This window comes from Mercenaria mercenaria, chromosome 7 (assembly GCF_021730395.1).
Source record: "Mercenaria mercenaria strain notata chromosome 7, MADL_Memer_1, whole genome shotgun sequence".
Taxonomy (NCBI): Eukaryota; Metazoa; Mollusca; class Bivalvia; order Venerida; family Veneridae; genus Mercenaria; species Mercenaria mercenaria.
This window is the reverse complement of record NC_069367.1, coordinates 46,635,039-47,188,156: the sequence shown is the minus strand read 5'-3', so window position 1 is coordinate 47,188,156 and position 553,118 is coordinate 46,635,039. Positions and strand designations below refer to the sequence as shown.

The following is a 553,118-nucleotide window of genomic DNA, read 5'->3' as shown; positions in this document are numbered from 1 at the left end:
GAGCATGCTATAATGAACAGTTAACACATAAACATGTTTAAAGACAACATGTTAATGCATGTGTTTCAATTTCTATGAAAACAAAAGTATGCTAAGTCCGTCAGCTGCTGAATTTATATTTTGTCAGTATTATTTACGCAGGGATCTGTTACCAGGGTAATTATATTTGCGCATTTAAGCGGAACATCGCACTAATGTTGTTTTTCTTCCTTTTTGCGATTTTCTATTCAGTTTTTTTCCCTCGATTAATCATAGAACTAATAGGGCGTAGCTAGGGAATGACTGAATGCACGCAGATGGACTCACAATGCTCGATTTGCAATCGGTTTCGCAGGCATTCTGTATGATACACTGTGATAAGAAATTAGAGTAAGCTGTACTTTGTAAAAGTAGGTGTTCGAGCACTAGATTCATGTTAAATAAAATAGACACTTATATGCATCAACAATATAATAAACAGGAATCTATATTTAAATGGACGAAAAAGATGGACCAATATATGACTGAGGACCGATATAAGCATGCATAAAGGACTTCGGACACTTTCTATATGAATTTGCCTACTCCAAGAGTGAAAATTAAACCACTAAGAAATACATATTTAATTACAAATACCATCTGCCAGCTGGTGGTTCATCAAATTGGCATCCGTGCTACTTTTTTGGCCCATTATCTCCGTAAGGAGAATACAATCCTGACGGCTGAAATTGCCTTCTCTTTCCTTTTTCTCCATTGTGGAAATAACAATATCGTCTGCAATGAGTTTCCGGTTTCAATTCCAAGCTATTTTTAGTATTCCTGGATTTTCCAAATCCTATTTTTGCTCATGGGTGGGGTATTTTACAGTGGTGCATCCCGTGTGAATGAAACGACCGAAAAAATGAAACATCGTTTCAATCCAAACGGTGAATGCACGCTGCTGTCTTATTTCTCCTTCAGTATGTGTATTATCCTCTAATGATCCAAAGATCCCAACAGGTGACGAGGTAGGATTGACATGCACCGCATGAGACTGGTACGACGGATTAAATAACATTGTATTAGCCCATACTGTGAACGCAATCCTTTTCAATCCTTCTGTGCTGTCGTCGCAAACCTTCTTTTCTGTAAATCAACACAATAAAATCCGCCTTTTCACACCACAAACACTTTAATATCGCAATTTATCAGAGACATGAAGTACTTCTCCATACATCGCCGCCATTTTTATGTCACGCGAATCAAGTGCGTGATAGACAGGAAGTGCGTCATAGTAGAGCACGAGTTACTAAATATAGATATAGAAATGAAACTAAGAAAAAATATATTCTTATATTTTTTTTCGCTAAGATTTTTCTAAGTCGCTTTATGAATAAGAACTTAAAAATTTCTCTTAGCTAAGTCTAAAAAATTAAGATAAGAAATATCTTAGATGTGATTCTAAGATTCTTTATGAATACGGGCCGGACTCTGTTTTCAGTGTGGTAAACCTGGGCACTGGAAAAAGGATTGTCCTGGAAACACCACGTATAACAAGATACGTATTTGTACTGATCATATTGTAAATAAATGTCTGCAAAATTCAAGCAGCAATATTGAGTCCGAAAATGAAATTTTCAAAGAATCAGATGATAAGAGTCAAATTGTTATACATAATAGATATAACAATTTTTCAATTCAAAACAATGCTAGTTGCATTTTAGATGATAGCGTGGAAAGCACGGCGCCTTCAGTTTCTCCTGTTGGGAGGTTAAAAAGCCATGCGAGTAAATGGCGTTCAGTTAGTGGCGATTCTTATATCGTCGATGTTATAGAAAACGGATATAAACTACCATTTAAGGTTATTCCGTCCGGTGCAGATCTGAAAAACAATAAGTCGGCTAGAGATAACCTATTATTTGTAACGTCTGAAATCGAAAGTTTGTTACAAAAGGGTGTTATTTCTATAGTAGAACGAATGCCCTTAGTTGGAAATCCTTTAAAAGTAGCATATAACAAATTAAAGTTGGGAAACCAAGGTTGGTATTAGACTGTAGGCACATCAATCAGTTTTTGCATATATCTAAAGTAAAATTTGAGGATATTCGTGTAGCACAGTATCTTTATGAAACAGATTTTTATGCCTTTACATTTGATGTTAAGGGAGCTTACCATCACATTGATATCTTTAAAGCTCACAGAACATAATTAGGCTTCTGCTGGAATTATAATGGACAGAAAGCTTATTTTAATTGTTTTCAATTCTTTACCTTTTGGTATTGCGAGCGCAGGACACATTTTTACAAAGACTGTGCGTGTATTAGTTACCTATTTAAGATCTCTTAGCCATAAAGTTACAATGTATTTGGATGATGGCATTGGTGGGCACAGGGAGTATGAAAAGGCTCTACATTCTAGTGTGTTCGTAAAAAACACAATCTGCGAATTTGGTTTTTTAATAGCAAAAGAAAAATGTCAATGGATACCATCAAAAAAGGTTACATGGTTGGGATATTTGCTAGATTTCCTTCTTAATAAGCTATTCATAACCGAGGAAAGGATCGCTCGGGTAGAGAAGGTTATACAGTCTGTTTTATATCAAATAAGATGTGACAAATGCAGAGTTGTGAAAGTCCGAGTCTTCGCTTCATTAGTCGGACAGCTGATATCACTTCAATTCGTGTTTGGTAGTATTGTTCGATTAAGAACGAGAGAATTGTATAATTGTATAATCTCACGGGCTAGTTGGGATTCACCCGTCTTAGTAACTGAGGCGGCTGTACAAGAAGTCTTGTTTTGGGGAAAAAATATAAGACAAATAAATAATGCTGGTAAGGCTTTGGACAAAACAACAATCTGTGATGTACAGGTATTTTGTGATGCAAGTGCCTCTGGATACGGGGGTTTCCTGGAGTTTCCTAACAGAAATGCCATTTTCCATGCAGAAAGAAAATTGAATAAGTCAGGTATTTCAGATTTATCCCCGGAAGTGGATAGTTCGTTTCCGGAAGTAGAAACGTTACTGTTATCACCGGAAGTTGATTATGTTTCCCCAGAGGAGGGAGTATTGTCAGACAATCTTTTGGCATATGATATAATACCCGCGGATGAGGGTTAACAACCGTTGTTAAGTTCGGGTTTAGAATCTATAAAAAGGCCAGGTAAAGAGAGTTTACAGTTAGCATTCAGTAAATTACAAAATAAAATTGCAGTTAGCAAACATGATACTAAAAATTCTACATGTAAAAAGCAATATGAGGCTTAAGTCACCGGAAGTTGGCTTGCAGACGAAAAAATCAAAAGTTCCCCATGGGGTGAAACAGAGGCTGTCAAACGCGTGATCAGAAGTCAAGTAGATCTTCTGAGAAATAAAACGGTTAAGCTTTTTTCCGATAAAGAAACGTAAAATCGTTTTTATCGAATGGTAGTAGAAAAAGAGAAATCCATAATATTGCCTTGGATATAAATGTTTTCTGTGAAGAAAATAATATTAGGTTAAGCCCGGAATGGATACCTAGAGAAATGAATCAGTTATCAGACTATTTAAGTCGATGTCATGACAGTGATGATTGGTATATATCAAATAGTTGGTTCAGTTATTTAGACAGTATCTGGGGTAGACATACAGTAGATAGGTTTTCTTGTCATTTTAATAACCATTGTCAGCGTTTCAATTCAAGATGGTGGGTACCAGGAACTGAAGGTATAAATGCGTTTAATCAGTCCTGGAAAAGTGAAAATAATTGGTTAGTTCCGCCACCAAGGTTAGTTATAGAGTGTATAAACATAATACTGTTTGAAAAAGTCAGTTGTACACTTATTGTTCTGAAATGGAAATTTGCGCCATTTTGGCCATGCTTGTTTAGCAGTGAAGGCAGTTTCAGATATTTCGTTTGTTTGTTTGTTTTGGGTTTAACGCCGTTTTTCAACAGTATTTCAGTCATGTAACGGCGGGCAGTTAACCTAACCAGTGTTCCTGGATTCTGTACCAGTACAAACCTGTTCTCCGCAAGTAACTGCCAACTTCCCCAAATGAATCAGAGGTGGAGGACTAATGATATCAGACACAATGTCGTTTATCAAATAGTCACGGAGAACATACGCCCCGCCCGAGGATCGAACTCGCGACCCCGAGATCCGTAGACCAACGCTCTTACCTATTGAGCTAAGCGGGCGGGCTTCAGATATTTCGTAAAGGAGGTAAAAGTTCTGCCTTAAAATGGTTTGATCTGTGTTGGCAAAGGGAATAACGGCATTTTTGCCCAAAATCCATTGCCATTTTTCATGATCGCAATGAAGATAAGGTTTTAAAACACAAGAAGTACTGTTTTTTGATACAAGAAAATTTTACAAAAGAAGTTGATATGAAACAAATGTTCACATTTTATCGTTTGTTGACAGGTGTTAACTTGAAGCCTACCATTCAGAGACAGATGGAAAATGCGGGAGTGGACGTTCAAAAGCACGGAACTGTTATAGAACATATGTCCAGTTACATAGTTCAGTCTAGAGCAGATTCAACTTGTCAGAAATATACTAACTGTTTTAAACATTTCGATGAATATTGTAAAAGAAATAGTTTTTCATCAAAACCGGCAATGTCAATAGTTGTGGCTATGTATTTAACTGAACTGCTAGATCAAGGAAAATCATATTCAGTAATAACTTCAGCATTGTATGCTATGAAATGGATGCATTCGGTTCATGACTTTGACGATCCAACACAGAGTAACTCGATCAAACATTTAATAGAAGCAGCTAAACGATTGAGATCTAATCCGGTTCAAAAGAAAGATGTTATAAACTCGGACATGTTGCAAACATTGTGTAGTTTTTATTCTGATACAAATGATGTTGTGACTCTGAGAGACATTTCTATGATTCTTTTAGGTTATGCTGGATTTTTACGGTTTAACGAACTTAGTGCATTATGTTGTTCAGATATTGTATTCAATACTGACCATTTAGTTATAAATATTCGCAAAAGTAAAACCGACGTATATCGGGAAGGTAGACAAGTTCCAGTTGCGAAAAGGACTTCAAAAGCATGTCCTTACAGTATGTTACATAAATATATGAAACAGGCCGGATTGTCAGTTTCGTCTAACGATTTTTTATTTAGACCATGTTTCAGATCAAAAGGCGTTTCTGCCGTTATCAAGACAAACAAAAAATTGTGTTATACGAGGGTTAGAGAATGCATTGTGTCAAAATTGAAATTAGTTGCGCCAAACTTAAATTTAGGCACGCATAGCTTGAGGGCAAGCGGCGCCACTGCGGCTGCTAACGCTGAAGGCGTATCAGATAGGTGCCTTAAAAGACATGGTCGCTGGAAAACCGATCTTGCAAAGGATGGTTACATTGTAGATTCTTTAGACAGTAGATTAATGATCACCAAAAAGTTAGACTTGTAATTAGTTTGACTAGTTACATGTTAGTAGCACTCAAGTTCAGGTTTAATGGATAATTGATTTTTAATGCCAACTTACAAGCTTTGTATTTTCTATAAGCGTCTCGTCTTGCAAAACAGTTGTTGTTGTTGTTTTGTGCAGAGTCAGTTGAGACTTTTAGTTCTCCGCGTTACAGCGTATAGCGGAGAACATTTGTTTCAACTGGTGCGTATACAAAACTGGTTTGACCAGTTAGGTCACGTGATTGTGACTATTTATACGGAGTTTTTGGTAGAATAGTCAGTTCTACGCAGACCACTCTTTGGTCAGTGCATACTTAGCATTAAAATTCAATTTTTAAAGAAGATTAATGTTTTAAATTTTTCAATATTTAAATTGGCATTAAGGTTAAACTAAATGTTAGTATTGAAATAAGTGTATATTTGGTATATGTTTTGGCATGTCTGAACTCGTTCCGTTTTTCAGTATTTCGAGGAATAGTCTGAGCATTTCAATGTTTTATGCATTGTCTACGGAAACACGTTTCCTCCTGTCTAAAAGTAGAAATTGGAGAGGGTGTTTTTCGTGGGCGGCTCGTATTTCGTTTGAGAAATATACAATCGAATTTGTTTAATTTAGTAACACAATGTAGATGTTAAAACAATAATGTTTAGTTTACAGATTCGATTGTGGCATGCGTCATAATAGATATGATAACGGTATCGAATATTTATTTACACATGTGAGCAATATTTACTTTGCATTGTAATGCAGGATGCCGTGAAAGATTGAACTTTTCTGTTAACAGAATGTTTAGTAATTATATTGTTGTATGTAAACAAAGTACATGTTATATTTAATCAGTTACGTATTTTGTATGCCGACTCCCAATCAGGTATGCTAACCAAATAAATAAGCGTCTCGTCTTGCAAAACAGTTGTTGATGTTGTTTTGTGCAGAGTCAGTTGAGACTGTTCTTTGTGGCGGACTACGCCTAAACACCACAACAAAGAGGCAATATGTGCATACTGATGGAATGATTTATCAACCTAAAGGAGAATATCTACGGTAGCAGTTAATCTAATCCTGACTATAGTCTATCCAACAAAAATAAGGCTTGGCATTGATATGCCTGTGATGCATAGGTCAAGAATAGTAGCTTCTTGGCAGGTCATATCAGTGACTGTTTCAAATTCAGTGTGATGGCATGAAAGTGATATGTCAAGTCGCTTTCCATGCAGATGGCATATACAAATACTGCTAAACTCGGAAACGAACTAAAAGGTCCAGCCGAGTTTCATTTATTTATTTTGTTGGGGTTAACGTCGCACCGACACAGTTATAGGTCATATGGCGACTTTCCTGCTTTGATGGTGGAGGAAGACCCCAGGTGCCCCTCCGTGCATTATTTCATCACGAGCGGGCACCTGGGTAGAACCACCTACCTTCCGTAAGCCAGCAGGATGGCTTCCTCGCATGAGGAATTCAACGCCCCGAGTGAGGCTCGAACTCACGTCGGTGAGGGGCAAGTGATTTGAAGTCAACGGCCACGGAGGTCCCACAACTAAAAGCGGATGGGATATGTTGTTTACAAAGGGTATCGGTATTTGAGTGTATTATCTAAAGCATTTATTCAATTTTTATCTTTTCCTTTATGGCACGATCGTTGAACAGAGAACATATCAGAGAACAGAACAAATGATGAGGTGCAAATGATTTAAAGTCAGCGACCTTAAATATCCGGCACGGAGCCGCCCCCTCACCGCCCCCCTCCCCCCACCCCGCCCAGCCGAGTTTCAGGTGGAATCTTTATGCAGCGATCTGCACAACATTATTTTTAGCAGGGTTGTAGTCAGACTCATCCGGAGTCAACTTCTTCCGATACAGCTTCCTTAGGCAAGCCCCACAAATTACTGTCATTTCGGACACATTTTTATTACATGTTTCAGCCAAATATTGTCTGTGCCACTGGTACTTATCCCCAGCGAGAACCCATCCTACGGCCTTGATAAGATAACTGCCTTTTCTTAGTATTAATGTTATACAGCACACATATATCTGCCATCACTTATAACAGAGCTTTACACAACTGCTTCTTTGTTTGGCCCAGGTAAATAACCCACTTGAAATACCCGAGTTTGCACGTGCAGAGGTATTTCATATTTGGTTACTAACCTGCGCACGTGCACAGGTATTTCATATTTGGTTACTAACCTATGCACGTGCATTCGTACCTTAGCTAGAGTTATGATACAGGAAAACACCATTGAATGCGAAATTAAGTTTTATTCATGTTCAGTCAACCAAAATTAAACTGTTTACATTTTACAAACTATAGGACAACACTGATCTGTGAGATTTGACCTTTTCAGATAAAACAAAAACAAACAAAAAAACACATTTATTTATAAGATGAATTATTTTGATGCCGGTCAAATAAAAAGGCAATATAAGTTGACGCTTCTACTTGGTTTGAAAACCTTATAATATATTATTTATAAACACTCTTCCGAAAATGCAGGACCGTAGGAAGCATTTTCAGATTTGATTGGGGGGTTGGGTGTGGGCACACATGAAAATGAGCTAAAATTGACTCGCTGTCAAAAAATTGCTAAGATAATTACAATAATCGGTCAAATTATTGGGTGGGGGCGTCTCCCCCTGGACCACCCCCACCCCCCGTTCCTATGGCCCTGAAATGTCAAATGTCACAGGTCTCTGTGAATCTATATAGATAAATTCAAGCAGTGATCGTGAATTCATATTTTATAGTTTCATAAGATGCCAATCCGTTTAAATTTTTTTATATTCAAACCTTTTAATTATTGTTAATCTGTGACCCTCCTTTAAATGGACATAAAACAGCCGAATAAAATCTGCAAATGTTGTTACTATGCTGTGCGAGGAAAAACAAAAGTTCAACTTTACGTGACTTACGTGATATATTTCACAATGCTTGCAGTTTTTTAAATGGATTTCTGAATTTGTAATGTTAAATACCTTCGACATCGCCAAAGATGTAGATGTACACGAACCAGAGACTGAGAACTCGCTGCGCTCAGATTGTAAACATTTTGAAACCTCCTGTTTCCGTTCATCATCTGACATTTTGTAACCATAAACGGCAGTACTACGGTGTCCCGTTTGGGCCATTATTAATTGTTCTGGGACATTATCTTGAAACAGTCTAGTGGCCGTTGTAGCTCTTAAGGAGTTTACAAATTTTAAAAATTTATATTTATGGTAAAGTTATATGTATATTTATTGGAGCAGCAAAATCCGTGTAAATGCGCTCCACGTAAGCGCTCAAGGCCCTTCTCGCCCACCATATAGTCCGGACTTCTTTAATGTGTAAAAGTATGTGAACAAAAACGACATATTTTGCCAACATGTGGTTAATTGTAGATGTGATTTTAGAAAAGTAATATATGGAAATAGAGAATTAGCGCTTAGCTCAATTACAGAGGTTTTCAGCTTTATTATGTATGTTATAACTTTTTGCATTAATTTTATGCTTGATGACATAGAATTCTTGTACCGAAAATTGTGATGCAAACATACTGACAACTTTTCCAACTTTAGTCTTCTTTTTGAAGTAAGAGTTTTTAACGCATTGTTACATTGGAATAAAATCTTTTTTTTACAGTAACTTTGAAATTCCTCAGAAATAGTATCATATTCCCCACCCACCTGATTCATACATTTCAAAATAGCATAGTCCTAAAAGTATGCAATAATTAGCTATATCAATTTACCTGTACGTATTCTGTGTCAGAAAGATTTTGTTGGCTTCATCATTCATGCTCATCGAAAATGTCCAGAGCCTGTGATCCGAATCGTATTCTTTGTCAGATATGATGACATGTGCGTTGTTGTCCGCAGTTGTGTAAGTCGGTTACTGACCTCGTAGTTCAGTATTCCTGAATATGAAAAACCTGCGCACGTGAAAAACTGTAAACACCTCGAGCGCTACGCGCTCTCGGTTTTCACGAGGTCAGTAACCATTACATACAGACATGTACATGTACTAATAAATACCCTGAACTGACCGGTCACTTATACATGTGTATCTGTAGCATTCCTATTCACACAAGTAATGCATCAATAACTTTATACTACGAACAGTGTATAGATAAGAAAGTATAAAAAAAGTAAGTTTAAATCAAGCATAGGTGGTTTGTAAAAATATCGTTCTCTTTTTAGCTCAATGCCAATGTGAGTTGTTGTGATCGCTCGATGTCCGGCGTCTGTTTGTCGTCTGTTTATTATTCGTCTGTCTGTCGTCTGTCAACATTTAGCTTGTGTATGCGATAGAGGCTGTATTTTTTAACTGATCTTCATGAAATTTTGTCAGAATAACTATCTTGATAAAATCTAGGCCAAGTTCAAAAGTGGGTCATTTGGGATCAAAAACAAGGTCACTAGGTCAAGTCAAAGAAAAACCTTGTGTATGCGATAGAGGCTGTATTTTTTCAATTGTTCTTCATGAATTTTGGTCAGATTAATTACTTTGATAAAACCTAGGCCAAGTTTGAAAATGGATTATCTGGAAACAAAAACTAGGTCACTAGGTCAAAGTAAAGGAAAACCTTGTGTATGCGATAGAGACTATATTTTCCAACTGATCTTCATGAAATTTTGTCAGAATAATTATCTTGATGAAAGCTAGGATAAGTTTGAAATTAGATAATTTGGGTTTAAAAACTAAGTCACTAGGCCAAATCAAAGAAAAACTTTGTGTATGCGATAGAGGCTGTATTTTTCAATTGATCTTCATGAAGTTTGGTCAAAATGATTGCCTTGATAAAATGTAGATAATATTTGAATATGGGTTATCTGGGATCAAAAACTAGGTTACTAGTTCAAATCAAAGAAAAACCTTGTGTATGCAATAGGGGCTGCATTTTACACCGGATCTTCATGAAATTTATTCGAAATGTTTGTCTGTATGAAATCTAGGTTGAGTTTGAATATGGGTTACCTAGGGTCAAAAACTAGGTCACCCGGTCAAATTTTAAAAACAACTTTGTACACAATAGGGGCTGCATTTTACACTGGATATTCAAAACATTTAGTCAGAATGTTTGCCTTGATTCAATCTAGGTCAACATAGAAAATGGGTTATCTGTGGTCAAAAACTAGGTCACTAGATCAAATCAAAGATTAACATTTTGTATGCAACAGAGACTGTATTTTTCAATTGATCTTCATGAAATTTGGTCAAAATGATAGACTTTATCAAATTAAAGTTAATTTTAGATATGAGTTATCTGGGTTTAAAAACTAGGTCGCTAGGACAAATCAAAGAAAAACATTTCTGTATGTGATAGAGGCTGTATTTTTCAATTGAGGTTAGTTAAACTTGTTGAGAATGATTACCTTGATCAAATCTAGGTCAGATTAGTATGTAAGTCATCTTGACTCAAAAACTAGGTCACTAGGTCTAATTGAAGAAAATACTTGTTTACGCTTAAGAGACCACATTTTTGGTTCAATCTTAATGAAAATTGGTCAGAATATTTGTTTCTATGAAATCACTAGGTCAAACATGTTAAAACTGTTATGGTGTGTTTCTCAGGTGAGCAACCTAGGGCCATCTTGGCCCTCTTGTTTTATTTATTTATAGGATTTTAAGCTTAAAATGTTACTTTTTTCCTTTACGGAAATTAAACATTTTATTTGTTTTCAAAAAATATACCTGGCCTTGATTAAATAAGAAAAAAAAAAAATCTTAATTAGAACAGATACAAACCGGTTTCTGCTGTTATAAGTTAACTAACACATTGGTTCATATGTGACTGATTCGAAACGATTTGGGTATTGTTTAAATTCTTAATGAGAATTTTGCATTCAAAATGTAGGCTAAAAGCATATGATAGTGTCCGAAGTCCTTAAAAATACTATAACATCTATTAAAATGTTGCACTTCAAAAACGTGAACAGTTGATTTTGTTAAAATCTCCTTTACATACAAGAGTTAGAACTATCTAAGATACACTGTACTTTGGTTGGAACAATTCATGTTTTCTTCCAAATTAAGTTTTGTCTTATAACCTTATTCAAGATAATTTTATTGTTTTACAGGACTGAAAAAAATCCTTACATTTACAAGATTTTTTTTTTTGCATACTCAATTATTATACAGGTAACATTGATGTATCAAAATTTATACGAGCCTCACCATAAGAACACCAACATAGTGCATTTGCGACAAGCACGGATCCAGACCAGCCTGCGCATCCACCCAGTCTGGTCAGGATCCATGCTGTTCGCTTTCAAAACCTATTGCAATTTGAGAACCGCTAACAGTATGGATCCTGACCGGACTGCGTGGATACATGTTAATTGTATGTAAATAGGAAAAATTCACTAGAATAGGAATAAAATCATTACATGATTTATTTCAATTTATTGTTTTCTTTCTTCAAGGGTTTTGCAGACCCAGTAAGAAAGGTTAAAATAATTGTGAATACTGTGTAATGCTGCTTTATCAGATTGGCCTTTTCCAAAATATAAGAAATATATGACACAGGGCCACATATGAAACAAAAAATCATTTCTGTAAGTTCACCATTGATATAAACTTCAGGTTATTCAAAACTTAACCATAAAATGTTTTCCGACAGTGGTACTCAAATTGTGAATTTTTTTCTGTCACATTCAATCATGTTATTCTATGGAAAGTCTTCTTTTTTCATATGAAACTCTCGAAAACATGACACACATATTTTCTTCTGGCACTGAATGCATCCAGTGTTAAACTCTCTGCGTACACCCTTCCTTTTACAGTTCACAAAACGCCCCTTGATTTTTTCCTTTTCAGGGAAATGACCCCCATTAACAGACGCGGAAACAGCACGTTTATTTTTCACATAATCACCAATCAGTTGTTTTTAAAGTGACATACGGAACTTAAGCATTGTGCGTTCTTTGATTCTCCCAGACTTTGTTTGTTTTTGATGATGTACGGACCTTTTCATTACAATGAACGCACTGGTGATGGCAGTATCTAAAAGAAAGAAAAAACATGTACTGCCACCACTTTCTTGACTTTCTGAATGTTCCATATTCCGTTCTCAGCTGATCTGCATGATCCATCCCGTTCATGTTCTGATTAGTGGAAGGTGCAGTTACTTGGGATATGTCTGCAGTTTTGTTTTTACGAAACACACTGTTGTCTATTTTACTTGGGTCCTCAGTTGTTGAAAAAGTGTATATCGGCTTTTTGTCCATCCAAACTGACACTAACATTTCTCCTTTCACAGCTGTTAGGAAGTCGCCCTTATTTATTTATTTTTTTTTTTTGCCTAATTTTTTACAAGGGTAACCTTTACGATTTGACCGGACAGTTCCTCGGGCATAAGTTCCATTTTCAAATAAGTCCTGTAACAACTGTGGGTTTGAAAAAAGTCAACATTTACAATATGGTTATGTCCATAAATGTCACGGCAAAGGTCCTTGGCAACACGTGAAGCCAGTCCTACTTCTACAGATTTTTTTTTCTCTACCAGTGTTCACCTGAAAATCATTCATATATGCTTCATCAAAAATACAGTTTTGATGCAGATTTACATGTCCTTACATTTTTGACGCATAGCATCAAGAAATGGCCTGACTATAAACAAAGGCTCGTGGTCTGCATGTCCTCTTGGTAACATTTTCTGTCTGTCATGCAAGTAGAGATACTGTTGTATTTTCATAAACCTGTTACGTTTCATGATATGGCGAGTGCTTAGATTCCCGAAGTGAGAGTCCGTTGACCAGTACATCTTTGTCTGTGGAATCTGAAATATTAAAAAATCATTTTTAGCGGCATAAAAATAATGCATTCTTACTTTTTTAATTCTTGTATAACCGAAACCGGCAAAACTGATACGGTTTGAGCTAGTAACAAGTGTTTCATATGTTTTATAACTGATGTTTACTTTTCGCAAATATGTGCACAAATTTTCATTATTTCAGCGGGGTTTTTTTTGTGTTTTTTTTTCTTCTTTTTTATTTCATATTCTAAGAATATTTGTTATTTTATTTCTTTGATTACAAAAATACAGAAATCTAACTACTTCAGCTAAGCGATTAAGTTCAAATGTTTATTTATAACTGCATTTTACCGTGAAAATTACCTTTTTATACTTTTCTAATCTTTCTTCCTTACTCCTCGTTGCTTAGAATCCGTTCTTGTTTTAATTTCAAGTTATATTAAATAGAGGATATTTGTTTGTTTCAGTGTAAGATCGAAATATATTTCACCGAGTGCGCATATTCAGTATTGACCTAGATTTTATCAAGGCAATCATTCTAACCAAATTTCATGAAGGTCAATTGAAATATACAGCTTCTATCGCATAAACAAGATTTTTCTTTGATTTGGCCTAGTGACCTAGTTTTTTAACCCAGATGACCCATATTCAAAATCGACCTAGATTTTATCAAGGCACTTATTCTGACCAAAATTCATTAAGATCAAAAATACAGCCTCTATCGCATACACAAGGGTTTTCTTTGACTTGATCTAGTGACCTAGATCTTGACCCAAGATGACCCATATTCAAAACTGGCTTCGATTTTATCAAGGCAATCATTCTGACAAAATATCATGAAGATCAATTGAAAAATACAGCTTCTATCGCATGCACAAGATTTTTCTTTGATGTGACATAGTTTTTGACCACAGATGACCCATATTCAAAATCAACCTAGATTTCACCAAGGCAATCATTTTGACAAAATTTCAAAGAGATCAATTGAAAAATACATTCTCTATCGCATACACAAGCTAAATGTTGACAGACAGACAGACAGACAGACAGACGACGGACGCCGGACATCGATCGATCACAAAAACTCATCTGAGCATTGCTCAAGTGAGCTAAAAATGCAGTTTTAAGTAGGTACTGTTAAGGATATTTTACTAATGAAAGTCATCTTTCAAAAAGTTTGTTATAACTTGATACTTATCTTACCGAAACAAAATGGAAGAAACAGGACCGGATTGATTTTTAAGATGTTTAGGACAAGATGGGAAATTAATACAGAATAAAGAGATCTTACAGGGAAATGCAATGCCTTAAACTGCATGAGAACATTTAATTTTTTAACTCTGTGTTATCAGCTTCATAAATTTTGTCTTTGCATCCTACTCTGTACAACTAATGTTTATGCTGTACCTGTTTAACAACATATAACAAACAATAGTACTGGCGTTGTAATACATTTGAAAATAGACAGTTAAACATGGATATTGTAACTAATGGTATTTACAAATATAAGAGACGCTCAATACTTACGCATTATATCAAAAACAATATTGATATATCTAAAATGATAAGTAAGTTTAATAAATGTAATAGAAACCTGTTCAAGTACCAATATGTATCAATTTACAGGGAGAGCTGAAAACGGTCTGCGTATCACATAAATGAGGGTGTGATTAGCCGATCGATTAATGTCTTCTAGGTAGACAAGTGACTTCAAGACCACTGCTGTAATTATTCGACATAGAAAAAAGGCGAAACAATATTGAACCGTTACGAGTCCTTTGTGAAAAATTAAAAGAGAACCATTTAAATTGCTTAAGTCTTGTGTTTAGTTTTGCTATTTTCAAAATGTTAGATAGATGATAGAATAACACAAATGATATGAAAACCTCATAAACTTCTTGTCTTAATACAATTCGCCGACTATCTTTTTTAAAGATATTTCTTGTTTTGTTCTACTGGCAAATGTAACATGAAAACGAGACTGCTCATTTCACTGATAAAACCTAGCGTCAGCTTGTAGGTTAGAAAAATATTTATTTGAAAAATATACGTTGAACTGTTTGCTTTTGTGAACTGTCTTTATTTTTCTTTTAATATCACAATATTGAACTTGCTCCATATTTCCCGTGAAATCCACTACATACACCTTTCTATAATTTTAATAAAGGAGTGCAAGTGTCTACATGTTAACACACGCGCTTTAAGAGGAATCTCACTATATGTTTACACACGTGTTATTCGCAATTTAACTGACTACATATTACCGTTTTTCCTTGCACAAATCTATCGATCCCTCTACGGTAACATGCGAGATATACAGAATGGGATATACTACCGAATAAAAAGTGTGTCCTTCCTTTTTTGGAAGAATACGCTTTTTCGCTTTTTCCTTGTGCCTTTTAAGCGTCAACGTAACTTGTCCGAACCGCAACGTCTTGCACATCAGCACAACTATGATGGTGCAGTATTCTATTTTTATTATTCTAAAACCTTTAAATTGATACAAACGCATATTTCTGAGCAAGCTAATGGACTGTAAACGACTGATAAGAAAACGAACGACTAAAGCGGTAAACACAAGTTATTTCACGTCAAGTAGCATAAAGAGAGGACGCTACCGATTACCTTGTGTTGTGACTTTTGAGTGTATTGTTATTTGTTTGTTTGTTTGTTTTGGGTTTAACGCCGTTTTCAACAGTATTTCAGTCATATAACGGCGGGCAGTTAACCTAACCAGTGTTCCTGGATTCTGTACCAGTACAAACCTGTTCTCCGCAAGTAACTGCCAACTTCCCCACGTGAAGGGCGAATGATTTCTGACACAATGTCTTTTATGAAATCGTCACGGAGAACTTACGCCCCGCCCGAGGATCGTATTGTAATTTGTAGATATGGCATATCTAGAGGTACATAACTTTGAAAATACATACTTATTCTGCATTCACCCACACTATGGACGGCTCTCCAGTACAGGATTTGGCTGGACCAGCTGACATTTTGAGAAACGTGAGTAACTGTAAACAATACTCCACCCCCCGAACCAGGGGCCTTTGAATACTGTTCCGATGTTCTACCGGCTTTGCTAGCCGGCCGCCTACACATTTTCTCCCCGTTTTAATATTCAAGACCTAAACTGTGACACTCTCAAACTGGCAAAATAAAAGTGAAATCTTAGAAATGCAGGATGTAACTCAAAAATAAACTTGCAATTTTTGCTGTTCTTACCGTAACAAATCATTGTTACTTCTTCTATGTATAATGCTACATAAATGATGTCTAGATTTGTTGACTTGCCTGAATTTTGATAAATTATCATGTTTAGGATTTTCATTTTAATATAATTTTAAAATTTGTTTTGAAAGATGCATAGAAAAGAAACCAACAATTTTGTCTATGGGGATCACAAAAAGTAACCAAAACTTTGCACTATATAATGGTTAGATGCAACATGTTTAGCTGCGTAATTTGCACATTTTTCACTTTTTTCAGACATCTCAGTCACAGATTGCTATTCCCCGTGAAATTAACTCTTGGTCTGTATATATGGTCTCAACATACAGAGTATTGTTCTACTGTTAAAATGTGTTTGTAGACAGACTGAAACCACTTGTTGCAGTTTATAAGGTATGCATTTCCATATTTTATTTAGTTCCGGTTGTGGGAATTCAATTGTTAGCTTTTCAGAGCACGGTATACTGTGAAATCATAAGTATTTGTGTGGATAATTTTTTGTGGATTTTTGTGGTTGTATCAGTCTCCAAAATCAACTCCCAATGAAACAAGTAAAATCCCCATTCCGTTATCTTTGAAAGAGAACATCAATGATTTCATATCTGAAATAGTATTTTGGGGCAAAAATGTTTCACCCCAATATTAAATGATTTACAGTACTTACGGTTAGCTGTTGTTATGGCATGATATCGATCATCGTCATGTTTTGTTGTCAACTATTTTACTGATAAGTTAACACTTCAGAGGTCAGAATTTTCTCTAACCTGAATTGATCTTTGTCAGTATAGTTGCCGTATAAAAGCATTAACAAGGCCATTACTTGGTCATTTTGTAAGTATGTACTGATGTATCGAAATTCACTGTATCACGATACATTAGTATGGCGATACGCGTATGGTATCGTAGGCCTGTTTCACGATACGTAACAACACAGTGAAAAGTAGAAACATTGAATGAAAACTTTCATACAATCAGTGTTAAAGATAGAAACTAAACAAATATATTATAACAGTTTATTTAACATTTATTAAAGTAAAATTTCAAGTACTTTCTAAATGTAGGAACATTTTTTTCCCATTTTGTCACATGAATGCTTGCTTATGGTTCACAATTTGCAACCCGATAGGTATCGTATCGTTGCATCTGTATCCCGATATGTATTTATCGTTAGACTAGCGTATCGTTACACACCTATCATTTTGAGTCAAAAATTAGCTAATTCGGTCATATCTTACACATTGTTAATTGTTCAGAGGCTACATTTTCTGCATTATGGTCGTGAAACTTTATTAGTGTTTATATGTTTATGGGCTCAGTTTAAAACGGAATTAATTGAATTTAAAATATATGCCAATAGGTTGAATAATTAAAAAACCTAGTTTGAATCTGTTAAACAATTACTTGGAAAATGCTAAATGTCAGAATATGATGTGATTTCACTGATCTGACCGTCTCTTGACCCGCTACTTGGTTGGTACCTTAAACAATGCCACCCTATACCAAGCCACTTGGTTGGTAACATATAGGGCAGAACAGAACAGATATTTTATTTGACTTGTACCACAGGCACATCATCATAAAACAAATTTACAAATACAATACATATAATCGAGTCACATTTCAACAAGTGTAGATTATAATTATAATAATATTGCTCTAAATTTCTGAGAGGATGGGATGTTATATATATGTAACAGGTGTTCTCAAAGACATAGCGTGTTTAACATATTTTGCTATGTTTGATAAAATTGCTTTCTTGTCAGTTCATAATAATTCAATGAATTTAAACATGCTTTGTCTAATATAGTAATATTTCTTAATATATAATTTTCTCAAATCTAAGTAACATGGGCAGATAACAACAAAATGATATTCGTCCTCAATGTCATGCTTATCACAATATATACGATAACGCTGATTTATCTCGCTTCTAATTAAACCATACCGGCCTGTTTGAATTCTCAGAGAGTAAGACGACAATCTTATTTTGGTTAAATAACTTCTAAGGGTACTAGGTAAAATGTCCAAGCATTTTTTATATTCAAAAACACATTTAACATTATTGTATAATTCTAAAACAGAACTAGTTTGTTTGCAAACATACCAGCCTTGGACAAAGCAATTAATCACACATTGTTTAAAATATTAAACAAATTTCTTATCACATGCAGTATCGAGTATTCCCAAACATACGTAAAACCATAATCCGATGATAGTTTTTTTAACCTTTGACAACCAGTCAATCTTACCAACTAAACAGTCATTATATGCAATTCTATATACATGCTGCAATATTATGTTTTACATATTTAAACCAATATTTAATAATCTTAACGTATCTCATAACATAAAGGGGATATCGTGCAAGTTCTCCATATACAGCATTAGTACATATAGTTGTCTTAACCTTTAATATCTTTTTACAGAATTTTAAATTTCCTTTGATTTGCTAAAAACCCAAATTTCTGATGCGTAACTTAAAATAGACCCAACGAATGAGTCAAACAACTGGCACAAAATTTTAGGTTTTAATTGGTTTTTATTACAATTTACAAGTAATAAATTTAAGGCTTTAATGCTTTTCCAACAAGGTGCTCTTGGTTAAGTACAAAGCTACCTGTATAGTTGAAAATAGTACCCAAATAATTAAAATTATTTAAAATTTCAAGTTTACTTCCGTTGTAATAAAATTCCTCATTTTTGGCAATAAACAAATGCGTTTTCTAAATACCACAACTTTTATGTTATCAGTATTTACTTCCAAACTCCATTTTTACAATAATTATTTAATAAATCTAAAGTTTGATTCACTTCTTCAAGAGAATTACCTAGAATAACCATATCATCTGCAAACAGGAGTAAAATAAGTACAATATCATCTATAATGAGACTACAACTTATATTTTGTTCATTCTTAAACTAAAAAGTCACGCAACACTTTTTCCGTATCCTCCGATTTGCCTTGCTGGGCATCCTCTGGTACGTTACCAAACACAAGGTTATCTCTCATACTTTGCTTTTTTTTGGTAAAGTAGGTCATTGGTCAGATTTTTGTTTTGTGTTTCAGTTCAACAATTCGAGACATTGATTAACCTAAGTTGAAGTCAATACTTTAAGTTTTCACTTCCACCTTTAATACTCTCTCATTCAATTAACAATTTGGTCTTGCACATAGTTCCACATTTTAACAAGCTCAAATTTATCAACTTTTTTCTCAAGTGACTCAAGAGTACCCAAACGTTTTTCAACAATGTTAAGGCAGTCATGAATTTTCATCAAACACTTCATCACGTCCGAATTCGATGTTGAATCAGGCTTGGATTTGTTTTCACTGGCCTCTGCCTCTGCATTGTCGGAACTCATGATGACAAAAAAACTGCATTGACTATAACTATTCAACTGCGCATCTGTACCCTCAACTTCGGAATCAAACAAGGTCTCAAGATTTAAAACTGTACTGTGGAAATAATACTGAATTAGTGTCTTTTATTATACTACTTACACAAACCTCTTCAGGTCATATATACATGGCCACATGTGGATGGGAATGGCTATTCATATATCACACCATAGAACATTTTGCAGATCTCTTTCTCAAAAGTAATTGGTCTGATTTTCATATAAATACAACTCAACTTGTCATAAGATGGCCGCAAGGGCGCATGCCAATTGTATCGAAACAACTGAAAATATTTTAAAGCCTTTATTCAGAAGTATGTCCATTTTGTAGGAGAAATATTGATTTTGTTATTAAAGTTTGCCTCCGTTCTGATATGAAAGCATTTATTTTTGCTCATTTTTTGTTAGGATCTCTTTCATCAATTAACAATGGGGATCTCTTTTTTCAATTAACAAAGTTTGATTTGTGTTTTACAGTATTGCTCCTTGAAAGCAGGTGGCTACAGAATGGAAGGTCAACCAAATCAGTATAATTTAAAAGCAAGAAACAACAGAAAATATGAAAAAGAAAGAAGAACAAGGGAACTTGAATCAAATAAACTTCTAAAGATGTGAATTCAGGTTATAAACTGAAACTAAATTTATGATAAGAACAGTAGCGATTGATTAGGGTCTGTTACTTTAAGAGATATGCTACTATTATCTCATTATTTTTGTTATACACATAAAATATACTTATTTTGCGCTAAATCTTATTTTCAATAATTGCTTTCTCATATATCTGTCAAAGGCTGCCTGCTGAATATCAAAATAGGAATTATTACTGAATTTATTGTTTTAGATTATGTCCCTTTGTGACTCTTAACCTTGAAAGTGAAAGTGGATAATCATGTAATTACGCATATTCTCTATTTGGATGGCTATTATATTTATTTTTAACATACAGTTAAAAGTATTGTGGAACTGTAAGCAAATTTATCAGGAATAAAATGTTGTTTTGTTTGTTGCCTATTTGCGTATCACATTGATGCTACACTTTAGGTTCTTTAAGTTCCTTATTCTGATCTGTTCTATCTTTTACTGAAGAATGTTTATTTTTCAAATGTCTGTTTAAGTTTGACTTGGATGAAAATGAAAGGTTACATGTTATGCAAATATGTTGACTGGAGTGACAGTTCCTATATTGTGATTGGGTGTTTGACCCTGGCTGCTTCTGGCTATTGATGAAACTTGAGGCGCAGCACTGTTTATTTTAACTTTATTACAATCATATGAATGAGAGTCATCTGATGCCTTAACATGTGCAGTAGCTGATATAGACGAGTTTACATCTAGATGTTCATGATCCACAAAAGGAACTTCAGGGATTTAATGAGACAGAATTCATACTTCAACATTGAAAAAATAAGGTCGAATGCTGTGTTTCTGTTTTAAATTTTGCTTACTCTATTTAAAAATAACCTTGATATGACCTTATCAGTTAACTGACTGGAAATACAAAAATATGTTTATTTTATGCTATTTTATCATACTTATATTTAGTAATATTTTGCATGAAATCTGTTTTGAGTTGAAAAAAAATGATACATTGTAAAATACAGATTAAAGCAAGTCACTCTTTCTTTATTTTAGTCTTGATACATAAATATTTCAAGCTTTAATTTTTTGTCTTAAATCATCCAGTGCTGTATTAAACGTTTGCTGTATTTCATGAATGGACAAAACAAATTCTGTGATCTGTCGTCATAATAAATTATTTGTGTATAGATAAAACTTAATCAAGTGGATAACGTATTCAGTGAATAAAGTTTATGTGCAAGGCCTTTCCTATGTCTGTATCGATGCAAAATTAGTATTTGGATTACTAAGCATAGTAACAAAGTGTGAGTCATTACAAAATTACAATCAAAAGATTATAGGTAATGGTAGATTTCTCGGAAGCACGGAGCACTACGAACACAGACAGCATTAGAGCCACGCATTTGCAAAGTAGGCCCAAAACAAAAAGAAGCTCTAACGGAAAAAAAGTACAGACCGGTTGCTTCAAAAATCCAACCAGAACATTTGAAATTTATGCAAAATATAGATAGAGGGGGAGGAAGGAGTAATGGGTAGAAAATGGGGTGGGGGAGGAGGTTGAAGGGAAAAGTAGAACAAGGATGAACATACAAAGGAAATGCTACGTTCCTTAATCACAGTTACACCACATCAATGATAAACACACAAAGCCACACCTAACTAGCATAGATAAACAGACAAGTAAGATAAAACAACACTGTAGGGCACCGCCCAAGACACACAAGCACACATATAAACAGGGAAAAAAACAATCGTGTACCGCCTTAGGACTTCGGCAGCCAAAATAAAGCGGGAACTAAAACTTACTCATAGTAAATGGGGAGGGGATGCCAAAAAAGGAGAGCAAAATTGCAAGGGAAATAGATGGGCAGTATAGGGGGAGTGAGAAGAAGGAGGAAAAACACTAACAACAAACAAAACAGCATACGCAGCACAAAATACAAGACAAACAGCAAACCAGTTGAAAATAGAAGCACCGCCTTGGAACGGTCAGTAACTTATATAAAGGGGGGTGGGGGCGGGTAAACGCGTTTAGGGCATGCCAATTTCACACTTACCCTATTTGTAACAAGTAAGACAACACAGTGAAAATAAAATCCCCGCAGTCTATGCTCTTATTCTGCTGGGATGCAAATAGATTTACACCTTTGTGTCTGTCTTTTCCAGTCTTGTTTGCAGAGAGTTGCCATCTAATGATCTTTGCTCACGACAAGCTATTGTGACTGATCATTTTCTGTCGGTGTACGTCATGCGCCGTCCGTCGTCCGTCAACATTTGCCTTGTTAACACTATAAAGGCCACATTTGTGACCCAATCTTAATGAAACTGGTCAGATTGTTTGTTTGGATGATCTCTAGGTCAAGTTCGAAACTGGGCCGTGTGGGGTCAAAAAGTAGGTCAGTAAACAAGATCAAAGGAAAATCTTGTTAACACTCTAGAATCCACAGTTAATGTTTTAACTCATGTGAATTGTTCTGAATGTTTGTCTTGAAGACCTTTAGGTAAAGTTTGAATGTGGGTCGTGTTGAGTCAAATCAAAGGAAAAGAATGTTAACACTCTAGAGGCCACATTTTTATCCTATCTTCATGAAACTTGGTCAGAATGTTTGTATTGATCTCTAAATGAAAATTGAAGCTGGGTCTTGTGGGGTCAAAAACTAGGTCATCCTGTCAAATCAAAAGTAAAGCTTTTTACCACTCTAGAGGCCATATTTATGACTATATCTTCATGAAACTTGGTCAGAATGTTTATCATGATTATCGATAGACAAGAATTGAATCTGGGTCATGTGGGGCCAGATACTAGGTCACGAGGCTAGATCAAAGGAAAATCTTTTTAACACTGTGGACCACATTTTAAGTTTGAAACACATGAGAAATGGTCAAAAGTATGAATATGGGTCATCTAGGGTCAAAAACTATGTCACCCGGTCAAATCAAAGAAAAACAATGTGAAATAGGGGCTGTATTTTTTACTAGATATTCATGAAATTTTATCAGAATGTTTTTCTTAATGAAATCTAAGTCAAGATCGAATATGGGTCATTTTGGGTCAAAAATAGTTCACCTGGTCAAATCAAAGGAAAACAATGTGTATGCAATATGGGCTGCATTTTTCATTTGAAGTTGATGAAACTTTTTCAGAATGTTTGTCTTGATGACATCTCAGATGGGATTTTATTTGGGACACGTTGGGTCAAAAAAATGGTCAACAAGTCAAATCAAAGAAATAGCTTCTTTACACTCTAGGGACCACATTTTATATCCAATCTTCATTAAACTTGGTCAGAATGTTTGTTATCATAAAGTCATGAATTATTTTGAATCAAGTGGGGTAAAAGACTATGTCTCTAGGTCAAATCAAAGGAAAAGCTGTTTACACTCTAGAAGCCACATTTTGCTCCAATCTTCAAGAAACTTTGTCAGAAAGTTTGTTTTCATAAAAATCCTGACAAGTTTTAATCAGGGTCATGTAGGATCAAAGACTAGGTCACTATGTCAATTCAAAGAAAACGCATGTTTACACTCAAAAGGTTACATTTTTGGTCCAATAGAAATTGGTCAGAATATTTGTCTCCATGAAATCTCGTACGGGTTAAGAATTGTGCAGATTTGGTCAAAAACTAGGTCACTAGGCAAAATTGAAGAAAAATCTTGTTAACATTCTAGAGGCCACATCTTTGCTCCAACCTTCATGGAATTTAGTCACAATGTTTGTCTCCTTAAACGCTTGGTGTCAAAAACTAGATCTTTAGGTCAAACATGTTTTCACTGTTACGGTGTGTTACTCAGGCCAGAGACCTAGGGCCATCTTCGCCCTCTTGTTACGTTTGTCTGATCTTTAACTCTTCTGAGCAGAAGGTGCTCAAGGTGAGCTACTGTCATCACCATGTGTCTATGTTTGTGCTTCATCAACAGTCTGATTATTTACACTCCAAGTCAAGTTTGAAATTGGGTTACCTTTGGTCAAGAAGTAGATCACTGGGTCAAATCAAAGAAAAACCATGTAAATACTATAGAAATTATAATATCTGTTTGGCGTTTGTAAACATTTGTCGGAAATGTTTGTTTCTTTGTAATTTAGGTCAAGTTTAAAACTGGATTACCAGAGGTCAAAAACTATATCACTAGATTAAATCATATTAGAAACCTTATAAATACTCTATAAACCACATTTTCAATTTGATCTTCGTAGAAAATTTCAGAAATTTCAGCAGGTCAAAACTGGACAACCTGGGGTCAAAAACCGGGTCATTAGGTCAGATCATATAAAATATCTTGTTAACAGTCTACAGGCCACACCTTAAAAAAACGCTTTTTCAACTTGATCATCATCAATCTTTGTCAGAATGTTTATTTGTAGGGAATCTAGGTAACGTTTAAAAGTGGGATACCTGAGGTCAAAAACTAGGTCAAATCATTGAAAACAAGGGAAAATATCCAACAGGGAAAGCCACGTTCCAAAACCGCAGCCTCCCTAAAGTCACACATGATCAACACACGCACACCACACATACACAGAACAAACAAATATAGGAATAAAGTGGGGCACCATTCGAGCGGTCAGTTGCAAACCACCACTGGGGAGTTTAAACCGGTTTATGGTGCACCTTTACCTCACTCTTACCCCCACCATGTTCCAAAGTCACAGGACAGGGTAAATAAAAGTTATCCCCGCCAGGTGAAACCCTTACATACGCAAAGGCAACAGAATGCATGTAATGTAAAACACAAAATGATCCTATATATACAATCCTTAAAAACCTAAAACGCATGTTCGATTTAACGTCGCACCGACACATGATAGGTGATACGGCGACTTTCCAGCTTTAATGGAGGAAGACCCAAGGTGCCCTTCAGTGCATTATTTCATCACGAGCGGGCACCTGGTTAGAACCACCGACCTTCCGTAAGCCAGCAGGATGGCTTCCTCACATGAAGAATTCAACGCCCCGAGTGAGACTCGAACCCACATCGATGAGGGGCAAGTGATTTGAAGTCAGCGACCTTTTCCACTCGGTCACGGAGACCCCTTCTAAAACGCATGTACTCAATGCCTTTGCAGAAGACAGAGCAACAAGGGAAACACCCTTAAGGGCCCGACGAAACATGTCAGAAGACGGAAAACGTAATAGCTCAGTCCTGGTGGGATTTAAGAACTACGTTTGTATTTAATTAAGATGTTTCATTTGTAAATAAAATTAAAATCGTATTTCTTTCCCCTTTCAAACCCTCTGAAAAAAAGCATTGGATATAATGACAATATAGACGTCCAACACAAGTACAAAGAAGTCCCAGGTAGTCGATATCGTTACGTCGAACTTCGGATACGTCGATGTAATTTGTACAGTCCCTTGAATATCGAGGTAACGGTATTCGACTGTATTTATCATAGAGTCCTTCACCTCTTCCGTCAGACACAATCAAAGAGGAAAGCGTAGCGTCCAACTGTAAAAGGGCTGAACACCAAACATGCGGTGTGTCTCAAAACAGTTGGGTCATTACCTCTTTTAATAAAACGTTTAATGACTTTACTAAAAACAATTGGACAATTGTCATGACCCAAATTCTTACGAAGTTTGTAAACCACATCCCTATAAAAAGAACGGGTTTTGATATACCTTCTCGCAAAAGTGCTTTTAAATTGCTATTGTATTTCAAAACCAAATCTGAATTACGATAGTAAAATTTAGCAAAGTATTTACGTAATTTTTAATAACGGTAGCCCTGTTGAAGAAGCTTATTTGTAAAATATTGCTAACGTTCATTGAAATCCTCAACATAACTATACGCTCGTGCAAACCGAATTAACTGAAAAATATATATCCCATAAGATGTATCCTGGGAGACATCCTAATGCAAATGGGGGAAATTTACAATACTAACATTAAAATCATCCCTCTTGTCATAAATTTTGGTATGTACAAAATTGTTGTAAACAGAGAGATGTAAATCTAGAAATGAAACAGTAGTATCCGAGTTGTTAGTTTTATTTAACTGCAGCTCCCGGGGATAAATATTATCCGCCAACTAAGCAAAAAAATCGGATTATCCATATTAAGTATCATCTAGATAGCGTGATGTACTATTAAATGCAGTAATTATGTCTGCCTGTGTATCTTGAGAAAGGCCCAACATAAAATCTCTTTCATACCAATATAAAAACAAATCTGCGCCAAGGGATGCACAATTTGTTCCCATGGGAATACCAAATACTTGTCTGAAAGCTGCATTCCCAAACCTGACGTAAATATCGTTCAATAAAAAGGAAAGGGCTTTAGAAACTTCGTCACAGGTCCACATAGTATAATTCTGTAGAATGCAACTAGCAACTAGTAACTACCTGATGTACATAAAACATAGTAAGAATGTTTGTTTCTATAAAATCTAGGCCAAATTGTATCCTGTGTTATCTAGGGTGAGAGCTAGGCCAGGTGAGCTGTAAAAAAAGTTATTGATGTCACCTGATTGTCAGCAGTGGCAATTGTTAAGATATTTGTTCAGGTCAATCAAAGCTTCAGGGTTAAATATTAGTATAGTTGAGTGGAATACATGGCTGTCTCTGTGCCAGAAAATTTCAAAGGTATGCTTCTTTTCAATCAAAGCTTTTGTTTGTAAGCCAGTAATACGTGAAATGGTTTCAAATTGTCTAGCGTGCTGTCATTAGACAGCTCTTTTCGGATATTATGGGATGAGTTGAAGTCGGATCGATTTCCGACTGAGGCAGTACCTTATTTCATATTAGTATCACCAGAAAGAGCATCAACAGGTACGTTATAAATCATCTTTTAAAATACCATTAAGTGATAAAATTTGCATTTTTATTGAAAGCAGTTTATCTACAGGTCCGTAGAAAAAACACAAACCGTGTAACTCAATAACTAAAGTTAAGGGGACGCATATTGCTACATTCACAGTTCATACAGAAATGCGGAAGGGGTGCATATTCAAGAAATCGATGGTGGAAAAATAAAAAACATATTCCTAAATTGATATAATACTGATGGACACCTGTAATATTCAGTATTTTGTGGATAAGGATGTGGTACTATGAATGTAATAGGAAAACAGAGGTCTTTGTGAAAGTACGTTCAACACAAAATATTAAGCTTTTGTATAAGGAAAAAACAGGGTTTTTACAATAACAGTGTTCCAAATAATGTTGAAGGGATGAGATTTTCTTTCTAACACACCAGGTTTGCTTAAACGTGTAAACATTTAACGCCACGTCATTTCAGCTCGGGATGGACGCCATATTTTTCATTGATAAAAATGTAAACAAAAAAAATCAGAGTGGGATTAGCATTGCAAGGGCATAACATGACATTCTACACAATGAATACCTTAGAACAGATATCTAAAATGCTACACAGGTCAGGCGGGTTAAATGCATAATGGCGATCACTTGAAATTCATCTTGAAAAGGTGGTTAATTTTAGTTTATTTACATGGTTTTTAATTTTCCAACGATTTCTCGGCGATTCACTGCAAATGTATTACTGCGCCGGACGAAAGGCAACTCTAATAAACAACGGGAGACAACTTAGGTGTCAGCACGTGTACGATTTTTAAAAAAAAAAAAAACATGTCGATGATTATAATTTCTTATCAAATAATGAATCCTATTCAGATATTCGTCTTTAATATTAGAAAATTATTAATTTCTGTGGACATTTGTCAAAAAATATTACTTACATTGGACTACTTTGCGCATCAAACTGGTTTCCGCTTCAGTTGTGAGGCACTTCCGTTATACTTTTTGACAACAATAACAAAACACAAAATGAATCAATAAAGTCACTTATAAACTGACTGCTACTTAAATCAGTGTAAGTAAAGTTGTTGTTACAACATTATACATGTTTGTTACGTTATGAGATAAAGTTTATCTTGAACTGCATAATCCATTAATTACGTTTAGATGATATTGCATTTACAGCTTATTTGACCCCATTTTTTACGTGAATGACAGCATTCTCGTGCAACTCGTGCAAACAGAGTTATGAAAAGTATGGTGGAGAATTCAAGGACAAATTATAAATGACATTAAAATGAGGATAACTGTGTATTCGTCCAGTTTTGATCATTGACATGCCTGCTGTGTATTAGTAACTTTTGTGAACAAGATTAGAATGTTACTTTTGCACATATACACATTGATTGGACCTCTCAACCAAATTTCATACCTTATTCTAGGGATTTTTAAGACAATACATTTTCAAAAGTTTTTTGAATGTGTTTTGATATTTAAGTGCATTGTAGTTCATGAATACCAAGTTAAAAATTAATAATGGCAACATTTCTATGCCCTTATTGTAAGCCACTACACTTCTGTAACGATAAATGTTTAATGTATTAAGGGGAATATACTCTTTTAGTTTTGGAATGTGGCATTCCTTGACCACCGTATGTTTTCTTATGCACTACTTGGTAAACAAACTAAATAATGTGTTTTAGCTTACATATTTGAAACGAAAAGCAAGACAGTGACCATATTTGACATTCTTTCTTTAAATTAGAACCTGTAGGACACTGATAAATGTTTGGGCAAGGTGAAGCAGTATTATTTTCGCACCAAAAATTCTTAATTGTTGACTTTGAATGTACACAATAAGTCTTATGTAATTCAACAATAACTTTCTTGTTTCAGTTTTCTCATTTTTATTTTAGTGAGCAATCCTTTGTGTACTTATAACAGTTGAAACAGTATCCATTTCATGTACCAAAACCTTGTACTTTTTTACAGGTAAATTTTATCATACCCCACCCACTTTTTTCTAATTTCAAAGTATGCGTCCCCTTAATGTATGTTTTAGCTTTCAAAGTGAAGTATCAAGTTATCTGGCCATTTTTTACCGTCATGCCCAGTATCCTCTCCAGCCTAAAATTATTTCCTACGGGACTGGCATGGCTGCACTTACAAAATATTTTATCGAACCCTTCAGCTTTTTTTATTTTTCTGGCAAATGATAGTAGTCGTTTCACTTGTACTCTGCAGGAATAATAAATCAGCTGATGACACTATCATATACCTCACCATCGGCTCCTTAGCAGACTCTACCAAACTTCAAGATGATTTGACAAAATTGGAAGAACGGGAACATACATGGTCTATAGAATTCAATCCTAATAAATGCGAAATCAAAAGAATCTCAAAAAAAGAAAAACTATCATCTTACCATATAAATTACATAACCAAGAACTAAAAACTACAGCAAATGCTAAAATACATTGGAATAACTATTAGTGATGATTTTAGTTGGAAAAAAACATATTGAAACTACATCTTCAAAAGCTAGTAACACTCTCAGATTCATAAAACGAAATGTACAATGTAACATCCGTAATATCAAAGAAACTGCCTACAAAACATACGTCCGCCCACATTTAGAATACTGTAACACCATATGGCATCCATGGCATATGAGATAGAAAAGGTACAAAGAGCTGCAGCCCGATATGTTATAAATGATTACTCATACTAAAGAAGCATAACATCAATGCTTAATCCTCTTAAATGGCACGACAGTCTCTAGAAATTTAAGCTTTATCATTCCGTCTCCAAGAGCACAATACCATATAAAATACCATATGAACTCTTCCTTCACCCCCCCCCCCCCCCCCACCCCCCGACCCCACCGCACGATCAGATACTGGAACGCCTTGTCTTCTAACGTTAAGGACAGTGTGTTTCACATCTGACCTAGACTCGTATATGTACTAATGTCATTATCCTGTTATTTTTTTTTAACAAAGCTGTGTATATTACTGCTCTTACTCTCTTAACACATGCATATCACGTAACATAGCAACATGTTTTTAACGACTGCCCCGACCTCCCAGTTATGGTCAAAATTGATTGTTGGGAGTATCCCCGTAGATGTAGATGTATCAATGGGAAGAGTATTGATTTTTCTGTCAAACTGACCGTAAATGTCACCAAAACTACTTGCACAGCACATTTTAATTATCAGTTAAAAACATTTTGTATATCATACTGGCTGAAGAAATAGGTGAATCTAGCTGCAACTTTCGCGAAGAGCAGAGGGCTTATTGTACGAAACGCGGACTGCTTGGCATCGGCTTATCAGAAATTAAAGTCGACTTGGAGAAAGTGTACGACGACAGTGCGCTGCCATACGTACCAAAATATCACTCTTTAAGGTAAAGAATGCGTAATTAGGCAGGTTGCATCCCTGAAAACATGTTTAAATTATAGCAAACACAGATCTTTAATAGATGTACAAAATTAGGCCTAAAATATTTTCGGTATCCCGACCTACACTGAAATTTTGGCCAGACCCTAGATGTTTTAGTGGCCTTGGAGAGATTATTTTCAATTTTTAAACAAAAAGTTGCAAAACTGCACATTATGCTTTAAACATGGTCAGTTGATGTTACTGATGCTCTAAAGGCGCAACCCATTTATCTGTATTGAATTTTTGACACAAAAATAATTTCCGAAAAGTACCACGTAATATAAAAAAAATCCAAAAAAAGAAAGAATTACCGACCTACCTTTCGAATCTGTTTGACCATGTAACCGGAAACAAACAATCTTTTTTATGCTTTATTGAAAACGTCAAATGCACACAATTTACGCAAATGGTGTCGAAAAATTATGTTATAGCTTAGCATTATGACGTTGCCGGCGATTAATTTAGTTCCAGTTCGTTCATTCAATTAAAAAAGTTTTGTCATCATTTAATATAACAGGCTCGTTGAAACTAATACAGTGATGTAATTTTCAAATGTGTACTCCGACTATTCGCCAAAAGAATGCTTAGTTTATGCAAAAAAAAATGTGCCAAAGTATTTCCATGAAATTATTGCTTTCGAGTGGAATGACTAAGTAGTGTGTGGAAACTGTTCCAAAGATTTCTATAAAAAATGAAATTAGTAAAGTGGTATATAAGCTATCATAGAATCATTCATTCATTTTTGTGAATGTGACATTGGTAGTGTATGCCGGGCCGACTGCATAGCTGAACACCCTGCCGTAATGTATACTAACCTTACAGCGCTTTTTAACTGCGTGTGGAATTTCTTTAGTCTGGATCAGTTGAAAAGGTTTGTTCAAGCCACCACTGAATTCTGAGACATGAACAGAAAAAATAAAATAATATGACATAATATACCAGTCCCAATGTGTTGTACTATTTGTGCTGGTATATAAGCTATCAATGAAGTATTATTTTTTGTGAAAGTTACATTGGTAGTGTAGTATGTTGCTAGGCGCCCTGCCGTAGTTGGATACTAACCTTACAGTGCTTTATATATTCATGCTGCGTGTGGGATTTTTCTAGTACGGGTCAGTTGAAAAGGTTTGTTAAAGCTACTGCTGAATTCTGAGGAGATTTAAACAGAAAAAAATAATTTACCAGTCCTAATGTGGTGTACAGTTTGTGCTGGTATATAAGCTATCAATGAATCATCCATTTTTGTGAATGTGACATCGATAGTTTACTATGTCGGTCCGACTGTATATCTAGGCGCCCTACCGTAATTGGACGGTAACCTTACATTGCTTTGTAAAATTAACATCTAGATTTATTTTACTGTCAAATGAGCGAAAACAAATATGGGATCTCCAATTTCGTCTTCGATATATTGTCATAAATCACCCCCCCCCCCCCCCCCTTAAAAACTGAATTTCATTTTAAGGGTATTCTAATTTTCTGCATTTCTTTCCGATTCTTATTGTCACATTTGTATACCTGAATGCACGTTACACACAAGTAAGCGTGATGAAAAAATGAAATTAAATAGTTTACTACTAGTTCTCTTTTCCCTGGAATTAAAAAGAAATTCGAATATATTTAAATTATACATACAAAGCATACAAGCTGTTTACCGTCTATTTTTAGAACGTTAAGACGTGGCGTCGTCAAGCTAAATGTTTGATGTTCCGCTAGATGGCACTCAATAACGCCATCTTGACCTTAAAAATGAAACTTCTTATTAACATTTACTACTAGTTCTCTCTTCCCTAGAAGTAAAAAGAAAATCCGAATATGTTCCTGAAAAGATTTTTTTTATAATTTTCACAACTGGAATTCTTTTAAAATCTGAATTGCACATTTTTGTTTAACATGGTTTAAAATGTTTGTTTAAAAAGATGACAGTTAACATTATGGGAATGCTTGTATAATTTGAGCGGTTATGTTTCGGGGGTCCCGGGTTCTAAATGCATGCATAAAAGTTTGAAAATGGCACCAATCTTTCATATGTTATACTTCAGTTCATTCATATCACCCGGTTTTATTTCAAGCTAAAGCTGAAAATGAAAGCTGAATAAAACGGTGGAAGTTTTTATCTGAGGGTTAGATATGAACACGGTCAAATGCTGACAAAATCTTATCATATTCTAACTCTAAACAAGATTCTAACACGATCAGATTCATTTTCCTATTAAACAAAGAATGCCAAAAACAATGAATTATTTTAAAACAATTCACTGTTCAGACGTTACAATTATTACGTCATAGCGTCAAACGGCATAGCGGCGCGCTGGAAAAGAAACCGATTGTAAACGGGCTAATATTTAATGAATGCCGTCAAGTAGCGTGTTAGAATCGAAATAAAATATTTCATTTAGTGATTTGCTCTTGAATTGAATCATTGTTTGGAGTTCAGATGCGTATTATAATATCACGCGGGCTGCGCCCTCGTCAAATGATTCCTTCGCATTTGAACTCCAAACAATGATTTATTCAGTGACAAATCACTAAATGAGATATATTGTCCTGCTGTAAACTTTTAAGTTGCTAGGTTCTGTAATATTTGTAGACAATTAAGCTGATTAATTGTTATGCAATGCAAGAGTGCGAAGTGTAGTTAATTTCTAACAAGGTATTTGTTCCATTGTTTGCCACTTCCTTCGATCACTATCATAAATGTGATAAGATCTAAAGAAGGCTGTATAAGAATAATTTACATAATTCGAATATACTGGTTGTCAAGATATTAATCTGTGATTTCACTGGTTGAAGATCCTAAATTGAAAAGATAAGAAATAATGCAGCATTCAGGTAAAAGACAGTTAGTTAGTGGACATCCACAGAACAAGCGTGTTATACTTTGATATTTAATTTCTTTTTAGTTCGGTTAACCGACGTTAAAAGTGACACTAAATTTCTTATCTAATTATATTAACTGGATAACCAGTGTTCAAAAAGTGACTACTTATTTTGTTATAAATGTATACCTTTTGTTAATTTGAACTATTGTGAATAAAATAAAAATAGTAAAATTGCACAGAAACGTTCGTTCTACATACACCCGACATCCCAGAATTGACGGCATCACACATGGTGGAGAATCCGGGTACAAAAAACTTCTATGTTTACTTGACTTTCTCTGGTACCTTCACAAAAGCGATAGGATTATTCTACAAGATTAGTTATATTCCCCAGCGAAGTGAAACACTTCGTACAGATAAACGACAGTGGAACACTTATTATAACATTTATTATGGACTAACCAAGAAGTGTTCGAAATGTGGACTATTCCATCCGTTTAGTGAATGCCGTACAGTGATGGCAATTTGTAACAGATGTCAAAAGAAAGGACACTACGGTCGGGTATGTATAAATTCAAAATTCAGTTGCGTCAAGACAGAGAAAACAAGACAATGCGACATCGCAAGATCAATTGCATTTCAAAAGAGACTGATCCTAGAAATTTCACTGCCTTTTCACGAAGTTGAGGATAGTTACTTAAAAGAAAATTCAACAAACACGGCAATCCGTAAGCATAACGGTACAATAAAACGCATGAACAAATTACGGCACGGAAACGAAAGGATGAAAAGTAAACTAGAAGCAGTCAAACTAGAGAATTCCAACCTAAATGTCAAGAACCAAAGATTACGGGACAAAAACGAAAACTTGAATGCAGAAATTGCAGAAAATCGTTCAGAATTGAAAAGTAAAATCACGGAAATTAACGTGCTTACAGCTAAGAATAACCATATTATTGATAACGCGAATTCGCAGGATGAGCTACTGTCAAAATTCAAAAACCTATGTTCAGATTATGAACACTCAAATGAAATAATCAGTGCAATGAAAATGGAAAGAAATAATCTGCTGAAACTACAAGATGAATTAAGCAGGAAATCGTGTATATCATATAACCGTTCAAATCTGTATTGTGATTTTAGTGAAAGATTCAATGATCTGTATGAAATCATTGACAATCTGAAGGCAGAACTGTCCAAATCAAATAAAGGAAATCTTGAACTACAAAAACAAACTAGAAAATGCTTTTGTAAAAAAGCGCATGTCTCCCCCAATGCAAAGTCCTATAGGCAAGAAGTCAATAGGGGTCAGGAGCAAAAATCAAAAAGACACTGATGGTTGGCTGCAATAGGGATCATCTACTTGGCATGTCCAGTCATCCCGCTAAATTTCAACACTCTTGACCTAGTGGTTCTCCAGTCACTGTTCAGGCTCCTGTGACCTTGACCTTTGATCAAGTGACCTCAAAATAAATAGGGGTCATCTACTCTGCATGTATAATCATCCTATTAAGTTTCAACATTGTAGGTCAAATGGTTCTCAAGTTATTTCCAAAAAATGATTTTACATGAACAGGCCACTGTGACCTTGACCTTTAACAGACTGACCCCAAAATCAATAGGGGTCATCTACTCTGCATGTTCAATCATCATATGAAGTTTCAACATTCTGGGTCAAGTGGTTCTCAAGTTATTGATCAGAACTGGTTATCAATGTTCAGGCCCCTGTGACCTTGACCTTTAACGGAGTGGCCCCAAAAACAATAGGGGTCATTTACTCTGCATGAATTATCATCCTATGAAGTTTCAACATTCTGGGTCGAGAGGTTCTCAAGTTATTGATTGGAAATGGTTTTCCATGTTCAGGCCCCTGTGGCCTTGACCTTTAACAGAGTGACCCTAAAATCGTTAGGAGTCATCTACTCTGCATGACCAATCATCCTATGAAGTTTCATCATTCTGGGTCAAGTGGTTCTCAAGTTACTGACCGGAAATGGTTTTCAATGTTCGGGCCCCTGTGACCTTGACCTTTCACAGAGTGACCCCATAATCGTTAGGGGTCATCTACTCTGCATGACCAATCATCCTATTAAGTTTCAACATTCTGGGTCACGTGATTCTCAAGTTATTGACCGGAAATGGTTTGCAATGTTCAGGCCCCTGTGACCTTGACCTTTAATGGAGTGACCCCAAAATCGATAGGGGTCATCTACTTTGCATGTACAATCATCCTATGAAGTTTCAACATTCTGGGTCAAGTGGTTCTCTAGTTATTGATCGGAAATGGTTTTCCATGTTCAGGCCCCTGTGACCTTGACCTTTGACGGAGTGACCCCAAAATCAATAAGGGTCATCTACTCTTCATGACCAATCATCCTATGAAGTTTCAACATTCTGGGTCAAGTGGTTCTCTAGTTATTGATCGGAAATGGTTTTCCATGTTCAGGCCCCTGTGACCTTGACCTTTGACGGAGTGACCCCAAAATCAATAGGGGTCATCTACTCTTCATGACCAATCATCCTATGAAGTTTCAACATTCTGGGTCAAGTGGTTCTCTAGTTATTGATCGGAAATGGTTTTCCATGTTCAGGCCCCTGTGACCTTGACCTTTCACAGAGTGACCTCAAAATCAATAAGGGTCATCTACTCTTCATGACCAATCATCCTATGAAGTTTCAACATTCTGGATCAAGTGGTTCTCTAGTTATAGATCGGAAATGGTTTTCAATGTTCAGGCCCCTGTGACCTTGACCTTTGACGGAGTGACCCCAAAACAATAGGGGTCGTCTACTCCAGCAGCCCTACAACCCTATGAAGTTTGAAGGTTCTAGGTCAAATGGTTCTCCAGTTATTGCTCGGAAATGAAGTGTGACGTACGGACGGACGGACGGAAGGACGGACGGACAGACGGACGGACGGACAGGGCAAAAACAATATGTCTCCTGGGGGAGACATAATTAATGAATTCAGACACGAGAACCAACCAGGAAACATCAATAAGCACCAAAACCAAAGGGGTATCTTCTCAGACCGCTCACCACGTGGATTTTACGCTAGAAGAGGAAGACGTTAAAAGTGTAAAATAAAAAAAAAAACACATAGCATTTCATTAATTTTAATTCAATATAGACATGTACTCTAATATTTTCAGCATACATCAGATGAAACTGCATTTTCACGGAGTGAAAATAAATATCGGAGGGGCAAGTGTCCTCTGTAAACTTTTAAGTTGCTAGGTTCTGTAATATTTGTAGACAATTAAGCTGATTAATTGTTATGCAATGCAAGAGTGCGAAGTGTAAATAATTTCTAACAAGGTATTTGTTCCATTGTTTGCCACTTCCTTCGATCACTATCATAAATGTGATAAGATCTAAAGAAGGCTGTATAAGAATAATTTACATAATTCGAATATACTGGTTGTCAAGATATTAATCTGTGATTTCATTGGTTGAAGATCCTAAACTGAAAAGATAAGAAATAATGCAGCATTCAGGTAAAAAGACAGTTAGTTAGTGGACATCCACAGAACAAGCGTGTTATACTTTGATATCAAATTTCTTTTTAGTTCGGTTAACCGACGTTAAAAGTGACACTAAATTTCTTATCTATTTATATTAACTGGATAACCAATGTTCAAAAAGTGACCACTTATTTTGTTATAAATGTATACCTTTTGTTAATTTGAACTATTGTGAATAAAATAAAAATAGTAAAATTGCACAGAAACGTTCGTTCTACATACGCCCGACATCCCAGAATTGACGGCATCACAATATTATTTCTTAAATATATTTTTTCTTCAATGCTTTCATTCTAGCTATGATTGAAAAGACTATAATCAGAAAATATATATTCAACGTATACATACAAAGCATACAAGCTGTTTACCGTCTATCTTTAGAACGTTAAGACGTGGCGTCGTCAAGCTAAATGTTTGACGTTCCGCTAGATGACACTCAATAACGCCATCTTGACCTTAAATAGCATAGAAGATAAGGCCCGTCCTGTGCGCACTCTGACTGCTGTGAATGACAAAGACATTGATGCAGTGAAAGTAAAATTCGAGAATAATTTACTTTCATCTGCCTAAAAAAATCCAGGGTCAATGAGAGCATTAAACTTCCAACTAAAAAGAAATACTTTAAATCTTTATATATCCTACTTGAGACCTGTTCTAGAATACGCATCGATAGTCTGGAATGTCCTATTTTTGAAATTTGACTTTTAAGTGTGACCTTGAAGCTAGGGAACTGTGTCTCTTGCGCGACACATCGATTTATCATGGCGAATATTTGTGCCATGGTATTTTAGAATCCCTATATGCATAGAGAAATTTTGTCATGGTCACGAAAATTTGACCTTTTATTACCTTTAACCTCATAAGTGTGACATTGACTTTAAAGAAAAAGAAAATGAAAAGCACAGGTATTAACTACATATTGCATGCGTGCGTGCGTGCGTGCGTGCGTGCGTGCGTGCGTGCGTGTGAAGTTTGAGAGAGGTAGGAGTAATAGTGTTCAAGTAATTGCAAGGGCCAAATTTACGAGGATAGACAGACTGTAATTTGATTCCCCTCCTACAAACATCGTTTGCGGGTTATAATTATGAAAAAATATTACAGGAGCAAGGGAAACGCCGATTTTTAATAAATAAGTCAGTTGATAACAGGCATACAGTCTTTTTTTACGAAAGTCGCTAACGTTTGTACAGTACTGCAAGCAAACATGCATACAGTCAGGACATCACACCGAATCCTCCTTGGTTGACGGTTATAAACAAATTGGAAGTTTAAGCAATGATTTTATTTAGTTTTATCAAACTAGCATTGTTTCTTTATGATTTATATGTAGATCATTTTTCAAGCAAGAACATATGTACTTTTGACGACAACAATGTATTTATTATAGTGTTAGTTGCAAGTTACAAGATATATTTACAGTTTTGATTTTTTTTTTGTTTTTTGTTGTTGTTTTTTGACCACACGAGCTGTTGTACACATACAGCTGGTCAGGTCAACAGTAACTTGTACGAGGGGTGTTCCAAAAGTAATGTCACTTGCATCGGTTCTCCTATACTGCAAATGTTCTAATCATTTTAACCTGCTCTGCCCTTCAAAATATTCTCCGTCAGCCTGAATACACCTTTTGAGCCGGTCAATCCTCTTTTGGCGAAAACGGAGGGTATGGAAGGACGGTAACCTTCTCTGACTCCAAACACTCGGTCACAATACGTGCCTTGTGAGCGGGTACATTATCATGCAAAAGTCGGAGGTACTTAAGTCCTGTTTTGGGGCGGCGACTTTTGTAGTAGTTCTTCAATTTTCTTAGAACAACATTTTTATAGAATTTTGCTGTGACCGTACTGCCTTTTGGTACCGGAATTTGAATGATTGGACCCTTATGAGTGAAAAAAAATACATACAAAACCTTCTTCACCGTTCGTATTCGTTTGGCAATACCTGGGCGTCTCGCATTTTTGGTGACCCAAATTCAGTTGGAATACTTCCGCTTTGGTTCAAAATAATAAACCCAGGTTTCATCACCAGTAACTATATTATCAAAAACCTTTTTGCTGTATTTTGGGTACATGTTCAGAAGTGTTTTGGGTTTTTTTTGCCATTGTAACACGGGTCCTCTTTTGTTCATCTGTTAACAAATGGGTTATCCATCTTGCATTTATTTTTCTAAGTTTTAGGTGTTTCTTCAAAATTCCATGAACTCGTGCTAACGCCAAGTTTGTCATTCGGGCCAATTGCCTTACGGTGAATCGGGCATCCTTTTTTAGCAAATTGCGGATTTTTTCGATGTTACCTTTCGACGTAGTTGTTGCAGGACGACCTGTGCGAGCAGCATCTTTGAGTTGCTGCTGTCCGGTCCTAAATTTAGCTACCCACCTACAAATAGTCCTGTGAGACATTTGACCCTCCCCATAAATGTCGTACACCTCACGGTGAATATCTACAGGCCTCATGCCGAGTATACCGACCAAACTTTAATGTAGACCCTAATTTCAAGCACATTTTCAGCTCTTTTCCGAGTCATTTTGTGTAAAGTGTAATGAATACACTATAAAGCAATGTACACTGTACCAAGGTCAGCGAACGTGTGAGCGAGATATTTACCTATGTTACGATTCAGTGATCATGCTTTCGACACGAGGTGGTTTTGTGTACACATGACACGATTTCCGCGAAATAAAACACAAATGACATTATTTTTGGAACACCCCTCGTACGTGCACGAAACACCAGCCTCGATGTCATTGCTAACTGGTTCAGGCTCAAGGCCACGTGTACGACAGTACAAGGATAAGAAACACGTGCATCAACATCAACGTACACAACAACAACAACGTCTTACAAGCGCTAAGGTATGTGTATTTTGTTCAAGCAATACGCACTTTGCTAATGAATGCAACGTTATGAGGGACTATCAATCCAGAATCACAGAAGTGAAGAACAAACGTCTATGTTTTAACTGTACAGTTTAGGAACACACAAAGTACATCTAATTGTAAGACTCAGTAAGATGCCGACACTGTCAGAAAATACACCATACCAGTAGATGTCAGAACTTACTTCAACCACTAATACAGACGTCTTCAGTCAGCATCTGCAGTCAGTGACAACCAGCTACAACATCAGACTGCAGCGTTACATACTTACGATCATATCACGTTTGTGAAGACGACATGTGGGCAACAAACCCCGCACGTGCTACTTAAGACAGCGATATCTTCCGTAACTTGCTGTATCTTTTCAGATTTTCGATCTCACAGATCATTTACCACGAGAGAGCATGCAGACAAACTTAGACTTATATCAACGTGAACACTTTGCACTTGGCGAGTTTTGGAAATTCGAAGAATGAAGTAGGTCACCTAGACACAGCCACAATGTATCTGATTACGTACTCAAAAGAATACCGATTAATGTGCTGATAGTAGTAACTATAGCAGTACCGTTTCAGAAATACAAACAAAAATGTTTCCCACTTGAAAGAACTGCAATTAGCACATCCGGTGACAGACGAAACAACGTTCGAGGTTCAACTTCTCATTCGTGCAGATTACTGTTAGAGAATTGTTGAAGAAGAAATCATCCGAGGTCAAGGACCTACAACAGTCGCTTCCAAGATTGGATATCTTCTGTCCGGTCCCGTCCTGTTTCATGCGTCATCTAGTAGAGCTACGACTAGTTTAAAATTGAATGTTATTACACAGTTACCCCCAAGATATGGACCTAGAGAAATTTTGAAAACTTGAGAGCCTTGGTATTCAACAGAGTGAGGATGAAATACCAGAGAGAAATTACATGACAGAGTATCAAGACACGTAAATAACGTTTACTTTGGACAAGTATGTAAAGACCCTGTAACATTGAAAATATGTGGAGATATCTATAAGGATCAAGAAAGCAGAGGCTTCATAGAAGAAGTTCTAGATACAGACCAACCCCGCAAGAGTGTCCACTACATCCCGCATCACTCTGTGAAGAAAGAATCATCTACAACACCTATACGCATTGTTTATGACTGTAGTTGCTGCATGTCTCGGAATCATCAGAGTTTGAAATATTTTTTTGCAATCGACACCTCCGGCGTTTAACGATCTTACAGCCAAACTAGTCAGATTCAGACTAAAACAGTATGCCGTAGTCACCAGCATAGAGGAGTCTTTTTTCATATTGGATTACACGAAAATGACCTAGACGTGACGAGATTTCTTTGGCTGTCTGTCCTAACCAATCCAAACAGTGCACTGAAGACATATCAGTTTAAATTCCTACATTTTGGCGTGGTATGTTCTCTATTCATTTTGAACGCAACGCTCTTGAAACACCTACAGAGAAGCGCAAGTACATGGGTCAGTGACAGACTACAGACAAAGAAATCAGATACTTCCATCCATCACGTGATCTCATGTCAGAAGCAGGATTCACATTTAGGTCATTGAATTCTTACAGCCTAAAACAGAGATATAGCAAGACAACTCGACATTCTACACAAAGTTGAAGTAACCAAACTATGGAAACCAGAAACAAATATCATGACATATCCAGAGAGACCAATAGAGCCACCAAGAGATACGTACTGCAGGGTACATCCCGGATTTACAATACACATGGTTTTCTAACCCCAATCATAGTCAAAGCCAAGATACTACTTCAAGATATTTGGAAGAACAAGTTCAATTGGGACACGATGCTAACAAAAATCCTACAAACAGAGATGGTTACAAATACAACAGACGTGGAAACAGCGACAAAAACCCGATTCCAGAGATATTTCTTTGCTGAAACAGACGAAAACCAAAATGCAACAGAAGACACAAGACTTCATATATTCGCCGACGCAAGTACTCAGTCCTACGGTGCAACAGCCTATATTTGCAGATGATATCACTCATAATTTCTATACGCCCGTTTGAAAAACGGGACGTATTATGGGAACGCCCCTGGCGGGCGGGCGGGCGGAGTTCACAGACTTTGCCCGGAGCATATCTTCTTCATGCATGGAGGGATTTTGGTGAAACTTGGCACAGTTGTTCACCATTATGAGAGGGAGTGTCAAGCGCAAGAACCAGGTCCCTATGTCTAAGATCAAGGTCACACATAGAGATCAAAGGTCAAATTCAAGAATGACTTTGTCCGGAGCATATCTTCTTCATGCATGGAGGGATTCTGATGAAACTTGGCATAATTGTTCACCATAATGGAGTGTCATGTGCAAGAACCAGGTCCCTAGGTCTAAGGTCAAGGTCACACTTAGAGATCAAAGGTCAATTTCAAAAATGACTTTGTCCGGAGCATATCTTCTTTCATTCATGGAGGGATTTTGATGTAACTTGGTACAATTCGTACAGTTCACCATCATAAGATGGTGTGTCATGCGCATCCCTAGGTCTAAGGTCAAGGTCACACTTGGAGGCCAAAGGTCAGAAACAAGAATGACTTTGTCTGAAGCATTTCTTCTTCATGCATGGAGGGATTTTGATATAACTTGGCAAAATGTTGCACCATCATGAGACGAATTGTCATGCGCAGGTCCCTTCTTTAGAATTAATTCCCTTTTGTTGTTACTATGAATAGCTTATATTGTAACTTTTTCATTACTAGTCATAGGGAAAAGTCGAGACCACTTTTCTGTAGTACAACATGCATGTTACATCCACTTTTGTATTTTGACCTATCTCTACCTGGTAAGGATTTTTGTGTGGACTTACAATTGTTTCTTTGGATTTTTTTTAAAGATTAACTTCCCTTAGTTGTTACTATAAATAATTATATTGTAACTTTTTATAATTGACCGTAGGGAACAACCAAGACCACTTTTCTGTGGTACAACATTAATGTTACTTTCAGATTTTAGGTGTATTTTAAGGTATCTCTACCTAGTAAGGAGTTTTTAGGTGGATTTAGAAAAACAAAAGAATTACAATAATTAATAAACAACCACAAAATTAAAATTCCATTTGCAAATACAGGTGCTAGTTTAAAGAAATTCGCTGTGACGGGCGTATATTGTGACGTTCTGGCACTCTTGTTAATGGCTATGAACAGAGTTTCACTTTAATATGGTGACTGTAATTGAAGCCTGACTTTCCCAACATATACGAAAAACACCAGGAATAGAAAACATAGATTTCTGGTCAGATAGTCAGATTCTTCTACACTGGTTGAGCAACCCGGAGAAAACCAATCGATTTCAAATGATACGGAGACGAGTTGCAGAAATCAAAAATCAGACCGGAAGTTAGCGATATTGTCCCACACAGAACAATTACGCAGACCTACTTACCCGTGGAATATCGACAAGTCAATAACAGGAAAACAAATTATGGTTTACAGGTCCACCAACCACCGTGGTTAGCCGACGAGACAAAGTGGCCAAACTGTCACGTTCATGACACCACAGTACTGTCTACATTGCAACCCGGAGATGAACAACTTACACACTTTGAAGTTATTTTCCAAGAGGTATATTAAAAAAATCAAACCCACTAACGCTCTGCTTATTATTGTCTACTTAGTGCAAAATAAATACGTAACGGTATATATCGGTAACCGTTTATTCATAATTACGGAGTTTTCTCAATAAAGGGAAGATAGCAAACCTTCTTATTACCATTTGAATTTATAGGAGTTCCTCCCCTTGTTATGTATACGGTCACAGGTCTGCACGTACACACTGTATATAGTCAAAGTTTATTTTTATAGCTCTTTGATATAGGAGAGATCGTGTTTGTATACACTGGTAAGACAGTGATCGGGTGGGCAGAAGCCGATCGTCCATGTTTTTTGCAAACAGTGATGTTTTTCTAACGGTCAAACCTTTCTTAAAACACAAATTATATCAATAATTTTTTATCAATGGAAAGGTTATTAAACAAACAAATTATTTATTACTTTTAACTTATTTCAAATTATATCTTAGAACGCTAATTTAGGTTTTCAAAGTTTGACATCATACGCGCTTTATTTTATGTGATTTCAAACGGTTATTCATTGAAAAAAAATATTAAGTGTTTCAAAACCTTTCGAATTTTGAAAATCCGTAAATGAGCAAAAACAATTCTGATCCCATACACAAACGATGTAAAAACATTTGTTTTGCTCACCACCAGATGAACAGATATTAATGCGTGATGTCACGGCGATCTCTCATATACAGTCTGTGTTTGATAACTTCGGAGTGACTATTTGGACGAGTCCAAGTCAGGAGGGTAATCGATAATCATCATTATCTAAGTACACACTTTTATGTTATACTACTAACTGAAACGCTTACTTTGAAGTAGAAGATTAGTACCGGTGTAGGGTGAAATGGATGGACATGGAAAAAGGTGGACACAAGGTCATGTGCGCATGCGCTTATCTATATATAGTTAATGGGCGGAGCGCGCTAAATATAATCTCAGGGTACATCTCAAAACCTAATATGTTTGGTTTGCCGATTGAAAAAAAACGGCCAGTAACAAATAATTATCCTCTGGATTCAAGACATTTAAGCTTCCGTGTATAAGTTGGGCTATTATACTATAGCTGACTTATCTTTATACGACGGACATTGGTATCATCATAAGGTCTAGAAATAGTTCCTGTGTTTTCCCGGTTATATTTTACCTATCTATAATGCGCAGCATGAAATCTCCAGCGGATAGTGATAGTTGTGGGTTCGAGTCCAGTCAGATATTTTTTTTCATTTTGTCTTTTACTTTGTCATAGTTTCATGGTCTTATAATAACCCAATTATGTAAAGAATAGATTTACAGCTTATTCGGTTTAAAGCAATAGTAATTTTGCCCTGCGGGTATCTATATTTGAATGCCATTTCTCTTTATTGTTTGAAAAGTTTTGATGATATGGCATTTAGATGAACAGAGTAATGTGAAAATGGCATGCAACTAGAATATAAATGTACAAATAATAAACGTGTACATGCATAAGAAACACAGCTTAGGAATTAGTAGACATACTAACAATCCACTGGAATATAAGTGGATATAAGTGGACGTGGGAGACAGAATTGAAAAATTGGTAGATATACTTATAAATTCCTGGGAAATATGTGGACACAACACATACTAGTATGAGACACAGCTCATAAAATGGTAGACACAGTACGAATCTCATGGGAAAGAAGCGGACACGACATTGAAACACATGCAGCTGAGTAACTTGTAAACATTATAAGAATCTTCTGTGAGATAAGTGGACACGACACAGCTGAGGAATTAGTAGACATACTAACAATCCACTGGGAAATAAGTGGACACGTGAGGCAGAGATGAGTAATTGGTAGATATACTAATATTCTCCTGAGAAATAAATGGACACAACACACATAAGACACAGCTGACGAAATGGTTGACATAGTAAGAATCTTCTGGAAAATAAGTGGACACGACATATATGTAACACAGCTGATAACTGGTAGACATTATAAGAATCTCCTATGAGATAAGTGGACACGATAAATAGGAGACACATCTGCGGAATTGGTAGACATAATAAGAATATACTGGGAAATAAGTGGACATCATATATACGAGGCACACCTGAGGAATTGGAACACATAATAAGACTCTCCAAGGAAATAAGTGGACACGATATATACTAGTATATGAGAAACTGTTGGAACAATGTTATATTTAATAAGAATCTGGTCGTAATTATGTGAACGCGATATATATCAGATACAGCTGAGGAAATGGTAGGCAGTATAATAATACAACACATATGTATGATTAAGTGTATGGACTGTCAAGTTTACATTACATCAATGAAAACATTTTTCACCAGTATGCATTTTCATGTTTGATTAAATGTGTGGACTATCAAGTTTACCTTACACAACATAAAAAACAGTTCTCTCAAGTATGTATTTTCATGTTTGTAATGGATATTTTGTTTTGTTTTTGATATCGTGACGTACATTTGCGTTGAGAAATTGATTTCATTTTTTTTTAAAGTTTCGACAATCCACTCAATAAATGCTTCATACACGGTGAGTGATGTTATAAATCAACTTACTGATGTTCTAAAAGCCCAATCCCATGTCAATGTCGGTATGTTCCCATAACATAAAAGTAACTGATAGTGATAGACATTATAAGAATCTCATGTGAAACATATGGTTACGATATATATGAGGCACTTAGAAATAGGTACATATAACATAAGACACATAAAATAATTGGAAACTATATATATACGACACAGGCGAGGAATATGCATATAAAGAATCACCTTGGAAATGAGTGGACATTTGAGATACCGCTGAGAAAATGGTAGACAAAAGGAGAAACTTCTAGAAAATAAGTGGATATGATATACACAGCTGAGGAATTGATAGACAAGATAAGATCTTCTGGGAAATAAATGGATGTGATATTTATGAGACACAGCTGACGAACTGGTTAACATAATACGAATCCGCTGAAAAATGTGGACAAAAATATATGAGACACAGCTGAGGAATTGGTAGATATAACGGGAATCACCTAGAAAATAAAAAGACATATGAAACTCAGCTGAGATATTGGTAGACATAATAAGAAACCTCTGATAAAAAGTGGACAAGATATATATGAGACAAAATTGAGGAATTGTTTGACATATAAGAATCACCTGGGAAAATATGGATAGGATATTTTTGAGACACAGCTGCGGGATATGTATTCATAATAAGAATCTCCTGGGAAATATGTGGACACGAAGTATATGAGACACAGCAGAGGAATACGTAGACATAATAATAATCCACTGGGAAATAAATGAACAAATGAGACTCAGCTGAGAAGTTGATACACATAATAAGAAACTTTTGGGAAAATAGTGAACACGTTATATATGATATACAGCCGAAAACTTGGTAGACATTATAAGAAACTTGTGGGAAATAAGTGGACATATGATACAGAGCTGAGAAAATGGAAGACAAAATAAGAAACTTGTGGGAAATAAGTGGACATTTTAGAGATGGCTGAGGAATGTTTAGATAAGAATCCCCTGGGAAATTAATAGACATATGCGACAGAGCTGAGGAATAGGAAGACAAAATTGGAAACTTCTGGGGAAAAAGCCGACATATGAGACCATGCTGAGGAATTAGTATACAAAATAAGACACTTATGGGAAATAAGTGGAAATACAAAACTGAGAAACTGGTAGACAATATAAGAATCCCCTGGGATATAAGTGGACATATGAGACAGAGCTGAGGAATTGGTAGATAATATAAGAATCCCCTGGGAAATAAGTGGACATATGAGACAGAGCTGATGAATTGGTAGACAATATAAGAATCCCATGGGAAATAAGTGGACATATGCGACAGAGCTGAGGAATAGGAGGCCAAAATTACAAACTTCTGGGAAAAAAGTGGACATATGACATAGAGCTGAGGAAATGGTAGACAAAATAAGGAACTTGTGGAAAATAAATGGACATATGATACAGAGCTGAGGAATAGGCAGACAAGATAAAAACTGTCTGGGAATAAAGCGGATATATGAGACAGAGCTGAGGAATAAGTAGACATATGAGACAGGACTGAGGAACTGGTAGATAAAATAAGAATCCCCTGGGAAACAAGTGGACATATCAGACAGAACTGATGAATTGGTAGATAATATAAGAATTCCCTGGGAAATACTAGTAAGTGGACATATGAGACAGAACTGAGGAATTGATAGACAATAAAAGAATCCCCTTGGACATAAGGGGACATATGAGACAGAACTGATGAATTGGTAGAAAAAATAAAGTCGAATGGACGAAACATGTTAGTTTTAAGGTAAAAGGTATATATCTGGTGTTTATTCATCTATTTTGTAGAAGACAAAATAAGAAACTCGTGGAAAATAAGTGGACATCTGAGCCATAGACGATGATTTAGTAGACAAAATAAGATTCCCTGAGAAAAAGATAGACATATGACACTGAGCTGAGGAATACGTAGACAAAACAAGAAACTTCTAGGACAAAAAAGCGGTAATATGAGACAGAACTGAGGAATAAGTACACAAAATAAAAAACTTGTGGGAAATTTGGCGACATATGAGACAGAGCTGAGGAATTAGAAACGTGTGGGAAATAAGTGGACAAATGATACAGAGTTGAGGAAATGGTAGACAAAATAAGAAACTTGTGGGAAATAAGTGGACATATGGCAGAAAGCTTAGGAATTGTTAGACAAAATAAGAATCCCCTGGAAAATAAATAGACATATGAGACAGAGCTGAGGAATAGGTAGACAAGATTAGAAACTTCTGGGAAAAAACGGATATATGAGACTGAGCTGAGGAATTAGTAGACAAAATAAGAATCTTGTTGGAAATAAGTGGACATATGAGATAGAGCTGAGGAAATGGTAGACAAGAAAAAAGAATCTCTGAGAAATAAATACACTTATGAGGCACTGCTGAGGACATAGTAGACAAAATTAGAAATTTCTATGAAAAAGCGGACATATGAGACTGAGCTGAGGAATAAGTAAACATAATAAGAATCTTATAAGAAATAAGTGGAGATAAGAGAGAGAGCTGAAGAATTGGTAGACAAGAAAAAAGAATCTCTAATAAATAAATAGGTATTTGAGACTGAACTGAGGAACAGGTAGCCCAAGTTAGAGACTTGTTGGTGAAAAAGCGTACATATGAGACAGCGCTGAGGAATTAGTAGACATAATACGAAACTTGTGGGAAATAAGTGTACATATGAGACAGAGCTGAAGAATTGGTAGACAAAATAAGAAACGTGTTGGAAATAAGTGGACATATAAAACAATGCTGAGGAAATGGTAGACAAAATAAGAAACCTGTGGGAAATAAGTGGACCTATGAGAGAGATGAGGAATTTTGGTAGACAAAATAAGAATCCTCTGGGAAGTAAATAGACATATGAGACTGAGCTTAGGAAAAGGTAGACAAAATTAGAAACTTCTGGGAAAAAAGTGGACACATGAGACAGAACTGAGAAATTTGTAGAAAATATAAGAATCTCCTGGGATATAAGTGGACATATGAGACAGAACTGAGGAACTGGTAGACAATATAAGATTCTCCTAGGTTATAAGTGGACATAATTCTATGAGACAGAACTGAGAAATTGGTAGACAATAAAATAATCTCCTAGGATATTAGTGGACATATGAGACAGAACTCAGGAACTGGTAGACAATAAAAGAATCCCCTGGGATATAAGTGGACATATGAGACATAACTGAGGAATAGGAAGACAATATAAGAATCCCCTGGGAAATAAGTAGGCATATGAGACAGAGCTGAGGAATTGGTAAACAATATAAGAATCCCCTGGGATATAAGTGAACATTTGAGACAGAGCTGAGGAATTGGTAGACAAAATAAAGACCAATGGACGAAAAATGTTACTTTTAAAGCAAAAAGTAGATATCTGATGTTTGTTCTTCTCTTTATCTATTATGGTAGACAAAATAAGAAACTTGTGGAAAATAAGTGGTCATATGAGACAGAGATGAGGATTTAGTAGACAACATAAGACTCTCCTGGGAAATAAATGGACATATAAGACAGAGCTGATAAATTGGTAGACAAAATAAGATAAGATATATATGAGACACAGCCGAGGACTTGGTAGACTTAATAAGAAACCTGTTGGAAAACATGAACAGGATATATATGAGAGACAGTTGAGGAATTGGTTTACATAATAAGAATCACCTGGGAAATATATGGACGCGATATATATGGGACACAGCTCCGGAATTAATAGGCATAATTAGAATCTCCTGTAAAGTAAGTGAAAACGATATATAATAGACACAGCTGAAAAATCCGTAGACATAATAATAATTCACTTTGAAATACAAATGTAAATAGTCATATGAGACACAGCTGATGACTTGGTAGACATAATAAGCAACGTCTGAGGAAAAAGTGGACACGATATTTATTATACCTAGCCGAGAACTTTGTAGACATAATAAGAAACCTATGGCAAAATGTGGGCAGGATATATATGAGACACAGCTGGGGAATGGTAGACAAAATAAGAACCTCTGGAAATTAAGTTGACAGGAAATATATAAGACACAGCTGAGGAATTGGTAGACATAATAAGAATCCCCTCTGACATAAGTGGACACGATATGTATGAGACACAGCTGAAGAAATCGTAGACATAATAAAATATGAACATGATATATATAATACCTAACCATGAACTTGGTTGACATAATTAGAAAATAGTGGGAAATAAGTGGACAAAAGTGACATAGCTGAGAAATTGGTAGACGAAATAGGAATCCCTTGGGACATAAGTTAACATGTGAGACGGTGGTAAGAAATTGTCAGACAAAATAAAAAATATCTGGGAAATACGTGCACATGATAGATATTAGACACAACCGAGGACTCGGTAGACGTATTAAACTTCCGGGAAGTAAGGGGACATATGAGTCAGAGCTGAGAAATAGGTAGACAAATTAAGAAACTTTTTTGAAATCAGTGGACACGATATATATGTGACACAGCCGAGGACTTGGTAGAATTAAGAATCTTCTGGGAAAAAAGTGGACATAAGTGGTATGAGACACAGCCGAAGACGCGGTAAGCATGATAAGAAACATCTGGGAGAAAAGCGGGCACGATATATAAGTGACACAGCAGAAGAATAGGTAGACATAAAAAACTTCTTGGAAATAAGTGAAAATATGAGAAAGAGTTGAGAAATTGGTATATGGTAGAAAAAAAAGAAACTCTTTGGAAATATGTGGACACGATGTATATGAATCACAGCAAATGATTTGGTAGATATTAGAAACTTCCGAAAAAAGTGGACACGATAGATATGAGACACAGCAGAGGAATTGGTAGACATTAGATATATCCACAGGGAAATAAGTGGACATATGAGACTGAGATAAGGAATTGGTTGACAAGATAAGGAACTTGTGGAAAATAAATGGACAGAGCTGAGAAATTGGTAACAGAAATAAGAAACAAGAAACGCGGCAATGCCACGAAACCAACCAGGTTTTCAACACTTTTCATAAGAATAAACAAGAGTGCCAGAATGTCACAATATACGCCCGTCAAAGCAAATTTCTTTACTCTAGCACCTGTATTTGCAGATGTAATTTTTATTTTGTGGTTGTTTAGTAATCATTCTAATTCTTTTGTTTTTCTAAGTCCACAAAAAAACTCCTTACCAGGTAGAGATACCTTAAAATACACCTAAAATTAGAAAGTAACAACTATGTTGTACCACAGAAAAGTGGTCTTGGTTTTTCCCTACGGTCAATTATAAAAAAGTTACAATATAAGTTATTTATAGTAACAACTAGAGGAAATTAATCTTAAAAAAAAAAAAAAAAAAAATACAAAAAAAATACAAAAAAAAAATTGTAAGTCCACACAGAAATCCTTACCAGGTAGAGATTGGTCAAAATACACCTCAAAATTGGATGTTACATGCATGTTGTACTACAGAAAAGTGGTCTCGATTTTTCCCTACGTCTAGTAATGAAAAAGTTAAAATATAAGCTATTTATAGTATCAACAAAGGAAAGCAATTCTAAAGAAGGGAACTGCGCAAGACACTTCGTCTCATGATGATGTATAATTGTGCCAAGTTACATCAAAATCCCTCTATGCATGAAGAAGATAGGCTCCGGCAAAGTTTTCATTATTGTATCCTTTGACCTCTAAGTGTGACCTTGACCTTAGACTAGGGACCTGGTTCTTGCGCATGGACACTGTCCGTACTCAGAATGGTAACAATTGTACCAAACTTTTTCAAATTCCATGCATGTATAAGATATGTAACCCTAACCTAACCCTATTTTGGTAACAAGTGACCATAGTGTATTGATCCAGAAACCCCAAAATCAATCTCAAAACAACATTATATAAGTTTTCTACACAAGTTCATATATAGCTCATTCAAGTTAAGTGATTGAGAAACCTTTTGTATATTTAAATAACAAGGACCTTGGACCTGTGCCGAAACCAAATGAATCCAGCATTGTTTGTTAGCATATAATACCAATTATTCAAATACTTTACCGAAAACAAAAGTATTGACGAAACACCAGTTAGAGCGCGCACACGCCGACGGCAAAACTACCAAGCTAAAACTCAGGTTTTCGTTGAAAAACCAGTTAACAACTGGGAAATAACTGGACATACGAGACAAAGCTGAGGAATTGGTAGAAAAAAATAAGAACCCCCTTGGAAATAAGTGGACATATGAGACAGAACGGAGGAATGGGAATAAACTATAAAAATACTCTTGGAAATAAGTGGAACAGAAATGAGGAATTTGTAGAGAAAATAAGAAACTTGTGGGAAATAAGTCGATATATGAGACAGAGCTGAAAAATTGGTAGACAAAATGAGAAACCTGTGGAAAATAAGTGGACATATGGGACAGAGTTGAAAAATTGGTAGACAAAAAAAGAAACCTGTGGAAAATAAGTGGACATATGGGACAGAGATGAAAAAGTGGAAGACAAAATAAGAAACCTGTGGAAAATAAATGGACGTATGGGACAGAGCTGAAAAATTGGTAGACAAAATAAGAAACCTGTGGAAATTAAGTGGACATATGGGACAGAGCTGAAAAATCCGTAGACAAAATAAGAAACCTGGGAAATAAAGGGACATTAGAGACAGAGCTGAGGAATTTGTAGAAAAAATCAAAATACCCTTTGAAATAAGTGGACATATGGAACAGAGCTGAGGAATATAAAGAAAAGATAAGAATCTTCTGTGAAATAAGTGGACATATGAGACAAAGCTGAGAAATTTGTAGACAAAATAAGAATCCCCTGGGAAATAAATGGACACGATATATATATAAAACAGCTGAGATATTGGTAGATAATTGGAATCTCCTGGGAAAACAGTGAACACGATATTTATAAAACACAGATGATGAATTTGTTGACAAAATGAGACTCAATTGGGAAATAGGTGGACACAACATGTATGACATATATGACACACAGCAGAGGAATTTGTAGCTTTGGGACATAAGTTGACATATGAGACAGAGCTAAGAAATTGGCAGACCAAGAAAGGAACCTATGGGAAATAACTGGACGCGATATATATGTGAGGCTCAACCGAGGAATTGGTAGACCTAATAAGAATCCACTGGGAAATACGTGAACACGATATCCTCAAATAAGTGGACATGATATACATAATACATAGCCGATGAAATGGTTGACATAATAAGAATCCACTGGGAAGTACGTGGACACGATATTATAAGAGACACAACTGACGAAATGGTAGACATAATAAGAATCTTCTGGGAAATACGATGTATATGAGACACAGCCGAGGGATTAATAGACATAATATGAATCTTCTGGGAAATTAGTGGACATGACATATATAACACAAAGACGAGGAATTGGTAGGTATAAAAAAAAATGTAATTCCCTTGGAAGTAAGTGGACATATAAGACACCGGTGAGGAATCGGTAGACAAAACAATAAACTTCTGGGAAAAACTGGTATGATATATATGCGACACAGCTGATAAATTGGTTGACATTATTCTAATCCACTAGGAAATAGTTGACAAGAAATATATGACACACAGTAGAGGTATTGGTAGATATTATAAGAAGCACCTTGGAAAGTAGTGGACATATGAGACACAGCTCTAAAATTGGTACACATAATAAGAAACCCCTGAAAAAAAAGTGAACACGATAATATGAGACACAGCTGCGGAATTGGTGGACATGATAAGAAACTGCTATGAAAAAGTGGACACGATATATATAAGACATAATAAGAATCTCCTTGAAATAAGTGGACGCGATATATATGAAACACAGCCAGTGTTACGTACTCGTTGCTACGACTGACTTGGTAATGGTGTTGATTTCCTTGTGGAGCTCACTTCTTCCACAGTTTTTGCTGTATTTTATTCAGACGTCAAAGAAGTGATTGACATGTTAAGACGCAGTGTCAGACATAAACATTTTTTGATCGGATACAAGATAGCCAACTGGCGGCCGCATTAGATTTTATAATTTCCTTGTGCAGCGAACTAGTTCTACAGTTTTCATTGCATTCCCTTCAAACATCACAGAAGTGATCGACATAATTGTGCGCAGCGCCTGACATAAAAAGGTACCTATGTTCCCTTGGACAAAGACAGAATGTGTTTTCTGGTATGAAATGTCTTTATCTGATGCAAAATGGCCGTCTGTATCAATGCGCCATTTCGTGGATATTTGTCATCTTCCATGACTGCTCTAATGTCTGCTAATTCCACATCTGTGCCTCATTTATATCGTGTCCACTTATTTCCCAGAAGATTCTTTTATGTCTTCCAATCCCTCAGCTTAGTCTCATATATGTTGTTTCCACTTATTATCCAGTAAATTCCTATTACATTTGTATATCTACTAATTTCTCAGCTACGTCTCATGTATACTGTATTCACTTATTTACCCGGAGATTCGTACTGTATCTACGATTTCACTTATTTCCCAGTAGAGTATTATTATATCTACCAATTTCTCAGCTGTGTCACATATATCGTATCCACTTATTTCTTGATGGATTCCTTTTATGTATAGCATTTCCTCAGCTGTATCAAATACATTATGTCTTATTATGTCTTCCCGTTACCCATCTCTATCTCATATATTTCGTGTCTCCTTATTTCCGAGGAGAATCTAACTATATCTCCCATTTCGTCAGCTTTTTCTTATATGTATTGTGTACACTTATTTCCTTGGAGATTCTTATTATCACCACTGTTTCTTCACCTGTGTCTGGTATATATCGTTCCACATAATTCCCAACAGACTCTTATTAAATATAGTATTCATTAAGAGTGTCACATATATATCCTGTCCACTTATTTTCCGGCTGGAGAGTCTTATTATGTCCACCATTTTCATAGCTTTGTCTCACATATATCTTGTCCACTTATTTCCTAGGAACTTATTATGTATACGAATTCAACAGCTGTGTCTCATATATATTGCGTCCAATTATTTCCCAGGAAATTCTTATTATGTCCACCACTTCGTAAGCTGTGCCTCATAAGAATTGTGTACACTTATTTCCTATGCGATTCTTATTATATCTACTGTTTCCTAAGCTGTGTCTCATATTTATTGTGTCCACTTATTTCCTATGCGATTCTTACTTTATCTACCGTTTCTTCAGGTGTGTCTCATATATCGTGTCCACTTATTTCCTAGGAACTCATTATGTATACGAATTCAACAGCTGTGTCTCATATTTATTGTGTCCAATTATTTCCCAGGAAATTCTTATTATGTCCACCACTTCGTAAGCTGTGCCTCATATTTATTGTGTCCAATTATTTCTCAGGAAATTCTTATTATGTCCACCACTTCGTCAGCTGTGTCTCATACGTATTGTGTCCACTTATTTCCTATACGATTCTTACTATATCTACCGTTTCCTCAGGTGTGTATCATATATCGTGTCCACTTATTTCCTAGAAAATTCTTACTATGTCTTGCATTTCGTCAGCTGTGTCTCATATGTATCATGTCCACTTATTTCTCAAGGAAATAAGTGGACACAATACATAGGAAAAACAGCTGACGAAATGGGAGACCTATTTCATTCTTATTATGCCTACTGTTTCCTAACCTGTGACTGGTATATATCGCGTCCACTTAATTCCCAATAGCCTCATATTGAGTATAGTATTTCTCAACAGTGTCTAGTATATATCGTGTCCACTTATTTCCCGGCTGGAGGATCTTATTATGTCCGGCTGGAGGATCTTATTATGTCCTCCGTTTTCTCAGCTGCGTCTCATATATATCGTGTCCGATGGGGGCTCAGTGACTGAATGGTTAAGGTCGATGACTTCAGATCACTTGCTTCTTATCGATCTTGGTTCGAGCCTCACTCGAGGGTTGAATTCTTCTTGAGGAAGCATTCCAGCTGGCTTACAAAAGATCGGTGGTTCTGTCCGCTCGTGATGAAATAATGCACGGTGGAGTACTTGTGGAACTCCCTCCACCATCAAAGCTGGAAGTCGCTATATGATTTATAATTGTGTCGGTGCGACGTTAAACCCAACAAAATATATATATATATCATGCACACTTATTTCTTAGTGGAATCTTATTATGTTTACCATTTTTGCATTTTCTCATCAGTGTCTCATATACTCGTGACCACTTGTTTCCTAAATAATTCTTATTATGCCTTCCAATCCCTTAGCTGTGTCTCGCATATATAGTGACCACTTATTTTCCAGATGATTCTAACTACAATATATGTCTTCCAGTTCCTCAGCTGTGTCTCAAGTATATTTTGTCCACTTCCTTCTATATTCTGTCCACTTCTTTATCAAAAGATTCTTTTCATGTCGTACAATTCCTAAGCTGTGGCTCAAATGTCAACTTATTTTTAAGGCGATTCTTATCATGTCTATCAGTTCCCCAGCTGCGTCTCATATTTATCGTTTCCAGTTTTCTCCGAAGTTTCTTATAATACCTACCATTTCTTCAGGTGTGTCTGCTATATATCACGACCACTTATTATTTTCAAATAGATTGTTATTAAGTATAAATTTTCTCTGCAGTGTGATCACTTATTTCCCAGGTGATTCTTATTATGTCTACCATATACATACCATAACTGTGTCTCATATATAATTATATTATATGTGGGCCAGTAGTCTAGTGTTAACACACTTGACTGTCAATCAAGAGACCCGGGGTTCGAATCCTGGTCCAGACACTGAACATTCTAAGACGCTCTTGAGTGTCTCCCTGTACTGGATCTTCGCAGGGTATCGGTGCTGTACACCGGACACGTCAAAGAACTTGACTGTCTGTTCGCAAAGAGCTAGACAGGCATGTATCTAGAAATGATTTCTCTCTATCTGTTCTGGGGGCTTTATTTCACTCTGTCCCTCTGTCAGATCGCTCTGTGTCTCTGCTAATAGAGCATGAATTTCGCGCCATGTGCGGCTGCGTTTGTTTTATGTAAAGCGCCTTTGAACATGTTTATCATGAAAAGGGCGCTATATAAATATAGTATTTAATAACATCGTTTTCAGTTATTTCCTAGATGATTCTTATTATGTCTAGAAATACCGCATTTATCTCTCATAGTATTATGTCCACTTATTTTCCAGTGGATTCTTGGTATGTCTATTAATTACTATGCTGTGTCTCTTATATGTGTCTATGTATATTTCATATCCTTGTATATTCCTGTTGCATGCCATTCTTAGACAATAAAAAGAAATGGCATATAGCTCTTAATGAATACCTGATTCCCACTGGGCAAAATCACATTTGTTTGAAATAAAAAATGCTGTAAATTTCATGCAAAATGCCAGCGCCCTAGACCACTCAGTCACAAAGAGTATGTAAAATACAATGGCGATAAGAAAATATGTCCCGAAAGAAAAACAAACAGAAACCATTTTTAGTCAGTCATACCAGTATATTAGCCCAATTTATTCACGGAAGATTAAATAAATATCATAAATCCAGTGGAGATTTATTCGCTACTGGGCGTATTATCAATCGGCGAACTAGTCAATTTAGGTTTTGAGATGTACACTGAGGTTATATTAAGCGCGCTCCGCCCATTGGCTATATATAGGTTTGCGCATGCGCATATGACCGTCTGTCCACTTTTTTCATGGGTCCACTTATTTCACCCCACGGTCGTAGAGCGTTAGCCTTAAATGTGCGATTCTTTTAAATTTCCATTGTCGCGTTGGTTCTAATCCCACCGTGATTTATACTTTTTTTAAATCTTTGCTTTTTATCTATGTTTTAATTACATTTTTTCAAAGACAATTGAAAATATTCAAAATGCAGTAATGCAGCAGTACGGTATACAATAACGAACTGAAATATGGAAAAATGATCACGCTTGAAAAAACCTTCAGAATAGTTTGTAGTATGCATTCTTATACTGAACAGTATTTCTCTTTGCAAAAAGAGGACGCCTCGGATATGTTGACTACACTAATACTGGCAATAAACCAGAGAGGAATTTAACCTGCATGAAATTTCCGAGTGTTTTCGTGACTATGCATTCATAATACGATGTGTTTACACAGAGCTGATGCCTGGTCCCCTTTAAGGACGTGTGCTAGAATTAGGTGCGAAAATTTTCCCAATAACAGAATTTCTTCAAACTTTGGATATTGTAGGACAATCATCTAAGAAACAAAAAAAATGCAATAAAAATCATAAGTCACCGGTATCGAAAAAGAGTTATCTGCCCTTGAAAACGGCATTTCCCCCAAAAATGACGTTTTCAAGGGCAGATAACTCTTTTTCGAATCCGGTGACCTATGATTTTTATTGCATTTTTTTATTTCTTAGATGATTGTCCTTCAATATCCAAAGTTTAAAGAAATTCTTTTACTGGGAAAATTTTCGCCCATCTCATATGCAGGGAATTCTAGCGTACGCCTTTAAACAGAAATTAATTCAATAATATTTCTATATAAATATATTAATATATTCCAGGAGAAATGAATGGTTATGGTGGTTACCCTGAAAGAGAAACCAAAAAGAAAATAAACCAACAACAACACTTTCCTCGATTCGAACCTACGGCCCGTAAAATTCGATATTTCAAACACCAATGCTTAACCACTGAGCTACCGGGACTGACAGACGTGTGGCAATAAAATATACTCAATATTATTGTTTATGTAGGCTGCTTTACCTATTTTGTAAGTTTTGTAAGTCCAGAAAACATAAACAAACGTGACGTCACTCCGAAGTTATCCTACACGGACTGTAGTCAATCACATGTGCTCATTTATCTATGCAATTAAGTTATGATGTATTTAAATTAATATTAGACTTTTTTACACATTCTATCTATATAAAGTATGTATGGATTATAATTACACAACAGTTCTGTCAAGTAACCACCTAACATTGAATCTTATAGCATACTTCGAAGTTGTTTTACATGGGCATTTTTCCAGACAGACTGAAACCTGATAACGTTTTTCTGTGTGGAGTCTCAAAAAGTTAATTCTGTTTTCTAGTCTTGTTCATAATGAAATTGCAAAACTTAAAATAGTTCACTTAGCTCCAGCTTAAAATTATACTCCAAATAAATCCAAGTGATACAAATAAATCAAAGTGAAATTTAGTTTTTCATTGTAGACATTCAATATGAAACACTTATTATTTACTTTAACAAGTATATAGTGTAAAGTGTGTTTACCATAATTAAAGTTCTCCATGTTTGTCATTTGCTGAAAATTTCAAGATTTAAGTGTTGCATCTTATCGGTAGCCAGTCTACTGCATTGTTGTTGTTTTGTTTTTTTGTGTGTGTGTTCTTGTTGTTTTGTTTTTTTTTCTGTTCTACAACTGCAAAATTAAAAATATCTTTGTTATATTTCAAGTCTATCATCTCTATTAAGAAGTAGCATATTTTCTAAATATAGTTAGTTGCTTAAAATCCTATTTAGTCTGTCCAGGAAATGATACGGATCGCTGCCGTTCAATATTACATAAAAATATCCGCAGTATTAGAAACAAAATTAATTACATCAAAGAAAATTTTATGGATTACGACATTCTATGTTTCACTGAAACACCCTTAACTACTGAAGTAAATAATAGCATATTGTCTCTGGATGGTTTTAATTATTTATTCAGGAAGGATAACACTGCACATTCAGGTGGATTTCTTGTCTCTTCTTCATCTCATTGAAGACCCTAAAATTATTAGACTTGGAGAATTTTCTCCAGAATCAATATGGATTGAAATTAAAGATAAAAGTAGATCTTTCTTGATATGTACAGTCTATAGACCACCACACTATACAGTAGGCTTCTTGGAAAAACTAAATATTTGTATTGAAAAGGCTTCAGAGAAAATCAATAACATAAGATTAGTCGGAGATATAAATGAAGACCAACTTAATTCACTTGATAGAAAATTTAAAGATACTCTTAATCTGAATAATATGACTAATATTATAGAAGAACCAACTCGTGTGACTATTCAAGTACATGAATTGATCCAATCGCCATCTCAAACAACATTATAACATATGAATCTGATCATATAAAAATTAATTTTAAATTTAGTGCTCCTTTTAAGCGGCGTGTTTGTAACTATAAAAATGCAGATTTTGATAAACCTAACCATACTACACTATAACAGACTGGTCATTTCTTTTGAATGATTCACTTGATGAAGCTTTCTCATCTTTTATCAGTAAATTTCTCGACATGGCAAAATCATGTTTTCCATCCTATTTTGTAGCAGTAGGTCCCAGTGATAAGCCATGGTACAATTCTGAAGTACACAGAACATCAAGAAAACGCGATAGACTTAAACAAAAGGCTGTGCAGTCAAATAATATTTCAGACTGGAATAATTTCAAACGAGTTAGAAATGGAGTAAATAATATGAAAAAGCATGCCCAAAACTATTTTTTAATAACAATGAGTTTTCACTTCACTTTTTAAATAATACAAATCCTTCACAGTATTGGAAACTAGTAAAAAGGCTTATTAAAGAAAATTCTACCAAATGCGACAAAATACCACCACTTAAGAGTGGGGATCCCTCATATTCTGTTTCTGATGACGAAATAGCCAATACCTTAAACAATTATTTTGTTTCAATCTCTACAATTGATGACTCTCATTCTGAACTTCCAGATTTTGTTTCAAAAATTGATGCCTCTGTTAACAACATAACTATCACGGAACAAGAAATTTCTGATCCTTTCTCAAATTTAGTAATTAAAAAGGCAAGTGGACCTGATGAAATAAGCCATCGCATGCTGAAAGAAACTGCTAAAACATTATGTCAGCTTCTTTGCATTATTTTTAACATGTCAATATAAGAAACCTATATCCTAGTAATCTTAAACAAGCTAATGTAATGCCATTGTTTAAAAAGGGTGAAAAAGATATTCCATCCAACTACAGATCAATTTCTTTAATCAGTTGTCTTGAAAAGACCTTTAAACATCTATACAATTATTTTCACTCAAATAACCTCATTTACAATAATCAGTCAGGTTTTCTTCCTGATCATTCAACAGTATATCAACTAATTGATATATATCATCGAATTTGTAAGGCATTTGCTGCGAAACAAGCAAATTCGATGAATTGGTATCCCCCGCTGAAATGGTTTGTGGTGAGGAATGGCAAAGCAATATATCCGGCAAAAAGTTAAAGATGTTACTAAGAAGCAAATAATTTCATTTAATTTAGTTAAAATCAATTTAACAGAAAATGAATGTTTAAAGTGTCCATAATAAATGTATGTTATGTTGATCCTGACAAATGAAATTATTTTGAATACAATATGTTTACTGTAATAAGCTTAGCTTTTAGAATTAAATGGAGTTATTTGAAATGTGAGCTCGAAGTGTAACTAAAATGAAATATTGTCTTCAACTAGTTTGGCACCAAGTGTTGCTATTCAACATGAACATTTGAACTAGAATTGAACATTTTTTAAAAGAAGGAATAGAATTCTTTTTTTTTCGGGTAAGGGTACAAAACTTCACATGTTGATTATAAATATTGATGGGGAAAAATGTTGGGGGGATGCATGATCGTGGTGGGGGAGGGGGTGTGACAAAGGCAAAGAAGAAATGGACGGGCATCATTGATGTATATTGGTTCATATCTATTTCAAGTTTCATAAAATTCTTCCACCTATATACTTAGAAATGGCTGCGGACATGGAATTTTCATCAAATCAAGGGCAATAACTCTAAGGAAAATTGACCAATTAAAATAATGACGAATATCACCGAAGTACGTTGTTTCATTTTTATTTCAAGTTTCATGAAATTCTACAAGCTTGTTACTGAGAAATGGCTACAGACGTGGATTTTTCATTAAATCAAGGGCAATAATTCTAAGGGAAATTGACCAATCCGAAAAAAAACCTTGACGGGCATCATCGCAGTATGTTCATCGGCGGGGGATAAAAACACTTGTATTGTCTTTTGTGATATATCAAAAGCATTTGACAGGGTCTGGCATTCTGGTCTTTCACACAAATTAAGACAGTACGTTGTTACAGGCAAACTTAACAAATGGATTGAAAATTATCTTAGTGACAGAATGCATAGAGTATTTGTAGGATCTTCATTTTCTGAAACAAAATATATAAATGCTGGCGTTCCTCAAAGCTCTGTGCTTGGCCCTCTCTTATTTCAGATATATGTTAATGAAATAGCTGATTCTTTTGTAAGTACTGCACGACTGCAGCCTGGCAGTATCATCTTTCGATACAAACACAATTGAAGAAACACTTAATTCAGACCTTCAAAAAATTAATGACTGGTCAAGGCAATGGTTGGTAAATTTTAATCCACTAAAAACAGAGGTTGTTACGTTTTCATTGGCTGATGGATCACTCCCAAAATTAGTCTTTAATGGCATTAATCTTTCTCCTGTTCAGCACCATAAGCACCTAGGGGGTAACTTTAAGTAATGATGGCTCTTGGCATGAACATATATCTAATATAGCGTTTTCAGCATCGAAAGTCCTAGGTCAATGCAAATGTTAAAATTCAAATTAAAACGTGATACACTCAATCAAATCTGTATTTCCTATCTAAGACCTATTTTAGAATATGCATCCGTTGTTTGGGATAGCTGTACTGTTTTTGAAAAAGAATTCTTAGAAAAAATGCAAATGAGGCTGCAAGGATAGTAACAGGTCGCAAAAAATTATATTAGTATACAAAGAAAAACATGGTCTATTACCAATACATCTCTCTGACTTATTTCCTCCTTAATGAAACTAATAACCTGAGAAACAATTCAAACTTTTCATCAATTCGAAGACGAACAGACATTTACTCCGAATCAGTGATATCCTCTTCAATTAAACTATGGAATGAACTGGACTAAAATACTCGAGATGCACCTACACTTTCAAACATAAAAACATCATTAAGGGACCATTTTAAAACACCTGATGTACCAAAATATTTTTAAGTGGTGAAAGAATCTCTTCAGTTTACCATGCTCGAATCAGAAACCAATGCAGCAATTTAAATGCAGACTTGTTTAAAACTAATATCATTTAAGACAAAACCCTTCATGTGACTGCGGTAGTGGCTTTGAAGACGCTGAACATTATTGTTTCAAGTGTAAACTATTTACATTATGGAGGCGTAATTTATTCTTAGCAACTAATGATTATTTTGTTTAAACGAAATGATTTCGTTTAAACGAAATAACTTATATATATATATATATATAACTTATATATAATTTCGTTTAAACGAAATAAAAAAAGTCTCACATTACCTAATTGGAAAAAAAGTGTGTAACATGTCACTTTAGGGGCACCGTACGTTTCTTTAAACACTTTCGATTTCGCTAATGCACGGGATCCCTCTCAGTCGGCGACATTTGCCTCTGTCACACAGGATCTCTCTTAACTCCCTTCACCCGGCACGGGAACCCTCTCTGACACAATTTTCTATCACCACCGGCGCCCTCTCAATTTAACTTCAATGTTAGAATAATGAGATTGTATTCGTATTTTTTTAAAGTTGCACAATAATGCAGACTTAATGTGGCCCCTCTTTGTATCAAATCAAATTATACAAAATCTAGTTTAAGTGATTTAAGTATCATTCTAAAATATTTTGAACATTTTCTTTTTATAAACTTATAAACAAAGAAGGATTTAACCGCGTAGTGTTCCAGATTGAAATCCCTTCAATGGAAATAGACTTTAGTTTTGCGTGCTTTGTGGGAAAATAAAACTTTTTTCGTTCATATGCGTCGTAATTAGGCCCTAATCATCTCTCTTATCTCATTGGTCAGGATATGGCGGACAGATGATGCCATTTTCAATACGGATGTTTAGATTACCATAAGCTCCTATAGCCTTACCCCCCTTACCATTCCATTTCTATTGCATATTTAGCATTTTAATTTTTCGTTTTCTCTGATATCTGGAGGCCCAAGCATGCAGTGCCTTATAGAAGCTACGCCACTGGTTGGATGGACAGTAAGGCAAGTCTACTGTGACGTCATTCAGTTTTATGTCATTTGTGATGTCACTTTCAAATCGGACGCGATAGAAAAGTGTAGTGTGTTTTAAAGCAGTAGATCTAGTTTTATGGAAATTAATTTTGGAAAGGGTGATATATCGAGGATAAATCTTTGAAATACATTCAATGGGAAGGAAGGATTTTTAAATCGTAGAATACAGGTTATTTTTTGAGCCATGCGTATGAAAAATGGTGCAATCAACGCATTGTTTCATATGTATGGTGCAATTGGTGCCTGAATATCATCTAGAGTGTTTAATTGTTCGACATAGAACAAAAATGAAGTTGTATTCCGACTGGACGGTGGAAAAATAAATGGGGAAATGATAATTTGTAAATCGGACCTTGGGATACAGCATACAGTTAAATTGGAATTTGCAAGTTGCATGTGAGTAAATTTGTCTTTCTTGCATTTGAAATTTGTTTTTGAATATACGAACTGTTCAATCTGTTGATCTTTCAAGGTTTTTCAGTACAAAACGACGATTATTCACTTTTAAATCCATTTTGAGTTGCTCCCCGAGTAATTCACGTGAACTTTCATGTTCTCCTCCTTTTTAGAGAGTAAACGCCAATGGCGACCGATTTTTAACAACAGTGAGCTGCCGTTGGAAAAATATATGTGGCATTCATTTAGAAATTCGAGTACTTAGAGAAAAATCCTTGAAATTTTCGAGGGTGACTTTTTTGTAGTTTAACTAACGCCATTTACTTTACCGATAGCTGCACCAGTTTTGTCACCGTGCATCCAAGTTGATGTTAACCGATGGGATGGGACAGACTTTAGAATCTTTCATCCTTTAAACACTGATAAGCTATTGTTTGGGAACGAACAACTAACTGAGGCTGAAAACGAATTCATTTTTAAAGAGACCCAAAAAATCATCAAAAACACAGAAAGATTAAAATTATAATAGCGATCAACTTATAGTCATCAATCATCAAGTTGTAGCCAGACCAGGACACGAACCTAAGACCTTCCCATAACTTTGTTGAGACAAAATCTAGAATGCTTTTCCATCTGAGCTACCTGGCCAACTTGCTATCGGCTGATACTAGTATATTACAAACTTAACATTTCATTGCTATCTTGTTAACAAATTTCAAAATTTACATTTTACCTGATGTATGTAACAGCCCATATTTCTACTTTTTCATTTACCATACTGTTCTGTTCTGTTCTTGTAATTTTCCCCGTCCGTATCGAGGCACTCCAGCAAAGGATATTATTTCTTTACCATAACACAAGAGCTCATAAATCTCAAGTCAACAATACTGATCTTAAAAAAGTAAGCTCCTTAGTATACACTGTCTAGGTTTATCTTTCTACAGCTGCAATTACTATATCAAAATGCGAGCACTAGACAATTTATAAAAATAGATACAATGTCTACTTAAAATAAATATATTCCCTTATTTAGTACTCAGGGGCCGTATTCATAAAGCATCTTAAGTATAAGTATAAGAAATTGATTATTTACTTAAGTATTACTTAGGTAAGAAATTTATTTTACTTAAGTACATTTGTTATTCATAAAACAACTTAATAAGTAATTCTTGGCTTTTATTGTGGACGAAAACATTAAAAAAGGACAACATTAATTTCAGACAGGTACAACATGCATAGTTATGTTTAAAGTGCTTTTATCTGAAAAACAACACTTTAATCGTACTCACGATGCCATTTTGTTTTCTGACTTAAGTCATTTCTTACGTATCTTAAGTTTAAGCTGTTTTATGAATAGGACTTAAGTTTTTTACTTAGACTTAAGCTGAAATCACCACAAACTTAAGTAAAATCTTCAACTTAAGTCAAAACTTATACTTAAGATGCTTTATGAATACGGCCCCAGATCTAAAAAATACCCTGTGAAAGTTTTCATTGTTGACGTACAGTTAGCTTGACGGCACTTTTCTATGTCCTGAAAGTCTAAATTCAGATGACTTGAGCTTCTATGTAAGTAAATTAACTAGAACTTTCCCGCTTACCTTAAAAAGCTTTCGAAATAATTATAAATCTGTAATTAAGACAAGAAAACAAGGAAGTTACACGCGTGTTACCGTAAGCTGGTTTATGTCGCAAAAAAGTACAAATGTACTTTAAAATTATCGTTATCGTCTCGATTATTAAACTCTGTCTCCAAAAAAAACGCTTATCCCAGAGTTCGGCATTTAACATATCAGACATTTTTTTCCTCTTTTTGTCTTTTCCTTCTCTCATTTTCAAAATTATTTTTTCTTGTATTTTTGTGTGTCATTACGTAGTTATACATTTTCTACGCTGTAATAGATCTACCATACAATAATTTCATGACAAGTATCGGAACAGATATATATGTGAAATTGTGACGTTTTGGAGAGGGCTGTCGCTAATGTTAAAACTTGTAGTCGGACCCAATTGCACTATATATATGTATATATAGGGCTTAAATTCACACCAACACCTTCTAAGGAAAATGTGGAAGAAATTCATAATGACATCGACAACTTCACTAGAAGACTAAGATTATCAGAATATTTTAATGGGGAGGACGATAATGATATATCCATAGTAAGAAACAAAAGCGATTTTACACCACCGAAAAACACGAATTCTTCATTAGAAAAATTTATTGATAATCTAAACAACTACCCAAAGAATTTAACCAACAAAGAAATAATAAAGTCTAATATTTCTAGAAACGAGAGAAAGGCTATCGAGGAATTAGCATCTGATCCTGACATTATTATAAAAGAGGCCGATAAAGGTGGAGCCGTAGTCATCATGGATTCTTCACATTATAAACAGATGATTGAATCTCAACTAAACGACTCTGCATATTATGAACTACTGACCACAGACCCAAAAAGTAAGGATTCCTTAAGTTATAGCAAATTAATAGACAGCTTTAAAAAATGCTTTACTCAAAAAGGGTATGACTACCTTAAAAACTTTGAGGTGAAACAACGGAATTTCTATGGTTTACCAAAAGTTCATAAAAGTCAGCAGATAAATCACGCTTGCTCTATGCAAAATTCAGAGGTGGTGATAATTACGAATGTCAAAGATTTGAAAATACGCCCAATAGTTGCGGGACCAAGCTGCCAAACTCACAGATTAAGTAATATGTTAAACATTCTACTACGTCCACTGACGAAATACGTACAAAGCAATATTAGAGACAGTACGGATTTTCTTAACACACTACCACAAAAGCTAATCAGCAATTTATTTTAACAACATTTGATGTTGAATCACTGTTCAAATATTTCTCACACTCTAGGAATAAAAGCAGTGGAAAGTTGGATAAATAAATACCCTGAAACAATTCCGTCAAGATTTACAAAAACATTTATATTTTCTGCAACAGAATTTATATTGAAAAACAACACATTCCACTTTAATGAGAAATTTTATAGTCAAATTAAAGGCACTGCCATGGGTACGAAATTTGCACCGGTGTATGCCACATTAGTTATTGGTTATTTAGAAGAACTGTTATACAAGGAAGTAGAAGAAAACTATGGAACTGTGTTCAAAGAGTATTTTATACATAACTGGAAAAGGTTTTGAGATGACATTTTTATTTTATGGCCAAAATCGAGAGAGGATTTAAACATCTTCAACATAATACTAAATAAACTCCATGAAGATTTAAAGTTCACCATGCAAATCATAACATATGAACTGCCTTTTCTAGATATTTCAGTCAAACTAAAAGGAACGGAAATTGAAACAAATATATATTATAAACCAACAGACAGTAAACAGTATTTATTGTTCAATTCGTGTCATCCTAAACATACAAAGCAGAACATTCCATTTTCTCTCGCAAGACTCTTATGTACAATTTTTTCAAAGAAAGACACTTTACATTTACGATTAATGGAATTGAAAGAATTCCTGACATCTCAAAGATATCCTCTAAAACTAATTGAAAATGGAATACAGAGGGCATTATCAATTGATCAAGAAGAATTGAGAAAGACCAAAGAAAAACAAGATGAAAATATAATACCTTATGTATCAACACACAATCCGAAAAGTTTGGAATTTTTTAACATAATAAGAGAAAATCTACCAATATTATATAACGATACTACAATGAAAGAAATTATTTCGCAAAATAAAATCATTAAAAGCAAGAGACAACCAGCCAACTTGAAGAAACTATTAACAAGAGCATCATTTACAGAATCGGCAAGGAAACCAGAAATAAAGCAATGTGGAAAGAAAAAATGTGGACTGTGTAAATTTCTGATAGAAGGGAATAAATACCACTTCAATAATGGCCGACAATTCCATATAAAATTTTCCGGTACGTGTGAAATACAAAATGTCATATATGCAATGAAATGTTCCGGATGTTCAAAAGACTATATTGGAGAAACGTCTAATTTACGAAATCGAGTAACTCTTCATGATCAACATAATAAGGAATCCGGAAAACGCTCTTCTACCAGTCATTCGCCACAAAAGATTTACTTCAAAAATTTAAAATAATGCCAGTTTATAAATTACAAGAAACAGACAGATTTAAAAGAAGGAGAAAAGAAACATTATTTAACTTTTTGTCCAGAACTAAATGCAAAATAACACATTAATAACTACAAAGTGACGTCCCTTGAAAAACTCCGAAGAGTAACGTCCCTTATTACAATAAAACGACGTCGTTACTAAGCGACGTTACTAACGTCAACAGTACAGTATTACTCCTGAAGATCCCGTAAACGGGTGAAACCGGTTAAGTTACATTATTTTATACAATCTACTTGGATTAGCATAATTAAATATTTAAAAAAATTCAAGGCATCTTGATTCATCCTTTTTTTTCCGCTATATGTATACATATATGTTGTTACCATTCATGTTAATGTAATTATTGCAATAAAATATTATTAAACTAAACTAGATGAACAGCTTACCCGTAATTCGCGACAATCAACACCCAAAATTCCAAATACGATTGACGTAAACATATTCAACAATCTTCAGACGCTACTTCGAGTTACGGCCTACGTCCGGAGATTTATTGACAACTGTAGAATACAACACCAAGATAGAATGGTTGACGCTATCAGTGTTACGGAGCTGGGAGCAGCAGAAATGACCTTGATTCAACAATGTTACTCTACAGTCTACAATGAAGTTATTGAGAACCTTCGATCTTGAAAATAACGACTACCGCTGGTACGACAATTATGACTTTATATGGACATAGAAGGCTACATCAGATGTGGAGGTCGTATGCACAACGCACCCCTTGATGAATATATCCTATTTACTTTACCCTTTGGAAATCCATGAAAACAAGAAACTTTAAAAAAGAAGAAATTACCACATCGATGAATATTGAATTGTGCTTTAATTTAAGAGTGTTCTTCAATTTCGTGAAATATGTGATTTAGAAACATTGACCAAAAATTCTTAATCAGAAAACGAAGGTTACATATTGCTAAGTATTTAATAATTGTTTTAATATATCTTAGAAACGAAACTGTCAGTACTTTCACTTTTCGTGGCCCCAGAATGTCGGAAATAGCGCGAAATTACATTGACGTTATTTTGACGCCAACTTATCAAATGTGTGACCTCCGATGTTTTATTTGAAACAGATATAGTTTTATGAACCAGACGTGATTTTGTTTCATTTAATACAGATTTTACCCGCAAATCCCCGCAAGAACTATGGTTGCCATGACAACCAAAAGGAAAGTCTTTGAAAATCTTTTTCCCTAAAACTGTTGATCGGATTTCAAAAACTACTTTGCATACATGATCTCTAGGTGACCCTTTACCAAATTTCCCTAAGCCGTTGTATTCCGGTAAAAACATGGCTGCTAGGGGTCGAGGCTTATTTTCCCTCAATGGCTATTTTGTAAATTTCAAAAATCTTCTTCTTCAACAGGGTACATTTACACCAAACTTCACAGAAATCATTCTTAGGCGGCCCTTTCAAGATTGTTCAAAGAAATAAAACCAACCCAGATTGTCCAAAGAAATAAAACCAACTCAGTATCGTTGTTGAAATGGCAACAAAAGGGCCAAAGATGACACTAAGTCGCTCACCTGTGTAACAAACAATCACAGTGTAAACATGTTTTATCTGGTGATTTCATGGAGATAAATATTTTGACCAATTTTCATTAAGATTGGACAAAAAACGCGGCCACTTAAATGTAAACAAGCTTATTCTTTTATTTGACCTGATGACCTAGTTTTTGACCCTACATGACCCAGATAAAAATCATCTGATATTTCATGCACACAAACATTCTGACCAAGTTTTATGCACATCAAATGAACAAGAGTATAAACAAGCTATTCCTTTGATTTGCCCGGGTAACCTAGCTTTTTACCCTATATGATCCAGTTTCATATATGGCCTAGAAATCATCAAAAAAAACATTCTGTCCAAGTTTCATAAAGATATAGTCATAAATGCGGCCTAGTTTTGTGGCCTAAATGTGTGTCAAGAAGCTTTTCCTTTGATTTGACCGGGTGACCTAGTTTTTGACCCCATATGACCCAGTTTCAAATATGGCCTAGAAATAAACATTCTTTCCAAGTTGAATGAGGATAGGGTTATAAATGAGGCCTCTAGCTTGTTAACAAGTTTTTCCTTTGATTTGACTTGATGACCTAGTTTCTGACTTGTCATGAGCCAGTTTCGATCCAAGCCTAGAAACCATAAAGATAATCATGCTGTGCAAGTTTGTATCAAATCAAAGCATTAACGAAACTTTTATATTGCTGAAAGGGCCAAATTAGAAAATGTTGCCCCTTTCAGGGGCAGTAACTCCAGAACCCATTATAAAATCTAGCCGGTTTTCGAAAGGAACTAAGATCTTATTATGACTCAAGATGTGTACAAGTGTGGTTAAAATCAAATATAAAATGTCACTTCTACCGTGTTCACAAATTAAAAAATAACAAATCTTGGCTCTTTCAAGGGTCAATTAGGGGCCATAACTCCGGAACCTACGATTGGATCTGACAGATTCTTAACAAAATCCAAGATTTATTGTTGTTAAAGATAATTTGCAAGTTTGTAATAAATCAAACAGTAAATGAACTCTCTATATGGCTGCAAATGCCAAAATAGCAAATTTTGACCCTTTAAGGGGCCATAACTCTGGAACCCATAAGTGGATCTGGACAGTTTTTTAAAGGAAGTGAGATATAATGCCAATACAAGTTGTGTGCAAGTTTAATTAAAGCTGATTGCAAAATGTGGTCTCTATCGTGTCCATAAGCCAAAAATAGCAAATTTTGGCCGTTTAAGGGGCCATAACTCTTGAACCAATGATGAGATCTGGCCAGTTTTCGAAAGGAATCTGAAAATCACCACATGTTTGACTTTGACCGCTTAGCTTGTGTGCAACACTCCATAGCATCGAGGCAAAGATTTATACAAAATAAAATGACTGCTCCATGCGTAGCAAAATTTAGGCCCGGACAATACCCGACATGGTATTTGACTCCCAAGCTTGACCTTTACCTGTTAGATTGGGACCTGGGGTTTGCGCATCACGTCGTCTCCTAGAAGTCAACATATAAGAGACTTATCCATACATGTCAAAGGTATTGAATGGATAAATTTGAACGAACAAGCTTTGCGTGCCCTATCCGTCAGTCCATTACACAAAATTTCAAAAGTACAAAATATTATTTTTCATGAAACTTGGATAAAAAAAACATGCATTTCCTTCAATTTTGTTGCTTTGCGAAAATATGCATTTGCAGTGACGACAAATACAAGTACTCCAAAATATGACAATTAAGCTATAGTCACACATACGGATATGTTCCTGCGTTTAGGTACGGTGCGGATGGACTGGTCTGTCTTGGGGGCGGACAAGGGTAAGTACGGAGCAGTAGGTCTTAGGACGGGAAAACGGTGAGAAACGGGGAACAAAAAATTACAGGACGCGAGTAAGTACTACGTTGAACTTCCTTTATAACTGCGCCTGGCAACTTGCCCGGCGCGTTGATAGGTCTGTGGTAAATTATGTTGAACTACACTTAAGTACAGGCAGCCTCGGATTACTACTTTCAGCTACGGATCAAAACGGCAAGGTACGTTTCAGTACTGATAACTACGGATGAATAAGTTTCAACCAAGCTGGACTTATACCCCAGTCAAACATACGGCGCGTCTAGCCATGGATAGAAACGTAGTAATCCGTATCGATCCGTACTTGAGCCGTACGGATTGGTACGGATTGATACGGATTACTACTTTAAGGTACTACTTTAAGGTACTACTTTAAGGTACGGCTCATGTACGAATCGATACGTATTACTACGTTTCTATCCATAGCTATCCGCACCTTATGTGTGGCTGGGTTATAAAGTCACGCTCAAATGGCTACGTATCGCTCGAACTTGTACGCATGTTCAAAAGTTGGAGACACTCGCAAGTTTTACCCCAGTCACACATACGGCGCGGATAGCTACGTCTAGCCACGGATAGAAACGTAGTAATGCGTATCGATCCGTACCTTAGCCGTACCTTAAAGTAGTAATCCGTATCAGTCCGTACCAATCCGTACGGCTCAGGTATGGATCGATACGGATTACTACGTTTCTATCCGTAGCTGATCATGAACGTAGCTATCCGCGCCGTATGTGTGACTGGGGTATTAGAGATAATTTTTGAATACGTTTTGACCAAATGTTGGTACGGATTGATACGGATTTACTTTGAGGTACGGCTCAGGTACGGATCGATACGGATTGCTACGTTTCTATCCGTGGCTAGAGGTAACTATCCGCGCCGTATGTGTGACTGGGGTATAAACTGGCAAATTTGTGTCACAGATAACGGGACATTTTTCCTGGATATATATGGAGTCTATACGTGTCCTTTTTATTTTGCTATGACAACAGTTGGGTCGCTTCCAAGTAGTGGATTCTGCGATATTTAGAATACACATTATTTATTTTCTATGTTTGCTTACTTTCTCTCTGTCCTGTCAAGGTATGTTTTGCCATAATTCAAAATATTTTTATGAAACTTGGTAGACGGATAGATTCACCAACGTGAAGGATATGTATTTCTTTTATGTCGTGTCCATTTTACGTTTTAGTTACTAGGCCAAACCATAGATCAGAATTGTTAGCACTGTAAATGCAACATTTTTTAATCTCCAAAAGTTTCACTGGAATGATTGTCTGAAATCTATGTTGGATTAAAAACTGTGCTATCTGAGGCAAACTTGATCTTCAGATTATATCATAGAAAGACATTCAAATTTCTCCAAAAACCTACTTGATAGTCATGTGTTTTGTCAGAATCTTTCTCTATGAATTCTGTGTCTTGTTCAAAACTGGGTTACAATTATTCTGACCATTGATTTACATAAAATATGGAAAAAATAATTGTTAAAATGAATATAGGCCAAATTCGTTATTTCTATTTACACTTAAGCATAAACTACGTCAGGAAAGCGGTATATGGTTTTCGTGACTTTCTTGTTATCAGTGTTTTTTTTTTTTTTGTTGCATGATTTTATTTCTGTCGTAGCTAAGTAATTCATAAATTTTTCAAATTCCAATTTTTATTAATACTTTTTAATGATTAGGCCTTGAGACTATTTTAGTGACCTATTAGTATAGGTAGATCGTCTGACGTCCATCTTCCATCATCCTGGTTCAACATTTTTCTTAAATATCTTCTTCTCTGAAACTACTGGTCAGAAATACACCATACTTGGTGAACACCTGTATATTTTTTAAAAGATTTCAGTATTTATCTTGATCAATCTTTACCACGACCTATTCACCTAGATTTTTGTTTTTGTTCAAGCCAGAAGAAACTAAACTCAGGTGAGCGATATAGGGCCATCATGGCCCTCTTGTTCTAAGGATTGATTACTTTGTATTTAGTCCACATGATATAGCGTTTGAGACTGCTACTTGCGAAAAAGCTTTACTTAACCTGGCATTGGTATTTTCGAATAGAGCTCTGAGCTTGTCAATTTTTAGATTATTTTGAAAAGGTATATGAAAGAAGCAAGAACCACGCAATGCAAATTAAACTGCTGTTGTAATAGACAGGTTGCTTTAAATATATATATCAACCGTCGCATTCTAATTATATGAAATATATAAAAACAAATGGAGATGGGGTACAAAGGGGATGGGGGCGATGGGAAAGGTAAGTAAAAAAGGGTGACATAAAATTTGTGTGTGCTGAAACTAGGGTCATCGTTATGGAACTGTCGGTAGCCCGAACATGTTTAATAAAACGCGTTTGGGCCATGCCAACCTCACCTTTTCAACTAGTTAGACAAGAGCTGCATGTAAGCTCTGTAGTAATACAATCTGTGGAAAGATTTCTGGAAGCATAGACTGCAACCAAGCAACATAATAGAAGACTCAGTTTGAGTATAGTCATGAGAGGTAATGACAACCATCAAGTGTCCTAACACGGGCATAAGCGAAATTCTGTTAAAATGAAAATGAATGTTCTGGACCAGTCAATATAACAACGCTGAATCCAAGTACGGGGAAACTTTTTACGATCGCCACACGGCACTAAATGACCGCTGTTGTTTTAGAAAATAACACAATCTGACTAAAGTACTTGATCTTCTAAACGAAGATCTGAGAACGACCCATTCACATTCGTCTTCTGTATATTTTGGATTTCCAGTATTGCTTTTTTTATTTTATCCAATCAGACGACATGTTCGAATGTCAAAGAGTAAGAAAAATGTGCAGTTATTCCAGGGCTCGAACCCAGGACCCCTCGCTTACAAAGCAAGTGGCCTACCGACTGAGCTAACCGGCTATCTGATACATTATGACATAAGAATTGTAAATATCAAAAGTCAAGGCTACAGGTAGATTTGCAAGATGTTGTAAGTTAGGCTCTGATTGGCTAGCGAAAGGGTCGTCAGAACGAGGCAATGAATAGGTCGTTCTCAGATCCTATGCGTAGCGTAATAGGATATGTACTTTAGTCAGATTGGAAAATAACATCAATGAAAATATCCCTTGAAGCATATAACGCAACTATGCAACAAAATAGCAAACTCGGTTTGATTGAGTCTCTTCATGACATGTAATGAAATATGCAACACCGCTCACTCCCTCTATAAAAGTATGTATGCCAAGACTCATAAATCTTACTTTCATTTTGTCAGAACGTTGGTCCTTTATAAATCTTGTTCATGTAATATTTAAAATTATATTTATCAAAAAAAGTTGACTCATTTTTAAAGCAGCATAATAGGGAAAATTATTAGTCCATTACGACGACTTTTTATTATATCTGTTAACTCCGTATCAGCTTACAAGCTTGACTCACTGGGACTTGGTCTTACCGTACTGATTCGCCTGTAAGGCCACGCCCAATTGAAAAGTTGTTCATCGGATTTTTTTTTCTGAAAAACTGAAAAAAATGACAAAATAAGGAGCGATCAAAGAAATATATTTGTCTTGTTTTGACTCTCGATTAACTAATAAAAACCTTGATATAGAATGTACAGCCCTTTCACATTAAAAATAATTCACCAGGGATTGAGAAAAAAAATAGGTGAGCCGTGCCATGAGAAAACCAACATAGTGGGTTTGCGACCAGCATGGATCCAGACCAGCCTGCGCATCCGCGCAGTCTGGCCAGGATCCATGCTGTTCGCTAACGGTTTCTATAATTGCAATAGGCTTTGAAAGCGAACAGCATGGATCCTGACCAGACTGCGCGGATGCGCAGGCTGGTCTGGATCCATGCTGGTCGCAAACCCACTATGTTGGTTTTCTCATGGCACGGCTCAGGTACATTTTGGTTTGGATACGTTTTGACCTGCAGGCACACAACAAAGCGAACTCGTGAAAAAAAAAGTAATAACATTGGCATACAGTACAGTGTAATCAAATAACGTATGCGTTTGAAAAAGCTGTTAGAAAATATATAATATACAACAATGCATAACCTTGAACCATAATCATGAAATAGATATGAGACTTGATTGTTTACTGCTATGAAAATGTAGCATTTTTAGCTCGACTTTCCCCGGAGTTTTCGAGGTTTTTGATAAAGTCAAATATGTCTTTTACTATTAAAACTTTTGACTTGAAACTTAAAACAGTTATTTACTATCAAAATCTACATCAGGAGAAACAATCCCCATAATTCTGATTTGAATTTTGACAGTGTTACGTCCTTTTTTAACTTAAAATTTTTTGGTTAAAGTTTTATATAGCGTCCAATATCTCCGTTGCTTTCAAAGATATTGACTATTATGACCCTTTTACTGGCAAAGTTCTAATTCAGAGCCAAGCACTGAAAAGGTCGAGCATGCTGTCTTACGGACAGCTTTAAACTTTCTTAACGGATTAAAGTCTCAATTAAGGTCAGAAATGGAGATTAACGTGCATTAACATTATTCTACTCGAAGACTGGAAAATTTGAAGATCTAAATTTGTCTGAACACAACTCATAATGTAAATTTCTTACCCCTCCCACTTTCGTATACAAATACTGATCATTTGGATAGGAAAAACAGAAAAGTGGCTTGCATCAATACGTTTTTACCCTTACCAAAATAATGTAAAACTGATGTTTTCAAATAAATTAGCTTGTGTTTTCATCCAGTTTTCAATGAAATAAATCCGATTTTTGTAGCAACTCAATTTGGTAAACATTCGAAGAAAATGGCGTAACTGCATAAGGGGTAAAAGCTTTAATACAACTAAATATAAGTATCATGATATATTATAGACAAAATGTATTTATTGTGATTTAAGTCTATTTTAGAACAATCTGGGACTAGATTATAAGCATTTGTACACTGTTACGTCCGTAAAAAGTAGCACACCAATAAATTTTGGCTTGATTTTTTTTTCAATGGGGCGAATGCAAGCAAAAAACAAAAAAAAATATATTTTTTGTGTTTCTGAAAATATACGAGTGGCAAATCCGATGAACAACTTTTTAATTTGGTGAGGCCTAAACTCAAAACATCAAAGATCAATGTACAAGTTATCTAAAGAAAGCAATTAAGCCAATCAGTTTATCGATAAGAAAAGGAGAAAATATGATTCATGTAATGTCAATAAACAATACATTACATGTTTTAATTAATGAGATAGTGTCGGGAAAAATGGATACTACTTGTGATGTCTTTTGCAGATATTAAACAAGAAATGATGGAAGGTTTAAAGAGATTAGCAGGTGCTCAACGTTGAATGATTCATTACCTGACAAACTTCGCATTTTATCGTTTGTAATAACAATATGTAAAACCATACATATCAATCATTTTTCTTTGTTTTCCTTTTTATCACTACTAGAAAGTGCTTCGGTACAAATCGGTTAATTAAAAGAACAGTTTGTATATACAATGTGGGTTTTCTTTCAGTATTATCCATACGCTCGTTATTCTGGTAAGGAACATAATAATCAAAGAGCCCTTTAAGCCACTCGCATACGTTGTGCGTATTGCTCTTTTCGCTTTTCTGATCTAAAGATCAACTATACTATGACGCCGATAGTAAGGTATTTTTCGGCGAACGTCGTCTAAATTCGTTTTCGTTACCTATGCCACGTGACTTCAGTTTGCAAATCGAACTACTTGATAACGCATTAGAGATAATTTATCAAAATGGAAGATTTATGCAACACTCTGCCTGACTCGACGGGAGTGTCAATTTCTTTCACTCTGTTGATTGTGCTACGCTGAGTGAAATGTAGACAAAGCGTTTATCCTAAACGACGTTGTTCACAGTTTTAAAGCTAACTTTGGCTCAGTATATTTAGCAAGAATATTGATATATCTCAAAATGATAAGTAAGTTTAATGAATATGATAAAAAACACCTGTTCAAATACCAACATATATCAAATTAAAGAAAGAGCTGAATACGGTTTGCGTATCACATGAATAAGGGTGTGATAAGAGTCTTTTATGTAGAGAAGAGCTTTTAAAAGATTTTTCTTGTTACAATTGTCGTCTGTATATGAAAAGGTTTCTTGCTTTTGTGACTTATTCAGATTGCATATTAAAATGAGTACTTGTTTGCTTTGATATATTTGTTATAAGTTATTTAACTGATTTATTATATATGAATATTTTTCTTTAGTATGGTATGCAAATATTGAACTCAGTTGAACTCTGTTTCATTATATATATGCTATATAATGACTGAATCTCATACAGTTTAGCTATGTGATATGACTACGGTCAAACTTTGCTTATGAAACAGAAATATTGAAATAATTACAATTGTATGTTTTGCTTGACCTTCACATTTTTATAGCTGTGACGTCATTGTCCAAAAATTCATGAATAGCGAATATGCATTTGTTAAAGCGGGATCAGTTGGCCTATTTTCAAAATAAATAAAAATAATAAATAAAAAATCCTTTAATTGATTTTTTCAACTTTCTTCAGCTGGGACATTTGACCCCTTTTAGGGGCTGCTAGAGCTAAAACTAGAAATGCCTTTATACAGCGTCTCATGAACAGCTTGGTGGATCTTTGTCATACTTGGTCTGGGGCATCATTATAAGGTCCTCTTCCAAATTTATTTATATAGGAACTTGGGCCCTATTAGGGACAACTATAGCTAAAAGTAGATATGCCTTTCTTCGCATTAACCACTAAAATGTAATGGATTTTTATCAAACTCGATGTGTAACAATATCGTAAGGTCTCCTGCTATTTTGTTACAAATGGGGATAGGGACCAATTTAGCTAAAAATATAAACACGTTTAATGACCTCTTCTCATGAACCGCTTCATGAATCTTCATCAAACTACTGCTGTAATTATTCGTCTAAGGATAAACGAAACAAAATTGCAACCCTACAAAACCTTTGCGAAAAATTAAAAGAGAACCATTTAAATTGTTAAAGTGCGGTGTTTAGATTTGCAGTTTGAAAAATGTTAGATGAAAGATGAATGTTAGATGAAAAATTCATAAACTTCTTTCCTTATTACAATTCGCCGACCATCATTTTTAAAGATATTTCTTGTTTAGGTCTGCTTTTCCAGAAAACAGCAAAGGAGATATGGCCTCGAAACGTTTTACATTTGTCTATCACCAACATATGAGTAAGTATGCCAAGAACCTTAACTCTCGCTTGTATTTTGACAGAATTATGACCAATTTCGTATTACAAAATATTAATATTCTTGATTGAAATTGTATTTTTGCTCACTCTTCATGATTTTCACAAGCCTTTATACATTATACACTAAGTGTATGGGAGTACGCTTTCGGGGAAAAAACTATGAACTATATTTATACCATCAAGTTTATATCTCTTGTCACTGAAGAAATCAGTACTCCATTTCAATACTGAGTAAATGTTTCAGGTTATTTATATATTTATGATATGAGAGAGAAAAAGAAAAATAATGCATAAGTTGCTATTTTTATTCTCTCAATTCACTAAACAGATCTGTACATGGGTACAGGATTAAATACTTTATTTTCTTGAATATTTAATTAAAGGTTATTTCAGCTTATAAAAACAGAGAAAATATTGTATACATATGTATGTATATGAAAATACTGTACTTAGTTGTGATAAACTGCACTATTGTTTGGAAGATAGTTACTATACTTTAGTGCTATTTTGTGTATTAAATGTTACTTTGTCACAGTTAAATGTATCATTAAGAATCTATCTACAGTCTAAATACGAGTAATCAAGACAGGGAAAAAGGTAAGAATTGTCTTAACTGGAACAAATACAATTATGAAATCATTAACATTTGTTGCTCAAAAGAAACAATGCATACATTTGAAATAAGAGTCTATATAACAATAAAATATGATTAACCCATACCCTGCTGAATTTCTAAAATGAACTCGTCCATTTCCCAATTTGGACCGTACCATTAACTGTTAAAAGGTGTGCTTTCCAAAAGAAATACTGACTGAATGGCGAAAAATGCAGATCATGAGCAGACTGCATGGATGTTCAGGCTAATCATGATCTACACTGTTCGCAAAGGCAGAATAAATCGTGTTTAGCATGGTACGGGTTAAACCAAGATTTAATAAAGAGTGACTTATTGGTCTTTTGCAAGGAAAAAAAAAGAAAGAAAAAAGATTGCTTTATTCAGTTTTGGTCAAAGTTAGCTTCAGTGTTGTTATATTTTCTGGCCTTTTGGGATCATGGAGTCCATTCAATATCTCTGTGATAGAGTTCTACTTAAGCCGATGCTATGGAGCGTGAGGGGTTTTGCACTTTCCATTGCCACTCAGAACAGACTCAATCAAACCGAGTCTGCTATTATTTTGTTTAGTTGAATTCCATGCTTCCATGCTTTCAAAGGATCTTCATACAAATTTTATTTTGCTACCATGACATCACTGATATTTTTTTCATAACGACGGCGACATTCATAAATCAAATTATTCACTTTCAATACCTTTGGATCACATTTCAGAAGATGAAAAGTATACCTAAAACACATAAAAATGTTTGGTACTATATACATCAGCAAAAAAGATCGTTTAAGAATTTTTAAGGTCAATTGTTAAATTCAAATTAAAACGAAAATCACTAAATCAGATTTATATATCATACTTAAGACCGTATTTGGAATATGCATCTATCGTTTAGGATAATTGTACTTACGAAAAGAATATTATTGAAAAATTGCAATATGAAGCAGCGAGAATAGTAAACGGTGTAACTAGTCAATCTCAATAGAAAATCTCTTACGCGAGATAGGTCGGGTATCACTTGCAGACAGATGAAACATGCAAAAATTTATTCTTGTTCATAAATATAAATATGATCAACTTCCTGATTACTTAAATACACTATTTCCGCCAACTGTTTTAGAATCTAACTCGTACTTCTTAAGAAATAACTCGGGCATTGTAACTCTACCCAGACGCCTAGAAATTATATATTCAGATCTGTAAAGCTATCACCAATAAAACAGTGGGACGAACGAGAGCAGAATATCCGCGAAATAGATACTCTCATAGAAGTTAAACATAAATTGAAAGAGATATACAAACCCTCTATCGTACAAACATTCTTTCTTAGTGGAAACCGAGCTGAACAGGTGTATCATGTCCGTACTAGAATAATTGTAGACTTATTCAATAATCATCTAAAAGACACACAAAAATGTAACTGTGGTCATAATTTCGAAAATGCAGAACATTAGTTTTTCCGATGTCGCTTATTTGCCAACCGAGAGTAATATTATTTCGAAATACGTGACCGTTCATCCGATTAATACTACAGTAATTATTATTTAAAATAAGTAATTGTACCGACGACCAAATTGTTAGACTATTTGCAGAAGTTCAAAATTTTATAAAGAATACAAAACTTTTTATACTAATGTTTAACTACTGCCGTCCCTTATGTTATAGTCAATGTAGATGATGAGCACATGTAGTGTTTGGGTTGGTGCTGGTGCTGGCTGTCAAACAATACAGTGGAATCCTCTCTTTCTTACTCTTTTTCTTCATTGTAGGTTTCCGATTATTTTCAATCATTAAAACAATTCATTCTTAGTGAATCGATGGTTTGTACCTAATCTCAGTTCAAAGTTAATTTTGTCACCTTGTTTACAGTTATTTTCTCAATTTATCTCTTTCTCTTTTTATCCCTTTTCCGATCATAAATTAACTGCTTTTAGATCATATTCATGTATTTTCATTCATAGTCCATAGTTAAAAAGTAATTCAAAGACATATGAGCCGCGCCATGAGAAAACCAACATAGTGTGTTTGCGACCAGCATGGATCCAGACCAGCCTGCGCCTCCGCATAATGAATGAATCAATATGCACAGTATTTCATGTATTGAGTTGTTTTAAACCCATTTTGATTTCTGCAGAGTAACTTTTTAAAACTTTACTGAAAAGAGATATAGTGAATAAGTTTGCAGATAAATTTCTGAAAAAACATTAACTCGGAGAGGACCTAAATTGTCCATCAGTCATCTTGCAATATTGCATTATTATACCAGTATTATCAGAATGACCTTCACAAAATTCATATGGGAGAAAAAATTTGGTCACTAGGTTGTGTTGGGTCTTTAACGGAAAAGGGTAGTATTTGTACCTATCCAAAATAGTGCTCGTTATATCCCGATCGGGGTTATATACTACGTTCAGTAGATTCGAGTCGTGTCTTACATGGTAATTTGTTATGTTTTTACATAACAGTTTTAAATTCAGAAGTATTCATTTGTATATGCCAGAACGCTTTCAATCACATATTTTTGGATAAGTCTTTCAATTAGACAACATGCCTTCAGACGTTCAGATGTACATTGCCGTATCAAAGTACTTTAAATCCCATGTCAGAACCCATAAAATAGCAAATTTGCAGGCTTATATCAAACTATCTCATTAATTAATGAAATAATACAGATATTTTAAAGTATGAGATGAATTGCAGCTAAGCTTCTAAGTTTCTTCTATTTCACATCAAACTGTTACCGCGTTTCCACTGTAGTAGAGAGGCTCGGTTTTTCAGTAAACAAATTATGATTAAAGGTCCATTACTAAGGGAAAGTGAGTTGGCAATTTTTTTCATAGCTAGTGCATAGACTTCTGCAAGACACTAAATAATGAAGACTGGCAGGTCAAAATTTACAGAAGGTCTTTGGAACTCAAAGAAATGTATGTGTATTATGTTGAAATTTCAATGAATCGACAGAATGACCCCCCAGGTCTTTTTAACTTTCTTCATACATTCATAGAAAAATAAAATTTTACATAAATGCATTTATTTACAAATTTCTACATACAACTTATCAAATTTTAAGTAAAATGAAATAGTTTCTTCTTTTAAACAAATAAATGTTCACCTTTCCTAGTATTGGACCTTTAAATTCACAAAACCATTGAGCCCCATTTAAGATATAATTACGCAAGTGCCACACTGCTGATATTCTTTGTTCTTTGTTGTAAGGAAATGAAATTTACATTTTCGGCTTTCCTTGCAAACCATTAAGGAACTTAAGAAATACTTTGATATAATCAAAAATAATTCTGGGGCCTCCGTTGTCAAATGGTTACGGTCGCTGAATTTGAATCACTTATTCCTCATCAACGTGGGTTCGAGCCTCACTCGGGGCGTTGAATTCTTCGACTGAGGAAGTCATCCTGCTCGCATACGGAGGGTCGATCGATGGTTCTACCGAGGTGCCCGCCGGTGATGAATTAATGCAAGAAGGGGCACTTGAGGTCTTTCTCCAACATCAAAGCTGAAACGTGGCCATATGACCTAAAACAAAGATGATTTACCTGTTACAAAGGCTAAGTTAGTGACTTTTTGTTAAGAAAAGTGATGTCGGGAAATATTATGTATCCAATTAATAGTGGCTGTCCCCTTCCCTCTTTCCATCGAGGCGTTAAAGATGCAAAATATACTGTTACAAGTAAGGTAATTATTATGCTGGGTCATGGTATTTTACATTTTACAGTGTCTTTTATTCGCATTTCGCATTTTATTATTTTATCAATTCGTTTAATAAATTCAATGTGGAAAGTCACAAATGTAATATTCACCTGTTAGCCTTTTCCTGTCGAAACACCAACAATTGTACTTCCTTTTACTATATAAACAAGTCAGTTTGACCAACGTTTCCTATACTACAGTCCATAAAAGAAACAAACGTGTTTGTAAACATGAATGGAAAGGGGAAGAAGCATTTTACAGAAATATTTCGATCGCAAAATACAATACATAAAACTATCGTAGTCCTCAGACCAACCTATAAACCGGGTGAGTCTATTATATAAGTACAACAACACGGTTGACCCATTTAAACCAGCTGTATGAACGACGTCGATTACACTAGGGTAAATTATCATTTTGGGGGGCAGCGAAGAGATTTACAGTACCACAAATTTACGGTCGATGTGTCTTACCGAAGAAGAACAAGTTTTTCCATATGTCCTCCATAAATTTTACATAATGCAAGTCTGTTTAACTTTCAGAAAGCTTCAACTTAATCAAAAAATAAATTGATTAAGCATATATTTGTTGTAATCTATATTTTATAACACAGACAAAGCGTATGAAAATGAGCATGCTTGCTTTGATCACATGACCAAAAAAATTCTTTATCACGTGACCAACATAAACTTTGAATAGCCTATATTAGGAGAGATCGCCGTGACGTCACGCATTAACATCTATTTATCTGGTGGTGGGCAAAACAAATGTTTTTACATCGCTTGTGTATGGGATCGGATTTTTAGCTCACCTGAGCAAAAGTAGGTCACTAGGTCAAATCTAGGAAAAGCTTGTATATGCGATAGAGGCTGTATTTTTCAATTGATCTTCCTGAAATTAAGTCAAAATGATAGCCTTAATGAAATCTAGGCCGTATTTGAAAATAGGTTATCTTGGGTCAAAAAGTTGGTCACTAGGTCAAATCAAAGAAAAACCTTGTGCATGCGATAGAAGCTGTAGTTTTTCAATTGATCTTCATGAAATTTATTCAGAATAATTGCATTGATGAAATCTATGTCAAGTTCAAATATGGGTCAATTGGGATCAAAAATTAGGTCACTAGGTCAAATCAAAGAAAAACCTTGTGTATGCAATAGAGGTTATATTTTTCAATTGATCTTCCTGAAATTTAGTCAGAATAATTGCCTTGATGAAATCTAGCTCAAGGGTGAATGTGGGTCATCTTGGGTCAAAAAGTAGGTCACTGGGTCAAATCAAAGAAAAACATTGTGTATATTGGTCAAAATGAGTGCCTTGATCAAATTTATGTAAAATTTGATTATCGGTCATCTTGGGTTAAAAAGTAGGTCACTAGGTCAAATCAAAGAAAACCCTTCTGTATGCAATAGAGGCTGTAATTTTCAATTGATCTTTATGAAATTTGGTCAGAATGATTACATTGGTGAAATCTAGGTCAAATTCGAATATGAGTCATCTGGGTCAAAAAGTAGGTCACTAGGTTAAATCAAAGTAAAACATTGTGTATGCTATAAAGGCTAATTTTTTTTTCTACTGATCTTCATGAAATTTTATCAGAATGATAGCCTTGTTGAAATCGAAGTCAAGTTCGAATATGGGTCATCTTGGTTTTAAAACTAGGTCACTAGGTCAAATCAGGGAAAAACCTTGTGCATGCAATAGGGGCTGCATTCTGCATTTTACACTGGATTTTCATAAAATCTGGTCAGAATAGTTGCCTTGATGAAATATAGGTCAAGTTCGAAAATTGGTAGTCTTGGGTCAAAAGCTAGGTCACTAGATCAGATCAAAGAAAAACCATGTGTATGCGATAGAGGCTGTATTTTTTTATTGATCTTCATGAAATTTGATCAGAATGATAGCCTTGATAAAATCTAGGTCAAGTTCGAATGTGGGTCATCTGGGGTCAAAAACTAGGTTACTAGGGCAGATCAAAGAAAATACTTACTTATACTCAAGATTTTTGCTCCAATTTTAATGATAATTGGTCAGAATTTATTATTTTATGAAATCACTAGGTCAAACATGTTTACACTGTTATGCTGTGTTATGGTGTGTTTCTCAGGTGAGCGACCTAGGGCCGTCTCGGCCCTCTTGTTTAATTTTTGATAACTTTGTTGTCATTTATGGATTTTAAATATTCAAAATGTCTTGAAATGCTTGCGATTTTCATATTTTCTTATTGAAATATCTTTTTTAAATGAATAACCATTTTAAATGACATATGGTTTTAATAGCAGCATGGCGATGTTCAAAACTTTTAGAAAAAACAAGTTAAGCGTTCATTTATAACACATTTTATTTCGAAATAATAATTAAAAGTAATCAATAAATTGCTTGTTTTATATCCTTTCCACTGATAAAAAAATATTGATATTATTTTATATAGTGTTTTAAGAAATTATCAGCCGTTAGAAAAACCATCACTGTTTACAAAAAAAAGAAAAAAAAACAAAAAACATGGTCGCTCGGCGTCTGCCCACCCGATCACTGTCTTATCAGTTCCAAAAATAGTATTGTAATTCGTCATGACCAGCAGACGACCTATTGATTTTGAATTCAGTAGGTCAAAGGTCAAGATCACATTGACAATAGAACTTTTTTGCCAGAAAACTAGATAATGCTTTGGTCTAAGATCACATTTGATACGGAGGTCATTTAAGACTGGTAAATGACCCATGATTATTGATTTAAGGTCAATACATCAAATGTAAAGTACGCAGTGACCGAATAATTTCTGTTCCTTATCAGTTCATTCATGAAAGTGTTCTACAAGCGCTTGTCATAACATTACATAATTATCAATTAGTCCATGACCTTTGCTCACATCTACTGTTCCAGTTAAAGAAGAGTGTTTTCTCATTGATCGGTTAAAAAAGGCTTATTATACCAAAAACGTTTTGAGCAAGATTAACCAAACCTCACAAAATTTTGAATAAGCAGAGTAAAAGCAGAGTAAAAGCAGAGTTTTACCCTTTGATTTGGTAAATAAAAGTTGGAAATGCTTATTAATCAAAAGTAGTTTAACTAGAATCACCAAACTTAAACTAACAGTTCATGCCCATTAACCGCCTCTGTAGCCTAGTGGTAGAGCGTCCGCTTTGAGTGCGGGAGGTCCTGCGTTCGATCCCCGGCCGCGTCATACCAAAGACGTAAAAATGATACTAGTAGCTTCCTCGCTTGGCGCTCAGCATTAAGAGAATAGTGCTAGGACTGGTCAGCCCGGTGTCAATATGATGTGACTGGGTGGGATATCATGCCACGTGTCAACGGCTTGATATTCCAGTGAGGCAGCACTATAAAGTTGGGCATTGTGCTCACTGGTACAAGTAGACACCGTCGTTTATATGACTGAAAAAAATATTGAAAAAGACGTTAAACCCGAACTCACACACACACACACACCAGAAGCCGTCAACCGCTGCCCACATCAGTCCTCTCAGTGCTTTGATTATGTAATGGCTTTACGGCAAACATGTGATAAAATTATATAATATATAATACGGTAGATGTGTATGCTGAAAATGATTGACTGATGGACTTGTTCATGTTTAATGTAGTGACATGTAAAATCAGCTCAAATCTGTAAATATATTTTGAACATTGTGGTTTATTCAAGTCTTTCGACATTCAAACAATCGTAAATTCTTAACCAGCCATACACACACGTACTCTAGGTAGAGGCCGACGAAGCCGAAATAAAAACTATGACATGAATGATATTAATAACATAGCTGTACATTTGTTCACAAATAAATGAAATACTGTGTTTACAATCTTGTATAGAATGTAACAAGAATGGCAATTGTGTTGCAATACTTTAAAATTGCCATACTTGGTGTATAATAAACTTCACAGCCGTGTTTTAGCAGAAAAAGTTTCAGTGTGTTGCCCCACTCCATGTAGTGTTATTTTATTTGTTTATATTTACTTGTTATCTGTTTACTTTATGTATATGTACAAATTAAAACACAGCTGAAGAATTTCTTTTTAGAGGCGGTTTTCAGAGACCGTTATATAGGCAAATGTAAAACTGGCATTTATAAAACAGAGTTTAGCGGTCCACCAATAAGACTGCGAAGAAGCGATGTATTCATGCCAAAAGAAGTACAAATGGCATCCTTGGTGTTGTCCGTTGTAATATAAGTTACCAAATGTTGGAAAGATTACTTACAAAACCACAAGTTGACCTAATATATCAATCATTTAGCTTACATTTCTACTAAAGTTGGTTTTCATCTTCCACAAAGTATATATTTGATGTGGTTGCATTTTACACACTCTATCCTGACACGCAGCAGAAACATTTCCGTTCAAATAAACAACAACCAGCAAAATGTTGAGTAAATAAAAATAGACTTTTTAATCGCCAAATGTTTTATTAATACCTCATTCGTTATTTCTTTCACGGAGATGTACAGCTATAATGAAATGAAATGTATACAGCCGTATTGTATGTAATCAAGATAACAAACGTGTCAGTAGAGATATATATATTACTAACATATCGCACGAAAGACAACGATTTTTATGTGTAGAGCGTCACTAATTACTTTTAATAGTCCCTCAGCTGTTGTTGACTTTCACATCGGGGGTGGGGGAAAACTAAAAGGTTTGTCGTAACACAGTGATTTTGAAATCAAGTTAGCACCAGACAATTTTTAAATTCTAAAGACTTAGGTATTACAGAATCAATTTTTATTAAAACATTTTTACCAAGGTGAACATGAAATTTAAAGAGTTTGGTGCTAAGGTAGTTTGCACGTTTGATGAAATGGAAATAATAGTGCAAAGTCTTTTATCCGGAAAATGTAGAATAAAAACTGGACCCGTCATGTGGGAGAAAATATAACCCATGAAGGAAAGACAAGCTGTGTGCTAATTTATAAAATCTGTAACTTTACTAATTTCTAAAGCAAAAAAAGAAAAGAAAAAAATCATTTCAAATATTGTCATGTGCAAAAAAAAGTCGAAAAGAGTCTAAAAATTAGTTTGAAATTTTCGGATCTCTGTACTCATAAACAAATATCTCATAAATATACACACGGACCTATATGTTTATATGTTTATTTAGATCATATAATAGAAAATACGTTTACTTCAACTTGAGACGGTTCATCAAAATGTACAATGTAGAAAAACGCTGAGTGTGTGTGTGTGTGTGTGTGTGTGTGTTTTGTTTTTTTTTGTTTCTTTTTTTGGAAAAAGTATCATAGAAAATTGATTTTCCCAGTATGTAAACTTGCTTAAGGGTCTAGCATTAAACCAGGCACACGCTGCAGAATGTTTTTAGTTTATACATTCCATAAATATAAGGCTTTTGATAAAGTTCTAGACAATAGAAAAAAATGATTCAAATATGCCGACGACTCAATGATAACAATAATCAAAGAATCAAATAAAATTACACCCCGCATTCTTACATCAGCACATTTTTTTTTTTCGAAAGAATACCAATATAAATAAATGTTTATTTGTTTTTTTATATAAATATAGGGCACTTGCCCAGTGAAACCTCAATTCTGATTCTGATAAAACAAGTCGAAATATGAATTCTAACTTTCCTGGCTAGATGTATTTCTTAGCAAGTTTTATTCAAAGAGTGTTGTTGTTTTTTTTTTCAAAACAATGTATACATTGTCATCAAAGTAAAGGAATCTTAGATAAAAATCGAGATAGGAATAGTTAAGTATTTAATACATATAAAATTCAATGTACCCTTCATTTGAGAATGTTTAACAATAGAATGTTTATCAAAGTGATAACAGATAGGACATTCTTTGCCTAAGAACTGATGACAACAAGAAAAAAATTAATTCAGCGATGATATTATCCAAATAAAAGCCAAATCAGGCTTTTAAACAGCACCAGTTTACTTTTTTAATTGAAGGACTTATGTTTACTTTGTGTCGCCTCCTTCTGTCTAATGAACCAATTGACTAATTAACTGGGAGGCCGTTTTTATCAGAACAGACAGTTTATTATGACTTATCAAACAGAGGGCACTTTTGCTTGACCTGTTGAACTAGACCTGTTAATTATACGATTACCAATTCTTTCTGCTATAACGAAATTTGTAAAACTGAACAAAAATGGATATTTACATAGCTAATCATACATTTAACATTCCCCTTGGAACATATTTCTTATCTTTTCAGACATTTATTAAGTACACCCGTTTCTTTCTTATTGTTTGGATATAATTTATCTAGTTGAGTGCAAGGTACACATTTTCTGTCAGATATGAACAAGCATTATTTGTAAATAAGGGCACGAGAGGGGACTTCTGCTTTAAGTCAATCGACTATACAAGCATAGAAACGAGTATGTTTTCATATTTGACTGTGTCATTATAGAAACTCCTCGCGTCCTGTAAAAATCATTTCTTATGTTACTTTTTTAAAGTCCCTCATACTCCAAACCATACCCTCGGGGTGAACAAAAATATATATAAACAGATACATCAGACTTTTCTACGTCGCTTTCTTCGGTTAACAATCAACACCAACAAAATGTTTGGAGCAATACTACTGGTATTTCTGGGTATGCAGTCATTAGTTGACGCTGGCATGTGCTGGAAAAAAGGCGTTGCAGCCGGCTGGAAGAAGTTCAGGTGTGAAGACTTTTCTGTCCTAACAGACTATAGCTGGTGGTAAGTAACGAAATTATCTATAATTGTTTATAATATTTATAAAGAATGATAATAAGATAATAATAATAATAATAATAATAATAATAAGTTTATTTAAAGAGGATAACATATTTAGCTATTGCTGGCTTAATAAAATTAAAATAACGTATTCCAAATTAATAAGGATTAATAGCATTTCATTTCATTTCATTTATTGGCAAATCGGCATTACAAATGCCTTTGACCATTTACAATATCAGTTACAAATATGGTCAAGACATATTGACATAAAATATAGAAACAATTATAACATACAAATAAAGCGGAACATATCATCCAAAAAGATAACATAGTAACCAAAACTAAGAAGCGGTTAGAACTTCAAGGGTTTGTTTCCGTAATTTAAAAGCTTCGCTTACATATTTAGCATTTTGATCACTCATTTCTTATTAGTAGATGACATAATATTAATGAATTTCTGTACAGACGGCCAGACTGTATTTATAAAATATTTCTGTCTAATGTTTGAGTACTTGTTACAACAAAGTAGAAAGTGATATTCGGACTCAACAAAATGACTTAATTAAGCACATTTTACAGACACGCTGCTGTCTATCAATACCAATATAACGTCCAACCTCAATCTCCAGGCTATGCGATGCAGTTCTAAAGCTGGTGTATTGCCTTCTCAGTAAAATGCTTTGCAATATATCCAAATATTTCTCATAATAGAATTTTACTTTAAATTTTCTATAATATTCCAATTTTGATATATTTTGAATCGACGCTTTCCAGTTTTGTACAATTCATACTAATCGCGTAACCGTTGTTTAAACATATTATAATAGCTACAATTTGAATCAAAATTCAAAAAGACATCACTAAAGCCTAAATTATCTAACAAAGATTTAATCTTATGAGACCATGAATTTACATTTCGGCTATTGCATTGTTCAACAAATAGTCTATACATAGGCATATCTTGGTTTTTCTTGATTTTTATCCAATATTTTAATGCTCTCTTTCTTTCATGATAACAGACAATGGAAAACGACCAAGTTCTCCAAAAACAGCCAAGTTTGAGGTTTGATTACGCACACCCAAGACATTTTTACAAAATCGGAAATGAATTTTATCTATTTCTTTATCGTATATTCCCCAAATGTCAGATGCATACAATAGAAAAGGTGCAACCATTGTATCAAAAAATGATAATTTCGTTCTAACATTTAGAATAATCCTACTAAATAGACAGCAAATTGCTATATGCCCTTAAGGCTTGATCGGAGAGAGTCTTTACAGCGTTTTTCATATTACCAGTGTATGAAAAGTTTACACCTAGATAGCAGAAATTATCGACAATTTCTAATTTCTCACCATTAACAAAGCATTCAAATGCATGATTTTGTTTTCGTTTTTCAAAAATGCAGACTTTAGTCTTTTTAACATTTATCTTAAAGCCCCATTTAATAGAATAATGATAAATACAATCTAGCTGTGCTTGTAGACTATCAGCATTTGTTGTGAATAAAACGATGTCATCCGCAAAGATTAACATATATATAGACAACTGATTTAAAACATTCTCTGTTAAGTTGTTGAAATCTATACAATTACTAATATCGTTTAAAAACAGGATAAACAGTAGAGGCGAGAATGGTTCCCCTTTTTTAAGCCAATAGTGATGTCCAAAAAGTCGGACATTTTCATATATAAAGGCACAAAATAATTTAGATTTATTATACAAAGCGTTTTGAATAATTGTGTAAAAAAAAATAAAAATATAGTCACTAGTGCTACGATTATCTCTAAATCCAAATTGAACATCATTAAAAACATCATTGGCTTCGCACCATTTATTAATTCTATTTCTTAGAGTTAGTGAAAATATTTTTGTTAATATGATAACAAGAGTTATTCCCCTGTAATTATTTGGGTTCGACTCATCCCCCCTTTTAAAGATAGGTATAATCACACCTTTACACCATGATTCGGGGTATCTACCCGAGTCGTATATTTTCTTAAAGATAGAAACCAAATAAGGAGAAATAAAATTATTCGAGTCAATGAAAAAATCAGCAACATTTTTATCATAATCACAACTCTTATGTCTATTTAAACTACGAATTACTTTGGATACATCCTCAACTGTAATGGACAATCGAGCTCATCCATGCGTAAGTTCTCGATCTGCACTACAAATATTCTCGTTATCCGACATAAAATCATCTTGCAAAGGGTTGGATAACGTTTTAAAATGCTCGGAAACTCATTTAAGCTAATATTAACAGAATCTGGCATGTTTTTATTCTTGTACTTTTTAATATATTTCCAGAACTTGGCGTGGAATTCTTTTGCTTAATTCAGCTAGTTTGCTTATTTCAGTGTAACAAAAATCTCTTTTTGCCTTTCTTTTAATACTGGTAAATGCACTCCTGCTAGAGAGGAACTTCAATCTGTTTTCTTCAAATGGATTTATTTTAAATGCTCTTTTATCATTACAAAAGGACTTTTTAGCCTGTATACATCTATCATCAAACCATGGGGACTTCTTAAGTATCTTTTTTTGGGGACGCACAGTAGATGTTTTACCATGTAATTGGTAGGAAATATAAAAAAAAATATAGTTTTCAGATTATTTATACAGGTGTCTACTTCTGATTCGTCAGACTCTAACTTGTTTAAAATTTCATCAAAAATGTGTTTATTCTCGTTAAGTACATCATTTAATAGAATAGGATCATTATCTTCCCAAATAATTGCATCATATGTCAAAACATCATTCTGATAAAAAAAAACATATCCTCACAATTTAACCTAAACTCAATCGGACAGTGGCCCGAGAATTCAGTTAAATCACATACTTTCATATTTGAAATACTGGCAAAATTATTGTAACTTATAATTAGATAATCCACCACGCTTGCGGGCTTCTTATTACAGGACGTATTATAACATATAAAATTACCCTTTTCGAGCCGTCCATTCACAATGCTGACGTTATTTTCCTTACACAAAGACAACAACTTTAACCCGAAATTGTTAACGTGACATAAACAGTATAGTATGAAAGAGAGCTAAAAATCTAGTCAAAATCAGAAGCTAAAATTTTGTTGATAAAGGCAGAATTTATTAATTATTCAAAGAAGCTATTCAACTTGAAGATTATTTTATTAAGCTTTACAGGAAGGAATACCTCAGTATAGTAAACTGTTAAATTTAGGACAAGTAATCACCATTTCCCGGTAGATGGGTTGATCAAGATTATTCTGAGCGCACATGTCTAATCTGTCGTTCGAACGATGTAGAGGACGAACAGCACTATATAATAAAGTGTCCTCTTTTGACGATGATTTTAGAAAGAACATAAAAAGATACTATTACTTTTGGCCGAATTCTGACAAATTTAGAAAATGTTTAACTGTAACAACGCAAGCCAGTTAAAGAAACTCAGCAAATTTTGAAACACCACGAGGTTGCATAGATTAAGAAAGGCAGCATTTTTTGTAACAAACACGGGTTAATTTACGAGATGAACTATACTTAGAATCGCCCAAGGTATAAGTACTTAAGCTTCTTAAATAGTTCTTGTCGCGTGCCAAACTTTTAAACAATTTGTACTTATAATTTCTAAAAAAATCAATAACATAATAAACAACTCTAAATCATCCACATTTTTTAACTCGCACTTTAACCCAAGCCCGATACTGAACTTAACTGAACTATTCAATTATCCGATCCTATTTTTGTAAAACATTTCTAATTTCCTGACCGTCCCTTTTCTTAATTCAGCCTCCTCTCTTTTCTCTTCTTCCCCAATTCCCTGAGTATACCTTTTTACGAACTGCATCGCAATAACATGCTTACAAGTATTTCAAAATATTCGAAGCAATTTCAAAAATGTGTAAGTCAAAAACGTCCATTATGTACTCTTATAACAGTAAACAACAGATGTAGAATCCATCATCATTGTGTATTTTCGTAAATAGATGACTGATACCGAAACTTACAAAATAATTAGGGTCAAAACAAATAGACATAACATTCAACGGTGACTCACATTGCTAAAATTGTAAACAACGACAATATGCTGAACAAGTAAACAAAGTAATTAACATATTGGTGCAATTATTGAGATTTGTACAGAGGCTGAATCATGTTCTCCTCGAGTTTAAATGGATAATTATGATTTAAAGTACTGTATTAAATTTTATGATCCCTGGCCCAAGACAGTGAAAAAGGCCAACTCTAAAATTTTAAAACCAGTCTGCAAAAACTGAAGCGAGCGGAAGCTGATTTTTAATTTTTTTTATCTTGAAAAAAAGTATCAATTTGGTGTGGCCTCAAGGCAGAATTTCCCATATTCGAAAGGGATTAGACAGAAAGAAAACTTTAATAGTTCCGCTCCCTAAAGCTTTGACGTTGGCGTCATTTTTGATATAAGAGACGTTTGTTGAATTAATTCACTTTGTAAAACATAAAGAAAGAAGAAATTTTTCATCGGGAAAAGCTAACCTGTGATAAAACATAAAGATTTGTGTCTTTTCACTTTGAATTTATTAAACTTTTTTATGCTTGACAGAGCCTCGCATTTTATTATTTTATTCAATTTGATATGAAAAGGCACTCGTGTAATGTTGTACTCGGTCTTATTTGGTACATCCCCAGCTTTAATTATTTCAACTGGCATATCATAGTAGGTTGTCCCCCTTGAAAGTAGCCCGGTAATCAATATTGGTTTCCCAATTGAATAAATTTTGAGCGATAGATTATATACTATAGGCAAACTATTTTCAACGGTTAGTTTCAAATATTTCTTTACATTTGTGAATGTTTTAACAGATATGACATTATGACAGTTTTCCTCTTCCATTTGATGTAAAAAAATATTTATTCTGACTGAATAGCTTCTTGCTTCAAATTTTGTTTTAAAAGTATCTCACCATCACTTATATACTGAGCATATAGTGATAATCATTAAACTTTACAAATTCTTTCACTTTAGAAGCAAATAAATCATGTCTTTCCAAGTACGACAACTTATCAGCACATATGTAGGTGTTCTCGACTTTATGAACATTATGATGACTTATTTACAGATTCAAACAGATAAAAACTTCGTGCTTCCATTTAACGTCAACGTTTACTAAGAAAAACTAAAAACTGGCGGTTTGCTTATAACTCTATTGTAACTTATGTGATGTTGATTTACAAAACTACAATAAGTGACAATTCTGTCCAGGGATATTAAATGATAGCGTTCATCATAATGACGAAAGAGAACAGCATATAACATATCGGAACAGAACAGAACAGAACAGAACATAAGTTTTATTTATTCCAGCTGTTTTAGGAAAATACGACAATAGGATTTAAGAACAGTTAGATATTTTAGAGTATTTGACGATAGGAGAATAAAAAGGTCAATAAGACTCAGATTATGGAAAAGAATGTTATCTTATTTGTTATTTCTGTGAACATTTAAGTTATGAGTGGGGAGCGGAATTGGTACATTTATTCAAATAAAATATACATCGTGAATTCCACAGATGTACAAATAATGAGGAAATAACAAACAGCAATACGATGCCCATTTTAGATAGGAAAAAAACAAGGCTGAAAAAATAAATCATGCTTTCCATGAGTATGTACAGTGGGATTATCCAGACCTTGGTGCGACTTTCATTTTTCTCACTGTTTTGTTCTTGAAAATCATGCTGTTTTGTTCTTGAAAATCATGCAAAACAGTCACCATTATCGAACAGTAAAATCAACGCAAATAGGAATGGCACTTTAGATTTCTTTTTGTCAAATTGTCATGCTTTCATGTATCTCTATATTAGTGATCAAGTATGGAACTTACTTTACATGTTTTGTTGTTGTTGGTGGTGGTGTTATTTTTTTGTTTTTTTTTTTTTTTTTTTTTTTTTTTTTTCAAAATATTTGGCCATCTCCTTATGACGGACTTAAAAGTTTCAAAACAAAAGGATAAATCTATTTATATGTATTTATTTTCTGTTACATGAAAACATGAAATTCGCAGCATCGTAAGCCAACATAATGTTTTTATATGTTTTTTTTTTACTGAAATGTTTATTTTTACAAAGATAATATTTCTATATGAATCTATTAAGTGACAAAAGTTAAAGCTTTATTTCAACGTATTGCCGATCAAATTAGAATATATGAAAGTGAATTATCAATATCCAATCAGGTGAAACTGCTTTAAAACAATCGATAATCAAGGGAGAGAAAATTAAACCCGATATTCACATCTTAAGCTAGCCATGCCCATTACCATTTTGGTTGCGGGTTTATCCCGCTACCAAAGTTAAGTGTATTTCTGGCAATCATGTAGCATCTTTATTTGATTCCAAATCACATCCGAAGGATGTTCATGTGCTGCACAAAATAGTCCCATGCATGAACAATGCGGATGAATTATCAGTGATCAAGCAGAATTTATTCAAACTCTATCCATTCACACTGGCCATTTAGATTATATAAGATTTGTCAATGATAAGGTATTCCAGCCTATGGTTACATCACTGACTTCCAGCTGCTCATGTAAGGTCAGGCAGACTTTATCTTAGATATGAGGCACATTAGTAGTTGTTTCTTATACATGTATATTTATAGATTGGCATTTGAAATGAAAGTCAAATTTACAAGAACAAAACGAAAACGCCACAGTATTATTACGTTGGTAGCAGAAAACTCCAAATTCTTCACACACGACTTCGCACTAAATGCAGTTCCCTCAACCATCACCTCTTTATGAAAAACATTTCTCCGTCTCCTTTATGCACGTGTGGAAAAATTGAATCAAACTTCCATTTCCTTTTCGAATGTAGATTATACAGTGCTTGCCGTAACGTCTTACTACTTAATCTACAAAACTATGAGATTGATCTCAACACATTGCTCTTTGGAAACCCATTCCTTTCAGACCAGGATAATACTATAATATTCACGCATGTTCAGAATTACATATCTGAGAGTAAGAGATTTTCGTGATGCCTTTCCTTTCATTCCGAGACAATACTCGCCCCCCCCCCCCCCCCCCCCCCCCCACCCTATCTTTCTCTGCCTTTCCTCTTTCTGATTACTTTAGTCTTTAGTACTTAACGTTGTTCTATTTTCTATTTTTAATTATCATTATCATTTTACACTATACAGATACTTGTATCACGACCTATTCCCACTACGAGTATAATATGATATAATGCTCTTTTGTGTTTACATACAAACTTTATTGTCCGCCTAAGGAGAAGAATTCTATAAGACATGTCTTTCATTCTTATCCTTTCCTTAGTATCATGTTAACTTGTTGTTGTAAATATACAAATCTATGTTATGTACTCTTGGGAATAAATATGTTTAAACTAAATGAAAATAAATCTAGCAAAACCCGCAACCACCAGACATCCCAAGGCTTTGATTTATTTTCTATTTCTATTACAGCAAAATAATTCAAAAAGTTCTATCAAAAAGTACTCTGACTATAACAGACAGTCTGAAAACAGACAATCAGTACAATTCACATTGCTATAAAATGCTTACTTGATTACTTATTGGATACATTAATAATTGCATGTGTATATTATTAATTCAGTCATGAGTCATCATGAAGATACATATTTAAGCACAGTGGTCCCTTACTTCACAAAAATGAAAATAAAAACACCTTAAAATGAAAGAAAATAATGAGTAAGCATGCACAGAATCAAATGATACAATACAATATAATTTACATGACTCATCAGACTTTTGGAAGCTGTAAACCATAAATGAACAGTTACCATGCCACCTCTCTGACTGAATAACCGTCACACACATTCTGGTGTTGTGCTAATAGTAATAAGGAATAAAATATAGTGTCATGCATGTTAATTAAATCTTAGGATCATAAAGACTTTAGTAAGTTAATAACAATAACAACTTAAAGAGATAAATCAAACAGACTTCCATCAAAACCGCCTTCTTAAATTACTATTCATGTCATCACAAAACATAATCAAATTGCCATAATACTTAACCCTTATCTTGCTGGACACGATTGATTCTTTAATTGCGGCCAATGTAGATCACGATCAGAATGCATATCCGTGAAGTCTGATCAAGATCTTCACTGTTCGCCATTAAGTCAGTATCTTTTTAGTAAACACCCCTTTTTACAATTAATGGTACTGTCGAAATTGAAAGATAGACAAGCTCATTATAAAAAAATAGCAGGGTTAGGGTTAAAGAATGTGTCAGCAAGCAAGCAAATTACCTTTAAAATGTATATAATTGTTAAGCCTTAAACTGTTGGTTTATGGAACAGTGGATTATTACAAGTTAAAGCATAGCAAAAGTTCCTTCTAGGGCATATCTATATAAATAATAAAATGATCATCTTGTAAAATTTTGGTTGCAATGTCTGTTTTATACTGCCAGAAAATTTCAAGTAAGTATTTACGCTTGTTATTTAACATAAATTGTTAAATCCAAAAACAAATTAAATCTGTTACCACTTTCAGTAGAGTAAATACGGCAATAAGACATTGACCCGGTCAATCCATTACGATTCGAAGGTGAATTTGTTGCGCATAATTAAAGGGTCGCAATGGGGTTTGTTTATATATAGTAACTATGTATTTCAAGGTAACGATAATATTTAGTTGTTTACATTTAAATTTGCTGATATATGTCTATCTGGTCGACTGAATGTATGTTATGTTCTTCAAGAATGGAGGAAATAACATCCTCGGGTTTAGTTATATGTAATCCACGGAAAGCGTTCAGTCAGAGTGTCGCCTCAATTAGGAAAGAATAGTCTAACGTCAGAGGTTATTTCTAAGGTCAAGGAGTTTTATTGGCCAGCTTGTAATGACAACAGCTTTCGGTATCAGTAGCTCAGTCAAGTGTGACTTATTGAACTATAATATTCCTTCTCAAGAGAAGGAATAATAAAATAATTCACTGATTTACAAAACCCCTTTTCTCTTGAAAGATTTGTCCAAATCTCGCTTTATCTCGAATACAATTCCTGATTAAAACAATAGTGAGCTCGGAGTGGGAAAATAACAAAAGGGGTAACTACCAACAAGCTTAAGGTGATATTTTGACCTTTCTACAGTAAAAATGACATACTTGAAAATATTGCATAGACGTCGACTGGACGCGAGAAAAATTATCGAACACGACTGCCTAAGTAAAACGTGTTTTCTTTGTCATTCTGCCCCTCAGGTTTGGGAAAACCCTGTCTTACACAAGCAGGCATATAAGATGCATGTATCTCCTACACAGACCGAGATGCTATTTGCTTCTTATATTTAGATAATAGGTAAGGATAGATTTCTCGGAAGCACAGAGTTGCGGGGTTAAAAGGAAAAAGAAAAAAGAATTAAAATGATACAGTCTGCTTAAGTGCCTTCTGCAATGCATAGTAGAAAGGATATGCCTCTTTTTGCTATATTTTGTTACGATTCATTGGAATACTTTTTGTCAAAGGGAGATTATCAAGTTTTGACATGTAATGCAAAAAAAAAATAGTAAGGTAGTGGATTATTTAAAATATCATTCGATAGAATTTGTTTTCATGTATCTACACTCCAAAAATAGAAAAGTGTCTATCATTATATCTTTTTAGTTTTCCCCGTCAAATTTGCACATCAGACAGGAATATTGTTATTTTTCTCTATTTTTTTCACGTGGGTTGTCCTCCTTGAACGTTGATATCTGAAACTTACATGTAGTTTTATTATTCGGGAATATCAAAACAAAATTTGTTGATTAGAAAGAAACTACTAGTACCAGATGTACACTGAATAAAATTCCTGCTGAACCGATTTCAGTAAAGTTTCACAAAATTTCGTCGAAAGAAAACATTTTGTTTAGAAAGGAACTACTAGTACCAGATGTACACTGAATAAAATTCTTGCTGAACCGATTTCAGTAAAGTTTCACAAAATTCCGTCCAAAGAAAACATTTTGTATTACCACTTTCCTCCAAGAATACTGTCAAAATGATTTTCCCATACTTTAATTTTACCCGATCTCGTAACACTGGTGATATTTTTTTTCTAAACTTCATGTAGCTCTTCCAGTTTGTAAATAACCATATCTGAAAAGTATTTCCATATGAATAAAGATTTTCTTGAACACTCGCTAAACACATTGGTTAAAGTGACTACAATGAAATTGTTGTTACATGTACAAGCTTCTTAAATGTTCTGATTTTTAAATAAACCTTATTTTGAAAAAGTCTGGATGTTCCGTTTTGTTTTTGTATAATGTAACTTATGTTCTTATTTGTTTTAAAGATTCTATATATTGCGCAAAATTAAATTTCTAAATTGTAACAAAGATAGGGAAAACTAATATGTTAATAAAAGTAATTACGTAACATTAATTTCATATAACATATACCGATAACGTAAGAGTTGCATAATATAAGATTCTTTCACTGGTTATAGGTGCAGATGGGAATATCCGGGCTCGAGGGTAACTGTTTAGACGGTAACGAGGCTCCTTGCCGAGTTACTGCCTAAACAGTTACCCGAGAGCCGGATATTTCCATCTGCACCTATAACCAGTGACAGAATCTTTTTCTTGCATACCGATTTCAAAAAATAATAATAAAAATAAAATCAATCGAACGGCTTTCTTTTTAGAACTATTTCATATGGCAGTGTATTTAAACAAAGCGCGGGAAACCAACGTCCGTAAACAGGAAAGACCTCATGACGTTTCAAAACAAATAACAAAGTTTAGTTCCGGTTTTGTTTTATAACTTGCAGCGTAACGTTATGATTTTTTGATAAAATAATGTGATTTGAATCGAGAAATATACTATCCGGAACCAATAGGAACTGTCAAGGTATTGAATTTTTATTCCGTTTTTTAAATAAAATATATGTTACTACATAAATCTTCTACATATATGTAGTTCGTAATACGTCATTTACAGCACGAGAGTCATCTTACACCCCGGGGTGTAAGATGGATTTTTCCAGCACCGGTAAAGATACCGGAAATCCCCGTCTGGTATGCAAGAATGACTGTTACGTACCCGGGTCCTTCCATGCACAATACAACTGTTTGTTCTGTGGAAAAAATTGCTCTCTGTGGAAAGAAAACACACCCTCCTTATATCTTTTCATAAGTAAATAAACACTTTTCCTACAAAAAAGCGAGACTAAACAGATTAAAATCTATGTTAATAAATAAGTGCGTCACTATAGAAAAAGATAGCTAACATGTTTGTTTGTTTTTTTCTCACGAAGTGCACATAAAATGATCCATTAAACAATTAGTCAGGCCATGTAAGTGTTATATGGATGTAACTTGAGCGACAATTTATCTATATTTTAAGAGAAATATTTTCATTGTTTATTACTTGTGGTTTGTACCAGAATTCATTCATTTTGCTTACGTAAATGATGTATATGACCAATCTGTATAAATATAGAGACAGAGCAGATTGTGCATTGTGGGACTAAACTGAAAGGGACGCACGCTCACACAGCAACCATGTAGTGGCTTGTAAGCTGCCAGGACTAAGGTCTTGCGCTGCGCACAGTTAGATGTTATACTATTAGTGACGGAAAGTAAATTAGGTAGAAAAAATAACTTGTACTAAAATATTTATTTAGCGGACCGGCTACGCTACATCTGCATGTATTGTGTACAGAAAGGGAAAAATCCAGTATGTAAAACTGGTCCAGAAACATCATTTTCGAACGTTCCAGTAATCTGCCATCGTAGTTTTCATATATATTTATGAATAGAAAAATGAAACTGAACGCCGCCATTATATATTCATATCAAAAGATAAACTATATAAATTCGTCGCTTTCGCCTGAACAAATGTCACAAAACGTAGAAACGCAAAGTTCTGCAGCAAATTTCCAAGGAGGAGTTTTAAAGCGCAGTATTTCTGATTTTACTAAACAATGAAGTTAACAGCTTTTCCTTATTATCTTAAATGGAAATACTAACACGCTTCGGTTTTAGTTTCCCTATTAAACAAAGAAGACTGAGACTATGTGTTATTATACAACACTAGAATCGAAATAATATATCTCAAACAGTGATTTGTTCTTGAAAGAAATAATCATTTGTCGTCCAGATGCGTATTATTATATCACTTTGATATAATATCTTCGCATTTGAACTCCCAAAGAATGATTTTATTTCAACAAATCACTATTTGGTATATATTATTTCGCAAGAAACAAAACTGAAATATTTAAATGAAATTGTTTTCAGTCTGTGACAGTGTTCATTTAAGTGATGATACGGGCTACGTTATTCTTTTTTATATTTACAACATGTAACCATTTTCTGAGAAATGTTATCGTTATCACTTTCTACAAATAAAATGTTTCATCATCAGCTATTCAACAGTTCAAATGTGTGCTATACTGACGAATTCATTGGTTTACTAGCGTATTTTGATATTATTTATCTAGTTCGCATTCTCGTTTCAGATCTAATCTATTTCGTTATACATGTAGCACACATAATTTAAATTAAGTTATGCACAATAAATGCATAAATCTTTCATTTTGATAATTATCTATAATGTACGGCGTTCCGTTTGGACAATCGTGACTTTTTATTTAATACCAAACCGCGATGCACGAAAACGCAATGGCGCGATTGCACGATGATGAAACAACGATGGTACGATGGTGAAAACGCGATGACACGATGATGAAATCGCGATGGTGCGATGGTACGATGGTGAAATGTCGATGTAATATCGCGTTTTCATCATCGTACCATCGCGTTTACACCATAGCACCATCGTGCCATCGCGTTTTCACCATCGTACCATCGCGTTTTCACCATCGTACCACTGCGTAATCACCATCGTACCATCGCGTTTTCACCATCGTACCATCGCGTTTTCACCATCGTGCCATCGCATTATTGTCATCGTACCATCGCGTTTTCACCATCGTATCATCGCGTTTTCACAATCGTGCCATCGCGTTATCGTCATCGTACCATCGTGGTTTCACCATCGTGCCATCGTGTTTTCACCATCGTACCATCGCGTTTTCACCATCGTACCATTACGTTTTCACCATCGTACCATCGCCTTCCGGTGGTCATGCGCAGTGATACAGTATATGTGTCAGTAAAATACAGGCTTGATATCGCACCATCGCGATTTCATCATCGTGCCATCGCGTTTTCACTATCGTACCATCTTTGTTTCATCATCGTGCAATCGCGTCATCGCGTTTTCGTCATCGTACCATCGTGCATCGCGGTTTAGTATTAAATAAAAAGTCACGATAGTTCAAACGGAACACCGTAATAATGCATTATCAAGTAATCTGATTTGTAAACTTAAGTCACGTGGCATGGATCTTTTAACAGATAGTATTAACTATCACAACAATCTTTAAGTGCGTGTTGCATCGGTAAAATGTCTCCCCGTACTTGGATTCAGTGTTGTTATATTTTCTGGTCGTTTAGAATCCTGGAGTTCATTCAACATATGTGTAAAAGAGTTCCACTTAAGCCGGTGCTAGGGGGCGCGAGAGGTGTTTCACATTTCATTATCTCTCATGAACATACTTAATCGAACCGAGACTGCTATTATTCTTCTTGGTTGCATTTTTTTGCTTCAAAAGGATTTTTTTACAGATTTTCTTAGGCCAGGTCGAGAATTCGTTCTTCGACGGCGTTCGCCGAAAACTAATCGAAATACTTTTGTGTCAAACTGCGTTAACGATGTCAACTCTGACGTTATTTCACGTTACTGTACTTGATAGGCATATTGTATTGGTTATTGTTTGAAAGTCAGTGAACGGAGACATGCGAAAACGTTTAGTGATTAGAATCAAAAACAAGGAAAAAGACAAACGCTATGCAGCATACGACAGAAGGGACAATGCCCTGAAGGACAAAGTATTTGAGTCGCACCATGAGAAAACCAACATAGCGCGTATGCGACCAGCATGGATCCAGACCAACCTGCGCATCCGTGCAGTCTGGTCAGGATCCATGCTGTTCGCTAATGGTTTCTGTAATCGCAATAGGCTTTCAAAGCGAATAGCATGGATCCTGACCAGACTGCGTGGATGCACAGGCTAGTCTAGATACGTGCTTGTCGCAAATTCACTATGTTGGTTTTCTCATGGTGTGTCTCAAGTATTTTATTAGTGGCTCGAGAGGTATAAAAGTGTCAGGAGAACATTGCTGACGACCAAAAGACAACAACGTTCAGTCATGTTCTGAAAACAAATTAAAGAGCTCCTTAATACCTGTTCAATGTTCCATTTCATCAATATATGATAGGAATACCATTTGAACAGTAGGCATTTGTTCGTAGGAAAGTGTAGAAAATGCATTGTAATGGCGAGAAACATTGAACCTCTGGTAATCACGAGTATGTAGATCTATGATGTGACAGCGTCATAATGGTCAGAGACATTGTAAGAGACGATTAATAAATAATGGGCATGTTCTAAACATGTAATGTAGGGATAATACACTTTTTTGTGTATTAACGAAGGTCGAGATCACAAACAGTCTCGCGGGCTTCTGCAGACGTTAATACACAAAACAAACGTGTATTGTCGCTATTCTTGCATAAAAACATTACACGACGACTTTATTGTTTTCATATGTGATGACTTGACGACCCCGGTACATTTTTATTTACCATTCCTGTTGTTCTTGGAAACGGTAAACATGTTTTAAATATCCGTATCCAGGGCCCAGAAATAAACAACACTATCAAAAGCACATCCTGGAGGTTTTTTAAGCGTTTTTTTATCTCTCGTTATTACAAACATAAAATTACCAATAATTGTTCATAACATTTCACAATTTGGTGGACTCGATCACAATTTCAAGAATAGTAACTTTACATTCGAGTTATATTGAGTACGGGCACAGTTGGAGTACGGATGAGTACGAACGTAGTGTCAAGCTTCCAAGTTGTTTATATAAATTATTCGAGAAATTAGATAAATACTTACCAATTGATACTTACCAAAATCATAAATATGATTCCTAAAAACAAAGAATCGCACAGGTAAACACGCGATTCTTTAACATTCACGGTTGTCTACAAAATCTGAATTGACGCCGAGTTCTAAAAGGGGAGTAAACAAGGTAAGAAACGAGTACGAACAATGTGGGGGCAGCGCATTTGCCGTTAGTTACTGAAACAGTCTATGGTTTAGATTGCATCTTTAATGCTTCAAGAAGAGGTTTTTATGTAAGAAACAAGAAACAGTAAAACATTCTATCGTTTAGATTGCATCTTTAATGCTCCAAGAAGAGGTTTTTATGAAAGAAACAAGACGTAGATACCAGATGTCAATCTGCGCATAAATACATATACGACCCTGGGAAAGCATTTCCAAAATAAAAATCGGGTGTTAACAGTACGTGAATTGCCTTGTTTGCACACGATTTTTCTCCCGTTAATACATGGGCGGATCCAGTGAAAAAAAGTAGTTTTTATGCAAGATTTCAAGTTTTCACATTTAGCATGTTCTTATCCATCAATTTTCAAATTCTAGCAAAATAGGACCAAAAGATATTAAAGGACTTATGTGTTTTTTTTTTTTTTTTTTTTTTTTTTTTTGGAACGCCCATCTAATCAAAGAATTTGTCGTCGATTGCAAATAAATCATAGCAATAGCTGTATTACATATATTCAATGATCCTCGTTATATTTTGGTGCATATGCCTGAATATATACATTTGTTTATCAGAAATTATTGATAAGGCAATAGTTTCAGCTAGAGATGTAAAGAAACAAAACGATTGTAGATAAACAACTTTTATTTTGGCAGGTATAGTTGGGGCTGTGATGCCGATGACTTCTACGACAATCATGATTGTTCCTCGGTAATTGACAGTATATTCAGTAATAAATTCGTCCCCATGATTTGGGGTATGTACAAAAAAACAGACTACACATGTCACCATGGTTCCGGTGCAACTGCTGTTTTAGGTTGTAACGAGCCAAATCATAAACAACAGTCCAGCATACTTCCAGAGAAAGCTGCTGACCGATGGCCTCTTCTGCAAAATAATGCTACTAACATGACCTTGGTTTCACCATCTGCTGCCCCCTGTGGCGCGACCCATTGCCTCGCAAATCACAATACAACTACTTGGTTTGATGCATTCTTCGCAAGATGTGAAGGTTGCAGCTTTGACGCAATCGCCACGCATAAATACTCATGCAACGCTGACGCTACCATGGAGTTCTTGGAAATGCTCTACGAGAGGTACAATAAACCGATCTGGCTTACCGAGTTCGCATGCAGGTCCACCAACGTTAACCAAGTGATTAATTACATGAAAGCAATTCTACCAAGACTAGACAGTGCACCTTATGTACATAGGTATGTTATTTTTTGTTGTTAAGTTTAATTATGCGCATAACCATCACTATGCCTCTTTTCACATTTTGCTGTTTCTGACAGTGTGTTACTTAAAAAGTGCACTGCTTAGATCTAAGATCTCTATTTTACCTTAAAACTATTTCATATGAAAAAACAACAACATCAAAAAATACCTATAAAACGAAAACAAGAGAGTCGTGATGGCTATTTCAAGGCTGTTTCTTAATAAAACAAGAAAGTAGGTCAGTAGGTCAAGGTCACACTCAAGTAATCCCTAATTACTTTGGGTCATCAAGTTATTATAAATTAACAGTCTAGGGAATATGATCAAATGTTTTGGAAGTATTTTTCCTATATAACTCATATAATAAGTGACCCCGAGGGAGGGCTTTTTCTCATCCCAGGGGCATAATTTGAACAGTCTTGTGAGAGAACCACTAGGCAATGCAACATACCAAATACCAAATGCCTACGCCTTGAACTTTCAGACAAGAAGATTTTTTTTTTCGTATATAAGTCTATGTAAAGTTTGGGACCCCAGGGCAGAACCTCTTTTCACCCAAGGGGCATAATTTGAAAAAAAAACTGGTACAGGATCATTAGTTAATGCAACATATCAAAAGCCGAAGTCTTGTGGTTTCAGAAATTTTTTAAAAGTTTTTCCTTATATAGGTCTATATAAAACTTGAGCCCCTCGCCCCGGTTGGACCTCTTTTCACGTCAGCAGCAAACTTTGAACAATCTTGGCAAAATGCCTCTAGTCAATGCAGCATACCAAATATCAAAAGCCTAGTCCTTGCAGTTTCAAACAAGAAGATTTTTAAAGATTTTTCCTATATAAGTCTATGTAAAACTTGGGTTACCCGAGGCGGAGCCTCTTTTTGCCCAAGGGTAATAATTTGAACAATCTTGATAGAAGACCACAAGGCAATGCTACGTACCAAATATCAAAGGCCTAGATCTTGTGGTTTCATACAGGAAGATATTTAAAGGCATTTCCTATAAAAGTCTATGTAAAACTTGGGACCCCCGGGTCAGGGCCTCTTTTTCACCCAAGGGGCATAATTTGAACAAATATGGCAGAGAACAACTATATAATGTCAGAGTTCTATTATAGTTCTAGAACTAAATTCCTTGAGAAATTTTGAAAGGGGGCTATCCAAAATCACTCCTGTGAAGTTTGGTGTAAATCTGCCTAGCGGTTTTCAAGAAGAAGATTTTTTATAAAATGTTGACAGACGGACGACTGACGACGGTTATTAATCGGTCACAAAAGCCCACCATGACCCTTTAGCTCAGCTGAGCTAAAAAAACAATAAGAAATGAATTGTTTCATTTGAATGATTTAAACGGTATTGCTAGACCTGACTTTTTTAGTTTTTCTTTCGTCTCATGTTCTGTAGGTTTAATAAGAGTAGATCTTGTTGTTGTTTCATTTGACTGGCTTTTTTTGGAAGTAAAAGGGGTTAGAAAATTGACTGTTTTCATTTTCGGACAAAGTCTTTAGCTGTCATAGAATTGTGTTCAAAGTAAATGCAAATAATGCTGATATATTTCGGTCAAGATGGGCACAGCGGACTTGTAGGATGACCTGTAATTGTACCCGGGACTTTGATTTTTGTTATTATACTATATACATACAGTCTGCATATGCAGTCTTGTGGGCGCACAATCTCCTGAACCCATGCACACAATTTAATGAAACTTAACACAAGTGATCAGTTTTAACCCTAGGTGTGCACGATGCATGTTAGGTTCTTTCAGAAAAAAAATCTGCACAGTTATATGACTTTGTTTTTTGTTAATATACTATATACATACAGTCTGCATATGCAATCTTGTGCGCACCTAATTTCCCGAACCCTTGCACACAACTTAATGAAATTTCACACAAGATATCAGTACCAACCGTACTTGTGCATGGTGCATGTTACGTTCTTTTAGATAGATACTCTGCAGAGTTATGGCACTTTGTTTTTGTTACTATACTATATACATAGAGTCTTTATACTTACAGTCCACATAATTATGCAGTCTTGGGTGCGTCAAATTGCAATGTATTGTGTCAGTGCTACGGGGACATTCATCACCTTCAGCTCTAGTTTAACTTTCCCTTATCAAAAATTCTGCCCACTATTTTGCTTACACAAGTTTAAAAACGAAAGACTGAGACTGGTGAGTGGTGGGACGCATATGTTTACACTAGATTATATTATGAAATACTTACTGGCATTTTATTATCGGCTTGATAAATGTTAACTTTTTACCATATCTTAGCTGACAAAACATATAAAGCAGTTTCGAAGGGTAAATCAAACACATATAAATAAATCCTCACTGTTTTTGTTGTGCATCAAGGTATGATACTGCGTCCAAAACCTTTAACAGTTTCCACTCAATTGTGTAATTGAAAAGAATGTAAACTAATAGATATATATGCTTGTAAGTACGTACTAGCCAAAGGTAAGAGTTATCATTCTTTGCGGTCCACAATTCTAGATTAACTATTTAAACTTCTTTCACCTTTGTAAAATCATCTTAGAACTCCATTTCTAGACTCTGTGTGTGCGGGTGGGGGGGATGCGTGTTTGTGTATGTGAGGGTGCGTGTGTGTATGCGCGCGCTGCTGTGGTTTACGGCATAAGGAGACTGCGTTTTAGGAACGTGGCTTTCCCTGTTGAATTCATCCTTGACTTTTTCAACTTTCCCCCAACAACCGACCCTTTTATCTAACCCTTACTCAGCTCCACCTTTTCTGCATTTTGCATATTATTAAAATGTAAAAGTTTGTTGTTGAAATTTTAAAGCAGTCCGTCCGCAATATTTTTCCGTTACACCCAACTTTACGATACATGGCTCTATGGCTATGTTTGGGGTGCTCTGTGCTTTCGGGTAATCTACCTTTACCCTTTATTTTTCATTAAATGTAAATCTATCTTTGAGAATTTTAAGGCCTGTCTCTAGATTATATTGCTTAATTACGCAAGAACACTAATGCATTCAGCGTTCAAAATATTTTCAACTTCCATTTTTGCAAGGTCTTATACTAGTGGGTTATTAGTAAGAATTGATCATAAATGTCACATGCCATATTGGCCACATCCTGTCGCTCTTCAAAGGTGAACTGATGGAATTTCACGTGATTTCATTTTCCAGAAAAAGCAAACTAACAACAGGTACAAGTGTGTTGAATATTTTTGATTGGTGTATTTTGATATTTGTGTGTTGTTTCCTGCAGAAATGATCCTCCTGTTAAATGAAACAAACGCAAAGGCTGTGTGATGTAATATGTTCTGAAACCGAACCGTTAAAATAACACTCTAAGATACTTCAGGCTTTGGTGTTTTACGGCTTGTATATGATCTTTTGAATATTATATGGTAAATGCGGTTCATTGGTTTAAAGTAAGTAATTAAAAAAACTTCACAAGGCATGTTACATATTAAGATGTTGGTGTTTATGGTTTATATAAGACTGTTTAGATATATACAACGAAGTAGGACTGTGGTATGTATCTAATTCGCCAGATAAGAGACGTTTATATATACTGCTCGTATCAAATATGAATGGCGATTCATTGCTTTTTTATGTATTTTAGATATGCGTGGTACACGAGCAGAATAACGAATCCGTGGGGCTGGATAAAGCCAACTGCAAGCCTATTTGAGGCAGACAGTTCGACTCTAACCGAACTAGGATGGATTTATCAGAACCATACCTGCTAAGCGCAACTGGAGACACGTGACATGATTAACAATTGTTTTTGTCAATGTTCATCTGATTGACAATAAATAACTGCATTTCAAGTTTTAGTGTTCTGCATTTTTAGTTCAGCCCACTGGCATCAGACTAGAAAGAGCATGCCTCTGTACATGTTATACCCTACCCCTAAGTATTCTATAAGAACATTGGTTCTTAAAGAATACCTAGGGGTAGGGTATAACACGTACAGAGACATTTACATGGTTCTTATAGAATACCTCGGGGTAGGGCATAGCATGTACAGAGACATTTTCATGTTTTTTATAGAATACCTAGGGGTAGGGTATAGCATGTACAGAGACATTTTCATGGTTCTTATAGAATACCTAGGGGTAGGTTATAGCATGTACAGAGACATTTACATGGTTCTTATAGAATACCTAGGGGTAGGGTATAGCATGTACAGAGACATTTACATGGTTCTTATAGAATACCTAGGGGTAGGGTATAGCATGTACAGAGACATTTTCATGGTTCTTATAGAATACCTAGGGGTAGGGTATAGCATGTACAGAGACATTTGCATGGTTCTTATAGAATACCTAGGGGTAGGGTATAGCATGTACAGAGACATTTACATGGTTCTTATAGAATACCTAGGGGTAGGGTATAGCATGTACAGAGACATTTACATGGTTCTTATAGAATACCTAGGGGTAGGGTATAGCATGTACAGAAACATTTTCATGGTTCTTATAGAATACCTAGGGGTAGGGTATAACATGTACAGAGGCATTTTCTTTCTGGTCTGGTGCTAGTGGTTCAGCCTAACACAGTCTATATATTCATAGCAAAGAGCTGAACAAGTCATCATGTATATTGTGTTCACTAAAATGACTGCTTAATGGAGGTAAACTATATATCTGAAACAAAACACACTTGTTGGCCCATATATTTGTACCTTCAAATTATCCCATCATTTACAAAAGTATGTGACAAAGCATAAGATTCATAAGGGTCTGAATTTCAATTTTGCTCGAAAACGTGGTTTTTTTTGTTGGTTTTTTTTTTTTTTAGTTTTTATTTACTATTTTTACTATTAAATCTGACAGACTGACAGTTTAAGAACAGAAATCAGCCGTTATCATTGAGAAGTTGCCATATTTCAGACAACATGTTTTCGTCTAAATGTATCGAAACTGAAACAAAATATCTTAACAAGACTCCGTCCTAAAACAATATCAGGACAAAATACATGATAAAATAACACAAACAAGATTTATTGACTTCACTATTTTTCATTCATTTCAGTATCATTATTTTTGTAGAAATTGTTTCCATGGCAACACAGTTATCAAATCCCATTTTAATAATCCCTTCATTAATCCAGTTGTAACTAAAATCTGGAATGTGATATAAACATACAAGTTAGTTTTTCTGATGTATTTCCTTAGCATATAGATTATTGTTCTTGTGAGCAACGTTTTATGACATTCTTTTGGGCAAAGTGACTGTCTCCTCAAACCGTACCCAACGGACAGTAGCTATCACAATATATCAATATATTTGCCTATTTTTCCATCCGAACTTTGATTTTCGCTCCGTAATTCTGTCGCCCAGCGTGAAATTGTTTAAACAAATTTGGAGTCACTACCATATTTCACAGGGGACTTAGAGAATCAAACTATTCATATCTGTATAGCAAAGCGCTGACCATTAGAAAATCAGGAGCGAATGTATTCCAGGTCCAACATTAAACTGAATATTAACCAGTAGTTTCAGTTATTAAAAAATAAATTTCATAGAATATAATCTAAAATCTTATAAGACACTTTTCTTGCTTCGTTCTCAATAAATATTACAGTATTAAACATATCCTACTGATTCCCAACCGTCAGTTTGCAATAAAATGCTATAATCTGGCTTCAGTTAAAGAATATCCTAGACTATTCATCATCATCAACAACAACAACAACAAAATAAAATCCTAGTACACATTCAGTATGAAAGACAGACGGTATTATTGTAATTTGCTTATCTCTAGTAAGGATATCCTAGAGTGTTCAATCAAATAACTATAGGTATTGCACGGTAATAAAGTGGTTTGAAATGTGAACAAACAAAACAATAGCATAAAAAGTCAATACTACACAGGGTTTACGCTGTATATATTAATTCCTCGTTGGCCGAGCGGTATTTGTATCCGTCTTATACTTTTTCGTCGGGAGTTCGATTCCCGGACCCGTAAAAAAGTATTTTGAAAACTGTAATTAATTTCTTCTTTTTTTTTTCAATACGATTCAACGAAAACAACAAAAGTCTGTTAATCTAGTTCTTACTTGTTCACTAACTTATATATGTCATTGTTAACATGTAATCATGTTTAAATAAGTTTCATCTTTAATATGATCTGATGTTTTTGAGGCTTTCGTGAATAAATTAGAAAACAGAGAAAAACAAACTTACACAAAGTATATAAATTAAATGCAAAATCAAAAAAAAAATGACGGATGCAAGCTTCGAACCATCAAAACTGTTACTACAAAATGATTATGTCTATCACTCAGCCTACTGCGCCATCAGGCCAACCATTGTTCTTACTTTCAATATCTTTCCTTTTAAAAGATATTGCTTAGGACTGATTATTTACATGTTGCTAAGAATAAAAGCGCCATAATACTGTGCGGTACTTATTATCCCCCCGCCAAAGGCGAAGGGGATATTAGAAATGCTCTCCGTCCGTGCGTGCGTGCGTCCGTCCGTCCGCAACGATCTTTGTCCGGAGCATAACTCCAAAAGTACTGGCGGGATTTTCTTCAAACTTCATACACTGATAGAACACATTAGGAGGAAGTGGAGTGTGCAAGAACAATAACTCTACCTTGCCTATTTTTTTAGTTATTCCCCTTTATTTTATTTTCTTAAAAAAATTATCCGGAGCATAACTCCAAAAGTACTGGAGGGATTTTCTTCAAACTTCATACACTGATAGAACACATTGAGAGGAAGTGCAGTGTGCAAGAACAATAACTCTACCTTGCCTATTTTATGAGTTATTCCCCTTTATCATATTTTCTTAAAAAAATTGTCCGGAGCATATCTTCTTTATGCATGGAGGGATTGTGATAAATCTTGGCACAAATGTTCACCACCACGGGGCAGAGTGTCATGAGCAAGAACCAGGTCCCTAGGTCTAAGGTCAAGGTCACACGTAGAGGTCAAAGGATACAAGAATGAAAACCTTGTCCAGAGCATTTCTTCTTCATGCATAGAGGGATTTTGATATAACTTGGCACAAATGTTCATCACCACGAGACGGTTTGTCATGTGCAAGATCCAGATCCCTAGGTCAAAGGTCAAGGTCACACTTAGAGGCCAAAGGTAAGATACAAGAATGACTTTGTCCGAAGCATTTCTTCTTCATGCATGGAGGGATTTTGATGTAACTTGGCACAATAATACACCATCATGAGACATAACTGATTTAATGAGCCATTCGCAGTTTTGCCGTGTAAAGGCGTGTACTTAGACATGCATGGCTTAATCTTTGAGACAAGCATATGACTACTGGCAGGATCAACCAGGTAGCTACTTCGAGACGCCGCTCGTGCTTAGCATCGCCAGCCGCCGCTTGTTCGGGTCGCTCCCGTTGCAAAAGCCACCACCGAGATGGCCCGCTTCTGCTGGGTTCGTCCCTACTACGGCTGCGGCAAAAGGCAAAGCGAGCACGGCTGCTTCTCTTTCGCCCGGCGACATCAAAAAAGGTCACGTGATCTAGGTGCGAAATGGTTGTTTTTTAAAAGTGGGAAAGTAAAATGCGTTTTTTCAAAGATTTAAGGAATACTGAGTAATATTTTTTGTGGATTTTTATGTATTTATGATGGATTATCATGTGAAAGTCGGAATATAATGACTAAAACAAAAGATAAAAAGAGAAAAAACAGAAACAGCAGTGATAATGAGAACAATGGTAGAAAAATTCAAAAACAGAGAGGCCCGTCTGGGGATACGGACAAAGATAGTGATATAGCGGTGAGTGACATTTTAAACTGGACAAATTCAGTGCTTTATGGAGATGATAATGAGGATAATGGTGAAAATAATGTATTTTTGAATGGTAGCGTGGATGTTGTAAGAACTAGAAGTGATCACCCAAAAACAATGGCGGACAAACAAACAGAGCCAACTAATCGTGATATAATGAATGTGCTACAAACCATAAGTGGTCGCATGGATACAGTTGAGAAAAAACTTGGTGCTATTGAGACTTTTGAAAAGAGAATGGTGAATTTTGAAAAGGAAATAAAACAGCTGTGGGTGGCGCTAAACGACAGAGTCAAGAAGGTGGACGACAGGGTAACGCGTGTGGAAGACAAGATCGATGATATGGACGTCGGAGCTGCGTTAATTTCGGAGAAGGTACAGAGTCTGGAGAAAGAAAGGGACACACTGCGTGATGAAATTTCCTATTTAAAATCTCAGTCTATGAGAAATAATCTTATCTTTACCGGGGTCCCTGAAGACAACACGAATGGAAATGAGTCAGCCGAAATAACGGAGCAGAAACTACGCAAACACCTTCAGGTCGCTTTGCATATCGCAAAAGATACTGCTGAGAACATCAGGGTTGAGAGAGTACATCGGTCTCCAAGTGAAAGAATTCCTGGTAAAGTGAGGAGTATTGTGGCTAAGTTCACATACTTCAAGGACAGAGAAATGGTAAGGAAACGTTGGAAGGAATTGGACGGCACAAACTTTAAGATTTTTGAACAATTTCCGCCTGAAGTGATACAGAAAAGGAGAAAATTAGTGCCAAAAATGAAGGAGGCGCGCCGACAAGGGAAGAGAGCGTACCTGGCCTATGACACCCTCTATGTAGATGGTACTCCGATTAAAGCCTAGGGACACGATGGTGGTGAGATATCCATTCTCTCGTTTAATGTAAACGGTTTATCTGACTATAAAAAGAATTGTACCGATTTTGTAAATCTTTTGAGTTCACATGACATTTGCATACTATATGAAACATGGGCTAATTCTTCAAGTGATATTGATTTGAAAGGTTATGTTTCTCATAATCTCTACAGAAAATTTCAACATAGGAATGCACGAAGAAACAGTGGCGGCATTGCTATTTATTATAAAAGTCATTTAGATACAGGTATTAAAATAATAAGAAATCATTATGATACTATTATCTGGTTGAAACTAGATCAAATTTCTTTGTTTAGAAGAAGATGTATATTATGTGCTGCATATATTTGGGTAGAGGATTCTCCTGCTTACAATACTATAAATGTTGATTTGTATGAAATTCTAGAGAATGACATATCATATTTTTCAGAATACGGTAAATTGTTTGTAACAGGTGATCTAAATAGCAGAGTTGGCAATAAATATGATTTTATAGTACATGATAATGTAAATAGTGTATACGATGATGCAGATTATATACCAGACAGTACCCTTGACAGGGCCTCAGTAGACAGAGTACATAATAATCTTGGTTTAAAATTGTTAGACATGTGCAAATCTACTTGCTTAAGAATTGTTAATGGCAGATTAGGTGACAGTTGTAAGCATACATTTTATTCACGTAACGGAACATCTGTAATTGACTATTTATTGGCCAGTGAGCGGGATTTCACAACGATCAGTAATTTTACGGTAGGTCAAATTAATGAATGGAGCGATCATGCTCCGCTACTCTTTAACCTGTATTGTAATAATTTCTCACCTGATTATGAGACACGCACTGATATAAAATACAGATGGGATAATTCACTTAAAGAACAATTTCGTTCAGGTATAATTTCAAAATTGCCAGAGTTCAACAATATTGTAAATGATATAGATTATTCAAGCAAACAATCAGTTAATAATGTTTTAGAAAGTTTTTCAGACGTAATCCGCAGTGTTGCGGACCCGTTATTTTCTAGACAATGTAGTTATAATAATAGACCTATGTTTGATGATAATTGTTGTATCAAAAACACAGAATGGTTTGATACAGAGTGTGTGAATGCTAGAAACTCGTACTTAGAGGCTTTGCGATTATTTAACTTGGATAAAACCCCTGTTAATAGAAACACTTTATGTTCAAAGAAAAAATTGTATAAGGACTTAATACGCAAAAAGAAAAGTTTTTCATATAGAAATAAGATGAGAGAAATTGAAAAACTAAAGACACAGAAGCCTAGAGATTTTTGGAAGTTTTTCAAGTCTAAAAATGCAGAGAAAAATTGTAATATCTCTTCAGAAGATTTCAAATTATTTTTTGAAAATCTTAGTAATGATATGTCTGATTGTAACAATGTTGAAGCTGAAACATTTTGTAGTAATAATGATTTTAATGCTGAGAATTGTACTTTTCCAGAGTTAGATGAGCCAATTTCTATAAATGAAATTATATGTGCTGTAAAACAATTGAAGCGTAACAAATCTGTTGGTAATGATTGTTTAATGAACGAATACTTTATCGAATGTATTGATATATTATCGTTGCACTTATGTGATGTTTTTAATTGTATTTTAAACTCGGGGTATTTTCCAGATAAATGGACTGAAGGTGTTATTATACCTTTACATAAAAAAGGATCAGTAAATGATGTAAATAATTATCGGGGAATAACTTTAGTTAGCTGTTTTTCAAAGCTTTTTACCAGTATACTGAATAAGCGAATTGAATTGTTTTGTGAAAACAACAATATAATCTCTGATGCTCAATTCGGATTTCGTAAAGGTCGTTCCACTATTGATGCATTATATATTCTTATGTCAATTGTTCAGAAATATATCAATGAAAATAAGAGATTATATGTTATATATGTCGACATGTTTAAGTGTTTTGATAGTATTTATCGCAATGCTTTGTGGTTAAAGATGTATAAAACTGGCATTCAAGGTAAAGTGTTGAGGATAATAAAAAATATGTACCAAAATGTTAAGTCATGTGTAAAATATTGCTCATCATATTCTGATTACTTCAGCTACGCTATCGGTTTACGTCAAGGGGAGGTAATGTCGCCTCTATTGTTTCCACTGTTTGTAGAAGATTTAGAATTATTTTTACAAGATAGTATACATTCTGGACTACACATTGATGATATTGTTTTGATTTTGCTATTGTTTGCGGATGATATGGCCATTCTAGGTAAATCGCCCGAAGAAATCCAGAATCATTTAGACAACCTTTATTTATACTGCAGTGCTTGGGGTTTAAAAGTTAATACAACAAAAACAAAAATAATGGTCTTTCGTAAACGGGGGAGATTACGCCATGATGAAAAATGGTCCTATAATGGCCAAAATATTGAAGTAGTTGATAATTTTAACTATCTAGGTACTGTTTTTAATTATACAGGTAATTTTTCATTAAACCAGGAGCATTTAGTTGGTAAAGCCCTTAAGGCAATGAACACACTATTATTTAAATGTAAACAATTTGATATAAAACCAAAAATATTATGTCAGTTATTTGATGCTTTTGTAGGTTCGATACTAAATTATGCTTCGGAAATATGGGGGTATACAAAATCTAAAGAGATAGAACGTTTACATTTAAAGTTTTGTAAAAGACTATTACAAGTCAAAATAAATACATGTAATGCTGCAGTGTATGGAGAATTAGATAGATATCCTCTATATATTGTTAGATATGTAAGAATTATTAAATATTGGTTTAAACTTGTATATAGTAATAACATTATTCTTAAAACAATATACAATATGGCATTAGACGATTTTATTGGTGGTTGTATAAACTGGGTATCAAATGTTAAGAAGTTACTAAATGATTACGGATTTTCATATGTGTTTGATAATCCTGATACTATTCATATTGATAAATTCATACATGATTTTCGATTAAGAATAATCGATACATATAAACAGGAATGGAATATAAGTGTTAATAATAGTTCAGTACTAGATATGTATAGAATATTTAAAACAAGTCATGATTACGAATGCTATTTAGACGTACTACCTCGTGGTCTTAGATTCTATTTTGTTAGACTAAGACTTTCTGCTCATCCTTTAAGAATACAAACGGGAAGATATTTACGTAACAATATTCCACGAAATGAGCGTTATTGTTTGTGTTGTAATAAACGAGACTTAGAGGATGAATTTCACTTTATTTGTATTTGTCCATATTATCAGCAAATACGTAAAAAATATATTAAGCGACAGTATTTTGTAAATCCATCAGTTTTTAAGTTCCATTCATTACTAAATTCGACCAACAAAGATGAGCTTGTTAATGTGTGTAAATATATCAAAGAGGCAATCAAAAAAAGAAATTTGGTTATTAATAATACATTATAAAGAACCCATGTCATTGTATTCTCACTTCCTTTGTTAGTTACATTTTATTTGATTATATACTATATGTCTAGGTATAGTTTTCTTTTTTCTAGTTGTTAGTAACATGTTTGTTACTTTCTTTAAAATTGTATGAACGTGACTATGTATATTGTAATATTAGTGTTAAGACGATGTACGATGTACAAGTCTCAATAAAATTCTGTTCTGTTCTGTTCTGTTCTGTCATGCGCAGTTCCCTTCTTTAGAATTACTTCCCTTTGTTGTTACTTTAAATAGCTTTTATTGTAACTTTTTCATTACTAGTCGTAGGGAAAAATCGAGACCACTTTTCTGTAGTACCACATGCATGCTACATCCAATTTTGAGGTTTATTTTGACTAATCTCTACCTGGTAAAGATTTTGTGTGGACTTACAATTTCTGTTTTTTTTTTTAAAGATTAACTTCCCTTAATTGTTACTATATTGTAATATTTTTTTTATAATTGACCGTAGGGAAAAAACAAGACCACTTTTCTGTGGTACAACATAGATGTTACTTTCCAATTTTAGGTGTATTTTAAAGTATCTCTACCTGGTAAGGAGTTTTTTTTTGTGGACTTAGAAAAACAAAAGACTTACAATGATTACTAAACAACCACAAAATTAAAATTTTCTGTGACGGGCGTATATTGTGACATTCTGGCACTCTTGTTCCCTGTTAGCTTTCCATTCCTTCTTTTTACAGTAGCCATATAGAAAAACATCATAGCTATACTGTTCATGAAAATTAATAAAATTTAGCAGTAAACCACCTCACCACTGACTTATTCTTTCTTCGACATCTTTAAAACCCCTGATGCGGACCACGACTAAACGGTTCTTCAAAGCTTTCCCCAAAATAATACTTTCAGATACTAACTTGCCAGGAACTTCAATTATAATATGCCCGGCGGGGGGATTAGCCATGTCTAACATGGCTCTTGTATGTATTGGTTCTCGCGCTGTTATTATGTTGCAAAATTGACCATTAAATCTATACACATGTTTTTAAAATGGTATGTCAAACTTTTACCTTTGTAGGTTATAATTGTAAAATTTATTCTGTGTAAATGGATGATTCAGACCAATGTTTCTTTGTATATAAATAAAGGAGAAATATCTGCGATACCAAGCTGCTCTAATCCTCTAATTGTAGAATATTTATTCCTTGGTTGTCGAATACCCGTAAGGCAAAAGATACCCGTCGTCCGTCTTTCACAATAACTTTCGTTTTCAGCTCCTTTTACAGTTCTCATTTAAGTCAATTGAAACTTAAAATAAATCACAAACAATATGAACATGTGTCCTTGTCTAGCCAAAGACGAATAACGAATTACTAAACCAATTGTTGATATTGATACCAAGTTTTATAGTCATTAGACAACCCAAGAAAGATCTGATCTTCTTTATCGCACGCACGATTCGTTTGTGCCAGACGTTTTATAACGTACGTTCTGGCTCTGACTTTGTATGTAAACTGGCTGAGAATTATTCCTTAAAGTTGTAACTATTCAAACTTTGTTCTGCCCAGTGTTTTGGGAAAACCCCTCGAAATTAATCGAAATACTTATATATTTACGTACTCTTGTACATTTCCATGTACGCCGAAAAGGTCTACTATTAACAACGTTTCAATGAATAATAGTTTAATTTGTTGTAAGCGACTTGTTAACTGAACATGTACAAAACATTCGTATATAATTATTATAAATATAAATACAACATTATGCATATTATTCGAAAATAAATTGACGAATATTTTTATGGTTTCACTCATCTTACTTAGTTAACTCTTATTAACAGGTTATTTCATGTACAACATGACTATAATACTATGAAAAATACATTAAGGTATTGGACCCGTAATAGAGTACCTCCTTTTTGAAGAGTATTCAATTCCTACTATAAACCTACTTTGACTGCAATTTTCAGGGGGGCGTAGGTTCAAGCCCCACTGGGACCAAATTTTTTTTCTCCATATTTTCCTTTTTTTCTAGTAAGTTTTTACTTCTTTCATGACTTATTATGGATGTTTTGTAAAAAAGTGGAAAAATTTCATTTTATAAGCGATTTCTTGCTGTTCAAAGTGAAATTACCTCTGAATCAGGAGGGGTAGAGTTAGAAATCTTTAAAAAATACTAAGTTACATGCGGTAAAAGTTCTCTATTTTGCCTTCATTCTTTAGATTACATATTGTGGAAGAAATGCAAGTAGGTTTTACTTATGCCCCAAGGTTATTTTTGAATGAACTGAACAAAAATCAAAACATACCCACAGGATTCGACCTAAATTTTTCAATGTTGGAGTTAGAATTCTGTCTCATCAAATCTGTTTACTTAAGGCACCCTAGAAAAAAATGATATTTACAGTTTTATTTTGTGTTTTATAATTGTTTAACAGTATTTGATGTTTCTTTTATAAAAATTAATGCAGTAATGAATTCTCTACAAACGTTTTAGATAGTGGCCATCACATTGAAATTTGTCTCCACTTGAGCTTGAGGAAATACCATAAATTATGCAAAATTTACAAAAAAACGGCACGGTGAAAGTTGTTTAAAATTTGCAGCACAGTGCGAAACATGGTCAACTTTAAGAATATACCAATCAAATGCCATTTTTTAGACATTACTATTAGGGGTCCAATACCTTAACTTCTCGTATACACTGAACCGATTTTAAACCCCAGTGATTTTCAATATAATCAACGTATAATTATCGCGCCTCGAAATCCGTTCAGTGTATAGCTTTTATATACAAAATGGAACACGCACATTTAAAGTATTAAAACTTAAAAAAAAATCTACGGACATGTTGACAGTCGAGTGACCAAGCGCTGAAATAAACTAACCACTTCGCAATGCGAGAAAATCGTGCTCACTAGTGATACGTCAGGAACAATACGAGGGGAAATAATTCTCTTCTTATTCACTTATTAATAAGCGAAAAGAATTATATTCCCTTTAAATCGTACCCAGAGGACATCAGCTATCACAATATAATATTATCATAACGTTAAATACCATAAATGTTATGAACAAAGTTTCAATGAATAATAGTTTAATTTGCTGTAAGCGACTTGGTTGTCAACTGAACCTAAAAACGGGAAAATCTAGGTTATAATCAAACTAGAAAATCTAATAATTAATTCAAGAGTCCATGATCTACCCGCTTAAATTTAATGTACGTGTTCCTTCGAAAACACATAAAACAGGACATTATAATACTAAATAATTCTAATGTTCATGTGCCCAGACATTGCGAAATAATAAGACTTTCCCCAAAACTGTCTTTAACATAACCGTCTTTTGCTTGTTCGCTGGACTAACAACCGTGTCTTTTTAAAACTCTGTCCTTAACACCCTTGTTTGCAGCGGTGGTGGCACCACTTGAACGTAATGAATGTAAACAAAACTTTGATATGTCTGTAACATGTGGAGCAAGAGCAATTTTAAAACGATTCCTTGAGGTATTGTATGAAATGTGCTTATTAACTTTACTGCACTTAAAACCTGTTTTTTGTAGCAATCAAAATATATAATTTTCTGAATTCTCTGGGAAATTTGCCCATTCAAGATATTTTACAGTGCTTATAACTGGACACAGTGATGTTCCTGTTTTAGCATTGATGATTCATGCACCGTCTCTGTATTGATCTGTCTTACTAGATTCAATCAATATTTTCAAATAAGTATCACGAAAAACGTAATCATTTATTTTTTATTTTCAGTAGTTCAGAACTTCTTAAAAATCCAGCGAATTATAACAATAAAGCACATATTGTTCTCTGGGACATGATATTAACATGCGCATATAAACTCTTATTAACTGAAGAAAGAAGATCTACGGTTACAGGCTCTTTCTTTAAGACAGGCCTAGCAAGTAGACGCTTTGCTGCTTGTAACACATTATAAACTAATGAAAAAGTAGTAGCTGAACTTGAACCATTAATTTCGTGAATCCATTTTATAGCGTAGTAAGACTTTTCAATCGGTTTTGCCGAAGAAGCACTTTGCATTAATGAATTTAGAGAAATGGATACCGGTAATGCCCTGTCGGGCAAAATGTCCCCACTACCAAGACTATTTGAAAAAGCCCACCTTCGCACTGTTGTAACCTTAACATGTACTATCAGCTCTAGAATGCTGTAATATCCGGCAATTCTTCAATTTCGTACTTGTGACACTGGAAAAACAAGTAAAACATTGCAGATGCAGCACATAGATGGTCGCACGGCCCCAAAAAACAACAGGCTCTGTGACAAAAAGTGAATGAGTTTACAAAAACCAAAACTGAATTGTAAATGTTGTAAAGTGTTAATAGAAAAAGTGTTGGCAATATAAAGTTCTTGTTTTCCTTCTTTTTTTTTCTTTTTTTTTTTTTTTGATTTAACGTCGCACCGAATTATGATAGGTCATACGGCGACTTTCCAGCTTTAATGGTGGAGGAAGACCCCTAATGCAGTGTCTTTAACATCTAAGGAAAACTGAGCTAAAAGGGAAACAGTACTAATATAATTTGAACATGAGTTGCAAGGCCTAAAAAGCTGTTTGTTTCCAGTATCCCAACATACCTTAAATCTATGGCACGATGCTAAATGTTTCTATGGCCTTAGAAAATTTTTATTCATTGTTTGACATACAAATAGTTTTCGAAAAGTCCAACTTAAAAACAAATACCAATCTACTTTGCTCTTGATTTTTAGCATGTTATGGGGAAAAAAGAATTATCTTTAGGCCTAATATAAACAGTGTGCACACTGCAGTATGCAGGGCTTTATCCTGTTGCACAATAATTACATCATAGACAGATGTATAAGTATGAAAAACAATCAAGTATCCTGGTTCTGAAATGTTACATTAAAATGAAGAAATATAGGAGAATACTGTATTCGTAAGCATTAAATATTTGCATAGGACACAGGTGAGCACGTATCCCCGACACTGTACATAGTTTTATGACTCGGAGCGAAACATATTATAAAAAATGTATAACACAAACTTTAAAGAACTTTATATGTATTTTACATTTAGATAATTATAACTATTACTCCATTCATAGATTTGCGCGTTTCTGGTGAGCTGCTTCAGCACACGTGACCATCATTCATTTCTCAATGAAGCCATTACGTATTCATTAGATCTAATTAATATTCAAAATTTTAAGAAGTAACTTTTAGTTTCTGGATTTCAGTTCGCCGATGTTATTAATGATGTTTTAGTAGTCCTACATTTTCTGACAATAAATCATGGAACAAAAATAAAATATATAATACCAAGTATTTGTTTTTATTTACACCCTTTTAATCTTTTAAACATTAATTACACATATATTTACTGCCACATCTAGCGTTCTGTAAAATTTGTCTGCACAACAACAACAATGGCCGAAAAGGAATTAGATTTTTTTGTTTAAAGAATTATTTGGCACGTTCGAATTGTATGAGCCAGAAGAATGTAGTCAAGATGGCTCTTCCTTATGATGATGAACTTGAAATCGTAAATGAAACTAAAACTGAAGTGAAACCACTAACAACCCCGAGTCTAATGCCACCAAAGAAGAAAAATGAAAGTAGAATGATAGAGAATAATACAGAACAACCAGAAACTGCAGCTGTTATAGCTTAATCTGTAAATGTTGCACAAACTGCTTCTCCTCCCAGATTTAAAAACTTGTCACCAGAAGAAATTGAAAAAATCAAAGAGTACGAATATGCCCAAATGACTAAACAAAATATATTAAGTGGGGAATAATAAGAAGGTAAATACTGTGTTACAGCACTATAAGTAAATAAAATGCATTTTCATATTTTATCGGTAGATCTTCTGAAAAAAGTTCATCACTTCACAACGCGACAGTTTGCACAACCAGACCAGGATTAGAACCTAAAACCTCCCCAAAACACAAATTACCATACGCAATTTCCTCAATTTTGGGTTGCTCTGTCAACTGAGCTATCTGACCAGCGTAACTGCAATATGCTAGCAATATCACTCAAGATTTCTGGTTTATAATATATTTGATTTATTTTAATATGACTCGTTTATCTACATGAAACGATTTTTCTAGTTTCTTTAGAGAGATAATATAGTCAATAAAAAATGAAAATGAAATTTCAGTCCCATTTAAAAACATGGTACTTTCACTTTGAAAAAAAAACTGTATAATGTCCAATCTGCACACTTTCCTGTCTTAAATATCATATAATATTCAAGATACCCTACATACAACATAATAAGCTAGGTTTAACAAGAGCGCCAGAATGTCACAATATACGCCCGTCATAGCAAATTTCTTTACACTAGCACCTGTATTTGCAAATGGAATTTTAATTCTGTGGCTGTGTAGTAATTATTGTAATCTTTTGTTTTAAAATTTCTAAGTTCACAAAAAACTCCTAACCAGGCTGAGATACCTTAAAATACACTTAAGATTTGAAAGTAACATGTATGTTGTACTACAGAAAAGTGGTCTTGGTTTTTCCCTACGGTCAATTATAAAAAAAGTTACAATATAAGTTATTTACAGTAACAACTAAGGGAAGTTAATCTTAAAAAGAAATATTGAAAAAAATAAAAATCTAAGTCCACATAAAAATCCTAACCAGGTAGAGATAGGTTAAAATACACCTCAAAATTGGATGTAACATGCATGCTGTACTACAGAAAAGTGGTCTCGATTTTTCTCTACGACTAGTAATGAAAAAGTTACAATATAAGCTATTTATAGTAACAACAAAGGCATGTAATTCTAAAGAAGGGACCTGCACATGACACTCTGTCTCAAGATGGAGTATAATTGTGCCAAGTTCGTCAAAATTCCTCCATGCATGAAGAAGATATGCTCTGGACAAAGTCATTCTTGTATCTGACCTTTGACCTCTACGTGTGACCTTGACCATAGTTCTTGCGCACGAAAATCCGTCTCATGGTGGTGAACATTTGTGCCAAGTTATATCACAATCCCTCCATGCATGAAGAAGAAATGCTCCGGACAAAGTTTTCATTCTTATATCCTTTGACCTCTACGTGTGACCTTGACCTTAGACCTAGGGATCTGGTTCTTACGCACGACACTCCGTCTTATGATGGTGAATAAATGTGTCAATGTATATCAAAATCCCTCCATGCATGAAGAAGATATGCTCCGCCGACAAAGTCATTCATGTATCTGACCTTTGACCTCTAAGTGTGAACTTGACCTTAATTTTAGGGACCTGGTTCTTATGCATGACACTTTGTCTTATAGTGGTGAACATTTGTGCCAAGTTATATAGAAATCCCTCCATGCATGAAGAAGAAATGTTCTGGACAATGTTTTCATTCTTGTTTCATTTGACCTATAAGTGTGACCTTGACATTAGACCTACGGACCTGGTTCTTACACATGACAATCCGTCTCATGATGATGTACAATTGTGCCAAGTTACATCAAATTCCCTCCATGCATGAAGAAGATATGCTCCGGACAATGTCATTCTTGACCTTAGACCTAGGGACCTGGTTCTTGCCAATTACACTCCGTCTCATGATGGTGGGCAATATTGTGCCAAGTTTCATCAAAATCCCTCCATGCATGAAGAAGATATGCTCTGAACAAAGTCTGTGGACGAAACCCGCCCGCCCAACCGCCCGCCGGCAGGGGCGTTCACATAACACGTCCCGTTTGCAAACGGGCGTATAAAAAGTGAAAGCGAGCATTCTATTTTTTTTTTGTGGTCACAATTTTTGGAAATCCTGAATTAAGTGTTTGCAGGAATTATCTTTCCTGTGGTTATTGCTACATATCAAAATAAATCAAATACATGCGATTAGCTTTTGTCACTTTTGCACAAAAACCTGAAAAAAGTGTTACCTGTCAAAATCTAGGACATGACTTTAATACCCTATAAATCTTTATCACTAAATTTTATGTTTAAAAGCCAGCGAGCCAAAAGTTATCACGCGGTCTCAATCGCCCTATTATCTGGACTATCGCTGGACCTTATAATAAGATGAAATGCCCCCTCGATGCGTTTAAACATAGATCGCTTAAATAATTGGAAAAACATTGAACAGCGCCACCTGCAGAGTGTACAATTGTGACATGTGTAGTTAATTCACGCCAAAAGTAACATGATCTATTGTTTACACTTTTACGTCTTCAAGAACTTCAAATTTAACGCATAAAAAATCAAAAACATACATCAAAATGTTACTTTGACTGCAAGTCACCTCTATAAACCTATAAAAATCCGTAGTTGAGCAAAAAGGTCTTCTTAATCATTCTATCTATTTTTCCCATATTAAACTAGGTCATCTGACTTGGTTTATTCTATAATGTATCCACACATGTGAATATTCAACTGGCACTCAGAATGCATTGTTAACAAAAACAGAATAAATTGTTGGTAACAATTTACCTTGTTCCTTATAAAATCCGCTTCTTCCAAATATTTACATTTATGTGACGCTAAACTGATATGTAAAGCAAGGATGACATAATTTTCAATGCGCATGCGCGAATAACTTGGAAAGGCTGAAAATGATCAAATCCGATTCAATATAATGCAAATATTGCAAATATATAAGCCACAATAAACATAATCAAATAATAACAATATCATTGTTGTTGCGATTACACGTTAGAATTTTTCACTTTCCGACTCGAAAGGAAAGAATGGTCAAATCCGAATCTATGGCAAATTCTTAATCCATCTCTATATTTCCGGCCCTGATGGGCCGTGCAAATAAACGTGTTACATAATTTTAAATTATATTTTTCAACATTTTGCTAATTACTAGAAAATTTACATTTTGGTATATAAAATCAAGCGTTACGATATAAGTAATTGTAACAAAACAGTTAGAGCTTATTATCAAAACAAAAGGTGTCTATAACATAAGAAAAAGTTTCACTTTAACTATTTTTCTATTTCTTATATGATTTAATTCAACTAGAGTTGTCACAGGAGTGACGAATTACACCCCCATAATATGGCCTTGTCATAGAACTAAGCCAATGTCAAAGAACGTGCTTGACCTTTGACCGACTGACCTCAAAATCAATAGAGGTCATCTGCTGGTCATGATCAATCTCCCGATGAAGTTTCATGATCCTCGGCCCAAGCGTTCTCAAGTTATTGTCCGAAAAAGATTTGAATGTTCTGGGTCACTCTGACCTTTGACCTTTGGAACTCAAAATCAATACAGGTCATCTGCTGGTTGTGACCAACCTCCCTATTATGTTTCATGATCCTGGGTCCAAGCATTCTGAAGTTATTGTCCGAAAACCGTCGAAATGTTCCGGGTCACTGTGACCTTGACCTGTGACCTACTGACATTAAAGTAATAAGAGGTCATCTGATGGTCATAACCAACCTCCCTATCACTTTTCATGATCCTGGGCCTAAGCGTTCTCAAGTTATCAGCCGGAAACCGTTTAACTGTTTGATGTTATTGAGACCCTGACCTTTGACCTACAAGCCTCAAAGTCGAATCTGACCTGTATTTTATCATGTTACACCTGTGTACAAAAAATTATGATCATAGACCTAAGTGTTCTCAAGTTATCATCCGGAAACCGTTTAACTGTTCCGAGTCACTGTGACCTTGACCTTTGACTTATTGACCTCAAAGTAAAACTTGACCTGTATTTCATGATTTAGGATCCTAGGCCCAAGCGTTCTCAAGTTATCATCCGGAAAATATTTAAGTGTTCCGAGACACAGTGACCGTGAACTTGACCTGTATTTTCTGAAGATGCACCTGTGCACCAAAACTAATTTTAATCGGTCAAGCCTTTCATGAGTTATCATCCGGAAACCATGAAAACCAACGGACGGACCGACTGACCAACCGACCGACAGACCGCCAAGCTCCTTTATATCCCACCACCCCAACGTCGTTTTGTGGGGGGTATAAAAACTGTTATAATTTACTATTATACTTTAATGTGTAAAAGGCAAAACCAGCAGTGTACCAAGGCTATTATCAAGCTATTCTCATGGCTGCAAAACCAGGCTATTACCATGACTGCAATTCTAATGGCTGAAAAGCCAGGCTATTCTCATGGCTGCAAAGCTGCAAAGCCAGGTTATTCTCATGGCTGCAAAGCCAACCAAATACAACATAACCTAAGTACCTTTAAAAGGAAAGGAGGATAAATCGTAATTGTTAACTAAACTGATTATTCCAGAACTAATTCCCCGTATTATAACTAAATCGGATAGCCAGCATATTAAAACACAAATCCTTATTCCCGAAAATACCTTTATCGTTTTTACAACAGGTGTAAAATTCCTTTCTTTTTTTTTGTTGGTAATTGGCCAGAAATTAGCGATGCCCAGTGGGGAATAAAAAGAACACCTTGATTTTTTTCTTTGACCATTCTCTTAAGTACTCTATGGACTAATGATATCAGAGGAACAAAAAGTCCGAACTTTCCGGACCAATCTTCTGCGAATGCGTCAATACCTCTTGAATTGATATTCAAAAATCTAGAATAAAACACAGATAACTTAGCATTGTGATCGGAAGCGAACCAGTCAACTTCTAGCGGGCCCCATTTACTCTGTACTAAATCCAAAATAGTGTAAGAAATACCCCAGTCATCAAAGTCGCGAATATTAGAAAGAAAGTCTGCTTTTTCGTTCTCTGACCTAGGTCTCAATTCAATATCGATGAAAGTCGATGATTCTGTACGCAAAATTTGTATATGTCTAAAGCTATAGTCTGCAAATCATAACCCATCGAACCTTTGTCTACGATTTTGCTCACTGACTGGTTGTCTGCAGACCATTTAATTCTTTGATACCGAAGTAAATGATCTAAAGATTTCAAAACTGCCATGAGTTCTCTCCATGTGGAGGACGGTAAAGACTCTACCGGTGACCACACACTGTGTGCTATATTATTATATGCATTTACTTCGTAACCACCGTAAGCTAGGGAGCTTGCATCGAAATGCACAATTTTTGTAGAAGAGAAACAATCAAAAAGCTTTCTAGAATTCAAATGAAGTAACTCGCTTTTCCAGAATTCTAACTGGTCTTTACTCTCTTGAGACAATTTTACATAATAATCCCAGTGAGAGACTGTAGCTATGTCCATACTAACAAATCTGATCATAATTTGAGAAATTTTACCTATGACGTTAGACATTAAAATCACTTTACCAACAAAATTAGCCAGCGATCGAACATGGACCCTGCTGTGTTTCACAATGCTATGTGAAAAATATCCAATGTCTTAAGACATTTGTCAATTCTAGTTTGAGGTATGGATATCATTCCAGATATTAAATCAACATCATTTCCTAGGAATTGTAAATACTGTATTGGTACCCAAATACATTTTTCTGACTTTGGAACAAACCCTGAAAGAATGAGATCCTGTTTGACAGAAACCCCAAGAGATAAAGTACGTTCGTAACTAGGATCGCACCCAAAACCATCGTCTAGAAACATAAAAACTTATTTACCTTCTGCTGCTCTCCACTTTGAAATTAATGGTCTTGTAACCTTACTGAAAATATAAGGACTTGCTGATAATCCGAATGGTAATAGGCTACTAAAAATTTATAATACTTGGTAATTCTGTTTTTGTCCTTCCACGAAAAACCCAAAAATTTAGTATGTAATGGAAAAATTTCAATAAAATGAAAAGCTGAATGTATATCAAATTTAATCATCCAAAAGCTTTTGTCCAAAAAAGATTACGCGACCATGATATCTTCATACCTGAAATACTGTTTCCATAAATGTTTATTTACTACTCTGAGGTCAAGGATCAGACGTTTCTTACCGATTAACAATATAAGGAATGCAGTCACATAGCTCGATTAAATTTCTATCCAATAATTCTGATATAGCTTCACTTACAAAATCGCAGTTGTTTAAAACAGATTTATTGTTACAAAAAAATGAAGACGCGGGTTCTGAATAGAATTATTTGCACCTATAAATTGCAAAAAAGACCTCAAAACAAAATGTCTTATTCATAATAATTTTTTGTCAATTTTGAATCTGCTTGTTTACGGAAACTAACAGAATGTGAAAAATACTCATCTTCAATAGTGTAATCTTGAGAATCTCTACTTCTGGCGGGAACCAGACCGGATCTGTCGCTGTCGAACCATGTAGCGGCATAAGGACATGCTCGTCAAAAGTGTTCGAAGGAGCCACATGAAAAGCATGAGCCGTGGACGACTGGTCTAGCTGAGAAGTTGCCGAAGCCTCGAAAAAAACTTCCTCCTTTTGTTAGAAAAGTTGAAATTCTCCCTTCTGGTGTATAGTTACGAAAGGCAGAAGGATAGTTGAACAAAGCACCAGAAGTAATAGTAGCTGGATGTGCTTTACGTGCTGACTGCAAACGTTTGACCGACTTTGATTTCCGTTTCTTGAGAGCCTGATTTTAGGCCTTGCGTATTTTAGATTCGTCTTCGGAATCGCTAGCTAGTGGATTAAACGTGTAGCAACTGACTCTTTCCCAACTTCCTTCAGAGTTGTCGGCGATACGAATAAGTTTGTGGCGTTTGGTGACATTTTCCAGTGTCTCATTAAGAACTTCTCGGCAATATTGTGGTTGACTATTGTCAATAGCCCAAACAGCTTAATTCAAAAAGTCAATAGTACTGTAGCGTTACTACTCTCTATGCTGTGAAAGCTGTAGGGAAATCTCGGCTAAATGTTCCGTTATCAAAGTAGTAACTTCGGGTTTATTCAACACCTTTAGCATAAAAACGGTGAAGCAATTTTCGATTCATGAAAACGAAAGTAGACCCTTTCTACGTCTTCAGTATAAAACGCTGCACTGTGTTTGCATCTACATCGTCAATATGATGTATTTTATTCTGATTGTTGTCGTGTAAGTTCGACATCTTTTAGGCAAATTCGGCACCCTGATTGGGTTTTAAAAATATTCAAGTTGAACATTTATTTATTTTTTGTATACATTAAAAACGGCAAATGCCGCAACAGACATAAAACATGGTTTTATGCTGACGAGTAGGCTCTATTTTTTCAAATTTCATAACTCAAGCTATAAAAAGTAAAACAAAAATTAATCTATATTGTTCTGCAGATTATACAAATGCCGACTTATTGTTTCGGGAAACAGTTTAACATATCCTCATAATGATGTTTTTTTATTTATTCGCTGCTGTCTTCTTTTTTGACATGGTACCATTTTCAAAATGCAAGTTTTGACGAAGAGTAGCTGCGACATTTCGAATTTGTCTCGACATTTTAACCTGAAAGAAGGCGTTTTTTGTTACCGAACATGTGGAGTACTCGGCTGCAATAGTTTTAAATAACGATAATATGTTCTTATTGTATGCTATTCAATATATTTTCCTTTGCACGATTTTTTATTGTCTACTGATAATTAATTGTCATAAATTCATATTGGTCCCAGGTGTATATATGTGCACGCTAATTAAATGCACAGGTGCTTTTTAATGCACAAATCAGTGACGTAATTAGTGATGTCAGCTCAGATTAACATACTTTGCTCAGATTAACATACTTTAAGAATCTGCGTACACGAAATTAAGAAAGTGTGATTAACGCACTGGATATGGTAAAAACACGCTTAAACCATTTGTATGCCATAATGTCGACAGGGGTCCAGTTTCGACATCTAATTGACTTTAAATTGAAATGTATATCAGTAATATTGATAGTCTCCTGTCTATTTGACATTGATTGATGACGTCACATTTGTATGTGATGTCATAACTTGATCACATTCATCCTAACGCTTTCTTTTTTGAAAATAAAATGCATTGACACGGACGACCGGGAAATTCAAATCGGGATTTTTGTAGTGTTACAGAGTCCTATAAGGTGGGTAGAGATACAAGGTATTGATTTTTTTTATTTATTTAATCTTTGTGTGTATTTCGAGTCATAAAACTGCTCAAAATGTGTTTTTGTGAGTTTTAACCTTGAACACGCGTGAATTACCATTGTTTGACCTTGCTAGGCAAGGTGTCGAATATCCCGACAAAAAAATATAGTGTCGTCTAAATTCGACATCTTTGATACGACCAATGAGTTTAAGTGTTTTCTTTTAATCTTAAAATCTTTTCTTTCAGCTTAGAAATGTCGAGACAAGTTGGACTACTTGGAGCCAAATACCGGGGATATTCGCAGACTAATTTGGAAGAGGCTGTGCGTATGGTCGAAGGCGGAGAACTGTCCTTTCACACGCGGAGAAAACTACCCTGGTCAACTATATCAAGCTTATGGGGAAAATTGGGTATCCGCTAAAAAAGCAAGAGCTACTGAATGAAGTAAAACGAGTCCTTGATCATGATGAAAGGAACACACCATTTAAAGATAACCTACCCGGAAAGGCTACACACTTACTGAACTATATAACTAACTAATTAACTAACTAGCTAATTAACTAACTTACAATAAACTAGATCTAACTGACTACACTAATAAACTTCTATCTAGGTGCTAGTTAAACTAAGTAGACTAACTAACTCTTGAACTAATTGACTAAACTTAGTGACAATTTAAAACTAGAACTAATTTGTATTTGTAGTTCTTGTTTGCAAACTGTATTTAGCGCAATTCATTAATACATTATGATTTTTTTTTATTTTATTTTTTTTTTTTTTTTTTGTAGGAATGGTTCTATGGTTTTTGCAAACGGCACCCTGGTGTAAGTCTTAGAACAGCAATGGCACTTGGCCACCAGCGAGCATTCATTACAAAGGAGATGATAGACAACTGGCCCCGTGTTCACAAAACATTTTTCGATCTCAGCTGAGTTTGAGTTTGATATTTTAATATCAGTTTTACTAAAACTTCAAGGTTAAATTCAATCTGAGACAGACCATCAATACTGAAGAGCCACTTGAAAATAATGTTGAGCATAAAATTAAGTTTTAAACATACTCTTTTGATATAAATGACGATTTAGGTTTCATTATCAAACTCAGCTGAGACTGAAAACGTTTTGTGAACACGGGGCCTGGTTCTCAACTTTGAAATCATAATTAAAGAGAGAAGTCCCAGACTGTGAGGCAATGATCAAAGATCCCAGAAGGTGTTTCAATGCCGACGAGAGCGGCTTCCCCCTGTGTGTAAACACTGGCAAGGTACTTGCAGAAAAAGGTTTATGGCATGTATACCAAGTAACATCCAGTACAAAACAGCAACTGACAGTAATGACATTTTCAATGCAACCGGAAATTTTTTGCCGCACCTTAAAATTTTTCCAGACGAGCGTTTCCGTGACTCAGGTTTAGGTGACTTCCCCGATGCAATATACGCCCATTCACCCAATGGTTGGATAGATAGAGATGTGTTTGTTTAATGTTTAAAGCACATGAATAGCTATGTAGTTGAGCAAGCAATTCCAAAGCCTGTATAATGTTGACGGGCATTCTTGGAGGCTATCGTGATAATGACATTGTCCTCTATTGTCTTTTCCCCAATGCCACTCATCTCCTTCAACCCTGTGATGTTGGTCTTTCAGACCAATGAAATCTACATGGAAAAAGATTGGTTAAGGTATGGCACTTGGAAAACATTGGACAAAACTTTACAAAGAAACTTAAATTGGAACTGCCGTTCATGGGTTCAGTAGGTGTGGCCTGTTTCCACTTTGTCCTGAAAATGTTGATTACAGTAAACTTGCTCCTTCTAAAGTCCACAGACAGGAGGTAACCTCAGCCGGATCTCCCCTTACAAAGTTTGCTCCTGCGAGTTCGGACCTGTCAAATACTTCTACTGTTGTATACTCTGAATCTACTCCTTCCACCTTAGTGGCTATTTCTACCACTGTAACTGCTGTTTCCTCTTCGCAGCCTGTTATTTCTAGTACGTCTTCCTCTCCCACTACAGTATCGTGTGCGAGTGATCAGGTTGACAATACTGTCTCTTTTGAAGCAACTAGCACTACAACCAGAGATCAAGGCTTAAGTGCTTCTGTTGCAGCAACTATGTCAGGTTCATGCACATCTCCCCTAGATATAATATCATCGAACCATGCAAGTCTTGATGGAACCGGAGATGTCACTCAAACTGTGTCTGTTGCCTCTAGAAAGCCAAGATCAGACCAAGATTCGGCACCATTTTCGCTGTTGACCGTTCCGGAAATTAAGCCAAAGAAGGTAAACAGCATAAGAGAAAAGCTTCCAAAGGCTTTATCTGGTACAGAATCCATTAGAATATTGAAAGAAAGAGAACAGAAGAAAAGTGCTGATGAGGCAGCAAAGCAAAAAAGGAAAGAAGATAGATTATTGAAGTAGAGAGAATGAGAAGAAGAAAAGGAAAGGAAAAAGAAGGAGAGAGAAGAAAAGAAGTTAAAACAGTTAGAACTTAAAAGAATCAGTAAGATGAAGCAAGCAAACAGTAAAACGAGAAGAAAGGTAGATGAATCGTCATCAGATTATGATGTAAGTGTTAACTATGCAGAGTCAGAAGACGACTATGATGAGTATGGAATGTGTCCTGGTTGTATGACTGCATATGGGGAGACGGACGAATGGGTCAACTGTTCTATGTGCCCGAGGAAATGGCACATCTCTTGAACCGGTGACCCAGTTCTTCTTGAAATTCCTCTTACCCACATGAAAAAACTGTCCTTACGTGTGTGAGTTTTGCGACAGTAACTACCATGTATTACAATAAGGTTCGAACAGTTGATAAAACTTAATTTGCTTGTTCTGCGTTTGAGATAGTTGTTGTATAATTTATATATTTCCTGAAAATAGAATCTGCGTTGTTTGGGAAAAATATTATTTATAAAGACTAAAATGAATTTAAATAGACTAAAATGAAAACGAACAGTGTAGATCTATAAAAAAAATATCCAGATACTTGCTTTCTTTCTTTGTTGCTGATGTTTTTTTAAAAATCTGTTGAGGTGTCGAATTTGAACGAAAAGTGTCGAATTTATACGACAGTATTATTATTATTATTATTATACCAGATTTATATAGCGCCCTTTTCATGATCAATTTCACGTTCATAGTTCAAATGCAGCCACACAGGGCGCATAATTCATCCTCTACTAGTACAGACACAGAGCGATCTGACCAGAGGGACAGAGTGAGACAAAGCCCCCACGACAGAGAGATCAGAAATCAGATAAGGCTTATCCGGCTAGCCTAGCCTTGCTCGTTGCGAATAGACAGCCTGGTTCTTTAACGTGTCCAGTGTACAGCACTGATGCACGCAAGGATTGCCTGGGTTCCTGACCAGTACACCTCTAGTTGGGTGGGAAACACTGAAAAGCGTTTCTGAAAATTCCCGAGTAGCTGTTGGGGATCGAACCCCCGACCTCAGGATTGGAAGGCCAGTGTGCAAACCACTGAGCTATCCGTCCACCTACAGTAGCATATATATTGTTGTATCGGTTTTAAAGACAAAAACGCCCATGCAAACTTTTAGTGCCCTGTAAACTAATCGAAAACGGCTATTTTTAGAACGGGTAAATTCGACCGATAATTGACAGGTACTAATTACTTCTTAAACTGTCGAAATTACCCGACCTTGCTTCTAATCGAATAATTTTGAATAGTATGTCGATGTCGAATTTCCACGACAGTGTTATATCTTGTCATGCAAATTCGTCACACCTAGCCAAGGTCATGCTTGGAAACCGCGGAATATTATTTGTTTCTAAATATCAACATCAAATATAGTTCTGTTTATATTTCGGTTAAATAAAGTCAAAATGCAAATGTAAGAAGAGTTTTATATACCTTAGCTTCGCTGACCATTCTTATAGAAAACTGAAAGTGCGGTTTTCGTTCAAAATGAATTTGAATGTTGAAATTGCCCGATGAGCGTATCGTAAAAGGAAAAAGCTCCTATGTGATCAAGATGTTCTCATGATGTCATATATGATAGAAATTACCTAATAAAAAATATTCAAGAACATTATGGGTTTCTCCACGCGGATATTAATTCAAGATGTCGAATATACACGACTGTCGAATTTACCCGAAGTCTATCTGTTGCCGGAGTTGATTTTTCGTCATTTTACTACACGTATTCGCTAAAATGTGAAAATGCAGCATAAATGTGCAAAATGAATAAAATAAACAGAACAGATGTAGACCAATGTATGATTTCAAATTAAAAATCATATACAAGATGAATTTCATTCATCATTTCGAGTTTTAGTGTAAAATTGTTAATTTTCTTAATTCTGTTTTTGTTTGTTTACATTTTGCCTAACATGTGCACACTGCCGTGACCTCTAGACCGGATGTTCATTAGGGAAGTTCACGCAAGGTTTTTCTGTAACGTTGACAAAAGAATAAAATAGGTTGATAATCTCAGCAATATGGAATATTGAGACCATGTGACTGGTGCACGATGGAAGATAAATTATCGCTTGTTCAATATATTAGGTATCCATCCACCGAACTGTGTGTTTTAGGTATGAAATGTACGATTGAAACGGGTTAGTATATTTTCCACTTCATGACCATGGTTCTTATAGAATAACTAGGGGTAGGGTATAACATGTACAGAGGCATTTTCTTTCTGGTCTGGCGCCAGTGACCAAGCGCTGAAGAGAACTAAACACTTCGCAATGCGAGAAAATCGTGTTCATTAGAGCCTGAAATAGCGCATCGCAGTGGTCCCTCAGGAACAATACGAGGGGAAATAATTCTCTTCTAATTCACTTCGTTTAAGGGAAAAGAATTATATATTTTTTTTGGTAAAATTTAAAACGTTATACTTACCAGTGATTACGTTTCCAAGGCAACAGTACACTATTTTTCTACAAAAGGTTACATTTTCGTCAACAGTTTAGTCATTTCCATATATTCTGCTTTCATGTTTAAAAGCGACATAGTCTCATAAAAATTAATGCAACATTGCTTGAGAAATACATAATTTCCAAATATGCCTGTCTCAGAACATTTTTAAACTCCGCCATTTTTAAGGCAGATTTGAGGATTTTTGTTTTTTTGAGTGAATATGGAAAATCTCACTAAGAAGTCAGAAAATTTCAAATACATTTCTGTTTTCATGAGCGCGCAGAGTGAGTGAAAATGTGAAAATTTTCTCAGCTTGACGTGAGATATTCTTCATTCACGTAAAAAAAACTTTTTATTTTATGCTTAATTTTGTTGAGATATGTATTTTGCAAAAAATTTAATCACAGCGGGGGAAAACTAGCGCAAAAAAAAAACATTAGCAGACGTGTTGTGACTTTTGAAGACGCACAGGACTAAAGTTCCGTTTTATTTCATTTTTTTTTTTCAAAACGTTAAAATTATTTATCGAAAATATACTAAAAAGAACAAAGGCGACTACAATTTTCATCCTTTTTAAGAAAATAATTTAAAATTTATAAACTGTAAAAGTGGCGGCAAAGTGATCTATTCATTTACAGTGATGATATAAAAGGAGTGTTTTGGAAAAAACTCACTGAAAAACCAGTTTTTATTTAGTTAAAATATTTTTTTCAAATTGCTAACATGATACAACATTCTACAGATAAAAAGGGGGAAAGGGAAAAAATTTTACGTAACTTATCTTTCCTTCTCCATAGTTATTTTAAACTTTTAAACTGCTTGTTATACAGTTTTAATATACAAGTGCACAACAAAAATGAAATCAAAAAAACAATGTAGAAAAGATAATAGAAAAAAAAAAATTAAGGAAAAATATGAAAAATTTTAAAAATTTTCAGGGTGGGGGCGGGGGAGAAAAAAAGAAAAATTTGAGGGAAAATGGAAAGAAAAAGGTTCAGCCTTAATGACCCAACAAATCGCCAACCTAACCAAGTCAAAACCCCTGTCGCTTCGATAATTTCCCGGTTTTTGTATTATTTGTTTATTTTGCTCAAACATTGGTGTTCGTTACCAAACAGAACGTTCCAGCTGCTAATGGACAAGGGAAGTATCCCAAGATGTTGTGTCTTTTCTGTATGTAATAAAACAAGAGCACCGCCTAATGGGTCAGACGATCATCTGATTTTTTTTCTCGTAAAATAAAATATTTTCTTTTCCCCGATTTTCTAAGTACAAGCCCCCAAGGGCCATAATTCTTTCAAAAAGCAATGTGATTACGGTACTGTTTAATGGGAAATAGTGCTCGAGTTTTTAAAAACAAGCTTTGACCGTTCAGGAGAAAACAAAATTAACCAAATCTGAATTTTCAAACCAAAAGGGGGCAAATTCTGCAAAAAAGCAGATGCATTATGGTTTTTTTTCAAAAAAGAGTCAGCTATGATGGAAAACAAATGTTGCAAGTTCAAAGCAAAACGAAGTTTAGGGAAAAGTTGACCAAACAAAAATTAAAACCAAAAAATTAAATTTTTAAGTCCCAAAACGGGCCATAACTATTGCAAAAAGCAGGATGGAGTTCGTTTTTTGCTGAACGAGTCAGCTTATGATGGAAAAAAAGTGTTCAAGTTTTTAAAGCAAAGCTTTGATAGTTTAGGAAAAAAGCTGACCCAAACAAAAAACTTAACCAGGGGGGGGGGCAACCCAAATCGACGCCGTCGCTGTCCAAGTGGGGACAAAACCATCTTTTTTCAAAAAGTCAATGAAAAAAATGACTACTGTCTCCACTGAGCCACGCTACAAAAAGGAGATTCAATGAGTTAGCGCCGAAACAGATCATGTTTGAATGCACTACAGGACAATCTAAGGCGTGTATGAAGTATTTTTAGCTTCCGCTGACCGATTTTAAACAGAGGGTTGGGTTGTGAGTTGTTGCTTGCGTTTTGATGATGTTTGAATGAATGTAAGGTTGTTTGGCCTGTGGTAGTAGATGGTAAATTGTTCCATTCTCTTACTGCAGATGCCAAAAAGGATGTTCGATATAGTTCTGTTCTACAAGGTAATAAGGGTTTAATTTTCGCTATTTTCGCGAGGCTCTTCATCTCGCAAAAAATAATCCTCGCGTTAATATTTACCATTAGTATAATTCGAATTAAAGAAAGATACCATTTGAACAATTTCGTGAATATTAAACCTCGCGAACATACTCAAAATTTCAAATTCGCGAAATTTTGACCCAGCAAAAATATGTGCTTTTACTGTATTTCATCAGTTAGCATAAAATAAAATGTAATATTTTCTTACAAAAAGTTATATATTTGTCAATTTTCTTGAAATTATCTTAATATTCAAGTATTTGTTCAATGTAGGCATGTATCTACTACACCAAAACAGCAAGTTATCATAAAAGACAGATATCATTTCTTGTTATATAATGTGACACTGTGTGAGAACTACATAATTGCATCAATGCGAATTTTACTAACGTTCCATTTCAAGTTTTGTTTTATAAAAATATAGCAGAAATCAGTCGATACAAAGTTAAAAGGCATATTTTAAAACATATTCTAACACAACCCGATTTATTTTCCTATTAAACAAAGAAGGCTGAAAACTGTGTGTTATTTAACAACAATTCACTGTTCTGACGTCACCATTATTACGTCATAGCGTCAAAAGACATAGCGGTGCGTTGGAAAAGAAACCGACAAAAGACAGGCAGTTTTTTTATGAACGTCGTCAAGGATATACTTAAAAATCCTTGGTAACGTGATAGAGTCGAAATAATATATCGCATTTAGTGATTTGCTCTTGAATAAAATCATTGTTTGTCGTTCAGAAGCGTATTATTATATCATTCGGACCGCCCTCATGATATAATTCGCATCTGAACTCCAAACAATGATTTTATTCAACGACAAATCACTGGATGAGATATATTATTCCTTGAATAACTGTCATTCATCACATCTTTGAAAACGATTATCAAATAGGCCTAACTTCAATTTTTACAAATGAAGAACAGAACAGAACAGAATTTTATTGAGACTTGTACATCGTACATTGTCTAAACACCAATATTACAATATACAATAGTCACGTTCATAACAATTTTAAAGAAGTAACAAACATTTATTAACAACTAGAAAAAAGAAAACTATACCTAGACAAATTTTAAATATAATCAAATAAAATGAAACCAAAACAAAGGAAGTGAGAATACAATGACATGGGTTCTTATAATGTATTATTAATAACCAAATTTCTTTTTTTTTTTATTGCCTCTTTGATATTTTTAAACACACATTAACAAGCTCATCTTTTTTTGGTCAAATTTTTAGTAATGAATGGAACTTAAAAACTGATGGATTTACAAAATACTGTCGCTTAAATATATTTTTAAACGTATTTGCGATAATAGGACAAATACAAATAAAGTGAAATTCATCCTCTAAGTCCGTTACTTACAACACAAACAATAACGTTCATTTCGTGGAATATTGTTACTTTAAATATCTTCCCGTTTGTATTCTTAAAGGATGAGCAGAAAGTCTTAGTCTAAAAAATAGAATCTAAGACTACGAGGTAGTACGTCAAAATAGCATTCGTATCATGACTTGTTTTAAATATTCTGTACATATCTAGTACTGAACTATTATTAACACTTATATTCCATTCCTGTTTATATGTATCGATTATTCTTTAATCGAAAATCATGTATGAATTTATCAATATGAATAGTATCAGGATTATCAAAAACATATGAAATCCGTAATCATTTATAACTTTTTAAACATTTGATACCCAGTTATACAACCACTATTACAATCGTCTAATGCCATATTGTATATTGTTTAAGAAAAAAGTTATTACTATATACAAGTTTAAACCAATATTAATAATTCTTACATATCTAACAATATAAAGAGGATATCTATCTAATTCTCCATACACTGCAGCATTACATTATTTATTTTGACTTGAATAAGCTTTTACAAAACATTAAATGTAAACTTCTATCTCTTTAGATTTGTATACCCCCAAAATTTCCGAAGAAAAATTTTAAAGAAATCGAACCTAAAAAAGCATCAAATAACTGACATAATATTTTTGGTTTTATATCAAATTGTTTACATTTAAATAATAGTGCGTTCATTGCCTTAAGGCTTTACCAACTAAATGCTCCTGGTTTAATGAAAAATTACCTGTATAATTTAAAAAACAGTACCTAGATATTTAAAATTAAACAACTACTTCAATATTTTGGCCTTTATAGGACCATTTTTCATCATGGCGTAATCTCCCCCGTTTACGAAAGACCAATTATTTTTGTTTTTGGTTGTATTAACTTTTAAACCCCAAGCACTGCCGTAAAAATAAAGGTTGTCTAAATGCTTTTGGATTCTTCGGGCGATTTACCTAGAATGGCCATACATCCGCAAACAATAGCAAAATCAAACAATATCATCAATGTGTAGTCCAGAAGTAAAACTATCTTGTAAAAATAATTCTAAATCTTCTACAAACATGAGAACAATAGGGGGACATTACCTCCCCTTACGTAAACCGAAAGCGTAACTGAAGTAATCAGAATATGATAAGCAAGATTTTACACATGACTTAACATTTTGGTACATATTTTTATTATCCTCAACACTTTACCTTGAAATGCCATTTTATTTCATCTTTAACCACAAAGCATTGCGATAAATTCTATCAAAACACTTAAACATGTCGACATATAATCTCTTAAATTTTTATTGAATATTTTTTGAACAATAGACATAAGAATGTAAAAATGCATCAATAGTGGAAAAGACCTTTACGAAATCCGAATTGAGCATCAGAGATTAATTGTTGTTTTCACAAAAACATTCAATTCGCTTATTCCCGTATACTGGTAAAAGCTTTGAAAAACAGCTAACTAAAGTTATTCCCCTATAATTATTTACATCATTTTCTGATCCTTTTTTATGTAAAGTAAAATAAACACCTTCGTCCATTTATCTGGAAAATGCCCCGAGTTTTAAAATACAATTAAAAAAATCACATAAGTGCAACGATAATATATCAAACATTCGATAAAGTATCGTTTATTAAACAATCACTACCACAGATTTGTTACGCTTCAATTGTTTTTACAGCGCATATAAATTCATTTACAGAAATGGGCTCATCTAACTCTGGAAAAATACAATTTTCAGCATTAAAATCATTATTACTACAAATGTTTCAGCTTCAACATTGTTACAATCAGACATATCATTACTAAGATTTTCAAAAAAATAATTTTAAATCTTCTGAAGAATATTACAATTTTTTCTCTGCATTTTTAGACTTGAAAAACTTCCAAAAATCTCTAGGCTTCTGTGTCTTTAGTTTTTCCAATTTCTCTCATCTTATTTCTATATGAAAAACTTTTCTTTTTGCGTATTAAGTCCTTATACAATTTTTTCTTTGAACATAAAGTGTTTACAAATGAAGGGTTGATTCAAAGGACGATAAATTGTCAAGCGTCCAGGTAAATTCGGACGTTTTTTAACAGTTTGACTTTGACAGATTGCTGTGACGGTAATTTTGATTCGCTGCTTAACAAACGCAAGCAGTAAGGAGAAAAACTATCTACAGATGGGATATCCAATCATATTTAAGTTGTAATCTGAAAATGTTGTCACACAATCGATTTCTTTGGCCCTACCCTCAGTCGGCATAATTCGGACACACTGTAGGAATAATTCGGACGTAATAAAATACGTAGGAATAATTCGGACACTAAAATTGTTTATTTAAAAAGTAAAATTTAAACATCTGAAAAATATAGATATTCATCATTATTTATATGCAGTCACATCTGCTTATAAAGACCACCCTCGGGAGAGCCAAAATGTGGTCTTTATAAGGTGATGGTCTTTATTCACAGGTTAAAATACACTGTAAATGTTAAGATCGGAGACAAAATATGCGGTCTTTAGAGCCAGGTTGTCTCTGTTGGAGGTGGTCTTTAACATAGGTTTGACTTAAAGGCAAAGAAAATCTCCTATATAAGTGACCCCCCCCCCCCAAATACCAGACATTTTAATCCCCAATATACAAGATCCTGTCTGGTCCACTCTGATAAGGGTCCATAAAACCCCGGTAGACTTGACATGTAGCCTAATTATTGTCAGAGAATCATAAATTTTATTGCCTACAGATAAATTGGTTATTTCCTGTGTTTTGCATTTTATTGATTGAAGTGCTGTTTTTTTTTTTTTTTTTTTTTGAATGTACACAAAATCATTTTACTTGATAATATACTAATTTTGATTGCTCAGTCATGTTGAATAATTTCCTGGCCAATTAAATTGTAACTCTTATAATAGCAAAGCAATTTTCACTCCTCAACAATAAAAAAATTATTTAAAACTTAATATTTAATTTAAAGAGAAATTACAAGTTTGTTTATTCAATGATTATGATCTTTTTATCAAAAGTAACAAAATAAAACCAGAAAAAGAAAATGCTGGATTTTAATAGAAATTATTTTAAAAAAGCGTTCAGTTGCATTTTTAATAGATAAAAAAAGGAATATGGACAGAAGGATTTTATATATTAAAATGCATAATTCCCCTTGTGTTGTCTAAATAATGTTTAATAAATCCAGCAATAAAGATATATCATTGTTCAAAATACACATAATTTGTTATTTCTAAAAGCTATGTGCCTGAATGCATTTTTTATATTTTTGATAAAAAACAGCAATGATGAGATGTAATTGTTAGAAAACTTGATTTATTGAAAATATGATAAAAACACTGTTGTATCTTATCACTTTGTTTATTTAGCCCTAATTCAATCAAGCTTTCTAAACTCGTTATAAAGGTGAGAACTGATTTGCTATAAAGGTGAGAAATATCACCTGCAATTTATTTACTGCACAGTAGCTATACAGTAGCTTATTATGATAAACAGAAGCAAGTCTATCAATCGTCCAGTCTTGTATATTGGCTCTTACCGCCAATATGCAGACCATAGGCAACATACCTTGCATACCAGAATCAGTGTCTTTAAAGGCAAAGAAAATCTCCTATATAAGTGACCCCCCACCCACCCCCCAAATACCAGACTTTTTAATCCCCAATATACAAGATCCTGTCTGGACCACTCTGATAAGGGTCCATAAAACCCCGGTAGACTTGACATGTAGCCTAATTATTGTCAGAGAATCATAAATTTTATTGTCTACAGATAAATTGGTTATTTCCTGCTTTGCATTTTATTGATTGGAGTGCAGTTGTTTTTTTTTTGTTTTTTTTTTTTTTTTTAGAATGTACACAAAATCATTTTAATTGATAATATACTTATTTTGATTGCTCATGTTGAATAATTTCCCGGCCAATTAAATTATAACTCTTATAGCAAAGCAATTGTCACTCCTCAACAATAAAATAATTATTTAAAACTTAATATTTATTTAAAGAGAAATTACAAGTTTGTTTATTCAATGATTATGATCTTTTTATCAAAAGTAACAAAATAAAACCAGAAAAAGATAATTGCTGGATTTTATTAGAAATTATTTAAAGAAGCGTTCAGTTGCATTTTTAATAGATAAAAAAGGAATATGGACAGAAGGATTTTATATATTAAAATGCATAATTCCCCTTGTGTTGTCTAAATAATGTTTCTTTTATGTATAATAAATCCAGCAATAAAAATATATATCATTGTTCAAAATACACATAATTTATTATTTCTAAAAGCTTTGTGCCTGAATGCATTTTTTATATTTTTGATAAAATACAGCAATGATGAGATGTAATTGTTAGAAAACTTGATTTATTTAAAATATGATAAAAACACTGTTGTATCTTATCACTTTGTTTATTTAGCCCTATTTCAATCAAGCTTTCTAAACTCGTTATAAAGGTGAGAACTGATTTGCTATAAAGGTGAGAAATATCACCTGCAATTTATTTACTGCACGGTAGCTATACAGTAGCTTATTATGATAAACAGAAGCAAGTCTATCAATGGTCTAGGCTTGTGTATTGGCCATTACCACCAATACGCAGACCTTATCATTCCCATAGGCCACATACCTTGCATACCAGAATCAGTGTCTTTAACTGTTTTTGGTCAATTTTAGACAATCCTTTGATTTTGGGGGAAAACAACAGATATTATTGAGTTTTTAACATATTTGTCTTCCATTTCGAACACAAAGTTAAAAGCAATACTATTACATTATACCTGATACATGAATTGTATCCTCTTCGAAAAATTCCTGTCTTCAAAGATTGTTGATTGCAGAAAGAAAGAGTACTACATGTACGTCATTACTTTAGTTGTTACGTTATATCCGATATTAAGATGTTTGGTGACTTGATTGTAATTTAACAGAAACATATTAATTTCACAGAAGAGACATAAATTAGCCTTATCAGAACATATAATTATAGATTTGACTTTAAAACTGTACGATTTATGCCGATGTCGGAATTTACCCGAATAGGCAGAACAGGACGTTCAAATACATGCTTGATAAATATTGTTTCCCTGTTTATTTATTCATCATGCAGACAGAGTGCATTATTGAGAAAAAAATGCATTGCCACAAAGCCGTATTGAACACACCAATTTCTATGACTTAACTTTAATCAAGTTTTTTTCGAATGACATAACGCCGCATTTAGATCTAAAATGTCATGGTGCGTCGCATACATACACACAATTTGTTTTTTACTAAAGTTATTCAATGTAGAGAATTTTGTTGTTAATTTGTTACAGCATCATTTATCAAGAGCGTTGTTTCGTAAAAGTACACGCCCCCTACATCGGGTGGGTAGGTGTAGTCTGTGGAAACAATAAATAATTATAAATTTTGAAAGACAGAGTATACTTACACCTTGTTTGAATGCTTCTTCGTTTACTTTCATTACATCAGTTGAACCGCAAAATGTGTAAAAATTGGCAATGAGGCTGTGTTCAATACTTGTTTTTGTCTTATTTTTCCGTTTGTTGTCCCGATAAAGTGTTTTTAGGCCGTTTTGGGGACCGAAATTCGCCTGATATGTCACATTAGTGTTTAAGCATGAGACAGTATTTATATTTAAACTATGTCCAAAATGTGTTCTTTATTTATTGTAACAATAATCAGTTCAACTATGAATCATAAATATATAAATATCAATAAAGTGAGATAAATGACAAAATAAATCTGAAAGAGTTATTGACTATTAACAAATGTCCTCTATTATTGCGTGCAATTTAAATAAACTCTTTACATGGTTTTAGAGTTATGCCTTCGGCAAGAACAAACAATGCATTATACTAGTCAACAAAAATGCATGTAAAGTATTTTCTACATAGCAGAACCCTCTCCTGTTGGTTACTATGGAAAAATTCAATATGGCATCCAAGATGGGTGATATTTTCGCAAAAATGTGATCGGAACAATAAAATATTACATCTTATTTCTTTCACTTTAAATTATCTAATATAAAATATTTCAGCTAAAACAAGCAGAAAATAAAAAACATCTCAAAATCTTCAAGAATGTTTGTTAGAGTGTTCAAGGTCAAGGTCAAATTCAATTTCAAATTCAAGGTCAACACTATCAATGGCACTTTTTGCATTTTGAGTACATATAATCAATATTTTTTATTAGAGTTTGACCAAAGTTATACCTCAAAGCAGCATAAAGTAAACTGTATTAATTAAATAACAGAAATTTCTCGAGTAATATACATGGAGGATTACAAAACGACATCCTAGATTACCGATATTTTAAACACAAAAAAGTAAAAGAAAACCGTAAAATGTTATTTGTAATATTTGCTGTTTATTGTCATAACGGATGTAAGGGAGAAAAAAACAGCAAAGGATAAATTATGTTTTGAAATCTTCACAGATATTTTTGAAAAACTTCAAGGTTACAACTCAAATTCAGTGCCAAGTCGCGTCGCTAAAATGTCATTTTGATGGCTCATGTGCCGAAGACCCCGGGAGACATACAGTATTTTACAGTCTGTCTATCACTCAATTTTGTATATTCAACTTCACTTACAGTTTTCATCCAATTCAAATAAAACTGTATGTCAACAAGAAGTCGGCATGTCCATATTGACAGAACTTTCGTGTTTTATTTGTTTTGAGATATGTCCCATTTTTCTGGATATAGCCCTATTATAACTACATCAGTAGGGTAATTCGCCCTAGAAACGAATTTGCCCATAACCCGAATGGATTCGTCGCAATATTTGACGCGCATGCGTTGATAATAACCACAGTTCTTCGTTGCTCCGTACTTTTTCCGGTTTCCGGGTATTTTGATTCAACGACAGCTTTTATTAATCGTCCCTCAGTCTCATGTGTACTCATTTCCTCTTACAGATTCTAGATACACAATCCAATTAAAGCTGTGTTGCCAGCATGATCTGGACATGCGCATGTTATCAGGACTTTATTGTCCAAGTATTACTGTTTTGAACTTGGCCATATTAGAACTACCTCTGTACCTTTTGTATTCATCTTCTAGAGTTTCATACAGATTCAAATTAAATGTGGTAAACATCGCCAACATGAAGCGGACATACGCATATTGTCGGGATTTTCATGTCCAAATATCTTTTTTCATAATTATGCTTCTTTATAAGAATATTACAATTACATCTATACATTATATATATGCACTGAGCTTTTACATCGAATTCAAAAACTGAAATGGAATTTTCATGGTTTCCATCATCTGCAATATGACATGCAATTATTATTGGGAATTCTTATATCAGATTGTGTAGGGTTTGCTCCTATTTTCAATTTATACTTTATTCTATCAAGCATTCTAACAAACGTTTTCAGTTAACATGTGTCAAGCAAGGTTGACATCATTCTTGTTAGTATGTAAGATACACATTTTTTCCCAGTATCTTCATAGTAATTTGATAAACTGTGTTATTTCAGTGCCTCGTAAAGTAAACTGTGTTATGTAATTAATAAAAAACATACAGATAATTATTTTCATTTGTTAAATAAGCAGTGTTAATTTAGAATCTTGAGAAGATTGCAAGCAAAATGTCAAAATGAAACTCTATATCATTCATTTTTAACGTTTTTGCTAAAATTTCTGTTAGTGTTCAGGGCTATTTTACAGATTATTTATGGGTTATTTTATGCCATTCAGCAAGAACATCTACATTTATTTTGTTTCTTTTTCACTTGAGCCCTTTTCTAGTAGACATATAATATAAATATTCCTTTTTCTAATCTGATACGTTTTGTTATGTTCATCAGTAAGTTACAGACCTCAGTGTAAATTCAAAGGTTTGGCAAAAGCCAATTTGTCTAGGGGAGCTGGTGAGGCTATAATGTGTGTTGGATCTACCACTAGATTTTTTAAAAAAGTATTGTATGGGTTTTTGTCTATTATGTAATAAATGGAATGTCAGAACATTTTAAAACATGGAGAACATGTTTCGGATTTTGTATTTTGTGAAAGTAATGGAAATGATATGTGTGTGAGTTAGTTGGAAAATGAAGTGCAACGATAAAATTAAGAACAACTCTCAAGAAAAACGAATAACTTGGTAATAGCTTAAGGTCAGACATTGTCGTTGGAGAAGTCTATCAAGTGTTGGCTTTCAAACTAGGAGGATTTAGACTAATCTACTAATTTTACGGCGTTAGATTTCACTTTCTGACGCAAATTACGGTAAGCCGGTCTAAAATAGCCCAATTCGCATGCGCAAATAAGTTTTGAAACCCTCTATGACGAAAATAATTGTTCGTTTAAAACAAAGAAATATAGTGTAATAATATTGATACAAATGTTCGAAACGGTTAAGTTATTAATAGCAAAATATATAGATTTATCTTGCCTCCTACAAAATTCTTTAAATTCTATTGGTCAATAGACGTCACGTGGAGACAGGATATATTCCATATCCTGCAAGTACATTTCAGATATGTATATTTATTAAAAACAAAATGGCTGCCGCATCGCTAGCGTAATTGAATCAAGTCAGATTATAAGCTCCAGATATAGATATCGTTTCCGAGATAAAAAAAAATTAGAATTTTCTTGCTGTCCTATTTTTTTCCTTTCTAAATTAGGTTCGTGAAGTTAGTCAAATAGAAGAACAGTAACTCTGTATGGGATGGGACGGCCGCGATTCCCAGGTTGAAATGTTGTTTTAGTTAAATCATCGTAAAGCAAAGGAATTAACACATTTGTAGGACAGCAGTTTGTTGTAAGATGATTTAATCTACCTGCAAGATACAGGAATAAACAGGAAACGGGACGAAATGCGAATATGTAAGACATTTCTGACAGCGTGTAATCATTACTGATGATTTTTCGAAAGGATGGAACATAGACGGTTTCCAAAACCAGTTCATAACCTGTGTAGATGAGCTTCTGTGTTTTGTGATTCAGTCAAAATACAGATCATTTTGCATTTTATGGCTGGTGTTAATCAACTATAATCAAAGCAAGACGACCAGAGAAGATTGCAGGAATCCAGTCTGCACTGTAAGTAGCTTTATTAATATAAAAATAATGTCATTTACAGTGAGGATGTAAAAGGTAGTCGGCAAGATAAAATCATTACACTGCTTGTTGGTGACAGGATACGGGATATACGCTGTCTCGAAAATCCATATCAGGCTCGAGGATATGGATTTCAGTCCTCGATAGCGTATATCCCGTATCCTGTCACCAACAAGCAATGTAACTAATAATATACATACTATTCTTGTTCGCAGTATTCAAAGATGTGCATATGCATTGAATCACATAAAATATATTTCGTTCAATGAAAAAAATTTATTTTTTTAACTGGCGTGTAAATTTATTGTTTAATTGGCGGTTCGTTTGCCTCTTTCGCTCGGACCACGGAATATTTGCTGGAATAATAAGAGCTGTTTCGGGATGTATAGTTGTGCGTCTTCTGTTTGAGAAGATCTTTTGTGTCTTGCAGAGGTAGCAGAGATGTTAATCACATGATCAAAACACTTAAACTTAACGATTTTTCTGCTTTGCCAAATATCCAAATAAACGGCAAATTTATATTTTCAACAGAAGTCTCCCATTGTTACTTCTTGTCGTCTTTGGAGTTTGCTCTCTAAATTTGAAGTTTTACGGGGAATTTCACGTGAAATTTATCGGGAGCGACTCAAAACTCACGTGCGAATGCATGAGTGAACTGTAGAAAAAAAAAACAACAACAACAGTGAGGACGTTATTCAACAATAAATGTAAATTGACTCACTTTTAGCATATCAAAAGTTATAATCACTCCAAAGTTCTTCCAAGTCTCCAGTAAGATAAGATAAGATAAGATTTATTTTGAGTCGGTAAGACAGCAACATATAAACATAAGCTCTTATGAGCTTTCACAACCGACTATGAATAACAAAGATAAACATAATCAACATAAAAAGTAGAAAGAGCTGTAAGAGATGATAAATACATGAATTGTTAAGAAAAAAACAATTTGCAACATACATCATTTCTGTTGCAGACATACATATACTTATATCTATGATACAGGAGTAAGATATTTAAGGACTTAGTTTTTATAAAAATAAAATATGATACATACTAAGTGAGCTTAAGAATAGCCTCTGGGCGTAAGACATTTCTTTTTCATTATTAAAAGATTATAAGATAATTTCTAAAAGAATAAATTTTCAGTAACTAGAATGTTCACAACTTTAGGATTAGGTAAAAAGCAAGTTAAGGCAGGTAAATGTTCATGCAACACAAAGCACGCTTAAACAAAGCAATCAAACATGAAGCAGCAGTAATTAATAGTAATAATATGCAATATCGAAAACAAGCACATACAGAGTTAAGCAAAATCTGCGAGTTAGCACATATGAAGTTATAGGTTTCAATCAAATTTCTAATTTATCATAAAAACACGTTTTACAAGACGACAATACAATAGACAAACATAGTGGCAATGTGTGTAATGTCTTAATATTTTATTGAATTACTGTAGCAATATGTACAGAAATCAGTGTATATAGTTAAATTTCAATCACATTTTGTTTCTACAGCGTAAGATAAATATTCACCTATATTTTGGAAACTATGCTGAAAAGAGATTGACTGAATAAGTTTGCAGATGAAGTTGTCAAAATACATTTATTCAGGAAAGGCCTAAATTGTCCACCTGAAAACTTGTAGTATAGCTGTATATTACCTGTATTTTAAGAATGTTGTTCATGAAGTTTTTGCGGGTGAAAAAGGTAGGTCACTAGGTCGTGGTGGGTCTTTAATGACATATTCATATATAGAAAATTAATTTATCTTTGATAATCTTACTTGCAGGTTAGTGATTGTTTATTATTTTAACTTAGGTCTTCCTCAATTAGATATTATTGTAATTTGACATTTTAAATAGTTGTATATCTTTAGTAATCATAACACCATTGTATATTATCATTCTATTGTTTTGTTATTGAATGCATCATTATACTTGCCATATGGTTATCCTTCCATAAGGACATATTCATATATAGAAAATAAATTATCTTTGATAATCTTACTTGCAGCTACAGTCATTTATTGGTTCAACCCGAATTACAAGAACTCACAAATACTTGACGAAGACCCCTTAGCCGTGAGGATAACATACATAAATACAAAGTCACCACTTCGTCACTTATGAGCTCCTCGCGAGTAAAAAAAAAAAGAACTGTTGCAGAAAGTTCAAATCGAGCAGTAAGATTTTCCTTCCTAACATTTTAAAAACAGAATTTCAACAGAAGACATAAAATTCAATTAGATTTTATTTTAATGAATCTATATGTATGGAGAGATAAAAAAAAACGATTTTTTTTAATCAAATATCAGTTTCTGGGAATGTATTTGAAAAATATAGATACATTTCAGAGTGTCTCCACCTGCACCCATTTGCTTGACTTATATGTAACTGCAAACTCAGCACGGCCAAAGCATGGGCAACTACTGGCTCACGTATCATAGGTTAAATTTAAGTTTTGTAAAGGCACTTCGAAACATTCAAATAAATCAAAAATGTCAAACGTAGTTTAGTTTTTCTCAGAAATAGCTCTGAATATCATTGATGTTAATAAAAACTTTTGATTACAGCAAGCATGTATGCGCAATTTAATTTTAGCTCCGTCTGACTTGATTATAGTTTAGTGCACAGAATTGTCTTTGCCTTGAAAAGGCACCACAAAATCACTGTATTCTTTTGTATTTCCATGATGATCGTTATACATGATTTGCATGAAAATTATGCAATATACAAGAATTTAGTTTCAAAGTGACAGTGACAAATATTAGGTCAAGACAATGTGTTTAATGTCTTAACATATTATTGAATTGATGTAGTAATATGTACATAAATCAGTGTATTTAGTTAAATTTCAATCACATTTTGTTTCTACAGTGTAAGACAGTTATTAAGGTTTACATATAAGGTTTTCCGAGTTATCAGCTAACATTTGTAGCTGTACAGAAACGTAATGATTGATGTTACATTGACGAGTAATAATTCAATTTATTATACCTCACATAAATGTCCAATGCAAATTTCCCATTAGTTTAACTTGAATTTTATATCATATTCCCCAATGATTTTATGACTCATGTGCAAAACCGTTATTTTCAATTTCTGCCCAGGTGATATGATCCATGATTTCATATCACATGCGCAACAGCGTTATTTTGTTTTTCTGCGCATGTGATATTATTTTTCATATCACCCGTTGAGAGATTGATACTTACGCATTGATTGAAAGACTGGGTCGATAAATTTCCAGACGAGGCGCTTATATAATTATACTTAAGGATTAAATTACCCTTTTCTGGTGTTCTTGCGTGTGCGAATCCGGCCGAATTTTCTTTTTTATGCTACGTGCAAAATATTTCGAAAACAACTTTTCACCTAATATTGAATCGAAACTACCACCATGGGATTGGAAATGATCTAACTAAGAAAATGAGTACCCACACTTATATGTTTCGTTTAGAAAAAAGAAAGTTATCGCCGTTTTTCGAATGTTAGGCCTACTGATTGACGCAATGTTGAAATATTAGAATAAATATACTGTACTGCAGTAGGGGTCAGCGATATGTAAACGTCCCGACTGAATCTATCAAAAAAGTCTTATTACACAGCAAAGTCGCCAAAACAAGTAAATACTCTTTAATTCTGTCTTCATTATCTGGTTAGTAATTACTCTTTAATATTAAATAAATTATGTTGATTTTCCAGTAAATGTTTTGACCCTTATAATCTTTCGGTATAATAAAATAAATATTGCATTCCTGAGAGGGTGATATGAAAAATGTTCACCCCTCGAAATATGAATATAGACCTCGGCTGGCGCCTCAGTCGATATTCATATATCTCGCGGTGAACATTTTTCATATCACCCTCTCAGGAATGCAATATTTATATAATGCCATTCATGCAGAATTCTTATTGCGAGGAAGAAATTATGCTGGATTAGGAAAGACTGGTTGATTTTCACAGGAGCTCATCCGAAGGAATACATTGGACCTTCCTGCACCACGAAAAGCTAGAAAGTCGTAATATGACTTATAACTGTATAGGTATGACGTATAACCCAACAAAAACATGTATTCGGCGACACTTCTATTCCACAAAGATCATCAACGATATAAATAACAAGAGTTGTTAGTAAAACCCTCTATGATGGGTTGTCCCATTTTCAGTCAGGGGTCATCAACTTTATACGCCCAATCAAGCTATTAATTTTAAGCTTCTGGTTCAAGTGGTTCTTAAGTTATTGCGTGGAAAACGTTTTCAATGCTCACGCCCTTGTGACTGTGACCTTTGACCTAATGACCCAAAATACGGGAGTCATCTACTCGATAAGCCCAATCATGTTTTCCTGTTTGAAGGTTCTTGGTCAAGTGGCTCTCAATTTATTGTGCAGAAACCAATTTTTAAGATTCCGGCTACTGAGACCTTCACATTTAACCTAGTGACCAAAGAAACAACAGGAGTCATCTAACTCCTTAGCCTAATCATGATATAAAATTTGAATATTCCGGATCAAGTGGTTATTAATAGGGAACCGTTTTCAAGTTTCTGGTCCCTGTGAACTTTGACCTACTGACCCCAAAATCCGTATAGGAGTCATCTATTGCATTAGCCTAAGCATGTTAATGAGTTTAAAGGCTCCCGGTGAAGTGATTCTCATGTTATCGTGCAGAAATAGTTTTCAATATTCAAGTCCTTGTGACCTTTGACCTATTGACTTAAAAAAGGGTTATCTCCAATCATGTTTGCAGGGTCTGGGTTGAGTTGTTCGGAAGATATTGCGGGAAAACAGTTTCCATTGTTCAAGTCCCTGTGACCTTGACCTTTGACATATTGATCCTAATAACCATAGTATGTTTGTTTTGTTATTTTGCCTAACAATTGTAAATTTAATTGTAATATATATATTCTAACTACACTAAGAGCTTTTTAAAACAAAAAATTAGGGAAATGAAATATGTCAACTTATTTCTTAGTTCCTAGTAATTTCCATTCTATATTCTCATATTTTTCAGCATTTGTATATGTAAAGGAATTTACAAGTAACAGTGAGTAGCAAATGTTGACATTCTCTGTGACTCATAAATGTGTTCTTAGTAAAATATACTCAAGATGTTTACTTGACTATAAAAAGTGAGAGCTCACGATTTAATAAATGTATTTATTGTAGGTTAAGAGTTATGAGTATCCGATTTATTGAAGTGTATCAGGACTTGCGCACGATATTTTCGTGCGCATTACCTATCAAATGTTTAATTGAAAGGCGTGTAGATTCGCCACTCGAGGGCTTCGCATTGTACTGTAAAGACCTTATTGCCCACCCACCCAACCCGTGTGTTGTCTATAGTCTCAGATTTTTGTTCTGATTTAAGATGCTCACTCATTATCCGCTATACATATGTATATTACATGACTTTCAATTCAGTTTCTGTTTGATAAAAACAACCAAGTTTTGCCTTTGGTTTAAATTGGTATTTCTTTATATTTCAAATAATAACTCAAAGATAATGAGCCATGACAGATTTTCTACCATTAGGCAGATCTTAAGTTTGTTGTTATCAGTATAGATAGAGACTTAATTGTGTATCTAATCGAAATGATAGTTTATTTCACAGGCTGAGTGTTCTCGAGGTCATCTGTGGACAGAGGACTCCGCTTATTATGCATTGAGCAAGAATGTGATAATTTTGTATTGAGTTGTATAACGATATTGAAACAATGCGAAGGCCATTATCCTATTTCGGCTTTGTTGTTTTTTATGTTTTAGACTTAAGGTCCCATAACTCTTATTATGTGATAAATAATTTATTTTCGTTTAAGCGAAGCGAATTAGAAAATAATCACCATTTCGAAGACACCGTGGTGCTACAATTCTATTCATTTTCAAACTTTTACTTTTGATGTCAAAAGTAAATGTCATTAATATAGATTCTTCGTTGGCGACAGATACATTACGTTTAGTATTGATTTGAATTGTTCCCAAGAGATAAATTGTACATGCATTATATGTTATTAAATAATTTAGAATTGACTAGTACATCTGCTTCATTTTTGTTTCGCAGTTCGACAATATGCTTTATTATATTGAATATATGAAATAATCTAATCTTACGAATATCAGAATGTACTTCGGTACATGTATCAGGAGTTCACGTATCCTGTGCTTCCTTATCCTTTACCCTACTAAATTTCTAAAATGGACTGGTCCATCATATAGTTTTGGCAGTACCACTTATTATTCAAAGGGGTGTTCACTGACAATTTTCTGACTGAATAGCGGACAGTGCAGACCATGATCACCCTGAACAGTGCAGACCATGATCAGCCTGCACGGATCACTTGCCGCCAGCAAGCTAAAGATTAAACATGTGAACCGGACGTTGAGAAAAGGTTAAAAGCGAGTTTACCGTAAATGCATTTATTTCGACATTCTGTCTACCGATTAAAGCTATATAACCATTTTACAAACATAATATTACAGATGATACAAATGAATTGTAACACTTGAAGCAATATTTTCTCAAGTGTTCTTTGCCGACTTCTGTATTGACTGATATTTAATTAATGCATGCCGTTACAATATGACACTAATTGTTAACAGGGGCTGTGTACATCAGATGGACAAAATACTTTCTTCAGTATCGGTATCAGCCTTGCAGTAATCAATATTGAATCTATACTTCTTTCCACTTAAAGCGTTTGAGATAATTTCCTAATCATAATGTTAACATTCTCGTCCAATGTCGTTTTTTTTTTTTTTTTTTTTTTTTTTTTTTTAATTGATGCCGGTATTACGGTCATAATAAGTCTGTTATTAATTTGTGAAATGTAAACACCCTTTTTAGCGTGTAGCAATATGTTCACAATGAGTTTATTAATGGACTGATTCAGTTTCAATGTCAATCTCTTGAATGATACCGTGTTCAGACTACGTTTTTAATCCTACATTAAAGTGGGTTTATTTTTTAAACTTGTTTGCGTCCACACTATATGTGGTGTAAAACGTGAATTATGTAAAGGTCAAGTGGTTTCTGTAATGTAGCATTAAAACCACATCGGGAGGTGGTTTTAATGCTATATTAAAAAATAATACTACATTATTTTACAAGTGTGAACGCAAATGTGAGTTAAAACGGTTTTACAATCTATTTATTGCTCTCCCCCCCCCCCCCCCCCCCCAAAAAAAGTCTGACATTTTGGCGGGAGAATACCACGTGTAAATCATGGATGCTATGGCTGTGGAGAGTAATTGGAGTGTTACAGAAACCAAGACATTAATTGCAATATGGGGTCATAAGGATATTCAAAACGGACTTGGTGGCATGTATAGAAATGCTGAAGTATAAGTTTACTTTCCACAATGCATCAATGCTTATAAATGTTCATGACATTTGCATGTACATTTTTAAACCACATTTCTCTGCATAGTGTGGACACAAACTAGATTATATTTTGATGGGTTTTTAAATGTCAAATACCAATTATAGCCAATTAGTGCCTGATAAAAATAAAACGGATCTGGTAGTGTGAACACGGTATTAATATATATATTTTTAATGTTTCGGCTTTACGGACATTTTTATGTCATAAATATATGATACGTATAAAACTATAAATACATGACATTTTGTTAACTCTTGCCCGCAAAAGGACGCATTTTACTGAATGTCAATACAGTCTTGCAATAATCTTGCATCGGCTAAAGACGCAATGAAACAAAATGTTAACAAAACGTGAGAGGTCTTGATATATTTTGTGGAAGTGCGATCCTATAATTCTACTGATGTTGACAGAGTGACATTTTATGCATGCTTTCCACTGGCACCAGATCAGAAAGAAAATGCCTCCGTACGTGTTACACCCTACCCCTAGGTATTCTATAAGAACCATGGTCATGAACGGGAAAATATACTAACCCATTTCAATCGCGTATTTCATACCTAAAACACACAGGTCAGTAAATGTGTACTACTGATATTAAACAAGCGATAATTTATCTTCAATCGTGCACCAGTCACCTTGTCTCAATATTCCATATTGCAGAGATGCTCCGTATATTTTATGCTTATGTCAACGTTACAGAAAAAACTTGCGTGAACTTCCCTAATGAACATCCGGTCTAGAGGTCACGACTGTGTGCACATGTTAAGCGAAATGTAAACAAACAAAAACAGAATGCAATATATTCACAGTTTTACGATAAGACTCGAAATGATGAATGAAATTCATCTTGTATATGGTTTTGAATTTGAAATCATACATAGTTATACATCTATTCTGTTTATTTAATTCATTTTGCACATTTATGCTGCAGATAAACATTTTAGCGTACACGTGTAGTAAAATGACGACTGACATACATTTTCATATCAGCCAATCAGAGTGTGTCTATAATCTAGAACGGAACTTCACCAGGGAAGTTCAAGCAAGTTTTTTGTGTACCTGTGAAAAAACTGTAAACTACACGTTGTTTTTCTAAGATAAGAACTATTGAAGAAATGTGACCGGTACACAACGGAAGATAAATTACCACTTGTTTAATATCAATAGTACACATTTACTGAACTGCGTGTTTTAGATATGAAATACGCGATTGAAATGGGTTAGTATATTTTCCCGTTCACGACCATGGTTCTTATAGAATACCTAGGGGGTAGGGTATAACATGTACAGGGGCATTTCTTTCTGATCTGGCGCCAGTGATGCTTTCATTACAGTAGATAACTCAGCTTTGTAATTTACCAGTAAACAAATTAATTAAGATATATTTACGTTTTGCAAGTATCAGAATTTATTTCAGAACTTGTATCAGGGAAACATGTTGACTATGCTTTCTTGCAGGTAAACTAAAGTTTGACAACAGAAACAACATAGGAATCTATTTCTGGGTAAATGCTTTCTTTAACGTTGAAGGCCTATTAAGTCACCTCAGTTTAAGTCAAACATTTGTTTTTTATGCAAACATTGCAAGACTGTGCTTATAATCAAAACGCCTCCCTAGCCTAGTGGTAGAGCGCCCGCTTCGAGTGCGAGAGACTCTGGGTTCGATCCCTGGCCGCGTCATACCAAATACGTAAAAATTGTACTAGTAGCTTCCTCGCTTGGCGCTCAGAGACTTGTTGACAGTTTGTTATACATGATTTGCCTGATAATGTTAATTCTAATAGTGTACAAATGTCTTAAGCCGGACTTGGTATATGCTCCGTATTTCAGTCTTACCAAGAATAAACATTATCGACATTTTTCGAAGTTAATAATAATAGACGAAGAAAAAGCTCACTGTGACAGAAACTAATTGGAAAGGCGAGGCAGTAAATGTTAGAGATGCAATAACGGTGGCATTGAGGAGGAGTACCAATTTAGCTTGCCTGTGTAGTGTGTTGATTTCATTTAGGCATACAAAGTGGGAGGAGTAATGCTTCATGTAAGAATGTTGGTGATCTCGTTTGTCTGAAACTGCCTTTTTCATAGTATTAGTTCATCTCGCTTAGACCAGTTTCTTGGCTGATTTATTTGATTGATTTTCTGATACAGTCCAATTCAATATTATGTAATTTAACCTTTATTTATGTGTTACTTATGCACAAGTAAATGATTGATCTCTTCTGTGAATAATAAAAATACATCAACAGTTCAACAAATTCAAGCATCAAGAGAAGTTTCCACATATTTTCACATTTCTTATTCCCAGAATATAACTAGCAAGTGTGTTGATATCTATATTCTGTTTCCTTCTCTGTCTCTGCCGTTGAAAAAGAATGAGAGAACAAATGCTGAAACAAATAAAATAATAATATATGTAGAGAAATTAATCAATTACATTAGAAAAGTATGAACGTCCGACTACTATCGAAGTGATATAAAATTCCATGAACATACAATGTTACTTAGTGTGTTGTAACTTGAAACACTTCTGGGAATTTAAAATGTAGCATTCAAAGTAAGATCTGCTATACAACAAAATAGGTAAAAGTGTAGGTTTTTCTATCACATTTTCCCTGTTTATAACTTACGTGCAGCTGATAAACCTGCTGACATGAAATACAGACCGTGCCAACCTATACGAGATTTAAGCGCCATTCCAGTTATACCCGCCGTTATGTTACCCACACTCTGCAAAGAAGGAGGTATGTTCTAAATTTAAAAAAAAAAATGGTAGAAATGTATATTAAAAATGAAAACATAGCATAACTCAAAAAGGATTTAAGTTAATTGGAGTGAAATATAAAATAAATATAGAGCTAAATTCCTCCTATTCTTCATCAAATATTCACTGCTATATAGCACGCCATGTACCCGGATAATCTTAACTCTGTTCAACGACCCTAACTCAGTGCCAACATGGCTGACAGAAAGACGATGTATGTAGTTAATTTCCTTGTCTTTTTTCGTGTTTTTATGTGAGTATGCAATGTTAGCGTAAAACTTTTGATAGTCATAATATCCTGTATTGATAACATGTTTTGTGTACTAAATATTACAATCGAAATGTCACATTATGTGGCCGGAATTCATTAAAATGTACTCAAAAAAGTCTTCAAAATGAACATGTTTTATGTTTCAAACTGTTTTAAAGTACCAGAAATTGCAGTAAGACCTTACTTATTAAATGTATTAGTTCCATAAATATCTCTTTGACAATGTTTAACAGTATCAAAGTTTGAAATTGATTTTTATAGCTTAAAAATTGTATTGATTATGAGGTAGGTTTAAATTTGGGGATAATTCCTAACTGGTATAGGAAACAGTGCTGGATAAATACAAACTTAGAATGGATAACCAAACGAAAACGGCTGTTCCTCTGTGCTTTTTTATGGACTGTTGATGCTCGAAGTTCTTTGATCTACCCATCCCTGCAGGGATGTGGGATTCCTATGTCCAACTTATTTTGCCGGCGGACAAGTGCATTTTTCATTCTGTGTGTCCGCGGACAAGCATACTTTTTCAGGTATAAAATGAGAAAACATAAAATATCATTTAGATTGTGTGTTGCTTCAATTGTATGGAGGTGATAAAGGTAATGGGTTCTTTGACTAGGTCTCGCGCACACTGTAACTCGGTGACTATGATAACATATAAGAGAAGATTTAGATACAAGAAGATTTATTTAACGTCGGATAAGTATAAACATATAACACTAGCTTAATTTTCCGACAAACACATGTAAATAAGCTCAACATAAGTAAAACAGCTGTAACAAAATGCAAATATGTTAAAGCACATTTAAGCAAATAAAGCATCTGGCTCTAAGTAGATAAGAAACAAATCACAAATTATCACATACATGTTACAGAGCATGATTAAAACAAAATAGCACATAGGTACTTGCAAATACAAGGAAAAAGTAATTTACCACATACAGATTTAGCACATTTAAAGCAACATAAAAAAAGATTAGCTGACACTACACAAAAATAAGAAGAGTCACATTTTACAACATGCATTAAAAAAAAACATAAAAGAAGAAATCATATACATGCTAAAGGGAACATAAGAACTACTTAAAGTGGCTGAAGAAAAATATTTGCATCATCAGCATATAGCATTCTGTAACTAAAACTAAAAAGGAAAACAAGGGTTACACACAGAGAACTAAAAGGAGGACATTTAAAGACATCAGAAACGTAAACAACTTAAAAAAAGTATTATGACAAGTTTGTAAGTAGAATTCCAACTGCTGAGACAATAAGTCACTGTCAAAGGAAATATTTGAGCCAGTAGTCAGCCTAATAAAAATCAAAAGCACACAAAGGTCGCAAGTATGACTACAATAAGTCGGAACGTTTTAAGAGTCTTTCTCTGAATTCATCTGGCTTTGCACCATTGCGTGGGCAGTGTTTCTGGCATGACCCCAAAAGATCCCGAACACTGCTTACGCGATTTCAGACTTTTATAAACGTTAAAAGGCAAATATTTCAACAGCTTATTTTTTACCACAGTTACTGTGATATGCTTTTCTATTTTATTGTCCTAAATAAAGAACTCGATCTCCAGTCTATTTGCGCTTTCATGAAGGTTTAATATTACAAATCAGAGCAAGTGAAATTTGACTATGGACAAGTGGATTTTAAGTGTCCGTGAACAAGTGAAAAGTGTAAGGATACCCACACCCCTCTCCCGTCAGTCCATGCATCACTCCCCCAACCACACCACACACACACACACACACACACACACACACACTTTTCTTCCCTATTTACCGTCTGAAAATATCATATTTAATAATTAATCATAAATCTAATCCAATTTAAACAATATCAAAAATATTCCATTAGCACCTCTATAAAAATCTAAACACTATACGATATACAAGATTTGAAACAAACACAATTCTTCTGAAACAGTGTGTGTGTGTGTGTGTGTGTGTGTGTGAGAGAGAGAGAGAGAGATGGAGGGAGAGAGGGTTGGGGACTACAGAACTTCGAACATCGGTGGTATTAAATAATTTCTTATATAAATATAATAATTTTGACTTTTATACTGAGTTATTTTTGAGGGTTTGTCAAGATTTTTCCAAACATTGCTATTTGCATAATATTAAAATTATGAAAAAATATTTGACTGTACTGGGCATACATATAACATCTTGCAAAATTAATGACAAAGTTTGAAGACAATACCGCTTATAAAGTAATGTTTACAATAATCAGACCATGTACATGTCAACTCATTCATTTCTAAGAATACTAGTCAGTTAGGTGTTTATCCGTCACGCAATTTCGTGTAAGTTAGGTTTTTATCCATTCCTCATGTAAACTGAATTCGGTATTTATCAAATCAAAGTTAGGTTTTTATCCCTTTTCTCGCTGTCAGTACATTTGAACATGTATTGTGTCAACATGTAGTGGGTTAACAACACAGTGTAAACGGGCATATAAAGCAGTATATCTTTGCTTTCAAACAACAAAATAGTCGAGGCATCAAAAGCATAGAAGTATTTTTAAAGATTTTTTGTAAAAGTTTTCATTGAAAAAGTTGCCTTGTTCGTCATTTTTCCACCTGAAAACACAAGGATTGATATATTTAACATGATACATTTTGAAATAAATATATACTTGATCAATGGAGATAGATATAACAACAGAAAATTCCTTTATACATCGTAATTACACAGAAAACAAAGTTGTATCGGCTTTACATCTGCCATGTTGGCACTAAGTTAGGGTCGCTGAACAGAGTTAAGATTATCCGGGTACATGGCGTGTATAGGGCTTAGGCCTACTAATCAATTGGGAAAACGTGACAATTCATTAATTTTTAAATGTTCATTTTTATTACTATTTTAAAATATCCGATCCACAAATAAGCAAGTTCTATATATATAACAGCGCTATTAAAATATATCAAATATTGATGCCTGGTAAGCTCATATAATTTTGGTATCATTTGAAAGTGTATTGTCTTCTGAAAAAGAAAATATAAACTACATTATAAAATATGTTATAGAAATTTTATTTCTTACTTTATAGTCTTCAATGACACTTCAACAGATATCCAGTTATTACAGTGTAAGAGTAAAAAAAGTGACTGCATTGATTCTTGCATATTATTTATGGTCATTTTATTTACTAATTCTTGTTCAGTAGATAAAACTCTTTCAAGTAATACCAAAAAACATGGGGTTACCAGGCATCGAAATTTATCTATTTGTGGATCGGATCCCTTAACTTAAAAATAACTTTTATTTTTTTAGGAACGGTAGGCGTGTTCGTTGATATAAAGTAGCAAAAATAGATACGTTTACATCTATCCGCGCACCTGTCACGTTTTCTTATATTTTTACGGATTACATGTGCACAAATGTTTTATATGACATTGTGATAGTGTGATATTATGGCTAGAATATACTTTATACTTAATTACATTTGTTACATTTACTAAAGCATGGAAAGCACACAATTTGATAAAAATGGGAAAAGTGTGTCCCAGTAACACGGACCGATCAAGTTTTGTGATAAATTCTGAATAGTAGTGAATCAACTTTGTTGTCTCACCACAATTAGTTCTATATCAGTACGTCACTACTAGTTCTATATCAGTACGTCACTACTAGTTCTATATCAGTACGTCATTACTAGTTCTATATCAGTGCGTCACTACTAGTTCTATATCAGTACGTCATTACTAGTTCTATATCAGTACGTCACTACTAGTTCTATATCAGTACGTCATTACTAGTTCTATATCAGTGCGTCACTACTAGTTCTATATCAGTACGTCATTACTAGTTCTATATCAGTACGTCACTACTAGTTCTATATCAGTACGTCACTACTAGTTCTATATCAGTACGTCATTAAAGTAGAAAGAGAAATGCTTATTGTATATTCCACGTGGTTTGAACAACGCCAAGCAGGATACATCGTGATCTTCTGCCGCAGATCAATTAAAGTAAGATCATAGTGGCAGAGTAACCCAACAACCTACAAAGATAAATTCTTAGGAAATAAGTCACTACAAAACTCACCACGGCCGAATTTATAAACCCATAATTCACAGCCATATTTCTCGGTCCAAACAATTTAGCTAGAGCAGAAGGTGTAACTGCCCACATACCACAGAAGAAAAAGAACAGGGCGCATATCCACACGGCGAACAATTCCTTCGGCATCTGCTCTGTAAGGGGAAGTGTGCCAGCAAATACCGCCAGACCAAATGACAGACAGCGTACTGTAACCTGAAATGGTAAGAAAGTTTTTACTATTTATTCATTATCGAAGAAATTATCTGACGAAAGTGAAAATACTTTTAACATTACGGGAATGGGAAACCTTCAGCTATTAATCAATTTTTTAACAAATCTGAAATTTTCAATATGTGCACAGCTGTCGACCACAATATAAGATGACCATAAACTTCTGTAGAAGAAGCTGGACCTGGAAGATGGTCAAAATATTTCTGTGATCCTTGACGTTGCTCAAGACCCAATCAAAACTGTTTGGTACATTCAAATTGATTTTAAACTTTTAAAATGTTATTTTGCAACAAAATTATGTGCTTTTGTAACATTCTCCTTAACATTCATGAATATGTAAATTAGTCAATTAATATAGAAATGTAACTTATAAAAAGCCATTGTGCCTGCTCCATTTTGATACCATTTATATTGCTTTTTGTCTTAGTTTTTTTACCACCAAAATGTACCAAGAAATCAGAATTTTTATGGGAACATTTTTATTTTGAAAGAATTAGTCAGCCAAACAGTTTGGTACCTTTGAAAACAGTCTAGGGGACGGGCTGCATGGTAGACTTTGCTTCCGCCCCTCCCTCTCTCCCCCACTACACAGCTATTACTTATTACTTTGATGACAAAATGCATACTTTTAATCTACCTAATCAACGTATGCCAGGTTAGAGCATCGCATTATTATTGCTATGAAATGCCATGTTTCACTGTTCTTTCTTAATGTAACTCATTTTAGCATGGACAATGTAAGAAATTAAGAGTTTCATGGTCAGGTCGGGTAATATGTCACACGTTTTCGCGACTTCACGCGTAGTCATACATCGACCATCAAAGTAAAATATAATTTGATAAAACAACCTCAGAATTAAGTCTTGAATCTCATTCTTAAAAAATCCTTTAACTGGCCATCTTTAGAAACGAATCTCGGGGTGATGAACCCGATATTTAATATACCTTTTTGGCAACAGTGTATATGTACTTTTAAACGTTTTAATTTTTGAAGTTCTTTTTAATTTCCTCCTGCTCAAATAATCACCGACCGACCGTGTAGGACGTCATACATAAGATGTGCAGTACTATCATTTGGAATCATTTTGTACCGATTAAGCAATCCGCCCAGATAATGTCCATGTGTGTGTGTGTGCGTGTGTGTGTGTGTGTGTGTGGTATTTTGTCTATATTTCTGTTTTGTACAATGTTCCGTTTCATGCTTTTGCATCATAACCCTTAGGTCGATGGTGCGATGGCACGACCACACGATGCGAAAACGTAAAACTACAAGGCGAAATTGTAACAATCAACATCGTATTATCGCGTTTTGTGATACCGCCCTAAGTTCGATGGGACTACAGTGCGTTAACATAAATATCACGTCCTCAAATCGTGTTATCTCGTACGTTTTAGCTTCATGTTATTGCGCTATCGCACCGTATCAAGGCTTCTTTGTATCGTGTTACCGCATTTTAGATTCGTATTATCGCGTTGTCGCATCGTATCTTCGCGTCTTTACATCGTTTTTCGCGCCATCGCATCGTATCTTCGCGTCTTTACATCGTTTTTCGCGCCATCGCATTGTATCTTCGCGTCTTTGCATCGTGCTGCCAGTCTACAAGGCGAAAATACTGTCCGACATTCAAGAATGATAATTCTGTGGCGGAAAGTCACGTTGTACTGCCGGGTGTTATTCCACAGGAGCACAATATTTTCATCCTTACAGGTTCGTTAGAATCACAAGACGAACGTTCAACTAGGGAACTGACGTAAATTTGTTATGCGAGAATGAAGTACGAGGAATAAAGAATAAACATTTCTTAACATAGCTAGATGACGACACATTTTAATAACGCTATAGGCACGGTATAGGAAGTTCTGAGACGCACTATTTTTCTTATCTACTGTGTGTAACATATTTTGAATTGATGCTTTGCTCGCCTTTAATGTAAAGGGACATAAAGCATTCGTATAATATTTGTTTAGAGCGAAAATGGTTTAAGAGCACGAAGACAAAGAAGAACAGTTTCGTCCCGATCTCGGCATGTTTTCTTCGTTGTTGTGAACACCTGCTTTATTTACCCGATATCCAAATTTATCCATAAAGGCTCCCCAAGTCGGCCGACCTATGCAGTTGAAAATGGAAGACAATGATCCAACCAATGACAGGAAATGATCATCTTCAATAAATCTCTGTCCGTATGCCTGAAATTTTAGAGTAAAGGTTTTACATCTAGGTACATCTAGGTGTTTCTATAGAAAGTACCCTGTATTGCTTAACTTCGGAGCACTTATCCATTATTGGCCCGCAAGGCATCAAGGTTATAAAACTGAGTTCTGAGACTAGCCTCGGGAAACAGCCTTGCCGCTGGTCAATTTAACAATTGGTCTAAGAACCAGCAAGTTAAATTACGGAGTTTTAATAGCAAAACGTAGATGGAAATACAATTATATCATACCTTATACAATGAAAAGACAAACTGCATTCCGCAGCATACACTGAGAACGATCAGCCACACTAGGTAGAAACTTCTTGTTCTGAATGCAAGTTTTATCGCTTCCTTCATTTCCAGCTCTTTCTGAAATCTGTTTAAAAAACCTGCATATAGTCTTTATATGATGCAACAAACATCGATCGAAGAGGGCATTATGGCGTCAAATTGCTGTTTAACGTCCAGGCCCCGTGTTCACAAAATATTTTCAGTCTCAGCTGAATTTGATAATGAAACATTTTGTCATTTATATCTAAATTGCATGTTAAAAATTAAATTTCTATCTGAATAACTATAAATATTTTCAAGTGACTATTAAATTTTGTTCTTGATGGTCAATATCAGTTGAAATTTAATCTTGAAGTCTTAGTAAAATTGATATTAAAAACTCAAACTCGGCTGAGACCGAAAAATGTTTTGTGAACACGAGGCCTTTTCATTACTTAACGGATAAATGAAACCAGACATAATTTTATTAAGATATTTCAGTGAACATGTAAGAAAACCAACATAGTGCGTTTGCGACCAGCATGGATCCAGACCAGTCTGCGCATCCGCGCAGTCTGGTCAGGATCCATGCTGTTCGCTTTTAAAGCCTATTGCAATTAGAGAAACCGTTAGCGAACAGCATGGATCCTGATCAGACTGTGCGGGTGCGTAGACTGGTCTGGATCCATGCTGGTCGCAAATGCAGTATGTTGGTTTTCTCATGGTGCGGCTCAAATGTTTATGATTATGTTATTTAATTAAGCAAGCATGTACGATGTTATCGTTAACTGCCAAAGATAGGCAAAGACAATTTGTGTATTTAGAATGAAAAGGCAAATTGATAGTGTAAACGTTACAACATACTTTTGATCGGACAACGTGGATTTTTCTGGCATGTTTTGATTATCTGTTACATCTGTTACAGTTGCGTTTGTTCCAGTTGGTGCCTTCTCGTTGTCATTTACACTTGTTCCATGTAGTACCTTTTCGCTGATAGTTGCTATAACACCATTGTAACCATTTATGCGCCCAATAGTTTCTTTCGAATCCAATTCTCCATTTTGCAAAATTTCGATCTGTGCCATTCAGAAAATTGGTTGTTAATTGATTTTTATTTCTAGTTTACGTCCTATTATTGATTATTGAAAATATTGAATTTTGATAAAATGGTTACGCTGCTTTGGGGTTTGAGAAATATAACTGCTATCATGACTGTTGAAAATAACTTTAGATTATAGAAAAGAAAATAGCATATACTTACAGAATTTGCCCGAGGATCGAGTCCATAATTTTCGGACAAGTCTCTCTCTCTCTCTCTCTCTCTCCCTCTCTCTCTCGCTCGCTCGCTCGCTCGCAGGGTGGTATCTTTATAACAGGCCGACTTACCTCGTGTTTTGTGACTGGAGGTTGTGATAGACACGCCACGCCTGCTATGATCATGACGAGGTATATTCCGCCCAAAATCAAAAACATTACTGGTACCCTGTCCAGTAAATCTGAGTCAGTGAAATATCTGTATGGTGTACAATAACAAAAATAGTCGTTAAATACTATACTGCCAAATAAATATAAATAGACGTTAACATAAATGAGCCGCACCATGTGAAAACCAACATAGTGCGTTTGCGACCAGAATAGACCCAGACCAGCCTGCGCACTATGTTGGTTTTCTCATGGCGCGGCTCAAATTTTTACCAATTTGAAACATTGCTGGCCTCTGTGGGTCAACGGTATGATTCCAAACATCAAAGTTTTATAATTATAAATATAAATATAATAAGTACCGCAAAATGCAAGTGCGTTTCCAGGATAATAACGTCCACTTCTCTAATACGGTAGTGAACATACGGTATGATATGTAAGGTAGCATACGCTATGATATAACAGGGTTGTTATAACAGAAGCTCGATCTGGGATGCTGTATTCGGCTCGAGTGGATTTTGCCAGATCGTATCTTACACGAGGCGCGCATGCGCCGAGTGTTATCCGTCCTTGCAAAATCCACGAGAGCCGAATACAAAATCACAGATCTAGCTACTGTTGTAATTACCCTTTTATTATATACCTCCACCTTTTTGTTTGTTTACATGTAATCGAACGAAATCTGAAATGTTTGTTGATGTTTACACGAAAGAGAGTGATGTGTGTGCTATTTATATATCAGTGTCAGCTCATGCATATTCATCGTAAGTAGTCCGACAACATACAATACGGAGGTACAATGCGGGATTTTTTGTCAGTCTGTCCTTATCTCCTTGTGAAATGCAAGCTGTATTTTTGACAGAATTCAAATAGGTATATAATGAAATAATTTATGTGTTTGAGTGACTGATGTGGTGTGATATGACATGACCTTTCTCCTGCTTCTGTGATGAGATCTGGTGAGAGATTGTCGGGGTTGATATAAGCAGTTATCACTTGGTTAAAAATGGTTGCTCCGCCCCCAAAACCTGCCACTATGAGGCCTGCAGCGAGCGCCGGGTGATCAGGCATCCACTGGAAAACAAAAGCATGCACAATTTATAGAAAGTTTGTTACACGACGTTAAGAGTTTTTTTTGGTAAGAAGGCAAAATATACATGTTAAATATAACTTTTTTTAAAAATTATTATACTGAAATTACGTTAGCATAAATATACAATGTATGTTTGAACCGAATTAAGTTTTGTGTTAAACTTAAACAATATATTTCTATAGAGAATAAAGCAGCTGATAGAGATTCATATCGTGAGAATTTTGTGTTTTAAAAGCTTGTTCTTTCCTTTCGTTGTCTAGAAATAATGTTAAGTCAATCCACTTTCAAATGAACGAAAACAGAAATGTTTCTTTTGCATTCTGTCGTTTTATTGTCTTGGACTTGTGAGTTTCTGTCTTAGTGATGCCGTTTCTCGAGCAAAAGCATAGGAACGTGCCTTTTTTCTCAGTTCTAAGAAAACATAAAGCAAATTAACTGTTTGCATGGACGACTTAAAATAATCAGATGCTAATATTTGGATGTAATGACGCAAAGGACTGCATGATAATAACTGAATGAGGATTAAGGGGCATCCTGATTAATTAAAGGCATTAAAATCTGTAAAGCTATCATACTCTTATCGCATTTTGTATAGGTGGTCCATATGCCATGAAGTTGCCAATATTACTGGTGACGCCAAACACAAATATCATAGCTAATAATGACTGCTTCACACAAAAATAACAGGCCATCATAGATAAACTAGAAAACAAGAAATAGAAATATGCATATTCAAAATTAATGGCAGAAGTATTTCATTTGTGTCTGAATTGAATCTACAGGTTCAAGTCAACGTTTTGTTCGTCATTTACACTACAGCAATATCCAACAGGAAATGTTTCACAAAAAGAAGAACGATATTATTGCCATGTTTTTACCGTTTTCAAAGCTAGTTCGTATCTACTCATAATTCGCCTATATTTCAAATGTTTTGTCGCATCAAGTGCACACGATTCCACGAGTAAAGGCCGATGACACAATGGTGATGGGGCAATGTCGCGATACTGCTTCGTGTTTTTTGTCAACATTTTATGGTACCATCACCACCGTGTCAATGTAATATCATGGTATCGTTACTGCCTGGTGAGACAGCAATAACACAGTGGTAGTATCGCCATCCTGTTTAACGTGCACAAACAAAAGTTAATAATGGAAAACGTCATGGGGTTAGACTTTGTTTAGATGTTTTAGAATATCAAAACGTTTGAGGTCCGTTTATATTTTTTATATTCGAAAAAATATAAATTGTGTATTGATATGCTATTATGTATGGTACTGTGTATGCATGTAGTTGTTGCTATTATCTATATATAAAAGTTTTGAATATTGTAAGGTTAATAGGCGGATGGCTCTCATATCCCTATTATACCAGTAACGGTAATAATAAACGGGTATACCCCAAGGGGCCTCAAACGAGAAAAAACTTCATTATTTAATGGAATGTCATTAACCTTAAACCTGCTGGCGGCAAGTGATTCTGCCTTTGCGACCAGTGCAGACCAAGATGATCAGCCTGCACACATCCAGGCTGATCATGGTCTGCTAATCAGTCAGTAAATTTTCAGTGAACACCCCTTCGAAGAATAAATTGTTTTGCCCAAATTGAATGATGGACCAGTCCATTTTAGAAATTTAGCAAGGCAATGGTTAGATTTTAGGATATTGTATAAAGAACAATTCACTGTAAATGTTTTGGCCAGAATTTAAGGCAGGAGTCATGTATTTTGTTCATAAAAAATGATATTATTTAAATCATCTAGAAAACAAATATCCGGAAACACTAAAAAGAACGTAGAACAAACGGATATTGGCCTGCGACTTATCACACTAAAATGATCAAAAGATAAACTATAAAAACATCAGTTGTAGGATATTCGCAATTTACAATATTTTTATATAATAATCAAGAACATGTGTCGATTTGCTTTTTGTATTGCACCTAACATCTAGCCATCATTGGATAAGCGGGAGTTTGCCAGTTCAAAACCCAATTGAATCACAACAACGTTTCCACTGATCACTGTGACATCAGCAGCTCTGGGTACCGGTCTCGGAACTTGGCACAAATTGCGCAGGATGGTTCTTTTTGCCATTTATTTTCACATAAAAAAATCACGTTATTGTTCCTTCTCCTGAGAAGGAACACTTATGGTGAACATGTCACACTTGACTGAGCAGGTAATGGATACAATGGTAGGTATCATCAAAGGCATCCGAATTCCAGTAGGGCGCCGCCATTTTGTACTCATGCATATTCATTACAAATAGCCTCTTTGCCAATGTGTTTTTACGCATCTTTAAGTCAATCTTAAGTGAAATACAACTACGTAATAACAGACCTACAAAAAAAAAAAAAAAAACAATAATATAGTTTAAACTATCTAACTCCTAAATCTATCATGTCTTAATGTAGAATCGAGATTAACTAATTGAAAATTCATCATCTAAAAATAGACTCCCGCCCAAAAATATCGACTGCTATTAAACTTCGCGGTTGCATTTTAATAAAGTAAATCGAGATTTTTCGCTTGTCTGTTAATGCTATCGCACGAGACGTACTGTCACCGGATTATAACATTTCTTCAATTACTTCCCTTGTTTTTATCCAGAACTGTTCAATGCATTTTTTCACATTATTGAGCTATAAAATATTTCAAACTTTGTAATTTCATGCCTTTTGATTAATTGTTTTGTAAGATTCATACCTTATCCATCATGCGATGCAATAACGGGCATTTCTACTATTTCATTTGCTATTTACACAGAGGCCACTAGGACAGCTGTCGACAATGGTTCCCTAAATTTTGATAGAGTTATGGTCTTTATTATTTATGGTCGGCTGATAATATTTAGGTAGAATCGCTCATCTCAAAGGTGTTTGATTATTATTTTAAGTTAAATAAATGTTTGTGTGAAATAACTTTAAATATTCCTAAATAGATAAGAATGCACGGAAACTAACAATACATTGTTCATTATTTTTTTATTAAAGATCCCTTAAAAAAAATATTTAATATGCGTTAGAGGAAACCTTTTGGTAAGCTAAATCTTGTATAAACAGATGTTCAGATATACCTGAAAATAAGCCCTCCGAAAGAGGTGGCCAGGCGAGGACCCAGTCTATGGGTCAGTAGACCGCCTATCGGAAACCCGATACAGTTTCCTAGTGAACCAACCGAAGTAATCCAAAGTCCATCAATGTTTCTCACAGTCGTGTCATCCGTACGGTTGCGCAAGTATGAGATGAAGTACGGGGCGAAATTACCTATAACATATACAAACATGTTTTCAACAGCGTTTCTCTAAATAAGATCAAAACTTAGTAGAAATTCAAGCACAATCAAACATGTATGATGGTCCATCTAAAGACTGCAATAATGTGCGAGGCCTCGAAAGTTCACCAAATCGTCACGTGTTACCATTTTCGTATACAAACTACATTTTCTCTTTTTTAAAGTAAAATGTTTTAACTTTTCCCAGCGTTGGTGTTTGCAATCAGTTTGGCTGTGTGTACTTGATAATGAAGTACTTCTGCTGCTGCTGCTGCTGCTTCACCTGTCAAAACTGCACATAATGCCACTTTGTGTCATCGTTGTACAGTTAGTATATGATACAATATGTTTGTTAGAGGGTTACAAACGGTAACAAATGATGCCTTCGTTATGCTGTGCAGAGACAATACATATTTTGAAAGGCCTTTCTATTGTTTGGTGTGGTCATGCACCCTGGAAGACTGTTCCACCGTCTGGTGCGGCCATGCGCTCTGGAAAACTCTCTCACACCGTCTGGTGTGGCTAGGTGCCCTGGAAGGCTGTTTCACCGTGTGGTGTGGTCATGCGCTCCCGAAAGTTCTTCCACCTTCTGATGTGACTATGCGCTCTAGAATGCTCTTCTGTTGTCTGGTGTGGTCATGCGCTCCCGAAGGTTCTTCTACCTTCCGGTGTGACCATGCGCGGCGCCCTAGAATGATCTTCTGCCGTTTGGTGTGGCCATGCGGTCCTGAAGGTTCTTCTACCTTATAGAGTGACCATGCGCTCTGGAATGCTCTTCTGCCGTCTGGTGTGGTCATGCGCCATGGAAGGCTATTTCGCCGTCTGGTATGGCCATGCGCTCCCGAAGGTTCTTCTACCTTCTGGTGTGACCATGTGCTCTAGAATGCTCTTCTGTCGTCTGGTGTGGCCATGCGCCCTGGAAGGCTGTTCAACCGTCTGGTGTCCGACGGAAAGAAAGTGTGCCAGTATGCCTCTACTCTGCAGAAAGGGACCAAAAACTTCACTGAGTTGCCTCTAGTGCTGAGAGATTACAGAAATGCCCGTTCATGTAACTTTAACTTAAATTTTATGAAACAATGTTTCATAAACCTAGTTGTTTGTTTTTTCTTTCAGGCTTGACTCTGTTGTCATCGGCAAAAAGTTAATTGGGCAATATACATATTGAAAACAAACAAATATCAGTTAACTACACACTTACCGAAAGTAAAAAATGACCCGAGAGCCAAATGAACCAAAAATCCCCCAAGAACAACAACACTTGTCCTCCACGTATTTCTGTGACAAAACATTTTAATTCCAATCTTGAATTTTCTTCAGTTTTCAACTACTTTTAATTATGTACCTCCGTCTGTGCCAAAAGATATTTTATTTAGTCCATATTATCTTTAATGTAAACATATCACATAGTGATGTCCGTTTATAAATAGGTTATCTTTCATACTGTGCATAAGACTCGCGTGGATTCTGTGGTATGGAAGGAACCAACAGCGATCCCATTCAGATAACGCATGATTAAAAATGGCCGGATAGAAAAATGGCTATGTACTATTCTCGAAAATACTTTTTTGTTGGGATCTTGGTCGGAGTCAAGTGTCCTGCCTATTTGAATTTGTTTTAAATTAAAGTACGCACTTTTTAATATTCACGGTTGTGCGCGCGTGCATGCGTGCATGCTTGTGTGCGTGTGGAGAGTGGGTGCATATGTACATGCGTGAGTGCGTGCGTGAGTATTTTATACCCATATATAAATATAATAAACAGCGAGGATCTAATAAAGGAACATAATAGGGCACCGCATTGGAACAGTCCGTGGTAAAAACATAACAGGGGAGTTTAAACTCTCATTTTTGATCTCCATTATTTTCTACAAATACATGACAGATTAAATAAAAGTTTGAAACAGAATAATTTACTGTAGAAACGTACTGAGAGAATTAGAGAAATACTATAGCAGCAAAAAAGAGAACATTCTTTAATTGCATATATACTAGTATCTGATAAGATAGGCAAAAGTAGGCCTACAAACTGCTGCAACATGCAGCAAGGATATGTCAGCTTGCAGTACGGTCCATTACACTTTGTAATAAAACTAAGTCTAAATTTTCGTATCTGAGCCGGTCTGGCAGGCGTATAAACATGGTTACAGGAATCAAGACAATGACTATATTTATGACAATGAAAAAAATTAAATTGCCTTTCCACTATGTAGTCCATTCAGCATTACTAGGCACAAAACTTCTAGAAAAAACTTATATTTATAAAGTGATCCCCTATCCATAATCCGGTTAACTTTTTCTTTACCCGCTTGGCAGACAAGGAAATTCAATATTAATGGCATTTTCAGTAATTGTTCCTGCGTAACCAACAGCAGACGCAGTGGTCCAGTGGTAAAACTGTTTCTCCACGCAACCAGTGGTCGATATTTGACCCCTATTCCTCCGACTAAAACTTAGCCTACTGGAGGAGACGCCCGTATGGGTTTCCAGTGGCAATTATAAATAAGCTTACAAATAATTCTTATTTCTGTAAAAAAAACTAACACACACCAAATCAGACCTTTTTAAATGCCTGTAACTTACAGTTGAAGAACATCGTCAGAAATCAAAAGGAAAGTAGGTTCATGTTCATGTTCATGTTTCAAGCAAGGTAAAATATTTTCAGTCAAACAATACACTGTAAAATCAGCTAAAGTTAGACCCAATATTTTAGCAGTGGTGTATTACCTAAGTTTCCATCACTGATTCTATAATGTAAATATTTCAAGATGAAAATGTCATTTCAAGATGAAAATATTGCCACGCATAGATCTGTAGCATAGAAATTGCACTGAATGTAAGGGGAAATGCAGTGCGAAATAAAGTACTACTTGAATACACCATTATGTAACTACATATTATTGCGCAATATCCCTATTCCCTGTTTGTAAACCTTAAATAAAACAAACTAGCTGTGAACTATTTTAGTTGGTAAAAGGCGATACAGTGTGCTTCTACCTGAAGGTGAGGCAAACTGAAATAAAAAAAGATATGCCTGTTTACACATAGGACGACGGAGGTAAGGTATTTAAAGCCTTTGGTTGCCAAGAATGATTACAATCTTACGTGACGTTGAATTCGTATACATGTTTTAGTTAAGAAATCGGGCAACGGTGAAAAATCTGAGTAAGACAGGTCAGCATCCAAAAGCGAGGATATAATTGCTCTCACCATCAGTACACTGCTAAATCCACTCGATGGCATGTTCTGGAAACAAGTGGAAGCTAAACTGGATCTCCTTGACGTCAGTAAACCTATATTACAGATGAAACGCACAATGCTTAAGCGACATTGTATAGGTGATGCTACAAATAAATACCATCAGACGGCCAAGGACATGTACCGCCGGGGCACCTGACATGGCTATTGCTTGTATTGTCAACAATTCGACCAGCCAGAGTTCCAAATATACCGCCACTTACAGGGCTTGTCTCTCCACAGTGTCACGACAGACAACATTGCAACCAAATTCTTTGATTACATGCTCAACTTCTACAAAAAGGACTTGGATAGAACTACTAAGAATTTTAAGGTGCTGCAGCTCGAATATCTGCTGACACTTGTTGGCAACAAATTTTAAAATACTGATTCTTGGACTGTAGATTCTATTGTGAAGTTGTTCATAGACATAAAACCAAACAGAATTATGATGTGCTCGGATATATATAGTGACAGTCCTTAAATTCATTCTTGTGATGTCTGCTTCGAACGCCACGAGCGAATGTACGCAGACTGAAGTCTTGTCTGAACCTTGGCACAGGCTCGCCTGAACCACCTCAACACAGACGGCACGAGTCTGGCAACAGTTGCCAATTAATTTACTGGTAATCAGGAGGTTTGACTGGCTTCCTTTATGAAGTTTTAAAAACAGTATGGACAAGGGTGCGAACAACAGCATCTAACTCTTATGCTCAAAAGCATAAAAGAACTAATCACCATAGCAAACATTTTTAATTCAGTTACAGTATCTTACGTGTGCTTATGTGTTTAAGATGAGTATGATAACTTGATTATTTATTATAGATACATAATTATGCGATATACGTGAATGAAATGCGTACTTAAAGTACTTTGCATTTAAATGCGTGAAAATAAACATGTAAGTGGTAGCTATATGCGTGCTATTGTTTTTTTTTTTTATCTATTCAAGTTAGTATACTGTCGTGTATTCAGGGACGCAACAGCTTGAAGAAGCATGTACATCCCAAAGTAGGTTTCTGAGTGAACCTCCAATAATCACCAAACTTACAGTGTTACATGACGTAATGCAGTTACTTATAAGGACAACAGATGGATGATTACATATAACAGATACTCGTAGACGCTTATATTTTATGCAAAATAACCCCTCCCCACAAGGACACCATGGAGTGCTATTTCCTATGTATATTTCGAAAATAAATGATCATCATTAGGATCTCCCTCTCTCGCATTCAACCCCACCATGACCCTAATGTCCAACAGATTCCACCCCTTCACCCCTCAACACACGCACACTCACAAACACAAACACAAAACAAATAAGAGCAGCTGTATGAAGATAGCAACGCTCGACTATTCAAAAGCCTTGTCAGTAAGAATATCGAAATAATGAAAACAGAGACATAAACAAGCATGAATAGAGCAACGATTTTGAGTCGTAGTACAAATAGAGCAATGACTTTCACCTCTTATGATGCTATTACACCAAGAATATTTGTGTTGTAAAAGGGACGTAACTATGTGAATAAGCTAAACAAAATTATGGGACCTATTCACTGCATGTCAACAAGTGTATTAATGGGACCTCCGTGGCCGAGTGATTAAGGCCGCTAACTTCAAATCACTTGCCCCTCATCGATGTAGGTTCGGGCCTCAACCGGGGCGTTGAATTCTTCATGTGAGGAAGCAATCCAGCTGGCTTACGGAAGGTCGGTGGTTCTACCCAGGTGCCCGCTCGTGATGAAATAATACACGAAGGGGCACCTAGGGTCTTCCTCCACCATCAAAAGCTAGAAAGTCGCCATATGACATATATTAAGTTTCAATCCATCCTTACGAGTTGTTTCTGAGATACCAACATAAACAATACTTGGTAAGTCGAAAAAGGGGCATAATGTTGTAAATATGCAATACAGAGTTATGGAACATGCACACTACATGTCAGATAATCACGTTGAACAAGTGTTTGAAGATTCAGTACATTCCCACGTGTGGTTACTGAGATACTAGCTTAAGTTAAAAACTTAGCCGAGACGGAACACTGACGCCGGCGAATATGTGTGCTCAATATATCCACCTATTCCTCGGATAGTTGAGCTAAAAACAAATCACAGTCCTTATGAGTACAAAATATGTAGGCCACTAAAGAAAACAAGAGCTGTCAGAAAGACAGTGCGCTCTAATATTTCGGTGCTAGATAGTGAAATAGCGCATATATATCTGAAGACACTAGAGTTATAAGTGGAGTGACCAAACACTTTAAAAAAGTGAAGAGCGATATATCAAAATAAGTGAAGAAAAGCTTGAGAGGTATTGGTGTCCAAATTTTTCCAGAAAGAAATGTCCGTCATGCAGAAAATATACTAAATGGACTTTGTCAAATATGAGTAGGCTGATAGTTCGTAAAGTTCTGAATCCAATCCAGTAAGTAGGCATAGGATTTACTGGTCAAATAATTCCTCAATACTACTACACCTGTTCATAAATGTGACATTTTGTTAAAAAAAATGTAGTACATGTATCTTTACTATAAAACACTGAGTGATACTTCGCTTTATTTACTTTTTTTTCATTTTTTTAGTAAGTAATCCAACAAAAACGTCCGATGTACATGTAGTGAAGCAAATGTAACTCATTCACAGACTAATATGTAATACATGTCTTTGCTGTGAAAAGAAATATTATGTTATGTCAAAAACTATTTCTTATTTCCACTCAATCGTGACAGTGCATGGAAAGTAGGCCTAAACTATGCGGATAAGTATCTGATAAAATACCAACCTAAAACAAGAGTTGTCGTTCCTTGGGATTACAGAATGAAACTATCACAAAACTGCATCTACTGATATAAACAAAACTGTAACACTTGTGAAATAGTATATTATTAAAGGACTTAAAAATTATTTTCTGTACTTTATTTCATGTGTTTTTATTTTCTATCTGCAAGTAACACTGGGTGGTCAGCCCACGTGACCTTTCGGTATCGTACACACCGGGGACATCTGTCGATTCAGGTAACAGTTTTGCTTCTTACTTGACAGATTTTAATAAAAGAAAAGAAAGAAAGTGTCGAAGACAGAAAATGGGTGTCTTCCTTGCCACAAAGCCTTCACCAGAAATTCTTGATGTTTGTCTCAAATACTTCACCCAAATGTTTTTCACGGGCCGTATGTGTAGATAATGTTTACACTGAAATTTGGGCGAAGTGAAAAGTGTTTTTTAAGAGTGGAATAAGTTTTGTGCCGAGGAAAGCACGCGTTATTCTGTCTTCGACGCTATTTATTTTCTTAAAATTCAGCTACTAACAGGAAAAATACAAACAAAAATGTTACTTGAACAGAGCTATTCTTCCTTGTGTACGATATCAAAAAGTCATCATTCTTAACAGGGATAACCGCCTATATCCCCTCCCTCCGCCCATCCCTCCCCCTTCCCCTCCCCATGCGACATAAACCGTGCCACAAAAATTTGGTAGTTGTATTCTAATAAATTTCATGCCACTTTTCTATGCACAGTTGCATAGGGTCATAGACCTTTAACTATTATAAAGGGATCATTAAATTGAAACAAAATCCTGTGACAAGGCTCCCTATTGGCAAGATGTGTGTTGGTGGTGGGGCAACGAAAGTGTCCATAAAGGCATCATTAAACCCTTCTGAAAGTCAGTTGGACGGAGAATATTTATGTAGCTATTACATTTCATAAAGCGTCATATTTGTAACTGACTGAAGAAGTGCGCAATCCAACGAAATCAAGTGCAATAAAATGACTGAATGCACATGGAACTTGACAAACTAGTTTTCATGAAATTGAAATAGATCAGATCATAGATACATAATGTTCCAGTAAGGACACTTGTACAGACGAAAAGGGGTATGTTTTCGTAAGCAAGCTGGATAAAGAATATTTATTTAGCGATTAAATTTTCATGAAGCGTTACACTTACAATTGGCAAAAGAAGGTATCCGTGTGCGATTCAATAAAATCAAGTATAATAAAATGACTGAATGGGCACGAAACTCTGCTAAAAGGCGCATAATTTTTCCGAATCATTATGGACACATGCACAAACGAGAAGCCTAATACATACGCTATCTCAAGGCATGAGGAAAGCTTGGTGGAAAACTGGAAAGCAGCTTATTAAGCAGTCAGATTCGGGCAGACAGAAAACCCTCACTTAAAGGACATTTTTATTCTGGCCTGTCTACACGGGTTGGTATATTACGATAAGAATTTTGTTAAAAACAACCAAACGGAAAAGACCGAAGCATTCGAATCCCATTGATGATATTTTACCTGGCTTTATTCTGTGCGAGCATTGTCAAGCTAAGAACCAGCTGTTGCAATATGTAAACCCAAAGGTTTTCTATGTAAATGAAAGTTTGGTCGTTTTGGCGTAACTGGTATGATGGTATACCAGTACATATACATCACAAATCTTTCTGTCTCATTTGTGTTAAACATTATTATGATAAACGGGCCGCTGAGTAGCTTTTACAAAAGGAAGTGTCTAGGGGAAAAACGGAGGTCCGTATCCCTAGAAAACCCTTAATAGGATTGTTTAGAGGTACGGATCCGTACCTCTAGAATCAGATTCTAGAGGTACGGATCCGTACTCCTAGACACTTCCTTTACAAAAATCTAACCTTGTGACTTTAGGTCAGTTACGGTTTTTATAAGTTTATGAAAATATACGTGGTATAGATACTACAAACAATCCTTCTTAAACATGTAGTCGTACATATCAAAAAAAAAAAAAAAAAAAAAAAAAAAAAGGACTGTTACGCTGCGCATGAAATTTATTTTGAGACTGTGGGAGAGTCTTATTTTGTTTGTTATTTTTTTTAAGCAGGTCTGTGGCCTGTGCATTTTAGAAGATATATTTAATGCCCTTACTATTCTATGGTGTAATGATAAGAACACTGATAATAAGTTATTTATATAACGAAGGTTACTAAGCTCACTTAGACTAAACCTCGAAGTATAAAACACATTTTTCAATAAGGCCTCCGAATAACGTGGAAGAAAATAAGACTGAATAAATACATCTCGTGATAAACACATCAAGGCTATATTTCTGAAAAGCTTATTGTCTCACGGAAAGTTTGTGTACAATTCTGCAAATCAACGCATCTGTAATAATGAGACAGACATAGTAATGTATATCTAAAATTAATTTACTTTTCTTTTACTGTCGTATTACCTCGACTGCTGTATAAGCTTACGCAGTCACATGTAGTCCAAATATGAACAGTCTAATCTATCGTCCCCCTCAACACCGTCGTGTTTTATTCCTATCGCATGCTAGATTAAAATGGCGGCATAAGAACTAAGAGACATTGAAACTGGGAGACGATATCATCTCCCAGGCTGAAAGAAGGGACAAGGAAAAATTCGGAGGGTTGTATTTAATGAAGTGTAGCCTTTTTAATAATAAAACTTAAGTTAACACCCATTTTTCTATTTCTATAGTAGATATATAGTTCTTTATCTAAGAAATAATGTATAGTAAACCCGTGTTTTAACGTTATTAATACATGAAAAGAGGTTAGATCTATACGAGGGTGTAGCCCGAGTGAATTGTTCTGTCGACGTATAACCAATTTTGAGTGTATTAATTTAAGTAAAACATGATTTTTTTCTATACATTATTTCGACTCTAATATGCCCTTTATCTAAAACAGTAGTTAAATTTGTGCTCTTTCCTGGTCGCAACAAAGACATTGGTGTCATCACACGTTAACGTGACGTCATTTAAGTGTAAGCGTGTTTAAACAGAAACAAGCATATAAGATTGAAGAAATAATTTATAGCAAAACAGTGCTCTATCACTATTTATACACGATGGGTGGTTATACGCCGGGCGTAATAATTTCACGAGGGCGCAGCCCAAGTGAATTATTTCGAACAACATATAACCACAGGCACCAGTATCGGACCTGGGACAAAAAAATATGGCCTTGTTTACATCCTAAATGAGTTCAAAATGAAAAATATGTAGTGAAATATGAGCCCCCTTCAAAAGATACATATAGACATATGTATTTTTTGAAGGGGGCTCATATTTCACTACATATTTTTTTCATTTTGAACTCATTTAGGATGAAAACAAACATATTTTTGTCCCAGGTCCGATACTGGTGCCTGTGCATATAACCGCCCAAGTGTATAAATAGTGATAAAACAAGGTTTTGCTATAAATTATTTTGACTCTAATATGAATTTTATTGTAAAATTTAGATCAAATATGACAGACCTGTTCGCGCATGCATGGCGCCAACTGTATGGTCGTCACACTCTTTGTTTATGCACGCCAGGACTGAAAATGGTAATACAACTTGCAGAAGAGTTCAGTTTGGGCGAAAAGAAGGCGAATTATTCTGCAAAGCGAATAACTAACATAATATATGTGTAAATTAATCAAGACAGTTGTTTAATGTGACATCTCGTTTTAAACATGCTATTAAGTAAAACATTTGATCAAATTTGAAAGCGCTATTTCTAGATGTATACATGGCGCTAAATATCACGTCGACGTGACATCAACATTATATCGTTGTGATGTTTAAAGCATTATTAGTCATATTAGAATGGAATATAATGCTCTGAAAGTCTGATAATCTAGAAAATGCCGAAATAACGTTATTAGTAAGTAATAAAGAACAGCCGGATTTAGTAGTGTTGAGCCATAGTTTGACGTTCAATGGTGGTTTAAAGCCTGTAGGTAACATTTCTGATGAGTGATTATATCCTACGACCGCCGGTTAGGTGCGTTTGTTTTATTCCTTCTTTTTTGTTTTAATCGAACACTTCTGATTCATCGGATTCTTTCATATTTCATTGAAGGAATTGGAAAGCCATATTGTATATATCTATTATGAAAAGACACCTGTATATTTAAGATGTCCGTATTTCTAGAAATAACCCAAAATTTACTACAGAAATCTGTCAGCAAAACTAAATGAATTAGTTCTCAAAAGTTTTTAATCAAGCTAGTCAAAAATCTACCGGCGAATGCGTTACTCAGCAAGAAATTTACAACTTTTGTCTTGAAAATTCTACAGTAAAGTTTAAACATGAGGATGAATATTACATCCGCGGGTTTGTATATTCAGTGATTATTAACTTAATGTTGTGACATGTTTACCTGTTCAAACAGGTGTTCGTTATTATAAATTTTAACAGTGGCACCAAACCAGAAATAAAATTCTTTAGACCATGATACCCTACCCCTTTGTAAAGCATGACAGACATATTCATGAATGGGAAAAATGTGGTTTTCCTGTATTATCAGTAACAGACTTAACAAAATTATCTCAAACTTTTTCACATAAACTAGATACATTAATAAGTCGTTACGACCAGTTTGTTCAAAATAATATTTTAATTCACTACATTTACAATATCAAGGGAGACAACTGTAATGTTCTGATTATATATATGAACATTTCGGACCCTTAAAGGGATTTGTATTCTAAATGACTGACCCAAGACGGGATTGTTTAACACTACGTTTATTCACTACAGCTAATACAAGATAACTGATTTAACAGTATAATACAAACATGTATACGTTCTTAGAACCGGCACGCTATACGCTAGTGCGGTGCAGGAGGGAGGAGCTACATTTCATGAATGAGTGACCATTACATCCCTCCTATCTTCAGATTTAAAATCTTATAATTATCGTATTTTCTAAGAACAAAATATAATGTGAAGCTTATAACACAAACAAAAGAAAGGCATCAAACTTTAAAGAAAATAAATATCAACAGTATCCGATTAATTCCCTATTTACTCATTTGTCATGCCTAATGATGTATTCCTTCTCATGAGGTTAGAGTCGTTTTCCCAGAACGAAATAAATGTCAGTATCAAATCATTAAGCTTCATATTTAGATTTACGATTCATTTATAAGTTCGTAGTTGTTCTTGAGAATGTCATTATTACCTGAATACAAGAAATAATGTCTGTAAAATTAAGGGATTATCATCTAATGTTCATCATGACACCAGAATAGTCTTTGAAAACACCATGAAATTTTGTTTTAAATGCTTGTAAAGTTAATGTCCATTTTGTCCGACGCTCATTAATCACCCCGTGATAGCGTTCGCTGATATTTTATTATCCACAGCTGTGCAAATTAAAGAGCTAGTTTGTGGAACCAGATATTTAGATTATAAACAAGAAAAAAAACCACTAGACATTAAATGACCACCAGCAGTGGTTATGCTCATTTGTTTCGCAATAGAATATGTACTTTGCAGGTTTTATTATGACCTGGCTATAACACTTCGCAGTATAATTGCACTTTTTGCACTTTACAGGTTTTATTATGACCTGGCTATCTAAAACACGCCACAAATAGAATCGCACTTTTTTTTTGTGCTTCCAGGTTTTATTATGACCTGAACATTAGAACACTTCCAACTAAATTAATCCATAAGTGTAAGAATTTTTCTTTTGTAATTGAGACACATTTTTTAGGCAATTTATACACACTGTATTTACTATTATTCGTCTATAAACCTTCTAGGGGGTCTTCGTTTCCTTCCTGATTTTCGCAGTGAGGTACCGTCGGCGTCGGAAGAGGATTTACACTGGTCGCTGTCGTTAAATGAGTTTACAGGTTTGAAATGGGATATGTCATGGGTAATTGTACGATCATTGTGTTGAACTGTGACCATAGAACCTTTTCTCGAGATTACCTTACCGACTGAAGAGCTGAATGGTGTGTCAAGTTTATTCCTTATATTTTGTTTCACAAGTACCTTGTCTCCAGGTTTTATTGTTGAATACTTCGTTTTCCGTCGGATGTCGGCATAACATTTATTTTTCATCTTTGCTTTAGTGTTTCTCTGACATACTTATCCTTTCTGAAAACTGAAAACTGGGGAAGTTTTGTTTTCATTTTTCTGTTAAAAATGAGTTCATACGGAGAAAGCCCAGTGCTTGGATGTGGGGTACTCCTATAGTTCATGAGGAAACTACTGATTTCAGTTTTAAAGTTCTTTCCTGATGCTGATGCGGTTTTCATGGTTTTAACTAAAGGCTTCATAAATGCCTCTGCTGTACCGTTTGCCATCGGATGGAGTGGTGTTATTTTTCTATGTTTAAAACCAAAACGATCTGCAAAGTCCGAGAAGATTTGACTGTTGAATGGAGATCCATTGTCAGTTTTCACGACACTTGGGATAGAAAACAAACTGAATAATTTCTCAAGATGTGGAATAACTGTTTGCGCAGAAAGGCTATGGAGTTTTTCTACAACAGGATATCTGCTATAGTCACATATGACTACCATGAAATATTCGCCTGACGGGAAAGGTCCACAAAAATCCACGGATACTTCGTCCCAAGGTTGTTTTGGTAACGGACTGGGTTTTATAGGCTCTTGTGTTGTTGAGGGAGAAGCGGACATGCACGGTATGCAGTTTTTACACATTTCATCTACACGTGTATCCATGTATGGAAACCAACATGTTTCTCTCAAAAGTGCTTTGCAGCGAACACGACCCTGATGACCTTCGTGTGCTAGCTTAACGACCTTTTGTTGCAGCGAATCAGGAATGCACAGTCGCGTGCCGCGCAATAAAACATTTCCTTCATCGAGTGACACGACAGTTAGCTCTTCGCTCACAGTTTGATAACTCCTGAAGCTGTCATCTTGGTAACATAATTGTTTCGACCAACTGTTATTCGGTAACGCGTCCATTACGCACTTAATAACACAATCTTTCTGAGTGGCAGTTGCGATGTCAGACATAGTTAATGAACTTGGCACTGACGTGTGAGCAATAAACCTGACGTAATCTTCAGCAAAGCTTTCAATTGGCTGCTCTTTAACTGGATGTCTGGAGCAGTAGTCTGAGATCATTTGGCTTCCGGCGCGATATTTCACTTTGAAATTGTAAGTTGTCAATTTTAACCTCCATCTTTCAAGGCGCGCTGACTGAATTTGCTTGGTGTTATTGAATATTGATTCTAAACAACGATGATCACTGATTAATGTAAACTCTTTTCCAAACAAATAAAGGTGGAAATGCTGGCAACCAAAAACACAAGCCAATGCCTCACGCTCTGTTTGGCTGTAGCGTTGCTCTACGGGTGTAAGTGACCTACTTCCATATGACACGATTCGATTTTCTTGAACCAAGATCGCAGAAACACCAACAGGACTTCCATCAACCCACAGTTCTGTTTGTTTTGACGGGTCAAAGTATGCCATGACCTTGTCACTGACTAATGCATTTTTCAGTTGATGAAACGCGTTTTCCTGCTGTGTTGTCCATTCAAATGGCTGATTTTGCTGTGTTAAGCGTCTGAGGGGTTCTGAGATTGTAGAGTAGTTTTCAATAAATCTTGACACGTAATTTGTCATTCCAAGGAAAGATCGAACCTCGCCCTGATTTTTCGGCTTTTCAACGTTCTTGATAGCAGTGATTTTCTCAGGATCTGGTGATATTCCCGATTCAGAAAAGACATATCCGAAGAATTTTATTTTGCTTTTTCCAAATTCACATTTTTCTTTGTTGAGTGTCAGATTTCTATCTTGTAGCCGTTGCAGAAGTGCTTCTAAGTTCGAGTCATGATCTGTTTGCGTTTTCCCATGAATGATTATGTCATCTGAAATGTTCAGCACACCATTTAATCCATTTATCACTTGCCGTATTTCATTTTGGAAAATTTCTGGGGCTACACTTACACCGAAATTTAGCCTTTTGTACCTCCAAAGTCCAACATGGCTTGCGAACACGGTCATGTTTCTTGATTCCTCGGAAAGTTCGAGCTGATGGAACCCTTTGTAAAGGTCCACCTTTGAAAACACGGTGGAGCCATTTAGTTCCATTATTATGTCATCCACTGTAGGCACGACATGTCTTTCACGCTTTAATGCTAGATTCGCTTTTCTCATATCTACACAAATTCTGACATCATTCGGAGACTTGGGTTTCGGAGCAACGACCAAGTTCGAGACCCAGGGTGTCGCACCTGTGGCTTTTTCAATTACATCAAGTTTTTCAAGTTTCTCGAGCTCTTGTGCAAGTTTATCACGGACGTGAAACGGAATGCGTCTAGCTGGCTGGGCAGTAGGTATTACACTTTCGTCTATATGGAATTTGATTTGCTTATCCTTTAATTTTCCTAGCCCATTGAACACTGGTTTGTATTTGTCATATAAGTCTGAATACTTCTCATTTCTACTAGATATAGTCTGTATGACTGGTACAATTTCAAGCTCCACGGCGGTTTCATAACTTATCAAATTTTCCGATGCACCGTTCACGACATGAAAATCCGTTGTTGCGAATTTAGGACCCGATTCTATGACACATACGTATTTCCCTTTTATAGACAATGGTTTGTTTTGACCGAATGCATATGCTTTTGTTTTTGTTTTCTGGATTTTCGGCTTCGGTCTCATTTTGTCGATTAAAGACTCGTCGAGAATATTCAAGCTACTTCCTGTGTCAACAAGAAAAGTCACATCAACACCATTTACTTTTAAGTTTACTTTTGGCACTTTTTTGTTTGAAATTTTCTTTACAACACTAAGTCCAAAAGCCACATCCGTTTCAGAACAAGATTCGTCTTCACTGTTGGTTTCATAGCCATTGTTATTTTCGGATATTTCGTGTAGTTGTCCTTTTGAATTCAGCCGTTTACGACATACCCCAATGAAATGGTTTCTTTTATGGCAGTAATTGCATTTTGCGCCAAGGGCTGGGCATTTTCGCGCATGTGGATAAGTTCCTTCGCAGTTTCTACACTTCTGTATTTCTTTCTGATAAGCAGGATTTTCAGGCTTTCGTCGCTGGGAAGGATGTTTCTTAATTTTGTTTACCGGAAGACTGTCATGTCTGTCCATTGCGTGTGCTTGTTTTTCCGCCATTTCCATACTTCTTGCTAAAATTAGGATGTCTTTCAATTCCTTTTCTTCTTCTAAGCACTTAATTCTTAATTTCTTTGATACGCATCCTTGTATTATCTGACTTTTAATTTCACCATCCTTATCACTGAATTCACAATGTTCCGCTTTCTGTCGTAATTTCGTGACATACATATCTATTGTTTCGCCTTGATTTTGCTTCAGATTTCTAAACTCAAATCTTTCGAATTCTTTATTCTTTTTTGGCATGAAGTAGTCATGAAGCGCAGATTTTGTTTCTGTATAATTGTCGTCGGTAGTTCCAAGGTGGAGCGTCTCGTATATTTCAAATACTTCATCTCCGGAGTAGTGTAATAACAATGCCTTTTTTCTTTTATTTTTGTCTATGTTCATTCCCACAAATAAATTCTCTAATTTCGCGACATATTTGTTCCATCTTACACCTGCAGACTGTTCATCACTGTAAACTTCAAATTTCGGAAATTCCGGAATGCTAGCCATAGTTCAATTGTTCATAAATATCCACTGTTTTATTGCACTGATTAAATTGATAAATTGTATTCCATAATTCTTCGAAAAGCACGCTTTATCCTCGTCGCCAATGTAATGTTCTGATTATATATATGAACATTTCGGACCCTTAAAGGGATTTGTATTCTAAATGACTGACCCAAGACGGGATTGTTTAACACTACGTTTATTCACTACAGCTAATACAAGATAACTGATTTAACAGTATAATACAAACATGTATACGTTCTTAGAACCGGCACGCTATACGCTAGTGCGGTGCAGGAGGGAGGAGCTACATTTCATGAATGAGTGACCATTACAACAACAATCCTTGTTTAGTTAATGACAGAGTTTATAGTTCCTTGTTGATTAATTTCTGTTAATAAAAGATTAACAAGCATATCAAACCCTTAATGAATTATATACAGAATTCAGCAGAAAAAAAGCCGAAAAATAAACCAAATAAATTGTTAAACTACAATATGAGAAGGCACATGCATCAGTTTATGTTGTTATAAATTCAACAATGAATTGATCGGTATGATACTATTTGTTTTAAGAACAATTAATTGACTGGATCAATTGGAAAGAATTGTTAAATCATAATGTTCACTGAATGTGCAGAAAACAAATACAGTGTGCGACATTAATGGTAGCCCGAACGCCAATGGCTACGAAAAATCAGCTCGGGCGACAGAAAATCGACAGACCGTAGCCCGTTGGGCTATGAAAAATTCTGAGGAATAAATTTACCAAAAAGATCATTGCAAACGTGGGAGCAAAATAGTTGCTTTGAAGCTTCAAACTTCGCTCAAATCCAATCTCAAAGAGAATTTAAGTCGCCCGAATTTTTTTTGGATGCGCACTCGCTAATCTTTTGACAATTTGCACCATGTCATAATGTGCGTTGAATACACACTCGCCGATAGCATAATTTAAGCTCCGCCTCTTCAGGTACTTGTGAGATTTTCGCGAGAAGTGTGAAAGCAAATCAAATTATCGGTTTCACCAGAGGCAATTGTAATGGGCCAATTAGCGCCGCGGTTACATCTTTGACACTAAGCATTTAATTGTCAACATGTGCGAGTCGTTTTCTAAAGAAATTGTCAATTACATATGCGATTAATTGGAATTATAGACACAATTATTTGGTATCCATGGTAAAACAACGACATGTAAAGTATTAACTTCGTAAAACTAACTTTGATGGATGAATTGATTTGAATACCGGTATGTATTTCTAGGTTTGACACAGTTTTCTTTCAGTTTTATTTGAATGAGAAACTGTTCACACAAGTGGTGACTCGGTATAAATGATAAACCCCTTTTCGTCCTGCATTCATATATTACACGATATAGCAACAAAAAAATCAGCGTGTTAGGTTAGATTCAGCACTGTCCTGAACAGAAATCTTTTTTTTTTTTTTTTAGAATTTTGTATTGAAACAGTAATCACTGTGTATGGTAAAATGATGTAACTAAGAAAATGAATGGTCATTGAATCAATTCACAGCATCGAGGTAGAAATATAAAAATTAATGGAGTCTTCCAACTTCTCCCTAAAGTCTCCCCACTTCTCCTTAAATCAGTTTGAGGGAGAATTGACTTCTCCCAAAAAAATAATGGGCCTAGCGAGACCCCTGGTCAGTCTGCTGCCAAGCTATTTCTTGTCTACAAAGCTGTTTAGATCTCTTTTCATGACTCTGTGTCTTTGACTTTCTGCACAATTTTGTGAACACTGTTTCAGATTTTGAAATCAATTCTGAAAAACTCATACAAATTCTGAAATATATCAATATTCACCAACCTACAGCAGTATATTGAAAGAAATTAAATATTACTAGAATGAAAGTCTTGTTCATTCTTTAGCAAAAAAATTAGTGGGGCTACAAAAAATTCTGTTGGGCTACAAAAAATTGAAAGTCCATAGCCCCATTGGCTATGGTGTTAAAAAGTTAATGTTGCACATTGCAAATACCCTGATTCTTCATTCTAAGATTATGTGCTAAATGTTAGGATAAAAGAGTTATGTCACAATATAATTTTAACATCATTTTATCTATTTGTGCCAGTTCACATCCTAGTGATCTGTTTGCTGTCCCTCAGTTATTTGCATTTTGAAAGAAAATGTAAACTATCGAGTGAATGCTGGTATCTGTGAACCATTTAGATTCAAGCTTTAGGTGAATATTGATAAAATCCTATTCAATATTTTATTTACCAAAAAGTTAAAAATGTTAATGTTGATGTTTATATTATACATTTATAAGATTTTAATGTATTCCTTAGAATAAGAACACTATATAAATTTAATTTAATTGTATTTAGAAATCCATATGCTGTTTTTCACAATGCCAGTCAAAGTGAAGAATAAATTTTCAATTAATTACCATAACAGTTACCGTATTTTCCCTAAGTCTTGGGACAGCATAAAATAATTATTTTTTTCACTGTCCCATTGAAGACTTATTTCCCGAAAAATAATTATTTTGAAAAGTGTCCCAAAAATATGGACACAATAATCGTCATCGGGTAACATCCCCCACCCATCCGTGTTGAAAGCGAAAAAATAAACGTTAACGATTATCGGTAATTATTCTGTTGATAAACAAAGTAATTGGCCTTGTTTTCATCATCAATTAACACCCCCTCAAAGAGCTAAAAGTGTGTCGGTATCATGACATTAGAAGGTATAGTTTCCCCGAGATTTTCATGGAATTACGTCATGTTTTCCCACCATGTTGCACATCACTGTTTGATCGTACCGCCTCCTTTCTTTAAAGTGCTGAAAAGTAGATCTAGTGTTGTAAAAATCAATAAAAAAACTTTTTTTTAATTTGTTAAAGCCAATGTGCAATATCCCGTATAAACTGACAGGTAAACGTGTCAAACTATAATAGCGGATATCTTTCCTCTGTGACCTATTTGCCCTCAAGGAAATTTCAAAATGGTTTGAGAAGAATATCTTATTATGAAGTGTTGTGTCAAAAAATACATGTACATGCACAAAGATTCATTCAAAACTTATTAAAAACCGCAACAACATCATCATTGTTTTTGTTTTTTTTAACCGCATCCCGATTTTCTATTTACGTTCACGAGGTCACGTAACAGAAATCTGTTTGCCAAAAATCGTTTTACTTCATATTTTTAAATTGCTGCTGCTTTTTCATTATTTAAGATTTTTCTATTCTGTCTTTTGTACTTTCTGGTCAAAAGTCTGAATTTTATGCCTATAGTTTGTATCATTTATTTACTTTTAGAAAGAAATAAGTATTTAGGATCGCGCTGTTTGAAATTTTGCAAGTAATTTTATGAAAATTCGACCGTTTTTATAGAATTTTGCCTACATTTCTGTTGATACCTTTTTAAAATCGTTATAGAATTCAAACTATATTACTTCTCAATCAGTGTTGAAAATCTGAAGCGATAAAATCAAAAAATGAATGTGTGACGCGCGTTTTTTGTATACGTGTCGATAAACAAAAAAAACGGCGTTGTAAGTTAGACATTACGATAGGTTGCACATGCTCGTGGAATGGAAAATTACCGGCATGGCGTTTTGATAGCTGTACGATTCGTGGGTAAATTCCAGTCAGTGGTAAATAAAAATAACTAACGGACTTCCTGGCTGCAGTAAAAAAAATATACAACACTTAACTGGTATGGTAAAAAACACTTTACTGTCAAAGGAATATCAAGTAAAAACACGACACGAAAATGTTAAAAAAATAGTCTTTGGTTCTTATAATTATTTGACATTTTGATCGATACAACACCATACAATGTATAATAACAGTATTTGAGTTACATCTTGAATCAGTACACAACAATAGTCCCAACACTTAGGGACGAAAAATACGCTGAGAAAATATATGTCCGAAAAATTAGGGACAAGAAAAATAAATATTTTTCCAGATTTTAAGGGTGTTCCAAGATTTAGGGTGTCCCAAGACTTTGGGAAAATACGGTACATCTGAATGAGACAGTAACATTAATAATTACATTTATTTACAGATTAATTAAATACCATTATGTGTTTCTCAGTTACAATTACATAAAATTAACAACTATACAACCACCAATAAAGGTATGCACATTTTGAGATATATATATAGTAGTGTTATTTCTAGAGCTCAAAAAGGGCGGGCAGGGTGCTGTCCGAAAGGGGCAGGGTGCTCTTTTAGACGTGAAAGTTACCATAGCAGTAGTTGCATTTGTAGATGTCTATAGTTAATATGTATTCCATTTATCTTTATTGCACACTTAAAAGAAATGTCACAGAATAAAGTGGTAAATCTTCCCAAAACCAGTAACAAAATTTACAAAGGCTTTTTACTTACTTAATAGTTTAGGTTAAACCATTCAAGCATTTCTCTTAAAAAATGTCACAAAGAATGTTTACTTATTCATATGAAATAGTGGAGGGCCTTAATTAATATAAGCTTAATCTTGAAACCAAATTATGTCGTAAACAACATAGTTAAAGGCCTGTTTCAGGACACATCGTAAACTAATAATTATCAGAAGTCGTGTTGTATTGATCAGGTCTTTCATCAATATTTCATTAACAGAAAAGTGTTATTAGTCAGGTTAAAGTTTACTAAAACGCATATCCAAAATATACAATCCGGATACTGGTACACTTTCGGAATGTTGTCTGAAAGTAGTTTTTACTCAGTTTACATGACCCACTAGGGTAAACCAGAGATAGTTCCTCAAATTTTGATGTTTCTCAACATAAAAAATTCCCCGACTGTCAGCTTTTTTGAAGGAAATATGGAAAAATTGCACACGACATCGGGAGTAATAAGACTCGTGAACTGACATTCTAAACTTACTTTTACTTTCGATATTCATTAAAATTTGTGCATTTTCTAGTTTAAATTACAGTAGAATCAAACTGGACTGATGTTATACTTGTTAATATACTAAACAACGGTCTAATTTAAATTTTGCACAGAGAAATCTAGGGCACTTTTAACGTGCTCGGTAATCAGCTGGCCACTTACGCACGCCTTTTTGACATTTCACAGGATCCATACTCTTTATCATTTAGTTGTAACACTTCATTGATTCTCATTACCTGTGTGCACACGCCGTGACGTAATTTGCTGATCAAAAAACGTCGAGGCATGTCAACAGGGAAATTGGCGGGATTAAGCAGAAGATCAAAGGCAAAAGGGCATATTTTAAGGGCAGCGTGGCGGCAGAAAAAAAGGGCAGGGCGGGGCGCCCCGCTGCGTCGCTCTAGAAATAACACTAATATAGTGTCTGCTTCATGCACATTGCTCTCTTAAACTTTAGCCTGTTGGTCCCAAGTGAATCTCTCCTTTGTAATATATCACATCTGATAGTTTTGACTAAAGTTCAGTATTAAGTTGTTTAACATACAGTTTCTGCCTTTTTAGTTGACTTTTCAAAACAATTTAATTTTTCCTTTTCCATGAATTTGCATTTGGCAGTGGAAGTAGATCACCTTCTATCAGTAGCTAGCACTAAAGCATCTGCCAGTTCTTTTTACTAAGGATCACTACCTCGGTTTTGGTTTAGGCTCAGGTTTCTATTGCCCAGAATCAAAACCTGGGTGGCAGTAACACTGTTGTCAGCATGTCAGTATTTTCTCTGAAAAAGTAAGAATATATATTTCAGATATTATTGGTATTAAGTTTGTAAGTGAACACAGAACATCCATTAGTATACTTGCTGAAAGGAAGTTAAATATTTAAAAAAAATGAAATAAAAATGTTAAAACGATAAACTTACAGGTGAACATTTCTCACAATTTCATTCATTTTATAACGTTTCAGATTAGCAATACATGTACTGGGTAGTAAATTACAGAATTAAAATTGTAGGAAGAATGTTGTTCTGGCCACAAAAGAAATAAAAGAAAATATAAGGTTATTTTTCTTCTATTTAAAGTAACAGCAGTTTATAGGCCCCTTCACCTCAGAAGATTTCTTTTACGTCATGTAGTTTTCCCCTCAAACTGACTTTACATCCCTTTCCATAGTATCATCCAAATTTCCCTCTATATAACAGGCCCATACAGCCAGGGCCCTTCCCTTTTCAGAAAAAATACCACCTTGTATTGTAACAGTGCTTACCTTAATGTGATTAACACAGTTTGAAGTAATTTAGACCTCCAAATTTGGTTTAAGCACAGGATTTGCATCTGGTTTCACTGTCCAAGGAACATTCAGTTTATTTGTTATGTCTTCCAGCACAGGTGACATTTTATATTGAAGTAACTCATGTTCACTACAAGACCAAAATGAAAACTGTAGCTACAATATAAGCTTATGATAACATTTTACAACTTTTCACACTTGGACGACAATAACAAGCCAATTATCAGATTTGTACTTTGAGCTTTTGGCTACAGATTTTTAAACAGCTGTTCTCAATACAGCCTGTAATTACTCTATTGTACAGAATTTTACATGCAGGTTAATTATATATTATAGTAATGTTTATTGTTTATTAAAATCTTATCAAAGTACACAAATCAATAGTAAAACATCATCAATATTTAAAGACAGAAAAAAACAGCTAAGAAATTGAATTAATGATAACTTTTGTGTTCTGTAGAATTTGAAAGTGTTTTTGTACACATGGCAGGGGGCATATAGATTTGGTCTTGTCCGTCCATGCGTCCGTCCGAAGTTCGTGACACACCTAGCTAAAAAAATATGTGATATAAATTAATGAAACCTTGCATGAGTTTTTATCATGATATGAACTTGCGCACCTCCTATTTTTCATCTGCCTCCGCCCTCTATTTCCAGAGTTATGGCCCCTGAAATAGTCAAAAATGCACATTGTCACCTTGTGACGTGCCTAGCTCAAAAAGTATTTAAGAAGAATTAATTAAACCTTGCATGAGTCTTTATCATGATATGAATTTGCGCACCTATTTTTCATGTGGGTCCGCCCCCTTCTTCTTCTTGAGAATTATATTGCTTATTACAAGGTTACGGCCCTTGAAATAGCCAAAATAGTGGATTTTTTGTTTGTGATGCTCATAGCTCAAAAAGTATATGGCTTAGAATACTGAATCCTTTTCATAAAATGTTAGTTTAGGCTCTATTACTCCCTTAAGACTGTAAACATTTGAATTATTGCCCATTATTTGTGATGAATGTACCAGTGGGGGGCACACCCTGTGTCCTACAGACACATTCTAGTTTTAACCCAGAATCAGAATAACAATTTAGTGATTAGCATGTGTTTTGAAAGCCTCCTCAGGTGAATTTTTCATTTAGGTTTTTCATGCCTCATTGACCTTAAGTTTGTCGTAAAAGGCATACCAAACTGTTCAGAACAAGTGCAATAGGCTTGATTGGAACGACACTTTTGGCCTAATACCATACGCACTTTGACTATTCAAATTCTGTTTTTGCTCCTCGAAAGGGGATGTCGCTGCTTCGTTGGTTTTGTTTTTATCTCCCGCCGATGAAACCCGCCGATAAAAGTGGGAGTGGGGTATTGAAATGGCGTTGTCCAGCCGTCAGTCCATCCGTCCGCAGCTGTTCCTCAGTAACTAGCAGGTAGAATTTCATGAAACTTAAAATAAACATGAACCAACATACTGCGATGATGCCCGTCAAGTTTTGTTTTTTTTGATTGGTCAATTTCCCTTAGAGTTATTATGTCTCCCTCAGGAGACATATTGTTTTTGCCCTGTCCGTCCGTCCGTCCGTCCTTCCGTCCGTCCGTACTTCACACTTCATTTCCAAGCAATAACTGGAGAACCATTTGACCTAGAACCTTCAAACTTCATAGGGTTGTAGGGCTGCTAGAGTAGACGACCCCTATTGTTTTTGGGGTCACTCAGTCAAAGGTCAAGGTCACAGGGACCTGAACATTGAAAACCATTTCCGATCAGTAACTAGAGAACCACTTGACCCCGAATGTTGAAACTTCATAGGAAGATTGGCCATGAAGAGTAGATGACCCTATTGATTTTGGGGTCACTCCGTCAAAGGTCAAGGTCACAGGGGCCTGAACATTGAAAACCATTTCTGATCAATAACTAGAGAACCACTTGACCCAGAATGTTGAAACTTCATAGGATGATTGTACATGCAAAGTAGATTACCCCTATCGATTTTGGGGTCACTCCATTAAAGGTCAAGGTCACAGGGACCTGAACATTGAAAACCATTTCCGGTCAGTAACTTGAGAACCACTTGACCCAGAATGTTGAAACTTAATAGGATGATTGGTCATGCAGAGTAGATGACCCCTAACGATTTTAGGGTCACTCTGTGAAAGGTCAAGGTCAAAGGACCTGAACATTGAAAACCATTTCCGGTCAGTAACTTGAGAACCACTTGACCCAGAATGATGAAACTTCATAGGATGATTGGTCATGCAGAGTAGATGACCCCTAACGATTTTAGGGTCACTCTGTTAAAGGTCAAGGCCACAGGGGCCTGAACATGGAAAACCATTTCCAATCAATAACTTGAGAACCTCTCGACCCAGAGTGTTGAATTTCATAGGATGATTGTTCATGCAGAGTAAATGACCCCTATTGTTTTTGGGGTCACTCCGTTAAAGGTCAAGGTCAAAGAGGCCTGAACATTAATAACCAGTTCCGATCAGTAACTTGAGAACCACTTGACCCAGAATGTTGAAACTTCATAGGATGATTGAACATGCAGAGTAGATGACCCCTATTGATTTTGGGGTCAGTCTATTTAAGGTCAAGGTCACAGTGGCCTGTTTATGTAAAATCATTTTTTGGAAATAACTTGAGAACCACTTGACCTACTATGTTGAAACTTAATAGGATGATTGGACATGCAGAGTAGATGACCCCTATTTATTTTGAGGTCACTTGATCAAAGGTCAGGGTCACAGGAGCCTGAACAGTGACTTGAGAACCACTAGGCCAAGAGTGTTGAAATTTAGCGGGATGACTTGACATGCCAAGTAGATGAACTCTATTGCAGCCAACCATCAGTGTCTCTTTGACTTTCGCTCATGACCCCTATTGACTTCTTGCCTATAGGACTTTGCATTGGGGGAGACATGCGCTTTTTTACAAAAGCATTTTCTAGTTGCCCTTGATTTAATGAAAAATGCCCAAAAATGTCCATCTGCAGCCATTTCTCAGTAACTATCAGGTAGAATTTCATGAAACTTGAAATAAACATGCACCAACCTACTGCGATGATGCCCGTCAAGTTTTTTTTTGATGGTCAATGTCCCTTAGAGTTATTGCCCTTGATTTAATGAAAAATCTGTGTCTGCAGCAATTTCTCAGTAATAAGCTGATAGAATTTCATGAAACTTGAAATAAATATGAACCAACATGCTTTGATGATGCCTGTCATTTTATTTTTCAATTGGTCAATTTTCCTTAGGGTTATTGCCCTTTAATTGTTTAAAAATCTACAGATTTGTACATAACAAACCAACCAATTGGTAGAATTTCATTAAACTTCTTTCATTCTTTTCCACGAAAATTTATTATAAACATGTGAAGTTTTGTACCCACACCTGGTCACCACCTTGCCTTGGTCCCCCACTCCCCCAACTCCCACAAAAAAAAAAAAAAAAAAAAAAAAAATCTTTTTATTATTATTTCTTTTTAAACCTTCCATGAATATTTATCAGCATGCAAAGTTGTACCGTTCCCCCACCTCAGTCTTGCCCACCACCCTGATCATGCATCCCCATCTCCCACCCATTTTTAGCTCGACTATTCATAGAATAGTAGAGCTATTGCACTCGCCCATGCGTCGGCGTCCGCGTCGGCGTCCGCGTCCGCGTCCCGATTTTGGTTAAGGTTTTGTATGTAAGCTGGTATCTCAGCAACCACTTGTGGGAATGGATTGAAACTTCACACACTTATTCACTGTGACAAACTGACTTACATTGCACAGGTTCCATAACTCTATTTTGCTTTTTTACAAAATTATGCCCCTTTTTCGACTTAGAAATTTTTGGTTAAGGTTTTGTATGTAAGCTGGTAATTCAGTAACCACTTGTGGGAATGGATTGAAACTTCACACACTTATTCACTGTGACAAACTGACTTACATTGCACAGGTTCCATAACTCTATTTTGCTTTTTTACAAAATTATGCCCCTTTTTCGACTTAGAAATTTTTGGTTAAGGTTTTGTATGTAAGCTGGTAACTCAGTAACCACTTGTGGGAATGGATTGAAACTTCACACACTTATTCACTGTGATGAACTGACCTACATTGCACAGGTTCCATAACTCTATTTTGCTTTTTTACAAAATTATGCCCCTTTTTCGACTTAGAAATTTTTGGTTAAGGTTTTGTATGTAAGCTAGTATCTCAGTACTTACTAATGGGAATGGATTGAAACTTCACATACTTGTTCACTGTCATGATCTGACATGCACTAAGCAAGTCCCATAACTCTACTCTTTTTTTTCCAAAATTATGCCCCTTTTTCGACTTAGTAGTTTTTGGTTAAATTTTTGTATGTAATCTGATATCTCAGTATCCACTAATTGGAATGGATTGAAACTTCACACACTTGTTCACTGTCATGATCTAACATGCACTGTGAAGGTCCCATAACTCTACCTGGCATTTTTACAAAACTATGCCCCTTTGACTTAGCAGTTTTTGGTTAAGTTTTTGTATGTAAGCTGGTATCTCAGTATCCACAAATTGGAAAGGATTGAAACTTCACACACTTGTTCACTGTCATGATATGACATGCAGTACAGAGGTTCAATACCTCTACTTTGCATTTTACAAAATTATGCCCCTTTTTCAACTTTTGTATTCATTCAATTGACAAGGCTGTTGAATAGTCGAGCGTTGCTGTCCTCCGACAGCTCTTGTTTTTCTTTTCATCATTTTTGATTTTCCATCAATATTTATAATCAACATGAGAGATTTTGTATCCTTTCCTGGTCACCCCTGCTGCCCTCCACCCCCCCCCCCCCCCCCCCCCAAAAAAAAAAAAAAAAACAACATTCATTTTCTGTTAAAATGATCTTGACTAATGAAATTATTTGCTTCTTAGTAACGTCCTAAACTTTTTGCCGTATATATTTTTTTGCCATTCCTCACCACAAGCCCTTTCGGCGGGGGATACCAATTCATCGAATTTGCTTGTTGTTCCTCTGACTGTCCTGCAATTCTTGCCTGCAGTATTTCTCAGCAACCACTCACTGGAATTGAACAAAACTTCATAGGAATCTTCACTTCATGCTCTGGTTGGTTGATTTTTTCACTGAGTTATTGCCCTTTGATTATTCAACATCAGTGTACTATAGCACAGTTTCTTGTCTGTAGTATTCCTCAGCAACCACTTGCTTGAATTCAGTGAAAGCTCATAGGAAGCTTCACTTTCAAGAGGAGGTGCGCATAGTTTCTTCATGTTCTGTCAGGTTAATTTTTCATTGAGTTACGGTGTAGCCCTTCAGTTACTCAACATTTGTTAACTTCTTGTGCAGATCATTCATCAGCAACCTTTGGCTGGAATTCTGTTCAACTTCATAGAAGCTTCACTCCCAAGAGGAGATGCTCATATTATCATCATGAACTTCCGGTCAGGTGGTTTCGTTTTCAGTGTGATTATTCAACATTAGTAAACTATAGTACCATCTTTGTCTGGAGTATTTCTTCACATTCTTTGGCGGGGATATTCAATAAGAATTCATAGGAAGCTTCACTCCCAAGAGATGTGCATAATATCTTCATGTTCTGGTTAGATTATTATGCCCCCGAAGGGAGGCATATAGTTTTTGAACCGTCTGTCGGTCTGTCTGTCGGTCTGTCAGTCTGTCCGCAATTTTCGTGTCCGGTCCATATCTTTGTCATTGATGGATGGATTTTCAAATAACTTGGCATGAATGTGTACCACAGTAAGACGACGTGTCGCACGCAAGACCCAGGTCCGTAGCTCAAAGGTCAAGGTCACACTTAGACATTAAAGGTTAGTGCATTGATGGGCGTGTCCGGTCCATATCTTTGTCATCGATGGATGGATTTTCAAATAACTTGGCATGAATGTGTACCACGGTAAGACGACGTGTCACGCGTAAGACCCAGGTCCGTAGCTCAAAGGTCAAGGTCACACTTAGACGTTAAAGGATAGTGCATTGATGAGCGTGTCCGGTCCATATCTTTGTCATCGATGGATGGATTTTCAAATAACTTGGCACGAATGTGTACCACAGTAAGACGACTTGTCGCGCTCAAGACCCAGGTCCGTAGCTCAAAGGTCAAGGTCACACTTAGGCGTTAAAGGTCATTTTTCATGATAGTGCATTGATAGGCGTGTCCGGTCCATATCTTTGTCATTCATGCATGGATTTTAAAATATCTACGCATGAATGTGTGACACATTAAGACGACGTGTCACGCGCAAGACCCAGTTCCGTAGGTCAAAGGTCCTAAACTCTAACATCGGCCATAACTATATATTCATTCAAAGTGCCATCGGGGGCATGTGTCATCCTATGGAGACAGCTCTTGTTTTTCACTCAGTTATTACTTTTTGATTGTTCAACATTAGTACATGTATATTATAGTGCCAAGCCATGAATAATAATGATTTTGTAGCATTGAACACTGACAGTGGTACATCTAAGGTCTTTTGTTTTTAGTTACCCTTGAATAATTCGGATCTGCTACGTAGAACACTTACAATTACATGTCATATAAGGTCTTTTGTTTTTACTTCCCCATGAATGATAATGATTTCATAGCATTGAGCACTTACAATTTACTTCCCCATGAAATCTAGTAGTGTGGATTTCACTGACAATTACACATCTCTAGAAGACCTACATGTATCATATTCCACTGCTTACTCATGAAGGAACTTACCACTTACTTTCAGAGAACATTTTATCACAGAGTGAAATGTAATCCAGGAATACTGGTTAAGTTGAATGATCTAGTAGTATAACCAAAATACTGTTGAGAAACAGCTTTTAAAGAACTACAACTGACCTACAATACTGTATTTTTTTGTTTGGTTGAGTTTAACATCACACCAGCACAATTGAATTATAGGTCATCTGGAGACTTTCCAGCTTTGGTGATGGCTGAAGACTCCAGATGTATATCCGTGCATTATTTGAATATATCACCACAGGGTTTGGGGGCATAAAACTGGGTAGAACCACCAATTGAAATGCTTCGACACATGAAGAATTCAACACCTGGAGTGAGGCTTGAACCCACACCAGTGAGGAGCAAGTGATTTAAAGTCAGCAACCTTAACCACCCAGCCACAGAGGCTACAACTACAAACAATTGTTTCATGTGACAATATTAAGCAAAAATATGAATACTTACTTTCTATCATTACAGCTGGTGTACTGTCCATGTTGGATGAGCCAGAACCACAGCTTAAGGTATGTTATATCTGTTCCTTATCCTTTAAACCCTACAGAAAGAAAGAAAGTGGAACATGTGAACAAACAGAGTTGATAACTGAATTTTATTTTATCTATTAAGTCCTTTTTGACTTTTACCAGTAATTGTCATGAGCAGGATGAGGTGTGATGTTGTAGATTTGGTCTGGAAAGGATATGTGTTTTGTTTGGTGTAAGTCAAGTGTTTCCATGGCATTATACTAGATACAGACTGGCAGCTTGGTAGAGCTGCTGACTTTGTACAGCCCAGCTAAATGACTTTCTCACTGGAAAGATTCCAGTAAATATCCATAGTGGACTCGAATCTATGTAGTGTATAGAAACCAGTGATTCAAAATCAGCATCCTTAGCCACTTGGCCATGGAAGCCCAATGACAGGGTATAATATGGTTATATTGATTTAGACGTACTTGCATTTACAGTGTATACATTAATGATAGTATGTGTATGCTTAATTTTGGGGGGGATTTGTTTATTACAGGTTTTTGCATTAGAAAAACTGAACAAGATAGTTGACCAGTTCTGGGCAGAAATCTCGGAGTCCATAGATAAGATGTAAGTTGATTAGTTTTTACTTCCCTTTATACTGACATACAACTGTGTAGTTAAAAATATATAAACCTTGTAACAGTCCTGTGCATCAACTCTTAAGGTTGATAGCTAGAGAAGATACAGAATCTTGTATTGATACAAGTAATGTGAAAACTGATATCTCACTTACCGGTATGTTAATTCTATCCCTTTTTCTCACCTGAGCATAAAGTTTTAGGATTGTTGAATGCCTCCTAAACCAGGGATTTTTTCCTTCATAAACTACTTGTGATAAATAGAGTCTCTCCTCAGTTTAAAAATTGCGTTTTTTCTTGAAATGGAAGAAGAAAATTCTGCAAAATCAGTTGACAAAAAGTAAATGAACGGTTATGAAAGCATGATATAAATGTCAAAGGGAACCTTTATCGAAACATTCTATCACTGATCTCATAGTAGACGTTACCTGGAGTGCTTATTACTAATACTGTAATACCTTTGGACGATGCTGATGACGAAATAAAATAAATTTTGTCGAGCCCGCTTGCGGAAGTGAAGACATAATTGTCCAAATGGCTGTTTGGTATATGTGCATGCGCAGATTTGTTTGTCCGGGCCATAACTTTGACATGCATGGAGCAGTCTTATTTATATTTGGCATAAATGTTAATCTCAGTCAGCTGGACTGTGTCATGTGCGTTTACGTTAGGTTCCGATCTCAAAGGTCAAGGTCACAGTTGGAGGTCAAAGGTCATGTCCGATCTTGTCTGGCCCATAACTTCGACATGCATTGAGGAATCCTGTTTATATTTGGCATGAATGTTAACCTCAGTGAGTCAGAGTGTCATGTGCAAACCCCAGGTTCCTATCTCAATGGTCAAGGTCTCTGTTGGAGGTCAAAGGTCATGTCAAATCCTGTCCAGCCCATAACTTTGACATGCATTGAGGAATCTTGTTTATATTTGGCATGAATGTTTAACTCATTGAGACAGACTGTCTCAAAGGTTAAGGTCACAGTTAGGGGTCAAAGGGCCGGCTCGACATGTTGTCAGTGGGCATCTAGTTATACTTCCAGAGTCAAGACCACTTCTGGCCAGGTTGGGAGTATTGATTAGGTTGCTTTAACTGCCTAAATAAGAATACCTGCATTCGCCTTAATCAAGCCCCAAATGCTCTTAAACAGTCATTATTTAATAGTTCATAAACTCTGCAAAATATCTTAACATTCAGTATTGACTAATTGACCAGTATTGACCATTCGACCAGTATTGACCACTTCAGGGAGTATTGACTGGGCCAGTTTTAACCGCCCAACATTGCCTCCAGTAAATTAAAAGAAAATGCAAATGTATCTTTTCTGCCCGTCAACATTTGCCTTGTGAACACTCTAGAGGCCACATTTGTGACCCAATCTTTATGAAACTTGGTCAGAATGTTAGTCTTGATGATCTCTAGGTCAAGTTCGAAACTGGGTCATGTGGGGTCAAAAACTAGGTCAGTAGGCCAGATTAAAGGAAAAGCTTGTGAACACTCTAGCTACAGTTGTGACCCATTATTTATAAAAAAAAATGGTCAGAATGACTGTCTTGATGATTTCTAGGTCAAGTTCGAATCTGGGTCATATGGGGTCAAAAACTAGGTCACCTGGTCAAATCAAAGGAAAAGCTTGTGAACACTTTAGAGGCCACAATTTTGACTCAGTCTAACTCTTTATGAAACATGGTCAGAATGTTTGTCTTGATGATCTCTAGGTCAAGTTCAAAAACTAGGTCAGTAGGCCAGATCAAAGGAAAAGCTTGTGAACACTCTAGAGGCCACAATTTTGACTCAATCTTTATGAAACTTGGACAGAATGGTTCTTGATGATCTCTAGGTCCAGTTTTAATCTGGACCGCCTCGGTAGCCTAGTGGTAGAGCGTCCGCTTCGAGTGCGGGAGGTCGTGGGTTCGATCCCCGGCCGCGTCAAACCAAAGACGTAAAAAATGGTACTAGTAGCTTCCTCGCTTGGCGCTTAGCATTAAGAGAGTAGTGCTAGGACTGGTCAGCCCAGTGTCAGTATAATGTGACTGGGTGGGGTATCATGTCATGTGTCTACGGCGTGATATTCCGGTGAGGCAGCACTATAAAGTTGGGCATTTTGCTCACTGCTACAAGTAGACACCGTCGTTTATATGACTGAAAAATTGTTGAAAAAGATGTTAAACCCGAACACTCACTCACACTCACTCAGTTTTAATCTGGGTCATTTTGGATCAAAAACCAGGTCACATGGTCAAATCAAAGGAAAACTTTGTTGAACACTCTAAGAGGCAACAGTTGTGACTCAATCTATATGAAACTTGGTCAGAATGTTTGTCTTGATGATCTTTAGGGTAAATTCGAAACTGGGTCATTTGGGGTCAGAAACTAGGTCAGTAGGCCAGATCAACTCAGGCCCTCTTGTTTTAGTAATGCCTGATCTCTAAGATTTTGGAGGTTTTTTAAAAAGTAGCCAAGCATGTTTAGATAAAAAAAATTCTGCAGTATGAAATTTGATTAAACCACATTGGATTTAGTCAAGTTTTCATAATTGGAGTCAATTCGAAAGTCGACATTTTGATAACAATTTGCATAATTATAGAAAAAATTCTACAATGTAGATATTTTTATTAAACACAGTTATAAATTTGCATTTTGTCTTTTATTTGGTTAAATAAAATATACAGGTTGATGTGCTTAGCTTTTAGATATTTGCACATGTTTAAAGAAATATGCAAACTTCAAGCTAATTTTATTACCAATTTTGGATTTATTTATGTGTAAACTTCCGAGCTTTAGTCTATATTTTATGGGAAAATGGTGTTATGTCATCACTTCCAGTATTTCAAAAGTGGGGTACTAACTTTACATGAAATTGATTGATTATGATTTTACATTTACAGCGAAGTACTCTATGAAGAGTCAGGGTTCAAGCAGCGAGACCTGGCTGCACTGGTTGCTTCAAAGGTAATTACTAATTTGTCTTCTTTTTGTTACTGGAATATTAGTGTTGGTCTGTCATCAAAAACTTGTAATGAAAAGAACATTATTGATTGTACAGCTCTAAACATCCAATAAATTGACTTGTTAATAATAACTTTACTTTTTGTCTTATTACTGTTGCACATAGTAAATCTGTAATTTTGGTGCAGTACTGTACTCCCCAAATTCTGAAGATCTGAATTTCGTGCAGAAACTTATTTGTTTTATACAAAAAAACACAAGTATGACTTGAGATGAAAAGAAAAAGAAACTTAAACTTCATTTTACACAGTTTGGAATTTCTTGTGATTTTTGACAGCTGACTTTTGACCTAAACTTTTGCTGGAAACCGGAATGTAAAATTATCCACCAAAATGTATTTGAAACCTGAAACATCTCTGTACAAACTGTATATTCTACTCAGAAACTTCTATTTTAAGTTTATCATATTTTCTCTGGTATTTTGAATTCTCCTAGTATTATGATGAAGCAGACACTTTTTGCATGCGCTATGATTGTCATGTGTTGATTTTAAGTTTTATTTAGAGTTGCCACTGGTTACCCATATGGGCGACTCCTCCAGTAGATTGTCATTGTAAGTAAGATGGCTAATGATGCAAGATATTTAAGATGCTCTAATAACACAAGCTTCTCTGGTTCTTTAGAGTGCCGGATTAGTACCCATACACACAACTCAACCAAAATAATAATATATTAATTTAGTTGGAGGAGGATAGGATCAAACTCGTGACCCTGGTGTCTTACAGCTGTACCACTGTCGCTATTTCGCTATGCTTGACTGTTTATGATTATTGTAAAAATTTTATTTTTTTATTGAAAAAGTTGACATGTGAAAATGTTAACCATGGACTGTCATAAAAGTGTTAACTTACATGACCAGTTTTTACTTGTTTGCAGGTTTACTATCATCTGGGAGCATTTGAGGAATCATTAACATATGCCCTTGGTGCAGGAAATTTGTTTAATGTGAATGACACAACAGAATATGTTGAGACCACTATTGGTATGTATAATAAGACATTTGCAAGAACAGAATTCGTACTACAGTGTACCACTTAGTTTCAGATTTCCCATTAAATGTCTGGTTTTGTGTATGTTAAGTAGATAGCAGGCTCATATAAAATTAGCCAGGTTCTCTCTGTCAACACATTAAACAGTGTAACTCTCATTATTTTTTTCAGACTAAACTACACATATTGTTTCTATTTTATCAAAAGCCTTCCTTTAAGGTGAAAGGTTCATTTTCATGTTATTTTCCAAAAATAGACATCAGCAGTTAAGATGCCGCCACAATCACAATTAACTAGCAGTTCATATTTTCAGACCGGGTATTTTTCTCTTGAAAATTGCACTAAAGTCAATAATTTTGTCATAATTATGTTCTGAATACCTATTTGAACAAATGCACGTAAAAGGAATTGCATTTCACTACCTGTATTTTGCTTTTAGTAGATATTTTTCTCTGGCTAAAATGACAAAATTATGCAATTCTACATTTAGTCAAATTCAATGTATATTCAATCATGTAAAAAAATTAATTACAACCAATTGTAAAGCAGATCGTAAAGAACACAGTCTTTGAGAATTTACTTTGAAATTTTACCTGGCTACTGAATTATACACAAAAATCCAAACACCATCAGTTTATCCAATTTGTAAATCTGTTCATACATAATATACAGTTACATAACAACAGATGATATTATTGGTTGACTGTACAATGAAAAACTATCTTATCTTTCAATATAAATCAATAGAGTTAGTGTAGTGTTGCATTCAACAATCTATGTGTGTGTTCAGTAATGCATGTACAAACAACTTTTTAAATTAAATTTGTATTTTTGTGTCAAATGCAACAACTAGGAACAATTTAGACAAACATTCCATAAGATTTTGCAGTATACATATCGTACTTCAAAAAGAACTAAATTTTGTCTTTTGTAAATATGTGTTTTAATGGAGTTTGAATGCCCGTAAGATTTCAATATTTTAGGGTAAGCTTTTGGTCTAAACGAGACTCAAACATTTCCCAAGCGACGTATGTACTGTAAATCATCTTGTGCTTCTATGTTGATGATACTTTGACCAACTGTTAAGACTTTAGTGCAATTTTCAAGAGGAAAATACTCGGCCTGAAAATATTAACTGCTATTGAATTGTGATTGTGGCGGCACCTTAAGAGCCAAAAAAAAAAAAATCATATGTGAATTATCCTGATAAAGGCATTAGCCAAAACGTTGATGAGATAAACTACTATACATAAAAACTTTTATACATGTTGTTGTTGAAGTAACTTATTGCACTTAAGAGAATCAAATTTAGAAAACTCGTTAGTTCACCTCTTTTTTTCATAGATGATACAGGTCTAGGAATATAAAAAAAAAAACATAAGTAATAAAGATGCAAAGTAATTTTGAAGTAGTGAATATTTTTATAATACAGTAGCTTTCAAATTGTTGTTTTAAGCCAAATATAGCAATGTGATTTACTTTTGCAGCCAAATGTATAGATCACTACACAAAGTTACGAGTGGTAAATGCTGAAAACACTGAAGATGAACAAAAGCCTATTGACAGTCGACTGGAAGCCATTGTTAACAGAATGTTCCAGAGATGCTTTGATGACAAACAGTTTAAACAGGTCTGACCTACGTTTTATTGTTCTGTCTTATTGTAGTTCTTGCTCTAAGAGATTTTGCAAACTTGAACTTTTGACATGTCACATTTTTGACATAATCACGTAGACTCTTGCCTACAGTCACTGTATTAAGATGGCTTTTTTCTGTGCATTACATCATTTTAAATATGTGACTTTTTATAGTGATTCACTCAAAGTTAACCTTGATTAGCTACTGTGAAATCATTAATATTCGTGGAGGATTAATTTTCATGGATTTCATGGTTGAGTCAATCCACGAAATTTAATCCCAATGAACAAGTAAAATTTTTATTCATTTTATGTTCAAAGTTTAAATCCACGAATTCATATCCCCACGAAATTGCCGTTTTGACCAAAACCACGAAATTTCATGCCCACGAAATTAAATGATTTTACAGTATTTAGAAATAAAAAAATAGGACAAGCTAAGAAATTGAAGCATTGCTTACATACCCAAAGCAAAATATACTGGATCTGACTAATTGAATTGATTAATTTAAATGTTAATGAGAAGTTTTCTTTTTTGTCAATTTCAGTATTATAGGTACCCAGTGACAGTATAAACAGTTCTTAAAATCATTGTTATTTTTTTCTACCCAGGCTGTTGGTATTGCCCTTGAGACCAGGAGAATAGATATATTTGAGAAGGCCATCCTTGAAAGTGTAAGTGGAATTTTATACTATATATACAAACTTGAGAGTGCATTACCAGAGACAGGTACTTGTATACTTTGATTTATTTAAACGGAAAAGCCTAGGAACCAATGGAAAGGATTAGACTTAGTTTTGATGGGTTTTCAGTTTAGCACCTTAATTTTCATTTGGAATATATAACCATTATTGACAGAAAGAAATAAAATATATAAAACAGAAGTTAGTTAAAGTTGATAGGATACAGGTAATTTCCTCTGTATGTGTTTGTAGTCTGTATGCCTGTATGAAACATATTAGTTGTGATAGTAACATACAAAGTAGCAGATGGAAATATTTGACAGTGATCAATTGTAGCTGAACATTTAGTACTAGAAATGTCTGTTAATACATACACATATATTACAGGATGATGTTAACTACATGTTATCATACAGTCTGAAAGTAACTATGTCCCTTATACAACACAGACAGTTTAGAAACACAGTACTGGGCGTGCTCACTAAACTCTACATGGGTCTAACAACTCCAGACTACATCAGTGTTTGTCAGGTATGTGCTAACACTTTTTATGTCAGGTAATCTGTAAAACTTGGGTTTTCGACTAAATCCTGGTCATGGCACCCAAGTTTAGACATCACCCTTTGAACTGTGCACCACTTTGTATACTTAGTCAAGTGTGAGACAAAAATCATTTCGGAACACAAATAATGGCATCAAAATATAGAAATACTTCAGTGTTTGGTAATCATTCAAGATTGCATCATTGCAGCTTCTATTTTGTTCATTTTCAAAATTGAGCTGAAAATTAAACAGTCAGGTACTGGGGTTAAGAGTTTGTTGATTAATCAAAGTGTCCAGTATAAGTTTTGACTTTTGGTAATGTCCAAAACTGTATTGTGTCTAACAGAGTTTTCTCATCTTCTGGTTTACAGTGTTACATATTCTTGGATGATGCTCAGTCAGTGGCAGAAGTGCTGGAAAAACTTGTTAAAGGAGATGAGGTAGGAATTTAAAGTGGTTTAATATAGAGCCGACATGTTTGTAATATTCCATAGTCTTAATTGCTGTGATATGCAGCCATAATGTTTTGCTATACGTGAAATGGACGAACCACTTCATGTAACAATAAAATGTTCTGAGGGTGATGCAGCTACAAAATGTCTAAATAAGTGGTAAGTGAAAAGCATAGTTTTCTGAAATAACAAGGAGGGGACTGTTGACTCAACATGGTAGTGAAATAACAAGGAGGGGACTGTTGACTCAACATGGTAGTGTAATAACAAGGACGGGACTGTGGACTTGATGTGGTAGTGAAGTAAGGAGGCTGGACTGTGGACCCAGTGTGGTAGTGAATAAGCAAGGGTTGGACTGTGACTCAGCATTGAAGTTAAGTAATGAGGGTGTGTCTGTTGACTCAGAATGGTGGTGAAGTAACTAGGTGGGACTGTGGACTGAATATGGTAGCGAACTAAGAAGGGCTGGACTGTGAACTCAGCATCGTATTGAAGTAACAGGAGTGGGACTGTGGACTCAATATGGTGATAAAGTAAGAAGGGTGAGACTGTGGACTCACCATGTAGTTAAATGATGAGGACGAGAAGTTGTGGGCTTCACATGATAGTTGTGTAACGACGGGGGGTGGGGGGGGGGGGGGGATGCATGTTATTAGATTGCTTTTTCAAAGCTTGTTAATCAGGACAAACCTGAAAACTGGAAGAGTCTTAGCAGTTCTTGTTAGCTCAAAAATTCCTTGGCTAACTGACAAATACAGGCTTTAAAGTTTTGTTTTTTGTGTTTGGTTTCATTGAATTTAAAAATAATTACCAGAACTTCTGCAATATTTATTACAGACCTCAGTGTTGATGGCATATCAGATAGCATTTGACATGTATGACAGTGCCACCCAGCAGTTTCTGAACCGAGTACAGACCACCCTGCGTGCCACAGCACCAATGCCAATCACCTTGGAGAAGACACCAATTCAAGAAACTACTCCAGTGCAGGCAACCTCTGATGACAAAGACAAAGATAAGGACACTGCTGAAGGGTAATATTACACTCATTATTTAATTGCATAATTATTTTTAATTTGGTAAAAAATAGAGCAGTTGTGATTTCATTCTTGTATGTGTACTCATATGTGTTCTCAGTGTGTATACATATATAAGCAATGATGACAATGGTCTGAAATATTTAAATGAGTTCATGGTTGCATATAAACCTACACAGTTTAAGATTTTCATATGAATGTGACACAAGTAGATACTGAGCTTGTGCTGCTGAATTGTTTGAAAATATTGTTGTGTTCTGCATTTGGACACCTCAGATGCTATATTTATCTTTCACATACGCATACACATACGAGTACATAGAGAAGATATGGCACTGTTATATAAATTTAAATTTATTAGGTAAGTCGAAGAAAATATAAAAGTCCAGGCTTTAGCCAAGACTTCTGTTGTTTCAAAGAGGATCCTAGTAGGTTTAAATTTATAAAGACAGTAACCTAATGTTTATTTATCCCACCTTCTCAATTAAAATCATTTTTAATTAAAATTACCAACCAACCAGGTATATTCTTGCTTTAAAAAACAGTTTAAAGACTAATACGCCAATATTGAATCTGGCAGATCTACACAGCCAAGTGAAGTTTTATTTGAAGTTCAGTTGCAAGTTGTATACCCATTCTCACAAAGCAAACGTTAGACCTGAGTTAAATGTATCGACAGGGAATAAAGCAGCTTGATAGACAAAAAAGAGAAAACTGTTTCCTCAACATTCTGATTCAAGAACAATCCTTCACAAATACAGTACTTCTTGATTTAAGTACAGAAATCCGAAATCATTCTCTAACGCTGTGAATGACTCAGCTTCCATTTCCCTTAAAAATATTCTTATTGTTATTGCAAATAAACGGTGTGGTGGGAGACATATTGATTTACTCCTGTCTATGTGTGTGTGTTTCCTTCCGTCCATCCGCCTGTCACAAATCTTGTCTGCACTCTAAGTCGAACATTTTTCATCTGATCTTCACCAAATTTGAACAAAATGCTAATAAGTCCTCGGCCAAGTTTGATAACTAGCCAAATCGGCTCAGGCACTTTGGAATTATGGCCCTTGAATTACCGATAGGCCGCTTACTCCAAAACCTACCGATAGGCCGCTTACTCCTACTCTAAAACTATCAAAGATATATTTTCTGTGAGGAAACAGTATATAAAGACAGACTTACTGTTCAGATGATTAGGCAGTTGTGGGAGATATGCGCTTTTTTTCAAGAGCAGCTCTAGTTTCTTTGAAAGTAGTTAATATTTCCTTGAAACTATTATTTTTTATCTTCTGTTATTCAGTAGGGATAGTTTAATGTTATCTGATTCAATGTTATAAAACAAGTTTTTTGACCTGCCTCAGAATGGAAGCTTGTAATTTGTCAGTTTCAAATTTGAGACCAGAGTCAACCAGTCAGCTTCTGGAGTTTAGAGAGTTGTCTTCAGAACATAGCTTAATAATTTTTTATCCAGCCTGATCATGAAATTTTCATATCTGAACTTAAATATAAAACAAAACATAAGTTACCTCCCTTAGAGTGTGAATGCATCAGTCACCAATAAAAGACAGTATTCAGCAATGAAATAATTAACACAAATTGGGATATAGAGCACATTTCAAAAAGATAAACTGACATTGTTTGTGTGACTTATATATGTTAATGTTTATAATGACATATGTTACAGGACCTCCATGGAGACAGAAGAGGCCAGTACACCAGCTCCAGCACCAGCTAAAGAAACCAAAGAAAAAACTCTTGTAAGTGTTTGGTTTGTGTTCTTGTTTAGGAAATGAAATATTTGCTAAGGCTCCCATGTTGAAAGAATTTTGAAACATTTACACGATCTTCCACAGTGATTTTTTTCCTTATATAAATGGTACCGAATATCGGACCCGTTCTCAGTTGCAAACGGTCTTTCACAATTTTCAAATTGGGTCCACTGGACCCTTTCACAATTGGTGCGAAAATCTCTAAAAATTGTAGAAAAACGTAAAAAAAGCATTGAAAACTTTAAAGAAGTTTGTTATTGTCTTTTGCGAGGAAAAGGGTCTGATTGATCTTGTTAGGCTTGTCACCCTATATTATCGACCCTTGAACGTTAATTCATAGTGCCTTTAGGTACAAAATGTTAATTCATAATGCGTTTAGATACGAATCGGGTAAAAATCAATTAAATGGTGTTCTGATTTGTTTTGGAATAAACATATGAATGTAAGTTTTAGATACCTATCTTTTTTACACCCATATATTCATTTTCAATTATTATGTCTCCCACCACACAGTGGTGTTGGAGACATATTGATTTACTCCAGTCTGTGTGTGTTTGTGTGTGTCTGTCACAAAGCTTTTGCGCACTCTAAGTCGAACATTTCTCATCCGATTTTCACCAAACTTGAACAAAATGTGTTTGACCATAAGACCTCGGCCAAGTTCAATAACTAGCCAAATCGGTTCAGGCGTCTTGTAATTATGGCCCTTGAATTACCAAAAATCGGTCTTTTTACTCTTGTCCGCACTCTAGTTCGAATATTTCTCATCCAATCTTCACCAAACTTAAACAAAATGTGTTTGACCATGAGACCTCGGCCAAGTTCGATAACTAGCTAAATCGGTCCAGGCATTTTGGAGTTACGGCCCTTGAATTATCGAAAAATTGGCCTTTTTACTCTTGTCCACACTCTAAGTCGAACATTTCTCATCCGATCTTCACCAAACTTGAACAAAATGTGTTTGACCATGAGACTTCGGCCATGTTCGATAACTAGCCAAATCGGTCGTTACTGCCCTTGAATTACCGAAAAAATCCGTCTGTTTACTCTTGTCCGCTCTCTAAGTCGAACATTTCTCATCCGATCTTCACCAAACTTGAACAAAATGTGTTCGGCCATAAGACCTTACCCAAGTTCGATAACTAGCCAGATCCGCCCAGGCACTTTTGATTTATGGCCCTTGAATTACTGATTGGATCCACTCATCCAGACCATCTAATTGGATCCACTCGTCTAAAACATCTAGAGAAACTAACATTTTTCATAGGGGCAGTTGTGGGAGACATGCGCTTTTCTCAAAAGCATCTCTAGTTGAACATTTTGATTCACAAAGTATTAAAAAAATCACAATTAAGGAGGGAAAAATTCACAATTTTTTAGAAAAATGACGCTTCTTTTCACAATTTTTCTGGTACCGGACGCATTTACAATTAAAAAAAAAATCACTGTTCCAAACATAAAACAATACTGCTTAAAAGGCCATCAGTTATTGCCGTCAAGACATGACTCCGGGTTGCTTTTTTCCCCTTCTCACTAAGGGCATACAGTTATAAATGCATTTCTCAAATGCATTATTTTCTCAAATGAAACTGAAAACAAATCGCAAATTCAGGGTAATTTTTGGTAACATTTTTGCAACGTTCATGCTGTTAGACACTGTGTGATGCTGTTACATTGCGAAATGGATCAATTTGTTTTAATAGAATCAAATTAAACTAAAATTTCTAATATTTGTGTCGCAAATATCTCTGAAAGTACTTGACAAGGTCATAAAATTATACAGGAATTTTATTCAGTACATGAAGTTCAACAACTTGGATTTTGTTTAGGATTTCACTCAGTAAAAAACCAGAGTTGTGGCTCTTCATTATCTGAAAAAAATTCATAAAAGGCTAAAAGTTTGTGTTGCAGTATCTCAAAAAGTATTTGCCCTAGAGTCATGACTTTGTAAGAATAGTATGTTATTCAGCATGCCAAGGTATGTACCTGGGGTTTTGTTTGGGATTTCAGCAGTTGATTTCTTAAGATATGAAGGTAATTTGAAAGTTTACTTAGTTTTGCATTGTCATCAGATAGCTTAGGACCATACAGTGAAAGTATAACTGTACCTACCTGTTGTTTTCAAAAATCTGGCATCTTTGCACATGAACCAGAAAATCAGATATGCAGGATGAATGACTTAAGATATATTATCAGCTGTCATTTTGCCACAGGAAACGTTCAGCTTGCAAGAGGATCAAACTCTCAACCTTTTGATTCGTAATCTTGCACTTTGTGTACTGATTTCTCTAAGGGAGGTGAATATTCAGTTCAGATTGATAGTTTTTACCATCATATTTTTAAATTGCTAGGAAACTGAATGTTCTTTAACATAAGATCATTAACTGTTGGTAGGAAATTTATCTTTCTGAGGGAAATTTGTCATAGTAATTAAGTAAGAGTGTAAGACTAGGTGAGGCTGAGACAATTAGACATCAATTGGAAATAATTATAGCACTTTATGAGGATGGTGGTATTATTTCACTGCATTAACGCTGCAATATAATAAGAGAAAGACTAAGAATAGCTTTATTTTGGTAGGAAAGAGGTGATTTAGTAAAATTTGTCGGAGTAGTGTAGGTGTGGTTTTAAGTTTGCTTTATTGAATAGATAGCATTAGGTAGTGTCCTGGTTAACTTCTTTCTGTTCATTGACAACCAAAAGTAGAAAGTAGGTAAAATAACATAGTATTACTGATGGACGATAATATGTTTAATGTTTGCATGCTGCCTCCATAGGTGAATGGTTAAAGTTGCTTATCTCTTACCCGGAATATATAGTTCCACAGCCCATTTTGAATGCAGAGTGTCTACCTGGCTTGCTTCCTTTGCCATTATAGCTAAAATGTTGCCATCAAAGATAAATCTTTGCACAATTTATTTGTGGAGTGATCTTCATTTTGTGCTTTCGGGCTACCAGTAATATTGACAGCTTTTTATTTTGCCCGTTTGAAAACGGGACGTATTATGGGAACATCCCGGGCGGGCGGCGTCTACAAACTTTGTCCGGAGCATATCTTCTTCATGAATGGAGGGATTTTGATGAAACTTGGCATAATTGTTCACCATTATGAGACAGAGTGTCATGCGCAAGAACCAGGTCCAAAAGTATAAGGTCAAGGCCATACTTAGAGGTCAAAGGTCAAATTTAAGAATGACTTTGTCTGGAGCATATCTTTTTCATGCATGGAGGGATTTTGATGTAACTTGGCACAATTGTTCACCATCATGAGACAGAGTGTCGTGCGCAAGAACCAGGTCCCTAGGTCTAAGGTCAAGGTCACACTTGGCAGTCAAAGGATACAAGAATGAAAACTTTGTCCGGAGCATTTCTTCTTCATGCATGGAGGGATTTTGATGAAACTTGGCAAAAATGTTCACCACCAGGAGACAGAGTGTCTTGTGCAAGAACCAGGTCCCTAGGTCTAAGGTCAAAGTCACACTTAAAGGCCAAAGGTCTGATGCAAGAATGACTTTGTCCGGAGCATATCTTTTTCATGCATGGAGGATTTTGATGTAACTTGGCACAATTGTTCACCTTCATGAGACAGAGTGTTATGCACAAGAACCAGGTCCCTAGGTCTAAGGTCAAGGTCACACTTGGAAAGTCAAAGGATACAAGAATGAAAACTTTGTCCAAGCATTTCTTCTTCATGCATGGAGGGATTTTGATGAAACTTGGCACAAATGTTCACAACCACGAGACTGAGTGTCATGCGCAAGAACCAGGTCCCTAGGTCTAAGGTCAAAGTCACACTTAAGAGGCCAAAGGTCAGATGCAAGAATGACTTTGTCCGGAGCATTTCTTCTTCATGCATGGAGGGATTTTGATGTAACTTGGCACAATTGTACAGCATGATGAGACGGAGTGTCCTGCACAGGGGCTTTTTTAGCATTACTTCCCTTTGTTGTTACTATAAACAGCTTACTGGTATATTCTAACTTTTTCATTACTAGTCATAGGGAAAAATTGAGACCACTTTTCTGTAGTACAAAATGCATGTTACATCCAATTTTGAGGTGTTTTTTGACCTATCTCTATCTAGTAAGGATTTTTGTGTGGACTTAGAATTGTTTTTTTTTTTGGATTTGTTTTTTTTTCTTTTTAGATTAACTTCCCTTAGTTGTTACTATAAATAATTGATATTGTAACTTTTTTATAATTGACCGTAGGGAAAAACCAAGACCACTTTTCTGTGGTACAACATAGATGTTACTTTCAAATTTTAGGTGTATTTTAAGGTATCTCTACCTGGTAAGGAGTGTTTTTGTGGACTTAGAAAAACAAAAGAATTACAATTATTACAAAACTACCACAAAATCAAAATTCCATTTACAGGTGCTAGTGTAAAGAAATTTGCTGTGACCGGCATATATTGTGACATTCTGGCACTCTTGCTGTCAGTGTCATTACCAGCATGTTTTTGACTTTATCTCCCCATTTTTAAGAGCTTCATTAACATGATTACGTTATGATCTATTCAGGTTTTACTTATTCAAGTATTTACTTTCAGACGGAATCAGAGAAACAACTACAAGACCGGTTAACAAAATTAATGATCATCCTGAGTGGAGATACCACAATAGATCTGCATCTCCAGTTCCTCATTAGAAACAACAAAACTGATCTACTTATACTCAAAACTACAAAAGTAAGTCAATATTAGCATGGTTTTATAGCTGCTTTTTAATCTTGATTAAATGATGTTTATAGCATGCCTGTTGTTTTCTGAGTCACGCTAAAAAACCTTGTTTGTTTTTTTTAAAGAGAAAATGGTCGGTTCACAAGCAGACTTTTGAATGTTTTGTCTCTTAGATACAGTTGCCATTTTGGTTAACTTGCCCACACCTTTTTCAGCTGGCTAAGATTGGTTGTTCTATCGATGCCCTTGTCTAGTTGATGGTTCTGTCAAGGTGCCCGTCCCTGTCTGGTTTGCAGTTCAGTTAAGGTGCCTGTCCCTGTCTGGTTTGTGGTTCAGTCAAGGTGCCCGTCTCTGTCTGGTTTGTGGTTCTGTCAAGGTGCCTGTCCCTGTCTGGTTTGTGGTTCTTTTAAGGTGCCTGTCCCTGTCTGGTAAGTGGTTCAGTCAAGGTACCTGTCCCTGTCTGGTAAGTGGTTCAGTCAAGGTGCCTGTCCCTGTCTGGTTTGTGGTTCAGTCAAGGTGCCTGTCCCTGTCTGGTAAGTGGTTCAGTCAAGGTGCCTGTCCCTGTCTGGTAAGTGGTTCAGTCAAGGTGCCTATCCCTGTTTGGTAAGTGGTTAAGTCAAGGTGCCTGTCCCTGTCTGGTTTGTGGTTCAGTCAAGGTGCCTGTCCCTGTCTGGATTGTGGTTCAGTCAAGATGCCTGTCCCTGTCTGGTAAGTGGTTCAGTCTAGGTGCTAGTCCCTGTCTGGTATGTGGTTCAGTCAAGGTACCTGTCCCTGTCTGGTTTGTGGTTCAGTCAAGGCCTGTCCCTGTCTGGATCTGTCTGGTGTGTTCAGTCAAGTGCCTGTCCTTCTGGATTGTGGTTCAGTCAAGATGCCTGTCCCTGTCTGGTTGTGGTTCAGTCAAGATGCCTGTCCCTGTCGGTTTGTGGGTTTCAGTCAGGTGCCTGTCCCTGTCTGGATTGTGGTTCAGTCAAATGCCTGTCCCTGTCTGGTTGTGGTTCAGTCAAGATGTCCTGTCTCCATGTCTGGTAAGTGGTTCAGTCAAGGTGCCTGTCCCGTCTGTCTCTGGATTGCTGGTGGTTCAGTCAAGGGATGCCTGTCCCCTGTCTGGTAAGTGGTTCAGTCAAGGTGCCTGTCCCTGTCTGGTAAGTGGTTCAGTCAAGGTGCCCGTCCCTGTCTGGATTGTGGTTCAGTCAAGGTGCCTGATCCTGTCTGGTAAGTGGTTCAGTCAAGGTGCCTGTCCCTGTCTGGTTTGTGGTTCAGTCAAGGTGCCTGATCCTGTCTGGTAAGTGGTTCAGTCAAGGTGCCTGTCCCTGTCTGGTTTGTGGTTCAGTCAAGGTGCCTGATCCTGTCTGGTAAGTGGTTCAGTCAAGGTGCCTGTCCCTGTCTGGTTTGTGGTTCAGTCAAGGTGCCTGTCCCTGTCTGGTTTGTGGTTCAGTCAAGGTGCCTGTCCCTGTCTGGTTTGTGGTTCAGTCAAGGTGCCTGTCCCTGTCTGGATTGTGGTTCAGTCAAGATGCCTGTCCCTGTCTGGTAAGTGGTTCAGTCAAGGTGCCTGTCCCTGTCTGGATTGTGGTTCAGTCAAGATGCCTGTCCCTGTCTGGTAAGTGGTTCAGTCAAGGTGCCTGTCCCTGTCTGGATTGTGGTTCAGTCAAGATGCCTGTCCCTGTCTGGTAAGTGGTTCAGTCAAGGTGCCTGTCCCTGTCTGGTAAGCGGTTCAGTCAAGGTGCCCGTCCCTGTCTGGATTGTGGTTCAGTCAAGATGCCTGTCTCTGTCTGGTAAGTGGTTCAGTCAAGGTGCCCGTCCCTGTCTGGTTTGTGGTTCAGTCAAGGTACCTGTCCCTGTCTGGTTTGTGGTTCAGTCAAGGTGCCTGTCCCTGTCTGGTTCGTGGTTCAGTCAAGGTACCTGTCCCTGTCTGGTTAGTGGCTCTGTCAAGATGCCTGTCCCTGTCTGGATTGTGGTTCAGTCAAGATGCCTGTCCTTGTCTGGTTGGTGGTTCTGTCAAGGTGTCTGTCCCTGTCTGGTTAGTGTTCTGTCAAGGTGCCTGTCCCTGTCTGGTTTGTGGTTCTTTTAAGGTGCCTGTCCCTGTCTGGTTGGTGGTTCTGTCAGGGTGCCTGTCCCTGTCTGGTTTGTGGTTCTGTCAAGGTGCCTGTCCCAGTCTGTTTGGTGTCTCTGTCAATGTGCCTGTCCCTGTCAGGTAGGTGGTTCTGTTCTGTCATGATGCATGTCACAGTCTGTTTAGTGGTTCTGTCAAGGTGCCTGTCCCAGTTTAGTTGGTGGTTCTGTCAAGGTGCCTGTCCCAGTCTAGTTGGTGGTTCTATTATGGTTCCTGTCCCAGTCTAGTTGGTTGTTCTGTCAAGGTGCCTGTCCCAGTCTGATTGGTAGTTCTGTCAAGGTGCCTGTCCCTGTCTGGTTGGTTGTTCTGTCAAGGTGCCGGTCCCAGTCTAGTTGGTGGTTCTATCAAGGTGCCTGTCCCAGTCTGGTTAGTGTTCTGTCAAGGTGCCTGCCTTTGTATGATGTAATGTATGATGGGCTACTTGATGCTTTCCTCTACCAGTAAAGCTGCAAAGTTCCTGTACGAAATAAGTTGGTTGACTTCAACCCCATCAAACAAAAACTGAAATTACTTATTGTAACGACCGACCCCTTAGCTCAGTAGGAAGAGCACAGATCTTCGGTGCACATGGTTATTAGTTTGATATCCAAGCGAGGCGTATATTATCAGTGACAGTTTCATAATAGATACTGTGTCTTAAATTATTTGCCCTCCACCTCTGATTCTTGTGGAGAAGTTGGCAGTTACTTGCGGAGAATAGAATCCAGAAACACTGGTTAGGTTAACTGCCCGCCATTACATAACTGAAATACTGTTGAAAAACTGTGTTGAACCAAAACAAATAAACAAATTTATTGCAAGGTGACGGTACCATGTGCTGTATATTTCCAGGAAGCTGTCCGTAATTCTGTATGCCATTCTTCAACTGTTGTAGCTAATGCCTTCATGCATTGTGGAACAACCAGCGACCAATTCCTTAGGTAAGCTTATATTATAGCTGTATTTTATTTCTACTATAATAGAAATCTATAGTGCAAGTAGACAATGTGATACATCTGATGCAGTCATTAATATTTGCAGGAGATTTTGCGTTGCATGATTCAATGAAATTTAACTCTGGCAAACAAATGAAATTCTCATTTATCTTTAAAGTTTGAAATCGACAATTTCATTTCCCCAAGAGATAGTTGTTTTGGCTAAATCGTGACATTTTATGGCAAAGAAATTAAATGATTTTACAGTAGTAGAACGTATTACTCTTTAGCTTCTTTGGAGGATTGTTTTACTAAGAAATTGAATGATCTCAGTGTTCATACAGTCTTGAAGTCCTGAATTTTCATACCCATTCTTTAAATGTCCTAAAAAAAAAAGTCAAAATGTCCTGGAAAGTGCTTGTTTTTATTTCTGACTCTTAAAAGTCCTTGAAAAGTTCTTGTATTCAGTGAAGTTTTGTAACACTTATTAAATACTTGAAGAAAAAAAAAACTGCTTCTGAGTCTGGTGACCATAAATCTATCACAGTGAAGTATGTTATTTGCACAACATCCATACCAGCGCAGGCTCTAATAGACATTGATATTGACGAATGTAAATTGTGTGAAAAACAATTCAACATTGGAAACATATAATCATTAAAAAAATACGAGACATATCAGAAACATTTTGTCAGCATAGAATGATCTAGATTTAGAATCTTTTCCTGTTCCACCTGATTATTAATCCTTGAAAGCAATGAAAAGTAAATCCTTAAATCTAAGGGGAAAAATCCTTGAATATTTGCTTGGTTGGTCTGCATGAACCCTGAATCAGCATGGTCAGCGAGTATGTAAGGCTTGCTCAATTGAGTAAGTAGTGCACAAGATTATGAATTGTGTGGGTTGATTCACAGGACCTGGTGTGCTGAATGCTCTCCAGAGACTAGAAATCCTCATCATCTAATAGGTAACTGAAGTACTTAAAATTGTTTTAAACCCTTATAAAAAAAAACAAGATTAAAAAGGATTGATTGAAGCCTAGCTCCCTAGCTGAATGGATACTTTTATAAATAATGCCAAAATTATTATTTATATAATTAAAGCCTAAAAGAAATAAGACATTTTTATCTGACAACTGACCCATTTAAGAAAAGGGCTCTAACTAACATAGGGAAGGCAGTGATTCAAGAATGAGAGCAGTTAGCAATTTTAACTGAGTTTAAAACAGTAATTATAAAAAAGCAATTTTCTTGAGTTTAGTCCAGGTACAAATGGTAATGGTATATGGCAAAACTTTGAGTTTATAGTTTTGCCTGGTGTGTTATCTGAGTAGGAAGACATTCTTTGTCTTTTTATGATTCATGTTGAGAAAGTTGTCATTTACTTGTGGAGTACATGTCAGTACTGGTACTGAATTCAGGAACACTTGCCAGGTCAACAGACTTCCATTTAATAATGAGATAAAAAAAAAAATGATATTGAAGTTGCATCGCCCAAACAGACTAGCAATATAGTTTGATGTTGATCAGTGTTCTCTGTGGTTATCTTACCAAAGATATTACAACTACTTGGAAGATCATCTGTCCCTAGGACCTGCCTGCTTAGCTCAGTAGGTAAGAGCGTTGGTCTACGGATCACGGGGTCGTGAGTTTGATCCTCGGGCAGGGCGTATGTTCTCCGTGACTATTTGATAAACGACATTGTGTCTGGAATCATTAGTCCTCCACCTCTAATTCATGTGGGGAAGTTGGCTGTTACGTGTGGAGAATAGGTTTGTACTGGTACAGAATCCAGGAACACTGGTTAGGTTAACTGCCCGCCGTTACATAACTGAAATACTGTTGAAAAACGGCATTAAACCCAAAACAAACAACCAAACATCTGTCCCTAGACCTGTTTTCTTTGAGCTTAATATTATAATATACGCTACTAAAAATAATGTTGAACAGTAGCTTGAACCCAAATAAACATTGAAATAATGTTGAAAAGTACCTTGAACCCAAACAAATTGGAAACATAATTGTCATCATTTGTTGGTTTTCAGAGATAACTTGGACTGGCTAGCAAGAGCTACAAACTGGGCCAAATTCACAGCTACAGCTAGTCTTGGTGTTATACATAAGGTAAGTACTAGTGTACTTGTACTTACATAGCAAATGAACAAGTATTTCAAAGAACTGGATTAAAAAAATCTTCTCAAGAAGGCAACAGCTGAAATGTCAATATGACTTAGAATACAACTTATATTGTGCTTGATTTTTAGCTCACCTGAGCACAAAGTGCTCAAAGGTGAGCTTTTGTGATCGCCCTGTGTCCGTCGTCCGTCGTCTGTCAGTCGTCCGTCGTCAACAATTTGACTGTTAACACTCTAGAGGTCACATTTTTTGCCCAATCTTAATGAAACTTGGTCAGAATGTTATCCTCGATAAAATCTTGGATGATTTCGATATTGGGTCATATGGGATCAAAAACTAGGTCACCAGGTCAAATCAAAGGAAAAGCTTGTTAACACTCTATAGGTCACAATGTTGGTCCAATCTTAATGAAACTTGGTCAGAGTGTTATCCTCAATAAAGTCTTGGACGAGTTCGATTTTGGGTCATCTGGGGTCAAAAACTAGTCACCAGGTCAAATCAAAGGAAAAGCTTTTTAACACTGTAGAGGCCGCATTTATGACTGCATCTTCATGAAACTTGGCCAGAATGTTAGTATTGATGATCTATAGGTCAAGTTCAAATCTGGGTCATGTCGGGTCAAAAACTAGGTCACCTAGTCAAAACAAAGGAAAAGCTAGTTTACACTGTAGAGGCCACATGTATAACCCTATCTTAATGATGCTTAGTTAAAATGTTAATCTTGATGATCTATAGGTCAAGTTCAAATCTGGGTCAGGTTGGATCAAAAACTAGGTCACTAGGTCAAATCAAAGGAAAAGCTTGTTAACACTCTAGAGGCCACATTTATGACTGTATCTTCATGAAACTTTATCAGAATGTTAAACTTGATGATCTTTAGGTCAAGTTCAAATCTGGGTCATGTCAGGTCAAAAACTAGGTCACGGGGTCAGATCAAAGGAAAAGCTAGTTAACACTTTAGAGGCCGCATTTATGACCATGTCTTAATGAAACTTGGTTCGAATGTTAATCTTGATGATCTTTAGGTCAAGTTTAAATCTGGGTCAGGTGGGGTCAAAAACCAGGTCACTAGGTCAGATAAAAGGAAAAGCTTGTTAACACTCTAGAAGCCACATTTAGGACTGTACCTTCATGAAACTTAGTCAGAATGTTAAACTTGATGATCTTTAGGTCAAGTTCGAATCTGGGTCATGTCGGGTCAAAAACTGGGTCACGGGGTCAGATCAAAGGAAAAGCTAGTTAACACTTTAGAGGCCACATTTATGACCATATCTTAATGAAACTTTATCAGAATGTTAATCTTGATGATCTTTAGGTCAATAGGTCAGGTGAGCGATACAGGGCCTTCATGGCCCTCTTGTTTTATTTATGAGTCAATATGCAGCAGTATTAAGGAGTAAGTTAGAAAATTAGATTTTAACCTAGGGGGTGGTCATCATTGTCTGAGTGATTAAGGCTGCTGACTTGGAATAGTTTGGTCCTCAGTGCTGTGGGTTCTTACTGGTAATCCCACTTCTTTTACCTCCTCTGGATGTAGAATATTTGAGTCACTCCATGAGACCAGCATGGATCCAGACCAGCCTGCACATTGGCGCAGTCTGGTCAGGATCCATGCTGTTTGCTTTCAAGGTCTATTGCAGTTAGAGAAACCGTTAGCGAACAGCATGGATCCTGACCAGACTGCTCGGATGCGCAGGCTGGTCTGGATCCATGCCTGCCGCAAAGTCACTATGTTGATTTTCTCACGGCGCAGCTCATTTATACTTAAGGGATCTATGGCTCATGTTTGCAAAAGGTCTTTGGTTCTTCCTAGGAACCTGCTCTTTCCTGAAATAATGCTTTCTATACTGTATGACTTTTATTGTTTTTTTGTTTGAATTTTAAAAACCTGACAAAGGTAGACTTTAAACTAATGATGCAGATTGTGCAGTGTTCTCTTTTCATTTGATGTAGATGTTGTACTTACAAGGTTTTATGCAAGATTTCAGCAATGTATACTCAATATAAACAAGAGGTATGTTTCAATTTCTGACTTGGAACATGAAATGTTATTTGCTATTTTAGATTTAAAATTCAATAATTTGTTTTGAGTACTTGCTATCATTACATTGGTTATATAGAATAAAAAAATATTTGAATATGCTGTGATAAGTGTAGAATATTTATTTTTCACAATTTTTCAAGGGTCATGAAAAGGAGGCATTGAATCTCATGTCAACATATTTACCTAAAGACAGTAGTCCAGGATCAGCATATTCAGAAGGAGGCGGACTTTTTGCTCTAGGTGAGCTTTCAGACATTATTCATTACTGTAACAGTCCACTCCGAATGTAATTCATTACCATAATTGTCTACTCAGACAAATTGGCATGATCGCCCAGTGGCAAGTTCTCTCCTGGCAGAACTTTCCTCTTTTCCAAGAATTTTCTTACTATCTATCAGTGTTTTGAACAGAATTTTGATGAAAATATTAGTTATCATCACTATTGAATATAATTGGTAATATATGATTTATAGTAATTACAATATTACTTATCAAATAGACTGTAGTTGGTCTGCATACTGCTATCTTTATTGGCTGGAAATTTCGCTTGCCCAACTGATAAGAGAATAACTGCTGATGATGTTTGTAATCAAACTATTGTTTAATAGTCCTGTTTCCGTATCTGAGGCCAGAGGAAATATAGTTTTAGACTCACATCCAGATTTTGGAAAAAAAATGGGGTGGGAAGGTACGGTACTTTTTATCCCCCGACGAAAGTCAGAGGGATATAGTTTTGGCGTTGTCCGTCCGTCCGTCCGTCCATCTTTCCGTCCGTCCTTCCGTCTGTCCGTCTGTCCAGAACCATATCTAGGAAATGGTTGGGAATATTTATTTAAAACTTCATATACATGTTCACCACAATGAGTTCTTGCGGCCCGTCAAGTTTCAATCAGATTGCCCAAGTAACACCAGAGTTATGGCCCTTAGAAGTTTCTAGTGTTAACTATATAGGGTACTATAAATATGGCAATTTCTGCATCATAACTTTTGATATATATGACCTAGAACTATGAAACTTAAACAGAATTTAGATCACCATAATGTGGTTGTGTACACACAATTTCATTTGGATTTATTTGTAAATTAAGAGTTATTGCCCTTTAATTGTATAAAAATCCACATATTTGTACATAACAAACTTACCATTTTGTAGAATTTCATTAAATTTCTTTCATTCTTTTCCATGAACATTTATTGTAAACATGTGAAGTTGTGTACCCACACCTGGTCACCCCCTAACCTTGATCACACACCTCCCCCCCCCCCCCCCCCCCCCCCCCAAAAAAAAAAAAATTCATTCCTTATTTTAGATTTTTTTCAAACAAACTTCATATAAATGTTCACCACTATGAGGTTATGGGGCCCATCAAGTTTCAGATAGATTGCCCAAGTAACACCAGAGTTATGGCCCTTAGAAGTTTCTGGTGTTAACTATATAGGGTACTATAGATCTATAGATATGCCAATTTCTGCATCATAACTTTTGATATATTTGACCTAGAACTATGAAACTTTAACAGAATTTAGAGCACTATAATGTGGTTGTGCACAGACAATTTTGTATGGATTTCTTTTTGTAACTTCAGAGTTATTGCCCTTTAATTGTCTAAAAATCCACATATTTGTACATAACAAACTTACCATTTGGCAGAATTTCATTAAATTTCTTTCATTCTTTTCTGTGAACATTTATTATAAACATGTGAAGTTGCGCACCCACACCTGGTCACCCACTTGCATTGGTCACACCCCTCTCCCTCCCAACCCCCCTCCGAAAAAAATTTTTTTTTTCATTTCTTATTTTAGATTTTTTTCAAACCTTCCAAGTTGTACCATTCCCTCACCTCACTTCTCCACCCAGTCATGCCCACCACTGATCAAGCATCCTCTGCCGCCCCCCCCCCCCCCCCCCCCCCCCCCCCCCCTCCAACTTCACCCTTTTACCTTTTTTTTTTTTTTTAATTTTTAATTTTCAATCAATATTTATAATCAGCATGTGAAATTTTGTTTCCTCTCCCGTTCCCCTGCACCCCCACCCCCTAAACAAATAAATATATACATATATCTATATATAGATATATATATTTCCATTCCTTTTTTTTTTTTTTTAAATGTTCAAACCTTCAACATGTTAAGTTGTGACTGCACAAACCTTGCCCTCAGCCATGTTCAAGATATCTTACCTGTGTTCTCTTAAGAACATCTGATCTTTTAAGTTCAAATGTACATGTAAAACAGCAACACCTGGTGCCAAACCACTCAAAGACAATATTTCATTCCAGTTAAACTTCAAGCTCACATTTCAATTAACTGCATTTAATTTTAAAAGCTAAGCTTATTACAGTAAGCATATCCCATTCAAAATAAATTCTTTAGTCAGGATCAAAGTATCATACATTTATTATGTACTCTTTAATTAAACTTTTGTTTTCTGTTAAATTGATTTTGACTAATGAAATTATTTGCTTCTTATTAACATCCTTAACTTTTTGCCGGATATATCTTTTTGCCATTCGTCACCACAAACCCTTTCGGCGGGGGATACCAATTCATCGAATTTGCTTGTTATTTTGGAAACAAGGGAGACCTGAGGTCAAAACTCACTTGAAATTTGACAGATTAAACAAAATTGCTGTATCGATAATTTTAGTCTTTGAATTGCATACATATTTAAAATGCTTATTGAAATATACAAGAAATTAATTTCATGTCTCAAATGTTAATTATCCCCCGCCGATGAAATCGGGAGGGGGGTATTGAAATGGCGTTGTCCGTCCGTCAGTCCGTCCGTCAGTCCGTCCGTCCGTCCGTCCGTCCGCAGCCATTTCTCAGTAACTACTTGGTAGAATTTCATGAAACTTGAAATAAACATGAACCAACATACTGCGATGATGCCCGTCAAGTTTTTTTTTTGATTGGTCAATTTCCGTCAGAGTTATTGCCCTTGATTTAATAAAAAATGTCCGTCTGCAGCTATTTCTCAGTAACTAACAGGTAGAATTTCATCAAATTTGAAGTAGACATGAACCAAGATACTGTGCTGATGCCCGTCAAGTTTTTTTTTTGATAGGTCAATTTCCGTCAGAGTTATTGCCCTTGATTTAATGAAAAATGTCCGTCTGCAGCCATTTCTCAGTAACTAGCAGGTAGAATTTCATCAAACTTGAAACAGACATGAACCAAGATACTGCGACGATGCCCTTCAAGGTTTTTTTCGATTGGTCAATTTTCCGTATAGTTATTGCCCTTTAATTGTTTAAAAATCCACAGATCTGTACATAACAAACCAACCAATTGGAAGAATTTCATTAAACTTCTTTCATTCTTTTCCATGAACATTTATTATAAACATGTGATGTTGTGTACCTACACCTGGTCACCACCTAACCTTGGTCCCCCCCCCCCCCCCCCCACCATTTTTTTTTTTTTTTTTTTTTTTTTTTTTCATTTTTCATTTTCTATCAATATTTATAATCAACATGTAAACTGTTGTGTCCTCACCCCCCCCCCCAGCCCCACCCAAACAAACCATTCATTTTCTTTTAATTTGATTTTGACTAATGAAATTATTTGCTTCTTGGTAACATTCTTAACTTTTGCTGATATATTTTTTTGCCGTTCCTCAACTCTGACCCTTTCGGCGGGGGATTCCAATTCATCGAATTTGCTTGTTTTACTTGTGATAGTAAATCAGTTTTTACTGATGACAGTGCAGAGAAAATTAACCCTTTGGCTGCTGAGGACCCGATTACGTTATGTGCACTGTATTTGCAGAAGCACTTTCCTGGAAATCACCTTAATTTTGACAGAATAGTTTAGCGGCTTTATTGTTCACCAAAAGTATACTAAACCTATAATTTTTAGAAAGAAAAATAATAAATGCATACAGATGAACAGATTTTGTCTTTAAAAAATCTTGTTTTACTTTGAAATATGCTGACGTAAATTTGAGACAGGTATACCCGTCATACATGTAGACAGCGAAGGGGAAGAATAACCATGAACAGCTATAAATTTTTGAGGAATCTGCTTAATTTGTAAATATATATTTAGAAAACAAAGCAATATGAAGAACCTAATTTCCTTACCGAATCTTCAACGTTTAGAGGGAATATTGCAGTTGTTTTTCTACTTTTTCCTGCAGTTGCACCGCCTTCCACCATTTTGAAATTTTGAAATTTACCAGGTCACTTAAGTCATTATGGGCTTTCCTGTGTAAAGTATTCTAAAAATACAAAAGCAAACACGGATTGAAAACCTTCTTTTAATATGATTGGTTGCTCTGGGATAAATCCATGTGATGTCATTTGCATTGTTTATAGGCTGGAATGTTGGGAAATCCCAAGACGGGTAAACCCGTCTTGTAGGCAAGTAGGCTGACATAGAAGTGGGATGGGTATACCTGTCTTGTAGGCAGCGAAAGGGTTAATGTTTGTCCATTCAACTTATTTGCAAATTCAGATATTAACTCATGTCAAAGTACAATGACATGATCAAAGTACAATCAAATCTATGAAAATTTGCACATATGTATACCAGTGGAATATTGAATTTACAAATCACGTAGTGAAGATATCAAATGCTTGTGCATTAAATACATTTGCAAACAAATCATGTTCCAGTCCTGTCATGTTTACATCCAAATCTGTGAAATGAATAGTGGGATAGTGCTGTCTGCTTTACAGATGAAAATGGCTTGTCAGTGTTTCTACCAGAGATAAATATCCATGTTATACACATTCAAATTGGAATCGAGACAACAGATATTTAACTGTCATCAATGGAAACAGATCACAATCAAATTTTAATAGTTTTAAAAAGTACTAGATTGTCAGAATATCTGCTTGCGGTGTCAGACTGCTGATTTTTCATAAACATTTCACCAAATTTGTGAAACATTCTTTAAACTGAAGATATGTGTGATTTTAGGAACATGTGACAGTATCCAGAAATAACATGTTTGATATTTGATAGAAGTGACTTTTCAAAAGCATAGCCTTTTGTACCGTTGTAATTAAATAATATTTTGTTTTTGGTCCTTGACTTTGTTATTTCAAAGAAATACTTTTTATGTTTCCTTACTGTTTTTCATGTTCTTCTTTTATGTCAGTGACCTTTCCTGTATGTTTTACATATATCTCCCCATTACCCAAGCTTTTTCTTTTATTTTCCTATCATTCCTGTATTGAAATGTATATTTTGCAGGTTTGATTCATGCCAACCATGGTGGAAATATAACAGATTACCTCCTGAATCAAGTAAAAGAAGCAACGTCAGATGTATGTCCCTGCTTAACTTTCTTATTGTATAAAAACTCACTTACCTTAATGTTTTCACTGAAGTTTAAAATAATGGTTGTATGATCTTGGAATTTTTCTCTTAATTTATTTTAGTACGAGGCAGTGTCATGGTTACCTTTCATTTCGGATACTATGAAATGCGAATAAACTGGCTTTGCATCATCAAAATTTGGCAAACCTATTCGTACATTTCTTCTTTTAAATTTCTCCCACAGACATGTGCCTGCACATAATACTCAAAAAGAGGGCATGGCAGTATTCATAGATAGCTAGATTTGGGTGATTTTTATGAAAGTGTAACAGTATCTAGATATAATATTTTGGGTACCCAGGATATGTACTATTATTTTTGACCAATAAAAGATTTGTGGTCAAGGGGTTTAAAACGAGGGTGGCAGGGATGAGAATTATAACAATTCTAATCTAAGGGTCCTGACATATATGAATTATTTTGCTTCATATTTTAGGTAAAAGTTTAACTTACGATAGTAAATACTTTCATATCTTTTGTGAATAAAACAACCACCTGTCTGTTAACAGGTTGTGAAGGAAATACAGATTATAGGTTATTATAAGCTAAGTTATGAACTGAGTACATGACTTTTATGTGTTTTAGATGGTACGTCATGGAGGATGTTTAGGATTAGGACTTGCTGCCATGGGAACCGCCAGACAAGGTATTAGAGACGCAGTGTTATCCTAGTTTCATATTTTTCTTCAGCACTTTATGCACAATGACTGTTTTGATCAGACTAGAATACTCTCAGTTAATTTATGTGGGCCTTTTCAGTTTTCGCTTTGATGATTATTACCCTATGTAATATAGTCAGAAATATTGTGTGATGATAGTAGCCACATGGCTGTTGCAATTCAAGTATCCATTTTCCATTCTTTACAAGTACTTCAAGTTAATACCCATACTAGTTATATTTCTGTTGGAAATAATCAATTCAATTATCAATGCCTAAAGTGTAAAGTCAAACAATATAAAAACTAGTTTATCCAAGTTCTGCTAAATATTTTGTGATTTACTGCAAGGGGAGGCTATTTGTTGGACACTATGAGACAGTTATTTAAATACTTCTAGAACCAGTTGAGTTTACAATAACACATGCAAGAAGTTTAGTAAAATAAAACCTTGTTATATAGTTGTTAAGTCAGATTCAGACACTTCCGTGGCTGTTGTTAAAACAATTATTTTGTACATTTCAGATATATATGAACAACTAAAGTTTAACCTGTACCAAGATGATGCTGTGACAGGTAGATATTCATCCCTTAGCCCCTTTTTCCATTATCACCCACATCTTTCATTACCAAATCAGACCATTTACAGTGTTTGAAATCAAGTTATGATGGTTAAACTTGAATTAAGGAATTATCTTTAAAATCCTTGTTTCCATATTACTTTGTGACTGGGTCCGTGTTTTGCTATTCGAGCTTACTAAGTTAATGATACTAACTGCAATTAGCACCGTCAGTGCTACATATATAAACAATTGTTAGGACCTTAATTAATTCATTTATACAAAAGGCAATTTTCTTTTATTCATGCATTGTTTAACATGAAATATAAAAGTGTTTCTTTTAAAGAAATAAAAATAGAAAATAGAAGAGAAGTCTTGTTCCACTAAAGAGAGCTATTGTACTTGCCCCAGAGTGTATGACTGCTTGCTGTTAAAGTTTTGTGACATTACATTTCTCTCACTGTCTTCTATCTCATATTGTTTTTGTGCTATCCTACAGACTCTGGCATCCAACAGATTTTTTCTAACACCAACATATCGGATATTGTGGCCTACTAACCCTATACTCTCCCCCACCTTCTATCTTTCTTTTTCAGTTACTTAGGTTTCACTATGTTTATTCATAATATATCTTCACCCCAGCATTACACCCCTCCAACCCCATTAGCACATGAAAGAATCATTTAAAAAAAAAAATTTTTTTTAGTGGGGAGGAGGGATGGGGGGAGAGGCGGGCAACTTTAACCTTAACCATACATTTGTCCATTAGTTCTTTCGAATTTTTATCATGCATATCTCGAAAAGTATGTGACCTAGAGTCATCAAACATCATAGGATTGCTATACATCATGTGAATTTGTGCACCTGGGGTTTCATATACTTTTTCACTCAGACAAATCAGAGCTTTCATCTTTGACTTAATAAAAAATAGTCTAAATGTTCAGCGGCAGGAAAGTGGGGCACCAGTATCCTATTGAAACACATCTAATTTTATTGCATTCACTGTTATCTGTTATTTTCACTTCACTGTTTGTAAACATTTTCAAGTAGTTGAGATCACTGTCCTTCAGACTGCTCATTGTTTTACAAACACTCAAGAAATTAAAGCATGTAATATAGAGACTAACAGGAAGTGTTTTATCACAGGCGAAGCTGCAGGTCTGTCAATGGGTCTGGTCATGGTTGGAACAAAGTCGGCACAAGCTATAGAGGACATGGTAGCGGTATGTACATCCTGTTTTATTAGAGAATGTCTCCGTGGCCTATGTTGCCGAGTAGTCAGGGTTGCTGACTTCAGGTCATTTGTCAACAAAAAAGAAAGTTATCAAGTTGGCTTGAGGAAGGTTGATGGTTCCACCAAAGTACGTTTCTCCACTTAAAAAGCTATTAAATCATCATTTTGTCTTGAACCGTGTTGTTGTGACTTACCCAACAAACAAGAGAATACTTCAGTATTGATCTATCTTGGAGTCAGATATATTTAGGGATTTATGTATCATACTACTTGATAAATTTATAGTTGATGCTTGATGAATTTAAGGGTTATCATGCCTTTTGCTAATATCTAAAGAAATTATTAAGGAGAAATTGAGGAACCTAATTTGATACTTTTTGTGTAATTTACTTCATCCACAAACAAGCTATTTGTAATAATTGCACTCTTCCCATTAATAGTTTTCTCCAACAAATAACAGGACAGAATGAAAATAGTTTGCTTTCTGCTATTTGTGCAATATAGTCAGAAGCTTAGTTCAGTAAGTTTAGGACATGGTAATCAGTTGATATTGATCCCTGAGAAAAAGTTTGACATAAAACTACATTTGGGGTCATTTATTCTCAAGCTGTTGTTTGGGAAGTTGTCTGTAGTATGTTGAGAATAAATTCAGATGTAAAGGCTGTTTTCTTTGAATAACTTGTCTGTCATTTCGTTTGGTTAGAGCTGTCATCATTAGGGATTGTTCTAGAGTGGAATAGCAGGGCGCAGCGCCCTGCCCTTTTTTAGCGCCGCCCTTTTGCCTTTCTTCAGTACCCCTTTGCCCTTTTAGCACCGCCCCTTTGACCATTAATTAATTATTTCTAAACAAACTGCCCGTCAATAATCTGTCAAAATATTGTCCCAAATAATTGTCAGTTGATACGCATTTATGATGTGCTGACTATACACAGGTGCTGTGTATTTGCCCGAGGCATGTTTGCAGGACGATTAAAAGACAACGGCTGACTGAATCGTAACAAGCAGCAGTTAGATAGGTCTGCAATTAAAGCAAACTGCAAAACAGAATGAAAAGGGAGAAAAAAATACTTTAGAACGAAGTCTGCTGCTTATTAAATGCGGATTAATGGCCAGTAATTATTGGCAATTAGCGTGACATCTCGTGTGAGTTTTGTTTTTCACAGTTTGATCTTGGTTAAATATAAGATTCGATCTTCATAGTATCAGAATATCTATGATTTTTTTTATATTTCTTTCATCAAAATACTAATAAAGTTAATGAAATTAATTTTGTTTAAAAGTAAATAAACCACTCGATCTTTTACAGAACGTAATGGCAATCTCAGATTTTAGCGTAGACAGCACAAAGAGTAGTTTCCCTTTACTGAAATGGTGAAAATCGTAAACAAAGTTATTTTAAAGTTAGATAATTGTCTATACCTGTGTATAATATGCACCCAAGATTTGGGGGTGGTCTCGGGGGTAAAAAAAAACAACCTGTGCATTATACACGAGTATCAACGGTATGTTCAGTAATATAATGAATGTATAATGACATTTATTAAAATATTAAGATTTGCACCAGAAAGACTTGCAATGAATTTGAATGTCAGAAAAACCATTAAACCTGTTTGTCTTTATAACATGCTTATCATTAATAAATACATGCAGTTTGTTTTATGTTTGCATAAATTATTTTTCCAAGTTTTCTTGATTAGAAATACCATAAAATGTTAAGTTCTGCATAAAGATTGTATTGAATAATTTAACCCATAATGTAGTAACTTACAATGTAGACATTATAACCCAAAACCATGGAAATCTACCTTATGGTTTTTGTAGACAAAGGTGTGCATTTCGCAAAATGCACCCTGCCCCTTTTTAGCAGCACCCTGCCCTTTTTAGAGGTCTAGAAAAATCCCTAATCATGGGAGGAAGCCATGTAGCTAACTTACGGAGTTGGTTCTATCTGGGTGCCAAAAATAAGTCAGGAGAGTGTGTCTTTCTCATCCAGGTTGCCTGAAATAAAGTCAGGAGCGTGTGTCTTTCTCATCTAGGGTACTGGAAATAATGCCAGGAGGATGTGTCTTTGTCATCTAGGGTGCCTGAATAATGTCAGGAGGATGTGTTTTTCTTGTCTAGGGTGTCTGAATAATGTCTGGAGGTTGTGTCATTCTCATCTAGGTTGCCTGAAATAATGTCAGCAGGGTGTGTCTTTCTCATCTAGGTTGCCTGAAATAATGTCAGCAGGGTGTGTCTTTCTCATCTAGGTTGCCTGAAGTAATGTCAGCAGGGTGTGTCTTTCTCATCTAGGTTGCCTGAAATAATGTCAGCAGGGTGTGTCTTTCTCAGCTAGGTTGCCTGAAATAATGTCAGCAGGGTGTGTCTTTCTCATCTAGGTTGCCTGAAGTAATGTCAGCAGGGTGTGTCTTTCTCATCTAGGTTGCCTGAAGTAATGTCAGCAGGGTGTGTCTTTCTCATCTGGGTTGCCTGAAGTAATGTCAGCAGGGTGTGTCTTTCTCATCTGGGTTGCCTGAAATAATGTCAGCAGGGTGTGTCTTTCTCATCTGGGTTGCCTGAAATAATGTCAGCAGGGTGTGTCTTTCTCATCTAGGTTGCCTGAAGTAATGTCAGCAGGGTGTGTCTTTCTCATCTAGGTTGCCTGAAGTAATGTCAGCAGGGTGTGTCTTTCTCATCTAGGTTACCTGAAATAATGTCAGCAGGGTGTGTCTTTTTGCTTCTAGGGTACTGAAAATAATGTTAGGAGGGTGTGCCTTTCTCATCTAGGGTGTCTGAATAATGCCAGGAGGGTGTGTCTTTCTCGTCTAGGGTTCTGAAATAATGTTATATGTTTGGTTCAGTCATTTATAGTTAGACAGTAATTTGTAGTAGTGAGCTGTTGTGATCGCCCAGCGTGTGGCGTCCGTCCATCTGTTGTCCATCCACACTTTCCTTTAAACAACATCTCCTCTGAAACCATTTGGTGGAAGTTGCTAAAACTTGGCCGGAATGTTCCTTGGATGATCCTCTTCCAAAGTTGTTCAAATGGTTTTTGCTTGGTTGCACATAGGGGCCGCCAGGGCTAAAAATTGAAAAATTGAAAAATCTTCTAAACAACATCTTTTCTTAAATTGCTGGTCCAATTTTAAAGTAGTTTCACACGAAATTAATGATGCTTGTATGATCCTCTACCAAGTTTTTCCAAATCATTATGATTGGTCGAAAAACAATGCCACCAAGGGATGTGGTCACTTTTCCCTATATGTATATAGTGGAAACTTTAAAAACCTTGTACGAAACTGCTGGCTTGATTTGGAATAATTTCACACAAGTGGTCTTTGTGTAACCACTTGCCAAGATTGTCAACAAAATTTTCTGTCTCAAATGTTAGGTATGAGAAAAATAATTATTTTTGCAAATTTTGAAAGTGTCCCAACTTTAAGGGTGTCCCAACACTTGGGGAAAATACAGTACTTTCTGCTCTTATGTGAGTCTTTGTCAGGATAATAACATACACAATTTTTCTTTTAATTATTTCTTATTGTTTCTTTACTTTCCTTGTATCTGGTCTGGATATCTTGTATAGTTTGTATGAAATTACCTGTCTGTAGGTCCCTTTAAAAAAAAAAGGCCATTTGAAACATTCTTGTTTGATTTTTAAACAAAAAACTTCCTGAAGTAACTTAATTGTATTTGAGCCGTGCCATGAGAAAACCAACATAGTGGGTTTGCGACCAGCATGGATCCAGACCAGCCTGCGCATCCGCGCAGTCTGGTCAGGCTCCATGCTGTTCACTTTTAAAGCCTACTGGAATTGGAGAAACTGTTAGCGAACAGCATGGATCCTGACCAGACTGCGCGGTTGCGCAGGCTGGTCTGGATCCATGCTGGTCGCAAGGCCACTATGTTGGTTTTCCCATGGCATGGCTCATTTATCTTTTACCTGGTGTTTGTTACACATTTTATACTCTAGTTCAGTTTAATTATCTGTTGATACATGCAGTTAAAATTCTTCTGTTTGATCTACAGTAAAGTAAAAGATTTAAGTGAAATGATAAAAATAATTCATCTGAAACTGTTTGTTTACTTTCTGCAAAACTTACTGCCTTTGGAACAAAACTGTTCTTTACAACCAAGTTTTTCCTATAACTGAGTTTGCAGTGTCCATAGATTTCTATATGTAATAAAGAATTAAAAAAAAATTGGGGAATAAAATAATGTTTTTATATCTGAGTTTTCACTATATCTGTATTTGCAATATTTGAGTTTTTTCTGTAATGCAGTAAAACACCACATCATTTTTCTGTAAAAGTATTTTTGTTCCAGTTGTGTTCAACAAGTAGACATTTTCATCTTGAAACTGACACAACAGACTGTTCAATTTGACATGAAATAACCAGATATGCCACTGTTGCCTGAGGGATTTAGGACGGAATTTGCCTACTGTAGATTGTATAATATTAGTAATGTTTTATTTTAGCGTAATATATTCATGAACTTTTTAAAGTCTATTAGAAATATTAAACGGCATTACCCACAAGACATATTACCAGCTGTGAAGCTTAAATGTTTAACAATGTGACTAGGGCTGTTGTCAGTTGTATTACAAAATAATAACCACGTCAGGGACTCTATGGCTTAGTAATGTCAGGTGGTCTGTGGCTTAATGGTACAGGTTGATATTACTGATACACTCTTTACCCTCAACGTTGTGTGTTTGAGCCTTGCTCTGGAGGTGTCATTTTAGGAAGTTAGCTATATCTCTTAATATTCTTGCAGAAGGTCACTTGGTGTACCAAGACGGGTGCCTGAAATACCGGGTAAAACTGAAAGGGACATGTCGGGGTCTTTTTCCACCTGGAAATTCCTTATATGACCTAAACTGTATTATTTTATACCTAATGTAGCAAGCAAACAAACAAACAAATGCTGAGAAAGATATTTAATCTGTAGTATTCATTTGTATGGCAGTTTTTCCTTGTTGACTATTTACATCCTACTCCAAGGTTGTCTACTGCGTAATGCTTTCATTTAATTTCTAAAGACCGAAGGCAGTTATTCTGAGATTTCAAATTTGAGTCTCACAGAAATTGATCTAGAAAATGGAAGAAAAAGAGGATGAGATATATCTATATAGAACTTATGTAACAAGACAGAAAAGTGGAAAAAAGTTTTTAATCAACAAAATACATGAAACAAGATTGTTAAAGAGCATTATGTGCACACTTACAAAAGCATTTTTGTTGTATTTGTATACATTTTGCACTTTCTGTTTGAAGCTCGGTTTGAACATTCAGTTGAATAATTAATAATCTTCTTTCACATTCCTGGCAGTTACAGCAAATACACCCCTAGTGTACACAGTTAATGTAAATGACAGATGCATTAAGAATTAATGGATTTGATTTTTGATTTTGAGAAACTTATCTGTTACGCTTGGCACAATTTGAAAATCAATTCTGTATGAGAGCTGTAATGAAATACTTGTCAAAATTGGCAAAATAGATAAAATTGATACAGTCATCTTCTGTGAAAATATGTGGGCAGAAATCCAGTCAGACACAAAACAAATCTTTTACTAATAATGCTAGAAAATCTCCATATTATTTTGGTTTTGTGCACTATAAGCAATAATACATATTGTTTTGTTATGAATTAAGTCCAAAATCTTTACATTGGTGACTGTAGGTTACATGATTTCTGTGTTTATAGGTTATTAGCTTTTGTATCAGGAAATATGCACGAGTTCTCAGCGGAAATATTGCGCGACTTAAGGAGCGCAATATTCTTCAGCAGAAGAACGAGTGCATATTTCCCGATGCAAAGATAATAACCTTTTTATTACATACAAATCTACACGTATAAATATAATGTAAATATCATAAATTTGTTCAATAGCCTGAATAGATTTGACAATACTGAACTGAACAGAAAAAATAGTGCAAGAACAAACACTGAATTACGTCATGCACCTGATATGAAATTCAGGCGTCAGTTATGGAAAAATATTGACGTTTCCGGTACCAGTGTTACTTAAGGGGGAATAGAAACGTGTATGTAATAATACTTATTATTTGATGGGGTTTCCATGGCTGAGTGGTTATGGTTGCTGACATCGAATCACTTGCCCCTGACACTGTGGGTTCCAAACCTTGCTTGGGGTATAGAATTCTTTCATGTGAGGAAGCCATTCGGCTGACTTACTGAAGGTCAGTTGTTCTACCCAGGTGCCTGCTCTAGCCGGAAATAATGCCATGAGGAGCTCCTGGGGTCTTCCTCCATCATCAAAATCTGGCAAGTCTCCATATGGTGTATAACTGTGTCAGTGAGATGTTAAACAAAACAAATCTATGGTGGCAAGTCACATTTGCATTGTTAAGAACATGTGCTTTGTAGTTGTTGTTTGTTATTACAAAGATAGTGCTGGTGAATTATTGTCACATGTTTTCACTTTGCGTGTGGCTCAGGTGGCTATAATTAGCCAAAAAAAAAAAAAAAAAATAAGAAATAGAAAATGAAATAATGATTCTGTAAGAAAATGAAAACTTAAACCATATCATGTTTGATTTACTGATATGTCTTGTCTCGTATTTTAACAATGTCCTCTGCTATTTATAGCAAACATGTTTATATTACAGAAGCTGCATTTCGGAAATGTCACAAGATAATAAATCTCTGTATGTGACAGACAATTTCCAGTCTCAAATAGCTCGTCTTTAAAGTTAAGAATCGGATGTTGTGCAGACACAGTCTGTTGATATTTTCAAGCTTAAGAAATATGCACTATTATCCCCACACACTTAAAAGTACTTTATAAATGGTTGAAAATTCGTGACTTTTATCTGTTAGTTTCGAGTGAAAATTTCTTTAGCATAAACTAATTTAAATGAAATTCTCAAGTTTCTCTAGTTTAGGACTTGTTTAGTGACATTGTAAGTAGATAGCTAAGAATTTGCCCTTTCAAGGAGGCTGTTTTCCATGGCATTAGACGTGATGGAATAGCTTTGTTTATAAGGTCATACCTCCACCCCACCTCAAAAAGGTCAAAAATTCTCTCATGTGTGAATCTAGCAGTGTGCCGTTAGTAATTATTGTGATTTTTTTTACCTAAACTTTTATCAGTCATCTACACATCCTGTGCCTTGGACCCATGAGTGTGAGTTGTTTGGGGCTTTTGGAGAATGGGTTACTACAGGTATGGCATCCCAGGGGCGTCGGAAGGTGTTTGATATTGGGGCCGCGAAAGGGGGTGGGGGTTAGGTACGGGAGGGGACATCCCCCTCCCGTAAGGGGGGTAAGGGGGACCTCCCCCTGAATTTTTTTTAAAACAGGATCATAAATGGCGAGTTCTGGTGCATTTTAAGGGTACTGAATCGCATCTCAAGTCTCCAGTATTTTCTTACTATTTACATGACTATAAGCAAAATAAAGCTTAATAAACTCTTATCAGAATTAATAATGTATAACGCAATACAAAGAATGCATGTATGTTTTTTTTTTGTATTTAATGTATTGAACAATAATCATACATGTTACATTCATTTCTTATTTTTGTTTGAAATATCATTTTTTGAGTAAAAACAATTTATGTAATTAATTCCTTACATCTTAGCGGTGTGATAAATCTTAAGGCGTAAAAAAAAGTGTTTGTTTCCGGTATCCCGACCTACCCTAAATTTTTGACCCGACCCTAAATGTTTTTATGGCCTTGGAGAATTATTTTTTTCAACTTTTTTAACAAAAAGTTGCAAAACTGCACTTTTTATGCTTTAAACATGGCCAGTGATGTTAGAAATCAACTTACTGATGCTCTAAAGGCATAACCCCCTTATTTGTATTCATTTTTTGACACAAAAATAATTTCCGAAAAGTCTCCCTTAATAAAAAAAAAATTTTTCCGACCTACCTACCCTAATTTTTTTTTAGCATGTTACCGGAAACAAAGAATTTTTTGTTTTAGGCCTAACACTTACCTCTTTCATTAAATAAAAACATGATAATTATTTTTCTGAATTTTATAAGTTAATACCTTAGATCTTTGCGGCTGGGTATAGCTTAAACATTCCATTGACTAAAGACATGCCAATTAAAAACATGCTGATTTGTTCATGCGTAATTAAGTCCAATCACGGACACGTGTGTATGACTCCAATTAACACCCCCGATCGTGTCACCGTCACCACGGTAACACACTAATCTGGACAGCGGGTATTGTTTAACGCGAAGCAAAATTTAATATACTATACAAAATATTGGGTCCGCGAACCTGCGACTCCAACTTATGAATTTACAAAACATCGTTATTGGGCAAATTATTGGGGCCGCGGTTGCGGCCCCTGCGGCCCCACTTCCGACGCCCCTGCATCCTAATAAAATTGCAGGTGAATTGGTCCCAGTCACCAAAAAAGGTTGAAAAATAGGTATAAATAGCAAAAAAATAACGAAATATTTTGAAGATGATGAAAGCATGACATAAAATTCTTTTTTTTTTTTCAGTATGCACAAGAAACCCAGCATGAAAAGATCTTGAGAGGTCTAGCAATTGGTATATCCCTTACCATGTACGGACGTATGGAGGAGGCAGATGCTCTTGTAGAGAGTTTATGTCGAGATAAAGACCCTATACTGAGATGGTCTGGAATGTACACAATAGGAATGGCATACTGCGGGTCTGGGAATAATCAGGCTATCAGAAAACTGCTCCATGTTGCTGTAAGTCTTTCTCAAAAATACGAATGAACTTAAACTATGTATTATAAATCTGGTCTGGTGTGTATATTTAATCATACAGTTTAACATTACCATGTTTCTGCTTTTTGCTTTTTAGATTGTTGGGTGTCTGTCATCCTCTATGATTGCTTTGCCTGCATTCTAACATGCACATTTGTGACCTTGTTCATTTTTTTATTGTGTGCAAAGATGAACCATTAGGTTCCGAGTTATAGTCAGTGATTGTTTCAGAAAATGCGATATTTAATCGTGTTTAAATATCACATTAAGTTGATCACCAATCCTTATTGTATTGATGCAGAAGATTTATGAAAGATTATTTTTGAAACAGTGTCATCTAGGAAAGAATGGAAAACCAAAAGTGCTGTAGCAGAAGCCTCATTTTTTACTGGATCAGAAAGTAGTTTACAGAGTCATATAGTAGAAAAAAGCCTTGTTGACACTGTTTCTTTTGTCCATCTTACCTGAATGTTTGTATCAGTACATTAGGAATAGGATTACAGGAGACCGTGTTCTTAATGGAAGTTTATTCATGGTAGATTGTTAAGTTAAGTGTAAATAAATGCACCTATAAGTGATGTATAAATAAATACATGTAGGTGGTTCCTGAAAAGATTTATTTCTCATCATTACATTAAACTGACAATTATAAAATAATTTTAAATGAGTAAAATCGTAAATGTAAAATACTAAATTGAATGATACACATTTGTACATTCTTTTTAGCTTGACTGTACAAAATATGCAGAGAGCTATCTTACTGTCATTGTCATCTACACCCACAGCTTGGTTGAAGTTCTTATGCACTTTCACTTTACCTCTGTTATTGGTCTTCTTTTTAGCTCACCTGTCACAGAGTGACAAGGTGAGCTTTTGTGATCGCGCAGCGTCCGTTGTCCGTGCGTAAACCTTTGCTTGTGACCACTCTAGAGGTCACATTTTTCATGGGATCTTTATGACAGTTGGTCAGAATGTTCACCTTGGTGATATCTAGGTCAAGTTCGAAACCGGGTTACGTGCGGTCCAAAACTAGGTCAGTAGGTCTAAAAATAGAAAAACCTTGTGACCTCTCTAGAGGCCATACTTTTCAATGGATCTTCATGAAAGTTGGTCAGAATGTTCAACTTGATGATATCTAGGTCAAGTTCGAAACTGGGTCACGTGCCTTCAAAAACTAGGTCAGTAGATCAAATAATAAAAAAACCTTGTGATCTCTCTAGAAGCCATATTTTTCATGGGATCTGTATGAAAGTTGGTCTGAGTGTTCACCTTGATGATATTTAGGTCGAGTTCGAATCTGGGTTACGTGCGGTCCAAAACTCTGTCAGTAGGTCTAAAAATAGAAAAAACTTGTGACCTCTCTAGAGGCCATACTTTTCAATGGATCTTCATGAAAGTTGGTCAGAATGTTCAATTTGATGATACCGTATTTTCCTGAATAAACGCCCCCGGGGGCGTTACATTTTCCAAAGAGGGGGGCATTCATTTGAGGTAAAAAAAATAAAAAATGAAAATTTTTACAAAACTTAAAAACATTGTTCAAACCAACTGTAAAGTGTTTCTGTGTTGTTTAATTCCCCAAAAACGTAATTATTTGGCATTCAATTTAATGCAGTGTGTCTTAAAATTATGCATTTAAATACGGTACCGTATGTATTCCGTGACACGCTCGCGACATTACACATTACGTCATCATATCCAAACAGCTGTGTACTCCGATAATATTTTCCTTAGTACATGCAGGTAGCAATACAGAATGTCAGTGGTTTGACACGCTGCTTATGTGTCAGCTTTTAAATTAAAAGTTATTAAAACTGCCGAAGAAAAGGTTAACACTTTGCCGCAAATTTGTTTAAAGTCGACAGGAAGCTTGTGCGCGGGTGGTGCAAAAACAAATCAAAAATGGATTTACCGTTTAATTTTCTATTTGATGATTGGATACGTACCGTACTTAGTATAAACGTTTTGGATTTACGGTACATGGACTGTTTAAAAGTGTGTTTAATTCTTAATACATTGGATACTTACTGTAATTTACTTATTATGTGGACTTATAAAAATGAGGTAGGTGATTTTTTTTTCGTTCTTGTTGACTTTTTTTCCCTCCAAAACGGATGGGGGGCGTTAATTAGAGGGGGGGCTTTAATTCGGGAAAATACGGTATCTAGGTCAAGTTTGAAACTGGGTCACTTGCCATCAAAAACTAGGTCAATTGGTCTGAATGTTCATCTTGATGATATCTAGGTCAAGTTCGAAACTGGGTCACGTGCCGTCAAAAACTAATTCAGTAGGTCAAATAATAAAAAAAACTTGTGACCTCTCTAGAGGCCATACTTTTCAATGGATCTTCATGAAAGTTAATCAGAATGTTTACCTTGATGATATCTAGATCAAGATTGAAACTGGGTCACATGTCATCAAAAACTAGGTCAGTAGGTCAGATAATAGAAAAACCTTGTGACCTCTCTAGAGGCCATATTTTTCATGGGATCTGTATGAAAGTTGGTCTGAATGTTCATCTTGATGATATCTAGGTCAAGTTTGAAACTGGGTCACATGAGCTCAAAATCTAGGTCACTATGTCAAATAATAGAAAAAACGATGTCATACTCAGTTCAAAACTGGGTCACATGGGGACAGGTGAGCAATTCAGGACCATCATGGTCCTCTTGTTTGTTTTACCCGAGGGTTCTTCTTGTTTGCTGTGTCAGTCCATCCTTCAGTCAGTCAAACAAAGTGGGATCATTTAATAATTTTAGAGTACAAGATATTTCTTCATCACACATTTAATTCTTTGCTTTGGAAAAAGATAGATGAAATAGCAATAAATAACCCGTAAATGTGACAAAAAGTGGATTCTGCTATAACTTAAAAAACCTGTACAAGATTTTGGAATGAAATGTGAGAGATGGATGCAAGTTACTTTTGGAAAAAATATGGTATCAAAGGAAACAAATAGTCAAAAAAAAAAAGAAAACAAAAAGTGGATTTAACAGTAACTCAAGAAGTGGAAGGGAGTTTTTCTTGAAATTTTGTAGAAAGCTAGGAAAAAGAGTGGAAAACATATAATTATTTTACTTTCTCTGTGTCTATTCATTCAGCTGTCTGATTGTCCTACTGTCAGTCTTAAATGGCAGATTCTGTCATAACTTTAAAATTACCAGAGACTTTTTCGGAAAAACTTTGAAAAAGATAGAAAACACTGTGTGTAATATATAGATTATTTTATTTTGTTCGTATTATCTATGTGTTCATCCACCTGTTTGTCCATTTATCAGTCACAAAAGAAAGATCCTTATTTCAAAGTACAAGAAATCTTTTCATGAAAACTGCTCATAGATGGTAGGTTATTTTGAGGATATGCAGGTTTTTCATTTAAATTTCAGTATGAAAAAATGAGGTTCTCATGGCAGCAAATATGTCCTTTTGAGTAGAGGACTATTATTGTTGGGCAGTATTGATTTGTGTTAAATGTAAAGTAATTGTTCCTCATTGTCACTGGCATTATATGACTCAAGGGCCATAACACTGAGACAAATATGAAATATGCCCTCCTTTTACTTACAATTTTAGGTTAAAGTTTAGATACACTCTATTGTTACAAAAAGGACTTGATGCAGACTTAAAACAATTGTTTCACAGTTTTAAAAATTCCACACCATCACCCACATCATGTGACTCTCACGCCAGTATTTTATGATTTATACCACCTTCCAGCTTAAAATTTCAGAATAAATGATTTGGGTTTGATTTAAACTGAAAGTAGTTGTCATATTATCTTCACCCACATCATATGACACAAGGTGCATTACTCTGGCAAAGACATTCTGCAGACTATGACCCTTTTATACTAATAAATATAAATTTCGTTTAATGTTTTTTTGTACATTCAGTCGATCACTCTTATAAGTGAACTGATTAGACTCAAACTTAAAACTGTTGTCACACATCATTACCCCCATATCAGGGGTATTAATTACTTAAGTGATAGCTCTAATTTCCTCAAATATGCTCTATTTCTCAGTCAGTTGAGTGAGAGCTGCTGTTTGATTTCAGACTCACTGATTAATAGTGTACATATGCTCTCTTCCTCACAATATTGGATATCACATATTAAATTCTGGCAGGAAATGAATAGAAACTTGTTTTTCCTGATATGGGATGGTGACAGTGACAAGGAATAGTGTAAACAGTGATATCATATCTCATTTGCATATTTCCATCCTTATTCAGTGTGATTCATAAAATCAATATACCATGTATTAGTTAGAGCATTGTAAATTAGAATTTTAACACAGTGAAATATACACCCTTTTCTGATTTTTGAAAGTTTTCTTCAGACAGTTTTTGTCAGTTAGTTTATTATGTTTGAACTCCATATTTCATGATATTATCTGACAGAGCAATGAGGGCAGTTTTCCAAGTATTCTGTCATTAATTAAGTTTTCAAGTATTCTGTCATTAATTAATGGGCTCTCTTGATCCACTCTTCAAACTTTCAAATTCATACTGGAGGATTTGTTACTGCTGGTGAAAGGAGGTATCAATACATCATTGTGTAGAAGTACCTGTGACTTTCACTGAGAAGAAGCTGGATGTTAGTGGGTTTCAGATTTTCATGTTTTTGTAAATAACATGTATTATCATCAGTAAAGAGGATTTTATGTTTCTTTTTAGGTCACGAGAGCACAAAGTGCTCAAGATGAGCTATTGTGACCAGTCATTGTCCAGCGTCCGGCGTCCGTCAACATTTGCCTTGTAAACACTCTAGAGGCCACATTTGTGACCCAATCTTTATGAAACTTGGTCAGAATGTTAGTCTTGATGATCTCTAGTTCAAGTTCAAAACTGGGTCATGTGGGGTCAAAAACTAGGTCAGTATGCCAGATCAAAGGAAAAGCTTGTGAACAGTATAGAGGCCAAATTTATGACCCAATCTTTATGAAACTTGGTCAGAATGTTTGTCTTGATGATCTCTAGGCCAAGTTAGAATCTGTGTCTTGTTGAATCAAATAGTAGGTCAGTAGACCAGATCAAAGGAAGAGCTTGTGAACACTCTAGAGGCCAATGTTTTGACTCAGTCTTTATGGTCAGAATATTTGTCTTGATGATCTCTAGGTCAAGGTTGAATTTGGGTCATGTGTGGTCAAAAACTAGGTCAGTAGGCCAGATAAAAGGAAAAGCTTGTGAATACTGTAGAGGTCACAGTTGTTACCCAATATTTATGAAACTTTGTCAGAATGTTTGCCTTGATGATCTCTAGGTCAGTTTTGAAACTGGGTCATGCGGGGTCAAAAAGTAGGTCAGTTGGCCAGATCAAAGGAAAAGCTTGTGAACACTCTATAGGCCACAGTTGTGACTCAGTCTTTATGAAACTTGGTCAGAATGTTTGTCTTGATGATCTCTAGGTCAGATTTTGATATGGGTCATTTAGGGTCAAAAATTAGGTCACATGGTCAAATCAAAGGCAAAGTTTGTGAACACTCTAAAGGCTATGTACAGTTGTGACTCAGTCTTTATGAAACTTGGTCAGAATGTTTGTCTTGATGATCTCTAGGTTAAATTCGAAACTGGCTGATGTGGGGTAAAAAACAAGGTCAGTAGACCAGATCAACTCTGGTGAGCGATATATAGGGCCATCATGGCCCTCTTGTTTGTATATAAAATCGAAATACCTTTCATTGAATCAAAATCTGATGCAGTATATAAACATTAAAATGTAGTGAAAAATCAGGTTTTCTTTTTATATTATCATAATAAAACAAAAAAAAAATGTTTATCGTTGTTATTGAACAATAATTGTTATAAATATAACATCATACAATAATTATTACAAGGGATATAAAGTTACAGTAATTAATAGCATTGTTAAGATATCTGTAAAGCCTCTTTATAGTAGGACAGGGAGTGCCAAAGCAACTGTCCAAATACAATTGGAAAGAGAGAAGAATAAGTCAGGGAAAAAACAGTTAGGCAGCAACCTGACTGTCATGAATAAGAAAATAAGTGCAAATGGCAAAACCTGTTGCAAGTAAGGCAAGCTAGTTTTGGAATTGAAGGGCAAAGAACACTTTCACATAACTTGACCAAAATTTAATCAAGTCAGTTGCAACAAGAAACTAAGCAAACATGACAAGTGCAACAGTAAACTGAGCAGGCTAGGATTTTGAGAACACATTGGCAAAAACCTTAGTACAGTGAACAGACTTGCAGGCATTCAAGTCAGCTGTGTATTGTTACTGTAAGTAATCCAGTAACTGATAGCAATAAGACCAGGGCCCCAACATTGATGTAGAGAAAATACAACCAGCAGATACAACAAAATACTAAATAATGAAATTATTTTGTGTATAAACGGGGCAGTTTTATGGCTTGCATTTTCCACCCTTGGCAGGCAGATTTTTTCCATCTCTGTAAATCTACAGAATTTTTTCCCCAAAATATTCGTAAAAGACATTAGTAAGACCTACATTTTTCAAACAGTCTTTCTCATTAGAAAGCATGCAAATTTAAATGCTCACATTTACAGCTAGGCAGACTTCACTAAAGTAAAATAATGGAGGCCATGATTGAAAATTTACATTTTTTAACTCACCTGTCACAAAGTGACAAGGCAAGCTTTTGTGATTGCGCAGCGTCCGTCGTCCGTCCGTCTGTCTGTGCGTAAACTTTTGCTTGTGACCACTCTAGAGGTCACATTTTTCATGGGATCTTTATGAATGTTGGTCAGAATGTTCACCTTGATGATATCTAGGTCAAGTTTGAAACTGGGTCACGTGCGGTCAAAAACTAGGTCAGTAGGTCTAAAAATAGAAAAACCTTGTGACCTCTCTAGAGGCCATATTTTTCACAAGATCTTCATGAAAATTGGTCAGAATGTTTACCTTGATGATATCTAGGTCAGGTTCGAAACTGGGTCACGTGCGGTCAAAAACTAGGTCAGTAGGTCTAAAAATAGAAAAACCTTGTGACCTTTCTAGAGGCCATATATTTCACAAGATCTTTATGAAAATTGGTCAGAGTGTTCACCTTGATGATATCTAGGTCAAGTTCGAAACTGGGTCATGTGCCATTAAAAACTAGGTCAGGAGGTCTAAAAATAGAAAAACGTTGTGACCTCTCTAGAGGCCATATATTTCACAAGATCTTCATGAAAATTGGTCAGAATGTTCACCTTGATGATATCTAGGTCAAGTTCGAAACTGGGTCACGTGCAGTCAAAAACTAGGTCAGTAGGTCTAAAAATAGAAAAACCTTGTGACCTCTCTAGAGGCCATATATTTTACAAGATCTTCATGAAAATTGGTCAGAATGTTCACCTTGATGATATCTAGGTCAGGTTCGAAACTGGGTCATGTGCCTTCAAAAACTAGGTCAGTAGGTCAAATAATAGAAAAACCTTGTGACCTCTCTAAAGGCGATATTTTTCATGGGATCTGTATGAAAGTTGGTCTGAGTGTTCATATTGATGATATCTAGGTCTAGTTCGAAACTGGGTCATGTGCGGTCAAAAACTAGGTCAGTAGGTCTAAAAATAGAAAAACCTTGTGACCTCTCTAGAGGCCATACTTGTGAATGAATCTTCATAAAAATTTGTCAGAATGTTCATTTTGATGATATCTAGGTCAGATTAGAAAGTGGGTCACGTGCTTTCAAAAAGTAGGTCAGTAGGTCAAATAATGAAAAAACCTTGTAACCTCTCTAGAGGCCATACTTTTCATGGGATCTGTATGAAAGTTGGTCTGAATGTTTATCTTGATGATATATAGGTCAAGTTTGAAATTGGGTCAACTGCGGTCAAAAACTGGGTCAGTAGGTCTAAAATTAGAAAAATCCTTTGACCTCTCTAGAGGCCATATTTTTCAATGGATCTTCATGAAAATTGGTCTGAATGTTCACCTTGATGATATCTAGGTCAAAGAAAAACCTTGTTTATGCAATAGGGACTGCATTTTACACCAGATTTTCATGAAATTTAACAAGAATTGTTGTCTGGATGAAATCTAGGGCAAGTTCGAATATGGGTCATCTAGGGTCAAAAAATAGGTCACCCTGTAAAACTAGGTCACCCGGTCAAATTATAGAAAAACATTGTGCAAGCAATAGGGTCTGCATTTTACCCCGGATATTCATGAAATTTAGTCAGAATGAAATCTAGGGTAAGTTTGAATATGGGTCATCTGGGGTCAAAAATCAGGTCACTACGTCAAATCAAAGAAAAACCTTGTGTATGCGATAGAGCCTGTATTTTTACGATGGCTTAGGTCTTTAACATGACAACAGACTCTGACAAACTTGATAAGCTGTCAGTTACAAACCAGGTAAGATGTTGCATGGGGGGACATCTCTGACAAGGTGATGGAAGTTGGCATGTTGTCAATATCAACATTAAAATCATCTTTTTATGCCCCCGAAGGGAGGCATATAGTTTTTGAACCGTCTGTCAGTCTGTCACTCGTCGGTCTGTTAGTCTGTCCGCAGTTTTTGTGTCCGGTCCATATCTTTGTCATCGATGGATGGATTTTCAAATAACTTGGCATGAATGTGTACCACAGTAAGATGACATGTCGCGCGCAAGACCCAGGTCCGTAGCTCAAAGGTCAAGGTCACACTTAGACGTTAAAAGATAGTGCATTGATGGGCATGTCCGGTCCATATCTTTGTCATTCATGGATGGATTTTCAAATAACTTGGCGTGAATGTGTACCACAGTAAGACTACGTGTCGCACGCAAGACCCAGGTCCGTAGCTCAAAGGTCAAGGTCACACTTAGACGTTAAAGGTCATTTTTCATGATAGTGCATTGATGGGCGTGTCCGGTCCATATCTTTGTCATTCATGCATGGATTTTAAAATAACTACGCATGAATGTGTGACACAGTAAGACGACGTGTTGCGCGCAAGACCCAGTTCCGTAGGTCAAAGGTCCTAAACTCTAACATCGGCCATAACTATATATTCATTCAAAGTGCCATCGGGGGCATGTGTCATCCTATGGAGACAGCTCTTGTTTAAGAGATATAAATCTAAAAAAGCAATGATGTCCGAATGGTAAGCTGAATTTAACTGAAACTCTCTTTATATATATTAACAACTATATGAGCAAAATCTAATACACTTTATAGTTAAAGAAGATGTGTGAAGTTTACAAACATAAAATCAAAACGAAGATTCTTTAAGAAATAAAAACAGTCTTGCTTTGATTGAGGCTGTTCACGAGAGGTAAAGAAAGCGGTTCAGAAAATACAGAATGGACTCCATTATCCAAAAACGGACCACAGAAAACATAAAATTTATAAGAAAGCTGATACCACACGACACATAGAACTGAAATCCTAATTACAAGAGAAGGAACACTTAGAATCAATAAGTCACACTTGACTGAGGAACTGACTTCAAAAGCTGTTGTTATTACAAGCTGGCAAATCAAACACCATGGCCTTAGAAATAACCTCTGACGTTAAAATTATTCTTTCCTAATTGAAGCCACTCTCTGGTTGAACGCATTCTGCAGATTACACATTACTATAAATCTGAGGATGGAAAAATGTAGCTGTTGAAACAGACCAAGCATCTCATTTATCACAAAGGTTAACATACATCGTTTACTTCAAATGCATGTTTAATATGTGAAAACAAACCCATTGCAACTCTCTTATTGTGTGCTACAAATTCATAAATTGAATGCCCGTGTCACAGTCACGAGATCTAGGACAGATGCCACTAAATTACAGCCATGAATTACTTGATCAATGACCACTAAGTTTGTTGTGTTTGAGGTCGTTGACTGTGACATCAAAACACTAGTACATTAGGATCCCACCATATATCTAGTACAAAAATGGCTTAACAGCTTTGAAGTGGTGAACATTTTACTTCCAAGAAGTTAGGCAAAAAGTAACTGATTAAAATCAAACACTTCCGTAAGATATACATTTTACATGTTAGAAACAAACAACATTTTGGGTAAAATATCCACTATTCACTTTTAATGTCCACTACCGTCTAGTCTGCTATCATCTCTGTAAATTTCTCAAAACGGAGTAAAACCATTCAAACTAGTGCTGAAATTCTACACTAGTAATAATTATTATTAATATGTAACCATTATAATTCTATGTTCAGCAGTGCAGTTTTACCTGTGGTGTTGATAGAAAATGAGAAATGGTCTTAGATTTCTCTTGCTTATGAACCAGCATAATTGATAGCATACTGGCTAGTAACCAGGTGTTACAGACAAAAATATCTAAGAGGTCTCAAATTGCCTAGTGATCGTGACATAACGGCGTAGCAACAGAATAGTTATACCAAATTAAGGCTACTTTGTTTGTTTGTCGCTTTAAAGCCGTTTTTCAACAGTATTTCAGTCATGTAACGGCGGGCAGTTAACCTAACCAGTGTTCCTGGATTCTGTACTAGTACAAACCTGTTCTCCGCAAGTAACTGTCAACTTCCACACATGAATCCGAGGTGGAGGACTTATGATTTCAAACACAATGTCATTTATCAAATAGTCACGGAGAACATACGCCCCGCCCAAGGATCGAACTCACGACCCCATGATCCGTAGACCAATGCTCCACCTACTGAGCTAAGCAGGCAGGCTTATTAAGGCTACTGCACCTGGTCCATGTCACACTACTCTTAATGTCATATTGTTGCTTCTTTTATGGAAGAAAAAGTGAAATAGTTCTGTGAGAATATAGATATCTTAAATTTCTTGTATTTGTATGTTTTTTGGGTTGATATTTTAGATCTGAAAATCAGATATGATTTCAGTGTTGCAGAACTATAGTTGAATGTGAAAGAATATAAATACTAGTAATAGGAGATTTTGTATGATATTTTCTTTAAAGTGACTTTATGTGCATCTTACTGCACATAGTGTGTTTTTGGTGAGCATTTTTGGTTGCTGTGCATTTAAATGTGTTAAATTAATGACAATGCCACATAAGAATTTGAAGTTGATTCTTTAGAAATAAAGAACTCAGACCAATAAAATAATAGTTCTTTTCTTCAGTCTTATACGCAATTATCTCCCTTACCTGTAAGTAGAGATTTCTGAAGTTTAGTTTATACTAATTTGTTTTAGCTCTATTGTGATAAAAGCTTCAAGCTTATTGAAACCACTCTTGAGTTTGCTTCCTGGAAAAACCATTACTAGTGTCATATTAGAAGTCTATATCAATTTCAGCTAGATTTTTACTTGAAAATGCCTATAATTCCATTTTAAATCTCCACTAAAAATTCATATTCTTTCACATTCAGTTGTAGTTTCTTGGGAGTGAAATTATATTTGAATCTTTCAAATTTTGAAAAAGAATGGGTTTTCAATATGGTAATGTATTGTTTTGTCAACAGCCTGCTGGCTCAACTTGTTAGGGTGTGTGAAGGTATACGGTCCTTTGGTGGTGAGTTCTGGGCGAGGTGTATGTTTGATAACAGACATTGTGTCTGAAATCATACATGATCTACCTGTGATTTATATAGAGAAGTTGGCAGTTACTTGCAGAGAATAAGTTAATACTGGTACAGAATCCAGGAACACTGGTAAGGTTAACTGCCGCCTGTAACACGAAATTTGTTTGTTTATTTTGGGTTCAACAGTATTTCAGTTATGTAACAGCAGGCAGTTAACCTGACCAGTGTTCCTGGATTCTGTACTGGTACAAACCTGTTCTCTGGAAGTAACTGCCAACTTCCCCAAATGATTCAGAGGTGAAGGATGAATGATTTCAGACACAATGTCCTTTATCAAATTGTCAAGGAAACAAATTACGCCTAGCCCAGGGCTCGGAACTTGCGATTCTGCGATCCATGGATATGTGCTATCCCTATTGAGCTAAACGGAAAGAAAAATGAAATACTAACGAAAGTGGTGCTTAACCCAAAACAAACAAACATATAGGTCATCGTCAACAACAACACAATCACCAACAACTGTATCATCATCATCATCATCATCATAAGCAGTGGTACTAATTGCAATTCTGATGATAATGTTTACAAATTTTCCACTGTGAAATCATTAATATTCATGCAGGATTAATTATGTCTCCCCCAGGAGACATATTGTTTTTGCCCAGTCCGTCCGTCCGTCCGTCCTTCTGTCCGTCCGTCCGTACGTCACACTTCATTTCCGGGCAATAACTGGAGAACCATTTGACCTAGAACCTTCAGACTTTATAAGGTTGTAGGGCTGCTGGAGTAGACGACCCCTATTGTTTTTGGGGTCACTCTGTCAAAGGTCAAGGTCACAGGGGCCTGAACATTGAAAACCATTTCCGATCAATAACTAGAGAACCACTTGACCCAGAATGTTGAAACTTCATAGGATGATTGGTCATGAAGAGTAGATGACCCCTATTTATTTTGGGGTCACTCCGTCAAAGGTCAAGGTCACAGGGGCCTGAACATCGAAAACCATTTCCGAGCAATAACTAGAGAACCACTTGACCCAGAATGTTGAAACTTCATGGGATGATTGTACATGCAAAGTAGATGACCCCTATCGATTTTGAGGTCACTTGATCAAAGGTCAAGGTCACAGGAGCCTGAACAGTGACTTGAGAACCACTAGGCCAAGAGTGTTGAAATTTAGCGGGATGACTGGACATGCCAAGTAGATGATCCCTATTGCAGCCAACCACCAGTGTCTCTTTGACTTTTGCTCCTGACCCCTATTGACTTCTTGCCTATAGGACTTTGCATTGGGGGAGACATGCGCTTTTTTACAAAAGCATTTTCTAGTTTTCATGGATATTGTTGTTTAGTAAATCCATGATATTTAAGTTCAAAGAAAGATTTCAGTTCTCATGCATTTTTAGCTCGACTTTTCTAAGAAAAAGTAAAACTATTGCACCTTCGCTTTACAATAGACAGTATACTCAACACGCAATTTAATGGATTTCAAAACATCTTTCCTGGCAAGAAATAGTATTCCCAGTTTAATTTTAAGACACAGAAAATGTGTCATAAAATAGATAAGTGTCACTGATTGCTTTATATATTCAAGGCTTAAGTTACAGGGAAGGATATCCCTATAGTACTAGAAGTTCAATACTCTTGTTTCATATTTAGCTCACCTGCACTTTATTGAGGGTGAGCTATTTGTAAAAGTGGACGGTTGGTAAACTATTGCCAATTGTTGTTTGTACGACATCAACATTTTGCTTTAACAAACATCTCCTCCTGTGCAGTTATTGGTCAGAATTGCACCAAACCTAGCATGAACCTAAAAAAATCTTCTTGAAAACCACTGGGCATAATTACACCAAACTTCACAGGAATGATCCTTGGGTGGCCCACTTTCAAAATTATTCAAAGAATTGAATTCCATGCAGAACTCTGGTTGCCATGGCAACCTAAAGGAAAAACTTTAAAAATCTTCTTGTCCAAAACCACAGGGCCTAGGGCTTTGATATCTGGTGTGTAGCATTATCTAGTGACCCTCTACCAAAATTGTTCAAATTATCCCCCTAGGGTCAAATATGGCCCCGCCCCAGGGGTCAAATGGTTTATATAGACTTATTTAGGGAAAACTTTGAAAATCTTCTTGTACAAAACCACATGGCCTAGGGCTTTGATATTCGGTGTGTAGCATCATCTAGCAGTCCTCTACCAAGGTTGTTCAAATTTTCCCCCTAGGGTCAAATATGGCCCCGCCCTAGGGGTCACATGGTTTGTACAGACTTATATAGGGAAAACTTTGAAAATCTTCTTGTACAAAACCACATGGCCTAGGGCTTTGATTTTGGTATGTAGCATCATCTAGCAGTCCTCTACCAAGATTGTTCAAATTATCCCCCTAGGGTCAAATATGGCCACGCCTCGGGGTACCCAAGTTTTACACAGACTTATATAAGGAAAAAACGTTTAAAAACGTTCTTGTCTGAAACCACAACACTTAGACCTTTGATATTTTGTTTGTAGCATTGTCTTATGGTCCTCAACCAAAATTGTTCAAATTGTAACCCTTGGGTGAAAAGAGACCCTGCCCTGGCGGGTTCCAAGTTTTATATAGACTTATATAGGAAAAAGCTTTAAAAATCTTCTTGTCTGAAACCATACAACCTAGGCTTTTGATATTTGGTATGATGCATTGTCTAGTAGTCCTCTACCAAAATTGTTCAAAATATGTCCCTGGGGTTAAAAGAGGCCCTGCCCTGGGGTCACTTAGTTAATATGTGAGTTAAATATATAGGAAAAATACTTAAAAAATCATCTGATCCTATTTCCAAGACTGTTTAATTATAATTACCTGGTAATGTCACTTGACTGTGACCTTGACCTACTGACCTACTTTCTTGTTTTTTAAGATACAGCCTTGAAATTTTGCTGACATACACAGTTTTGCACACAAACCGTAAGACTGAATTTCATTGACCACTAATGTGACCTACTGACTTTCTTAATATTTTATCATCAGTTTGACATTTGAAACATGTAGCTCATATTACTCTTGTTTAGCCTGTAGCATCCTTTGCACAGACCTCTCTTAATTTGGTTTAAATTGCTTCTCTTGCCCCTTTCTAAGGGCTGCCAGAGCTAAAAATAAAAAAAAAAATACTTGAACAGCTTCTTATCATGAACCACTTTTTAAGTTCATTCTAATGGTTACTCATTATTGGGCAATCACAGCAAAAATAGAAGAAAAAACTTGAAATAGATTTTAATGAACTACCTAAAGGATGTTCACCTAATTAGTCAGAAGCAAGGTCAAATGGTCATGGTCTTCCTGAGATGGGTGACTTAGGCTGGTTTGGGCCTCTTGTTCACTGTTTTTGGCTGGAGTAATAAACGCAACCTTCCATGTTGCCGCTCTTGTTTTATATATATTATATTTTGATTGCTGAAAACCCTAAAAACACAGAAATGGAAATTAAACACATGTGGAATCTTCAGCTTTTAATGCACCCCCTGAGTGCATCTATAGAGGAAAATTTGATTGATATCTGTTGATTCACAAGATGGTTTCTCAAATTGATCTCTCTGTCTGACCTGTGTGTTTGTGTGGTGTCTTTCACATTTATTTTAATTTGCTTCAGCTTGACAGGGAAAATAAAGTACAAACAAGAGAAGAGTTCCTTCATGTTGACAATGACAGATATCCAGAATTACTTACGAAGATCGCAAACAAAAAGCTAAAAGACCTTTTCATTTGAAAGATTCCGCCTCCGCTTTTGTTTGTCCTTTCAGAATTCTAGACTAGGAGTGATTCATTTAGTTTCTCAAATCTTCCTATAAATGTGACAATTTTGTCCAGAATTAGGATTTTATTATGCATACGTTACATACTTGTCAGGAAATTCCTAAGTTGATTTGAAGTATTCATATTGAAAAGAGGTGGGGGCTTTTCATTTGTAAATACATTATTTGTTTTGAAATAAAACATGCTATTGTAACTTTGGGAAGTAATGGTTGAAATCAAGGTTCTATAGTTGAAGTTAATTTTTCATTTGGTCTACATTAAGATTACAATGTTTGAATGGTTTTAAACTTTACAACTAGCCTTAAGATTGAGCAGTTTTTAGCCCACCATCATCAGATGGTGGGCTATTCAAATCACTCTGCGTCCGTGGTCCGACGTCCGTCCTTCCGTCCTTCCGTTAACAATTTCTCGTTATCACATCTCCTCAGAAACTACCAGGGGGATTTTGACCAAACTTTGTCAGAATGATGTATTGGTATCCTAGTTGTGTCCCTCTGAAAATCAGACTGGTTCAACAATTCTTTAGTGAGTTATGGCCCTTTGTTTATTTCTATAATTTACATAGATTTATATAGGGAAAAACTTGAAAATCTTCTTGTCCAAAACCACAGAGCCTAGAGCTTTGATATTTGGTATGAAGCATCATCTAGTGGTCCTCTACCAAAATGATTCAAATTATTTCCCTGGGGTCTAATATAGCCCCGCCCCGGGGGTCACATGGTTTATATAGACTTATATAGGGAAAAACTTTGAAAAACCTCTTATTCAAAAACACAGGGCCTAGGGCTTTGATATTTTGTATGCGACATTATCTAGTGGTCTTCTACTAAGATTGTTCAAATTATTCCCCTAGGGTCAAATATGGCCCCGCCCCGGGGGTCACATGGTTTACACAGACTTATATAGGGAAAAACTTTGAAAATCTTCCTGTCCAAACCACAAAGCCTAGGGCTTTGGCATTTGTAATGTAGTATAATCTAGTGGTTCTCTACCAAGTTTGTTCAAATCATCCCCTAGGGTCAATCATGGCCCCGCCCTGGGGGTCACATGGTTCATATAGACTTATATAGGGAAAAGCTTTTAAAACCTTCTTGTCAATAACCTACAACATTCAAGTTTGGACCACCTGTATGGTTTTGAGTGGCAAGATGAACCTTGACATGAGTTGACCTTGATTTTGACCTAGTGACCTACTTTCACATTTCTGTAGCTACAGCCTTCAAATTTGGACCACATGCATAGTTTTGTGCACTGAAAAAAACTTTGACCTTGATATTGACCTAGTGACCTACTTTCACATTTTTGAAGATACAAGCTTCAAATTTGGACCACATGCATAGTTCTGTGTTCCGAAATAAAATTTGACCTTGATTTTGACCTAGTGACCTACTTTTACATTTCTCGAGTTACAGCCTTCAAATTTGGACCACATGCATAATTTTGTTTTCCGAAATGAAATTTGACCTTCATTTTGACCTAGTGACCTACTTTCACATTATTGAAGGTACAGGCCTTAAATTTGGACCACATGCATAGTTCTGTGTTCCAAACTAAAATTTGACCTTGATTTTGACCTAGTTACCTACTTTCACATTTCTCGAGCTACAGCCATCAAATTTGGACCTCTTGCATAGTTTTGTGTACCGAAATGAACTTTGACCTTAAGATTGACCTAGTGACCTACTTTCACATTTCTGTAGGTACAGGCTTCAAATTTAGATGTACATGCATAGGATTGTGTACCAGAGCAAACTTTGACCTTGACATTGACCTAGTGACCTGCTTTCACATTTTTGAATATACAGGCTTTAAATTTGGACCACATGTATAGATTTGTATTCTGAAGTGTAATTTGACCTTGATTTTGACCTAGTGACCTACTTTCACATTTCTAAAGCTACAGCCTTCATATTTGGACCACTTGCATAGTTTTATGTACCAAAATAAACTTTGACCTTAAGATTGACCTAGTGACCTACTTTCAAATTTTTCAAATTACAGCCTTTAAACTTGATGCACATGCATAGTTTTGTGTACAAAGAACTTTATCCTTGAAATTGATATAGTCACCTACTTTCACATTTCTCAAGCTACAGGTTTCGAATTTTGACCACATGCACAGTGTTTTGTAGGGAAATGAAATTTGACCTTGAGCTAGTCAACAAGTCTTAAAATTTTGGAATTCTCAAAAATGGCACATTGGTGGGTGCCAAGATCACTCTGTGATCTCTTGTTTATTTAAAAGTAAGTTTGAGATTAAACAATACTTAGGGAGTAGTACATGACCTTGATCTTTTTGTTTAATGATTTAATGTAGTTACATGGTCTTGCTACAAACTAGATATCAATCCTTTTTATTCTTTTAAAAATATTTTTTCCGAAATTTTACTTTTTGGCTTTAATTATCTCAGCAAAGACCAAGGATGGAGGAAGATGCTTTTCATCTCCTTGATCGGTCTGAACAAGTGATGATGGTCAGGCACCGCTCAGGGCACAACAAGCTTAATGCTCACATGTACAAGAAATACAGACTGGCATCATCGCCAACTTGTCCATGTGGTGAAGAAGATCAGACTGTGGAGCATATACTTCAGAGATGTAAAAGGCATGACCAGGAGCGAGCTGCGACTTGGCCGATAGATACCTCAATCCATCAGAAACTGTATGGAGGCATTGAGGATCTTCGGCTAACCGCAAGTTTCATCGAGGCTACTGGTCTGACAGTGTAGACGCGAACGACGAGAGAGAGAGAGAGAGATCTCAGCAAATTCCCTCTTAGCTCTATTTATCTGGAAGAAAAGGGGCTTAATTCTACAAACTTTAAATAGCATCAGGAGTTACCTTCCATGAACAAAACATAAGATCTTAATACAGACTGAGTTACATGGTGCTTATTAGTTTCATGTCGTTATAATTGTATTTTGTTAATTTTCGCATATGCCCAATGTTGTTCTGGGACGATCTGTGTATGAAAAGAATTGGAACCACTGCCTTACTCTTGCATGATCGTAAGAGGTGACTAATAGGTTCTTAACACTTGGTTTTGCAGTAACTCTGTGATTCCAGCAGGTATGCAAATTTTGATTCCATACCTCATGTTTTTATTTCGATGTAAATGAGATGTGGAACCAAAATTTGTAGTCCTGTTTGGCGCTATATAACCTATACTGTGATGGCGCGCCCTACAACCCAAATAGATAAAATAATATTCGCATATTGAATAACCATTATTAATCCAAAGTATGTCATAATTATGAGTCCCAAGTAATTCAAGAGATCATTTATTTTGCAAATTAATTGTGAAATTCCTTAAGACCTCTATTTATTTCAAGGTTGATGGCATAGAGTTTGTTCGTAGGTGTCTGTGCATACATTTTCAGTTGAAGGATATCAAAGTTATATTGTATTAAATTTGCGACAGAAATCTACCGTAGATACCCATGTATAATGTGCACCCGTGTATAATGCGCACCCCCGATTTTGGCCCAAAATCCTGGGAAGAAAACATTTTTGGTCAATTTTGAGGTGAATGGAAAACGAAAGTACTAAGAGTTTACATCGATACCGGTAATAAATTTTATCTCCGCGGAAGAGAGCAGCATCGGTCTCGCGGTACTATCGATTTTTGTTTTCTCGAAAATAAAACCAGTAAAATATTGTTATATTTGTTGTTTTACCTTTTTAATTAACTATTTTGAATAAATAAACAGCAGCTGATTCAATATTTCGGAATGGTATCTTTCAAAATGACGTGAGCTTCTCAATTCAAACCGATAACAAAAGGTGTGATAGTCTTTTTGTCACGATCAAGTAGCCAGTAATTACCGGTAAGTAACGTGTCACCTCGTGTCAATTATGTTGTTCACAGTTTGATCTCGGTTAAAGATAATTCTCGATCTTTAATTAGTATCATAATTTTTGTGATTTATTAACATTTCTTTCATCAAAATACTTTTAAATTTGTAGTCCTGTTTGGCGCCATATGAAATTAATTTTGTTTGAAAGAAAAATAAACCATTCGATCTTTTACGGAACGTAACGGAATCTTAGATTTTAGCAGTGACAGTAAGCGGGGGGAGTAGTTTCCCTTTACCAAAATGGCGAACATCGGTAACAAACTTGTTTTGAAGTTGGAAAATTGTCTATACCTGTGTATTATGCACACCCACGATTCGGGGGTGGTCCCGGGGGTCAAAAAACTGTGCATTATACATGGGTATCTACGGTATATTTAATGAAAGATTTTGTGTACAGTGACCTAGACCTATATTTTCAAGGGTGCCAAAAATGACCTTGATTTGTATTAATGTCAATGGTAGAAATTTATTTTTATGGCAAAGGTTTTTGTGCATAATGACCTTGACCTATAATTTCAGGTGAGTGATGTCAATGATGATGTAAGAAGAGTTGCAGTGACATCTCTAGGATTCCTTCTGTTCAGGTATGTCTGTAGTATAGAACCTGCTTAACAACGCCTCATTAGCAGTAGTTAATTAGGTAGGATCCTCCTGTTATATCACTTCTTTTTTCCTGATCTCAATCAATGACAGTGGCAGAGGCCCTGTAAGTAATGTTCATTTTCTATCGCAAATTATTGCAAATTATTGCGTATGGATTTTAGAGAAGAAAAATGTATTCATAGTTGAAATTAGAAGTTCTCAGAGTAAGAAATTTTAACTGTATCACCAAACCCTAGTAAGAAATTTTGCTACTTTGTTTTCATCCAATCTGATTTCACTAAACTAAATACTTATGAGATATTGTGACCCATACCATATCAGTTTATCCTGTCTTACTTGAAATACTATTTCAAGACACCCATTTCAGAGAGAGAGAGAGTGTAACTTCTCTTCTTGAGATTTCGTCTGTCTGCCACAAGACCAAATTACTTCTTTTGTTTATTTAGAAATTTAGTTTACACTAAAATTAATGTACTCACTATGAGAATTGTTGCACTTCTCGAAGATCAGATTTACTGAATCATATTTTATTTCTCAGTAATAAATATTTGCCAAATATATTCAATCAAGGACTCCGACTTGAGAAGAAATGTATCTTTCCGTATTTAGAAACTTGTAACTGAGAACTTGGGAACTTTATTACATGTGGGGGTTGCTTTTTGCTCATTATACAGAATTTGTTTACAACAATGCTATTTTCAAACATGATATATCTCTTGTCATTACATGGTTTGTGTGCATTTAAAGATTTCACACATATTGATCATAAAATCCACTTAAGGAATTTAAAGCAACCACAGCAGAATATAGAATATACGTCATTAGAATTGCATCATGACAATTTCTTATAGTTGTTTGTGAGTATTTGTCTGGTTTCTCTATATTTTTCTGTTCATGTCTGCAATATGAATTACCAACTTCCCACATGCTCATTTTCTGTTTTTGCCAATATTGATGACATGAAGTTTTTCAAACCTGCAAAGTCTCATATGAAATTTGAAAATCCACGCCTGTTTTGAGTTGTTTACTTTCAAGTGCACTGTTTAAATAATGATGTTTAATGCAACACTGTCATAATTGCGATGTACAAACAGTAAGTTTGTTATAACATCACACCTTCTGTCTTCTTTGTTGAATAGGACAACAAATGGAGTCATATTAAAAATTCTCAGTCTCATATACATGGTTTATAAGTTAAATATCAGATTACCTAAATTTATTCAAATTGGTTGCAAGTGCGACATGGCTGATGAGAAAACTGCCTCTATCTTTCCTTATCAACTGCAAAACTTTTGCAATTATTTCAAAGTTTCTTATTTTCTGCAAAACACATTCCGTGACTGACATTATGCTGTCTTGGCCTGCAGTTAACATACAGTGTGCTAAAAATGGAAAAATTAGATCTATTTATTAGGGACTTCTTTTCAAGCACACTGACCAATCAATTCTATGACCGAATTACGGCAATATCTTCAAAATGTCAAAGATAGTTATAGCTTCCTTGTAGAAATAATGTGACCTAGGAGACTTGTTAGTATGGGGTTGACTTGATTGAAAAACTGAAGTATAATTGTAAAACAAATTTATCATCTCAGACAGAAGCTCAGTTTCATTTTTAGAGTTATGAAGTATTATTTGAAATATTTTGAATTTATTTATTGAGGTTAATTGTCACAAAGAAATAATGTGAATGTTACATTTTTCTGTCAATAACGGGAGAACACTCGTAGGTTTTAACAGAATATTTTAAAGATTTCACAGGTATTGTATTTGTTAATGTGGTCCCATACATGTGATTTTCTGGGCGAAAAATACTGAATTTCACAGGTCTCTCTAGTATCCCAACTGGAAGTAAATCTTCCAAACCTACCTAAATTTGGAAAAATATCAGTACTTTGCTACAATGTATAGACTTATGAGTCAACAAACATGCTGAATAGACTGCTCATTATTATAAGTTGATCATGAAGAAGGTTATATAATAAAGGGAGATAATTCATTGAAATATATGTTATAAAAAGTTATTTCTTCCAAACATTTAATTTTGAATATATTGATGATTAAATATCATCATTTGTACCAAAATGTGTAAGCTTGTGTGAATAATGTTTTACATATGAGCCGCGCCATGAGAAAACTAACATAGTGGCTTTGCGACAATGGTGCCCCTAGATCTGCAGATAGCGGGAACATATTGGATAAGCGAACAGCATGGATCCTGACCATTGCGGTGTCGCACAGCGGTGCAACTATGTTGGTTTTCTCATGGCACAGCTCATATTGTGTGTTTTCAGTGTTTTATATTTACATATGTAAACTTAAATAAGCTTAAAATGTTGGATTACGTTTCTAAACTTGCATTTTCATGTGCTTAAATTTTATGGAAGGAATACCTTCAGTTTTGTCTGAAAATTGCAAACCTTCAATTTGGGGATTCTGAAATTACCATATGTATTATGATAACATAATGACAGAATTGTTAAAAAGTTGATTTTAAATTATTTAAACTGAATCTGTTTAGCTCCAATGTATTAGAGTTTTTTATTTAGCTAGACTCTTAATATTTCAAAAGAGTAAGTTTATAGAAATTGATACATATTGCTTACATTTGTTGCTCTTTCCTCTGTCTTTTGGGAATATTTTACATTGGCCTTGAGCTCAAATATTTGCCTATATAATTTAATGACACATAGATGTGGAAAATAATGAGTTTTTAGAGATTCAGTATTGAGAACTGTAGGCATGAATGGATTTTATAGGAGACCATTGCATTTATCCTATACTTTATCTTGAATGATTGCTGGTTTATTTCTCCATACAGGGCTATAATATTTACCATGAAGCACATGATTTGAAGGCTAGTCTGTTTTATGTGCCTCATGGTAGACTTTTATTAAAATGTTAAACAGGAAAATGTCTCCAGCAATTTCATATACTGCACAGTTTGAAAGTTTTAGTGTCCTTAGCTCCTAATAGACAAATGCTTCTGTCTGAGCATGAAATGAGTTTTATATACATGTAATATGAAATTGTCTTCAGTCTCCTACATAACCTTACCAATCCCTTATTAAGTATACTGGATGGAGGATTATGTCTCCTGTCTATGGTGTGATAATCCATTGAGGCACCACTATAAAGTTGGGCATTGTGCTCATTGTTACAAGTGGACACCCTTGTTTCTATGACTGAAAAATGCACTCACACTCTTGTGAAGAAGTGGTAAAGCTTGTAGAAGTGGGAATGCTTGTCAGGAAGTTTAACTTTCTTTTAGTTTGACAGCTAACGTGTGCTTCAGAAGGTAGGTTTTAAAGAGTAGAGTAGTAAGGTGTTTTATTGAAAGATGTGGATTCAACATTTTGTTTGATAAACAAAAATTTACCAGTTTAGATCAAATTTTTTTTTAAGTTATGTAAAATACATATAAAATAATTATTTTTCAAAGGTCTGCAACAGGTTCAGCTGTAAAATGAATGAAAAAGATCAGAAACAAGAAATATCTTTAAAAATGATGGTCGGCGAATTGTAATAAGGAAAGAAGTTTATGAATTTTTCATTTAACATTCATGTTTCATCTAACATTTTTCAAATTGCAAAACTAAACACCGCACTTTAACAATTTAAATGGTTCTCTTTTAATTTTTCGCAAAGGTTTTGTAGGGTTGCAGTTTTGTTTCGTTTATCCTTAGACGAATAATTACAGCAGTAGTTTGATGAAGATTCATGAAGCGGTTCATGAGAAGAGGTCATTAAACGTGTTTATATTTTTAGCTAAATTGATACCTATCCCCATTTGTAACAAAATAGCAAGAGATCTTACGATATTGTTACACATCAAGTTTGATAAAAATCCATTACATTTTAGTGGTTAATGCGAAGAAAGGCATATCTACTTTTAGCTATAGTGGTCCCTAATAGGGCCCAAGTTCCTATATAAATAAATTTGGAAGAGGACCTTATAATGATGCTCCAGACCAAGTATGACAAAGATCCATCAAGTTGTTCATGAGACGCTGGATAAAGGCATTTCTAGTTTTAGCTCTAGCAGCCCCTAAAAGGGGTCAAATGTCCCAGCTGCGAGCCTAATATAGATGCTACAAATCAAGTTTGATTAGAATACATGAGAAAAAATCAATTAAAGGATTTTTTTATTTATTATTTTTATTTATTTCTAAAATAGGCCAACTGATCCCGCTTTAACAAATAGCACATTCGCCATTCATGAATCTTTGGACAATGACGTCACACCTATAAAAAAGTGAAGGTCAAGCAAAACATACAGTTGTAATTATTTCAATATTTCTGTTTCATAAGCAAAGTTTGACCGTAGTCATATCACATAGATAATCTGTATGCAGCGTACCTTCACTTCAGTGTAATGAGATTCAGTCATTATATAGCATAATTATATAATAATTAAACAGATTTCAATTGAGTTCAATATTTGCATACCATACTAAAGAAAAATATTCATATATAATAAATCAGTTAAATAATTTATAACAAATATATCAAAGCAAACAAGTACTCATTTTAATATGCAATCTGAATAAGTCACAAAAGCAAGAAACCTTTTCATATACAGACGACAATTGTAACAAGGAAAATCTTTTAAAAAGCACTTCTCTACATAAAAGACTCTTATCACACCCTTATTCATGTGATACGCAGACCGTATTCAGCTCTTTCTTTAATTTGATATATGGTGGTATTTGAACAGGTTTTTATCATATTTATTAAACTTACTTATCATTTTTTGATATATCAATATTCTTGCTAAATATACTGAGCCAAAGTTAGCTTTAAAACTGTGAACAGCGTCGTTTAGGATAAATGCTTTGTCTACATTTCACTCAGCGTAGCACAATCAACAGAGTGAAAGAAATTGACACTCGTCCGATCAGGCAGAGTGTTGCATAAATCTTCCATTTTGATAAATTATCTATAATACGTTATCAAGTAGTTTGATTTGCAAACTGAAGTCACGTGGCATAGGTAACGAAAACGAATTTAGAGGGCGTCGCCGAAAAATGGGGACAGACATTCACATTTAATGGTCTGTAGCGAATAATTATTAACAGGCAGTATGTTTATGTCACTAATAAAGTCTTTATGGCATATTATTAAGTGGCATCATTCTGTCCAAAAAGTCTTATCATTAATATCAAGTAAAGTTCACATTTTCTGTGCTTTTCGAAAATGAACTAATTCAAGACATATATTGCCCCCACCCAATCCCCATCAAAATGAAATCAATGAATCACTCACTATAGTCCTGCAACAACAAAAAAATACCTTTAGTATAAACTAGACTGAAAGTTTGAACAATAGCACCACTTTGTGGGTGCAGACGTTCATCTGATTTTTTTTGTCTCTGTTTAATAGAAATATTGACTTACCCATGATTTTCATAGTCCAAAAGGGGCCATAATTTTTGCAAAAAGCAATGCAGAGTTATGGTGCTTGCTGTGCAGTGTCAAATTTTAATGGTGAATAACTGCTCCAAGTTTTAAAGCAACAGCATTGACCTTAAACGAGAAAAGCTGACCTAAAGGCATTACTTAACTTGAAGAAATCTGATATTTTCTATGTCCAAAAGGGGCCATAATTCTTGCAAAAAGCAGGATGGAGATATGTTTCTTGCTGTGCAATGTTAGCTTTCGATGGTGAACAAGTGTTGCAAGTTTTAAAGCAATGGCTTTGATAGTTTAGGAGAAAAGTTGACCTAAACATAAAACGTAACCAAGAAATCTGATATTTTCTAAGTTCAAAAGGGGCCATAATTCTTGCAAAAAGCAGGACGGACTTATGTTTCTTGCTGTAGAGAGTCAGCTAATGATGGTGAACAAGTGTTGCAAGTTTTAAAGCAATAGCTTTGAAGGAGAAAAGCTGACCTAAACATAAAACTTAACCAGGCAGCGCCAACACCGATCAAGTGATGACAATAACTCATCATTTTTTTAAAAAAAAAAATCAGATCAGCTAAAAAGGGCTTTTGATTAACCCATCAATTTTTCCAAGCAGATTTTAACTGTAAAATTGTGTTGTTACATAAATATTTGTACTTATAAAAAAAAAATTATGTGCTTATCTATAGTTTCTTCCATTTGTATATTTTGTATGTTTTGAGTGGCAGCCTTTAATGCAGGTTACTACTATATACCTGTATATATAATTAATTTCTTCAATTAAAAGAAAATTTGTTGTTTCAGTATATTTCACATATATCCACACAACATTTTAAGGGGGGGGGGGGGGTTGTCTGCCTCGAAATTTAGATGGGAGGGGTATTGTCTGCTTTGATATTTTAACGTGAGAGGTTTTGATTATGGAAGGGGTTTGTGCTACCTAAATCAAAAATCAGTGTAGTGGTTGTGTTGTACTCTCATGCATGGCCTATAAGCAAGGTTATATAAGTTAGTTAGCGCATTCATTAAAAGTCCTGAGAAATTAAAAATTGTCCATTTATTACTGACTCATAAAAGTGTTTCAGAAGTCCTAAAAGGGCAAGAAATGCCTTACAATAAATTAATTTTGAATGAAAGCCATCAACAAGCCTTTCATAATGCTGAAAAAAAAATTAAAATCGGACCACTACTAATAGATATGGCAGTTTTAAATTGGGAGGCAGCCATTTTAGTGTGTTTATGATGTCATTTACACACTGTTACACACTGCTGAATTAATAGCCTTTTGAATAGATTAATTTCATTATGTTTCTTGAGTGTTAGATGTATAACATGGTTATAGTTTCTTTCATTATAATATAGCTGGAAAAAGTAGAGAAATAAGTAAATACAGCTCAAATCATATTATTTACCTAGAAATTAAATAAATCCGTCATTTTGTTTTTTGTTTCCATGGGAACAAAATGATATTTTGACAGAATTGACATAAGAGCAACATTTCCTTTCCCATTAAAGTGTCTTAAAAATGCTAAAAAGTCATTATTAAAATCATGGAAAAGCGTTGAATCTGTTGACCTGAATGCATAAGTGGCAAAATACATTATTTGTACAGGGGTTGAACCAAAATAGAATGGTGGTGTGGGGAGTGTGAATGCATTGGTACTGGTTCCTAGCTTGTGTGTTGTTAGATGTTTCTGGTGGTCAATCCCCTGCCGTGGTGGAGGGATTATAGGAATGGTCTGCGTCCGTCCGTCCTTCCCTCTTTCCGTCCGTCCGTCCTTCCATCCGTAACAAAATTGTGTCCGGTCCATATCTCCTAAATCCCTTGAAGGATTTTCATGAAACTTGGGTCAAATGATCACCTCATCAAGACGATGTGCAGAACCCATGAGTCGGCCTTGTTGGTTCAAGGTCAAGGTCACAACTCAAGGTCAAAGGTTTGAGCCTGCCATTTTGTGTCCGCTCTATATCTCATAAACCCCTTGAAGGAATTTTATAAAACTTGGGTCAAATGATCACCTCATCAAGACGATGTGCAGAACCCATGAGTCAGCCATGCCGGCTCAAGGTCAAGGTCACAACTTAGGGTCAAAGGTTTTGAGCCTTCCATTTTGTGTCCGCTCTATATCTTCTAAACTCCTTGAAGGATTTTCATGAAACTTGGGTCAAATGATCACCTCATCAAGACGATGTGCAGAACCCATGAGTCAGTCATGCCGGCTCAAGGTCAAGGTCACAACTTAGGGTCAAAGGTTTGAGCCTTCCATTTTGTGTCCGCTCTATATATCCTAAACTCCTTGAAGGATTTTCATGAAACTTGGGTCAAACGATCACCTCATCAAGGCGATTTGCAGAACTTATGAGTCAGCCATGTCGGCTGAAGGTCAAGGTCACAACTGAAGGTCAAAGGTTTGAGCCTTCCATTTCGTGTCCGCTCTATATCTCCTCAACCCCTTGAAGGAATTTTATAAAACTTGGGTAAAATGATTATCTCATCAAAACGATGTGCAGAAATTATGAGTCAACCATGCCAGCTCAAGGTCAAGGTCACAACTAAGGGTCGAAGGTTTGAGCCTTCCATTTTGTGTCCACTCTGTATCTCCTAAACCCCTTGAAGGATTTTCATCAAACTTGGGTCAAATGATCACCTCATCAAGAACTCATGAGTCAGCCATGTCAACTCAAGGTCAAGGTCACAACTGAAGGTCAAAGGTTTCAGCTCTGTATCTCCTAAACCCCTTGAAGGATTTTCATGAAACTTGGGTCAAATAATCACCTCATCAAGACGTTGTGCAGAATTCATGAGTCAGCCATGTCAGTTCAAGGTCAAGGTCACAGCTAAAATCAAAGGTTTACCCTTTCACTATCCATAGCAGTGGCGGGGGATTTAGCTGTCTTTCAGACTGCCTTGTTTGTTGGGTGTTGAAAATGTATGCAAAAAGTGTGGGTTTTTTTTTTCAATATAAAAGATATTAAGTAAGTACCAGTGGTTTAGCAAATGGAATGATAAAGCAGAAAGCAAATTAAAACTGTTCATTGTCTGAAACTGGGGTTAAATAACATGTATGTTTGAAAAGTAACGTCAGATATTGAAAAATTAGTCCTTAAGGTAGGAAAAAAGAACATGAAAAGCCCTAGGATTTAAGTGCTGAAAGGTTTGCATGGTGAGTCTGTATGAACCAGCTGTAGAAGATCGAGCCAGTTTATTAATGAAATTTTTCTTAAAAATGATGTTAAACTGCAACAAAACAAAAATATTTCTGGCATAGAATGTGGATGATATGCAGGGGGTTCTGCCCATCTTGAGCAATTGCAGGTAAATGACAAGTAATAAATAATAGAATTGTTTTAAAAAAGGGAGAGAAGTCATTTACATACATATCTATAGGGAAGGATTGGTTTGATATATAAGATAAACATGAGGGCCATGATGGCCCTATATCGCTCACCTGAGTAGAGTTGCTTGCTTGAACAAATTTCTTAGTGAAATCTTTAAGATCTAGGCCTTCTGGTTTATTTTTAGCAAATTTATGAAGATTTCCCTATGCACAATCAAGTAACCCTGGGGCTGGGTCAATTTGACCCTGGGGGTCAAGATTTGAACAAATTTTGTAGAGGTCCGCTAGGCAATGCTACATGTCAAATATCTAAGCTCTAGGCCTTCTGGGGTTTTTTTTTTTAAGAAAATTGTGAAGATTTTTCTATGTACAATCAAGTAACCCCATGGGGCGCAGCCAATTTAACCCTGGGGGTCATGATTTGAACAAATTTTGTAGAAGTCTACTAGGCAATGCTACATGTCAAACATCTAAGATCTAGGCCTTCTGGTTTATTTTTAGTAAATTTTTGAAGATTTTCCTATGTAAAATCAAGTGACCCCTGGGGTGGGTCAATTTTGACCCCGGGGGTCATGATTTGAACAAATGTTGTAGAGGTCCACTAGGCTATGCTACATGTGAAATATCTAAGCTCTAGGCCTTCTGGTTTATTTTTAGAAAAAATTTGAAGATTTTCATATGTAAAATCAAGTGACCCCTAGGGCGGGTCCGGGGTCATGATTTGAACAACTTTAGTAGAGGTCCACTAGGCAATGCTACATGTAAAATATCTAAGCTCTAGGCCTTCTGGTTTATTTTTAGAAATTTTTTGAAGATTTTCATATGTAAAATCAAGTGACCCCTGGGGCGGGGTCATGATTTGAACAAATTTAGTAGAGGTCCACTAGGCAATGCTACATGTCAAATATCTAAGCTCCAGGGCTTATGCTTTTTGAGAAGAAGATTTTTTAAGATTTTCCTATGTACAATCAAGTAACCCTGGGGCGGGATCAATTTTGACCCCGGGGTCATCATTTGAACAAACTTGGTAGAGGTCCACTAGGCAATGCTTCACACCATATATCTAAGCTCTAGGGCTTCTGGTTTTTGAGAAGATTTTTTAAGATTTTCCTATGTAAAATCAAGTGACCCCTGGGGCTGGGTCAATTTTGACCCCGGGGTCATGATTTAAATAAATTTTGTAGAGGTCCACTAGGCAATGCTACATGTCAAATATCTAAGCTCTAGGCCATCTGGTTTATTTTTAGAAAATTTTTGAAGATTTTCATATGTAAAATCAAGTGACCCCTTGGGCGGGGGGGGGGTCAATTTTGACCCGGAGGTCATGATTTGAACAACTTTAGTAGAGGTACACTAGACAATGCTACATGTCAAATATCTAACCTCTAGGGCTTCTGGTTTTTGAGAAGAAGATTTTTTAAGATTTTCCTATGTAAAATCAAGTGACCCCTGGGGCGGGGTCAATTTTGTCCCCTGGGTCATGATTTGAACAAATTTGGTAGAGGTCCACTAGGCAATGCTTCACACAAAATATCTAAGCTCTCGGGCTTCTGGTTTTTGAGAAGAAGATTTTTAAAGTTTTTCCTTTCGGTTGCCATGGCAACCAGAGTTCTCCATGGAATTCAATTCTTTGAACAATTTTGAAAGGGGGCCACCCAAGGATCATTTGGTGTAATTCTGCCCAGTGGTTTTCAAGAAGAAGATTTTTTTACAAATTGGTAGACGCACAACGCACGACGGACATCAAGCGGTCACAATAGCTCACCTTGTCACTTCGTGACAGGTGAGCTAAAAATAGAGGATGTTTTGTTTCAAGTTTATCTACGTGTTGTTTACAAACCCTGATCACCAACTTCTGTAAAAAGCCTTTTTACATTGATAAATAACTGATTTATATATATCTACAATATATTTTACGATGTGCAAAAATCACACTCATCTCTTCTGTTTTGTACAGTTTTATTATTCTAAAGGCAGTAAACACTTTACAAAAGATATTTAGTCTTGAATGTTATAATGTTGCCTGAAGAATTCTGCGGAAGATTAGCCTTGTGGAAGATTATCGAGTCAAACTTTTGTAGTGCATTTAATCTGGTTTATTTTTAATGTTGGTAAGATTCTTAAACATGTAAAGTGTTAGGCACATCATAGACTAACATACATTTCCAGCTTTGTTACATGTATTGCTCAAAATGATTTGATAGTACAGCATGCCTTTTAACCCTTACCATGCGGACATGATTGAACCCTTATCATGCAGACATGATTGATCCTGCCTTTGTGACCAGTGTAGATCATGATTATGCACATCTGTGCAGTCTCATCAAGATCTGCACTGTTTGCCATTCAGTCTGAGTCTTTTTTTGTGAAGCAAGGAAATAATTTATAAATCATGCCTGATGATAAAACATGAAGAATAACATTTCCATAGCAATAGTCTGGATTTTAAATTTTTGAGTAAAACTAAAATATAGGTAAAAAACAGTATGGCATTATACCTGATATATAACATATTTCTGTCAGAGAATATGGAGGATATGAGAGGTCCCTGCCCATTTAATTAGCTGAATTAAAGAGAAAAGTTAATTGCATGTCAGAATTACTGACACGTCAGGATGCATGACACCACCCTTTACTTTGAAAGGGAAAATAAAAAACAAATGCTGAATGAATTTGAAAACCAACCAAATTTTAACTATACTTTCTAAACTAATATTTTACAAAGTGATCCAAATATACAAGTTAGAAAAATGCCAAAAATGCTGATAAAGATGACAAATCAGCTTATTGAATGAAAAGAATAAAGTTTTAAGTTCTGCCAAACTGTAGAATAATAATCTCAATATATGCGATTATTAAAGTATCTAAATGTATTTTAGTGACTCTGTACTTATATGACTCTGTGCCCTAAGATAACAGCAATATAAATTAATTACCAATAATTACTTAAGTATTTTAAGATGGAAATCTATGATGGTAAAATTCAGCAACAACATGTGAATATTTATCTTTTATCAACGTTTCGGCGCTTACGCCTTCATCAGGATAAATACATAATAAAACAACGGACGTGAGGTCATGAAGTAACCGTTACGTTGAATGGCGGAAAAAAAATATACTGTTTTTTAAGTATTACATAAATTAATGTGAATAACAGATAGCAAGTTTAGTACGATACGGATATAAGAATACAGAATTTCCTATAGCAGTATATATGAAATAGGAAAATACGTAATAGTACTAAACAAACACATATACATGTAAAATTCATTACACATTAAACAATGTTTTTGAATTAAGTCCATCAGGATTAAGTGTTTTTAACTTATGAATCCAGAATATTTCCTTGCATAACCGGTTAATTTGATTATTTACCACATCATTTGGCATAAATGTGAAATCGTCAATACTATGGTCATCTTGATTTTATTTTTTTTTTAAGATGAAAATCTGAAATAATTGCTGTTAAAACTATAGAATTTTAGTTACTTAATTAAAGAAAATTACTTACTAATTTAGAGAAAAGTTACAGTGAATTTAGTAAAACTCTTAGGTTAAATAAATAGCCAAAAATGAATTAATTATTAATTACTAAACCCTAAGAGAATTTTTAAGATGTTATCAGTCCAAAAATTCCTTACAGAGTGAAGAAATGGCTCTGAAATTCTAGGACAGATTACACCAAACTGGAAGTGACTACTCAATGTTACATGTGAAGTAGTCCAAAATGTAGTTCCATGCTATGGATGAAATCTGGTATAATGAGTGACATGAGCAGATGACAGTTAAATTTTTGGCTTATGTTTATTGCTTATAGTATTGAGAATAGATCTAGACCATTTTCATTGTAAATTTCTTGGAATAAGTTTTATTCTTTGCGAAAAATGTCTACCTACGCGTAACTGCTAAACGTCTGTTTTCATGGGGTCATTTTTAGAGGGTGATGTTTCTCAGAACAGATTATTTTGCTAATATACAACATAACATGTCAATATTTTTCTATTTTTGATAAGAAGACATGTTATACTAAATGACCATATATGGTTTTCATATCATTGAAAATGCTCTAAAGTGCTGAAAATGAGGTCTGAATGTTTTGTTATTAATATGAAATAAATAAGGAATTGAATTGGTAGAATGTAACCTCTACAGGTAAACTCTTCCAGGATGCATTCAACCATGAAGGATGTGAAGTACATTCTGATTGGTCAGCATTTTTCTGATAAGCCATTCAACATTTATCTTACAAATCAGCTATGACATTGGCAATGCTTATGTAAACTGTTTGTCTATAATCTAAAAATAGCTCAAAGTTCTTTCATAATAATTATTGGTCTTACTAAAAATAGCTGATGAAAATACAAAATGAAAGTATGTAATGATATTAAATGCAGTTTTTAACATTAAAGATACACTGAAAGTACTGATGACTATGAAATATATGAACAACAGTAAAGTATCATAAATGAATATACTGAAGAATGATCTATATAGATAAATCAGCAGTCTTTAATAGACTAGCTGAATGCCCTTTAAATAGACTAGCTAAAAGTCTATGCTTTCAAAACTCAATATATCATACTATTTGAAAATACAAATATTTATGATAAAATATTAGACTGTTAGATTATATTATGCAATACTGAAACTATGTATTATGTAACATTATGTTGTAAAAATCCAACTTTACAACACATTTAACAATACCATTTGATCCATAGGCCTAGATTCTTTATCTGCTAGGGTGAGCACCTATTATTTTGACAGATTTATCAAATCATGGGCCAAATTTCTTTGTCTGCGAGAAGAGCACCTATTATTTTGACAGATTTATCAAATCATGGGCCAAGATTCTTTGTCTGCGAGAAGAGCACCTATTATTTTGACAGATTTATCAAATCATGGGCCAATATTCTTCGTCTGCTAGGGTGAGCACCTATTATTTCAACAGATTTATTAAATCATGGGCCAGCCAGAAGAGCACCTATTATTTCCACAGATTTGTTAAATGATGGGCCCAGATTATCTGCCAGATGAGCACCTATTACTGCCTCAGGTTTATTAAATAATTGAAACAACGTTGTGATTTTCGCATGTTGCTGTTTTATGAGCTTTACAGCCTGGGATAACAACTGTACAGCCGTTGCAGTAAATTTTAACTGCAAATACACAAAAAATGCTGTGAAAATTGCTTAGAAATAAAATACTAATTAAAAGTGAGGGAACTGCATTACACATTATACAAGAGTAAGAAAACTAATGCTCAGAAATAATTATAGTATGAGAAATTGTGGGTACAAAAGTGGCATCATAAACCACTGAATATCTGACCAAAACATTGCTATAGAAGAAAAGTGTATTAGTAATATTGATATGACCAAAATTTACACCGTTATGAATTCTGGCTGTAGGAGATGAGAAAAAACAGCGAAACATCGTCGACATGTCAAGCCCATGAGACAGCATGTTCCTAATATCTTGCGGCAAGATTTCCAAAAAGCACACCGTACACTAAAGACCGACATGTGAGATGGCAAGACACAAAGTGCTAGACTGAACATGCATTATGTAAATACACAGTAATAGTGGTATTAATTGCTTTTTGTTAACCTGATGTTACTGTTAATGTGCTTGAATACCAATAAGTTTACATAATCTTGAACTTTTAAATCAAGAGAAAATGTATGAATATCTTAATTCAGCTGGAAGCAGTCTTTCTTTGAAATTGTGTTTTATGAAAGAGAGGCAAAATAGTTTAATACTTAGTGCAAGAAATTGACTAGTGACACTTGCCAGTTCTGAATATTAAACAACAGTTACTACTCAAATAGTATTGCTTTATACCGAAAGAAATAAAGACCTTTTTTTTAGGTCAAACAAATAAAAAACTTTTTATCCAGTACCTATACCATCCCAAAACTTGTTAGTCCCCAACTGGTGGAACACCAGAGGGGACTATAGGAATGCCCTCAGTCCATTTGTCTGTCTGTCAGTCTGCAAATCTGGATCCAGCAATTACTCAAAAAGTATTCAACCTAGGTTCATAAAACTTGGTATGTGAATAGAGGGCAATATGAAGATTATGCGAATACATATATGACATTATGCTTGTAGGTCATAGGTCAATGTCACTGTTGAAAGTCAAGTAAAAATTGTTTCCACCCCATAACTTTTATATGCATTGATGGATTATTTTAGTGCTACACAGATGAGACAATATGTCAACACATGATCGTTGCTTGTTGCTAAAGGTCAAGGTCACTGTTTAAGGTCAAATAAAATTTTGTTTCTGCTCCATAACTTTTAATTGCATTGAAGGATTTTTTTATAACTACACAGAAATGTTCCTCATGATAAGACTATAAGTGACGCACGTGACCCATGGTTTTCTGTCAAAGGTCAATGTCACTCTTGAAGGTCAAGTAAAATATATTCTGCTCCATAACTTTTAAGTGCATTGATGGATTATCGAAGTACTGCACATAAATGTTCCCCATGATGAGACAATGTGTCACTTACATGATCTATGCTTGTAGGTCAAGGTCACTTTTGAAATTTAGGTAAATATAGTTTTTGTTTCTTAGCCCCTAAATGCCTTGAAGCATTTTTAGTCCCAACACTGTTGCCAACAACCACAAAGGAAACACTTACAGATTGTTCTTCTAAGAAACACAACAAATTCTGCACAACAAATTATGATATAATGTGTTGTTAGATGCATAACAATACGTCATGCATACAGAATAAAAGAATTGAGTTATGAAAATCTCGAAATGTAGTGATTATGCAGTAGATATATATATCTACTTGGTAATTTAAAAAAAAAAACAGTTTGTTTATGTTTACAACTTACAATAGATTATAAACAGCCCTCTAATTAATTTTAGATAGAGTAATACCGCTCAGGTATTATTGGGGGAAATGAGAAATGTGCCCCATGTGCCTCATCATGCCTAATGTCTTTGATCACATTTAAATTTCCTGATCCTTGAATATGGAATAAAATTGGTAGAAAAAAGTTGTGAAAATAAACATTTTCCTAGAGGTTTCTTTTAAGGCTGCCTCTTAATGAAGAGTGCATGTGGAAATGTTCACAGAATTTATTTTTGCTTGTAATGAACAATTTCTGAAAACTAGTGGCAATGTTGAAGGTTAAAGCTTAGTTCTCTTTCAACCATTCATTCAATTCTCCTTTAACAATTTGTTCAAAATGCAGCCAATTTAAAGGGGATCTCAGAAACAGTTATAATTTTTTAAATTTTAGTATGAAACAGAGAGGTGCTGCATTGTAGATTTTAAAATTTGAAAAATGAAGACATTTAACTTCTTGCCTACCTGGCAGGGAAAGTATACATTTGTCCGAGCATGTGCCAGGGATAGATATTCCTGTCTTTCCCTAGGGAAAAACCTTGTCTAAAATAGTGTGCACTAAAGTGACGTCACATAGTACTGGCATTATCAAGACATTATAAACTATATAAATAATGTCATCTATTTGTTTCCATGATCTGTTTTGAATGTGATAGGCAAGAAAATTGATCTAACGTGTCTGTTTGTGTAAGACAGCTGTTTTCCCAACCCCTGGGACAGCTTGGATAAAAACCCTTGCTAATGCTTGGTTTTCCATTCCACCTTTCCCTCAGGTAGGGAAAACGTACCCCAGCATGTAAGATCTTAACTATATGTATATTGGCTAGTATATATATCTGAAAATGGATAAACATTTCTTGCAAATTTGTTCAAAATTCTGAAAACCGTAATCCTCTCAGACTTTTTACTTGGACTGGAATCAGGGTCCAGTTTCAGTGTTTTTGCTTTCTATTGTGTGGACTTGTTTTAAAAATTTTCTGCAGTTAATGAGATTTTTGACATTTAGATTAAATATCTATATTTTGTTCCCATTTATTGCAAACTTAAGTAAAAACTAAGTGACTGGCATACAAAAGATGAAACAAGTTTTTGAAATAGTTTAGAATAGGCATGTTTTCTTTGCAAATCTGTTGCTAAAATCAGAAATGTTTATATTATTTCTTAAAAAGAAACACAAAAGATTTCAAAGACACTCACTGTCCAGATGAAAATTCCTACTTGCCAACTACACATGCTGAGGCTCTGACCTTACAGGTTAATAAATACTTGTGTTTACAAAGACGGCAGGGTCGTGGAATTCAATGTCTTATTTTGGCAGTTTTGAAAGTAGACTGCTGTGATTTAACTTACCATTCCTAAAAAATCAAACAGTGAGCATGATCATTTTCCATCAACAGATATTTGGACCTCAAGACTGTGCTATACTTAACAGCTTGAGGGTGAGTGTTACATCTATTGGATGACCAAATTAATGTTCTCACATTTTAAATTACCTTGACCCAGTATATTATGGAGGATACTTATATATAAGGTTAGATGTTTCATGGTTGCTCTGAAAGATATATCACAGAACCTGATGAAGCAAGAATTCTGGTGGCAGTTGTAGAGTGTATGCAAAATTTGCAAATGTAAATATTATATTAATGCAGTTCTCTTAAAATACTAGAATGATTTGGAAAGGTCACTTTCTGTGGAAAGAAAGATAGAATCATTTTTTTCCATAGGGTAAGGAGTGCCCAATGTCATTACACATTTTGGAATAAGGAATTTTTGGTTTGGTGAACCTGCTTTTTAGCAGTGCATATGAAATATTGGAGAGTTTATGTTTCAGAGCTTATGTCTTAAATCAGAAAGCTGTTTGTTCATCACTTTGTTTTTGTCCATCAGTTCATCATATCTAATATGGCTTTATTGTACCCCCCGACAACAAAGTTGTAAGGGGGGGTATACTGGTTTCAGGTTGTCTGTCTGTCTGTCTGTCTGTCTGTCCCGTCTGTCTGTCTGTCCATCTGTCCGTAGACGCAATCTTGTGCGCACCATCTCTCCTGACAGAATTTAATGAAACTTCACACAAGTGATCAGTAACAACAGTAGTTGTGCATGGGGCATGTTAGGTTCTTTTAGAAAAAAAATTTGCAGAGTTATGGAACTTTGTTTTTTTGTTACTATACTATATACATAGACACAGTCTTGTGCGCACCATCTCTCCTCATCCCCTTGACACAATTTAATGAAACTTCACACAAGTGATCAGTACCAACAGTAGTTGTGCATGGGGCATGTTAGGTTCTTTTAGAAAAAAAATTTGCAGAGTTATGGGACTTTGTTTTTTTGTTACTATACTATATACATAGACACAATCTTGTGCGCACCATCTCTCCTCATCCCCTTGACAAAATTTAATGAAACTTCACACAAGTGATCAGTAACAACAGTAGTTGTGCATGGGGCATGTTAGGTTCTTTCAGCGACAAAAATTGCAGAGTTATGGGACTTTGTTTCTTGTTAACATACTATGTACATACAGTCTGCATATGCAATCTTGTGCGTGCCTAATCTACCAAACCCTTGCTCACAATTTAATGAAACTTCACACAAGTGATCAGTACCAACCCTAGTTGTGCATGGTGCATGTTACATTCTTTTAGATAAATATTCTGCATAGTTATGGGACTTTGTTTTTTGTTACTATACTGTATACATACAGTCTATATACATACAGTTCACATAATTATGCAATCTTGTGTGCGTCAAATTGCAATGTACTGTGTCAGTGCATGCGGGGGGTACATTCATCACCTTTAGTGATAGCTCTAGTTCCTTTCTGTCTGGTATTTTATGGCTGATAGATATCTTGTGCGATTATTCATTAGACTGGGGAATTGCAGGAAATAATGCAACAGTTTGTTTTCCTAATGATCAGTTTTCGTGCTGTTAAGTTAGTTGTAATGGCAAGTTGATGTAATGGCCAGCATTCATCATTGCAAGTTATAATAATTGAAAGTTGTTGTAATTGGTAGTTGTTGTTGTGAGCAGTTGTCATAATGGCAAGTTGTGGTAAGATCAAGTTACTGTAATCGGCAGTTGTCTTAATGGCACGTTGTGGTAAAGGCGAGTTGTTGTAATGGGCAGTTGTCATAATGGCAAGTTACGGTAAGGGTAATTAAGTTTTTGTAACTGCAACTTGTCAATGCCAAGTTTTTTCATTGGAAGTTGTTGTAATGGCCAATAGTCATAAGGGCAAGTTATGGTAAGGGAAAGTTGTTGTAAAGACAAGTTGTCATAATGGCAAGTTATGGTAAGGGAAAGTTGTTGTATTGGGCATAATGGCAAGTTATGATCAGGGCAAATTGTTGTAATTGCCAGTTGTCATAATGCCAAGTTGTTGTAATTGGAAGTTGTTGTAATGGCCAATTGTCATAATGGCAAGTTATTGTAAGGACAAGTTGTTGTAATGGCAAGTTGTCATGATGACATGTTATTGTAATGTGAATTTGTCTCCTTCATCAACTCAAGCTGGGGCATTTGAATCCTTTCCAGCCAAATCATCCTTCTCTTATTTTCTTATACCTAAAGTAGATAGCTGGAAGTATTGTTACCAAGTCACATTTCATAATGGAGGCAAAGTTACAAAGTTGGTGTGATATAGATGTCAGGCCTGATTAGGCCCCTTCTCAAATCCCTACACCTGTCAAGCCTAATACAGATGTCAAAGAGATTATGTCTTTATAATGAAAGATTGCTCACTGGATAGAATTCTTTAACAAAATGAAGAAACTATAATTAACAAAGTACTGTCTCAGTTCCGGAATAATATTTAAAGAAGACTGCACTATAATTGTTGGGACTTTTTCAATTGAAAATAGTATATCATATTAAGATATTTTGTCTTATTTTGACATGGAACCAGTCTCTTATAAACTGAGAAGAAAACAATAGCGTGTAAAGCTTCCATTATTGCAATTCTAATAGGTAAGATACAGCTATTATTTTCCTGTCAAGAACTACCATTATGCTTAGAAATTTGATCAAATATATGATGTCTTCTCATTGTTGCTTTTATGCATATGAGGCCATACTTAGTCTATTCATTGTTGTTTAGTACCATTTAGCTTGGTATAGATTAAAGAGAACTGTGATGGAAGAAAAAATGGCCATGGCTCCTTCTGACCTCTGCTGCATGATCTGCATGAATACACAAAATTTTTCATAGTGAAGAAACATACAAACTGTGAATTATAATGTTGGTAGGGGGGTTGATCTGGACAGCTAGGTCTTGTGTTCGGTCTCAGTTGAGTTTGATGATGAAAAATTTATATGATTCAAAATAAATTAAAGATTATGACAATATTCAAGTGACTTTTCAGTACTGAATGTCATTTTCTATTTGCTATTAAAATTTCAATCTCAAACTCAGCTAAAACTAAAAATGTTTAGTGAACTTGGAGCCAAGGCAAGATTAGAACAAGACAAAATGTTAGACTTTTTTATAGACACTTCTAAATTGCTGAAAGTACAAAAAAATTGATATGGAAATGTAAGATGCTTTTCCTGCATGTGTATAAATTTCTGTCAAAGAAAATATTCTTTCAGGTAAGATTTAGATTTTGCTAGTTGAATTTCTTGTGCTTGCAAAAATTTGCATGTACAAATATGAATCAAAGTCCTACTGGCCTAAAAGAATTGACATGCATCTTTAAGTTGTATTTTTTGTCAGTCTGTTTGATAAACTTGCACAGAATATTCTGATACGAAGTCTCTTCAGAAACTGCAAAGTTTTTTATTTCAAAACATTTGACACAGACGTTTGTATCAGTTTTAATACCCAATTGTCTCAGAAGTCCCAGCTTCCAGTAACCACAGATTATAACAGTTATTGTAGTGAACTGTACATCAAATGACAGTTTCTGTTAGTCAATAATCAAGTTAAGAGAAATAGCTTGGCCTCTCTAACTCATTTACATTCTCTTCCATGCAAGATGTAATTTCATTTTGAGTTGATTTGCATAGTATTAGCACCTATTGCAATGTAAGTTTCCAAATGTCTTGCATCTTAAAATGACATGTGATCTAAAGGGTTAAATGAAATGTGTCCATCTGTCTATCTGTGTGTGTGTTTAGAGAATAATTGGTCTCTGTATCATACAGAATTTCAAAAACTGAAGTATGTCCGTAAGAGTTTGTCTGTGTGTCTGGAACAGGAGTGATCATATACATTGCTACAAGCTGGCTAAATGTTAAAATATCAGTAGGTTATGTTTCATGTGTAAGTAATACCTTGGAAATCCACATATTCAAATTCTTTTGGACAGCCTTTGTATTTTGGGTTTCTTTAATGTGACCAGCAGTTGTTTTTTTTTTCTGTGCAAAGCAATGTACAGTATAACACACAAAGCAATTTAAGGTAAGCTAGACTATATTAAAGAAGCAATAACCAATTTTCTGTCTATTGGGAATACTGGAAGATAAGTTTCATTTATTTCCAGTGGTTCTCTTTTTATGCCCCCGAAGGGAGGTATATAGTTTTTTTATGCCCCCGAAGGGAGGCATATAGTTTTTGAACCGTCTGTCGGTCTGTCAGTCTGTCGGTCTGTCCGCAATTTTCGTGTCCGGTCCATATCTTTGTCATCGATGGATGGATTTTCAAATAACTTGGCATGAATGTGTACCACAGTAAGACGACGTGTCGCGCGAAAGACCCAGGTCCGTAGCTCAAAGGTCAAGGTCACACTTAGACGTTAAAGGTCATTTTTCATGATAGTTGGGCGTGTCCGGTCCATATCTTTGTCATTGATGGATGGATTTTCAAATAACTTGGCATGAATGTGTACCACAGTAAGACGACGTGTCGCGTGCAAGACCCAGGTCCGTAGCTCAAAGGTCAAGGTCACTCTTAGACGTTAAAGGTCATATTTCAACATAGTGCATTGATGGGCGTGTCCGGTCCATATCTTTGTCATTCATGCTTGGATTTTAAAAATATTGGGCATGGATGTGTACCACAGTAAGACGACGTGTCGCGCGCAAGACCCAGGTCCGTAGGTCAAAGGTCCTAAACTCTAACATTGGCCATAACTATTCATTCAAAGTGCCATCGGGGGCATGTGTCATCCTATGGAGACAGCTCTTGTTTTATTCTTTATCCTTAATAAAATTGTGATAGACAGATTCTTATTTTAATGCTTCCCTGAAGAATTAATAACAAATTTGTAATTGCATTTTGTTATGTTAGGAAATGGTTTCAAATGCATGAATGGATGGTCACCTTTGGAAGTAATTGTTTTCTGCTTTACCAATTCATGGTTTTCAGCTGAGGAAATTGTAGGAAAGGTTTTCTGCTTTTGGTTAAGTGCTACAAATTCTTCGGTAACAAAGAACACTCATCCGATTTAATTGTCTAACAAATCACAAGCGGTAAAGTTTAACACCCTTTTTAGATGACTTTTGCCAAAATGTCCAGATAGGTTTATGTGCCTAAAATTTTCCAATTTAAGACATTAACCAAGCTGGTTTTCCTGGATTCATAGCAAGTATTAATTTGATCTGACAATTTCACCATATGAATTAATATGAGGTGCAGGAGATGAGTTACTTCATTGCATTGCCTCACTTGGTGCTGGATGTTAACATGTTAATCAGGTGGAAATTCCACTTTATCAGACAATGTTTTGGGTTTATTATTCCCCACAGAAGGTGTAGGGATTATAATTTTGGCATAGTCCATCTGTCTTTTCTTCCTCCTGTCCATCAGTCTGTCCATTCGTTCAGAACCATATCTACCATAAAACATGGTACAAATGTTAACTGCTGTAAGGAAATGTGGCTCTCGTGAAAGGCTCAGTGTCACTACTACCAAAAGGTTTTTATGCGCTTGACTTGCAATGAAAGGAACTTCTATTGCAAAAGCACAACTTGGGATTTTGGTCACAGGAAAAAGTGTTAGTAACAGATTTGATAGGAATTATATCAGGACAAAATGGAATGGGTTTATGAAGAGTTAATTTGATTTCGATTGTAGAAAAATTGCATTGATTATTCAAGCGGTTTTGACTGACAAGGACATGAAGTCCTATAAACTCAGTTAAGATTATGTATCAGCATTATACTTCAAATTATTAGACAAAATCTGTATTTCAGATTTCATGTAATTATTATCCATTATCTGTAATAAGAGTATCATATCTGAAAGAACATAATACTGTCTAGTATTGATATTACAGCATTCTGTTTGACTGTCTAGTCAGATTAATTTCGTGGCATAGTGTAACACATGTCCAGACAACAATTATTTAAATGTAACAAGCTGCATTGTGACCATATATTTACATACTCACATGCAAAAATTGTTTCAACATAAAAGGTGAAATTTTTAATAGTGCCCGTCCAGCTAAAGTATGTTGTTGTTTTTTATGCCCCCGAAGGGAGGCATATTAGTTTTCAACTGTCCGTCCGTCCGTTCGTTCGTTCGTCACAACGTTAACTTTCTGCATGAAGGCCAACGTTAACTTTAGCATGAAGGCACTTTACTCGCGAACGACTGCACCCAGGACCTTCAAACTTCACGTGCTGATAGTACTTATTAAGTTCACGACCCCTACTGACATTGGAGTCACCAGGTCAGAAGTCAAGGTCACAGAGGCCAATGTTAACCTTTTGCATGAAGGCACTTTACTTGCGAACCACTGCACCCCGCACCTTCAAACTTAACATGCTGATAGTACTTACTGAATACACGACACCTACTGACTTTGGGGTCACCAGGTCAAAGGTCAAGGTCACAGGGGTCAATGTTAACTTTTTGCATGAAGGCACTTTACCTGCGAACCACTGCACCCAGGACCTTTAAACTTCACATGTTGATAGTACTTATTGAGTACAAAAACCCCTACTGACTTTGGGGTCAAAGGTCAAGGTCACATGGGGCCAATGTTAACTTTTTGCATGAAGGCACTTTACTCGCGAAACACTGCACCCAGGACCTTCAAACTTCACATGCTGATAGTACTTATTGAGTACACGACCCTTATTGACTTTGGGGTCACTAGGTCAAAGGTCAAGGTCACCAGGTCAAAGGTCATGGTGCTGCAGGGGCATTTGTCACCATTAGTGACAGCTCTTGTTTTTTAATTGAAAAGCTCCAATCCCACATAATGAAAATGAAAAAGATTGAAGTACAACAACTAGAAGTGCTCATATGCAATTTATTTGTATCAACATAAAAGATGGAGATGTTAGTGGTGATCAGTAGATGGAACTTATTTGCCATTTCACAGCCACATCATAATGATTTTAGCACTGAAACAAACTATGAAACTTAAAGTCAGTTGATAGAATGTTCGAGTATTGCTACAGATAATGGACCAGTCTTAAAAGAAACAAACTAGGTTAGACATTTAAACAGAACATACTAGTTAATGAACTTGTCTTGAAAGAACCTTAGGTCAGACATTCAACAGAACAAACTTGTTAAGATAATGGACCTGTCTAGAAAGAAACTTTTAACTAGGTTATACATATAAACTAGGGATGGCAACGAATATTTGAATATTCGTTCATCACACGAATATTCGAATACTGTCTCACTATTGGAATATTCGGAAAAAATATAAGATCATGAAAAATAAATAGAAACCTAATGAAAGAACAAAAATTGTTCGTTTATCTGACTTTCCAAAACCGGCTTTCATTATAAATTTGCGCAAAAATGGCTTCTGTGTCTGTCAGACATATCATTTTGTATATTAGCATACTGAGATTGTACATTGCTATGGTGATGACAGTGTACCCTGTAGTTAATACCGCTAATCGCTAACATTTAGAAGTGATTTAAGTCTGTTACAACTCGCCTTCGTTTCCGGTAGGTGCGAACCGCGTGTAATTAAAAATGATCAGACATCACCTGAACTAATTACTTGGATTTCAGTCAAAGTCAATAAATGATGTATTTGAGTAAAGAAAAATGCCAGAAAGAGTAGAAAACAAGAGAGTTAAATGGGATGCATATCATTTTTTGACATAAATCGGATTATCTGATTGACATGACGAATAGACGCATTTCATATGGTTAACTTTTGTTAATTCAGTAATCAGTTTTCAGACATAGAGACGTAAAGTTAAGCCAAATATTTCTTTTTCTTTATATTACCCTTCTTAGACTCCCAAAATGCAAACAGTGCCTCCTGGCGTTTTGAAGTATTTCACGCTATCATCCGATAAGAAGTCGGTTAAAATTTAATGTAATATGTGTTGATACTTCACTTACGCAAAGGACTATAAAACACACATGCTATTTATTTTTATAGCTCTTTGACTTACACGAGGGCTACTTCCCTATACAGATAATATGTATTTAAGAGAAATAACAAATATTTTATACTTCAACGGATGTACAAGCGATGTGAACGATTTGTCAGTTTTAATTCGTCAATGTCTGAATAAATACTTCCGGTGTAAATGAAAGTAGAATTAATGCATGTCGCTGATTCGGGTATGATAAACATGTAGGATTCTGAGTTGATTTGTTGATCAGTTGATGACCGAATATTTGAATATTCGTTCGGAAGGTTGACCAAATATTCGAATACCAAAAACGCTATTCATTGCCATCCCTAATATAAACAGAACAAACTTGTTAAGATAATGGACATATCTTGAAAGAAACAAACAAAGTCAGACGTATAAAATAAACAGAACAAACTTGTTCAGATAATGGGCCTGTCTTGAAAGAACCATACTCTAGGTTAGTCATATAAACAGAACATACTGGTTAAGATAATGGACATGTCTTGAAAGAAATGGACAAGTCTTGAAAGAAACAAACAAAGTCAGACATATAAAGTAAACAGAACAAACTTGTGGACCTGTCTTAAAAGAACCAAACTAGGTAAGTCATATAAATAGCTAACATACTGGTTAGATAATGGACATGTCTTGAAAGAAATGGACATGTCTTGATAGAAACAAACAAAGTCAAACGTGTCATAATAATGGACCTGTCTTAAAAGGGACATACTAGATCATATCCCCTGTGAAAAAGGTTCATGAACTTCATGAATTTATTCATGAACAAATTCATGAAATAGTTCATGAATAAATATTTATGAGAATCAAAATTTATGTTTCATGAACATTTTTAATATATGAACAAGTTCATGAATATTGAAATTCATGAAACAAAATAATACATGAACAAGTTCATGAATATTGAAATTCATGAAACATAAATTTTGATTCTCATGAATTTTAATTCATGAACAAGTTCATGAATATTGAAATTCATAAAACATAAATTTTGATTCTCATGAATTTTTATTCATGAACTATTTTTGTAAAAAAGGGAAAAAACCAGGTTTCACGAACTTATTCATGAACAAATTCATGAACTAGTCAAGGTCATCTGGTGCATGTGATGGAATTCTTTAAACAATTTCGGTAGAGCTTGATACAAGAAAAATTCCTTTATAAAAGGTTCATTAACATTGGCCTAGTAGTTTCAGAGATGTTGTTTAAAAGAAATGGTAGGACGATCAGACAGCGATCCTTACTAGCTCAACCTGGCACCTTGTGCAAGGTAAGCTAAAAGGTAATTTCTGAACTGGCGACTGACAATTTGCAACATTCTAACTAAGCACAGAGTCTTAAAGAGTACAATTTACAAAACTGAAAAATGCTATGGTTCACAACAAAGATTTATTTTCCCTTCATTGGTGTCATTCCACCCTCAACAAATGACATGTTGAGTATAAACAGTAAACTAAGTTTAGAGTGGGGTTGGGAGCATAATAAGAAGTAAACAATTGCTGTATAAAATACAAAACATTAAGTTAAACAATGTATAAGATACTAGCTTTGCTTCAGGGTCGTGAAAACTTGTGACATTTTAGAAGGATTTTATAGTTTTTAAAATGAACAATTTATGACAACACCATAATTACTTACTTGGTATTCAGTATACTCATGTTCCTTTTAAACCATTCCTAACTGTAGTATGATAAATATTTCCTTCTTATTTGCTGCACGAACTTCTCAAAAATTGCTGAATCACATGTGCAAAAAATTTCCCAGCATGCAACAAAATAATGGAAACTGATCATGTGACATTATGAATTTAATGTTCATGAACATTCTTGAACTTATTCATTATTGTAAAAGGTAATAAACCTAAGTTTTATGTTTAATAAATGAACAGTTCAGAAACTCACAATTGGGTTCAAGATCTGCCCTATAGAAAATTTTCTCTGGATTTCCAGTGGAATGCCACTGGTCTTTCAGCTGAATTCCACTGGAATCCAGCGGTAAAATTGTCCGGTATTTCAACGGAATCCAGTGGAAAACCAGTGGTTTTCCACCGGTTTTACCATTGGTATCCAGTGGAGTACCACTGGAATCCAGTGGTAAAATTGTCCGGTATTTCATTGGAAACCAGTGGAAAGCCACTGGTTTTACCACTGGTATCCAGTGGAAATGCCACTGGATTCCAGTGGAATACCACTGGAATCCAGCGGTAAAATTGTCCGGTATTTCATTGGAAACCAGTGGAAAGCCACTGGTTTTACCACTGGTATTCAGTGGAAATGCCACTGAATTCCAGTGGAATACCACTGGAATCCAGCAGTAAAATTGTCCGGTATTTCACTGGAAACCATTGGAAAGCCACTGGTTTTACCACTGGTATCGAGTGGAAAAGCCACTGGTTTCCAGTAAAATACCATTGAAATCCAGCGGTGAAATTGTCTTGTGTAGTTTGTAGAAGATCACATTGTTTCTACCAATAAGTGCCCAACTGGGTTCTTCAGGTAATTATAATTAAACAGTCTAGGAAATAAGATCAGAAAATTTCTGAAGTTTTTTTCCCTATAAAACTAATAAAACAAATGACCCCCAGGCTGGGGCCTCTTTTCATCCCAGGTGCATAATTTGATCAATCTTGTAAGAGAATCACTAGGCAGTGCTAAAAACCAAGTATCAAAGGCCAAGGCCTTGAACTTTCAGACATGAAGATTTATAAAAAAAATTCCTAGATATAAGTCTGCGTAAAACTTGGGACCCCCGTGGTGGGGCCTCTTTCCCCCCTCCTGGGTAATAATTTGAACAATCTTGGTAGAGGACCATAAGGCAATATTGCGTACCAAATATCAAAGATCTAAGTCTTGTGGTTTCAGGCAAGAAGATTTTTAAAGTCTTTTTTCCTTTACAAGTCTATGCAAAACTTGGGAACCTGGGGTTGGGCCTCTTTTCACCCCAGGGACATAATTTGAACAATCTTGGTAGATGACCACCAGGCAATGCTACATACCAAATATCAAAGGCTTGAGACAAGAAGTTTTTTGCCTATATAAATCTATAATGTAAAATTAATGGAACCCCCAGGGTGGAGCCTCTTTTCACTCCAGGGTCATAATTTGAACAATCTTGGTAAAGAACCACTAGATAGTGTTGCATACCAGACATGAAAGCCCTAGGCCCTGTGGTTTTTGACAAGAAGATTTAAAAATTTTTCACTATAATTATACAAAAGTCTGCATAATCCATGTGACTCCTAGGGCAGGTCATGTTTGACCCTCAGGGAATAATTTTGAATAATCTTGGTAGTGGTCCACTAGATGATGCTACATAACAAATATCAAAGTCTTCCTTCTATTGGTTTTCACCACCTTTAATAGCACCTTATCGCACATTTGTCTTCTTTTTTACTTCTGCATTTCCCCACCCGCTTGTTTACATTCATGTTTTCTAAATTTTCAGCATGTTTGAAATGCTTTAAACACTAATTTACTGTGCAACTATCTATTTTAAATCATTCTGCAATTTTTCTTCCACTACAACCATGTTCATGAAATGATAATATGGTATTTTTCACTAATCTTCTACTCATGTCACTTCTGCAGACGAAATATGTAAACACCAGTTATTTCCCTTTTAAGATCTTCAGTGCTACTATAAATTGTTACCCTGAAAAATGACCCTACCCTTAAGGCCTAACTAAACTAAAGGAACCAGAGTGGGAGCCATCTGGTCTAGTCGCGTAATGGCTGCTAGGTATTTGAACACTAATTTTTCACTTGGCATGGCAACAGAGATCTAAATTGAGGCTAGTTTTTGTTTAAATTTCATTGTGGATGTATTGTTGATATTTTGGTAGGAAAAATGGGAGAGCAGGTTGTATTTGGTGAAGTCAAGCTTCATTTTAGTATGAGTAGTACTTCCAGGTCACAGCAGTGTGATTTTGATGTCAGTTTACAGTAAGTAAATGTGACCAGAGAAATCTTTCTTAGAAGATACATGACCCCTACTTTTCTCTTCATTTTATATCAGTTTTATCATAACTCTTTAAAATGAGGTAAGGATTTGTTCTCTGAAATGGGTCTAGCTATGTTTGGTAGCTCTTTGAAAAAGGTCAGTTTTATAAAGAATATATAGGGGAAACTATTTAGGCTATTGTGACCTTAATTGGATTTTAATTGGAAGAAATTTGCAGTCCCCTATAAATTGATAACTTGGTGGTCTTTTTGAGGACATTAATTTGGCATGAGTGTACATAAGGAAGGCTTTAGTTCTAAATAATGATGTTTATATTATAACATTTATTGTATCAGATGATTCAATAAATATAATCTGGCGACAGGCTATATATCTGAGATTTTACTAACCCAGAGATAAAAATAGGTATAATGTGAACAAGTTTCAAGATAACATTTGAAAAAATAATCTAAGTATTATTATTTTACATTACAGAGAAATTCCATAGGAATGCCACTGGTCAGTTGAAATCCAGTGGTATTGGTTCCAGTGAAACTCAATGCCAGTGGACTTCACTGGAATTCCAGTGGACTCCACTAGAACTCCACTGTCAGTGGAATGCCAGTGAAGATACCACTGGAATTCCAGTGGAATAACTTTAAACTCATGCTTCCAGTGGAATTCCACTGGAAACCACCGGAAACCGCTGGTATTCCACTGACTTTTTTCTATAGGGTGGTACTGAACTAGAAAAAGGTTTTGAATTTTAGTACTTATAATGAACCTGTGTTCACGAACAATTTTTGTTCTTGTCTTACCAACAGTAACTGTTCAGGAATTGGTAAAGTTCTGTAAGTTCTTGAACTTTTGCAGTTTTTGAACCAGTGGTCAAGAACTATCATTGTTCTAGAACCACAGTCTAAAAACTGTTATGCTGGTTCAGGAACAGTTCTTTAAGTCCTTCAGAAGTTCTTGAATGTTCAAGAACTTAATACTAGTTCTACAAAATCTTTTACAGGGGAAAACCATAATCCTGTAGTTCCTGAATCACAATTTCAATCATTATCTGAATTTCATTTTCAACTTCACGAATTTCTTAAATTATTTAATGGATTTTCTGAAATGTTCATGAACTACATTCACAAGTTCATGAAATGAAAGTAATATTCTGGAACTTGAGAGTTCATGAATTTTAGTAAGTGAATTTTTTCTTGTAGTTCATGAACTTTTTTGATAATTCATGAATTCTTACAAATTCATAAATAAATTCATGAAGTTAATGAACCTATTTCACAGGGGATGACCCGTCTTTAAAAGAACAAACTAGGCCATAACCTGTCTTAAAAGGAGTCCAATTGTCAAAGAGGACAGAAATGTAAAACCAATTAGACATGTAATAAAAGCTGATTTAAGGTAAAGATAGTGACAGAGGTTGGAATGACTTTATTGATGATGTTGCAGTTTGATAAAGAATTTAATTACAAAGATCAGTTGGTTTACCTGTAACATCATTACTTTTGTTAAATTTCACTGCTGGCCATATTTTTTGCAAGGATGCATGCAAACTAAACCATAATCAGGACACTAGACAACTTTTGGGGACAGGTACCCATACCCTCAGGAAGGGGAATTTTTCGCCATTTTAAGACAAAAAGGTGAAATTTTTAGCCATATATTATGTTACTACTTTTCGCACTTATCAATACTATTTTCAGTCATTTCTAACTAATTTAACTATATTGCAGCAGTAACCAAGTTCCTTAGAGGCACTATAATATAACTTGAAAGAGAGTTCATATTTAGTTGTGTCAAACAACCTTAGTATCATTATAAGGGAAATTTTCTTCTGAGAAAGGGGAAAAATACTAACTATTTTATGAGGGGAATGGGGACCATATTCGGCCCAAAAAATGGCCGAATGAGTGCCCTGATAATAAACAACAAAATTAATACATTTACAGTTTTATTTACACACTAAACCAGTGAGTATAAATAGAAAACAATAACAAAAACGTCATCAGAAAAGTCAAAATATGTCTTTATTGGTAATTCAGGGTTTACGATTAAAAAGTAGTACAACTATATTGTCATGGATAATGGTTTCACTACCCGTTTCCCCTTTTCTCAATAATAACATAAACATATTATCGTTAAACAAATACTGTGTGTGAGTAGTAACACATTTTCAGTGAGGGAAAAACTTTTAGATGTTATGCATAAGATAAAACCAAAATCTCTAAAATAATGTTAAATTCAGTTACTGAATTTAATTTGTTTACGAATCCTCTGTTAAAGGCTCTTAATGCCTTTATTTAGTTTGTGGCTGCCACATTTTTGTGCCCCCTCAAAAGTTTTGTGTTTGTGGGGGCGCTTACAGTTGCTTTGTCCATCTATCCATCGATCGACGTGTCTAAATATATCTCAGAAAGAGTTCTCAAACGTTGTAAGTCAGCATGTGAAGTTGTGCACATCTTGTAACAGAAGAGTGGTGTGTTCTATCCCAATTATTATTATGCCCGCCCATGTTGAAATAATGCACGGATATAGTCTTTCTGCACAATGAAAAGCTGGAAAGACACCGTATGACCTAATGTTGCGTCGGTATAACATAAAACCCAACAAAAAAACAAACCCCCTAAAAATGAAAAAAAAAAAAAAAACTCATTAGAATAAAAGGTAGTCCTGGACCTGATTCAAACTGAAGTCCAGCTTATATTTATACTTAATGAAGATAATCTTGAAATAAACTCAAAACACAATTACAGTACATCAGTAATGAAGGTACATATAGGAACACCTTCTCATGTCTACACTGTAACAAATGTAAGACAAATTAATTATTCATTGAATCTGAGATTGTATTTTCTCACATCTTGTGTAAATCCAACATAAATCCCTGAAATCATTATTCTCTAGGACACAAGGCCATACTTATGCCTTATAGGCAATTATCAGACTGACCTTATTATATGTCATGATTGTGGCAAGACTTTCTTTTTTTTCGGTAGTGTAGTAGATCTAACCGTTACTCTGCTAAATTTCTATAATGAACTTGTCCATCTTTCGATTTGGACAGTAACATTAGCTGTTAAAAGGGGTGCTTACCAAAACGATACTGACTGAATGGCGAACAGTGCAGATCTTGATCAGACTGCATGGATGTGCAGGCTGATCATGATCTGCACTGGTCGCAAAGGCAGAATCAGTCATGTCCAACATGATAAGATCTAAAACTCTTAGATGAAAGGACATAAAACTGTAAATATGGCCATCCATGTAAATATTTGAGAACTATTCCAAATTGAATTGTTAACAATAGTTTCATTTTGAAATTTAACCTTTATTATTAGTGTTCCTCCGTTTAAAGACTTGACTTATTCTTTGCCAGTAACTGTCAACTCCACATGACATGAAGTGAAAGAGAATAAACTGAAGAAATCCAGTTGTTATCTCCTTCTGAATATGTTAGGCTGTTATATGATAGGTCCACCATTTGCTGAGATATAATATATTGTTTTAAACTCAGTAAGGTAGAATTTATGTTTAAAAGTTGTAGGTTTGAATCCCAGGTGAGGCATGTAAAATTTCACTGTAATGTTTGACTGCAGGCAGTGCCACTAAATGCTTCCCACTTCCAGTTTTAGTTCTTAAGGAGAGTTGTGGAGTATACAGTTCAGTTTATAAATTGTTTCTACTTAAAACAAGATGATATGTAACGTCATGCTTGCAAGAACCATGTTGACAAGCCAAAGATCAAGGCCATAGCTGACCAAAACTTCTGTATTTGTAGAAAATCATATCCAGATGAGATCTTTGATGTGCATAGAGCATAGCACAAAATGACCACCATGTGGTGAGCAAGAACCATACTGCTAGCCCAAAGATCTAGTTCATGGTTGGCTGCTAATTTTTATGCTCCCACACATTTATTTGTGGGGGTATTATAGTATTGCTGCTGTTCATTTGTCTGTCTGTCCCGAAATTTTGTGTGTCCATTCAACTCCTCCCACACTTTTAGCCTGATTTGCTTCAAACTTCCACAGATGAACCAGCTTGATGTGCAGAAGACCTTAAAGGAAGGAAATATTTCTGTGACTATTTTTACTACAGTTATGGTCCTTTTATAGTTTTTGCTATATGGAATATAGAAAGATTTTATGTCTTTGAACTCCTCCAGTAGTAAAAGCTTGATTTGTTTCAAACTTTAACAGATGAACAAGCTTGATGTGCAGATGACCTTAAAGGAAGGAATTTTTCTTTGACTATCAGGGCTTTTCATCTTTATATAACAGAGGCCTATAAAAGGCTTCTTCCCAATCCAAAAATATACCATTTTTTCCCAACTGTGGCACAGATATTTCCCAAAATGCAAGGTAAGATTTCCCAAAATCATTCAACAACTAGGTCAGCAGGTCTAAAAATAGAAAAAACTTGTGACCTCTCTAGAGGCCATGTATTTCACAAGATCTTCATGAAAATTGGTCAGAAAGTTCACCTTGATGATATCTAGGTCAAGTTCGAAACTGGGTCACATGCCTTCAAAAACTAGGTAAGTAGGTCAAATAATAGAAAAACATTGTGACCTCTCTAGAGGCCATATTTTTCATGGGATCTGTATGAAAGTTGGTCTGAATGTTCATTTTGATGATATCTAGGTCAAGTTCGAAACTGGGTCACGTGCGGTCAAAAAGTAGGTCAGTAGGTCTAAAAATAGAAAAACCTTGTGTCCTCTCTAGAGGCCATATATTTCATGAGATCTTCATGAAAATTGGTCGGAATGTTCAGCTTGATGATATCTAGGTCAAGTTTGAAAGTGAGTCATGTGCCTTTAAAAACTAGGTCAGTAGGTCAAATAATAGAAAAACCTTGTGACCTCTCTAGAGGCCATATTTTTCATGGGATCTGTATGAAAGTTGGTCTGAATCTTCATCTTGATGATATCTTGGTCAAGTCTGAAAGTGGGTCACGTGCCGTCAAAAACTAGGTCAGTAGGTCAAATAATTGAGAAACCTTGTGACCTCTCTAAAGGCCATATTTTTCATGGGATCTGTATGAAAATTGGTCTGATTGTTCATCTTGATGATATCTAGGTCAAGTTCGAAACAGGGTCATGTGCGGTCAAAAACTAGGTCAGTAGGTCTAAAAATAGAAAAACCTTGTGACCTCTCTAGAGGCCATACTTGTGAATGGATCTCCATGAAAATTGGTCAGAATGTTCACCTTGATGATATCAAGGTCAAGTTTGAAACTGGGTCACGTGTCTTAAAAAACTAGGTCAGTAGGTCAAATAATAAAAAAACCTTGTGACCTCTCTAGAGGCCATACTTTTCATGGGATCTGTATGAAAGTTGGTCTGAATGTTCATCTTGATGATAACTAGGTCAAGTTTGAAACTGGGTCAAGTGCAGTCAAAAACTAGGTCAGTAGATCTAAAATTATTAAAATCTTTTGACCTCTCTAGAGGCCATATTTTTCAATGGATCTTCATTAAAATTGATCTGAATGTTCACCTTGATGATATCAAGGTCAGTTTCGAAACTGGGTCACGTGCGGTCAAAAACTAGGCCAGTAGGTATAAAAATAGAAAAACCTTGTGACCTGTCTAGAGGCCATATTTTTCATGAGATCTTCATGAAAATTAGTGAGAATGTTCACCTTGATGATATCAAGGTAAAGTTCAAAACAGGGTCACTATGTCAAATAATAAAAAAAACGACATCATACTCAAAACTGGGTCATGTGGGAAGAGGTGAGCGATTCAGGACCATCATGGTCCTCTTGTTTCAGTGTTTACTTCCGGTTGTTTATTTTTCCCAAAATGGACAGTTATTGCGCATAAATTTCCCAATTTGAAAGGCCAAGGCCTCTTCCCAATTTCCTGATGAAAAGCCCTGACTATTTTATTACTGCATTTAGGGCCTTTTGATAGCTTTTGCTCTATGGAATATAGAGAAAAATCTTGTGTGCTCAACGCCTCCTACACTATTAGCCTGATTTGCTTCAAACTTTCACAAATGGACAGGCTTGAACAATGCAGATGACCATAAGGGAAGGGTTTTCTTCTGTGGATAATTTTACTGCAGTTATGGCCCTTTGATAGTTTTAATGCTATACAGAGGATGGCACAGTATGTGAAGGACACAATTTCAGTTTTTGTAGTTTTGTATGTTCGGAAAGGGATATTTATTTTCAATTGAATTTTTATCTTTCTTGATGAGATTTTGCAGTCTCTTAAGCACAAGAACACAATTTGTTGTATTCAAGACCTGTGTCCCCCATCTCAAAGGTCAAGTTTATGGTTACTTTTGTGATAATAGTTGTTGGTATTTTGCTCAGAACTTTGTAGTGCATGGTAGAAAACTTTTTCATTAACCACCTACAACTGGCATTTGCATTTTTGAACTCTTCTTCTCCAAAACTACCAAGAATGTGAATTCTCCATAAGAAAAGTATATAAATGAATTTAATGAGTATAAAGTCTGATATTTTTCTAGATAAAGGTTGATTAGCTAGTTATGGCTCATTAGTACAGTAACATGGTGTGAGGGCAGGGGTTGAAATATTCATTAACTGTTGGATTCCTGCCGGCTGGCCAACAGTGTTATACCCTGTTTACCTCAGTACAAGTTAGTGTTATATATACCCTGTTAACCTCAGCAGAGGTTAGTGTTACCATGTCAATAAAAGCATTACAAGCTCAAAAGGTGCAGGTTAGAAAGCAGACAATTAATTTCATGAATTTTTTGTGGTTAATGAATTATAGATCTGTGTTTAAATATATGCATTATTAATAATTTGAAATAGAAAATGTCCTTATATATTTATGAATACCTTTAAGACTGTCATCAAGTATATAATTGACTGCATTAAACTATAAATGAAAATCTAGAAATCTTACAGAACTAATTAACAGGGCCTCTGTGGCCTCTTGGAATTGCTTAAATTCAATGCCTCTCATCTGAGTGTGGGTTTGAAACCACTTCCAGTGCCCTCCTAATATTAGTTTCATTGGACACAGATGCCACAATTGTTTCATGTTGCCAAACATTAGTGCCAATTACTTATAGCATTGAAAGACCATCAGTTTTACAATAAAAGTCTTCAAAACATACCTTCATTACCTTTTTTTTAGCCAGAAGGTCAATATTCAATCAGCAAAGCTATTAAATGACTTGTTCATTTTCCAAGGGATTTGGTGTTTCAAAACAGCGAAACTAGATTAAAGTTGTTAAAAAGCAATGAAATACCTACTCCTGGCAACACCGCGGATGTGGAGGCACCAGGTTGCCATGTTGCTGACAACATGCCTGTTTCAGGCTGTGATATTGTAGTATTTTAGAGGCTTTACTTAGTGTAGCACTAAAAGGTTTAAGAGTATATCACCAAAACACAGAAGTATTTTATAAACGAATAACATCGTTACCAATATTTTACTTAACCATTACATGTTCTGCCGTACTGTCCCGTACTGAAAATATTCTGAAAAAGTTGTCCCCCTTTGAAAATGAATGCCATTTGTAAAGAAATAAAAATAAACAATTGCTGAAAACTGTGTTCCACTTAATTGTGTAAAATTTTAACACTCGAATGCAAATGAATCAAAACTAACATGTGTAAAAGTTCTTTGAAAATGGTGAGTTTTTGAAGGAGTTTGACTGCCCGGAAGTGGGTCCCATTTAGGAAGTCTTTTTTTTTCAGAATTCAATGTTTATTTTAGTATACTGACACTTGTTTTGTTGTTTTTGTAATGATAGCATGTATATTACTTATATTACTCTACAAAACAAGTGTCAGTATACTGATATAAGCATTGAATTCCGAAAAAAGAACTGTTTAAACAGGCCCCACTTCCAGACAGTCAAGAGCTTTTAAAAACTCACCATTTTCAAGGAACTGTTACACATGTTTGTTTTGATGCAGTTGTTGTGCGAGTGTTGAAATTTCACATAACTAGGTGGAACACAGTTTTCAGCGATTGTTTATTTTTATTTCTTTACAAATGGCATTCATTTTCAAAGGGGGACAACTTTTTCAGAATATTTTCAGTACGGGACAGTACGGCAGAACATGTAATGGTCAGGTAAAATATTGGTAACGATGTTGTTCGTTTATAAAATATTTCTGTTTTTTGGTGATATACTCCTAAACCATAAGCTTTCCTGGAGAATTTTAGTATAGACTATTAGGCAATATTGTGGCTTCCATAATCTGTTTTCACATCAGTTCCTAAAGACTCTCATTAAACAGATAAATAAGACTCAAGTCTTTTAGTATGTGCCAGCTTATTTTGTTGCATTTTTTATGTCACAACAAATTATGTCTGGAATGTTATTGTATTTGGTAGTAGACTAAAGTAGCTGTGTAGTAGTACATCAAGATGTTGTTGTTGTTGTTTGTTTTAAGTTTTTAGTTGTCATTTATCCATTAAAATGCCTTCCACAAGTACTTTAAAGGGAGATAGAATAAAATTGTGGACAAAAATTCTCTAACGACTGAATCATTGTATGAGTGATATAATATTCTCACATTCTACTGACATGGCTAGTTTTTAAAATATATGTTATCTGACTGTGATGTTGTGGGTGTGGGTGCAATTAGCATGATTATGCTAACCTGACATTTGCATGCTAGATGAGGATAACCCTAAAAATTTCTCTAAAATATCACATTCCACTTTTCATATTGGATTTACTCATTTTTACAAAGAACAAGGTATAACTAGAGTTTGATGGTCAGATTCTTGACTGAACTACCGTATAACTCCGTATTAACGCCCCCCCCCCCCCCCCCCTAATTAACGCCCCCCCCACGTTTTTTGGGGGAAAATAAAAAATCTTACCTTCAAAAATTGGTCCTGGATCCAACAGAATAATATCCAGATAATAACAATTCCGTTACAATACAAATGAATTTTAAAAAAACACACTTGATACGGGGTTATACGCAAACTTTTAAACACGTCAACATCCTGAACAGGCATGGCACAAATAAATCTACTGTGGGTAAGTACCGAATAATGCCACGTGCAGGTAAATCCACATAAAGTTAATGACGCTACAGTATTGATCGAATTTAACTCGGATCACGTCACTCAGCGTGCGACTTTAGACAGATTCCCAGTACGATTACGTATCGGCCCAGTTATGTCAGTGCATGAATTGGGATGAATAGGGGGGCATTTATACGAGTTACTGACATTGTTTGGATCAAATTTTTTGTAAAATGCATCGCTCCCGGGGGCGTTTAAACGGGGTTATACGGTAATATTCACCTATATTTGGTTATGTAGCCACTACCACAGCAAGATTTAATTTGACAAATCAGCCTTTTTGTCTCTCATTTAATTTGTTTAGTAAAATAGAATAAACCATGGATCTTTTTTGTTTTGAAATCCCTTTTTAAAAACAAATCTATGTATTTTATACTCACTGGAAAATTACTCATAAATTGTTCTTCGTTTTTAGCTCACATGTCACAAAGTGACAGTGTGAGCTTTTGTGATCGCGCAGCGTCCGTCGTCCGTGCATGCGTCCATGCGTCCGTGCGTAAACTTTTGCTTGTGACCTCTCTAGAGGTCACATTTTTCATGGGATCTTTATGAAAATTGGTCGGAATGTTCATCTTGATGATATCTAGGTCAAGTTCGAAACTGGGTCACGTGCGGTCAAAAACTAGGTCAGTAGGTCTAAAAATAGAAAAACCTTGCGACCTCTCTAGAGGCCATATTTTTCACAAGATCTTCATGAAAATTAGTCAGAATGTTCACCTTGATGATATCTAGGTCAAGTTCGAAACTGGGTCACGTGCCTTCAAAAACTAGGTCAGTAGGTCAAATAATAGAAAAACCTTGTGACCTCTCTAGAGGCCGTATTTTTCACAAGATCTTCATGAAAATTGGTCAGAATGTTCACCTTGATAATATATAGGTCAAGTTCGAAACTGGGTCACGTGTCTTCAAAATCTAGGTCAGTAGGTCAAATAATAGAAAAACATTGTGACCTCTCTAGAGGCCATATTTTTCATGGGATCTGTATGAAAGTTGGTCTGAATGTTCATCTTGATGATATCTAGATCAAGTTCGAAACTGGGTCAGCTGCGGTCAAAAACTAGGTCATTAGGTCTAAAAATAGAAAAACCTTGTGACCTCTCTAGAGGTCATACTTTTGAATGGATCTTCATGAAAATTGGTCAGAATGTTCACCTTGATGATATCTAGGTCAAGTTCGAAACTGGTTCACGTGCCATCAATAACTAGGTCAGTAGGTCAAATAATGAAAAAACCTTGTGACCTCTCTAGAGGCCATATTTTCATGGGATCTGTATGAAGGTTGGTCTGAATGTTCATCTTGATGATATCTAGGCCAAGTTCGAAACTGGGTCAACTGTGATTAAAAACTAGGTCAGTAGGTCTTAAAATAGAAAAACCTTGTGACCTCTCTAGAAGCCATATTTTTCACAAGATCTTCATGAAAATTGGTCAGAATGTTCACCTTGATGATATCTAGATCAAGTTCGAAACTGGGTTATGTGCCATCAAAAACTAGGTCAGTAGGTCAAATAATAGAAAAACCTTGTGACCTCTCTAGAGGCCATATTTTTCATGGGATCTGCATAAAAGTTGGTCTGAATGTTCATCTTGATGATATCTAGGTCAGTTTCGAAACTGGGTCAGCTGTGGTCAAAAACTAGGTCATTAGGTCTAAAAATAGAAAAACCTTGTGACCTCTCTAGAGGCCATACTTTTGAATGGATCTTCATGAAAGTTGGTCAGAATGTTCACCTTGATGATATCTAGATCAAGTTTGAAACTGGGTCACATGCCATCAATAACTAGGTCAGCAGGTCAAATAATGAAAAAAACGTTGTGACCTCTCTAGAGGCAATATTTTTCATGGGATCTGTATGAAAGTTGGTCTGAATGTTCATCTTGATGATATCTAGGTCAGATTCAAAACTGGGTCACATGAGCTCAAAAACTAGGTCACTATGTCAAATAATAGAAAAAAAACGACGTCATACTCAGTTCAAAACTTGGTCATGTTGGGACAGGTGAGCGATTCAGGACCATCATGGTCCTCTTGTTGCTACTTGTTACCTGTATGTCTGTAAAATGACAAATTTGTCCACTAACAGCTTTTGTTGGAACAGCAGACATTGCAGTTTGTCCACTAACAGCTTTTGTTGGAACAGCAGACATTGCAGTCACTGTAAAAAAATTAATGCTTTCCATAGCACATACCTCATATAGAAACAGTTGAGTGTTAGACACAGGTGGAATCACACATGTCGCCAGACCATATTGCAAATGTTTATAATTACTATGCTTTAATATTTTAAGTATTTAGAACTGTCTACACATAGTGTCTGTAGGGTAGAATTAATTGCCAAAACCGCACAATGACGATTTTACATCTTGAAGAAAATTGCCAAATAGTGTGAGTTTTAAAGTTGGAAAGTACAATACTTCCATAGTAGATAAATGTCCACATGTCTAACATGCAATTGGAAGAAGCAATGTGTGTTGTGTATTATGTATGTTCCATGTGCAATAACAATTTAAAATATTACTGCCGTAGTGTATAAATGCACTATTTCAATCTAGAAAATCGCATGTACTAAATAGCAATTGCACTTCACAATCAATTACCACAGTGCAATTTTGTGTTTTACTGAAAAAAGTTCCGAATTACCATAGTGCCACAGTGAAAGTATTTAATGGTGAAAAGTCTACAAAACGCATCAGTGGCAGATCTGTGGTTTTCAGACTCCTAGAATGCCGAAGCCGCATAATGCAGACATAGTAAAATATCTTTAAATACCATAGCGTAGAAATGAGTAATTAATTAAGTTTTAATAACTGAGTTTTGTAATTACCGCGACGAGCAACCTTCAGAACTAATTTGTATTTTTGGAAAGTAATGATCCCTTAATTGCCTGAAAAGGATTATCTTATCAACAGTTTGCGATAACAATTATTTTAGAACATTCATGTGCACGAGACGTTTGATTTTGTTTCTAGCTCACCTGTCACAAAGTGACAAGGTGAGCTTTTGTGATCGCGCGGTGTCCGTCCGTCCGTCCATAAACTTTTGCTTGTGACCACTCTGGAGGTCACATTTTTCATGGGATCTTTATGAAAGTTGGTCAGAATGTTCATCTTGATGATATCTAGGTCAGGTTCGAAACTGGGTCACGTGCCTTCAAAAACTAGGTCAGTAGGTCTAAAAATAGAAAAACCTTGTGACCTCTGTAGAGGCCATATATTTCACAAGATCTTCATGAAAATTGGTCAGAATGTTCACCTTGATGATATCTAGGTCCAGTTCGAAAGTGGGTCACGTGCCTTCAAAAACTAGGTCAGTAGGTCTAAAAATAGAAAAACCTTGTGACCTCTCTAGAGGCCATATTTTTCATGGGATCTGTATGAAAGTTGGTCTATATGTTCATCTTGATGATATCTAGGTCAAGTTTAAAAGTGGGTCACGTGCCATCAAAAACTAGGTCAGTAGGTCAAATAATAGAAAAACCTTGTGACCTCTCTAAAGGCCATATTTTTCATGGGATCTGTATGAAAATTGGTCTGAATGTTCATCTTGATGATATCTAGGTTAAGTTCGAAACTGGGTCACGTGCCTTCAAAAACTAGGTCAGTAGGTCTAAAAATAGAAAAACCTTGTGATCTCTCTAGAGGCCATATATTTCATGAAATCTTCATGAGAATTGGTCAGAATGTTCATCTTGATGATATCTAGGTCAAGTTCGAAAGTGGGTCACGTGCCATCAAAAACTAGGTCAGTAGGTCAAATAAAAGAAAAACCTTGTGACCTCTCTAGAGGCCATATTTTTCATGGGATCTGTATGAAAGTTGGTCTGAGTGTTCATCTTGATGATATCTAGGTCAAGTTCGAAAGTGGGTCACGTGCCATCAAAAGCTAGGTCAGTAGGTCAAATAATAGAAAAACCTTGTGACCTCTCTAGAGACCATATTTTTCAATGGATCTTCATGAAAATTGGTCAGAATTGTTATCTTGGTAATATCTAGGTCAGGTTCAAAACTGGGTCACATGAGCTCAAAAACTAGGTCACTATGTCAAATTATAGAAAAAACGCCGTCATACTCAAAACTGGGTCATATGGGAAGAGGTGAGCGATTCAGGACCATCATGGTCCTCTTTTTAAATTTAGTGACACCTGTGATTTGTTGCGTAATACTATTTAGTATGTCATATGAATGACTTAACTTATTAGTTTAACTGATTTCATAACGTTTTGTTAATAACATAAATGAAAGTTTACACTTCAGATGAAATTCTGCAAAAAACAAAAAGCATTCAGATATTTCCGGTAGTCCTACGCTGTATGATGTCAGTAATGTGGATTCTCATTTTCATGGTACATTTTAGGCGTCTGCGGTAGTCAGTCAGTGTATGATAGTGGTAATAGCGACCCCAAGTTTTTGTATGTAAGCTGGTATCTCAGTAACCACTTGTGGGAATGGATTGAAACTTCACACACTTATTCACTGTGATAAACTGACTTACATTGCACAGGTTCCATAACTCTATTTTGCTTTTTTACAAAATTATGCCCCTTTTTCGACTTAGAAATTTTTGGTTAAAGTTTTGTATGTATGCTGGTAACTCAGTACTCAGTAATGGGAATGGATTGAAACTTCACACACTTGTTCACTGTCATGATTTTACATGCACTAAGCAGGTCCCATAACTCTACTTTGTTTGTTTTTTTTTTCAAAATTATGCCCCTTTTTCCACTTGGCATTTTTTGGTTAAGTTTTTGTATGTGTTTTAATGGGAATGGATTGAAACTTCATATACTTGTTCACTGTCATGATCTGACCTGTAGTGCACAGGTCCCATAACTCTACTTTGCATTTTTACAAAATTATGCCCCTTTTTCGACTTAGAAATTTTTGGTTAAGGTTTTGTATGTAAGCTTGTATCTCAGTACTCACTAATGGGAATGGATTGAAACTTCAAACACTTGTCCACTGTCATAAGCTGATATGCACTGTGCAAGTTCCATAACCCTGTTTTGCATTTTTACAAGATTATTCCCCTTTTTCTGCTTTTGTCTTCATTCAGTTGACAAGGCTGTTGAATAGTCAAGAATTGCTGTCCTCCGACAGCTCTTGTTATGGTACGTATTAGTCTGCTATGGTAGCCGAAAGGATATAAAAACAATTTATAATATTGTAAACTGTGGGGGTCGATACATTTCATAGGAATTGCTTTCATGGAAGGAAAATTCACATACTCAACACTTCAAATATTATTACCTGGTTTCACAATTTAGGTTATTCTTATATAATTATAACAGAACCTATTCTTTTATGAATTTAGATGGTTTGACCAAAATAACCACAAGAAGCTGAATATAGCCCAATCAGGAGAAAAGGAAACCATGTTTTTGTATTAATTAGTTGGTTTTGACTGAAATAGTACCCAATAAGTCAAAATATAGCTCAATCAGGTGATTCTGGTGGGCCTGCATGATAAAGAAATGAAGGGATTGTTGCTGGAACAGGAATTTATTGTTCTTATGTTCACTTTAGAGTCAAAAATATCTCATAATCTTCCCATTCCTCCCTTATTTTTCACTAATGAGCGAAGACAAGTTTTCCGTCATTGATTTCTGCTTGTCACAATCATGACAGACCAGACTATTTTCATGTTTGGTCTCAAATCTTATTAGGCCGCTGCTCTTTTTTTTGGCGGAATGAAGTAAGATTTATGGAAATTGTTAATGTCTCAGAGAATGGATTTTCTTCATATTGTATTGAACAAATTACCAGCAATTTTCTACTTTTTGTTCAGTTTAAATTTGGGCTTATTTATTTGCATCGTTTTGCAACCTTTGTTTTTAGCTCGAAGTGCTCAATGTGAGGTATTGTAACCAGTCATTATCCTGCTTCAGTCATCAATCAACAGTTGCCTTGTGAACACTCTAGAGGCCACAGTTGTAACTCAGTCTTTATGAAACTTGGTCAGAATGTTTGTCTTGACGATCTCTAGTTCAGATTCTAATCTGGGTCATGTGGGGTCAAAAACTAGGTCACCCGGTTAAATCAAAGGAAAATCTTATGACAACTCTAGAGGTCACAATTGTGCCTTAGTCTTTATGAAACTTGGTCAGAATGTTTGTCTTGATGATCTCTAGGCCAGGTTCAAAACTGCTTCATGTTGGATCAAAAACTAGGTCAGTAAGCCAGATCAAAAGAAAATCTTGTAAACACTCAAGAGACCATAATTTAACTTTGAAACTCATGAGAATTGGTCAACTGTTTGTCTTAATGACCTCTAGGTCAAGTTTAAATCTGGGTCATATAGAGTCAAAAAATAGGTCACCCGGTCAAATCAAAGGAAAATCTTGTGAACACTAGAGGCCACAGTTGTGACTCAGTCTTTATGAATCTTGATCAGAATGTTTGTCTTAATGATCTCTAGATCAGATTGGAAACTGGGTCATGTTAGTTCAGAAACTAGACCAGATCAAAGGAAAATCTTGTTAACACGCTAGAGTTGAAACTCATGAGAACTGGTCAGAATGTTTGTCTTGATGACCTCTAGGTCAAGTTTTAATTTTGGTCAAGTGGGGTCAAAAACTAGGTCATCTGGTCAAATCAAAGGAAAAGCTAGATAACACTCCAGAGGCCACGTTTATGACCCTATCTTCATGAAACTTGGCCAAAATGTTGATCTTGATGAAGTCAGCCCAAGTTCGAATCTGGATCATCTAGGGTCAAAAACTTAAAAATTCCCCATCTGTTGACCACATTATTCTTTGGACTTCTTACCAGTGTATTACCTTGTATTCCCCATCTGTAAACCACATCAGTATTGTTGGATTTTCTGCTTGAGTATTAACCTGTTTCCCCATCTGTAAACCCCATCAGTTTTGTTGGATTTTCTGCTTGAGTATTAACCTGTTTCCCCATCTGTAAACCACATCAGTACAGTTGGATTTTCTGCCTGTGTATTAACCTATTTCCTCATCTGTAAACCACATCAGTTTTATCGGATTTTCTGCCTGAGTGTTTACCTGTTTCCCCATCTGTAAACCACATCAGTTTTGTTGGATTTTCTGCTTGAGTATTAATCTGTTTCCCCATCTGTAAACCACATCAGTATTGTTGGATTTTCTGCCTGAGTATTAACTGTTTCCCCATCTGTAAACCACATCAGTTTTGTTGGATTTTCTGCCTGAGTATTAACCTGTTTCCCCATCTGTAAACCACATCAGTTTTGTTGGATTTTCTGCTTGAGTATTAACCTGTTTCCCCATCTGTAAACCACATCAGTATTGTTGGATTTTCTGCCTGAGTATTAACCTGTTTCCCCATCTGTAAACCACATCAGTTTTGTTGGATTTTCTGCCTGAGTATTAACCTGTTTCCCCATCTGTAAACCACATCAGTACTGTTGGATTTTCTGCCTGAGTATTAACCTGTTTCCCCATCTGTAAACCACATCAGTATCCCCATTTGTAAACCACATCAGTATTGTTGGATTTTCTGCCTGAGTATTAACCTGTTTCCCCATCTGTAAACCACATCAGTTTTGTTGGATTTTCTGCCTGAGTATTAACCTGTTTCCCCATCTGTAAACCACATCAGTACTGTTGGATTTTCTGCCTGAGTATTAACCTGTTTCCCCATCTGTAAACCACATCAGTACTGTTGGATTTTCTGCCTGAGTATTAACCTGTTTCCCCATCTGTAAACCACATCAGTTTTGTTGGATTTTCTGCCTGAGTATTAACCTGTTTCCCCATCTGTAAACCACATCAGTTTCCCCATTTGTAAACCACGTCAGTTTTGTTGGATTTTCTGCCTGAGTATTAACCTGTTTCCCCATCTGTAAACCACATCAGTTTTGTTGGATTTTCTGCCTGATTATTAACCTGTTTCACCATCTGTAAACCAAATCAGTTTTATTGGATTTTCTCCCTGAGTATTAACCTGTTTCCCCATCTATAAACCACATCAGTATTGTTGGATGTTCTTCTTGAGTATTAACCTGTCTTCCCCATCTGTTTAAATTAACAACTTCAGTATTGTTGGATTTTCTGCCCGAGTATTAACCTGTTTTCCTCATCTGTTGACCACATCTATTCTGGTATGTTCTATTAAAGTATTAACCTGTTTTTCCAATCTGTGAATCACATCAGTTTTGTTGTATTGTCTACCTGAATATTAACCTGTTTTTTCCCATCTATTAACCTTAATCCATATATCCTTGGATTTTGTACCAGAGTATAATGAACTATTCTCTTGGTTTGTTGACCATTTCAGTATTCTTGGATTTTCTATCAGTATTAACCTTTTTTGCAAAGTAGCGTGTAACAGATAAGTTCAGCAGCCATTCCAGAAATAATGTCCCATTTGCCATTTGTATGTGTCCTTGTCATTTTACTAGTAGAAAAAGAGCTGCATACGGATGTTCACTGTGTTGAATTATCAGTATATATATGTGTTGTCTTTGAAAAATGGAAATTTTCAGATAGAAGGTCATTAAATCTTAAAATGTCAGCTAAAACATGCAGAAATTTGCATTTTTTGGCTGTCCCACGAAAGGGTGCATAGATATAACCAAGAGATAAAGAAGCACGGACAATGCTGAATAGAAAAGACTACCTCTAAATAATTTCAAACAAATCATAGTTTGAATGAATATTATTTATTTTGTAGCCACAGAAGATAAAAAATTTGATCAACTATTATACCATTGTCCCCAAAATAGCTTTAACCTCCGTTATCACACTTAAGACGATGAAAAGTACCGCAGAAATATTTGTTATAACAGTAGAAAGGTGCTTGTGTCCTTCTTTTATGTCATTTGTTTCATTAAAGTATTAAGTTTTAGTGATACATCCCACAATATTTTGATATGAATATCAAATGTATATTTGACTGGGATCGTTGAAAATGTCAGTTAACCTCCGTGACCAGGATTTTGAGAAAATATTGAGATTATGAATTATTCTGAGTTTAGTGAGAGTGATGCGCCAATGTGTTTTGCCAGTACTGATGTAACTCCAGTTGGTTTTTTGCTTTTTTCGTGATAAATCTGCCAGAAAATGCACATTTTTTTAACTTCCGTTACAAATTTAGTGATGATCTATTAGTTTTTTTCCAACGTCACCCGTGGTTTTTCTTACTACTATATAGTTGTGTCATAGGTTAATCTACATCATAATCGTACATGGTAGCAGCAACTGACAACATTGGATATTTTTTTAAAGACACGGCATTTTAACGGGTAAGGTAAATATTTAAAAAATAAATTTGATAGATTTTAGCACATTCGATTTTGTCACAGTTTCAGAGTGGTTGTAAATGTTTGATTTGTATTAACAGATCCAAGACAAAAGAGAAACACAGTTTTAATTCTACTGTAGTTGAATATATGGTTTATCAATCAACAGATCGGCAATGTAACAGAGGTTAAAATCTTTGAAAAGGAAAATATATTTAATTTGCCCTTGTTCCAGTTACTTGGAAATGTATTTTCTCCTTACTCTACCAGTTAAAGACATAAGTGGTAATGTGACTGTAGGTTAATATTTTAATGGAGAACAATTTTAGGTGCCATTTGGTGCCAATAGTTATGGAGGTTAAATATATTACAATATTTTGAAACTTAAGTTAAGGATTACCAATACACTATTTAAGCGGCTGTTGAAACATAACATTTATCTTAATTCCTTTAACTCAAAAAATGTTTTTATAGCAGGAAAATACCATAAACTGAACAGCGACAACTTGAATACGACATACAATGTAACGGAAGTTAAAATTTGATATATAGATGTTTGTTTCTTCCAATCGGACATTGAAAGAATGTTGTAATGTTTTTATACTACTGTGAACATGAAATATAATTGCACTGCATTATTTAGATAAAGCTTCAACTATAAAAAGTAAGTTGAATAGATATGATTACAATAACTCTTAGTGTCAATGATCAAAGACTCGGCTATCTGTTTTGCTTTTTTTTTATTCGGGAATGCCACTCATGCACGCAGATATACAAAATCTCAGCTATATAGGCACTATTTACCATATTGTAGGAGTGTATTTCGTCAATGCGGAACTCAACAGGCCTATAGATACCTGATATTTCCCGCTTTTCTACTTAAATTACCCATCTACTCAACATTGCCAAATTATTTTGAAATTATTTTTTGTTTATATTTGTGTTGTATGTATGTTTTTATAAGTGTATGTATTTGCTCATTTTATGCAAACTTGTTTTATGGTGGAATAAAAGATATATCTCAGTTTCTCAGTTTCTCGTAGTTCTGTTCTTTCTTTTACCTGCTGAAGCTGAGAAAAGTAACATAGCATGCAAAACCAAGACCCGGCAGCATGAGATAATTAACCAGCTATGGAATTCATGTTTTTAAACATCACAGTGCAGTGGCTACTCTTGCTCCTAATACTGACAATATTGAAAATACTCCCTTTGAAACAGGATATGTAGAAACAATGAGACCACTCCCTGAAACAGGATATATAAAACATTGAGATCCATCCCTTAAACAGAATATAGCGAAACATGAGAGCACTCCCTGAAACAGGATTCATAGAAACATTATAATCGCTCCCTGGAACAAGATATATAGAAACACAGAGAACGCTCCCTGGAACAAGATATATAGAAACACAGAGAACGCTCTCTGAAACAAGATATATAGAAACATTGAGACCACTCTCTGAAACAAGATATATAGAAACATTGAGACCACTCTCTGAAACAAGATATATAGAAACACAGAGACCACTCTCTGAAACAAGATATATAGAAACATTGAGACCTCTCTCTGAAACAGGATGTATCAAAACATTAAGAACATTCCCTGAAACGGAATATATGTAGGCCCTAAACATTAAGATCACCCAATGAAACAGAATATGTAGAAACATTGATATCACTTCCTGAAAAAGAATTTATCGAAACACTGAGATCACTGCCTTAAACAGGATATATAAAAGTTTCTTTAGATACATAAATGCGTCATTACACCTGGTTAAGAATGAATATTTTTTCTTTGAACTAAAATATTAGTTCCCGACTTTAAAATTATATTTATACTGCCATCGACATAAAGCACTGTCCTCTGTTTAACATCCGTTACAATATCTGTCAATTCATTTAAGTATATTTTTTAGCTAATATCAGTTTGGGCACATACGTGATGTTAGCTCCCATTAATAAACAGTTTTTATTAAATAGATAATACCATAAAGTAGTGGTCTGTTATACGATCACACCAGTTCGTTTCGGTTTTATTCCCAATTTTCTATATTTCTTCAAGAAATAGTAAACATAGTACATGTATCAAATTTCTCTTTTAAAATGCCGCAGCTGTTCCGTTACAGATTCGGCAGTATCATTACTGTTGTATTATGATAACAAAAAGATTGTGTAATCTATAATATATAAATATTACAAAATAAAAATACTTGATTCAAAAGTTTAACATCCGTTACTTATCACCTGGTTTGAAAATCACAAATGGTTACGTTATAATTGAATGAATTGTCAGAAAAAAATTACACCTTCCTTTTGATCACATTCTGACATTTTGTTTTTGCATTACTAAAGATACCTTATAAATATGAAATAATTTCATCTAGCAAACAAAATATTAACAGAAGAAAATCAAAATCGTTTGTTGGGAAACAATGCAATATTAAAATTGGCACATCTACAGCAACTTTTTGTCTAAGTTGGACTGATAGCACATTTATTATCTTATTCAGGGTTTGAAGAGTACAGAAGTGTTGAAAATGTGCATTAAATGTATCAAATGACATATACGTGGCCCAAGAAATCTTATGAACTAGAAATTAACCTCCGTTACTTGTAAGTTTAGGTCCTTATAAATAAATATTCATATCTTTGAAACGCAATTCAGTTGGTGGATGGAATTTTCAGATTTTTAACTTGACACCTTGTACATTATGAAATTGTTGGTATTATACGAAACCGCAAACCATAATTTTTTGATATTTTCAATTCTGAAATGGGACAATTTTTTCGGAATGGCTTCAGAAGCCCACTTATTTAGAGGAAGACAATTGTCTGTTAATATATGAAATAATTCATTCACTGTCAAATTAGTTCACCCAAGAGGTTTTTGTCCTTCTTATGATAATGCAGGAACATTGTCCTGAAAAAGTCTTTAAATTTGGTGTAGACTGTTCTACATAACTTACTGTCCCTTGTGCCAGTGATTGTAACTGCAGCATTGATCTATGTCTTAATAAAAGGAATTAACGGGAATATCAGCCATTTTTATCCTGATTAAAGAGTTGGGGCCTGTCTCACATCAACACCAGGCCTCTAGAGTGAGTCTTTTTTTCTTGAGATGGTATGGGCAGTTGACCAGTTTGTGTCACATGATATGATAAACCACCTTATTTGTATTCAAACAGCTCTTCAGAGGTTGTTGGCAAAGATCCCAATGGTATAAAGATAATATAATGTGCTTGCCATCAATTGTTTTTTCTCTGGATGCTTAGATATTGTGGTATAATTTTTGTCATAAATGAAGAAGATAATTCTATACAATCTTGTATAATTATGCTTGATCATCTTTAAATTATCCCAAGAAAAGTCTAATTTGTCAGTTTTGATGTTTATTCAGGTCTAGATCTCTATACTGCTTGTCTTTCCTTCATCTGTACATACAATATTTCATGCCTTAGTTACTCCTTTCTTTTCACTTTTGTATTAATTATTAAAGCTACTCTCTCACAGTTGAAGCAACATTTATGAATTTCTTCTTTTACAATTGCATATTAAAAGAAAAGGTAAATAAGGAAAAAAAAGTTGAAAAAAAAGAAGAAAGAAAAACTTTTTGTTCATCATTTCAACACTGTGTTCTTGTACTATAAACAGCTTTAGTGAATACCTAATTTGTTAATATACCTGAGTCTCAGAACTTATAAAACTGTAAAAAGTTCTTCAAAAGAATGCAAATACTTCTCTTTTAATTGTGTAATGAAAAATGTTAAATGCTTCATGTCTGATAGCTGTGCATAAATTGTAAGGCTCTGATAGGCAGGCAGAAAGCAGTTGTAAGTCAATATAAGTTTGATCTTGAAATTATCTACAAAATTGTACAGAAAGTTGGAACAACTGAAGTTAATGTACTGAATTCAGTTCTGACTTGGCCAGTCACTAGTAAACTTGAGCATCTGATTGCATGTTTCTGAGTACAGTTTTGAAATTGACCAATGGCAAATTCAGTTTAATAACCTAGCATTCTACCCCAAAGACAGGACTCTCTAATCACTTTGGAATACTTTATTTTGCCTGACATGCCATCAGTTATTGGAGAATGAGCTGCAGAATGATCTCAGTAAACCCAATAAGAACAAAGCCTATTTCAAACATTTTTCAGACAGGGAATAATCTTTTTGTCATGTTGATGAATTGTGTTTTTGCATGTTAAAGGTGGATAATCAGATTTTGGCCATGTAACGGATTTGTTCGAAACTAGCATCTGATCATTTACACTCATTTATGTTCACTGAACTCTAATACAAATTAGATTTTCACTGGAGGTATTTTTAAAATTTCATTTTCCTATCCTGGTTGCCCAACCAAGATAGAGTTATTATACCCCCACCAAACATGTTTGAGGGGGGTATATAGGAGTCAGTTTTGTCACATCCCGTCGCGTCCCGTCCCGTCACGTCCCGAAATCTATTATCTGTTATTACCAAATGGATTTGATTCAAACTTAAAATATATGTTCTACCTTATCACCCACATTATGTGACACAAGGTGCATAACTCTTGACACCAAGTTTTCATGAATTATGTCCCCTTTTACTTAGAATTTAAGGTTAATTTTGTTGTATTTTCACTATATCTCAGTTATTACTAAATGGATTTGATTCAAACTTAAAATAGATGTTCCACCTCATCACCCACATCATTTGACACAAGGTGCATAACTCTGACACCAATTTTTCATGAATTATGCCCCTTTTTACTTAGAATTTAAGGTTGATTTTGATGTATTTTCAGTATATCTCAGTTACTACTGAATGGATTTGATTCAAACTTAAAATAGATGTTCCACCTCATCACCCACATCATGTGCCCACATCATGTGACACAAGGTGCATAACTCTGACACCAAGTTTTCATGAATTATGTCCCCTTTTACTTAGAATTTAAGGTTAATTTTGTTGTATTTTCACTATATCTCAGTTATTACTAAATGGATTTGATTCAAACTTAAAATAGATGTTCCACCTCATCACCCAGATGATGTGACATAAGGTGCTTAACTCTGACATAAATTTTTTATGAATTATGTCCCCTTTTACTTTAAATTTAAGGTTGATTTTGATGTATTTTCACTATATCTCAATTATTACAAAATGGATTTGATTCAAACTTAAAATAGATGTTCCACCTCATCACCCACATCATGTGACACAAGGTGCATAACTCTGACACCAATTTTTCATGAACTATGCCCCTTTTTACTTAGAATTTAAGGTTAATTTTTATGTATTTTCACTATATCTCAGTTACTACTGAATGGATTTGATTCAGACTTAAAATAGATGTTCCACCTCATCACCCAGATCATGTGACACAAGGTGCATAACTCTGACACTAATTTTTCATGAATTGTGTCCCCTTTTACCTAGAATTTAAGGTTAATTTTGATGTATTTTCACTATATCTCATTCTGATTGGCTTAGAGCCAAAGGGAAGTAATCTTTTTTTAACTTTTGTACTTAGTTTCTTCTCTTAAATTCCAGGAATTAGTCTATTTTTAGAATTCCTATTTTTAGATTTTTAATATTTTAGGTATTTTTCTAACTTTTTTATTATAAGTCCTATGTAAAAAGTAAAAACATTTTTCTGTGGTAACATGGGTCGGTAAGACACTTTTTTGTATTCACTTTTAGTGTATCTCTAATATTAGAGATTATATATATTTACTAGTATTATACTAGTATTACTTATATGTGGACGCCCAGGATGAAGTTCTCCAAAGTATTTTTAAGATTCCTTATGGTTGCCATTCTTCTGTGACAAGACTGTATGGTGGGGGTATGAGTCACTCCTGTGACAGTTCTAGTTTTATCATAAGTATAAATTTGATAAACATACTTTGCCTAAGGAATTAATGTATAAATATTAGACATATTGTAATATATTTGTAAAATATTTGCTTTAAAAATTATGTATTTAGATGGAATTCATTAGAAACGCAAGTTTGAAAAATTATTATTACCTCCCTTTGCCTATCTTGGTTGCGCAACCAAGATAGATTGGAAATAAATGAATTTAAACTTGCATTTTGGTTCAGATTGTTCATTAGTTGATATGTCTATCAAATGCAAATGTAAAACTAGACATTGTATCGAAATAAAAAGAAATACCCAGCTTTTTATATACAGTCGAATACCGTTATCTCGATATCCAGGGGACTATAAAAATTTCATCGACGTATCCGAAGTTCGACGTAACGATATCGACCATCTGGGAAAACTTTGTACTTGTGTCGGACGTCTATATTGTCGCTATATCCAATGTTATTTTTTTTTTCAGTGGGTTTGAAAGGGGAAAGAAATAATGTAACGTAAATACGATTTTAATTTTATTGACAAATAAACATCTTAATTAAATAGTACATACATACATTTAAATTTTAAATTTTTAAAAATATAAGCGTAAACATTAGCATTTTATTTCTTCCATAAACAAGTCTGAATGTAATGTTCCTAGTTGAGTAGTCATTTTGACTGCGCTTCGATAACGAAAATTCGCCTGTGCGATACGCATATTGTTACCCAATTCTAAATAGCAGATACAGAAAAATATTTCATCCAAATTAGTTGTTATATTGCAAAACAAGTTGCCCGCTTGCACGCTGTTTTATAAGACTAATTTTTGGGAATTAAATGCAAACTTCCTAACATTTGAATTGAATTAAAGATTAAATAACAAACACACTAACTTGATTATGATAAATACATCGCCGGACAACAATAGATTGCTTTTCACACCTTACAAATAACATGGATATTTTTGACACGCTGTGATATCGACGAAACCAGGTGTAAAAACATTACAGGTAAGTTGACAGGACTGAAAAATCTCATCGAGCTAAACAAAATATCGAGCTAATCATATCGAGGTAATGATAAATAATTACATTAGAATATATAGGGAAAAATCGGGACCGACTAAAACGCATCGTGCTAACCGGAGTATCGAGCTAACCGATATCGAGGTAACGGTATTCAACTGTACTTTCATATTAAAGGGGAGTAATTACAAAATTTTATAAAAATAATAAAATATGCATTTCAAATAGGAATCTAACTCTATGTAATCAGTCTTTTTGTTCCTTAAATAATTCTCTACCAGAATATACAAAATGTAAAAAATGTCATTAAATGTTGTTTAAATGTGATTGACCACCTTTAAAGGGAAACTGTTGCAACAATTGACTTGACAATACTTTTTAGTAAGTTTTCCTTTTACAGATCAGTATAGGGAATTATTTATCCCCTACAGGTTGAAAACTAAGTTTTGGGGACAAGAGGTTTGTGCATTTCAGTCATTCCATCAGTTATTCTGTGACTCAGTCCATTAATTTTGTTTGTCCACATTTTCCTGTCCAGGCCATAACTCCACCATCCATCAAGGGATTTTCTTATTACTTGGCACAAATGTTCCCTGTAATGAAAAATTGTGTCACATGCAAGACCCATTCCCCTAGCCTCAATGTCAAAGTCAAGTCACACTTAAAAAGCCAAAATTTTAGGTCTTTGCTTTTCTTGTCCAGTCTGTAATTTTTTCATCTATTATGCATGAATATATTTAACCCTTACCCTGCTATATTTCTATAATGGACTGGTCCATCTTTCAATTTGGACAGTACCACTTATTATTCAAAGGGGTTTTTACTGACAATTTACTGACTGAATAGCGAATAGTGCAGACCATGATCAGACTGCATGAATGTGCAGGCTGATCTTGGTTTGCACTGGTCGCAAATTAAAGCAGAATCACTCGCCGCCAGCAGGCTAAGGGTTAAGTAGCTTGACATAAACATTTAATGTAACAAGCTGAATGTGCATATTGACCCAGTTACAAAAAAAAGGTTGTGTATATTTTTACAGAATTATTTCCGTTTAATATGATGAAGTACAAAAATGTATTTCATTACTTTTTTCTCTATTTTCCAGGCAATTTAAAAAGGATGTGTTGATGTAACTATTTTTTTTATATTAATAGATATTAAAACACTGTAGTATTCACTTGTTTCTGAGAACCACAGCCTCCAGGGGCCACACTGTTTCTCTAGAATATTCATCATTTTATGCAATCTAATATAATTCTAGAAATTTAAGAACATTATGGAAATGGAAAGTGAGTATCAATGGATATTCATTGTCCCATTTTGTTGAATTATAACTTAATGATGATGATCAGTTTCCACCATATTGATTTGTAAAATTTTATGCACATGTAATTCAGCAATGTTTGAGAAATTTGTGTGGCAATTTTGAATATATATATTTATCAAACTACAGCAAGGAAAAGTCAGAATTGTACATTAAATAAATGTACACAGCATTTTAATATGTAATTATAATGTTGTTAATATAATGTTCATGAAAGTTCATGAACTATTCATAACTTATAATAAATAATCCTAAGTTGTTTGTATAATTAATGAATATATAATATGTTCCTGACAGAAATGTATAGCTAATTAAATAACTCTATTTTGTTCATCACTTTTCATGAATTATTATTTACGAACACACTTTATGAACTCAGGTCACAAGTATAGGGCTTTGGTTTGATTGTAGTTTGTTATGTCTCCCACCACATAGTGGTGTGGGAGATATATTAATTTACTGCTGTCTGTGTGTCCATGTGTCTGTCTGTCATAAATCTTGTCCGCACTCTAAGTTTAAAGTTCTCATCCGATCTTCACTAAACTATAAGGTTTAGCAGAATATCACAAAACAACAGATTTTTTAGCGAATGAACAGCATCTTGACACACAACTTATCTGTTCAATACATGTTTTATTGTTCTGTCCCACGGAGTTGGATACTTAAAATATTCTAAATGAGTTGTCCCCCTTTAAATTAAAATGCCATTTGTAAAGAAATAAATGTAAACAATTGTCAAAACGATGTTTTACCTAGTTATGTAAAGTTTAAACACTCGCACAATGTTGCAAATGCATCAAAACGAAGACATGTAACAGCTTTTTAAAAATGGTGAGTTTTTAAAGGCGCTGGACTGTCCAGAAGTGTGGCCCCTTAATGTAGTCCCTTTCCGGAATTCAATACATGTATGAATAAATTGACAATGGTTTTGTACAATAATATATATGTTTTATATGCTGTTATAATTTCATGTAAAACAATGCTTTCTTTCTATGATTTGATGACGTTCGAACTTTTTTCTCCGAAACATGGACCTATACCTTAACAAAATGTGTTTACCAGTAAGTCCTCGGCCAAGTTCGATAATGAGCCAAATCGCCCCAGGCACTTATGAATTATCACAGGCCCTTGAATTACCGAAAATTGGCCTTTTTACTCTTGTCCGCACTCTAATTTCTCATCCGATCTTCACCAAACTTTAACAAAATGTGTTTACCAATAAGTCCTTAGTCAAGTTCGATAAGGAGCCAAATGGCCCCGGGCACTTTAGAATTATGGCCCTTGAATTACCGAAAATCGCTCTGTACACACTTTTCTGCACTCTAAGTTGAACATTTCTCATCCGATTTTCACCAAACTTGAAAAAATGTGTTTGCCGATAAGTCCTCGGCCAAGTTCGATAACTAGCCAAATCGGTCCAGGCACTTCAGAATTATGGCCCTTGAATTACTGAAAATCGTTCTGTACACACTTGTTTGCACTGTTAAGTAGGATATTTCTCATCCGATCTTCACCAAACTTGAACAAAATGTGTTTGCTAATAAGTCCTCAGCCAAGTTCGATAACTAGCCAAATCGGCCCAGGCACTTCAGAATTATGGCTCTTGAATTACCGAAAATCACCCTGTACACAGATGCCAGTGATACATGTATTGGTGCATGGTTGACTCAGATACATAACTATTCAGATGATTAGGCAGTTGTGGGAGGCATGCGCTTTACTCAAAAGCAGCTCTAGTTTTAATTCCTCGTTTTTTTCCCTAATATGCGATAACAGAGAGTTACTGTAATTATCTGTCACATCATTTTTGTAACCATAGCATTTATCAGCCGTAAAAAACATTTTCTTCAAAAGCGGAAAAAGAATCTGCTATTAATTGCTGTTAGACATGCATTCATAGCATAAATTCCATTTTATCAGGAAGATATTTTAGTCTTTGCATTTTCCTAAGACTCTATCAATACTTAGCAAAAGGTCACTTAGGTCAGCTTCCTGTCTATGAGTAAATTTTATACTAATATAAGTTTACTACTTTGTTCTCCACAAGCAATTTACAAGTTACCAACAAATGAAGGTAACATGAGTATTTTAGTACATTTTCAGATTAGCATTGCAGTTAGGGGATATAGAGCAGTTTATGAATTAATATAATAATATATCTAAACTAAAACAATGAATTTGAAGTCTCAAGGGAATGAGCAAGCTTGAGGTCATATTATCAGAATTATTTAATAACTTTCTAAGGCCAGAGCTCTTTGATTTTTCGTAACTCAGACCCGCCCACCCTATTTTCAGTCATTTTCGAAAAAAAAAAAAAAAATTGAAATTTCAAAAATTTCAAAATTATTTTCAGGCAACGATCGATGTTTTGCTGCATTATCGAAAAATTGACAACGTCGATATTCGTCAGCGCATTATCCGTCAGTGTCATATAGGCGCAATTTCCGCTCAAATGGAAGCGTCTCCCGTATGTAAACAAAAACTTGAGTGAAATTTAGGCATATAAAAAATATGTTTGTTTCTTGTAACATGCTGAAAAAAATGGGGGTCGGTAGGTAGGGATTTTTTTTTTTTTTTTTTTAATTTTTTTTTTTAGTAGGTGTCAGAACATTTCAGTGTTTAGTAACCTTATTATCGCCAATTAACTGCCTAATCAGGCCTCAACCTAAACTTTTTTCAGCAGTTGCCAGCAGGTTCACCAACTGCTAAAATCTAGTTGACCTGCTCAGACTTTAGTGGACCTCCAATTCTATCTCATAAATTGTGATGCTGTAGACGTCATAACTTCATATGACTCAAAGAAACAGGACTTATTTCTAAATAATTAAAAATGGAAGACTGTAGCAATCTGTTATCCCGAAAAATAATTATTTTGAAAAGTGTCCCAAAATATGGACACAGTCAGCACCAGTGTTGAAAGTGAAAAAAAAAAAAACATCAACAATTATCGGTATTCATTCTGATGATAAACTAAGTAATTGGCCTCGTTTTCATCATCAATTAACACCCCTCAAAGAGCTAAAAGAAGTGTGTCGGATATTGTGGCATCTGCAGTGGAGATCAGAGCGGTAAAGTTTCCACGAGATTGTCATTGCATTACGTCATGTTTTCGCGCCATGTGACACATCACTGTCTGATCGTACTTTCTCGATTCCTTTAATTGTTGAGAAGATATCAGTAAAAAAAATTTTTTCTTTAATTTTTTAAAAGCGAATGTGCAATATCCCGAATAAACTGACATGTAAATGTGTCAGACCGTGAACGATGCTGACCTATTTGCCCTCAAGAAATTTACATTATTGTTTGAGAAGAATATCTAACGAAGTGTTGTGTCAAAAAATATATGTACGAAAACTCATTTAAAACTTATTAAAAATCGCAACGACATCATACTGCCTCATTTTAAAACCACATTTCTATTTACGTTCATGAGGTCACGTAACCTATTCTGCCGTGCTAACAGAAATCTGTTTGCCAAAAAATCGTTTTACTCCATGTATTTAAATTGCTGCCGCTTTTTCATTATTTAAGATTTTTTAATTGTGTTTTTTGTATTTTCTGGTCAAAAGTCTGAATTTTATTACCATAGTATGTACCGTTTATTTACTTTAAAAAGGAAATAAATAATCAAGATCGCGCTGTTTGAAATTTTACAAAACATTATATGAAAATTTTATCGTTTTAAAAGAATTTTGCCTACATTCCTGTCGATATCTTATTAAAATTGTTAAAGAATTCAAACTGTATTAGTTCTCAAGCGGTGTTGAATATCTGAAGCGATTATATTAAAAAATGAATGCACTACGCGCGTTTTTTGTGTCAAAAGTAACTGCGATGTAAATTAAGTATTACGATAGGGCGCACGTGCTGTGGAATGGAAAATTACCAGCATGACGTTTTGATAGTTTTACGATTCGCGGGTAAATTCCAGTCAATCCAGGTAATTTTGCCTGATGTAATTACTCAATTTGGTAAAGTTACCACGTAAAAACCACTCACCCGATCGGTGGAGTAGTCCATTCGTGCTATCCTGACTTTAAATCACCAATGCTTATAACTGTAGAATGCCGTACTAAGGCAAAATCAACTTTCGTTTTGTGAATTCGCCGATATGGATACGATCCCCCACCCCCCACCACCCCTATTTTTTCACTTTTAAGGGTTTTATTTTATTTGCAGACCGTGACTGAAAATTGGTTGACCGTCGGTCTACCCAACTTTTGATAGTGGACCTGCCGATATTTTTGGTTGCGTTGGTCCAACGGTCCACCGCTAAGGTCGAGGCCTGTTTAAATTACTAATCAAATAAATTTGTCGAAAATTTGCTCCCGCCTTTCAATAACAGATGTTGTTCATACAAGTTTTTTTCTACACTGATTCCTTTTGTTCAGTAAACATTGTGTTACAGGCAAAGTTCATAGTTTTGCAGACAGACATAGCTTCGGGCCGTTTTTGCCAATTAGAGATTTTCGGGGCCACAATTAATCTTTTGTCGCAAATGGCTCAAGTGCAACCGACAGCGTGACCCCTGAACAAGTTGTACAAACATGATAATAGACTGCTCTTCTACGAATTGTTTATCAATTAACGTTTACACCTTGATCAATAAACACCTTTCATAATGAAGTACTAAATACAAACCGCGAGATAACCACGTGTCAGTCGGCGCATGGCGTGATTGACATCTGTCAGTAGCTAATTAGTATATGACGCTCCGCCTTCTGCCATACTTCCGCTTGTGGCGGCGAACAGTATTGAAATTCACCGAGATTTTGATTGACAAGGGGCAGAACTTTTGAACTCGATATGCATCAAAGAAAACTTCTTGATTTTCGCGGGTGAAAACCCGGAACCTCGAGTCTACTGACAAACAGGCTTTTCGCCATGTTGTTTCATGTCGACAGAACCAGGAACGTTCGTGACTATGCGCGACGAGGTCGGGTACAACTAAATTATCCCTATAATCAATAAAGATATGGTCAGAATCTCGAATTTCAGCCCATAAAAAAATTGCGGTCGGCGGTAAAAACGTACGGTCGGTCGGGTTACAGGAAACAAACATTTTTTTTTTTAGGCCTTAAGATTGTCTTTGAACGATTTATGCGCGATAGAAAAGCGGAATATTTGGTTTGTGACCTAGTATATAAACAACAAGAGCCATGTCAGACATGGCTAATCCCCCCACCGGGCATATCATAATTGAAGGATGTGGTCCGCATCAGGGGTTTTAAGATGTGGAAGAAAGAATAAGTCAGTAGTGAGGTGGTTTACTGCTAAATTTTATTAATTTTCATGAAGAGTATAACTATGATGTTTTTCTATATGGCTACTGTAAAAAGAAGGAATGGAAAGCTAACAGGGAACAAGAGTGCCAGAATGTCACAATATATGCCCGTCAAAGCAAATTTCTTTACTCTAGCAGCTGTATTTGCAAATGGAATGTTAATTTTGTGGTTGTTTAGTAATCATTGTAAGTCTTTTGTTTTTTAAAGTCCACAAAAAAACTCCTTACTAGGTAGAGATACCTTATATATAATAAAATTAATAAAATACACCTAAAACTGGAGAGTAACATCTATGCTGTACCACAGAAAAGTGGTCTTGTTTTTTCCCTAGGGTCAATTATAAAAATGTTACAATATAAGTTATTTATAGTAACAACTAAGGGAAGTTAATCTTTATAAAAAAAAAAAAAAAAAAAAAAAAAAAAAAAAAAAAATTGCAAGTCCACACAAAAATCTTTATCAGGAAGAGACTGGTCAAAATACACCTCAAAATTGGATTTAGCATGTTTGTTGTACTACAGAAAAGTGGTCTCGATTTTTCCCTACGACTAGTAATGAAAAAGTTACAATAAAAGCTATTTAAAGTAACAACAAAGGGAAGTAATTCTAAAGAAGGGAACTGCGCATGACACTTCGTCTCATGATGGTGTATAATTGTGCCAAGTTACATCAAAATCCCTCCATGCATGAAGAAGAAATGCTTCGGACAAAGTCATTCTTGTATCTGACCTTTGGCCTCTAAGTGTGACCTTGACCTTAGGCCTAGTGACCTGGATCTTGCGCATGACACTCTGTCTCGTGGTGGTAAACATTTGTGCCAAGTTATATCAAAATCCCTCCATGCATGAAGAAGATATGCTCCGGACAAAGTTCTTTAAGAAAATATGATAAAGGGGAATAACTCAAAAAATAGGCAAGGTAGAGTTATTGTTCTTGCACACTGCACTTCCTCCCAATGTGTTCTATCAGTGTATGAAGTTTGAAGAAAATCCCTCCAGTACTTTTGGGGTTATGCTCCGGACAAAATGTTTTAAGAAAATATGATAAAGGGGAATAACTCAAAAAATAGGCAAGGTAGAGTTATTGTTCTTGCACACTGCACTTCCTCCCAATGTGTTCTATCAGTGTATGAAGTTTGAAGAAAATCCCTCCAGTACTTTTGGAGTTATGCTCCGGACAAATTTTTTTAAGAAAATAAGATAAAGGGGAATAACTCAAAAAATAGGCAAGGTAGAGTTATTGTTCTTGCACACTGCACTTCCTCCCAATGTGTTCTATCAGTGTATGAAGTTTGAAGAAAATCCCTCAAGTACTTTTGGAGTTATGCTCCGGACAAATATCGTTGCGGACGCACGGACGGACGGACGGACAGACGGACGCACGGACGGAGAGCATTTCTAATATCCCCTTCACCTTTGGTGGGGGGATAAATAAAACAACGAAAAACAAGTTCTGTAAAGCTTATGGTCAGTAACGGTGTCTCAAAATGTCAGAAAAACATAGATTTACCCGACGTAAATAAAAACGGCAACATTGAATGTGAATTTGACATGCCTTCGGCAGTTATATATTACATGAGGATGAGGTATAGGATCAACAAAGTGCTGCCAAACAAAGGAGTCATCCGTTACAGATTTTGGGTTTTTTTAACCAGGAGGGAAAGTGGTCCAGGCCTGTGATTTGGAGCAAAAACAGCTCGGTGTTTGGGCAAAGGGGAATAAAAAACCTGATGTAAAGTCAGTTTTTGGGGAAAACTGCATAATTTAAAAGATATTTTCTGAGGGAAGGACCCTGTTATGAAGGGGATAAAACCCTGTGATATGCTTATGAAGACATATATATATTACAAGTTGCCTGATTGGAGGTATTTATCTATCAGGCCTCGACCTTAGCGGTGGACCATTGGACCGACGCAACCAAAATATTGGCAGGTCCACTAACTATCAAAAGTTGGGTAGATCGACGGTCAACCAATTTTCTGTCAAGGTCTGCAAATAAAATAAAACCCTTAAAAGTGAAAAATAAGAGGAAAAAATCGTTCCCATATCGGCGAATTCACAAAACGAAAGTTAGTTGATTTTGCCTTAAGTACGGCATTCTACAGTTATAAGCATTGGCAAGTTAAAGTCAGGATAGCACGAATGGACTACTCCACCGATCGGGCGAGTGGTTTTTTACGTGGTAACTTTACCAAATTGAGAAATTACATCGGGCAAAATTACCTGGGTTGACTGGAATTTACCCGTGAATCGTACAAATATCAAAACGTCATGCTGGTAATTTTCCATTCCACAAGCACGTGCGCCCTATCGTAATATCTAATTTACATCGCGGTTACTTTTGACACAAAAAAATGTGCGTAGTGCATTCATTTTTAAATATAATCGCTTCAAATTTTCAAAACCACTTGAGAACTAATACAGTTTGAATTCTATAACAATTTTAATAAGATATCGACAGGAATGTAGGCAAAATTCTTTAAAAACGATCAAATTTTCATATAATGTTTTGTAAAATTTCAAACAGCACGATCTTGATTATTTATTTATTTATTAAAGTAAATAAACGGTACATACTATGGTAATAAAATTCAGACTTTTGACCAGAAAGTACAAAAAAACACAATTAAAAAATCTTAAATAATGAAAAAGCAGCAGCAATTTAGATACATGGAGTAAAACGATTTTTGGCAAACAGATTTCTGTTAGCGCGGCAGAATAGGTTACGTGACCTCATGAACGTAAACAGAAATGTGGTTTTAAAATAAAGCAGTATGATGTCGTTGCGGTTTTTAGTAAGTTTTAAATGATTCTCTGTACATGTATTTTTTGACACAACACTTTGTTAGATATTCTTCTCAAACAATAATGTAAATTCCTTGAGGGCAAATAGGTCACAGAGGTAGGATATCCACTATCATCGTTCACGGTTTAACACATTTACATGTCAGTTTATTCGGGATATTGCACATTCGCTTTTAAAAAATTAAAGAAAAAACTTTTTTTATTGATTTCTTCTCAACAATTTAAGAAATCGAGAAAGTACGATCAGACAGTGATGTGTCACATGGCGCGAAAACATGACGTAATGCCATGACAATCTCGGGCAACTATACCGCTTTGATCTACACTTCAGATGCCATAATATTACCGACACACTTCATTTAGCTCTTTGAGAGGTGTTAATTGATAATGAAAATAAGGCCAAATAAGGCCAATTACTTAGTTTATCAACAGAATAATTACCGATAATTGTTAATGTTTTTATTTTTGTTGTTTTTTTTTTTTCATTTTCAACACGGGTCGTTGGATGATGATTATTGTGTCCATATTTTGGGACACTTTTCAAAATAATTATTTTCGGGACCTGCTGGCAACTGCTGAAAAAAGTTAAGGTTGAGGCCTGTCTATATATTCCATTGCATACAAATCCTTTTCAGGGACCTATCTAGCTACTTATGCTTTCAGTCATTTTCTGGCCATCGAATATAAAATAAAGAGTGGCCAGACTTTGAATCACTTGCCCCTGACCACTGTGGGATCGAGCCCCACTCAGGGCATCATGTGAAAAAGATATCCAGCTGGCTGACGAAAGGTAGGCCATTCTACCCAGATGCCAATTCTTGCCTGAGATGATGCCCAGAGGAGTATCTGGGGTCTTCCTGCTCCATTTAAGTCTGGAAAGTCACCATATGACCTATAAAATTGTGTCAGTGTGACTTATATTACACAACAAATAAATATTAAAATGTATTAAATAAAGATCTTGGTCAGAAAAGTTCATGAATTAAAAATAAAAGTATGCACATGCTAAAAATGAAACCAGCCGATCAGACCATTGAAAATTGCTATTCAGTCATCAATTTAATACTTGCTGGAGATGTTATGACCAAAGGCAAATAGTACCCATGCCCAAAGAGTGATTTTGTTAAATTTTTTGAAATCATCAATTCTATGTTCAAGATAATAAAAAAGCTAAACACAGAATGGTAATTTTCTTTGTATTACATGTTAAATGCATACTATAATAGTGTTAAAATCCTTTCAGGCAACACATTTGAAGTGATCACTTATCGTCTGTTGTTTTAGTAATTTTACTGCCTTTTTATTTTTATTTTTTTCCCTCCTCCTGTCAACATTTTTCTGCCCAAAATCTGAGTAACAAAAATTGAAAAAACTCTGGCCTATCTATTGTCAGTTTTTGACTATATCAACTAAACTACTATCCATTGTCATACTCAAAAAGGTTTAGTTTGATTTATGCTTGCTGTACTAATAAACTTTGATAATGTGGCAGTTGAGTCCAATAAGGACAGGGGTATTCAATGATAATCAGTCATAGATCTATTGTAAAGCAAATATTGGATTTACCTGTATTGGAAATTAAACAGTGTCGATTGTATTTAGGTCAACTGCCACATTATCAAAGTTTATTAGTATTTAAATCTAAAATTGATGACTTCACCCTATATCATCATTACATTTACATCAAAATTTGAATAAAAGAAAACTTTTGGGTGTTAGTGTATTGGTGATTGATGCATTTAATTTCGGGATCCGGACATTTGCCCCCCAGGACATTTGCCCCCCAATGAAAAAGTGGACTGCTGGACATTTGCCCCCCAGTTGAAATGATAGATAGGACATTTGCCCCCCAGTGCCTATTTTTGAAACGGACATTTGCCCCCCAATATATTTGTCCACCAGTGACTTTATAGGAACTTCGTACAAGACATTCATCATATTCTAGGGTACAATATCTTTGTTTTATACAATTTTGTAGTAGATAATAGCCAGATTAACAAGTTTGAGTGTTAAAAACATTACACTAATTAAGAAATTATAACGCTGTTATGAGCACTTTTATTACTCAATAATATGCTATTATTTACCTTAACACCTAAAAGTAATTAACATATTTATCAAATTATTATTAATAAAACAGTTTTTTTACTGAAAATTGCCTTTTTGAGTAATTTTGATAATAAAACAACAAAAAATTCAGTTATATATACTGGCATATTGGACAAAAATATTGGGGGGCAAATGTCCATTCCAAAAATAAGCCATGGGGGGCAAATGTCCTATCTGCCATTTCAACTGGGGGGCAAATGTCCAGCAGTTCATTTTTTCATTGGGGGGCAAATGTCCTGGGGGGCAAATGTCCTACAATCTTTAATTTCATATCTGCAATATTTCAAATCTGCTTGATTATCAGTCACTTTTGTTTAGTTTAATTTAGTTTGTCTTGGAAATTGTTAGTGTATGTCTGACCCTGTCAAAAATTTCATGACCTGTTCATAAATTCATGTACTATTCATGAACTGAAAATGGGACTATATCCTGTTCATTATCTTAATTCATGAACACATTTTAGAATTTATTAATGAACTGTTCATGAGCATATTCTTAAAATGTGTTCATGAACAATAAATAATTATTAATGAATTTAATTAGATCAAGAACTGGAACAGCATGAACAGCTCACGAAATTTTCCATAGGGAGAACACCTCAGATCTTGGCAGGGGCCACATTTTGTTTTTTGAAGCAGCCTGACCATAGCCAGTGGCACATCCTATGAAATCTGATGGCTGTAGGTCAAAGTGCTGTACAGTTAGTGGCCAGAAACTGTTTTAATACTGTGACAATGACATTTTACCCCCTTAACATTTAATGGCATGAGTAAAACAGAAAACTCTGAGTAGGATGGGGGCATAATAAGAAGTAAACAATTGCTGCATAAAATACAAAACATTAAGTTAAATAATGTATAATAAACTTTTAGTTCGAAAGATCGAAATTCAGATACTAAACCTTGCTTCAGGGTCATGAAAACTTTTGACATTTTAGAAGGATTCTACATTTTTTAAAATGACAACACCATAATTAACTTATTTAATATTCATTTCTTTATCAAAACTTTGCAAACTTATCAAAAGTTGCTGAATCACATGTGCAAAAAGTTTCCCAGCATGCAACAAAATAATGGAAACTGATCATGTGACATTATGAATTTAATGTTTGTGAAAGTTCATGAACTTATTCATTATTGTAAAAGGTAATAAACCTATTAGAGTTTTATGTATAATGAATGAATATTTCAATATTCATGAAAGTTCATGAACTGTTCATGAATTAAGTTTTCTAAAGATGTTTTGTTCATGAACCACCTCAGATTTGTTCATGAACTATTCATGAATAATTGTTCATGAACACACTTTATGAAAAGATCATGAGCAATTCATGAACACTTCATGAATGCTCAAGAACTGTTCATAAACTTTTCCTGAAAGTACATGAACTCATGAACATTATCTCAACTGGGCAAGCTTATCTTAAAGTTGATACACAAATAAAAGCCTCATGTGTTTCACCACACAAAACAGCTTATGTGGCAATGATAAGAAGATTTTTGCAATGGGGTCTGTGCTATGTGACCAAATGAACCTCTTTATTTTAAACTGTCTGGTAATGACCCTCCTGGTGACAACACATGTGGCCAGATGTTCCAAGAATATTCCTTAGATATTATATGAACCCATTGTATTCCTAACATAATGTTTTACTTTCTTGTATTGTTCATTTTCTTTAACTGGCATCTGCTTTAAGGGAGGCCGCGTATTAACTTTGCATCCATATTTTAATGCTCAAGGCATCTTGTTGGTAAAAAGAGGTTTTGATAAATAAGGTATTAAAACCATGAATCCATAACTGTTAATTAGGCACTAATTAAAGTTGAAGTTGGTTGCATAGTATTTGGTATTGTCATGATGTAAGTAACAAAAATTGTGCTTTAAACAAATGTTCAATCAATAGACAATAAAAATGCTTTGATACTCCCGTTCCATTTTGATTTCTCTTTAAATATTCTAAGTATTAAATTAGATTGTGTGAAAGGGAGGGAATTATATTCAATACAAACATCTTTGAGCTGATCTGTTGAAATACTGGTATCTAAGAGAATTATCAAGTTAATTGTTGTGACAGTTTCTCTAGGGGGTTACTGTTAACATGCAAAAACACATTTTTACCAGAACTGTCTTGTCATAATTAGATAGAAATGTCTGAAAATGGGAACTTGTAAAGGAAATTGTTGTTATGGGACTTGTTGTTCTTAAATTACTGATAGTTTATTAGGGAAAAAGATTCTTTGGTCCACATAGCCCTTACCAGATGGAGTTTGACCCAGGGTTACAGAACATGAGTTGGAGATTGGTCAATTTCAAAACTGAATTTAGAAGCAACCAGTCAGATAGAGTTTTTGTGACTCACAGTAGGTCTCCATGTAGATGATCAGAAAGAACAGTTTGACCAAGTTTATCATGGTTTTATAAATTCTAAATTTTTATTCCATCATATGATGATAGACCTTATATTAAATTCTTCAGCCATCAAACTTGCAACATCAGTCAGCAAGTATGAAATAAACACACATTAAGAATTTTAATGAAAATTTGGTCTTAAACAGGTCTGAATTCAAATTGATGTGTTTAGTTGGCATCATTGCCAGATAATAAGTTGCCAAGGCTAACTGCAGGAGGATCTGCCAGCCAATTAAATGAATGATTTGTGGTCTTCAAAAATTGCTAACTTCTTATCTCTTTTAATTAGTCATGTAGATTCTTATTTGCTGAGATTGCTGGCATTTTGCTTTAACAAACAAATAATTAGGTGAAAACATGGAAGCAATTTGCACACTTTCTGGGCAATGACAGGCCGATTCTTCTGTAGGTTAAAAAACTTTTCAACTGCATGACAGCTAATGGGAGCAATAAAATTTTAAGCCAAAAGATGGTGCTGTGTTCAGCTTTTCTATAATTATTTATGCATGCTTCAAATCAGACCCGTTTTAATAATTAGTTAAAACAAAAAGACAGATTTTTGTGCCCACCAAAATTTTTGGGTGGGGACACTTAAGAGTTGCCCTTGTCCATTCGTCTGTCTGTCTGTTTTAATTTGTGTTGTTCATATCTCAAAAAGTACTTGACCCAGAGTCATCAGACCTCTCAGGATTGTTGTTATTCAGCATGAGAAGCAGTGCACCAGGGGTTTTAATTTGGATTTCACACAGTCAAACCAGAGTCATTGCCCATGACTTAGTCAAAAATAGGCATCAAAGGACCCAAGTTTCTGTCACATGTATGTCAAAAAGTATTTGACACAGTATTATGAAACATTACAGGAATATAATTCAGCATGTGATGTTGTGCGTCTGGGGTTTTGTTAGAGAGATCACTCAGTCAGACCAGAGTTATGGCCCTTGACATAGTAAAAAAAATACGCATAGAAAGGCTTAAAATTTGTGTTGTACATATCTCAAAATGTATATGACATAGGGTCAGGAAATACAGGAATATTATTCAGCATGTGAAGTTGTGCACCTGAAATTTTGTTCTGGAATTTTGTCAGTCCGACCAGAGTTATGGCCCTTAATTGTCAAAAATATGCATAAATGGGATACAAGTTTGTGTCACATGTGTCTCAAAAAGTATTTGACTTAGAGACATAAAATATTAGGGCATTGTTATATAGCATGTGAAGTTGTACACCAGAGGTTCTGTTTAGGATTTCACTCAGCCAGATTGATCTGTATCAAATCAAACCATAAATGAAATTTCTATATGGTTGCAAAACCCTAAATAGCAAATTTTGGCTCTTTAAGGGGCCATAACTCTGGAACCCATGATGGGATCTGGCCAGTGTTTAAAAGGGACCCAGAAATTATGCCAATACAAATTGTTTGCAAGTTTGATTAAAATCAATTGCAAAATGTGGTCTCTGTTGTGTCCACAAGCCAAACTAGCAAATTTTGGCCCTTTAAGGGGCCATAACTCTGGAACCCATGATTGAATCTTGCCAGTTTTCGAAAGGAACTGAAATATTATGCCAATACAAGTTGTGTGCAAGTTTGATAAAAATCGATTGCAAAATGTGGTCTCTGTGGTGTTCACAAGAAATTGGGGATGGACAAAGGGCGGTCACAAAAGCTCACGTGGACTTTATAAGAATTTGTGTAAGTTATGCATGTAACATAAGCTATCAAAATGTGTCTCAGTAAGAACTATATGTTTAAAACTTCACATATAGCTTCCCAGTCATAACAAAGTTAGATAATTCCAGGTTAATTTAATGTAAATTATGGCTTGTTTTACTTAGAAAATATGGTTAAAGTTTTACATGCAACAAACTGTCACCCCCTGTGAAATGTTCAGTCATTCTTCATGAAGTATTCTTGAAGTACTCGTGAACCATTCATGAAGGTACTTCATGAAGACTGCAAGAGAAAAACGTGAACAAAAAAAATGAGACATTCTTAAAAAGTGCATGAAACTCAGTTCATGAAGTATTCATGAAATGATATATATATGTGTAATGTATGAATTATTCATGCTACCATGCACAGTTCATGTTCATGAAGAGTTCATGAAGTCTGAAATAGGCAACTTCATGAATTTTTCATGAAGTGGTAATATCCAGGATTTATTTATGAAATTATTCTCAGTTCTTGTTCATGAACTCTTCCTGACCAAAATTCTTGAAAAAGTACTTCATGAAGAGTTCATGAATTTTTTGTTCATTATTTTAATGTCTCATTTTCTGTTCATGAATAATTCATGAATGAATAATGCATGAAGAAAAATGCTTGAAACATAATGGACAAAAGTATGAGCATTTTTTGAATATTTCATGAAGTATAATTTGACCCAAGAACTGCCTGATATTTATATTCGTCTGAGATTTCACAGCCAAGGCAAAAATGATGGTCAGATGCCATTTGCTTCAATTCGCTTGTAGATATAGGTATTGATCAGAGGATTGATGACTGCCACACTAGCTTTGCAAGTTACAATACCTATCTATTTATAATGTAACATATGATACCAAGATCGTAAAAACTGATGACAATTGGGTCATCATAAAACTGTTGCCATTTAGATATCAAAATACAGCTAAAAAACACCCACTACACTATATTATTCCTTTCTACAGCATTTCAATGAGAAGATATACACACAGCTGCTACAAATAATTATGAACAACAAAAAAGAAAGACCTACAAGTTTTGTGCACAAACTAGTGCACTGTGAAAATAACACATTGTGAAAATATCAGAATTCACTTTCTTCATGAATAGTTCATGATCGAGTATTTTAAGAATATTAAATTCATAAATATTCATGTTTTATTCTTTGAACATTTCATGAATATTTCAAGAATTTTGTATATCCTTCAATAACTCTTCATGACACTTCATGAATAAAACATCATGAAGTGAGCTCTAAGAATTTATCAAGAATAGTTTATGAACTACAGTGAAACACCGCTCGCTAGAGCATCGATGACTCGAGCACCTGGGCTCGCTCGAGCAGTTCATGTGGTCCCGGCTGATTTCCTTCTATTATCTATATGAAATTACCATGGCTGGGTCGAGCATCGATAACTTGATCGCTCGAGCATGACACCTGGTCCCTGTGTATTTATTTACTCTTTGTTGCTTCTGGCAAGAGCAGAGGTGTCAAAATTGTTCACACCTTCAGTGGTCAGAATGTATCAGTTTATAAAAAATTTTCACACGCCGTGAAAATTGCGTGGTCTATTCCCCAATTATTTTAAATGTTTGTTTGTCGGTATATTTGATCTGATAATGTGATTAATTATTGATGAAAGGTTGAAGAAAAGTTTTATTGATCAAATATCGATCAGTTACTGATTACTTAAAACATCTTTTCTGCAGGATTGAGAAGATAGTTATGAGATCTTAGTATTTTAATCAGCAGTTGTTTGCATGCAAATGAAGGAAATAATATAGCCTTTTCATAAAATTGAGACGATAATTTTGATGTGCACTTGTTGATAAATAAAAATAAAACGTCTTAGTTGTTTCTTCACATGTGCCATTTACAAATTACATATTGAAACGTCTATCACAGATAACGTTTGTAATACGTTTTCTTTGAAAATGTCACAAATATGTTATGATTACGCATCACCGTTTACTCTGCAAATGGTCCCGATGACAATTGGTAAAACAAATTTTAGTTTTCTTCATATATTGGTTAATGTTTGGGTCGCTCGAAACCATGGATAACTCGAGCATTTTGCTCATCCCCTTGCGACCTCGAGCGAGCTGTGTTTTACTGTATTCTTGAAAGTATGAAAAATTCATGACTTCATGTATTTCATTTCGCAGGGGTAGAAATCTTTCTGAACATTCAAAGTATCAGTTTCTTGTATGGCATGAAGGATTTTCCTGTTTTTGCCAGGGTTAGAAAAACTTGTCTTACAATCTAGGGTGCAAGGTGACTGAACATGCTGTAATTTATGTATTTACTTTATTTTTTAAAAATACGATTCGCAGGAAAAAAGAATCTATCACTGGCAGAAGCTGTGGATAGAAATATCTGACTACTTTATTATTTTAAAAATACGGTTTGCAGGAAAAAACAATCTGTCACTGGCAGAAGGTGTGGATGTAAAATATCTGACTCTCTGTTATCTGTTTTACAGTTACGTGCAGCAGAGCTTGTTACTGCCTAAGCAGTTACCCACAAGCCAGATATTTCAATCTGCACCTTCAGCTGGTGGAACATTCTTACATAAAGTATACTAATCCAGATAGATTATAAAATCTTTTTAGTGTAACTTCAATACACGTTAAAACCAAAATTGGACTGATAAATATTTATAAGTAAAATCTTTGTTTGTTAGAGAAACAGAAGCCATGCAGAGATGCACAGATTAATTGGACTTCAGAATGTTGTGACAGTATAATACATAATAGTCATTAGCTGCTTACTGTATTGACAGAAGACTTTTCTTAGATAAACATGTTTACCATAGCTGGTCAGTGTCTGTGCGCTTGTTTATTTAGATGTAGTGAAACTTACAATATAGTAAGGTTATTGCATTTCAAAAAGTTTCAAAGATTTTTTATGATTTCAGGTTCATTGTCTTTGAGACAGCATGTCACTATTCAAATTATTTTTGTACCCCCCGACAACAAAGTTGTAAGGGGGGGTATACTGGTTTCAGGTTGTCTGTCTGTCTGTCCGTCTGGCCGTCTGTCCGTCTGTCCGTAGACGCAATCTTGTGCGCACCATCTCTCCTTATCCCCTTGACAGAATTTAATGAAACTTCACACAAGTGATCAGTACCAACAGTAGTTGTGCATGGGTCATGTAAGGTTTTTTTAGAAAAAAAATTTGCAGAGTTATGGGACTTTGTTTTTTTGTTACTATACTATATACATAGACACAATCTTGTGCGCACCATCTCTCCTCATCCCCTTGACACAATTTAATGAAACTTCACACAAGTGATCAGTACCAACAGTAGTTGTGCATGGGGTATGTTAGGTTCTTTTAGAAAAAAAAATTTGCAGAGTTATGGGACTTTGTTTTGTTGTTACTATACTATATACATAGACACAATCTTGTGCGCACCATCTCTCCTCATCCCCTTGACACAGTTTAATGAAACTTCACACAAGTGATCAGTAACAACAGTAGTTGTGCATGGGGCATGTTAGGTTCTTTCAGAAAAAAAATTTGCAGAGTTATGGGACTTTGTTTTTTTATTACTATACTATATACATAGACACAATCTTGTGCGCACCATCTCTCCTCATCTCCTTGACACAATTTAATGAAACTTCACACAAGTGATCAGTAACAACAGTAGTTGTGCATGGGGCATGTTAGGTTCTTTCAGCGACAAAAATTGCAGAGTTATGGGACTTTGTTTCTTGTTAACATACTATGTACATACCGTCTGCATATGCAATCTTGTGCGTGCCTAATCTACCAAACCCTTACACACAATTTAATGAAACTTCACACAAATGATCAGTACCAACCCTAGTTGTGCATGGTGCATGTTACATTCTTTTAGATAAATATTCTGCATAGTTACGGGACTTTGTTTTTTGTTACTATACTGTATACATACAGTCTATATACATACAGTCCACATAATTATGCAATCTTGTGTGCATCAAATTGCAATGTACTGTGTCAGTGCATGCGGGGGGTACATTCATCACCTTTAGTGATAGCTCTAGTTTAATCAGTTTTGTATGAAGTAACTGATTCAGAAGGTGTAATTGATGGCATTGATTTTTATGAATTTTATATGAAACTGGAAAGAATTTGATTTTTCTGCCATCTATAATGATCTGAGTTCTTTCAGTTTTGTAAAGATTAGGATTTTTATGCGTTATTTGCATTTGGCTGTCAACCTATTTCAGACCGATTTCTCACATTTTTGTGTCACTGCTCAATAATTATGACATATATACATGAAATTTATAGGTGTACAACCTAGAATTTTATTAAACCATATTTTTTCAAAGCAGTTAATAAATTATTGTATCTGGAGGAAATTTAGCCAATAAAACGATAGGGTTCTCTTATTTCATGTTGTTTGGCTGAAATTTGCAGTTGGTCATCCTTACCTTGCTGTAAATATTATTTTATTATTTTAAATCATTTTACATCAAGAGATAACAGGTAAGGGTACAACACCTAAGTACAGAGCGCCCTGAACACAACCATAGGGCTATCAGTAATGTTAAGAAATTCAGTAGCACTCTCTGCTAAACACATACAAGATATAATAGATTCTGGGCAACATTTATGCTACTTGTATTAACAGCTTCCAAGCATTTTTCTAGGTTTTCTGGCTAAATAAAGTTACAACATCACTTCTATTTAATTAAAAGTGTAGAACCACCTTAAGAGAAACATTAATCAGCATGTAAAGTTTGGCCTCAGAGGTATTTGTTGTGATTTCACATAGTTGCAGTGCCAGAGTTATGGTCCTTGATTTATAATCTACAAACTAGTGTTGTATGCTGCTCAAAATGTATAACTAAAAAGAACAAACCTTTATTTGTTTATTTAAACCTTTGGATAAAGCTTCTATTTTGATGGTAAAGTTCCATCTAATTAATTTCATTTTAATGGTGATTATATTATTCTTTTCATGAATTCTGTACGTTTTAGGAAAACCTTCATCACATTCTCAGGGCCTCAGTGGCTGAGTGGTTATGACGGCTGACTTCAGATGTTTTGCCGCTCACCACTGTGGGTCAGAAATCTCTTGAGATGTCGAAGTTTTCATGTAAAGAAGCCATCAAGTTGGCTAAAGGAAGGTCAGACACAAGTTCTGCCGGTTGCCTCAGCCCATGCCTGAAATAATGTTTGGAGGGGCACATGTGGTCTTCATCCGCTATCAAAAGCTGGAAAAGTAGACTTAGCGGTATGACAAGACTTTATTTCTCCTCATTTTTATGTTTTAATGTCTTATATATTGTTTGTCTAATTACAGGTAAGTGGTTTCTACTGCAGTAATTGGTGTATAATGCTTTGATGTAGAAAGATAGCTATGAAATTTACAACAGATCTTGCAACAAATGGTGATGATAATCGTTAAAAACAGGTAAGAAAAATATTATTGATGGGCAGAAATATGAAAATATAGACACAGAGAAAACAAGCTAATGTAGACAATGTTCTAAATGAAATATTTTACAGTTTTGTTTTCTGCATTTCTTTACTATTTAGCAAGAATAAAAGTTTGTATTTTGCCAATTAAAGTTCTTTTCCAACGGGTATACTGAAAAGAGTGCACATATATGGTCAGTTGTTTGTTACACCATTAAAATTCAAAGACAAAAATAGATCTTTCAATAAGTTTTGTTTTTCTGACCAACTTGCTTATAGATTGTACTCGGGCTTTTAGCAGGTTTTTGTATGTTGCAGCCACTATATGCTGAAATGCTGCAGCAGGAATACTGGTGTCTTAAGCTGTTACTTAAAATGCCACCTTCTTTTTTTTCGGGGGCCGTGACAAGTATTGGTGAAGAGAAGAAATTATATCTTGCAGTTTATAGAAAATTGTTTATATACCGTGTCAGTCTGTATGTTATTATTAGCTATTAAGAAGTCTTAATTGTTCTTGGAAATACATCAATCACTTAAAATATCTATAGATATTGATGGAAAAAAGAGAGCCAAGTTCCATTTCATGTGTGAACTATGGGCTATAGCTTTGTCAGCTTAAGGATTGTATTGGTAGTTTTTCTGTTATATTTGAGATATGCCAATAAAATAACAAACGTTTTTGTACTGGTTTGTGCTTGTTTGTCTGCTGACGGATAACATGTTTGGTTAACATGGTGCTGCAACAATCTTGTTGTCAGACGAATTGGTGTGATATATTTTGTGCAAGACAACTAGGTGAAGATTTTGACATCATAATTTGTTAGTCCTCAAAAAGAATCATACTGCATCTTTTTTTTTATGCCACCACCATTAAGGATGGTGTGAGTGGGTTAAGGGCATATAGTTTTACCACTGTCAGTGTGTGTGAGTAGATCTATATATTCATGCAAGTGTCCTGCATGTGTATATTTGTATGTGCACAAAAGAAGATAACTTCTTTGTGCACTGTCCCTCATCGATGTGGGTTCGAGCCTCACTCGGGACGTTGAATTCTTCATGTGAGGAAGCCATCCAGGTGGCTTATGGAAGGTTGGTTGTTCTACCCAGGCACCGGCTCCTGATGAAATCATGCAGAGAGGGGCACCTGGGGTCTTCCTCCACCATCAAAGCTGGAAAGTCGCCATATGACCTATAACTGTGTTGATGCGATGTTAAACCCATCAAAATAAATAGATCTTTGTGCACTGTCAGATTCACAACTAACCACCATAACAAGGCTTTAAAGGTCAAAGTCACTTTTGAGAGACGATTTAAAGTCATTTTCTTGTCTGTTTGATGATATGTTTATGCATGTGCAAGGACTTTCCAATACCTTAGTTCAAGCATTCACAATATCAAGACAATGTGTCATATTCCAATCTCATACCCACCTAACACTAAGGTCACATAATTTTATATTAAAAAAAATTATCATTTTTGTTGTTCTGTATGAATAGAAGGTATTCACGTAATAAGGCACAAACATTCCCCATAGCAAGACAGTACGTGTGCTGTGTGGAAGACCTAGAGTCCTAGCTTAGAGGCCAAGGGCACCCTTAGAAGTCGTAGATTGATGAATATGACATAAATTTGCACAAACATACACCACTACTAGATAATATGTTGCTTGTATAACCTAGACCCCTGGCTCAAAGGTCAAGGTTATACTTAAACGTCAAAGATTTTATGCCACTTTTCATTATGTGGTCTATAACTTTCATATGCATATAAGGATATTCAAATAACTTAGAACAAGCTTTCACCATAATAAAACAATGTATTATTATGTCTCCCACCACATAGCGGTGTGGGAGACATATTGATTTACTCCAGTTTCTGTGTGTGTGTGTCTGTGTGTCCGTCTGTCTGTCACAAAGCTTGTCCGCACTCTTAAGTCGAACATTTCCCATCCGATTTTCACTAAACTTAAACAAAATGTGTTTGACAATAAGACCTCGGCCAAGTTTGATAACTATTCAAATTGGTAGAGGCGTCTTGGAGTTATGGCCCTTGAATTACCAAAAATCGGCCTTTTTACTCTTGTCCCACTCTAATTCGAACATTTCTCATCCAATCTTCACCAAACTTAAACAAAATGTGTTTGACCATGAGACCTCGACCAAGTTTGATAACTAGCCAAATCGGTCAAGGCATTTTGGAGTTACGGCCCTTGAATTATCGAAAAATTGGCCTTTTTACTCTTGTCCGCACTCTAAGTCGAACATTTCTCATCCGATTTTCACCAGACTTGAACAAAATGTGATAGGCCATAAGACCTTAGCCAAGTTCGATAACTAGCCGAATCGGTCCAGGCATTTTGGAGTTATGGCCCTTGAATTACCGAAAAATCCACCTTTTTAATCTTGTCTGCTCTCTATTAGTCGAACATTTCTTATCCGATCTTCACCAAACTTGAACTAAATGTGATAGGCCATAAGACCTTAGCCAAGTTCGATAACTAGCCAAATCCGCCCAGGCACTTTTGATTTATGGCCCTTGAATTACTGATTGGATCCACTCGTCTAAACCATTTAGAGAAACTAGACATTTTTAGGGGCAGTTGTGGGAGACATGCACTTTTCTCAAAAGCATCTCTAGTTTTATTATTTGTAGGTGAAATAAATTTGTATGATAATTTTTCTTTTTCCATTCAGTCATTACCTCAGTATATGTAGCCCCATCAGATATTTACATCAAAGTAAACAAAAAATGGCTGCTGAGACTCTGGAGTAAAATAGAAGCAGTTAAAACATGGACAGTGACTTTGGCTTGAAAATAGTATCTTTCTTCCCACGTTTGTTGCCTTATATTAAATTATCTGTCACGTCATATCCATTTTCGTCACTATGATATTAATCTACATAAAACATAAATGGTATTTTTCTCCAGAAGTGGAAAAAGGTGCTGCTATATAAATTGCTGTTAGGCATGCATTAATTCCTGGCATTAATATTAGCTAACGAATATTTTTGTCTAAAAATTAATAGATATTTTCAGAATGGAGCATTTGAATGTTTCAGTTACTATTAATAGAAAAGTTTTATTCAAAATGATTGTCTCCGTAAACAGGTGTAACAAAAACTGAGATTTTGCAAAGAAAAATATTACAAGGAAGTTTTGAAATATAATTTAATTGTCTAATGACTGTTAGTTAATTTCATATATACAGTTGTATTACTGTTACCCACAAGCAGTTCACAACTTCCCCACAAGGTGAGGACACATGACTTGGAAAATATATTCACTCAAATGGTTTTATAGTGATTTTCAAATCTTACATGCTATCATTATTATGTAGACCATATTTGGTTACAGAAAATCAAAAATTGATTTAAAGAAAACAGTTGTCTTGGCAACTGTAATACCATATGATTGATGAATTTAATTATCTCACTTGGACTTTGTAAAATTAATGTGCATATCTTTTATTTAAATATTTTAATAATAAATTTGTCGTTTATCATAATATAAAATGTTTATGCGGGGAGGGGGAGGCTTTATTAGTTCTATCTCCAACAAGCAGAAGACTATTTCAGTGATAGAACTCGAAGACTTGCAAAAATACAGAAACCATTTAAAGAAAATTGGCAAAATTTTGTCGGTCTCTGCAGGGTGCTTCAATGGACATACTCTGATTTTTTTTCATCGGTACACATTGTCACAGAAGGCTGAGGACTTTACTTATTTCATATTTACTTAAACTACTCATTTCTGAAGTGTATGAAACATTTAACTTCAGCCAAAACAGACATAATTATTGATCAGTTTAAAAAGATAGATTGTGTTCTATATTGTAAGGATTCTCAAATTGACAGTTGTTTCCGCTTAAAACAGAAACATTAGCACCACAATTTTCCTAGGTTTTTTTTAAATTGACATAAAATCCCAGGGGAAAATATTGTCGGGTAAAAAAATTATTGAAATTTTTGTAGTTGTCACAATTACCTACTTTAAATAGCATATCTTTTAATTCTTTATAATATGCTTATTTATAAGCTATTAAATTATGTTTTATCATTAATGTTTTATATATTGTAATTTACTGCAATGTATTATTCACGCATGGTTATAATGTCTGAGAACCTTGCCGTAACAAAATTGTGTGGAAAACCCTGTTGAGGTGTCCACCAGGCTGCTCTTTCATTAAGGGCCCAACAGTTAATGCTGTCTGCAGTGACAATTTGAGGAAAGAAATAAGAAGTTATAAGTATGACGTGATTTCGTTCATCAGCATTGTTTAATGCTCTTGTGGGACTGTTACATTTCAGAAATTGGACAAATTAATACCCATGCATTGATACTTCCTTTCCATTTTGATTGTTCTTAACTTTCCAGCATTAATTTCACTGGATTACATAAAATGTTGAATATTCTAGAGAAATAATGTCCCCACTTTAGGCTCTGGTTCTCATGAATAATTCCTTGAATGCTCCCTTATTAAAGAGAATTGTCAAGTTAATTGTTAATTGTTGTGACAGTTTCCCCAGGGTTTCACCATTAACATGCAAAAATACTGATTCTTTAGGACTCGATTGTCACATGATAAAAGAGATATTAATCCCTTTCTGAAAAAAAACTTGTAATGGAATTTATAAAACAGGCTTTTGTTCTTTTGGGACCTGTGTTACTGAGAAACTGAGGAACGAAATGTATTCATTTCTAGGGATAGAGAGCCACAGTGGAGACACCTAGGGTAATCTGTCTCATTTGATTGAGGTCAAAACTTTACTCGGAACAACCTTTCAGACACTGATCCACTCCGCTTTTGTGACTGCATGGTTTCCAAACCTTCAGCTTTTCAATACAATTGACCAGAAAGTCACATAAAAAGAATTAAAAATTTAAAATTATGATTGTATGAAACTTTTAAGATTGGTACATCCTGGCTTCCAGCTACATTATTCAATTATACAATATTCATATTGTACCCTAGTATAACATTATTCTGAACAAGATTGATAAGAAAAACATGATGTGTCCTTTAATGAAAATATTGATCTGAAACATGCAGGTCCAAGTTAAATTAGATGTATTCTGTATTACCTGATAATGATTCTATTAAATGCTAAGGATCTATCAGCAGTAGGAGGATCTATTAGCAATTTAATGAGTGCTTTGTTGTCTTCAAAATTTTCTGCTTCATTATTTTGACAGGTTTCTTTTCATCAGTCATTTCAGTTCTGGGCAATTGGCATATTGCTTGAACACCCTATAATTATTACAAGAAAACACTGAAGCAATTTGCTTGATTATAATTTTATGCTTATAGAGTATTATGGCAAACAAGATTTTGTTTGATTTATTTATTTATTCAGCATCAGCATTCCTGTTGTTTATGTTAACTATATCTAACAGGTTCATTGAAACCCACTTTCCTATAGCTGTTGACTTTTCACTAATTGTTGATCTCCTATGACTTCAAGATATATCAATAACTGATTAATTAATTCCCTTGTGGACTTCTAACACAGTCTTACTTAGAAAAATCCAGTGGCAAAGTCCTTTAAACATCACAAAGACCTTACAAAATTTTCCACATAGCTTATTTTTCAAAAGGTAGAAATTATATATCATAAAAGAAACTTGCACTACTTTTTCAGTCTTAGAAAGTTTGACAAAGTACGGTATGAATTTGATTAAAATATGATTTTTTTTGTATATATAATTTTTTGATACTTATTAAGTTGATAATTTGGTTCAGATTATATTATATACCAGTAACTGTTTCGTGCTTAAGGGGCTAATAAAAGCTCTATTTCCTCTGCTTAATATTTGTTGTTATTTTGTTATAACAGAGATTTTATCGGTCAGAATCAATGTTAGATATTGTAGGCAAAAAAAAAGATATCTGTAACATATTTCTCTCTATCTGTGCGGCTAGCTCCGAAAATTTCTGTCAATTTTATCGCTAGCAAATTTTTGTGCATTTAAAAGCTTCATTTAAAGCTGTCATTTACAGTGTGAACTGAATGTGACAGAGAAATGAGAATACTTTATCCACTTCTTCCATTTAAATGTCCCTCCATTTCATATAATTTCCAGTAATTGTCATAAACGTGTCTGATATTCCTGCTGCAATAATAGAATTAAGGCTTGCCGGAACTGTTCAGTTCTGCAGATACATTATACCCCTATCAAATGCATTAAAACTGAATTGGTAGTATTTTATTATTTAAGTATAAGTTATAAATAACAAAAAATGTTTTTGTTGCATATTCCAAAGCTCAGTTTGTTGTTTCTCCAGAATAATTTTGGACATTTTATTACTGGTACCATCTATCTGTCGAGTTATGTAAGTGAAATACCATATTTTACCTAAGTCTTGGGACACCCTAAATCTTGGGACACCCCTAAAATGTGGACAAATAATTATTTTTCTTGACCCTAAGTTTTTGGACATGTATTTTCTCAGCGTATTTTTCGTCCCTAAGTGTTGGGACTATGGTTGTGTACTGATTCAAGATGTAACCCAAATACCATTATTATACATTGTATGGTGTTGTATCGATCAAAATATCAAATAATTATAAGAACCAAAGACTTTTTTTTTTTAACATTTTCGTGTCGTGTTTTTACTAGTAAAATGTTTTTTTTTACCATACCAGTTAAGTGTTGTATTTTTTTTTTGCTGCAGCCAGGAAGTCCATTTTCCGTTAATTATTTATTTTTATTTACCACTGACTGGAATTTACCCGCGAATCGCACAGATATCAAAACGCCATGCCGGTAATTTTCCATTCCACTAGCACGTGCGACCTATCGTAATGTCTAACTTACAACGCCGTTACTTTTTTCATCGACACGTATACAAAAAACGCGCGTCACGCATTCATTTTTTGATTTTATCGCTTCAGATTTTCAACACCGATTGAGAAGTAATATAGTTTGAATTCTATAACGATTTTAAAAAGGTATTGGCAGAAATGTTGGCAAAATTCTATAAAAACGGTCGAATTTTCATAAAATTGCTTGCAAAATTTCAAACAGCGCGATACTAAATACTTATTTCTTTCTAAAAGTAAATAAATGATACAAACTATGGGCATAAAATTCAGACTTTTGACCATAAAGTACAAAAAACAGAATAGAAAAATCTTAAATAATGAAAAGGCAGCAACAATTTATATATATGAAGTAAAACGATTTTTGGCAAACAGATTTCTGTTACGTGACCTCGTGAACGTAAATAGAAAATGCCGTTAAGAAACAAAAACAATAATGATGTTGTTGCGTATTTTTTTTGAATGAATCTTTGTGCATGTACATGTATTTTTTGACACGACTCTTTATAATTAGATATTCTTCTCAAACCATATTGTAATTTCCTTGAGGGCAAATAGGTCACAGAGGTAAGATATCCGCTATTATAGTTTGACACGTTTACTTTACCTGTCAGTTTATACGGGATATTGCACATTCGCTTTATCAAATTAAAAAGAAGCTTTTTTTTATTGATTGTTACAACACTAGATCTACTTTCAGCAGAACCGAGGTGGTACGATCAAACAGCGATGTGCAACATGGCGCGAAAACATGACGTAATGCCATGAAAATCTCGGGGAAACTATACCGCTTTGATCTCCACTTCTAATGTCATAATACCGACAAACTTCTTTTAGCTCTTTGAGGGGGTGTTAATTGATGATGAAAACAAGACCAATTACTTTGTTTATCAACAGAATAATTACCGATAATCGTTAAGGTTTTTTTTTTCGCTTTCAACACGGGTGGGTGGGGGATGTTACCCGATGACGATTATTGTGTCCATATTTTTGGGACACTTTTCAAAATAATTATTTTTCCGGAAATAAGTCTTGGGACAGTGAAAAAAATAATTATTTTATGCTGTCCCAAGACTTAGTTTAAATACGGTACTGCGAAAATTTATATATAATTTCAACTTAAGCAGGTTCTCTACCTGATTCAAGGGAAGCTGACAACTGGATTTGGAAACCCTGTTGTTCTACATAGAAAACAACCCCTTATACTACAATAATAAGTTGATTTTATTAAACTTTTATTATGTGAGAATGAATGTAAATAAACAAAATATGGAACAAACATGAAAAATACTGATGTTATTCAATGACCAGCATTGAGCAGTATAGAATAATTTATAGAATAATTCCACAACATACAATAAATATAAAAATTTCACATCTATATAGAATTAAGAATAAGTATGAAAAAAAGAAATTGTAAACTTTAAAACTTTCTTTGTACCCCACATAAATATATATTATGCTTCACTACCAGTGTTATGTTAGACAGTTCGGGGATATTTTTAGGCCAAGTCACACATTTTTCAAAATGTTGCAGATTTAAAAGAAAATGGGGAAAAAAAATTGTCATCATGACTGAATATTTTTTTTTTTATCAAGCTTGACAAATAAACATACTATTTAAATCATTCACACCACTTGATATGGACTTTCTAAATATGTCAGTTCTGGCTTTAATTCTTTACATGTTTTAAAACATCTAAAAGCAGTTGTGTACATTTTACCAAAATAATGCAGAAATGATAACCATAAAGATTGTCAATCAGCATTTTAAATTGAAGGCACCTCTGATGACAAAAATGGGTCTTCTATTTACTGAGGTTTTGGATTAGATACCTCTAGTGCACTACATGGCTTAGAGTGTTATATCTAGTGCACTACATGGCTAAGAGTGTTATATCAGGGCACGTTACTTGGCCTAGGGTGTTATATCTAGTGCACTACATGGCTTAAAGTGTTATATCTAGTGCACTACATGGCTTAGTGTGCTATATCTATTGCATTACATGGCTTAGAGTGTTATATCTAGTGCACTACTTGGCTTAGAGTGTTATATCTAGTTCACTACATGGCTTAGAGTGTTATATCTAGTGCACTACATGGCTTAAGAGTGTTATATCTAGTGCATTACTTGGCTTAGAATATTATATCTAGTGAACTACTTGGCTTAGAGTGTTATTTCTAGTGCACTACTTGGCTTAGAGTGTTACATCTAGTGCACTACATTGCTTAGAGTGTTACATCTAGAGCATTACTTGGCTTGGAGTGTTATATCTAGTGCACTACATGGCTTAGAGTGTAAAGTCTAGTGCATTACTTGGCTTAGAATATTATATCTTAGACTAGTGCACTACATGGCTTAGAGTGTTATATCTAGTGCACTACTTGGCTTAGAGTGTTACATTCAGTGCACTACATGGCTTAGTGTGTTACATCTAGAGCATTACTTGGCTTAGAGTGTTGTATCTAGTGCACTACTTGGATTAGAGTGTTACATCTAGTTCACTACATGGCTTAGAGTTTTGTATCTAGTGCACTACTTGGCTTAGAGTGTTACAACTAGTACACTACTTGGCTTAGAGTGTTATGTCTAGTGCACTACTGGCTTAGAGTGTTATATCTAGTGCACTACTTGGCATAGAGTGTTATATCTAGTGCACAACTTTGCTTAGAGTTGTCTAGTGCACTAATTTGCTTAGAGTGTTATATTTAGTACACTACTTGGCTTAGTGTGTTAAATCTAGTGCACTACATGGCTCACTTGGCTTTGAGTGTTATATCTAGTGCACTACTTCGCTTAGAGTGTTATATTTAATGCACGATACTTGCATTATGCTTGAGAATATCCACAAAGCACAGGTTTGTCAAAACTGTCTTAAATACTACATGTTGTGCTTGTTTTCTCTGTAGTTTACACAGACTAGTTGTAAACTGTATCACAGAGCATATTTTATCACCTCAGTACAAAATTAATATTAAGCTGTAAACTGCAATGTCATAAACAACCAGATACCCACTTTCTGTGCTGAGTTGACAATATATTTAATATAAGAGATAATGGAATATAACTTTAATTAAGATCTTCCATTAGAACTAAAGTCACTATGAACTCTATCTTGATGACCGTTAATTAGAACGGTAAGGGTTTGACGTCTGTCATGGAACATTGAAGCTGGGTGGCTGGGAATGCTTGACCTGTGGTAAGTTGAACGCCTTTGCCCATGAAGTTTACAGGACAAGATTTTTACAAATGCTGTCCTAAAGGCAGTGTTAAACATAGTGTATATTATCGGATTAGCTAGAGAGGCTATATATCCCATCCATACAAATGATGACATCATTTCTGGTGTGATATATTTGACACAGCTGTCACATGACGCAGCAAGAATATTGGCAATAAAGAATGGAGTCCATAGTATCACAAATACAGCAAAAATAATCCCTAGCACTTTTGATGCTTTTCTTTCATTAGATGTTGTTTTAGAAGAAATCAGATTTTTAATACCTCGTCGTTTCTTGCATTTGTAAATGAATCTTTTTATACTACTGGGCTTTCTGATTAGTTTGTGGTTATTTTCTGATGATTTGTCCGAGTCGTAGGAACTCTCTTTTACATAACTTGGCTTTTTATAAACGGCACCATTGTTTAATGCACTAGATTCATTTACAGTAGTTTGTAAGCTAGAAAATGGTTTACCATTTACATTATTCACTTTGTACATATACACAGATTTTGGATTAAGCTTTATGGATAAAATATCTGAGCTATTTTCTGATGAAGTATCACCTTCATCCGTAGAATCTGCAGATTCAGACATTTCTGCTCTATGATCTTGTTTCAGTTCTTCATTTCTTGTACCTTTACCTATATCTCTATCATGAGTTTCTGTTGAATACTTTATATTGAAGTCTGGTACTGGTTGGCTTGTCAGTTTACGCTTGGCTTCTTCCAAGTTTTGTTTTTTCCTTTCTAGCCGAGACTCACGTAAACATTCATCCATTTCCTCTTGAATTTCATAGAAATGATGACACCATTCTAAAGACTTGTAATCACGGTTTAATCCATTTCCTTGGAAACCTAAAGTCTCCATTAGAGCCATTTCTTTGGATTTGCTGTCTGTAAAATTTGAACATGAAACTGATGCTTGCAGATTGTTCTTTTCATGAAGTTTTGGTATTTTAAGACTAGAATGGGTATTAAGATAGCTTTTGCAAGATATGTTTGTATTAGTTCTTGGTCTGAATCTTGAACCAGTTGAAGAATGGCTGAAAGATCGTGACAGTCTCTCTGTACTACTTGATATGAGGGCAGAATGCTCATCCTCGTCTTCTGATGATGGACTCTGTATCATTGTTATTGGCACATTTAACATTGGATTTCTGTCTATACTTAGGGTTTCGGTATCCTCAGGATTGTTATTTATTTCCACATGGCCAGTATTGTTTTGTAATTCAGTATTTTCATAATCTGAATGATCTTTATCACTAGCTGTTTCACCGGCTATTGGAGCTGTGATAGTGGCTTCATAGGTTTTGTCAAGTGCATTTTTCAGTTCCAAGAATTTCAGATCACTTTCTGAACACAAGGGCAGATTGACTTTTTCTACATTTGGCGTTCTCGCCAATGAGCTTAAATCAGTATGACTTTCCCTCCTTGAATCGGAACTCGGAGGAGACAGCATAGCGGTACCAAGTGAGGATTTATTTTGAGTTTTATTATTCCGAGGACGCATTCGGAAATTGGATCTGTCCATTGTTCTCATCATGTGTTGATTTTGCCATAAAATACGTATAGTTAATGTGTAAGTTAATATCATGATGCACAAAGGAACATAAAATGCAAAGATTGAGCCATAAATGATGAATTCCTTCAATGTGATAGCACATAACTGATCATTGAACACTGTCGCTTCATTTGTTAAGCCATAAATAGATATTGGACTGCTGATCGTTAAAGAAACTGCCCAGACGAAAACTATTTTCACAACCACCATTGATTTTGTTTTGTTTCGTCCATACTGCATAGGATACTTGAGTGTGAAATATCTGTCCATGCTCATCGTACACATATGCCAGATTGATGCAGTACACATCAGCACGTCCATTGTGACCCAGAATGCACAGAACTCTGCACCAAGTGGAAAATAACCTGAAATATAATAAGACACATGTTCAATTGATCAGTATTGGTTTCATTGATTCCTTTTTGTTGTGTGACAGCACATATATATGTAACACATACTGTGCTGAAAGGTTATTTTTTAATGTGAAAAAAAAAGGTTTAAAATATGATTCCCTGGAGTATTGGTATAACATGAATGTGTAGCATCTGCATCTTTATTGCTCATCTGCTAGCAATCTAATGAATTCACATTAACTTCTAAAGTGTCGGTACAACTGAAGTTTGAAAAAATGGCCTTTTTCAATCATATTTTATTCATCAACTCTGTTGAAATACGGCATTACATAATTCTTGTATTTCGTTTTCATTTCTAGTAATTTTAATAAACATGTCAGAGTATTTCTGTGGGAGTGATGAAGAATAAACAAACTGTTAATTTTACAGTTGATTTTTTTCTCACTGAATATGTTATATTAGATTATATTCAATGGATGTATAGTGTATAATTTTATATACTATACATGATTAAGTGTTAAGGATGCTTTAATCGTCAAATATGGGGTGTTAAAATATCTGTGAGTTTCTGTTGTTTTCAAAACATAAAAAAAATATGTGCAGAAAAAAAAAAAACTTTTTAAAAAAGTGTGTTTTGATAAAATGTTTGAATTGTTAAACTTTGGCTTATTTTCCACTCATTCAGATATAAGAAACTGCCTCAGTATTGCCTATTTTTGGTTGGGAACAGTGACGTGTAGTTGAGATTCTCTGTTATATGATTTGTATAAGGGGAAATAACTTGAGGCAGTTCTAATATTACATACAATTTGTGTCCCTTCTCAGCCAAATATCACAGGTGTTTTGGGGCTGGACATACAGCCCTCTGTGTTGACTACCCACCATGATTTGACTGATATTTTTCCTATTCGATATTCTTGACATGTATAGTTAACAAATATAACTAACAATTTTCGATTTAAGTGTTTCTTTAAAATTTTCAGAATTTGCCAATGATGATAAAAAATGTCAAGTTAGTTTCTCACGCCATTTTTTTCAACCAGCGGAAGTTGACTTAATGAAAACACCAGTGCATGGTGGGAACCTTGCTCATTCTACCTATATCGTGGATTATGTCATTTTCACTGCCAAGCTGGGTGCAGAAATAAATTAGAGTATTTGTTATAAATTTTTTTAGTCGGTCTGTCCTACTGAACATCTTGATTAAACAGATATTGCCACATTTCTGCAGTTTTATATTCCCTGCTGGAGAAGTGCACAGATAGTAGAAGAATTTATTGCATGCTGCCATTATAAGTATGTTTCTCTTGTAATAGCAAAGACATTTGGTTTTAAACTATTAACATTTCTTAAGTATGAGTGATTACCCATTACCTTACAGTGACAGTGCAAGCAGTAATTTACATGGCATTAAGGAAGTCCATAAAGAAAGGAGTTTTCCAGGAGTGCTGTCATCTACATGAGCAAGAAAATATCTGTAAACTGGCATTGCAGACTCTTCCTTACTGGCTTTTGGTGGGTTTTGGGGATAGCAGAATTATAGTTGGCTCATTTGTTCTTGTTTTTTGGCAGCATGTTTGATACTTGGGGTTATACAAAATAGATCACTATTATTATCATATCAAATTTATATAAAACATTCACATTTTGTAAACTAGAAAGTACTTAGTACACCCTAATTACCTCCCTTCTTCACATTCTTAATTTTTGTGTGCCAGTCAAGCTTAGTTGCCACTGGTAACCAATCTAGAAGACTTGTAATAATGTAAGTGGGAAGATAGTGCAAGATACAGAAGACACAACAATTCGAGAAGCTTCTCTGGTCTTTTAGCATGCCAGGTGTAAATTAAGCACCCATATACAAGGGAATATTACCCCAGTGGTAGTAATTTTTAGTTTGTAAATACTAGTAAACTCACTAGCATTATACTTAAGTTTCCTGGAGATATCCAGTACATTCTTTGTATATGATGTTTCAGTAAATTTGCAATTTGTTTTAAAAATAAAAGTATATAACACAATGGAGCTTTAATTTTATTAATGAATTACTAGCTGTAAGCTATATTGTACCAGTTTTATATTGTAAGAATTAGAATGTTCTGTGTTTCCTGGCAACATGATTATTTAGGATGGTTCTGCTATAATCAGATTTATGTTTATAAACTCAATCTGCTTGAAGGCAAGTTTGCCCAAGTACAATACAGTAAAACTGTATAATCTTTACCCTGCTAAATGTCTAAAATAGACTGTTCTATCATTCAGTTTGGGCAGTACCACTTATCATTCGAAAGGGAGTTCACTGAAAATTTACTGACTGAATAGCGAACAATGCAGACCATGATCAGATTGCACGGATGTGCAGGATAATCTTGGTCTGCACTGTTCGCAAAGGCACGTTATCAACTGCCACCAGCAGGCTAAATGATAATTTGGCCTTGAATGTATATATTTTTAAGTTAATTGTGAAGAAAGCTTGAGATTTTGTTTTGAACACACTAGCTTTTCCCTATTGTTTGATGGCATAATGCTTAAATTTGTACAGAAAATTTGGCCATAATAAAAAATGTTAAATTACTTTCCAATATTTTCTTTATATAGGGGAGTGGGGGAAGATTTGAAAATTGATAGAATCATGTAAAAGCTAAATATATGAAATACTACACCTTAAAGTTTATGTCTTTAAAAAATAGCATGCCTAAATCAGAGCAGACAGGGATAATGCTGAAGTATTTATAATGGTCTATTGCAAAAACAAAATGTTCTAACTAAAAATAGTAACAGCTGGCCAGAAAAATGTCTCGCCCTTCCCCTGTGAAAAAGGTTCATGAATTTATTCATGAACAAATTAGTGAAATAGTTCATGAATAAATATTCATGAGAATCAAAATTTATGTTTCATGAATTTCGATATTCATGAACTGATATTCATGAACTTGTTCATGAATTAAAATTAATACATGAACAAGTTCATGCATATTGAAATTCATGAAACATAAATTTTGATTCTCATGAATTTTAATTCATAAAAAAAATTCATGAATATTGAAATTCATGAAACATAAATTTTGATTTAATTCATGAATACTGAAATTCATGAAACATAAATTCTTAGTTTTATTAATTTTTATTCATGAGCTCGATATTCATGAACTTGTTCATGAATTAAAAATCATACATGAATATTGAAATTCAAGAAACATAAATTTTGATTTTCATGAATATTTATTCATGAACTATTTTTGTAAAAAGAAAAAGAAAAGTTCATGAACTAGTCAAGGAAACCTGGTAGGAGTGTAACACTATGAAACCTGAGAGATCTGCATGTAATGGAATTCTTTTAACAATTTCCGTAGAGGTTGATACAAGAAAAAATCCTGTAGGTCAAAGTGTTTTCAGTTAGCCTGGCCAGAGACTGTTTTTTTAGTCTCTGCTGAGTCACTGTGACAGTGACATTTTCTACCCTCGACAAATGACATGTTGAGTAAAACAGTAAACTAGAGTGGGATTTGGAGCATAATAAGAAGTAAACAATTGCTGTATAAAATACAAAACATTAAGTTAAACAATGTATAATTTACTTTAATCTCAAGATTGAAATTTAGATACAAGCTTTGCTTCATGGTCGTGAAAACTTGTGACATTTTAGAAGGATTTTATATTTTTAAAATGAACGATTTATAACAACACCATAATTACTTATCTGATATTCAGTATACTCATGTTCCTTTTAAACCATTCCTAACTGTAGTATGATAAATATTTCCTTCTCATTTGCTGCACAAACTTCTTAAAAATTGCTGAATCACATGACATTGTGCAAAAAATTTCCCAGCATGCAACAAAATAATGGAAACTGATCATGTGACATTATGATTTAATGTTCATGAACATTCATGAAAAGTTCATGAACTTATTCATTTATTGTAAAAGGTAATAAACCTAAGTTTTATGTTTAATGAATGATCAGTTCAGAAACTCACAATTGGGTTCAAGAACTGGTTACACTGAACTAGAAAAAGGTTTTGAATTTTAGTACTTTTAATGAACCTGTGTTCATGAACAATTTTGGTTCTTAGTCTAGACCAGCAGTAACTGTTCAGGAACTGGTAAAGTTCTATAAGTTCTTGAACTTTTGCAGTTTTTGAACCAATGTTCAAGAACTATCATTGTTCTAGAATCACAGTCTAAGAACTGTTATGCTGGTTCAAGAACAGTTCTTCAAGTTCTTCAGAAGTTCTTGAATGTTCAAGAACTTAATACAAGTTCTAGAACATTTTTACAGTGTCATAACCCTGTAGTTCCTGAATCACAATTTCAGTCATTATCTGAATTTCATTTTCAAGTTCATGAATTTCTTTAAATTATTTAATGGATTTTCTGAAATGTTCATGAACTACATTTACAAGTTCATGAAATTAAAGTAATATTCTTGATCTTGAGAGTTCATGAATTTAAGTAAGTGAACTTTTCCTTGTAGTTCATGAACTTTTTTGATAATTCATAAAATAATTCATGAATTCTTACAAATTCATGAAGTTCATGAACCTTTTTCACAGGGGTTAGTCACAGACAGGATTAGTAAAATATAATAAATTCCATTTGCTGTATTGGGATTAAGTAGAACTGTAGGTTTCAGCTGATTCCGATATCTTTCCTGTGATTTAATTATTACTTTTGGCTTGTTGTTACAATAACAATAAGCAAGTAATGATTATATAATTTCTTTGGGCAGACAGCCAGGTTATCATAACCCAGCTTTTGGTTTTTAAAGGGACATGCCTTCAATCTCGCCAGAGTTACATTTATCTAAGTTCAAAAGTGAAGTTCATTAGTTAGTTAATTATAAATGAAATCTAGTCTCGTTTAGGCTTAGTAAGTTTTAACTTGTTTTAAAGTTCCGTAATTTTGTTAAAACAGATGAAAAAGCTGTCCAAATTAATGTTGTACCTAGTTACATAGAAAAGCACTTGTTTTAATAATTAATACTGTACATGAAATTTCGCGGTTAGAACCATAAAGGGAGGTAATCAAAAACAATAGATTCATTTAAAATTTCTTCTGTGTTTATCAGTATTCAAACCCTTGACATTTATTAGAGAAAACAATTATTGGAAATGGGATTTAACAAGAAATTGATAATTTATATTTCAAGTTCATATAACAATGTTTTTAACAAATACATTGGCATCCATATTTTAAACAAAGACATTATAAGCCTTTAAATCTAAATTAAAAATATCAACTTCAGTTAATGTGAAATCATTTAATGCCATTAGTTCATAAAGAACTAATTATTAGTAGGAATGTGAAATTGTGGATTTCAACTTTTGAAGTTAAAATGAAAGGAAAATTGTTATTTGTTAGTTGGGATGTAAGTTTGTAGAAAAATAGCCACTAATAGATATGAGCCGTGTCATGAGAAAACCAACATAGTGGGTTTGGGACCAGCATGGATCCAGACCAGCCTGCGCATCCGCGCAGTCTGATCAGGATCCATGCTGTTCGCTATTAGTTTCTCTAATTCCATTAGGCTTTGAAAGCGAACAGCATGGATCCTGACCAGACTGCACGGATGTGCAGGCTGGTCTGGATCCATGCTGGTCGCAAAGCCACTATGTTGGTTTTCTCATGGCATGGCTCATATCATTGATATAATCATTTAAGTTAGTTTTAGACTTTTGATGGATGTCCCTTTAAAGCAGTAAGCGATTGTATTATAACTTTGAAAATTTCGCCCAAACAGATTCACGGAGAAGATCAGAAAAAATTTTACAAGTTTTAAAATTTAGACTAAAGGGGAAAAAAACATCTTCCTAATTTTAAAGTTTAAATTTTTAATTAGAAAAAAAAATAATAAATTGAAAACTAAAACCCTTTGGGCAGATTAAATAAAAAATACAGTAAGGGTAATAAAAGGGTGAAAACGGATTACATGAAATTTTTAAATTTAATTTAAATGTTGTATTTTCTATTTTTGAAAGCTCTTAAACATCAACATGTATCAAGATCGGGAAAAAGAAAAAAGTACCACATTCTTCCCACCTCCCCCCCCCTTGAAAGATGGAAAACCCCTCGTAATAGGAGAGTATAGAAAACAGTAAAAATTTTCTTCATTATTTAGATGAGGAGCCGGGTATAACTTTTTAATAGGTAAAATGAAAAAATTTCCCCTTGTTAGGGGAACAAACACTATTTATTTTTATGGTTGCTTGTTTTCATATATTTTTACGTTTATAATGAAAAATTTTAGCTGTACCCAGGGTTGAACCCATATTGAACAGCTTTGTCATTACCCCTTACATGTGGACATGATTGATTCTTTTTGCGACCGGTAGAATGTCCATGTTCGCATTCAGTCAGTAAATGTTTGGTTGCCCCCTTTTTAACAGACAATGGTACTTCTAATTTGAAAAACAACAAGCTTAGAAAGGTAACACATTAAAGGGTAGACAGCATCCACAAGAAACTTTACATTTGACGGGGGTTTTACACACTTTCCGTTTATGATGGGGCTGAGTTTTTTTTGAAAAAAAAAATTTTAAAAAAGGGGCAAACAAAACAATCGGGATTTTGTACTTTCTGAGAAAATTGTTTATATCAAGAAATTTGTTGCAGAGATTCCACCCTTTTTTTGTTTGTTAAGTTTCCCATATCATTCATAGGTATGCGAAAAAGCATTGGAAAAAATTTCCCAAAATATGCACAAAAATCTTAGTTTGAAATATGCTTAGAAAAGAAGTGTTAAATAAGTCACTTTTCTTTTGTTGTGCTTCTGTTTTATCATTTCGTCAAAAGATTTTGTATGTCATTATTATAAAAGGGAAAATTTTTAAGTGGGGCCAAAATATTTTTTCGGTGATACAAATAAAGGTCTTGAATGCAGGCAGAGTGTTTTTGAAAAAGGACTGTATGCCATTTTAAAAATTATTAGCTTTAATGTGCAGAGTCCTTTTTTGGGAACATAAATGCTGAAGTTAAATTTTATTTTTTGTAAAATCTAATTTGCCCGGGTTGCCCAAAAAAAATACAAGCATGGGCGTTTGGGGAAAATTTTGCATGGCTTGCGCAAGCAAATACTGCAATCTTAAAAGATTGCAGTCTGAAAATTAATGTTTGCAGATCCGAATAAAATTAAGTTGCAGATAAGCTGCGTGGATCCTGCGTCAAATAAAATTTTAAAGATTGCGTAGCTTGCGACCTGTAACATTTTTTAACTCTTTTTTCTTTAAAAGGGGGGGTAATACATTTAAACCCAAATTATTATTTTTTTATGTCAAAAACGTTGTTTAAAAAACTTGTCCCTGATTTGTAAGTTTTTATTACGTCAGCAATAAGTTCATTGAAAGTGTAAAGTTTTTTAAAATGGGCTTTTGTCGTAAAAGAATAATTTTTAAACTGTCAAAAACCCTAAAAAAGTCACTTCAAAAGGTTTACGAAAACCCTTGATATAAAGGGTTCAAGCTTGCGGGATAAAAAAGGTTTGAGGAGGGCCAAGAGTGTCTTTTTGCCAATGAAAGGTGTGCTAATCTTGCAAGATGAAATGATCGTGCAATCTTGTGCATGCTGAAAAAAGTTTGCTGCACACTTTTTAAAAGATTGCAATGCAATTTTGCCCCGGATTTAATAAAGCTTAAAATTAAATTGCCTTTTGGTTTTGGTGCAGCAGGGCCTGTAAACATTTATGTATTAACCCCAGGCAAAAGATAACCGGGCACCACGGTTTTGATTTTTGACCAAGTTTAACAGGGTACCATAAAAACCCATGGTGAAAAAAAGGGTAACACGGAACCATGGGAAATTAAGTTGGCCTTGGCCGCCCTTTGGTTAGAAAAGACGACAACATTTGAAGGGCAAAATAGTTAATTCTTTCAACCACGGTTTTTGACCACGGATACCTGGCTTTTTAGAACGTCATTTTTATGGGTTTTTACAATCCCCAAAGACCCCTGACTGCATTTGGCTCCAAAGTTTATTTTATAAAATAAAATTCCTGCTTTTTATAGAAGTTTAAAAGGGGAAAACTTCATTTTGACTAAAATTTTGTTGCCCTTTTTAGCAATTTTATGAAAATAAAATGACTGACTTGCAAAATAGATTAGACGAAATTTTGTTTTTCGACCTTATTTCAAATCTACGTTTTGATAGTCAGTAATATCAGGGTTTGCCCATGATCATGACTTTGATGACTGGGGAACTGTGGTTTTTGACCGGCGTCCCATTTTTTTATGATGCTGCCCAAATTTTTGGCAACCTGGTAAATTGTCCCATGACCTGAACTATAGTAAACCATTTTACCGGGTAATAAACGTAAATTTCGACTGGGTTTTTGGCGGGTAGGTGAAAACGTTTTTTGGAGTGATAAATTATCATAAATTTTTCATAAAAGAGAAGTTTTTTTTTTAGGGGGTTGTTTGGGAAAATTTAACTTATGATCAAACTGATTTTTTGTAATGATGCGGTTTCCAAAACAGTCTTCTATTTCAGTTCCCATTTTCCTTAAACCCTAGTGTAAGTGCACCCCAATGGATTAGGGTTTGAATTGTTTTATTCCCAGGTTATTGGAGTAACGACCCGAAATAAAATTAATATTTTGAAAACATGGAAATTTTTTTTCTAGGGTCCCAGGTAAGGGGGACCCCATACAAAACCAGGTTTTGCAGGAATATGCAAAACTATATTACTTTAAGTTTTTTTAATGTTACGGGGTAAGCGTCTTTAAATTTCAAAATTTTTATTCCCACCAAAAAAAACATAAAATTTTTAAGCAAACTTTTCACATACTTTCCCTACAAAAAAAAAAAAATTTTTTTTGGAAATTTCTTCATGGTACCCCCCTGTTCAGTTTGAATGTCCCTATATTCTTTAATCAGTTTTTTGTAAAAGGGTCAATTAACTTTTAAAGCTTAAAATAATTAGTTGCTTTGACACAGGCTTTTAACAAGATATTATAATAAGAAATATCAGTTGTTCATTAAATTAAAATGTTTTTTAGGAAAAAAATCACTCAGTGTCAAGATTTTACTCATCCTGTTTTTTGATCCCTTATCACCATCACTGCAGTAATTTTGTTTTGTTTTTTTTTTACAAAGTTGTAGCGTATTTGGAAAAATGGGACTTTTTATCTTTCGATAAGATTTCGCGTGAGGGAACAAAATTTTTAATATATTTTGGGTTTTTTTGCCCTTCTCCTCAAACATTAATTTTCCAGCTGACTTTAAGGGCCCTTTTGGGCATCACGATTTTTTTTGAAGAATTGCATGAAATTGTGCTCTAATTTTCCCTCCCAGCTGTTGTACATTTCGAAGTAAAAAATTTAAGTTAACATGAAAATATTTATAACCCTTTTCCTCTTTGGCATAGTAGGGATTTGTGCTTCTTGGGGGAATAGTAGTCAATAGGGGTTCATTTGGAACCGGTTTTTTTTTGGATTTTTTGGAATTCAAAAAATAGTTTTATTACTGTAGTAAAAAATCAGCCAAATTTGAAAAACAGCCCTTTACATTTTGTAAGCAAAAAAGGTAAAACGTCCATTTTTTTTTATGCTTTGGGATATAGCAATTGGTTTGTCATTTTTTGCCCACCCCTTTAAACCCCGATTTTACTGTTTGCCTTAACGCCCAAAAATTAAAAATCCCTAAATTTTCACCCCAACTCAACAATCTTGGACAATACCTACAAGGACCTTATTTACTTTTGCCCTTGAAACCTCTATGATTTTCCCCCCTTAAATTTAAAACCTTAAAAAAAAACACTTTGGAAAACATTAGGGTATGATGCTTTTTAAAAAAAAAAAAAAAAGCAGCCCCTTGTTTGTGAATGAGGAAATATAATCTTTTCCAAAAGGGTTTTAAAGGATCGCAAATTCAATTTAACGTACCGAAAATCCAAAAAAAGGTAAAGCAAGGGGTTATCTGTAAGGGGGGTTTTATTTGTATATGTATAGTATCAAAATCAAATACACCCTTTTTTCCCAAAAACATTTTAAAAGTCTAGGGATAGTGGTCGGACATCATTCTATTTTTTTAGTTTTAGGGGGTAGGTTTCGACCCCTTTTTTTTTTTTAAAAAGGGTTTTTTGTTTGTTTTTTTTTGCAGGTTTTTGTCTATATCGTCTTTGTATTTTTTTTTTTTATTCTTTTTATTTATGTATTTTTTAATTTTTGAAGAAAAAAAAATTTTCGTCTATTTAATAAAGACCCTCTGAAAAATGTCTAAGTACTGGTTAAGGCCCGAGAAATCCGATTAAAAGTTTTTTAATGAATCCTTCCCCAATAAAAACGTCGGGAAAATAAAAAAAGTGTTTTTTATTTTTTGAACCGCACCGAAGTTCAAATCATACGTTTAACCCTAGCCATGCCAATTGCTTTTTTTGCGATATAAGATATTTTTATATAATTGTCCACCGTTCCCTATTTCATTGTTAGGGTTATCCGGTATTAGTAATAAAGGGCCCCGTTTTCGCGTTTTTGTTTTTAAAAAAATGGCCAACCCACTGACAGAGGCACAAAGGTGATTTAAACACACTGAATTTGTATTATTACATTTGGTATAAAATTAAGCCATTTTTTTATTAAATTTTTGTTAAATATGTGACTGTGGGGTTTATTTGGATAAAAAAAGCATATTTTATTTTTTTCATGAAGTCAGTTTTAGTTAAGACTATGAAGGTAAATTTTTTTAGAAGTTGTCGAAAATTTTAAAAAGTTTGCTCAAACCCCTTTTTTTGAAAATTCATGGATTTTAAACAACAGTTTTTTTCAACAAAAGATATGAAATTTGGAAAAATGTTTCGGTGGGGTAAAACCATGCTAATCATAGAAAGGTTATTTTAAATTTTCAATTTCAAATTAAAAAAAAAAATTTAACCAAAGCGTTTGGGATTCGAAATATTTCCAGGGCCCGAGGGGTCATCAAAAACCCTTACAGATCAGAAATAGTTTTTGAAAAGCTGTAAAATTTTCCAAATAAAGTTTTGCCCCATTTTGTAAATTTTTTTACATTTTTTTTTGAGTTTGAAAAAAGTCAGGGAAAAAAAAATTTGGCTAAATCTGAAAGAAAAACAGCACCATCAAGTAAATTTACAAAATTTGCAAAGAAAAAATAAGTTCATTAGAAAAATTATCCCTTTTAAACAATTTAAACTCCTAAACATTTATTAAGATAAAAAATTTGATTTTTTTTTACAATATTGTTCAACAGGAAAAACAAAAAAAAGCTGTTTTTGATGGGAATTTTTGTTCGTATGATTTGCCCCAAAATTTGCTCGGCCCCTTTGTCACACGTTTAAGTTTTTTGTCATTTTGTAATGGGCAATTTTCCTGATTCATGCAAATTTTTGAAAATACCATTCCAAACCTTTTATAGTCATGTTTTTAAAGGGCTTTTAGTTTTCCCTCAAAGGTTATAAAAAGGCATTTAAATAACTTTTGTAAAAAGGGATTGGGAAAAAAGCCCCTCCAGCATTTTGTAGCCCAAGAGAATAGGAGTTAAGTCTTTCAAGCAATTCTTATCCTGCCAAATGTTACATTCTGTTTGCCTTAAATGGGGGAATGGGTTGTGGTTTGCGGAAAAGTGTTTTTTGCAGGGAATTCTGACAATTCCTTGCACCAAAAGTTTGCTGGGTTACCAGAAAAATTCATTTAAGAGTTTTTTTTTCCAGTAAAACGAAATTCCTTGCCCTTTTAAAGAGTTGCTGATTTGTAGTAAAATGAGACTAAAATGTTTTTCTTTGAAGTGTGTGAGTTAATTTTTTTCACCTTGTAGAAAATTGCTTGCCCTGGAAAAATTTTATTCATTGATGTGGGGCTGCTTTTTTTCCAAGCCCTTTTTGAAAAAATATTGGTGTTATCCTAAAAGGCCCTAATAGAAATTCAATTTTTAGTCCGGGGGTAACAGGGAAAGGTTCTTTTGCAAGTCCGTGAAATTTTTTAGTCCCGACACATTTTATGTTTTTTTTTGCTGGAAAATAGCCTTCGGCTTTAAAATCATGACTATTCCAAGGGGTTGCATGTGAGCATTTCAGCAAAGTTTTCAGGGACAACTGTACTGAAAAAAAATTTAATTTCTGGGGATGAAATTTGTGGTTTGGTCAAAACCAATTGGGGGTTGAAAATTATGGATTTCAAATTTTTCCCTAAAAAATGGGGATTTTACTTGTCGTTGGGATTAATTTGATGGGTTGACCAACCAAAAATCCACAAAAATTTGTCCCCCCCCAAAAAATTAAGTTTCAACTTATTGTCCCCTTTTTATTATGCACCCTTTTCATTAACTAACAGAAAAAAACGCTTTTATTTAACTTATTTTTTCACTGAATTTTCAAAAAAGGGTTTGATTTTTTAAAAAGGTAAAGTTGATTTATCATGTTAAAAGGTAGAGGTCTAATTGTTTAAAGGATAAGTGCCGATATTTTGGGGGGGGATTTTGCAATGTTTTAAAAAAGAAAATTTTAAATAATTTATTTTTTTGACCTTTTGTTGAAAGAATTTGTTTTTATACCCCGCTCTTTTTAGAGAAGAGGTTTTTTTGAACCCAGTGGCGGGCAGGCGGGGCGGGCAGCGGTGGGGGGGCGGGTCCAAAAGCATGTCCCTCTTAAGTAAACAGCTTTCATCCCATTTTTCACCAAACTGGTGACAATGTTTTTGGGAAAAATATCTCGGCCCAAGTTTTTAATCCCAAAATCGCCCCCCATCTTGGTTTTGGCCCTTCAATTCCCCAAAAAAAAAATTTAGCCTTGTCCCCCCTCTAAGTCAAACCTTTATCCGATCTTTCCCCAAATTGGGGCAAAGTTTGTGGGATAATATCTCGGCCCAAAAAACTGTAAACCCTGAAAATTTCCTAAGGCAGCTTGATTAGGCCGTGAATTTTCTTAAAAAATGCAAATTTCCGTCCAGTCTAAGTCAAACAGTTTTCATCAAAACCCCCAAAAATTGCGATAAATTTTTTTTGGGCTAATATTCGCCAAATTTGGAAACCGCAAAATGCCCCCCATTTGGAAATGGGCCCCGAATTAGGCCCAAATTGTGATGCCTTTTGAAAAACCCCTTTCCCTATTGTCAGTGTGGGTCGATGTCCAGTGTGTTTTCCCGTCAATAATACCTAAAACCAGTTTTTGCCAGCCCATTTCAAGCTGACAATAAAATGTCCGTGTGTTTCCATGAAATAAAATATGGTCCATGTGCTTGGCATGATTTCCAGCCGAAAACCAGCTGTAAAATTTTAACTTAGTCTCTTCAGTTTTTTAAAAAAGTTTGTTGTCGTGGTTTGTAATAGTTTTTAACAAAATTTTATTGATTTTTCATATAAAATATTTTAATGGCAAATTTTTTTGGGTATTGGAAATAAACATGACAAAAATCTGGGAACAAAAATGGTATGCCATGTAATATGGCAACCATGGATCAAACGACAACAAGGGCTTTTTTGACTTTCCCGTCTGTTGTCCTTTTATTTTCGGCAAAGCCAGTCAAAATGGAAATTTTTTTCTGCAAACCCCGGGATTGAGTTGTTGTCATTGTATTGTCGTGTATGTCATTCAAACATGCCAGGTTCTCTTATATGGACAAGAAAAACTTTTGCAAACATATTATTTAAAATTTTTAACTAAAATTCCTTTTTGCAGACAAATATGAGCACTTCATTTGTTTTTTTGTTTGGGTTTTAACGCCGTTTTTCAAAAATTTCGTATGAAAAGGGGTATACATTTGTGTTTCAGATGGACTAGTTTTTTTTGTTGTTTTGGGTTTTATGCTGTTTTTCAAAAGTATTTCAGTATGTAACAGGGGGGGAGTTAACCAACCAGGTTCCGAATTTTGGCCTTTTAAAACCTGTTTTTTTTGAAGTAACTTCCAACTTCCCCAATGAACAGGGGGATGAAATGTTTAGACACAGGTCATTATAAAAAAGTCAGGAGAAAAAAAGCCCCCTCCCCAAAACGAATGGGCCCCCCCGATCCGAGATCGAGCCTCTTGGCTAAAGATGGCTAGTTTCCCAAAATATCGTACTAATCAGGGTTACTAATTTTTTTATTTCCCCCCGGAAAATTTCTTTTTTACCCTTGTATTTTTAAATTTTTCAGTGAGGGAAATTTGTTTCAGTTTAGTGCAAAATTTTTTTTTTTTCCTTTTTAATTTTATTATGAATTTTAAAGTATTTAAAACCCTTTATTTGTTGTGACCCAATTTTTTTCCAATTAAAATTTTTTAAATTTCAGTTATCAATAATATAATATTTAAACCAAAGAAAATTTTTAAAAAGATTATGGTAAATCTGCAATTAATTTAAGGGGAGGAAAAAACTGACTTTAAAATTTTCTGATCTGTTTTTAAAAAAAACTTGTTGCGGAAGAATCTTTTTACAATGAAAAAGTAACTGTAAAATGATGAAAAAATATTTACAAGGCCCCTCAGGTGGGAAAAAATATTGAAAACTGAAAACAGTTTTGGGGGGAAAAAAGCAACCCGGTCTTTTTAAGGGTTTGTAATATTTTTTTTGGTGAAAATTTTCTAAGATGGGATATTCCCCGTGTATTGCATTGTGAGCCCGTTCATTTTCGAACTGCTTGGTAAATTTATATCCAAGACGGCAACAGACGAAAATCCATACAATATGTACTTTGTAATTTTTATCTCGTTTTTTCAAAAAAAGAGTTTTTGGGACATGCCCTAGGTTTTTTTTTTTTTTTTTTTTTTTTTTTTTTTTTTTTTTTTTTTTTTTTTTACAGAATTATAGATTGATACTAAGTCAGGACCTGACATGTACTAAGCAGGTCCCATAACTATACTTTTTTCCAAAATTAAGCCCCTTTTTCCACATAGCATTTTTGGCTTAAGTTTGTGTATGCAAGCTGGTATCTCAGTACTCATTCAATTCGATTATAGAAATTATGTTTTTTATTTCCAGTTTCTTGCCATTTTCCAGCCAGATTTCTTCCAGACACTGGAAACAAGCTGACAATATTGTCAGTGTGTTTACATGCTAATTGTTATGAGCCAGTTTATTGTCATATAGTTTGCAGATTATTCCCAGAAACTGGAAATAATATGGAAATAGTGTCCATATTATTTTCAGCTAAACTTTTTTTCTTGGAAGTTTGTTCCCATATAGGAGTCAGATTATTTCCAGTTACCTTTTTTTTTTGACAGACTGTTGCCAGATCATTGACAGTTACCTTGCAGCTTAATGCCAGCTTGTTTCCATTTTTCATTTTCGTAAGGGTGGGCATATTTTGTGACAGCCTAGTCTGCCACTCCTGTTTTTATTTTTAAGACATCTGCTTTCTTCATAAGTTTAGGAAAGCAAGTATAAGAAATGCGCAGATGTTTTTATACAGGAATAAAATATTAAAATCTAAATATAAACCGCAACAAGTTTGTTTTTTAATTCCAGAGAGTGATGGATAGTTTTTATGTCCTCTAAGAGTCATGTTTATGATGATGGGAAGATCACGAAGGTCACCTTATCAATTATGTACAGCTTGGCTTGATTATGAAATGTATTAAATAGATAAGACAGTTCTGATCTGAACATTGATATTTTCTCAGAAAGGCTGCATGTACATTAGCAATGAAATAAGGTTTTGTTGCTGTAAAATTTAAAAGCAAGTTACGGGTTTGATGCTACATAAAACACAAGATTGGGTTTGATGCTACATAAAACACAAGATTGGAGTAGATCGCTACCTTTTTTTGCTTGGAAAACCTCATAAATATATCAATAATGTGATGTTTTGATTGTTAGAGTTTTAAAAGTAATTCCTGGTTTGATGTAACTTTTACAACATGAGATGATTATCACAATGGCACAGAGACACCAGGGGTAGATTTAAATATTTGATAGCACCATGTTATTACAATTCTACTGCAACAAGTAATTGCTATACCATCTTTACTTGTGGCTTAGTTGTATGACTTTAAAGGCTAACTTTTGAAGTTTCACCGAAGGAAACAAATCTTTGATTATAACAACTGTAAAAGCTGATTCAGAAAGTGCTCTTAATTGGCATCAATTACTTCCTGTTAATTATGTTTACATAAGGCCTTAATTTGATGTGAAAGATTAAAGTAAATGTTGAAAAAAATGTAATTGAAAGGACATATGCTCAAATTTTTACCTTCATTTCATTAACCCTTAGCCTGCTAAATTTCTAAAATGGACTGGTCCATCATTCAATCTGGGCAATACCATTTATTATTCGAAGGGGTGTTCGCTGAAAATTTACTGACTGAATAGCGAACAGTGCTGACCATGATCAGCCTGCACGGATGTGCAGGCTGATCTTGGTCTGCAATGGTCGCAAAGGCATAATCACTTGCTGGCAGCAGGCTAAGGGTTAATAAAAGAATTGTGATAAGGTTTTGGGAAGCGCTTTATAATGAGCATGTTAAGGTTAATTCTGAAGTAAATGATTTTATTATGGTCATTTTGCAGAAACTCTACCATTGCCTGTTCTTCAGTTTCCAGAATATTTGAAAATGCCAGGTAATGCATGTACAAAGGTTACATCCAGTTAGGATGTGGTTTAAACATGTGCATACAATTATTGTACATGTATTTTTACTACTACTTGGGTTACAATTTAGCATATGTCTGTGGGTTTATAGTCTTAGGTTTTATTGAACTGAGGTAAGAGGTTCAGGCTCAGTGCCCTACTTTTTATGTGAATATTAGTATATATAATTGCTTGTAGATTTGTTTTGGAAGTGTTGACAACAGTACTGTCATTAAGGATTTGGAAAAAATGTATAGTATTTGCTGAAGTGTAGAACTGTGTATGTATTTGGAAAAATGTATAGTATTTGCTGAAGTGTAGAACTGTGTATGTATTTGGAAAAATGTATAGTATTTGCTGAAGTGTAGAACTGTGTATGTATTTGGAAATATGTATAGTATTTGCTGAAGTGTAGAACTGTGTATGTTCATGTGTACAGGGAGACTTAAACAATTTACTGCACTACATAAATTAAATGTAAATTTTCTACAAACGCTCAATCACATTCACCCAGATTGTTAAATCATACTTGTACTTGTGTATTAGAAAAAAAAAAAAAACAAGCAAAACAGTCTACACACAACTATCCCTTACAGTAAACTGCTGTCTTTTATGATCAGACATTTGTATCCAATCCTTTTAAAACTTCAATCTAATGGAAAGAAACTATAAATAAATTACATGCTGTAATTTGCATACATTGCTGTCCTCCTAGAGATAGGTTTATTGCCAGAGTTACTACTGAGACTTTATATGCTTGTTTATTCCCACATTAGGCTTCTTTTAAAATACATGTAGGTTGTTTCTGATTATTTAAATTTTTTGTCAGACGTTCTTATGTGCATTTGTCGTATTGAAAGAAGCCAAACTAAAGGAAAGTACTAGACAGTTGTATTAAGTGTCAATCCAAGTTTAAAAAAAATTATTGATTGTTCTTTTTCATAATTTTTTGTTACTTCATCTTACTACAGAGTAAAAAATGAACTTTTTTGAACTAAAAACATTCGTTTCCTTTCTTTCAAATTCCCATACTGTATGGAACTTTTTATCCGTGTGTCTGTCATTATTTTTCTCCGGGTATTTTACTCTCTTCCTCTCTCTCTCTCTCTCTCTCTCTCTCTTAATTACCTTTGGCTTTCTCATGCAGTTGACTACTTTTTGTATGTTTGTTTTCTTTTCTTTCTTTCTTTCATTTGTTCTTTTATTTATTTCTTCCTTCCTTCCTTACTTGGATTGTTTCCTTTGATACCAGCTAATTTCAATACATTTTCTTGGTTTACCGAAATCAATCTTTGCCCTGCTTTCTCCCCAGTGAACCAGAAATTTGTGGTTTTTTTTTTTTTTTTTTTTTTTTTGCTCTTTTTTCCTTTTTAAAATTCCCTAATATGGCCTTATGAACTTTTTATTTCAGAGGATTAATTGAATTATCATGCAGTCTTTCATCCTAGAGAAGATTTGTATATCTATCATTCCCCATTGTCACTAGATTTCCTTAATATCTGCTCCCTTAAATCTATTTCTGTTATTGGACGGGCATCTCTTTTTCTTAAGACTGTCTGTTGAATGCCTACAGACATTCTTTGGTTAAAAAACTAATATTCATTTATCATGGACTAGTTAATCTGTCATTGATATGTAAGAATAATATTTGCATTACATCAGAGGTGCTTTTTTCCAGTTTTCCAACAGATAGGGGCAGACAGACATTTTGAAAGATTTATGAAATAAGCCAGGCATTTTAATTCATAATTCATGCTGATGACATCCCATGCAGTTGGTCATGCCCCCCTTTCAACAGTATACTGCAGTCGCGTTTCCCTTTCCAATTATTTGTATTTTGTCCTTTTCAGTAGAAGTGTAATCATAATGTGCTTAAGTCTTCTGTCAAATGGTGGTAGGACAGTTAAAAAGGGATTTAAGGGGGGTTTTCCCAGGGTCCATTTTGCAAACCGTATAGATCTTTTCTCGGAGATCTTTCTTTTTTTTGCTTCCCTAATTTTCACCAAAAATTTTAAAATTAAACTTAATGGTCAGGTAAAATTGAAGAAGAGTTCAGTAGGGGGGGGGAAATTTTTGCAACCCTAGTTTTTGAGTTTCTGAGAAAAAAAACCCAAGGGGGGGGGAAATCACCTTAGCGTATAAATTTTAAATAAAAATATGAATGTGTGGCAGCTGCACCTAGTGTATTAAAACACCGATAGTGTGGGGTAGTCCCTGCCTATAAAAACAAACACAAATGATTCATAAATTTAATTGGCTAAACCCCTGCTAAATTCATCAATGTTACTCCGACATCTGTTTATTGTAGTTGCATTGTAGTGTGTCCTCCCCATGTATTTTGCATGTTGTAATCCCCCTACAATTTAAATTTGCACTTTATGCATGCTGTAGATTTCTTTTGTGCTAAAATCTTTTAGGATTTTTATTTTTGTGGTTTCATTTGGCTTTTTATAAATTCCTTCAAACTTTCACAATGCAAAAAGTCAAAATGTATGTGAAAATCAACTTGTACAACTATGAGTTGCTTTTCAACAGTTAATTCCCCTTTTTATCCTTTGGTACTGCAATGTTTTATTAGAATGAAATATGAGCACTTGAGCAATAGGGAAAAAAGGTTAAAATATTGATAGTAATAGATACTGTATATAGTAATAACAGAAATCATTTGGGGTTCTCAAGTTTAATAATCCTTTGATCTATATCAGTGGATGCTCATTGAAAAGCAGTGCAGACTGGTTTCATGCCTTGGTATAAGCTGTAAAGGCCAGCGTTGTTTTTTTTTTTTTTATTTTATCTGATTTTTATAACCTGAAGATAATCCTTTTTACAGTTCCACTGATCTATGACAAAAGGTCTTGCTTTTAAATGCTACAAAAACCGGGAAAAATAAACATTTCAACCTTTCTGTAAAACAGGTCTCGCAGAGCAATTTCTTTTAACAAATTCAATTAGATGTGAAGATATTTTTTGTTTTCTGAGGGTGAGAAGATGAACATTAATTTCCATGTGAAATCATCATCTCATGGGAAAGCCTGGAGAATATTTGGATTTTTAAAATTTTTTGGATTGGGTTTTGATGGAGAAAATCAACCAAAAGTACTGATTTTTTGTAGGAGTTGTACTTCCAAATTTTGAAACAGGTATGTTGAAAAGTACACAACAAAAAAAAAAGTCTTTTTCCCTCAATGCCTGTTGAGTTTTAATTAGACATTTTTATTTCTTTTAGTTTTTTTTTTCAATTTGGCTTATGGAAAATTTTTTGCAACTGTTGTGTTACTTTTATCCACCTTTAGCCCTTTCCTTTGCAACCCTCCTCATGCTAGATACATAAAATACATCTTCTAAGTAGGTGGTTTAATTAGCCACAATAAGAGATTTCGTGCACTGCTCATTATTTTGGGTGTTGTTAAAAAATTTTAGTTGAAAATTGCCAGTTGAGAGAGATTTAGAACTACTTCAGGACGTCTCTTTGGGAGTAGTACCAGTTTTTTTTCATTTGATTTTGTTGCTGCTTTTAGCATTGCATTTTTGTTATGAAAATTTCAAGATTCTGAAACAAGTTTGGGATCGTCTTCTTTTTATATTTCCCCATACTCCCCCCAAACCAGCTGCAAGCCCTATGAAGTTCACACAGTATTCTTTAAAATATTGTAACTAGATTTTGAATGTTTTATTGAAACTAAAGTAAAGCTTTGAACTAATTAAGGTAATAGAGTGGCACAACTTGCATGAGAATGGACAGGGGAAAAATGAAGACTTAGTGCAGTGATACTAATAAGGGGCACAGTCTTCTCTTTGTCTTATGTTTCTCTGTGTTTTGTAGTTTAAACCTGTTATTTATGAATAGAATGCTACATAAGGTTGATAATTCTTTTTTATAATGGGCCTCATAATTCTGTACATTTGAAGCTGTAAATTTTTAGGCAAGAACAAGGTATTTTTTCATGAAACTTTAATGTTATTTTGTTGTAATTTAAGAAGTACAAAATATTTTTTCTTGAAACTTAATACACAGATAGATGGTAATATACAGAATATCCCTTTTAAAATAAAGATGGTTCTGTGATTTAAAATGATGCTAGTCTTCAATTCTAGAATTTTTAAAATTCCAGCCCAGTTCGTGCACGGGACAAAATTTGTAATTGGCCGTTTGTAATGAAGTTAGAAAGGGAGTATGATTATGTTTGAGTTGATACAAGGTAAAACCAATGTTTTTTTAAAGATTACAAAGTTTGTTTGTCAAAAGCCTCATTTATTTTTACCAGGATGTTCTTAGTCATTAATACTTTTAAAAACAGAACATTAAGTATGCAAGAATGTGTTTTGAGGTCATGATGTCTTTGCTGTTATGTGTTGTGTTGTGTTGTGTTGTGTTATTATGTCCCCCACACAGTGGTTGGGGAATTGTTTTACTGCTGTCTGTTTTTGGTCTGTATATCTATGTGTCTGTCACAAATCTTGTCCGCATCTTTAAGTAAAACATTTCCACCCGATTTTCCCCCAAACTTGAAAAATGTGTTTGCCAATAAGTCTCCCCAAAGTTAGTAACTAGCCAAATTGGGGCCATCCTTAAGAATTTGGCCCCTGAAATTTGTTTTGTAATCAAAGCATTTGAAAGTCTGTAAGGCATTTGAGGTTTTGGTGCGGGTTGATCTATATATATTCGATGATTAGCATTGTTTTTCTCAAAAGCAGGTAGTGTTTGTTAGTTATTTTTCGTTTCGTTTCGTTACGTTACGTTAAGTTACATTATGTATCAAGGCCTTGTGATTTTTTTGTATTTACAACATGTGATACTAGATATCATTTAATATCACTTTGTTGAGTCAGTATTTCTTCCCTGTATATTAACATTGAAACCTTGGAGCAAACAAAACCTGGATGACTTACATGCATTTGTTGTACAGAGGTAGTTACTGTTAGACTCGATAACTGAATTTTTTCAAATGGGGAGGAAAACATTTTCCTTAAAGGGAGTTTACAAAAAAAAAAATATTGATGCATTAATTTTTGGGGGTAAATTTCACCAGAAAAAAGTCTTGAAAAAGTAGCAGTTATTTTGCAAAAAACTTATAGAATAAAAAAAGTTTTTAGATAATTTAAGAACACATTTATAAAAGCTTAAATTTTTCCCTTTCTTTAAGAAAAACAAGAAAGAAAAAATAACCAAGAAGAATGAAAATAGTATTTTCTGATGTCACTAAAATGATTGCATTGTTTTCTCCCAGTGAAATAGAGAAAATTTAAATAAAGATACTTTTTTAAATGGTTAGAAGATTTTTCTTGAAAATGAAAATATATTATGAAAAATCTGTTGTATTTAGCTCTGATGTTGCCAGAAAAAATGAAAAATGAAGTTTTGTTTTACATGTCTCCCTTTAAATAATTTCGGGGCCTCCGTGGCGAGGGGTTTAAAAGTCGTGTTCAAACATTGCCCCTCACGTGTGGATTCGACCCTCATTCGGGGCATTAAATTTCTTCATTTTAGGAACCCATCCAGTGGTTAGGGGAAGGTCGGTGGTTCTACCCAGGTACCTGCTCCGATGGAAAAAGGCACTGGGGGCCCTGGGGTCTTCCCCACCGTCAAAGCGGGGAAAAGTCGCCATATGACTTAAAATTTGTGTGGGTTTTGCAACGTTAAATCCAACAAAATAAATAAATATTAAATAAATTCACAAATTACCAAGTAGTTCAAAGTAAATAGATAGAAAATAAAGAAATAAATAGATGAATAGATAAAAAAATGAATAAATAAAATACCCACCTAAATTTCAAAAACCATTCCAAAGGGCTGACGATTAGGAGACGAGGAATCAGCAATGGCTAGTGGAATGAGGAAATGTTGGTCTTTTTGTAAACGGCGTTCCAGCATACGCCAGGCACACCAGTAATTTTCCCAAGGCTTTCCAATACAAAACGATCGGGGCCCAAAAACAGGCCCCCATTTCAGTCTCGACTTGAAATGGCAAAACACATTTTCCCATTAGAGCATGTGAAGTTGTTTCTATAGTGCTCAATTGGGGTCATTCATGATGGCCTACACCCATTTTAGAACCCATTACAAAATTTCCAAATTAGTAAGAAATAAAAATAAATTAAAAACCCCACTTCTTACATTCTTGTAATTTGACACTGTTAATGAAATAAACCATGTGTCAGTTGGATGTCCTGGTTTCGATTAAAGTATTTAAAACTTTCTTTACTGTGCGTTATTTTTCAAATTTTCTGTAATGGAAAAACAAATCATCGGTCAGAGCATTAAATTACTTCTTTTTAGATTGTTGAATGTTTCAAAAGAATTTCTGTACGATTTCTTTATATTCCTGCTTTATATGATTTGAAATTCTGTTTTTCACAATTTTGATGAATCCTTTGATATAGACAATTTTTTTAAAAAAGTAAACATGTTAAACATTTTCTTCTTGAAAAATGGTAAAATATTTAAAAATGGTAAGATTATTTTTGTTGTAAAATAAATTAGGATAGATCTATCAGTTTTGTACTCACGTTTAATCTTTAAATGGTTATAAAGTCAATTCTAGAAGAAGTAGCTGTTGTGGCAATTCCTGAATAAGTTATTGCCTTCGAACATGCAATGGAAGTACCTGTTAAATCCAGGAGTATTTTCCAATAGGAGAGTAATCGAGTATCACCATTGACAGCTCAGCAACAATAATCAACCTACCAGTTAAACAGCACAGAATATTGTACAATTACTACAAAAATGTGTATTAGTTTTTTTCTTTGATCGCCTTTTCTGTGTCATGTCATTTAAAATGATTTCCCTTTTCCCTATTTTAAATAGTTTTTTTGACAAAGTTTTAAAATCTTCAAAAAAAAAAAAAATATTTTTTGAATGTAAGGTTATTTTTTTTGTTGCTTTTTCATTAACATGTGATTTATTTATTGGCAATATGAAAGAATGAGACCCAAATTAAACCTTTGGGTCAGAACTGATTTTTAGTACTGCTGTATTGGTAGTTTAAAGGTGGTTGATCAAGTTTTATTCCACACTTTGGTGAATTTTTTGAGCACTTTCCCTTATATTATTACTTGTGGATTTGTTAAACTTACATTGGTATCCACATCTATGACTAAAGGGGTATAACTCTTGCTTACTTTTTCATGAATTTTCCCCCAATTTACCAGAATTTTAGGTTTAAGTTTTGGTGCATTTTTCTCTCCTCTATTTTAAAAAATGGATTTATTCAAACTTTAATAGTTGTTCCTTATCTTTACTCACCCTTATGCCCAAAGGTCCATAACTCTGACACCAATCTTTCATGAATTTTTGCCCCCTTTTAAAATTACTTAGAATTTTTAAAATTAGATTATTTTTAGGCATATTTGCTTTATTTCTGTAATCACAGAATAAATGTCATTTAAACTTAAAATAATTGTTCCATATCATCATGGTGCACTAATTTTGTATATGACACAAGGGCCATAATCGGCACACCAATATTTCATGAATTATCCTCTTTTAATCAAAATTTCAGGTTAAATGTTTTAATACATTTTCGGTCTATATCTCTGTTATTACTAAATGGATTTGATTTAATTGCACATAAACCTGTTTCAGCTAAACTAAATTTCATAAAGAATGAGACTCATGGACCAAACATACATCCATTTTCAAAATATATTGTGTTTTTTGTATGCACAGGGAGTCCTTTTTCTTGGGTGATTTGGTAGGGAATTATACTAATTTTAACTAAGTGGAAACAAACATTTCCCATTACTGAAATGAACTAAAAAATTAAACCTAAATTTCCCCAGATTTTTTTGTAAAAATTTAAAAAAAGCACTTATGTGAGAGTTTTATAATGAAAATTAAGAGGTAAGTGAAAAAGGCTATTCTGCCCCCCCAAAATACATAAAAAAATTTAAAAAATGTCTCCCCATGATATTTAAAATTGGTACTCCAAAAATAACAGTCTAATGAGTTGGGAATGTTGGGAATCAGTGAGATAAAAATATCAAGGTCGACACATAGCTTTTTTTTTGGGATGTTAATTTTCACGTATTAGCATTTTCTGTAAAATAGAAAAAGTAATAAGGTCCCTAATGAAGCTGATATTCCATCTAAATAAGGTTCCGTTTGCGATAAATAAATAAACCATCATAAATAGGATAGCAAATGTAATTTGCACGACTTCTAAGGTAAATAGTGTTTCAGCATAAAGTAATTGTATAGATTATGATTCTGACTTTACTTCCGTCACAGTTGTCACGAATTGTTTTTTTGTTCTTTTTTTTTTTTTTGTTAAAAAAAGAATTTTTTTAATATTTTTTAATTAATGGTCATACGGTTATTAAACCTGAAGATTCAAAAAAAATGGTTATTAGTTGGCAAATTTCGTTGGGGTGCGCATCAACTTTGGTTTTTGAGAATAACTTGAGTTAGGAGTGACCAATGAAACTTGGTATATAGTATCTTGCATAGAGACCGAGTTTTGGATTGCACATGAGATTACTATCTTCAAGGTCAAGGTCACTGTTCCTAAAATTTTGAAAAAAACTGCTCAGAACTTAAGAGCTTTTATATTGAAATTAAATTTGTTTATATTTGAATTAAACTTGGTTAAGGGAGCTTTTTAGAAAAAAAAAAACCGGTTGGATTATTTGGGGTCAGTTGGGTCAAATTTAAGGTCGTCAAACTTTTTAAATCTGCATACTTTGAAAAAATTTTTGGGCGCAGTGGTCTAGAGCTTTTAAATTACTTTACCCTTTTGTCTGTGTTGATGTCCCGATTTGGTTGTTTTTTATGTAAGCTAATTTCTCCTTAATAGAGCTAGTCTTGTTGGAATGGATTAAAATTTCTAAAACTTATTCACTGTGATCTCAGCAGACCTGCAGTGCCCGGTTCATAACTCTTTTTTTGTTTTTCACAAAAGGGTTTTTCCCTAAAAAATTTTTGATTAAATTTTGGTTAAGTTTTTAATCTCAGTACCCACTGATGGAAATAGGTTGAAACTTACGCTCACTAGTTGTAGGGATCTAACATGCATTGCAGTTCCCTAAATCTGTATTAAAAAGGGGAAAAGACTTTGTTTTCATTCATTTAACGGGTTTTGTGACAAAGGGTGTTGAATAGTTCAGCAGAGCTGCCTCAAAATTTCTAAAAATGTTTAAACTTCCATCACAAAAAAATTCTCTTTTTTTGCACAGAGACACACATTTGGTTTTGGGTTTGCTTGAATTAAAATGTTTGACATTCTACGTTTTGTGCTGAACTATTCGACTTGCTGAAACCCCGATATACCGTATTTTCCGAAAAAAAGGCCCCCTCTTAATTAAAGCCCCCCCCCCCGTTTTTGGGGGGGGGAAAAGTCAAAAGAACGAAAAAAAAATCACCCACCTATTTTTATAAGTCCACATAAAAAGTAATTTACAGTAAGTTCCAATGTATTAAGAAGAAAACACTTTTAAAAAAGTACAGTACCGTAAATCCAAAACGTTTTATAAGTCAGTACGTATCCCTCTCAAATAGAAAATTACATGGTAAATCCATTTTTGATTTGTTTTTCACCACCCGCGCACAAGCTTCCTGTTGCTTTTAAACAAAATTTGCGGCAAAAGTGTTAACCTTTTTCGGCAGTTTAATAACTTTTAATTTAAAACCGGCAATCCTTATGAAAAACCTTCCCTATTTTCAGTGTGTGGGCAGTTTTGTCCCCGTGTGTTTCCCGTCAATAATACTCTAAATCCAGTTACTTGCCGCCCATTTTTAGAGCTGACAATAAAAATGATCCCGTGTGTTTCCACTGAATACCTATGTGCCTGTGCTTGTAGTGATTTCCGACCCGAAAACCAGCTGTAAAATTTAATTCCAGTCTGCGTAGTTTATAAGTTTGTTGTCAGTGATGTTTGTAAGAGTTTTAACAAATTTCATTGATTTTTCATATAAAATATTTGAAAGAGTAAATTTTAGAGGTATTGGAAAAAAAACATGCAAATTTTGGCAACAAACTGGTATGCAATGTCAATTTGGAAAAAACCCCTGGGTACACAACTGACAACAAGCGGCTTTTTTGGATTTCCAGTCTGTTGTCCTTGTTTGTCAGTGCCAGCCAGTCAACTGGAAAAAATTTTTCTGACAAACACGGCTATTGCCAGGTGTTTTATTGTATTGTAGTGTTAGTCATTCACAACATGGCCCCGGTTCTTTATATGGACAAGTAAAAACATTTAGCAAATAAATTTTTAAGTTTTAACTAAATTCCTTTTTTGCAGTACAAGTTTGAGCACTTATAAAATTTGTGTTTTTTTTGTTTTGGGTTTTTTGCCCTTTTTCAAAAGTATTTCAGTCATGTAACCGGGGTATACATTTGTTTGAGATGGATAGTTTTGTTTTTTTGTTTGGGGGCTGTTTTTCACGATTCATTTTGTAAAAGGGGGGGGGGCGTTAACTAAACCCGTGTTCCTGAATTCGTACCCCGTATAAACCTGTTCTTGTAAGTAAAAATGCCAACTTCCCCACATGAATCAGAGGTGGATGACTAATGATTTTAGACACTGTCATTTATCAAAAGTCCGGGAACATAAGCCCGTCCTAAGATCGAAAAATCGCGACCCCCTGATCCCTAGTGAGTCTACTATGAGCTAAAGATGGACTGTACCCCTAATGCCCTTATACTCAGTGTTACTAATTTTTTTATTCCCCCCAGGAAAATTGTCTTTTTCCATTGTATTGTCATAGCATTGTCGTGTATGGGGAAATTTGTTTTCGTTTGTGTCAGTATATATTTTTTTCTATTATCCTTTTTTGTTTTTTTATGAATTTTTAAAGGACTTAAAACCTTCATTTGTTGTGACTCAAATTTTTAAATTTCCCAAATTTAAAATTTGCCCAAAATTTCAGTTATCAATAAATTTAAAAATTGAAACCAAAAAAAAATTTGCAAAGATTTTTGGTAAATCTGCAAGTTTAATTTTCGGGTGTAAATACATGACTTTTAAAATTTCTGTTCGTTTTGCAAAAATACTTTTTTGCGGACAGAATCTGTGTTACAATGAAAACAAGTAACTGTAAAATGATGAAAAAAGTACCCTTTTCAATGTGCCCCTCACTGGGAAATATTTAAAAAATGAAAAAAAGTTTTGGAGGGAAAAATGCAACACCGGTCTTTGTAAGGGTCTTGTAATATTTGTTTTTTTCCGTGAAAAAATTTCTAAAATGGGTATATTGCAGTGTATTGCCATTGGTAGCCGTTCATTGTCAGAATCGCTCTGAGTAAAAATTTTTATCCAATGTACTGTAGACAGACAGAAAATCCATACAATATTGCATTATGAATTTTTATCCGATTATTCAAAAAAAAGAAGTTATTGGGTGCCCCCATGTTTTCTTTTTTTTTTTTTTTTTTTTTTTTTTTTTCAGAATTATAGATTGATATAAGTCGGACCCGACTGTACAAGAGGTCCCATAAATATACTTTTTTCCAAAATTTAAACCCCTTTTCCACAAGCATTTTGGCTTAAGTTTGTGTATGCAAATGGTATCTCAGTACCTTTAAATTGATTATAGAAATTATGTTTTTTATTTCCGTTTCTTGCCATTTTCCCCCCCCGATTTCTTCAGACACGGAACAAATTTAAATTGTAGTTTGTTTACATGCTAATTTTTATAGCCCGTTATTGTCATTAGTTTGCAGATTTTCCCAGAAACTGGAAATAATAGGAAAAAGTGTCATATTATTTTAGCTAAACTTTTTTTCTTGGGAAGTTTTTCCCCTTAGGAGTCGTTATTTCCCGTTCCTTTTTTTTTTTACAGCTGTTGCCCGATCATTGGGCAGTTACCTTGAGTTAAAGCCGCTTGTTTCCATTTTTCATTTTCGTAAGGGGAAAGCAGCTGTCAAACCACTGACATTGTGTTTGTACCCCCATGTATGGAAAATATTTTCGGGGTACACGCCGTTTGGGTTTTGGGTGCGTAAAGTGTAATGTCGCGAGGTTTTTACGAATTTAAAGAGGTACCGTATTTAATGATAATTTTTAAAACACACTCATTAAATTGGATCCAAATTTTTCGTTTTGGGGGAATTAAACAACACAGAAACACTTTTCAGTTGGTTTGAACGATGTTTTTATTTTGTAAAAAAAAAAATATTTTTTATTTTTTTCCCCAATGAACGCCCCCCCAATACGGTACTTAAATCTTGTGAATTTTATAACCTTTTTGCAAGTGGAGTTTTGGAGGGAAATTTTCCAGCCTGACACAATTTTTTTTGTGAACACAAGTATGATTATGTTTTCTTTTGATTTGGAAAAATATTTCAGTCTTGTATGAGCTAGATTGTCTTTATCTTGTTTTTTGTTGATTTGTGATGGGTTTTGCTTTTTTCCTCGTAGCTGACATGGTTTAGAAAAAATTTTGTTTGTCTTGGGAAAAATTTTGATGATGAAGAATTTTCTTGCCCTTTTTGCAAACGTTAAAAATTTTACATAAATAAAGGGCATGATTATATAGTTTTCGCCAATTTTACATAGATGATTTGTACAAAAGTACAAAAGTAAAGGAATGATTCACTCTGTTTTGTACAAAAACCTGTTAAAGAACGATTCACAATATTTTGAGCGAAAACCAGTAAAAGAACAATTCAGGCTAATTTGTATAAAAATCAGTTAAAGAACAACTCAAGCAGAGTTGTAAAATAGATCAATAAATAGATGGTTAAAACATCAATAAAAGAAGGACTATAAGAAGGACTAATACTGATTTGTACAATAACCAATAAAAGAATGGTACTAACTATGTACAGTTATAAAGAAGACCAATTTGCACCATATGATTGTTTTATTTCCATGTTTATATAGACAATTCAGTAGTAAAATGATTATTTCTGGAACACACCAGTGTTTTAATGAGCTTATTTAAATCTCCATAAAACATCATAAAAGTGTGAGTTATGAATTTTCTTGCTTTATATTTTCAAAAATCTATATTATTTTTGTTTTTTTTGTTACATTGTACACATAGGAGTTGCTTGCTTTCTTTAGTAAAAATCCTTATTAAAATAGCATGAATACCAGGGGAAAGGGGGCCCCTCTTTTTTTACAACACAATAAAAATTTTAGACTTACTCTCATTCTGTATTCATTAGACAAAATTTTGACAGCTTTCTGCTGTTAACACCATGTAAATAGTTATTTGATAGTCAATTTGCAGTTCTTAATCTAGGCCAAAAACAACCAGGTTGGTGTACTAAATTAGCTGCCACTTTTGTAGTTTTTCCAGGAAAATGAAAACACATTCTTGCTACCTCAGTTGTGTATTTGAATAAAAATTGTCCTTTAAAAACTTCAGTTTTAGATTTTTTTGCCTTTTGGGGGTTAAATTATGTGGACGCACAATTAAAAAGGGATATCGTGGTTACTTGCCATTCCGGGGGTTTTAGAATATATATTAATATAACTTGTCATTCCCCAGTTTCGATTTTTCATGTCATAGATTTGCCATTTCTTAGATGTCAATATTGGATATAATGGATGCTTTCCCTTTCCCTCAGGTTTTATATCATATATTGCCCTTTGTCTGTTAAATTTATGTCACTCTGTAAACTTTTAGGCCATAAAAAGAAATTTTAAAAATTATTTTTATCTCAAAAAACAGAACAACAACCGGGGTGACTAAATCAAAGGTCCCTTAAATTAAGGTGGTCGTAACTCACCCTTTTTTTGTATAGGGATTTTTTTTATTAACTCATCTTTTGTAAGTACGAGATACCTTAGTAATGCCTTTCTTAAGGTAAAAAAATTTGTGCCTAATCTATATCGTAAATAGATAGAAAATTGAAGAAATTAAGTTTTGTTTAACTTTCTGATTAATTTTTTATTTATAATCTAGCTTTTCCAATTCCTGTTGTTTTTTAATTCAATATAGAGGTAATTTCCTAAAAAAATCTGTGTTTTTTTTCGCCTGCCTGCAAGGCAACTATCATTTCAAACCATACAAAGTTGCCTTAATACAAGTATTGAGCAATGGCATTTTATTTAGTAAAAAAAACATAAGAGATACGAGTATTAATGAATATTTACAAAGATCTTCAAATGACCTCAAACATGCAAGTCACTTTTTGAATTGATGGTATATATAAACCTTCCGATGTTCATCAAAACATTTTTTTTAAATAACAACATATATAGGAAATTTTCAGTCAGTATTATATAAATTGATATTTCGTATGTTAGTTGTATAATACTGATAATTTCTTCTGTCTTATATCATATATTTTGCTGTGTGATTAACGCATCTATTTCGGACTCCTACTTATGAGGACATGTTTGAAGAAATATCAGATCTCGACGTTTCAGTCGTTCAATTAAGATTTTCCCACATTTAATGTAATCTAATGTAATTAGCTAGTTCAGTGATTGATAAAACATTTCTGTTGCATATGCATATCTGACACGGTCAAAATAAATGTACTTGCCTAATGCAGATTTTGGTACTTCTAGTCCTACAGTTTAGTAAATATTTCACAACTGTCATTCATATAATAATTTCTATTGTAGATGCGCACTTTAAATGCCTACTGTGCTCAAATGTAGATTTATATCAACAAAAGTTTTACCACTATTACAAAAGTGGATGACAGGTTAACATAATTTGATATCATTTCATGATTCAGACACGTTAGTAAAGAAATTTTAGTAATCTTCAAAAGATTTACCAGGTATAATACTGAATCAAGTTTAGCGGTCAAAAAAGTTTACTGTAACAAAATGACAGTATATGTTATCAGATACATTTGCATCATAATCTAAACACTACTAAATGCAAAAAGTGTCTACAATACTATGGCAAAAATGGTCCGAAGAAACTGCTCTTAAATGTAAATAGCGAAATGAATGCCGCAAGTCAAGTCTTTTTGCCTTTCAAGTTGCTTGGATCTCATTACTTGGTAATATGAACATAAGTTGCACTGTCATTGCATTTGTAAAACAAAATGAGAAAAGAGCTCTTGGTAACTGCGTTCGAATAATAAAAACAGACAGAAACCTTAATACTGTAAATGTACGGAAATTCAAATGATTGCAGGGGAGAGAACGTCTTATATCAACTAGAGATGAAATGCATATCTACTTCATTCCAAGAAGAGTAGAGGATTAAGTTTTCCGTCAAATTCTTCGACTTAAATTACTCAAATTTAGAATTTAAACCAACAACAGCAAAACTCATTCGGTCAGATGTGTTAAACCTAATGATAAATTCTTGCTACACGTTTACACATACCATTTGCTTCAAAATTGTACGAGTATTTTATACGAATAAAAATTTATTTATTTGTCATGCTAAAAAAAAGTATATTCGTGTAGTACACGTTAAGTCTTACAGCTTTAAATATGTGCATAATGTCTGTCTCAAATAAGTTATGTCATACATTGTAGATACCAGTATAAACTTTGATCTTCACTTTTCAGTTTCAAATAAGCTCCAGTATTGTAGTATCAGCCAATGATGAGGGTCAAAGGTGTTGCCCATAATTATATCAAAACAATATCTTAGAGGTTTTCGTTCGGAACAATAGATACGTCAGTTTGGGAAGTTTCTAGATTGGCCACTTAAGGCAAGTGGCTGTTTAATTAATACCTGTAGGTGACCGCTAATGCAGGATGTACTGTATAACTCTATCACTGTTCAACATTAAATGTGTGTGAAAAGCCTCTTTGAATCTTCATTTCATCTTATATCTCATCCTCTTAGCCTTCAAATTTATTTATTTATTGAATTTCTTTTTTTATATTTCTGTTGTCGAAATATGACGATATGCCTGTCATTGTATGAAAGAAGAACTGTTTTCATAGAAAACTAATGTCCTTTTCAGCATGACAGCAACATTAGACGGAACTTTGATTGTAGGGAAAATTGTCTGAATATTTTACATTTAATTTTACTCGTATGAGATAAACCAGAAGCTTCATCAAGAAGAATATTATACATTCACCTCCCAAAAAGTAAGTCCTCTGTTGCACCCGAGACCTCCATCGCAAGAGAGACACATTACAAATGAACCATAAATTAATATTAATACCCGGGGTAGACCACGGAGTGGAAAGAGTATTTTTTTCTTTTAAATCAAAACAGCGCACCAAAGTATGTTTTTCATATCATATATCCTATTTTTCCTTGGGGGAGCCCCCCACCCCCACAAACCATCCTATGGAGGAGGGTGGGACACAACCTCCCTAACTAACCACTGTCGGCGCGTTGCCTTTACCAAATTTACCTAACCTGTATATACATATTGTGTATAATTTTGTCGCTATTGTATATATTCAATGTATTATTGGTCAGTTACAAACTGTTCTAGTACAATTACATAAGAACCTATTAACTTTTCCTGATCACAAATGTGACACTTAACTTCTTTTACTAGAAAACACCATTAATTTCATACGAATTTCATTCACTGTTGGCTTATAGGCCCACTGGGCCAGGTGTTTTTTTGATATGTCTGAAAAAGGCGATAAATAATCATATCAACTATAATTATATCCTTTCCGCGGCCCTAACATAATAAAACGTATTAGCGTCTGATGGCCCTCTCACGCTTCCGTAGAATCAACAATTATTACACGAACTTCATTTTAAAAATATTTCTGAAATGTCTAGGTTGCCGCTTTTAAATATGGAAATATCTGACATCCGATGAATATATATACCAACATTTTTAGACAACAGCAAAAAGGACCTTTTGAACGATTTCACGATGTTCCAAAAATCCTCATATACCCTTGCTCCGGTACGGACAACTGTGATATTTAATAAGTATTTTCTAATTGCTTTAGTTAAACTAAATCAACACAAAAATGAAGGAAATAATTACAGTTGTTACATATTTTTTCCTTAAAGAAAGGACAGTTACAAATGTGGAAGATTCCCGTTTCATTTTTATGCACTTTTTTACGTTATCGTAAATCAGACTCAACATACGATGTTGATAAGGTATGCTTTGAGTTATAGAAATAGCGTTACCTTAGTGTTACCTTAACACTGTCGTAAATAACCTCATAAATTCAGCGATATCGTAAGTTTCGAGTTAGCCACCCCAGGTCTCTAGGTGCTGGTCAAGGTCACACTTGGAAGTCAGAGAGGTCATGATCAAAGCATTTTATTTCACCTGTATCAAAGCAGCTTTTGGGTGGTTTTATAGCCTTAAGGAGGTAGGTTACCTTTATATTTGTATGTGCGCATGTCCAACTGGAAGCTAACATGAAGATTTACAATGACGTTTACGACAAACTAAATGTGTTTGTATATTTATTCTTCTGAAAACAAATCATAGACCTGTCTTCGATCTGACGCTTTATGGTTTAATATTGCAGAAATAATGAATAAATTGGCGCAGAAACGCTTCAAAACAATGTTGCCTTAAAATGACGTCATTGACGTCATGACGTTACGTGTCAGTTACCGTGCAAAATTTATAGCTTTTATCTTGAAAGTATGTAATTCTGTGCATTTTCTTTATTCAAACTATTTTCAAATAACCATTTTTTGCTGAAATATTTTTATGAGTCTTTTGCTCTAAATAATAATCAATATTTTGCTTCTTTTATGTAGTTATATTGAAATGTTATGCAGAATGTAAGAAAATGGATGATGGTAACCAATGTTATTTGGAATATAGTTGGGTGAGAGGTTACTTGTTACGGCCATTTTCAAATAAAAAATCTAGCAGTTTGATTTGTAATACCTATTTTTCAGGTTCCGTTGATAATTTGTTACTTATATACTAAAATTGTTCAAATTTCAGTAGAAAATTGTGGTTTCTTGAATTGAATTAATGTTACCATGGAAACGAAGCCCGTGACCTATGTATCTAAATGTAAAATTCAAAAGCGTTGACACTAGTCTATTTAAGAAACACAGCTTCGGCTTTTTATTTTCATTTCAACAATATCCATGAGAATAATAGTAGCATGCTGAACGATTTTTTCATGAAAAATTCCAGACGAGGGGTACTGCTGTAAGTATTCTAAGCTTAGAAATTTGTTTGAATAAATGCAGATGACACGAAAATATAACTTACGTTAGAAATAATATGTTTTAAAGCTACATCAACTAGAAAGATAATCTTATTCAATATTTTTTTATAAGAAATTACGACAAAAAGCAAGATATGAGCCATTTTAAACATCTCTGTTGCCATGGTTACTTTAAACTTTAAGAAAAATAGGGTACCATGTATAGTGCTTGGTATTTTGCTAATAATATTACCCAAATATTCCATGTTGGTCATTAACAGAATGGCACTGAAGCCGTCGAAAACCCCTATTTTGATACATAGTTGTTTAAAAATGAGAGAAAATGCGTTACCATGGAAACACGAGCCCTGCGACATATACATTTTAAGCTTATATTAGAAAGCTAACACGCAATCTAGTAAATTTAGAGATTATGCTGACTTCTACGGACATCAATGAAACTAAAATACACTGAAAAGTGTTAAATATCCGTATTTTTCTTCTTCTTTTAATATGAAATACCTTTGGAGGGTCATGTTCTTAAAACCTGGATAAAAATTGAACTTGAAGGGACAGAGACAAACGAAACTGAGATTTTAGCAGTTAAAACTTCATATTACACGAAATACAAAAAGATGCTGCGGTTCAACTAATTTGAATTTACCCTTGTAACAAGGTAACCTACCTCCTTAAGTGATAACTCTTCAGCAGATTGTAAATATCTTAAAACCCAGTGTGCACATTCACTCAGAAGTTTGTAATAGCTTAAGACTGAACTATAGTTTGTTTAAATGAAACAGACAGACAAATGCATATTAGGAAATAGAAAAACCAAAGTGACATTTGGCCACCGGATAATTTGCATTTTATAACAGCAGTAAACATCCTGAAAATTGCAGAACCTATTACACTAGCTGTACACGAACATTAATAAGTTTTTCTCTAGCTGGAAGCACCGCATCAGTCCTTAACTTAAATTTCCTTTGGGATGGGGATATTATCATGAAACTATGTACAACAGTTAACATTAATCATAGGCGTAGGAGGATATCAGGATGTAATGGCTGGTAGATTACTTCTTCTGTCTTGCTCTTTTTTTTATACATTTCTGTTAGAAAATGATAAGTACTTTAGTGCACTGAGACACTGGAGATTTATGGTTAAGTAGTTAAAGGTATGATTAATTAAATGATGGAAAATTCATTCAAAGATTGTGTCTGCTGATTGCAAGTAGTTGTAAGAGATTGGAGGAACCTAGTCTACTACTAAACTTTATCTCCTAGATATAATCAGATTGGATGCAGAGAATCATTAATTGCCTGATTAGAGTGATACTCTCTGAAATAAAATATGAAAAATTAGAGCAAATAACAGATGAAAAAAGAAAAAAGAGAAGAAAAGGTATCACATTAAGTTTAATTAACACAAAAAGCAGCCAAAGAGTTATATAAAAAAGCAGTAATTTGATGGTAAGCTCATTCTGATAATATAATTTAAAGAAAATGCTTAGAGTGATGACAGTATGTTGGAGTGTATCATCTGACCTAAAATGATGACACTTCGTAGGAGCATGTTTGGCATAAAATGATAATAGTTTGTAGAAGAGTATCTGGCCTAAAATGATGACAGTTTGTAGGAGATTATCTGGCTTAAAGTGATGACAGATTGTAGGAGAATATCTGGCCTAAAATAATAAGTCTGTTGGAGAGTATCTGGCTTAAAATGATTACAGTTTGTTGGAGTGTATCTGGCTTAAAGTGATGACAGATTGTAGGAGAATATCTGGCCTAAAATAATAAGTTTGTTGGAGAGTATCTGGCTTAAAATAATAACAGTTTGTAGGAGTGTATCTGGTTTAAAGTGATACCAGTTTGTAGGAGTGTATCTGGCTTAAAGTGATGACAGTTTGTAGTAGTGAATCTTGCCTAAAGTGATGACAGTTTTGGCTTAAAGTGATGACAGTTCGTAGTAGTGAATCTTGCCTAAAGTGATGACAGTTTTGGCTTAAAGTGATGACAGTTTGTAGGAGCGTATTTGGCCTAAATGATGACAGTTTGTAGGAGTGTATCTGGACTAGAATGATGACTATTTGTAGGAGTGCATCTGGACTTAAATGATGACAGTTTGTAGGAGTGTATCTGGACTAGAATGATGACTATTTGTAGGAGTGTATCTGGACTTAAATGATGACAGTTTGTAGGAGTGTATCTGGCCTTAAATGATGACAGTTTGTATGAGTGTATCTGGACTAGAATGATGACAGTTTGTATGAGTGTATCTGGCCTTAAAATGATGACAGTTTGTATGAGTGTATCTGGCCTTAAATGATGACAGTTTGTATGAGTGTATCTGGACTAGAATGATGACAGTTTGTAGGAGGGTATCTGGCTTAAATGATAGCAGTTTGTAGGAGTGTATCTGGCCTTAAAATGATGACAGTTTGTAGGAGTGTATCTGGACTTAAATGATGACAGTTTGTATGAGTGTATCTGGACTAGAATGATGACAGTTTGTAGGAGTGTATCTGGCCTTAAAATGATGACTGTTTGTAGGAGTATATCTGGACTTAAATGATGACAGTTTGTAGGAGTGTATCTGGACTTAAATGATGACAGTTTGTAGGTCTGGAGTGTGTCTGGCCTAAAATAATGACAGTTTGTAGGAGAGAATCTGGCCTAAAATAATAAAAGTTTGTAGGAGAGTATCTGGCCTAACATGATGACATTTTTTAGGAGTGTATCTGGCTGTAAGACCAGTCTGCATGAAAGTCAGGAAGAAGGCTTTTAAGGGGACAAATTAATCTTTACCCTGCTGAATTTCTAATATGGACAGGTCCATCATTCCATTTGGGCAGTACCACTTAGGTTCAAAGGGGTGTTCATTGAAAATTTACTGACTGGATAGCAAGCAGTGCAGACCACGATCAGCCTGCACTGGTCACAAAGACAAAATCATTTGCTGCCAGCAGGTTAAAGGTTAAGGTAATATGTTTGTGAAAAAATCTTTCATTTAGATCTACTAAGACATAGGCACAGGGTAAAATGTAAATGTGATGGGATGTTGCTCTTGGTGTTTTACAATATGACTATATGGAAGGAACTGAATTGATATGATATTTACATAGCGTCTGCTCATAGTTCTGTTATACTTTGTGCACTGGAATGTTAACAAAACTGATATGTGATTAATGTAGTGTTTGATTTGACTCCAGTAGGATTTTAGGAAATTCTTCTATAAACTGAGCTAATATTAATTATGTCTCCCCCAGGAGACATATTGTTTTTGCCCTGTCCGTCCGTCCGTCCCTCACACTTCATTTCCGAGCAATAACTGGAGAACCATTTGACCTAGAACCTTCAAACTTCATAGGGTTGTAGGGCTGCTGGAGTAGACGACCCCTATTGTTTTTGGGGTCACTCCGTCAAAGGTCAAGGTCACAGGGGCCTGAACATTGAAAACCATTTCCGATCAATAACTAGAGAACCACTTGACCCAGAATGTTGAAACTTCATAGGATGATTGGTCATGAAGAGTAGATGACTCCTATCGATTTTGGGGTCACTCTGTCAAAGGTCAAGGTCACAGGGGCCTGAACATTGAAAACCATTTCCGATCAATAACTAGAGAACCACTTCACCCAGAATGTTGAAACTTCATAGGATGATTGGTCATGAAGAGTAGATGACCCCTATCGATTTTTTGGTCACTCCGTCAAAGGTCAAGGTCACAGGGGCCTGAACATTGAAAACCATTTCCGATCAATAACTAGAGAACCATTTGACCCAGAATGTTGAAACTTCATAGGATGATTGGTCATGCAGAGTAAATGACCCCTATTGATTTTGGGGTCACTCCATCAAAGGTCAAGGTCACAGGGGCCTGAACATGGAAAACCATTTCCGATCAATAACTAGAGAACCACTTGACCCAGAATGTTGAAACTTCATAGGATGATTGTACATGCAAAGTAGATGACCCCTATCGATTTTGGGGTCACTCCATTAAAGGTCAAGGTCACAGGGGCCTGAACATTGAAAACCATTTCCGGTCAGTAACTTGAGAACCACTTGACCCAGAATGTTGAAACTTACTAGGATGATTGGTCATGCAGAGTAGATGACCCCTAACGATTTTGGGGTCACTCTGTGAAAGGTCAAGGTCACAGGGGCCTGAACATTGAAAACCATTTCCGGTCAGTAACTTGAGAACCACTTGACCCAGAATGATGAAACTTCATGGGATGATTGGTCATGCAGAGTAGATGACCCCTAATGATATTAGGGTCACTGTTAAAGGTCAAGGCCACAGGGGCCTGAACATGGAAAACCATTTCCAATCAATAACTTGAGAACCTCTCGACCCAGAATGTTGAAACTTCATAGGATGATTGTTCATGCAGAGTAAATGACCCCTATTGTTTTTGGGGTCACTCCGTTAAAGGTCAAGGTCACAGGGGCCTGAACATTGATAACCATTTCCGATCAATAACTTGAGAACCACTTGACCCAGAATGTTGAAACTTCATAGGATGATGGAACATGCAGAGTAGATGACCCCATATTGATTTTGGGGTCAGTCTATTAAAGGTCAAGGTCACAGTGGCCTGTTCATGTAAAATCATTTTTTGGAAATAACTTGAGAACCACTTGACCTACAATGTTGAAACTTAATAGGATGATTGGACATGCAGAGTAGATGACCCCTATTTATTTTGAGGTCACTTGATCAAAGGTCAAGGTCACAGGAGCCTGAACAGTGACTTGAGAACCACTAGGCCAAGAGTGTTGAAATTTAGCGGGATGACTGGACATGCCAAGTAGATGATCCCTATTGCAGCCAACCATCAGTGTCTCTTTGACTTTCGCTCCTGACCCCTATTGTCTTCTTGCCTATAGGACTTTGCATTGGGGGAGACATGCGCTTTTTTACAAAAGCATTTTCTAGTTTTCTTCTTGCAATTTGTATGCAAGTAAAACAGCATTATATGAGTAAGTGTATAGAACTGCAATAACATATGCCAGGGACCACAACTATACAGCAACAAATCACCCAGCATGGTAGAAACAGGCATTTAAGTGATTTAATTAATTCATGGCATGCCAACCTCACAGTTAACCTTAAATTAACCTGATAGACAAAATAGTGTAAATAAAACATTTTTCTTTGATTCAAGAAACAGGGTTTACTCTTCTCTTTATTGAACTTACTGGGTGTCCTGTAATAATTGAATGTTAATTACAGTGGAGAATTATGCCAGACATAATAGATATGATGTATTAGCATGATGCAAATGGTTAATTCTGTTTTCAATATCTGTCATATTTTCTGCTATATATTCAGTCTGGATATAATTGCCCAAAAAGAGATCAATGCTTTTATCCAATGTTCCTGATAGCAGGTTGATTTTTAGCTTTACTATTCAAAGAATTATCCGACCTGTTCTACTCGCCCTGGCATGGGCGTTGGCATCACACCTTGGTTAAAGCTTTGCATTCAAGTACGTGTAGCTATCATTTTAAGGCATATAGCTTTGAAACTTATTGTTACTTTTTCCAGATCAATTACCAACCTTACTGGGTCAAGTCCCATAACTCTGACTTGTATTTTGGGCCAGATTATGCCCCCTTTTGGACTTCTGGTTGAAGTTTTGCATGCAAGTTTTTATCTCAAAAACAATGCAGTATTGTTTTAAAATTCACTCTTTGTTTAGGTTAAAAAACTAGGTGATGAATAAATTTCCCAAAACTCTGACATGTATTTTGGAAAAATTTCCCCCCGTTGGACTGAAATGAAAACTTAAACTGCCCCCAAACTAAGGATATGGATTAAAAACTCTATAGATTTTTTAAAATTTTAGAGTGTTTTCCTGTTTTGGGGGACAAAAATTAAATTAGCAAGCTCAATGGCTGTTTACGGGTCTTTTAATTGAGTCTTTTGAGCCCCCCACTCCACTGGTGACCAAAAATGTTCAAAAATTTAAGATGCCCCTTTGGTTTCCCTTTTTTTGTTTGTCAGTAAAAGTAAATGCCTCTCTAATTTTAAAATATTTTTATTTATGTTTGTTGCCTTTTTAAAGTTTTGGGGGAGTGACATTTTGAATTCGTAGCGTTGTTAAGAGTTTCTGAAAATGTCTAGACTTTTAAAAGCTAAAGAATGATAATACTCATTATAAAAAACAACTTCTGTAAAGCAGTCATATTGGTCTTCACGAATAAGAAGCCACATTTTTTTTGCCCCCAAAGGGGGGCGTATTAAAAGCACTGTCATTCTGCTGCGTCCATGCCGAGTGGGTTTTTTCCGTGTAAATTTTTGTCGGGCGTAACTGAAACTGCCATCCATAAAGGATTTTGAAAATTTAAATTGGGATAATGTTCCAATAATGAGAGAGCTCCAAGGGAAGGTCACACTTAAATGGTCAAAAAGGGTTTAAAAGGGGGCTGTTTTTTGTCCCCGGGCCTAACTCTGCCCTCCATGGAGGGAAAAAAAACTTGGCGTTTTTTGCCATAAAGAGGGATGTGTCTGCGCAAGATTTGCCCCCTAGTTCCAAGTCAAGGTCACATTGAAATCAAAGGTTACAGGGTCTGTTTTGTGTTGGTTCATAAAGCCCTTCATCAAGGGATTTGAATTTTTTTTGCATAAATGTTCCCCCTAAAGAGACGGAATGCATGGCATATTCAGACTCCTAGCTCTAAGGTCAAAGGGCACCTTAGAGGTTAAAGGTTAACATAGGTCTGTTTTTTTTCCCGTCCAAAATTAGATTGCCATTCATCGGGGTTTTAAAATACTTGGCCAATGCAAGACCCAGACCCTTTGTCCCAAAGGGCAAGGTTGCCTTTGGAGAAATTTTTTTTTTTTATGGCAAAAAAATGATTCATACCTAAACTATATTGGGATATTTTTCACAGAACTGTAGCATTCCTGGGCACATTTCAGGGGATTTGTCACTAACAGTGACAGCTCTTGTTTGGAAAATAACTCAATCTGATTGGTCAAAAAAATAGGTAGCCCGCCCGCTTAGCTCAGTAGGTAAGAGCGTTGGTCTACAGATCGCGGGGTCGCGAGTTCGATCCTCGGGCGGGGCGTATGTTCTCCGTGACTATTTGATAAACGACATTGTGTCTGAAATCATTAGTCCTCCACCTCTGATAATTCATGTGGGGAAGTTGGCAGTTACTTGCGGAGAACAGGTTTGTACTGGTACAGAACCCAGGAACACTGGTTAGGTTAACTGCCCGCCATTACATGACTGAAATACTGTTGAAAAACGGCGTTAAACCCAAAAACAAACAAAACAAATAAAAAAAAGTAGTTTGCACACTATATCAAAGTAACTTTAAGAAATTTGTGCTACAATAACTATCTTAAGTTAACTGAATCTATTTCTTGACCAAAGTCTTCAAAATTTGTAAAAAAAATAAAGCAAATGTAACCATTTAAGATTATGGTTGTCATGAGAGTGCTTTTATGAAATTTTCATTGTGTCATAAAAGAAGGATTGTTTTTTCTTTAATCTATACCTACAGTACATTTATGTAATTTAATTATGTACTTCAAAGCACATTGCATCATTGATCATGGATCAATTTTTGATGTAGATAACCAGATGGTAGGTCATAACTTTACTCATCCTATTGCCCAAAGCAATTAGAAATCTGTTTGCATGGTCACATATTTTTTTCCTTAGGTGGCATGTCTTGATTCTCCATTATGTTTTCATAGAAAATATCTGATTCGTAAATTGAAAATTTCTGATATGTAAATTGAAAATTTCTGATATGTAAATTGTTTCTTGTGGCAACATTTGATGATCGTTTCACTTGATGAACCTTTGTAATCTAACTGAAATACATTCAGCCCTAGTATAACATGATTGAAAGTGCTTCCTTCTGTCAGCAATGTCATACACTTGTGAGTTTTACTAAAGTTGCAAGTGGAATGTGTTTATTGTGAGGTACTGTCAAAAAAAAACACTGTTGTTAGTTTTTCCAGTAGCTTCCAGCGGAATGTGTTTATTGTGGGGCACTGTCAGAATGAATGCTGTAATGAGTTTTACCAGAAGTTGTCAGTTGACTGTCAAAGTGAACACTGTTATGAGTTTTACCAGAAGTTGTCAGGGGAATTTGTGTATTGTCAGGCACTGTCAAAGTGAACACTGTTATGAGTTTTACCAGAAGTTGTCAGGGGAATTTGTGTATTGCAAGGCACTGTCAAAGTGAACACTGTTATGAGTTTTACCAGAAGTTGTCAGGGGAATGTGTGTATTTTGAGGTACTGTCAAAATGAACACTGTTAGTTTTAATAGAAGTTGCCAGTGGAATATGTGAATTGTGAGGCTCTGTCAAAATGAACACTTTTGTATGTTTTACCAGAAGTTGCCAGTGGAATATGGGAGTTGTATGGCACTGCCAAAATGAATACTGTTGTTTGTTTTACAAGAAGTTGGCAGTGGAATTTGAGTAATTGTGAGGTACTGTCAAAATAAATACTGTGTTAGTCTTAATAGAAGTTGCCAGAGGAATGTGTGAATTGTGAGGCACTGCCAAAATGAACACATTTGTATGTTTTACCAGCAGTTAATTGCCAGTGGAATGTAAGCATTGCTAGGCACTGTCAAAATAAATACAGTTGTATGTTTTACCAGAAGTTGCCAATGGAATGTGTGACTTGTAAGGCACTGCCAAAATGAACACTGTTGTTAGTTTTACCAGAAGTTGCCAGTGGACTGAGTAAATTTTGAGGTACTGCCAAAATGAACAATGTTGTTAATTTCCTAAAAGTTGCCAGTGGAATGTGTGCAAAATGAGGCACTATCAAAATGATTACTGGAATGTGCAATTACGATGCACTGTCAAAATAAACAATGTTGTTAGTTTTACTAAAAGTTGCCAGTTGAATGTGTGCATTATGAAGCACTATCAAAATGATTAAATTTAGCTGTTGCAAATTGCCTGTGGAATGTGAATGTTTTGAGGTGCTGTCAAAATGAATACTTCTGTATGTTTTACCAGCAGTTGCCAGTCGAATGTGTGCATTATGAGGGCTCTGTCAAAATGACCATTGTTTTATAATAGTCTACAAAACATTGACCTTCTATTTTTATTATGCAATTAAGTAAAAAGCTTAAGTGTTTTCCACAACTTGAAACTGTTAATTATTGTCTGAAGTTTGTTTTTCTTCTGTGTATGAGTTACATGCATGAGATGAGGTACATTGGAATTGGTGAAAGTGACATTTAGTGTGCTTATAGTGTGAATGTTATTATGTTAACACATTGGGTTGGTTGTTAAGTCTATTTGCTTGCTTACACTTACCACTTATGAAAATTAACATAAAGACAAGTGCAAATGGGTTTTTGAATGCCAGACATGCACAGATTATGTTTATTTGAAAAAAATCCTGTTCTGTAACTTTTTTGATGTAAAAATACCATCATCATTTAGAATATTTTTACTGTAAACTGTTTCTTTCACTATGAATTTAACTATATTCAGTATTTTTTGTGTATTTTCAGGTAAGAAATTCATACAGACTGCAAGCTGAGGTATGACAAGTAATTTTTTCAGACAATCAATGAATTCAATGACAGAAGTTTTGTCTGTTTCAGAAATTCTTCTTTTCTGAGAGATTCTGTAGATTTGCTCACAAATGGCCAATTTTCTGTGTCCTACATGGAACAGTGAGCCATCTGATTTATTCACTACAGTAATGGACATTGCCTTATGTGTGACCTTTTCCAGAGGGAAAAATCATGTAAACTGTGTTTGTATAAGGACTTTCTCTAAAAGAATGAATTGTTTTTGTATGGCTTTGGCAGATTAGCTGCTCAGTACTGGGAAAAATTATGAGGATTTTGATAAATTCCAATCGTCACTGTACTTACTGTGACCCTATACCTATTGTACTTATTTGGTATTGTAAGATAAGGGATTATGCTATATGGTAATATACTTTCAGATTTGGCTAAAATTAATATTATTTTGAGAAAGGTTTCACATCTATAGGAATGTTGTATAGGAGTTCTTGAGAGGTCAAGTGCGTATCTATTGCTTTCCCTGTGTCTTGGTTCTTTTTTTAAGGTATTGGATGTCATATTGTCATCATATTCTTTCATTTCATGATGTGATCTCCTTATTTTTCCACAGCTGCTTGTAAACTCTGGAATCTTTCAGGAGAATAAAAGGCCCACACAGTAAAATAAAAGCCTTTCCTTGGGTAGTGAAATTGGGAAAAAATACTTATTTGCAACAGTGTGTAATTATGATTGAATGGTCTGATGTTTGTTAAAAACTTTAGATGTGTTATGTTCTAGTTTCTGATGTTTGTGTGTATGTAAGCATTGTTGCACACTTAAATCCTTTGAAAGCATTAAAGTTTCATAATGGTTTTTGAATATTTCTTATTTTGAAAAGTACATTTAATTTTGATTTAAAAGAAGTTATGCACTTCTAGTGGTTGTGGTTAAAATTGCTCCATTACTGTAGATTGTGATATGTCAATAATACAGCCACTATAGAAGGCTTGGAAAAAATTCAGATTAAGTGATTAAAGTACAGAATTTTTGTTAATCTCTGATAATTATTATGCTTTACAAGTGTTACTCTATCTCCTGGGACTATCTCTGTGACTAGCTGAAAAGCTGATTTGAAAAACAATCCTCCCATCATATTGCATGGAAAGTCTTTACTGTCCTACAAAATTGGAATTCATTCAAAATGGTTAGAGTTTTTTTTTTGTCAAAGAGATACTATTTCTTGGTTGAATGGAGTTTTGTGGGAGTTAAAGTGTATATCCTTTGATTTATAATGCTTCAAAGATTCGAACATTGATTGATATAGTGCATTCTCCCATATTTGTGTGATAGGGCACAGGAGTTTAGTCGATTAGAACCTGCTTTCGTTCCAGATTGCGATGTCAGCTGTGTAAGGCATGTTAGGAAGCTATTATAGAAACAGCTTTAGTATCAACTTGCCATGTGTTACATTCGTTAGGCATGTTAGGAAGCTATTATAGAAACAGCTTTAGTATCAACTTGCCATTTGTTACATCCGTAAGGCATGTTAGGAAGCTATTATAGAAACAGCTTTAGTATCAACTTGCCATTTGTTACATCCGTAAGGCATGTTAGGAAGCTATTATAGAAACAGCTTTAGTATCAACTTGCCATTTGTTACATCCATAAGGCATGTTAGGAAGCTATTATAGAAACAGCTTTAGTTTCAACTTGCCATTTGTTGCATGTTAGGAAGCTATTATAGAAACAGCTTTAGTATCAACTTGCCATTTGTTACCGGCATGTTATTAAGCCATCATAGAATTTGCTTTAGTTTCAACTTGCCGAGTTAACACTAAAAGGCATATTAGGAAGCCATTAAAGAAACTGCTTTAGTTTCAACTTGCCAAGTTAACACTAAAAGGCATATTAGGAAGCCATTAAAGAAACTGCTTTAGTTTCAACTTGCCGAGTTAACACTAAAAAGCATATTAGGAAGCCATTAAAGAAACTGCTTTAGTTTCAACTTGCCGAGTTAACACTAAAAAGCATATTAGGAAGCCATTAAAGAAACTGCTTTAGTTTCAACTTGCCGAGTCTTCTCCATAAGGCATGTTATTCGGACCTGAGAAAAGTCTTGATTATAGTCATGTGGTGTCTTTCATCATGTTTAATTTGTTTCAACACTACTAAGGAAGAACATAACATATTGTAATTATCTTAATTAGCCCTCATTCTTTTATTTTGAAAGTGTCAGTTTCTGTTGGATAATGAAATTATACAGGATGGCCAACCCTCTTGACTTTTGGATAGTGGAGAAAACCTCTCGATTCCGGTAATATTTTGCCAGTATTTTCCTTATTGCCTGACAGATTTTCATAAAATAAAGTGTGTTTAAGGCAGTAAAATGAGTGCTTTCCTCTGATCAAAATGTTTGCCATCAGTTCTCAGTACTTCCCTAAAACCAACCAACTGCTTTCCGTGGACTAACTGTGTAGATAATAGAGTGTCTCAGTTCGGCGAGGTTTTTGAGAAAAGTACTGAGAACTGATCACAGACGTTTCATGCAGAGGAAAGCATTCAATTTGCTGTCTTCGACACTCTTTATCTTATGAAAATCTGTCAAGTAATGAAGAAAACATATAAAGCAAAATGTCACCTGAATCAGAACTTTTTCTAAGTGTGTACGGTATCCAAAAGTTACGTGGGTTGGCTACCCTGTTATAGTTAACTAAAGGAACATGAGTATTAATCAAATGTCTTACCATTGGGTATGATTTGTGTTGCAGGCACTTCACTCTTTAAGATATTCATCTAATAGATTAAAATAAATAAACTATTATGTTTATGAATTTGATGAAATTTCTCTCAAAATATCCTTAAATAATAAATTGTATGGTTTTTTTTTGTAAGTTGTAGGGTACATTATAATTTATTAAGAGGAAGCCTGCTTGCAGAAAATGATAAGAAGATTTTGTAGTTAGATTTCTCAAGTTCTTCTAGAATTTGGTAGGAAGAAGTTTGATAATATAAAATGTAAATTAATTGTTATAGTGCAAAAAGTAGATAAGTGCATTGAAATAAAGAAACGCCTTTACGGTTTTTGTGCTCAGGTGACAAAATTTTGATTTTTTTTGTTCACCTGAATTTTGTCCATCATCCTGCATCAGTATTTTTGGTGGCTGCTGCCACCAGTGTTAAAAAGAATACTCTGTTTGAGAATTCTTGTCAGTTCTTAAGACCATCCTAACAACACAACCAAAAATAGTTCCAGGCTTTCCAGGGAAATGATTATCTACACAACGTGTAGAATATGCAATGCTACAATATTATGCCTTAATACCATTTTTAATGTAAATTCGGCAACTAAAATCAATACAAACTGAAATCAACGTTTTAATTAAAACAACCACGTGTATGAATACAAATATGCAAATTTATGATCACGTGAATAAACGTTGACCTCATGTCACCTGAACTGAGCGATGATATTGATTAGCTATTGCATAGTACTGCCCTAGATACCACGTAGCTTATAACATAGAAAAGATAGAAAGCTAGCCGGGAATCCAGACTGACAATTTAAACATGTTTCCTAACCGCATTGTCACATGTATAACTCCCGAAATATAAGACTGTATTTGATAAAGAACGATGACTTCTAACAGCAATAATCTACAGATTATATACATCTACAGATAATCCACGGCTAAAAATAGAAACGGAATTTCAACGGAAAAGTTTCCGAACATTTCCGGTCCACAGACAATACCAGTTTGTACCTACCATAGCTTTTCCAGCAAGTTGTAACAATTTTTAAGTATGTCAGAATAAACTTAAATGTTCTTCAATCATAGCTATCAAATTATAAGATATTATATTAATGCAACCCTAGTGATCTAAGAATGTTACCGAATTTTAGACAGTATTGTCTCGTTGTCGTTTCAAACACTCGAAAATATGACCACATGTTAATTAGGCTAATTATAGAAAATCGATAATCAGCAGTGATACGGATTTCCTCAGGCGTTGCTACTGCCAATTAACACTAACTAGCGCACTAATTTGGTAAGATGATTTATGAACAGAACAGAACAGGACAGTAATTTATTGATATAACTTGAACATGTACAGTTCATCGTTATATTAAGAACAAAATATAATTAAACATGCTTTGCAATACGAGAGTGAACAAAACAAAAGAATATTCAGTTAACATTCATTTAATATTGTTTGCAATGTGACCTGCCATGAGAATCAAAGACATGTATGTTTTCTAAATAATATTCCCTCACGGATAATCTTCCTTCAGCAAATGTACAACATAAGATACTATATTAATGCATAGATACACATGTATTCGGTACAATTTCGTCTAACAAAACACGAGTTATCAACGGGCGCACCGATGATATTAATACTTGCCTTTTAGAAACGGCAATTTGTCAGACTGTAGCAAGCCATCGGATAACAGATTTGACCAACTTAAAAATTGAATTGTTTTAAGACAGATTCTGCTCACTTCAGTTGCACCACGAGTAAACCAACATAGTGCATTTGTGACCAGCATGGACCTGCGGATCCGCATGCAGTCTGGTCAGGATCCATGCTGTTCGCTAACAGTTTCTCTAGTTGCAATAGGCTTTGAAAGCGAACAGCATGGATCCTGACCAGACTGCACGGATGCACAGGCTGGTCTGGACCCATGCTGGTCGCAAACGCACTATGTTGGATTTCTCATGGTGCGGCTCAAAATATCTGGATTGATACAAAAATGTATAAAAATTAAAACGGTTTCGTTTCGCCAGTTACATAATTTATTTTTCGACTTTTTTCTCAGTCTGACTAAAGTTGTAAGTTTGCCAATGTCTAACATTATTGCGAAGCCTGCTGTTATGTCTAGCGGACTTTTGAGTATAACAGATGGAGTGATAATTAATGCGCCTCTTAAATACACTGGCTGCAGAACTGAAATTCTGAGGTGCATTTGTGGTGCATGTTTTATGCTGTTTTCTTCCATAAAAATCTCATGAAAACCAAAGTTATCCGATAAGGACTAAATCAGTGTGTATATAATAATTAATGATAGGCACTGTCCAAAATATTTAGAAAGAAATCTTAAAAGCTGAATGGTTTGTAGAAAAAGCTTCATGACTGGCAATGAAAAAAGGATTAATTTTGAAACCAAAGCTGAATATTTTGCCCCCCATCCCCCCCCCCCCCCCCCCCCAAAAAAAGTTCTTCTCAGGTTTATATTAAGAATTTCTCAAATGTCACTTTCTTTGTAATATTTTGCACATTGATTAGCAGCCACCATCAGCGCTTTGAGCGCTTTGATTACTTCTCTTCTCTTGTGAAATTACTGTTGAGAATGACACTACTTCAACTGTAGCATCATGGCAATTGGGACTCGTTTCATATTTGTTCAGTGGGTTCTGCTTAACTCTTTGTAGGGACAGCCAGGGTTAAAAATAGAAAAACATTTTAACAACTCCTAATAAACCACTTGATGGCTGTCGAATATTCGTTAAACTTGGTCTGTAGTATCCTCCTATGGTCTTCTTGCAAAAATATTCAGATGGTTCTGCTTGGCCCCATTTTGCAGCTGCCAGAGCTAAGAATAGAAAAATCTTTGAATAGTTTATTAGACAGATATAGATTTATTGGGTAACACAGTGGATGCATGGTAACAAAAACAATTGTGTTGCATTATTTAAAAAAGAAAAGATGTCACAAGGGGTTGGAGCCAGAAGGTCCTTTATTAAGTACATATAGCTAAAGAAGGCACTTACTGCTTTCTGGCACTAACTCTCGGCTTTATTATTTTGGGTATCTTGCACATCAGTACGAAGAGTTGAACACAAAAGCAGACTAAGACTCTTATTTTCCATTGTGGTCCTTGTTACTGATCAGACATGAAATATGAATCATCAGAGATAATACAGAAGCATGTTCTTAAACTAGATGAGATTGCATGACAGTTAGACTCATGAACTACTTGATAGACCACTTGTGAGTGCTTTGAACCATCATCAGACAGTTCTGATTTAAACTACTGTCACATATTTGATTTTAGTCTCATTTTCATCCCATAGGGAATTCCATAGTTTGTGATTTACATTATTGTGCATTAAGTGTAGAGCAGATTTTATAAAAGGCAACAAAAGATTACAATATTGGTGTTAGTGTCTCCTTATTCTTCCACACTCATGATCTGATGCATTATTCAGCTTTTAGTTTCTGATTTAAAAGCGGGTGGCATATAATCTGATTATCTCCTTATCAACAAAGTCAAATATCTCTATTGCTATCAAAGCTATATATAATTGACTTGAAACTTAAAAAAGTTATTTATTATCAAAGTCTGCACCAGGTTAAACAACCCCATAACTCTGATTTGAATTTTGATGGAGTTATGCCCCTGTTTAACCGAATTTTTTGGTTAATTTTTTAGTTTTATAAAAAAAATTACTGACAAAGCTGTAATTCACAGTCAAGCACTGAGAAAAATCAAGCATGCTGTCTTGCGGACAGCTCTTGTTATAAAAATACCAGTTTGAATCCATCAGGTAAGCAGTTTTTCAAACATGTCACTTGGGTTGAAGAACTCTACCTTGCAAAACAAGTTAAGCTATCTCCCTTTTTGCAGCTGATATGAAGAATCAATGCAATTACCTCAACTCCAAATTAGATCAGATGTTGTTTCTCATCAAATGCCGCTATGAAATGGTATCTGTCATGAAATTGCAGACAAAAATTGCAATGCTGCTTAATTGAGAGCAGAATACTTCATATGAGAGCAGAATCCTGCAGCAGCATTTGGCAGAATTCTTCAAAATTTGCCAATTTGGAAAATGGTGAAGGGGAATTTTACCTTAATTGTTGTCTGAGTTATGTCTCATCCCATTTAGAAGGACAGTATTGATTTTGTCATGTCTCTCTACCATTCTTGTTGATTTGTGGCAGAATGGAGCATTTATATGTGAATCTTGTAAATTGGAAATAGAATGGGGACATGTGGTAGAGGGGTGTTCTTGGCAAAGGACACCAGATCAGAGAAATACACATCACAATATGCCTCATTTCATTGATCGAAATGTTACTTTTAGACAAATCAATTGAGCAATATATTCATGGTAAGCAAAAAAGGTGTTACATTTGCAAAAACTGAAAGTTAAAAATAACAAATAGAAAGGAAAAATGAACAATTTAACAGATAAGTTATTATGGCAATTTTTCTAGAAACTGCGGCTGATACTGTAGTAATTCAACACATGTTGTAGTGATTTTAAAATAATTATTGTTGTTATTTGTGAATACTTTTGACGGTCAGTGCTGCGTCAAACTTTTGCAACAGAAAGTCCTCAGAAGGGCTTCTGAAAGTCCAAAATGGCGTTTGTAGATTGGACATTCTTCCATATGATCCACACCAAGGGCTTTCCCTTTGAACCCCATTAGGCACCTTAGTGGTCCCCAGAATGCCTTACCTAGGTATTTTTAGCCTCTCTTTTCTTCAGCGCAATCATATCTGAATGTTTTGTTAAAGAGTTTGCCTGAACTGTTCAGTCTGTGTTGCTGATTATGAATTGAAAGATGAGTCTATATGCATTGACGTGTTCTGTGTCATTTCTTTAAGACTTACCCTTTCAATAGTATGACAATTCTAATATTCCATCAAATACAAAATAACCTAGGGATGGTCAGTTATATTTGTGGTGAACATGGCAATGATAGGAAGGGAAGCAACAGTAGACATTAGTGCTAACTTTTCCTGTTAGTAATTATTTCCCTTGGAAATATCTTTTTGTAGAATGGCTTTGCTATTATTTTTATGCCTCAGAAGATGGGCATATTAAAATCGCACTGTCCATCCATGTGTATGTGTGTGTGTGTGCATGCGTCCATAAAAATTATTTTCTGGGCTGTAACTCTGCCATCCATAAAGGGATTTTGAAACAATTTGGCATAAAAGTTCACCATAATGAGACAACATGTAGTGTGGAAGACCCAGACCCCTAGCTCCAAAGTCAAGGTCACACTTAGAGGTCAAAGGTTAACAGTGTCTGTTCCGTCACAGTCTGGACCTTAACTCTGCCATCAATGATAAGATTTTGAAATAACTTGGCATAAATGTTTACCATAATGAGACGATATGTAATATGCAAGACCCAGACCCCTAGCTCCAAGGTCAAGGTGACACTAAGAAGTCAAAGGTTAACAGGGTCTGTTTCGTGTCCAGTTTTTAACACTGCCATTCATCAAGGGATTTTGAAATTACTTGGCATAAATGTTCCTTATAATGAGATGACATGACATGCGCAAGATCTAGACTCCTAGCTCTAAGGTCAAGGTCACACATAGAGGGTGAAGGTTAGCATGGTCCGACACCGACACAATTTTTCATCACGAGCGAGCACCTGGGTAGAACCACCGACCTTCTGTAAGCCAGCTGGATGGCTTCCTCCCATGAAGAATTCAATGTCCAGAGTAAGACTCGAACCCACATCGATGAGGGGCAAGTGATTTGAAGTCAGCGACTTTAACCACTTGGCCACACTCTGAGGCCCCCGTTCTTCCTTTTTGCATGTACTGAGTCTATTACAGATGACATTTGAGTGAAACAAGGAGGTACATCCGGCAAATTGCTACTATCGTACCTTAAACTAGATTCTAAAATAGTCTGCTTTAGAATTTTGTTCAATTAATTTTAGGCAAGTATGCATTATCTGAGGATACTTCATTTATTGTCGAGCCCACTTGCGGTGAGCTCGATATAGTTGACACTTTTGGCGGGTTGGTGTATGTGCGTGCATCCGTCCGTCCGATTTGTCCGGACCATAACTTTGACATGCATGGACCAATCTTGCTTATATTTGGCATGAATGTTTACCTCAATGAGAAGGCATGTCATTCGCAAACCTCATGTTCCTATCTCAAAGTTCAAGGTCACAGTTGGATGTCAAAGGTCAAATTGAAGTTTGTCCGGACCATAACTTTGATATGCATGGACCAAATTTGTTTATATTTGGCATGAATGTTTACCTCAATGAAAAAGAGTGTCATGCACAAACTCCGTGTTCCTATCTCAAATGTCAAGGTCACAGTTGGAGATCAAAGGTCAAATTGAAGCTTGTCCAGAGCATTTCTTCTTCATGCATGGTGGGATTTTGATGTAACTTGGCATAAATGTTCACCTTTATGAGACGGAGTGTCGTACGCAAGAACCAGGTCCCTAGGTCTAAGGTCAAGGTCACAATTAGAGGCCAAAAGTGAGATACAAGTATGACATTGTCTGGAGCATGTCTTCTTCATGCATAAGGGGATTTTGATGTGACTTGGGACATATGTGCAACACCATGAGGCAAACTTGTTTTTAGAATTACTTCCCTTTGTTGTTACTATAAATAGCTTAAACTGTAACTTTTTTATGCCCCCGAAGGGAGGCATATTAGTTTTCAACTGTCCGTCCATTCGTTGGTTAGATCGTTAGTTTGTTCGTTCATTCGTTCGTCACAACGTTAACTTTTTGCATGAAGGCACTTTACTCGCGAACCACTGAACCCAGAACCTTCAAACTTCACTTGCTGATAGTACTTATTGAGTACATGATCCCTACTGACTTTGGGGTCACCAGGTCAAAGGTCAAGGTCACAGGGGCCAATATTAACTTTTTGCATGAAGGCTTTTTACTCACGAACCACTGCACCCAGGACCTTCAAACTTCCCATGCTGATAGTACTTAATGAGTACACGACTCCTATTGACTTTGGGGTCACCAGATTAAAGGTCAAGGTCACAGGGGCCAATGTTAACTTTTTGCATGAAGGCTTTTTACTTGCGAACCACTGCACCCCAGGACCTTCAAACTTCACATGCTGATAGTACTTATTGAGTACACGACCCCTACTGACTTTGGGGTCACCAGGTCAAAGGTCAAGGTGCTGCGGGGGCATTTGTCACCATTAGTGACTGCTCTTGTTATTACTGGCCGTCTGGAAAAATTGAGACCACTTTTCTGTGGTACAACATGCATGTTACATCCAATTTGTAAGTGTATTTTGACCTCTGCCTGGTAAGGAGTTTTGTTTGGACTTATATTATGTAGATTTTTTTTTTGTAATTCAGGTCAAAAAACTCCATATGCAAATACAGGTGCTAGTGTAAATCAGTTCTGACACCACCAAATAGTATAATAAATGTTACTTTTTTAGACAGCTGGCGGGCTCGACATTCTGCCCATGGGCATGCAGAATGTATTTCTAGTAGATCTATCATGTAAAACATGTAAGGATCAGAGATCAGTTACAAGGTATTCCCATTATTTCTTGAAAATATGGAGAAAACAAACAAAAAAGATTTATGATATTTTTGATAACAAGGGACAATATTCATTGAAGAGGAGCGTAATTGTTATAATAAAGTTCTATCCCTTAGTACCAAAGCAGATCAGACATATGCTATTTGATGCAAGGAAATATTTTAAACAAAAAAGCCTATGACAGAATACAGTTAGCTTGAAATTCAGGCCACATATTGTTCTATTGTAAGACAATTCTATGTTGCAGATTTTCATATCAAGCATATTATAAATGTAAAGGACAAGCTAACAGACTGAGAACCATTGTAAATCTGCCATTAAGTATCTGACAGTTTTGCCTTCCTTTTTATTCTTTAATGTTTATAGCTCATGTGAACTTTGTTCAGGTTGAGCTTAAAGTATAGGCAGATGGGCTCGCCTGCATGGACCATCATCCATCTACATGTTAACTTAAACATCTTCTGCCCTGAAACTGTGGTCAGAATTACACCAAACTTGGTACATAGCAATCTGGCAAGGTCCTTTCACAGTTTTGTTTAACTAGGTCAAGTTAGGGTCCATTAGAGTTAAAAATAGATAAATGTTTAAATAACTTCTTTTCATGAATCACTTATGGATCGTCATCAAACTTGGCCTATTAGGATCAATATAAGGTCCTCTCTCAATTTTTTCACTTTTGTTAAAATATGGAAGAGCTACAGCTTTGAAACTTTGCACACATGCTTTTCATCATTAGTTAAGTAGCAGGTCAAAAACCATAACTCTTGCTTGCACTTTTTCAGTGTTACAGCCCTTTTTGTACTGAGATAAATGGAATTTCTTTGTTAAAATTTTATTTTTATTTAAGTCCACTTTACTTGAGTATTTTTTAGAGCAACAGCTTTGAACTTTGCATTCTTCATAGGATGGTTGCCTACAGTAGGTAGATGACACCTGTTGTTTTTGAGGTCAAAGGTCATGGTCACAGTATTCAAAATTACAAACAAAATTATCTCATATAGGTCATCGTGGGATGGGATGGGGAATGTGTTTTACAAATAGCTCTTGTTTAAGCTTAGTTCAAACTAACATTATCAAAGTAAAGCAGCTTTTGTGGCAGAGTAATTAAGATTGCTGACTTCCAATTACTTGCTACTGACTTGCCACTCACTGCTGTGGGTTCAAAACCTCACTTGGTTGTAGAATTCTTCCATGTGAAGAAGCCGTCAGCTGGCTTAAAGAAGGTCGATGGTTCTACCTTGGTGCCTGCCCATGCCTGATTTAATGTTCTGAGGTGCACCTCCAGTCTTTCTCCAACATTGCAATTGCGTTGGTGTGATTTTAATCCCAACAAAAACAAACAGAAGTTATCCAAGTAACAGAGTTAGTGAATTTATTGCAGTTATCTAAGAAAGCTTACTTTTTTGTATACTGATGTAAAAGATGTAAGAAGATGACAAGAACAGCAGTTGTTCAGGTGTCAGGCAGACTGATGTGGTATTAAGAGAAGCATTAGTTTCTGACACTATAGAAGAAAATAAGGATGATATTTACCTACCAATTTGATATTTTAATTCATTTCTCCTGGAGGAGGCTTGTCTGTAATTAACTTTTTTGTGCTCATTTATGGTAATTTGAAGTGTTTGACTTTCTGCCAAAAACTGTGTGTATGGGGAGAGGAAATAGTGTTTTGTTCATGCTAATCTTCATAACACAATCATAATTTTAAATATCCAAGGCTTTAAATGTGACCCTCAGTCACAGGGTTGTAGCATCTCATTGTTTAGTGTAGAGTACAAGTTCTACAATTGACTAGTGACAGATTTGATCCACATTCTCAGAAATGTAGCATCTGATTGAATGTTGCTTAGCTTAAATCTTACAATGATCAGTGGCAAGTTTGATCGCAAGTCACAGAATTGTAGCCTCTAATGGCTTGTTGCCAAGTATAGATCTTCCCATTGACCTGAGTGACATGTTTGATCCATAGTGAGTCACAAGTATTTTGCACCTGATTAGTTATTGTTGATATGAGCTTAAATCTTACAAGTAAACAACCAAAGTCACACAAAAATAGCATTTGATTGTTTGTTGCCAAGTACACAGTCTTACAATTGACCAGTGACATGTTTGTTCCACAGTCACAGAAATGTTCAGTCTGATTGGTTGTTGAAGTACTTACAATTGACCAGTGGTAGGTTTGATGCACAGTCACAAAAATATACTAGTAGCATCTGATTGGTTGCCTAGTACTTGCAATTGACCAATGGTGGGTCAATGCAGTCACAGAAATGTAGCATATGATGGGTTGTTGCCTAGTACTTACAATCGACCAATGGTGGGTTGATGCAGTCACAGAAATATAGCATCAGATGGGTTGTTGCCTAGTACTTACAATTGACCAATGGTGGGTTGATGCAGTCACAGAAATGTAGCATATGATGGGTTGTTGTCTAGTACTTACAATTGATCAATGGTGAGTTGATGCAGTCACAGAAATGTAGCATATGATGGGTTGTTGCCTAATACTTACAATCGACCAATGGTGAGTTGATGCAGTCACAGAGATATAGCATCAGATGGGTTGTTGCGTAGTACTTACAATTGACCAATGGTGAGTTGATGCAGTCACAGAAATATAGCATCAGATGGGTTGTTGCCTAGTACTTACAACTGACCAATGGTGAGTTGATGCAGTCACAGAAATATACTAGTAGCATCTGATTGGTTGCCTAGTACTTGCAATTGACCAATGGTGGGTTGATGCAGTCACAGAAATATAGCATCATATGGGTTGTTGCCTAGTACTTACAATTGACCAATGGTGAGTTGATGCAGTCACAGAAATATACTAGTAGCATCTGATGGTTGCCTAGTACTTGCAATTGACCAATGGTGGGTTGATGCAGTCACAGAAATATAGCATCAGATGGGTTGTTGCCTAGTACTTACAATTGACCAATGGTGTGTTGATGCAGTCACAGAAATGTAGCATATGATGGGTTGTTGCCTAGTACTTACAATTGACCAATGGTGAGTTGATGCAGTCACAGAAATGTAGCATATGATGGGTTGTTGCCTAGTACTTACAATTGACCAATGGTGAGTTGATGCAGTCACAGAAATGTAGCATATGATGGGTTGTTGCCTAGTACTTACAATTGACCAATGGTGAGTTGATGCAGTCACAGAAATATAGTATATGATTGGTCCTTGCCTAGTACTTACAACTGACCAATGGTGGGTTGATGCAGTCACAGAGATGTAGCATATGATTGGTCATTGCCTTAGTACTTACAATTGACCAATGGTGGGTTGATGCAGTTACAGAAATAGTTGCCTACTACTTACAATTGACCAATGGTGGGTTGATGCAGTCACAGAAATATAGCATATGATGGGTTGTTGGCTAGTACTTACAATTGACCAATGGTGGGTTGATGCAGTCACAGAAATGTAGCATATGATGGGTTGCTTCCTAGTACTTACAATTGACCAATGGTGGGTTGATGCAGTCACAGAAATGTAGCATATGATGGGTTGTTGTCTAGTACTTACAACTGATCAATGGTGAGTTGATGCAGTCACAGAAATGTAGCATATGATGGGTTGTTGCCTAGTACTTACAATTGACCAATGGTGAGTTGATGCAGTCACAGAAATGTAGCATATGATGGGTTGTTGCCTAGTACTTACAATTGACCAATGGTGAGTTGATGCAGTTACAGAAATATAGTATATGATTGGTCCTTGCCTAGTACTTACAACTGACCAATGGTGGGTTGATGCAGTCACAGAGATGTAGCATATGATTGGTCATTGCCTTAGTACTTACAATTGACCAATGGTGGGTTGATGCAGTTACAGAAATAGTTGCCTACTACTTACAATTGACCAATGGTGGGTTGATGCAGTCACAGAAATATAGCATCTGATGGGTTGTTGCCTAGTACTTACAATTGACCAATGGTGGGTTGATGCAGTCACAGAAATATAGCATATGATTGGTCGTTGCCTAGTACTTACAATTGACCAGTGGTGGGTTGATGCAGTCACAGAAATATAGCATATGATTGGTCGTTGCCTAGTACTTACAATTGACCAGTGGTGGGTTGATGCAGTCACAGAAATATAGCATAATAATTATGATTGTCGTTGCCTAGTACTTACAATTGACCAATGGTGAGTTGATGCAGTCACAGAGATGTAGCATATGATTGGTCATTGCCTTAGTACTCACAATTGACCAATGGTGGGTTGATGCAGTCACAGAAATATAGCATCAGATGGGTTGTTGCCTAGTGCTTACAATTCACCAATGGTGGGTTGATGCAGTCACAGAAATATAGCATATGATTGGTCGTTGCCTAGTACTTACAATCGACCAATGGTGGGTTGATGCAGTCACAGAAATATAGCATCAGATGGGTTGTTGCCTAGTACTTACAATTGACCAATGGTGGGTTGATGCAGTCACAGAAATATAGCATATGATGGGTTGTTGCCTAGTACTTACAATTGACCATTGGTGGGTTGATGCAGTCACAGAAATATAGCATATGATTGGTCATTACCTAGTACTTACAACTGACCAATGGTGGGTTGATGCAGTCACAGAAATATAGCATATGATTGGTCGTTGCCTAGTACTTACAATCGACCAATGGTGGGTTGATGCAGTCACAGAAATATAGCATCTGATGGGTTGTTGCCTAGTACTTACAATTGACCAATGGTGGGTTGATGCAGTCACAGAAATATAGCATATGATTGGTCGTTACCTAGTACTTACAATTGACCAATGGTGGGTTGATGCAGTCACAGAAATATAGCATATGATTGGTCGTTGCCTAGTATTTACAATTAACCAATGGTGGGTTGATGCAGTCACAGAAATGTAGCATATGGTGGGTTGTTGCCTAGTAAATGGTGGGTTGATGCAGTCACAGAAATGTAGCATCTGATGGATTGTTGCCTAGTACTTACAATTGACCAATGGTTGGTTGATGCAGTCACAGAAATGTAGCATATGATGGGTTGTTGCCTGGTACTTACAATTGACCAATGGTGGGTTGATGCAGTCACAGAAATGTAGCATATGATGGTTTGTTGCCTAGTATTTACAATTGACTATTGATGGGTTGATCCATATAGCATCAGATTGATTGTTGCAGAGGTTAAATCTTACAATTGACCCAAGGTGGGTTTGTGCACAGTCACAGAAATACAGCATATGCTTGGTTGTTTCTTGGGTTAAATCTTGCAAATTAACCAATGATGGGTTTGTGCACAGTCACAGACATATGATGTGTTGTTGCTCTATAAATCTTGCAGTTGACCAATGATGGGTTTGTACACAGTAACAGAATACAGCATATGCTTGGTTGTTGCTGAGGTTAAACCTTGCAATTGACCAATGGTGGGTTTGTGCAGTCACTGAAATATAGCATCTGAATGGTTGTTGCTGAGTTCAGATATTACTATTGACTAATGGCAGACTTGATCCACAGCCAAAGAAATACAGCACCAACGTAATTTGCTCTCTGAGTGAGAAATGCTGTTCTTATATTCCTAACCTTGTCTGAAGGTCATTATGTTACTTTAACTTAACATATAGTTTGCTAGCTGCATGGGCAAAGAGACTGAAATCATTCTAGAAATATAGAAACAATTTTACAAGGTCTTCTCCTTTGGCAATGCAATTTTTGTTTTAGCTGTTATGTTCAATATAGCAGAAGAATTGTTGGGTAAGATCAACAAGAAATATTTCAGCCATGAATCAATATTTCATAATATTTTCTTTTAGAAATTTGTCTGAGTTTAAGATGTATTTGATTGTATCTGACATACCCATTTCCAGACTTATTTGTGCTCCTAATGCATTTTCTGCAAGAATATAGCTTTTTTCATTGCTTTGTCATTGGTTTTGTTTGAACATAGATATTTCCAGAGTTGTTTGATTATCTTGCTTGTTCTGTCTGAATGATTTCCTTTATTTTTTTCTTCCTTCCTTAAGATCAAATCCAAGTCTGTAAGTTATGAATTAATTAACTGATGGAAGCCTTGAGTGAAAAGTGGTAATTTTGAATTACATTGATGCCAAATTAGTTATGGCAAGGCTTAATAAATTTTACCTTTATGTTGAAGGGTGGTTTCTCTGCTAATTAAGAAGCTGTCAGAAATTGAATTGCTAACAAGATGAGAGAGAAGTTTATTATATGGAAGTCAAAATATTTCACCCTGAAGGATATCTGTTTTCACAATTATAACCAAAACCATGAAATATCTTTAATAATGTCACTTTTAAGACCAAAAAGTATTTTCCCATTGTGAATGATTGTACATGGAAGTGGTGGTGAATTGATATTAATTTTGTGCAGCTTGAAAATGTTGGTATTATGCCCTGCATGGAAATGTTGCTTTTATGCTACATGGAAATTTTGCTTTTCTGCTACATGAAAATGTTGCTTTTATGCTACATGGAATGTTGTTTTTATGCTACTTGGAAATGTTGCTTTTATGCCCTGCATGGAAATGTTGCTTTTATGCCCTGCATGGAAATGTTGGTCTTTATGCTGCATGGAAATGTTGGTCTCTATGCTGCATGGAAATGTTTCTTTTATGCCCTGCATGGAAATGTTGGTCTTTATGCTGCATGGAAATGTTGGTCTTTATGCTGCATGGAAATGTTTCTTTTATGCCCTGCATGGAAATGTTGCTTTTATGCCCTGCATGGAAATGTTGGTCTTTATGATGCATGGAAATGTTGCTTTTATGTTGCTTCATGGAAATGTTGCTTTTATGTTGCATAGAAAATTATGTTGGTTTTATGCTATAATTATTACTAAGATAATCCTGAAAGTACTATTACAATCCATTCATAAAATTAATAAAGTCTGAATTGAATTTCATTAAATTTTTCAAGTGAAGAATTTACAATGGAAAATACCTTATTAGGTAAGATTTATTTTGCTAATTTATACATAAATAATCACAATAGTTTAAAGATTTATAAGTTTTCTGTGAAGTCTTTAGAATGGTATTTATGATATCAAAGGAATTGTCTTATATTTAAAGAGAAATGATGGAAACATTGTTACAGAAAAGTGGGATCAAACAACAGTAACTGTTGTGGTTTATTTACTTAACCATTATGGTCTTCTGCAAGTGTGATCATTTGTAAGTTCTTCAGATCTATTGCTGTTCCTCCTGTTTGAAAACCTGTCTCAAAATGAAACCATGCCATTGGTCAGTTATATAATTGGCCTAAGTAATCAACCAGTCAGTTGAATCAATTGACCCGTATTTGGTGCCTCCGTGGCCGAGTGGTTTAGGTCGCTGACTTCAAATCGCTTGCCCCTCATCGATGTGGGTTCGAGCCTCAGACGGGGCGTTGAATTCTTCATGTGAGGAAGCCCTCCAGCTGGCTTATGGAAGGTCGGTGGTTCTACCCAGGTGCCCGCTCGTGATAAAATAATGCACGGAGGGGCACCTGGGGTCTTCCTCCACCATCAAAAGCTGGAAAGTCGCCATATGACATAAAATTGTGTCGGTGCGATGTTAAATCCAAAAAAAAAAAATGGCCCGTATTTATCAACATGTCAGGTCTGAAAATCAGACTTAAGAATAAAAGAATATTTAATTCCCGTAACTTTGTAGGATATTTCTACTGATGAAATTTTGCTGAGACGTTTGTACTTTCCAGATACTTATTCATGCAATTAAAATTTACTAATTACTGATCAAAAGAAATATTTAACATTTTCAGCTAGATCTAAATTTAAAACTTAAAACATTGATGAATATGGGCCAAGGGTTTCCACATATGTAGCCTTCAGGTTTTCTTTGAAGCATTAATTTTCTTGAAAGTAATGAATTCAACCTACAGCTGAGTAAATAAAAAACATGCTGATATTGGAAGGCATTTTAATATCTTGTTAATGTCTCGCATGAATTGGATGCTTTGTAGGTTTGGAACTTTTAAACAAATAATGTAAATGCTTGGTTTCATTTTTTTTGGTTATGTATATTATATATTACAAAATTTTGGCAATAGAAAATAGTTGCTATGTAACAATTGTTTGGAAATTTTGTGTTTAGACAAATATATTTTGAATAAATATTTGGCTCTTTTGTTCTGTTGCTAAGACAGTAATTAAGTCTCCTTCCAGTACATGTTTTACTTGAAGGGACCTGCTCTTTCAGTAACGTTGACCATGCAATATCATTTTTAATGGAACTTAGTAAATAGAAAGAGGGCAGTATGGGCAGTATGCGGTCTTTATTTTAGTCAACAGCTGTAGTTGCTATGACAAGTAGACATTAAAATTATGAGGCATTGATGCTGCAGTAGCTTAAAAGTTACAAGAGATCTTTCATGAAATACAAGGAAGTATTCATATAATATTCTCCGTTTGCCTGCCCATTTGTTTGTCAGTTGCAAAAGGAACAAAATATTTAAGAGGGCTTTACATGAGAAAAAGTGGATCCTTCATAAAATAAAATATAGGAGGGATTTCAAACACCTGGAAATGTTGTATTTCTTCTTGTAGATGGTTGCCATTTTTACTTCACAACAATTGCAAAAAGATACAGCTTCAGTGACAACATGAACAGTTCTGTCCCTTCTGATTAATTAGGGACTCTTATTGCTGTGCAGTTAGTCTGAATATGCACTTATTTATTTTGTCTTAGCACAAAACTGTTGAAACTGTATATGAATAAAGAACAAGATATTACATTTCAGTGGAATTTATTGAGTATCTTTTGAGTGCGTGGGGAGGTGGGGGGAGGTTATTTTACGATGATTTATTTGAGGTATTCTAGTAAGTTTGAGGGAATCATTTTTAACACACTAAATAATACACTTCAGATTTGTACTCCCTTAGAATCATATTAAATACTCATCAACCCTGCTATGATATGTTCTTGTTTATTTTAAGAAAATAAAGGTAATTAGTTTAAAGGAATCAGACAGAAATACCTGAAGAGCAGCTTGAAACAGTTGAGAAATAGAACAACACATAATATGAGCCGCAGCATGAGAAACCAACATAGTGGGTTTGTGACCAGCATGGATCCAGACCAGGCTGCGCATCCGCGCAGACTGGTCATGCTGTTCACTAACAGTTTCTCCAATTCCAATAGGCTTTAAAAGCGAACTGCATGGATCCTGACCAGACTGCGCAGATGCGCAGGCTGGTCTGGATCCATGCTGGTCGCAAACCCACTATGTTGGTTTTCTCATGGCGCGGCTCATATTTTTACCTCAGTATTAGATTCTATCTTGCATTTGGTATGAGAACTGATAGATTTAATGATTGTATCAACTGACTTCCAGCAGACTTCCCTGTATCACAGATGTATAAAAATGATATGTTAGTTATTAAATCTTTCATTGCACCAAAGTAAATACCCTAAGATTACAGGAGAATTTTGGTGATCAACTGTTCAGGGCTGTTTCCAAACATCGACCCATGATTACATTTTATCATCACCAAGATCAGAATGAAAGCAAATACGAAAAAGATAGAAAATGAAAAAGTAAAAAGAATCTTCATTCTATGAAAAAATTAATTATTACATTTTTGTTCCACTATTTGAATTTTTTATGCCTCCTAAGGGAGGCATATTAGTTTTCAACTGTCCATCCGTTCGTTAGTCACAACGTTAACTTTTTGCATGAAGGCACTTTACTCGTGAACCGCTGCACCCAGGACCTTCAAACTTCACGTGCTGATAGTACTTACTGAGTACACGACCCCTACTGACTTTGGGGTCACCAGGTCAAAGATCAAGGTCACAGGGGCCAACGTTAACTTTTTGCATGAAGGCACTTTACTCATGAACCGTTGCACCCAGGACCTTCAAACTTCCCTTGCTGATGATACTTATTGAGTACACGACCCCTACTGACTTTGGGGTCACCAGGTCAAAGGTCAAGGTCACAGGGACCAAAGTTAATTTTTTGCATGAAGGCTCTTTACTCGCGAACTGCTGCACCCAGGACCTTCAAACTTCACGTGCTGATAGTACTTATTAAGTACACGACCCCTACTGACTTTGGGGTCGCCAGGTCAAAGGTCAAGGTCACAGGGGTCAATGTTAACTTTTTTGCATGAAGGCACTTTACTCGCGAACCGCTGCACCCAGGACCTTCAAACTTCACGTGCAGATAGTACTTACTGAGTACACGACGCCTACTGACATTGGGGTCACCAGGTCAAAGGTCAAGGTCACAGGGGCCAACGTTAACATTTAGCATGAAGGCACTTTACTTGGGAACCACTGCACCCAGGACCTTCAAACTTCACTTGCTGATAGTACTTATTGAGTACACGACCCCTACTGACTTTGGTGTCACCAGGTCAAAGGTCAAGGTCACAGGGGCCAACGTTAACTTTTTGTATGAAGGCACTGCACTCGCGAACCGCTGCACCCAGGACCTTCAAACTTCACATGCTGATATTACTTATTGAGTACACGACCCCTACTGACTTTGGGGTCACCAGGTCAAAGATCAAGGTCACAGGGGCCAATATTAACTTTTTGCATGAAGGCACTTTACTCGCGAACCACTGCACCCAGGACCTTCAAACTTTACATGCTGATAGTACTTATTGAGTACACGACCCCTATTGACTTTGGGGTCACCAGGTCAAGGCGCTGCGGGGGCATTTGTCACCATTAGTGACAGCTCTTGTTTTCAAATTGTAAAAATTTGTCGGCACCCTTATCCACAAAAGTAATTAACTTAGTCAATTAAATACTTTCAAACTTCACTAATATATTGGGCATCATGAGATGTCTTCATAGCAAACAATTTAAGTTACATATTTTGTTAAAATTATCCTCCTGTTTAACTTAGAAAGTTTAGTTAAAGTTTTGCTTATAAGCTCAATGTTTTCAAACTTAACACACTTGAAGCTCTGGGGTATATATGCCATAATGCATGAAAATCATGGTTGCATGAACAAGACATGTTATATGAGTGTTCAAATTGCATAAGTAGACATCAGGAAATACCAACATAATCTATTCCATTTTACCCATCCCAGGCCTTAAGCCACAGAATTGAAATCCTCCATACAGGTTGCTGTTTTACAGTCCAACATCAACAAATCTGAAGTCTGGCATATTGGAAATAGCATTAACTTTTGTGGGGGAGAGGAATGACACAGTTGAGTGGATCACAGAGGCACATCCAGCACATCCAGCACATTCAACTTTTCAGTCACCATCATACCTAAAAGTGCCATACTAATAAGTCACCAACTGTATCTGTAATTATGAACTATCAGACATTTGATATATGGCAGTTGGTTACCAATAGTTTTTGCTACTGTAACTTGTATTTTTAGCTCGACTATTCAAAGAATAGGTAGAGCTATCCTACTCACCACGGCGTCGGCGTTGGCGTCACACCTTGGTTAAGTTTTTCATACCAGTCCACATTTTGACAAAGTCTTTTGAGATAAAGCTTTGAAACTTTCAACACTTGTTTACCATCACCATGGCCAGCTATAGGCAAGAGTACATAACTTCATCAGGGATTTTGGCTGAATTATGGCCCCTTTTGACTTAGAAATGATGGTTAAGTTTTTCGTACCAGTTCATATTTTGACAAAGTCTTTTGAGATAAAGCTTTGAAACTTTCAACGCTTGTTTACCATCACCATGTCCAGTTATAGGCAAGAGTACATAACTCCATCAAGGATTTTGGCTGAATTATGGCCCCTTTCGACGTAGAAATTTTCGTACCAGTTCATATTTTGACAAAGTCTTTTGAGATAAAGCTTTGAAACTTTCAACACTTGTTTACCATCGCCATGTCCAGTTATTGGCAAGAGCACATAGCTCCATCAAGGATTTTGGCTGAGTTATGGCCCTTTTTGACTTAGAAATCTGGGTTAAGTTTTTCGTACCAGTTCATATTTTGACAAAGTCTTTGAAGATAAAGCTTTGAAACTTTCAGCACCTGTTTACCATCACCATGTCCCATTGTAGGCAAGAGTACATAACTTCATCAAGGATTTTGGCTGAATTATGGCTTCTTTTGACTTAGAAATCTTGGTTAAGTTTTTCGTACCAGTTTATATTTTGTGTAAAGAGTTTGACATATGGCTTTGAAACTTTTATCACTTATTCAGTATAATAGTCTCTATCTGTAGGAAAGAGTACATAACTCTGTCATATTTTTTGGCTTAATTATTGCTTTTTTGGACTTGGAAATTGGTTCTGATTTCATACAAGTCCACGTTTTGTCAAAACTATTTGACATATAGCTTTTAAACTTTAAACACTTGTTTATCATCATGATTTCCATCTGTAGGCAAGTGTACATAACTGTGACAACTATTTTGGCTGAATAATGGCCCTTTTTGGACTTTGAAATTGGTTCACACATTGCCATTTAGTGCAAGACTTATCGAAATCCACAAATATGGGAACATTGTTTGTCTAATGTATTTTTTTCTTTTGTCTGAATATCTGTAGAAATATTTTGACCCCATTCTTCAATCAATTCTTCGAATAGTCGAGCGCGCTGTCATCCGACAGCTCTTGTCATATGTCTGATAATCTGGAATTCATTATTTGTAGTTTTTCTTTGGAGGGTAGGGGCGATTGTTAAACCCATGAGGTTTGTCTTAATGTAGTCTTGCAAAACTCAGCTTTCAACTTTATATAGCAAAGTACTTTGAGTCTGTGAGGATCTCTTTCCTCTGCTACTTGTTATATAAGTGAACAACACTGAATCTTTGTATTACAGTTTCCTCTGCATAATGAACATAAAAAGAACAACAAGATTCATTGCTTTAGAGAGCTGCTTTAATGATGACATCTGCACTGACATATGATTTTTAGTGTCACTATTTGATTCCTTGGGGGTAAAAACCAAGTGGATTGTCACAGTCTACAAATTTATTGGCCTTCTTATTCAGTTCTGGATTGGTACAGTGTAGTAAGAAAGCCATAACAGATTGAAAGGGCAGTGTATCTGTCTCTACGGAAAAGAACAAGATCTGACACAATGATGCCAACAGTTCGATCTGTATTGTCCTTAAATTTTAGAGCACTATTTGGAGTTCTGATCCTCAAAGGGGCCTACTATGGTTGATCCACAGAACATGCTGATATATAGTTAATCTATATTATTCTCTAGTTTAATGGCTACAACAAAATTACCAAATATCATGTTTATAACATTATAAAAGTTGAATCAATGCAAATGTATTTTATGAGGATATAAATATGCAAAATATTTACTAATGCCTATTAAACTAAAAATTTCATCAAAATTCACAAAAACTTGAGAATACAATTATACCTTAGAGGATACAGTGGTAGGCCGAGAAAAGCAAATATTATTTGTCATTTTAAGAACTTGTACCATTTGTCTGATTGTATTTTTACATTATTATTAATAATGCTGAATATAATTCGGGACTTTTCTAAATTTGAGATTCCCAGAATTTGCGAATATTTATTTAAAAATGCCACACACAATACAATGTTCATGTTTTATTCCCATAAAATGGTTATAATGTAATGTTAAGTTTGAATGACAAAATATGTACATATTTCATAAAATCTGTGCTCCTGCATTATTTGCATATAGGTACAGATATCAAGATTTGGTTTACATGCAATAAATGGTTCTGGGTACAAAATATATTAAATTCACTTCCTACATTTGACTTAAGACTCGTTCGTCACAACGTTAACTTTTTGCATGAAGGCACTTGACTCGTGAACCACTGCACCCAGGACCTTTAAACTTCACATGCTAATAGTACTTATTGAGTACAGAACCCCTATTGACTTTGGGGTCACCAGGTCAAAGGTCAAGGTCACCAGGTCAAAGGTCAAGGCGCTGCGGGGTGCATTTGTCACCATTAGTGACAGCTCTTATTTTTAGCTCACCTGAGCATGAAGTGCTCAAGGTGAGCTTTTGTGATCGCCCTGTGTCCGTCGTCAGTCGTCCGTCGTCAACAATTTGACTGTTAACACTCTAGAGGTCACAATTTTGGCGTAATCTTAATGAAACTTGGTCAGAATGTTACCCTCATAAAAATCTTTGACGAGTTCGATATTAGGTCATCTGGGGACAAAAACTAGGTCACCAGGTCAAATCAGAGGAAAAGCTTGTTAACACTCTAGAGGTCACAATTTTGGCCCAATCTTAATGAAACTTGGTCAGAATGTTACCCTCAATAAAATCTTGGATAAGTTTGATATTGGGTCATCTGGGGTTAAAAACTAGGTCACCAGGTCAAATCAAAGGAAAAGCTTGTTAACACTCTAGAGGTCACAATTTTGGCCCAATCTTAATGAAACTTAGTCAGAATGTTACCCTCAATAAAATTCTGGATGAGTTTGATATTGGGTCATCTGTAATCAAAAACTAGGTCACCAGGTCAAATCAAAGGAAAAGCTTGTTAACACTGTAGAGGCCACATTTATGACTGTATCTTCATGAAACTTGGTCAGAATGTTACTCATGATGATCTCTAAGTCCAGTTTGAATCTGGGTCATGTAGGGTCAAAAACTAGGTCACCAGGTCAAATCAAAGGAAAAGCTAGTTAACACTCTAGAGGCCACATTTATGACGATATCTTAATGAAACTTGGTCAGAATGTTAATCTTGATGATCTGTAGGTCATGTTTAAATCTGGGTCAGGTGGGTCAAAAACTAGGTCACTGGGTCAAATCAAACGAAAAGCTTGTTAACACTCTAGAGGCCACTTTATGACTTTATCTTCATGAAACTTAGTCAGAATGTTAATCTTGATGATCTTTAGGTCAAATTCGAATCTGGGTCATGTGGGATCAAAAACTAGGTCACCAGGTCAAATCAAAGGAAAAGCTTGTTGACACTCTAGAGGCCACATTTATGACTGTATCTTCATGAAACTTAGTCAGAATGTTAATCTTGATGATCCTTAGGTCATGTTCGAAACTGAGTCATATAGGGTCAAAAACTAGGTCACCGTGTCAAATCAAAGGAAAAGTTAGTTAACACTTCAGAGGCCACATTTATGACCATATCTTAATGAAACTATCTTGATGATCTTTAGGTCAAGTTCGAATCTGAGTCATATAGGGTCAAAAACTAGGACACCAGGTCAAATCAAAAGAAAAGTTAGTTAACACTTTAGAGGCCACATTTATGACCATATCTTAATGAAACTATCTTGATGATCTTTAGGCTAATAGGTCAGGTGAGCAATACAGGGCCTTCATGGCCCTCTTGTTTTATAAATTAACCATTACATAGCATCAGTGTTGTCAGCATAATAGCTTAAAAATTGGTTATCATTGTTTGATTACGGAAAGCAAAAACAGTAATATGATATACATGATATAACATGTTTGGTTGTTAAATTTTCAGTTTTCAATTAAGTCTGTGTGAATTTTTTTTTTAATTCCCTGCCATGAGTGGTTGCATGAGTTATAGGAATGGTCTCCGTCTATCTGTCCATCCATAACATTTCGTGTCTGCTCTGTATCTCCTTAACCCCTTGAAGGATTTTCATGAAACTTTGGTCAAATGATCACCTCATCAAGACGATGTGCAGAACCCATGAGTCAGCCATGTCAGCTCAAGGTCAAATGTTTGTGCCTTCCATTTTATGTCTGCTCTGTATCTCCTAAACCCCTTGAAGGATTTTAATGACTTGGCTGTAATTTAAATTAAAGCTCTTTATACCAATCTCTGTAAAGTTGAAACCATCATCCTGACTGAACAATTATCTAAAACATGCTACATCTTCCCTTAAAATTAACAAAAAAGAAACTTTAACATGATTATGTAAAAGACAAAGGGAAAATGAATTGCTCTGCTTTGTTCTTTTATTTTCATTCAGTAAGTGTACAGATACATTAGCTATTGTAAACAGACACTGATTGTTTTGTTGATTACATTTCATTCCTTAGTAGTTATATTTTTTCTATCTGATTAAAGCTCAGTAAACAATGTTACAGCTTTCCAGCTCAATATTTTCAATGTAAATATAGATGCATTATCACCAGCAGCAGAAATAACAATAGATAAAACACACAAAAATTCTCTTGTGAGAAAAGATAAGGACAAACAATATGTTTCAGTAACATTGAGGAAATCTGTTAATTGTCAGGTAAGATGAGCTAATTGGAAGTTCTAGGTGACTCTGACAATAGCAGTGTATGGGTTATCCTACATCTGGTAAACTCTTGGCACAGAAACAAAATGGCTTTGCCCTTTTTATAACTCTGCTTCATTAGTTGACTGAATTTAAGCTAAGAAAATGAATGCCATAGCTAAATTATAGACACAGATCCTTCAAAAGCAAAAAGCTTTCTCAAAATCATTTTGAAAGTTTCATTTGTAAAGTACATGTACTCGTCTTCTGAGTTTCCAAAAGAACTCAAATAACAAGAAAAGATTTGCCTGTCTTTAATAGATCAATATTGGCATGTTTTAATTGCTGAGGTGTTCGTTTCACATTAAGAGTGTCTTACAAAGAAAGCAAGTGTAAAACAAAATTGCAATGACAAGAACTTACTTCTTCAGCTATTTATAATGTTACCCCATCTGTACTAGCAGTTTTAAATTGAACATTTTCATTGATGCAGTCTCTTTCTTTTCTTTTTTCAAAACTTTCCTCAAAATTCATATGTTTAAAAACATCCCACCCCACACCAGACAAAGAAATCTGGATGAAACAAAACATACACAAGAAGAAAGCAAAACAATTACAGTAGCAGCTATTATTCTTTACAACATAACATTAAGAATCTCTATCATCATCTCAATTGTCTTCTTTGTAACATATAGATTCAGCAGATGGCTTATCAGTAAGGCACTTTTATATCCTGATAACTATCTTGCCACTCCATTTTTACACTAGCAACAGTCTCTTAGGGAGTATTCTGTTCTGCCATCTTCTCCATACCTTGTACAACAGGTGTTTCTGTGATTTCCATCTCAGGTGTTACAAGCTGTACTCTGCTATGTTTAGCAGCTATGTTATTTGAATATTATCTACTTTCAAGTATATTTCTACACTAATTGATCTTCCTTCTGGGTTGTTTTGTTTCTATCAACTTTAATTTCTAGTTATTTTCTGCTACTGATATATTGAAAGCTGAGTGCAACACTGATTTAACTCTGTTGTTCAAAATTTTACAGAAAGCTTGTAAAAATAACAAGTATAATTTCAGAATTATAAGAGGAAAAAAAATATTTGAAAAGTTTGAGTTAGACCAAATTTCCAGTTATGCATCAGAAAATTTCCATTATTTATTTTCAAGAAAACTGATCTAGCTTGATGATGCAGTAAGGAAGTATTTGTAATTAAAATGCAGTATAAATCTGCTATTTTTTGGTGAAAAAAAACTTATTTACCTGATATACTGTAAACCCAGCTGGAAATTTCAAATGATAACAATTAAACATGCATAGTAGTAGTTTAGTGCATAAAAAGTAGACTGAGATAATTCAAGTTCTGCTTTAGTTTCTTTCGGTAACTTCTGAAAAAAAAATTAGAGAAAAATATGAAATTTAAGTAATTCTGATTATTCAAGAAACTGAGGTCAGGCCATTATTGCTTAAGTTCAAACATCATGCCAGAAGCATTCCTTTCTACTAGTGACAAAATAGTTTTCATGTTCTAAAAGCTGTACTAGAAAAAAAAGTGATTACATGACCTGATTGAATGACCTTCGTTAAGACTGTCTTCATTATCTTATATTCACTTGTTAACAAATTGTAGTATTCTGGAGACATATCAACACTTGATTTACTTACAATGGACTCTGTTATAGCAACCTATTTCCTGCACAACATTTGCCTGTTAGAGAATAATTTCCTATATTTCCAGCCTACATCCCCTGTCAAATGAATACTCATACTTCAAGAAGTAATCATGAAGTTTGCATGAATACTTCATGCAGGACTTCATGAAGTCTTCATGAGGAAGAAGTGAACTGAAAATGAGACAAATGCATCAACAACTCATGAAATGTAACTTCATGAATAATTCATGAACAACAAAATGCATAAAATCAATCATGTATGTTTGCATGAAAAATTCTTGACCTATGCATTAATTAATGTTATGAAGACTTCATGCAATTATTCTTCAAAAACACTTCATGAATAATGCATGAAGTTTTTGTTCTTAATTTCATTGTCTCATTTTCAGTTCACATGTTTGCCATGAATACTTCACGAGTTATTTTCAGTAAAATTGATGGATGCATAAAAATGCATGAAATCAAGCATGGGTATTTTGCATGAAAAGTTCTTATGAACTGTGCATTAATAATTCTTCATGAAGACTTCATGTAAATATTCTTAAAAACCACTTAATGAATAATGCATGAAGAAACTTTTTGAGCTTTTCTTGAACTTTTCATGAAGAATTTTTTTTTATATATAAATTTCAATGTGAAGATCAATTTGATTTTGACCTAGGTGACCCTATAATATTCTCATTTAGGAGCAACTTGGGTACTAGGGATTTTAATTGTGGCCAATTTTCATTGAAATTCACCCAGTTGTTTCAGAGGTTATGACAAGAATTTTCAGCGCATGAAGGAAGCACCGAACAATTCGATAAGCCCACTAATACTGTCTCATTTGCACTTCATGTTTTTTCCGTGAAAACTTCAAGAATAAATATTCTTATAACTTCATAAAGACATTTGTGCTTAAATTCTTGAATATTTCATGAACAATACAAAACATTATAAAAGGACTTCTTTGCCATAGATGATATAGTAATCCATCATATTTTCAGTTACTAAATAATACCTGTACTAATTAAGTAGTATCCATGCACTTGTCATTAAGAGCTGAGATAATGTATTGAAATTCATGAAACATAAATTTTGATTTTCATGAATATTTATTCATGAACTATTTTTGTATAAAAAAAAAAGTTTCATGAACTAGTAAAGGTAACCTGGTAGGAGTGAAACCTGAGAGATCTGCATGTAATGGAATTCTTTGAGCAATATCGGAATAGCTTGATACAAGAAAAATTCCTGTAGGTCAAAGTGTTGTTCAGTTAGTGGCTAGAGATTGTTTTAGTCTCTGCTGAGTCACTGTGACAATGACATTTTCCACCCTCAACAAATGAAATGTTGAGTCAAACAGTAAACTGGAGTGGGATTTGGAGCATAATAAGAAGTAAACAACTGCTGTATAAAATACAAAAATTAAGTTAAACAATGTATAATTTACTTTAATCTCAAGATTGAAATTGCTTCAGGGTTGTGAAAACTTGTGACATTTTAGAAGGATTTAATATTTTTAAAATGAACAATTTATAACAACACCATAATTACTTATTTGATATTCAGTATACTCATGTTCCTTTTAAACCAGTCCTTACTGTAGTATGATAAATATTTCCTTCTCATTTGCTGCACAAACTTCTCAAAAATTACTGAATAACATGTGCAAAAAATTTCCCAGCATGCAACAAAATAATGGAACCTGATCATGTGACATAAATTTAATGTTCATGAACATTCATGAACAGTTCATGAACTTATTCATTTATTGTAAAAGGTAAACCTAAGTTTTATGTTTAACAAAAGGACAGTTCAGAAACTCACAATTGGGTTCAAGAACTGGTACTGAACAAGAAAAAGGTTTTGAATTTTAGTACTTTTAATGAATCATAGATATACTCATTAAACATTCATGACTTTTTCTTAAGAACACATCAAGAATGTTTTAAGAATATAATATTCTTAAACTGCACATAAAATGTTCATCATTTTTTTAAAGCATTTTTCTTGAATTCTATAGGTATATTGACATTCATGAAAAAATCTTGATTCATTCTTAAACTAGTTCATGAATATTTCAGGGATTTTATGAATCTGTCAATAATGCTTGATATCTTCATGAAGTAGATCACACGACACTTCATGCATAAAACTTCATGAAGTTAGATTAAGCAGTAATCCAGAACAGTTCATGAATAATTCATAATGGTGATGAAAAATTCATGATTTCATGAATTCCATTTCGCCAGGGTTACTCTTTTGCTCTGTTTTAGGCAATTGTTTGATAAGACATAAAATTAATCTATTAACTATTTATCTGAATGATCTCTATTTTTTTCTCTCTTTTTTTAGCTCACCTGTCACAAAGTGACAAGGTGAGCTTTTGTGATCGCGCGGTGTCCGTCGTCCGTCCGTGCGTGCGTCCGTCCGTAAACTTTTGCTTGTGACCACTCTAGAGGTCACATTTTTCATGGGATCTTTATGAAAGTTGGTCAGAATGTTCATCTTGATGATATCTAGGTCAAGTTCGAAACTGGGTCACGTGCCTTCAAAAACTAGGTCAGTAGGTCTAAAAATAGAAAAACCTTGTGACCTCTCTAGAGGCCATATAATTCACAAAATCTTCATGAAAATTGGTCAGAGCGTTCATCTTGATGATATCTATGTCAAGTTCGAAACCGGGTCACGTCAAAAACTAGGTCAGTAGGTCAAATAATAGAAAAACCTTGTGACCTCTCTAAAGGCCACATTTTTCATGGGACCTGTATGAAAGTTGGTCTGAATGTTCATCTTGATGATATCTAGGTCAAGTTCGAAACTGGGTCACGTGCTGTCAAAAACTAGGTCAATAGGTCTAAAAATAGAAAAACCTTGTGACCTCTCTAGAGGCCATATTTTTCATGAGATCTTCATGAAAATTGATCAGAATGTTCATCTTGATGATATCTAGGTCAAGTTCGAAACTGGGTCACGTGCCTTCAAAAACTAGGTCAGTAGGTCAAATAATAGAAAAACCTTGTGACCTCTCTAGAGGCCAAATTTTTCATGGGATCTGTATGAAAGTTGGTTTGAATGTTCATCTTGATGATATCTAGGTCATTTTTGAAAGTGGGTCACTTGCCATCAAAAACTAGGTCAGTAGGTCAAATAATAGATAAACCTTGTGACCTCTCTAAAGGCCATATTTTTCATGGGATCTGTATGAAAGTTGGTCTGAATGTTCATCTTGATGATATCTAGGTCAAGTTAGAAACAGGGTCATGTGCGGTCTAAAACTAGGTCAGTAGGTCTAAAAATAGAAAAACCTTGTGACCTCTCTAGAGGCCATACTTGTGAATGAATCTCCATAAAAATTGGTCAGAATGTTCCACCTTGATGATATCTAGGTCAAGTTTGAAACTGGGTCGCGTGCCTTTAAAAACCAGGTCAGTTGGTCAAATAATGAAAAAACCTTGTGACCTCTCTAGAGGCCATACTTTTCATGGGATCTGTATAAAAGTTGGTCAGAATGTTCATCTTGATGATATCTAGGTCAAGTTTGAAACTGGGTCAACTGCGGTCAAAAACTAGGTCAGTAGGTCTAAAATTATTAAAATCTTTTGACCTCTCTAGAGGCCATATTTTTCATGAGATCTTCATGAAAATTAGTGAGAATGTTCACCTTGATGATATCTAGGTAAAATTCAAAATAGGGTCACGTACCTTCGAAAACTAGGTCAATAGGTCAAATAATAGAAAAACCTTGTGACCTCTCTAGAGACCATATTTTTCAATGGATCTTCTTGAAAATTGGTCAGAATTTTTATCTTGATAATATCTAGGTCAAGTTCAAAACTGGGTCACATGAGCTCAAAAACTAGGTCACTATGTCAAATAATAGAAAAAACGAGGTCATACTCAAAACTGGGTCATGTGGGAAGAGGTGAGCGATTCAGGACCATCATGGTCCTCTTGTTTTAAATATTCTTGTGTTAAGGTAGGCTCAAGGTTTTGTCTCATCATCAGTTTTGGTGATATAGTGATTTGGTGAATGTACCCTTCTGGGATGGCTGCTTGGGCCGGCACATTGATTGTAACCATTGACCCTTCAACAGATCAAAGAATTCTACATTACAAGGAAGATTTAGAATCATAGAAGGGAGGAGAATGTTATATGAAGGTTGCAGATACATTGTATATTCATTTAACAATAAAATGCGAGACAGGCAGTTAGTTACATTGTAGTAATGTGGCACTTGTAACTGACCAATACCCTAGAAGTGGTAGCTTGCTCTATATGTTGCCATATATTAAGTGGGTTGTAACCCTAACCATAACTGAAGTGCTCTTGCCTGACATTTTGGTGCAGACTGAACTCTTGTGTTTGACACACCTCATCAACACTTAATTGTGTAAAGTAAAAGATAAATGTCTTGAACTATTTAAAAATTATACCTAAGACACAGTGTTTCAGACTGAGAGACTTAGTTTAGAAACTAACATTCAGAAGGACAGTGAAGTTACCTCATGCTGCACTTTGTTGGCATAAATATTGTTTTTAAAGACAACTTTTAACTTATAGAAAAGAAAATGTCACTTAAAGGGATATAAAGTAATGAGTAAAGGTGTAATTGATGTTGAAATACTCAACAGAATTACTTTATTTGAGTGTATTGAAATAAAACAGTCATTTGCATCATGCAAAAATGGTACATTCTTCTTGATGCAAGTAAATTTGAACATTTGGCTTCATAATTAATTACATTTACATAGTTACGCAGACTTGAAACTTAATTGCAATACAAAACTTCTAGCAACTTTTTCCTGTTTTTCATACAACAATAAATTCACTTAAAAAAATCTATTGGCTTGTACTCTGAGGGAATTGAATTACAAGAATCATTTAGAAAACCAATGTACTTGTAGTCTGTGATAGTCCACTTTGTTCTTCCCTGTTACAGTATTGTGAAAGAGTCTAAAGAGACTAAAAGTCTCTGGAACTGCATAATTATCAAATAAAGAGTTTTCAAGACATTGCACATCTTAAAAGTGTTTACCTACAGATGATATAACAGCTATACCAAGCTCAGAAAAAAACTGAAACATCTAAATTTTAATAATTATGTTCAATGGTCTTTTAAGTTTTTCAAATTTGAAAATCTAATCCAAAGGTCAAACATGCAGTGGTTAGAACAGAAGTCATATAAAAGAGGAATAACAACTCTAGGTAGCATATTGGAATCGTATAAACAGTGGATCAGAACATTGGTCTGGTCACAGTTTGTGTTATACAAGAATGTTTTTAAAAACTGTGCAAGCTACCTGTTCCGATATTGTCACAGGTTTAACCCATCAAAGCTTTCCTAAAATTAGGTGAAGAAGCAAAAAAATAAACCCAGTTACAATGGCAACAGTTGTTGATGACAACATATAACATTAATAACTCTCAGTTGTTTTCTTTGTTACATGAAGATTTAGTAGAGTTTATGGGTAAGACACTTTTATATGTTGATTACTAACTAGCTACCCCAGTTTTAGAATCATGGAAATTTCGCAGGGAGCATTTTTTTTTTCTGCAAATTACTCCACACTATATTGAACAGCTGTTCTGTGATTTTCATATAAGCAATGCTTTGCCATGTTCAGCAGTCTTATTAAATGAATTATGATATGAGCCGTGCCATGAGAAAACCAACATAGTGGGTTTGCGACCAGCATGGATCCAGACCAGCCTGCGCATCCGCGCAGTCTGGTCAGGCTCCATGCTGTTCGCTTTTAAAGCCTATTGGAATTGGAGAAACTGTTAGCGAACAGCATGGATCCTGACCAGACTACGCGGATGCGCAGGCTGGTCTGGATCCATGCTGGTCGCATACCCACTATGTTGGTTTTCCCATGGCATGGCTCAATTATCTCTTAAAGTGTTTTTCGTGAGAGCATATAGCAAGTAGAAGAAAGGTCTTGATTGCTCTACTTATAGATTGCCTTTTTAATTATCTACCCTTTTGGTAACACCAGTATTTGTTTTTACGAAGAATTATTCTTGACATGATTAGCGATTCCAACAACTTGTAAATTTGCTCACAGTGGAGCTGAAACATAAAAAAAAATGTAAGAATAATTGCAGTCAGGTCAAAAATATGCATAACCTTTGCAAGAAAGTTGTGAAATTGAACCAGACACAAAGTGACTGCGCTTTCTTTCCAAAGGCAGAATGTTATACTAGACAAAAAAAAAAAACATTGATTGCAAGGCCGGATGTTATATTGTACCAGACAAAAAACATTGATTGCAAGGCTGTATGTTATGTTGTACCATACACTATATATTGATTGCAAGGCTGAATATAATATTGTACTAGACAAAAAAAAACATTGATTGCAAGGCCGTATGTTATGTTGTACCAGACACTGTATATTGATTGCAAGGCTGAATATTATATTGTACCAGACAAAAAGCATTGATTGCAAGGCCGTATGTTATGTTGTACCAGACACTATATATTGATTGCAAGGCTGAATATTATATTGTACTAGACAAAAAAAAACATTGATTGCAAGGCCGTATGTTATGTTGTACCAGACACTGTATTTTGATTTCCAGGCTGAATATTATATTGTACCAGACAAAAAAACATTGATTACAAGGCCGTATGTTATATTGTACCAGGCACAGTATATTTATTGCAAGGCAGAATATTATATTGTACCAGACAAAAAGCATTGATTGTAAGGCCGTATGTTATGTTGTACCAGACAATATATTGATTGCAAGGCTGAATATTATATTGTACCAGACAAAAAGCATTGATTGCAAGGCCGTATGTTATGTTGTACCAGACACTATATATTGATTGCAAGGCTGAATATTATATTGTACTAGACAAAAAAAAACATTGATTGCAAGGCCGTATGTTATGTTGTACCAGACACTGTATTTTGATTTCCAGGCTGAATATTATATTGTACCAGACAAAAAAACATTGATTACAAGGCCGTATGTTATATTGTACCAGACACAGTATATTTATTGCAAGGCAGAATATTATATTGTACCAGACAAAAACATTGATTGCAAGGCTGTATGTTATGTTGTACCAGACACTATATATTGATTGCATGGCTGAATATTATATTGTACTAGACAAAAAAAACATTGATTGCAAGGCCGTTATGTTATGTTGTACCAGACACTGTATATTGATTGCAAGGCTGAATATTATATTGTACCAGACAAAAAAACATTGATTGCAAGGTCGAATGTTACATTGTACCAGACACAATACATTGATTGCAAGGTCGAATGTTACATTGTACCAGACATATTACATTGATTGCAAGGTCGAATGTTACATTGTACCAGACACAATACATTGATTGCAAGGTCGAATGTTACATTGTACCAAACACAATACATTGATTGCAAGGTCGAATGTTACATTGTACCAAACACAATACATTGATTACAAGAGGAGACAAATATTTTCACTGTCTAGAAGGTTTAATATTATGTTGTAACTAACTCATTTAGTTGATTTCATAGTTGCTGTCCAGTAGATGGAATATACAGTTGTATTGACTGTACAGAAGAGGTGGCATACATATTTTTTTGTTCTCCAAAAGGTTGATTAATGTTATGTTTTAACAGACATCAGCTGCAATTAAGGTCAGATATTTTTCATTCTCCAGTGTGATTTGTAACAGACACAATTACATTGGCTGCAAGGGGCCAATGAACTTCTCTATCATTTATAGTTTTTGTTCTCCTTTCTACAGCAGTTTTCACTATTCTGGAGAGGTATCAGAAGTTAATTTCCTTTCAATTAACACAATTATAGCAACCTAATTCCTGCAAATGTTTCTTTCTCAGCATTTGCCAGTTACAGAATAATATCTTGTAATTCCAGGCAGGTGCTTCATTTCACAGATATAAATTACATCTCCGTAATCTGTTCATTCTTTTGTTCTATTTTCAATAAAAGGAAATTAATCTATATTGAATTTATCAATGCCCCACATACTGTCAAAAGGTACCCACTGCCAAGATTTGTAAAACTTTGATTTTAAGTAATCATAACTAAGTAAAAAATATAATTGGGCTTATTGGGCCAGTCATTAAGAACTGAGAGACGAGGTGTTTGTGCCACAAAATAATGTGAATCTTTCAAAGAGAGTAAAGGGAATGAAAAAATGACAGTCTCAGAAGGTATTGTTTGAGAAGGTGCATTCTCTAAACCTTGTAAGTTCTAACCACATACATTATGTTTAGTATAGAGAATGCAGTTGACTACTTCTGTCATGGTAACCACTTGACCTGTAGATGGACCATCTGACATGGAGGTTTGTATGACAACCAACTTGTTCACATTGGTCAGTGGGCAGTCAACAGGAAAATTACATTATCAACAGCTGATGTATTCGAAATTCTCAGCTTTGAACCAAAAATCCATGAGCATGTCCGGTTGGAGTGAACAAACTGTTTAAAATTGTTGCAATATTTCCATTTTGAAATAATGGCCTCAACAAAATGCATCAAAATAAATTTCAATACTTGGATAAGTTGTCTCATTATATTGGATGTCTATTGATTTTTTATTAATGTTGGCATCAATGCCAAAATATATTCTTTTTTCTTTTGAATGAATTGTCAAGGGAACTCAGAGATGGTCATGAGGAAAAGTTGCACAGCATGTTTAAAGTTAATGCAATTTCTCAGATCTTGCACTTCCAGAAATATATCTTTGGCTGGCTTACTTTGTCAATGCAACAAATGTGTTATTTGATGAGGTATAAACAGAAACAGTAACAGTTTTTGTGGATTGTAGATCTTGAACTCTTTCAAGTAACTTCATCAGGGGGCGTGAGAAGAGAACTTCCCTTGCACAAACGATCATTGCTCTTTTTCATCGTTATCTTTTTCATACTTTATTTCATGACAGATAACTGTAAATATCAGTGTGTTTTTGGAAACAGCCCTAGATAGTTGATCACTGAAATTCTCCTGTAATCTTAGTATTTACCTTGGTGTAATGAAAGATTTAATAACTGTTTAGTTATCTTTTTGTATACATCTTTGATACTTGGATGTGAGATGATACAATCTTTAAATATATCAATCATCATACAAAGAACAAGATAGAATCAAGGGTGGTGCACTTCCTACAATGTTGTTTGTCTCATTCTCTTCCTCTGCTGTTGCAAGCTGCCTTTTTCAAGGGCTTTTTTTTCATTTGGTACTGGACTAGTAAGTCAACTGCTGCCATCTTCTCCAGCATTCATTCAGACATTGATAGCTGTTCTGAGCCACTTACCCTGGAATTTGTGTCTAGATAACTTCCTATGGTGGAATTCTGTCTCGTGTAGCATTACAACATACACTTGGAACCACTAGCTGATCAAAAGCTAGTTGATTTGTTTGTTTGGGGTTTAATGCTGTTTTTCAACAGTATTTTAATTATATAACAAGGGGAAGTTAATAGCCTATAACCAGAGCAGAACTCAGTGTCATGCCAATTGGTCAGATACCAGAAAGAATAAGCAGATGTTGTCACCAAACTCAGGTTTATAACTTTTAAGGGTGGTGGAATTTGATATACATGATTTCAGTATAAAATGAAAAGATAAAAAGGGCAAAAACTCAAAAGTGCAAGGATGATGTCCTGCAGAGAAGAGCACATGTTTATGTTTATAAACATTGTAAGGTGGTCCTGAATTTTTGTAGCTGACACAGGGAGCAAACTATGCTCAATATTGTAAATATTATAAGTTTTCTTGTGAGGTTTTCGCAGTTTTTATACACATACCACAGGTTACCTATGTCAGCTGCACAAATTCTTCGTTAATAAATAAATAATATTGCAAGTTCAGAATAACAGCTGTAATACTATGTGCACTCCTGGTAAATCCTCATTTCTCCATAAAAAAAGTCCAATAAATCTCATGAAGTTGCTTTGTATTTGTAAATGTACATGTGTTTTGAACTTCAAATTTTGGTTTCACAAGTATATTTTCAATGTATATATCTAAATTGTAATAGTCCTATAGTTTTGGCACCCAAGATGCTTGAAGAAACAAGAGCTGTCACTAATGGTGACAAATGCCCCCGCAACGCCTTGACCTTTGACCTGGGGACCTTGACCTATGACCTGGTGACCCCAAAGTCAGTAGGGGTCGTGTACTCAATAAGTACTATCAGCATGTGGGTGCAGTGGTTCGCGAGTAAACAAGGTCAATGTGTTAAATAAACAAAGGATGTTTGGGACCATCTTTTTGTCTGCCTGTAGTTATGGTCAGTTAGCACATAGTAAATAAGCAGTTTGTTCCACAAAAAGAGGCTGTAATGTCGCATTAGCGACATGCCTGCTGTACTGGTCAATATTTATAATGAATAAAGAACATATTTATTTTGTACTTTGAAAAAGTGGCTGCAATTTCGGTGTGCCCGTTGTTTAGGCGTGCCCGTTAGGTGGAAATCTACTGTATTGCAATTTCTACATATTTGATGATGTTAAACTAACAGACTTTAGAATTTTCTTGCCCTCAAGTAACCCATTGCTTTATATGTTTGGAGCCTAATTCAGTTTTTAAGAAGCCATATGTGTGTCATTTTGTTCCACTGCTGTCTACTGGTCAATAGTAATAGCTGTTATATAAAGAAATACAATTTCACAATTGACTACTCACAGAGAAAGTGGACAAATTGATTGTCACATGAAACCTTCCTGTCTCTTGGTCAACATAAGGTCAGTGACAATAGGATTAATACATTGTTTATAACCAGGCTTCATTGATTGAAATGTTTTGATCCATAAGCTAGAAACTGTTCTGAGACAGTTCTATGCTTCCAAAGGGAGGTAACTATAGTTACAGCACTGTCTGTCTATAGTTAGATTAAGTTCAAAACTATGATGAGGTGTGACATGTGTATTTCTGAGGTCAAGGTCACAGGCAAAGGTTAGGGTAACAAGTCACATGACACTTGAGGTGACTGTTGGAACAGCTCATCTCACATTTTATAGTTTAAATGGATTTTCTATAATGGTATCACAGTAGCCCTTAGATTAAATTTGTTTGGGTCAGCTGGTGTGTGAAAGGATTCAGGTGGCCACTTGCTGCTGCAGTAATGCTTGAAGGGACACATACCCAGGGTCTTCTTCCACCATTTTTAAAGCAGGGAAGTTGCTGTTTGACCAAAGTTCTATTGGTGTGACTAAAATTTAAACACTGCAAACATTGACCTTATTTTTAAATTGTTAGGTTTACAGAAAGTAGAACATTCAGGTAGATGATTAACAAATCAATATCCTTTGACATTCCTATGCCACAAATGGAGCACAGGAGTTAAGTGACCATAACAGATTATTATAAAAACATAATTGAGGAGATTTATTAAGCAGGATTCTGTTACAGGCAGATGCTGTAAAAGAAACAATAACATAAAATAGGTTGCTATAATTGGGTTAATTGAAAGTAAATCGAGTGTTGATATCTCTCCAAGTTATTGGAATCTGTTGCAGAATACAAGATACCAGAGTTTTTAAGGCCTTGCAGTCACCTGACACTGTATTTCTCTCTTGTACAGTTGCATGACACATTTCTTCAGAAGTTTATGTTGACTCCCTCCATGAAATAAAACAAAAAGAACTAGGAAAACAACTACATGCAAGAATAAAAACACTTGAAAAGAGAGATAATGAACATTAAAGTAATCTGGTTGCTATTGAACATAGTAAACTACAGCTTAAACACTTGATATGGCAGAAGCACCTGTTGTGCAGAGAAGCCAGTAAAAAACTATACTCCCCGAGAGTATCAGGATACTGATAAACCAACTACTGTATCTATATATGTAACATTACACACAGTTCCTCAAGATAATTAAGTTAAGAAATAAATTGCACTAGTGGTTTATGCTTATTTTGCCAATCATATTCTTTTGTTTATTTTGCATGAACCTCTAAGTTTGTTGTTGTTTTTTGGGATTTTTTTTCATAAATTGAACATTTAGGTAGGGTTTTCTATTAGACTATAATTATGAAGTGGCACCATTTTCTTAGCTTAAATTCAGCCAACTAATGAAGCAGAGTTATAAAAAGGGCAAAACCATTTTGTTTCTGTGCCAAGAGTTTACCAGATGTAGGATAACCCATACACTGCTATTGTCAGAGTCACCTAGAACTTCCAATTAGCTCATCTTACCTGACAATTAACAGATTTCCTCAATGTTACTGAAACATATTGTTTGTCCTTATCTTTTCTCACAAGAGAATTTTTGTGTGTTTTATCTCATGTTATTTCTGTTGCTGGTGATTATGCATCTGTATATATTGAGTATGACTGCTGAAATGTAGTTTATTGAGCTGGAATCAGATAGAAAAATACAACATCTAAGGAATGAAGTATAATCATTAAGAGAACTGCAGTCTGTTTAGTGTAGCTAACATATATCTGTTCACTTAATGAATGGAAATAAAAGAACAAAACAAGTGGGAAACTGTCTTTGATTATATCTAATTGTAATTTGCTGATTTGTTTTTCCTTTGTTTGTCTTTGACCTAACTCATTGAAATGTTTCATTCTTTTTGTATATTTTCAGGTAAGATATGTGTCTGATGTGAAAAGTTTATGCAGTGGATATGTTGTGGTAAGAATGCACAATTAATTGCTTCCAGTTTCATGCTTATTACAAGGAGAGGGGCCTTAGTGGCTTAATTGTTTATGGTTAGTGACTTTGAATCTGTTGCCACTCATGGATGTGGGTTTGAAAACTTGCTAAAGTTGTAGATTTCTTCATATGACAAAAGGTTATCCAGCTGGCTACTGAATGGTTGGTGGTTCTACTTGGGTTCCAGTCCATGCCAGATACACTGCCTGGAGGATTACCTGGGATCTACTTCCACTGCCAAAAGCTGAAAAATTTGCCATATGACCTAAATTGTGTCAGTGTGACTCTAAACCACCCTAAAAAAATTGTCTGAACCCTACCTGTTAGAATATTCTTAAAACATGAAAAAGTAGAGAAACTATAATACAGAATTTAAGAAATACAGTTCAACAAACAAAATCAAATTGAATCTGTTATAGTGTTAGCTCACCTGAGCACTAAGTTCTCATGGTTAGCTTTTAGGATTGTTAGATGTCCATTGTCTTAAACCAGTTTGCCAATTTCAACCAGACACCACTCATTCCTTCAGGTCTAGGTCATCCAAGCAGAATACTGCTTACCATGGCAACAAGAAGGAAAAACTTTAAAACTATTAAAGAGATACAGTTTAAACAGTTATATGTATATCTGTCAAATCTAAAGGCCTGTTTATTGTAATGTTCAAAAATGTATACCTAATGCTTAATACTTCAAGCCTTGAGTCTTTTGAATGGGACAGTTCCAAGATGTATAACATCCCAGGCATAATTATAAATATTAGATGTCACTGATATGTTTTATACTTTTGTGAATCTTTCATATTGATATGCTACAACAAAGAAGGTCTATACTTGTATTTAAAATTGTGAATTGTGATCACTGTTGCAAGTTGAAGCAAACATAGCAAATAAAGTTCAATCATTGTTGACATGCAATAGCATAATGACAGAAACAGGATGCTATATTAAAAATTCATTCAAATGTGGTTCACTATAACAGATGTTATTTTAATGTACTTTTTAACATTGGGACATGAAAATGTGCTTCTTATATCTTATAATCTGCTATAACCATTCATTTATTTGCTGTACGTAGAACAAAGAATGGGTAAAATTGTGACAATTGAAGTTGTTCCATATAACCGGAAATTCATAGTTACCATGTTCTTCATTATGAGTACTAATGTTTACTGTACATAGAGTAGCAGAATGCTTTTAATAAGAGGAACATGGATAATCACTTAAATTATAATGTTGGTCAGAGTAATATTATTGACTGGTTTAATGTTGCTGCACCACTGTTCCTCCTACATTTATGCCAGAACATTTTCTTTTACAGTTACAGTCTTGCTTAGTTTCCTTCATGCCTGGTTTTAAAGCTACTCACCACACAGTTGGTGTGAATTTTTTTAAAACATGTTCATTTCCACCAATTTTGCCCTAGAATGTATATGTATGACATAGGAGTGAAATTATTTAGTGTTAGATATTGGTACAAAGGCAAGAAAAGTATTAGCTTTCACCATTGTTTCAGAAGCAGTTACTCCCTTCATAATTTATTAGGATATCTTTCAAACATGTTTCTACCACTGCATGGTCTCTTTCAAAGCAACCACATTTTATCGACTGAAAAAGTTTTACCTAAAATGACATTGTGTGAAATTGTGAGTTGGTTGAAACTAATATTCTGTAAAGGTTTTTTTCTCCTTTTCATCATACATTTGTTGTAACTGATCTTTAGTGCAAAAAGCTACCAAAAAAATCAACAGAAAATGAAGTAAACAGTTGTGAGAAAACAAAATTTCTTTTTTATGACCCCAGTAATAGAGATTATTAACTTATCCACCTAGATCATTGTCTTTTTGCAAGTATAAACATCAGTATTAATAACAGTGATGTTTGTTAGGAACATGTCTGGCGGGTACCATAAAAAATGTTTGTATTTTTTTTATCTCTTAAAAATTCCAGGATTATCTCTTAGAGAAAGAAATTGAAAAGTCAAGGGTATTTAAGTTCAGACTAGATCCACAACTTGCAGTAAATGCCTGCAAGAATAGGACTTTATATCTGCTTCTAAGATTTATTATTAATGTTATTTCACATTTTCTGTGAAAGGGATTTTTGTCAATTTCTTTCTTCATAAATATTTCATGTTTTTTAGAAACAGGATTTTGTCGTGTTTTTTTTTTTTATCAATAAATTTATGTTTTTTAGAGCAATTTTCATACAAAGGAAAGAACATTCTGTTTCAACATCTTGCATTGTATTTTATGGGAATAAAATGTAAATAGTGTATCAGGGATGATACTTGCAATTGTTTTTTGCTGGCAAGTAGTAGGAAATACAAATCTAGAAATTTCCCAAATATTCAACATGTTATATATTTATAAATACGATGAGATATATAGCGCATGTCCCTATCAACATGAATAACAAGAGCTGTCTCAGTACACTTGCAATATTAATCAAAGGTTTCACAGTAAAATTGATTTTCTATCTAAGATTAGGTATATTGTCCAGATTCATCTAAGAGTTATGGCACTTAATGCTGCGATCTTGTTCAATTGCATCCAACATCTATTTGAACTAATATTCTACAAAGTGAGTTATGCATCTTGTGACACTTAAATGTACGTTTTCGAAATGACTAAGTCAGCAAGTTTCAATTAAGCAATGAAGCAGATACTGGACTTCATGAAAACTTTAACAGAAATTTCTAAAGTTAAAAAAGGGTGTATAATTCTGTAAATATTGCAGGAAGAGTTACACAACTTGTCACTCTGATGAAAATTGTCATTCATGAGCAAGTTTCAGCTGAATATCCCTAATAATGAAACACTATTGGACTTAGGAAAACCTTAAATGCGGTAGCCCTCTTTATTCTTTGAATAGTTGAGGTAAAAGTAAGTGGCAAAAAGAATACCCAGTCTGCTGATTTATGGAGGGAATAGTAAAAGAATTATAGTACAAAATCATAACATCAGGAGCATCATCTGTTGTAATCAAGAGTTACGATTGCTTTAGACAACTGATGAACATTATAAAAGCTATTTGTATGCTAAATTTCTGTTCTAATCACCTACAATGCCCTTAGGATATAACATATTCTAAAGTTTTTATACTGTTGGATGAATGTCTGTTTTTAATAAGGAGGACTTTGTGGCTTAGTGGTTAAGATTGGTGATTTGGAATCACTTACCTCTTGGTGATATTGCTTAAAAACCCCACTTCAAGTGTAGACTTCTTCATATGAGGTACCCATCCAGTTGGCACATTAAAGTTTGACGGTTCTACCCAGGTGCACACCCATGCCTGAAACTGCATGTGCTTTGAGAGGCACCTTCTGTCTCTCCACCATTAAAATAGGAAAGCCACCCTTTCACATTAATTATGTTGGTTTCAGTCTAAACCAAACAAAAAATATTTTTTATAGTCTTTTGCCCTCCTTACCTGTTTCCTTGAAGGTTCACAATATGTTTTAAAATTTTGTTTTTGGGGAAGGTCATAAAGTAGAGAATAAAATCTATAAAATTACATTTTTTTATATAAAGTTATGCTTCTTTGTTGACTTGGCAAATTGGTAAAGTTTTTATTTGTAAGCTAGTATCTCAGTAACCACTTGAGGGAATGGATTGAAACTTCACTTTTTCACGGTGATGTTAGGATAGCAGGGCCCAAAACTATGGTTATTTCACAAAGTTATGTTCCAGTTTCAACTTAGCAATATTTTTTGTGTAAGCTGTAATCAAATTAGCATCATTAGAATGGAAAGTTGTTGGCCTTTTTCGGCAACGCCGTCTAAATTCGTTTGTTACCTATGCCACTTGACTTCAGTTTGCAAATCAAACTGCTTGATAACGCATTATAGATAATTTATCAAAATGGAAGATTTATGCAACACTCTGCCTGATTGGACGAGAGTGTCAATTTCTTTCACTCTGTTGATTGTGCTACGCTGAGCGAAATGTTGACAAAGCGTTTATCCTAAACGACGCTGTTCACAGTTTTAAAGCTTAGACTTCTGCTCAGTATATTTAGCAAGAATATTGATAAATCTCAAAATGATAAGTAAGTTTAATAAAAATGATAAAAACCTGTTCAAATACCAACATATATCAAATTAAAGAAAGAGCTGAATACGGTCTGCGTATCACATGAATAAGGGTGTGATAAGAGTCTTTTATGTAGAGAAGTGCTTTTTAAAAGATTTTCCTTGTTACAATTGCCGTCTGTATATGAAAAGGTTTCTTGCTTTTGTGACTTATTCAGATTGCATATTAAAATGAGTACTTGTTTGCTTTGATATATTTGTTATAAATTATTTAACTGATTTATTATATGAATATTTTTCTTTAGTATGGTATGCAAATATTGAACTCAGTTGAAATCTGTTTCATTATATATATGCTATATAATGACTGAATCTCATTACACTGAAATGAAGGTACGCTGTATACAGTTTATCTATGTGATATGACTACGGTCAAACTTTGCTTATTTTCTGGTTCTTCGGGATCATTGATTTCAATTCATTTAGATTCGAAGATTGAATACTGCTTAAGTTGGTGCTAGGGGGCGTGGGCAGTGTTGCATTTTCCATTACTGCCCATGAACAGACACAATCAAACCGAGTCTGCAATTTTCACTGTTTGCCTTGTTTTCGGTGCTTCCGAGGGATCTACTTTCCAGATTTTATTTATACAGCGTCTCATGAACAGCTTGGTGGATCTTTGTCATACTTGGTCTGGAGCATCATTATAAGGTCCTCTTCCAAATTTATTTATATAGGAAGTTGGGCCCTATTAGGGACCACTATAGCTAAAAGTAGATATGCCTTTCTTCGCATTAACCACTAGAATGTAATGGATTTTTATCAAACTCGATGTGTAACAATATCGTAAGGTCTCCTGCTATTTTGTTACAAATGGGGATAGGGACCAATTTAGCTAAAAATATAAACACGTTTAATGGCCTCTTTTCATGAACCCCTTCATGAATCTTCATCAGACTACTGCTGTAATTATTCGTCTAATTATTCTTTTGCGAAAAATTAAAAAGAACCATTTAAATTGTTAAAGTGCGGTGTTTAGTTTTGCAATTTGAAAAATGTTAGATGAAAGATGAATGTTAGATGAAAAATTCATAAACTTCTTTCCTTATTACAATTCGCCGACTATCATTTTTAAAGATATTTCTTGTTGTCCTTATCCTGGAAGTATTTTCTGAGAGTACTATCATTGATATAATGTGATAAATTGTTTGATTGAAGAGTACATCAGTATTTTGATTGATGAGCAGATGCTTTGAGCAGGTACATGGATACTTGTAAGATCTCATTAAGATAGACATATCAGTTCAACAATTTGTTCTACCCTTTATTTAACCTTTCATTGCTCCAATTTCATGTAGAATTCCAGTTAAAACCTGCATTTTCACTTTAGCAGAAGCCCTATTTTTTGGAACAGGTTGCTATGGTATAGAGTCAGTTTATAGCCTGATAGTTTTACTTTAGAAATTCATTTCAGTTTCTCATAAGAATTAGACAAGAAATGATCTGAACTTTATTTATTTAAGTGGGGCACCTGCTTAGCTCAATAGAGAGATTGCATGTTTATGAATCTTAGGGTCATGGGTTTGATCCATAAAAGTAGGATATATTCTCTGTTGATAATTGGGTAGTAGATATATTGTTTAAAATAGTTTATCATCCATGTTGGTACTGTACTAGTATCCAGCAAAGTTACAGTATATTGCACAATATGATACAGTCAACCTCTAAACTATGTATAGCAATTGTCCTACAAAACTGGAGTACAGTTCAAAAAGGGCTAAACCTAAAACGAGCAATCATGATAATAGAAACAGAAAATTTCAATGGTAGTTTACTAGACTTAAATCTTACGTCATAGACATTCTGTAATAGGCAGTAGTGAGAGAAAAATTAGATTGAATATTTGTAACTGATTTATAGTGGTGAGATATGCTAAACAGACAATAAATGACATGATCCTACAGAAATACATAAATATGCAGCCATCTACATCATAAATCTACTTTATTTATCTTGTGGGTGCCATTTGTTTTTCATAAATCATGCATTTCTCTAAATTCTTGTTAAAGTGCTGTGCTGGCCTGCAGACAATATTTCATATCATAATCAGATAGACAGTAAAAAGCTATGGAAGAAAATTGCTTTTTTTTCTCTCTTTTTATGCCCCCGAAGGGAGGCATATAGTTTTTGAACCGTCTGTTTGTCTGTCTGTCGGTCTGTCTGCAATTTTCGTGTCCGGTCCATATCTTTGTCATCGATGGATGGATTTTCAAATAACTTGGCATGAATGTGTACCACAGTAAGACGACGTGTCGCGCCCAAGACCCAGGTCCGTAGGTCAAGGTCACACTTAGACATTAAAGGATAGTGCATTGATGGGCGTGTCCGGTCCATATCTTTGTCATCGATGGATGGATTATCAAATAACTTGGCATAAATGTGTACCAGAGTAAGAGGACTTGTTGCGCGCAAGACCCAGGTCCGTAGCTCAAAGGTCAAGGTCACACTTAGACGTTAAAGGATAGTGCATTGATGGGCGTGTCCAGCCCATATCTTTGTCATCGATGGATGGATTTTCAAATAACTTGGCATGAATGTGTACCACAGTAAGATGACGTGTCATGCGCAAAACCTAGGTTCGTAGCTCAGAGGTCAAGGTCACACTTAGACATTAAAGGATAGTGCATTGATGGGCGTGTCCGGTCCATATCTTTGTCGGTCTGTCAGTCTGTCCGCAATTTTCGTGTCCGGTCCATATCTTTGTCATCGATTGATGGATTTTCAAATAACTTGGCATGAATGTGTACCACAGTAAGAGGACGTGTCGCGCGCAAGACCCAGGTCCGTAGCTCAAAGGTCAAGGTCACACTTAGACATTAAAGGATAGTGCATTGATGGGCGTGTCTGGTCCATATCTTTGTCATCGATGGATGGATTTTCAAATAACTTGGCATGAATATGTACCACAGTAAGACGACGTGTCTTGCGCAAGACCCAGTTTCGTAGCTCAAAGGTCAAGGTCACACTTAGACGTTAAAGGATAGTGCATTGATGGGCGTGTCTGGTCCATATCTTTGTCATCGATGAATGGATTTTCAAATAACTTGGCATGAATGTGTACCACAGTAAGACGACATGTCACACGCAAGACCCATGTCCGTAGCTCAAAGGTCAAGGTCACACTTAGACGTTAAAGGTCCTTTTTCATGATAGTGCATTGATGGGCATGTCCCGTCCATATCTTTGTCATTCATACATGGATTTTAAAATAACTATGCATGAATGTGTGACACAGTAAGACGACGTGTCGCGCGCAAGACCCAGCTCCGTAGGTCAAAGGTCCTTAACTCTAACATCGGCCATAACTATTCATTCAAAGTGACATAGGGGGCATGTGTCATCCTATGGAGACAGCTCTTGTTTTATATATAATATATATATTTGTTCCTCTTGTTCAAAATGCATATTTTATTTGTTTTGATTTAAGGTGAATTAGTTAGTGTGTCTGTCCCCTCCAAGGGCTGTATGGGGTTTTACCTCATCTAAGCAAAGTAATTTTCTGTCTGCATTATGTTTGTCATTTTAAAAGCTTTTGAATATCTGCTTCCTGATACACATAAAGATGTTGCATTTGATATAAACAACATAATTGTGATAGGCAGTTTCCTAGTGAAATTATCTATCACCCTAAACAGTTTATCAGACGACTAGAGATTCATTGATTTAAGTTTGAAAGAAAGTGTTTTCATTCACAAACAATATCTCATTTATCATAATGAACATTTTGCTATTGTTCCTTTGATAGTTTCAGGTTTGTTTTAATTTTAGCTCACATGAACAAGACATTCCTTATGGGGACCATCTACCAAAAGTGTTGCTGCCAGAGCAAACAGCCACATTTGTATTTAAAGAGGCGTTAACAATCTGCTTTTCAGGAAATGCTTTAATGATTTCACGGAGATGTTTTGGTGACTCTATACCAAGTTTTTTTGTTTTTCTTTAAAATACCTTCATTATAAGATCATAGTCACTTTCATAATTATGTAGAGCTTAATTTGTAGGATGTTTCTTATATGCTTATTTTAGAAACTTTTAAAATCTTCTTTAAAAAAAAAATGCTGACCCAGTTTTAGAATAGTTTCAGAGATATTTTCTACCAAATTTGTGCAAGCAAGCTATGAAACTGTTGTGAGTTTTCTAAGGCCATCCTGGTCCTCTTCTTTAAGATCTTTGTTACCAGTTTTTGAGGTTAAGGTAACAGTCTGTGTGTGATTATTCATTAAATGAAAATTGTGTTCACACTTAAAGCAGTTGTTTCAGCTGCATAAAAGGTCACAACTTCAAGGTCAAGGCCACAAAGTATAATTATTTTATTGTATCTGTTTGAGTCAAACCAGAGACAGTCTCCTATTTCAAATTTAAGTCTGCTGGGTCAGCTTTAGGACAGGCATAAATTTGATTCCTGATTTTCACTAAAATAGCACTTGACTTGGCACAGCCAATACCTTTGGCTACAGATCTAACTCTGTACTGAATTCTGAAATATTTATAGAATGTTTCTTACAAATCTGTTGCTAATGTGAGGTTCTGTTTTGTCATTATTCATTGATACAAAGTCCTTAAAATTATATATTATATACTCCTTAAAATCATCAGAGAGCCCATCTAGATATATAATCGTGTTCAAAGTGTTTCAGCAAGGAGGTTGTAGGTTTTACCTAGGTTAATGATTTTTATCACAGTTTGATATTGTTCAAGGTGATGGCAGTGATACCAGAAAGGTGTTTCAGGTTCCAGATCCATTGTACCTGTGTTGTGTAACAAATTTGATCTTTGGGAATTTCATGTTTTGTGCTGTAGATAAATTAATAGATTTTACTTCGAACTGGCATGCCAGTTGGAATTACGTTCTTAGAAATATTTTCCTGCAGATTGTTATTGATATTTGTAATGTAATAATGAAAGGAATGATGAAAAAGGTGAAGACCTTTTGAAATTTATATCATTCTATTGGTTGCTTATGATATTTCATCTATGTTCAATCAAGAACATGGCTGTTTGTTTCTGACTCAATGCCTCTAATTTTGTTTAATTGATTATGTTCAAGGCAATTTCGTCATTATAAATGTTTTGCAACAGAAATTGCTTTTTTTCTACAGATTTCAGTGAAGATTTTGCATGTTCATGCAAGGTACCATGAATCAGTACATATCTTGTGAAAATATAGATTTCTCTGTGGTGTGTCTATGATAGTACTTGCGATAAGGTTTAATGATGCACTGGAAAGAAATGGAAACTACCCCAGGAGACTGCATGTGAATCTTGTAAATGATGCTAATAGATCACATGCATGAGTCAGTTTGATTATTATTGTAGGTATGGTTATGCCATGAAAGTCCAGGGTACATGTTTTAGTGCCTCTGAAATGCACTATTTTAGATAAATACTTTTTCATAATGACACACACAAAAATTTTTTTACATGAAAAGCATAATGTAGAATGTATAGGTTTCGTTAAAATACATCAGGTAATTAGTGTTGTAGGCAGAGTTACCACAGGAACATATTTGACTGGGATTCACTCTGTTCTAATATACCATTAACAAAGCCAATGTAACCTGAGGGTTTTTTTTCCTATTAAATGTAAGTAAATCGAAGGGAGTTAGTACTGGCAATCATTTTGATAATTCTTGGAAATTCTTAGCATAATTTGTGTTTAACAAAATTAATGTAAGTAGGTAAAGGTTGGTTGTAAATTTAAAAGCAATTTATCACTTCTTATTTTATTACCTCCTTTTAAGTCAGTAGATTTTGTGCCTCTTTAAACTAGATCAACATGAAACATGCTAAATAATTATGTCTCCCACCACACAGTGGTGTGGGAGACATATTGATTTACTCCTGTGTGTCTGTCTGTCTGTCACAAAGCTTGTCCGCACTCTTAAATCGAACATTTCTCATCCGATTTTCACCAAACTTGAAAAAATGTGTTTGACCATGAGAGCTCGGCCAAGTTCAATAACTAGCCAAATCCTCCCTGGCACTTTTGAATTATGGATCTTGAATTATTGATTGGGTCCATTCATCAAAGCCATGGAGAGAAACTAGACATTTTTCAATGTTGCAGTTGTGGGAGACATGCGCTTTTCTCAAAAGCATCTCAAGTTAGAAATCTGTTGTAACTGTATTTAAATACAAATGAAGACAAATTAGTTTTGCATCAGCATAATGAGCCATCTTGTGTCTATCTTGATTGCAACTGATTGATAAATATTAAAACAAAAAAAAATATCAAAAACACTTGTATGGATTTTATGAATGTTTACTAGATAATTTTTAGTATGAAATATGAAGTCATATGTACGACTGTTTTATGTGTTTACTTGTTTACTACATTTTAGGTTTTATTTTAAGCTATGTGATAACATCATTTAGAAGAAAACAATTTTATTGCTTTTCCTATGATCTTTTGATAAATTTTGAAACTTATAGTGCCATCTGTTACAAAGTGAATTAAAGGCGTATGCTAGAACTCGGAGCGAAATTTTTCCCCAAAATACCGTTTTCAAGGGCAGATAACTCTTTTTCAGTACCAGTGACCTATGATTTTTATTGCATATTTTTGTTTCTAAGATGATTGTCCTTCAATATCCAAAGTTCAAAGAAATCTATTTTTGGGGAAAAATTCGCCCATCTCATATACAGGGAATGCTAGCGTAAGCCTTTAAAGTAGTCTGTAAGTATTTATTAATGAGGAACAGTGGAAGGGCTTCTACTCAATCATAATCTTATAAACAAAAAATTGTTTGTCTTGATTAAGTTAATTACATAAATGTTTGATATACAATGTCAGTGACCTAAGTAAAGTTTTATATTTATCAGTTTTCTCACATAAAAGGGTTCTTAATGTTATTGCCAGTGCAGAATGAAGATTGATAAGATTAAAACAATTCAGCAAGCGATTTGTTGCAACAGTTATCTGTGTTTGTTATTTACTTAGAAGTGTAGTGTTATCTCACCTATTTGACAGTTTTTGTTGAACCTGCATGCGGAGAGTGAAGACGTAGCCATCCGAATGGCTGTATGGGGTATGTGCATTAGAAGGTTTAAGTATGTCCGTCTGTATTTTTTGTATGCACTATGACTTTGACATGCATGGAGCAATCTAGTTTATATTTGGCATAAATGTTAACCTCAATGAGATGGAGTGTTATCCAAATCTCATGTTCCTATCTCAAAGGTCAAGGTCACACTTTGAGGTCATAGGTCATGTCATATCTTTCTCGAGCCATAACTTTGACATGTATAAAAGAGGTTGTTTAAACTTTGGCATGAATGTTACCCTTCATTAGACCGAGTGTTGCACACAAACCCCAGATTCCTATCTCAAAGGTCAAGGTCACACTTAGGTGATAAAGGTCATATATGATCTTGGGCAATAACTTTGACATTTGATTCCTATCTCAAAGGTCAAGGTCACAGTTAACTTTGAAATTTAGATTTACATTTTAGTATATTCTAATGCGTATTCTGGTTCATTTAAATTTTTGGCACATCACAAAATTTTTGGAATTTTATATTGATCAGTAAAGATTAATGTATCAGTGTTTCCAGATTCTTGGTGTTTTCAGTTGCATAAAATGTGCGAATATTAAAATTGTTGGAAAATAACACAAACATTTCTAAACAATGTAATGAGCATGGGGTTTTAGTACAGCCCTGCTATACACTGCGAAAAAAGGGTCAATATACGGGAGTGTACGGTCCCGTATATTTCGAAAATACGGGCGTATACGGGATGTATATTACAAATATACGGCCCTAATATCCCGATCCCGTATTCGGAACATCTAGATACGGGAAGTCCGTATATTTGTCATGATATAAGGGGATCCCGTATACGCGAATATACATAAATGTATATTTCCCGTATATATGCAAATATAGAACTTTCCTAAAAAATCCCTAGAAATGGTGTTTATTCGTGTCCTCTTTAACATAAGTTTCATTTTCATGTATTCGAAGAGTCTTGAGACTTTTTTTCCCGTTTACTTTCCGTATTTTAGAATATACGGAACACGTATACGAGCCTGTATATTCCGAATATACGGATCCCGTTATTTTTGTCATATACGGACTGTGATTGCATCAAATTTATAGGGGGCATTTTACGGACTTGTATTTTCTAATATACGGGCTTCGGATTTTTTTTCCGAATACGCATGATATACGTAGTAACGGATCCCGTATTTTTGTCATATACGGACTGTGATTGCATCTAATATACGGGGCATAATACGGACTTGTATTTTCTAAATATACGGGCTTCGGATTTTTTCCGTATACGCAGATTTTACTAAGTATACGGATCCCGTACTTTTGTCATAACGGGCATATCAAACCTGTATTTTTGATATACGTGCTACGGACTAGTCTCGTATATGCATGGTATACGAAATTTAACGGAACCCGTACTTGTGTCATATACGGGGAAAATACGAAACTGTATTTTTTATTATACGGGCTACGGACTAGTCCTGTATATGCATGGTATACGCAATATACGGATCCCGTACTTGTGTCATATACGGAATGTATTTGCATCTGATATACGGGGATATACGAACCTGTAGTTTTTGATATACGGGCTACGGACTAGTCCTGTATATGCATGGTATACGCAATATACGGATCCCGTACTTGTGTCATATACGGAATGTATTTGCATCTGATATACGGGGATATACAAACCTGTAGTTTTGATATACAGGCCGGGTTTTTTTCCCCGTTTATGCAAGATATGCAGAGTATACAGATTCCATATTTGTGTCACTTTTAGACTGAATTTGGTTTTCGTATTCGGGGAATTCAGGACCAGTATTTCTAAAAGATACATTTACCAGCTTTTCCCGTATATGCATGTATAGTATACAAATCCCGTATTTTTCTTTTATGTAAACTGATTTTGTATAGGGCACACACTGAAAGATGACAAATGAATGTCGGTGATACCTACGCAGAATACGGTATGTTAGAAAAAAGCAAGACAAAGACAGGGTATGAGAAAAAAATCATATTGTTATTAATTGGAGACATGTCAGATTAAACTAACATTTTATTCAACTTAATACTTTTTAATCAGTTTTTTCAACGGTTATGAATCATTTTCATTTCTTGTCCAAATGAAATAAGCAGAATTAAAATGTGAGTAATCAATAACATCAAGCATTTCTTTATATTATTATATGTTCATTCTGATTGAAAAACTAGCAATTCGCACATTTAATTCTGCGCGGTTGACTCAACAAATCAGTTGAGTATAACTTTTTTTTACTATTGTCTGTACATTTTTTTCGTTATTCCCATGAATTCTATACCGCTATAGGCTTTTCGATTTGCCGTCTTCAAAAAAGAGCAGTACACCCTCCTATTGTCCGAAGATGTACTTTAAAAAGAGCATGTTGGTTCTGTACTGGAACACGATATGTAAGCAGGTTACAAATGATGAACCACATGGAAAATATTCAGTATCCTGATCTCAATAAAGTATAAGCTTTTATCTGTTGTTACGAATGTCACTGAGAACGAATGGCTAAACCGGGCTGTCTGTCTGCATCTGTTGATCAACTAGTAGAAACTTCACACTAAGTATTTTTCTCTATCGTGAAAATAAATAGTCGCCCGTTTTCGGGCTTCCAGTAAACAACTCTTGTGTCAACCTGGAATAAAAAAAAATGCACGCATTAAAAGTTATAAAAAATCGACTCTTGCAATTCATGGATACTGATAAATTATATCTATTAAATGTTGTGAAAATTATGACGAAATAAAATGACATGTGGTCACCCCGGGAAAACGAACCCTGACCGCAGCGGCAATAAAGAAGTTTTCCACTGTCGTTACCAATTATAACGCAAGGGAGGGTGTAGTTGTTTAATGCACGTTAAATATATAATTTTTATCGAAAAAATTAGTTAAAAACATCTAATTCTCATGTGTTTCCGCAACATTTATAGTCTGTCAGTATACGTATCATAATTATACACCATTAATATCCATATATCTAAAAAAATATAATGCCGTGCCATGAGAAAACCAAACATAGGGGGTTTGCGACCAGCATGGATCGAGACCAGCCTGCACATCCGTGCAGTCTGGTCAGGAGCCATGCTGTTCGCTTTCAAAGCCTATTGGAATTAGAAAACTGTTGGCGAACAGCATGGATCTGAGCAGACTGCGCGGATGCGCAGGTTGGTCTCGATCAATGCTGGTCGAAAACTAAGGACTATTTTGGGTTTTTTCTCATGGCACGGCTCAATTATATATTTTTATTTCTGTTCTTGTCGGACGATCGGGAGGCCAGTGCCTTTTTTTAGTATTCGTTTTAAACATTGCGTTATTTTTTAATTTATTTTAACCCCAAGATTGCATACAGTTACACTAAAAATAAGATAATCTAATTGTGTCAAATGTTTAATCACCCTTTAAATTTCATTGTGTATTACAATATTGCCTTGGGATAAGAAATATCCGGTCAGTGTTTTTTAAAGCTGGGTCATAAAAATATTATAACCCACTTTTACAAGTGATAGGTACTTTAAATTTTATGGTTTTATGGTTAACCTGTTAAGTACATCATTTTGCGCCCTGCTGAAAAAAAGACGTTTGTGGTCATATTTGAAGATTTACAGCTGTAAAATGGGCGTAAACAAGAACTGAAAAAATACCAGTCAATCGAAATATCGCAACTTTAATTTGTTAAATGTCAAAATGGTCCGTTGAAAATCGATTTAAAATAACAGACTAAGCTGGGGCAATTACTTATTGTTTGTACATGTATGGTCCTGAAAGTAAATGTTTGTTTTAGATGTATAATAGTAACGATTTTAAATATTTAGATACATATTCATATACTAAATATTACTTTTATTTTGACAATAAATAAAAGTATTAAAATTTCATATTCGACTTTCCGCATTTCACTTTAATATTAATTTAAACTTTATTCAATACATCTTATAAACCTTGCCTAAATGCATCAGATAAAAAAAAATATAATGACCAAAGCTATAGTTATCGATTCACCCACCCCCACCCCCACCCCCGTGTTACAACAACAACACTTTGTACGGAAATCGACAAATTGGATTATTTGTTCTCCCCTTTATCGGTTTTAAAGATGTTTTAAAAATTGGTATGCAAAAATCTAAGTATGTATGTATTTTAGGTCACTATTAAATTCTTATAACTTTCAGATTAATAATCAAATTCTACATAATATAATTGTTATTATTACCAACCTTTTTTTTAATACTTTTAAAAAATAAATACGCATGACAACCGATTACCCTAGACTTACAAAGTCTGTAGAGATTAAATAATCTGTAATAGTATTAATTTCTTCATACTGACACTGATATTTTCGCAAGAAAACATTTTCTCTCTAGACAGAGGCAAGAGTTGTTGTAATTTTTTGCCAAAGTGCCATCTAGAAAAAAACGTATTTTGTCAGATTACCGGTACCCATTTTCTTAAAAAAAAAAAGGGTTGTAATTATTAACTTTATTAATGCTTTTCCGAGATTCCAGTTTTTTAATCGAATGAATGAACGTGCGTGCCCCCCTTATTCATTCTTAAAGCTAGCCTCGGCTACCTAGCTTCTACGAAAAAAAAACTTCTATCTGGAGTTGTTTTTGTCCTTTCAACTTTAATCCGTTTAAAACCCCCAAAGGTATTCATCAAATGATTTTTGCACGATATTTTTTATTTCAAACACTTGCAACATCAACATTTTGGGGACTGACATCCTTGTAGACTATCCGGGTGAAAGAATGAATGAAATAAAAGTTAAATGATTAGTTGTGAAGAAATGATCAATCGAATGAATGAATGGGAAAGAACTACTTAACGGCTATTCTGAATTTCTTTTTTATGTTAAGATTACAAAATTAAACTGACCTTTTTTACGCTTCTGAATTTGTTAAAGCAATAAAAAGCAACCCATTTTTCCGATTAATTGAAATATAATTCATGGTCTGGTTTGTCACAAAAAAAAAAAAAAGTTTATAAAAAATTTAAAACATATAAAATCAAAAAGTACTTACTCGTGACTTCCTTTCCCTCTGAAATATGCAATACAGATTATCGCGTGCGGTCACTTGAGCCAGATGTTATCGCTTCGGGATATACGAACGCGCGAAGCGTGACGAAGCATGTTCTCAACTGATTGGATACCTAATATCTGTTTTGCATTAAAGATCCCAATTAATTTGCGCTAATTTGTGTTAAAATTTGGGATTCATCGAGTTTCTGATATTTTCAATTTGCAGGTAGAAAAATGTTAGAAATTGTCAGACTGGGGTTTCCAGGGTTAGGGGTACATGGGGTATCTATCTGATTTAGTTAATATACATACAAATTATTATCAATTAATGGTTGCAAGTAAAACTGTTCGGCAGAAATTATATGTACATTTATTTTCGTGGAGATGGGTAAATCGTGTAAATGCTTATATCATTTGATTTAATGAAATACCCTCATTAATCTTTGCCAATATTTTTCGAGCGTTTTCGTTAATTTTTAAGCAATAATTTGTATTTTATACGTCAATCAGTGTCACGCCATCAACGTTACCACGGTTATAAAGTAATGTGATGTTATCGCTACCTGTTTTATCTTTATAAATTTTATTTTTTCTCTTAAAGTATTTATTTTTTTAGTACGCTTGTGACTGGTAATGTGTCGTTCTTGTTCTCTAGAATATTTTAAATTAATTGACTTTTTTACAACGGGTTGAATATGATAACTTTTAATAAATGGACTATAAATATCACGGTGCGTTTGACAAAAAAGTGGAAAGTTTTAAATAAATTTAGGGGAAAAGGTATGGCCAAAGCTCGAACCCACTACCTGATATTGGCAGCTAAACCCCTTTGCCGCCCACTACCTGCCAATGCGATAGTATAATATCAACTAAGAATTATAAAATGTAATATTTGTATCGCTATTTATGTTTGGACATTGAAATGAATTTATGGAAATATACGAAATATTCACATGTGCTAGGTCAATACTAAAGGACCCTACATCCACGAGAAATAAAATAGTCTGCCACAGTGTATACTACATGGAATAGAGGGACATAGGAAAAAATTTATTTATCACGTGCACACGTGTTAGCAAACCCCATTCCACATGTTAGATACCACGTGCGAATGTGTTGATTAACACGTTTCGCACGTAAATAACATCTTAGCTAAACGTTCGCATGTGATAGCTATCACGTTCGCAGTGTTAGCTGACACGTGCGAACGTGAAATATTACCAACGAAACTAATCGAGATGTCAGCCTTTTTTCATAAACAAGAAACACTTACTTCGTAAATTACAGCTAACTATAAATAACACTTCCTCATGAAAGACATCCATTTTTGAAAAATTGCAGATCTTTCACGCTTTTTCAAATTGGGTCAGCTAACACGTGCGCACGTGTTAGTTATCACATGGGCCCCATGGTAGTATAACGTGCTGTCACTTGCGCACGTGATAGTTATCACCCCACACGTGTGAATTACCACTTTCGCACGTGGTAGCTAACTCGTGCGCAACAGAAAAATAAATATTTCATATGAAAGGCGTTTGTTCGAATCTTTTGGACGCAGACACATTATATCGATTATTTTTTCGTCTGTAAAAATATTAGAATTGATTTCAAAGTAAAGTATCAATACAGTCTTATATACTTTTTCAGTTCAAAATATAAATGGATTAATTTTCCCCTTTTTTTCTATAAATATTTGCATTGTATGACAAGCGTTGGAAATGTGCAGAAAAACAGTTAATTTATGCTTGATTAGATTTTTACAATGGCGATGATCAACGGATGTATTTATCACTACAAATAAATAGGGATGAATTGATTAATCCTTTTCTTTTCACAATCGGCTATTTAGATTAAATGTTAAAATAAATCGGGAACGCGCTAGATGAAATGATGGATTCATTCATGTTTGATTTTAAATTTATACCTGTTTTGGTCCGTGAATGCTTTTTTCAGTTCATGTCATATTAGTATTAAACATTTCTTTCTTTCAATATTGGCATTCATTCTACAAACACGTACAAGTTCGAAAACATGCGAAACGTTTGACCTTTGAAATGGCCGGAGAATATAATTTTCACTACACATATTGATTGCATCCCGTATTTTTGAAATATATAAGTTATTTAAACCCCGTATTTCCGGCATATACGGGAAATATACGGAGTTGTATACCAAGCATATACGGACATATACGTCCCGTATTTTCGAAATATACAAATTATTTAAATCCCGTATTTCCGGCATATACGGGAATTATACGGAGTTGTATACGAAGAATATACGGGAAATTTAATCCCTGTATTTTCAAAATATACAAACTATACATACCCCGTATATCCAGAATATACGGGAAATATACGGAGTTGTATACAAAGAATATACGGGAAATATAAGTCCCGTATTTTTAAAATATACAAATTATTTAAATCCCGTATTTCTGGCATATACGGGAAATATACGGAGTTGTACACCAAGCATATACGGGACATATACGTGCCGTATTTTCGAAATATACAAATTATTTAAATCCCGTATTTCCGGCATATACGGGAAATATACGGAGTTGTATACGAAGAATATACGGGAAATTTAATCCCTGTATTTTCGAAATATACAAACTATACATATCCCGTATATCCAGAATATACGGGAAATATACGGGGTTGTATATGAAACATATACGGGAAATATACGTCCCGTATTTTCGTAATATACGGATTTATGTATTCCCGTACACCAGACATATACGGGAATATACGGTGTTGTATACGATCAGAATAACCCTTTTTAGAATTTCCCGTATTTCAATAATATACGGGGTATCGTATACTAAGAATTCCGTATTTCATAGTATACGGAAATCCGTATTTTATTAGTATACTGACTTTTAAATATACAAGCCCCGTACACGCCCGTATTTTAGTTTTCCCGTATTTCTTCCCGTATATGGGTAATATACGGGATCCCGTACACTCCCGTATATTAACTCTTTTTTCGCAGTGATAGATTGGTCTGGCATACTGCTCCAAGAGCAAGAGCCATAAGAAAAGACCAAGGATCTGTTTCTGAGTCATTGCAAAAAGACAAAATTATTGACAATTTCTTGGGTGGCCACCTTTCAAAATTGTTCAAAGAATTGAATTCCATGCAGAACTCTGGTTGCCATGGCAACCAAAAGGAAAAACTTTAAAAATCTTCTTGTCCAAAACCGCAAGGTATGGAGCCTTAATAATTGGCATGTGACATCATCTTATGGTCCTCTATAAAAATTGTTCAAATTATGCCCCTGGGGTGAAAAGAGGCCCCTCCCCTGGTGTCACAAGTTTTACATAGACTTAGATAGGAAAAAAACTTTTAAAAATCTTCTTGTCTAAAACCACAAGACTTAGGCCTTTGATATTTGGTACGTTGCATTGCCTTGTGGTCCTCTACCAAAATTGTTCAAATTATGCCCCTGGGGTGAAAAGAGGCCCTGCCCTGGGGGTCCCAAATTCAACATAGACTTATATAGGGAAAAAATCGTCTTGTCTGAAAGTTCAAGGCCTAAGCCTTTGATATTTGGTATGTAGCATTGCCTACTGGATCTCTAACAAGATTGTTCAAATTATGCCCCTGGGGTGAAAAGAGACCCCGCCCTGGGGGTCAGTTGTTATATGAGTTTCATGCATATAGGAATAAATACCTAAAAAATTATCAGATCATATTTCCTAGGCTGTTTAATTATAATTACCTGATGACCCCAAGTGATTAGGGGTCACTTGACCATGACCTTGACCTACTGACCTACTTTCTTGTTTTTTAAGATACAGCCTTGAAATTTGGATGACATGTACAGTTTTGCACACCGAACTTAAAACTGACTTTCAGTGACCATGAATGTGACCTACTGACCTACTTTCTAATATTTAAGCATCAGTTTGGCATTTTAAACGTGGCTCATATTACTCGGGTGAGCGATTCAGGGTCATCATGACCCTCTTGTTTAATCTAATTTATAGCTGTTTTGTTTGCCTAACTTGGGAGAAAAAAATCTGTAGTCCTTATTTAACAAATAATCAAGGCCTTCAAGTGGTTTATCGTCTAATTTACCATGGTTCAGAGTTCAGATGTGTAGGAATTGAACCACGAGGGCGTTAGCTTGTGGTTAAATACTGAAGCATCTGAACGATGAGCCGTGGTAAATTAGATGATAAATCACAAGAAGGCCTTGATTGCTTTCATTCTGACATGCTCATTGACATATTTTAATAAATATTATGCTGGACTTCATTTACCCAAGGAGCAATGTGTCAGACATGCGGCAATTTGACATCATAATGCTCTCTTACCGGTCTGCGCGTCAACCATTGTTTATTGCAGAATATACAGAGCTTGATTTCCTTCTATGTTTTGCTGGAAATCAAATCGAGCCATGTCAGAATAATTTATAAATAGCTCTGCTGAAACTGCCATTTCAGTGTAGAAAAAAGCTGCATTTGGGAATAACATGGGAGAAAACCTGGGATGCTCTGTGCAATACTGGAGGCAGAAATACCCCACACATACTTTGTTGAAGGCCATAGCACTTAGTTATATAATATTACGTTTACTATTGGTTGGTGGTTACTAAGGTGAATACCTGCTAGGGTCTGTTTTCTCTAATCATAGGATAAATTTCTGTATTTATTTCGTAACTCAAATGTTTATTCATAGTTTATTGCATTTTCATGATAGTTACAATATGTACAAAATGGTAAAATAATGTATAAATATTTTAAGGCATGTAAAACACTTACATATGAACACAAAATGTTAAATGCCAAGAGCTTAATTTATCTATTGTTACACCGTCAGTTAATTTACAGTGAATCAGAATTCTAAAACATTTCTTCTGTCTTATATTGAAACATGGCAACAATGGGGAGTAATCATAAATATGAAAAATTAAAAGCAGATTGCAACATTAATGCTTTCACGGAAATATTTTATCATTAGATATTTATTTGAATCTAGGAAATTCTCTTCAAATATACTTAAATTGGTTAAAGATTACTAACTATGTATGTAAAACTACAATCACGGTCATTTGTTGTAAAAAAATCTTCAATCTATATTTGTTTAGGTGTGAGGTTAAACCCAGTAACAACAAAATTAAACTGTATTGTCTATGCTGCTAATGTTTTAAGGAAAAAAACGCTGGTTAGTAAATTGCCATAGTTTCTTTTGTTGTTTCTTCCAGAACCATTATAATATGAGCCGTGCCATGGGAAAACCAACAGAAAGCTAACAGTTTCTCTAATAGCAATAGGCTTTGAAAGTGAACAGCATGGATCCTGACCAGACTGCGCGGATGCGCAGGCTGGTCTGAATCCATGCTGGTCGCAAAGCCACTATGTTGGTTTTCCCATGGCAGGGTCATATATTCTATCTATATCCAATGTAAATATGTGTCTCAAACATAAAATGACATGAGGTGATACATAGGCCCTCCTGGTAATTGCCAATAGATATTATAAAAAAAATAATGAAAATAAATGTTTAATCTTTATAACCAGTCGAAACAAAAGACAGTATCAGTATGAATTTAAAAGGTCATGTCAACTTAGGGCCAATTCGTTTCACTCAACCCGGGGCACGCCGGTCACGTGGGCGGCAAGAAAAAAAAATCTCGCCGGTTTATTGACAAACGAACATTTCGGTGTTCGCCGGCCACGTGAGTTGCAAATACAAAAAAAATAAATTGGAAATTTATTATGATTTACACTTGTGGCATGTTCCAAATAAGTTAGCAAATAGTTCTTGCAGTATGTTTCTACATCTACTGGTACTAACCCAAATTCACAAATGTTTATCCGATTTTATATCGCGAAAATATATGATTTGCCGCTTTGCCTATCTCGCAAGACCGGCGCAAATCGGCGTATGCCGGATAGACCCGGGCAGTGCCAGGAAGAATGCCTAGCCGGTTGGACGCGGCCAAACAGCGTACGCCGCAAAAGTGAAACGAATTGGCCCTTAGCTGTCTGTGATCCAGTACAGATAGTGTACCTCACTATAGAACATGTTGTATGTAAGGGTCGTTTGCTCATGGAGGTAAATTTGATCACATTTTTCCTTCAAAATTTTAGGCTCAAATCTGAGATAATATTCAACATGATTGTTAGTCTTTGAAGTGAAAAATAGTCATGTTCCATTACCTTTATTGAATTTAAAATGTGCATAACTTTAATCAAGATGTAAGACATGTTGAAGAGGATGGTTTTGCAAAATATTAAATATTTTATTCAATGTGTTTTGTAAATGTAAACATGACAGGATCTGATAGTAATAATAGATATAAAAGTGTTATGTTCAAAGGGCTTTTCAAACATTTTAGAATGTTTGAATATGAATTGCTAAAAAGAGTTCAGTTACTTTCTATTTTATTTAACCTGGAACCCTGTGGAAAAATTCATGAACTGTTCATGAATTTGACTTGGCTTTAACATTTATCTCAAGGTAATAGCGAATTGGTACCCATTGATTAGAGCTGTATTTCAGTTTTAATGTCTGTCAGTGAGTCCTGAAAGTTGATTAAAATGTACCTATTGATTAGAGCTGTGACTTGGCATTACCATCCATAAGTACTGAAAGTGGATAAGTACTCATTGATTGTATTTTGTGACTCGGCTTTACTGTCTGCCATTTAGAAAGAGTGAGTACGGAAAATTGACAGGTGCCCATTGATTAGAGCTCTATCTTGGCTTTATTGACTGTCACTGAGTCCTGAAAGTGGATTTGTACCTATTTATTAGAGCTGTGACTTGGCATTACCATCTGAAAATTAGTTGGGAAAGCAGACTGGTACCCATTGTTTGAAATTGTAACTTGCCATTACTGTCTGACATATAGTAAAATTGAGTCCGGAAATTAGATTGGTACCCCTTGATTAGAGCTGTGACTCGGCTTTACTATCTGACATATAGAAAGATTGAGTCCAAAAATTAGACTGGTACCCATTGATTAGAGCTGTGACTCAGCTTTATTGTCTGACATATAGTAAGATTGAGTCCGGAAAGTGGATTGATACCCATTTCGACTGTGCCATCGTACCCGCAGTGACTTCTGTATAGTCTTATATTGGCACTTTAACAGTTTGATGAATGTCATTTTGAACGTTTTATTGAACATTGTGTAAATAATGGGGTTTAACGTACTGGAGATATAACCTAACCACACAAAGGCAGTGAATAACAATGGTTGAAAGTTGCATTCCTTACATAACACTGTCATAATGTTTACAACAAAAAATGGTGCCCAGCATATCACAAATATCGCGAAGACAACTCCAAGAACTTTGGATGCCCTCTGTTCCGTGTTAACATCATCTTGGTCATGTCGAGGAGATCGATTCCCCGACGTATCATCCTTGTCTTTTCGCAAAAGAATACTGGCAGCTTTGAGAGCACTTTGATGCTTTGAGACTAAACTTTTTAGACGTTTCGGAGAATCATTACTGATTGTGCTACAGGTTGTAGTAGAAAGACTAAGACTATTTTTTCTCCAGTTTACACCATTGTGATTTTCTTCTATGATTGTGTCAAATTCTGGCTCAGGGTTTTTAGTGTACATTGGCGATGGAGGTGGGGTGATCTGGATTTCTGGAAGGCTCTTTTCAACTCCATTGCCCACTGATTTAACACTACGCGTTCGACAATGTTCTGGATAATTACAATTTTTATGCGGGCAACTTTTGGTCCGTCTTGGTTCAAATTTTACTCTCTGTCTGAATTTGATTGGTTTTCTACTAGTTGAACGGCGTATCATTGGTTGTCCTTCATTATCCTTGCCTTGGCCGCACATAGAGGCTTGCTTTCGCAGAAGTCGTATAGTTAATCCATAAGTAGTCACCATTATTGATAGAGGAATGAAAAATGCTCCGATTGATCCATATATTATAAATTCTTCATTTGTTAATGCACATTGATGACTGTTTAAAACATTTTTTTGATCTATAAATCCAAGAAAAGTGATCGGACTGGTGATCATCGATGACAGAATCCAGACTAGAACAATTTTTGTAAGAACAACACCTTTTGACTTGTTTCGTACAGAGAGAGGTGAACTTATAGCAAGGTAACGCTCAACCGATATTGTGCATAGATGAAGTATTGAAGACGTACACATTAGCACATCGCTTGTCACGTACAGGTCGCAGATGATATAGTCAAATGGCCAGTAACCTGGAATGAAAAAGAAAGCTGCTGTTATGTTGCAGTAATTACTAGTAAGTGCCAGTCTAACTGTTTAGCTGCACACATTCATAATGTACATGTAAAAATATTAATATTAAGAATAAAACAGAGTTTTAATCAGTTGTACAAAATATCAGACACATGATTAATAAAACTGTTATGAAAAATATTAATGTATTACATTTCAATATACAATTAATATAGGAATTATTTGCTAGGGAAATGAAAACATCATTAGAATCTTAATGGTTTGTTAACCATAATGTTTTATGATGGATTGTGGCATCTCCTTTATAAGCAGTCATTTTTTTTTTATTGGATATTTATCATTGAAAGGAATTTTTCCATGGAAACTACAGCAAAACATTTTCAGAAAGACTCCCAATTATTAAACATAATGAGGAAATGCATGTATAAGTTATTTTCTCACAATGAGTTGATTATTATTAGCTATTGTTATCCACAAAGAAGACTGACAAGTGATTCTGTTAATTGTAAGTTATTTACTAGATAAGTTTTGTTACTAGTTAAGATTTGGCAGCAACTACAGTTGGCACTCTCTCTGTTGACACAGTAATCAAGAATTCTTGTCATGTTTACTGGTGTTACAGTTTTTTTTAGCTCACCTGTCACAAAGTGACAAGGTGAGCTTTTGTGATCGCGCGGCGTCCGTCGTCCGTCCGTCCGTCCGTCCGTCCGTCCGTGCGTAAACTTTTGCTTGTGACCACTCTAGAGGTCACATTTTTCATGGGATCTTTATGAAAGTTGGTCAGAATGTTCATCTTGATGATATCTAGGTCAAGTTCAAAACTGGGTCACGTGCGGTCAAAAACTAGGTCAGTAGGTCTAAAAATAGAAAAACCTTGTGACCTCTCTGAGGCCAAATTTTTCATGAGATCTTCATGAAAATTGGTCAGAATGTTCACCTTGATGATATCTAGGTCAAGTTCGAAACTGGGTCACGTGGGGTCAAAAACTAGGTCAGTAGGTCTAAAAATAGAAAAACCTTGTGACCTCTCTAGAGGCCAAATTTTTCATGAGATCTTCATGAAAATTGGTCAGAATGTTCATCTTGATGATATCTAGGTCAAGTTCGAAACTGGGTCACGTGGGGTCAAAAACTAGGTCAGTATGTCTAAAAATAGAAAAACCTTGTGACCTCTCTAGAGGCCATCTTTCTCAATGGATTTTCATGAAAATTGGTCAGAATGTTCACCTTGATGATATCTAGGTCAAGTTCGAAACTGGGTCACGTGGGGTCAAAAACTAGGTCAGTAGGTCTAAAAATAGAAAAACCTTGTGACCTCTCTAGAGGCCATATTTCTCAAGAGATCTTCATGAAAATCGGTCAGATTGTTCACCTTGATGATATCTAGGTCAAGTTTGAAACTGGGTCACGTGCGGTCAAAGACTAGGTCAGTAGGTCTGAAAATAGAAAAACCTTGTGACCTCTCTAGAGGCCATATTTTTCATGGGATCTTTATGAAAATTAGTCAGAATGTTCACCTTGATGATATCTAGGTCAAGTTTGAAACTGGTTTATGTGTGGTCAATAACTAGGTCAGTAGATCTAAAAATAGAAAAACCTTGTGACCTCTCTAGAGGCCATATATTTCAAGAGATCTTCATGAAAATTGGTCAGAATGTTCACCTTGATGATATCTAGGTCGTGTTCGAAACTGGGTCATGTGCGGTCAAAAACTAGGTCAGTAGGTCTAAAAATAGAAAAACCTTGTGACGTCTCTAGAGGCCATATTTCTCAATGGATCTTCATGAAAATTGGTGAGAATGTTCAGCTTGATGATACCTAGGTCAAGTTCGTAACTGGGTCATGTTCGGTCAAAAACTAGGTCAGCAGGTCCAAAAATAGAAAAACCATGTGACTTCTCTAGAGGCCATATTTTTCATGAGATCTTCAGGAAAATTGGTGAGAATGTTCACCTTGATGATATCTAGGTCAAGTTCAAAAGTGGGTCACGTGCCTTCAAAAACTAGGTCATTAGGTCAAATAATAGAAAAACCTTGTGACCTCTCTAGAGGTCATATTTTTCAATGGATCTTCATGAAAATTGGTCAGAATTTTTTATCTTGATGATATCTAGGTCACATGTGCTCAAAAACTAGGTCACTGTGTCAAATAATAGAAAAAACGATGTCATACTCAGTTCAACACTGGGTCATGTGGGGATAGGTGAGCGATTCAGGACCATCATGGTCCTCTTGTTTATATCTTAAGTGTTGTAGAAATTTGTAGACATCTTACTGTAGTATTGCCTACCAGTCTGAAACATTACACAAACCTTGTTGTTGTCTTAGAACCAAGGTCTTTCTGGCTTCATCTCATGCAGTATTAAGCATGGTTTGTTTTTGCATTTTTTAGCAACAAAGTATATACTTCTTAGAGTTTGCAATGCTTAAGTATTTGCTACTTTAGTTTCATGTTGTGATGTTCCTACTACCAGGTCTTCAACTCGAGGCACTGTATCTGTAAAACAAACTGCTGTTACATGCACATCAGAAAATGTCTGCTACTTACAGTTTGAGACAAGCAATGTGCAGCTTGTTCACGACTTCCATTTCCTTCACATACAAAATTGTAAGTTCAGCACTGCTAATAACAAATATTCTCACCTGTGATACTGTAGAGGCCAAAGTTAACTTGGGAATTTTTTGTGGCCTTTGTCCAAATTGAAAGTCTGTTGGTGTCAGTTGTACTACTGCAATAACACTGAGAAGTAATATGATAAAGTATGAGTCTGTGTATGAAAAATTAAGCTTAAAAGTGACCTGACCAGTTGACTTAAGCTTCTGTTATATTTTATCTGATCTTTTACATGAAAATGATACTTTTCGTATTCATCAAGTAAAGTCAAGCTGTTCTTCATCAATTTACTTTTTGTTAAGTTTGATATTACTGATAAAGGAACAGACAGTTTACAAATTTATAATTTATATTTGAGAAGAGTTATGAACAGAGATGTAAAATACTTCATTGCAATTGATTTTTATTACAACCAGGATTTCATTTCCGCCATAAAAGGGAGGAAGGAAAAATCGGTGCTGATTACAACAAATGATCGATCTATTCCACAGTCATTGACAAATATACCTCATTCTTTTATATCTCCATATTCCACAGTAATATCTTGATAGTTACATTAGAATAAAATGTATCATGAAGAAGCATGGCTTTATTGTTGTTTTTATTGCATGTCTCCCTGAAATATGCATTGCAGAAAGATAGTATCATTTGAAGTGTAACTGTCTGGTAACTACCATCAGATAAATGGTATTTCGAAGGATTTTAGGAACCACACGTGTCGTGTCGTTTCTACATTTGTTTTAAGTTAATTAACAGTTTTCGCTTTATTACATTTATTGAATTAGAGGGCATGTTTTATGTGTTAAGACACTCCATTCAGAATTACCGGGTTTATTATTGGACTAGTTTTTTTTTTAACTTTGATGTTTCACTATAAAAATTATTTTAAAATTCATTTTAAGGTACATTTTATTACATTTAATAAAAATGCAACAACGCACATATATTATGACATGTTTTGCAGAAAGGTTCTTAAATTTTCTGATTTAAAATTAGTTAAACATAAAATAAATCCACAACTGATCCATATTTATCATTTCCACAATTGATCCATGCTCTCAGCAACTGATTCATACTTCACACAATTGATCCATGCTCTCAGCAACTGATTCATACTTCACACCATTGATTCATGCTCTGAACAGGGGATTATTGCTCTGCACAACTGATCTATGCTCTCGGACAACTAAATCATTCTCTCCATGTTCTCCACAGTTGATTTATACTATCCACAAATTATTCATGCTCTCTGCAACTGATTCATGCTCTCTACATGATTCATATGCTCCACAACTGATTCATGCTCTCTACATGATTCATATGCTCCACAACTGATTCATGCTGTGCGCAACTGATTCTTTATTTCCATAACTGATTGATGCTCTCCACAACTGATTCATACTCTCTACAACTGATTCATACTCTATGCAGTTGATCTATGCTCTCCACAACTGCTCAAGTTCTCTGCAGTCCATACTCTCCACAACTGATTAACATGCAGTTTATTGCAGAGAACAAGTTAATGCTGGTACAGAAGCTTGGGGCACTGATAGGCCTTACAGAAGAAATACTGGTGAAACTGCCTTTACATAATGATTATAATAAAAGTAATAGAAATAAATAACAGATCAACAATGTTAGTTGGCCTTGGAAAGTTTCTATCATTTGTTTGTTTGTTTCACTTACCTGGAGTTTTTTTTTGTTTGTTTTTTTTTTGCATATTAATGCAAGACTTAGTATGCAGTTGATATATTTATTGTTCTTTGTTGGTTATATAATGATGGAAGATTTACAGCACTGGCACGGTTTGATCATTCTAATTCTAAAACAATAAAATATAAGATATTGTTATGATATGCTTAAAGCAGTTCAAAAAATAATATTTTATTGTAAGTCTGTTTCTTACAATACTCATGATAAATACACAGAAATATTTACTGAATTTTAATAGAATCTGATTAAATGTGATAAATAATGAAACACACACAGAAGCTCCCCACAAATTCTCGTAGTACAGACACAAAGGAAAGTTTGATAAATATCTTGCATGTTTTTGACAAGTCATTAAAATTTTGAACCAATGCAGAAGATGCAACAGTTTTTTGGGTGTGAGGTGGATTTCCAATTTTGTTTCCACAGAGTTCTGGCCATGTGCATGCCTTAATTATTTGCCAAAATTATTACTTTTTTTACACAGAATACTTTCATTGTAACAGCTGAGCTGATTAAACATTTTACATGGAAATGCTAAACATTACCAAGGAATTTTAGTTCCCATACAGGCGCCCAAAAAAATTTGAGATAAAACCTTTTAAAATCTTGAAAATGTCCAAACTTCCAAATCTGTAGAAATCAATTTTGGTATAAAACTTAACTTAAAATCTTCCACGATTTACTTTTATACTTATAATACTTACATTTTACCAGTTCACATTTTCCTGCTTCACATTTAAACTTCAGTCGGGCCATCAAATCAATAGATATACAGACAGACTCTGTGATTTAAAGGTGTTCATATTGATTTGATTGATTTTCTATAGAATTATGAATAATTACTGACTGTCAGAGTAATAGACCATTTCACGAAGTATATGCGCATGCGCAAACTGATTACCGTTAATCCGTGAATCAACGTGATTAAACGATAAGACAAAAACTGGGGGCTAAGAGATAGATAGATAGGTTATGTACAGCGTGTTAAGTTTGAGACAGTTTTCTTCAATTTTGAATCGAATTACGTTGAGAATAAACAATAAAATAGTCTGTATAGCTAAACGCTTTACTTAAATGTCTTACGATAGCTGACCAATCGCTGCGTCTGTAGTTTATTGACAGGTGTAATGAGCGTGAATTTCAAACACAAGTTGCGTCCTTAATAACTTGTTTAATTAATAGCAAAAGCTGATCTTCACCCGATGGACAATTATTGAAAAGGTCAAATGTACACTTTTTACGCAAATGGCGGCGAAAAATCAAGTTTTAGCCTAAATAGTATGCCGTTTTTACAGTGATTAATTTAGTTTCGGGCGCCCATTTCAATCAAAAAGAAATTTATTTCATTTATTAAATTAAACCATGGGAACCTTGTACCCTTTTCGGAAGGAATTTTAAATTTATCGACTTTTGCCAAAATTTTTTTTTAGAAAACTTAAATTTTCTACGAATATTTATTCGAACAACTAAAAAAAAAACCTAAACTCATAATACAAATTTATTTTACTGTAAAATTAGAGATAAAATGCGTTTTCGCTGTATTGTCTTCAATTTTCCCCTACAATGCTTTTCACGGGAAATTTAGGGGAAAATAAAAACAACAACATAAATTGCATTTTAAGCGTACTTCAATTTTGTTAACAATTCTCCGATTTCTTTCTGATTTTTATTGTCAAACTTGTATGCCTGAATGGATGTTATACACACAAAAAAGCGTAATGAAAAAATGATACTTTTTATTAAACATTTGACTGTTCGTTCTCTCCTCCATAGGTTTTTAGAAATTTCTGGGAAAATGATCCCCGGGGTGTTTTTGAATGAATAAGATAACAAAAACTCCTTGACTACCGGGTTTTTAATTTCACGCTACAGTGCTAAGAAAATTAGGAAGTTTAAGGAACTTTAAACATGTCTTTTCCCACATTTTTCCCAACCAAGTTATATTGTCTGTTTGTGGAATTTATTAATTTTATTTGCAGCCTTTTTTTTACGGCCTGTAGCGTTATTAAATAGTGTTGTTTTTTTTTTTGTTGTTGTTTTTTTTTTTCGTATAAAGTTTAAGCCCGTTTCAGCTGTTTCATAAATAACTAAATGCGGTTTTCTCCGGAATCTGGAGATGTTGTTCGGGCCCGGCTTTTACAGCACTGCATGAAGTGGGAAAATGTAATTTCTTACGGAGGGTACCTACTGGTTAGAAAGTATAAAAACAGGTTGTGTAAGCAAACGCCGTGACAAGGTTGTTGAGAAAAAGGCGTAAACCCAACACAAATAATTTGGGCATCAAATGGATAAGTACAATAATCTATTTATTTCATGTCCGTAAATTTTTACGTCTGACATTAACTTCATGTCGTTTTGATTGTGCATATTTCGACCAACTTATAAGGGTATAATTATTGTTTCTGGGGGTAATTTTTGACTGGATGAATAAGACAAAGACTATTTTTAAGAGTCATTTGTATTTTGATGTTTCAAAACTGGAATTATTTTAAAATCTAAATTGCACGTATTTGTTAACAATTTAAAAAGATGAATGTTAAATTGTGGGAAGGACTTATATACCGATCATTTGAAATAACTTGTAGCCTGACCCAACTGTTTTTGTTGTTGTTGTTTCATTTTGTTATGTGTTAAAATGATATGCTTGTGTGTTTTTTAATGTATGAAACAAAAGGCAGTCCAAAAATAATGTTTAAATAAGAAATGAAGTGAGATGTAAATGTTTTAAACGCGAAAGTTCCATTGTCGTTTGTTTTTTTTTCCCTTTTTTTTTTTTTGTTAGTGCTTCTTTAAAACAGACTCTTAGTGGTGACAGGGTTCTAAATTTTTGCATAATATTCACGTTATTCAAATTGATAAAAAGAAATACACATACTGATAAAAACGGTGGATTCGATATGAATACGGTCAAATGCTGACAAAATCATAACCATATTTTTACTCTAAGCAGTCAGATAAGACTTCAGTTTTCCTATGTCAATATCAGCCGAATCAATAAACCACTGAAGTGAAAAACCTTTTTTACCGATTTATGCATCAGGAAACTTTGTTGCAAAAATCGATAAATAACTGAAGAGCCCCCAGTTTTTCAAATCCCGTTGCGTCTCGAGAATTCTCGCTTAGAATGCGTCTACCGATCAAGACTTTTCCAATACTTAGACGCTTGCCGTGAAATGGTCTATTAGTCAAGTTTAATATAGAATCAGTCAGATAAAACGTATAGAATGACGACAAATTCATCCGCTTTCCTATTGACGTTTGAAGAGATGGTATAGACTGAAGGAGTGAGGACTATTATAAAGTTAAAAGTAAATTACAAGAACATGCCTTTGCCTAAAAATGATAAAAATTTATAGTAAAGATTTAGAAAACTTTACTGATGAATTTTTGTATATCTATTTACACCATGATTTAAGGTGTTAGTGAGGCTGACACTAACTCATTAAAATTGTATACTTGCAACGTTATTTTACACTTATTAAGAAGTATGTTTATTGATTAAAAAGGGGATTGGGGCAGAGGTTTTAGGGTTTTGGGTTGGGGAGCATTTAGATGAGGGAATAATAAAGATACTTGTGTAGAATTCAGTACAGTACAATTTTGTTACTATTTATAGTTACAAAGTATCTATATATTATATTTAACACTCAATAAATGAATTTTTATCAGCAATCATGTGTTACTTGCAGGGCTGGGATATAAGTTTAACAGTTATGAATCCTTTCATCTTTATTTCCATGCAATCATCCTTATTGCTTTATCACCCAGTCTTTTGTGACATAATTAGATTCCGGCATCGATAATGCACCGTTTTCAGTGAAGTGACAAACACAGTCGACCAATAATGTGAAAGATGCATCAGCGCTATCTTGCCATCAGATCAGCATGCTGCCTTTTTTGTCAGTATCTAATGTTACAAGGAAATCTGTTTTGTCCGCAATATCGTTTTGTTCTTTATGGACAATAATTTGAGTTTTTTGTCATACGAAAATTATGTACTGTGACAGTTGTATAACAACGTTTTATTATGGGTATTTAGCTAAGTATCTATAATCGTATATTTACAACACTGTAGCAATGTAAGCTATAATGTAATGGCTCATGTAATATAATGGCTTATTTGACTTTAACTTTGTTAAATAAGGCATATTAAAAAGTGAACTACATACAATTTTTAAGTAGTTGTTCTGAAGTAAAACTTGGTACCATCATAATCCATACTTAGCTGAAAAAAAAAGATATTTAATGGTTTCCTTAATGATAATAAATTAACATCAGTTGCTGTTACTTATTAAATGCAAGAAAACATAGGATGCTGTCTCTAATTGTTTTTGAAGTGTTGTTATCCCCCGCCGATGAAATCGGGAGGGGGATATTGAAATGGCGTTGTCCGTCCGTCAGTCAGTCCGTCCGTCCGTCCGTCCGCAGCCATTTCTCAGTAACTACTTGGTAGAATTTCATGAAACTTGAAATAAACATGAACCAACATACTGCGATGATGCCCGTCAAGTTTTTTTTTTGATTGGTCAATTTCCCTCAGAGTTATTGCCCTTGATTTAATAAAAAATGTCCGTCTGCAGCCATTTCTCAGTAACTAGCAGGTAGAATTTCATCAAATTTGAAATAGACATGAACCAAGATACTGCGCTGATGCCCGTCAAGTTTTTTTTTTGATAGGTCAATTTCCCTCAGAGTTATTGCCCTTGATTTAATGAAAAATGTCCGTCTGCAGCCATTTCTCAGTAACTAGCAGGTAGAATTTCATCAAACTTGAAATAGACATGAACCAAGATACTGCGACGATGCCCTTTAAGTTTTTTTTCGATTGGTCAATTTTCCATATAGTTATTGCCCTTTAATTGTTTAAAAATCCACAGATCTGTACATAACAAACCAACCAATTGGAAGAATTTCATTAAACTTCTTTCATTCTTTTCCATGAACATTTATTATAAACATGTGATGTTGTGTACACCTGGTCACCACCTTACCTTGGTCACCCCCCTCACACCCCAATTTTTTTTTTTTTTTTTTTTTTTTTCATTTTTCGTTTTCTATCAATGTTTATAATCAACATGTAAACTGTTGTATCCTCACCCCACCCCCACCCAAACAAACCATTCATTTTCTTTTAATTTGATTTTGACTAATGAAATTATTTGCTTCTTGGTAACATTCTTAACTTTTTGCTGGATATATTTTTTTGCCGTTCCTCAACTCTGACCCTTTCGGCGGGGGATTCCAATTCATCGAATTTGCTTGTTTTTTTATAAAATTATTTCTCACAGGTAAATGCAGAAATAGTTTGACTGTTTGATCAACCTTTTCCATTACAGGGTTTGTCTTGAACTTGGCTAAAATTATTTTGCAAGATCCAGGTATAAACTGTTTATCATTTTAAAGAGCTCTGAGGGTGGTTGTATTATCTTTCAAATTAAAACAATGTTAGTTTTTTAACAAAAAATTATGGTTGTTCCAATTTTAAAAAAATTGGATTAAATCACAATTTCCTGAGTTTTACATTTTTAGCTCGACTATTCAAAGAATAGTCTAGCTATTCTACTCACCCTGGCGTCGGCGTCGGCGTCACACCTTGGTTAAGTTTTTGCATGCAAGTACATACAGCCATCAGTTAAAGGCATATAGCTTTGAAACTTATTTTTTCTTTTTCTAGGTCAATTACCAACCTCTCTGGGTCAAGTCCCATAACTCTGACATGTATTTTGAGCAAATTATGCCCCCTTTTGGACTTAGAAAATTTTGGTTAAGTTTTACATGCAAGTTACTATCTCCAAAACTAATGCAGATATTGATTTGAAACTTCACATGTGTCTTCGGGGTTATAAAACTAGTTGATAGCAGCAAGTCCCATAACTCTGACCTTCATTTTGGCCAAATTATGCCCCCTTTTGGACTTAGAAAATTCTGGTTAAAGTTTTGCGTGCAAGTACATACAGCTATTTCTAAAAGGCATATAGATTTGAAACTTATTTTTTCTTTTTCTAGATCAATTACCAACCTCACTGGGTCAAGTCCCATAACTCTGACATGTATTTTGAGCAAATTATGCCCCCTTTTAGACTTAGAAAATTTTGGTTAATGTTTTACATGCAAGTTACTATCTCCAGAACTAATGCAGATATTGATTTGAAACTTCACATGTGTCTTTGGGGTTATAAAACTAGTTGATAGCAGCAAGTCCTATAACTCTGACTTTCATTTTTGCCAAATTATGCCCCCTTTTGGACTTAGCAAATTCTGGTTAAGTTTTGCGTGCAAGTACATATAGCTATTACTAAAAGGCATATAGATTTGAAACTTATTTTTTCTTATTCTAGATCAATTAATAACCTCACTGGATCAAGTCCCATAACTCTTACATGTATTTTGAGCAAATTATTCCCCTTTTTGGACTTAGAAAATCCTGGCTAAAGTTTTGCGTGCAAGTACATACAGCAATTACTAAAAGGCATATAGATTTGAAGCTTATTTTTTCTTTTTCTAGATCAATTACCAACCTCACTGGGTCAAGTCCCATAACTCTGGCATGTATTTTGGGCAAATTATGCCCCCTTTTGTACTTTGAAAATTCTGGTTAAAGTTTTACATGCGAGTTTCTATCTCCAAAACTAATGCAGATATTGAATTGAAGCTTCAAATGTGCCTTCGGGGTTATAAAACTAGTTGATAGCAGCAAGTCCCATAACTGATATTCATTTTAGTCAAATTATGCCCCCTTTTGAACTTAAAACTCTTTTGATATTTAACCTTTTTGGGTAATATTTTCCTGCTTCTGGGACAATATTTCGAATAGTCGAGCTTGGCTGTCTTATGGACAGCTCTTGTTATTTCATAAAATTGTTATTTCTATGTTAATAAAGATACCCTGTAAGTGTGAAAAGTGAGTGGGTGTCCAGAATGGCTGAATAAAAAATGATAAGCCATATTGAAATTGTTACCTTAAATTCAAAACTAATCAAGATATTTTTGAAATTTAAGTAGTTCATATTACAACCTTCAGGGTCCATTAACATGATGTATATCATCGATGATATTGTTTCATTTATTGAAAGAAACGGGGTGAGGGGGGACCTTGTAAAGGAAAACCATGCTAGTGTAGGCCCTTTCCCCAAAAGTCATGATCTAAATTCAGAAAACACTTTTGGCAGATAATTCATTACACTGAAATATTTATAGGTTTATTTGCATAATTCCAGATAATATTTAGAAAAGACTGCTAAAATATGTACAAAATTTTACTTAATTGACAGTTTCTTAGTTTTTATGAATATTCATGAGATTTGACAGTTCAATAGAAAATAGATTATCCTTCCAGACACATTAACCATAGCCATTTCTCTGTTGCTTGCTTTTATGTTCTTGGTAGGTTTTTTACCCCTGGCAACTGCTAAAGCCAGAGGAGGTAGTCAATAATCCTCATAATGCAGAATGTACAACACTTAAATTAAACAACACAAAGTGAAAAATATTATATAATTTTATATAAAATCAAGAATATTAAATTTAATGCTTTAAGTGTAACTTGAACAAATAGTGTTACATTTTTTTACTATTTACCAGAATTGTCACAACAAGTTAAAGTTCTTTTAGTAAATGTTGCCTTTTTAAAGTCACTGAGAATCAAATTTCCACTTTTGACTAGAAAAATAAATTGTTAAAAAAAAAAACAGAAATGAATCTGGGGGGACATAGCGGCTTTAATACAGTCCAAGTATTGCTATAAATTCATATAAAATTCCTTTTGATTATTATAATGAACTTGTTTGAAACCTGTTTAAATGCCTTTCAGGAGAAAATAATGTATTGTTTGATTTTGGAATGACATATTATGTGTACACCAAAAGGGTGGCTGAGATCTGGGATATATGAGCCGTGCCATGAGAAAACCAACATAGTGGGTTTGCGACCAGCATGGATCCAGACCAGCCTGCGCATCCGCGCAGTCTAGTCAGGCTCCATGCTGTTCGCTTTTAAAGCCTATTGGAATTGGAGAAACTGTTAGCGAACAGCATGGATCCTGACCAGACTGCGCGGATGCGCAGGCTGGTCTGGATCCAGCTGGTCGCATACCCACTATGTTGGTTTTCCCATGGCACGGCTCATATTATGATTGGTTATAAATATTCTACTGACTTCATGATCTTTTTGTACCATTGTGGTTCAGACAATGCTGCAGAATTTATCACCTGGCATAAATAGTTAGAAAACTAGTTTTGGTGAGGGCAAAGACTTTTGCAAAAAAATAAAATGGGTGTTTTCAGCACACATGTTGTACAGTTTTCTGCTATTGTGGCACATGCAGATAGGAAGTAAATCTACATGTATGTGCAACTTTAGGGGACAATATATTTCAAAGCATGATAATTGGAGAAAATGAATTGTTAACCTAGGTCATTTTTTCCAGTGAATTACAGTGCTAGACACATGGTGATTGACTGTTATGCCAGGCACCATAGATAGAAGTACTAGGTCAGAAGGTTAGAGTCTGCCACACACTGAAAGGCATCAGTAGTTGTTTAGACAATGAAAATACTAATAAACTTTGATAATGTGGCAGTTGACCTCAATACAATCGACACTGTTTATTTTCCAATACAGGTGAATCCGATAATTGCTTTACAATAGATCTGTGACGGATTATCTTTGAACACCCCTGGACTTATTGGACTCAACTGCCACATTATCAAAGCTTATTAGTATCTTACAAACTACTTGTTTTTCTTTAATTATATACACATCCGGTATCAATTATTTGAGAATTTCAGAATACAGTAAAATTCAGCTTTCAATCAAACATTTTTAAGATTTTAACAAAATGTTTTCTCAGGATGTACTCAGTCTAAGTAACTCATTGTCTGCCAGTGAGACTAAATCTGTTAAAGTGTATACTGTTTTGTTTGATAAAAATGTTGCGTTTAATATTTTACTGGAGAACAGTTTATATTTCAAAATGAGTCTTACGTTCAGTCATAATTATCTTCTATATTTGTAGTTTGAAGGATTGGAATGTACAGTAAAACAGCTGGAGTTGAAATAGAAATTACATTTATCTATGTGTTTTTGGTGCAAAGAGATAGAAAACCTGGATGAGTGCTATAAAGTGTCTTTGGACTATAGATAATTCACCTTTAGAATGTCCAAAAAATAGTTCCCATAAAAATATAGTTCCAATGAACCAAAGTGAACTTCATAGATGAATAGTTTACCCTATGTTACCAGGTCATGTGATAAATGATGAATAAAAAAACACTATATAAGTGTCAGTATGTTTTTATTTCAAGATATTTTTATTTGATATATATTTTCTATATCAACCACTTGTCAGCTGTAGGAAACTGCTGTTGAAGCTTAGAGCAGATACTAATTCTGAAGGAAACTGTATCAGAACTATCATCACAATTTCACTCAGTTAAAAAAACCTATATTATGTGTTTAAAAATTCAAACCAAACTCACTGTCAGCCTGTATACCATTTGGTTTCTGATCAGTTTCTAGTGAAATCTTAGTAAGTCTCATAGTGGTCAACATTTTCAGGACGGTTGTCTTGTTTCCAGTTGTTGATCCCTTTCAATATGGGGATCAGTTGCTCAAAAGTAAATTTGAGTCACAGTGACATCAACATTGAAAACAGTTTCTGCTCTATAACCAGTCAAAAGAATGTTATGGCTGAAGAATATGGTAGCCTATAGTTAGTAAAAAATGCCTGCTGTTTTAGAGGTCATTAAATTTTGGTCAAAGGTCAGTGTCATAGCTTACAAAATTACATATATTACCCGCTTGCCTCTGAAGGCCCTTCATGCTTATAATACATAAGCTGTTTCTATGATGGCCTTGAAAAAGTAATTTGTAAATAGATTTTATTTCTTTCCCTGATAACTTTTTATCAGTGTTTCATTGAACCAGGACATAGATGATAAGATCCCATCTCACAATACCAGCAAGAAAAGCATTGAAAAAGCAGAGAATAAATAAAAGAACAGACATCATTTATTGGTTAGAATTTAGAGTCATATAGTCTTTAGATGGGTAAGAAAACTTGCAGCCTGTCTTAAACAGTATTTTAACAAAATTCTAGTATATCAGAAACTAACAGATTATACACAGTTGTGCAAAAAATACAAGGGAGAAGGAACATGAAAAAGTCATAGCAATGATATTGTGAAGATTTTTCTCTTTTTTTGACTTTGATATTGCAGATATTCTGCTTACAACCTCTTCAAGAACGAACTGAAAACAAAATGCAAAAGTATTTGAACCAACTGTAGACTGATTTCTCTGTAGAGTTGCAGGAAGATATCTATCAAGAACCATTTAATTATAATATGAGTTGCTATTGTAGAATTTCTTCAATTATTCTTAGACATTACAGGGCAACTTGCCAAGTGGATTTGGGTAATTATGAATTGTGTTTTATTACATGAAGGCAGGTCTGCTTTGCCCCCATCAAAGTGGATTTGGGCAGTAATAAAATGTGATTAATACTTCCAGGAATTTATGACACTTCTTGATATTTTACTTTGATCATCTGTTCTTACAATTATACTTGTCATTATTATGATGGAACTTAAGAGAGTGGTAATGATTGTTAGTAATTAGCAGTAGGTTAAAGTGTACTAAACGAAATTAACCACAATTATGTACACATTTTATGTTAGATGTGATAAATACTATGTGCATTTTTTACAGCAGTAACAAGATAGTTTACATGATAGAGGGGTTTTGAGATGTCTTATAATAGGTGTGTCATTATAAAAGGGGTGTCATGATTAAAAGGTTTAATTTTCAGTTAGCAACCATTTCAGTTGGTCTGTTTTACATGCTTACTGTAACTATTGTATAGTAGGCAGTTGCAGTTTATTGGAAGTATATTTTGTATGAGTTTTGAGTACTGGGCTTATTTTCTGACCTTACTGCTGTGTAACTTGACCTGAAGACGACCCTTTGATTAGAGACAACCTTGCTGTAAGACCACTTTTGACCAGAGATGGCCTAGCACTAGCTTAATTGTTGATGTTTGTTAACAATATATGACAATGTATGCAGGTCTGCTAAATAAAAGACATTGCAAATAAAGACCACATACAACTAGTAGTAAATTCACAGATCAAATCCACAAACCTTTCATTGTTGTTGAAGAACAAAGATTAATTACTTATAGTCACCAAATGGAATTACCAGGGAAATTCTTTCCTTGAAATGATAGAGAATCTCTATATTTCATGATATAAAAAGACATTAAGTAACACCTGCTCTGTCATTACCAAGCCTCCTAAGCCAGCTCTTGATGCAGTTTGTGTGGGTTTTATGTGGGTACATTCAGATGGAGCACTTGTCCAGGAACAGCACATTAAGGGGAAGTAAAGAAGCATTTAAGATGCAAATGTGTAGATCAAATTTAATATAAAGTATATCAACAGTTAAGATCAGATGTTGTGTGTATATTTTAGAGGGAATTCAGGGAGACAAAGGGAAAATTATAAAACATTATTATTTTTGTTTCAGAGCCATTTTCTTAAAGAATAATATTTCTTCAAATTTCAGTCTTGCATTACTGGTAAAATTGCCCATGATCATGCCAGATCTAGAATCTACTATCAGTTGATTAATTCTAAACAGCTTCAGAAGTGATTCATAGGTTCCTAGTCCTTGAAGCCTTCCAAAAACTATTAAGATATGGCAGTGTTTTTGTACATAGTCTAGTATCTTGTAAGGGAAAGTGAATTTTCTCAGAAAAGAAGCCAAAGATGTTTTATTGTCTGATTTTAGATTGCTACATTGCATGTCTCAGTCAATGAATTATTCAAAGATGTTGAAGTTATACTGTGGCTTTATGGTCCAAGATTATCACTTTTATTGTATGGAAGCACTGAACATGACCATTTAAAAAATCATTCTTCTGATCAGTGGTGTCAGCTATATGATGTAATTGATAAAAATTTCATACCCAGAGCTGTTGTTTCCTTTTTATATCTGTTGCAAGATGATAGCTTTTTCAAAACTTTTTTTTTCATTAGTAAGTTATAGTTAAATTTGCAGTGATCTTTGATTTCTAATACTGACAGCTGTACATTGTAGTGCATTTGTTCAAATTGTTGCTTTGGATTGATTAAATGGTCTTAACATAGATTTGAGAATAGTCTCAGTAGCCAGCACCTGATTGGTAGTTTCAGGTCACCATTTTGAAATTGACCAATAGCAAGGTTTCTTTCTGATACGGATTTTCAAAATGTAACTGGAACCTTGCATAATGGTCTGTAACTTTTATATATAGATGTAGTGAGAAAATTGATGTGGCTAGAATAGTTAGACTCGGGCTAAATAAGTTGAGAATTAGATTATTCCTACTTTATCAAAGGTGATTATTTGATCGGAGCTATTAGAAGATCTTTGGAGAGCAAGTGATTACAGTCAGACAGGGAATACTCCAGGGCTTACTATTTTTGAATATTTTATAGGAGGGGTATGTTCGAAGTCCTGCCTTTATGTTCAAAGCTCTATAACATGCACAATACCTATTAATAACAGGTTTTGAAGTATTGTCAGTGAATTGCAATTTGTATGATCAGAGTCACAAATTAATAATTCTTCACCTGTCTGTTGTGAACATCCATTTCAGAAACAGATAGAAATTTTATATTTTATGAGCCGCGCCATGAGAAAACCAACATAGTGGGTGTGCGACCAGCATGGATCCAGACCAGCCTGCGCATCCGTGCAGTCTGGTCAGGATCCATGCTGTTCGCTTTCAAAGCCTATAGTAATTAGAGAAACTGTTAGCGAACAGCATGGATCCTGACCAGACTGCGCGGATGCGCAGGCTGGTCTGGATCCATGCTGGTCGCAAAGCCACTATGTTGGTTTTCTCATGGCACGGCTCATATGTATTTGAGAATGAGAAAAAGATCTTACTAATAAATGAAATCTGCACTTAATTTTCTAACACTGAAAATTTGGTTGAAAACAGTAAATTTTTATGTGACTTTAGTGGCATTATATAAATATCATCCTGAGTTCTTCATGATTCTCCAGCTTTTAATAGTTATTAACTTCATATGCCTTCAGTAAATATCAAAAACAATTAAGGAACGTGCAGTAGGTAATTGTGAATTGATATATCAGACACAGCTGAGAATGGAATCAGATGCAATTTTACTACAAGATGATAATATTTGATGAAGTAGGAGTCTTTCATGTGGTGTCACTGAACTTGCTACATGAAAGACAAAATGGCAATTTCTTCTGTGAATGTAGGGTGCTAAACCAAGCCTAAAACATGAGTGCTGAATTATAAATGTCTGTAAGTGTTTGGCAAATGGTGCATTGTGCAGCCACATCCAGATCAAAGCATCTTTGATGTGCAAAGGAGTAGCTTTCAAACACTTGTGAGGCATTAAGGTGTATTACCTATGGCACCTCCTGTCTGTTAGTCAGTGTCAACAGAATGAAGAAATTGCTTGCCAGAATTTCATCACATACATATTAAGCACATTAGTTTGGATGGTATAGTAGAAAACTAGTGTAAAACTTAGAGCCACAAAAAGCATTCCCAGTCCTTATGGGACAAACAGATAATTTGAGTGTTAAAGATAACTTCAGATTTTAGAAAATTATTTTTGACAAAAAGATGCTGCAGCTTCTGTTACATAGAAATTTGACCAATCAGGTTTTTATAGGCAGTTCATAAGAAAACAATAATACAAAAACTATTAAGAAATAAAAGAAGTGATAATTTTATTTCTGCAGAACAATGAAGCAGTGCTTTGCAGAATGTACAAAAGGCCATGGAATGTAACAAACCTAATGGCTTATCAGTTATCTATATATTAGCTGTATAGTGTATCAGTTTGAGTAAGATATATTTACCTTACTGTCATGCAATCAGTTAACTCCTGGGTGTTATATCTATAACATAACTGACAGTTTGCTACAATCAGTGCCATGTTTTATGCTATCTCTTTGCTTTTAGATTATGTCTTTGGGGCCACTGGCCTCAAAATGCTCACATTTTTTCCTTTATGTTTTATGCTGTAATAGACAGCTAGGTCTGGCTGTGTGATATGTATATTGGGTATTTCTGCTATTTGTTTGTTTATGTTGAAATGTCTCCTGTCATATGTGTGATGTTTCTTTTTGCTTTTTACATTTCGGTTAACTACAGTAGATGCACATGTTATATAATCAAATTATCCTTCTTTTTGTATGTACTAAATTTTTGAAATTTTTTTTTTTTTTGGATTGTCAGAACTGCTGGTTTCATATGTTGAAATATTTTGACAGCACACTTTTCAAACCTCAGTTTAACATAGTATGCTTTGTTTTTCAAATTAGCTTAAATATATTGCAGGAAGTGGGCTTTTAAACATTATTCACTATATTTATTACTTTTCATATTACTTGTATTTAAGGGAAGACTGAGACCGAGCCATCTGTATTATTTATCAAAGAAATAAATTTTAATGTAAAACCAGTGTTGTAATTAAGCAAAACCATTTTCACAGTGCATAAAATAATTATGCTTAATGTGCTTTATTACATTTTTAAATATGCAAGGTAATGTGGAATGAAGTAGTGTATTAAATATATTATCAAGTGAATAATTAAGTACCAATAGAGTATGAAAATTAAACTGTTTTGTTCCAATTGAATTTGTAATGATTCTAAAGTGATTGTAATTCCCCTTTAAAAGTTTTGGACATAAGTCATATATATTATACTTGATTGTATTTTTGGATATATATATATACTTGAAAAAGTGTTTAATGAAATAATAATAATATTAATAGCAAAAGTATGATAAAACATTATTTTCTTCTTTCTGAATTCTGTAACTTAGAGCATGTGTGAAGCTTGTAAGTTTTGATTTCCCCTACCATATCAGTGGATGTTTGTTGATTGGCAGTAACCTGTATTGGCTATCTAGTAATTAGCAGTAATTGGCTAGACTACATTTCCGGAATGTTTGTCCAACAGGTGCTCCCCTGATTGATTAATTGACCACATGCTACTGCCCATATGATGAGCAATATTCATCTAATTTTTTCTAGTAAAATCATAGATGTTTTTTATGATGGATGGCTGTAGGAGATAGTAAATCTAGTACAAATTATTTCTTGATTTTCTCACCATATTCAGCAGTAACAGATGGTTGTATAATAACAAACGTTTTGCATTTTGTCCACACTGGCTTCCAGTAGTCATTTCTTCAATTTGCTTTTTACTGCATCAGTTTCTATGAATGACATTGACCTTGACCTTTGCATTTTCTTTAAAACTTCACAGTATTATACAACCTACATTGAAATGCTCTAAAACTTCTTTTATCTGATACATATCCTACATTGGAATTTCCTAAAGCTTTTCTTTTGTCAAGTACTGCCTTCTTTGGAATATCCTTATTATATAAGCTTTTCTTCTGTCTTATATAGCCTACAGAGGAGTTTCCTAAAACTTTTCTTTTGTCAAGTACTGCCTTCTTTGGAATACCGGTATCCTAAAGCTTTTCTTCTGTCTTATATTGCCTACAGAGGAGTTTCCTAAAACCTTTCTTTCATCTTTTGCAGTCTTTTTTTGTACTTGAACTTTGATTACTGCATCTTACTATGATAATTTTTGAGAAGTTGGAAAATACCAGTTGTAACATTGACCCTGACTCTTGTTTTCATCAATTTATATCTCAAAGTGACTGTCTTGTAATTATTGTGACCTTGAGTTTGACATTGCTCTCTAGAAATGCAGCAGTAACATCAGCAGCATGTAACAAGGTTTAATGTTTGTGTGGATATTATAATCCAAAGCAGTTTTAGCTAACATCATTGATGGTAACTGTTGTCAATAACAGTCTAGGATTATCTTACATTGATGACTTATTCATAAATTTTAACCCAAGTCATCATTCATATGAGTACACCCCAGACTGTGCTCTTTGAAATATAACCAAATTAATTGAGCCGTGCCATGGGAAAACCAACATAGTGGGTATGCGACCAGCATGGATCCAGACCAGCCTGCGCATCCGCGCAGTCTGGCCAGGATCCATGCTGTTCGCTAACAGTTTCTCCAATTCCAATAGGCTTTAAAAGCGAACAGCATGGAGCCTGACCAGACTGCGCAGATGCGCAGGCTGGTCTGGATCCATGCTGGTCGCAAAGCCACTATGTTGGTTTTCTCATGGCGCGGCTCAATTATTCCTTGCGTTACTGTATTAACAGTAGTAATTAAAAGCATTGATGAAAATATTATTGAAAACAGAACATTTTATGAAGATGAATTGGCTGTCAGCACAATATGTCCCGCAGGAGTTGAAGACAAAGTTACTGTCTAAGCTACCGTAATGAAAGAGTTAAATGCTAAAATGTTCCAATAGCATAATGGTAGGAATAGAAGATAGAGCTTTTTTGCCTTAGTCCACAAAAGTTGTAAAACCTGGTATCATTTCAATAAGGAAAAATGATTTGTCATCCAGTGGTGTATCATTACATTCAGCATAGCCTGTAGCAAAAGAAAGTTCTGAGATGGAGAGATAGGATATGTAATACAAGAGATAAAGAGGAAGAAAGATGAAGGAGTTGATACAATATGTTGAACCTTGTTAGGTGTGACAGGCTAACTGGCTCCTCTCAGTTTCTTCATATCACCTCAAGGTTTTGCATAGTGTTCTTTTTCCTGTTACTTATATTTTCTTAATGATGCGTTTATGCAAAACTTTAATAAAAATAGAATTATTTGGGGGTCGTGAGAATTTCTTTCTATCTAAACTTTGAGATTTGATAAAAAGTGTTAATGACATTGTCACTTTTGTCTAAGAAAATTTTACTGTTTGCTGGCATTGGATTTGTGATTGCAGTGGTTTGACTGGTTTACTCACTTCCATATAAGAAATTGTGTTGCATTAAATTGTTGTTACATATAGTATGTTGTAGTAAAACATGATAATGGAAAACTCTGTTTTAACTTAATATTTAAACCAGCTTCTTTTTCACTCTTTCATATTAAGATTTTCAATGTTTTTGAAATCATTTTCTATGCTGCAAAATATGACAATTTATTTGAATCAATAACAGACATGTTTTGCTGAAGACAATTTGTCAAGCTGTCCATTGCCCATCAGGGAGAAACTTGAAAATAGTTGTGGCTGTGAGTGCTAAATTGTTTTTTATTGCCACAAGCACTTGTGAAGAATATAATTAAGGAGCAGAGATGACAGTTAGTATTCTTAGAAAATAGGCAATTAATCCATCTAGCTTACACTAATAATACAACCCTGTGGAGGAAAGAAAATAGAAAGAAATTGTTTAATAATTAATTCGATATCCCTGCTGCATGATCAGGTGGAATTTTTATGGCAAATTGACTAGAAATATTTCAGTTTTAATTTGATATTGACTAGACACAGTTTATCATTTCATAGTCATACATGCTATTAACCAGGAGCATGCCTTGTTTTAGTACTTTAATGCAAACAATTCTTCAAAATATCTTAAAAAGTAATCGTTCTTAATTACTGGAAATATATATATAATGCCACCAGGATCTGTACTTAATGAATGTATCAGTAATGTTTCTCTTTGATTGGAAACAGACAAAAAGAGCAAAAAAGATGCTTATGTCTTTTTTTAAATAAATTAAACCACAGTTCATTGTCCATTTGGGAAAACCTACAGTGCAACCTATACTGAGTGAACACCTAATGCAAGACTTAACATGTGGCCTTTGCATAGACTTATGTACTAAGAATTTACAGTAATTATAGGGAAAGAGAATATATGATGTTGTTTAAAAGTGTTTGTTCCTTGGAGATGTTGTTAACAGGGGGTGAATGACAACTGATAGTTAAGAGGTGTTTCTCTATGGAGGTGCTGTTAATAGAGGTGATACTAAATTGAACAGATGATTTGACTATTACAGTAAGCTGCAGATACCATTGTGCTCACTAGTGGTCATAGTTGATCATGAGATATTTTGGTTGTTCAGAGGCATCTTTAACCCTTAATTAGCCTGATAAAGTTCTAAAAATTCAATTTGGACAATACCATTTATTATTAGAAGGATTTTCACTGAAAATTTACTGACTGCATGGATAGCGAACAGTGCAGACCATGATCAGCCTGCACAGATGTGCACAGATTGGCTGATCTTGGTCTGCACTGGTCGCAAAGGCAGAATCACTTGCTGACAGCAGGCTAAATGTTAATCAAGGTTATACAGTACTGTAACATTACTGACAATTTACATTTAGCTGCTGCTACCAGGAACCAACTAGATGTCACAACAGTTACTGTATTAAAACTGGCAAGAAGTATGTATTCTCAGAGAAAAAAAAACACTTTCCTCAGAAATCTACTGGAGTTGTGATTGTACAGCAATTTACAGGTTGTTGACGTAGAGTAGACATATTTTCCCTGTTGTTTTTACTACATTCATTTGATAGTTTTTGAAGTGTCAGTTCTTGAGACTTTCCAGTATGTTGAAAAATATATAACGGTAAAAAAGGGGGAAAAAATCCTCATGACTTTTATAAGGTTACAGTTATATAAAATTTGTAAAAACATAATTATAATATATTTCAGAAAGCTTATAGTGTAGCTTGTATAAGGCTTATCATGGCTTGATTAGATGTGATGAGTTAATCTGATAAGTGCCAGCTTCTTAACTTCCTGCTTTATCTACTCATATCCAGTTTGACTATTTATTGAAATCTGCTCAAATAATTAAACCTACTTGCCCGTTTTCTTTTTTAAAGGCTTAGAGAAAAAAGTTGTGATTTTTTGTAGTAATAGCAGGTTATTCTAAAACCTTGGTCTTAGAAAACTGTATGTCTGTTTGAAACATGTCCAATAACTCAGTGTTTTACATATGAAACAGTTATTGCCCAAATGGGAGTAAGTTTTTTGAATTTATCAGTTTTCCACAGGTAAAAAGCTTCAAAGGGAAAGTTCTAAATTATCTAAATTTATGATATAAGGTATTAATATGCCAGAACTAATTGCAGAGGCATAAATCACACATGGAACTGTATTACATTATTTCATTATGAAAAATTTCAATATTCCATGATGAAAAAAATACTGATGTATTGTTTTGTCCTTGGATAGCATTCATTAGTTCTGTAGAAGATTGATTGAATGAGATATTATATCAGCTATAGGGCAATCATTTATGATTGTAATGTTGACAAGATTGGCATTTTTCTGCAATTCATTCTGCACAAGAACAATAATTAATGAAACTAATTGTAATTGCTACTTTGATGATTGTAAAGTAAATATCGGAACTAATTTTTTCAAGAAAGAAGTTATAGTTATACAGTGCAAAAGTATTGTATAAAACAATACAATATTAATGCTCAGATTGAATAACTATTCACACAGATAGAAAGCAATGGTGTCAAGAGGTTTGGAAATAACCTTTTAGTACAAGTAGACTTAATGCTAAATATTCTATGGATCTTCGCTTTTTTCTCATGACGGCTGTAATTGCCGCATTAGCAGGAACTTTCGTCTTGGCTCCGAAAAGTGCTCCAGAGTCACTGAAACTACTGCTGATTATTTCTCCAATTTGCATATTGACGGAATGCAAGTCCTGCAAATTATTCTTAAATGTTTTCTACGATAATTTAATCATCAGGCTTTTGGATAAGCTACCATCTTTTCAATTTCCATGGCAATAAACTTGTTCAACGGTTACAGACCTTTGCTCTGCTAAGAAACAGGGAAATGAAAATAAATTATTCCTGCGGATTTTCCGATTTTCGTCAAAGCTTAGAAATGAAGCATAATGTGGCATCGTTCAGGAAGATATATGACGCTATATCACATTCAAAATAGAATATATGTGACATTCCATCTGAGAAAATTAAAAAGAATTCAGCTTTGCATAAAAGAAACGTTCTATGTGAGGAAAGTAGACAAAATTTAGCATATGTAACAGTTTCTTAGTGAATCGTTCTTACATAGTGGCAAGATCTGCAGAATTATTGTATAAGTTATGGCAATAAAGCAAATTTACCATTTTACCTGCCTTGATCTTTATTAACCAATTTATAGATTGATCAAATAGTATAATTGCGGCTAAATGTGACTACATAATGAAACAATATTGTTTGCAGGTGTGTTTATTAATAAATAATACTTTCTCTTTGTACTGTATTGGTAATGTGTCCTGGTGAATTAAGAATTAATATTTCATTTCATATTCCTGAGATTTGAAAGTGTTGAAGTTCTGCATTTCCTATAGGTAATTCGGAAGATATCAATATTTTAACCTCAAGAAAAAGCAATACTTTTCTTCGTTAAAGATATTATGATTATGTATTTCATTTCATGCAATAACATACAACTATTCTTGAAAATCATTATCTGTAGGACTTTGAGCTAATCTAATTAATTTTAAAGATTAAAGTTTGCTTATAAGATCTTGGTGCAATTCCATATATACTTCATGTTTGCCTCTAAGCTATTTTTTGGCATGCAGTAAGAGTTTTGAACAATTTCAAAATCTGCAAAGAAAACAATTGCTTAAACTTTAGTTTACTGTTTAACCTTTTTATGCCCCCGAAGGGAGGCATATAGTCTTTGAACCGTCTGTCTGTCGGTCCGTCAGTCTGTCGGTCTGTCCGCAATTTTCGTGTCCGGTCCATATCTTTGTCATCGATGGATGGATTTTCAAATAACTAGGCATGAATATGTACCACAGTAAGACGACGTGTCGCGCCGAGACCCAGGTCCGTAGCTCAAAGGTCAAGGTCACACTTAGACTTTAAAGGTCATTTTTCATGATAGTTGGGTGTGTCCGGTCCATATCTTTGCCATCGATGGATGGATTTTCAAATAACTTGGCATGAATGTGTACACAGTAAGAGGACGTGTCGCGCACAAGATCCAGGTCCGTAGCTCAAAGGTCAAGGTCACACTTAGACTTTAAAGGTCATTTTTCATGATAGTTGGGCGTGTCCGGTCCATATCTTTGTCATCGACGGATGGATTTTCAAATAACTTGGCATGAATGTGTACCACAGTAGGACGACATGTCACGCGCAAGACCCAGGTCTGTAGCTTAAAGGTCAAGGTCACACTTAGACGTTAAAGGTCATATTTCATGATAGTGCATTGATGGGCGTGTCCGGTCCATATCTTTGTCATTCATGCATGGATTTTAAAATAACTACGCATGAATGTGTGACACAGTAAGATGACGTGTCGCGCGCAAGACCCAGATCTGTAGGTCAAAGGTCCTAAACTCTAACATCTGCCATAACTATTCATTCAAAGTGCCATCGGGGGCATGTGTCATCCTATGGAGACAGCTCTTGTTTTAAAAGCCTTGCTAAATATCTAAAATCAACTGGTCTGTCATTCAATTTGGGCTGTACTATTTATTATTCGAAGGGGTGTACACAGAAAATTTATTGACCGAACAGGATGTGCAGGCTGATCTTGGTCAGCACTGGTCGCAAAGGAAAAATCACTGGCCGCCAGCAGGATAAAGGTTAACTTATATAGAATTTACATACCGTACATGTAGCAGATTTATTACAAATAGACTAAATACGCAAATGAGCCGTGCTATGAGAAGTGGCTTTGCGACCAGCATGGATCCAGACCAGCCTGCGCATCCGCGCAGTCTGGTCAGGATCCATGCTGTTCGCTAACAGTTTCTCCAATTCCAATAGGCTTTAAAAGCGAACAGCATGGATCCTGACCAGACTGCGCGGATGCGCAGGCTGGTCTGGATCCATGCTGGTCGTAAAGCCACTATGTTGGTTTGCGTATATATATTTGTGATTTGCTTGTCAACAGCACTCGCTGCTAATTTTAAAAGGATTAGTTAAAGGTTATCTATGTCTTACAGTTTCGTTTTCATCACTGTTTAGCTGACAGACATTCATCTGTTTTTACTGTAAATGCTTGATTCATTTATGCCTACATAAAAGAAAAGGAACTCAATGCCTTAAAATTGAAACATTGCTGCACCAAATTTATTCATTGCTTTTAAAGATGGTTGTCTGTTATTATTAATGATAAAATTGAGTATCTACAAAATTATCCTTTTATGTGGTGATGTTTAATAGATGGGTGCATGGAATGTGCATATAAAATATTTATTCCATGTGTTTAGATTTTTAAAGCAGTATTTTTACCATTAGGAGTTCTGTAGACTTTCACAGCATCAGTTTGTGATTGTGTTTGATTTGTGCTCTTATTCTTAAATACTGCTGAGGAATTTCTGTTATTGATCCTGATTAGTTAATTACTTACCCAAATTACCTGCTTACTTACTAAAATGTCTTGAAACATCTACCTGAGACATTTGAACCGAGACATTTAAAGTCCTCTGGATGTAAGTTGTCTGATAAAGATCAAAAAATATACTTACCAGTGTTTGTGAAATAACAGATCACAGTAAAATTCAATGTTATGCTGATTTAAGTTATGAAAGTTTTTTTTCTTTATTAAACTTACCAAAAAATTGATGAACAATACTAAGTGGCATGACTATTACGGAGACCAAAAGGTCAGTGATAGCCAGTGACAAGAGGAAATAGTTGGTCACACTTTGTAATCTTTTCTCCATAGATACTGCCATACACACGAGAATATTTCCTGTTATTCCAAACAACATGATCGGCAGTAACACTAGAACTTCCCAGTGATACTGCTGGTCCAAGACGCCAGTGCCAGAAATGTTACTTTTGTTGGATACGGTACTATCCGTGGTATTCCACATGGGTCTTGTCGAGCATTCATTTCCTTTAACACAAACGTATGTATACAACACACACCGTTAAAACTTGTAAATCCAATCACTGGAATAGTTTGTATTAACGCAAATAATACTGTTTTTTCACTTTCTTATGGCAACAGCTGACGTCGATGTTATTCCGTTACATCATTTGTTTTTGCGTAAATAATAACGCACTGAAAGATCCGGCCTTGAATGGATGCCATTTTTGCATGTTTTATTGAATATTTTCAGGTTTTTCATACGATTAATTCAATTCCTGTGAGTGTAGGATGTGATATTTGATTAGATTGTCAAAGGGTTTCTTTGGTGAAGTCCAATTTAGCGATCATCACAGCTTCAGTTGAATGTCAGGAGTGTTCATTCATATCTCTGTATAGGAAAAGAAAATGATTATTATATCGGACAGATTTTGTGTATGAAAAGATGATTCAATTTTGCTAAAATAATAGGCTTATATGCTGTGTACAATGAAATCAGCTGCATTTGGAGAGGGAAATTAACATTTTTGAATTACGTACGAGATAATGGAAGTAACGTAATTGAAAATTAAGTATGCAAATGGAGTTAGGAAGCGTATAGATAGTATCAGGGATGTTACACCATGTCATGTGACCATCAGTCTGTTGTCCGTTATACTGAAAAATGTTACTAAAAAGTTCGGTGGGAGGCGGTGTAAACTTGATATTTTCCTCAGTCAGAATATATACTTAACGAAAATGATTTTTTCTAAAGTGAAAAAAATCATTGAGTTTATTGCAATGTAAAAATCAGAATTTCTGAAACAAATACATTTCTTTGCAAAACAAAATATTTTACCTTTTAATGAAACCCTTGTATACAGATTTAAAGTAAGTGTGAACAAATTAAAGAGAAAGGAAAGCATGTACAACAAAGGAACTCACTCAGCAGCCACTCTGTCCAGCTTTGAGTGACAATATGAGCAAAAAATACCTGAAGATTCACCTGACATTTAAGATATCATAAAGCTTAGACTTATCATTTTTCACTGAGAACTATAGATTTCTGGATGTTGTGACTGCTTGAAGTTAATCAGCTGTAGATTTCATAAATAAGCAAGTAGGAATTTGTCTTTTTACCTATTTGTTAACTTTTCTGTGTGGGAGTAAATGTTGCAGTAAGGGGATAAGTAAAATATATTTTTTTTTTCCAAAAGCTTGAAACGATTATCATTTTATAAAGTACATTTTGACAGAATGTCACTAATCAGGAAATTTGATTTTTTTTAATCAGGTTTATTGATTATAAGCAAAAAACAAAAACAAAAAAAAACATTGTGAACAGACAGTTTGGAGATATCTAAAATGCTCAGTGACTTGATAAATGTCACAATTCCTCCATCAAAAGAGATTTTGCCAGCTGAGGCCAGTTCAGACATATATGAAACGGAAGAAGCCAACTGGAAAAAACTGATCAATAAGGCATTTCACATGTTTGCTGAAACCAACAGTGAAAACAGGCATAAATTGAAATTATAGTTGGGTTACTAAATTTAGCCTGAAAAAGTGAAAAGGTCATGTTTTTCCACAAATTGGCTTAATTTACACATTTTTACCCAGAGTTTCTGACTGTATATGTGAAAAACCCTAAAGCCAAGTTTGAAAAGGCCAAAGATGGCAGCAGTTCAGACTTGGTTTGGGTTCTTTGAATATTTGAAATCACCTTTATTAAGATTTCAATGAAATAATGCAAATGATCTTACGGAAAAGATGTTTTTATTCTGGAGAAGAATTGAATAATTCATGGCAACCACTGTTTAAGATCCCTGTCGGAAGTTGTAATCAGAATAGATGAAGTTCAGATTGAAAATAGCAGTCTGTTGTAAATGACACACTGTATTGTTACATGCTCGAATGAATACTAATGAAAAAGACCACAGAAAAATTATTCTTCAGCTAAATAGAATGTAAGGAACTATGGAATTAAAACATAAAGATGTGAACATTTAGCAAGAAAGAGTTTATAATTGTTAGAATTGTATCATAAGAGTGTTCGTGTACTAAGAGAAAAGTTTTTTTGTAATTTATTAGAATCAAACAAATTCTATTAAACTATCCTTAGATAAAGTGTATGATGTTCCAGTAGTTAAAATTGATATCATATGAACACAATATTAGATTAGCTACCATATTTAGCTGGTGAGTTATTATCAATGTAAGATATAATTAAACATTTCAGATATAGTGTTTCAAAAACATAAATTTTCACTTTGGAGTGTTTATATTTATACATCAATCAGTCTTAAGGTGTTTTCTTAGAAAACAAATGGATGGCTTTTCCATGGTAAAAAAGTACAGTTTTTAAAAAGAAAGTTAAATTTTGGAGAAAATATTCCATTATTTATAAATGAGATTGCAACAGAAACTTGGAAATGGTATCAAGTATAAAATTATTTGATAATTATTGTTATATATTTCAATGATTATTTATAGATAATACTTTACATTTACAATGTCAAAATGAAGTAAAAAAGTCACTTAACTTGTTAAAATGTAACAGTTGTCAAATGAAATAAAGTAGTCACTTACTTACAATGTTGTATTACTCTCCAAATATAAATGATTGTGCATAGAATAGATACAATACTGATGAAAAAGGAATTATTCGTCTCTCTCTAACCATTAAGTGTTATCCAATAACGAAATCGGGGAAATTATTTCAGAACAAGAACAGTAAATTTCCAATGCCAAAAATGATCGCGGTCTTGTCATAATAGAACAGAAATGGAAAAAAACTTATTTTACTCCTGTTTTTAATTCCATCTCTTTATATTTTATTTTATTTTTTTTTTTTTTGGTCAACATTTTATGTTGTTAATATCCAATATTTTATAAAATCCAATTTGATGAAGTCGTACTGTTGTAAGTAGAGGAGATGAGAGCTATCACAGATTTAACAGATAGTTACTGAGCAGGTATGTGTTCAGTGTATAACAAACTTCTATAGTATACTACCTGTTCAATTATAGATATACCTTTACATATCTGTCTCTATTTCTGTAGGATTTTCTTACTATACGAATCTTTTTCAATGAAAATTTATTATTGTTCCATATCTGTTTGTATAATATTGCCATTCTGGAAAATGATTGCTTTGCAATATATGACCATATTGTGTTGATTCGCTGTAAAACCCAACTCACTTGATAAATTTATGTGTAACTGTGTGTTTATCAAAAATCATTTTTGTTTGAAAGGATTGACACATCTTAAATCTTTCTGCTTAAATGAAAATCACTTTAAATCAGCAACTAGTTAAAAAGGCAATAAAACTTACAAGGACATTGATGTGTGATTTGTACATTTGGTATTGTTGGTACAGTTCTTAATTATCACTAGATTTTAACCTTTAGCATGCTAGGTAAATTGTCGTCTGCTGGAAATGTCGTCTGCTAAAATTGTTAAGTTCATTCAATTTGCTCCAAAATTGGAAGAAATATTGTCAGAGTAGCAAACAGCTTGGAACCTGATCAGACGCCGATTTAATCGGCGTCTGATCTGGTTCCAAGCTGTTTGCAAAGGCTGTTAAATTTTCCTGCAGCAGGCTAAGGGTTAATGTAAGCCCTACATATTTTCAGCAGTTTGTTGTTTATTCAGTAGCATGCACATATCTGAAGCAGTCTGATTCCAATTTGGACACAATGTATAATTATGGTTCTTTATCATGTTCGATTTTGGGCAAGTGAGAAGAGTGGGTCAAGAGTTGATATGAAAAATGTTATGATTATTTAACTATGTTTTTGACCAGCTATACTGTAAGTAAAATTTCACCCCTTGATTATGGGAATCACTCTACTAAAAAGTTTATAGGTATACAAGACATAAAGCTCAACAATTACATTTTAATCTACACTAAAGTCATGTTATAATGAATATGTACAGCAATTGTTTCAAAATGATAAGTTCTCTTTCTCTCACATATTTGTGACTTTGTAACCTCAGAAATCACAGCAGTAAAAGCCCAGAACTAGCATTAGCTGATTGCCAGCCCTAGAGCTTCATGTTGACATACACACTGACTCTAGCTGACCCCAGCATCCTGCAGAAAATAGAAGAGATTCTCTGCAATGAAATACTTTTTAAGAGAAAGAAAATAAGACAACATTCAAAATCTTTATAAAATTACAAGAATACCACTACATGCAGTCCTTTTGCTGGAATTTCTGCAAAAGTTAGTCAGCATTTGTAGCAAGAACTTTTAATCCAACCTTCCTGGAAGCTAGATTTATCTTGAAGTAATGCCAATTTAATGAAATATTAAAACAATTAATTTCATTTTTTTGTATACTAATGTATTTTTGGGCATAACATGTCTTATTTTAGTTTATACATTATGTGATTTCATTTAAATTTAAATGTAAAGATGGCAGACTTTGATACAGAAATGTTTGGGAGGAGCATAATAATGCATTTCAGTGAGCAATTGAGATACTCTAGTGAACTTTGATATAGAAACATTCGGAGGAGCATTGCAGAAAAACTAGTGGACTTTGATATAGAAACATTGGGGAGCATTGCATTATCACACACTGAAGAGTAATCATGGAAACTGACTACTGTAAAAGTTCAAATGACTTAATTAAATTAATATTTCAAATTGTGATTAGAGGTATCAGAACTACATGTATGTTGCTTCAAAGGTGGTTAGTCACATTTTAGCAACATTTTATAACATTTTTCACTTTTCATATATTCTATAAGAGATTTATTTGAGGAACAGAAAGACCTACTACTTATAGTTAGATTCTCATAAGAAATGTATATTTTATTAGTTTGGCAATTGGGATAGAAAAGTCAAACTTACAGAAGATCTCCTATATTAACTTTAAAGTAAATTAAGCACTCTTGGAACAAGAAATTGTAAATGATCAGATAGTTTGAAACAAATACATTACTTGACCAAAATCTGATTAACCACCTTTAATTTATAAACACACACTGTTTCCAAAACCTAATGCCAATGCTCCCCTGTTTCCTAACCCTAATGCTAATCACTCCCTGTTTCCTAAACCTAATGTTCATCACACACTTTTTCCTAACCATAAAGTCAATCACCCTGTTTCCTTACCCTAATGCCAATCACACCCTGTTTAATGACCCTAATGCCAATCACACCCTGTTTCCTAATGTCAATCATCCTGTTTCCTAATCCTAATGCCAATCACACATTTTTTCCAAAGCCTAATGTCAGTCACACACTTTTTCCTAACCCTAATGTCAATCACATACTTTTTCCTAACCCTAATGTCAGTCACACACTTTTTTCTTACCCTAAAGTCAATCACCCTGTTTCCTAACCCTAATGTCAGTCACCTTTGTTTCCTAACCTTGATGTCAGTCAAACACATTTTCCTAACCATAATGTCAGTGACACACTTTTTCTTAACCCTAAAGTCAGTCACCTTTGTTTCCTAACCCTAATATTAGTCACATACTTTTTCCTAACCCTAAAGTCAATCACCTCTGTTTCCTAACCCTAATGTCCATCACACACTTTTTCTTAACACTTATGTTCATCACACTCTGTTTCCTAACTGCTAATGTCAGTTGAAACAGACGTCTAACCCTAATGCCAAGACAGGACAACACTGAATCCTTACATAGCAGCAGACAGATTCTAAAAGTCTTACCACAGATCATCCACTAACCAGCAAGATGGTTACCTGGCATGATATCTTTACCCCTTAGTCATTCATAAAGTTAAAATTATCATTTTCTGATAAACCATTCTGCAGGAACTAATCAGGACTCAAAGGTTCAAAGTGATTTCAGCATATATATATATCTTGTACAAGTGCTGTTTAAAAAATCACATGAACAAAAACAGCAGAAGTCCTTTTCTCAGTATATTTTCTGAGATTTGTTACTTAAATTTTCCTGTTTCTTATATATTTCAGGACCCCAGAGCAATGCCCAAGTGTGGTTTCCTTGTTATCAGAGAGCTACAATCCACATGTAAGATTTGGGGCTGCAATGGCTCTTGGTATTGCATGTGCTGGTACAGGACTAAAGGTATGTTGTTGGCAAGGTTTTATTCAGTGTCTAGTATTTATTTTTAAAGTATGCAGTTCACAATACAAAATAGATTTATCTCTGACATTGGAACTGTTGATCAGTGTCAGTATGATGCATGCAGAAAGCTACACCAGAATAAAGACTTTTGTTAATGAAAAAGGGTAGATATTAGAAATGTTACTGCACTGGAAGTTTGCCTTTGCCTAATATCAATTTACAGCCTAATATATTTTTATTTTTTTGAATGCCTTATTTGTTATTTACAGCCTAAAATATTTTTTTGTTGAATGCCTTATTTGTTATAATGTGAAACTATTTTCTTATACAGTTGAATGTATGATGCTAAGTTAGGCATAACAAAATACATTTTAGGGAAGACTATATCTTTACAAGAGTTACAACACCTTGTAATGATTAACTTGAATGTTGTTGGGGTTTTTTTAACGGTACATTACTATTATTAATTTTTCACATTCTGTCTATTTTAGGAAGCAATGAACCTGATAGAGCCTATGACAAATGACCCTGTGAACTATGTAAGACAAGGGGCACTTATTGCTTCGGCTATGATTCTTGTACAGCAGAACGAGGTCACATGTCCTAAGGTAAACATATTGTACATTGTCTCAGCGTAATTTGTACTGTGTCCTTGGTGAATGAAGGAGAAATAAGACAGTTTTACTGGGAAAACCTTTCTGGGAGTTGTTCCAGCTCAGATTTCATTCCTGGTACTGGCTAATGTATTTCCAGGATTCTTTGAAAGTTTAACAAATGTTTGAGCATGCAAAAACAGTAGTGAATATGAAAACGAACAGAAAAATGCACTTTTTTTAACAAACTGAAAATTTGAGAAAATGCAGAATTTCATTTGATAAGAATGTATTAAATGAAAAAGTAGTCTCTTTCATTATCTTGATGGTAAACATTAACCATTCATTTCAAATCTTTGTTGGGTGTGCATTGCAATGAAAAGGCGGTAGAAAGTATCAAAAAAACTGTTTATGGACAATAGCTCTTTATAGACTTTTATCTGGGAGGAACAGTAAACTGGAGGAAATGAAGAATGGGAAATGTAATTGAGGAAGCCCCCCTACCTCTTCACCTGTTTTATTGATAAGATTGCTCATTTTTCTCAGATATCTTCATTATAACACCTGTCCACAACCAGGCTGATTTTGATAGAGGTCTATCATCAAACTAATTTACTGAACTCCTGTGGTATTTCCTAATCTTAGTTCTTCAGTTATAAGAATAGCCCGAGTGATATTTTTAGCTTGACTATTCAAAGAATAGGTCGAGGTAATGGACTCACTCCGCGTCGGCTTTCCGATTTGGTTAAGTTTTTATATGTAAGCTGGTGTCTTGGTAACCACTTGTGTAAAGGATTGGAAACTTAACAGACTTATTCACTGTAATAAACTGACTTACACTGCACAAGTTCCATAACTCTATTTTGCCTTTTTACAAAATTATGCCCCTTTTTCGACTTAGCAATACTGTATTAACGCATTGTTAAAATTAATCCCACAAAGTGGTATGTACAATATTATTGTTTTGTACTTCAAGTATATAACCATGACAACTTCGTAACTTTTGAGGTATTAATCTATGTCTAAAATATCTTTATCCTGAAATGTTAGTTCAGCTATACCAAGCGTATGGAAAGCTGCCTTTTTTACCCCAACATCCATGTCTGCACTGTGGTTAAAAGTTTCAATGCACTTTTACTTATCTGTTATTACATAGCAGATTTGCCTTAAGCTTAAAACAGTTGTTCCACATCATTACCAACATCATATGATGCCAGGGCTCTTTCTCCAATATCTTATGAATTATGCAATTGTTTTTACTTAGAATATGTATCTGTTGTAACAAAATGTATTTAAATCGAATTTGAAATATTTGTTCTACATGTATGTCATCACCTACATCATATGACACAAGGTCTGTGGCTCTAATATTTTCTGAACTTGCCAACTTTTTAGTTCGAATTTCAGACTAAAGTTTTGATGCACTTTCACTCAGTCTGTTATTACTAAATGAATTTGATTTAAACTTTAAACTGTTGTCAAAAAGTCCATTTATAACTTTGGCTCAGAATATTTCATAGATTATGCCCACTTTCAATTTGAATTTTAAGTTGATGTACATTCACTTGTTTATTACTAAATGGATTTGACTTGGTCTTCAATTGTTGTACATTGAGGGTGCTAGTTTCCTATCAAGCACTGACTGCCTTGGTAGCCCCACTTCCAATGCAGGAGGTCTCAGGTTTGCACCTAAACGGCATCATATCTAAGACATGATACTAATATCTTCCTCACTTGGCACTTAGCATCATGAAGATAATTCTAGGACTGGTCAGCCCGGTGTTAGTTTAGTGTAACTGGGTTGGGTATCAGATGTGATATTCCAGTGAGGCAGCACTGTAAAGTAGGGCATTATGTTCACTGCTACAAGTAGACACCATCATTTATATGACTGAAATTTGTTAAAAAAGATTCTGAACCCAAATACACAACTACCAAGCATTGAAATAGTCAAATGTGCTGATTTCCTGACGACAACTCTTATTTTTCCTTTTCTTTTACATCATAAGTCCATGCAGGTACTGGCCAAACTTTGGCTTATTCTGATCCTACAGCTTCATGTACTGAAATTTCAGGTTGGCCATTTCCGACAGATGTACAGTAAGATCATCAGTGACAAACATGATGACATCATTGCTAAATTTGGAGCTATTTTGGCACAGGGCATAATTGATGCAGGTAAGTAATGACATCACTGCTAAATTATGTCTCTTCCCCCCCCCCCCCCCCCATTTTCCCTGTCCGTCCGTACATCATACTTCATTTCCAATCAATAACTAACCATTTGACCTAGAACCTTCAAACTTAATAGGGTGGCAGGGCTTATGGAGTAGATGGCCCCTATTGTTTTTGGGGTCACTCCATTAAAGGTCACGGTTACAGGGGCCTGAACATGGAAAACCATTTCCAATCCACAACTTGAGAACCACTTGACCCAGAATGTTGAAACTTAAGGATGATTGGACATGCAGAGTAGATGACCCCTATTGATTTTGGGGTCACTCTGTTAAAGGTCAAGGTCACAGGGATCTGAACATGGAAAGCCATTTCTGATCAATAACTTGAGAACCACTTGACCCAGAATGTTGAAACTTCATAGGATGATTGGACCTGCAGAGTAGATAACCCCTATTGATTTTGGGATCACTCTATTAAAGGTCGAGGTCACAGAGGACAGAACATGAAAATCCATTTCTGGTTAATAATTTGAGAACCATTTGACCTAGAACCTTCAAACTTCATAGCGTGATAGGACTTACAGAGTAGATGACCCCTATTGTTTTTGGGATCACTTTGTTAAAAGTCAAGGTCACAGGGGCCTGAACATGGAAAACCATTTCCGATCAATAACTTGAGAACCACTTGACCTAGAATGTTGAAACTTTATAGGATGATTGGACATGCAGAGTAGATAACCCTTATTGATTTTGGGTTCTTTCTGTTAAAGGTCAAGGTCACAGCGGACAGAACATGAAAATCCATTTCCGGTCAATAACTTGAGAACCATTTGACCTAGAATCTTCAGACTTCATAGCATGATAGGACTTAAAAGTAGATGACCCCTATTGATTTTGGGGTCACTCCATCTAAAGTCAAGGCCACAGAGGGCTGAACGTAGAAAACTCTTTCCAATCAATAACTTGAGAACCACTTAACCCAGAATGTTGAAACTTATTAGGATGATTGGACATGCAGAGTACATGACCACTACTGATTTTGGGGTCTCTTGATCAAAGGTCAAGGTCACAGGAACCTGAACATGGAAAACCGTTTCCAATTCATAACTTGAGAACCACTAGGCCAAAATGTTGAAACTTAGTGGGATGATTGGACATGCCAAGTAGATGATCCCTGTTATAGTCAACCATCAGTGTCTCTTTTACTTTTGCTCCTGTCCCCTATTGACTTCTTGCCTATACGACTATGCACTGGGGGAGACATGCACTTTTCTACAAAAGCATCTTCTAGTTTAAAGCTTCTTTGGCACAAGGTTATTATTGATACAGGGGTGTTATGACATCAGTGCTAAATTTGGAGTTACTATTGAATAAGGTATTATTGATTAAGGTAGGTTATGACAGTATTCTTCTATTTGGAGACCATTATTGATGCAGGTAGATTATGACATCATTGCTAAAGTCAGAGCTATTATGAATTCGATGTAATGATACATACAGGGGGTTACATTCCTAAAGTTAAATCTGTAGCTGTTATTGCCAACAGCAAATTTTTTAGTCATAAAGGTTTTATTATATTGTAACCTTTTGAGATATATTGGAATAACCGGCATTGATTTAGTAAGGTAGTTGCATTGTTCCTAAATTTTGATGGCATGCAACAAAATATGGAGTCAAGTCTTGGAGTGGAGTCTGGAGTGAGATCATGGAGTGACCTTGGAGTCTAATTTTTGGAGTGAGATTTTGAAGTCAAATTAAATAGTTCTTTTTCATTCAAAGTTTAAAAAGTTATTGAGGTTAAAAGCAGTGGTATTATTGAAGAGATTTCATAAGACTAAATACAATAATGATTACCGTATTTTGGGGTGTATAGGTCGCGGTAATGTATAGTCCGCATCTAATTTTTGCTCTGGAAATGGTCGGAAAATTTAAGTTCTAGCGTATTAGTCGCAGTTAAGTTTCGGATTTTTTACCCAGCAATATTTAATATTTACCGGCAAAAAAGTTATGGCGGCGGCCATATTGATGCCGCGGACTGAATTATTATCAGAACCTGATTGGTGGAAATCGGACTGTGTTATTTTCGATCCCAACCGTTTCGTACCAACAGTAGTATCGGTAACAGACTACATCAAAGAAAAGCGGCTTTTTGACACTATTTGGCAGCAGACGGTTTACGTTTACATTCTGTAATTATGCAAGTTTAAATGTGAATTGTTTGCACAGCAATTATAACACCTTTCCGCGTCATGTAATTAATCGCGTTCTTTTGATTCTGAGATTAACAAAATATCTCTTTTTGGATTTTTTTCTTTTATTTAAAGATCAAAAGTAAAAAATTATCTTTTAAGTTTTTTAATACGCTAAGAATTAGTATAAACAATGTTTGGAATGGATGACGGATCTGTCCGGATTTTATCCAACCCGGAGTACATGTCAATGGCGTCCAGTAAAACGAAAGTAGAAACAAACGTAATTGAAATTGCAAAAACATCTTTGAATTAAAGTAATTCGTAATTTTAATAGTCTGTATGGGTTATTTACGATATATTTTATTGAAAGTAACCGCTATTGGTTGAAAGGCCGCCGATATTGATATTTTTTATCCATTTTGTTCGTTCGTGACAGATGCACGTAATTTTGCGAGAGCTACGGTCAGAAAATTGGCTTGAAAAAAAACTCTGCTGGCAATGTTCTGTCGTATAGGTCGCAGAAACTTTTTCAGGCAGCAAAATGGGTAGAAAAAGTGCGACCTATACACACCAAAATACGGTAATGTATGTTGCTGTTGCTGTAATAAGAAATATGACTGTCAAATTTAATATAACGTGAGACATGTAGTTATATTTTTGATTATGGGAATGATGATGATTTGTTTTTATATAATCATATTTACAACAAAAACTATTGATTGTTGCTAAGCATGTCAAAAATGTTTCTTTTTGATCATCTTTAATAAAAACAGATTTTCAAGATTATTCCTTTAATGAGTGAAGTAAAATGTATAAGAGTTTGTTTCTTTAAATGCTTCGTCGAATATACTATTTTTATCATTAATATTGTCACCTATATACACAAAAAACTAAAACTGCCTAATAATTTATATCGGCTTATGATGCATATAATATCCTATTCTGCACAAATACAAACAAAATGCAAATTAAGTGTGATTACAGTCTAACTTAAGTGTCTTCTTTCAAGACAATATACATTTTTAAAATGAATCTTTTTCAATTTCATGGACTGTTTCTTCTATTACCCAGATCTGACAAATACAGGGTTAGGTATACAGATAGTATTTTGTAACATTTCTCATAATTTTTAAATATTCATATATGTGTCTGTTCTTTCTTCCACATTAAATGTTAGGTCACATTACACCAAAGTGGCCCAGCTATTCTGAGACCTTGGCCTTTATTTGTATTTCTTTAAAAACCAACCACAAAATTAATGAAGTGACCTGTTTTTTTCTCTCTGCATCAACTTCCATGAAAGTCAGTTCTAATAAAATGACATGTGGTACCGCACTTTGCCTTTGTGACCAGTGTAGATCATGATCAGCCTGCCCATCCCTGCAGTCTGATCATGATCTGAACTGTTTGCCATTCAGTCAGTATATTTTTGGTAAGCACCCCTTTTAACTATTAATGGTACTGTCCAAAATTGAAAGATGGACAAGTTCATTATAGAAATTTAGCAGGGTAAGGGTTGAGTCTGAAACTTTGAGTTGAGACTTTAAACTGCATGGCAGACTTTCTTTTTGCTGTGGCATTATTATATCTTGACAAATTGTAATGAAAATTGACATTAATGTGGGGCTACAGAAAACATCGCATGAGTATGAAAGTTGATGATGATGATGGTGATTTTGATAACAGGATGCTTTTGATGATGATGTTGATAGCAATGAAGATACTTTCATTATAATGTTGTCAGTGAAACAATCATCAACATAACAGACACTATCATCACCAGCAGCACCACCATCATGAAGATCATCATCACCACCATCATCAACATTATCATCTTCACTGCCACGAACACCACTACCATCATCATCATCACCACCACCACTAACAACAACATATAATCACCACTATCATTACCATCATAATTACCATTAGCATCATCATCATATTCACCACTGTCAGCAGCATCATCATCATCTGTTATTACATCATCATTATCATCATTAGTTTTACTGATGTTTTTGCTGATGAACTAGATGAAAAACAGTTTTGGTCGAAAGATAACGGTTTGTTGTTGTTGTTGTTGTTGTTGATGACTTTAGAGACGGAGGCGGTTGTATTGTTGTTAATGATGATGATGGAAATTTAAATAATTGTTTCCTTAGAGTGTTCGATGATTTTGTCTGTTGGTTTTCAGGATATCAATGATGACACTGTTGATTACGGTAACATAACTGATGATATACATTTTCATCCCAAAGACACAAACAACAATCAGTCGTTTTTGTTGTAAACATAATTATAACCAAAAGTATAACTACCAGTCTCATATTATTTTAAGTTTGATTCTTATACCAACAATCACCATTTTGTTTGCAACAGCAACATACATTAATCATTATTGTATGTCATCTTATGAAATTTCACCAATAATACCACTGCTTCTAAACTTTGAACAAAAAACCAGATTTAATTTGACTCCAAAATCTCACTCCAAAATTAGACTCCAAGGTCACTCCAAGATCTCACTCCAGACTCCACTCCAAAAGTTGTATGCTAATTTTGACATCAATTGAAAATATGGTGGGGAGTTGAGATAGTGGACAGCATCATTGCTAAATCTGGAGATGTATTGGCACAAGGTATTATTGCTATAGGGTTTGTTTTGGCAGAGGTTGGCATGGCAAAATTTCGACCTGCCTACTGAGAGCATCATTAAAGCAGGTTGATTATTACTCTGTTGTAACTTTGGAATTGTGTAGGCTAGACATCATTTCAGTAAGGTGTTTTATTGTAACAGTGCTAAAGATGCAATTACAGGAGATAGACAAAGTGTTCCTGAAAAGTTAATACTTGCATGATCATTTCAAAAGCATGAAACATTTTAGGATTAAGCTATGTGAAAATCAAGTGTAATGTCTATGAAGTAGAAAAAATCATTGACAATATGTTTTATCAAATTATGCTAGAACAGAATCTAACATTATTCTTCAGTTAGGAATGCTATTAAAACTAATAATCATAATACTGAAATATACATAAAATACTTTTGTTTGGCAGAAATGTTAGGTGTGTTGATTTCAGTGGCTTGAAGAGCTACTGTTTTTATCCTATGGTAATAAAATGGATATAAAAAGTATTTAATCAAACACTTAATTGGCAGTTTTATGATGGAAAACACCTTCATTGAATGGTTAAAACAAGGTTAGCAGATCAAATATTGGTCTGTAACCTATTTCTCATAGATACCAGTAATTTATTGGGTCTTATCAATTTTGGCCATTATATTGATGATTTTACCTAGTTCATTACTTACTGATATTTAAATTACCAATGTTTCTGATAGGTTCAACTAGCTCCTAGACAATGATATATCATTTTTTTAATTTTTATTTTTAAAATTATGAATGTACTCAGTCTATACCCTATGTCCAGTATCATATTACAATCAGTTCCCTGAGAAAATCTCTAAAATAGACTGGCATTTGTCACTATTACATAAAATAAAAGAAAAATTATGAAAGTTGAAATTTTGCATCAAATTCTTTATTATCAGTCCAGTAGCTTAAGTCTAGTGCAGGAGGTGAAATAAACATATTTTTAAAGTTGGAGCTGCAAATTTTGATCATAACAGTTTCTAATATCTTTGTCAATTTCTGTAGACATTTTAGAAGTTACTTTAGACACGGCAGCCTATTCAACTTGCTAGTTTAATCCTCTTGTCAGTCATGTTAACCCTTTCCCTGCTAAATTTCTATAATAAATTCTTACATCTTTCAATTTGGACAGTACCATTTGCTGTTAAAAGGGGTGCATACCAAAATGGTGAACAGTGTAGATCATGATCAGACTGCACAGATGTGCAGGCTGATCATGATCTACACTGGTGGCAAAGGCAGAATCAACTGTGTCCAGAATGATAAGGGTTAAAAGCAGTCAACAGATTACACTGTTTACATCTATCACATGATGTAAGCCTGAAAATTGAATGAAATGTTTTGTACATCTCTGCTGTAAGCCATTTGATGCAGTAAGGAACTTATATCAGACATGACTTGCTAGGCACTGCACGGTATGGCAGAGCTTTTCATCATTCTTAGATAATATCAGATTTCTTTCTCTTTCATTCCAATTTATCTGTTTTTTGATTGCCTTAGAATAATCTTGAAGACAAATGATAGATTTTTAGTATATACTAACCTGTCCCAATGGAAAAAACTGAACATGATTGTCAATTTACAGCCAGTTAACATCAGCCAGACAGAAATTTCTCTTGGGAGACTTTAAAAAAAGAGAAGATGTACCAAATGAATGCTAAGATGATTTATATTAAGAATGGCTGCATTTCTTCTATATATGATTATGTGAATTTAAAAAAGTGCAATAAAATGTGTCTGTAAAAAACTACAAGCTTCCTCTTATAGTCTGAAACTGGTCTCTAAACTTAGTTAATAATCTTTTAGCTTAGAAAAATAACTTTGTTGCCATCACCTGATTGGTTGTTTCTTTGCACAGTTTTGAATTAGACCAATGGAAAGACTGCAATTTGAGACTGGTATCTGAAAACTGAAAAGAGTTCCTGGTCAGTAACTAAAACATATGGACCTACTACCTTCAAACTTCATATGGTGGTTGACCAGTCAGATTACCCCTTTTGTTACTTGGAGAGTAGGTCAAAGGTCATGGTCACATTGACATGGAGACTGAACATGATTTTTTTATTTATCAGTGTAGAATTATTCCACTGACACCAAACTTCATATGATGATATTGTGTTACCAGCAGATAACCATTGATTTGGAGGTCAGTGTATCAAAGGTCAAGGTCATGACTTTTAAACTCATAATGATTGCTGATCAAAATGTAAAGTACTCTTGGTCTTTGACCTCAAACCTTTCATAAGATAGTTGCCTTTTGCCAATAAATAACATATATTTTAGGGGTGTTAGTATGCCTATGTTTGGTCAAAGTGATCTCAAGGCAGAAACCAGCTTTCATTCAATAACTGAAAATTGCATCCCCAGATTCATTCAGCAGACTATCTTTCAGGATATTTGTGTGGTACCAAGACCTGTGGTCTAAAATTTATTACAGTCATTTTAGTGATATTCTATTTCAGATTTCATGCACAGTTTGTAAATGGCAATTATAGATAATTTAAATGGCTCATTGGTTATTCTGGTATAAATGGAGAAACAGTGTTGATAAATGAAAGTGGCAGTGTCTGAGATTTATAGTAATAAAATATTTTAAATGTATTACAGGTGGAAGAAATATGACAATATCGTTACAGTCAAGGACGGGACACAGTAATCTGGAGGCTATAGTGGGTATCCTGGTCTTCTCGCAGTTCTGGTTCTGGTACCCGCTAACACACTTCCTGTCACTGTCGTTTACACCCACATGTACAATTGGTCTAAACAGTGACCTTAAGGTGAGTCCACATTTTAAATTTTGATTCCTTCCTTGCTTGTAAGTCTGCACTTCTCAAAATTGATTGGTATCCCATAAACCTTTGAGGACAAGTGCATAGTCACAAAGTAATTGGTGGTTGAATGTTACATTCGGACACAATTTGCCATCTGCCTTTGTTTTAAGATATGAAAGTCACTAATAACTTTTTCAACTATTTCTCAGCATCAGCAATCATCAAAGTCATGGTTTTTTTTTTCTGAAAATTCTTTCTTCTTAATAATAATGTAATTTCAATATTTAGATGCCAAAGGTGGAAATGAGATCAAATGCAAAGCCGTCAACATTTGCTTACACACCAAATCTGGAGGAGAAGAAAGAAAATAAGAAAGACAAAGTAGAGACTGCCATCCTGAGTATAACAGCAAAACAGAAGAAGAAAGAAGCAGAAAAGAAGAAAGATGAAGAAAAAATGGAAGTGGTAAGTAAAATTAAACCTTACAATGTGCAGGTTTTAGCATTAAGATATATTTATACATAAATTACATGGAAACACTAAGAAATAATATTGTTTGGTTTCAGTTAAATGTAAAAAATTACTGATTTTATTGTTGTTTGAGATCATAAGATAAGATAGTTTATTAGAGTCCCACTTTCCATGATACATATGCTATACATTATTAACATAGGATTTATCAAGGAAACTTTTCTTAAAATAGAAATACGAGAGACTACATACATTAATTTTGTTTTTTTAGTAAGTGAAAATGTCACAATCGTGATCATTGTCATAATCTTTTTTTTTGCGGAACATTGAGATAAGCTGATATATGAAAGCTTCAGTAAAAGAAAACAGCCTAATAGAAAAATAAGGTCTTTGTGCCCGCTTCCTACTCATTTAGAATGAGGTGGATAAGACAGCTTTGCATGCTTTATTTCAGGATGAGAAAGCAGATGACAGTACAGAGAAGAAACCAGCAGAGAAAACTGAAAAGATGGAAACAGACAAAGAAAAAGAAAAGGAAAAAGATGGAGAGAAAGAAAAAGAAGAGAAGAAGAAAGAACCAGAACCAAACTTTGAAATATTGAACAACCCAGCTCGTACCATGAGAGCACAGGTATGATTGTTTTGGACTTCTTGTTTGTTTTTGCTTTTTATACGCTCATTAGACATATTATGTGATCACATGTCCATTCTTTAACAAAAGCAGTTCTTATTCAGTGTTCACCAAACTTGGTCACTATGTTAATGGGCCTATTATCCTGGCCAAGTTTTTTAATCAGCTGGATTGAAGTTATGGACCTTCAGTTAAATTGAAAAGTGTCCGCCTTACTACGAAAGTAGTTTGTATCGTATGTTAACAAAACTGGGTTACAATGTTTATAGACCTAATATATTGACCTTGTTTGATAACAATCACTGACTTAAAATCTCATGCCCCTCACCGATGTAGGTTTGAGCCTCACTCGGGGCATTGAGTTCTTAATGTGAGGAAGTCATCCAGCTGGCTTACGGAATGGTTTTACCCAGGTTCCCGCTCGTGATGAAATAATGCACGGAGGGGCACTTGGGGTCTTCCTCCACCATCAAAGCTGTAAAGTTGCCGTATGACCTATAATTGTGTCGGTGCGATGTTAAACTAAACAAAACAAAACAAAGATAACTGCACATTTGGGTATCCTTTGACTGCTATTTGTTCCTAGTTAAATGGTAGCAAAATAAAATTTAAACAGCTTATGTCCATTTATGCTTTCAGTTGAAGGTTCTTACAATGACAGAAGGAAGTCGTTACACACCACTCAAGGACATCTGTAACGGAGGAATTATTTTAATGAAGGATGTTAAACCTGGAGAGAAGGAAGAAATAGTGGAACCAGTCATTGGTTAGTATATTGACATGGTAGAAATATTAGCATGGTACAATAGCACCAAATCACTGCCCAATTTCTTTGGTTCCACAGATAAGGGTAATGCCTGAAGTATCATTTTGCCATTACAATTGTTAAAGTCCAGAAGAGCTGAAAAAATATTTTAAATATGAAGTAAATGGAGCCACATTTCCTTGTTGTGTATTTAAATTTTTACCTCTGTTCGAACAGTTACCATGTTTTTTTAATGCAAAATATTTTTTTCTCACAATTTCTTGCATTTTTCTATGTATAAGTAAAGAACACAGTTGAACTTCCTACTTATCAAATGTACCTTCCCTTCTTTGTAACTCATAAGGCAGCATTTCTTTGGCCTAATATAGACTTATAATATAGATTGCTAATAAAAAAAGAGCTTTTTTGTCTGAAAAAAAATGGATAGTAGATTTCTACTTACTTAACTGAAGCTTTTCTCAATTTCAGCGGGTGGACCTAAAGTTGAAGAAGAGGAGGAGCCTGAGCCACCAGAGCCATTTGAATGGACAGAAGATTAAATAAGCTGCACCTACCTGTAGTTTAAAGCTCTTGACATTTACAGCACACAACATAGCATCAGGAGAAGCTAGCCTATGAACATTCTGATAGAATTTCTATATTTCTTGTGACTTATACAATCATTTATGGATTACTTAATCTATATTGTGAAGAAAAAATGTGTTTTTAAATTAGCAAAACTGGAAAAGGAGAACAATGTAGAAGGGTTATACATTCAAATTATTTATATCTGATACACTTTAGGGGATTTAGTGTGCTTTACTAAACTTTCTTTTGAAAGTGTTTATGTAACAAACAAAATTAGAATAATATGCTTTTTGTCTTGATAAAATATTGTGACCAGGCTTCTTACAAATAAAAAACTTTACAGCTAATTTTTGTAGCCTTTTTAGCACACCTGGGTAGAAAGTGCTCAGGGTGAGCTGTTACAGTCAACAAAACTAATAGAAATGTAACACATAAGACCTTGTTTCTTGAACAGTAATACTAAAGAAATTTACTCAGAATGTGTGTGGCAGTACCTTGTTTTTTAAAGGAGACAAGTGTTCTTAACCTTGCTTTCTAATGGAGAGATGTTTTTATGCCCCCGAAGGGAGGCATATAGTTTTTGAACCGTCTGTCGGTCTGTCAGTCTGTCCGCATTTTTCGTGTCCGGTCCATATCTTTGTCATCGATGGATGGATTTTCAAATAACTTGGCATGAATGTGTACCACAGTAAGACGACGTGTCGCGCGCAAGACCCAGGTCCGTAGCTCAAAGGTCAAGGTCACACTTAGACATTAAAGGATAGTGCATTGATGGGCGTGTCCGGTCCATATCTTTGTCATCGATGGATGGATTTTCAAATAACTTGGCATGAATGTGTACCACAGTAAGACGACATGTCGCGCGCAAGACCCAGGTCCGTAGCTCAAAGGTCAAGGTCACACTTAGACATTAAAGGTTATTGCATTGATGGGCGTGTCCGGTCCATATCTTTGTCATCGATGGATGGATTTTCAAATAACTTGGCATGAATGTTTACCACAGTAAGACGATGTGTCGCGCGCAAGACCCAGGTCCGTACCTCAAAGGTCAAGGTCACACTTAGACATTAAGGGATAGTGCATTGATGGGCGTGTCCGGTCCATATCTTTGTCATCGATGGATGGATTTTCAAATAACTTGGCATGAATGTGTACCACAGTAAGACGACGTGTCGTGCGCAAGACCCAGGTCCGTATCTCAAAGGTCAAGGTCACACTTAGACATTAAGGGATAGTGCATTGATGGGCGTGTCCGGTCCATATCTTTGTCATCGATGGATGGATTTTGAAATAACTTGGCATGAATCTGACCACAGTAAGACGACGTGTCATGCGCAAGACCCAGATCCGTAGCTCAAAGGTCAAGGTCACACTTAGATGTTAAAGGTCTTTTTTCATGATAGTGCATTGATGGGCGTGTCCGGTCCATATCTTTGTCATTCATGCATGCATTTTAAAATAATTACGCATAAATGTGTGACACAGTAAGACGACGTGTCACGCGCAAGACCCAGCTCTGTAGGTCAAAGGTCCTAAACTCGAACATCGGCCATAACTATTCATTTAAAGTGCCATCGGGGGCATGTGTCATCCTATGGAGACAGCTCTTGTTTTAACCTTGCTTTCTAACAGAGACAAGTGTTCTTAACCTTGCTTTCTAATGGAGACATGTTTTTTTAACCTTGCTTTCTAACGGAGACAAGTGTTCTTAACCTTGCTTTCTAATGGAGACATGTTTTTTTTAACCTTGCTTTCTAACGGAGACAAGTGTTCTTAACATTGCTTTCTAATGGAGACATGTTTTTTTAACCTTCCTTTCTAACGGAGACAAGTGTTCTTAACCTTGTGTCCTAATGGAGTCATTTGTTCTTAACATTGCTTTCTAATGGAGTCAAGTGTTCTTAACATTGCTTTCTAACGGAGTCAAGTGTTCTTAACATTGCTTTCTAACGAAGAGAAGTGTTCTTAACATTGCTTTCTAATGGAGTCAAGTGTTCTTAACATTGCTTTCTAACAGTCAGGTGTTCTTAACCTTCCTTTCTAATGAAGACAAGTGTTCTTAACATTGCTTTCTACTGGAGTCAACATTGCTTTCTAACGGAGTCAAGTGTTGTTAACATTGCTTTCTAACGAAGGGAAGTGTTCTTAACATTGCTTTCTAATGGAGTCTAGTGTTCTTAACATTACTTTCTAACAGTCAGGTGTTCTTAACCTTCCTTTCTAATGAAGACAAGTATTCTTAACATTGCTTTTTAATGGAGACAAGTGTTCTTAACATTGCTTTCTAATGAAGACAAGTGTTCTTAACATTGCCTTCTAACAGAGACAGGTGTTCTTAACATTGCTTTCTAATGAAGACAAGTGTTCTTAACATTGCTTTCTAACTGAGTCAAGTGTTCTTAACTTTGCTTTCTAATGAAGACAAGTATTCTTAACATTGCTTTTTAATGGAGACAAGTGTTCTTAACATTGCTTTCTAATGAAGACAAGTGTTCTTAACATTGCCTTCTAACAGAGACAGGTGTTCTTAACATTGCTTTCTAATGAAGACAAGTGTTCTTAACATTGCTTTCTAACTGAGTCAAGTGTTCTTAACTTTGCTTTCTAATGAAGACAAGTATTCTTAACATTGCTTTCTAATGGAGACAAGTGTTCTTAACATTGCTTTCTACTGGAGTCAAGTGTTCTTAACATTACATTCTAATGGAGACATGTGTTCTTAACATTGCTTTCTAATGGAGTCAAGTGTTTTTATCATTGCTTTCTTACAGAGTCAGGTGTTCTTAACCTTCCTTTCTAATGAAGACAAGTGTTTTTAACATTGCTTTCTAATGAAGACAAGTGTTCTTAACATTGCCTTCTAACAGAGACAGGTGTTCTTAACATTGCTTTCTAGTGAAGACAAGTGTTCTTAACATTGCTTTCTAACGGAGTCAAATGTTCTTATCTTTGCTTTCTAATGAAGACAAGTATTCTTAATATTGCTTTCTAACGGAGACAAGTCTTCTTAACATTGCCTTCTAATGGAGACATGTGTTCTTAACATTGCTTTCTAATGGAGGCAAGTCTTCTTAACCTTGCTTTCTAACCGAAATTAGTCATTTTATCCTTTCTTTCTGACAGAGACAAGTCATTTTAACATTGCTTTCTAGTGGGGACAAGTAATCTTTACCTTGCTTTCTAAAGGCGACAAATCTTAACCTTGCTTTCAAATGGAGACATGTCATCTTAATCTTGCTTTCTAATGGAGACAATACTCTTATCTGTATCAGATTAGACGTGACACTGCATGGTTAATAGAAAACAGTAATACAATCTTAGTAGACTGACATTTACTAGCCCTATAACAATAAACAATAAAAACATCTTTTGATCTTTCTGCTTGGCAAGGCAGATTTGTTTCAGTATTTGATGAGCAAAATGTCTTTACCCAGACATATTAAACAGATCTCGTGTGAATGATTCTATTGGTAAGGAACAGAATACTGTCTCCAGCATATTGGATTTTCATGCAATTGTCAAATATATCATTCTTCTAGTGGGTGCCGTTTTTGTACTTTTCAAGAAAAAAGTTTTATTTTATTTCAACTCTTGTGACAATTCCATGCTTTGATTCAAAGCATTTAAAGAATATTGCAATTTCATGCACTTGTCAAATATATATTTCTTTTTTTATCACCAATCCAGACAACTAAGGAGCGGGCATGATCAGTGAAGTTCTACTGTAATTTAATCAAATTGATCATGTGTCATATCTTAACGATTTCTTGATTCAATAAAAAAAATTCCTAAACAAGATATTGGTATCTATGTGGGATGAAAGGTTTGTCTTTTTAGTGATAAAATTAAAAAAATCTTGCAAAGTCTTGCCTGAATTAAACATTTAGTCGCAATGTTACAAAATAATAAGATTTATTTGGAAACCTTAAGCATATGAAAACTTGAAATTCGCACTTGTCAGAACTGGCCTTCAGACTGGCACCTATCATGGTTTTATAATTCATTTTTACGTGCCCTCCTGGCATATAGCCATTGAACTACATCCATCTGTCTACCCGTCCATACAAACATGATTGCCTATAGCTCACATTAACGACTTGATTTAGTTCATATCGCATTCAATAAAACTTGTGGTAAGACCTACAAACTGATCTATATATAGATGACCATGACCCACATGTGACGTTCACCTTCAATTTTGAAGGGTAAGGAAAGCCTGACAGTAAGTTAATCTTAAATGAAAGCCATCCTCGAGCCTTTCATAACGCTGAAAGAATTTTTAAAATGGGACCACTATTGAAAATGATACTGCAGTTTGAAATTCAACAAAATGGCAGATAATGGAGGCAGCCATTTTAGTGTGTATATGACGTCATTTACACACTCCTGAATTCTTTATTTAGCAAATAACCTTTTAAATAGATTAATTACATACGTTTCTTGAGTGTAAAATGTAAAACATGGTAATTTTTTTCATTGTAGCTGGAAAATTTAGAGAAATTTTTGCAGAAATAAGTAAATACAGTTCAAATATGTATCTAGAAACTGAATAAATCTGCCATTTTTTTTTGTTGCCATGGAAACAAAATGGCCACCATTTTTATCAAATATTTAAATGCTCATAACTTTCTCATTGTTAAGCAGATTTTGAAAATTCTTCCACTTCTTTAATGATTTAAGATACCCTATCAGACAGAATTACGATGAAAACAACATTGCCTTTCCCTATAAACAAAGTTCTCAACATAACTTATAAAAAGACCTACAAACTGACCTATATATAAATGATCTTGATCTTCAAAGGTGTGTACAAAACAGATTGCCTACTGCCCACATCAATGAACAGAATAAGTTCATACTCACCCTCAACAATCCTTGTGATAAGACAAACTGATCAATATATAAATGATCTTCATCATCATATGACCTTCACCTTCAAACTTAAAACCTTAATAACACATTTCATCCTACAGCCAACATAAATGGCCCAATTTAGTTCATACTCACATACTTTAAATAGATGACATTGACCTTCATATGATCTTCATGTTAAAACCGAAAAAACAACATCTTTGGTCATACACCCGCGGGCATGATTTTGCATTTTAAAAACAGTACTTATATAACATGGACAAAGAATTTATCAATCAAAAATAGCAAAGTTTTGATGTTTTTGTAGCAAAGTTTGAATATGGGAGACTTTATGCATCAAGTCACGTCTTTTCAATCCAGTCTTTCACTATAATTATTCAATCTGTATCCATTGTAAAGCAATTATTTGGAGAGCCATTCAAACTAGTATCTATTTCCTATCACTTTACAAATCAAAGCAACATTTTCTGGACTCTAGCACACCCCACTAATGAATTTATATCATGTTCACATAAATCTCCAAGACCAGAGACACATTTCAATCTAGCATTTATTTCCAATAAACAGACACAAATACAACAAACAAAAAAGCAATGCTTTCTGGGCTCTTTAACACCAAAGAATTTATATCAAATTCATGTAAATCTTCCAGAACTATTGTCAGTCATGACCAATCCTCTGCAGCTAAAATTCAGGAGAGATTTGGTAATGCTGTTCATTTACAATACAGATTGTCAATTAAACTATGTGACCTCGTGTTTCACTCCTTCTCTTCTTATTCTTGATTCTTTCCCCAAATACCAAAGAAAAGTCAATTACCAAGAAAGTTCTATTTATTTACTCAAAAAAGGGAAATGATTTCTGAGTCATTTGTGATATTGGTGTGTGAAAGTTTGCAATGATTTGTTCATATGAAACAATCTGGTCATTAAACCTTAGTAGTCATAAATCCTGTGCCATAAATCCTGTTTTGTGGTTTTCAGTGGGGTAGGAAAGCTTATATTGTCTGCAACAGTTGAATCAAGGGATTAGGTAAAACTTGAGTCCTTTGCCATTTAAAGAAGAGAAATTTGGCCCCTATTAACAAAGTCAGAAGATAACATCGTGTACAAATTTTCTGCTCAGTTTAAGGTATTTTTGCCAAACATTTTCTGAGGGTACGTGCAATTGAAACTCCCTTCCCTCGCCCTAGAAATTCAACCCCATCAACCAAAATTCTAAATATACTCCTGGTCTGACACAAAATAGATTATTAATCCCCCGCCGTGGCGGAGGGATTATAGGAATGGTCTGCGTTCGTCCTTCCGTCCGTCCTTCGTCCGTCTGTCCTTCCGTCCGTAACACTTTCGTGTCCGCTCCATATCTCCTAAACCCCTTGAAGGATTTTCATCAAACTTGGGTCAAATGATCACCTCATCAAGACGATGTGCAGAACCCATGAGTCAGCCTTGTCGGTTCAAGGTCAAGGTCACTACTCAAGGTCAAAGGTTTGAGCCTGCCATTTTGTGTCCGCTCTATATCTCCTAAACCCCTTGAAGGAATTTTATAAAACTTGGGTCAAATGATCACCTAATCAAGAGGATGTGCAGAACCCATGAGTCAGCCATGCCAGGTCAAGGTCAAGGTCACAACTCAGGGTCAAAGGTTTGAGCCTTCCCTTTTGTGTCCGCTCTATATCTCTTAAACCCCTCGAAGGAATTTTATAAAACTTGGGTCAAATGATCACCTCATCAAGACGATCTGCAGAATCCATGAGTCAGTCATGCTGGCTGAAGGTCAAGGTCACAACTTAGGGTCAAAGGTTTGAGCCTTCCATTTTGTGTCCGCTCTATATCTCCTAAACCCCTTGAAGGATTTTCATCAAACTTGGGTCAAATGATCACCTCATCAAGGCGATGTGCAGAACTTATGAGTCAGCCATGTCGGCTCAAGGTCAAGGTCACAACTGAAGGTCAAAGGTTTGAGCCTTCCATTTCGTGTCCGCTCTATATCTCCTAAACCCCTTAAAGGAATTTTATAAAACTTGGGTCAAATGATTACCTCATCAAAATGATGTGCAGAAATTATGAGTCAACCATGCCAGCTCAAGGTCAAGGTCACAACTAAGGGTAGAAGGTTTGAGCCTTCCATTTGGTGTCCACTCTGTATCTCCTAAACCCCTTGAAAGATTTTCATCAAACTTGGGTCAAATGATCACCTCATCAAGAACTCATGAGTCAGCCATGTCAACTCAAGGTCAAGGTCACAACTGAAGGTCAAAGGTTTCAGCTCTGTATCTCCTAAACCCCTTGAAGGATTTTCATGAAACTTGGGTCAAATGATCACCTCCTCAACACGTTGTGCAGAATTCATGAGTCAGCCATGTCAGTTCAAGGTCAAGGTCACAGCTAAAATCAAAAGTTTACCCTTTCACTATCCATAGCAGTGGCGGGGGATTTAGCTGTCGTTCAGACTGCCTTGTTATCATTAGAGAACAAGATTAGCTTTCTGTAAAAGCTGTCTGTTATGCTAATGTTCAACATAATTGATGCTAAAAGATCTACCAAGTACATATACTGGTATACCTTCGACCATTATAGGTAAAAGGGAAACAAATTGAATTTAGAAAGACTCTTTTGGGGTTAATATGAGGGTTGGTTAATAAATACGTAGACTGATGCCAAAACTTGAAAACTAGCCAATAAAGGTGTCTTAAGTTTGTATCATTTTAAAATTTAATGTCTCTACTACATAATAAATAATATGTACCAAATCTGAAAATGTTACCATGCAGTATGTTTTTGCTATGATTATTTTTTAAGTAAGGGGTATGCTCTAGGCCCAACGTCAGCGACAACTGCATGATGTAAACCTTGTTTATAATTTTTTTTTGTAATTAATCCCCCGCCGTGGCGGAGGGATTATAGGAATGGTCTGCGTCCGTCCATCTTTCCTTCTGTCCGTAACACTTTCGTGTCCGCTCCATATCTCCTAAACCCTTGAAGGATTTTCATCAAACTTGGGTCAAATGATCACCTCATCAGGACGATGTGCAGAACCCATGAGTCAGCCTGGTCGGTTCAAGGTCAAGGTCACAACTCAAGGTCAAAGGTTTGAGCCTGCCATTTTGTGTCCGCTCTATATCTCCTAAACCCCTTGAAGGAATTTTATAAAACTTGGGTCAAATGATCACCTCATCAAGCCGATGTGCAGAACCCATGAGTCAGCCATGCCAGCTCAAGGTCAAGGTCACAACTCGGGGTCAAAGGTTTGAGCCTTCCATTTTGTGTCCGCTCTATATCTCTTAAACCCCTTGAAGGAATTTTATAAAACTTGGGTCAAATGATCACCTCATCAAGACGATGTGCAGAACCCATGAGTCAGTCATGCCGGCTCAAGGTCAAGGTCACAACTTAGGGTCAAAGATTTGAGCCCTCCATTTTGTGTCTGCTCCATATCTCCTAAACCCCTCGAAGGATTTTCATCAAACTTGGGTCAAACGATCACCTCATCAAGGTGATGTGCAGAATTTATGAGTCAGCCATGTCGGCTCAAGGTCAAGGTCACAACTGAAGGTCAAAGGTTTGAGCCTTCCATTTCGTGTCCGCTCTATATCTCCTAAACCCCTTGAAGGAATTTTATAAAACTTGGGTCAAATGATTACCTCATCAGAACGATGTGCAGAAATTATGAGTCAACCATGCCAGCTCAAGGTCAAGGTCACAACTAAGGGTCGAAGGTTTGAGCCTTTCATTTGGTGTCCACTCTGTATCTCCTAAACCCCTTGAAGGATTTTCATCAAACTTGGGTCAAATGATCACCTCATCAAGAACTCATGAGTCAACCATGCCAGCTCAAGCTCAAGGTCACAACTGAAGGTCAAAGGTTTCAGCTCTGTATCTCCAAAACCCCTTGAAGGATTTTCATGAAACTTGGGTCAAATGATCACCTCATCAAGACATTGTGCAGAATTCATGAGTCAGCCATGTCAGTTCAAGGTCAAGGTCACAGCTAAAATCAAAGGTTTACCCTTTCACTATCCATAGCAGTGGCGGGGGATTTAGCTGTCTTTCAGACTGCCTTGTTAATTTAATTTTGCATTTTAATCTGTTGACATTATACTGAACAACTGTGATTAAAGCTCAGTGTATCATATGAAGAATAAGAATATTCATTTTCAATAAAATATCACTCTTGTTATGCCCCCAAAGGTGGGCGTATTAAAATCGCACTGTCCATGTGTGTGTGTGTGTGCCTCCGTCCGTGTAAATTTTTGTCCGGGCTGTAACTTCAACATTCATAGTGGGATTTGAAAATAATTTGACACAAATGTTAACCGTATTGAGAAGGTGTGTCGCGCTTATGACACGGGTCTCTCAGGTCACAAGGTCAAGGTCACAAAATGATGTGTCAATGACCCGAATCTCTTGGGTTAAGGTCACAATTTGATAAACAACTGAAGCTTTCTTGGGCACATTCCGGGGGCATTTGTCACAGTGACAGCTCTTGTTTAATGTAAAACATACATTAAACTGAAGCATGTAGATATCGGATTTCTTGTGTTATTCATATCACTTGAAAGTATAAAACAGTCTATTTATAGGTGTACTGTGACAGATCAAGTTAATAAAGTTAACGCTAATGGATGTTATCTTTTAAGATAGGTCAACTTAAACTCTTGTTTTCTACAGTAATTAAGAAAATTCTATGAGTTTTCCAAGTTCTTGTACTATTTAATGCTTTGCTTATATTAATAGATGAATTTGTGATGTCCTTTTAATGTAAGACCATGTGTGACTGCCTTGGACAGAAAGTTGCTTGTTTGAAAATGGAATGACCAATTGACTTTAAATTTTATGCAGACATCACTTATAATTTATTAGAATATATTCACGATGTTGATGGGGATTTTCTTTCACAAGTAAACATCATCTGGGCAGGTAGCATGTTCCTATTATTATTAAATAACCTCTAAGTTTGTATGGTGTGACATCAATCTACAATAATAATAACAGTTGCAAGGGAACATGTTACTGGTTATAATTTGTTCCAGTTACTTATAAATTGCACATAAAGGGGACAGAGTTGACACGGAAAGCAAGATATAAACAACCTCCAAGGGATAAGAAAGCTTGAGTCTTTTTCGTCATTTTTTTTTAAACAAAAATCCTATTGTATAATGACCCTTTGAGTCGGGCCGGAAGAATACCATTCATTACGGACTGTCTCTATAGGCTGTTTAACCAAGTTTTGTAGAATACAAGTAGTAACATAATATTCATATGCAGAAATAATATTATTATAGACAGTTTGACCAAGTTCTGCAGAATATAATGAGACCCAGTTTATTTATCAAAGCTTTTAGAAGTTTCTTTGTAGGCACAAAACACCACCAAGCAGCAAAATAATAATAGACTTGTTTGAACAAGTGTGTTCATGAGAGGTTATGAAATGTGCAACAAATTTCACTCACCCTATCGATACATGAAATAGACTCCCATGAAAGGAACAGAAAATTTATCAACACAACAGAAGAAATAGAGTAACATTCAAATACAACAGAAAATCCCAGTGCACTGTTTGACAATGATATGCAGTGTATCTGTGGTAACAGTCATCGTACAATACACTGTTTGACACTGTTTTACTGTGTACATGTAAAATTCTTATACAACAGAATATTCCTGTACACTGTTTGCCAGTGTTATGCTGCGTACATGTGGTTACTTTTATACACAACAAATTGACCATGTTATTCATGTACAACAAAATATCCCTGTAGACTGTTCGACCATGTTACGCAGTGTATAATTATGTGGTTAAATACAATACAACAGAATATCCCCATAGACTATTTGACAATGTTATGAAGTGTATATTTATGTACTTACATACAATAGAACAGAATATCCCTGATGACTGATTGACCATGTTACATAGTGTGTAGTTATGTGGTTACATACAACGCATCAGAATATCCCTGTAGAATGTTTGACCATGTTAAACAGTGTGTAATTATGTGGTTACATACAATGCAACAAAATATTCCTGTAGACTGTTTGACCATGTTACACAGTGTTTAATTATGTGGTTACATACAATACAGCAGAATATCCTTATAGACTGTTTGACCATGTTACACTGTGTATAATTATGTGGTTACATACAATACAGCAGAATATCCCCATAGACTGTTTAACAATGTTACGCAGTGTATAGTTATGTGGTTACATACAATACAACAGAATATCCCCATAGACTGTTTGACCATGTTACACAGTGTATAATTATGTGGTTACATACAATACAACAGAATATCCCCGTAGACTGTTTGACCATGTTACACTGTGTATAATTATGTGGTTACATACAATACAGCAGAATATCCCCATAGACTGTTTAACAATGTTACACAGTGTATAATTATGTGGTTACATACAATACAACAGAATATCCCCATAGACTGTTTGACCATGTTACACAGTGTATAATTATGTGGTTACATACAATACAACAGAATATCCCTGTAAACTGTTTGACCATGTTACGCAGTGTATAATTATGTAGTTAAATACAATACAGCAGAACATTCCCATAGATTGTTTGACAATGTTACGCAGTGTATAATTATGTTGTTACATACAATTACAGCAGAATGTCCCCATAGACTGTTTGACAATGTTATGAAGTGTATAATATGCAGTTACATGAAATACCCTTGAATATCCCTGTAGACTATTTGACCATGTTATGAAGTGGATAATTATGTAGTTATATACAATACAACAGAATATCCCTTTTTTTTGTTTTGTTTTGCGTTTAATGCCCTTTTTCAACAGTATTTCAGTTATTTAACGACAGGCAGTTAACCTAACCAGTGTTCCTGGATTCTGTACCAGCACAAACCTGTTCTCAACAAGTAACTGCCAACTTCCCCACATGAATCAGAGGTGGAGGAGAAATGATTTCAGACACGATGTCCTTTATCAAATTGTCACGGAGAACGTAAGGCCCGCCCGAGGATCGAACTCGCAACCCTGTGATCTGTAGATCGGCACTCTCCCTACTGAGCTAAGTGGGCGGGTTACAGAGTATCCCTGTAGTGTAGACTGTTTGACCGTGTTATGAAGTGTATAATTATGTAGTTACATACAATACAACAGAATATTCCTCATTAGTCCTCCACCTCTGATTCATGTGGAGAAGTTGGCAGTTACTTGTGGAGAACAGGTTTGTACTGGTACAGAATCCAGGAACACTGGTTAGGTTAACTGCCCGCCGTTACATGACTGAAATACTGTTGAAAAACGGCGTTAAACCCAAAACAAACAAACAAACGAACAGAATATTCCTGTAGACTGTTTGGTCATGCTATGGAGTGCATAATTATGGAGTTACATACAATGCAACAGAATATTCCCATAGAGTGTTTGAACATGTAACACAGTGTATAATTATGTAGTTACATACAATACAGCAGAATATCCCCATAGACTGTTTGACAATGTTACGCAGTGTATAATTATGTAGTTACATACAATTCAACAGAATATCCCAGTAAACTGTTTGACCATGTTACCAAGTGTATAATTATGTAGTTACATACAGTACAACAGAATATCCCTGTAAACTGTTTGGCAATGTTACACAGAGTATAATTATGTGGTTACATACAATACAACAGAATACCCTGTAGACTGTTTGACCATGTTACGCAGTGTATAATTATGTAGTTACATAAAGTACAACAGAATATTGCTGTAGACTGTTTGACCATGTTGCGCAGTGTATAATTATGTAGTTTCACACAGTACAACAGAATATCCCTGTAGACTGTTTGACCATGTTACGCAGTGTATAATTATGTGGTTACATGTTGACCATGTAATGCAAATTGAATGTATAATTATGTGGTTACATACAATACAACAGAATATCCCTGTAGACTGTTTGAACATGTTATGCAGTGTAATATTATGTAGTTACATACAATACGACAGATTATCCCTGTAGACTGTTTGACCATGTAATTCAGTGTATAATTGTGTAGTTACATATAAAACAACAGAATATCCCTGTTGACTATATATCTTGCATGCCTGCCTGTGTAAGACAGGTTTTTTTTGCTACCCTAGGGACAGTGTGGAATGAAAACCTGAGCGTCAGTGAGGTTTTTTATCAAATCTGTCCTGAGGGTTGAGAAAAAAGCTGTCTTACACAGGCAGACATGTTAGAACTTTTTTCTTGCCTTTCTCGTTCAAAATAGGTCACGATGACAGATAGGTTTGGGTATGTAATGGCATTATTTTTTATAGTTTATGACGTCATAATAGTACCAGTACTATATGACGTCACCAAGATGCACGTTTTTATGTCTCCCCCCACTGGGGGAGATATTGTTTTTGCCCTGTCTGTCTGTCTGTCAGTCACACTTCATTTCTGATCAATAACTGGAGAACCATTTTTTGGGATACTGGATCAAAGGTCAAGGTCACAGGGGCCTGAACATGGAAAACCGTTTCTGATCAATAACTTGAGAACCTTTAGTTGACCCAGAATGTTGAAACTTGGTAGGATGATTGGACATGTAGGGACGATAATCCCTATTGATTTTTTTGTCACTTGATCAAAGGTCAAGGTCACAAGAACCAGAACATGAAAAACGGTTTCAGATCAATAACTTGAGAACCATTTGACCCAGAACCTTCAAACTTCACAGGATGATAGGGCCTACAGAATATATGACCCCTATTGATTTTGGGATCACTCAATCATAGGTCAAGGTCAAAGGGGCCAGAACATGGAAAACTGTTTTCCAATTCACAACTTGAGAACCACTTGGTCCAGAAAGTTGTAACTTAGTGGGATGATTGGACATACCAAGTTGATGAACCCTATTGCAGCCAACTATCAGTGTCTCTTTGACTTTTGTTCATGTCCCCATTTGACTCCTTGCCTATTACTACTATGCACTGGGGGAGACATGCGCTTTTCTACAAAGCATCTTCTAGTTTTAGACAAGGGTTTTCCCTAGCGAAAGACAGGAATAATAATACCTATCACTAGCACGTGCTCGGACAATGTATACTTTCCCCGCCAGGCAGGCACGACTGTTTAACCATGTTACGCAGAGTATTTTTTATTTTAACCATATTTTATTGCTTATATAATTATACATGCAAGTAGATACATAGCATTACCACAATACAAAAGCAAATGGGTTGGGAAACAAGTTTTATCAACATTACATTAAGCCCTTCCCAGATACGCAGTGTATAACTATGTAGTTATATATACAATACAACAAAATATCCCTGTAGACTATTTGATCATGTTATGCAGTGTATTATTATGTAGTTACATACAATACAACAGAATATCCCTGTAGACTGTTTGACAATGTTACACTTATTGTCAGTTTACTTGTTGTGTAGATAGCTTAAGGTTAGGAATGTATATGGAGTCACTTTGGTCAGGGACAAGGTCAGTGGAACTAAAAATAGAAAAATGGGGTCATAGTTGAAATAAAAAAAAATAGATTTTTGTGCTGTGGAACGGAAGGGTGATGGTTCAAATACCACTGAGATCCAATTTTTGTGTGTGATAAAATGGTCATTTTGATGCCATTGGGTAACTAAAAATAGAAAACTGGGTTCATATTTGTTTCGCTTTATCATCAAAAAACGTTCTTTTTCAAATTTATACACGGTGTGTATGCATATCGGATCCCTCTCTGTGGTGAATGAGAAAACATTCTTACACAATTTATGAAGGTTAACATTCTTTAGTAAATAGTAGCAACATAGGGGAACAAGAAACGTGGAAATTCCACGAAAACCAGGTTTTCAAACTTTGCATCACACAAACAGTAACAGTGACCCAAAATATCATCCAAAGCCAGGTTATAACACGGTGTGTATGCATATCGGACCCCTCTCTGTGGTGAATGAGAAAACGGATCCCTCTCTGTTTGCGCACAGTACCTTCTGTAGGATAAACAATGAACTTCAACCTCAGGGAGCTCGGGAAATCAAAATTTTCGTCCTGAACACAGGTTTGTGCTTAAAAACATGAACCATGGGAAGACGTAGCTATATACCATTGCTTTTTTATCGTTACATTTGTTTTATCTGTTGACACAAGTCCAAACGAAGATGGAATGTAGGCGGAGGGTACTGGCTTGAATGAACATCGTTCGATGTTTATGAAACTTAAATACGACTTTCCTTAAATATAACAAGTATCTAGTACCTTAGATGTGAAGCCGTTGATCCCATCTTATTTGTAAATACACTTTATGTGATTATTTTCATCAGATTTCCTTAAAAAGGCCCTACTTTCGATTTCGTTAATGCACGGGATCCCTCTCAGTCGTTGCAATTTAGCCTCACAGGATCCCTCTTGACTCTCTGCACCCGGCCCGGAAACCCTCTTTAACAAACTTTTCTATCGACACCGGCACCCTCAACTTCAATGTTAGAATTTTGAGATGATATTCTTATTGAAAACAACATCTTTTTCTAAGGGAAATAAATCATTGTGTTTTCCTTCCCTTAATATGCTTTTAAATTGAAAATAAGTTAGCAACTTCACATAACATGCATATTTAAATTTTATTATCAAATTTATCTATACCTTAGTGATACTCAAATCACTTTTAAACTATAATTTGCATAATTTGATCGATACAAAGGGGTGCTATTCATGCATAGCTAGTCTATTAAATACTCACTTCTGTTCTCAGTACAATGGTACCGGAAACATCAATATTTTTCAATACACTGACGCCTGACTTCCATATCGGGTGCGTGACGCAATTTAATGTGTGTCGTAGCATTAATCAGTATTGCAGTATTGTCAGTCTTATTCAGGCTATTGAACAAATTTAAAGTAGTTTCATTGAATTGTATGCGTATGTAATAAAAAGGTTATTACCTTTGCATCGGTAAATATGCACTCGTTCTTTAACGGAAGAATATAGCGCTCCTAAAGACGCGCAATTTATTTACGCTACAGAAATCGTACATATTTCCCGATACAAAGCTAACCTATAATTATTGTGAGGCTTTTAAATACGAATGCCATCTCGTAATTCTAACACTAAAGTTAAATTGAGACGGCGCCGGTGCCAATAGAAATTAACTGTGTCCGAGAGGATTCCCGTTCCTATGGCAGAGTCAAGAAAGATCCTGTGAGGCAAAGTTGCGCCGCCGACTGAGAAGGATCCCGTGCATTAACGAAAACGAAGGTAGGACCTTTTTAAGGAAACATGATGAAAATAACCACATAAAGTGTATTTACAAATAAGATGGGATCAATGGCTTCACATCTTATGTACTAGATACTTGCTATATTCAAGGAAAGTTGTATTTAAGTTTCATAAACATCGAACGATGTTCATCCATGCCAGCACCCTCCGTCTACATTCCGTCTTCGTTTGGACTTGTAACAAATGTAACGATAAAAGGCAATGGTATATAGCTACGTCTTCCCATGGTTCATATGTTTTATGCACACACCTGCGTTCAGGACGAAAATTTCGATTTTCCGAGCTCCCTGAGGTTGGAGTTCATTGTTTACCACATAGAAGGTCCTGTGCGCGAACAGAGAGGGATCCGTTTTCACATTCACCACAGAGAGGGATCCGATATGCATACACACTGTGTTATAACCTGGCTTTGGATGGTATTTTGGGTCACTGTTACTCTTTGCATGATGCAAAGTTTGAAAACCTGGTTTTTCGTGGAATTTCCACGTTTCTTGTTCCCCTATGTTGCTACTATTCACCTTCATAAATTGTGTAAGAATGTAAAGTCTTGTAGCTATCAATTTATATCCTTGTTTCAATACAATTTTATGATATTTAACTCAGCCACAGAAACCTCATAAATGATTGTTAAACCAAAACTTTCAAAGTTAATTATGATTGCTACAGAGAACATAAGCAGACTAAGCTGCAGATTGTTAAAAAGATTCCAATAATGTTTGCAACCTGACATTAATATAAATTCTGCTGAACAAGTGCGTCTAATAATTGGCTCAGATAATGTTTTGCAAACAAAAAGAAAGGCAAAAAATGTGTGAAAATCAGTTGAAGAGTTTCTTTTACTTCATCCTTCAGAATGAGGTTGTAATGCCCGAAGCAAGTTTATACTCTAGCTCCTATTCTTGACTTCCTTCTTGTCTCTTTCATGAATTGCGGGAGGTCCTGGGTTCGCTTCTTGACCGCATCATACCAAAGACATGAAAAATGGTACTAATAGCTTCCTCGCTTGATGCTCAGCATAAAGAGGACAGTACTGGATTGGTCAGCCCAGTGTCAGTATAACTATAGTAGGACTATACAACTAGACACTGTCGTTTATATGACGTGAAAGTTGTTGAAAAAATGCTAAATGTACCATGTTATTGGATATTCGAAGCACTCCATATACTGGCAGCTTTGGCATAGACTGTAACTATCGTTGAGTTTGCTATGTTCAATGTTTTCAGTGAATTTACTCTTACTTTATATTTTTGAGGGAAGGCAGTGACTGCTTTTGTGTTGCAGACTTCTAGTTCGAAGATAAATGTTGTTTTTTTTTTATAAAGGGCAATATCCATCCTAAGACAACCCAACCACTTGAGAATAATAACATTTAGTTTTAGGAAAAACATAAATCACCTGACTGACAGTTACCTGGTAATCTCCAGCCATCTGTTACAGTTTTGTAATTTCTTTCCAAATCTGATCTAGATAAGTGGCACTGTTTTCTTATAAAACAAGTAGTTATGTACCTGTTTTGCAAAATATTGACAGATAGATCTTAGATAACTAGTATAATAGGTGCAATAGTATTTATGTACCATCTTGTATTTCCTTTTAATATCAAACATGCATGAACGAAAGAAATATAATATAGTCTAAGACATGATCAAACATATATGTGCAAATATCTGTTCTATTTTCAAACCAGTTTATCTCGATAATATTCACACAGCCTGTTTAAAGTTACACACACCTCTAGTACTGGAGCTTATTTGATAGTTTGATATGCTGATAGTTATATGGCCCAAGTTTTGGAGACTCTGGAGGAATTATCGTGTTTGAAGAGTCTGACAGTCTGTCTATTAGTACCTCATACTTTCCTGTGTATTCAACTCCTCCTATAGTTTCCGTCCAACTGAAATGAAATGTGATAGACATAATCAACATGAAGTGGACATCGGCATATTATAGTGATTTTCATGTCTAATTGTTTTTGTCTTTTACAATGATGGTCCTTTTTTAATATTATTTCTTCCTTTGTGCAATATGTTTCTCAACTCCTTCCACAGTTTCGATCCATTTGGAAAAAAAGACACATCATCATGAAGTTCTTCAGCACGTAATGCCTTGACTTTCATGTCCAAATATTTTTGCTGGAGTTATGGGCCCTTTTTACTTTGAAATATTAAAACTACATCAGAACATTGTGTACTCAACCTACTACAGTTTCCATTGATTTAAATGAATCTACATAATAATCAACATGAAATGGACATATACAGATTATCAAATTTCTTTCTGAGTTATGCCAATCTTTTACTTAAAAATAATCCATGAATTATTTTCAAGGGGCATGTGTCATGTCATACGTTGTTCAAATTGATCTTGTTTTGTTCTCTTTTCCTGATTTCTAAAATATTGTAGTTGTTCAAGTGTAACAGTTATCTAGACCTCTTAAGAGTTCTGTAAGAAGACTTAATATAATGAAATCACTGAACATAAAGATTTGAACTACACGGCAACTTCTGAAGAGAATAAAAATGTTGCCATCTCAACTGAAGTGATTGATGAGGTTCTGAGATCCCCTTGTTCAGTCTCATCCTTTTTTTTAATCCCCCGCCGTGGCGGAGGGATTATAGGAATGGTCTGTGTCCGTCCTTCCGTCCGTCCGTCCTTCCGTCCGTCCTTCCGTCTTTCCGTCCTTCCGTCCGTAACAAAATCATGTCCGGTCCATATCTCCTAAACCCCTTGAAGGATTTTCATGAAACTTGGGTCAAATGATCACTCATCAGACGATGTGCACCATGAACAGAGTTTGTCGTTCAAGGTCTGAAGGTCAAATCTAAGTAATAGTTTGAGCTGCATGTTTTGTACCTCTATATTCCTAAACAACACATGAAGGAAAAATAAAATGGGTCTAAATGATCAACTCTTTTCAAACGATTGCAAACCATGATCACCAGCCGCTTCAAGATCATCACAACCTCAAGTAAAGGAGCCTTATTTTGTAGTCCGCTTATATGCTATATTAATCCCTTGAAGGAATTTTTGAAAACTTGGTCAAATGATACCTCATCAGTCCATGTATCAACCCCATAGTTCAGCCCACGCATGAAGTCGAGACTAACAACATGTAGGGCACCCATAAAGTAGATTCTGCCTAATTGTTTTTTTCATGTGTGTCCTTTAGTTATTTTCCCTGAGAATAAGTTTTCACCCTTAACTTTCATTTGGAACAAAACACCCACTCATCAATGGAAGTGCAGAACTTATTTCATGCCCACAATTTGCTGAGTTCAAGGCTTTCAACTGAAAGTATAAATTTACTCTTACATTGTGTACACCTCTACAGTTTCCAAAACTTGAAGAATTAATAATAAAACTTGGCAAATGGTTACATTATCAAATTTCTTCAGAAATTTTCTAAAAATAATCCATGACAGTCAAGGTCATGTGTCATCATAAGTGTTCAAATGTCTTGACTTTCCTTTGTTCCTGATTTCTTAAAATTGAGGTTTTTGTAAAAGTGATACTTCTACCATCAAGATCGTAAGAAGCTAATATATGAATCATGACATGATTGCAACGGCAATCTGAAGAGAAAAAAATGTTTTCCATTCACTAATGCATTGATGCGGTGGAATTTAGTTCATTCAACTCTTTTCAAGGAGCCTTGGAAGTTTTCTTCTTGTAACCCTTTTGTAATTAAAAGGAATCAGTTAATTACTTGAACACTTTCTCTACAGTCTACAAGTTTATATCTGTCTGTCCTTAACAATAACCGTCATCGGTAAAATTTTTCAACAAGATGAACTAAATCTCGAAATTGTCTTTTTCAATTCCTTTCAAAGTTATTTATCAATATTTTAAATGCTACAATATCCGCACTGAGAAATTAGAGTTCCAAGTTAATTGATCTTCAATAGCTATTTATTTTAGTCAACATTTCTCCCAAAGAGTTAGCTGAGTGCAATAGCTAAAAAAACAACTCTTTTTGTCCCTATCTTGATGTCAACCACGGCGGTTCCTCACCGGACATTGAAGAAAGTCTTCCGGCTTTTCCTTATCATTCTTTGTCAAGATCAACAGGAACTTCGTGCATATTATAATGGTCGTCTTATTTCTTTCAAGTGGTAGCAAAATCATGGAGTCGCCAATCTTTTTGTGGATCAATACTTCAAGTTTCTCGACATAAAGTAACCTTTAATTCCATGTTCTGTTATGGGGGCAATCATTTAGATTACTATCATTCATTTATTATAGCGTGCAGCTGCATTACTTTAATGCCTATCTTATATAGAAAAGGTTTTCTAAGAGACACACAAACTACAGAAACAAACACAAGAATAGTGTCTTTGAACACACAAGATTTTGCAGGTGTACAGGCAGACATCATAGGCCAGCTGGATAGTTTTATCTCATGAGAGAGTTCTGCATCCCAAGCAAGGTATTGAACATACATTGGAAAGGGGCAAGTGAAGCTAAGGAGGCCTCTATGTTAGTTCTCGTGCACAGAATCTAGGATAATTTAGTTTAAAATTAGCTTAACTGACTGACTTTATTAATGAATAGACCGTTACATACTAAATACAGCTGGAGCTGTGTATGAAAGAACATTTACATTTTATAGTCTGGTAAATTCTATTTTTTATCATGGACAGTGCACATTTTCTAGACAATATACTGGTTTTCTATATTCTCTATTTTGTATCTGATTTTTCTTTGTTATCTTTCTGTACAATATTTGTTCAGTAATTTCTGGTCTGTGAAGTTTACTGATTGGTTATTTCCCAGCAGTCTGCATTCATTTATATTTGTCAGTTACATTTGTAAACAATTCTATGATACTTCACTAAGTTCGTATCTAGTATACTTTTCTATGGCGAAAGCTTCGTAGTTATAAACACTATGACAGTTAACAGAGTTCAATATACTGTGAGTGTTATGTCAAACCAAAATTGTTTAATGGAGAAGTTAAGTAAAATTGCATTGAGCCTTTGATAGGGTAGGGGTCCTATGTCTTCTAGTGTGATAGGCAATGGACTGTATTGCAAAATATTTATCCTTAAAGATCTTTGACAATATCATTTTCCTGTTGTCTGTTGCCAACATATCATAAATTGATGTAATAGATCTTTAGAAGGATCTAAGTACCGATTTATTTTCCAATTACTGAATGTTGTAAACACTGTCCCAGGGGAAGAATAAAATATGGACTGTCAATTTAGTAAGCATCCCTTAGACAGAAATTTTTGTTGGGAGATTATCAGAAAAAGGTGAAAATGTACCAAATGTCTAATGTACATAATTATGTAATAGCAAATAACAACAATATAATTATGTCTGTTCAAAACGTAAGCTGCCACTTTGATTTCAATATTCAATTATTATTAATTTGTATGGACTTTGGTGTTATCTGAAACTGAATTCCAAATTCAGTCAAACAATTTTTATATATGTGTCTAAAATTCTATATCTATAATGTCACATCTAAAAAGTGTAAAATCTACATTTAGTGAGCCCACATGATACATGACATTTGGATAGTTTTTGTCACAGTTTTTTGTCACAGTTGCACTTTTGTCACAGTTGCACTTTTTGCACTTTTGTCACAATTGCACATTTGGATAGTTTTTGTCACAGTTGCAGAGGAGAATGCAGAGGCAACTGTCAGTGTAAATGCTTTGTGTGTGGAAATCAACCATTCCTAAAGGAATGATATTGTGCTGTTTTTGTAGGCATGCTGATTGCTCGTAATAGCTTTTAGAATGGATTACATTATAATTTACTGCAAGGCATGAAGGTAAAATGAGAAAATGATTGAAATATTCTCCAGTTTAAGGGCTTAATTTGGTTATGGTTGCATCCATATTTGCTTTTGTCATGCAGGAGTCATTTTATTGTATGTTAAGGGCAAATTCTTCAGGCGTCTATCTTGCACTGAATATTGCATCAGGTGTTAAAATCTTAATATAAAGGAATTCACAGAGAATTTTCTAACCATCAAAGTACCCCTTTATGTGGCAATGTTTTTTTTTAAATGTATAGGAACAAAAATGTGTAACAGAACATGCCTTGGAACTATAAAGCACATTCACTATATGCTCACTTCTTATATAACACCAGTTATTGACAGTAACTCATTTTGCAGTTTTCACAAAACAGTTTTGATAGCATAGCTCAGAAATATTTTCAGAAGATTTCTGAATAAGAACATAAAAACATAAGCATGAAATAATTTTACATACAAAAAGGCCCAATCAGAATGAAACTTTTTTACTCATATCCAGCTCTGTTAGGCTGTGTTCATCAGATTCTTCAGCTCTAAGGTAGTGGTACGTAATGACAATTAGCAATTTCCGTTTATTTACGTACTATCATTATGCCATTTTGGCTTTCTCCGGTTGTTATAAAACATGGCTGAAGGATGCTGAAATCACATACAGCAGATCTGTGATCGACTGAAACTCCCGATTGCCAATACAGGTCCACTAACTTAATAGGGTTGGTATTTCAACTTGGCAGGAAATGTAAATTATACATTACATGCAGTCTTCTTCAATATCTGACATGATTATGATTTTTGAACCATGCAAATTGTAGTCATATTATCTCTAGGAAGTTGCAAAGAAATGAATTGATACAAATAGTCTTGTCTAGAGATTGACAGATTAATGAATCAATATTGTCTAGCCCTATACATCAGTATTATGTCTTTTGATGTAAAAAAGACGTATGGAACAACTAAACAAAACTAATGTATGTGTCTCAACCAGTCAAGTATGACCAATATACTTCACTTGACAGTTCTGAAGGACAGTGCATGATACAAGAAAGCCTCCAGCAAGTTTCAGAACCTGTCTGGATAATTTTATTATGTGATATTTATTCTCAGAGAATAACAGCACATTCCTCCATTTACAAACTAACACACATCTTTAGCCATTCCTTCCTTTTTATATACTAGCAATTTGTATTCTAACAAAAAACTGTGTGAACCTTCTTTTCAGACAAACCTCTTGTTTTGACATAACAATATTTTATACAGGAAAATATTCTACATTTTACAACCCATGCATTAGATAAAAATAACATCTAGTTTCAGAAAAACCATAAATTACATGACTGGAGGTGGCCTGGAAGTCATAAACCCATCTTTTACAGATTTTCTGCCAGCAAATCTTATCTAGATCATGCAGCAGTTACTGTTGTCTTATAAACAGGTTATATAAAAAAAAAAAAAACACACTAACAGGAACATGTTAGATTACTAGAACTTGAGGTGCAAACGAGTTAATGTACCGTCTTGGAATTGTTTTAATGCTTACATGTTACTTTTTCAGGTAGGAATGAAATGGAGCTAGAAGAGACATTATCACACATATCTACATTTTGTTTGTTTTTAAACATGTGTTCCAATTAGAAATATTTATACGATCTTTATATTAGCACACACTTACCTAATCAGAGATAATATAATACTGATATTTTTTATCATAATAAAAAAACTGCAATTTTCTTGTTGTTTTTTTTTCTGTATCTCACCTGATCACAAAGTGCAAAAATTAACACATTTGATCACCTGTGTTCTTTGTCATGTGTCATCAACAACACTGGAGAGGTCATAAATTTTGTCAGATCTTCTTAATATATGGAAGAGCAATGCCTACTATAAGTGTGATGTCCTTGTTACCCAAAGAGCTACAACATGCAAAGCTTAACAAGTGACTGGACTGGCGACTAGCAAGTTCTGTTTTGTTTTTCTGTCAGTATAGGCATAAGATATGGGTCATTTTATTGCCTTTATTTGTTATTATGTGGAACTAAGCATTTACTGAAACAGGCATTCACGGGCTGAGTATGGTAAATAACTTTTAAAAAGACAGTACATTGTAATTTCATTATATATCCTATAATTGCCTACATTTACTTGGACCGAATATAAATTTTATATTCAGTATTAATAATTTCTGCTATTCTGACTATTTGAGGAATCAATTATAGGATAGAGCCAATGGACAAATGACACCGATAACGTCTTGAGACATGTGGTCCTCGGAGCCTTCGAAGTGACTGTCGTGCAATCAGAATGTCATACACGTAGTCAATCATGCATGCTTTATGGTGGCGTTGCCTGACCAGTGCTAATTTAGTGATTCCGTTCAGAAACGATATAGGTAAACTATTTTAGAAAAGTGGAAAATGTAACAAGAAACTTTTATAAGTTCTTCTGTGTCAGTATGAAATTCCGTTGTTTGTATTCACCTACTAAAATGCTACCAAATTATGATATGAAAATTTCCATCCCTTGCATCAGTTTCACGAATAGTATAATAACCAATCGTTGTTTCAACCCTTTCGTGTGTGCAAATGAAGTATAGAACTATTTTATGAACACTAGCTATCTTTTCTTGACCTTGAAGGAACTGCAAGCTGTCACACTATGGAAGTGAAGAACTGAAAGTGTAATTGCAGAAGCCCCCCTTCCACCCGTTTTCTTCTCAGCTGTTTCACATTATTGCTCATTTTTACTCTAATGTCCTCCTTATAACACCTGTCCGCAGCGAGACATATTTTGATAGAAATCTATCATCAATCAGATTGACTGAACTATTGCGGTATATTTCTAAATTTGTGTATTTCCCAAAATAACCATTTATCAAATTCAAGACACATTCTTCTGCTCTTTACATTTTTACTGCATTTTGGATTATTTTTGGCGCACGGTATTTAGACTGTTACCAGAACTCGGAATATTGTTGTATATTAAAGATGTTTGGAAAGCTCTTCTCTCTGCAGTTCACACACTGCAAAAATTCATTATATCAATTTAGCTCAAACATTTGTGATCAATTTTTGAGCGGAAATATATCTGAGACGCTACAAATAAAACCCAGCATTAACCTTCAGTAAGAATGCTATTATAGTTAATTGTAGTAATGCTGAAATATATATAAAAGAGTCTACTTTGGCAGAATTAAAAAGTGCGTTGATCACAGTAGCTTATTCTACACTAATAAGATGGATATAAATGCATTTATTTAAACATTTAATTGGCAGTTTTATGAATGGAAACAGACTCATTGAATAATTAAATATTGTAAGCAGATCAAATATTGGCCTGTAATTTATTCTTCAAAGACATCTGTAATTAACTTGGTCTTACAAATATTGCCCATTGTACTGATATTTTTACCTTGTGTAATGCTTATTTATGTCTAAATTACCAAAGTGAGGCCATTTTATTTACAGAGCTGATTATTTCCAGTAAAACGCTCGTCCAGTAAGTTTAGTATGTAGAGCGAAAGACCATGAATAAAAGTGTTGCGAATTTGATATCTTTGTGTGGCGATTGTTCTTCATGGTGATTTGACAAACGATCTCGCGCCTGAACTCATTTTTCTTCCTCCTCTGATTAATATGTGGAAGTTGTTCGCAAGCGTTACTTATAAACATATCTGTACTAGCACAGAATCCAAGTGTATTGGTAAAGGTAAACTGTTGATAAATAACATTATATGCAAGTCAAATCTTAATTCATTTTGTGTAGGAAATATCACTGTTACTTTTCCTGTTTCTTTAGATATCTTTATATGAATTGATTGAAAGTGTAAATTTAAATGTCACACGTTATGTTTGTGTCATGTTATTAACGCAGTCAAGGGAAAAATGAAATTGATTTTATAACGTAATATTTAATCTTCTTTTTATCTTCACCGACAACATCTTCTTGAAAATTATACTGTATTTGGTCATCGATGTTATTTCACAGCAGTCTGCATTCACGTTTTATCCTTGAAATTTATCCTTGTGTTTTAGTAACAGCTGCAAAATGTATATACGTATTGAATATTGAGCATGCTGCATTTATTTCATTTTTCTATGATCGAACCCACAGCATTGAATGACAGGTGACGCCAAATTAGCCACATTAATAGATTCGATTTGATTCCTTACGACTTCTAGCAACGGTTTGAATGCTATTTCAAACGCTCATTTTATGCTACATTGCTGTTGCTACATTGCTGTTGCTACATTGCTGTTGCTTTTGTTTTTAGCTTTGATAGAAACAGTTTGATAGAAACAGCAAGAGACATACCTACTCAAAATTTATCAGAAATTACATAAGATATATCAGTTGAAATAGGCTTGATTTATTTTAATATTCTCTGACCAGACCTTATCACTCTAACAATATTGTAAGCATACATATAACAGGCACAACAACTATCCCCGGAAAAGCTCTCCAACATTGGTAGTTACACCATACACTGCTGATAATAAGCAAAGTACATGTCCTGACATATCTCCGACAATATCAGATTTTTCTTTTATGCCATTTTATGCGGTTTTCGTTGCTAACAAAATATATCTTAAGAGAAATTATAGATCCTGAAGTACTTTAGTACCTATTATCCAATTACAAATTGTAGCGAAGACGTGTCCCGCCGGACGAATAGATTTAATTGTCAATTTACAGGCAGTTAGCATCCGCTAGACAAAGAATTACTCTAGGGACATTTATAGAAAGAGGCAATATCTGCCAAATGAATGTTAAATTATAATCAAGAGGATTTGTTGTCAGTGGCCATACATTGTTTTACCTAATAACGTAAATTAAAACTATGACAGTAATGCCTGTAAAAATTGATTAAAATATTGCAAAGTTTGTTTGAAAAGTGGTCTCCAATTTTCAGTTCTGGGAGACATGAACACTTACCGTCTACATAAAATTTGCATTAAACAAATACACATATATTTGTTTATATCTATTGTATTAATGTACATTCTATATTTCATTATTGAAGTAAATTGATTTATAGGAGCTTTTCTTTGTATTGATGTTTATCGTTGTTACGTTATATGAATGCACGTGTCATTGTAATAAACAATTTCTTATCTTGTCTTATCTTACTCCATACCTGTAGATGCACCTGATACCGGTATCAGCTATACTTATGATTTTCTATTTTTGGTACAGCACGACTACGCAAATGTACACCTTTTTGTGTTTAACAAAGCAGAGGACAGTATAAATTGATTTATCAGTGTTTTAATTAAGTCTTATTTAAACAAAACACACCTTTACTCAAAGGACTAACATGAAAATTAGTTTTCTATTTTGTGGTAGACATTCGAAAAAGTAGTTTCCTTTCACATCTGAGACACACGTGTTCGCGGTGAAAATCGGGTGTTTCATCAAACAGAAAAAGTTTAAAACCACAGGTGGCACAACACGGCATCAATAAAAATGTTTCAGGCCCAGTTTGATTGAGCTGGTTCGTGGGCGGTAGTCGAAATGTAAGCTCTAGTCCCGGGTTGAGCAGAAGTCAACATTAACAATTAACACATGTTAAAAGTACTAAAATATAATTCCGAGACACCGAAGATGCGTTCATGGACCTTCAAAGATACACAGAGTGCAATTCTAGGAAAAGCAGCATAGAGCCCCATGTTATTAAGATATTTAGAGAGGGGATCTGAGGTTATGGAGCTTGCTTATCACAGAAACTGTCAAAAGACAAAAATTAAAAAGCAGACACCATATCCAAGGGGTGATTGACCTACACCAAAGCTATGAATGTTATATCTAATTTATTTATCAAATAACTGTTCCTAAACGTCTCACAGGCCTTGCTGAATGTATCTTTACCAGCAAAGCATTTTCATAAAGTATATTCAACTGTTATATTGAGCTCGACATAAATTATTCAAGATTTTTACTATCCTTTGAATTCCAATAGCATCCAAATTTGTTACGAAAATGAAACGCAATGTAAAAGTATGAGCTCATGATTTGAAAATATTTTCAACGACATCTTGGAGTCGTCTTTCTCAACAAAATATGTCTAACATTCCGGGGTTATATGAATCAAGATTTTGTCTAAACATGTACTCGGTAATTCTGTAATATATGAGCCGTGCCATGAGAAAACCAACATAGTGGGTATGCGACCAGCAAGGATCCAGACCAGCCTGCGCATCCGCGCAGTCTGGTCAGGACCCATGCTGTTCGCTAACGGTTTCTCTAATTGTAATAGGCTTTGAAAGCGAACAGCATGGAGCCTGACCAGACTGCGCGGATGCGCAGGCTGGTCTGGATCCATGCTGGTCGCATACCCACTATGTTGGTTTTCTCATGGCACGGCTCATATGTATTATGATTTCTTCCTTTTGAATTAAACTCAATACAGCATATATTCTCTGTGTGTAGCTATACCACCAATTAACTTCTATACATTTTGGAGGATAGTATACAATGCAAGAACTACTTCCATTTCCAGAAGTTATCACTTGGAAGACTTTAAAAACTTAATCATACATTTAAATCAATTTTAGCAGACGACACTTTATACTAATTCCCACTTTTAAAGTATGAACTTTATCTGCTAATATCTTCAAAGAGGTTTATCATAAACCTATACAGTTCTGGAATGATCTAAACAAATAAAAGAAAATTGGCCTGAGAGCTTATGCCTAAAAAAGCATTTGCCTAAAAAAGCATAGCCGCTAAATAAATAAGAATGTCTTACACGCCATTAAAATTTGAATAAGACCTACAACTAGGGATAACATATCCAAAATATTCACTGCAGTACATCATATTCACTGCAGTACATGAAGTAAACAGCTACACTCGCGGTGATCTCAGGCGCAACACCTCTCACAACTCTAGCACAGGCTTCATTGAAATTCTATTATAACAGAACATGATCCCAAATGACCAGAAATAGTAACAACACTGAATCTAAGTTTAGATATTTTCCATCAGTTGGGCTTTTTTTCTGTTAATTAACAAGAATAACTGTTTACAGGAGGCACTTCAAATAATAAAGCTTATGTATCGAAGAAAAATGTTGCTTAACCCTTAGCCTGCTAAATTTCTATAATGGACTGGTCCATCATTCAATTTGGGCAATACCATTTATTATTCAAAGGGGTGTTCACTGAAAAACTACTGACTGAATAGCGAACAGTGCAGACCATGATCAGACTGCACGGATGTGCAGGCTGATCTTGGTCTGCACTGGTCGCAAAGGCAGAATTACTGCCGCCAGCAGGCAAAGGGTTAGTGCTGCGAAAACTGGAAAAGTAGAACACTCATTTTACTGACTGTTTTAGGAAAATATAAGATTGCAAGACACGTACATACATATTGCTTGAAGATGGGTTTATATTGCTTTTTGTATTAATACGACATTGACAGAATGTGCATTGTATAGGAAATTTAATTCTAGCTTGCTTATTGTAGGGTCTGTGAAATTACGGATTAACCAGTCCTTTTATGTTGTGACTGCAGTACAGCTATTTAGGCTCCTTTTGTCTTTTTTCTGCAATAACAATGTAATATAGTATGCTTGTTAAATATTCTATGACCCCATTTTAAGTCTGCAAGTGTAATGGACTTATTACTACTTTGTTAGTCCTTAATTCCAGTTTTAGGATAGTTTTTGTTTTTCCACGATGAAATTTGAAGGAGAATGACTTCAATACCGTTAAGAGATTTGGTTAAATCACAGAGGATAGTGCACTATACGGGATATATATAACTTGCTCATTAAACCAATCTGGTGCCGGAGTCTGCAAAATTACTGCTTCACCTGCACTTTTATTGCTGTCACTTTAATATTTTTGACTTTTACTCAAATAACAATATAGCATGTTTGTTAAAGTTTCTGTAGAACAAAATGTATATTGTTAATTGAAAGTTAAGTTCAAAGAATGTGTATTGTTTAACTAATGAATTGAAACTAAGTAGCTGTTGGTTACATTTTGTTTTGTTTCAAAATCAGAATATTATAAAAATAAAAATGTGGAGTCGTCGAGTGATTAAAGTTCGTTAGGTCAGTTGCCCGTTACCTCTATTCGATAGAAGCTTCGCTTGGATTTTGAAACTTGGCGTGTGATAAAACCATCCGGCTAGCTTACGGATGGTCAAATGTTCCACCCAGATGTCCACCTGTGTCTAAAATAACGCCCAGAGAACCAATTGGGGTCTTCCTGCACCGTCAAAAGCATAAAAAGCGCTGTGACCAACAATAAATGTGACATATTATTCAAAGAGTACAAAACAATATAAAGTGTCAATAATTAATTCTGACTTGCTTAGGTAATAAAGATGATCTCAGGAAATGAATCAGACTACAAGGAAAATTTCATATTTCCGTAATCCATAATGTTTAAACTCAGCCAGGTAAGACACAATTTACCATAGAGGTAAAATTTGACAGGTTATACACACGTGGATTTAACTTTAACCATAATATGATAAAAAGAGCAAACAAAATACGAAATGTATTAGAATTCATGAGGAAGAAAAAGAGCTAGCAGACTCGTATGATTCGTTACTGAGTATTATCCGGCCTTAAAGGCAAAGAAAAAAAAAAAACAACAACAAAAACACAATAACACCCCCCCCCCAAAAAAAAAAAAAAAAAAAAAACAACATCAGTTAATATTTCCTATCCATCTCAGCTGGTCTCGCGGTACAATTAACTGCAAAGCAGCCAGAGTATAGTCTAGTGTTAGTTAAAAACAACTTGTAGATCTTGCGTAAACTTATCTTGGTTCTTATCTTGGCTTTACAGAAGAATAAAACTAAATCATAGTGTCTGTGGCAGATTAATTACATGTCTATTATGTAAGCCTCCTGCAAACAAATCATTAATTCCTATATATTTTGACTAGATGTTCCAACTTGGTATTCTCAGACGCAAATTATAGAATTTTCAAAAGATATTTTGGTGGCCCACATTTCGACCTTAATTTATTGTTTCTAAACAGTTATTTTTCTTACGACTTCGTATGCTGTCAAAGTTATATTTCCTAGCAAACACAGTTGAATTGGATAAAGATTTTTTTATGATACTGGAAGCATTGAGTACAGCAAACAAAGTCAAAGCCACACATGGCACCACTCAATAATCAATACTTTTTATAAAATGCATACACCTATATAATTTAACTAAAGCTGATTGTTTCCTTTTTTAGACTCTTTCAACTATTGTTGCTGCACGTTTTTCGAACAGAAGCATAATCTCATTTAAACATTCCATTTACACATTGCCTTTAATAATGTCCATTACAACATTTAAACATGGTTTTTACATGAAACCCTTTAAATTTAAGCAAGTGAAAGACAGCATACGTCTTTTTGACAATTCTGGAAAATCATGGCTTATTCTTTAGTTGAAACTAGACACTCAGTTATCTAAGCTACAGTGTTTCATAAAAAAGTTATCAGTGTAGTGTTGTCACGGCAAGTGGAATTCCAGAATACCCATGCGCCATGAGAAGACAGAAGATATATATGAAAGGCTTATGATAAAACTAAAAATAAACGATAAAGTGTTTTGTAAGTCTTTCAATATTCAAATGTATGATGACTAAAACTCTTCGAACTCTTAGATTTGAAAGGTGAAAGAATATATTTCATAACTATTTTGTTATTTCACTTCTTTATATTCTTTGTCCTTCACAAAGACTTTGTCATGGAACGTTCCATTTCAATATTTGATAAATATGATAATTTTTACCCTAATATTTGGCCCAACATCTATAAATGTTTCGATTTGAAATGTTTATTAACAGTCTCCAGCATACTAGATTTTCATACATCTAAAAGACATATCATTTTTGTATTGAGTACATACTGAAACTATAGTTCAGGCATTATTCTATTTTAACCCTTGCAACAATTTGAAGCTGCTAAGCTTTTTTATATTACTGCAACAATCCCGGACAATTGGAAATCAGGCCTAATGAAAGGTGCACTGTTGTAATTTAATCGGACTGTGCCTTCAAATATTTCAGGAAATTGTTTTCGAAGATGAAATCGAATACGATATCCCATAAAATAATAAATTATATGTTGAAATAAGGGTCCTATATTTTAGTGATACAATGAAATTCATCAAAATCTTAAAAAGCTAAATTTAAACAGGCTATAATAAATACAGTAGAAAGAAGAAGAAAAGGAAATATTTTAAAACTTTGAAAAACACTTAAAATGACTCGCCACCAGACTCACATGCAAAGAACTATCACGCCTTTTTATTGCAGCAGATTATTTGAAATAAAACAGAAAGTGATGTACAAAGTACATATCCCAATGACAAAGTACATATCCCAATGTACAAAGTACATATCCCAATGACAAAGGAAGTGTAATAATCACTACTTCTGTGGGCAAGTCTGAATAAATCTACAAAAAGGAGAATATGTGTCTGTTCTTTCATTTCCAATTACGCCTCGTGCTTTTATCTTTAATCATTCTGACGTCAAACCCATTAAGTTGAAAAGCCATTCAAACAATCATCTGTTTCCAAGGAACACTTTATAAATTCGAAAAAGTAAAGCAATATGGACTCTTCACACAAAACCTATGCACCAATATGTCTTTGTCAGTTTTACATAACCTAAGATTGTTTTCAGCCCTGACCAATCCTTTGCAATAAAATTCACTAGCGACTTGACAGCATACTGCTCATTTGTAATACAGATTGTCAATTAAACCGTATGACTCCTTTTCATTATTCAAATGATTTCCTTCTTCTTCCCAAAACGCTACTGAAAAGTCAAGTATGACTACAGTACATTCATATAAAAAAGGCAACAGTTTCTCATCAGTCTGTGACAGTAATGTATGAAATAGTTATATGATACTTTCATGTGAAATAATGTCAGTTCATTTATAAATCCTGCAAAACTCCTTGCTGTTTATATCTTTACTGGTATTAAGCACACGTTCCATTCATATCGTGAAAATAATATGAAATAAGGAACTGCCTCATTCAGGAATCGATCCGACTTCAACTCATCCCATAACATTTGAAAATAACTGTCTAATGACAGCACGGAAGAACACATTTTTTAATTCGATAGAAAATATCTCATTCGGTATATCGCATGTTACCGTAGAGGGATCGATCCCGATTTTCGTCTCTACGCGTAGGATCGGTTCCCTATCAATTTAAAGATAGATTTTGGAATAAAAACAACATTGCCCATATTGTATTGTATTAGAGATTCGGTATATCCATGTTACCGTAGAGGAATCGATCCGACGAAAATCGGTAGAATCGATTCCCTATTAATTGCCGCTTAGCATATTTCGCAAGACCGGCACACATCAGCGTACGCCAGATAAACCCGGGCAGTGCCTGAAACCAAACAAAAGCCAAGCCAGTTGCAAGCAACGAAACGATGAATATTGAAAACTGCGGAACGAATTTGCTCATAATCATTCAGTGCAAGACAATATATATATATATCGAATACTTGAAGCAACATTCATGGACTTACACCATAGAAACGTCTCCTTTCTGCTTAACATGTCAATAACAGGACTGTTTTTTCCATTAAATAGTTCTTAGTGACATACCTATGTAGCAAAACATTATATTATTGATATAATAGGTGTGAAAGCATTCATTTGCTTCAATCTTGGATTGATTACATGCTTCAACAAGTCTTTCGTTTTCATGTTAAACACGCCTGAAAATCAAACGCATTTTGTGACACCATAGAAACGTTTCCTTTCTGCTAAACATGTCAATAATAGGACTGTTTTTTCCATTAAATAGTTCTTAGTGACATACCTACGTAGCAAAACATTATATTATTGATATAATAGGTGTGAAAGCATTCATTTGCTGCAACCTTAGGTTGATTACATGCTTCAACAAGTCTTTCGTTTTCATGTTAAACACGCCTGAATATCAAAGGCATTTTGTGCAAATTCATTTTTTGTTCTTTCTTTGACAAACGGTCCTATTTATCTTGAAAATGTTTACGCAATCCCTGTGTACTTGTACATATCTACTATAAGGTTTTATAAACGTATTTTTGATACACTAATGATTTTGCATCCAAACCAAAATTTAGATTCTTGGTTTCAGTGACACTTTCCACAGGAATAATAATTTGTTAGCAAAAGTAATTGACACGGCTTATCGTACTGCAAAACAGACCTAATTATGTACAATTACTGGGCGAGCAGAGCAAAAAAAAAAAACACAAGCGAAAAACTTCATTGCATCTTTTGACATTAATGCAACTGTTGCCATTTCAATTTTAGCCAAGTGCTGAGGTATAAAGATATAAATTTCCATTTTATCGTCTCATATTGCACATTTTAAATACCAGTGTATTCATTAAATTGCTGGCAATTTATGTGTAGACTCTTTTTAGTTTAGTCTATCTTGTCTTAATCACAAGTTAAAACTATCGACATGACAAGTCATTCAAAAGTAAATAATGCTCATCAGTGTCCAAGCGATGAACAACACAGTATGCCTACAAAACATTCACAAAATGACACTGAGGAATATGGGGATTTTCTTATAAGATACAGATGACAGTGGCTGGTTCATGATTGTACACACATTTAGTATTGTTATTTCATGTCAAATGGTCTGCCTTTTCAGCGTGAACATCTCATGAATTGTTTCGTAATTGTGGAAAATTCTTTATTCATATTAATTACCCGTCAAGGGTTAGAGAAATGTAAGGAAACATCTATATTAGATAAATTTAAGGAAATTGTAGGGAAGTATTTAGGATTACTGAATTTTAAGGAAATATCTAGGATTAGAGATGTTTAAGAAATATCAAGCATTACAAAAGTTTTAGGAAATATCAAGAATTGCATAAGTTTTAGGAAAAATCTAAGATTAGAGTTTTGCAACCCCTTGATCATTAGTCGACTTCAAAAGTAGAAATATATTTCAAATATTCAAATCAAATAGATTTTAAAGACTTATATTCCAATACAGATATTATACACAAAAAGAAATTAATTTGATATTAGAAACATTCGTTTAAAATCCATTTTTAAATTATTGTTCAACTCCTTGTGCATATTTCTCCGTAAAATTCTTCTCGATTGGTGATAAATAAGGTAAAATGTTCTGTATTTGACAACTGTTTCATAACGGTGATAATTTTCGGGATGAATAGATTATTATTATTATTATTATTATTACCAGATTTGTATAGCGCCCTTTTCATGATCAATTTCACGTTCAAAGGCGCTTTACATAGTTCAAATGCAGCCACACAGGGCGCATAATTCATCCTCTACTAGTACAGACACAGAGCGATCTGACCAGAGGGACAGACTGAGACAAAGCCCCCACGACAGAGAGATCAGAAATCAGATACAGGCTTGTCCGGCTAACTTAGCCTAGCTCGTTGCGAATAGACAGCCTGGTTCTTTAACGTGCCCAGTGTATAAGATAATGCGACAATGCTCGTAACAGTTCTGTGATGAAGTGATAAAACGTTATTACTATTTAACATTATCTTGACCTCCAAATAAGTTATGCTGTCGAAGGAACAAAAATGGAACATTCTGGGAAACCATGTGTTAAAAGTTATTTAAAGCAGTGTATAAAAAACAACATGTTCTTAAAGGATCACTTTCAAAGCCTGTCGCGTAATTACCTGTATAGTTTCTCTAAGGAACTCGTTGGTAAAACTGTCATATAAATATTTTCACTGAGTATTACACAACTGGTTGTGTCAACTTATGGTTCGGAGTAATAGCAAAGGACCAAATTAAGAATGTGACAAGCTGATTCGAAGTATTATGCTTAAGGACTATACATGTATTAAAGTGACACATACTGAATCAAAGTACTGCACAAAATGTTAAAGTGTCAAGGGGACAATACCATACATGTTGACACAAACTGATTCAAAGTATTATACCAACTGACGTTATTACTAAAAGATGAATATGACAAACTTTCATCCAAGTTTTGCAAAGATAAATGTTTACCAACAGTTGAGCTAATAGTGACGACAACATGGATGAAGTTGTATATCGCATCATCAAACTGTCTAGGACTTTTTTGTCAGCCGAAGCAAGAAGTTATATTTTTGAAAAAAAAAACCTTTACAGATTTTGTATGAAGTAAAGCTATTGAAGTAAAACCAAGGCTATCTGAGAGATTAATTGCTTATATATGAGAATAAGTATTCCTGAAAATAAAACATTAAATACTGTATTGAAACAACACTACTCAATTTGACGGTGTATCACAATTAGCAACTAAATGCCTCGTGTAATGCCTGGCATCCAATATATCAGTTTAAAAAGCATAATTGAAGTACATTACTCGTTTACATTTTCTCTTAATGCCACTATTTTTCTGGCAATAAAAGTTTCACGTCTTGCACCATGGATATCTTTAAAATTATGAACAGTCTGAATTTTGATTACAATGGAATAATTGGGTAAATAGGACTAGTGTTTGAAAAGAAAAAAGAAAAGAAGCAATTTGCTTCCAGTTCAATCGCCAATCGTCAATTTATTGTATCATCTGTTTTGAACTAAATGTTTCATGAAATTATTTCTGAATAAATATGTTTACACTAATGAAATACGTACATGTTGTAATTCATTTTTAGCTACTGTTAACTCTTTTTGTATAATTGATCTAGTCGTTTAGTAAGTCTTTTGCTGGTCTTGCGCGAGTATGATTAAATTGTTAGAGTTTCTGGAAATATTCTTAATTTTGACTGACCAGACGATAATGAAATAAAGAATATAATCATACAAGTTAAAGCACATATCCCGAAGCAATAAAATCTGATGCAACCATGAAAAATAATAGCAGGCTCGGTTTGATTGAGTCTGTTCATGAGAGGTAATGGAATACGCAACACCCCTCAAGCCCCTTAGCACCGGCGTAAGCGTTATTCTTTTACATTGTAAGTTTGGTTAGTGTACTCCATGATCCCAAAGGCACAGAAAATATAACAACACAGTCCAAGTATGATATTGGAGCCACTCTGTCTGCTATTCAGGAAACACGAACACCATTTATATTCCAAATAATTTTGTTATGTTTGATGCCTGTAAGTTCGTTGTTCACGTTTACAGACACATCAATGAAACTAACTGGTGTAAAGCATAATCTAAGATCTTTCATTAAAAAATTACTTTTAGTAATTTGCTTTGACAAGTCCATAAAAGTCCTTTTAACGTTCCTAAATTGAATGGTCGAGTCTTTATCAAATAGGATCTGCACTATACGGTCAGTGAAGTATAGAGCAACAGATAAACATTTTTGTCCTATATGTTAAAGTAAATACACCGCTTGATAGCTTTGTGCAAAAAGATGTTACATACTTTTTATGACTTTAAAGTGACAGCTCAATAAGATTTCATCCCCAAAATTAATGGGATTTGAGATTCCGTGTTATCCAAAAACAATGGGATTTATGAACCCTTGTCATTTTATTTTGTTTGCTAGCAGGTGTTATATTACACTTACCTTATTGTGATTGACTTTATGTTTCATCACCATCATCTTCAGAAACCGCCTAACTCTAGAAGAGTATACTCGCGATTTGATTAAAAAAAACTGTACAAGCGCAGACGTAAGGGACAACTATTTACATCTAAAAGACTGAAAGTCGTTTAAAAATCTGGTAAAACAAAGTTTGGCGTTTATAATGTGTTGATGTGTTGATGTTTCTTAGAACAGTATTGAAGGTTTCGAGGAAATATTTCTCAAAACATTGAAATAAAACAGAAAACACAGATAAATATAAATTTGTAAAAATTTCCGCATCAGACTAAATCTATTTACTGCATGAACTTTGTAAAACATACATATTGATTATATACAGTATTAAAACTATGATACAAAACTATTTTATTTCTTCACTTTAATGTTCTGTCCCAAAGCTTTATTGGGCTTATTCTTAGCCTAGCAGTACTAAACTTTTGTAAAATGATAGTCAACTTATCTGAAATATTGTCAACAATAAACAATCAGTCTTGGAACTTTATACTTGTCAAGTCAGATATATTTCAATATTTGAGGTTAACCTTGATAAATGTTGCAGATCTTGCGTGAATCCTTCAATTTGAAATAAACAGAAATAAGTATATTGGGGTTTCATGCATTTGTCAAATATATCATTCTTTTATTGGGTACATTTTCACCCTTTTTAAGATTGGATACAAGTGTTATACTATTTCAACTGCAACGATTATTTACAATCTATAGCATGTTGAATTCCCATGCAATTGTCAGATATATAATTAATTTCTCATCTTATTTAAACAACGTACACGTGGTACATGTTTTATTTAAATACATCTTCTGCTTCAATCACAGACATATTGCAGCAAGTTTTGTCAGGGACGTTCTTCCGTGATTTAGTGTCTACGTATTTCATAATATTTCTTTCAGTGGCTATAGAATGTTAAATTGGATACATTTCCTTTTAAATAATACGTGATTAATACATAGCGAACTCTGTATAACAAAAATAGACCGTAAAAACACATCACAATATAATAGATATGATGTATAAGGAAATATTTACCTCTTCTAAACTTTTCAGCCAACAAATGAAAAGAAAAATGATGAACCTAGTTCATTTTCATATTTCTATTGTATTTTTGTTACAAAGTATACTTAAGAAAGTAAATTGAGAGAGCTTTAACATTGCAACAGACTCAAACATATCGACTTTGCTATTATTCGGTATGTTTGTATTCTATGCTTCCAATGGTTCTCCTGATAGATTTGATTGACATTTCTATTTATTTCTTTTAGTCTGAAACAAAACTTCACACAGAAGAATGTATATATCAGGTCAAATACCACAATCTAAATCAGGCCATATATTGTTATCTGCAATAGGTATGTCATGTCAGTTTTAAGCCCTCTATAGCTTTTTTTCAAAACCGTTCAAATTATCGTCTTTTTCTTGTAGACACTTTACAAAATCAATAAACCGAACTTTCTGGTCCCCAGTAAATTTGTACTTAGTTCACATCAATCTTCAGATCGAACAACCATTAAAATTTCAATGAAAACTCAGGAGAAATTTTGCAAATACTATTTCTTTCAATACAGATTGTCAATTAAACAATGTAACCTTTAATCTAAGTGTCAAAAATGACTATGACAATGACAAGTGGTAAATTATGTCCGAGTGGTATATAATGCAAGTTTAGAATGATGTTTGAAACAAACTGAACCGAAGAAATCCTCGAAAGTCTAGACAGTGATATACAAAATTAATACAAAAACAGACATTCCATACAGTGATATACAAATACAAAAAACAGACAGTCCATACAGTGTTATACAAACACAAAAACAGACAGTCTAGACGTTGTTATACAAATACAAAAACAGAGAGTCTAGACAGTGATATACAAATACAAAAACAGACAGTCCATACAGTGTTTTACAAATACAAAAAAAGACAGTCTAGACGTTGTTATACAAATACAAAAACAGACAGTCTAGACATTGATATACAAATACAAAAAACAGACAGTCTAGACAGTGATATACAAATACAAAAACAGACAGTCTATACAGTGATATACAAATACAAAAACAGACAGTCTAGACAGTGATATACAAATACAAAAACACACAGTCTAGACAGTGATATACAAACACAAAAACACACAGTCTAGACAGTGTCAAACAAATACAAAAACAGACAGTCCATACAGTTTTATACAAATACAAAAAAAAACCAGACAGTCTAGACAGTGTTATACAAATACAAAAACAGACAGTCTAGATGGTGTTATACAAATACAAAAACAGACAGTCTAGACGGTGTTATATAAATACAAAAACAGACAGTCTAGACGGTGTTATACAAATACAAAAACAGACAGTCTAGACAGTGTTATACAAATACATAAACACACAGTCTAGACAGTGTTATACAAATACAAAAACAGACAGTCCATACAGTTTTATACAAATACAAAAAACAGACAGTCTAGGCAGTGTTATACAAATACAAAAACAGACAGTCTAGACGGTGTTATACGAATACAAAAACAGACAGTCTAGACGGTGTTATACAAATACAAAAACAGACATTCTAGATGGTGTTATACAAATACAAAAACAGACAGTTTTATACAAATACAAAAACAGACAGTCTAGACAGTGTTATACAAATACAATAACAAACAGTCTAGACGGTGTTATACAAATACAAAAACAGACAGTCTAGACAGTGTTATACAAATACAAAAACAGACAGTCTATACAGTGTTGTACAAATACAAAAGCAGACAGTCTAGACGGTGTTATACAAATACAAAAACAGACAGTCTAGACAGTGTTATACAAATACAAAAACAGACAGTCTAGACAGTGTTATACAAATACAAAAACAAATCTGGCATAATAGAGCACACTTTAAAGAAAACAAGAAACCAGCAACATATAAGTACAAACTCATATAAAGATATTTTTATGTCGGCTCCGTTGAAATATTCTCATAGAAAAAATCTATGTTACACTAGAAATGATATTGAAATAAAATAAAAATCTGCTTTTTAAGTAAATACATTTTATAATTTATAAAGGGGAAGGGGTGGGGTGGAGTTGAGTGGAGGGAGAATTATAAACTGAATAAAAGTAAATAACAATAAATATTTTTTAATAGGTATCTAATTATCTTAGATAATCTGTGACAATGCCATAAGATATTGTTTGTACGCGATTGGTAACCTATTCAAATACGGCAGAAAATAATTTAAAATATATATACTACGATTTAAAATAATTTTATGAACGATTAATGCATTGCGAACGATTTTTTTTCATCGTGTTGTTATATCGGCAGACATTACGCTATTTAACCTATATATCAATTGGTGTACAAAGATCAAGGCGGAACAGATATATTTGTTTATTGTCATTTTACAGTTAAAACACTATAATTCTGCAGATATTGCCCTAAATTATGTAAGACCATTACCTAAGAATCTGTCACTTTTGCTAAATTCTCATACTCTCAATGACATATAGAATGTTACATAAATAATAATCTAACTTTTTAAAAAAATTCTCAGATGGAATGTCACATATCAGTTCTAGTTTTTGAATACGATATAGCGTCATATATCTTCTTAACCGGTGCCACATTATGCTTCATTTCTAGTCTTTGATGAAAATCCGCAGGAATAATTTATTTTCATTTCCCTTCTTTGTTAGCAGAGCAAAGGTCTGTAACAGATGAACAAGTTTATTGCCATGCAAATTGCAAAGACGGTATGCTTATCCAAATGCGTGATGATTAAATCATCGAAGAAAACATTTAAGAATAATTTGCAGGATTTGCATTCCGTCAATATGCAAATTGGGAGAAATAATCAACGGTAGTTTCAGTGTCTCCGGAGCACTTTTCGGAGCCAACACGATAGTTCCTGCTAATGCGTCAATTACCGCAGTCGTGGGAAAAACGTGTGAAATCCGATACAAAAAAATGCATTTGTGCTAAAAGGTTAATTCTAACTATTTTAGTCCTTAATACCATAAAGGAAATGCTTAATGCTAATGTAGTCAATATTCACAATCAGAGCCCAAATAGTATATCGCTTTATTACAAAAGAATATTTTTCATTGCAATATCAAATTCAATTTGCAAGAATTTAGGCCAATTAGGCAATTATTTACTTTACACCACGAGTGTTAAATTAAAGTTTACAAATAACAAAGTATCATCAATATAGTGTCCACAGTGTACATAAAGAAAAGCTGACCATGTCAACAGTACATACAAACAATCGTTAATTCGCTGTAGACGCGAATATCTAATGTTGCACGAATTTTAAGTTAATCATCTACTGAAATAACGTATGTTGTCCAACGACCAAAAAATAAATCAACACTTTATCATAAAGTTATTTTTTATAATAAAATATTGCATCTTTATGTTTCGTGCATATGCAATTTATTCCTGCTCGAGCTCATTGTTTATCAAATGCTTTTAGGTAATTAGATTTGAGCTTTTGAAGTAGCAATTTATCTTCAAACTATGTACTGGGTCAATAACTTTGTAAAACACAATCACTGAACTTGTCTAAGTCATACCCGTCTTTAAAGCAATCTTTAAAACTGAGGAGAAAAACTTTTTCTTAAAAATAAGTAAAGAAATACAGTAATAAGGCGAATAATTGTGTTAAAAAGCAAAACATTGTTATTGTACTTGTGTGATATTATTTCAAGAACATAATTTAAGAAGAGAAAAAACTGACGGAAATACTTTGCAATTTGTGTGAATTTAATTTGAGTAGGCTGTGTATGAAAACGGGTCTTCATGGTATGATATCTAAAAGATAAAACAGGAAGTTAACAAGCTGGCAATTATCAGATTAACTCACATCACATCTTCTATAAAACAGAGTCTGATCAAGCAATGATAAACCTCGTACAAGCTAAACATTGGTACAGAGATAAGACCAACTTTCTCATGCAGAGAAGGTTTTCATCAAATAAAAGCTGCTGTGGCATAACACGATCAAAATGTCATGTCCAGAAATTGATGACAACATCCAATCCAAGCTGTATTATTTTCTGAAATACTTTTTCGTAAATTTATATAATTTCCAAAAACCGTCTGCATTTATGTGAAGAGATACTTAGGTATTTTTAAGACAAAGATTCAGGATTTATCTTTACTAAATACTAATTTAATTAAAGTAAAAATAAAAAGGCTGTTTTATAGAACTAAATCTTGCTAAGATGTATATATTTACTATATAACCCCCAAAATGTAACAAATTGTTAGATAGATAATCTGAACGTGTCGTGTTCATAGTAAAATGAATTACATGTTAAAAAGTAAAGTGAAATATGACATTTTATAGCGATGTTTTTGTGACGTAGGTCAAGTAAGTAGAATTGTGAAAACTGTGCACGTATGTCGTTAAACAATCAAGAAAGTCAGTAAAATATAAGAGAATATTTGTTATTGTGGTAAAGTCTAAAATCTCAATGTGTGCATGTCCAGTCGAAAGCAGGAAAATTTACGACCAAATTAACGACAAACCAAATCCGATTGTATACAAATACATTAAACTGTCTCAGATTGGATGTTAAATTGTTCAATTATGCTGGAATATTGAATTAATTTCCTCAAGAACGCCGCAATATTTCATTAAAATGAAGTCTGTGGATATTATTGTGAAGATAAGCGAGTGCAATTTAAATAAAACGGCGTTTTCAATTTAAAAGTGTTGTTTGTTTAATAATAACTATATCCTCTTTTTACTGATATTTCGGTATTTGTATACGAGTTTCTTTATTTGAATTGCACACATTTCAGTAACATTAGTGATATTATGAAGAAAATAAATAGTTATACAGAAACGAACCACGCGACTTATATAAAGATATTCAAAATACAAAGACAGGTAATGAACATATTTTCAGCATTTTAATGTGTTTCAAGATGGCACACAAAATAACTTATGTTTCTTCAATTTGAAAGAAAACAGAAGCACAAGCCTCGCGTCAAAAAGTAATACAATATATTTTGCTTATACATACACACATAATCAGCTTTGCAGACTTCCTCTGAAAAGGCGAACGCCTTATAAGCCAAACACTGTTATTTGTACTTTAACTTTGTATAAATTGTTACTTGAAGTGACTGGGAAACACGAGTGTTTAACAGCCTTTTCGAAGTACTATAAATTGTTACTTGAAGTGACTGGGAAACACGAGTGTTTAACATCCTAGTACTCTGAGTACTACAAATTGTTACTAGAAGTGACTGGGAAACACGAGTGTTTAACAGCCTACTCGGAGTACTACAAATTGTTACTTGAATTGACTGGGAAACACGAGTGTTTAACATCCTAGTACTCTGAGTACTAAAAATTGTTACTTGAAGTGACTGGGAAACACGAGTGTTTAACATCCTACTCGGAGTACTAGAAATTGTTACTTGAAGTGACTGGGAAACACGAGTGTTTAACAGCCTACTCGAAGAGATTCAATAAATTTGAATCTATCATAGTGACATTCTTAAGACAGTGATTATTGTGACATCCTTTGAGTTTCTGGTATTAGTAACTAAAAGAAAATTGATGTCTGTATAATGCAATATAAGATTACTTACCTTTGTTAACGACGGCCATGAAGAGCAATAAGTTTGTTAATCACCTCTTGTCTTTTTAACAATACAGTATACACGGTGTTAACGAACTCCTTCAAAGAGCAAACCTCTCTTGACCACTTATATTTTACTTTCCAATTACTGAAACATTTTGTTAGATTAAAATCTTAGGTATTAGGCTGAACAAATCTTTCCAGTTGTGTTCATTCGATAACAATTGTATTGTATTAGGTTCTCCAAATACATTACTAGTCAATTTATTAAAACAAGTTCTGATTATGCGGTAGGGCTATAGCATAAGAATATCGCATTAACTATATTGTTAAGTACGCATTTATATTGATTTCAAAAAAGTTGCGTAATTATATTCTTATACGAGTGGCTTCAGCAAGATCAAACAATGCTGCCAACAATGCCAAAACTATTATGTCTTCAGGAAAAACAGCATATGCTTGATTAAAATAATGTCGATATTTTCAAACATTGAAAATCATATCTTGATATCGATGTAGCTAGAGACCACATAACAATCAACGGTCAGGCAAAATTTCTTACCAGTACAAACACCACTCTCTCTCTCTCTCTCTCTCTCTCTCTCTCTCTCTCTCTCTCTCTCTCTTTACACCAAAGACACCTTCCTTACATAATGAAAAACAAATAGTGAAATAAAAACAAGTGCCGAATAACAATGTTCATAACCAAGAACTTTTTGATTCATTACTAAAATAAAATATTTATTTTGTACCAAACCATCAATAAGACTATACAAGTAACATAGAAAATACAAGAAAATCGTAAGAAACACGTTGAGGTGATATCAAGAAGAGAGATGAATGTTATGAATGATGCTTCAAGTGAACGATAACCAGTGTAAATCGGCCAATGTAATAATTGTACTTTTACTACAAGATAACAAATCCTTTTTCGTTCCATTAATGACACTACATTACCACTCTTGTGCATATGGAAGAGCATTAGTGTCAGGTGTATGTTATTTATTAACTCGAAATTTCGATTTACTAACTACTACACTCTCATATAATTAAGTTCGTTCATAAAAAATATCACTATTTAAACCATGTTTAAGTCTTGAAGGTTTTCCGCCTAGTTTGAGCCCATATGTCATAGGACGTGACCAGGAAGTATTCAAACAGAATATTTCATTTTTTTGACCATATCTGGAAGGTTTCCGACCCAGTTCGAGCCCCAACCACCTGAACATATTATACATATATCTTTGATACAGTTTGAAATCTGGAGTAGCTCCAGAGGCTATGGTTGGTCATACATTGGTGTATGGTAGTATATGTCCAAGTCACTACATGTTGTGTACAATATATGGATTTGTAGATAGATGATTCCATTTATAAGAATCAAAAGTCGTCCATTACATTTTTAGCCCTTGACAGACGGACGGACGTTCAAATTTTGCCGATGAAATGGCAAGATACATAATTCGAAATTTCGACTTAATAACTCGAAAGTTTGACTTAATAACTCGAAATTTCGAGATTCGTAAATTTTGACTTAGTTACTCGAAATTTCGACTTATGAAATTCGAAATATGATATTAATTCGAAATTTGGACTTAGGAACTCGACATTTCGAGTTAGTGACTCGAAATTTCGAGTTAATAAATAGCGTACACCTGGCACTGATGCTCTTCCGTATGTGCGCTAAAGTCAAACGTTATATTCCCTATTTTAATCATTTTGCAGTAACATATCTGTTTTTACCTCTTCGATAATGGTAGCGTGGAAAGTAACAATATATAAGATTTCTGTGGGACAGGTTACGCTACTAACTAATCCTTCTAGATATTCTCTCCAATACTTTTGATTATCATTCTTTAAGATCAGTGCAAGAAATAATTAATTTGGTTATTTTTTTTCAAAGAGCACGTTGTAGGATTTAGGCCATATGTGAATAAGGTGTAAAAGCAATGCAAAAGTTAAGGTCATTGAATATATATTACTCAATGTAACAGATGCGTGACCAGAAAATATGCTAAGATAAAGGTCAATCGTTGAAACTAAACATTTTCTTACTTGAAACAAAGACCTAAAAGAAGGGTTTTGGAAGCATAGAACACAACCAAGCAAACTTATAACAGATTCGGTCTGTTTGAGTCTGTTCCCGAGAAGTAATGAAATATGCAACCTTACGTCCTCTAGTATCGGCTTAAGCGGAACTCTTTTTAGTAAATTGGAACAGACTCCATGGTCCAAAAGGACCCAAACAATGCAATATAAATCACTATGGCGCTAGTATTATGTATAAAAACATCTGTTACTGCAGCAGTATGGTGAGAATGTCTAGAAATAGATTGCATTAGACTAACCTAACAGTTCTTCTCTCATTAATCAACACAAAACACCATGTTTATACTAGAAAATATCAGCCTTGAAAATGATGAATACTCATCATATGAGGAGATTAATCAATTAGAGGAGAGCATCTGTTGGACAAACATTCTGGAAATGTTGTCTAGCCAATTGCAGCTAATTACTATAGCCGAAACAGGTTACTGCCAATCGACAAACATTCACGGATATCACACTTTACAAGCTTTATCACTCTATTCATATAAACCATGCTGTAAAATATGATTTATTTCTTTGATTTTGGGAAGTGGAAAGGTGAAAGTAGTTATTCAATTTCAATATTTTGAGAATCATTGGCAGTTTTAGTTCTTAAGATCAAAACGTTCGAACAAATAAATATTTACACAGTTTGGCGTATATTAACCCAACGACCAACATAAGAGAGAATTTAAACGAACCACTCAGCAACTATAATACACAAAACCAATTACGGCAGAAGAAACGAGCGTATATTTTCTATAATAAATCTACTAACTCAATTAAATGTAGATTAGTTTCGATGCTGTTTTATACACGCCCGAATATATATAGATTTCAAATTTCAGGTTGCGTACTTACTAAAGACCATCAGTGACAAACATAATAATATCATTGTTGAATTTGAAGCAATTTTGGGTTAGGTGATAGGATCATTGTTCAGTTGATGTCGGTAAGTAATAACATTATGCCATGATTGCTAAAACTGTTTTGATATAGGGTATAACTTCACTGTTTGCTTTGTTTTCGGTGCTTCCGAGGGATCTACTTTCCAGATTTTATTTATTGCTAAGTTTAGACCTAATTCGGCATTACATCGTTGACAAAATCTTACATCGGTATTTGCTAAGTTTGGCACAGGCATCGTAGATGTCATAACGTGGTAACATAATGACGTTATTGTTCGGCTTTAAGCTATCTTGGTACATCATTTGTGTCGTGGGTTCACTAATGCAGGTGACGACACCATCGCAAACGTTGGAGCTATTTTTATACAGGATATTTATGTTGTAGCCAGGCGAGGCGAGGCGAGTAGGCGAAATAAGAATAGAAAATTAAATTTGGAGCTATTTTGGCTCATTTCATTATTTAAGAAAGAGTGCTTGTTTATTATGCACATACCGATACCTGAAAGAACATTTTTGTTGCATAAGTTACGTAGATATCGTATCATGACATAGCTGGTATCACACCATCTTGCACGTAACTCTTTCCAAGAGATAATTCATTTCTTATTGCTAATAACAATATCTGAGAACAAGATATTACAGTTCATATATTTGGTGGCATATTTCTGTCGTAAGATAATGTATAAATTTTCGTGAGCATGTTCGTGTTACCTAAATAAATACAGAGAATGTTTTTGATTGTCTAGATAACGTGTTGTTGATTTTTTCAAGTAAGGTTAGTATTTTAACACAAATAATAACCCCATGAGAGTCAAGACCTGCCATTATATAAGTTATTTTTTTCTTTAGATATTATCTAGATGTTTAGTAAATTTTGCGTTTCCACATAATTAAGTGATTAACATGATAAGTTTGTGTCTGCAGTTATTTGACAATTGGAACACTCTAGACCTTTTCACCATTAACATAAATAGCAACGTGACAAGTTGTTGGAGGAACTTGGCAGACACGTTTTATATCCCGAAACCAACATAGGCTCGATGTCCCCTAAGATACAATATTTTACCAAATTCATCACCATCAGCACAAATCCTGATGGAATCATTTTCACTGTCTTATGATTATTGTTTGTAAAAACAAGAATTCTAATGTTGTTGAGTTCACATATGTTGTGTCAGACCTTTCACACCTTAATGTGAGCATGACCTTTTTCAAACGTTGTCTTGCTGAGTCAACTTTTCCGCCTATTACAAACAGTATATTGCTTGTAAAAGTTACAGTGTAATCAAGATTTGATATGACCATTTACCTGCAAGTTGAGACTTCCTCTCATTGAGACAAACATATCTGTAAACTTAAATAGATATTGCTCAATGCTCAGGACTGGAAGTCTTATAGACCCATATACGCAACGCATTTTATTTGACGACTATGTTTATCTCAACGAAAATGGGCTTGATCAATTTTTTTCCTTTGACAGAATATTGACCATGTTAAATCTTTAGAATCAGTCTCTTATAATACAGCCCTGAACATTTATCATAGCACGTAGTCGTCAGTCCTCAGAAATTTCATGTCGAATAACTATGTTACTCTCTTAAGTATTTAGGTTGTATAGTGTTTAGTATAGCCTTTCAGAGGTTAGTAAACAGTACAACAAATACTCCAGTTACAGAAGTTTCAAGAATGTAAACACTTAAACATACATTGAAATTAATTTTGGCAGGCTACATTTTATTCTTTCTTTAAACAAGTATAGTACCTTCTCTCAAAACTACGCATCTCTTGACCAGTTTCTTCCTTTAAGGTGGCATGTACAATGCAACTTTATTCGCTGAAATCTTCAAACTTTTTTTGTCATTTTATTATATTTTGAAGACTATTAACCAGATACATCTAGATAAAAGAACACTGACCATTGAGCTTATGCGCTAAATGGAAAAGAATCTCTTATCCTCCATCAAGATTTTAATAAAGCTTACAGATAGGATAAATCCAGATATTCAATTTGTACTGCATTCTATACATTCAGTATTTCCTAAGAAAAACCTTTGGAAACATGCAGTTAAACCAAACAAAGTAGTTGCACTCGCGGGTCAATTAAGTCTGCTCATAAGAGATAATGAGTTAAAGCGAAACACCTCTCACACCGGGTTAACCAGAATTCTAACAGAACAGTGAAAATATTTCATGATCCAAACGGATCTGAACAAGTAATAGCATTGAATTCAAGTTAAGATATTTCCATTTTGCTTATTATGTGTTTGACTATCAAGAATAACTGTTGTCAGGAGGCACTTAAATAACACTAGACTTATTTAGAGTAAAGGTCATTGTCCATGAAATAAATCTAGAGGCAAAAGGTGTTCTCTTGTGGTCATCTTTGTATGTACGTATGAAGATAAACGTCGATTAATGTTTTTATAAATTTATAGTCAATTTTTAGTAAATTTCTAGATTTTTAGAACTGATACAAGACAAATAACTAATGTAGTTCACTATTGCTTTCAGAAAGTATAATATTACAAGACACTTACATACAAATTGTCTGTCGATGGATTATTTGTCTTTTCTACATTAATTAGGCATGATGACCTGATCGTTTTATCACAATCAAAAATTTTTCCACCGGTGATTTTATTGCTCTGACTGCAATAACAATAGACTCTGTTTACTAAACATTCTATAACCCTTTTGTTGTTAAGTATGTTTTTCAAGTGTTACTGTGTATTTCTGTTTGCTCAGTCTGCAATTCCAGTATTATGCCCCTTCTAATGTTCAGTAAATACTTTCAGTTACAGGACACTTTTTGCTTTCATGTTATAAAGGCAAAGGAAAATGACTTCAAAATTACTAAAACATTTGGTAAAATCATAGAGGGCAGTGAGGGGAGATATACCTAAAAATCTAATCTACAACATTACAGCTTCTGAGGCATGTATTTAATTGGTTAAATCGGTGTGAATAGCAGTAAATCAGATATATATCTTGCTTACGTAAATGAATTTATGGTCGGGTCTACAACATTACAGCATATCCTCGTCTTAGTATTACATTCTTTTTGTCGTTTAGCTGATTAATATATAACAATAAAGCGTGCTTGCTAAAGTTTCTGTAGCAGAATAGGTAGCTGAATAATTGAAATTTCAATTCAGTTAGGTAAGCAAGTCAACTGTATGATTAATTTGTTGATTATTAAATAGCTGCTTATTACATTTTGTTTTGTTTCAAAATAAGATAATGATTGAGTTTTTCTCTCTTATCTAAAGATAAGTCGCACCTATGTTATCTAATGATAAAGTTTCTGACCTCGGGTCAATTGACCTTACAGCTGTTGGTCCGAAGCTTCGTTTGGGCGTGGAATATTTCGTATGATGACGGGATCCACCTAGTTTACAGAATCAATTCTACAAGTGTAACATACACTGAACATAAACCTAGTGTGACCGGATTTACCCACAAAAGGAAAGTATTATAGCATAACAACTATGTGACTTGCTTACACGAAAAGAAATCTTAGTCTGAAAACTAATTCAGGACTTGTCTTAAATTGATAAAAACTTTAATAAACTAATTACAGAGAAACTTAGTTTCCGAAATCCTATTAAAACATTTCAACAGGAAAACATTCCACAGAGTATATTAATTCGGACTTTTTAATCCAATTATTATGAAAATACCATTGGAAATACAAGAATTGATAAGGTATAAAAAGAAGCCTATTCGCATGAATTATTTCTGATTCACGTTACTCCTCTAGGCAAAAACAATCGCAGTTAACACTTCCTATCTCGTCAGCTGGTCACGCGGCAAAATAACTATAAAAC

General features: G+C 34.8%; 4 protein-coding genes across 5 annotated transcripts; 2 read left to right on the top strand and 2 right to left on the bottom strand.

Moving 5' to 3' along the window:
* The first annotated feature begins 89,803 nt into the window (after positions 1-89,803).
* LOC123554236 (uncharacterized) lies at positions 89,804-110,117 on the top strand. The gene is made up of 3 exons (XM_045344234.2): positions 89,804-89,962; positions 105,754-106,311; positions 109,910-110,117. Exons 1-3 carry the CDS (start codon positions 89,823-89,825, stop codon positions 110,034-110,036), a joined length of 825 nt encoding a protein of 274 aa, XP_045200169.1. The 5' UTR covers positions 89,804-89,822; the 3' UTR covers positions 110,037-110,117.
* Positions 110,118-159,128: 49,011 nt separating this feature from the next.
* LOC123555424 (uncharacterized) lies at positions 159,129-173,979 on the bottom strand. The gene is made up of 11 exons (XM_045346052.2): positions 173,779-173,979; positions 172,384-172,573; positions 169,884-170,010; positions 169,147-169,289; positions 168,180-168,306; positions 167,658-167,869; positions 166,773-166,899; positions 166,396-166,518; positions 164,104-164,313; positions 159,650-159,749; positions 159,129-159,409 (listed from the first exon to the last, which is right to left on the bottom strand). The coding sequence occupies exons 1-11, from the start codon at positions 173,867-173,869 to the stop codon at positions 159,354-159,356; spliced, it is 1,506 nt and encodes a 501-aa protein (XP_045201987.2). The 5' UTR covers positions 173,870-173,979; the 3' UTR covers positions 159,129-159,353.
* An 8,819-nt stretch (positions 173,980-182,798) lies between these two features.
* LOC123554233 (26S proteasome non-ATPase regulatory subunit 1-like) lies at positions 182,799-502,638 on the top strand. The gene is made up of 29 exons (XM_045344228.2): positions 182,799-182,917; positions 201,546-201,589; positions 202,092-202,165; positions 205,060-205,123; positions 206,057-206,162; positions 207,657-207,799; positions 208,418-208,480; positions 208,877-209,020; positions 209,404-209,472; positions 210,322-210,518; positions 212,206-212,278; positions 216,843-216,980; positions 219,913-220,001; positions 222,040-222,118; positions 224,315-224,414; positions 229,380-229,453; positions 230,091-230,151; positions 230,687-230,737; positions 231,868-231,944; positions 240,431-240,646; positions 260,252-260,316; positions 489,355-489,469; positions 489,961-490,077; positions 492,138-492,240; positions 499,693-499,862; positions 500,145-500,321; positions 500,782-500,958; positions 501,598-501,724; positions 502,193-502,638. The coding sequence occupies exons 1-29, from the start codon at positions 182,893-182,895 to the stop codon at positions 502,261-502,263; spliced, it is 3,009 nt and encodes a 1,002-aa protein (XP_045200163.1). The 5' UTR covers positions 182,799-182,892; the 3' UTR covers positions 502,264-502,638.
* Positions 452,831-487,827, bottom strand: LOC123554235 (5-hydroxytryptamine receptor 2A-like). Of its 2 annotated transcripts, none has more exons than XM_045344232.2 (3): positions 485,987-487,827; positions 483,158-483,809; positions 452,831-456,352 (listed from the first exon to the last, which is right to left on the bottom strand). In XM_045344232.2, exons 2-3 carry the CDS (start codon positions 483,420-483,422, stop codon positions 455,133-455,135), a joined length of 1,485 nt encoding a protein of 494 aa, XP_045200167.1. In that variant the 5' UTR covers positions 483,423-483,809; positions 485,987-487,827; the 3' UTR covers positions 452,831-455,132. The 2 variants fall into 2 exon arrangements, with proteins under 2 accessions (XP_045200167.1, XP_045200168.1); XM_045344233.2 differs by having other exon boundaries at positions 485,991-487,827.
* Positions 502,639-553,118: the final 50,480 nt, after the last annotated feature.

Coding starts and splice junctions, on each gene's coding strand:
- LOC123554236 (XM_045344234.2), top strand. CDS start 89,823: ATGTTTGGAGCAATACTACTGGTATTTCTGGGTATGCAGTCATTAGTT. Junction 89,963..105,753: donor CTAACAGACTATAGCTGGTG/GTAAGTAACGAA, acceptor TTATTTTGGCAG/GTATAGTTGGGGCTGTGATG. Junction 106,312..109,909: donor AGTGCACCTTATGTACATAG/GTATGTTATTTT, acceptor TATGTATTTTAG/ATATGCGTGGTACACGAGCA.
- LOC123554233 (XM_045344228.2), top strand. CDS start 182,893: ATGAGGATGAATATTACATCCGCGG. Junction 230,738..231,867: donor CCAAGATGATGCTGTGACAG/GTAGATATTCAT, acceptor GTTTTATCACAG/GCGAAGCTGCAGGTCTGTCA. Junction 499,863..500,144: donor GTCTAAACAGTGACCTTAAG/GTGAGTCCACAT, acceptor TTCAATATTTAG/ATGCCAAAGGTGGAAATGAG.
- LOC123555424 (XM_045346052.2), bottom strand. CDS start 173,869: ATGTTTTGTCACAGAAATACGTGGAGGACAAGTGTTGTTGTTCTTGGG. Junction 166,900..167,657: donor TCCACGTTGTCCGATCAAAA/GTATGTTGTAAC, acceptor TTTTTTAAACAG/ATTTCAGAAAGAGCTGGAAA. Junction 159,750..164,103: donor GGTTTATAAATTCGGCCGTG/GTGAGTTTTGTA, acceptor CCTTCTTTGCAG/AGTGTGGGTAACATAACGGC.
- LOC123554235 (XM_045344232.2), bottom strand. CDS start 483,422: ATGTGGAATACCACGGATAGTACCGTATCCAACAAAAGTAACATTTCT. Junction 456,353..483,157: donor TATTGTTCATCAATTTTTTG/GTAAGTTTAATA, acceptor TTTTCATTCCAG/GTTACTGGCCATTTGACTAT.